Below are 576,716 nucleotides of genomic sequence, written 5' to 3'. Positions count from 1 at the left end.
CATGACTTCCTCCTAACTATACTCTCGAACATGGGGATCTCAGACAATGCGCTGTCATGGTTCAGATCGTACCTCACTGGGCGCTCGTTCAGGGTGTCATGGCAAGGACGGCTGTCCCCAGCCCACTCGTTACCCACTGGGATTCCCCAGGGTTCGGTACTGGGACCTCTTCTCTTCTCAATATGCACCACCTCTCTAGGTCGGGTTATCCGCTCACATGGTTTTTCCTACCACTGCTTTGCTGACGACACTCAGCTATACCTGTCGTTCTCACCAGATGATCACTCAATCTCTGCATGAATATCACAGTGTCTCTCAGACATATCCGCATGGATGAAGGAACATCACCTGCAACTAAACCTCTCAAAGACTGAACTTCTGGTCATACCAGCAAAATCTTCTATTCAACACAACTTTGCCATAACCATCGACTCTCTCTCTCTCTCACCGACAAAGGTTGCTAGGAACCTGGGTGTCATGGTTGATGACCAGCTTCTCTTCACGCACCATGTGGCCTCAGTTGCTCGATCCTGCCGCTTTGTGCTTTACAACATCGGAAAAATTCGACCGTTTCTGACGCAACAGGCCACCCAACTCCTGATACAAGCTGTGGTAATCTCACGCCTCGACTACTGCAATGCCGTACTAACTGGCCTCCCGGCCTGTGTAGTAAAACCACTACAGATGATTCAGAATGCAGCAGCACGTCTGGTCTTCAACCAACCAAAACGGGCACATGTCACTCCGCTGCTCATTGAGCTCCACTGGCTACCGGTTGCTGCTCGCATCAAATTCAAAGCGCTTACAATCGCCTACAAGGTGATGACAGAACAGGCTCCTTCCTACCTGCACTCGCTCCTGAAGGCTTACGCTACCTCCCGGCCGCTGCGCTCCTCCAATGAACGTCGCCTCGCTTTGCCAAACACTCACACAAAGCAATCCAGACTGTTCTCATACAGAGTTCCCCAATGGTGGAACAAACTACCTTCCACTACCAGATCAGGAGAATCTCTCGCTATCTTTAAGAAACTCCTGAAGACAGAGCTCTTCAAAGAGCACTTACTCTCCTAACACCTCTAACAAACTAACTAATTCTAACCTCATCTCCTTCTTCCTCTTCTCTACTCCTCTATCCCATTATTTCCCTCTGACCTCCTTAAGGCCCTATCTATAGATGCTTTATTTTTAACTTCTATTATTTTTGTACTTAACCTCTTCTATTATTTGCACTTCAATATGTATGTAATGTAATGTAATGTAATGTAAAAACCTGTGTGTAACAGTATGTTTTATACTTATAGTATTAATGCTAATGCTAATACTGTAATGCTATTACTAGTGCTATTAAAATTATTCAGCAAATCTGTTAATCAAATCTAAATCTAATCTGCAATTCATCCAATGATGAGACTAACCAAAGTTTGGGCCCACATACAGGCTTTTATTTTTCAAGGTAAAAAAAAATATTTCACAGCAGTATGTAAATCGATCATGAAGTGTTATATTAGGGCATGGCTTCGAAAGACCCATGCCTGTATAAGTTATGAGGTGTTATCTTGTAAATGAGACTGAACACTGACCAGTGTCTTAGTGTGTTCCTGGCAAGGCAATGTGGATTATCAAATTACTGATTTTAAAGCGTCTCTGACCGAAGTTACATCCACCTTCCACATATACAGCAGCTCAGTGCAGCTTCCACAGGACATGGCGAAAATCATGGGATGTTATACAGTTCAGTTTCTGAATCAGTTTCTCTGATTTTGCTATTTATAGGTATATGTTTGAGTAAAAAGAACATTGTTGTTTTATTCTGTAAACTATGGACAACATTTCTCCCAAATTCCAAATAATAAAATATTTTCATTTAGAGTATTAGTTTGCAGAAAACGAGAAATGGCTGAAATAACAAAAAAGACCTCAAATAATGAGAAAGAAAGAAAGAAAACAAGTTCATATTCATACAGTTTTAAGAGTTCAGAAATCCATTTTGGTGGAATAACCCTGGTTTTTAATCACAGTTTTCATGCACTTTGGCATGTTGTTTCCTCCACCAGTCTTACACACTGCTTTTGGATAACTTTACGCCACTCCTGGTGCAAAAATTCAAGCATTTCAGCTTGGCTTGATGGCTTGTGATCATCCATCTTCCTCTTGATTATATTCCAGAGGTTTTCAATTTAGTAAAATCAAAGAAACTCATCATTTTTAAATGGTCTCATATATTTTTTTCAGAGCTGTATATGACCCATTAAATGGCGTGACTGTAGTTTTGATTTACACATTATTAGTTCTCAGTACATATAGGTATTTAAATACAGGATATATGCATGACCTTGTGGCCAAACATAACAAGGGCGTGTGTCTGTGATTACAGCATAAGCGAACAGAAGCAGGTAGGTCACTGTGCCCTCCGTTTAAGGCCGGTTCCAGATCTCCCCGCCTTCCACACACACCCCCCGTCCACCAACCCACCACCCTGCTTAGTCAACGCTGTTGCCCCTGAGCCTCGGGTCAGGTTTTCTCTGACGCTGCCTCGCCCTCCACTCAGGTCAAGCCTCAAAGTTGAGAGAAGTGTCCCTGACAGAGGCTGGGACACCTGATCCGCGACGCTGCACTGGTGCCCACACACTCCGCTCAGATGCCATTCCACTCTGACAGCCTCACAACAGCTAAATATACTTGATTCACCAAGGACACTCGCTAATACACTCCACTCGCCAAGGACACTTGCTAATGAGAGCAGAGCCAGGGCGTTTTTGGAAAGCCCTAAATGCATGGAGATACACACACACATATATCTTTCTAAACCAGCACATACACATACAATACATCCACAAGGCACAAAAGCACCACAGGATCAACTAGAGAATTGTTTCAGTCTAATTTCACATGGGGAGAGGCTGAAAATAACTGAGATAAACCCTGTGATAGCCTGGCACCTTGTCCACAGCGTCCATCGTGGACTCACCGTGACCCTCAACAGGGTAAGATAAATACATTATCATAATTATCATGGTGTGTTTTAACAGTTCATTTATGAAAACAATCAATACATTTAATCAAACAAGCACTTCAGTGATGATCCAGAGCATTCCAACCTAATTTTCACAACAACAAAACCAAAACATTGTTAAATTTGTATATATTTTTTGAATATTTGACCAATAGCAAGACCCAGAGGGAGGGCAGAGAGGGCAACCGCCCCTCTCTTGTACACAATTGTTGAAAAAATTGTCACTAAAATGCCCCCAATGGTGAGAAAAACTAAACAAATTCCACTTTTACCTGCCCTCTAGAATGCCATTTCTTGCAATAAATTATGATGATCTGCTCTCTAGACCAAGATAATTCGATAATATGGGGTAAGTTTACTAAAGGAAGACCCAAATCCTTTAAATAAATAAAATGTGATGTTGTGCCCTATCTGTGCCCTCACAATAGGACAAACTTGACATCTGCGTAGGTAACCTTTCTCGCAAACTTCCAAACTCCCCTCTTAGATGATCTTCCAAGTGACAAAACATGATGCAGTGCCCCACTAGTGACCCCATGGTTGAAAAATACATTGCTAACATGCCCTCTAGAAGGTCGAAAAAGAGAGAAAGTGCCCTATTTGCTGATCTTCTTGTGGATAAAAAGTGATTAAGTGTCTGCTATAGGCTCCCCCTTTGTGCAAGAAAGTTCAATAATGTGTCTTAATGAGTGTCACCTATAGGTGTCCTTCTGCCCTCACAGTAAAGAGGGGTGCTGTTATGAAGTGCCTTCTGTGCCAACCCAAATAGGCACTGACCAAAGGGTGTTCTTTCCAGTAACAAATTAAGTGGGATTCAGTGTTTTATAGAGTTCTACTACAAGTGAGAGTGCCAGAAGCGCCTGGAAAATAAGAGCCCAATAAGGTACTTCTCTAATGAAGAAGTGCCTCACATGTGAAGTGAAAGTAAAGTAGTTTGCCATATATATGTTTCCCTCACTCTGGGATCAACTGTATTTGGTGATACAAGACAAAGTAAATTGTTGTCAATGATGGCACCAGTGAAAAAAATTCCCTTTAACATTCTTAAACTTCTTGGATCTATTTCATCCATTTATGTTTTCAGGTTTAGCCACACCCCCTACAGAATGTACAGGCCCTAAGTCATGCCATTTGTGCCTTTTTATTGGCTTGCCACTGTTGTGAAATAAATATTTCTAAGTTTATAGTGCTAGTATGTAGTCTAGATTGCCAAATAATGTAATATTAATCTTAATCAAGGATGAAGATGATGTTTTTTATATCTGATGTATTGAAGTTCAGGTTCTTAGCTTTCGTTTGATACCATATATGTGTATGTGGCCACCTATATAGCGCCACCATCAGGTCGATCGGGCTGAGCTTAAGTGTGTGAGTAGCGGGAGGGACTACCACCTGTTGACCAAGTGTCATGTCCGTACAACTTACAGTTTGGTCTGTGGTCTCCATTTTTTTATCAGAGAAAAAGAATAATAATGGCTGCTGTGTTGCGAGCTCCAACCTCTTTTGCAGTTTTTTGTTGTTTGTGTGTTTGTTTGTCACTTTTTTGCACTAAATGTTACTGGTATCAGTTCTTATGCTGTGCAGTACCATATTTCAATATGTCAATATGTTATTTTGTGTATTGTGTGACAATAAAAATCTTGAATCTTGAATCTATGGGTGTTCCTTTAAAAGCCTGATTCCACCACTGTACTCGACCAACTGCCTTGTATTCCATTAGCATTGCAAGAACCCAGACAACCGTTCAGCCGTGTCCCAACAACAAATATCGCAAGGCTTTGTTTGTTATGTATTATTCTATAGCACTGCCAAAATCAATAGCGACATCCGAGCTGCGCATAAAAGCATTTCAGCTCCTGAATGAGTCAGAAAGTAGCCGTCTAATGTGGCCATTTGTTTTACATATTCATGCCGTTGAATATTTGCTTTGAGTGAATGGTCTTCTGTAAGGCTGCACTCCAGCCGAGCGAGCCACAGTAAAGCCCCTCTGATATACGTCTCCTAATATAATACATCTCCTCATGCTCTCCAGCTCACGGACACGCCAGACTGATAACCGGCCTCGAGGAAAGCAGATCCAGAGGTGGGCTTTCAGGCTTTCCTCCACATCTGACAGCATCCAGCGCTGCAGTTGCCATGGCAACACTCTCAGTCAGTGGCCGTGATGAAAGCCCGAACAAATAAGCAACAGCTGAAAAAATAAAATGTCCCCCTTAACCCAGATCAGTCAACTGATGCTGCAGCTTTAGGTTCGTGATACAAACTGTGATGTCAAAAGAGCCATAGTATTGCAGCACCCTAGTGAAAAAAAATAAAGTATAGGATTAAAGTATACTAAGCATTATTATGCTATAGTGCACTAAACTGTACTTGTAGCCACATTATTAATCAGTGTATTTAAAGATTGCAAAAATAGAACAACCTTTTTTGTACTTATTATACTTAATTGTATTAAAGTAGTACAAAAGTCTTACTTAAATTGTGCTAAGTATACTTAACTGTAATAAATTGGAACTAATTTAAATATACTTAAGTAACATTTAAACATACTACTTCATGTAAGTAATCACATATCTTAAATAAGCTTACAGTAAAATTATAATACATTTAATGAGTATTACAACTGTATCACTATTATACACCAGGTATATTAGAAATGTACTAAGAACTGATGTTAAATATATGTGATCTATTTACATCAGAGAACAAAGATCGTTCTTGTTCCTGTATTTTGTAATAAGCACACTTCTAATATACTGGTATAAAAATATATTTTAATATACTGTACTACAATTTGTAGCGTGTTACAAATTTACTTTACATTTTTTGTTTGACATTTAAATGTGTTTTTTAACACTGTATCCTATAATAAAATATATAAATACAATACAATATTATACACAGACATATATATGGTACAAATATATGGTAAAGATGAAATTGAAGATATGTACCTGGATTTTTATTTTAAGAACTAAAACAAGCAACAAAAAATATTTTAGTAATTTAGATCAAAATGTAAAACACCTTTATTATATAAATGTATTACACACAGAATGATCTATTTAAAGTGTATATTTATTTTATTGTTGATGATTATAGTTTACAGCCAATGAAAACCCAAAAATCAGTGTCTCAGAAAATTAAAATATTATATACTTTTTTTTAAAAGTACTTTTGTGCCTCTCTGTTTTTTCTCCAGACTCTGGTCCCTTGATTTCAAAATGAAATGCAAAATTTACTGATGGTCATAGATGGTTTGGAGAGTCATGTCATCTGCTGCTGTTGGTCTGTTGTGTTATATCAAGTCCAAAGTCAGTGCAGAGTTTTCCGGGAAAATCATACAACACTTCATGCTTCCCTCTGCTGACAACTTTTATTTTTTATGTAGATGCGGATTTCATTTTCCAGCAGGACTTGGCACACTGCTCAAACTGCCAAAAGTACCAATTGGGCTTATATAACATTCTAGTTTTCTGAAACACTGATTTTTGGGTTCTCATTGGATGTAAGCCAAAATCATCAACAATGAAAAAAAAAAAACACTTAAAATAGATCACTTTGTGTGTAATAGATCTATATTATGCCAAACATATGCCAAATATATGTTTAAAAAAACTAATCTTAAGTTTATTTTTACATTAGATTCAGAACTGCTGTTTGCTCAGACACAGCCGTGAAGGGTTTAGTGACGTTGGAGTGACGTGTTGTGTTGGTGACACTGGGACCACCTCTTGCTGGGTTCCTGAAACTTACGCAAGCAGGAGTAGCGGGAACAGAGTGTGTGGCCAAAATAGCGTTTAGTGAAGGTGGGGTGGACATTGTCCAGTTACAGGCATGTGAGAGGGTTTACTAATGATCAGGATTGATTGTTGAAGCACTTCCTTCTGTTGGCTCTCCTTAACACACACACGCTAATCTTCCCGCTACTATATTTAGCCTCGTTGCACGATTCACACTGGAACATGCCACCCACATCCCTCTCTCTCTCTCTCTCTCTCTTTCTCTCTCCGTGTGGAGAAGCACGAGGGTGATGGCTGAGCTTCCACATGCAGTAATGCCAGGCAACCAACATACTATAACTGACAGCCAGGCCTGCGGTCTGCATACTACTGTGGTCATGCATTCTTTCCCTAATATCGCAGTCATCGCTAACTGTGTTATTTACTCAGTATGAGAGAGGTTACATCCAGGCCACTGTTTACAGGATATGAGTGCGGCTAGGCTCAGATATTATAGGCTATTATGTAAGTTTTTGGGATCCTCACTGACATGTGAGAAGTCTGTCCTTGGTCTGTGGAGGTATTTCAGAGTTTAGAGAGCCAATGTTCATGTTAGCTGAAAAAACATGGACTGTGGAATGAAAAGGGGCACCACCCATTCAGCATAGGCAAGAATATTAGTCTAGTTTCTTTAGTGAAATAACACAAAACCAGTAACAGTTAGTGGTGTCTATTAAAAAAAAAAAAAAAAAAAAATCAGATTAATCACAACAGTTATCTGTGATTACTCGTGTATAATCACACTTGTTCTTATTTTTAAGACTTTAGCATTTGTAAATAAAAGAAGAAACGTAAGATTGGCAAAATAGAATTACTGTATATTAATATTTAGGGATTTTTAATCGCTTAACAAAAAATTATATATAAGTCACAACAGTATTTTGTAACTAATCATGATTAAAAGATAATCTCAGGGTAGTTTTGAGGCTGAGTCTGGATATTGTGTGCTGAATAAAAGTTGAACAGCTTTAGTTGAGCGGAAAAGAGAGAGAGTGTGTGTTAGTGAAGTTAGAGAGTTAGTTATGAGATTTAATCCATATTTCATCATTAAGTAATGTAGCTACCTTCAGAACTTGACAGTAGTAATGCTGTAAATAGTGAAGTTTACATCGCTAAATAAAATATCTAATATGTCAGCAAATATGGTAAACTGAATGTGTAAATGTCTTAACATTAGTAAAAATGTTGGTAAAAATTAAATATAATTTTTAGAAATATTAGATATTCTTTTTATATAAGCATTTAACGGGCCCATATTAGTGGTTGGCTTTATGCAAGTATGACAGTATGACTGGCAAATACCGTGAGACATGGGACTAAATTCCCATTCCCATTGAAGCTACAGAATGCAGCACTGACCTCATTTTTGAGCTTTGACCTTTTTGAATAGACAATTTTAGCCAGATGCTGCAGGTCATGATCATTTCCTTTAATAATATATTCACACATGTGACACCATAGATTAAGGAAGGTTAAGTGTCCCCATAAAATCTGAAACAGACTGTCCCATCCACAGAAGATCCAATCAGAACAGAGTCCATTTACATATTATCCGTAAAGGCACAGCCTGTATGTGTGCGTAAACCTAGCAACCGTTACTATGAATACATTTGTGTTTAGTTCTCCATAACATGATGCCTACAGAGAACGCGCCATGTTACTTTTAACCCAGTGTGTGTTCACGCTCCCTCTGTGTGACTGTGTGTGTGTGTTTTTGTGTGTGTGTGTGTGTATATGCCAACCTGTGTGTGTGAGTGTGTGTGTGTGATCGCTGCCCCTCTGCTGACACGGCTGCCATTCCGTCAATATCTGGCATACCGAAATCTCATTGGATCATAGAGATGAACTTTCCAGAAGCAGGTGCTACCAAAAGCTCTGAAAGCTATCCACCCTGAAACACTGCCAGTCATGGAAATATCTCAATAACACACACACACACACACACACACACTCACACTCCAGTACACCAGTCTCATGCACTCAGACACTCTGCCTCTCTCTTGGCAGCGAGCCTGCTGGATCTGAACATTCGCTTGTGCAGAAATGCCCCCCTCCCATCCCACAGCATATCCTGCTTGGCTCGGCCGACAACTTTCCATGCAGCATGACACTGGATCATTTTCTTCCCACAAACTCGGGCCTGCGGGATGGAGGGAGGGAGGGAGGGGGAGAGACACAGAAAGAGACATGTCTTTTCTACTGGTGCTGTTGCTCAAACCCAGATGTGCACACAAACAAAGACAGAGCAAGAGAGAGAGAGAGAGAGAGAGAGAGAGAGAGATTCACATGTTCTCTCTACACTTCGTCAGCAGTGTGTTATTAACATTTCTCTTTGTTTGGGAACATGAGAGGAGAGAGGAGGCACATACCGTGTGTTTTGGGCCGCCGTCCAGCACATTCTTCCGAGAAACAGTCAGGGATTGCATGCGGCTGGACGGGGAACGGATGTCAGACGCATCAAGTTAGACTCATTTCTGTTTTTCATGGAGAGCATTGTTCCAGCACTGCCTTTAACTGTTTAAAGTGGAAAACCTTCATCTTCAGAGAATGTCTAACGGTTTCTGGGAAATTCTAAATTCTAGAAAGTCCTACAAAGCATTTTTTTGTGTTTATACCCTGTGGGAATAGTTTTGGTTGGAAACAAAAGCTTTAAACAAAAAAGGATCCAATCAGAATTTAGTTGTCTGTGGTAACTAGGCAGAAATGGCCAAGTGAGCTCTCCCATTGGTTAGGGCTTCAGGAACTAGACTGAAAACTTAACCCTGTCTGTTTTCCCTGCATTATAACTAGAAAATCATTCAGCCAATTATGATTTGATTGGGACTCATTTTATGAGATGAAAAAAAATTATCTCAGCTTTCTGAAAGTTAGATGTCAGCTACTTTTGGTATATATACAATTCTGAACTTATTTTTGTACCAGGTTTGGAAGTCCACGAGTTTTGTTTGGAAATGTATGGGCTGTGGCTGTTTTAGTAAAAGTAGTAAAAGTTAAAGAACCACCTAATTCAAAGACAAAACCATGTTTGATCAAAAATACTAACCTCTTTTCCACTGCAGAGCTGATTGGTTACTAATACCACGCTGACCATGTTTGGACTGTTAGACTGGTTACAGGTTTTTTTTTCCATGTGCTGTTTTGTTTAATCAGGACTAGGAAGTCCATGGTGTCTTATTATGGGTGTCAAAAGTATTTGGCCTCTTTCCTCCATGCTAACCAGAGCATACTAACTACCACACCTTAGCATATTGTTGACCAGGATCATTTAGAAATTCTATTGTAAGGTTAGCATGTTGGCAACCAGGCTTATAGCATGCCAGCAATGAGCCTTATTCCATGTCACTTCCACGGAATTAGCACAATCCAGCTAGCCACTAGGCAACATCTCTCAGTCTTTAAGCCCTACCACTTGCCAGTTCTGTGGCATTGAGTGTGGTTATCTAACATGCTGAGATTTTTTTTATTGTTCATAAGAGAAAAAGCCACCAAAAGGGTTACATTGTAAACAAAAATCCATTCTAATGGATATTAAAAATTAGATGCATTAGAAGCAAATCTGCCAATATGGTAAGCAATATTATTTTAACATCTAGAAAATCCTTGAATTAAGACTTGAATCAAGTATAAATCCCCGATTAAATCTTCAACTGTGAACCTTTTGGGCTTATTTTGAAATAAAATAAGGTGAAAATTCTAAATGAGACTGAATAATTGTTTCTAAAAAAAGAAAATAATTTTAAACGTACAATGTTTGGTGAGACAAAAATTATTTTATATAAAAAGATTTATTTCACTTTCTTTCGGTTTTTTTTTTTTTTTTTTTGCAGCGTAGCCTCAGAACTGTCACTAATTTAAAATCTCTTAACGTCTGTCTTCGCCAAGGTAGGACAATACATGATGATTTTCATTCATGTTGACTGTAAAGGCTGCACTGTACATGTTCCCATCAGCTGGTTTGCCAATTCTCTGCGATTCATTCGTAGTAAAGAGGTTGTTTTGTTGCCCAGCCTGCCTTATTCACATCCAACAATCCACTCAAACTAAAGCAGATTTCCTCAGCCTGACTGTAGAGAATAATTAATCTGATTGCCACGTTGGTATGCACACTGTGAGGCCGACGACAGTAATGAAACAATGCTCCAATCAAGCACACCGTGACTGAGAACATCGAGTACAGAGAACATGACAGGAGAAGCTGAGAGAGAGAGAGAGAGAGAGATGCTCTTTGATCTTCAGGGATACAGCGAGCGTATTATTCACCACAAAGTGGTTATATAACAGAGAGTCTGCGCTTCTACCTCAGGATGCTCTCAATGTCTTTTCTCTTTTTTTCACCTCATCCCTCATTCCCTGTGAATATTTCGTTCTCTCTCTTTGTCTCTCCCCAACTGGAGTGCATACCACCGTGCTGTAATTGAAGGACATGGTTTTTTGTGGCTAAAAACAGGGGAGGCTAGTATTTGTACTGTATGCGGTGGCGTGCCAGGAAAATCGTCCAACTCTAATTGCTCCCAGATCGAAATTGTGGAAAACGGGCCAACTCGCCGAGCCGAGCCCAGAGCCGGGCCAACGTGGAGGAGGTACTGCGAAGAAGCAGCCTCCTCTAAGCAACGGCGCACAGATAAAATACAAGCCAGCCTGTGTTGAGACTTGTCGGAAGTGCTGTTGACAACAGCAGTCGGGACTTGCCAGACGTGGGCCTTGGACCAGCATATGCAGCTAGCTAGCTACATTCACACTACAGAACTAAAATATGGAGCAGATGTGTTTTTTTTAAAGAGCAGTGTGAACACAATACTGAGCTAATCTTATGATATTTGTAGCTGTGAGTCCAAGATGGAGTATTTAAAAACATAAAAAAGACAGTAGAACTTACCTAATTACACTGCTTTCATGTTTTGATCAAAAGTGTGACCAATTTGTCTCAATTTGAACCAATTTAATGGCAAAAACACACTAAAACGAATAGGCCAATTCCAAAACAAAAGGTTTTGATTTACTGTCACCTTACAGTCTTGATATGCAAAAAAATAAACTGTCAAGGTAAAATACAATTGCTTTTTCAGTAAAAAAAAATATACAACAGGCAACATTAAAAAGGCTAAAAGCTAATGCTAGCTGATCAAGCACAGTTTGGAGAAGGGACTGCTGCAGGTATCTACACATCAGACATAGGAAGACCCCTAATTTAGGTAGTTCCAGTGATGGAAATGTGTGCTTTGCTGGGTGTTAGGCTAAAAGCTAACCCTGATAGATACTACTACAATCTCTTAAGCCAGCTTTATGCCAATAGGTTCATGTAAATCTGCTCCAGAAAGAGTATATTCTATCCTATTGACAGTGCTTCTTTGTGCCTAGTTTACACTTCAGATTTTTAGTCAAAAACCTCTCATTGGGTGCTTGCTCAGTCATGAAGTGTGAATAGCTTAAAAAGATGCTCACAGAGCCATCGCTGAATGGTTGACAGTGAAATACAGACACCCAGCAAACATCTAGTAGGTTTAATATCTAGACCAGTCTGTGACAGGGAAACAAAAGCAGTAACTACCTACATCCTATGACATTGTTTTGAGTGAGAACCACGTGTACAACAACAACAACTTTTCTTCTGCAAGGCATCTCTGGTTCTTGCGTACACTTAGCTCTCAAGTGTTCTTGAGGGAAAAAAAACATGTTTTTTGAGAGCAGCCAGATTCTGCAATTTCTTAAGATTAAAAATCTTGTGTTGCAGATCAATCATGTAGTAATCAACAACAACCGAAAGACTCATGATAATAGCACAACCAGTTGTGTAGTGGGGGACTAGAGGGACTAGACAAGCTCTGTGTGTGCATTTGCACATCTCTGTCAGCAACGGGTGCAATATAATGTAGTGTTAGTAAAGTTAGTGGCAGTGGCTAACCTGTAATGTCATGATTAGTAATGTCAAAATGCCAATTAGCCTGACATTGCGGCCAGTGATCATGGGTAGGCTGTGAACTAGGGATGGGACAAAACATTGATATTGCGATATATTTTGGGTTAATTTTATTTGTGATATATTATCGTTCAAATAAACATCAAATAACAATATTTTTATTAAAACATAGACATTCTAAACTCCATAAAACACCCCCCACACACACTAATTTCGTTTACCAAAGTTATTACTTCACAGTAACACAGATGGTGTAAAGTATCATAGAGAAGATAGATAAATGAATTGAGCAACAATGCTAACAATAGCCTATCTTGGATTAGCCAAGTCTAGCCTAGCCTTCGATACTAGAAGTGCTTTTGGCTGCGTCTGCTGCTGCTGGCAGGGTTTCTTGTCAGTGCCTGATGTCCTCGGTTCTCCTGTTTGCCTTTGTGCTCCGCCGCCTTTCCCTTTATCACATCAAATCATCAGCTGATCCCAATCCTCCTCTCCCTCAGCAATGTCTGTCTAGCTCACAAAAGCCTCTTCTGTCTGCTCTCCTCTCCCTCCCAACACCACCACCACCACCACCACCTCTCTCTCTTTCTCTCTCTCTCTCATTCTCTCTCTGTTTCTCTCTTTGTGGCTCTCCCTCCCTTCTTTTTTCTGTCAAGATCTGTTTTTGTGCTCTTTTGTTTTTGTTCCTCTTCGCTCCGTCTCGTTTTTCTCCCCCCTCTATCAGTCTTCGCCTGGCACTCACAGCTTTGCTCCAGTTTTCTTCCTTTCTTTTCTCTCTCTCTCTCTCTCTCTCTCTCTCTCTCCTGCACATTTGACGCCGTTCCAACACCTGAAAGAAAACATGCCGACGATCCTGAGCACACTGAGCCGGCTGTCTCGTGGTTCGCACACACAGAGGACAAAAAAAGGGAGCGCTCATTTCCATTTCACAGAAAGACTGAAAGAAAGAGAGAAAGAATGAAAGAAAGAGAGAGAAAGAAGAAAGTGGGCGTGTGAAAGACAGAGAGAGACTGTACTTTGTGATTATTTCATCCATCATGTGAACTGCAGCCCACTGAGATTCCAGCAGCCCCCCCCCCCCTTTCCCTTCCCTCTTTTTTTTTGACACTGTGGGCTAAAAATAGAGCAGTGTGGCTCTGTGGCAGGACGAAAGGGCATTAATCATGCAGGGGAAGAATACATTCCTCTGGTTACTTCTCAATCAGCCTACCCACCATCTCCCCCCTCCCACCACCACCATCAGCACCACCACCACCATACCACCACCTCCCCAACTCCTCCCCACCTCGCTCTGGAAACCCTCAGCACTCTGTGTAAGGCAGGGAGGGGTAAAGTGGGGGGGGGGGGGGTAAGGATAAATGAGGGTAGGTAGAGGGGGTGGGATGAACGCGTTGAGCGCCAAGTGCTAAGGCCTCGCGTCTTGCCAATCCGAGGTTGCAAAAATAGAAATCAATCAAGCAGCGGTCACACATTTCATATCAAAACAAATCAAGCCGTGTAGAGTCGACCTTCAGAAGAGAGAGAGAGAGTGGGGCGGAGGGTGGTGTAGGGGTTGAGGGGGGTTCGTTTTCTCAGAAGTGGAGGGCGTACGCGTACGTGCTGGCGGAGAATGGGGGTCCGCACTCCGCCCGGGATAAGAAGGGCGCTGGGCTTCAGCTGTGTCCTATTAAACCCTCAGACTGAACGTTCGGAGCCCTGCGAGATCAAAGAAGGAGCCGCGGGGCCTGGAGAGAAAGAGAACGAGGAAAAAAAAAGAGAAAAAAGAGAGAGAGAGAGCAAGAGAGCGAGAGAGAGAGAGAGACTGCAGCTTCACTGGAGATCAGCTGTTGCTCGCCTATTGCACTATTGCGTTTGAGGATGCAAGAAAGAGAGAGAGAGAAGGGGAGAGAGAGAGAGAGAGAGAGAGAGAGAGAGCGAGAGAGAGAGCAAGCAAGACAGAGTGAGACTGAGAGAAAGAGAGAGAGCTTGCGCAGTTTTTGAAATATATATGAAGATGATTCCATAGGCCCTGCAGGGCTTCAATGAATGTGCCGCGAGAACATCCACTGTCTTTTCCTTTCACGGTTCAGCGAAAGAGCGGAAAAGTCGCCCCCCAAAATCAATATGAGCCCCCCCCCCGTGAAAAAGATAAGGTGCAATAAGGCATAAGGCACCAGGGCGTGAACGTGTGATCTGCCGCCACGAAAATTTCATTTCCTTTAAAGTCACACGTTTCCGAAAGAAGAAAAAAATAAAAGAGAATGTCGGGCCACGAAGGACAAAAGGTGATTCCGGACGAATCCATCTGGCTTTTAAGCCAAAGCCCTTTCTTTTCTCTCTCTCTCTCTTTTTTTCGTACGGAATACTTCGGCCAAACGAATATTCCGTCTGCCCAGGACTGTCAAGGAGGAACAATACCACTAATGTTAGAAACCTCATGACTCTCAACCAAAATAGCCCTGACCATAAATCCTGTTCTGCATTCCTTTCTTTTTTCTGCTTTTAGGAAGAAAAAAGAAAAAAAAAGCTCCTGTCCTTGTTCCCTAACGGCAGTGACCTGCTTTTGCCTTCATGCCGCAGCCCTCCATCGCCCGGGCGCCTGTCAGAGGGAACAAAAAACACTAGACTAGAGAACTGAAGATCAACGAATGAAGGTGGAATAGAAAAGTATATTCATCTCATTCTGCCACGCCCACTTTCAAAAGTTAGTTTATACCGCATTTGTATTCGAATTTCCAGGTCAGTTTATATTAAATGGTTTCTGGTCTCAATCAGACTCAATTATCAAATATAAACTGCTGATATATGATATTTAGATTAGCCAGATAACGATAATTACACAGGTATTCGTGCTAGAAGACAGAATCTTCTTGCTATCGCACCATTTATAATGAGCAATTTGGTGCATTTAGGTTTGTGCCTGTGTGAAACCAAACCAAACAGAGAGAGAAACGCTCAAAATAAACAAACTCATCAACTGATCTGGATCATAGAAACAGACTACAGGTGTAAAAAAGCCCTAAATAACCTACATCCACTGCCGCTCTTACTATTCCGTGGAGGTAAACTCAGTTTTAAAGCTTTGGTGAAGCAGAGGAGTCGTTGCTGTCAGTCTGTTAGAGAGGACGTTAGATTTAGAGCTAATCTACCATCACAGAGGCACAGGTTCAAATGTAGCGGGTAAACCTCACAGCACACCCAATATCCAGAGCTTCAGAACCTTTAGAGACGTTTATCGGGGTTAGGATGTTCTGGGGTTGGTTTATTTTTCTATAACAGGGGTCAGAAATTACGTTTGGCCGCGGTCCAGATATTTTCCAAGCCTTTATGTGGCGGCCCACAAAAAAAAAATCTGTTTTGGAAAATGGAGTGTAATAGGATGGAGTGCTACAGACTAGTAGCTCTCCAGCCCAGAGGTTTGTTGAACCCAATTGCAGAACAGTTGATCTCAAAGCAGGTAAACCCAAGAAAAAAGGAAAAAATAAATAAAGAAACACTCAAGTGAATTGGGACATGGCCGGGAAAAAAGCCCTCATAAGAAGATATCGAGCCCAAGAATGGACAACAAGAACAAATTCCAATATCTATACATAGTTAGAAAACAAGAAATCAAGCATTTCCTTCCCTTCATTAGTTAAATGATCAAGCCCATCCCCCTCTTCATCATGTGCTTTCATTCTAGCCGAGGCTCGTCAGATAGATGTACACGCACGGCCTCGCCTCCTCACTCCATTCATCTAAACCCCCCTCAGGCTCCACCTGACGTGTATGCAACATGTCACCGCAGAACACGAGACGACTCACAACAACAACTCGCAGGCGGCCGTGCAACACTGCTGCAATCCTGGGTATCGGCTTCTGCGAGGCCGTGACGTGCCACACATGAAATGCGGATTACTCACTGCTTTGAACACGAAGACAACGGTAGACGTCTTGGTTCCAGCACTGCCCTATTTTAACCTGTTGTAACTAGGCTACATTCATTTCAGGCAGGGCAGCAGCGACTGCTCAACAAAGCCAATTAGAAATAAGATACTTGGTTTATAAATAAGTGGATAATTGTGCAGAAAAAACCTGATTTAGATAGTTTACTGTTGAAAGAAGCATTCTATAGTGTTCTGAAGTGCATTATAATGCGTTAAAGTTGCATACATATTCCAGTTCTGACTCTGATTCCAATTCAGAATGAATGAAACTAATAGGAAAAGGAATGACACCACATAATTTTTTTTTTTTTTTTGAAAGTCAAGGCATAGAGAATATCTATCAAAATATGTTTTCTCCCTTTTGTTTCCCTGTCAGAAATGGGGGAAAAGGGCTCACATTATGGGAAGTGATGGAGCTAATTCTGAGTGGTGATTCTACAATATGACAAAAATACAATTGATATTCATTTTATTTTATTTATTTATATTTTCATCAATGTTTTCTGAATTACAAATCAACAAAATGAGAATCAGTTCAGTGAATTTCACAAAATTAAATTTGGTAAAATGTTTTAAATTATCAGAAGAAACCTCATATCTCTAATTTTCTAGATTTCCTAGATTTCTAGAGACCAGAAATAGTTTCTGAAATCTTTTGAAATCTCTGATATCTGGCAAAGCAAATCGTATAATACAATTAAACAGTAAAAACAAGAGAGATATCACTTTCATAATAATTGTTGAAACTGATCCCAGGAGTTGATTCTGCACAATTGCCTTGACTGAAAAAAAACACAAGTGTGAAGATTTGACTAAAATCATTTATTTTATTTTGTTTCACCATAAGACCTTGATTTACATTAGAGCTCAGTGATTTCAAAAAGTCTGAAATCATCGCCAGTTCTGATTACAAAATATAGGAGTGAATTCAGTGCAGTTTTTTTATTCTAGTATTAAAACACTAGAAATATCTGGCCAAATGCTGTGAGCTATATTTTCCTTTATATTTGGTGTATTCATCTTATGTATTTTCTTAATATTTTTCTATTTACTCTATTTTATTTATCTTATTTTAACAATTGCTCATTGGGTGTAACTGGACCAATACAATTTTTCGTTCCACCTCATGTACCACATGTGATATGAAATGACAGTAAAATCTCTTTGAATCCTTGAAATGTTGATTGTTGAATTGTTGAGTAAAGTAAGACTTAAATTAAGCAAAAATCACCGATTTTTTTTTTTTTGCCCAGTTTTGGACACAAGAATCAGAATAACTTAACCGGTGATTTTTGTCCTTATTTAGAGGTACAATTTAATCATATAATCAGAAAATAATTATTCCTAAAACAAGCAAAATAATCTTACACTTATAATTCTGAATATGACAAAATCTAAGAAAAAAAAAAGATTTCAAAATGAAATATGGGAATGTGTTTGTGGTAAAGAATACTTAAGAATAAAAAATGCAGATGCATCTCAGTTTAGATGCTTGAATCAGATTTCGACATGTCTATTGTGTTGCATATAACAGTGTGAAAAATCATCTCAACAGATCTGATTTACTGTCAGTCTGAGCACAGCAATAATAATGTGCTTCCACTGGTATCTCCTACTGACTTTAGCAAGGCAGTTCAGGAAACTAACACTGGGTAATGGTAGCTAAACTCTCAGACTCTCAGCCCTATTTGTTGCACAAACAGAACTGGGAATGCTTGTGTTTCTACAGGAGGTCAAAGTCAGAGGAAACGGAAGAAAGCCTGATTAGGCCTCTGATTAGTTCTTATTATTATTAGTTAATGATTTAGGGAAGAACTGGCTGCAGGCATAGTTCACACATCAGCTCAACTAGGGCATCTTAAACATCCAAACAGTTCTTGCTGATAAGACTGTAATGAGCCCATGTTTATCTTCTCACTCAGTCATATCTTAAATTAAGTCATAGCCAGTGCCTTGACCCTCAACACACACACACACACTCACACAGTATATGGACTTTGTCTCCATAACAACACATTTATTTCACAAAGAAGCCGCCCTTTGTTGACCAAGGTCCAGCAACCGCAGACGCTATTCATCAGCCGCCTCGGATTTGTACCGACTCATCAGCCAGGCCAAAGGTCAGATACTGTACTGATAATGGAACGAGAAAAAGAAAACAGCAGCCTGTGTGTATATTTCTATGTATAGACAGATCGGTCGTATTGTTGAAACCACTGAGTTGAAAAGTGAATAACGTAGATTGTCTGATAACAATGGAACTTGGCAAAGTGTAAGATATACATACAATAATATTAGGCAGCTAGTGAACAGGCAGATCTTGGAGTTGACGTGTTGGAAACAAGAAAAATGGGTGTAAGTGTAAGAATCTGAACCAAAAATCTCAACCATGTCATATTTTATGTCAAAACCAAAAGTCTTTCCAGTGTTTCTAGTTGGTACCTACCTTAAGAGCTCCAAGCCATGGGTGCTTAAGGCTTATTGGTGCATGATTGATCTGTGTAGGCTGAAACCACACCTATTTTTTTTTATATAAAAATGTCATTTGGGTAACCACTCGTTTAAAAAAAAAAGCAACCATTGACAACTGGATTGGAACCATTGACACTATTTTATTTTTAAAGTATCTGATAATTATATTCCTTCTATTTAATATTTCTTATTTGGTCTCCATGCTTTGCTGAGGTAAATCTTAAGCTCTCCACACTGTTGTGATCAAATATCACAGTATTTTTTATTTTTATTTTTGGTTTTCTAAAAGCATTAAGATGCAACAGCAAGGATTACATGGATGTTTTAGATGTTTAGAGGCCAGTTAGTGACTGTGAATGCTTTATATGCATTCAAATATAAAACAGCCAATTTTTTAACTGTCTTTTTTTAGGAAAACTCAAAAAACAAAGCAGCAAACACGACCAGCCATTAAAAGCCTAGCGAGCGAGCGAGTTGAGTAGTAGGAGCGTGGGATGGTTTGCGAGGCTGACCTTGCCAAAGCTGACCATTTACAGAGATTTAACGTTCCCCAAGTGTGCCACACCCATGGCGGCTGCCTCGTCGGCAGAGGAGGGAGGCAGCCAGAGTGCAGGGGAGCGCTGCTGCTTTTTTTTCTGCTTTTGAAAACACAGGAGATTGTGCAACACTTGTCAAACAGAGCCCGCAGAAGAAAGGGCTGTTACACATTAACAAATGAGGTCAAAAAGCAGTTCCTCTGTTCTCCCCTCCCTCTCTCGCCCACTCTCTCTCCCTCTCTCTCTCTTTGGTCTACAATCCACCCGCCGGAATCCCACCCCCATGTAGTAGGAACTGAGGCTCGTGCTGGGTGGGATATTTCATTACAAAGCATTCATTTTACACATCTAAGAAGGAACCCCGTAAGCCCCCCTCATGTGCTGCCCTTCAGGATGGGACGCCCGGTGCCACGTGCACCAGAAAAACCCGAGCCCCCCGATCTTAAAAGGCTCCTTTAAAAAAAAATAATGGCACTCGCACAAAGGGAGCTACAAAGGATGCAAGGGATCCACTTTAAAGCCCAAATCTCTACCATCAGACTTCCTGAAACTGGAGTTTCCCTTTCAAAGCTGCTACTGGGCACCAGGAGAACAAGACTGGATTTGAAAAAGCTCGGGGATAAAATTTCACTCTTTCGCTTTCCAAAGCTGATCGCATCCCACATCAACCCACCCCACCTCCCTCCCCCCACCAGCAGCACAACTCTGTTCTTTTTAACTTAGCCTACATTTGGATGAGTGTGTCATTCTCTTTGGAAAATGATTAATTAAAGCCTTTATTCAAAAGACAGCTCATCAGTGAGCATGAGGAAGTGTGTGTGTATGTGTGTGTGGAAGTGTGTCAGCCCAGTTTGAGCGGTGAAAAAAAAAGGAGCAGCCAGCATACGATGACGGGGTATGAGTGAGTGATGTGTGATTGAGATGCCTTAAAGCGCGTCTCACGCAAAAGCTTCCACAAACTTGCAGGGAGGCTTTGATTAATTATGCCGCTGGAATCGTTCTGGCTCCGGCCCAGTTCATCTCTCTGCGTTTCCCGTTTCATTCATTAGCCGCGACTTCAGATTAATAATTGCTGATGGCTTCAAACCCTCTTCGCTCTGTGCAGTTATCATAAAGGAGCTACAAAAGAGCTTATTTTCTTCATTAGGAAAAATAAAAAATAATAAAACAGATAAAGGCCTGAAAAAGGCCTTTTGTTTTTCTCGCCTTGTCCCGCGTGACCCTTATGCTCATTCTTTGTCATCTGGCAACATTTTAACTGTCGTTGATTCTTAATAAATTTAACCCTGAAACGCATATTTCACTTGACTGATGACTCCTGACCTCATTTCCTCCTCCTCTGTCTTGTTCATTTAACCAGATAACTTCCAAACAAAACAGACAGCCATTAACAGCCAGCTATAGCTGTGTACCATTTATGGGAATCAAGTCAGATGTAACTCAGATATGCTCTTAATTGACTCAAAACTCAACCTGTGGTGTAAAAAAGAATGAAGAAATAAATTATTATATTAGCTACATTATGTACTTAGCTCTTAGGCTAGCTAGCATACATTCAGTTCTTCAGAAACTACCAATACTCATTTGTTTCTTGTTGTTTTGTGGTTATTTACTGCAGGGTTTAGTTGTGTACTTCTGTATAGTGTTATGCCTTCACTTAATATAGAAACTAACTCACACAAAGACTCACAACTCAACTTGACCCTTCCAGTTTCAATTCGAACTCAGACTGGCACCTTAGGGCCTCAAACCTCAACTTACACTCATACCCCAGAGACTCAAGTTTCAATTTGGGCTTGCAACCTTAGCAGAACCTTAAGACTCATCTAACACTTGGATAGACTCATAGACTCAAAGACTCAAGACTAAAGTTAGACTCAACTTAGAGACTTAACTCAGACTCCACCTCAATTCTCAGTTTAGGTTTGCACCCATTCCCATTCCTCCAAAGACACATTCAGAATATCAATAATTAATCCAAACTGGATTGGTATCGACCCAAACTTACACTCCAAACTGATTTAGCACAGACCTAAACCCTATCGACTTAAAACTCAAAAAGATCTCGCACCGAGGCTAAGGGTTAACACCATTTCATGACCCTCTTTTACTATTAAACTTTTTCCAGACTGAAAAAAACATGATAAATAATTTTATTCAAAGTTATTTGAGACTTAATTTGAGTCCATTGATCATGAAACATACTATTACTATACTACATGGACAATAGTATTTTGGCACCTTCTCATTTGTAGTTTTTAGGAAATCAGAGGTTTTAAAAAGCTGCTTTTGTTGGTGTAACAGTCTTTCAGTTAAGGGAAGGCTTAGATTATTAGATTCTGAATAAAGCATTGCTTTGAGGATCTGATTGTGTTCAGCGACAGGAACATTAATAAGGTCAAGTTGTTTATGTTGGATGATCAACACTCCTTCATCCTTCAACTCCCCAAATAGTATTGAATGGAGCACCATCATTCTAGATACCTCTACATAGCTTAGTTTATACCCCTTTAGCTCATACGTAGCTGTAGTCATGCTGCCAACAGGTTCATGTTTATTGGCTCCAGAGAATCCTATATTATAAATAATTCCCTACAGGGCCTAGACAAGTTGTGTATGTGTTTGCGCTTGTGTGTGTGAGTGTGCATTTGCACATCTGTGTCAGTAATGTTGACCACTTGAAGTAGCTGGATGCATTCATTAGAAAGAGTGTTCACAAACATTTGGACATGAAGTGTACGTGACAGTATGAGGCCTTTATTTTACGACCCCCTTCCTTTTCCCTTTAAAACTCGGTAACCCTGCAGATCTTGGAGTCTGCCTTGCCCGTATCCGACCCCGCTGCGCTGCCAGCCAGCCACATCCTCTGCTGCTCAACAGTAGCAGGCCAATAAAAGCCTGTTTCTGGGTCTTGGCTTGCGCCTGGTCGCACCCCCCCCCCCCCCCCCCCTCCTCCCTCCTCCTCCTCCTCCTCCTCCTCATGCCGACTGACGTGGCAACTCCATATATCCTCTGTTTACTCTCCCAGCAGGTATCCAAGCAACGGCAGCCCCCAACCCCCCCCCCCCTCCTCCTGCACTTCTACGCCACGCTCCAGCTTCAGAGAGGGTGTGATCGCTATATTTGGTGCGACATAAAAACCTTTCCTCCAGATAAAGGCCTCCAGTCAACAGGACACATGTTCCTTTCTTGGTGCTGCTGTGTGTGTGATTGATGGCAGGAGGCCTTCGCCTGTTTTCCGTCTAATTATAGTCAGCGCAGCTGCTGGATATATCTCTACCTCTCTCTAACTCCCTCTCTCGCTCGTTCCTCCCTCACTACCTTCCTTTCCCCAGTCTCGACTTGCTTTCTTTTATTTTCTTCCTCTCTTTCAAAGCTTCTGGAATGTATGCTGGGGTGTTCTGTGCCCCCTCACTTTTGCCCCTCCAGTGTGTGTGTGTGTCTGTGCATGTGTGTACGTGTGTATTTGCTCAAGGCAAGCGTGTAATGTGCCAGGCGTAAGGCCCACTGCTGGATTTACACACACACACACACACACACTCGCACAGACACACACACACAAATCCTCGAGGCGGACTGGCCTCAAACTGCTGACGTGGCAAACACACACTACTCCACTTCCGTGGCGACAACACACACATACACACACACCTTTCAGCCCGCAGCCTATCTGCTGACCTTCTAAAGAAACTTGCACTCCAAGCGGATCGTTCCAAGCCCAAAGCTAAACACTCACTCGGACCACCCCTACACACTCGACACCGAAATGTCAAAACTGCATGTCAGGGCTTCCATTCAGTTGCTCACACACTCACAATCTGACACACACACAGACACACACACTCTTTCCAGCATGCTACGCTGCCCAACTGTGTTTGTGCTGACCATGTTAAGCTGCTCATAATACACTAAACACACACACAATACACTCCTGCAGCAATAACATGAATACAGCTCTATACATGCTCGTTGAATAGATACCAGTCATAAGCACCATTTCCTACAGCAGCTCTTTTATATTAATACAGTGTGTTTATAGTTATTTTTAGTTGCACAGTCTCAGTCTTTTTATAGTGGTTGCCTTCACTTCATTTCATTTCATACCCTTCATTTCACCCTTCCTCAGTGCACTACAGAGTAAAGTACACACACTCTCCACACATTCTGTTATTAACCCAAAAATGAGTTCTATTATTATAGCTGGAACCTAATGTGTTTATGCCGGTCCCAAGATTTAGTGCAAATTTAATGCAAAAAGCTTGTCGGCCCGCATCCGAGCATGTTAAAATAATTAACTTCCAGTCCAGCCAAAGCCAGTTCCCAGCGAAAGTAGGGCAGCATTTTATTTTGGCCTAAGTCGCTGTTGCTTTTCCTCCCTGAATAACAGTAGGCTCCATTCTTTTTCCAGCAGCGATAACCCGATATGCCTAAAAGGTGTACATTTCCTTTTTGGCTGGACGAAAGAAAATAGTCTGTAAATCGAGGAAAGACCAATGACTGCGCAGCGAGCGCCGTGTTAAGTGTCTCGTGACGACAAAAAGCTTTAAAAATGGAAAAAAGGAAAACAAAAAATTCGACACTAACTAGGTAGGGCGGGACAGCTGTGCAAACAAAAGACAGAAAGAGCCTAAGTCCTTTCTGACAGCTACGTAATTTGAGCAGAGCTATTAATCTCTGACGACTGGCTTTTCCCCTCGGGGTGTTGAGTTTCGGTGACAGATGAAAAGAAATGAGCTGGCGCGGCTGGAATTTGAGGCAAGAGTCCGCGCCAACACAACAGATGAGCGGGGCATGTTACAGGAACGCAAAAGCCCACAACCTCCGCAAAGCTCGCCGCCATTTGTGAAGTGCGATTCAGTGTTGTTTGTTTTTGGGTTTGCACGGGCTGCGTCACTGTTTGCCAAACCTGCACCTGAAGGTGCATCTTCATGCAAAGCTTAGTTCCAGTATAAACCCAACACACCTGATCCAGCTGGTCACGTAGGCCAGAAAGGTGTGGATCGGATGTTTTGAGCCTTCAGGGCAGTGGGTGGGGGTTTGGTGGAGATTGGCATGTAGGCTGTAGAACACCAACATCACTGTCAACAAAACTTTGCATGTTTAAAACTGCATCTCCTGCAGAGAAAACAGCGCTATACAGAATTATTTCCAAGGTTCTATATAGAAAGTTTTACACTGTCGCAAATATCTTGTAAAAATCTTGTTTTTAAATTCATTTTTTGTATGCTACCAGTGTCTTTTGCTAAATAAATCTCAGTAAAATATTCACAACATTTACAGACATTAATATTGCCCAAGTGTTTTGCAACTGATAGGTCCGTTATTTATAATATGTTCAAACAACACAAGCATATATATTTTCAAAATAATAAACAGCAAAAAAAAATCTTATATGGTTTTGATGACAGTGACGAAACGATACATATTTCAAACTATATAAACCTAGAAAATGGGTAAAAAAGTGATATGTCTAGTTAGAACCATGTGTTTCTAATACAGAGTTAATATATTAGAGTAGAATACTAAATCTACTCATTCTATCTATATAATCTACATAATATAATCTATATAATCTACAAACATATATATAAACATATATATATAAACATATATATATATATATATATATAAATATAATCACTACTGCAGTACTTAGTACTCTCGTATTGTAGGCTGCTCAAATTGACAAGCAACGCTAATCTTGCTATTTTAACTTAAGCAAAATAGTAACCAAGGTCTGGGGCACTTAAGGGTTAACAGCAGTCTTACTGCTCCTCTGAATGGCAACTACATGTGAATTTGAGGCGGAACAGAGGCCTCCATTCATTCCTGTACTGTGTGCGATCAACCTTGAACAGTAGCAGGCGTGTTGGGCTCAAAGCCCCTGATTGAGGAGACGGAGGACGGTGACTCAGGAATTCCACCAGGGCAACCACGTGATCCGCTGCATTTTATTAGGCTCAGGCAACTGGGGCCGTCTGAGCTAACAACTCCCGTAAAACTGTGGAAAAGCCAAACTCTGCCCAAGAGCTGCTCTCAGAAGCTAGTTTTCTTTCTTTTAATTTTGAGGCGCCCACGTTCTCAGCATCAGCTCAAAAGCAATGAGCTCCAGACAAATAAGGTTTATCATGGAAAAACATTTCTGAAAACAGAATAATATTGCAGAGACCACCTCCCCTACAGAGTACTGAAATGGCTGCAGAGGAACCCAAGTTTCCATTCACCGAAAAAGGCCAAAGCGTGTTTACGAGCCTCTTAACTTATGGCAAGTGGGAGTAAAAATAGCCATGTAGAGAGTGTCAGGTTGCACGCTGCATTAAGTTACTCCACATGGGAGTTAACAACAATGTGAAACACAAGTCACAACTTGCAATCAGAACAAGACGGAAAAGGAAAAGCTTTCAGATAATCTCGCTATTTTAGGCCTAAGAATAAGACTTTTGTGTATGTCAGAAAATAATCTGGTAAATAATGAGTGCATTTGCCAGACTGCAGAGCTGCCTACACACAGCACAAAATATCTCGCTCTCCCTTTGTCTCGTCAGCTCTTCCTTTCTTTTCATTTTTTTCACCCCACCAAGTCCCGTTTTGTTCTTGCAGTGGCTGTTGCATCACCCCTCTCTCACTCCCTCTTTCTCTCTGTGTGATTCACAAGAGGGAGCGACTGCCTCAGAGAATAATGGACAAGAAGCGAACCATAGACACTTCAGGTTGTTATTACAAGGTCAAAAATTGTATTTGGCAATTTTTAAACAAGTGCATACAAGTACAGCTAGAAGCATTTCAGTTTTGCCAAGTGCTCATAGAGTAGGTTTAGTCACATTCTATGTTTAAACATGGACTGCCACCAGTTCTAATAGTACATTGATAATTGGCGATGAACAACAACTGAAGAAGGAGGGGTGGGATGGGCTGGGGCGGGGTGGGGAGGTGGGATTGAATGAGAGGGGTGGTTTGGAGGGCAAAAGTAGTCCGTTATAATGTGTACATACCTTTCTCATCTTCAAAAAAATATAGAAACAATGTATTCAAAAAAAGGAAAATCAAAAAAATTTATACAGCCATGTTTACGAAGTATACACTTCCCTTGTGTCCATATGTACATGTCCCACAATTTTCTGGAGTTTTTTTTTTTGGATGGTATGCAATTCTGATTTAGTCATCTGAAATTGTATATATGTGTGTATTTAATTTTTGTTTTGTTTTGCAAAAAACGTAACCAAAAAAGAGAGAGGGAAACAGGGAAAAAAAAGTGGGAAAGAAAAATCAAGGGTCTCTCTCCTTTTTTACTTTCACGTCTCCAGCCAAGATGGTGGCTATTTCTCCCTGCATGAAGGCCCAGGGCACGTTGGAGCCCACCAGTGGGCACTTTTCTCCGCTGGGGCAGTACACCTCCCCTGTGGCTCCCTGCTGCTTGATGCTTTCACGTGAACACGGGAAGCAGAACTTGTGAGAGGGCACCGACGGGCACTGGACAAAATGTGTGTCCTCCAGGCGCTCATGGCACAGCGTGCAGCATAGTGGGACGCTGCCGGGGGGCACAGAAGAGTCTGGCACGCTCTGCGGGTGTCCAGGCTGGGGCTCCACACCCGGGACATGGGCGGTGGTGCCCGCAGCCACCCCCACTGCCATCACGTCCCTTTGGTTTAGCCTCTGGCTGCGCTGGCTGGCTGAGGATGGCGAGAGCGGGCTGCCACTGTTTCGCCGCCCGCCTGCCGCCGTGCTGGTGGTCGAGTGCACCTGGTTGGCGTCTTTGGGTGAGCCGGTGCCCGCCCCGGCGTTGTCCGCTGCCATGATGAGGGCTGCTATGGGCGACTGGCCGTTCTGGGCTGCCGTGGCCGCCTCTGGTGGGGTGGTGCGGGAATGAGGGGAGATGGTGGAGGGTGGGGCAGGTGCGTAGCCTGGCAGGGCGGCAGAGGGGATCTTCAGCACCTCGGATGGCGACGACAACCACGGCTGACCCTCGCCGTTCAGCTTGGTGACGGCGCCCTCCCCCTCCGGCTCAGGGGAGGCTTTCCTCTTCATGGTGCGGGGCTGCTTGCCTCGGTCTGTAGAGAGGGAATGGAGAGGTGGGTTGAAGAGGGGAAGAGGGGGGGTGGAGAAAGTTAAACACTCAAGCTGGAGAAGAGAAAAACAGGCATGCACCAAAAAACACACACTCTCAAACAGTCTCACACATAGAGAGCCAGACAGACAAGTCCTTTCACTCACTCTTCAGAAAACTCTAAGCATGACCTGTTGTTGGCACTGTTGGCCCATTTTCTTTGCCACGAGCTCCTCCACACAAAAACATGACCAGACATAAATGTGCAATTCTGAGATCATTACAGCCTACATTTTTTAAACCTTCTATGCAAGAAAGCAAATAAACACAAACTGCAAGATAAATAAATTAATTAAAAAGCACACTTTCAGGCACCAAAGCTTTTGAGCCATGCTCTTAGCTAGCTACCTGTTTTGGAGGGAGCAGAGCTGGTCTCGTAGCCCATCCTGTGCTGCTGCATGGCTGCGTGCTCCTTCTTGAACCTGCTGTCCAGCGTGTGCAGCGCCATGAGGTCCCTCACTGTCTTGCCTTTGCTCATCCACTCCTCCGCGCGCTTGTGATCATCCAGTCCGTCCCCGCGATGCTTCTCCTTGCCGTCGTCGCGCTTCCCGCCGTGCTCAGACAGGCTGGGGATCCCCATCTGCGGTGGGCGCCCGTTGAGCGCGTGTACGGAGGACAGGCCCCCGTTCATGATGGGCATGAGGCTGGGCGGCACGGCGCTAGTCCTGCGCGGGTTGGGGCTCTGGCGGTTCAGCTCGGGCGGCTCGTCGGGCTTGGGGAAGCCGTTGGGAACGGGGATGCCGTTGGCCTGCCTCGCTGCGGACGGATACTCTGGCCCCAGGCGGGGCGGCCGGTCCGGGGCCAGGGGGTAGCGGTCGAGGGGCTGCGGGGGGCGAGAACCGGCCTCAGCCGCGGCAGCAGCCGCCGCCGCCACGGCCGCCGCGTGGTTGACGGGCTGCAGCTCCTTGGCCGCCTTACCCGGACCGGGGCTGCGACCCTCCTGGAAGCCGTGGGCGCGCTTCAGCTGCCTGGCCGTCTCGATCACGAACTCAATGCGGTCCGCGCCCTCGTAGTTCACGCATCCGCGACACACGGGCTCCGTAAAATCCCAGATCATAGCCCACGGCATGCGGGGCAAGTCGCACAGGTAGCACGACTGCCGCCTGGAAGCGGCCACCGCCGCGGAGGACATGGCTGGCTGTGTGAACGCGCGGGGGAAAGGGGGAGGACGAGCAGGACGCGGCGAGAAAAAGCTCCCAAACGTCCGTGTATCTCCTGCCTGCCTTCCGTCCTCTGCTCGGCAGCTCGTTTACCGACGGAGAGGGGAAAAGAGAGGGAGGAGGAGGAGGAGAAGAGGGAGAAAAGAGAGACGAAATAAGCTGTAGTTTTTCCTCCCGCCGGCGACGAAAACACACACACACATACACACACACAAGGCGAAGTTACACTCCGAAGTTCATGGCAGTTGTGGACTTTGCCCGTGCGCGCCTCCGTCTAGCTCGCGCGCTCCCGCGCCGCCGGGCAGGGTCGCTTGCGCGGCGGTGACGTCACCCGAGCGCCGAGTCTGTTTACTCGATTCTTCGACAACCGCGCATGCGCTCTGCACGGAGAGAAACAGAGAGAGAGAGAGAGAGAGAGAGAGAGAGAGAGGGGGGGGGGTGGAGTAGAGAGAGAGAGAGATAAAATCACAACAAAATACTGTTCATGCTTTTAAAGACGTTTTTCAGCTTTTACATGTTGACAAAAGTAATTGAACCCTAAATATGTTAGTTATATGTAGGACATACATATATTAAAACAGTACATTTGTTAAATTAATAGTATTTAAAAAAACATAAATCTAGAAAAAAACGAGACTTTATTATTATTGCACATATGTAGGTTAAAAGTGAAGCGATAAGTAGATATATAAATAGAAAGTGCTGGGCAATATTGTAAAAATCCTTTTAATTTATATTATTTAAATATATAAGCAATTCTCTTTACTATTGTGTTTTTTGTTCTTACATAACAACTTCATTTTTTATTTGTTAACAAACTGCACCATGTAAAGTGATGCAGAACCTTTTCTTTCCTTCACATTTAATATCAAAAGTTTGTTCTTTGTATTATTTTATTATATTATTTATTTATTATTTTTTACACATATCAAAATAAACATAACCTCTTGGTTTTTGTGCAAAATATTGAAATCACTGCCACATGAAAGAGTTATTTACAGGTTTTAAACAAAAGAAAATATGCATATGTAGTCTATATGTAATATACTAAAACATGAAACATGAAAATAGGTGTTGAAATGCAAATATTAAAATGTTACTATAGTGGCTTACAGTACAAAAGAAATAAAAAAGAACTGTTAAAGGTATACTACTAGCCCAGTATAGACTATTACTGCACTGATGTGACCCCCATTTGTTGTGCTTTGTAAAAAGAAAGAAGCTTTGTGAAAAACAAAATACTACTAAAAAATTAATAACTAGACCAGTATTGTTTTCTTGTGCAATGCAAATCAATGCATCGTGCAAAAGAAGGGAGCTTTATTAAATTAAAACAAAACAAAAAAATACATGTGTACCACTGGTGGGGCGTTTAAGAAGGCAGCAAGTTTGCACGACCCAAACGAGCTGCAATGGTTTTGCACAAGAAAGCAGAGCGCAGCCTCCGGCCTGGTTAATCCCACATTCCAGTCCTCCTGCCAACGCGACGTCACGCGGTTGCCGGGCCGCAGCCAGCGGGGCTGAAGCCACTCAGGGCCGGGCAACCGCAGCACGGTCACGCCGCGGAGCGTTAACCCTAAAGCAGCCAGAGAGCAACAACACAACACGGTGCAGTTAAACAAAACAGCACAGACAGTATTATTTTTTGCATTATCAGCAAATTCACGGTTTCTTTTCTGTTTTTTAAACAGTAACACTTCCTTCCCACGTTGGGGGGTGGGGGTGGGGTAGTGACAGCCGCTTTGGGTAAATAATTTATCTTTTCGGGCGAATGGACTTTGCTTAGACTGACTGAGTTGACTCAGGTTGGCCAAGCCCATGTGATTCAGTGAGTGAAAAATGTACTGAAGCTGGAGGACGAGACGGAAAGCCCCATAATCAAAGGCGAGTCTGGACCACGTCAGCTGAACGTTTCCTTATCGTTTGTTTTTAAGAGCACCCACTCACACATGACTCATAGCTTAACCAAATGGGCCAAATGTATGTATTTGTGTGTGTGAGGTGATGGAAAATGCAACAAGCTGCGGATAAGCATGTACCTGAGGGGAAATATAGGCATTTCATGTGAGAGAAAATAAGTAACAAATGTTAGCAATAGCCAATTAGCTTTATCTGTATATGCAGCATGTAAAAAGTTCCCCGTTATCCTATTATCCTGTGAATAATTCTCACTTTTTGTTGTTTATATTGTTCAGTTCACCAAGAAATCCTGCTTTGTGAAATTCCCCTGGACGGCTGAGCCGACTGAGCCGATTGAACTGGCAAGTTATGTTAGCTTATCTTAGTTTTTACTAGTAAAACTATATTAACAATATTTTGAATTTGATTTGCACTAAATCTGTTTATGCATATGTTGCCATATAGCATTGGACTTTATTGGATTAGTAATTACAAAGCAGATATCTGGAATTACAATTTATACTATTAAACAAATAATTGTAAATATATTGCCGCTGTTCAATGAAAAACATGTAGCGTTATGTCCAACACAGCAAAAATTTTTTTACAGCAGAGCTACGTAGCTTTCAGTGGAAGTCAGTGTAAAAATTGTTCATTTCCAAAAGTCGTACAATTTTTTAAAATTGTTTGTTTGTTAAAATTATTTAACAAACTAAAAATCAACGAAAATGGAGATACATGTTTTTTATTGAATAGCAATGATATGCAATTGAAGCTTTTACTAGTAAAATAATTAGAGTTTAGAGAGGTTAAAAATTTAATGTACATGAATGGTAACACATGACTACACAGAATTACATTAAGCATATTGTTATCCCAATAATGTGACTAGTCAAACTAGATTTATTAAACTGTAGAATTGTTATTGTTAGTAGTAAACATTTTTTGCTAGTGAAATAGATATTTCATAGATATGTAGTTTTTCTCTATGTTTTCCAGGTAAAATTTGAGTTAGGTCCTGAATCTATGTTGTCATTTTAGGCATAAAGAGCTTGCCATAAACAAGCAATGGATTAGCATGATTAGCATTTAAATGGAAATAGCTTGCAAAATGTTAGAAATAGCTGTTGTAGTTATCCAAATGAGAGGGGGGAAAGCTGTATATCTAGTTTTGCTAGCTATGCAGCATGTAAACAGTTCACTGTTTGACCCCCTTGAGGCACTTTCACACATTTCTTAGCTGAAAGTCAACAGAAGGACAGTGCTGTTGGATAATAATCCTCGCTTCTTATGTTTAATTTACCCAGTTTACTGAGAAATCCTGCTTTGTGAAATTCCCCTGGACGGCTGAGGCAGTAACACAATGCTGAGGGCTGGCGGAGGCACATTTGAAGGGAGGTAGGAGAAGTGGGGCATGTTTTTGCAAGCTCTAATGACGACGTTTGGAAACGAGGAAGTGAGATACAGAGTCACGTAGGCTCGCCTCGCCCACACTGGGGGTGAAAACAAAGCCTAAGCAGCCCTGGAGGGCCAAAAGAGCTGCGTTAGCTAGCCTTGGGCTTGGATTATTAAAGTCTGAAAGCCTGTGTTTAGACTACAGACGTCCTCAGAGCCCATAGTGTAAATCCCTACCCCACTGTATCCACGCAACGCTTAAATCACAACACATACCACTGGAGGGCTGACACTGACCGATAAACATGGCCGACTTTAGCTAGCTGAAGACTAAAACCTCCTAAAAACAGAACAGAGTCACGGTTATATAAGGCAGGATATACAGTCTGTCCTCTCATGTTGCATTCAGCTTTTGGAGGTAAGATTTCACGGTAATATCGCTGAGTAAGTGATGTTCAGACCGCCCTCCTGTGCTGCTCTCATTTCGTGGTAAACATTATCGGCCACAGCTGACTGAGCGAGGCTGCCTGTGTGATGAGAGAGAGAGTGAGTGTGAGTGTGTGTGCGTGTGCATGTGTGTGTAGAGCAGCATTACGACATGCAGCTCCCTTCCGCCTCGATTGAGCTAGTCAGCAACACACACCCACACACTGAAAGAGAGAGAGTGAATGCAACACCAGTGAACAATGCGTTCCATTTTAGTGCAGCTGCAGGGCTAAAACAGTCAAATGAGCGACATGCTTTGCATACTGTACAACATGAACCCGTGGTCAAGCGTTTCACTGTTTAGTCAAATACAGTGAAAAAAAAAGAAAAGAAGAAAAATACAGCTCATATAAGCACACTTCTTTATAGTACTATAATATTAAAAACTACTTATAATTGCAATCTATAAATGTTCCATATATTATTTAAATAAAACTATATATAGACTACATATTATTTAAATAATACGTTTCATACATCAATAATGCAGCACAAAGTACCGTTTAAACTAACATATATTAATAAAAAAGAAAGAATAAAAGAAGCATATCATATAAAACAACAGATAGCAAACAAAGGCAAGTGACTAAAGCATTTATATAGGCCTGTTTCAAAAATGAGATTATCATCTTACTGAATAATATTGACATGACCTCAATAATTTTAGCTGACCTTGATATCGTCCATTGTGTTTCCTTGGGTGTGTATTTACATACAAATAAATGGCACCAGCGTATACATTATAGCCTATAATGGCAGCTCCATACAAATACATACAAAAAATATATACATATATCTCAACTATTATTAATTAAATGTTCATATATTCTTCATTGTTATATTATCATTATATCAGTGACAATAATATTGTTAATCGCAATTATTTCTGGCACAGTATATCATATATCTATATATACAAGTTGTTTGAATGATGGCAACAATATTATACACATATAATGTAGATAGTTTATATGTTTTTTTAATAGCTGAAAACGATCAATTATTACTCTTTTTTTTTTACTATAAAGCACTATTACTTTACCATTTGCTATCTTGACACCAAAATTATGTATTTATTGGGTTCTCAACCCACAAATGAGCAGAACATGTTTAATAATTATTAATATAATTTAAAGTAGTGCAAATAACATTTTTATTTGTTGTCCTTTAATGGGTTCATATCATTTCATTGTGTTATTATTGTTGTAAATATTTTCATTAATTTATTTAGTAATTTATTTTTATAAGAAAGAAGTATATAAAAGATGTTGTCTACCATGCTTGCAATCCTGACATCATTTTCTGAAGTGCAAAACAAACACATCCCATTAGCGGCCCCCGTGCATCGCCGTAATCCATTCTGGTGGCAGTTGTGATTAAAGCACATGGCTGCTTACGGGCCTGTTTCCTCCTAGCAAAGACCTTTACACAGGCTTTCCCCTCCTGACGTGCCAGTGCGTCTGCAAGGGTAAACCCCCTAGTAAGACTCTTAGATAAGCCTGCTAAGTAGAGTGGGAACATCCCTAACCCATGACGGCCTTGTCTTGAGTAAACTCGCCCTGCCATTTCTGTCTGTACCACTTGACTTGACATGGCAGCCATTATTATTTGTAACGCCTCTTTTCCTGAGCTGCATACGAACGCACACACACACACACGCACATTCACCCACTACAGTTTCATGTCCATGTTGCCCACAGCCTGCTTACCCAGATTTGAGTGCAGGCCAGGCATGTGGTCTGCTGGTGATAGGATTAAGATGGCTCCTATCTGAGTCTCGACCCGTGTGAAAGAAGTGTTACACAAATTGATGATGACACCAGCTTTGGAAATGTAGAGCCACTCTGGATTTTTTTGGGGTTTAACTGCGAGTTGCCACATCAAAGGCTCAGTTTCAGTAAAGCCGGTTGTTTCTGATCACTTTGATTCTACTGAACGCTGCTGCCTCTTCTGCTGAACACTGTGGTCGACCCCTTTGTGTATCAATCTGTGTAAAATAAAATAAATAAACCCCATAAAACTAATGTTCCTCAGACCCAACAGCACATCCAAGTTATACAACCACAAAGGAAAAAGCAGTGCAGCAGTTTTGGAGGAACGCTTCATTCAAGGCTCCATACTTTACTATGCGTCAGCCCCTGAGGAGGCTTCCTGGAATTGTTGGCCAGACAAACAGTTTGCACACACGGCCTGACAGCCGGGGTGTCTATCTGGCTTAGCTGATTCACATGGGAGGAAGTCAACAAATCCAAAGCTGGACTGGGTGGGGTGATTGGGGGGATGGAGGGGTGGAGGGGTCATCATCTCACCAAACCATGAGTAGAAACCAAGTGTTTATTATTATAAGACTGGCTACATCCACATCACGCTCCATTGTGATACACAAACATCCACTATATTGTTGCTGTCACGCAAGAGCCTTGAATCTCCATTTTTGTTGGATTCATTTCATGACAAAATGAATTTGGCAGTTGTTTCTTTTTTACATGGTTTAAAATTACTTCCACTGAAAGTTAGGAAGGTTTTTTACCTTATTTTGGAAAGCCGCCATATTGTAGATTAGCTAATCCTTATGTTTTGGTTGATCCAGCTTTATTGTGAAAAACTTTCTCTTAAATACAGTTAATTGGCCTGTCAAAGGCTAATTGTATTACCTTAGTATAGCACAAGTGCTACATCTACTGCAACAATGCAACAAACAATGCTTAGCTAGGTCAGGTTAGCTTAAGCAATCTTCACAAATTTGCTCTCAATAGCTCTAAAGTGTAGTAAATTATGTAAATTATGTCCGACAGGCATATTTATTTATTTACTTATTTGTTTGTTTGATTGTTTCTCGTGACACTACATGCCATGCCATTACCTTATGGGCAAGAAAGTTACATAGCTAAAAATAATAATTATGCTCATTATTGACATAAATGGCTTCTAACACGTGTTGCTAATAATTTTTTGGTGAAGGCAGCTAAAGGAAAACAATTACTGTCACCACTAACTAACTAACGATAATTTTAAATATTTAATGCATGCATATGTTGATTGAGAGCTGCAGTTAGAATTTGCCAACTGGTAAAGTATTTCATTTTCAACCCTTGTAACATCTCTTATTTTTGCATGAAGAGGACAAGGGGGGAACTGTAAATTTGATTTCAGGCCAAACCATTACTTTAAACACTTTAAACTGAGGAAATCACATGATGATTATTTTAACCTGCAGTTAGCGTTAAGCTAATTGGTGAAATATGTCACATTAAACATCTATCTATTGACCGTTCTGTGCTTTTTCTGTCAGCATTCCTGGAGTAAGATACAACCTTTAAAATGAGTAATCTGATCTGAGCAGGTGCGCCATGGGACCAGCGGGAAGCAGGTATAGAAACTCCTGTGCCATTTTCACTCTTTCACTCCGCAACTTGGGGAAAACTCGCGCTGCGTTCCTTTTAATAATTGAACAATTTGCTTTGTAGCTCCAGCTTTGATGTGTTAAAGCCTTTTAATTTTTAAACAGCACATATTTTTAATTAAGTATTCTGAACGTAGCACGCAGGGTGCGCTAACTTGCAGAGGCTGAGAGGCACTCAGTGTGAGTTGCACTCCAGCATGAAAATAATACAAATTGTCTGGAGCATTTTTCTTCCAGTCTACTGCAGATGACTCAAGGACAGTTTGGCAGCAACTGCAGACACGGATGCTCACGTAATAGCTACTGTTGGTTCCCTATGAAAATGAAATAAAAAAGAGGTAATTATATTCCAGATCATAAGTAGTGTGCACTACTGTTCAAAAGTTTGGTAACACTTTGGACAATAATATAATACAATTTTGTTGAAAGATTATTGTTAAAAACAGCTACAAACACACTTGTTTCCATTTTGAACAACATGATAACCATCAAGCTTGCTTAAGATGCAGATCATTCTTTAGCGTGTGCACTTTGGCTATGTTCACATTACGCATCATTAATGAATTTAGTTTTTTTTTTTTTGTTGCTGAGATTCAATTTTACTTTCTTGACTGTTCACATTTATAAAGGTAACCTCTATGTGACCTGTATCTTTCAGTAATGTGATGAAACCTATCCCTGAATCAGCACGCATACGCACATTACTATGTTTATGCACATTGCTGCACATTGCCTCTGCAGATATAAGGAAATAATCACTGGTTAAAATATGAATGGTTCTCATCACATTATCATGGTATCTGTTTATGGTTGAAGTTCCGGCCTTTAACAAAAAAAAAGCCAATAAATTTGCCATGCTCGCATAATAAGCAGAGAATGGGCCGCTTAACTGCTAGTGGGGAATCCACTTCCGTCTGATGTGGAGATCTGCGCAAGTGCAGTAGCCAGAAAACGCTGTTGAATATGAAATATTCAGGAGTTTTTATTTATTTATTTATTTAAAATATATTTTGAATGCTAGTTTAAACTTTACATTTGGTATTCCTTTATATTTATACATTTGGCCTCCCCTATAGAGATGGGAGCCTGTTTTTTATGCCTGTTTTCATAGCCAGGGGTCCTACCAATTTCAGAAGATCAGGGAGTATACTGTATTGTAATAGGGACTCCCTGATGCCCCCAAATTATAAAAAAATATTCCAGAAATCTCATGATCACTCAGTGGCATGCATATAAATCCTTTATTTTTAAACATAGAACTGCATGTGCGTCACTTTAAAGCGAAAAATAAAATCTGATTTGAGTCACTGTAGCCTGGTAATGTAAATGTACACAAAGTTACTTTTTTACTATTTTATGGTTGTAATTATTTTAACATACGTTGTAGATAGATATAGAAGAATTGGATCTTGTTAATGTATCATCAGTAAAAGTGCAGTACATGGTGCAGTCAACAATAAATAATAAATAATTTACAGAGCAAAAGATGTATATGTAACGTAATTGTACATGTACATATGCATTTACTCATAGATGCCTACTTTATACATAAAGAAATATATATTGTGTAACTGGATGTAGTCTTTTGGTCTACTCTGCATTAGGTTTTAGGTATTATATGTATTAAACATTAGCATGTATTTATAGTTATAGTTATTCCAGCCTGTAAACAGTAGTGTATATTTTTGATCATATTTTACATATATTTCTGTTTATATGGGCTGAATGCTCTGAGATCTGTTGGTTTTGTGTTACACAGGCTTGCGCAATCCGCCGTTATTTGTGTGTACCTGAGGGTTAGTGGAATGAAGCAGGAGAGAGTAAAATATAGCTGAGATATCAGTGATGTAATCTGGTGAAGAGCGCTCCTCTGCCCAGCGTGAGTCACTTTTCTGGTTGGCCTGCTCCTCGCACAGGAAAGAGTAACTATGGCAACCGCGGCCTTATCAGGATAGCCTGTGTGACTAACCTCTTCCTGTTTACAGCGTTTATGGTTGCTTTCACCGTTCAGCTCTGCAGGCGTCCTGCAGAGTAAAGCACACACACACACCAAACACACGCACAGAAACTTACACACACACGCATATATATAGCAGCTCTGCTCTATAGTCAGGCGGGTAGGCTCGGGTCATTTCCGCAGAGTGTGAAAATAAAGTGTAAAGTGCTGCTACACACTTACCACACAACATCTCCTCTCGCGCTAATGCGCAGCTGCTTTATTTACCCACTCAGAGTGAGTGGCCAGGGCCAGCCACAGTGATTTAGGGTGATTGGAAAGCATGCGACTCCATTCGGGCCCCGCTGACTGCGCAGGCACTAAATCGCAGCATCACCTCCCTTGGCGAAGGACAGGCGCAAAAGAAATACCCCCGTTTTAGCAGAGGGAACAAGAAGTATAGATATATGAAGAGACCACTTCAGTTTCTGAATCAGTTTCTCTGATTTTGCTATTTATAGGTATATGTTTGAGTAAATTGAACATTGTAGTTTTATTCTATAAACTACAGACAACATTTCTCCCGGCATTTATTTGCAGAAAATGAGAAATGCCTGAAATAACAAACAAGATGCAGAGCTTTCAGACCTCAAATAATGCAAAAAAAAGCAAGTTCTTATTCATAAAGTTTCAGCAATCAATATTTTGTGCAATAATCCTGTTTTTTAATCACAGTTTTCATGCATCTTGGCATGTTCTCCTCCACCAGTCTTACACACTGCTTTTGGATAACTTTACGCAACTCCTGGTGCAAAAACTCAAGCAATTTAACTTGGTTTGATGGCTTGTGATCATCCATCTTCCTCTTGATTATATTTCAGAGGTTTTCAATTTGGTGAAGTCAAAGAAACTCATAGTTTATAGGGTTAAAATTTTAAAGTATATTGGCAACATCTTGGCAATACAATACATATTATTGCTATAATGCTGTAAGCATGTTTATATTTTTGCGATTAGTTTAATAATTTAAATGAAATTCTATAAAAACTGCCATAATATTTAAAACACACTATAATATTTGTAAAATATGTGGGAGTGGGATCTAAGGGCAAAGTACAGAACTGCCATCTACTGGTTAGTTTTAAACACAACACAAAATGAACCACTGTCTGACATGGGTGTTTACATGTAAACTAATTAAACTAACTCATTTTTTTGTTAAATCAATACACTACTTCAAAACAAAAAAAATATTGCAATACAATATAATAATATTATTTTTTTACACCCCTAATATATAGGAGTATTGGAAGATTCAGATCGTAGGACAGCGACAGGGGCATGTGGCTTAGCTAGAAATATAAATCTGTGCAGTTGGATTCATATCGAATGGGTAAGCATTCTGTTTTTATATAATAATATATAGTCTGGAATGAGCACAAATGATGGCAGTGTATGATAGCCTATATTGTTTTCCACATGTGATTAAAGGAACACTTTATCATTTTTCAAACTAATCTCTATCTGTCACATCAATAACATGTGGTTGATCCCCAAAAACATTCATTTGGATCCCTTTTTTGTGTAGTAAACAAACTGATAACCCTTAGACTGTTTAGAGTCAACAGGTTTTATGTGTTTGTAAATTCAGGGATGTTGTGCGTGGTAGTCAGTCATACGTTACAGATGTGGTAGAAAAAGACTAGATAAACAAGGCTGGAAAGTATCGGGATGAGCATGCTAGCCTTGTGGCTAGTCTTTAGCTTATGATGTAATGTTGAATACTGTAGTAAACTGATAAAAGTCTTCTGAAAATAACTCAACACACAGCCATTAATGTCTTCATAGCAGGCAACATGAGTAAGTACACCCCACAGCAAACATGTTCAAATTGTGCTCAATTGTGCCCAAATGCGTCATTGTCTCTCCCTGGTGTCATGTGACTCATTACATTGCAAGGTTTCAGGTGTAAAGGACTGTTAAGTTTACTTGGAATATATATATATATATACAGTTGTGGTCAAAAGTTTACATACACTTGTAAAAAAACAATGTTATGGCTGTCTTGAGTTTTCAATAAGTTCTACAACTCTTATTTTTCTGTGATAGAGTGATCGGAACACATACATGTTTGTCACAAAAAACAGTCATAAAATTTGGTTCTTTCATAAATTTATTATGGGTCTGCTGAAAATGTCACCAAATCTGCTGGGTCAAAAATATACATACAGCAACATTAGTATTTGGTTACATGTCCCTTGGCCATTTTCACGGCAACTAGGCGCTTTTGGTAGCCATCCACAAGCTCCTGGCAAGCTTCAGGTCGAATGTTTGACCACTCTTCTTGACAGAATTGGTGCAGTTCAGCTAAATGTGATGGTTTTCTTGCATGAACCCGTTTCTTTAGCACTGTCCACATGTTCTCAATGGGGTTTAAGTCAGGACTTTGGGAAGGCCATTCTAAAACCTTAATTCTAGCCTGGTTTAGCCATTCCTTTACCACTTTTGATGTGTGTTTTGGGTCATTGTCTTGTTGGAACACCCAACTGCGCCCAAGACCCAACCTTCGGGCTGATGGTTTTAAGTTTTCCTGCAGAATTTGGAGGTAATCCTCCTTCTTCATTATCCCATTTACTTTCTGCAAAGAACCAGTTCCACTGGCAGCAAAACATCCCCAGAGCATAATACTACCACCACCATGCTTGACAGTAGGCATGGTGTTCCTGGGATTAAAGGCCTCACCTTTTCTCCTCCAAACATATTGCTGGGTGTTGTGGCCAAACAGCTAAATTTTTGTTTCGTCTGACCAGAGAACTTTCCTCCAGAAGGTTTTATCTTTGTCCATGTGATCAGCAGCAAACTTCAGCCGAGTCTTAAGGTGCCTTTTCTGGAGCAAGGGCTTCTTTCTTGCACGGCAGCCTCTCAGTCCATGGCGATGTAAAACACGCTTGACTGTGGAGACTGACACCTGTGTTCCATCAGCTTCCAAATCCTTGCAGACCTGCTTCTTGGTGATTCTTGGTTGACTCTTGACCATCCTGACCAATCTCCTCTCGGCAGCATGTGATAGCTTGCGTTTTCTTCCTGATCGTGGCAGTGACACAACTGTTCCATGCACTTTATACTTGCGTATAATTGTCTGCACAGTTGCTCTTGGGACCTGTAGCTGCTTTGAAATGGCTCCAAGTGACTTCCCTGACTTGTTCAAGTCAATAATTCGCTTTTTCAGATCCACACTGAGTTCCTTTGACTTTCCCATTGTAGCTTTTGTAGCTGAGTCTAATCACTGGGTCAAATGAGCCCTATTTAAATGGGCTCATGAGAAGTCAACAGCTGTAGTCAATCAGAATCACTTACAAGAAGTGAAGAGGCCATGACATGAAGCTAATTTGATTGACACAACTCGCTACATCACCAAAATTGACAAATTTTGTTGCTGTATGTATATTTTTGACCCAGCAGATTTGGTGACATTTTCAGCAGACCCATAATAAATTTATGAAAGAACCAAATTTTATGACTGTTTTTTGTGACAAACATGTATGTGTTCCGATCACTCTATCACAGAAAAATAAGAGTTGTAGAACTTATTGAAAACTCAAGACAGCCATAACATTATGTTTTTTTACAAGTGTATGTAAACTTTTGACCACAACTGTATATATATATATATATATATATATATATATATTTATATATATTTTACACTAACTAGATCAGGGGTCACCAAACTTTTTTTGTTGGGGGCCAGAAGAAGAAATATATTTGAAGTCACGGGCCACTCTCTGTAATAAAACAAATAATGAAATATACCACTTTAAATAATACTTTTTTCACGATTATTTCATTTACACACCATTTTACTTGACTTATTATCTTTATCTTTGACAGTGTTGAGTAAACTAAGATTTTTCAAACTGATGTTTCATTTCATGATGTCTCTTAATATTAAACTCCTTAATTATGGCAAATTTTAGACTCTTCGGCCCATTTTTCTGCGCTAGAAATGCACACTCTCTCCGCTTTTAGACTCTTTTGCCCCGTTTATCTGCGCTAGAAATGCGCACCCTCTCAGCTTTAGACTCTTTGGCCCCGTTTTTCTCCGCTAGAAATGCACACTCTCTCCGCTTTTAGACTCTTTGCCCCGTTTTTCTGCGCTAGAAATGCGCACTCTCTCCGCTTTTAGACTCTTTGGCCCGTTTTTCTGAGCTAGAAATGAGCACCCTCTCCGTTTTTGACTCTTTGGCCCGTTTCTGACACCTAGCGTTCAAACTTTGAATCTCATATTATAAAAACCTGTTTAACAGCGGGCCAACTTTCATTCTATTTGTAAAATACCTCGCGGGCCGCTCCAAAAAAGGAAACGGGCCGCAAATGACCCGCGTGCCGTAGTTTGGACACCCCTGGACTAGATTGAAAAGGCCTGCTTTAAAAGTCACTGCTTTAGATACACGTGGATACATAGAGATACATGGATACTGAGGTACAATACAATATTATCATAAAACATTGCCCATGATGACAATATGACGATACTTGGATTCTGTGATAATATATATCGAAGGACAATTCTCTACGGTACTTCACAGCATCTGTCTTACTGAAGATGATAAAATACTCATAAGTAAGCAAATACCAATAATTATAGATTTATTGGTGTCAGTTTCACAGAATTTGACAACCAATATTCTTCACTGCACGTTTGTCCTGTTCATTTGATTGATAAGTGCCAGTCAAGTTAGGGGGTGAGTCTTAGGAAGTTTAGAGTACCTGTGATGTTGACACCATGTATCAATAATATATCGCGATAAAAAAACGATATGATATATCACATTATCGAAATTTTGTTCCAGCCCTAATGGATATCTATAGATACGTGGTTACATACAGATACAGATACATAGAAATACATGAATAACTGATGATGTATTGGAAAGACTCTTTCCAATTTCTATGTATTAATTAATAGATTGATATGATCAGCAGATCTGATCACTTTTTTAACAGTTCTTTAACACAACATTGTGTTGTTGCTCAATATGGTGCGAAAAAACAAGCACGACTGGCATTTTCTCTTTTTTTATTAGCGGAGCCAAGAATGAGTCGGGCATTTTTTTTTTGGCATGTTCTAAAACAGCTTGGGATGGGAACGCCCAAAATGTCTGGAACGGGCACACCCAACCTACCCCCCTTCCCCAAACACTATCCAGCATTTAGGAGATGAAAGTCACAGATAGGTTCCTACAGTGCTTTTGTTGGGTGGGGGGGGGGGGGGGGGGTTGGGGGGTGCGGTTGAAGAGTTTTGGATTAGGAGGAGAAGGTGATGTCACGTAAAATCTCAGTCTCTCTCTCTCTCTCTCTCTCTCTCTCTCTCCATCTCCCTCTCTCTCACTACCACCTCCTCCACTGCCCTCCTCCTCCTCATCCTCCTCATCCTCCCCCCAAATCTAATCCTCTTTGCAGCCCTGGAAAGGATAGCGGCAGTCTGCCAAGGCAAAGGCTGCTGGGAAAAGGTGGAAGCTGCCAAGCGGGCCTGTGTAGCCGCCGCCGTCGTTAGAGGAGCACACACATTCTTTGTTCTCGGACCTGGTGTTCTGCCATGGGCCTCATTTCAGCCTCCTCATTATGGTTGCCCTGGATGCGCGCCAAACTACTGAAAGATCCCTACCTCTCACTTTTTTCTACTCCTGCACTCGCTCCCCCCTCCACCAAACCACCATCCATCTCTCTCTGTCTTTTTCCATCTCTCTCGCTTTCTCTCGCTCTCTCTTTCACCCGCTCCCTTATTCATCAGCCATTTAAGGCTCGCTGCCAAACACTCGGCAGTTGCCATGGCAGCCCGAAAGAGTGGAACATTGGAGACCACGCTGCAAAATGACTCACTCCTGGATCCAGATGTGCCACATCTGCAGCGAAAAGCAGCCGGGGGGAGCAGACAGCGAGCGGCCAGGCGCAGACGACAGCTACCAATCCACAGCTCGACTACAGCCGCAGAGAAACGGGAGACACGTTGCGAAATCGTGGCAGGCCAGAATGTGAAAACGAGAGCAAAAGCTAGTCTGGGTGTGTGTAGCAACACTGTACTGGGATGTCTGGCAGCGAAGAAGAAACAGACTGTAATGTGAATGGGGGAATGGGAACGTTTGTTTTGTGATTTATGACTGTTTCAAAAGTTTTCGCACACATTTTTGGTTGCAAAGCGATCAGTTGGCCTAAACAACTAATATATAATATATATAATATAATATAATATATACTTTGTTCGGGAGATTGCCGGTTCAAATCCTGTTCATGTAGCTTGCCATCGGCTACCGGAGCCCTGAGAGAGCCCAATTGGCCTTGCTCTCTCTGGGTGGGTTCTGTAGATGGCACTCTCTCCTCTCATCACTCTAAAGGGTAATGTCAGTCAGCACGAGGTGTTTGTGAGCTGATGTATCAGAACCGAGTCGCTGCGCTTTCCTCTGAGTGCGCTATTCGTGATGCTATTCGGCAATGCTGCATTAGCAGCAGTTTGAAAAGTGGCGGTGTCTGACTTCACATGTATCAGAGGAGGCATGTGCTAGTCTTCACCCTCCTGGTGTTGGAGCATCACTAGTTATAGGGGGAGTCCTAATGAGTGAATTGGGTGTAAATTGTGTAAATTGGTTAGAAAATAGGATAAAAAATATAAATAACTAGGGCTGTTTGTTGGCAAGAACCTAGCGATTTGATAAATATCATAATACCAGGGTTACAATTTAAAATATATATTGTGATACCTTATATACTGCAAATTTTAGAAAAAAACTAGTCATAATGTAAAAAAAAAAATTAAATATAAAAAAAAATTAAAAGTTAACTTTTTATCCAATCAAAACAGTGGAATCTAACAACAGAGTAAATCTCAGCTATATAGCAGGTGGGGTTTAAACACAAAACAAAATGAACCACTGTTTGCTTTCAGTCTTACATATAAACTGATAAATAAAATACTTTGTTTTTTATCATTTCTGTCGATACAGTATTGCCGAATCAAAATGTTGCTATATTTAATGGATATCAATATTTTCTTACACCTAACAAGATATATCTTGTGTCTCAATCATGGTTCTTAAGGTTTGCTCCAAACAAATATAACAAAAGATAGTATCCCTGAACTCAGAGAAATAGCCTAAATTAAAATATTAATTATACATTAATTATACAGACCCTACAAATTGCTTAAATAAATAAAATAAAATACAAGACATATATAATAGAAAACATAATAAAAATATTTTAAATCAATACAATAAAATATATTTTTTTTACATGATAATTTATTGGATATAGTAGTATATAGTAGTTTATGCACCTATAAGATTACAACAGATTCACATACGTTTGTGGTGATAAAATGTACACAGACAGTGATATAATGGATGCTTTACTTTGTTAACAGTCGCAGCCGAATGCAGACGATATTAAAATGAGCGTTCTTCACATGAAAGGGAAGAAGGAGAGCAGGAGCGCAGTGGAACTAAAGACGGATTGTAATGTTTGAGCTGTTTTTCTCCCGGCAGTCAGATTTAACTCTCTCCAGTGTAAGCTGAGAGTGCCTGGGAGCAAAATGGTAAAGTCATCAGCGAAACCTCGGCTGAACTCTATTCGTTTATGCTCTCATCTCTCTCCCCCTCTCTCTCTCTTTCTCTTTGACTGGGTAAAAAGAAGTGCTGTCTTTGTTCTGAACGCTTCCCCCAGTTCTCTGTCCTCTCAGCCTCTCACAATGCAGGTAACTGACATGAGCAGTTTTCACATGGCCTCCAAAAATAACACGGGCGCAGCAAAGTTCACTGTGATGTAACTAAGCCCCAGAGCAAGAGCGGGCGAATAATGACAGCTTATGTAATGTCCAGACAGCCCTCTCTCTCCCGCACTCTGTCTCTCTGTCTCTCGCTCTTTCTAGCTCTCTCTCTCTCTCTCTCTCTCTCTCTCTGTCTCTGACATCAAATGATGCCGTGCCTCATTTTAAGGGTCCTGTGTGTTTGTTTTGATGTTTGATGTGTGTGGAGGGGGCCGGACTCTTCGACAAGCTGCTGCTGGGTCTTCTTGGAGAGCAGCTGGAGGCTTTCAGAAGCAGAAGCAGAAGTCTGACTGACTTCATCTTCAGTGGTTTAGTGTTTGCGAGAGACTCCGGCTAAATCTATCTCGCTCAAATATTCAGCAGCGCTACATTTCTCGCACTGTGGACATTGTCTGAGGACACTGACCCCAGTCTCCGTTCCTTCTGGAACTTTCCGACTGTGGCCTAGAAACAGATTCTGAGAGCAGGGCTGCCAGATACTGACAAAATACTTTTTATTTTTAATGCTGTGAATGCGTTGCTACGCATTGCGTTATCTCCAATCACCCCAAGGTTCATGTGTTTGATACGTCTTTACATTTTTCGTTTGGGTTTATCAGGGCCCTTACAGATTGCTTAAATGAATAAAAAATATATACAAGACATAAATAATAGAAAACAAAAATACATTTAAATCAATACAATAAAAGATATTTTTTCTATTATAATCTATTGGATATAGTATATTTTTTAGTTTATGCAACTATAAGATTACAACAGATTCACATACATTTGTGGTGATAAAATGAACACAGTTTTTTATTTTTAATGCTGTGATTGCGGTGCTATGAATTATGCGTTATCTCCAATCACCCCAAGGTTCATGTGTCTAATACATTTCTGGTTCTGGGTTTATCAGGGTTCTTTAGGTTTGCACAAAACAAATCTAAGCTATTATCCCTAAACCCAGAGAAATAGCCTAAATAAAAATATTAATAATAAATTATAAGGAAAACATAAAATATTAGGCTTTAACCCTTTACAGATTGCTTAAATAAATTTTAAAAATCTACAAGACATAAATAATAGAAAACAAAAATACATTTAAATCAATACAATGAAAGATATTTTGATAATCTATTGGATATAGTATGTTTTTTAATTTATGCAACTATAAGATTACAACAGATTCACATACTTTTGTGGTGATAAAATGAACACAGCTTTTAGTTTTTTATGCTGTGATTGCGTTGCTATGTTCATGTGTTTGATATGACTTATACATTTGATACATTTGTGTGTCTTTAAAGAAACAGAGCTCTTCAAAGAGCACTTACTCTCTTAACACCTCTAACACACTAACTACTTCTAACCTCATTTCCTTCTTCCCCTCCTTCACTCCTCTATCCTATTATTCCCCTTTGACCTCCTTTTATCCCTATCCAAAGATGTTTTACCTTTAAACTTATTTTACATTGTACTTGACTATTGTAAGTCGCTTTGGACAAAAGCGTCTGCCAAATGTAATGTAATGTAACTTGTGCCAAGTTCTGTCCACTTGCATCACTTGCATGGGCTACGGATTTGACATTAATTGGTTTGTAGAATGTTCTCAGTTCGGTATGTTGCCTTTTCATGATGTTTTGCTGAATCGTGGCCCCCTGCCAGAATCCGGTTTCCTTTATGTGCAAGTGTGTCATGCAGCAGAATGAGAGTAACAGATTACCATCAGATTCCTTTTATTTCTGTTTATAAATAACATTAATCTACAGTTACAGTAGAAACAGAAATCACCAGTGTACCGTAATCTCTGTATGTAAAGGGAAGTTCAATTTTAGCACAACACCAGTACTTTTTCTTCTTCTATTGTTTAATGGGTTTAATTGGTTCAAATGGCCAAAACATCTAAATGTACTTTTGTATTTACTTTGTTTGGTCCAGACCTTAAGAGCTTGTGGACAAAGTTTATGCATGACAGCATCAATTTGTTGTTGCACCTTTATTTTTAAGAATTCAATTCTTTCCAAATGTGGCTGATAAAAGCCAAGACATGTGTGCTGTCCAATTTTTATTTTTTAACTTAACTAGCCTTTAAACTACAAATGCTAATGTTGCTAAAAAGCACCTCAGTCTCAAAAATCAGCCACTTACCATAACATGGTAAAGTTTGTTTGATTTTTATGCTTCATTGAACGCAGTGCTGTTATATCAAAACAATAAAATACTCTCAACGTTGGCCAATATCTCACATTATAGCACAACAACAAACATTGAGTGCATTATTGTGATTACATTGATAGATTTTTGTACTACAATAGTGCAGCAGATCATGATCCCTCTGATTGACTTAATTGATTTAATTCTGTGTCTCAAATGCCACAATGTGCCACAATCTACCTATGTACCTACCTAGAAACAATATCTTTTCTATGTTGAACTTACAGTACCTGTGTTTAATGTACGAACGAGTGGTTAACAGTGTGAATTTTACAGCATTTAACTTGTTAACTTGTGTTGTTTTTCTAGGCTTCATTTGTGATAACTACAATGGTGTCTTTGCTCGGCCATGTGTGTGTGTGGCAAAGAGATACTTAAAGAGCTTTGGTCAGAGTGCCATTACCGTGCAATACTGGCAATCCTAGAATGTCTCTCTCAACCAGTCACATTGTGGGGTCAGAACTAACTGTGGTATACTAAAATGTAAACAACATTAACACATCTGCATGACTCAAATGAAGATCTAAAAGTCTGAGTGGGTTTTAAAAGAACTGTGTGGAAAATATATGAGTAAAAAGTTAGATCATTTAGCTCCTGCAATAAACTTTTGACACCAGACATGTCTTAGCTGTTCAAATAGGTCAGTGGAAAATTGTGTAAATTTGATTTCTGACGATGCTGTAAGGCTGCGTTTCCATTATGACTGTCACCAGATGATGGTGAACCGGATATTCGATAAGTAGACAGGCTATTCTGCTGCCAACAGCAACAGCGGTGTACTTCAGCGGCCAGCAGTCAGTGAAACATTCCACCAGGAGATGAATTTTACCAGTTTTTTTTTTTTTTTATGGAAACTTTAAAAACATACCATTAAGATGCAGTTATACTCAATATTTGCAGATGGCCATGACCAAGGCTGGACTGTACGCATAGCAACACTTTTCTACAGTTAACCAGCTGGCTAAACTGATAGCCAGAAAAAAAAAAGAAAAGCACAACAGTGAAACACTATATGAACAAAAGTATTGGGACATTTTAAGACAACTTCATTGTTCTTTCATGGGCAGTAAAACAAGTTAATCCTGCTTTTGTTTGCATAACTGTCTCTTCTGTATGAGGAAGGATTTCTACTACATTTTGAGGCATTGATTGTATTCAGTGACAAGATCACCACCCCACATTAACCCAAACTCGTCCTAAAAGTATAGATGGAGCTTAATCATTTAAGAGATCACAGTTTCACTGCTCCACAGTTCTCCACAATGCTTGGGTCTTTAGTGGTTCATGCATACCGTATACCGAGTCGTAAACATGCATTTGCATATCTGTGTCAGCAATGTGTGCATCTTAAAGTAGATAAATGCATGTATGAGAAGGGGTGCCCAAAAATATTCAAATATATAGTGTAGTGTATAGTTTGACCTTGCAATGCTATTGGCTTATGATAATGTCAATCTGAACACTCTGATCTCTATAAATATTAGTCTGACTTACCTAAGCAACAACCAGAAAGCCATAATTAGTAATAACCAAAATTAAAATTAAGGCTATTGTTAAAGTGCTAGAGCACAATGGGCATAGCTAGCTCTTTCCAGGGGTGCTCTAAAATGCCCTAAAATGAGTCCCAGAACTTCTAAAGTTGAGAGTAAAATTAAAGTTTGTCTCTGATAAGCTAATAAATGTTAAAATCTTACAAAGTACATCAGTAAACAGATTTGTAAGAACAAGAATATATCATTCTCCCTTTTCCACACAAATGGTATGATCCGTTTTCTCTCCGCTCTGCTGCGCACATACATGTAAAATCAAACAGCACTATTTATGCTGTTACTGTCTGAAACTTTTATAATATAGTGAGATAATGCTACAGGTTTTTAAACTTGAGTAAGCGAGGCTAGTTGTGGTGACTAGTGTGCTAGACTAGTACTGTCTGTATGTGTATCGGCTAGTTCATGTTACTTTCATAATAGAAAAAAAATAAGGTCACCCTAGTAGTGTCACATTTAGGTAATGCTAAAGCAGCATTTAAAATACTGTAACTGCATATCACTGTTTATCACGTATCAACAGACTCTTCACAGCTTCCAGGCTTGGAATGACGTTATATTCCAATATCAACCTGTAAACACAGCACGTAGCACGTAACCCTGCCTGTTTACTGAGCTGTGGGTTTGGATTCATTTCTCGAGCCACTGGCTATAATCTGTGGAATTCTGCAGCTTGTTTTTTTTTTGGTATGCGTGCCGTTATCTTTTGTAGTCTTCTTTTCTTTCACTTTGTGTAATTTGGACGATCAGCTCGTATAAACAAGCGCCTTTTTACGAGTACTTGTGTCAAGAAAATCTCCACGAGATATATATCCCTCATGAATCAACTTCTCGTTCCCAAAGATCTGGAGCTGTTATCTGGCTTCCTCCGGCTGCTGTCGCCCGGATGAAGCTCCTCCTGAGACACCACACTAGGGGACCACAGAACTTTCCCCTGCGCTGGAACACGGAGAAGTTTGTCTGGGCCTATTTTTCATTGGTACAAGATGGAAAGATCCGTACACTGTTCTTTCTCCCTCTGTCTTTGTCGGCGTGCCAACCATTTGCATGCATTATCTTCAGTTCATCTGTGTTCCCTCTTCCTTGTGCCACAGTTTGCAGCCCGAAACGTGTTCGCCTCCCACCACTTTTTCTGTTTAGTCATTTTCGTCATCCATTGAAACTGGTGTGACCTGAAATGTCCTAATTCAGTTCTCGTGTTACTGAAGGAAGAAGAATGCGGCGGGGCTTCGTGACACTGCAGATCTGCAGTTCCTTTTCTTACTGTAACTTTACACTGAAAGGCGTAACTCGGCCTAGTGTTTAAGAATCTCCCCGGGGACCAGCTGGCTGGGAGCAGGTTTGAATGTGCTTATGCTGAGTTGTACTGTGCTGCTGGGAGTATGAGTGATGGCCTGGAATTAAAGGCTCGGATGAGCTGAGCTCAGAGCCAGTTGGGCCTGTCAGTCTGCTTGGGGTCATTTTCTGGCGGTGGTGAGCACCCGGTCATGTCAGGCCAACACTACTTTTTACAGGCCTTTTTATAATGTTATGGACTTGTCTTCTAAACAATTGTAACCTATAGCTACAATTATTGTGTAATAATGAGTGCACTGTATAGAAATTTAAATTTAAACTGTGCAGAGTTTAGTATTTCATGCTGTAACATCATGTAGTGTTCCAGCATCACCAAATGTGATATATATATATATATATATATATATATATATATATATATATATATGGACTTTAAATATGTGCCATATATTAGAATATAAGAAATTCCATTATATCCTTATATCCACTATGTATCTGTCACATATTGAACAGTACATGCAATTTATTTGAAATTTCCCATGTTCTTATTGTCACCCTAACTATATTGGACCATGTTCCTGTTGAGCATGAGAATCTTTATGTATTTATTTTTTCTTATAATCAGCATTTTATTTAACATTTTATAGTTAGTGCAATTTACAACGCCTGCTTAAAATACTCAGTATTAAAAATCACAGAGTAAAGAACAAGGGGAAAAAATACAGTATGTAAAAACTATTCTAAGAAGTAATTCTAATAGTACAATACTACAATACAGTACAATAATTTTAATATTTTAAAGAAAACAGTATTTAAAAAATACAAATAAAAAAGAGAGAGAAAAAAAAGGGGGGGGGGTGTTAATGCTACTACCTTTGCAGATGTAATTTGATGATTTGGACAGGTGTACGCTATGGAGCATGAGCAACTTTATTTAAATTGAGAGAGAGCACAAAGAAACTCAAATGCGCAGTAATTCCCTCCTAAACTCTTCATTCCAAACTCAGGAGAGAAAATTACACTCTGCCAGCACCACAGCAACCACCCCCACCCACCAACCCCCCCCCCCCCCCCCCCCCAAAAAAAAAAACTAAATAAAGCCCAAGTAAAGAAAAGGGCAACCACCAGGCATGCTGGGAGCTTCCCTTTGAGCTTCAAAGCCTTCCCACACTCTGCACCACAACAATACACACAGATCACTGTATGATAGAAAATTGTATTTTTTGTGGTTAAATAATAGACAGTATAACATAAAAAATAAACATATGTCAAGTCAGTTATGATACATATGTAAATGTGGCCATGTATCAGATATCAGATTTTTTTAAATATTTTCCTTTCCTTTCCTTTTTATTTTGTGTACTTATCTTATCTATTTTATATTGTATTTTTATTCTATTTTATTTTGTCTTTATATTTATCTATTTTGAAATTGCTCTTTGGGTGTAATCTGGACTGTGAGAATACAATTTTGTTCCACCTCATGTACAACATGTGATGTGAAATGACAAAAAACAAAAATCTCCTTGAATCCTTAACACTGTCTTCCCTTTAGAAGACAAAGGTTAGATTCCCACAGCTTCAAAATCTCTGATTTCATTTTAGCACTAATAAGATCTTCTATCTTTTTATGTACCATTAAATCAGTTGTACACACAGTACTCTCTAACATCTATCTGTGGACACCATGGTGTTTGAACGTGTAAAATACAGTATATTGCATCGTTATCAACTGGTATCACTAAAAATGCTGATCTGGCACAATGCTAACAGTGATGACATGGGAGATAAAAAGTGGTAATTTTTTAGCTGGATTCCCCATAAAACACCAGCAAATGAGTGTCAACCGGGCTGTGATAAACTCTTTATTTAAACTGCTTTTATGGAAATGTTTTGAAATAGTGTAAAATGATCTGAATAAGATACACTTAAATATCTGCAGAAATGTGAGGGGTGTACTCACTTTTGTGATACACTGTATATAGGACCAAGAATGCAACATTTTTGTTGTTATATACACGTTCAGGATGTGAAGCTAAAGTCGTTTCATATGATTGAAAACTGCAATTTCAAACTGCTGGACGGTAGTTAATCATTAACTCTTACTGTGTTCCACCCAGTCAGCTAAAGCCTCATGTGTTGTGGCCTGTAATTCAGTTTTGGCCCCTTGCTTTGCTGTTAGAGTTTCCCTGTTAGCCATTATCTTTTGGTTTATCTATCTCACAAATGTACTACACACACACACACACAAGATTGCACATACGGACACACATTGCCAGAAGCAGGGAGCAGAGTACACTAGGTGCCCTTGACGAGACAGATAAGCTGGAGTAATATGATTACACGTCCCGCATTGTGCAACCCATGACTCACAGCTCTACTTAACATCTGTGATGGGGTCAGTCTGGCCAGGGAGAAGCGATTGCTGTTTGCAGGTCAGCGTGTGTGTCGATAGCTGCGCAGGCGCAGGCGTGGGCTATGGGGCTCCTGCACGTGTGCGTGTAGGCGCATAAAGGAGGTGACCTGTCCACGCCTGGTTTTGCTGAATTAGCTGGAAGCTGCTTGCTAAACACACAGAAACACAACAGAAAGTAGTGTGCGTTTGCATCGCAGGCCTGGAATGTACAGTAATAACACACTCTGGCTCTGGGTAGGGAAATGAAAGCGCTCATTCAGACTGGATGTAATCACCGTTCCAGCGGCGTTAAGAAACAAGCACGCAGGCCTCGGTAAACAAAAAGATTAGAAATCGTCGTCTGTTGCTCTCGATCCTGCTTCCTCTTAATAGCTGTGCGAAGCTAACAACAGATTAGGCAAGCGCTGACTAGCTCAGAAAACGGCTGGAGTCTGCTTATTGCAACATTACATCACCACCGAGGCTGGGAAGGAACTTTCATGGCAGGCAGAAGACCCTGTGACTGCAACACGCCTCGGCCTCCAAACAACTGAAAGCGGACCCTGCCCCTTCAGCCATATCTCCAGCAGATCTGCGCTAACCTTTCCTCATTACGGCCGTTAAACATTAAACCCTTATCGCTGTTTCTGGGTAGGCCGTCGTTAACTGCAGCAGAGGAGCGTAGCGCCAAAGATTTATCAGTGTGGTGCTTTGAATGAACAGCCTACGCTAACGCTCCCGAGTTTGACATTACCACTGGCTACATTTAAATCAGTTTCCAATGCAACCAGTTTTGTTGCACATACACAGCACGTATCTATGACTGCACAGCTTCAAGGTTCAGCTAATTATTTGGAAGCTGTGGGGAAAAACTGTATAGCACTAAGAAGAATTTCTGCTAAAAAGAGGATGTCCACTAAGAAGACTGACAAATAGTGAACTAAAAAAGTGTATTTATTGATGAAAAATGTGTAGAAAGATTGCACAACTTAAGTAGTTCCCATTTCCAATAAGTTTCCAGATGATTCCATGAAGCTCTCTATGCGATACTGATCTAGAGCTAATCTAAAGGCCATATGAAGTTTAGAGGTCTGGAGTGATTGACTCATTTTACATTAACAGAGCGAGTTGCTGTAATTTCCAGTCTCTTCCGCTGTGTTATAATATCACAGACAGTTGGCTGTGGAATATTTAATATTGATGGAATTTCAAGAATAGCTAGTAGTGAAGTTATTCCTTTTCATTGCTAAAGTGATTCTGTGCATTTGCTAGGATATTTCCATTGGTTGCTAAGGTGTCCCGGTTAGTTGAGGTATGGTATTTTTTATTAATTGTAAAGGTTTTAGCAAGTTGTTGTTATAGCTCCTTTGTGGCATCTAGGGAGGTAGCTGTGCTATGTTCAGTGGTTGCTGAGGTGTTCCAGGTGGAAGCTGTGGCAGTTGGCTAATGTGTCAAAAGAGTGTAAAACAACGTTATTGCTGATTCAGGTGATTGCTGTGTTGTTGCTAAAATGTTTCCTGATGTCAGCTTGGGTGGTTGCTATGATATGATATAATAAGATGGTTGCTAAGGTTTTGCCAAGTTTGTAAAAATTGAGAAAGACAAGTGCTGAGGAACTTGAGGAATTTGTAAAGGGGTGTTGCAACATGAATGCTATGGCAGTTGCTGTGGTATTTCAGTTGGTTGTTGAGGTGTTTGTAAGTTGGTTCTTTTGCCATCATTGGCAGTTGCTATCATACTTCTGATGGTTGCAAAAGGTGTTGCAATATGAATGATATGGTGTTGCTAAAATGTTTGTGTGGATGCTTTTCAAAAGTGGTTGCTGTGGCACTGGAGGTGGCAGCTAAGGCATTGCCAAGTGGATGCTATGTTGTTGCTGAAGTGTTTCTTGGTGATTTGTTGCTTGGAAGGTTGCTGAGGTGCTTTCGGTGGTTGCAAAGGTGTTCCAGGTGGATTATGTGACAGTTTCTATGGCACTTCAGGTGGTTTCTGTTGTATTTTAGGCAGGTGCTTTTGTGGTGCAAAGTGATTTCTATATTGTAAGTGTTATTTGCTTGCTTGGGTGGTTGCTGTGGTATTTTAAGTGGTTGCTGTGGTATTTTAGGTGGTTGCTGTGGTATTTTAGGTGGATGATAAAATGCCCAGATGGTTCCAAAAGGGTCTTTTTTTCGAAAGTGGTTGCTGTATACCTCATAGTGTTACTGCTGAACCCTCCTAAAGAAACGATAAGGAAAGTGCAAATCATCAGTATTCAATGAAAAACACTTATCTCCAAAAAAAAAACCTTTACATGAGAGTAAATGTAAAAATGTATGTTTATTTCAGGTCATTTTAAAGAGTTTTTATTGGTCCGTTCATCAATAAATTTTGGCACAGTGTAAGGGACAGTTTGTTTATCTAGTAAACTAAAAATCAACAAAAATTGAGATAAGTGTTTTTCATTGGACAGCGACAAAATCTGTTACAGATGTACAGGGGTTGGACAATAAAACTGAAACACCTGGTTTTAGACCACAATAATTTAATGTCCCGACGGACAGTTCTGGTGGAAACAGGAGAGTTGAGGTACACATTGAATTCTGCCGTGATTTGGGCAGCCATGGTTTTATTTGTTTTGGACACAGTCCGGGTTAGCACCAAAACATCCCTTTCAGACAGCTTCCTCTTACAGTGTCCACAGTTAATCCTGTTGGATGTGGTTCGTCCTTCTTGGTGGTGTGCTGACATTACCCTGGATGCCGTGGCTCTTGATACATCACAAAGACTTGCTTTCTTGGTCACAGATGCGCCAGCAAGACGTGCACAAACAATTTGTCCTCTTTAGAACTCTGGTATGTCACCCATAATGTTGTGTGCATTGCAATATTTTGAGCAAAACTGTGCTCTTACCCTGCCAATTGAACCTTCACACTCTGTCTGCTCTTACTGGTGCAATAATGTGCAATTAATGAAGATTGACCACCAGGCTGCTCCAATTTATCCATGAAACCTCCCACACTAAAATGATAGGTGTTTCAGTTTCATTGTACAACCCATTTCATTGTGTAGTTGCACATTAAAAACATGTCTAAAATGATTATTGTAACAGATGCTTGCAAACGTATAATGTGAGTGTAGTTCATCACGCCATGCAGACCATTTCTCGGCCCTTTCGTCCTTTGGACAGCGCTGGAGGTCACGGGCCGTGTCGTGTTCCAACGTGTGAAGCACGTGCTGTTGCCAAAGCTCTGAGTTCAGAGTGTGTGGAGCAACGGGCGGAGCTGGGGGTGAAACCGGCCGGGCTGCATCACTATCAGCGGTCACACAGTCTCCCCGGGGCACTCTGACCCTGCGAGAGATATCAGCCCTTTGTCCTACAAGTGGTCAATGACAACACAACCAGCCTGTTTATGAGCCTGTTACAGGTGATACTGTTGCACATGACAGCGTTTCGAAAGACAATAAAAGTCAGAGCTGCAGATTTCACAATGTGGAATATGGTCACAGTGTTTTAACAGCGTCTGGGAAAAGGCTGTAAACAGAGGTCTGTATAAATCAAATGCTAAAGGAGGTTCCTCAAGGGTTCTTTATAAAGAAGATTTGGAAAACCTCTGGCAGACGTTCTTTAAAGAACGTCATGTAGGAATCTGATATATATTTTTATATAAAAGTATTGGGGACATCATTGAACTGTGTTCTATATACATTTATTTGTTGAACACATATGAAAAATATATGTATTATACATATATTTGGGGTTTTTGTCCAATATAAATATGAATTCCCATGTTTGCCTTTAGTGTTCTCAAAAATGTGAACCCTGTAGCTGCCTTCTAATATACAGTCACCCTTTAGGAGATACAGTAAATTTGTTGGATAGTGATGATTTTTTCTGTATATGTCACACATATTTTAATATATGACAGATGTATGTTGGATATAAAAAAAATCCACACTTTAATGTATGTCACATTTAAAACCTGTATGTTGCCACATAATCACATCTCTATATGTTAAACTTTTAGTGGTTCTATTTGGCTTCTAAATAAGTTCCACTATTATTAGGTCAAAAAAAATGTAGTACCACACATATAATACTATACAGAATTAATATTTCTACAAAACCTAAATACAAAACCTTCACGAAGGCAAGGGCTAAAGCTAGTGCACAAGCAAGCAATAATACAGCATCGTAAAGCAGCACACAACATTTTAAATTGATTTTAAGCTCCCATGCAAGCCTGCAATTACAGAAGTGCTTCTCATTCCAGTTCCTAAACCCAAAATATGTGTTTTGGAATGCTGAGTAAAATTAGGCTACCGCTCGGCAGAAACCGCTGTTACGGGGTCCAATCGGGATGGAGCCAGCAGTTCAGAAACCAGTTTTCCCAGGCGTTATTCACAGACGGGACTGTTTTTCTGTCATTACTCACAGAATAGAGTCAGCTCTTACCGCTCCAGTGGCTTAGGCTTATGGCTGCTTGTTTGACTGTAAATAGTGTGTGTTTATTGCTTCTTAAAGAGGTTATCTCGGTTTGGGCCTACATAGAAGCTTCCATTGGAAAGTTTATTTCAGGTGGACCAAAAAAATAATAAGGAAGCAGAAGGCTTATATTTGTATATACAGTATGGATTGTATCTGTAACTATATATTTATATACAGGGGTTGGACAATGAAACTGAAACACCTGTCATTTTAGTATGGGAGGTTTCATGGCTAAATTGGAGCCATGAAATTGGTGGCCAATCTTCATTAACTGCACATTGCAACAGTAAGAACAGAGTGTGAAGGTTCAGTTGGGTGAAATACCAGAGTTAAAAAGAGGACAAATTGTTGATGCACGTCTTGCTGGAGCATCTGTGACCAAGAAAGCAAGTCTTTTTGATTATCAAGAACCACGTTATCCAGGGTAATGTCAGCATACCACCACTAAGAACGAACCACATCCAACAGGATTAACTGTGGACGCTGTAAGAGGAAGCTGTCTGAAAGGGATGTTCGTGTGCTGACCCGGATTGTATCCAAAAAACATAAAACCACGGCTGATCAAATCACGGCAGAATTCAATGTGCACCTCAACTCTCCTTTTTCCACCAGAACTGTCCGTCAAGACAATAAATTATTGTGGTCTAAAACCAGGTGTTTCAGTTTCATTGTCCAGCCCTGCAAATGAGACATTGATAGGGTGAAGTGTTAGTACGTCCAATATCATGTCATTTTTACACTTTCAGGGATGCATTCAGAAAAGTAGGGCCACTGGTTGCAGGACCTTATTGACTTTGGGTTATCAGACTGCCTGTAATAAAGACCAAAGGTGATTTGGCATTGTACAAAACTGCACACCACCCCAGGACATCAAGCCTTCTAATCATGTAACACATGACAATAAACCATTAATCTTTCTGTTCAAAAGTTTCTGATCATGGTGCATCCACACAATGATATGTTGGTTGTTTCTGTACCAAGATAAAAGTGTGATATATCAATGAAGATGATCCTATTCATGACAGTCTGCACGACTACCCACAAAGTTTCATAGCTTTCTATTAATTCCATTTGATTGCAACTAGTTTTTTTCGAAGATTAGTGTATAAAAACATAAATTACACAATACTTTAGTTATTGCAGAATCGAGATTTCACTGTATTGTGTTGAATATTTTTTTTTAATTTTATGAATTTTATGAGTTAAATCCGTAATATTATAATTATTATTGCCATCAGTAGCGAGTCAGAGTCAGAGCGAGCACAATTGGCTATGCTCTCTCTGGGTGGGCAGATGGGTGGGTAGGTCCCCACATCATTCCTAAGATATTGTCAGTTAGCACAGGTGTCTTTAAGCTGATGTATCAGAACTGAGTTACTGCACTTTCCTCTGTGTGAGCTGGCTACTCGGAAATCCTATGTTAGCAGCAGTTGTAAAATAGGTGGTTATGGTGGCCAAAAAAATGGACAAAAAAACGTTGATTTTTTTTCATAAAAAAATCAGATTTTCGATTATAATAAATTTTTTCCCCTTAATAAAAGTCAAACTACAGATGACAAAGAAATGGTTCAAAACTAGGTTAACCTGTAACAAAAAAATATGAATGTATGTTTGCGTGTGTGTGTGTGTGTTTGTACATAATAATTTTATTTTATTTGATAACTATTTTGTCACTATTTTGACAATGATTTATTTTTTATTAATTATTTTAATAATTATTTTTATGTTTATTCTTCTTCTAATAAACACATATATATGCATTCACTCAGTTCTGTTTCCTATAAACCTATGAGTGAGTGTGTGTGTGTGTGGGTATGTGTGTGTGTGTGCCTGGGATGAACCTGCTGCACAGCACTGTGAGTAAGTGAATGAATGGCAGCAGCAGGTTAAACAAATGAGTGCTGTGGCCTGATCACAGAGGGGGCGGGGCCTGAGCGGGAAACAGACAGGACAGCTCGAGGCCTCGCTGACTCAGCAATTCTGCTTGGCTTATTTCAATCAGTCTATTTAAATAGAGCCATGCTGTGCGAGTACACACACACACACACACACACACACACACACACACACACACACACTGACACTCGCACACACACACACACACACACATACACACACTCACAAAATAGCCCAGAGGTGCGTCAGAGCTTTCACAGCTGACTGGCCTGAAATACGTCTGTCAGGAAAGTGGGAAGCTCAGAATTAAGGGGGGTTAAGATGTGTTGGAGGGGGGGGGGGGGGTGCTAGCATGTATGGGGGGTTGAGGCAAGAACGGTGACTAAAGCCGAGAGATAACCTCAAAGCTGAAGGACGAAAGAAAGGCAAAACAAAGATTTTTTCTTCCCCTCCTCCAACCCGCCAAACTAGTGCAGCCTACCAGTAAGTGAGGTCAAAGTTCAAGTGAGCAGGCTGCCCCCCCCCCCCTCATCCTCCCCCCTCCCTCCCAGTTAATATTTGAGGCTGAGTTGAGGCATGCGTCCAGATGTCTCCCCTCATCCCTCCTGATTCATTTTTCTCTTTTAAGGTATTGCGCAGCAGGAGCCGGGGCAGGACTGACCTAGATTAGAGCAGGAATGAAGCCCCCACGGGCCATGGGGTGGGGGGTGGAATGGGGGGGTGGTTAGACCAGACAGGACAGGGCCATACAGGCCTTTCTAAAAGCCCCTTAAAGCCTAGTGAACAAGAATAGACCAAAAGCAGCGCCCTTCACTCTGCAGTGACGCAGTGCAGCCTGGTGTAAAATGTCTTACTGTAGTGCAAAGAGTGTGACGTTTACTAGCAGGACTGTGAATTGAATTGACAAGAACTTGACGATACGATATGCATCACAATATAGGGGTTAAAGACGATTCAATATATTGCAATATATCCACTGTCTGTCTCCGATCTTTACATGTAAACTAATGTTTAAAAATCAACACACAATATCACAAAACAAAATCTTGTCATAATTTGATATATAGATATCAACAAAAGATCTATTTATTGGCAAGACCAGGGGTGTCCAAACTTTTTTTGTTGGGGGCCAGAAGGAGAAATATATTTGAAGTCACGGGCCACAGACTCTGTAATAAAACAAATAATGAAATATACCAATTTAAATAATACTTTTTTTCCTGATTACTTTCATTTACACATCATTTTACTTGACTTACTATCTTTATCTTGGACAGTGTTGTGTAAACTAAGATTTTTTAAATTGATGTTTAATTTCATGATGTCTCTTAATATTAAACTCCTTAATTACGGCAACTTTTAGACTCTTTGGCCCGTTTTTCTGCGCTAGAAATGCGCACTCTCTCTGCTTTTAGACTCTTTGGCCCGATTTTCTGCGCTACAAATGCGCACCCTCTCCGCTTTTAGACTCTTTGGCCCGTTTCTGACACCTAGCGTTCAAACTTTGAATCTCACATTATAAAAACCTGCTTAACAGCGGGCCAACTTTCATTCTATTTCTAAAATACCTCGCGGGCCGCTCCAAAAAAGGAAACGAGCCGCAAATGGCCCGCGGGCCATAGTTTGGACACCCCTGGGCAAGACCTTTTTATTGTCAGTATGATCTGTGTCATGATACAGGGGATACAGATGATTCAATATATCGTAAAATATTCCAATACTGTAAGCAAGGGTGATATATTGCAGTGGTTTGAACACTACTTAAAATGAATCACTGTCTGACACCAGTCTTTACATGTAAACCAGTTACTAAAAAATAACTATACTGTGTTTTTGAAAATCCATACATTATTGCACAAAGCACTATACTAAGATACTTTGACATATTAATATTTTCTTACACCCCTCCTGGATACGACCAGTCATGTGGATGTGTTTTTGATGTACATTTTCTTTACCACTAAGGCTGTTCATTGGCAAGAACTTGGTGATATGATATGTATCACAATACACAGGTTACTGATGATTCAGTACATTGCAATATATTGTGATACAGTGACCCAGGCATTATATTGTCATTGTTTAAATAACAGATCTGACACCAGTCTTTACAATTGAACTAAAAAATACATCGATACAGTATTGCAACATAAAATACTTAGATATATCAATATTTCCTTATACCCCTAGTGTGAAGCCTTAAACACAACATTAAATGAACCACTGCCTTTACATCAGTCTTTACATCTAAAGTAATCATTAAAAAACAACACTATGTTTTTAAAAATCGGTAAAGTATTGCTACATAAAATTATTAGATATATCAGTATTTCCCTACACCCCTTTAACAATTTTTGATCTTAAGGAATGTGCTGTGATGTTAACATGTAACTAAAAGACTTCGGTCAGAGTCAGACTGTCTCTTCAGTACCGGCAGATTCGCTACTCAAAGGCTTGAACCACATGATTTCTGTCATCTCAGAAACAAAAGACAGAAAGTGAAGAAATAGGGAACAGGATGCCGCCCTTGTCTGACACTCCAAACCAAGACAACGACAACAAAGTGATGAGGTAATGCTGGAAAAGAACGACCTCGCTATTGCTCTGCATCTGCATCATCACCAGGAAAAAGAAGAAGAAGAAGAAGAAGAAGAAGAAGAACAGCTCAGTCACGCCAAAGTTTCTGATGAAACACTGAGGAATCAGGGTTTTTTTCTCATTTGTCTCCTTCTCCTTCTTTGTCTTTTTTTAATGCTCTTCATCTTACTCTTCTTCTTCCTCATATGTCTCATCTTCTTGTATTCCCTAGTGTTTTGTTTCCTTTTTGCTTTGTTCCATGTTTCCATTCCTATTATTTTATCATTTTCTGCTCCCGCTCCTTGGACTTTATCTTTTTACTCTTCTTCATCTAACTCTTGCCTTTCTTCATCTTACTTCTATTTTATTCTCCTTCCTAATCATACTTTTGATCTTAATTGTCTTCATTTTTTTTCGAATTTCTATTCTTTTTAATATTAATTTACACTTTTGAGTTTTTGCTTTTCTTTGACTTCTTCTTAATCGTCTTCTTCTTGGCCTTCAATCCTTTTTCTCCTTCATTTTGGTATTCTTTAATTTCTTGTGCTTCATTATTATCTTGCTTTGCTTCATCTACCTGCTCTTTTTAAATTTTCCTGTTCTGTAACATTTTGCTCTTCTTTTTTCTCATTATTTTCATCTTCAGGCTCTTTTTTCTTTTTCATCATCTCGCTTTTCCTTGCTTCTTGCTGACTTTCTTATGTCCTTCTTGCTCTTTTTGATGTTGCTGTTCATTGTCTTGCTTTTATTCATCTTTTTCTTGCTCTTCTTTATTGTCTTCTTTATTTTTGGCTTTTTTGACCTTGCTCTTAATTTTCTTCTCATACTTGCTTTTCTTCATTTTATTGCATTTTTATTCTTTACCTTCTTTCTGATCATCATGAATCCTTATCTTCTTTCTCTTCTTGTTCTTCTATGTCATGTTCTTCTATTTTTATTTATGCCCTTCTTGCGACTTCTTCATTAACTTCTTTTTCTTCTCATTTATTGTGTCATCTCTATTTTCAGTTTCTCCTTTTCCTGTATCTCCTCCTTTTCCCTCTTTCTTCCCCACCTCTCTCTTTCTCTCTCTCTTTTTGTGTGTGTACTGTACAGTATGATCACAGTGATGTCCCCCAGTGCATGTGGATGTGTGTGTGGATCGGGCCCGTTGAGGTCACCCATCTGCCACGTACATAAAGGCCCATTCTTACTGCCAGCCTGCATGTCCACGCTTATCAGGAGGAAATGGCCAGCAGCCTTTCACATGAGCCTCTGCCGCTCCGATACTGTCTGCGAATCTCTCTTTCTTCCCCCTGAACCGATCACCGTGTTCTTTCTTCGCTCGCCCCGCCTTGATGTGTCCTTTCCTCCCGCGAACAAAGCTGCTTCTCTCACCTCGAAAAGCGAACCTGATATGGTCCTGCGCAGGCAGGCCACTCGCCTATGGACCCAGGCAACCGGATCTTGTGAGAGAAGAGGACCCACGACTTCACAGCAGATTGAATGACCGACATATTCAGTGGGCCTGTGTGAGGAAGAGTGAGAGAGAGCTAGAGAGAGAGAGAGAGAGAGAGAAAGAGATGTGTGTGTGAGTGAGACATGTGAGATAAAGGAAAAAGTGCAAGGTGTGATTGTATACATGGGTGTTTGTCTGTCTGTGTGTGTGTGTGTGTAGTAGAGAATGAGAGATGGGGTCATTTTACAGCGTTTTGAAGGTCACAATAAGCAGAGGCGGACACACAGCCTGTGGGAGGAGTATACAGCTAGGGCTTCACACTAGGAGTGTAACAATAAACAAACAAAAATACAAAAAAAAAAAATACAAAAACTTACTAGTAGAGAAATGTGGTGGTGTTCCAATACAGATACAGAAAACTTTAAAACCAATTAAGTTTCATAAAGAACTTTTGTGTTTATAATTTCTGATTAATCTACAGTTACAGTAGATATAGAAATCACCATTGTTTTACACACCACATAGTGCTGTGTGACGCACGTGCATGTGAAGGGGAGTCGAATTTCGGAATAACACGGTGTGACTGTAACCTGCTTTAACTTTCTGTAATTGATCTAAAAGTCTGAACCAGTCTGATTTTTGCTTTTTTTTTTTTTGACTGGTCCAAACCAAAATAGAAGGAGTGACCAAAGGACCAAAGTTTTGCCAACTTACAGAACCATGGTTGGGTTCATCTTCATTGTGATAATAACTTTTCTAGATGGTTTGGAATTTTTAACCAATTACGGGAAGTTGTCCTCACAACTTTCTGGGTCACAGGAAAAAAGAACCAGTGTTGTACTGAAATCCAACTCCCTTGACATTTAGGTGTAATCGCTTACTCTGGTGATTCATGTATCTACTGTAACTGGAGATTAGACTAACTCTTATTTATAAACAACAAGAAATAAAAGGCATTCTTATTGGCTGTGTGACGTATGCACTCAAAGGGGAGTCAAATTCTGGCTGAGAGTACGAATCGGCAGAGCACCTGGAGAAGCAACTTGAATATGGGGAGATGATGACAGGATGTAGGAAAAGGCTTTAGTTTGCTGAGTCACTAAACTGCAGTGTAAAACCAAAACTAACCAGACCAATTGTACACTAGACAATGTAACAAACACATGAATTTTTAGGGTAACAAATGTCTACAAAAACCTGCTGTTACTCTGCAAATAAATAGAACCACGGTTCTTTTGATCCGGACCAAGACCTATTTTGGTTAGATCAAATTTGGTTTTGGATTTGGTTAGCTATTGGGCCTGTGGTCCAAACTTTTCATGGTTTGTGACACTTTTCACACCAACTGTTTTGACCAAACGAAAACGTCTGAAAGTCTGGATCAAACAAAGTACAGTGCATCACAAAAGTAAGAACACCCCTCACATTTCTGCAGATATTTAAGTTTATATTTTCATGGGACAACACTGACAAAATGACACCTAGACGATAAAATGACACTTTGACACAATGAAAAGTAGTCTGTGTGCAGCTTATTTAACCGTGTAAATTTATTCTTACCTCAAAATAACTCACTATGCTACAGCCATTAATGTCTAAACCACTAGCAAAAAAAGGGATCCCCCGCACCTTTAGTGAAAGTTCCTGAAGTGTTAATATTTTGTGTGGCCACCATTATTTTCCAGAACTGCCTCAACTCTCCTGGGCACATAGTTTACCAGAGCTTCACAGGTTGCCACTGGAATGCTTTTCCACTTCTCCATGACGACATATTTGCTGCTTCGGACGATCAACGCAAGGCCTGTCTGTTCTGAGTGGACCCTGCTGTTGTAAAACACTGGATGATCTTAGCCACTGTGCTGCAGTTCAGTTTCAGGGTGTTGGCAATCTTCATGTAGCGCAACAATTCGTCTTTTAAGATCCTCCGAGAGTTCTTTGCCATGAGGTGCCATTTTGGAACTTTCAGTGACCAGTATGAGAGAGTGTGAGAGCTGTACTACAAAATTGAACACACCTGCTCCCTATGCACGCCTGAGATCTAGTAACGCTAACGAGTCACATGATATTTTGGAGGGAAAATGACAAGCAGTGCTCAATTTGGGCATTTAGGGGTGTCTCTTTTTTTTGTTGCCGGTGGTTTAGACATTAATGGCTATAGATTATTGAGTTAATCTGAAGAATAAATTTACACTGTTTTCTTTGTGTTAAAGTGTAATTTTGTCAGTGTTGTTCCATGAAACGATATACTTAAATATCTGCAGAAATGTAAGGGGTGTACTCACTTTTGTGATACACTGTAGGTGTGAAAGCCCCCTGAATGTGAAGAACCTTTATTTTAATAAAGAAATAGTTTCAAAGGTTCTGTAGATAGGATTTTTTCTTTTCATGCTTTGAATTCCCTACCTTGTTTGGTCTTAGTACAGTCACCATCAGCCAGCACTGATGTTGGGCCAAATTCTGACTTCCCTTCATGAGCACATGTATAAAGCAACAGTACATGCAAAAAATATTTTAATTGTGACTCCTGTTGTTTCTTTTTATAAACAGCATATAACAGTCAAATTACATATATGACCAATATAGACTACTTATATTTATGAATGTGGCTCATCAAAATAGCCAAATTCAGTCTAAGCAAATAATCTGAATGAATTATATACAGTGCCTTGCAAAAGTATTCAGCCCCCTTGAACTTGAACTGATAGAGGCATACCCCAAGCGACTTGCAGCTGTGATCGCAGCAAAAGGGAGCGCTACAAAGTATTAACGCAAATGGGCCGAATAACATTGCATGCCCAATTTTTTTTATTATTTATTTCTAAAAAAACATCTAAAATATCCAATACATTTTGTTCCACTTCACGATTGTGTCCCACTTGTTGTTGATTCTTCACAAAAAAAATTATATATTTAAGTTTGAAGCCTGAAATGTGAATAAAGTTAAACAAAAATTAAAGGGGGCCAATTACTTTTGCAAGGCACAGTAAAGTGTGTCCTCTAGATTCAGATCACACTTATGCTCCTGTTTGTGCACATTTGAGCTATAGTCTCAGCTTCTGCATTGCAGACCTGAAGTAAACTTTAGCCGGAGGAGTTTTCTAGACCTGGCAACCCTCCCAGTGCCTTTCTCAACACCTCTGAAATAGCACCATGTGACATCTTTATGCCATGAGGGTGGATAGTTATTGAAGCACTAAGGAACAAGCTTCTGAAGCCTCTTTCTCTTTCTCTCGCGCGCACTCACTCGCAGCTGTGTGGAGAAAGAAACAGGCATTTCAGTCACGCAAAGGTGAAGGCTTGATCAACTGTCTGTACCAGAGAATTTCACATGCGCAGGCCAGACGGTGAATCAGCAGCGCCTTAGTGTTGGACACTACAGAGCATCCACTACTCTGCAGCGAACACACACACACACACTCCGTCTCTTACAAACACACACTTTCTAACAGGTACACTTAAGATCACCACAGTGTATGCAGAAGAACTGCTTCAAACGACTGCCGTGTAGACTCTTAGGACTGACCCAAGTTTAGCCTGTATTGACCCTCTGACCGCTTCATTTAGAGCCTTAAACTTTATCTTTAATGACTTGTCCTTAATTCTATTACTAAAACTAGCATTCAGACAGTTGCTGCTGTTTATTTGCAGTGACTGTAGTGATCTGGTTACATCATCCATATTTTGTGAGTTGCAGCAGCTTTGCAAAAGTTCACAGGACCCTGCAGACCATTGAGTAATGGCTGTACAGAGATTGTGCACAGCTGCAGAACTACATTAAAGCCAGGATTGATGTCCACAGTAAAAATATTTTTTATCATAACTGACGTAAACTCAAATGTGCTTAAAATACCTTGTGTCTTGTGGAGGAAGCAAAAAAAATCATCACCCCTAACAGGATACCCCTCTCAAAAGTCAGCACAGTGAGTATTGAATACAGCAAAGCCAGGAAACATGTGGTTCTCAATTGGAGTTCAATAATGTTTTATATGCAAGTGATTCCCAAAATATGTCTTAGTGTTTTGTATTAGCACATAAAAAACTGAAGCAGTAGCTAGGTGCTCCATTAACTTGGGACTGTATATTTTTGCTAATCTTGGCTTTTTGACTAAGTTAAGCCATAAAAAATAGGAGTAAATGCTTCATTTATTGCTTTCATACTTTCAAATTAAAATCCAGCCTGTGCTGCTTTTTGAAAGCGAAAATAGTTTAAAAGGTTTTCAGAAATATGCCTTTATAAACTTTTCACAAACTACTGAGACAAAAGTGTCTTTTTAGCATTGTTTTATATAAAAATGAAGTATGTAGCTCCTGCTAATCATAGAATCTTTATATTTCTTAACCTACTTATTCACTGAGAAACTTACAGATGGCCCAAAAAATAAGCTAAAAATGAATTAAGCTGATGGGCAGTCACTTGCTTGTTGAGTTGATTTCTCAATTCCTTTCATATATAAGAATTGTGAAAAACAGATCTTGCAGAAACTCCTTTATAACAGGATATGTCTAAATATTTAATGGCATTTTAGGTTGTAAGAGACTGATACATTCTCTGTTTATATAGTAGGTAAATGCTTCATTACTATGTATGTGGAAAGTTACATGAATTCAGTGATTATGTAAAAATTAAAATATACCAAAGAAACTTACTATTAAAATTATTAAAACAAACAACCATTATTTTCATTATTGACACATTTTTTTTACATCACTCTTTATTACTTTATTATGTTAGTTATTACACGTTGACATTCTGACAGATTGTAATACACAGCAGGAAGTGTAGGGGGCGGTATGGCTTCTAATCGCTTTTCATACGAAGGTGTCTTTAACAATAGCGGCAGATTGAAGCTCTAAAAGACTCATGCTCGAGTTTTGCTGTCTGACGAAGAAGGAGGGATCCATTCTGCTCGGCCTTGTCCTTGTTTATGTTTTGGAGCAACAACAAAGCTAAATCACACCATTGAGTCAAGTGAGGCGGGAGAGAATAGGGACACACATACACACACTTATACACACGCCCATACACACACACACACACTTATACACACGCCCATATACACACACTTATACACACGCCCATACACACACACTTATACACACGCCCATACACACACACACACACTTATACACACAGTAGGTCAGATGGCGGGGGGAGTGGCTGAGAATGCTCTGTGGGATGAGATGGCGTGTGAGAAGAGAGATATAGAGGGATAAAGACAGAGAGAGGGAGAGAAAGATGCACACTGGCACTCCCATCTGCTGATGCTCTGTAGGGCCTCCGGCACTTTCCATTCAGTCTGCTGAGCCCGAACTATCCCATCATGCCCTGCTCCACTGCACAGTGAGCTACTGTACACACAAACACGCACACACGCACCCACCCACACACACACATACATTCGCAACTCAGATATTATATGCCCGTTTTGTCTAATTTCTATTGTATGTACATTTTGAATAGCTTTTGAATATAGGATAGGGGTGGAAGAAAATATTGATAAATTGAAGTAACACAGTATTTTGTTTTTGCAATACTATGCTTAGTAAAAAAAAAACATTTTTAATTATTGGGTTACATGTAAAAATTGGTGGCAGATTTTCTAAAATTAGATTTAAACTGTTACAATATTTCGCTTATATATTGCTATATATATCGAATCAAACCCCACCGTATAATCATACCTTATTCCCAAGTTTTTCCCTTATCAGTATTACAATATACACCATATGATATCCGTACGATTGGCATTTGTCACGGGGTGGAACCTACAGATTAGGCAGCACGTCAACAGCCTTTGTTCAGAGCAATTTTGAGAATGCAACTTCCAGGTCCTGGGAAGTACCCACAGTTCTCTAGGCACATACAATACAAAATGGAACAAAAAAAAAACAGCACAAAAATGGCGCCAAAAAACGGAGCATATTTTTTCCGTTTTTTTATTATTTCCGTGAAGATATGAAAAAGCAAGAGGCACACTGCTACAGGCTCTATTGTCTCCACCAAGTCCCCTAACAGGTTTTGTGTGGAAACTTCAAGAGGCGAAACCTTTTGCAGCCTCATTAGACTGTTCTATATGTTTCAATATTTTGACATTGTTTATTTGTATTAGAGACTTTTATTTTGACACGTCATGCCATTTCACGATAAAAGCTAATAGTCAATGGTTCAGCGGGCTAAGCGCTGCCACTATGATCAGGAGATCGCCGTTTCGAATCCTGCTCATATAGCTTGCCGTATATTGGCTACCGGAGCCCTGAGAGAGCACAATTGGCTCAAAGGTGATGAGCTGATGTATCAAAACCGGGTTGCTGCACTTTCTTCTGAGTGCGATGGCTACTCGGCAGTTAGCGTTGCCACCTGTGTCTGACAAAAATACCCAGACATTGTCATACTGACAGTTGCCCACAAATATACAGTTAATGTAACAGAATCAGAGACAGCTTTGAGAAGTAGGGTTGTTCAAAGCTAGGAATATTTCAAATACAATAATTATAAAAAAAAAGAAACCGCTTTACACTTAAACTTAGCCCGTGTTTGTATGAGTCTCCAACTCCTCACACTAATATAACTCTGCTCTCCACTCTCACACATGCCATTGATGTTGTTGGGCCTAGTTGTTGTCTTTTTTTCTCCTTTGGCTTAGTGTTTACAGGGCGTAGAAGATTTATTTGCATGTTCATTTTACCTACAGACAGACAGCTGCTCAGTCTGTATGTTTTCACTGCAGCTCTACCTGCAGATTGAGGGAATTACTACTGCAAAAAGTATTAGCAGCAGTAAAACAGTATTCCACACTGCTGAGGTTGATCAATTTAGCGATTGATCGGTCGTTCTTTTGCATCCTATATATCTTGTAGTTGTTTTAGCCTACATTTGGTCTTCAAATTTGTTTTATTTTTTCATTTTTGCTTTAGAATCATTTTGGAAATTTTACTGCAGCTGCTGGTCAGTACAATACAAACAATTAAAATTCCGTGTTGCAGTTCAGTGTGCAGGATGTAAAGCGTGCATGCGTTAATAGATACACGGCTGCACATGTGCGCAGCGCTACAGAGAGGACCAGCCGTAGACCTGCTGACACAAGCAAACACTGCAGCCGGCCTGGAATGAGTGATTACTCATGGAAAACTACCCTCCGCCTCCCTCTGACCCAGCCATTGATGCACTTAACATATTTTCCTGTTAGAGGCCAGCCAGCCAGTCAACACACACACACACACACACAGACACCATATTTTTATGCCTCCTTTCTGAGCCCTTAACTGCAGTCTGACTGTTTTTTCACTTTTCCCCACATATATATACACACACACACACACACACAGTGAGAGAGAGAAAAGACACCACATTTTAATGGCTCCTTTCTGGGCCCTTAACTGCAGTCTGACAGGTTTCTCTCTCACCTAGTAACACACACACACACACACATGCACACACACACACTTGCCCTCAGGATCCACCCTCCTCCTCCTCCTCCTCCTGGCTGGTTTGCTCACTGCTGGCTAAGAGGTGAGGAATGCTTTGTGCTAATGTTTATCTGTATAGCCTGGAGGCTCTGTGTGAGCTGACATGCAGTGTTACCACAGCCACATGCCGTGTTTATAGCAAAATATACTCACTTAATACAATTACTGTACAAACACTGTAAATAAGACCCTTCATTTCCTAGTAAGGCCTAACAATGCGGTTCACACAATACTGTTCCACTGAATTTGTCCACACAACAGCACAGAAGCCAAAGCTTATAAACACCGCAGGCAAATTCATAATGAAAACTCACCTCCAGAAGAAGCTCACTGTACATACAGGCAGAACCAAAACAGTACAGACAGAAACAAAACACCCTTAAAGGGGAATTCCACCATTTTTCAAAAATATATAATACCTCATAAGTTAAAGGTTAGGTTGTAAACGAAGTCATTCAGAGTGCTTTGCTGTAAGCGGTACACTTTTAGAAAAATATACCAAATCAGCATTGTTCACAGTGACAGAGAATAGAAGCAGATGTCCAAAAACACTTTAATACATGTAAGATCTCCCTTTTAGAATGTTATTACATATGACATTTCCATAAATATGCTACCTGATGCACAGTTCACTTTAACAGCAGTTTAGCAAAAGGAAGAAGCATGTGCATAATAAGTAAAATAAAAGGGTAAATCATAATATTCACACATACTATATTTCAGATAGGTCAGTACCTGTTCACTTTTCTTTCACAACTGTGATTTTGTAATGTGTGCAGCATGTGGCTTTGCGTTGTCTTGTTGAAAAATGCATGGTCATCTCTGAAGAAGGACACACCTGACCATTTGGACTTGTTGCCACTGATAACAGACTGGTTGGTCCTTTCACACAGCTTCCATTCCCTTTCCTAAAAACACCAGGACTACCAATTTGACTAGAATTGATCTTTTCACTGTGTGATGTTCTATTCCAGATGGCTCCGAGCCCAGAGAATTTGACGCCACTTCCGAACATGGTTAATATGAGGCTTCTGTGTGGCACAGTAAAGTTTTAAGGGGTGCTTGTGAATGCAACTCTGTATTGTAGTGCTTGACAACCGTTTGGCAAAATAATACTTTGGCCATGTCATTTTTTAGCTATTATTGAATGAAGGGTTGGAAATTAAGGCGTGCACCCTTGTCCTTTATGCAGTGAAATTAATGATGATGTTTTTCCTTGATTTTCCCAAATTGAAAACCTCTTGAATATAATCAAGAGGAAGATGGTTGATCACAAGCCATTAAACCAAGCTAAACTGCTTGAGGTTTTGCACCAGGACTGGGATAAGGTTATCCAAAAGCAGTGTGTAAGAGTGGTGGAGAAAAATATGCCAAGGTGCATGAAAACTGTGATTAAAAACCAGGGCTATTCCACCAAATATTGATTTTTTTTTAACTCTCTTCTTTGCATTATTTGAGGTCTGAAAGCTGTGCATTTTTTGTTATTTCAGCCATTTCTAATTTTCTGCAAATAAATGCTCTTAAATGACAATATTTTTATTTAAAATTTGGAAGAAATCTTGTCCGTAGTTTATAGATTAAAACAACAATGTTTATTTTACTCAAACATAAACCTATAAATAGCAAAATCAGAGAAACTGATTCAGAAACTGAAGTGGTCTCTTAATTTTTTCCAGAACTGTATGTGCTAAACCAGGTTTATAGTTTGTCTTATGTTGTGGACACTCTGTGAGCCCAGATAGTCTTCGCTTCACGGTCAAGCCAAAATAAGGAAGGAGTTTGGCTGCCTTTCCCAGCACAGCAGTGCTACACTGTAAACAGCCATAACTCATAGCGTCTATCACCTCAGAACAGTGTGTTCAAGGCAAACCTCTCCAGCGTCAGAGTGGAAAAAACAATGCTCACAGCACCAGGGACAGTCATGACTTCAAACAGTCTGCAGCCAACACACTTCAGAGTTGCCTCAGTTGTGTTCTTTTACAGCTCTGCTTTAACCCCTAACAGCCCATTCATTAGTTTGCTGGGCCCCGAAATAGAACCCTGTGGGATTGATCAAGACATGTTAACCCACATTGTTATCAAACAATTCACAATAAATAATTGACTGCATTAGGAAGAAATAACTAAATAATAAATCTAGGGTTTACATGGATTTTAAGATAGATTAAAGGAAACGTTAGGTTAAAACTGGAATTCATACAATTACAATAAATGTACCATAAAATAACTGTGTCTCAATCATGCAGATGGTACACAGATTGTAATAGGGTACATTGAACTCAGAAACCTTAAAGGAGAACTCCGATGTAAAAATGGATTTCTGGTGTAGTAAAACAACGTTTTAAGATCCAGAAATTTTAACAGTTTGTCAAAACACCCTTCAGAACGGGTGACACATGGACATATATATATATACCTAGACTACGCATAGTGTATCAGCCTGCTATATATGTCTATTTTATTTTCAGTTCAGTAATGGCGGTGCTCAAAGCTGAAGCTAGCATTATAGGATGTAAACAATGTTTTTTAATAAGCTTTTTGTGCACTTTTTAAGTGATTAATGCCTCATTTTAAATGCCAGAGCTTATTCTAGCAAGGAGGTGTGGAGCTACTTTGAGCTGGATAACGGTGGAAAAATTTATAAGGGCAAATTATGCCTCCTGTCACCCAGTCTGAAGGGTGTTTGTTGGACAAACTGTTAAAGTTTCTGGATCTCGGAACGCTGTGGGAGAACGGAGGTGTGCTAGTCATCAAAGGTAAGTACTTTTTATCATGTTTTACTACAACAAAAGTCCATTTTACACCAGAGTTCTCCTTTAACCGAACCCACCAAAGACATGTTTGTGTCAGATCCTCCAATATTAATCTACAGCCTCAGTCCACATGCTTCTTTTTCTTCAGATGCTTGTCTTATATTTATCAACTTTTTTTCAACAAATGCCCAGGCACAGCCGTTCATGCGGGAGCATGATACAAGTGAAATTTGTATTTATGGCAGTGTTGTAAAAGTGAGTTACATTCCTCAACTGTAAGGGGAGCCCTACAAAATCCAATCCTTGCAATAATGTTGCGTTACTGTATGAAGAACAGTCTATCAATGACCGATCTTTTAAAGTTGGGTTGAATTGCCTGTGGTGATGCATACTTGACAGCAAGTATGTGGACAAACTTTAACCTGCTAAAGGTGTGTAAATGAGTGAGTTACAAAGATGGTAAAGTGGTGTTTAGACTCTTACAAAGAGGAGGTTTATCAATTTTTTTACTTTTGCAGTATATAAAATTATTTGTTTATCGTAGCTAGTGTGTATCAATTTATTAATTTAATGACAACAATTTTTTGGAAAAGTTTGGGATAGGTAGGCAGTTAGCAAAATGCTACTACACAGTGCAGAACTAAAGTTGCAAATTGTAAATGCTAAACAGGTGTTGCCTAATTGACAAAACAATAGTAAAAATCTATAAAATGAGATTAACTTATCAAACTGCTTATTTAACAACTCAACACAGTTTTAAAGGAGAAGTGTGGGGCAGCAAAATGCTAATTATTTAATTATTTGCATTAACTTTTATTACTTGTTAGCTACGTTAGCCTCATAGCCCCACGGATAAAAAAATCTACAAATTACATGAATTTTTCCCACGGACAGTCCTCACTACCTGCGTAATTCATTCCAAGACTGCCCCTAATCCACGCCCATTAAAAAACAGCACTGTTTTGTTCCCACAGGGTCCGCCCCTTGATCCCAGTGCTCTGAACGTATGTAACATGTTCCACAGCCGCCCATAGCTGACCTCAAATCGACCACAGCCAGAATGAGTCATCTGTAGATGGCCCCGGCCCCTGAAGGACCCCTCTAGTTCGGGCTTTGATGCGTGCCGGTGTCAGCTCCCAGCCATGCTTATATTTGGAAACGGATAGCGAGACACACCCTTGTTCTCTTGTCATTGAACCAGATCCATCGGCTGTGGTCAGATGGCAGGGGCCGCGCCCGCTCGACTGCGCCTCATCTCCGCTCCTGGAAATAAGATCAAGCTTCTTTGTCATTATGTTCCCTTTGTCATTATGTTGCTGTGAAGATTTGATTGCATTTAGCAACAAGAACACTAGTGAACAAATGTATTGAATGGAATTCTGTTGAAACCACTTAATGATGATGTTTTTTCTTGATTTTAACAAATTGAAACCCTCTGGAAAATAGTCAAGAGGATGGATGATCGAAGGCCATCAAACCAAGCTGAACTGCTTGATTTTTTGCAGCAGGAGTGGCATAAAGTTATATAAAAGCAGTGTGTAAGACTGATGGAGGAGATTAAAAGGAGAACTGTGATGAAAAGCCAGGGTTATTCCACCAAATATTGATTTCTGATTGACAATATCCGTTTGTAGTTTATAGAATAAAACAACAGTGTGCATTTTACTCAAACATAAACCTAAATCAGAGAAACAGATTCAAAAACTGAAGTGGTCTCTTAATTCTTTCCCAAGCTAAAATATAGCTATATATATATATATATATATATATATATATATATATATATATATATATATATATATGTATTAGAAACATATGTTGGATGCCACGTCTCGATAGTGTTTTGAAACAAACCTGTGTGTGTGTGTGTCACATATCAAACCCTCCCAGGAGCTCTGCAGGGACATCTGGGCCTCTCCAGGAGTCCTGAAAACTGGCCCAGATTTCCCAGCATCCTCTGCTCCTCTGCAGGCTACCTGCTGTCCCTACTGAGTGACAGGATTAAGAGCCTGGAATCTTCCGGAAGACTGGCGAGGGGGGGCGGAGGGGGAGCACTGCCAGGATTTTTTTAAATCACTCCTGTGATTAAAGACCTGTGTTTTACCTGGATGAATAAAAATACAGTGTTTTGTACGTTTGTACTTTGTCACAGTTTCACAGTGTCTCTTTCTGTAAATAGTCCTGGAACAGAGCGGATGCTGCTGATTTCCATTTCTATTTCTTCTTTCTGACTGAAACCATTTGAATTCAGAGTGGGTAAAGAAACTAGAAAGCTCAGAATGACCTTAGCTGTGTGAGAAACCTTGCTCTGTGTACTGTATTGTTCACTGTTTAACCTAGATATGAAGATAATTCATTATTTTTGGAGCATTCTTTGAACCTTTTTTGAACCTGAAATTCTGGGGTTCTGTTCACAACTCGCAACAAAATTTGATTAGTGTTGTAGCAGCGGGAAATATCTAAATAAACTCTGGGTGATGTTGTTTCTTGAGGGCAGCGCATCACTACTAGACACTGCTACTTATGAGAATACGGTTTGCTGCGTAAAAAAAGACCTTGTGACCGTTCAGCCAGCTATTGATTGCCAACACCTGTTCACTCATGTATATATAACCCTCACTTCCGTTCTCTGCCAATACTGCATCTAGTTCTCTAGCTCTCACGATATTTGTTTCCTTGTTTTGCCTTTCATTACCAGTCCTTTTCGTTTCTGAATTCCCCTTTGCCTTGCCTCTTTTATTAATGGCCTAGTTACTCACCTTTTTTGTTACCTACCTCTGTAAGCCTAATCCTCTTAAAAAACACTGCAAATTGTATCTGCGAGTGCAGAGTCTTGTGCCTGACCAGCGTGACAACTAGACTAAAAGCTAACTCTGGCCCTTTACCATCTGATTTATGATGTGACAAGGGGCCAGTTCACATCTGGTGTTAATATGATTCCTAAATCCTGAGAGAATCTGGATACATGTTTTTTTTTTTCTTGTTCTTTTTAAATTTGTCACTAAAATGTGTCCCCAATGTGAACATATGAGATCTGATTTTACTCTTCTTTTTTCTGTTGACTATTTAAATTGCAATAGAACTCTGTAGCTTGAGCATAAGCTTGCTTGCCTGTTGATAGATTTTGATAACAGAAAATGTGTTATCTTTACATGTGTGCATTTAATACCAGGTGAAAACAGATCCTATGTAAAAACGAGAATCATATCGGTATTTGCCGATATATATATATTTTTATTATTATTATTATTGTCATCTGCTGGTATAACCGATATTTGCAGACTTATCAAGCAATGCAAGTGGCTGTACTGGCCATCAGTGATGGGAATAACGGCGTTGAAATAAACAGCGTTACTTTTTTCAGTAACGAGTACTCTAACTAATTACTCTGACTGTAACTATAACACTGTTACCATTTCCGACACCCCGTTACTGCACGTTATTTTAGCCGCTCAATAAACATTTTTTTTACAGCGGCGAGTAACACAAAAGTAATGCAATAGTTACTTTTACTGGTAACTAGTTACTTTTCTAGTGGAGTAACTCAATTAGTAACTCGGTTATTTTTTTGGAGAAGTAACTAGTAACTATTACTGATAATGTGCCCAACACTGCTGGCCATACCAATTTACAAAGCATTTTTTAAATATTTATTTGTGTTAGTTTTAAAGTTATTGATTCTGCAAGTTATATGTTTGTATATCAGCATTGGGATCGACATCGCCGGGCATATACACGTGTTTAATCAGATCGGAATTTAATCAGAATTCTCACATCGGTGTATAACTACTGCATAACTACTAAAATAACACTTTATAAACACTTACATTCTTGGCACCTTTAACACGTATCAGAAAAATACAGAGTTTTTACTTTTATGTAATATTATTATCTGTGAGAATGCTAAAAAGAACTGTGTGGCTGTTGTTAGTCTGTGACTTTTACACCCCTGTCAGTCAGCAGAATGCAGGTGATTTGTGGAACGTGTGTGTTAAGACTCAGGTGAGAGACAGGAGGGTGTAATGCGTTTGCTATTCCAGTGCCTGCGGTGTGAATGCCATTGCCTTTCTTGTGCTGTGCTGCGCTTCAGGAACCAAACACGTCCAGCCCCCCTCCATATCCCTCCTTCCTAAACTCCACCAAGGGGTTTTCTAATGTTAGTAATACCCTCAGTCCCCCTCTCTCTCTCTCTCTCTCTCTCTCTCTCTCTCTCTCTCTTTCGCTTGCTCTCCTCTCTTTGAACTGTGATGGAAAAAAGGGAGGGGAAAAAACACTCCATCCTGTGGGAACAGCTGTGACCCATCATCTGCTCAAGGCCGGCCCCCTTTTTCCCTCTCGCCTGAAAATAGGGCTCTTAATGGATCCACCACTCCAGGCCTGTGGTGTGTGTGTGTGTGAGAGAGAGAGAGAGAGAGAGAGAGAGAGAGAGAGAGAGAGAGAGAATTCGTCTGTAGTGTGTATCACTACACTATGGCTAAAGGTCCACAGGCCACAAATGTAGTCCTGGGTTACTGGAACTCTCCAGGCAGGCGTTCCCAGGGGGGGCCAGGGGGAGCATGGTGCGTGCTCTAAAACTGGTTGGGGTGTGGAGACGCAGCATACTTGACCTTAAAAAAAAAGAAAAGTAAAACGAAGCAGAGTAAAGGAGTAAAGGAGTAAAGGACACCAGGCGCATCAGCATCAAGCCTGATATAGCGAGGTGTCATTGTTGATGAGTGCCAGACTGGAAAATGAAAGGCAAGAAGAGGCCGCGCAGCGCTATCTGAGTCCAAGCTGGAGCGCGATTAATGGAAAAGCCATGTGACGCTCAAACAGCTGAATTTGCTTTCGCAACCAAATAGCAACTACGATCCATGCGCCATGTGGCCGGCTCTCTGACCACTGGAAACCTGAGCGGCAGCCGGACCGTGATGATGAAAATATCTGGCGTAAAATTAGTGTCAAGCGGAGAAGCCTTGTGTAACAGACAGAATAAGAACGTCTGTTATAAAAGATGATTTAATATGTAACTAAAGAACACCATTGTATACGGATATATAGCTCTAAAAAAAAATAAGAGACCACTTAAAAATGATGAGTTTCTTTGATTGTTGTACCAGGAGTAAAGGCATAAAGTTATCCAAAATCAGTGTGTAAGACTGGTGGAGGAGAACATGCCAAGATGCATGAAAACTGTGATTAAAAAACAGGATTATTACACTAAATATTGTTTTCTGAACTCTTAAAACTTTATAAATATGAGCTTGTTTTCTTTGCATTTTTTGAGGTCTGAAAGGTCTGCATCTTTTTTGTTATTTGAGCCATTTCTCATTTTCTGCAAATAAATGCTCTAAATAACAATATTTTTATTTGGAATTTGGGAGAAACGTTGTCCGTAGATTATAGAATAAAAAAACAATGTTCATTTTACACAAATATATACCTATAAATATCAAAAGGAACTGATTCAGAATTTTTATATAATAAATATATAATATATAATAATTGAATTAATATTGTAATCATTTAAGAAAACGAGAGAAAGATAGAATAGAGAGAATAGAGAGAAAGAGAGATGCTTTTCGGCTCATTTCTCCCCTCCTTGTCTTTTTCTCGTCACATTGAGAGCAGTGAGAGTGTCCTGGTGCGTTCCTTTGGTTGTTGTTGACAACAGTTCCTAAAACGCATTAGAGACACTCAGCAGACACACACTTTTTTTTTCTTTCTTTTTCTTTCTCATACGCACACACACACACACACACACACACATGCCCTGAAGCATCTGACAAACATGGCCTAGTATCTCCCCATCTCTCTCTCTCTTTTTCTCTCTCTCTCTTTCCATGTCTGTATCTTGCATCATGCGGGGTGGGGTGCTCTGAGGGAATGCGAGTCAGGACTAGAGCCAGAGAGGAGAGACGCAGGGGAGGAGTTTAGCACGCAACTTTCACAGCAACTCTGTCTCTTTCTCTCTCTCTTTCTCTCTCTCTCTCTCTCTCTCTCTCTCTCTTTCTTTCTCGTCCAGCTGGCCTGCACAACACTGCCTGCTTTTTGGACATAGTTGGCATGAACACGAGGGGGGAAGCAAAGGGGTTAGCAAACTGTTTTTCTCAGATTGTCTTCTTTCCTTCCTTCTTTTCAGACCCTGAGGGCCTGTGGGTTCTCCCGCAGCGCAGTTACGCACTCGCAGAACGACATGCAGTGCTGTTAAAATGTAATTTCCCCCATAGCTACTAAATCAACCATTTAACCCAGTTCAATTGACAGTTATGTTCAGTTTCACAAGCCACACCCAGGTATGTCAAATCCAAACATTGCTTGAACACTGTGCTGCCAAAATACAATACTAGTTCCTGTCTCATGACTTTTGCCATGTCCTATGGAGACTAAAGAAGACCTGTGGGATATATGTGTAGGGTTTTCTTCACTGAATGTGAATGTGATCTTGCTAGAGTCGTTTCTCTGTTGGCAAGGACAATTCCAGCCAGACAACATCAGTCACGATCATTATTACTCAATGTGCTGCCCACTGTGGGTGGTAATGCCTTCTATTATGTATCTCCAGTGCACACATGGCCTGCCAAAACTTCACCAAGAGGCCACTGCAGAACCAAATGGTGACTAATTCCAAATCAAAGCATTCTGTGCCAGGTTTGGTTTCTTTTTCCATTTGCTGTGTTGCTAAATCAGGTTCATGAAATGCATGGAATCTCATAGTAATTATACAACAGTTGCTGTTGTTGTATATGTAGGTTTTCCCATTTCTCCCCTGAAAGAGTTGGCGAGTTAGCATGCTTGCTAACTTGCGAAATGGAGCAGATTTACTAAATGTGAAATGGAGAACTGTGCGTGTTTTTGATTGTTTTGTCTAATTCATATTTTTCTGTACTGGAAATATTAATGCCATACAAAGTTAACGCAAATGTGGATCTAATCATTGGATCTCTATTAAATTAGCGAGATTAGCTAAGCCCAAGTGTAGCTACTTATTCATGATGAGAAATGTAAATGTGAAAAGCCACTGAAATGATTATTATCCATGCTCAGAATCATTTAGTCCAGCAGTGTAAAATATGTCTTTATTTCATATAAATAGAATGACCGTGTTGAAAAGGTACCTTTGTGTGCTTGGTACATTATCTTATGTTAAAACTCATAAATCTTGTTGACCTGAAACATTTAAATGTGACGAATATATACAAACACTGTAAAAGAAATTGGTAAACAGCACTGCAGCTTATATAATAGTGTGATTACTGAGAAGTTCATAGTAGTTACTGAGTAATCCAGCCTAAGATTAATAGCTGAACAAAGAGCTCAGAGTTGAAGGTGTTAACAAGCCAAGGCTAAAATCCTGCTCCGTGTTTAAAGAAGGCTCTCTCCAATAGGAAGTCCCCATTCTGCCTTATCTAACTAGGCCCAAGGCCTGTAATGTCTTGTGATATCATTTCATTAAAGACCTACCTCGCCGCACAAATCAGGGCAAACCAGCGTTGCATAACGGTGCACTGAATAAGCAAATCAAACAAACCGTAAATGACAAATTAGAGCTGTTCTCAAGAAGAGGAAAAAGAGAAGAAAAGAGAGAGAGAGAGAGAGAGAGAGAGAGAGAGTGGGTGAGAGAGACTCGTATAAACAAACAAACGTTACATAAGATTCCACTGAATTCTTGTTCATTCCCGTTAAAGTTGTCCGTGGAGAGCTTCACAGGGAGCTCGCACAGATACGGCCCCGCATTCCAATGAAGGCACGGCCGAGCCAAGTGGACGTCCTTTTTCGGGGCCGGCCTTAATCTTCCCGTCCTTGGCGAATTGGCAGCTCGAGCTGTAGGTGAATGCAGGGTCACGCCGGCCTCGCTCGCGTCACTCACTCCACCAGAGCAGCACAGACTCTCCCTCCCTCTATTTCTCCCTCTATCCCTTCATCTATCCTTCCATCTCTCCCTCCATCTCTCCCTCGCTCCCTTCTTCTTCGGCTGCCTCACTATAACTATTAACTCCTTCAGCACTGCTGAATACTCCACAGTAGTGAAGCCCTTTTAATGCTACATAGATTCATTTTAAAAGAGCTAATACTTTGATGCGAAGAAACATTTTTATTTTACCAGGTACTAATAGAACCAACTAATAGTGACTAATAAAATAACCCTGCAAGAACCCCTTTTTAAAGTTTTTTTAAAGGCTTTTTTTAAAGGCTTCTTGTATATAATTATTTTAACATGTACTTTATATGTAGTTCAAAGTTTTCTGCTTTACCTCAAATTGATCTTTCAAGGGTTCTCTACTAAAACCAATGATCATGACATAAAAATCCATTTGAGCACTGCTACTATGATCAAAGGCTCGCCAGTTCTAATCCCAGGTCATGCTGCTTGCCGTCAGCAGCCGGAGTCTGAGAGAGCACCATTGGATAAAGCATGTGCTAGGCTTAACCCTGCTTGTGTTGGGTGCATTACTTGTGATAGGTGTTGTCCTAGTGAGTGGGTTGGGTAATTGGCCTTCTAAAATGGGGAGAAAATGGGATAGAGTTAGAAATAAGTTTATAAGTAAATAATAAGCAAATCTATTTGATTTAAAAAAATGTTTGTATGCCAGACAGGTTAAATTATTCTTCTCTATACTTAGCATAGAGAGTGTTCCACTACTGTTAGTCAAAGAACCTAGTCACAGTTTTGCTACATTCTAAAAAAAATGATAAAAATTATGACTTGAAAAATTCTTTAGGGTTCTTTGGGAAAGTTAATAATTTGGTTATATATACACTGACATGCCACAAGTAAAGAGACAGGAACTAGTATTGTGTCCCATGATTTTTGCCATGCCACACGAAAGGTAAATAGGTAAACAGGCAGTGCACTGTTCTGTACACTGTGGGTGGTACTGCCTTCTATGATGTATTCCTGCTGCACTGGTGACACTGTGGCACAATATGCACGATTTCAGAAATGTAACGCTCCTCACCCTAATAATTCAAGTCACTTCATGACTTGTACATTTGTGGGAATTAGCAAGTTCTCTTTTAAGGTAACACTTCATAATCAATTTACATACTCCTATCCCGTGACTTCTGGCATGTCAGTGTACTCGTACATTGTATAGAAAAGTAAAAAAAAGTAAACGTATTGGGACAGCTACACCTTCATTGTTTCTTCTGAAATCAATGATATCCAGTAGTTTATCCAGGAGTGTTTTTGTTGGCGTAACTGTCTCTACTGACTAGAAAAGGCTTTCTTCTAGTTTTTTTAAAGATTGGTGTGAGGACTTGATTGCATTCAGCGACAAGAGAGTAAGACAGTAAGGTAAAGTCAGAATGTTGGATGATCAGCACCTCATCTCTCATCCCCAACTCCCAGTTCCCCAGTTAGTTTCACTGCTCAGTGCTGAGTGCTAGCTTACACCTGGCATTAGTCATTAGATCAACTGCAAAACGGCCTATTCTTTCTTTGTACATCTGTTTCAAAGCAGTGGGTGCAACTATACACCCTGGCCTCTTTCAGGTTGTCTTTCAGGTTCAGGTTGCTGTTAGCCCTGATGTGTAAAAGAACAGTAAATTATTCTGCTGTGTATATAAAAATATGCTGAATAATGAATAAAAAGTACTTTGTGTCCTGTTTTTTTGTTTCTTGATCTATGATGAATTTTAATCTTGGGGAACCTGTTGTGCTCCAAACGAGTTGTGTTCTCACTGGAGGCAGTTTTTTTTTGCTGTTGTTGGTAAAACCAAAATAAAGCAGACGTGACCGAACAATGGCTGACCTGAAACTGAGCCGTGCTGGTCGACAGTCAAATGAGATATTGATTCGGGTCACTCGGGTGCTTTGTGACCGCACTTTAGAAGAACACGTCATGTGAGTGAAGGGCATTTTTTTTCACTCCTCCGAAACCCTTAATAATGCTTGGCCTCGTTCCAAACAACAGTTACCAGCGAAGAAAGGAGAGTACATACCAAGATTTATGATAGGTCAGGCCTGCAGGCGCTGTTGTGACACATATTCTAAGAACGCAAACACACACATACACATGCACACACACACTCACTCAGAATAAGCAGTGAAAAGCTCACTAGACAATCCCTAAAGGGGAAAACAATAAAACAAAACATGCTTTTGTAATCGGATTCCCGAGCCTTACAACACAACCTGGCCCGGCTTGATAAGGGAACCGGTTACCGCGGGGTAAGAGACAGAGTTGCGTGGCCTGAGCAGGGCTGTGCGAACATGTGCAAAGCTCGTCGGTTACCAGGGGGTGGGGTTGGGTTGGGTTGGTGGGGTTTTGGGGGCGTGGCATTTCTGAGAAAGTGCCGTAGGGAGGGCGGGCCGAGTTTCTCCCGAAGGCCACAGTGTGCAATGTGCTGCATGAAGGTCAAAGGTCGTGGGGATAAATCTGGAAGCGAGACCCGGTCTCCTGATAGAGATCCAAGCAGTCAGCTGGCGGTTCGGCAGTGGGGCGCTCAAGCAGCCAGCTGAATTCTGAAAGTGGAGCATGCACCGCAGGGCGGCACAGAAGGGCAAGGAAAGTTCCGCCAGCCCCGCTCCCGTCCACCGCTTCAGAACTACACAGCGCAGCACCGACCTTGGGAAGTTCCTTGGCAAATCACTGGAGAAGGAGCGTGATATTTACAGAGCGCTATGATCAGCAAATTTATCAAAGTTGAGAATGGGGGACATTGTCCATTGTCATTGTTCAGATTTACAGTATTGTGCAAATGTTTTAGGCACCTGTGGGAATTTAAGTAAAGAAAAAGCTTCTTATCTGTGAAGTGAGTGTATATTAGCTCAGTAAAACACTACTAGCATTACAATAAATACAAACAGCAATAAAAAAAACTAATCTCTTAATCTCTCCTCATCTGAGTTTAATAGAGTTATTTTCAACACCTGATTTGGTCAATTGAAAATTTTGGTAAATCAGGTGAGCTGCTGACAGAACTGAACATACACACATGCTGGCTGAGGGAAATCCAGGAGAAATCTGGAACAAAAGTTAAAAATAAGAATTCCTTGTTACGTTTTACTGTATGTATATTTATTTGCATATGTTCAGATCATATGTGGTGCTTTTTTCAGGGATGGATTAGTGTATTTTGCTTTGGTGCCTAACACTTTTGCACAGTACTGTACATTACATAGTTTTGGAAGGTTATTAAGGTTATTGGGACAATGTACAGCCATCACATAACCTTATACTGCATTTCAACCCCTGCATTTAACACATCTATTGAAGTAAAGACACTTACATACACCTTAGTGCTCAGGAGGAGCAACCCAGCTAACACTTTTTGGTAAGTAAGAAAAATATTGTTAATGTTCCTAAAATGTTCATTCTGGATATTTTAGTTTTCTGGATATTCTTTTTTTTTACATTTAAAATATTCTGGTAACATTGCTGCAAAGTCACTCGTGTCAAAGATTTTTCAGTTACTTTTAACATTCCATAATGTTAGTATTCATTCAGCTGGGAACGTTCTAATAACAGTGTTATGCACTGTTCCCTCGCTCCCCTGTTCTGGTAATGTTTATGGGCCCTGTTTTAGCGCTCTTTACGCGAGCCATCAACCGTGCACCACAGAGCATGATTAAGGGTGTGTCATTTAGGGAGTCATCATAGTCTTTTTTATTGTATCAATCAGCGTGTCACAGCCAGGTGTGCTCTGACTTTGGCAGATTGCTATTTCTATGGCGCAGCTATCTGGATGTTTTCATTGCTTCTCATCAGAGTAACTTGATCTGCTTGTTAATGCTGTGAAGAGATAAGCAATCCAATAAACCCAAAGACAGGCACGCACTATGGGTTTGTGCACTGCTGCGTGTCCTTGTGTGCATAACAAGAAGGGGGTTTACGCACATTGCGGATGCACCTGTGGTGACAATTCACTGTCAAGATAGCAATGAACATCTGACTGTTGACGTCTGCTTAGGCTGTTTTCAAACAGTGTCTCACCTGTGTTTGTCGTTGCCAAGAGAGCAATACACCAGAAATTTACCTGAATACACCTCATACATATATTCCCAAGCACTGTTGCTATTTAAAAGATGCACGTTGAATGTGTAAAAATAGACTGTTGGCAGGGTAAAAGATAGCAATAAGCATTGTGACACAGAGATTGGGCCCTGTATCTTTATTCTCAAACATGAATACGCTCTTTTTACATGTGTTATGCATATTTCAAAAACAAGTAAGTTCTTCATTAAATATTTTTAATATTATACACTGTAAGCCCGGATTTTATTTCTAATTAAAAATGTATATTCAATGTACATAAATTATTAAGTTTTAGTCCATTACTGTCAAATGTAAGTATATTGTACTCATTTCAGCACGTATTTAAACGTGTTAATAGTTTTTAGTTTAATAAACTAAACATTTTAAGTTTTTGCACTGATTGACTTAACTTTTTAAGTTATTTGACAGAAAAAAAACTTTTTTTTGCATTTAAACCCGCCCTTTTCCCAGCTTGCTGTTGGTGAGGCGGCGGGCGAAGCTCTGCCGCTGTCCGTGTAGCTGAGCCTGCGAGCCTGCCCGCGGAGCTCGCGGAGCCGGCGGGCGTAGCTCGCGGAGCCGATGGGAGAAGCTCGCGGAGCGGGCGGGCGGAGCTCGCGGAGCCGATGGGAGAAGCTCGCGGAGCGGGCGGGCGAGGCTCGCGGAGCCGGCGGGCGTAGCTCGCGGAGCCGGCGGGAGAAGCTCGCGGAGACGGCGGGCAGGCTTGCAAGCTCAGCGACACGGAGAGCGGCAGCTGTGACTGGTCCACTGAGCTGCCCACATTTTCCCGCCTTGCAGTTTAGACTGCAGAGGCACGGAGGACGCAAAGCTTCGCCCGCCGCCTCACCAACAGCAAGCTGGGAAAAGGGCAGGTTTAAATGCAAAAAAAAAGTTTTTTTTCTGCCATTTCCCATCGACTCCGCGAGCTCTGCGAGCTTCGCCCGTCGGCTTCGCAAGCTCCGCGAGCCCGTCGGCTCCGCGAGCTTCTCCTGCCAGCTCCGCGAGCTCCATCCGCCGGCTCCGCGATCTTCTCCCACTGGCTCCGCGAGCTTCTCCCGCCAGGTCCGCGAGCTTCTCCCGCCAGCTCCGCGAGCTCCATCCGCCGGCTCCGCGAGTTTTTCTCTGTTTTTTCCATGAATATTTATAAAAATATTTAAGTAACGTTTAATAAAAAAGGAAAGTAAGAAGAAATCAAAACTTTTGTTTACTTGTAACTCAAGATACTAAGTAGAATTGTAGGGCAAATGAATTGGTGTAACAAAAACAAAAGAGTTAAATCAACTTACAATTTAGTTGTATTAACTTGATGTTTTAAGTTATGTTAACTTAAGTTTTCATTGCCCATTACTTAACTTTTTTAAGGCAACCGGTTTCCTCAAATTTTTTAAGTAAACTCAACTTATCCGGGCTTACAGTGTACATTTTTTATTTTAACACTTAATCTTGTGTGATTATTTCTTTTTCTATTTGTTAGTGTTGGGAATGTTACCTGGTAACATTGTGTGAGAACCATTCTTGTAATGTGCTATTATGTCACACATTCTTAGAACATTCCTGAAATGTTTGAGTATGTTTGTAATGTTACAGTCAGGCCTTCCTGGAACTTTTTAAGAATATTGCTGAGCATTTCTCTAATCTCTCTGTTAGCAGGGTTAAAGCTCTTTCATAATCACATACCAATCAGACATTCTATAAATGTAACTGTGTAAAGATATTAACTTTTTGGCTCACTTTTTTTGTTAGACTGTGCCTCAATGTGTTTAACAACATCCTGTCTGTCTATTAAAGCTGTTAGTTTTATATTTTAAAGCACATAAAGGAAGTATTACAGGGGACTCTGGCTCTCCACAGCGGTGAAGTTGAAGCTGGTGTGACATGCCGATTTTTCCTCTTTGTTTAACAGGCAAGGTCAGCCATTTTCTGCCCACTGTTAGCTTTGTTTACATTACAGCGCATTCCTACGGGCATGACTAAGAGGTGCGCCTACAGTACCGAACAGTCATGATGAAACGCTTTCAGGAATCCTCCACAGTTGCTTCATCTGGTTAAGCAACTTCTGCTTTTGTTTCCTTAACCGAAATATGCAGTTGCACTGTGTCTAAAAAAAAAAAAAAAAAAGGTTTCACTTGAGGAAGCCAGCTGCTCTGTGGGCATGTGAAAGCACGTTCTGGAGAGCACCAGTGTGTGTGGTTCTAACTGATCTTATCTCCTTTAGATGGATGGCAGTCAACGGCCTTGTTTTCACACCTCAAAAAAACGCAGATGTCTGGGGAAAAAAAAAATAATCACAGTAGCTAAAAACAATCACAGTGGAAGAGCCAGTTCTAGCTATTCGTGGCACAGGAAATTGGTTAAGGCTCTTAAAGCAAAAGGAGAAGTATTTATCTTGGCGTAGTTCAATTACAAATAATCTTACTAATGTCCTTTCATTCAAAGAAAATCTGGTTTAACAAAACAGAGCTGGGAAACGGGCCAATTTCAAAACAAAAAAATTATTGACTTTAAATGTGACGATGATTTTATGAGAATATTACCTTGTTGATACTGGAGAGCACCACTTTACCTGGGTAAGTGAGTGGAGGTAAGGCTAAAAGCTAAATAGCTACCATTTCTTTAGCTTGCTAACAGCATATTGCAATGTGAGAATTCAAATAAAACATCTTTATGTACTGTTTTTTTTGTATTGTGCATAGAATATTATGAATAGCGTAAGCCTGTCTAGATTAGCTCTGTGAGGCTTTCAGTACAGTTCCTAAAGGTCTAAACCATTGTTGTTGGCCAGTTCAAGGTTTTGAAGTATTACTACAGTACTACAACTACAACAGGAATATGACTACAGTGGATAGGGTTAGGCTTGTTACAACAATTACATTATCAACTTATAATATTATGCTGTTAAATTCTAATTATTTCAGTGGCATATATGAGATATATCGTCCAAACAAAAATACTTATAAGGACAAGCCCTGGTAGGGTCTTCCAAGAAAGCAGTTTAGAGCTCCCGGATGTTTAGAAATGACTAAAATGAAAAGTCTTTTCAGTTATAATAAACAGCAAACAGCTACAGTAAGTTGTAACAGACTTCCTCAAATAGTAAAACCGCATACACAAGAAAACCAAAGGCCACAGCAGTGCAGGAAAACAGAAGTGAAAGTGGGAAAGTGGGGAAAACACATTTTTGAAAAATCTAATCACGCTTTTGTCACCAGTCTGCTTCTCCTCGTAAAGCCACGCCCACCAACCTTCACACCCAAGTGCCGTTACCTGGCAACTGGGCTTTGCTTTAGATCCCAGTGTTGCCATGACAATGGAATGCACACATGTGGAGCTGTTTTTTTTCTGAGCTTTTGCTTTCAAGGTGTTTTTCACCTCTGTGACTGAAGTGTGTGAATCTGAGCTACTTTTACTCAGAGACCAGCGTTAGCCTACATTAACGGTTCCATTAGTTAGTCATCTGCATCACAAACAGCATTTTACAAATATAAGTACACCACTCACATTTTGTTTAAATATTGTATTTTATCTTTTCATGGGACAACACTAAAGATGTAGATGACACTTTGATACAGTGTAAAGAAGTCAGTGCACAGCTTAACAGTATAACAGTGTAAATTTGTTGTGTCCTCAAAACAACTCAACATACAACCATTAATGCCTAAACCACTGCCAACAAAAGTGAAAATGGCCTGATTGTGCTCAAAGTGTCAATATTTTGTGTGGCCACCATTACCTTACAGCTCTGCCTTAACTCTCTTGAGCATAGAGTTCCGTTTGAGGATGCCCCACAGATGCTCAATAAGGTTTAGATCTGAAGAAATGCTTAGCCAATCCAGTACAATTTACATTTTCCATCAACATCTAGTTCATTAATCAGTCCTTCACTACATTATATAAGGTAAGCTGTTGGTGAAATTGAACTACTGAACTAATCCATACAGTGTCTGAGTTTAACAGAGAAGGTCAGCACCCAAGCCTGTATTTTTCTCATGCTGATAAAAAGTGATTTTGTGTTTTAGTCAGTTTAACTAGTATTGTCATATTGGGTAAATGTACAGGTCAGTTCATCTCAATAAAATTAATTCAAAGATCTTCAATGTAAAATGTTTAAAAATGTTTGTTGGGCTAATGAAAAAAGGTTTAGTTACTTGTGCATGTGCCAAGGCTCTTTTAAAAAACATCCTTCCTATTGGCTTCTGGTGCCACATATTTGCATATCCTTCCCCTCACTTACCATCGGTGTGTTGTCTTTTCTCTAAAGTTGCATTGTTTGGATCTGCATTTGTAGCCTATATACGGGGCATCCTCAATGTTGTAGGTTGTGAGAACAAGTTACTTTTATTTAGTTTTTTTGCTGCGGGAGACCATCAGTGACCGTCTACAGTGTTCACTCATGTTGCTGCAGGATTAAGAAAACTGGATTAATAAAACTGGGGTGAAGCCTATTCTCACCATGTAAAGTGAACTGCATTGTTGTGAAAACTAAAAAAGTAAGTTCTTCTAATTTTGTATAAAATATTAACATTACCATATAAAAATTCCGTTTTAAAAATTGGTTTGTGAACAAAAAAAGTTAAATAAATGAAACATGTTATGTCTTTACACTTTAACTTATTCAATGCAAAATGATAACTTAGCTTTTATGAACCCTTCCTTCTCCATTCTTAAGTTAATCTTAGTTTCATCTTGTTCCAGACCTGAGAGAGAATACCGTTTCCCAGAACTTTATATACATTTTGTATCAGTTTAATCTGTCCTTTCTGTTCTAGGGTGTGAGATAAACTCTGTTTACTATCTGTTTACACTCAAGAAGGTGTGAATAAAGATTGTAGATTTTGACAATGATATGCCTGCCTTTCTGTGAGAGTTTGTGACTATATTTTATAAAGAATTTTTAATTAAAGGAAAGAATTCTGCAATCATTCAATTTAGTTTTCCAGTACATTATTTTTGAGGAATGTACAGAATTCATTTGAATAGAATTTTCTGTCTTTTTTTTTTCAGCCTTTTGATAGCTTTTCTCTTTTGTATCAACACCTCTTTGGAAACTGCCCTACATATTTTAGGGCCTGTGAAAAAAAAAAATCTTTAATTTCTTAATGGTTTGTACAATATTTTAATGAATCCTACATAAGATAATACATAAGATTTTGTTTGTTTTTTAAACACCATAAATGTAAAAAAAAAAATAAAGCAAGCATCAGTATTTTCATCATTGAAATGTTCATAATCACAAAACCAAAAACTACATTGGCTAAGCACATACTAAATGCAGAATCAGTAATTTAATTAATTTATAATAATACACAATGCAAAGTTAACACACACAAGCTCACGAGATACTGGTATGAATATATGTATGATTTCAAAAGAAAGTTCCCTTGTGTTATTTTAAGTTCTTATAAGGAATTTTCTCTGCTGCTGATGCACTATAGTAATAGACCACAATTGTGAAATGTCAGCTTGTCAGTGTGACATTTCACTTCTGTGGAAACAGATGCATGAATCAGCAGCAGGCCCACAGTTCTGCTTTCGCTTTAAAGTTTATACTTCCCAAGTTAAGGGTGTAATGATACACATATTTTTCAGGTTCAGTTTAGTCAAGTCAAGACAAGACAAGAGGATTTTATTGTCATCACATCTGAGTACAGGAACACAGTGTCAGGAAATGACGCTCCATCGGAACCATGGTGCAACATGAAACAACAATACAATAGACAGCATAAAGTGCAAACTTGCAACAAATGTGCATCATAGAACTATGACACTACAATAAAAACAATAATATGAGATAATTTTAAAGACAGTACAGTACAACAGTTACTGAGATAGAGAGTATATGGTTCTTATAGAATGTATATATAAAGTATAGTACATATAGTTTTCTTTGCAATATTTTTTGCTGTTAGCGATGGAAGCTCATTTTATATCTTAAATGGAATAACCATCTTTTCGATGCCACAGTCACAAATAACTGGCAATTACTGTTCTCCTCCAAGCAAGTTAAGTTGTCCAGTAATGCTTCTGTGGCCTGTAACATATAGAAAGCATGTACTAGCCTTTACCCTCCCAACTTGTTAGCTTTGTGCGATAATGGTGACCTAGCAAGCATATAGGGATTGAAAAGAACTAATAAAAAAAATACATATCTGTGGTACAGTATTTAATTGTACATTTCCATTGTTTTGCTGTGGCAACAATGAGTATTTGAGCTAGGCATTTAGTCTGGTCAATACATTTGTATATATTGATTATTTTTCCTTCTATTAGTTGTATAATGGTTCATTTCAGACATCACAAAGCTAATACTGATAAATCTAGGCATTTTTGGCATTTTAGGTTAGATATTAAACTTTTATGTTCTTAATATGGCATTCGATATGTTTTCTTATAAGCTTGGAAGACATAATGTATTTTTAGAACACTGTGTTGTGTTAGTGTGAGCCTATCTAGATCAGTCCTGTTTCTGAAGGCCTAATCAGTGGGAGAGTCTGCTAAGCTAACTCTACTTAGATACCACAAAAATAAAAATACTGAAAAAGTCATATTTTTTGGTTTATATCTGTTTGTTTTCTTTTGTTTCCAAACAGAACTAGAGCATAACTACAATACTTCATTCCTCATAAGGCCACCTAAAGCCAGGAAGGCCCTAAGGGATCTACTTCTGTTTGAACATCCATATTAATTAAACACATGTAAGAAAGCTCTGGCAGTCTCTACAGCTCTGCTGCTGTTGTCGCATAAACCTGGGAGGCAGGTGTTGATTGAATAAGCTGTAGAAAGGTAAAATATAAGAGTGTGATCTAAGAATTTGAGGCTTCTCCAGTTTTTTTCAAAGCCTCAGATTATATATTTAACCATTCTTAAGTTATACAGACATGACTAACTTTACATGTACACAAGGTATGGGATAATGTAATTATTACCGGACATCTGTAGTGAATATAATCTTGTCTAAATGAGCCATGTCAGTCATTTATACTGGCTGCATTCTCCTGCATCAGTCCCAAACATAGAGCTGTGACATGAGAATTGAGTTATAATAATCCTGTGCCAATCGAAGTGTAGGAATGATATGGCATCATTTGCTGTTGTAAAGGACTTTTTGTAAATGTTCTAAAGTACAGAGGTGCAAAGAGTGTGTCTTTGCTGTCATAACAACGAGAAAAGTATTAGCATGTACTAATTCTCTTAATTAACCATGAGTTTGTTTTGGGTGTAGCATGGAAAAAAAAAAACATCATCATATCCCTTGCCATTCCCTTTAAGAATTAGGTGTCCCTTGACTTTAGTATTTTTGGTGGATTGGTATTTTAACAGCGCAGCACTTCTGAGCTTCTCAGCAGAGGAAATTGTTTGTGAAACTGCATGAACAGGTTATTTTATTTTGTATTCTGTTTTTTTGTCAGAACTGAATAGACTTAAACTGCACAGTAGCGTGTAGCAGCATGTCTGGAGCTGTGAATAGAGTGAGGCCAGGTGATGAAGGAGTTAACTCCCTGTTTTGACTGGGTCACACTGATTCAGAGATAACAGAAACGTGACGTGAAAAGGAGAAAGGCCTGAAGGGTCCCAGCAAGCCACAAGTGCTCTGAAGCAGCTGGATTTCATTCACTCGCTTCCTGTTTAAAAGCGTATTTTTCTGTTGGGGGTTTTAGAAGAGGAGGGAGGTGAAAGAGGAGGGGGTTGGTTGGGGGGGGGGGTGCTGGGGGTCGTTTTATAGAAGCAGCTCCACTGAGTGGAAAGCAGACATTCGGTCCAAAGCCGTGTTAATTGATTTGTTAATCAGCAAAGTGTCAGTTTGGTTGGAGAGAGATAGAGATTAGGCAGAAGGCTGGAGCTGGCGAGAGGAAGGCGAGGGGAGAAAGCGAGCTGGAGCGGGGGGATGTATGCTCCGAGTGTCCTCTTTAGACTCTGCCTGCTCGTGATTACTTTGGAAAACTTGCATTACTTAATCCCCCTCCCTTTTCCTTCCATCACATTGGAAAAACAAACACGGTTACAGTCAGAGGCTTCAAAGCGCTGCGCGTTTCAGATAAAGACATCAAACGGCTCTTTCAGATGCAAAGTGGCTCGGCGACGCACGCGGATTCGAAAATAAACATGCTTCAGCATTGTCACAATTATTCATCAGCGCAGCGCTCTTTACAATGAAAGAGAGGATTATGGGAGGAGAGGGAGCAGCACTTGTTGGCTGAAGTGGCTGGATCCAGCAATGACATTGTCCTGGAAAAGCATGCAAGGCCACAGTAGGGCCACTGTAATGCTTACACAATGCTCCAAAACACAGCGCTTACGAACACATAAGCTCTCGTTAAGACATCAGAGATTACTGCTGCTTTTTACACTTACAGTATCTTTTACTCAATGTCAATACAAAATTGTTGCTTAATAAAAAAAAAAGGACAGCATTTATAGGGTTGCATGACATTTACGGGTGAAGGGCAGCTTTAAATGCAGCTTTAATGGCTGACATAAACCTACATAAACACTTATAAAGGCTTTTTTTTGTACAACAGCTGTCATTTGTTGGAGTTTAAGTATTCAGTTTTACCAATAAACAGAATACAAAATAAAATAACATTGCCATAAATTACCTTTGTATGCAGCTTCACAGCGTGAACAAACAGGTCAATTTCCTCTGCTGAGAAGCGCAGAAGTGCTGCGCTCTTAAAATACCAATCCGCCAAAGGCTACTGTTATTTTTATTTTACGCCCAAAACACACCCATGGTTAAAAAATGAAGGACAGCATTCATAGGGTTACATGACACAAACGGGTGAAGGGCAGCTTTTAATACAGCTTCAATGGCTGACATAAACCTACATAAACACTTATAAAGGCTTATTTCAGCTAGTGTCAGTTGTTCAACTGTTGTCATTTGTTGGAATAAATAACTGCTTTTTAACTGCTTTTTTTTTTTACAACTATTTGTTATATAAGGCTTAAGGCAGGTTTATACTTCTGTCTCGAGTCAATGTGTTGTCTATGGTGTAGCCTGTGCGAGCACCCTATGCGGCCGTCGCTCGGGAAGGTGTGGGCGGCTCAGCGGACCAATCATAGCTGCCGGTCTCCACATTGTGCGACGCATAGTTACATTTCTGCGGATGTGCGTGTCAGGCTACGAAGGTTTGACGCAGAAGTATAAATTGACCTTTACACTGACATGCCACTAATCATGGAAATAGCAGTATGTAAATTGATCTTTAAGTGTTTCCTCAAGGGACAGCTGGGGAACACCCAGATCTATATAAGCTGTAAGGTGTTATGTTTTAAGTGAGACTGAACACTGACCAGCATTTGAGAGTTTGAGGGAGTTTAAAGGAGGTGAGATAGTTGGTTCCATGTGGATGGTAGGAGTAAATCCACATAAACCTGCATTAGCAGATATAAAGGATTATTCTGAATGGCAGGTCAGTTATCATCAAGACTGCAATTGTTAGTTTTAATGTAATCGTACCTCTTTATACCATACCATTTTATGTTCATATTCATATACAGTAGGTTTATGTAAATTTGTTATGAAGGGTTTAGGGATGTATGTTGTTTGAAGGGTTTGGAGGAAGGCCAGACAACTTCTTTTACGATTCCTTTGCTGATGGTCATGCATAGAAGTGTGAAATGTTTGATGCGAGTGCCAAATGTTTACTAATGGGTGGATATAATAACACACATGTAGCGAGGCTGATTGTAAAGGTACATGTCAGAAAAGCAACACTGTTTTGTGCAGTAATTACATATAATCATGTTGATAAAAGCGTTAGTGGTGTTGTTATGCTCCTTAGTTTGTTTATTCATGGTTTATGTAGTAAGATTGGTTCATGACAAATGATGGATGATGCTTTAGATGATTAAATGACAAATTGTGAGGACCACCGCTGCTTTTACTTCTGCCTGGTTGTCACCTCCCCAAAATGCATAAGCATGTTGCGCTTATCAACCAAATATTTGACATAATACTCAGAATTTGTTGCTGAGACCAGCCGCATCCAGTGTGTTTGATTAGTAATTTTAGTATCTATAAGTAACTTTTTAAGGGTGACAGACAGGGATTCCCTTATTCCAAATCTTCCATCATTCAGCTCATGTTCTCAATGATTACAGATTTTCGCTCTTCCAAATAAGATATTTTATTTGTAAAATGTAAGATAATGTTTAAAGTAGCATGACTCTGGGGCTCTGAGGGGTCCAGCAGGCTAAGCGCTGCCACTATGATCAGGAGATTGCCGGTTCGAATCCTGTTCATGTAGCTTGCCATCGGCTACCGGAGCCCCGAGAGAGCATAATTGGCCTTGCTTTCTCTGGGTGGGTAGATGACACTCTCTCCCTATGCCATTCCAAAGGGTGATATCCGCAGAACAAGACGTCTGTGAGCTGATGTATCAGAACCGAATTGCTGCACTTTCCTCCGAACGACTTTACATGTATCGAAGGAGGCATGTGCTCTTTTTCACCCTCCTGGTGTTGGGGCATCACTAGTGATAGGGGGAGTCATAATGAGTGGGTTGGCTAACTGGCTGTGTAAATTGGAAGGTGAGAAAATGGGGAAAAAAATAGAAATATGACTCTAACTCAACTTCTAAAAGTTCAAAGTCTTGACTCAGACTTACAACACCATCTTTTAGTCATAGCAACATTAGCTTTGTATCTATAGCGACAAACAAAAGTTCCCAAATTTAAGACCCAAAACATTCCCCGGCTGACCGACTACATTTAGACTAAGATGAACTGAGTCGACTTTTCCTTTCCCTGAACTATCAAAGCCATAAGTCAGCTGATAGCAATAACGCATGCTAGCTCATCCAGCTATGGCATTCTCTGCAGAGTGGGCAAGCTGGAGCTGGCACACGAAAAGGTGCTTAGGCAGCCTTTGCAGCGACGGGCTGGAGGCCACGGCATCTGTCACCCATCTCGTATGACAGGGCGGAGGACGCGTGGCCGGGCAGGCTCTCTGTAACTCGGCCCTGCTGCAGGGGTATCAACTCGTTTGCCCTTTTAGCGTCCTCCCTCTGGCTTCATTTCCCTCTTTACCTTCACTAGCAGCTGACGGGGATTCTGGGGAGAGGAAGGGCAGGGGTTAGGGATATTTTAAGATGGAAGGCCTGTATTTTTAGGACAGCTGTACCCCACCACGTCCACCGCATTCCGAGCTGGATGAAAATAAACAAACAAAAGGCCGGGTTACTGAAGGGGGCAGCTGCTGCGGACTGAAAGATACTGGGAGCGTCATCGAAATGGCCGGCCCTTCTCAGATGCAGCTTATTATTAGCACTGAAATGGTTACGCAGATACAGTGGTGAATGGAACCTGCATGTGGATGTGAAAGGGCTGAGGTATAATTAACTCTGTAAGCTATCTGGGCCTGTGATAGTGCTGTGAGTAGTTCAGGCCTAAAGAGGTCGTGTCGTACAGGATAAAGCTACTGCGTTAACTGCATGACCTGACTGGCCTCAAGTTAGAAATTTACCTTAAAAGGGAATTTCACCAATATATAAAAATGTCACAAATATGTACACATTCAGAGAGCTTTAGTAAATTTAGTTTAATACTCTAGAAGCTGCCATACACAAGGTTACTACCCAAAATGGGTAAAAATATGAAAAAGGTACATTGTCAAATGCCTGGGACATTGTTTTAAGTTTTATAATACTTTTGAGATTAAGTTAAGGCATTAAAAGCATTCTAAAAATACATTTAAAATCCATTTCTTCACAGAGAAACCCACACGCAAGTCTTTGTACTAGTCCCCAAAGAAAACATACTATTTTATAGTATATACTATAAAAAATATATATACTAAAAATATAAAATATATATACTATTTTTCCGTCATCATCAATATTGTATAGAAATCTCATTTTCTGTGTAATTCTCTATGACATTTCCATTTACTTTGTGTAGTAAATGAAATGTCAAAAAAAGCAATGTATAATCAGTAATAGGGTTAAAGCAATAGTAGCGCCCAAAAACACATGGAGTACCACAGCAACCACTAGATAACCATCTGACACACCATGGTAACCCTTTAGGATACCATAGAAACTGCTTGGCAACCACCTAGCAACACCCTAGCTATTGCTTGTAAAATACTTTTGCGTGTCACACTCTAGCATCCATCTAGCAAGAACTTTGGCAATGTCATAGAAACCACATGGGATACCATAACTACCAACACCATAGAACACCAAGTCCCGTCAAGTCACAAGAAACCAGTTATGTTCTTCAAACATTGTACCTTTCCAGAGTTGTCAAGTAATGAAGTATACTTTAGGACCCTGTGGTGCCCTAAGCTTTTGTCCTTAATGGCATTTTTTCCCTTACATAACTTTTATATTTTAACTAGTTCTGAAACCAGTACTTTTACACTTTTAGTTGAGTAAATCGTTTTTTAAGATGATACTTCAACATTTACAGAAGTATTTAAACCCTAATGTCTACACTACTACCTAAGAAATGAATGTAAATTCATTTGACACCTTTTTGTGTTTCTTAAGTCCTTGAGTTAATTTCCCTACAATTAACCATTAAACACCAAATCCAATATCATCGCTGTCCAATGAAAAACAATGGAAGTGACTTTCAATGGAAGTCCGTGTAAAAAGAGTTTATTTCAGGTCATTTTGAAGAGGTTCTATTGGTCCGTTTATCACGAAATTTTGGCACAGTTTAAGGGACAGTTTTTCTGTTCAAATTATGTAGTAAACTAAAAATCAACAAAAATGGAGAGAAGTGTTCTTCATAGGACAGCGATGACATGTTTGTGATGTGTGTACAGCACAACACAAAGTCTAAATTATATAGACATTTTTTTAAATCTAATGGAATTCTTATTTATTATATCTTGGTTGCTGTCATTCATTGTTCAATTCATTGTTTAAAAAAAACTATCCAACACAAACTACCTCTTTGCTGGCTCACCAAAAGCAAGGCCGTGTCACTAAAAGTGTTGAGTCAGCAATCGGCCTGGCCTCATGCCGGGCTGCTGCTAGCCAGTGACCTTGGCTAAGCACCTGGAGAGATTTCTGACTTAATGAAAAAAAAAGCCAACAAAAAAGGCAGACAGCTGCCTCCTGTCACTGCCTTTACAACCAACCTCTCTTTCTTCTGCGCCGGAAATAGCATAATTCATACCTCGAACGTATCAGAGTCTGTCAATAGCGGCGGAGAGAGATAGGCACCAGATGTGGAGCCGCCGCCAGTGTGGGCGTCAGGCCTCGGCACTGAAAGATCACTCGACAGAGGGTGAGCGACGGAGGTGTGGGTGTGGGGTGTGTGTGTGGGGGTAATAAATGAAGTGTTTCTTTCTGTTGAGAACAGAATTTGGGGAAGGAGGGGGTGGTGGTGGTGGTGGGATTGCATCATCAGAGGACTTGTCTCTTTCACTGGGAGGTACCCTGCCCCCGGCCATGTAAACAGGAAACGAGAACAGGCTGATGATGAATGTGTGGAGGGAAAGGGGGAAAAAGACCAGCGCCTTTCATCATTTGAGTATTTCCTCAGGCAAGCTTCAGGCAGAGAGAGAGAGAGAGAGAGAGAGAGGGGAAGGGAGAGGGAGAGAGAGAGAGGGAGAGAAAGAGAGAGAGAGGGGAGGCTAAGTAAACGCAACTAAACTGGAAATGTTTTCCGAAGCTTGCGTTCCCAAACTCTCTCAAAAAATATGGCCTCGGGCCCGTGCCAATGTATTCATGTGAGTCTTGACCTGAAACAAAGGCTTCAAAGCCTTGGAACACAATATGCAGGCAGAAGAATTCGGCGCTAAACACATCCTGCATAGTTCAGCAGTATCATACAGGCCGTTGCAAAACACACTGGAAAAGTGCGGATTAGCGTAAGGACAAATGTGTTTTTCAGCAGTTGAGCCAGTCTAAAAGTAGATTCTGCTAGATTTCTCAAATCATATACATACATTTAAAAAATTATGAAAATTATGGATGCAAAAATAGAACAGCTGTAATTTGAAAACTCTTTTGGCGATTTAATTAAAAACAGAGCTTTTTGGTGCCCATGTTAGAATCATAGACTGCAAGTAGTAAGATGGTTAAATGGCTAAAATGGAAGCAGCCATCTTGTTTGCGCTTGTGTATTACCGGAAAAAATGGAGCCATATTACGCCCAGTAGAGACACAAAATTAAACCATGTGATTGACCAAACCCTGCCTATATTTCTTAGCCATAAGTCACCTTCCTTTCCTGAGACCAGAGACATCATCAAAAACAAAAAGCATGATTACCATGCATTGATGATTAAGTTAAGTTAACGGCATACTGAATTTGTAAGTACATAATTGGGCCACATATTATCTTGAAACTCTTGCCTGTTCACAATATTATACAGGCGTATTTTTTGTTAATCAACTTGCACACTTACACACAGCTGACAATCACCTCATTACCACACTATTTTCAGCACCACCAAATATCAACCTCTATATAATGACATTATCATGAAGAAAAACTCTGGGGGTAGGGGGTGGTGGTGATTTTAGCATGGGAGGAGCTTGCTAAATTGACAGGAAACAACTGCTAAACTGTAATTAACTGTATCAGCTGGTCACCTATTCTTAGCACAAGTTGTCGAGAATGGCATCCTTATCGTTATCATTGCCACAATAATGATATTCGCTGTTGGACTGCTGAACACTGTGAACCCGAGTCATATTTGTGTCAAAAACTGTTATGCTACTCCTCTGCCTAAGCTCACAAGCTTCTTTTACTTTGTAAAATTCTTTCACTTGTCAACGAAAGCATGTGTCACTCACTGGGAGATCAAAGAACAGTGTGTATATACTGTGGTGGTGTAAAAATGAACTACACACCACAAATGATCGAACATGTAAACAGTGTTTACATCTGACTACTGCTGGAAAACAAAAGCTGAGAAATTTACAGGTTATTTACTTTGCCATATACACCACTGCCTGTCCGTTTGTTAAAATACAATCACAAGTCCTTGTCTTATGCTGAACTGACTGATTTGAAAACTTACTTTCAAATAGGGCCATTAAGAGAGTTTTTTTTTTTAACACTTCAATCAATCGTCCCTTTAAAATGGCTGCCACGACTATGACTAGCGCTATTTAAATTTTTCCCACTTATAAAAACAAGTGTGTAGATGTGGAAACAGCTTCCCCTGTGTGCGATGGGAGACCCAGAGGCCCAGAGACTTTAACTACCCTCCTGTTGCCCCCCTCCATCTCCAGTTTCACAGGCTGAAGGCCATGACTATGGGAAACCCCGCTAAGGCTGGACCCAGCCGGCTAATCCCCTGCAGACGTGTCTCCAGAGGCCCTGCTAGTCACTGCAGGAAAAGTGATGGTGTGTAAAGCTAATCCTGCTTACACGGTTTCAGAGGCCGTGGAGCACAAGAAAAGAAGCCTCCTGTTCGACCGTCTCCGGCATTTTTTTGCTGTGTCGCCCCTGCGCCGCAGCGGAACAGCGTATATATCGCACACAAAGGCACACCGAAACAGTGCTTGGCCCCCTTTTGAAACCAACGACAAGATAAAAGAATGTTTCACTTCAATAATGGCTATTCATGGCCCTTTAATCATTGGATTTAAACAATCCCGATATAATTTGAAGGCAGTTCAAAAGGCTTAATTGGTATGCTCGGATGTGCCCACACGTGATCAATGCCTGTCTCTTTTCAAAGGCTTTAATCAGATCCATTGCAGGCGGACGCTGCATGCAGAGCATCAATCCCGGGCCATCTGCAGCGCCGGTGACCTCTGCCAAGCCGCTCCCGTGGATGTGCCTGGCTGGCTGGCGCTAATGGCAGAAGCACACAGGGGCTGAACACAGAGCGGCCGAACAGGTGCAGATCAGCTATCCTCTCCTGCCTGCCTGATAATGTGATACAGGGCAGATTTTGTACACCTCAAAGCCTCCGTCCCCAGACATTCAAACTGACAATATGTGTGGCATCGCTAACATGAGATCCATGAGTCTGCAGAAAGGGCAACGTTTTGGTGCACGTCCAGTAGATATACCCACAGATGGACATATAAAGAAGAACCCTTTTGCCAGGTGGAAAAAGTAGGCCGTCTTCTGATCTGCCAGCGGAAATATGGCATTTCATTAAAGACATCCGTTGTATTGATTTATCATGAGCTGAGGTCATTTGTGCTTGCAGAATGGGATACATAAAAAGGAGTAGCACTGTATTTGAGCAGCCCAATGCTTTGTAGGTGCATATGTTGCATTTAACTATTCAGTTCATCTTTTTTTAAAGGGCCTATATCATGACAAATTGATATAAAACATGAATGCTGGGAAAATGTTCCAGGCAATGAAGTACAATATCTACAGCCAGAGTTTCTACTGTAAATGTACCAGAAACAAATCTGCAAAAATAGCATGGGGAACAACTTATAATATTTTATTTATTATATATAAATCCACCTACTATTGCTGCAGATGCCAGAATTTTTATATGGAATGCTCCCTCAAATTATATTTTCTATTTGGAAAGTCATTAAAGCCTCAACAAGCAAACATTCAGAATCCAAGATGGCAGCACTGATCATAAACAGCAATGAAAGCAATAATATTATACAGTTTATTAGCACTTCTATCTATCTGTGTGTCATTAAATCAATTGTACACACAGTTCTGTCCAACTTCTATCTATGAACATGTTTTCATGGTGTTTGGATGCACAAAACTCTGTACAGTGGTTTAAGTTGGTATTGCTAACAATGTTAACCTTAGACAGTGCTAAAAATAATAAGATGGGACAAATTATGTTTGGATCACAATAAGACCCTCTTAAATTATGATAAAACACTTATTGTACGCTGTTATCTGAAAGATTAGAATTGGAATGCAGTTGACTGGGTTGTGACATAATTTCTCCAGAGTACATGGAACGCAGTGTTAGCGTTCCACATTTTAGCCCCTCCCATTTACACTGATGTTATAAGAAATGTTTCACTGCTTTTATAGGAGTGTGTTTTCAGTGAGGCACAGTATAAGCAGCCAATTAGAAGATAGGTCATTCACATATACTGAATAATCCTCTCGAAGGCAAAGTAAGACACATATGCTGTTTAATGATGAAGACAGGCTGGAAAATGGCAATGTGAAAATGAGAGGTTACATGAGGGGATGGATATTAGTTTTCCGTAAGCCTTCAACCCTGACCCAGATAGTTTGTTAATTATTTGCACATCTCTTGGGGCTCTCCAAATAAAGCATGCCCTAAAAAAAACTACAGTACCTGAGAAATTTCGTTCCCTATCACATGGCTCCTTTCAACACCATAATAGGAAGTGGCTTAACTGCTGCTGCGCTAAAAAGGCTTTAATGATTAAATTCACCTTCCCATAGAAGCGTTTATACCTACTACTTTTCTTAAGTAATGTTATTTTATCTCAACGCCACTGTTGCATCTTCTAATTATACCTTTACAGCCAGGACCACACTGCTCTTTAAGTGTGAGTGCCTGTGTACAGTATGTGTCTGTGTTTTCAGGGTGAGTGTTAGCTAGCTTAGCGCAGCAGCTACCCCTACTGAAAGAAGAGAGACACTCTCAGACACTCTCTCAGTTCAGTTCTCTATTGACCTGCAGTGCCAGAACACACACACTAACAATATTTCACCAAGCTTTCTTTCTTTATTTTTAGTTGTAAAACCCTGGAACTTGTTCCACATGGACAAAATACATAGCTACAATGCTAAGAACAGTAGTAGCAGCCACCCTATGGGGCTGTATTGTGTTTTATTGTCAGTGTTTATAGATAGTCTGTCAGACAAACACTGTATGAAACACTCAAGTAAGTGTGTTGACTTATGTAACTAGTACATGATCAGCATAATGCTCAGTTAGGGATGGTTTTAACCATCAATTAGGATGCTAGTTAGCTATGTTAGCTTTGTAGCTCCAGCTCAAAACTAAAGGGGACACTTAAGCAGATCTGTCTGAATCCGATTTTTGTCTGAACTATTTCTTAATAAAAGGACAAGTATAGAGTTGAGGCTTCAATTCTCTCTCTCTCTTTCTCAGTGAGGGTGGGTTGAACAAGCGCTTGTGTGTTTCACCTCCTGTGACCCAGGCGCTGAAAGCTGTGATTTGACTTGGGGAGCCGAGAGATTGCTGAGAGAGATCCACTGTTTACTGACCGTGAAAACCACTGCTGCCAAGCACTGGGCCAGGAGCAGGAGGTCTAATGGGCTCCCCAGGCCAAGGCTCACGCCAGCACAACAACAAAAAAAGGCTTTACTCTCTCTCTCTTTCCTTCTCTCTCTCTCTCTCTCTCTCTCTCTCGCTCTATCCCTCCAACTTTTCCCTTCATCTCCCAATTCCTAGCTTACGAGCCACCCACGTGAACCCATTCCAGGTTCCACTACGTGTTCCTCCTTGAAAACACATCGGATGACATCGTTTTTTTGGAAGCGAAACAGGCCGCTCTGGGTTCATGGAAAATACAGGGTCTGCCTGTCGCGAGGGCTTTATAGCTGGACGTTCCTGGGCAGTGGCTCAAGAAGTGGTGTATATTATTCCAGCCGAAAGGACGGGCTGGGGGGGATTTTTTCAGTTCCTGTCTCCTGGAGCTGCTCCATGCTGCACTGCGTCTGCCAAAGTTCACATAAAGCAGCTGCAGCCTGAGTAAAAATAATTACACCTCTGTTTGCCCCAAAGAGGAGAGAGAGAGAGCGAAAGAGAGAAGGAGAGAGGGTGGGGCGTCTCCAAAACCTCCTCTCCAACTGAATCATTCACACAGAAATCACACAGCCAGCACAACCACAGGCCTGATATTTACAGTCATGTGATGAGTGTCCTGCTTTGCTGAAAATGCTCTTCCCACAGTGCGGCTGCCTGTTTTTATCTGCAGTGCGGGGCAGTATTTTGAACAGCTGCACACATAACAGAGCACATAGTAAAGTAAATCTGACATATATCTGTTTCTCATAAAACTGTAAAAAAAAAAAAAAAAAATATATATATATATATATATATATATATATATATATATATATAGTGAAAAATTCCATGTATATATTTTATAAGTTTATGGCTTCATAACTACTTTCATTTACTAAAGTAAATGAACCTTCTATATATGATTTTCATAGATAAAGCCTGTTCAATATGAATAGTCTGTGGCTGATACAAAATTACAATTTCTAATTACCCACAATATTGGGTGGTATAATTTAATATATTTAGTGGTTTAGGTATGATAGGATTTAACCATTCTTTAAATTTGTAGTTCTCTACTAATGTATTTGCAGTTGTATTTTTGACGATAACTTTAAAAAAACAGTAGGCACAGGGAACAGGAGGGTTGAATGCTATAAATGCCTAAAAATGCTATGAAATAAAGAAAAGAAAAGTTGAAGCACAAAGAACCACACATATTGCATTAAGTTTCCATTTTCCTCTGTAAACTGTCCCCCCCACTGTACAGTGTACATGATTTTGTTGCCCTCTAAAAACATAGCAGTAGCAGATAATCATGTCTGTTTCTTTCTCCACCTAAAGAACCTAACAGGACACTTTGCTACAACAAGACTAAGGATCGAAACTGGATTGTGATTTATAAAAAAAAAAACAAAAAAAAAAACTCAGCCCTCATTCTAGTCCTGATCTGCTGGATCAGATTGGGACATTCCTATTAATATGTCATTAATAATTGATCACAGACCACCTGATATGCCAAGAAATATATCAAACTAAACAGGGCACAATAATAAGCTCAGATAATCTGACTGAGACTGATACTGACTGTACTGATGACACTTCTAAACAGTAGTGACCTAATGATGAATATATGCTGAAACTGAGAGTTATAACACTGACTGATACAGATGACGCAGCAAGATCTGAGATGTAACAGTAGAGAATGTGGATGTGAACTTGGCTTCCTTGTTTGGTAAGAGACAGGCCACTGTTGCCCTTTTACTTGTGCTATAACTGCTCATTAATGATTTATAAGTTGTTTATGACCTAGATAATAACCATTAATAAAAATATTAAAGCATTCATAAATCTTTAAGAGAATAGCTTTATTTTAAAGTGGTACCGGTTGATGCTGAAAACAACACAAATACAGTATCAGTAAGCTGAAGGAAAGTACACTCTTATTTAACAGTTTTACTGCTGCCAACTTTGCTGCCAAACTTTTTATGGGATTTTTTTATTTACTCTCTTACTCTCTACTCTTTTAGGGAATTTTTGCACATTTGTTTTTATCGCTCTCCGGTTGTTTTCCGTGTGCCAGTCAGACTGGGTTTGGGGAGTAGATGCATAAGTGCTGCCTTGGCAATTCGCTGTACAGGAGCCAGGCCTAAAAAGCATAGGAGAGGACATGGAAGATTACAAAGCGAAAGATAATTGCATCAGCCTCGAAGAAGAAGAAGGAAGTCAGTGAGCCAGGTTAGTGCAAAAACATGCTGACTTAGCTCTCCTCTGCAACAAAAACAAGCAAACACAATGCACTCTCCGTTCTGCTCCAGCTACACTCACAGTGCACTCAGCAAATGCCTCAGAAAATAACAGAGCGTGTACGTTTTTACAGAAAATAAACGTATTTGCTATAAGATGCACCCTGAAGTGTGAATGATAACATCCCTTATCAGAGGGCCTGAACAACATTCTGTTTGATCACCTTTATCCCATTATTTCGGAAGCGCTGTAAAATGCTAATAGGCCCATGGGCCTGAGTATGGCTGTAGTTATTTCAATGGACCAAATGGGCCAATCAATGTTTTGCTAACGCGTGCAGTGAGTGCACATCCAAATAAAAAAAACTATTAAATCAGGCTAATTAAAAATTAACCAATATTTTTTTTACTATAGTTTACTTACTTTTTTAAGTTTTGTGTTTCTGATTTGAGCCTCAAAAGCATTAGTGAACAAGCTGCAAACAAAATGTAGAAAAAGTTGTGTTACGGCTTGTTTATTGTGCTGAATGTTGAATGTGCTGTGGGATGTTTAGTATGCGTTCCCCCCCCTTAATTATTCTATTTGTTTACTCTTCATTGGCGTCTGCAGGTTAAGTCTTATCCTATCACATGGAAAAAGGCCTTCCTATTCTCAGACTCCTGATAATGCGTTTAGACATTAGAAACATTATCTACGTGAAAAAAGGGACAGAAAGGCACATTTACTAATTTATAAAAAAATAAATGTTTTTATCCAATGAAAACTCACAGCTCTAGAGTGGCCCTACGGTCTAACTGCTGCTCATCAATCGTGAGGAGTGTAAATCCCAGGAATGGCTCAGTGCTTAATCATCACGCTATAGGGTTTTAGGCTACAGATTAGTAAATTCTGGTGAATGCCTATGGTGAGCAACCATACTAAAAACAAAAAAAAGCAGACTGTGGGATTCAAGTCCTGTTTGTTTTGTATTGACATGCCCAAAGTGTGTCAAGAAAACATTCCCCACATCATTACACCACTACCTGAATGATGAGGTGTACAGGTGTTCCTATTCATGTGCTCATAAGCACATGTTGTAATAAACATCAGTATAATCTCTGTACAAGAATTTCATTCATGTTAACCCCACTGGCAGTCTTTCACTGCTCTTAAAGTCATCTGACCTGGAGATCCTATGACCAACACAACGTGCGCAAGTAGTGTAACCAGGAACTAATCGCTTTAAGAAATCAGTCTGGAATGTGCATTACTCAAGCTACACCCATGATTTGCATGCAGGCGGTTATTAGGTCTCCAGAAGGAGTGTGGTTAGAGTGGGAGTGGCATGGCAGGGCATGTAAAAGCAGCTTCCAGGAACAGTCTAGTAATACGGCGGCGGTTAAGCTGCCGGATAGCTGTGATGTCTGGGCTGTGAGGACAGATGTCCTGAAGGAGCGAGAGCTTGGCTCATAGGGCCCAGCTGTGAATCAGCTGTGATCTGATAAGCCGCTATCAGAGATTCCGACACGCAGATTATCATCTACATAATACATACTGGCAGAGGCAGGCCTACAGCCATGCTGAATGTTCTGCAGATTTGGACAATGAATTCAACAATTATTGTATTGTACTTAACTGAATCCAAGCATTGTATTGTATTGTTTTACTGTATTAGCGCGTGGTTAGCATATGATGGTATAAGGCAGTATAAAGCACAGTTTTTGTTTTAACTAGTTGCCTTTTTTTATGTGAAAATATCACACCCTAACCCTTTTTCACATCAGTGCTTTTCAAAAAAATGCACTAATATATTCAGTTTTCAATTTTGTAAATTATTACATCCCTAGTAAAGAATACATTTTGTTTTCTGTCAGAACAAACCCTGTCTATAATAATGAAGAAAAGTTAAAATGTAACTCTTTAATATATGTTAATATAAAAGTGTTCATTTCTATTAACCAAAACACACTAGATCTTCAAAGCGAAAAGGTAATGCAGGTACCAATTTGCAGGAATTAGCTATACTAACTAGAGTGAATAAACAATCTCAAATCACATCAAATCATCATTAACAAACGTATGTAAAAGTCCAGGCTCTGGCAGAATGTAGCATTAGGAGTCTTGTCAACAGGGCCAGTTCTAGGGGGGGGACTGATTTTGTTTTTGCCCAGAAGTGCAATACGAGCAACAACTATTTTTGAAATCATCACAAAAATGCATTTTGCTGTCCAACGTGAAGATATTTCCTTGCTTATTTCTGATTGGCTCTTTGAGTCATATAAAAGCGTGGAGACGTTCTGGTTCAGTACGACAGGTTCTGTCAGTGTGAACATGAGAGGCAGAGATATATAAGGGTGAATTAAAAACTAGAGGTGTGCCAAAAAATCGATTCACATAAGAATCTTGATTCTCATTTACTACGATTCAGAATCGATTTAAAATGTCCCAAAATCGATTCTAAGGTCCAATCCCATTTCTTCCCTTGGCCCTACCCCTACCGAAGCGTTTTTCGCTCCGCCTCCCACTGCCCAAAGCGGCAAGTGGGAGGCGGAGAAAGCGATTGGCTGCGCCGCCGTAGTGTGTAAACGTACCGTCACCCCTAAGGCGGGTAAAGGATAGGGCTTGTTCAAACAGAGATCTTCCAGACCCACACAGAGCGTAGGTGTATGAGAATTACCGGTAAGATGGCAGAACAAGCACTATATTACCTTAGATTAACGTGTAGTTTTAATGTTTTATGGCAGAATGCTTCATAACAAGCATAAAAAAGATCGCTAGTAGTTCGTTTCAGTAACTGTTAGCTAGCTAACTAGCTAACTTTCCAGTTCCACCTTAAATAATGCAACAGGTGGCAGCGGGCTGCAGCATTTAAGGCGGAACAGAAAAATAAAATAAGCTAATCAGAGCTAATTTCAGCTCCCCATCACAGAGGAATTAAGTAATGGACAATATGAATTAATTTCTCCACCTCCTGCCCCCTTTCTGAAGAAATACAACGGCCTAAAATTAACTAGTTAATCAGCAGCTGCTCCTGAACTTTAGCGCTCCACTGCTATCATCACATCAGCCCAGCAGCGTCACCTACACACCACTGCTAGTAGCCTGGTAATAAAGCAGTGTTATTTATTATTTATTTATTGTTCATTGACAAACGTCATTGTGATATCCCAGTAATTCCTCTGTCACTGAGGACCCACATTCTTGCACATTTTATTGTTTTTGTAACACATTACCTGCTCCAGGACCAGTGTATATTATGGAGGCTTTTTTTCAATAAGATTCATAAGCCAGAAGCAGAAATTTGTATAATTCAAATCGTTTTGAATCAAAAATCGATTTTGAATCGAATCGTGGCCCCCAAAATCGGAATCGAATCGAATCGTGAGATAGTAAAAGATTCCCACCCCTATTAAAAACTGTCCGTTTAAAGGTAATGTGTGCAATACAGTGGTGATTTGTTGCTCAATATTACTCACTTGTATCCCTTTTGTTGCTTAACCTGTAGTATTAGCAGCTAGCTGTTAAGTAAGCTACTAACTTGGTTACTAGCAGCTAATCTCTCCTAACCCAGACTTAACTTGTCCCCTCTGTATGTATTTTATGAATGTTTCATTCAATAAATATACATTGTAGGAAACCTTATAATGGGTCGTTTTCTGTTAGAAAAGCATGCAACATTTTTATTTATTTACTTTATAGACCCATTTTATCCAGTATCATTAGCTCTGGCTTTAAGCAAAGCAGTCAAGAACCGGTGGCTGCTAATGAAAGTCAGTTTACTTGACATTCATCTTTGCAACGCGACCAGATGCTTACTTGCAGTCATGCGTGAACAGCCTTCCACTTGTTTGAATGGCAAGAGACCAAAATACTGAAAAACAAACGTTGGACAAAATATGTTCAGAAACAACATTTAAATCACTGAGACAATCTGATAAAAAAATGTGTATGTTAATATGAAAATATGTGCTTTACATATGAATCAAACATATGAATGAAGCGCAAGGCCACCACTGATTTAGCTATGCTAGCTAAGCACTTCTGTCCATTGCCTGCAGGCTACAGCTGAAGACTCACCAGTCTGAAACAAAGCACACAAAGCAGAATTACACAGACAAATATAATCCTTCCCTCTGCTGTCAACTGGGACCAGTCCAAATGTACACACCCCTAAGCGAATCCCCATAGAAAACATGTGGTTAATGACGACATGCAATCAGCCACCCATCCCTTTAATAAACTGCAACCACAACAGCTGCGTGCGCCATTGTAGGCTAGTAGTGCTGGGTGTAGAGCTGCGGACTGGGCTGTCTGAACCACATGTAACTGCTGACTGGTCCTAATTAGCACTTGCATTAAAAAAACAACAACAGTCTGTGCTGCCTAAGTACACGACATCCTGACTAAAGCGGTGTTTCCCAGTTTCAGCCATGTTCCCCACCTGCACTGTGCTGTTTCGTGTTTTCCCATCATGAGGTCATGATGAAGTCCTTCTGGAGCTGAATCAGGTACGTTACAGTGGTAAAAACATGAAGCAGTGTGGTGCAGGTAAATTACAGGGCTAGAGCTGGAAAACTCGGGTTTAAAGTAATACCTGTATAACTCTGTAGGCGGTTCTGTTTTTTTTTTTTTTTAATTATTTAACAGTTTTTAAAACGTTTATTAGTAGTATATAAACATTAAACACAGTCTCTCCACAGTCCAAGTAGAATACTATTTTCAATCCACTATAATCCACTTCCTAAATGTCACTTCATTGGCAGTTGTACACATGCATTTGTTGACAAGCTGAGAAGTGCAAGTGTATCAAATTGGATAAATATTTGAGTTTTGATAACTGCTAAATGTGAGAAAAATACATACAGATTTGTATATTTACAAGTTTGAAAATAGAAAGACGGTGGAAAATAGACTTGGGGTGTAGTGAAACATGAAAACAAGTATGTACTTTTGACGAATAGCCAACCTCTGGTCACACCCAGCATTTTGAAATACATCACTTTTAGCCGATGCTCCCAACAAGCTTATAATGTAAAAAAGAAGTCTTTTTAAATGAAGTATGTAGTGAAGTGTTTAGCTACTATTGAGCTTGTTAATTGCGTAAAAATTGCGATTTATTTGCATGGGCAACGCTATGCCCCTATTGCTACCATTGAAAGCCTGTTGAGCATCAACTAAAAGCGCTGTATGAATGCAATTTCTGAATGCTGGCAGGAAATGGAAGTGGGCTATTATACAGAAGTTCGTACTCGTTATCATGTTTCATTACTACACCCCAATCCCATTTTACACTGGGTTTCTCCTTTAAGTAAATGTTTGAAGATTTCCAGAATATGAGTGCTTAAATTATTTCGTGTTCTGTATTTGTATTTGTTTTTAAGAACCTGTTAGCAGTAAATGATTTTGATACGATACAAAATTAAAGGCATATCAGCAAAGTGTTTTTTTCTTAAAATAATTAATAATAATTCATTGATGATGATAAATTGTTTATGTTTTTAATTGAAGTTTTGATCAGGGACGATTTTTCCACTTTGAACAAATTGGCCATGGTGCGCTTCTGCCATCCAGTGCTCATATGTGGATTTACTATGTTTGGTCACCACAGGAAAATCTGCACACTGTATTATCTAACTGTAACACTACAGCATTAATAATCAGCAGGTTACGAATGTAGATAACAGACACAACTACATTGCAGTTACAACTACATTTACCTCAAAATAATACAACTTTATTTGTGTAATATTGCGACTATAATCTCGTAATATTACAAATTGAATCTCATAATATTCTGACTTTATGCTCGTAATATACTGTCTTTATTCCCATAATAGTACATCTTTATTCTCAAGTTTTTTTTTGTATGGCCTTGAAACACTGTCATAGATTTTTTTTGTTTTTTTCTTGTATTTAAATAATACTTTATTTAAAAGAATATGATTGATAATTCAATGAATGATAATTCATTGATAGTGAAAATTTGTTTTTGTAGATTGTGTCAATAATATATATATATATATATATATATATATATATATATATATATATATATATATATATATATATATATATATATATATATATATATATATTGACACATACTTACACAACCCTCCCTGTTTTTATTCCACTTTTGATAGAAGACGATTTTTCCACGTTGAACAAATTGCTCGTGGTGCACTTCTGCCATCCAGTGCTCACATGTGGATTTACAAGGTTTTGCCAGAGCCGGTTCCTAACAAGCTTTTCAACTTCTTATCTCCGCCGTTATATCAGCTACAAATTACTGCAGACCGCTAGAGAGAGGCCACGAGCGAATCCTCAATGAATGGAGGTGAATGGAGCTAAACAGATTAAAACTCTAATTAAAAAATAGTAATTATTGACTTGACCAGGATTTTCGTTGTTTTAGAAAGTAGAATAATGTGCTAAATTAGAAAAGAAAACATATCTATATATTTCAGTTTCTCCACAATAAACAGGTTTAGGCAGTAAAGGCGGTGGCATTACTGGTAATAATCTGTGCTGAGCTGAGTGGCTGTGACTGTGATCTGATTATGCTGTAGATACAGGCAGAGCACTGAGTTTAACACTTTCAGGCTTGAATTTTCTCCAGTGATGGAAAAAAAATGTACTGATAAAAAAACTGTACTAATATTCTACTATATAATCCATATAGCAAATAAATCCAAATAACTAAATTATTTTAAGTTTATTATTATTTCCATTGCATTGGAAGCCTTAGTGTAGTATTTTATATTTCATATTAACCTTTTTTATTTCATGAACTCTATACAGTAAAAACAAACATAATTAAAAGTGTTCTAAATCACATTAAATTAGTAAAAAAATGATCTGTTACTTTGCCTCAAAGTGCAGTGGGCGGGGCCAAGTTACTGTTTCATTGGTTTATAAAAATGTTCATTGGTTGGTTCATGGTCTGTTCTGATAGACAATTATTTAGCTCCTAAATAGTGTTATGAGCAACAAAACATTTAAAAAGAAAGAAAATCATGATGTTCATTGTAATGGATGCAGGGTCTTAAAGGGTTAAAAGGCTTATAACTGGAGTTATAAACGTTTAAAAGCTTTAAAAATGTATGCCTGTGACCCTGAAACCTATGATATTTTATATTGTTCTGTGTTGAGAAAATCAGTACATTTTAATATGAAAACCATTAAACATTTATAAACTCATCTGATTTTGCTCAATTGCTCCATATGAACACATTCATTTTCGCCCTCTGCTGGTCAAACAACTCCGGCGTTTGCTGGGATCTCATTAATTTGTATTTTATTTTCTTCTGGCTTTGTTTTAAAAGTAGTTATCTAACTAAAATCCACCTACATACAGGACACCTGTATCCCGCCACACATTAGCTAACACACCTATTTATTTACTGTACAATATCTACATGACTTGCTATTTTTGAGCAGGCACAGTAACAGACCGCTCAGCTGTCACCTCATGGAAGGAGGCTGCTGCTGTATGGGGTCTTTCCTCTGCTCCTGTGCTGCAGGGGTCATGCTGAAAATCACACAGTGGAATTAACAGCTTTCCCCTCAGAATATTCACATTCCCGAGTCGGAGCGAGCCGAGTGCGGAGTCATGATGGGCGGCAGGACGAGCGCTATCGCGGCGGGGGTCGGCGCGGCGCTGTTTGTGGGATACTGTATTTATTTCGACAGGAAGAGAAGGAGCGACCCGAACTTCAAGCGCAAGCTGAGAGAGAGTGAGTGATTCCCGCAGGCCATTACACCCTACCCGCGGTGCTACCGGTGCTCGGTACTGTTCATTATGGCAGCGTTTAGTATTGGATAGACTGTTTTTTCTTAATGAAGACAACACTAAATGTATTTCACTGGTTTTTATATTGTACCTAATGCGAGGTTAAACAGCGTTACCAGCGAAGATAGCGTTAGCTAACCTGAGCTAGGCTAGTTAGCTTAGCAGAGCTATCAGCAGTTAAGTGATTCCCCCTGTCAGTGATATGAAAGGACGATTAAATACGTAATTATAACAATAGTAATATAATGTGTTGTACTGAGCTAAGTTACCTTACAGCCCTAGAGTATAATCTCTAAGTAGGCAACGTCTAGGTTTTTTTTTCGTTGTAGGTGTTTAAATCCCTCTTTGAGGGACTGTATATTTATTTGTATATGTATTTTTATCTCGCTTTGAATAAACGTTAATAATTGGGTTGCATTAACCTACGTCGTTTAAGGTTAAATCTGGAAAAACAACCTTTATTTAACATTCCAACATAGGCATCGGTTAACTTTGAAATTTTGACATTGATTCAATGTTCATTAAAAGGTTTTGTATGGTTGGGCTGAGCTGAGCTGTTCTACACTCACATTAGTATTTTTACGTGTAACGTAAATAACATATTAACACTGCAAGACTAAAATATAAGCCATACACAAACATATATAATAATGCACATATAAAAGCATACATATAAACCAAGATTGAATCAAAGTAAATGTATTGTACTATATATATATATATGTATATGTATATGTATGTATTCTTTTTTTATTATTGTTGTTTTTTTTATTGTAACACTAAAGTAAATAATGATAGAACTCGGCATGTTTAATGCACATGCCTGAGAAAAACAGAATTACCATAAAAACATGTTTAAACATTAAAAAGAAAATGTGGATCAGCAAAGTGCAGTGATGGGGGGGGGGGAAAGCACATGTTGATTGGTAGCATAACTTGACAAAACACTGGGCCAAGTCTGCACTAAGGTTTGCGTCTTTGTTACATTGGATATATTTGATCCCGTTAGTTTTGGTTTTACACTGCTGTTTATTGTGCGGACTAAAGAACTTTATTGCATTCTGTCGTCTTTAGCAACGTCTATATTAGTACTAATAGGTTTATTTAAAGGTATGTATTTGGTCAGTTCTATAATGTACAAACAGATTTAGTACCATAGACTGGTACTGTATATATTTGTTCTATATTGCTGCTGTTCAAGAAATATGGTTGTGTAACTCTATTTTGTCAATTTTAGGTAAAATGTGGTTAGCTCTCTGCTTAGCTGTACTGAAGTGCAGTGTTGACAGTAGTACCAGGCCAGGTTGTGACCTGTAGAAATGCTAGCTATGTATAAAATGAATTGGGGCAGCTAGGCACAAATGTTAAAGAATTAGGCTTAGGACGCAAAGGTCACTGCCTCGGTTCCCAAGGACAGCATCTGTGATTGAGGCAGCCTGAGCAAATCACCCAACCCACAGATTAACTAAATATACAGTATGTATATTTTTCCTCATATTTCTTTAATCTGCTTGTACAGGAAACATTCAACAGTAATGTACAATTTATTTCCGTTGTTTGGCCATTTTTTTGTACTGCAGCACAACAGGTACAGACGTAAAGAACAACGCATTAGTGTTGGGGAGCAGTTTGCTTTGCACAGAAGATTAATTGATGCTTGCTAGAAAAATTTCAAACATCTCTATATAGTATTAAATTGGCTGATTTATGAAATTTACTCAAAATATATGTGTATATATGGAAGTGAATCTCTGAATGAAATGAAAGCTAACAGTGATTGTCTCTTGCAGGACGAAAGAAGCAGAAGGCAGCACAAGAAAGAGCTGGACTATCAAGGGTAAAGCATTCATTATGTTTCTGTTCTAAGTGTATTTGAATTTGAATTAAAGTTCCAATAGATTTTTCAAAATATCTTTTGATTATGAAATATGTAAGATGTAAAGAAAGTTATTCAGGTGGTCATTACAGTTTCCTTCATGTACTATTCAACAGTGACCATATCATTTCAAACCAAACCATTATCTTATTTAGATTAATGGATAAATTATGCAGAATTTTAAAAGATCAGTCTTTACCTTTTGGGTGGCCATTACCAACGCCTCCATCAGGCTTCTTAAAACATGCTTCTGACAAAACCAGTTCTTACAACCTTTTCAAGCAGTGTTCTCTTTTAGTATTTACATTTTTTAGACATTAAGATCTAAAGTTTGTCTGTGTCACCTGCAGCTACCAGACTTAAAGGATGCTGAAGCAGTTCAGAAGTTCTTCCTTGAGGAGATTCAGCTTGGAGAGGAACTGTTGGCACAGGGTATGACTCTCAATTCTTTTTATATTTCTTGTCTGTCTGTATGTTTTTGTTTTTGCTAATCTTGCTAATTCCATTCAGATTTAGAACCTTCATCATTGTCCTTTTGATTTTCTGTCTTGTAGGAGACTATGAGAAAGGAGTGGACCATCTGACCAATGCCATTGCAGTGTGTGGTCAGCCTCAGCAGCTTCTACAAGTTCTGCAGCAGACTCTGCCTCCACCAGTTTTCCAGATGCTCCTCACAAAACTGCCCACCATCAGTCAGGTGAGGATCAGATATATATAATTAGAAAGCAGTTGTATTAACAGTGTACTGGTTAGCAAGACTATATTGACAAACATATTGGGACACCTAAAGGACCCTACAGAAGCTTCCCATTGTATATCCATAGGCATTAAAGGAGAAATCCGGTGTCAAATATCCTTGGGTTGTACTGAAACCTAACGAGTATAATCTTTTTTTTTTTTTTTGAATAGATCATCTCCGTATACGTATACAGATTATATAGGGTGTGCCATATCGTTTCGTATGTTATAATATCGGCAAAAATGTTGAACATTGTGAACGTTATTATACTCTGAAATATCGTGCCATATCACCCACCCCTAATTATCACAGTGTTACTTTTTTACTGTTTTTAGTAAAAGAAAAATTCACACTGTTCTCATTTCCCATTATATATCTACTAGAGACAGATTATATCTGTATATATCCTGGATATATGGAGATATTTAGAGTGCATTATTAGTATCATGACATTCTGGATCATTGACCTCTATTATACATCTAAAAAAATTATTTTTTTTAATATCTCATATCTCAGCCATATCATATCGCATGCAATAATAACATTTTTAATATTTTTTTCCTGATTCAGTGTTTCTTTATATTGTTAAAAGTATCGTTATCGTGAAAATACCATGAAATATCGTGATATTATTTTAGAGCCATATCGCCCACCCCTAGCCGATGCACCCAACAGGCTTACATTGCTAATGATAGGGGCATAGCGTTATCCATGCAAAAACGTAGCTATTTTTACATAAAGCTCAAAGTATCTCCACACTTCATTTGTAGAATTCCAAAGGCCCTGATATTTAAAACAAGACACTGTGCACAGTGTACAGGTAGTTTAACACTACACATTACACATTACGTAGATGTAGTTTCATTTGTGGTCACCAGTCGAATTTTTGTGACTTAATTTCAAGATGGCGGCACCCAGCGAACTACCTGAAGGTACTGTTCGTGTAAACAGTGTTTTTTAATAAACTATATGTGCACTTCCAAAGTTTTCAGTGCCTCATTTTAAATGTCAGGACCTCAGAATTCTACCAATGAAATGTGCAGCTACTTTGAGCTTGTTCATGATTGTTCATATGGATAACACTATGCCCCTATTACTAGCACTATTGGGAGCATCGGCTAAAACTGATGTATTTCGGAATGCTGGGGGTGAATGGAGGTGGGTTATTCAAAATGTAGTACTTAAGTTTCACTACACCTTTTTACATCTGATTTTTCCTCTAATATGGAATTGGTCTCTTTTTGCAGCTCTAAAAGCAGGTTTGGAATGCAGTTATTGAGTGATAAGAATGCTACATTTTACATGGTGTACCCCTTTGTGGCCAAGTTGCTGTGGTTCCTAAACATTTGCACTTTTCTATGTTAAAATACCTAGGAGGAAACCAATTTCACCATCTGACTTGTTGCAGCGATGTTTTTACTGTACCATGCTGGAATTCAGTGAGCTTTTAGAACCACCCTTTCTCTTACTAATGTATAAAGGCAGACTGCACGACTAGGTGCTTAATTTCTTATACACGTGGAAATCCGTTTTATGCCTCAATTCTATAATTTCTTGCATGTTCTTTACAATAGGGAAATCATAGGGACCTATTTATGTCAAATCTGTGGTAGCAGTGTAAAACTTCTATTAATAATTAAAAAGAAATTTCCTTGCAATACATTTTATTCTTGATTATTTGCATGAAACCATGGCAATAAAAAATATTCAACTAATGAATGAAATTAATTACTTAAATTATACTTTGTATGTATAAATCTAAAATGTTCCTTCCTTTCTTGCAGCGCATCGTCAGTGCACAGAGCATGAGCGATGATGACATCGAGTAAGAAGAGGCCCTGTTATTTGTGCGACGCTCCTCAGTGGAACCTTCTCACAGCTGTTTTACTCCTCCACCAACAATTCGCTCTCCAGTTTCTCCCCCTTCTACACAGACCACATGCTAATCCCTCTGATGAGAACACTGATTGTGTGATCTGTAAAAGGCTGATTTAGCCTGTAAATTATATCATGTTAAATATATCAGTGTATTACTGTGTGTGATCTGGCAACATTTATTATTAACTTCTAGCTCGACACTGTCAGCTAACTAACTAACAAGCAGCCAACACAGTGATTAGTGTTTTCAACCAGTGTGTAAATGGATAAGAAAGAGAAGCATGGCCTTCATTTATATTTTCAGATTTCTTTATTACAGAGTGTTACATATGTGACAAAAAATCAGCAAATATGCAACAAGCAAATGCTGCACATTCACACATCTTCCTCTGCCAAAATGTTTACATTGCCTGAGCCTGTTGTTTTCCGTCCCATGCCTGGGGAGCACAAGCACTGTCTCAACTTCTGAAGGAAATTATCTGTCTTTTTTTACCATTAAAGAAAAACACAAATGTAAGTGTTTAAGTGTAGCAAGTCCTCAGGCCTGGAACTGAAACCCACTAGGCTAATCAGTTACCATCAAGAGTTCTAGTCTGTTGTATGAAATGGCAGGTCAAGAAAGGTTAGGGAGGCTGAACTTCAAAGCTAAATTCATTGGTAAGTTAATTTGTTGCATTGAGTTAAAAAGTGTTAATTCAGTGCAGCTCAAAATTACTGTAAACACTAAATTTTAATGAGCACTGTTTAACTGGTGATATCAATATCACATGACCCATGAATTTAGCTTTGCAGTAACACCGCCCAGTTCTGTACTGAAAGAAGTGTTCTATGTTCTATTCGTTTTTAAAAACATGTAGACCGTTTTATGTATTATTTGTCTGATGCCGCGGTACTTTTGAAGGTGCTTGAGTATTGCCCTTGCTGAGGTCATTTGTAATGGAGAGTCTTCTTTTTTTAAATCTCAAAACAAATAAACATATAAAAGTTATGGTGAATTTCTAGAAAATGTTCTGCTGTTTTTAAGGACTGACAGATGTTAAAGCAAAATTACACAAAATGTACAGTTTGGTTCACATAGGCTGGACCTTACAGTTTAGATTGAGTTTGATAAGACATTAACAAAAAATACCCATTTTAAACAAAGTATCCTGGGGGTTCTTTTCACTTAATATGAACAGACAACTGTGCAAGTTACACAATTTCCATATATACTTAATACAGGCTGATTCAAATCCAAAAGCTCATAACAGGATGGACAAGCATGACTAGTTACCATGAGGATACTCATTCATAAGTATTCAGTTTCCACAATGCTAACGTTTATAGCTTATACCCTAATAGCTGTCTTATCTCCATTCATACGTGGACCACTACATCCTTAAACTCTTAAAATAGTAATTAAATGGGTAAAAAGTTAACTACAGTAAAATCTTTAAGGTAAGAAAGTCAAAATGCACCAACAATACAACATTAAACTAATGGATTTACAGCAAAGGTAATGGTTTGGTGGTTTGGCAACTAATAGGGAGTATGAAGATACATTGGCATTGGTGTAGGCAGTCTCATTTTGCAATTATTTAAATTAGACTAAAACCAGTTGAATGTATGGGGCAAACTTGGCTGGTATTAAGGTTTAATACCATTGTTTTGTAATACCATGGTAGGATTTATTACCTTTATACCGCACAGCCCTACTGCAGAAACTTAATGCACATAATCTCCTGGGGCTTCATTTATGAAGGGGGCGTGTGCAACATCGTGCACAGAAACTGTGATTTATTTAAAAAATTAAAAAATTGATGTGAAAAAGAGCTTACATTTAAGCAAGAGGAAGCCACATTCTGGTGTGCGTATGCACAGTTTTATAAATCTGATTTTTTTGGGGGGCGCAATGCAGTGTTTTAGAAACAAGGCCCCTGGTCTTTGAGATGTTTGTGTTTTATTGTCACAAAAATGTACATTTGATTTAGAAAATACTTAAGTACTGTTTTAAAGTACAATAACTCAAATATATTCCACCAAACCAAAACACATAAAACTTTAAATGTGGGCACTTCTCTTCGTTTTCTTGTGTTTAAATTTTTTCTTCTGTCCTTTGCCCTTTTTTACATTGGGATCAGTCATCTCTCCCGTGAAGGACGTTGATGTTTTGTTGCCCTTACCAGGATTTTTCTTGAAAAACTTTTCTGCTGGTCTGTTGCCTTTCTGGCCTGGTGCACTTTTGGAGCTTTTGAAGTGTCCTGGTTGTGCTCCTTTCCTCTTCTCATCACCTTTTCCCTTCAGTTTTTTAGCATTCCTCCTGTCTGGCCCACTGACCTGCTTTTCCTTCTCCTTCTTCACCGACCTCATGATTCTGATCTTCCGACTGAGCAGCTCAGATCCATTCAACTTCAGTGCTAACATTACAGAATCTGCACTCTGAATATAGAAGAAAGCATAAAAGCCATTATAAAACGGTGAAGTCCTTGTATAGTTATTTACATTGTCACAAATACATGATGAATTGACCAATTCAAAACTTCAATTCTATCCCGATTAAGCATTTTTTTAAAGCACAAAAAAGTTACATAAAGAAATAAAATAGCAAAATACACTTAGGGCTACACTTACCTCAAAAAGAACATAACCAAAGCCCTTTCCCATTCCAGAATTTCGGTCTCTGATCAATCGCACCGCCTCCACTTCTCCACACTCCTTGAAGTGCTGCCTCAAAGGAAGCTCCGAGATGTCTAGAAGATGATATGAATGTATTTGTTATGATTATTATGGAGAAATTACAACAGAGGCCAATTCTGAACACTCAAACAAATGATCGATACTCACCATATGGAAGATTGCCCACAAATATAGACCTTTTATGCGGATGCTGAAGAAAGGGAGAAGAAGAAACACTGAATACATGAAGCTTTAATGACAAAAGGATTAGGAGACCTGCTAATGTCTTGTTTCAGCTAAAATCAAGGGTATTTAAAAAAAAAAAAAAAAAAAAAGAGTTTCTTCTACTGTCTCTATTGTCCAGAAAGGCTTTCTACTAGATTTTGGAGCACTGCTGTGATGATCAGCAGCAAGAGGAGCTCAAGATGTTGGATGACCACACAAATGTATTGGATGGAGCACCATCATTCCAGAGAACCCATTTCCCCTGCTCCACAACTTAATGCAGAGGGGTATTTTACCCATCTAGCTACACAGCCCACATCTGGAACTGGGCATGAACCCAACAGAGTCATGTTTATCAGCGCTAGATGCTTTAATTTGGTAATTTTGGTAATACTTTTTATAGGAATTAAACATAATTTATGTCCATATTTGTTTTTATATATTTCGCCTACAGCTGTCAAGTTATCATTAAGGTTTTCACTGATACTCACAGTATTCTTAGCAACTCGATCCACTCTGATGTAGATGTCCTTCTCAACCTCCATCCCATTTCTGCAAAAGAATACCATTCAGTTGTTTAACAGGCTGTATGTAATTCAATGTAAACTTGAACCCCTTTTTGGTAAAATTCTTAAACAATTCTTTATTGACCTCCTTTCACTCTGTTCTTTAATGGTCAGGACCACCAAATATCAGCTATTATTTGATTGGTGGATCATGGATTTTTAGCACTGTACTAACTTGTAATACTTATTACATTAATGGCCAGGTGTAAATGGGGATTCATGTAATTCTACTAGTTTTATTCTACAAATAATGATTTCAGAGTGAGGAATTAGTTACATGAGTTCAGTTTATTTCAACATTACCTTTGCAGGGCATTCGCTGCCCCCTCTTCATCCTTAAAGACCACATAAGCATTGATGTTTTGACTTTTAGGATCAACCTGGCGTCTAGTAAGAAGCACATAAAGAGTGGCATCAGTTAAAACACAAATTTACCTCAATGTTTAACAATGCTAAGTTTTCAATGTTTATATAAGTCTTTGACTGTGTTAATCATAACACTTACCGTATGGTAGCCAGCCGCCTTGACATTGTTGGGTCTTCCTGAACCTGTAAGAAATATTTATCAGAAAACATCTACAAAAAGATGATGCTTTAAGTTGAGGTTAATATGTGGGAACACTTACAACTGAGCGAAATCGAACTGATTCTATGACTCCTAGATCCTTGAAGATCTTCTTCACATTCTGCAAAACACAGATCAAATAAATGTAGATGTTTTTTGGTGATTCTGCATCTGTCCTTATCCTGTATGTGTGTGTGTGTGTTTTTATATACTAAAAACATCAACATTTTTGTACATAACTGTTTCCAACCCCTTTTTCCGCTATATGAAATAGGCTCTTTTTTGTAACTGTGACTTTAAGATTTTATATAAAATATATCAAAATATGCACAGTTTTGTTGGCTACTGTGCAAAACATGGTCTAGTGACATTAACAAAATAATGGATTCAAAACAGGATAGTTTCTCTCATTTTCAGACCATATCTTGTCAATGTCATACAAAAACCTTGGCTCTCAGTCAGTTTTTGTCATACTGTGAATCTGACAGTTGATCTTTCAATTGTGTAAAAAAATCATAATGAATGGACCGATAAAAATGCTCCAAAATGACTTTGCATGCAATTTTTTTAACATTGACTCTACATTAAGATATTAAATATATAATAATAAGAAATGCTATTGTAGATGGACTACCTTCTTTTGGTAGTTGACGGGCAAGTTGCCAACAAACACTGTCCTTTTGCCTTTGATTCTCTCTAGCGCCATGTTTCGTTTAATCTTCTGTTTTTTAGTCAGTTGCGCCTCTTCTTCCGTTTCTTTGTCGTCTTTCTGAAGTTTGCGTTTGACCTTCTTTGGACTTTTTTCCACTTGATCTTCATCATCTGCATTTTTTAAAGCTCCTTCTCTGTAAAATAAAAGGTGGCAGACTGTGTTAGTTAAACCAAACTTTATTTTTAATTTTAGTATTTTGTTTTATACAATATACTGTAAAATGTCAAAAACCTGTTCTGCAGAGTTTTCTCAGCTATGGATTTTTCTTTTGCAGTTTTGTGTTTTGGAGCTTCTTTTGTGGTATGCACTTGATCTGAATCTTGTTTTACAGGGCTGGCCTGTGGCTTCGCCTAGATAATCAATAAAGACAATTCATTATTAGTAAACACTACTTGTAGTAAGAATGCTGCTGGTTGTTTTTCAGTAATGTGAGCTTACCTTTTGAGCTGGAACAAAGACGACAGTGTTAGAGGATGCAGTGGAGAACAGGGAGGACAGTGCTCCACTAGATGGAGGGGTCTGCTTTGCTCCGAGGCTGCCTGACACCAGGCCAACAACGTACGCTTGTCCAGCATCACTCACTGCTTCCTCACTGCAAGACACAATAGTTAAGAGGTAAAAATGTGTTTCGAAATTGTTGGTGTCTATGTTAGATATGAACCATACAAGACAGAATGTGAGCTCCACTTCCATACAGTGAACACAAGCCTGACACACAGTGACATACAGTGAGCACATGTGCTATGAGTGGTGGGCAGCTATCGCAATAAGTGTTAAGGGCCTAGATCAAGGGCCCAACAGAGGCAGCTAGCCAAACAAAGGTATTAAATCTTGCTGCTGGGCCACCACTGCTCCAAGGATGTACTGCCATACCATTTAGAAGGAGACCATCCCACTACTGGACAGACAGCTTTTAAATAATTGTTAAAAGTCATTATACGTCCACCCAGGTCTTATATATTCAGGTATATAGCAACACCAGTAATGAAAGCAGTTAGAGTTCGTGTACATTCGGACATAGACTAAAATCTAATTTTTATATGTTGGCTTTTGTCCCAAAATGAGATTTGATTTGGTATTCTTTTGTTTTCTATTCTAATTATGCATGGTTTGTTTTGCTATTTTATTATCATTATATCAGTGGAATTTAATGGTCAATAATACAATTATATCGTCAATTAAATGACGATAATATCGTTTATCACAATAATTTCTGGGACGATATATGGTACATAAAAAATGGTATCGTGACAGGCCTAACTGCAGCCTATTCACACTTGCTGTAGCTAGGTATGTTATGTCTATTCTAAATGGACAACAGAGCAAAACAATGTCTTATAGGTAGAGGACATGTAACTAATATCTGTACGTATAACTAATAACTAATAGAAGCGGTGTGTCCAAACCTTTGATGGTAGCTGTTGTACTTAATGTATGTTTAAATACTGTGTGTTTATATGAAGCACCAACCTCTGAAGAGCTGCGATCTTCTTCTTCTTCATTAGTATTGTTATTTTCTGCTCCTCTTTTTGCTTATAGCTATTTGATCTGCTGTCCTCCTCCTCGCCTTTTACTCTAATCTTTACTCGAAAGCGCGCGGTCGCATATTTATCCGATCCACTACAGAAACATTTAACTCCACATGTTTCTGTGCTGCCCGCGTGAGCTGCTGACACTCGTCCCTCTGCACAGAACCCATGTATCAAAAGTTCCTACTCCAATCCCATTCACTGAACCGCCTAACGCTACATAAAAGTTCCTATTTCTGAACATAATTTAGTTATATAAATTATACACTAACAGTGGATAATTCATTATTTTGTTTTGTAATTTTTTTTTTACAAAACCTAAAGTGAACAAAATTTGGCATAAATTCGTGTTAAATTATTAGTCCTTTTTATTTATTTATTTATTTATTTTATATTAATGAACCTCAAGCAAATGTATATAATATTTACCTAAAATATTACTACTATAATTATTATTTGAAGCAGCACATTATTTATTGAAAATGTAGTCAGTACTACATTTGTAGTGTAGTGATCTTGAGATCAACAGTTAAAATATTAGTATTTTTGTTTTTTAATTAATGAACCTCAAGCAAATAAACAAAATGCCAAACACAATACACATGTTAATAGTGTATACACAATAATACTGGCACCAAGTACAGACAAGTAAGAATAAGTAACCAAGTACAGCTCTGGAAAAAAAATAAAAAGACCACTTCAGTTTCTGAATCAATTTCTCTGATTTTGCTATTGATAGGTATGTTTGAGTAAAATGAATGTTGTTGTTTTATTCTATAAACTATGAATAACATTTCTCCCAAATTCCAAATAAAAATATTGTCATTTAGAGCATTTATTTGCAGAAAATAAGAAATGGCTGAAATAACAAAAAAGATGCAGAACTTTTAGACATCAAATAATGCAAAAAAAAAAAAAAAAAAAAAACAGTTCAGAAATCAATATTTGTCGGAATAACTGTGGTTTTTAATCGGTTTTTATGCATATTGGCATGTTCTTCTCCACCAGTCTTACACACTGCTTTTGGATAACTTTGTTCCGCTCCTGGTACAAAAACTCAAGCGGTTCAGCTTTGTTTGATGGCTTGTATTCATCCATCTTCTTCTTGATTATATCCCAAAGGTTTTTAAAAAGGTCAAATCAAAGGACCTCCTCATTTTAAATGGTCATCTATTTTCTAGCTGCATATATATTAAATTTATTATTATAATATTTTTTAAAAAATAATTATAACATTAAGAAACATCTCCATGCTTCTGTCTTCCATTATCATTCCAAGCAGCACAGCATTTATTAATTTATTAAAAATGTAGTCAGTACTGGGATCTTGAGTCTGCTCTCAGTGTTGTGAGGTCGGACGGTGTTTGTGGCGGACCGTGGACTCCGGGTGTGTGATTAGGCTGTTTCCGCTGCTGCCAGAGATGGAAGAAAATAATTAACTTTAAAAGAGAAATTTCATCGCATTTAGAGAAGGAGTTTGCTAAAGGTATGTATTAATGGCACACTGAAGCATTTACCTAAATATATGTGTCGTTTTTAAAGTCTTACAGACGCTTAATTTCTTTAAATAGGCATTAATATGTGGGGTGTGTTTGTTTAGCTAGTTTTAGCTAGCATAGCTGATACTGTAACAGTTAACCTAGTTAAAGCTAACTAGCTAGCATTAGCTTCATGTTATTTAGTTATATTTCTACAGTAGCTTGTGTTCCTATTTTTTCGCATCCAATGCCTATACGACATTGTTTTTGCTTTGTTGTCTATTTAGAATATAATAAGCTAGTTAGCTAACTACAGTGCCAGTCAGAAGTTTGGACACACCCCTTCTCATTCATTGTGTTTTCTTTCTTTTTATGATATATACAATGTAAATTGTAAAATATTAAAGACATTAATGCCTTTAGACCTAAATTATGTTCCATTGTTGGAAACATATACGAATGGTGTTTTCTATCTGTAATGCACATACAATAAATACATTACTTTCCTAATATAATGTTTTCATTACAATACATTCAATTATCAAAACTTTTTAGTAAATATGATAAGTGTTCTAAATCACAGAATTAGTAAAAATGAGCTTGTATTACTTTGCCTTATTTGTTCTGTAGTGCTGTCATGCCCTAATGTCTGAGTTGCTGATTTTTTTCAGGTGCAATGGATGGAGCAAAGCTGCTGTTTCAATAGCTAGTTTATTATCTATTCTGATGGAAAACATGTCTCAATTAATCTTCTGTGCAACAAACTACATGGTGTCCATTGTAATTGACTCAGGGTCTGAAAGGGTTTTCGAAAGGGAAAGTTATACAGGTAGACCTGTTATGATGATAAGGGTTTTTTTTGTGGTCGATATATTGTCCCAGAAATTATTGCAATACACAATATTTACAATATACACAATTTTTAAGACTCTTAAATGCTGCTGTCATAATGATGACAGAATAGCGTAAAAAGTGATTAAAATACACTTTTTAAACACAAAAAAGTATTGAATTTATCATTTAGTATAATTAGTTTTTTGAATTATATGCTAATTTCTTCACCTACTTCAGTCTGCACTGTGTGTATGGAATTAGTTATTTAAGTATGACTGGCTAAAATACTATTCACTGTTATATTTGAACAAACATACTAATAAACACAATAGACGATATCACAAATTTCAAACATTATTGAGGTCATTGTAATTTACGATAAATTGATATTGCAATTATTGTGACAGGCCTATATACAGGAATTCATCTGTAAACAAAAAATTGTAACTTAAACAAACTAGAATATGTTTTATACGTTAGATTCTTCTAAGCAGCACATTTATCTTTGAGGACAGATTTGCACACTCTTGGTATTTTATCACTTCTTGAGGTAGAGGTCACCTGGAATAGTTTTTATTAGTTCAATAGTTTGTCAATGAATGAGAAGAGGTGTGTCCAAAAGTTTGTTTAGTACTGTGTATACCTACAGCAAGTGTGAATACGCTGCAGTTTAAACACTCTCTTTGAGCTAACTAACATGCTGGCAGACACAAGCTTTAATCCTGAACAATGATCTAAAACACACAGCTAATATTACAGAGGGGTGAAATGGAAAGGTGCATGTGATCCAAACTAGGGTGATAAACTACTTTAAAACCTTCATGAAAGAGCAGCAACAATAATTATTTATATATCGATTAAAACCCTTGGTTATATAAGAAAAGTTTAATAAACACGTATCTCTCAAATTTAGCTGAATTTGATAGTAATGGTTGGTGTTGCACCTGTACTGGCACTTACAGTACACACTGAGACTAGGTGATTTGGCTCTAAAATAATATCACAATATTTCTGGGTATTTTTGCAATAATGATATTCAAAATTCATTAATTGAATAAGAAAAAAAAAAACATGTCTGTTACAAAATGAATGAAATTGTATTTGCTGATATTATTGCATATGGTATGTGATATATGATATGATATGACACACCCTTAATTGATGTTTTCAACAGATTGTGAAAGGTCCGTGATCCATGATATTTATTTGTTATATTATACTTTTTCTGGTGCTGAAGAACAGTTTTCTTGGCTATGGCAAGGGCAGCAAGTATAGGGGTAATCCTATACTGTTAATTCAAGCTTATTATATCTTATTTGGGATACAGAATACTGCCTTTACTAAGATAAAAGCTATACAAAATTGAATGCTATAAATAGCAGGATTTATAGAAACCTCTCCAGTAGGTATCAGTGCTCAGTAAGTGGTACCGGTGCATTCTTGTGATAATGCAGGGAATTATTTCTTCTGGAGATTCAGAATAATGTGACATCAAGTACTACACAAACAAATTTTACAATGATGTAGACAAATATTTACTGTTTAATTCAGTAACAATCTAAACAAGTCTTTACAATGAAGCCCATGTTTCTGTCATTGGGTTTGTTTCTGTCCTCAACCAAAGAGAGAGTGAGAGAGCTTGAGAAAGAGAAAAGTAACAGCAGGATAACAGTGTCCTTGCACACATCTGTAATGAAAGAATAGCAACTTTAGATAGACAGACTGATACTATATTGATCCCAGAGGGAAATTCTGGGCATCCAGGTAGCAGGTATACATACACAGACACTACAAAAAAAGGATAAGATAGAATGATACAGATTAAAATACAATTAAAAATAAATTTAAAAAGTACAGTCTTTTATTGTGTGTGTAATGGAGGTAGTGTAGTTAAATACAGTTAAACAACAATTCACACCAGTTGTTGTGAATATTGAGAAGATAATGGATGTTAGCCTTAAAAGTTATCGCCAAGAACACCCTGTGGTTATTGGATAATATGTCTTAGAGTGTATTGTATTAAGCCTTAAAATGTAAAATGTTAACTAACTATCAGACAATATCTGTGTGAACCTGGTTTAGGTTGTGTCTCAAGTGACATGAGGATCAGAGAAGCAGTGCATAATGACCCAGCAGATGCCCGAGGATGCAGTGGGTCGACGAGTGTTCTGTGATGGAGAGCGAGGAACTGTGAGATATGTGGGAACTGTTCCCCCTACAACAGGTACAACAGCCTCAATACAACATTCCTGTTTCATTAGTAGCTTCTTTGTAGCTTTTATCATATATCTTATATTTTGTCTTACATATTAGTTGCTTTTATCTTTCCTGTGTGGATGTTTGTATTTAAGGTCTGTGGCTTGGTGTGGAGTGGGACAACCCTGACCGAGGAAAGCATGATGGAAGCCATGAAGGAGTCTGCTACTTTACATGCAGGTAATAATGGTCATGGTGGGGATTTCAGGGTTCCTGCAAAAGTCTTAAATAGTCTTAAATTTACTGTAAATTTGCTGTAGGTATTACATTTTCAAACTGTGTGTTTAATGTCTGTGGGAAAGCACATGCTAACTTTAGCAATGAGTTAGCTGATATTACCAGAAAGAGAACTAAGCTTAATGGAGAGCTAGCTAACTTTAGCTGTAAGCTAATTAACATACTAACGTTAGCAGTGAGTTATCTAGCTACATTACTGGGGAGACAACTAAGGTTAGCGAAGAGCCAGCTAACATAGTAACATTAGCAGCGAGTTATGTAGCTACATTACTGAGGAGAGAACTAAGATTAGCAGAGAGCTAGCTAATGTTAGCGGTGAGTTAGCTAACATATTAACATTAGCAGCAAGTTATCGAGCTACATTACTGGGGAGAGAACTAAGCTTAGTGGAGAGCTAGTTAACATAGTAACATTAGCAGTGAGCTAGCTAACATAATAACATTAGTGGTGAGTTAGCTACATTACCGGGGAGAGAATTAAGGTTAGAGGCAGGCTAGATAACATAGTAACGTTTGGGTCTTAAATTATATTTATTGCGGTCTAAAAAAAAAATTAAATTTGACTTAAAATGATGTAAGAACCCTGGATTTACTATCCCAGTGTAATGCAAAAATAAATTGCTAATAATTGTTAATATTTATTCCAATTCTGACCACACTGATGTTTAAAAAATATTGTACCAAACAATTCAGATTTGATTCTGAACTCAAGACAGTCCACTTTGCTAACCTAAACAGCTTGTAGTGTTGTCATGTCATTAACTGTGGTTTATGTGTGTTCTCATTAAGGCACCCAACAGGAGGGTCTTTTGTAAGACCCAAAAAAGTCAGTTTTGGAGTGAACTTCTTAACAGCTGTTAAGCTGCGCTACGAGTTGTGTCTGGATGAGGCCCTTGGAGAAGAAGTAAAAATCTCCACCAAGACTGTAAAGATGGTTGGCTTTGAGTCCATAATGGAAAAACAAAGGTGAGTCTTGTGTTTCAAAATGCAGGATCTGATTTTCGCTCTTTCAGAGGACAATTAGAATTTAGATTCTCTGCCCAAACCTGAATCGAACTCGGGCCAAAATGTCCCACCACTTTCCTTGCTTTATTTTATATAAAGCTATGGCAAGAAAATCACAATATAGCGGTAGTAACAAAAAAGTAACAAATCAAACTGTGTTTTAAAAGAAGTTGCACAGGTTATCACGCAGCTTCGAGGCTCACTAGTGAGCTCCTCTACTTGTCCACATTACGCAGTTGATTTGCAGCGCTATGTGTAGCTGTTCTTAATAAGCATTTTTCTTAAATAATAGGTCTATGCTTCTTCAATGTTGCAATGTTAATTAACATCATTCTAAACAGATTTTGCTCATTGAAACAGCCTGAAAATTCTTTTAAAAAGCTGTTTTTAACTGTGTACTTATTGAAAAAATGTTTCAATCAGGCTCATAATGACAGTTAGTGGGGCAGATCGGGCTCGGGCCGGGTCGGGCTGCATGTTTTTTTGGACCCGATCTAAGCTCAAAGGACAACTGTACTGAAACTAAGATGTCTTAACTCTCAATTTAAATAGCATTTGTAATGTAAACAGCAGTTTTTAATATTATACAGTAGTGTGCACTCTGCTCACAATTTAATTCACGATTTGATTTTCTCCCAATATTTAAAAAAAATTGATCAACAAAAAATAAGGAGCTCATTTCTTCTTTTTATTTCTCAGGTGTATAAACAATGGGGGGAAAATGTATAAATGTTCCCTGTACTGTTCTAGGTGTAAACTATTTTATTATATTTTTTCTCAGTGAATCACTTGTTTTATTTGGAATTCTAGAGTGAATATCATTGTGTACGCGGGCAGTAACCAATGAAATATTTCTCATTACTTATTGTGTATCTTTACTAATGTATTTCCATTTTAAGTGACTTTTTACTTTAATTTGGCTGCATTTAATATTCTAAATCTTACTTTTCACTCGACGACATTATTGGAAATCTGTCATTCTCTTTGGCTTGTGAGGGCACAAGAGTCAAAGTCTGGAGTGAACCAAACACTGTGTGAAGCACCCCTGGAAAATTTGAAAAAAGGGCTTGTGTGATTGGCCACTCTTTGCTTACGCCCACTGGACTGCACTGGTGGGTTTAAGCCCTTTGAGGTTCAAACTATGCAACTGCATAACATTTTATAAACAGAACAAAGAATCGTGTGTTTCCACAATGCACATTGTCAAATTGCATCATGCACCGTTGCTTTGTTACACCCCTATTATACAGTAGCATCTACAAACTATTGTCAGTAAATATGGAACGAATATGTTAATTATTTATTTAATGGAAGTGAATAACATTTGTACATTTCACCTATTTAATTATGCAGAACTTTAAAATATCAGTGGAATTTCCTCAAAAGGTCTGGTTGCTCATCTGGTGTTGCAGATGGTGCTTTGCTAGGTTGTGTCATTACTGAAGGCTTATTCCGTGTGTTGCTGATTTTTTTCAGGATGGACAATTTAACAGAGATTGCTCTTGTTAATTGTGAAGTGTCCGGTCCAGGCCCTGAAAATGAAATCAAGAAAAATACGCCCAGTATCCTTTAAGTGAAGAATGAACAAGATTAATTTAATTTCTGGACAGGTTTTGTGTAATGTACATTCAGTTCTGAAGATGTTTGTTTAGAATTTCTTTAACAGCTTTTCTAAGATGCTGTTTCTCTGGATATGTCTGGAAATCTCCTGAGCTCCTGGGAGGTGATAGCAGCTATTACAGAGCAGCTAAACCAACTACAATGTCTTTGCCTGAGGTGGGTGTTCACCCATTTATCCATCTATCCACCCACCATTCCATTCATCCACCCTTCCATCCACCCATACATCCATCTATTTGTTCTAGAAGTTCTCTGTCTGAGAGAAACCGCTATTGCCCCAGGTCAGCATCTGTCTATCCATCAATCCTTCCTTCTTTCCTTCCTTTTTCATGGAGAATGCCTGTGCTTAAACATTAAACACTGTTTTTCTTGTTAGATTTTCAATAAAGTTCCTTGATTTTGATCAAATAAAACACCAGCTGGCAGATATCACACACAGATTTATGTAACTAGATTAAATTTGCTCATTTCAGTAAACCATTTTGTGCTTAATTCAGCCCAACAGCCATTGATACTAATTATAATGTATTATATTGTAAGTGACTATTGTGAATTGTTCATACTTATGTCAAGCATTATTGTGTTATTGTGACATTGTTCAACCCTATGTTAATTTGAGTGCTGTGTGACCTTGTTTAACCATGGCATATTAATATTAACATGTATTTACACTTTATTACAGTAATAATCGGCTGAGTATCACCTCCAGCCCGTCCAGCCTCAGCCACGCCTTCTCCAGACTGAGAGTCTTGACGCTCAACAACTGTTCCATTACCTGGTCTCAGGTACAAAACAGGGTTTTCTTTCACGTAAATTCATAAAGGATCTGCTACCATATGTGTGGTCTTATTAAACACTCTCTTACTGTATTTGTAGGTGCTCGATTGCGCCCCAATGTGGCCAAACATAGAAGAGCTTTTTCTCAATGATAACAGTATCACTGAATTGCAGAGGTAAGACACTAAACAGCTGTAAACGCTGTATATCCTTACTTGCCTTACAGTTTTGTATAAATGAAATCATGATGAATTTATTATTATTTTCTATTTCTATTATTTTCCTATGTGTTTTAGGCCCACAGACGTGCTGCAGGGGTTGAAGGTCTTAGATTTGTCCAACAATAGTTTAGTTCAGGAGAGCGTGCCTCAAATATCAAATTTATCCAGGTAAAAATTGCTTTTTTATTTTAGCCAAAATCACATCAGAATATATTCTGCATATTAAACACTCTTTCTTTTTTTTAACACACAGGTTGGAGGTGCTTAATCTCTCCAGTACAGGAATGTCTAGCATTCAATTTAGTGATGCATTACCAGGTAACATAAAAAAAAAAAAAAAAAAAGATTTCAGTACTGTTCATTACTAACATGATACAGTTTCTACGACATAAGACATATGTTTGAGTTCATTTTAGCATATTATTAGAGGGTAATAAATAAATAATATGATTATAGAATTCATCAGATTCTTCAATATACTAGCAATTTAGTGGTCTTCATTTAATATTGTGATTTTACCCTTTCAATTAATGTAATTTGGCTTGAAATCTGATAAACTGTATTTAACATGTCTTTAATTTTTTTTGGAAGGCACCAAAACAGAAATGTTTCCTGCCCTGAAGATCTTTTTGCTAGATGACAACAAAATTAATGAGGTAAGAGCCCCTAGAAACATTTATTTATTTATTTATTTATTTATTTATAAGAAATGAACCACATTACACCGTTATTACTGTCCCCTTCCCAAAAATACAGTTTAGTACCAGCATTTACAAATATGTAATCATGATTTTGGTTATGATTCATGATTCCTCTCAGAAAATTGTTGATTATTTTTTAAGGGATTGGCACCAATAATACAAATTTAATTGTTTTTTTATTACTGATTATTTTATTCACATTTAAATACCCATTATTAAAACTTAATAATAATAATTATGATAATTTTTTTCTAATATAATATTATATTTCACTAATATAAACTATTTGGAGACATTGCAGAGTGCTGTTCCAGCATCTTAAGGTCTGAATTTATTTACTTATTTCTTTTCCTCTTTTGCTCCCAGTGGGCTGTGATTAGTGAGCTGGAGAAGCTGAAGTCTCTGGTGCAGTTATCCTGTTTGAGGAATCCCCTGATGGATCTGGAGAAGAATCGTGAGACGACCCATCAGCTCCTCATTGCCTGCATAAGCCAGCTGAAGACAGTCAACAGGTGTGAGGTGTGTGTACATCAACATTGAGTAACCAGATATACTGATCAGTGTTTACAATGACCTGAACACAAAGTTCTAGTAGTTGGTGGGACACAAAGGCCACTAATGGAAAAAAAAAAAGTCACAGTTCAATTTAAAGTTCATATATGCCTGGTCATATATTCATTTAGTGAGTCATACAGGACCTATATATATATATATATATATACACACACACACAGCTATGAAAAATTGAGACCCCTTTAGTTTCTGAATTTTAGTTTCTCTGATTTTGCTATTCTTAGGTATATGTTTGAGTAAAATGAACATTGTTGTTTTATTCTATAAACTACTGACAACATTTCTCCCAAATTCCAAATAAAAATATTGTTAAAGCATTTATTTGCAGAAAATGAGAAATGGTGCTTTCAGACCTCAAATAATGCAAAGAAAACAAGTTCATATTCATAAAGTTTTAAGAGTTCAGAAATTAATATTTGGTGGAATAATCCTGGTTTTAAATCACAGTTTTCATGCATCTTGGCATGCTCTCCTCCACCAGTCTTACACACTGCTTTTGGAAGACTTTATGCCACTCCTGGTTTAAAAATTGAAGCAGTTCAGTTTGGTTTGATGGCTTGTGATCATCCATCGTCCTCTTGATTATACTCCAGAAGTTTTATTAATTTGGTAAAAGCAAAGAAACTCATCATTTTTAAGTGGTCTCTTGTGTGTATAAAAAGCTTCCACAGGTGGATCAGAGACTTAGTATAAAATGTTTAGATAAATGATGATGCGGCTTTGGTCCTGTTCATTTTAATTGCGTTCAGATCTGGAGGGGGAAACAGGTGGTTATATTTCCACATGGTTAATATTGTCATATATGTCACATACTAGACTTCACAGCACACTTTAACACTGAGCATGGTCTCTCTTAGGTCCTGCAGGAGGAGAGGAGAGGTGCTGAGCTGGATTACTGTAAGAAGTATGGACGAGCGTGGCTGCAGGCTGGAGGCCACAGAGACCCAGAAAAGAACCATCCTAGTGCAGAGTTCTTAGCAGAGCACCCCCGCTACCTCACCCTTATTCAGAGTGAGTCACCATTCTCTCTGCCTGGCTATTAGTAGGGATTTAAAAATGCATAGTTGCGTCATGGTGTGTATATTTTTTAAGCTGAGGGTGGCAGTTTAGCTATTGGGTATTTTTAACTGTTACATAAATGTCATATAATGTTTTATCTGTTTAAAAGCTCCAAACACAATTGTGCTTTTAGTGAATTTGAAATGAACTATAGCAGAATAATGTAATCAAATTAAATCCAATCAAAGAAATGTTATGATGCACTGAATGAACTAATTAACTTTTATTCTTATTTGAAACTAAAATCAAATGATATAATCAATTTGAATCCTTTAACTTTCTGATTGGAAACCGCTCCTGCCAGTAAAATAGCCTGTGAGCTGTCTTGGCGCTAAGCTTCAATTACGACTACTACAATAAATCAACTCACAATATTTGAACCTACATTAAATCAACAAATTGATTTAAAACAAGGAGTCAACTTTGAATATATCTGAATCTTGCTCTGGATCATTTAATTGATTTAAATCTTACGCCTAATTGAGTTAAATCTTATTTGACTAACCTTACACCTAAGTAATTGGAATCCTACTTGAATCAACTTGAATCTTCTAGTTAATCATCTGTGTTTAATGGATTATAACTGATTACCTTTTACTTGTGTATTAGAGTATGGTGCACCAGAGGAAGACGAGCTGAAGGAGCAGAAACCGTTTGCACTGAAGGATCAGTTATTAAGTGAGTAGCTTCCTCGGCTCATGGATTTTAAAGGGATGCTCCAGTGAAAAATGTTACTGTTGCTACATCTGTTATAAATGTGTCTGTAAATCACATTCTCTCCTTCCGTCTCTTCTCAGCCATCACGTTTGAGTGCCCTGAGGACACAGACAGAAAACCCATACAGAAGAAGCTTCCAAGTAAAGAAAAACACTTATTTCTCAATGACTGTGCGTGCCAGAGATTTCTTACTGGTCTGCGGATGTCTGCAGCCTGCTGGAATTTATTGTCTTTTTATTCTTTCAGGTTCGATGATGGTTCAGAAAGTGAAGGGGCTGCTGTACCGACTGCTGAAGCTACCAGGCACTGTACTGCACCTCTCCTACACCAGCTCCAAGGTATTAAATTTTTTATTTTATTTTTATAGCACTTATTTGTTTTTTAAGAAAGATACACTATTGTTAAAATTACATCTAAATTATGAGGCCTACTGGACATTCAATTTATTATTGGTGTTTATTTTATGTTATGTAGCCAATGTAGAATCACATACACTTCTTCCCTTTTTAATCTTAGTTGTTCTTAATCTGGTTTTTTTTTATTTATTTATTTATTTGTTTTTATTATTATTTATTTTTGCCCTCTGTGCTGCTGTAACATTGCACATTTCCCTGCTGTGAGATTAATAAAGGCTTATCTTATTTCTCTTTATTACACAGATTGAAGGTAAAGAGGTGGAAATTCATAATGACCTGAAGTCACTGCAGTTCTACTCTATAGAAGACGGGGACAGAATTCTGGTGCGCTGGTCCTGATGCAAGCCCTGCCCCTTTTGCTACATCTTAATGAACTGGGTTTGAACACACGCGCGCGCGCACACACACATAGCACTGATAGAGAACCCTGCACAGACAAAACAGCCTGCTGATGGTCTGCTTTCACTTCACACACTGTTGGAGCACAATTTAAACTGATAGATCATGACAGTGACTTTTTGGCTTTTTGTGTCTGTGTTCTGATTGTAGCTTGTGCGAGCTAAAGGTGGCAGTGATGGTGATCCAATGTTGAGGAGGTACAGTGTAGGACAGGGGTGTGCAATCTAATATGCATAGGGCTGTTGGGACTGCAGGTTTTCAGTTCAGCCAAGCAGACACACACGTGATCAGTTGTTTGAAGTCTGACCAACTGCTGAAATCAGGTGTGCTGCTGGTCATTTGGAATGAAAATCTGCAGCCACACAAACCAGTGTAGACAGGTTAGGCACCCCTGTTGTAGAGATTCTAGTTGCTGGAATCTCTGCAGTCAGTTGCCAGATCTCAGTACTAGGTAGTGCTTTTAGCCTACTCTCTATATGCCATATAACTGCCTATTAATTTATAACTGTTTGTTATAAATGAATGAGATATCAGAGTGGGCTGAAAATGGCTTCTTGAATTCCAACGAGTTTTTGAAATATGTCCGTAATTCATTTTACAAGCTGTTTAACATATAAATAGTAAAATTATTAAGTGATATTGTTAAAAATGCTCAATTTAAGAGAAACTTGCAATCAGAACATTCCTAGTCATGGTGAATAGAGAATTGGCATATAAAAAAACTGATTTAAAAATACAAATACGATTTGCCTGCAGTCTAAATTAAACTACTTTTTTTTTTTTTTACCTGCTGTGTGAACATAGCAAGATACATCAGCATGCTTTCACCCAAATATGAAATTGAATATGTACAATCAGTGCCTCCTTATGTAAGTGCTTGCTGTGCTCTTGTGTTTAGCAGCTGTTTTTGCTGGGATTTGTGACATTACTCGAATATAAAAGCAGAGAACATGCAGCTGTTAAAAACATGTTACTTAACACACAGTTCCTCTGTGCATGGGGGAGAAGAGTGCAATGTTAGACTCATTCACACAACATTCCTCATGTTGTCTTGATGAGGAAAAGCAACTGGTAGAGTCTTAAAAGCAGATCAGGATAAACTAGCTATAACAGTGATACAATGCCTCTGAAAAATAAAGAAAAAAAGAAATACATTCTTTAAAAAAAAGTGTATTTTTATTAAACAGCTGTACAACATGGAAATGTTTTCACGTATGTGTATGTATATCTGCTACCTCCTCCCTCCAGCTGCGTCCACAGCACATGCAGAGTAACCTTATCTAATGTGTAAACGCTGAGCCTGGAGCCCCAGATGGGGGATGAGGTCAGGGAGGTTCGGGCCAACACACCCTCCGGAGGGGGGCTCAGTCCAGATGGACAGAATCTGGGCCAAAGCCCCTCGAGACAGGTCCCGCGATTAGCTTTAAAGCTTGTAAACTTTTACAACAGTTTTACCTGAAATGTGTTTTTAAAATAACGACTATATTTATACCATTTATTTACAGTACAAAGTGTAAAATAATTGTAAATATTTTTTCTTAGTTAAAAGAATTAATATAATGATAATACTCACTCCATATCTACCCCATTTGACCCACTGACCCATACTCAGTCAATCCAGGGATATTAGGCCAAAAAATGTGATTTATTTGATGTATTTAAGGGCTGTCATTACTAAATATTATATTTACTGAGTGATCTACAATAATCTGTATCAAATAATAATGTGTACCTCACTCAGTAAATATAACATTTAGTAATGACAGCCCTTAAATACATCAAATAAATCACATTAATAACAGCTTGATATCATAAAAAGCAATAACAAAACTACAGAGCTTTGTTAAAAAAAAAAAAAAAAGGTGGCCTTAAAAAAACTACATAAAAATTTGTTCTGAAATATCTCAATTTGGCTCGGTTACATACAATAACAGAGGTCATTAAGAGAATTTAGATTTATCCAAACAGCTTGCTCACATGTAAACTATAGCTGTATTGATCTCCATATAAACAATACAAAACATAAGGCCACTTCTTATCTTAATATTATTGTTTTTGTTGGAAAGTGGGTAAAACTGGGGTTGTTTTTAATAAAAAGACTACAATACAACCAGTTAATATAGTGAAATAAACTCTTACCTATCTTTTTAATTACTGTGTCCCACAATAACCAATTCTGACCCCATTAGCACCAGCTCGCTGATCCCTGGTCCTCCCAGTCCTCACTTATTTTTTTTTTTTTTAAATAGCTAATCCCTTCTAAACTCATCCCTCTTTTCAGACCCCCCACACTGCAGTCCATACCTTCAGTGGTCCCTTACTCTTTACTCCTCTCGCAGGTTGTACAGGACTCTTATCAGCACCTGCTTCCTCTCCTTCGCTCACCTTCCGCAGTGCTCCCTCGTCTGCAGTGTCCCTCGTCTGCAGTGTCCCGGGTGGGCTGTAGTGTTGGTGGGTGGGGTTCAGTGGTCTCTTTAGTGGTTCTTCTTTGCTTATTTACCATACATACTCATTTTTATTCCCCCTTAACGTGAATCAAGTACAGTCTTCTTAAAGGCACAGGCGTCCCTCTCTTATCAGAACACCTGTAGCACCTCGCTGGGCTGCAGCTCTCAGAAGTTCTGGTCTCTCTCGACGCAGGAGCCGTCGTTGACGTCGGGGCAGCGGCAGGTGAAGCCCTGGGGCCGCGGGAGGCACAGGTGGGAGCAGCCACCGTTGTTCCTTGAGCAGTAGTTCACTTCAGCTGGAGGAAAAAAGGGTGGAAAAAAGGGGGAAATAACTGTTGAGTTTTCAATAATATTAGACCAGTGACTGTACAGATAGAAAATAAAATCGTGTATGATCTATATACTGAAGACATGTTGGCTGTTTTAAGCTGCAGATTATTCCAAACTGACTTAGAAAGCTGGAGAGTAAAAAGTGTCTCATAGTTCCTCGTAACATCATGCAGGTCATAACTGTGACTATATAATAATATATGAAGCCAAGACTGGGAAACATTTTAACGTCTAGTTTTTAGCAAAGTTTAATGTATAATATATTATATTTTAAATACATGTCTAAAGCAATGAGAGTAACAAAGTAGTCATTATATAAGTTCACAATTATTTGTACATAGTCTATATTGTCGCTGTCCAATGAAAAACAAGTATCTCCATTTTTGTTGATTTTTAGCTTACTAAATAATTGGATTGTTTTTCATTGGACAGTGACCATATATATATTAGCTGTGGTCACACTAAAATATCTCACCATTTGTTTTCACCCTGATTATCTGTGGCTCAGAAAAAACACTAAGACCGTCAGAAAGAAGAGAGCACAGCTTTTCCTTGTTTTGTATTGGCTCATACTTTAACCCTATGCAATTTTTTTGATTGAACTTGGCTGCTAGAAACAATGCATATGTTGGTCCATTTTGAACCAAACAGTGTATTCTTTGACAGAGACTATATTATTAACTAAGAAAAGAAAAGAGAGAAAGACAAACCTTCAGGGCATTGTGGGAAGGTGGTGGTGATGCCGTAGGTACGAGATCTCTTTTGAGGCAGGAATTCATCCACCTCTCTCTCAGCCAAACGGTCCACAGAAACAACAGCTTGTCTAGGAATAGCAAACACAGAGAGAGAGAGAGAGTTAGTAACACAGCCTCCCACAGATACATGACCATATAAAGCAACTTTTCTACTGTGTCAGTGTAACGTAAACATTCAAACAGGAGACCACCCGTTACTATATCTCACATCCCATCTCTAATCCGACTAAACAAATTATAAACTGGCTGGAAAAGCTGAGCTACAGGTTAAAGGGCAAGTGATGCAGCACATTCCAGCGTGGACAGACTGAATTCCTCAGAGGTATCTGCTGACCACAGAAAATCTTCATATTAACCACAGTGCTCATTACAGTGTGGCTGTGCTGTATACAGTGTAATATTCATGTAAGGGATGAATTAGAGCTTTCTGTGAGCTACTGTGATTTTATAGCTGTATAAAGTAAGACATACTATGACTCCTGCACAGGGCGTATCTAAGTAACAATACACTGAAAGTTAAATAAAGAAAAAGCAGGAATATATAACTTTAGCTTTAAAAAAAAAACTAAAATGTTTGTTATTTAATAAAATGAAAATTGTAGGCCTCCATACTTTCTCCAGTCTGTATAGTAGAGGTTTCTTCCATAGGAGACGATAGAGAAGGGATAATGCACTCCATCCACCACCTTCCTCCTCAGACGAGTGTAAGGGTCGATACACTCCACCTTACGCGTCCCTGCAACAGCAACGAGATCTTATCATTTCTGTCTCAGTGTTGGTTTGTACATTCAGTATGAAATATTGGTAACACTTTACAATAAGGTAACAGTAAAACATTGTTAAGTGTTTGTAATTCCTCAACATTTTTTTAAGTGACACTAGTTACTAAATATTAATGCTTAATGTGGTTAGTAATAATAAATTGAGATGTTGTAATGAATTAATAAGGTCTAAACTGACAATATATAATTGAGAAAGTTATAAGTATACTAAATGTGTATATTATTCACATTTATATTACATTTTAAGTGTATTACTTTAAAAACATTTTACTAATTTATTGTAATAATCTTATAATAGACAAGATCTTAATATCCGCCCTACTCAATATTAAATAAGTGAGTGCTTAAATTATGATAATTTTGGAAACTTAATAAATCAACTAAGATCTATCAATCACTATGCATATATTCAAATATTGTGTTATAATAAACCTGATACTTAGTCTTTTTTATCAGAGCCAATACAATACAGAATATTGGAATATTCAAAAGAGTAGTTAAAAAATGAAGGCACTTCAAGTGATTAAGTATTTATACTGTTAATTGTAAATTACACATCTACTATAACTTCTTGAGCTACAAGAGAGAAGCTGCAGTTTGGTCTACACTGCTCTGTGCTCTAGAGGAATTCCTAACCTGCATCTGCCCAGCACAGCTGCCTGCTATGACTGTCAAAGGTCAATCCGTTGGGCAGCTCCAGATCATCTTTCACGAGCACAGTCCTGTCTGTGCCGTCCATGTTGGACACCTCGATCTTGGGGTTGTCTCTGTTCCAGTCTGCCCAGTACAAACGACTGAGAAACAAAAAAAGAGAGAGCAGTTTATCATACTCACTCCCATCACAGCTGCAGCTGAACAGAAGCTCCAGTGTATGAGAGAACAGTGCACAGATAAAGCCACTTTACTGCACAGTATAATAATCTGACAGAGCATACCCGTTTTTGGGGTCAGCAATGATGGCTCGTGGATTTATGAGGTCGCTGTCAAAGAGCACGCGACGGTTGCGTCCATCTAACGTGGACACCTCGATATGGTCCATACGGGAGTCAGTCCAGTACATGTTTCGGGACAGGTGGTCAATCGCAATTCCTTCAGGACTTCCCAAATCTGTAGGCAAGAAAATAGAGAAATTAGACTTTTAAATCGCAATAACTTTTAAATAAAAAATATATATATTTTGGACAATTAAAAAGGTATAGGTGTCCTGCAACGATTCTTAACAGGCGTAAATTTAATCTTTAACATAAACATTTTAGGAGAATGAAAAAACCTTTTAAACTTTCTATGGATGCCAGTGTAAAAATGTTTTTTTATTTTTATTTTAAGTCACTTCTGACCAAATCTATATTCTATTGGAAAATATAGTCTAGTCTATAATGGCTATGCTAAATCCCTATCCAGAAAACTGCGCCTTCAAGATGCTTTTAGGGACCAAAGACTACAAAGTGGCTAAACTAACACACATTTACAGGAGTACTTATTCATGTGAACTGTATCTGTAAATCCATATTTTGATTTCATTAGAGAGAAGTGTTAGACAAGATGTTAGTGTATAATGTGATATTCTAAACTCGTATTTCAGAAATCAGTGTAAATGGAAGACTCCACTGTGGCATTCATTAATTAAAATATAGTTAAATTTTGTTAAAGGCTCTAATAAACAACAAATTGACAGCATCTTGGAAAGTTTAGCAATTAGTAAATCACAAAGTCCATTTGATGTGATGAAATAATTTAGTCAATTAAACGTTCACCTTTTGTAATGATGTCTGTAGGCTGGCCTCCCTGCACGCTGGCTCTGCTGATGGACGGTTGAGTGATGTCTGACCAGTACACCATCTTCTCCACACAGTCATAGGCCACAGCAATCACCACTCTATCCTGCAAAACACATTTTTTATAAACATCAGAACAGTTTATTTCCATCTGGAAGTGTATGAAAACTCCCATTAGTCATGTTTACTCCAATGGTTTTGAGACCAAACAACCGTCTAGACTTCTCCAGTTTCTTTTAGTACCTCAGTTAACACACACTTCAAAACCAGAGTATTGTTCAAGGCTTTGAAAAGGAATAATGTGCAGCTGTGTGACTCACTGGCTATTCTGAGGTGACCACAGTAAAAGCCAGGCAGATGGCGAGTGTCTGGCCGAAGAATTGTGCGACTGTTTGGGAGGAATCTATGGCATTTGAGTGTGGGTGCTTCAGTGGAGTGAAAATGCACAGAATGAGTGAAAAGGAAGGAAATGCCTTGTCTGTTGTTAAATCTTGTACAACACACTGTCAAGACTGCCGCAGCCTGTGTATAAGAGTGGACTGGATGACTGCATGTTAGTTGTGTTAAGTTAATTCTACAAGCTCCTCTTAAACGAATACCTCCCATTTTTTTATTAAAAATTAATGGTTTATAGGAATTATTTAGTGATTTTTAAAAAGGTCTGTGCCAATGGGGTGATTGGCAGAAGTCAAGCTGATTGGCTGAGACCGGGAGAGTGTGTGGGTGGAGTTTGCCAAATGTCGTAGCTCCTCCTGTCATAACTGTGCCTGTTCTGGCTCCAATTTTCCTCAGCTGAGCAAGTGGAAACAAGACGGCAGCGTCCTTTCCTTAAATCAGAAAAACTTAAACCTTGTTTAATTTACTTAACCATATTATCTTCCTACTACTCTTTTATATATAGCATTACATAGTGTTATTTACTGTTACATACTGTTATTTATTGGTTTTTTTTTCTGGAGGGTTGTGGAGGAGGGAGCTGTTGGAATATATGATGAAGAAAAAAAAAACATGTTAAAAAAACAAAACAAAAAAACTGTTGCAATGTACAGTTGTACGGTCAAGAATGGGCCATACCTTGGTTTAGGTGGAGGTCTGAGTCTCTCCTCCCAGTGCTACCTAGCGCCAATTTACTCCAATATAAGTGCAAACAAGATGGCAGCCTTAATTTCAGCCATCTTTTTGCTTCAAAACATCATAATAGGAGTAAATGTTTGCACTGTGTCCACTCTTATACAGTATATGATTAAGACTTACCGTGCCTTGGAATTCCCCTGCCATTTCCACTTTTAGGGGACTATGTACATAGCACAGTGCAAAACGCATAGACCACCCATTATATATTTAATACAAAAAAGAAAAATGTACAAACCACAGCTTCTTGGCAGTAATTCTCTTAAACGTCTGAGAATGTCTCATGCCTCTTGGTTATCTCACTCTTTACTATCTTTCTGGCTCTTTTTTTCATATTTTATTCTCTTATTCAACACCCAGGTGCCTGGCTGACAGCCATTCCTTGAGAATGTCTCCATGACACAGATAAGAGTTGACTATCTCTTGTCTACTTAGCTCTTAACCTTCTTTATACACCAGCAGAGATTACTGCAGACCGTTCAAGGTTTGTGATTTCCACAGTTATGGCAGTTATGTCTCAGAATTAATCAGCACGATTAGAACAGCAGACATTTAAAAGCGTTTTGCGTGTGAACTTACGGGTAGATGTATCATGGTCTTGGCCTCCTCTTTTTTCATGTTGTTGCCTTCCAATGGGATGTGTTCGATTTTGCCACTCTGGGCAAAAAGGAGGTTAGTTCCTGGAGAAACTTGGATTATAACAGTGCTGGGTGTGGGGCCAAATGCCGTAGGAGCCACATTATGATCCAAACCTACAGGCATAATGGACAAAAACAACACGGTCATATGGTAATATTAGTGTTAGTATTAATTATTTAAATAATCCCAAGCTTTAATGTGATTAACAGCGGTCCCTAGTAGACCTTAGCCTACCAACCACAATGTATAAACTCTAAACCAATGGTCTGCACAATGGTACATACCAACCTCAGCTTTGTGCTCATCTCTAAGAAAATAACTATTTATAATTACACTCATTATGCAGCTCAAATAGTTTAAATAGTTGAGTTGCTTGTTGAAAGTTCACCTAAAAGCATCCCACACATTTTCAGAAACAGGGATGATTCTGACAAAGAGGCTGGACATGGTATAATATCTGTATCTGTATCTGTAATATCTGTATCTGTATAATATCAAGCTGTTGAGTTGAGATGGGCAGCAGTTTTTGGACGAGCACTGTCCTGTTGGAATAGTGCACTGAAGTGTGCAGATAGATAAGGAATGATAACTGGTTGCAGTAACGTAACATTGGGCTGTTAAAGTGCTGTTTTTTGGAGCTTGTTGTCAAGACACAGATGCTATGGAATGATCAGACACATTACTGGACCTATCCCTGATTAAAAAACTGAAAAGATCTGCTGCTAATTTTAATCCTGGTGCCAGATTCCACAGGACATCTTCAGAGATCTTGTAGAGCTGTTTTGAAGGCTGAACAATATTAGAAAGGTGGTTTAAATGTTATGGCTGATCAGTGCTTACATGTGGGTGTGCTGCCTGGTCCGGTTCTGGTTCCTGGGATTTCCTGGCCATTGCGGTCCACACACCAGCAGTGTCCAGTGCTGCCGTGGCACTGTGTAGGCTCGTACTCTCCGTAGGCGTCACAGGTGGGGGCGTACTGACCCACCGCGGGCCGCGGCCGGAAGAAGTAGTATCCTCCCGACGTCTCGGCCAGCGCAGACTCTCTGTGCTGCTCACAGGCCGTCTTCTCACGCCCTGAAATCACAACAGTGAGAGCAGCTGAGGAACAGGTGCAGAGATGATGGCCAAATTACACACAGATTTAGAGGATGTGGAATATGGTGATGAAGATACTGGGAAAAGCCTGTGAGTCCAGGCTCTCTGTGGTTCACCCCAAACAAGTCATCTGCCTTACTCATAAAAACACACACACATGCATTTCATCTAAAACCCCTTCAAAGTACTTTACAGCTCAGAATGATGTGCGGGGAAGAGGATTCAGGGTGCTCATGATGAAGAATTAGCACATTATTTTTCTCACCAATGTGTTGTTACAGTATAAACTAAGATAACATTAGAACATATACAGATAAACACAAATGCAGCAAAAAGTAACAAGAAAGAATTTTGCATTTCTCATTTTCTCATTAAAGAAAGCAGTTGTGATCTTTAACATCATTAAGCACTGGTTTATCAAACCATGTTCTGAATAATAACTAGAAATAATAGAAACTATGTGCAATAATTTTAAAAATGAGTGCAGTAATAATAATAATAATGTGCAATATCTCTCCAATATCTCTCCAATATCTATCTATCTATCTATCTATCTATCTATCTATCTATCTATCTATCTAGAAATAGAACTCCACAAGTTAAGTCAACTTCTATGGAGACGTTTTTTTGAGCACAGTGAAGTAAAACTACGTTGTTATTTTCTATTTATTGTAATATTAGTGTTGCAATATTAAAGTAAAAAAACAATTAACACCTAGAATATAAATATAAAATATGATTGTACACTGACCATACTATCCCAAAGTCATGGGATTGCAGTATGTAAATTGATTACAGAGTGTTACCTGCCCATCCCAGTAGAACAAGTTATGAGGTAATCATGGCCATCATGCTCATGGCAAGATGACATAAATTATCAGCATGATGAGCAAAGCCTGATTGTGGATTGAGGCCCCCTCCCCATACCAGACTCACTACTATTACATAATATATCATAAAAATATAATTGTATACCAAGTATACTGAGGCGATGCAGCAGCAGTGAACAGACGGTGGATAGCAGCTTTCTTTGTGAGGAATTGTACAATCCTATAAAACCTCAGACAAAAGAAGCGGTCATTAACAAGGCGTCAGTGTGAAACACCTGCCCTGAAATTAGGACAAAAGAACTATTTGACTGAAGTAAACAGATCATTGTTTACTCTGTTTTTCAGAGCCCAGAGGGCCACATTTTCAGTTTAAAGAGCCCGTATGCTGTTATTTGCATTTTTGTTTTCTTTCCAGAACTCTAGTTATAATGGTAGAGTTACATTCCAACAATAGTTCTAATTCCTTTTCAATATACATATTCTAACCTTTAATTTTTTGCTTAAAAAGAGATGGTTTTAGTCAGCGTCTTTCAGACTTCAGCAATGTAAATTATGTTGTTTTTGGGCCACACTTTGTAGCAGAGTCCCAATTAGTATTAATGTTGAAAATCTTGTATTTTGACAGCCCAGCTAGGAACAAGCTCAACCAACATAAACACTGAAATGTAAGAGAGTAGTGGTCTTTATATTCTATATTCAGTTACGTCAGCAGCTCACCTGATTCTCCAAATTTACCAAACCAGTTATTAATATGACGAGAACTAGTAATAACTCTATTAAACTCAGATGAGGAGAGATTAGGAAATGTTTTTAAGAAAACAGAGCTGTAAAAGCTCTGCTTTTTGTAAAATTGCTGTTTGTATTTATTGTAATGCTGTAATGTGTTTTACTGAGCTAATAAAACACTTATAGATGATAAGCTTTTACTTTACTGAAATTCTCACAGGTGCCTAAAACATTTGCACAATACTGTATGTTAATGTGAACACATTTCTATTGTATTTTTGTAAACCGGATTTGGAAGCATGCACTGTTCCTTTGTGGAAGATTGATAAGAAATAAAAGTTAACAGCAAACGTGTCGCAAAACTCTATATTTATAATGAATGCTACAGAATTAGAGTTGCCAGATTATTTTTGTGTTTTGGACTGACAATAGACTAAAGTCAATCGAGAATTGTTTTGTCACAAATGGCTACAAATATATTTGGAACAAAATAGGAACTGCATCCTAGACAACATGTCTAAGTGGTATCTGTATGGATGGATCAGAAATGTCTGTCCATGGGTTGCATATTGGCCCCATCAGATGGCTGTCAATTATTATCAGTGATAGGACCAGGAGGGGTTCAAAAACTGGTAATTAATGGAAAGTCCAACTGGATGTCAGTAACCACATACGTACAAACCCACTCAGAACCCAAGCCTTGACTTAAATACAGGAAAAAAATTAAATGTGGATTGAGCAGATATATTCAGAGTTAAGTTGTATATTTTGTGTTTGGGAACTGTTGGAGACAGAGAGCAAGCTGGGTGTTAACAGCCTGAGTGAGCCCATTATCCCTCCCCTGGTTATCCCTCAGTAAACTGACAGGCAGCAGTCTTGGCAGACTGCCTATAACATTTTGTGTATAGTGTATTTCTGTGCCTTAATTGAACTTCTGAGTCAACAAATCTTTATAATCTTTGCAGCCATAAAAAAAAACAGATGCATATGGAGAAAACTAGTAACATATCCATGGGTACCCATTAAAAATTCTAACTCTGAACACTGCCATTTACATGCAACTGATACCAATCAGAAATGGAAAGAGTGGACGGTCCTTCCTCCAGCCTCTGACACACTTTCCTGTATCATTCCAGACTCCAGGGTGTTCCTCTTCCTCCTACACTCAGTGTGCGCAGAACAACTATGAGTAGCTATGATTCACTCTGTTTAAATGATGTTTATCTTTGTTTACAGTTTGTTTACAATTTGTTTACAGCTTTAATCATTGTACTCACTAAACTTCCTCTCCCTTAGATGTCTATTGGGGCTTGGAGAGACTAGTGCATTATAGGAGTCTTCCACTGATGAAAAAACTGGCCAGCTCAGCTCAAGTTGGTCAATCTGGTTAAGTTCATGCCACCTGCTTCAGACAAGTTGCTCATGCTCCACTCCCTCAGAGATGGACGAAGAACCCTTAGGTGGAACCAGATAGCATAAGAGTATAAAGTAGTTTTTTTTTTTCTGGCAGACCAGCTTTTCAACCACCTTAGAACATCTGAAACCAGATACCAGCTAATCTTAAACTGGATTTTTAGAGACAAAGCATCTCTGGTGATGGAGTACCTACCTGATTCAGATGTACAAGTGAAGCCGTCGCCATAAAATCCCGGGCGGCACTGGCAGCTGAAGGAGCCCTCTGTGTTGTAGCACACGGCATCTCTGTGACAGCGAGCGGCCTGACACTCATCAATATCTAAAAAGCACAGCAAAGAGAAAACAAAAAATGAGAATATTTGCAATAACTGTTATATTTATTATAATATTTAGATTCATTTTAAAGTTGTGACAATTAAGAAATTAGGCATAAAAGTAGCTGTTGTATACTGACAATCCCAAAATGTTAGAATTAGTTTTTTAAATCATTGTGCCGATCATCCAATTTTTTAAAGGTATATACTAAAAATGGGGGAGGGGGGCTCAAATATACATATAACATGCAGACAGTCGGACAAGACAAACTAAAAACTGACTGAGAGTGTCAACACCACTTTTGATGAATGTGTTATTTAGCTATTTAAAATTGCTCCCATTGATGACAAAGATGTGCAAATGCACACACAGAGTTTTGCAGTCTAATCCCTGTAGTAAAATAAGTACCGAAGCGAATTAACATTAATCTATTAGCATTGTGCCTAATACCGGATGTGGGCTAGAGGCTACAGAATGATGGTGCTCCGTCCAGTATTTTTGGAATGAGTTAAGGAGATGTGGATGAGGTGGGGTTGTGATTATTTAACATCCTGACCTCAATAATCATTTGTCTTTGCAAAATGCAATCAAACAACAATCCTAACAACAACAACACTCCTAAAATCTACTATTAGGCATTCTCTGGACAGTAGAGACAGCTACTCCAACAAAAGATGGATAAACAATTTTTTCTGAAGGAATAACCCACGAACCAGTGTCTCACTATTTTATCAATATAATCTGTAAGCATTTTAATAATACAAGGTTTTAATTAGACACAACATAGTGCAATACAATGCAGACCAGTCGGATATCCTCAGAAAACGATTTCAACACAGCTACAGGAATTTGGGTCTTTGGGTTCTGTCCAAAATTAGTTATTACAAAACCAGGAGTGGGGAAGGGGAAATGGGGAATGGTCTGGGGAAATGGTAGAAGCTAAGCACATCTGCAAAACTTCCCCTCCCCAGAGAACTGGAGCGTGGGGGTGCATACAATGTACAGCTCCTCAAGTTTCTGGACAGTGAGTTAGTGGGCTGATACAGATAACATTCATGAAGATGCTAGTGTGTCATATTTTTGTTTCCAGCTAAAAAGCAGCAAGCTTTAGAGTTTTCACACTTACTAGCAACTAATAGTGTAAAAATACAGAAGATATATTAGATGTTTTAAAGTTGACTACAATCTTAAAGAGGGTAATTCAGCCAAAAACCCTAATTACACAATCTCACTCTTTTTCCAGACAATGTAGAAATGCTAATGGCTGACATTTGGTGCTTGTTGCTTGGGTTTTGACTGGAGCTACAAGGCTAATGTAGCTAACTAATGATGGAAATATATAGTCACCAAAATAGCCACATACAGACAGCATAGCTAAATCACTGCACAATGACAGCAAATGAAGTCGAGCCATAAGCAAATAATGTCTCTTTGGACAAAAGCGTCTGCCAAATGTAATGTAATGTAATGTCTAATGAACTTTAAGTGTTTTCTGACACTGTCTGACAAACTGCTGTCTTTAAGCATGAACAAAGATTCGTTACACAGCAAAACACAGTCACTTGTCTAGATTACATACTTTCGTTCATGCTACAGAGTTCTTTGAACAATGACTTAGGAGAACCTCATGTTTGACTGGAGATGAACTAGATGTAAGAGGTTTGTTAAGCTTTTGTCTCTCTTAATGCCAATAGCAAACTAGCCAAAATACAATTAACACCAATGTTAAGTTAATACAGTAAGCTTGTTATTCCTGTATTTTCTTCATTAATCTTTATTAATTAATGTAGATCAGAGTGTCTGGTAAAGCTTTGATTGTTCCTTTCACTATTAGTTATTTAAGCCTCATTTTTCAGCGCTGCAAACATATAGTGATCATAATAGACGGCCTACCTTGACACTTCCTGCCATCTCCAACGAAGCCTGGCAGACAGGAGCAGATGTAGGCGGAAGCCCCTGTGTAGCTGCAGCGTGCACGCTCTGGAACATCACAGTCATGAGTCCCTCTCAGGCAGTGATCAACAGGATGGTCCACTTCTACAGAAAGAACAAACACACATGATAATGATCAGGACAAAAGTAATCAAAAACAAGCTCTTAAGCAGAAGTGTAAAGTTTAAAGAGGGTGAGCTACTTTAGAAATCTGGAGATATCTATATTAAATACTGATACATTTAGAAGATGTAGAAATTGGGGTCACATCTATCTATTTCAGCAGTATAGTGATCCATAATTTAACACTTCTTTGTGGAGGGTTAAAAGTTTAATCATATTAATGAAATGCAGGACAGCTGTTAGTACAACAGTTAGTACAATTGTTGTGTGTACAGTCTTATTTTGGGAAGATCACTGATATTGAAAGTAAAAGAAAAAGTCAAATGCGAATACAGAATGTAAAGTAAAACTATTCTAATAAGGCTTCATACAAAACACTACACTTACGGACACAGGTATGTCCATCGCTGGCAAACTGAAAGCCCTCCATACACTCACAGCGGAAGGTCCCGGGCTGATTGTTACAGATGGCATGAGGTCCACAGATCTGAGGATTCTCCCTACATTCGTCAACATCTAGGAAATGAATAGGAAAGTTATTATACAATAACTTGTATGTGCAACACTTCTATTAGATAACATCAAATAAATACCAATAGAAAACTTCATACACGTGCCAAACTTGAGATCAAACTATACCATAAGCAAACTGTATAAAGTTTTTAATCTGTGTTTGAATCTCCTCAATTATACAGTAAATGCTGCATGTGATGCTCCAAATAAGCTGGTTTTGCTTATCAGTCAGACTAAAACGGAGGCCTTTGAAGATCATAGGAGAAATCAGTCAGTCTCTGACCAACCGTCTGGCCAACATTTTCTGCCACAGTCTGACAGTCTGAAGTTAATTGCAAACAGACAAAGCTTTAAAAAAAAAAGATAAAGGGTGGGGAGAACTCCAAACTTCCCCCTACTTCCCTGGGAATATAGTTAACTTCTCAAATTTATACCTAAAACAACTCCTGCTCATGATTTACAATATGGACTATGAATGGTGCAAATAGGTACATTTTAAAAGGCTACAGATAGCCATATTCTATTGGTAATACTTCTCTACATGGACCAGACTGTAGCTATGGATGCACTAAAATGAGAATTATGCCGACTCAATCTCATACGCCCTGCCCACACTGTACACAGCAGCCATCTCAACATTAAAGACAACACTGCAATGTGGATCAGTTGATCCTTGTTTGGAATGAATTATTCAGTCTTTTTCAGTCCCAACATTAAAACATACAGTGGATTTACAGTGTATTGTATTTAATTTAAGATGAAAATTAATAATATGCATTATTACATTAGTACTTTGAAATACTTTGTGTTTAGTAAATAAGCATGAGGCAGAGGCTGAGGTTCTCACCTTGGCAAGTGCGTCCATCTCCTGTGAATCCTGCTGCACACTCACAGGTGAACTGGTTGCCCTGGCCTGGACGGCAGATGGCAGTGGTGTCGCATCCATGTCTCCCAGTGAAACAAGGGTTCTGCTGTGGGGTTCCACCTGAAAGAGCATCCATAGCATTATAAACCAGTCTGAACTCGATAGTCTACATGCAGCCATTATAAAACCCATATACCACATTAGAAAGTAGTGGTTAAGGGGTCGCCCAGTCTGTATTCCCAGACTGGTTTATACCTAAATCCATATGAAGCTCAGTGAATGCATGTAAATTTTGCAGCTGTTTTTATTTCTTACAGGAATTTAACCCATAAGTGCCTAGACCAATTTCTGAATTTTGATACCAAGAACAGCTTTTCATTGTTTTTTTATTGTGTTCTACATGTCTAAATATTTGAAATCCTGATGTAACACATCACAACAATTTCATAACTTATAATTTAAAGTGCTGTAATGAATGTTGCACGTCTTTTAAAGGGTCTGTGACACATACATCACCACAAGCTTTTTTGGGGTCAGGACAAAATTTACAAAGATAAGAATACATATACAAAAGTGTTGGGATGCCTGCTCAGTCATTGTGTATGTATATATATATATAGCTTTTGTTAAAATAGCTGTCTCTACTGTCTAGTAAAGAATGTTTTCTCCTAGATTTTAGATAATTGCTGTGAGAATCTTATTGCATTCATCAACAAGACTGTTAGTGAGATCAGCATGTTAAGATGTTCACCACCGCACCTCATCCCACACTCCCTAACTCACCCAGAAATACAGATTGGAGCATCACTATCATTCCAGACAACACAGTTCCACAGCTCCACAGCTCAACACTGGACGGCTTTATATCCCTATACCTCATGCCTTGGAATTAGGCATGGTGCCAGTAGGTTTACATTTATGTCCTCTAGCTTTTGCATGTCTGTGTCAGCAATGGGTGCAACAAAAAGCAGCTGAATACATTCATTAATGAGGGTGTGGCTTGTACCTGCTACAAAACCATCTATATACACAAGCTCAGGTTATAAATCATCCTGCATGAACTGGTAGGGGTTGGAAAGGTTGTTTTGTGGGATTTACGCAAAATCACATCTGATCCCTATTAGATGTTTTCTTTCCAAACAGACAAACATGAAAAACAAATGTTCATAGTTTGAGGTTTTAGGGGGAGCAGCTTGGCAAAGTGTGCCAAGTTTTTGATTGGTTAAAAAAAGAGCTTAGTCAAATATTAACCATAATCTAAAAGGCTTAGTAGGTTTAATTGGGAAAAACAAAAAAAAACAAGAAAATACTAAGAGATATTCTGTCACACAATACTTCATGGTCGCATCCCAAACAGGCCGGATCTGCTGAATAAACAACATGAGACTAGTGGCCCTCCTGGTGCTGGGAGCAGACATGTTGCCTGGCTGAGAGACAGCTGCTTATTACAGCGCATGTTTGAAGTCTCAGCCCATCCAGGCCCCCCAACAGGAAGTCCTCCACAGATGTTAGTCCTCACTGGCTGTAAACTCCAGCTGAGGCAGGCCTGCTTACATAACCTGGCCCTCATACCAGGAAAGTTACCCCTAAGCCCCCCCAGTTGGCTACTCTTGTCTTGGGTCTAATCGAAAACTGTATGCACACGGTTAAACACATCAGACCACATACACTAATGCAGACTACAATCCGGGTCAAATGTATTTTTTCCAGTGTAAGCATGGATAGGTTAAACTTATTTTAAGACATCCTGTTTCTAAAAATATTACTTTAATTAAACTCACATTGTGCCTAAATTGTGAGTTCATTGCATTGATTTTTTTTGCTATATTAACTCCTTTGTACAATGATTCTACTTTAAATGCTTGTTTGTAAAGCTTATAAAAATCTGGCCAGGCAGTTCTTCATGACGTTTTATGAAAACTGCTTGGCCTTAATGTTATAAGCTTTATAATTGAGCAAAATTTTTAGAGCTGCTAACGTCTCCATCTACGGGGGAATGACTACACACTAACAGGGAGTATCAGAAACTGAAGGACACACTCAGTAGGTAAATTAAACCCATTTGAATGTATGTGGCCACAAATGTTTAACTAACTAAAATGTAGTTGAGTAATTCCTGGTTTGCAGTAAAGAACAATGTTTGCTGGTAACAAGATGCCTACTTACTGATAGAGCCAACCTTGTTGGTCATGGCGTAGCGAATGAGCTGGTTGGCGGAATCGTACATCACAAAGACCTGATCAACGCTGAGCTGCTGGCTGGATGGGAGGGGGCGTGAGGCCTCGGAATGGGGGCAGCTCTGGAAACTAATACTCTGCCTCCATAGGTACATCAGGGTCTGCACAGAACCATCAGGGAGAGTGACCGTGTAATCCCGTGTGGAAGAGGAGGTGATCACTAAAAGACAGACAGAGAAAAAAGAAAGAAAATCAGAATGAAAGTACAGGAAACAGATGTTTTAGTTCTCATTCAGATCCAGAATCAGCGCAGGTGGTGCATGTTTCAAATTACTGGCCGTACAATGAGCTGGGTCGGCTGGGAGTCTGTAAAAGGAGACTACACTGAGGTGTTGTTTATATATCCCATAATGTTCTCTAATGGTCATCTGAACCACTTTTGCAATATTTGTCCAAACCAAATGGGATGTGTTTTCTCAGGTCAAGTCTTAACGTAGTTAATTAAATGTGGAATTATTTTACAGAACTTGACATCCACAAACGAAAAGTAATTTATAGAAAATTTTGAAGCTTCTCAGGCTCTGTGGAATTTTCCTTGACTCAAAATAACTGTATCTGGGTCTTGTACCTTATCTCTAGCACACACCTGGCATTAGGAATGATCCTAATGGGTTTATGTAAATCTGTTCCAGAGAGTCCTATTCTATTGGCAATACAATGCTGACATACTGTGTGAGTGTATGCATCTGCACACCTGTTTCAGCAGCTGAATACTGAATGCATTTATTAGAAGTAGTTTCAACAAACATATGGATACACATATATGGGTGACATACATTTTACTCCCTGTAACCCTTAATATAACTGGTTGGCTCATTTGTCACTTTCTAACTTGGTTGATAATTAATCTGTGGCTTTTATACCTTCAGTTCTCCTCAAGTCCCAACCAACATGAGCTCTCCATGACTCTAATGACCACAGGAAACCAGAAAAATGTTGCTTTTGGGGGGTCCAAGATACTTATAACCTTCTTGTTGCACTTAAGATTAGTACTGAGATTAAATGTGAACATGATTCTACTGAACGAAAACAAACCAAAATACAAATATTCCCAGAAATCAGTAGAGCTCTTGATGGCATGGGCGGATGAAAAGATTTATACATAAAATGTATACAATAACTGTCAATAATTTCAGAATGGCTTAATAAAATTCTTTACAACTGCAGTTCTAAAGCAGACTCACAGTTGCTGGAGTACTGATAGATCTCATAGTAGGGCTCAATCTGGACGGTGGCTCCTTGTGGCACCTCCGGAATCCTCCCATCCAGCTGAGTGCTGACCACCAGGTGATCGTGCTCATCAATGCCTTTGAATTCCTGACTGATGGTCAGCTTCTCGCCGCCCGGCTGGAAGGTCACCTCGGCCTGGCGGGTGAAAACGCCTCCTGTGAACAGAGAAGCGGAGAGGGGTGAGAGACGTTCAAGCATATCAGAGTGTGAGGCATGACCTCCAGCATGTGCTTTCACTTCAAACAAGGCCGCTTCTGGGGGACGAGAAGTCAGCTGGAAGCAATGTGCTGCAACAACAGCTGAATGGAGAGCTTTGTTCACAGAGCAGAGATGGCTAAAATGAACTCGCACACATCATCCTCTGGCCCCTATATAGACTGAGAAATCAAAAGAATCTGAAGAGGATCCACTGTGTTTTTTTTTTTTTTTTTAAGAAGTTTCTTCCTAGAAATGTGTAAAGTTAAAATATTGATATTAAACCACATATAGCATGGTAGTTGTAGAGTTTAATATACTATGTAAACACTGTTTTGCCCTGCCTATTTACAACAAGCTTACAAGTAGTCTGTAATGCTAGAACAGAGCTCACTAAGACTAAGAAGAAAATATGTATATATTGCCACTGTCACAAAAACCTTGTATCTTAAAAACAACACATTTACAAGAGAAGAAAACATTTTCTTAACTTTCTATGGACATCAAATGAAAAACATTTTGAAAAAAGTAATTTTGGAACATTGCTATTGGCCCACTTAAAGGAAAACTTTGGTGTAAAATTGACTTTTGGTGTAGTAAAACATGATAAAATCACTGAACTGAAAATATCAGTTACAGCAAAAAGATTATTAGGAAGCCAGTATACTAAATTCCCACTAAATTAAAAACATACTGAGACCAACTGAGACCTGCCAGCAATAAACAGCTTCTATTTATAGTCAGTGTTTCTTTCTTACCAATAACGCTGAAGCCGTTCTCATAACCCGGCTGTTCCAGGGCAAAGGCCCAGCCAATAACTCCGCCAAGAGAGGAGAGAGGCTGCAGGGAGGGCCCAACGTTGTCTGGGATGGTGCTAACTGCTACATAAGCTCGGCCATCGTTGGCGACCACATACGAGTGTAAATCGTTGTTGGAGAACTCCACTGGAGTGCGGGAGCTGCCGACGTAGATTCTGCCATTCACTTTCCCATTCATTCTCTGGGGCTTGCCTGTGGGATGGCAAGGAAAGATACATCTTAGTTGATGATGCACACAATTTCCATGAAGATCAAAAGGGGTTTTGGCCATAAGATACAATGACAAATTAGGTAACTGCCATTTTAATATAATAATTGATTAAGTAAGGAATCCACAATGATACATAGGTGGTTTAAAGATACTACAAGATAATGTACATGCAAGTATTTTACTGTACGTCAAATAATTCTTATTCATTTTTGGCACTTATTTTATTCAGTAAGATGTTTTGCATCATTTCGTGATCATGGCAGGATTCTATCTATTTTGTATTTGTTTTGCTATTTAGTGTTAATTAATGTTAATGTTTTTTTCCATGGCTGTTTATGTTTCCAGTTTATATACATGCATTGCATATTCTCCACTTTATTTTTCTTCCTGTGACTCGTCCAAAAGTCCAAACCATCTAGAAAAGCGCAGGCTGTGGTTTACGACCCCTTTCACACCTGCTACTTTGGTTTATACCAAATTGTAAATTCAGAAGGTCTGAACATGGGCTGAGCAATATTGTCAAAAAATAGATAAAATAAAATTACACATCTTGATAATCTTCAGATATATTAGCGATTCTCGATTACAATAACATAGTTCTTACATTACCATCTCAGTTTTTTGTATTTGTAAACAGACAGTTTTTTTTAACATACAGCTTCCATATTAACACTGTGCAAACAACATGCTAGCTTTTATTTCAATTAGCTAAATTTAAGGAAAGAGTTCTTAACAGGTTTCTGACTGAAGAAAATGGCTAAATACTAAATATATTGCTCTGGCAGCTTCTATTTGTAAAGATGTACAATCTCCATTGTCTTATTTTAAAAATCGCATTAAAACAGCAATTCAATTTATCAAATTAAATTTGATTATCCTCCCAACACTGGTTTAAACCAAACAAGGTTTCCACACTTTTAAACAGACTTTAAACGGTCAGTGTAATGTTTATTAATTTAATTTTGACCGTTTGAGGCTAAATGCAACAGAAAATTGGATGTAAAAACATAATATCACTTTTGTAGTTTAGTGTGCAAGAAATATGTTTTTATAAGTTTTTTCATTTCTGCCCCTCACAATCGGAATTTCAGGAAAAATTAAAATAATAATATTTTCTTTATTTTGTCATTTTTCTATTTTTGCAATTTGCAAGTTGGATTACACCATCAGATGTGTGTTACAAGACACAAAATGGACAAATCGGAAAATTTAAGATTTACCTTTTCATTTTTCTGTGAAAGACTGAAATGGAAAAACTAGATAATTTATAATTTGGATTAAAAAACAGTTCTTCTTCACTATACTAAATGGAAGTATGAGTAGGTTTTATACCCAATTTTCTATTTTTGAATTTAGCTTGATGCGGTCAGAAAACTAAACTGCTAAAAGTTACACTGACCTTAAACAACCCAGAAAAAGGAAAAAGGACAGGTTAGCTAGGTTGGGTTAGGTGTTGTGCCGAAAACAGACTCCCCTTGGCGTGTCGACGCTTCACGCAGCAGTATAGACATAAACGCATAGACTGGGAATTCAAGTATTTACTGTAACGGAAGATTATATATAAACCTTATTTATAAACATCTTATTTATAAACAGAAATAAAAGCAATCTGTGGGGTCAGCTGTTGGGGGCGTGTTCGCGAAGGGGAGTCGGATTTTGACAGAGAGCTAGAATTCAGCACAACACCTGGTAAAGCACCTCAACAAACTCACAACTAACTAACATTCTACAAACCAATTAAATATGAAGTATGAAGAGACAGCTCACATATCAAACAGCAGAACTTACCATATCTAACCAGCACAGTAACCTTCTTCTGATATCAAAAACCAGCCATTAATTCATCTCGGAAATCAGTTAGCCTCCAGGCTAACACCATCCAATCCGCACTGCTGTGAGTTTGTCTGTTAGCTAGCACTGAGCCGCTAGCTGCATTCCCGTGTTCTAAGGTAAATAACTAAAGACTGACGCAAACCAAAGTCCTAATCCACATTTAATATCAAACCCCAGAATCTACTAATATAACCAGCACAGCGCCGTCCATCTGTTATTAAACACCAGCCATTAATTCAGCTCAGAATACAGTTAGCATCGCCAGCTAGTAATTAGTTGTTAGCACCGTCAGTTAGTCATTAGCCATTATCGCTAATCCGCCAGTTTATTTTCATAATAAGAGTCCCCGGACAGATAATATAAATTAAAAGGTGTATACAAAAAACACATAAGGCTCACAGTCTTTGTTTCCCTTATTTATATTATTTGTTTTAATATTTTATTTTGCTTATCAATTTTAATAATACATTATTATTATTATTATTATTATTATTATTATTATTATTATTATTATTATTATTATTAATAGTAGTGTTGTTAATGCTAATTAGCTATATGTTTTGTACTGACTAAAATCTGCAATAAAAATATTTGTCAAAAAAAGGTAACGACTGTACTGACTAAATGCAGAACATTCTTTTTTTAATTGGGACTTTAATAAGTTTAATTATAATTCTGATAAGATATGCATCTCATTTAAAGCATTTTAAGCAGGGCTGTTATATTGTATTAATTAAGAATAAATAAATCAAAATAAATAAATAAATAAATAAATAAATAACCCTCAGTGTGTGTGAGCATCTTCTATAACTGTATATTGTAATTTTTACGTAAATAAAGGTGCACAAAAAACGTATTGTAGAGTTGTTAGATATATACAGTGTTTACAGCACATTTTTTACTGACTGATGTTAATAACAAGGAGCTTTAATGCTAGTCATTCATTTGCTCCTCAGCTAAAATTCAATTTAATTCTATAATTTAAAATACCTTGACGATGAATGCGATTAAATGTAGATTAATTATTAATAAACAAATGTAGGTCACTTAATCACAGAGAATTGTAACGTATTTGAATATTTTTTTAATTACCAGGCAGCACTATTAAAAACCTTAAAAATTCCCTTAAAAATGTGGCAAAAAAGAGATAAAAATGAAAAAAATGAATCTGTCATTACAGATAAGCTTACCTTCAGCAACACAGTCCTTCCCGTTGCCGTAATATCCAGGCTTACACTGGCAGCAGTAACCAGTGGCATAATCTATGCAGTCAGCAAAATTCGAGCACTTATGTCTGTTGCTGGAGCACGTCTCATAATAAGAAAACACTGCAAAACAACACAAAAGGCAACAATGGTAGAAATGAAAGACATAAGAATGATAACTCCTCACAACTTACACAGGTATGGACCTTTTTAAACTATTTCTGCAGGTAATCAGCTTTTTATTGTCAGTATTAAAACGCTACTCACCATTAACATTAAGGTCTTCATCTGGTTCCTCCACCACGACCACCTGAGGGTTTATCGGCTGGGCTACGACTGGCTGAGCCCTGGGGGGGAATGGGTAGCTTGCTCGGGACTGAACGGTGAGCTCAGGGACTGCCTCCTCATGCAAAATGGGCTCTTCTGTTTCGAAAGATGTTTCTGGAAAAGCTGTTGATGTGAATGTTTCTGGAGGGAATGTCTCTTCTTCGTAAGATGGGTAATCTGGGGTCTCCTCCTGTTCTTGGTATCTTGGCCCTGGAGCATCAGGGATGGCCTGGTCTGGTGAACTCTCCTCTGGGGTTACCGTGGAGACCTGACCCGGTATTACAGTGTCAAAGGAGGAGGAGGCGCCGATCTGGTACACCCACACACCACGCCTTCCTGAATTAGTTAATCTGTAAGAAAAAGACAGCGGTGAAATAACCTTTGTGATCACTTATGGAAGCTGGAATAAGGAATTATGTAGTTTTATATGTACTTCCACTCTATGTACTATTGTGTAAGGGGGTATTTCAGCCTTGCACTATGAAGGTCTTTAGTTCAGTTTTGAGCACAAATGTATAGAGTGTTTCATTTTATTATTACATTTAATTGACTGAAGTACAGGAAACTATTTGTTGATGAACATACTGGAAAGAAATACGCAGTAAAAAAAGTAGTAGCAATTTATTAGTAAACTATTAATATATTCTTTGCAAAGAAATAATTACAAATCAGCATTTTAAGCTTCTACTATTTGGCTACTAATTAAGTTTTTAATATTTGTAAGGGACAAATTGCAAGTGAAATATGTTTTTTAATAATATAATAACATTTTAATATTTTATTAGTTTGAATAATAGGTCAAAAAAGAACGATTTAAAACTTATTTGTAATTTTGGAGACTAAGTAGGCTTTTGGGAAACACCTGCAAAACTCTTAGTTACATAATTCTTAAATTACTGTAATTACCATAAGTCTGTTAATAACTATAATTAAGTAGTAGTATCAGGACATTGCATCAGGACATGCATTTCACACTTGTTCAACAATAATTCCATGTATTTAGTTAAACTTTTTGTTATTATTAATATTATACTATATTTTTAAGCACTTTTCAGGCTCATAAACACACATTTCACCTGGATGTGAGTCTGATCAAAATAGCTACAGATAAAACTGATTAAAATATTTGTATCTAATAATTTTCAGCAATTGCACTTACTCTGTGAGGTCTCTGAGTGAATCCTCATTAGTGGCGACTTTGTAGTAAGGACCCTGAGTACTACCCCAACCAAACCAGGCTTGAATTTGACCTTGGCTGAAGCCGACCTCCGCGGGGGTACTTTCACCCTCTAGAAGAGTAGAAAGGTACTGCAGATCATCTCTTGGGTAGAGCAGGATGGCGTAGGTGGTCAGCTCCATGGAAGCTACAACCAATTGGAAAGTGTTTCTCTGTGAGAAGAAAGAAGGAATAATTAGTTTAGTTCTCCAAGAATAAAGTCAGTACATAGATTGAGTGAAAAACACAAATAGTTGAATAAAGATGTCCAGCTTAGGTCACAGACGGCTTTAGTCTTAAAGTATAGTCTTAAACCAGAAATGCACAGAAAGAGAAATGTTGGTTTGAATCACCACATTCTGGTTTCAGAATCTTTAGCATTTTATTTTTACAGGAATGTTTTACATCAAAAACTAATAAATCCTAACAATTATTCAGAGCGTTAGGGAGCATGATGAAGAACGTACCTTTTTAAGCACACCGTCTCCTCTCTCTGCAGCTCCACGAGTTGCTACATTCTCCCAGGTAACAATAAGGGCATGAGTGAGGTCGACCTCATCGTCTTTGGGAAAAGCTTGACCAATCTGTTCTGCAATCTTCTGCAACACATCTGGATTGGTGTCCTGTCTATACAGGACATTTCCGATGCCATCGCTGGTGTCCAAATCACCAAGAAAAGCTGCGATCATGCCAAATTCCACAGGCATTTTTCCCAAATACTCGGACTCAGCCGGAGGTTGGCTCATGGACACAAAGCCATTAGTATTGACCTGCAGGCATAACATAACACATGTGATGGGATTAGCCAAATGATACAATATGAAAATGAGACAACAAAACATAACAGGCTGGAAGATACAGATATGTTCAGTATGCATGTCCTATGAAATCGGTTTCATTTTTCCCCAAATTTTCACCATTTTATTTTTTCAGATTTATTTTTCCCCATTCAGATTTAGTTTTTTTTACAGATACTCCAATCTGTAAAAAATGTAATTTTCCAATTTTCCTCTCTATGTGCTCTTTAGCACATTGCTCTGTTTTGTCTCCTCCCCAGCCTTAGAGAGCTTCTGAATGTTGGTTTTGATTTATGTTTTAATAATTGCCCGGCTTTTAGTAAATGCAACAGTTTCATACCCTTACAACACAAAGAACCATGTAAAAGTTTTGTCTTCTCTTTCAGCCTCTCTCTCAAGTTCAGCTGCTGCTTGAATCAGTAACGCTAGCTTTAAAACATCTGGGTTCTCAGGCACATCCACCCTCGTGATTGAAAACAGATGCTATACCTATTTGCTGCTTGGGTAACAAAAAAGTCCATTACACGAATCCCACGAATTCAGCTTATCTGTGTTCTCTCCATAAGGCTGTATGTTATGTATGTTTAATTTAACTTAGTTAGTTCCTAGAAAGCAATGTGCAGCATGACATATTATTGTAGAACATGAAGCTAAACTATGTGCTGGGTTCAGACTGGACCCAAGTATTTACAAAACCAACAATACTCTAACCAGTAACAGATGATGGGAATTTGCTTGGGGGTTGAGTGTAACTTCCACGAAATATACAGTTTACAGTAACATTCTTTGGGCAGTTGTTGGGAGAGTTAAGTGCAGGGGAGTCTGTGTCCTGCTGGAAAATGAGTGTGCATGTTCTAAGACTTTAAGCAATGTGTTAACAGCTACCTGTGTGATGAATACGTAAACACACATTAAACTAAAAAGGCTTTCCAAAAAACAAAAACAAACAGTCTGACACCCTTTAACCAGAACAGGAGATCCTGACTCTGATCTCCAAAAGCCTTTGATAGGGGGTATTATCATTTCCTCTTTCTACAAAAGGTTTTGGACAAGGTCATTAGAAATGTTCACTCTCTGCTGCAGTGACTGTCTCTAATCTTCAGGGAACACAATCCATTACATTTTACAATACGGCTGCAATAATTTACTTCAATGATTGAATTTTTACTTTGAGCAAGAGGAAGGACAAAACATGAACATCTCGTCACAAAGAGGTATGACTCGTTTAAAAAATTAATAAGTGGTGGTAATTTGACAGACAGATAAACAGATAAAATGAATTCTAAGTATTTTTTGGGTGGGATTAGTTTCACTCGGGGAGGAGGGATTTGCACGGTATAAGAAATCCTAGCATAAAAATCTGAAATGGGAGTGGCTACTTGATTTACACTCCAAAACAAGGGGCTATAAACAATATAACAAACTTCTGTGGTAATAATATAACTGTAGTTTAAAAAACATAAGCAGCTACATGTTCAGAACCCATATGTAGTGTACAGGCTAAACTACACAATCATAAGCTACAAGAGTGTTCTGCCTCTGAGAAATCCTGTAGCTTGTCTTCTGGAAACTAAACTAAACACCTGTTTGAATGCCTCCATACTTCAGTAAAAAGCAGAAAGAAAACGTCCACAGTATTCACCAGAAAATTTGACCACATTTCAATTCAAATTATATTAGTTTATGGTAATTTTTACAGCTTTTTTCCCTCTGATAAATATCTAGCAGGTTTATTACCTAGACTGGTCTGCAAAACTAAATCTGCTTATCCTGGTGAAAGATCTCATAATTTGTGACCGCATGCCCCTGAAAAGTCATGTAGTGTGCAAATCACAACCATTTAAAGACTCACAATTACAAAATGTGTAATATAAGGAGTACAACAATCTGACCATATGCAGTGTGTACACGGTATAACATATACAGTACATCTTTCAGTCAATTAAAGACTTCTCAAGGCAGTAATTTGTTGGTTCAGGGTGAATTAGGGTCTGATCCAAAGTAAGCCAGAAGTTGGGTGTGGGGTGCAGCAAGGACAACCAACAGAAACATGGATAAACGGCTGTATGAAGAATGATGGCTAAAGTAACACAGCGATACGAGATGTTTTTTCCGTAGCTCTTTGATTACAGTTCCTGCCAACTACAAGAGCAGGTAAATAACGTTGGTGCCACCTAATCTAATCTAATCTTTTTTTAGAACAGGATTTTGAAAATAAATAAAACACTGAGACTAAATATCCACATTTAGACAACACGGATTTTGCTGTTGCTGTTTTTAGTGAAATTTCCTGGAAAAGTCAGTACCTGGAAGAGTCAAAGATCTTCCTCGGTCCTGCATAAGCTGTTGATTTTCCAATTAGGTTAGTGGGCCGTCCTGGCTTTTGGGCTACATTCTTTGGATGTCACCATGTGTTTTGTCCAATATGAGCAGCATGGTGCCCTGTTCTAAATGTGGCCACAACCTTTCGTCCTTCAAGAGCTTTTGAAAAGCCAGATACTAGGTCTAGATTTTTCATCAGACAGTTCTGATACTGCACAGTAATATACACTGAAATACCAAAGTCAGTAAAGGATAGCAGATTGTAAACTGCTGATTGTGTTGAGAATTGAGTTGAGAATGCTCAGACCTGTGTGAGTTGTGAGGTTTTATCTTGTGACAGGTTGAACACTGATAGTGGGTGCATTTAATATTGCTCAGTTTATAGTGGACAGCACAGTGCAAATAGAAAAGCACTGTGGAACTAGGCAATAGGCATTATACAATGGATATATGATCTGGCCTCACTTAAAGTTGAACTAGGTTAAATTTTCTTAATGGAAACTAGATCTCTATTCTCTATTAGCATGAAGCGTTTCTTTTTGTGCAATTGTACAGACAATTTCAGAAACCTGTGTCTGGTGTGTTTACAATACTTTATCATAAATTAAAATCACTCAGGAAGCCTAGACCCATTATTTTTATGAATATTTATTACTCATTGTTCAGACGCCACAATATGATTGGCTGAAAGGCATTCCATGAGTGCCATTATCAGCCAGTAATGCACTGTAACCAAAGCTATTGTTTGTAAATATATTACTCCGCCACATACAGGTAACCTAGCAACGATGCAGCGCTTACCAGCCGAACAGCACAGCTACACATGAAGCAGCAACGGAACTTTTTAAACTTACGGAGTGTTTAGAACCAAACAGATCGTATTTTCTCATTCTCTTTAACTCAAAATCTTTCAATAAACAGCAACAATAGAACTGTGGCCTCGGCACAGCAGTGCCAATATTATACATTATAGCACGAACCTAGAATGTATTATTGCTTAAATAATGTTGTAATTATTGCAAATTATTGGTTAACAGTTTAATTTAGCACAGGCTGTGGTATCCCACAAGGCTCTGTTTTAGGGTTTATGAAGCTGATGCTAACTGTTGCTGTAGTAAAACTCGAAGGCCCATATACTATACTGTAAACTATTTTAATTATTTTGTAACAAGAACAAAAACAAAATAAGTTTTAGGTCATGAGCTAAAGCATGCGGAAAGGAGTCAGCAAATACTTTGCATTCCTGCTGCTTCCAAGGGCTCCCACCAAATGACCCTGAAGTGATGCTGATTATAGTCTGCGAGGCTAATAAACCCGGCTGGAGTGTCAAAGGTCTCAACATGGGAGTTCGGTCTAATGACACGCGTAACTGCACCAATGACCAAAGCAGCTGATGAAAGGGAGGCATGCAGTCGTTTCACTTAAGAGTCGGCTTCAGAAGGAATCACTGGTGGAAGTGTGGTGGGGAACTGGTGGAGCTCTGCAAAGCTTCAGTGAAGCAAATGACAAGACGGACTCTTATTAAAGGCTTGGCACACTTTGAAATGGAAGCGAAGCAGAACAAATCAGAGACCACCCTGCTGTAAACCATCACTGCGCTCTAAAAATGTGAGGAATCCAGAGTATGGCCTTGAGAACACCAGCTCAGTATTATAAGTGACTGCAGGGCTCTACAGTATCGAGGAGGTGGGACATTTGAGAGAGGTGTTAAAAGACGAAGGTGCCAGATAATGGAGACCATCTGCTTTACAGGTTCTGTACAATTATCCCAGATGTGTGAGCCTGATGAGGTAATACCTTTTGTACAGGTGGTGCCATCAAAACAACTGTGAAAACTATACTGACATGCTAAATTATACTAATTATGTGTCTCATGACATAGACTATTGCAGCAGGACACTGTTAGTCACAATCATAACCACATACTGCACTGTCCACTGTGGGTGGTAAATTCTAGTCTTTTGTGAGGTATTTCCCCGGTACACAAATTATACTGTGGATTGAGAACGTTAAAAAACATAAGCATACTTACTTAATTCCATAAATTGAATGCCTTTTCCATTTGGCACCCACTATCAGACCTCACTCTAAATATGATGATTCATCTCACCTTGTCATACTGGCCAGAATTGTGCCAGCATTAATCACAAGATAAAGTCTCACAACTTATGCAAAAGTGGGCATTCCCAAGCCAGCTTCTGAGGTATTACTTAAAGCCTAACACACATACAGCTATTCTATTAATTTTGTATATGGAAGCATATCATACCATCTGTCAAACTTGGTAGAAGCAGTTTTAAGGCATGAACAAACATAGCTGCTAATGGAACTGAGTCCCTGATGTTTATTAATGGGTTGATTGCTGATAAATATAGCAGAATAAATTCTAATGTATATAAAGCCTAATAAACTTGGTTCAACTGCAACAAAACTTGGAACAAAGGATGAAGCTTTATTGTACAGAGTGAAAATAAACCAAAAATATGCTGCTAACACACATCAAGAGCATATGAAGGCAAAGAAATTGAATCAATCACCAACAATACAGAGCCTGTTAAAGACAAAACGGAAGACTGAGAAAGAACCACCCATAGAGACCTGAAATATCATCTCAAGGAAGGAAACTCAACAACTGGGGAATTCCAAGTGTTCTAGACTACAGGATTTGCATCCAAGCACTGAAAACAATCTTAAATGTTCAATTTAAGCCTGTAACATTCATGAAAGACACATATAGTAAACTATTTCTATTGGTCTACTTATCAGGAAATTCTGAAACAATGTGGCAAAAACTGTCAGATTCACATTATGTTAAAAAGTGAAGAACGTCTGAAATGGAGATATAAGTTGTGCAGCACTGATACGTACAACAGCTGTAATTCCTAAACTGAATTAAACCCCAAATCCATTGCTCTGGGTGAAAGTCCCAGTTCCTACATTTTATAAATGTTTATGTATCTACACTGGCACATATCCAAATGCAAACCCAGACTTTCCATATTGGTAAATCCTTAATCCAAACTACATGCTGAACTCCTCCCACACACCACTATTATTGCTAAAGAACCAAACTGGACACTGAGCACGTCTCCATGCTGACAGACTCCATGTGGGTTAAGGGAGTAAATTTGAGTTTAGGCCAAAGCCAGGCTTTAAGATTTAGATATGCCCTGGCTGACCCTCCCAGTGGAGCGCACAGGAATTCAACCCTGACCGCTTTTAATCAAACCCCCTCTCCTCCCAGCAGGATCCCCAGAGGGGGAGGTGGGCCAGGGAACGCTTCAGGGGAGGGCAGGAGATAGCAAAATCCAGCTGGAGGAGGCCGGCCACAAAGACCCTCAGTGAGGCAACACAACCTCGGCCTAAGCCGTATCAGAAAAAAGCGGCGCTGACTGCTTTGTTAAATGCTTTTTAGATACAAGATATGCAAATGAGCTTTGTTGGGATTGGCTGGGGTGTAGTGTGTCTTATTTACACTGCAAAATGCCTCAGCTGTAAAGCTGAAAAACATTAGCGGACATGGCCGGACCACTGTAGACTAAACAAAAACATACTATATTGTGGCTTTCGGACAAGAAATGTAGTTAATTTCTACAAGAAATGTACTTAAAATGCTACAAAATTACTAGGGATTAAATCTTTTTACACTGACTTCCATTAAAAGTAAAAAAGGTTTTTGGTTTTTGTGACATAAGTAAAGTAGTAAACTCAACATACTTCAGTTTAATATTAATATATAGACTGTTTGTATACAATGTATACTCCAGTGGCTCGTAACTATAATTGCTCTCACTCAATTTTTATTTACTATGAACTGTCTAGTAATAAATGGAAATTCCAAAAGCATTGTGGGAGATTGTAGTACCATTAAAATAAAGTTTAAATTGCACTTTATGTTTTGGACACAAATAGCTGACGTCTTCAAAAGTGCCCTAAAACGTAAATAGCAAGTCACAGCCTGAACATGTATCAAACTGATGTCATATTTAGGGTCATGGGGAAAAACTGTTTAAATGTATTTTTTGGTTAAAGGGAAATATGTTGTTGTGAAACATCCCTTCTCCCTCATCAGTATTACACATTGTTGTTGTCACATGACATATTTTATTTGTATGTGTTCTTATAACTAATTAGTTGAACTGGATTATGTTATATTTGATTGATGTTTATACTTTGACAATACTCTTGATTCTGCATTAATGCCACTTTGGATTTTTGGCATTTTTGACATGTTATTTTAGAACCAAAATCTGAAAATATGCAAAAAAGGAGACAGGTCAATGTTTATCCATCATAGCGAGGGTATGCAAATGTGTGTTAATTTTAATGTTTATATGTGTTTGGAACACACTGTACTTCTCTGTGTTTCTCTTTTGCTTAGTGATGTTGTTTCACTCCTCTGTCTTTTATAAAAGGTATTCCGTCAATTATCAGATCACTGAAATAATCAGCACTGACGGCCTAGACTTGTATCAAGTGTAAAAGAAGTAGATAAAAAGATACTTTTCAGCTAGTGCTGTTCTTCAGTGGGCTTTGACTTCTTGGCTCTGTGTAAATAAGATATTTTGGGCAAAGTGACCAATGTAAGGATTCAGAGTGGCAAAAATATTCATTCTAAAAAAATATTTAATTCATACTTTTTCACACTGCATTTAATCTGGGCTGGACAAGCAACTCAATCTCCCAGAAAGGTATCATTGCAGAGAAGCCTCTTATACGACGGATATTAACATGCACTGGACGTCAAATGTCAGGTTCCCCCGGAAGACCGGCTTAAGAACTGAAATACTCTTAATGAAGCTGAACGGTCCTCAAAAAGGACAGGAAGAAGCACTTAAACAGGCTAAGCACTGCCTGCTTCAGAGAGAGAGCGGGGCGGAAACTCGAGCTACTAGGTCTATACATCTGCTAGAAAGCCTTATCCTCAGGCAAGAGCTGAATGCATTGTGTGTTAGAAGACATAGCAGTGTGGCGTGGTGTCGCCTGTCTGCACACAACAAAGGCACTTAAGCTAAAAACACTCTTTGTTCCGTATCTATGTAGCATCTTGGAGCTGGAGTACAGCGTGGTGCCCCCCACCCCACCCCAAATCCCCAATCTAAACCAGAGATCTGCTCTCCCGCTCTCAGACCCTCAACGACTCCAGTATGAATATCCGTGCTTGTGGATTCTCAGCAGTTTAACTTTGTTACGTGATGCTGTTTAGCAGAGAATTGATTGCTGTGTGCTTCTAAAACCAGTTAACAGTGTATTAGTCCCAGTGTCATTGACTGACCCTGTGGAAGCGCTCGCCGGAATGCAGCCCACTATCAGTAAATGCGGGGGGATGAGTAAATAAGGAAGATGTTGTTTGAAGGGGGTTGTGTCAACATGGTGGGGGGAGAGGGGCCCAGACAGAGAGTACAAAGAGTCAACAAAGTCAAAGCCCACTGAAGAACAGCACTAGTTCAAAACTAGTCTTTTGTCTACTTCTTTTATATTTGTTACAAGTCTAGGCCATCAGTGCTGAATATATAAGTGATGAGTGATTTTTCTGACAATTCTTTAAGTTAAAAAAACTATAAAGACTATAAAATGTTCTTTTAAAAACAATACTTGTAATATTAAATATTGAATTAACACATATTTACTTGTCATGAAAAAACCTTGTCCCATCCACATTTTTAATACTTTAATAAAAAATCAAGAGTATTTTCAAGGTGTAAAGACCAACCAATTCACATCTAAGCAGTCATGAAAATATATCATATTGTAATATATATAATAACATCAAATGTAAAGCAGCAAATAACATATTACAAGTAAGGCTCTCAAAACATTACTCTTTGCTTACCTCTATATACAACATGGACAACTGACATCCAAATGAATCCAAAAAGCCAGAGACAATTTAACTTGCATTTTCACATTGTTTTTTGGACTCCTGGGTGGTGCAACAGTCCATTTTATCTCTTTTATCAGGAGACGGTAAATTGATTTTAAAATGAGGAGAAATAAACAGCTCTATGTAGCACCAAAAAGAACCATTCATAAGTATTTGAATCTGTTTTCACCAGAAGTTATTTAGTAAGAAGAAAATTCATGTGTATTTTTTAATAAGTAATCCAGGCTGAAACACTCCTTTAGAGTGAAATAAGTGAAGCTTAACAGCTTCACAGATGCAGGCTAAATATGTGGATGCGTGTAAATGTGTTGTGATTTGTTACATCACAAAAACAACTAACTCAAACTGGGCTATTTTGGCTTATTTGTATCTATATGCAAATTGTATCACCTACCTTTTCATCTACCTCAACATACTAACAGTGTGGAATATAATCCACTGAGGAGAAACACAATGTGCAAAAAAGAAGCTAATGAATAAATTGATCACATCTAGCACTGGTTGACTTTAGCATTACCTCGTAAGTTTATCTGAAGCAGTCTCTCTTTCTCAACACTTTCAAAACATGAAAACCCATGAGTTTAATCTATACTCACTAAAAGACAATCTCAGTTTGCTTAATTTTACTTTGTGCCACTGTAGTATTTTTTTAGCATACTGGCTCCCAGTTTACGCTGTTAGCATACCACTGTTAGCAATTAGCTACAACATATCAGCCAATGCTGGTGGTGTTTAAAACCTGACAAATCTGAATCCACAATACAACAAGTTAGCAATAAAACGGCAATATTTACATTCTCTCCATGTCAATCCTGTATAAATGATTTATAAACTCACTCAGATGAGATTACTGACTTTAAATCTAATGAATAAATCAGGGATCAAGGCGAGAAGTGTCCTGCCTAATCTGATTTGCAAGAAAAGACTCTTTAAACAGGGTTCAACAATGGAGGCGGAGGAGAGCCAGCCACAGACTTTATGTCTTCTCCCTCTTTTCACTCCAAACAATCACTAGGAGAGGGTTAATTGAGAAGTGTGGATTGGACCCTAGGGGATCCTAATGTTCGCGTGTTCGCACTAGACTGAACAAAGCAGTAGTCCAAGCACTGTTTGTAAAAGAAAGCTGATCACACAGCAATCAGTGACAGTCCAAAAGAGATCATGAGTAAAGAAAGGGAAGACAAAGCTCTTTCACAGCAGTTCAGTCTGGCAGCGTGTGCTGAGAACACAGGAAAAGAAGGAGTGGGAGAAGGGTCCTGTTCCATAAAGCCCAGAGAGTCTAGAATAAACGACCTCAGCTGTGCGGAAATCACAGCAGTGACTAATGACTCCATCTATGGAGAGACTGGTACTGAGAATAAATATTTAGCTCTTTCTCACTCGACTTCTTTTCCTTTTCTGAATGACTTTACAGTGCAGAAAGAACGAGACAATGAGTAAGAAAGAACAAGCATACAGTCTCCCACAGTATTGTGACTATATACCGACTAGCACTGAACAGCAATGAATTGACTAGCATTATAATAAAACACAATATTCCGAAAGTTCTTACAAATGGGCAATCATAAAATACCATCACATAAAACTGACGCATACTCATAATTGTAAATTGTTTGTTACATTACAAAAATATTAGTCACTTTAAAGAACAATGAATCATATATCAGTGAATGCTCATAGTTGCTATATAAATACTAATATATTATTACATATAATCTATTTATTATTATCTATCTATACTGCTTAAAAATAAAGCAACCTGTACTGTTATATTTATTTAAAAAACTACATTCAAAGGGAAATTGCCCTGATGAAGTCACCCAGAGGGATTTGGTAGGACATGGTCCATTCAATAGGAACTTGAATGTAGAGTCAGATTTTTTTTTTACAGTGGTGGTCTATGGTACAAGACAGCCAAGTGGCAAGAATTAAATGCCATTAAATATTACATAACAGAAAGACAATATCTTAAAATGGTTACTAAATGTACTTCAGCTGTATGCTTTAAACAATAGTTTGGGCCTAAAAAATAGTTTTAATTACGTGGTGTTTAAAATAGTGTAAAATAAATTGTTGTTCAGAATAATTTTTAGTATATACATAATTACATTTAGAACAAGCATGTTCATTCAGAGGCACTACTGCAATAAAATGCAGGTCTGTAACTTCATCTGCAATGAATCATTTTACACCAAATCCACACTCAACAAACAAATTATGTACACATTTTGTGGGAAACTGTAAAAATGCCTTTTAACAGTCTCTCTGTTGCTCAATGTTTCAGGAGTGCTGACAATACCCATGATTTCTCACAGCAAAGGCTATTATTAAGTCATTTAGCACTAAGATGATACATAACACTGTAATGTTTCCCCAAATATCAATAATATTCCCTCAAAACTCACAAGATTACACTGAATGTTCTAGAGGATATCTGATCCACAAGCATCTGGAGTTCAGAGAAAGCTGCAGAAAGAACCTATCAGCCAAGACATTACATATGATCCAATGCAGAAGCCCTGCTTTGATAGTCAGTGCACATGTTGAGTAACAGAGTAACTGAGAACAGCAGATTCCTGAGCACACTGATAGCAGGTATCAGAGATTCACACGCAAACCAGTTTAAGACTAGAGAATTCACAGGGATAAGCCTCTAAACCAGCCCAGTTCTTCAGGCCTGCTTTATTAACTCCCTCCAGCAGAGGTAACTATGAGCCATTAGGCTGCATGAATGGACATACAGCTCTGTATAATTTCAAATTTCACTCTGTACACACATCTTATCCACTCAATCACTGCTTAACCCACAACACTGATCAAAATACAAGTATATAAGTTATATAAGTTAATATACAGGTACTGTTACTGGCACATTAAAGAGTAAGTGTAATGGAATATTTAGGATTGGGGGGGAGATAATTTGGAACCACTGTTATGAAACATTACAGTCAATTATTTGCTTTCTTAATCAATCATGGATATCATCAGAGTTTAAATAATAGTTACTGAATTATTCACTAAATGGTTATTTTAAAAGGGGAGCATACAGTCCAGTCCTATTAAATCTGATTCAGTAATGAGGTTTTAAAAATTTTGTACTCTGTTTGTATTTATTAACCCTCTATGGCACTTTATATTATATCATTACTTTATTTTTTGTTATCTGCTTTTTTCTCAAAAATCTCACAACATTTTTTTTGTTTACTGACTAAAACAATGGTGGATATTACTTTTCTTTCTAAAAAAAATCTGTAATAATAAAAGGAATAATAATAATAATTATTCTAATGTTACAGTATAACATAATTTATCAACTATTGTGATGAATATCATACATAGTATAAGTCTTTGTGTATGTTGGTATTATAAAGCCCTGGAAAAAAATAAGAGACCACCTAAAAAAGGATGATCTTTTATTTTACCAAATTGAAACTCTCTGGAATATAATCAAGAGTAAGATGAATGATCACAACCATCAGACCAAGCTGAACTGCTTGAATTTTTGCACCAGGAGTGGCATAAAGTAACCCAAAAGCAGTGTGTAAGACTGGTGGAGGAGAACATGCCAATATGCATGAAATCTGTGATTAAAAACCAGGGATATTTCACCAAATATGTTTATAGAATAAAACAACAATGTTTATTTTACTCAAACATAAACTATAAATAGCAAAATTAGAGAAACTGATTTAGAAACTGAAGTGGTCTCTTAATTTTTTCCAGGGCTGTATTTGTTTCCATATTGCCCACCACTACGTGTTAACCCATTAGTGAACATGTACATAAAACATGAAAACAAAAACAATTTTACACAAAACTAAACTATAAAGACAACAAAACAAAAACACAAAAATAATAAATAGAAAAACGACAAATAAAAGAATTAAAATATTAAAACATTAAAAACTATTTAAACAACTTTTATTTAACTAACTAATAAATTAAACCAATTAACTTTTAAATGTAATGTAATTAAGTATATTTTCTTATAATTAAAAAAGGAAAAAAACGAACATGCTTAAAATATGCAACTTTAAAAAAGAAAAATAAACTTTAAATACTTACATAAACTTTTTCAATCTGACTATTGTAGAAAAACACAGCCTGGTCCAGGGGGATTTCCTGAGTTATGTCCGTCCCGGGCTCCAGGGTCTGGTCCCCAAACTGAGGCCCGTAGTCCAGCAGGTCGCTGCGGCTGATGCACTTCACCGTCACGACTAACAGGAGCAGAACCCCGAACACCGCCGGGCAGGAGCGGGCGACACCGTCCATGGCTGCAGCTCTCCGGGCATGTGGGGCTCTGCTGCACCGCTGAGGGGAGAAACTCTGGAGGGCGGGAGCTTCCACAGCACGTTCAGCACCATCGCTCCGGGATTGGCTGGAAGCTCACACGAGCCCCGCCTCCTGCGCTCTGATTGGTTAACAGTTAGAATAATTTCTTTCGATCGATGCACATGTGAAAATAATTGAAAGCAGCAGATTTTTGTACATTCCTGTGCAGACGGATGGCAGGTATCAGGGTTTCACACGCATACTCAGTTATTAGCACTACAGGAGAGTATAAAATACTGGAATACGAACTAAAACCACACACATCTGCTCAGCCAATCCACTACAGCAGAATCAACTCTCTATTTAGCATATTTAATTATCTTCATCACTACTGCACACACTTTTATTGCTATTATTTAATTCAACACATGTATAAACTACTAGACACTCCCAGCACCAGAGGTGTAATAGGTAATACAGTTTAAATACTTGTTACTTTCCTTAAAGTGGCAGTCCGTATTATTTAGTTTCTAAACGGAAAGCAGAAGCATTTCTGAAAAGAAAAAGGACAAAATATTTTGTTTAATGGCTCCAGTGTGCTGGAACGATCATCCCTGCTAAGCCTTATATATATATTTATTCTAAAAACTGGTGTGTCGGGTCGCTTCTCGCAGGAGTTCTTCTGGCTACGTCACGCGTCTTTACGCACTTACGTCACATTTACAGCCTCTAAAAGAGGATCCAGCACAGTGTTACTGAACGCAAGCGGCTGGTGGAGCAATGGAGACTTCAGAAGGGAAACTCAGAGCTCAGTAGCTCATTCACTCATAGTAAAAATAAAGAAACGAAAGTGTGAATTTTTTTTTTAAGCGCTCTCTCTTTCTGATTGAGCATAACCTGGAATCTGATTCATCCGCTCTGAAAGGAGACCGCATCACACCCACCCCGTTTAAAATGATTCTTCCGCATGCTCGGTGCAATTACCTATTCTTATCAGAGAGGGCCCTAAATCCCAAAACGTAGACATCAGCTTTAAGTAAAAGCTTTTGGTTATCTAAATTATTTTTCAGCCGACTTTTAACTTATACTACTTAAATTTTAAAAATAGCCTAATTATTCCTATTTAATTTCACCATGAGTTCATTCCAGCTTCTCATTGTTCAATAAAACCCTTATGCAGATAAATCTCTCCACCCAGATAGAGTGAATTTGATTGTGGTTGGATTATTTTGCAGGTCTTACAAGTATATACTTACAAATTTACAAATATACAAGTATACGGTGGAATTGACTTTTCAAATTTCTACACATTATACTATGGATATTTTTGAAAAACTAGAGCTACTAGAGAACAGATTTAAACTACCTTTAACTGACCTGAACTGGTTCTTCACCATCACTGTGCTAATGCTCAGCCTCCCTTTTCCTCAGTTCTTCTTAATATGTCTTAACTACTAGATTTCCACAGTGTCTTTCACTCAGCTCAGAGGGTCTGTTAAAAAACAACAACATTTTGTACTGCTTTTATCCTTCTTTTTGTCCTATCTGTTTCTCTCTGGACATGTTCACAATAGGTCAAGGGCCTTTCCAAAATCACTGGGTGCAAATAAGGAATACCCATGTACAGGACACTAGTCCATCACAGGCTACCACACACACCACTGGAAAAACACCTACACACACTTCACGTACTAATTGTTATGGGGTGGGGAAAAACTGATTTTAAAGAGAGGAGAATACACTAAACTCCTTACAGACAGTGAGTGACCTGAACAAGGCTACAACCCACAAAACAAGCAGCTCACTCTACACTACATGCAGTTTATTGTAATAAAGCAAGCCAATTTAAATCTCACACTTCACAAGTCCTGTCTAGGTGTTCAATCCAGATGAGGCCCAAATTTAACCCTCCTGGTCCCATCCCACCCTGATGTGGCCCATCACTCACATTCATATCATTGCTGTCCAATGAAAAACATGCATCTCTAAGACAGCAACTACACAAGAGGGAGATAAAAACCTTCTTTATCTTTCTGTTCACTCCAATTATCAAAAAAATTCGATAATAATGGAGACACTTGTTTTTTCATTGGACAGCACCCTTGGGATAAAACGTTCTGGTTCTCAGTTGGGCTGCCCATACAGACATAAGTTGCTATAAACCTGATATAAACTCTATAGTAAAATAAGAGCTCAATTTACTAGCATGATTATCTGGTGCATGATTTTTGGGCTTGGTCCACCCATTCCTCCTTTGGTGAATATCAGACAGGAAAACAGCATTGAACCCCCACCCTTCCTCCTCTTAATGACATAATGACTTGGGCCTAATTTCCCCAAAGCATCTTAGTTGTAAGGATATCAGAACTGGTGGAGAGAGATAGTATAAAGAGAGTAATCCACACTCTGCCATTTAAGAATCATCTCTGTACTAAGATGCTTACAGGAAGCCCAGCTTTATATACTCCATATACTGACAGACTAAAATACATAATTTAATCACTATGTGGGAAATTTTAAATCGAACAAATGATGTGGATCAAATGTAAGTATTTATGAACATTTAAAATCTACAATTTAAAATTTACAAATATGCTTTTTTGAGAACTTTCAGACTAAAAGAGTAAGTATACAAACATGTAGCCCATTAGAAATGTTGGAGCAGAAATGCCCAATATATAATTTGAAAGGGTCATGAAATGTTACCCCAGGGGGAGCTGGAGAACACCACCAACAGTATAAGTTGTGAGTTGTTTTATAGGTTTTAGTGAGCCTTGACAGTCTGTGTCAAATGGATAAAACATTCCATTTTTGAAGTTCGGAAAAGCGGACATTTAGCATTCCTCCATCCAAAGCATCACGTGTATCATCAACAATACATCATGCAAAGCATTACCCCCTACAGTGGACAGCGCAGTGTCCATGCAAACAAATAAGCCACTCCCGCAAAAATTCACATCCACATTCATGTTAGTGTAGAAGCACAGAGAAACATATCAATTTCAGTGTTGGTAGCATTTTACATACTGTATGGTACTGATTATATATTCATCAATAATGAAGAAAAAATTATCTAATAAGTTATTTGTTAGTGTAGGTTATATTTCTGTAACTCCAGTATAAAAGTCTTGGTCTAATACTGGAGCATTATTCTATAATACTGGCTGTTGGACCAAAGCCTGAGTAGCTTGTCTTTGTCTATTCGTTCACATCCAGCTTCCTATTCCAAAAATAAAACAATTAGGAGAAATAGACAAAACATCAGCCCCTTATCCGTCTGTCTCAATAACAAGAGGAAGACAAATCATCCTCAGATCCCAAGAGAGTAAACTATGGGCTCTACTGAGATAGGATCTGCATGCAGGCCCACTGTTAAGTTAGAGCATCTAAGGAAGAACTACCCTTCTTCAAAAGCAGTTGTTCTGGTTAATGACTGAATTGTTATGCAATTTAGATTCTATTTGTAATCTTTTTAGTTCTTTGATGGATTTTTGCTGTGCATCTTCTTAGACAGTGTTCAAGATATCAACACTGTTCCAACTCCATTTTATTCGGTCTGATTGCGTGATGCCATGCAGAAACTGTTGCCATTTTTTTCACAAAGGAATGAGACAATCAACAATCAGGCAACACCTGAGGAACCTCCTATGACACCACATTCACCTTGCCACCCTTTAACACCTGCCTAGGGTTCACTTAGCAACAATATTGTTACCATCTAGGATACCATAGCACTTAACTAGCAACACCACAGCAGACCTAAGATACCAAAGCAACCATTTAGGAACACCACAGCAACCAATTTGAATATTATGGCAGCAAATACCGATTTCATTTAAAGCACTTGGTATACCATACCAACCACAAGTTACTATTAAGCAACCCAAGTAGTCACATTGCAAAACAATAACAACCACCTGGGATAACATTGTGACCTCCTATATGGTATAGCAACCACCTTGCAATACCATACAAGCCACATAGCAGCACCACAGCAAGCAATTGGAACACAAAATTAACTTCATGGCAAGCACTTAGCAACCTCATATCAACCACTTGGGATACCATAGTCACATCCTTACATCACCATAGCAACCACTTAGAAACCCCATACCAATCAATTAGCAACACCACAGAAGACAACAAACTAGCAATTCCTAGAAAATCCCTGTAATATCATAGAAACAACTTAAACACTGTATGGAATTGGAAACTACTTTAACTGCACAAGCTGTTTAAATGCACTTTTCTAATTCTGACTGAAACTGTATGAACATCACAGGCAAATTATGTGCAAATAATGCTCAAAGGGCATGATACTAGGATACTGGGAGAAAGATGGAAGTGTCTTGGAAACCACTAACTTAGAAACGAACTAACTAATATTCTAGAACCACTATAGTGAAGATGAACTGAAAACTTTAAGTTTCTATAACTTCAACAGTACAGTCTATAAAACAGCTTTTCACTAGTGCCATCTGAGCCAAGGGTGGTTATTCCCAATGTTGGGTAGGTGGTCATAATATTCTGATTTGCCCAGTTCAAAGAAATCACTAAAATCCCAATACAGTCATACCATTGATGTCTATAATGAGTGCATGCAAATGCCTAGCCAAAGACTTCTACACTCATTCTGCAAGGAGTGTAAGAGTGTAACACATTATTGGCCAGTATAAAACCCAATATCGCCACCTTATGGACTAAAAGCATCATTGCAGCGTGTGACGTAAGAGCAGGAGGCTCAGCATCCTCTGATGTGGAAAATTCTCAGTGGCAGCGTTCATCCCTAGAGAAATATGGGCATAGCAGACTATCATAGCAAACTTCACCCCAGTACACACACACATGCACACACATCAATAGAGAGGTGTCTGCCATTGTTGTCTGTTTATTTCTCTCTTTCTCTTTCTCTCTGCCTCTCTCTCTCTCTCTTTTTCTCTCTGAACAGCTCCACCAGTGTGTGACGTAGTCCACATTTAGATCATGTGTCTGCGTGCCTCTCTTTTACACTGCTGCAGGAAGCCGGGCCTATTCGCTTATTCTTTTCATATCTCCTCCTCCTCCTCCTCCTTCTTTCCTCCCTCCCTCCCTCCTTTCATCGCTCATTCGCTCTCTACCTCCCTCCCTCCCTCCTTCCTTCCCTGCCTACCTCAGTCATTTTCCCTTTCCCTCCCTCTCTCTCACTCTTTTACAGATTGTGTGCGATGGTCAGGTACGCCTGCACTGAGAGCCACTATCATGGACAGAAAAATGGACAAATCAGACGGGACCAGAACAGACAGATGCAGAGGAGCATCCATCTGGAGTGAGGCCAGACCCTGACCGGCTAAAGAGAGTGAGTGAGTGAGTGAGTGATAGAGAGAGAGAGAGAGAGAGAGAGGTGTGAGATAAAAAGAGACAGAGAACAAGTGCAGGAAGAGAGAGAGTCTATTAAGAGTGTGAGAGATAGAGTGTATCAGAGAGATAGTGAGAGATACAGAAAGTGCAGGGACAGAGATGGAGGACTCTTCTTCTCCATCAGCAGAAGAGAGAAGGGGGGAGGTGACCAGGTCTTCAGGGGGTAACGGGTCCCTCTCTCCCCCGACCCTGAGCCCAGCGGTGCCACCCTACGTAAAGCTTGGCCTGACCGTGGCCTACACAGCCTTCTACTCCCTCCTCTTCGCCTTCGTCTATGCCCAGCTGTGGCTGGTGCTGCGCTACCGGCACAAGCGCTTCAGCTACCAGACGGCCTTTCTGTTCCTGTGCCTGCTGTGGGCCGCCCTGCGCGCCCTGCTCTTCTCCTTCTACTTCCGCGACTGCGTGACTGCCAATGCTCTCGGGCCCTTCTCCTTCTGGCTGCTCTACTGCTTCCCTGTCTGCCTGCAGTTCTTCACCCTCAGCCTCATGAACCTCTACTGCGCACAGGTGAGGATGGGTGGGTAGAGGGTGTAGCTGGGAATCTGAGTCCTGCTTGATGGGTAAAAAATGGATACCAAAAAAAAATACATTATTATCAACAATAACATTAAGCGAATAACGTTAATAAACAGTATTAACATTCATTACATAACAGACTGGTCTTAAAAAAGTTAATTTTCCCAAATGTCAATTTATTGTCCCTGACCTGATGGTCTTTATACTTGTATTTGACTTTGATTAATTGACACTTTTTTGGACTAAGAATTTGCACTTAAACACATCTTCAACACTTTATTAGTATTTCAATTAGCTTAGACTTGTAAGTATTTGTACTTGAAGTATGATTAGTACTCAGACTCATCTTGAATGGATTAGTACTGGTAATTGGGCTTGTCTTGAACTCGTTAGAATTTGCACTCAGACTTTTCTCGGACTCACTAGTATTTTTACTTGTCCTTAGTATTTGCAGTTGGACTTGATTTGAAATTGTTAGTATTTGTACTTTGACGTGTCTTAGACTTGCTAGTATTTGTACTTGGACTTGATTTGGATTTGGACTTACTAGGTTTTTTACCTTGTACTTGATTTGGATTTGATAGTATTTGTACTTTGACTTGTTTTGAATAGTATTTTTACTTGTACTCGATTTGGAATCATTAGTATTTGTACTTGCACTTGATAGTATTTGCACTCAGATTTGCTTTGGAATTGTTAGTATTTTTTGTACTTAGACTTGTCTTGGACCGGTTAGTATTTGTACTTTTTGGCCTCAGTATTTGTAGTTGAATTTTATTTGGAATGGTTAGCATTTGTAGTTGAACTTGTCTTGGAATTGTTAGTATTTGTATACATATCTGAATCGAAATATGTACTAATTGCAGTGTCTGTACCCGCGGCTTGGCAGTATTTTCACTTATACTCGTTAATGTTGTACTTTGATTCATCTGTAAGTGCTAGTATTTGTGTTCAGACACCTTTAACTAGTTAGTATTTAACTTGTTTCTGATTGCATGCAAACCTGCCTTAAATGTATAATTTAAACTTTTACTTGTCTCAAACTCATTAGTATTTTTTTACTCAAACTCACCTTGAACTTGGTACTATTTGTAATTGGACTCTTTTGAAATCATTCGTATTTGTACTCAGACTGGATTTGATCTTGTTAGTATTTGAGCTTATACTTATTTTGTACTTGGTAGTGTTTGTACTAGGACTAGTCTTGGACTCATTAGTACTTGAGTACTTGTTCTAGGACTTTTTTTGGGGAATAACCACTGAAAATTCACAGATCCTGATGAATTACAGTACAGTAATTAATATAGACAATAACATCACAAGTGTGATTTTTGGCTTCCAAGCAGTAACATTGGCAATTTCACCTCCTTTATCATTAGCTTACTCAGGGGAAAAAGCAGCCCACCTTCTTATATTAGCACTGCAGCATGTGTAGTTTTCCAGAATGTTCTTCCACCTTTAGGATACATCATTACAAGGAGAGTTTGGGGGTTTGGCCCAGAAAATTTGTCTCTAAGAGAAATCTGCTGCACCACTGCAGGAGTAGGCAGGGTTTAAAAGAGATCAATTGTTTTTTATTTGCCAGAATGCACCTTTTTTAATTTGCAAACAATTACGTAATTGTCTGAATAAAAGGACATGGTTTTATCTACTATAATTCATAGTTTAATTTAATTTAATTAACTTTGATCCTAATTAAAGTAGATATTAAACATGCAGATGAAGGGGTTAAGGTGGCTGGAGCAGAGACACATCGGGGCAGGACAAAGGACCCAGTCTTTTTGATTATTCAGAAGCCCTGCACATGCTCTTCCATGTGTGACCTACATTTCAGAGGGAACCTGCATTACATATTGATGACGTGGATACACGCTGAAGCACCGTGTTGGCTACTGCACTGTAGTACCACATCCAGAGCTCATTTTTCACACAGAGAATAAAAAATAGCTGCTGCTAAAAAAAGCTAGAGTCACATAACCAGTCACTGCTTTGTGTTAATTCAGACTGGAACAGGAAAAGGAAGGTGCTACATTTATAATATCAGTATGACACTGCTGTTCAAAATATACCGGGGGACTATTTAAAATTCCAGATGGTTACCAAGTACAGTGAGCCAGTGGACGATAAATGTACTTATAATAGAAGCCAAATGACTCAGCAGCTACACATTCACTTCTGTTATATATTCCATGTTGCTTCACTAAGTAACTAAAAGGTTGAAATTTGTGTGTGTATTGTAATGATGAAGATGAACATAGACAGTTATATGAAATGCATATAGCTAAAGTGAATTATCTTATTTTGGACAAGAGAAAAGTTGTGATAAAAAAAAAAAACGTTACATGTTATTGCTATTTCTAAAAAGTTGTTAGGTTGCATCTTTCTTTTTAACAGTGCAACATTAGTGAGTGCTATTAAAATTTCATTTTATATCCAAACAAAGCCTGATATTATAACTCCTAATTAAAACATCCTTACACAAATCAAATTAAATGTCAATTGGAACCTTCATATAAATAAAAAAAATTGTGGTGATCCCCAATTATAGCTTGTCAGCATGATCTCTAAATGTCAAAATCTTCTTCAATTATGCTTATTGTTGGTTGCACATTTTTAGCCATTCTAGACACATCAGAAACTTATGAAACACATACCATATATGTAATCTGAAGCTTGTAATATACAGATATATTAAAACACATTCTATATTGTATGTAGCAGCTTTATAGGGAGATTTTAAGTAAGCAGTCCAAGTCCAGGACTACTTAGGTTAATCTGAGATATCAGACTTGGCCAGTTTAAATATTTACTCCAATCAATTGGAAATCTTGACTGGCTGTTTCTACATAGAAACCACACATAAAACTAACCTTTCTAAGTATTAGCCATGTAAAAGACTGACTGAGTCTAAATACAACAAGGACGGTGATGCTATTAAATACAAAAAAAAAAAAAATCCTTATATTTCCCAGAAATTGTTAGCCCTGAAGTGTTTCCATTGATGGGTAGATATACCACAGTAAAAAAATAAGAGACCATTTAATGATGATGTTTTTCCTTGATTTTACCAAATTGAAAACCTCTGGAATATAATCAAGAGGAAGATGGATAATAGATAATAGTGGCATAAAGTTATCCAAAAGCAGTGTATAAGACTGGTGGAGGAGAACATGCCAAGATGCATGAAAACTTTGATTTAAAAACTTTATGAATTTTTTGATTTAAAAACTTTATGAATATGGATTTGTTTTCTTTGCATTATTTAAGGTCTGAAAGCTCTGCATCTTTTTTGTTATTTCAGCCATTTCTCATTTTCTGCAAATAAAAGCTCTAAATGACAATATTTTTATTTGGAATCTGGGAGAAATATTGTCTGTAGTTTACAGAATAAAACAACAATGTGTGTTTTACTCAAACATAAACCTATAAATAGCAAAATCAGAGAAACTGATTCAAAAACTGAAGTGGTCTCTTATTTTGTTTCAGAGATGCATATTAGGTTGTAAAAGCTGAAATGCCCCTTTATTAGTGAGTGTAATAAACTAATATGAACATTGGAAATATTGAAATCACATTGCAGGTTTAGGTCAGATCTTGTTTTTGCATTTTACAATGTATTTTCACAAGAATGGAGCAGCTAGTTGACATTTTACGTCGTTCTTTTTGTTACTAACAGGTCTTTTTCAAGGCCAAGTCGAAATATTCTCCTCATCTGCTCAAGTACAAGTGAGTAATTATTGGATCTGTGCTGCTGCTCTTAATGTTCATGATTTCCTCTGTCTTGATGAATTACTCAACACTGATCACTCTTTCACACTGTCACATTTTTCTTCTTTTAAGTTGTGTTTTACACTGAATTTTAAAAATGATTAGTAAATTAGCTGCAGTTGAAACTGATTTAATTATGGACCATGGGGAAATATGGTGCTGCTGGAATTTTAACTTATGATGCCCCACCTCTTGACAAAGGCAGGCAGATGTGGTGGACAGTTGCTCCATTGTAGGGCTGGTAAACCACTTCTTGGATAAAATTTCAAGGCTCTAGAGTGGCCCTACAGTCTAACTGCTGCTTATCAAGTGTGTGGAGATCAATTTCTCAAAAAAAAAAAAAAAAAAGTCTAAAAAAAATCACATCATGGGGGGAGTCCTAACCAGCAGATGGGAATAAACAGTAATTATATTGAGGGGGAGGAGCCAGCTGCAGATCATTTAGGCTACTCATTTAACTGTAGTAGTTAAAAATAAGTTAAGTTCATTTTAAAAACACTCTTTAATTAGTTAATGGATCATTTTTATTTGGCCTGACTTTACATGTTTAACAGTATAAATGTAGAGTTTTTCCCCTCACTGTATCAAAACTAGGTTCATGTTCACAGTAAGAGGAGTAAAAATGTTTTAAGTCATTTTTGTATATTATCCTGGAGGCGTCAGTGAACGGCTCTAAATCTGCTACTTCACTGTAGTGTATTTATAAAAATCACACAAATAGCTGAAATGCGTCATGGTAAGATTAGATGTTGTGATGCACCGGTTGGTCAATCAGTCTGACTCATCCTCAGGTTCCCTCTGTACCTGCTCTTCGTGGGAGTGAGTCTGCTGTTTTTGCTGGTGAACCTGGCTTGCGCTCTGCTGGTGAAAATGACGGACACGCAGGTGAAGACCATCGTACTGGTGCGGGTCACCATTAACGACTCGCTCTTCGTCCTCTGCGCCATCTCTCTCTCCGTCTGCCTCTACAAGGTGGCCAAGATGTCCCTTGCCAGCATCTACCTGGAATCCAAGGTAGACATTAAACCCCAGGAGACACAATTAACACAGTGAATCATCATTACTGAGTTTTTCTCACGCACAACAACATAAGAGCTTCACCATGTCTTAAAGGAATATTTAGAGAAATAATCTAATTAACATGTCCAGAGTCTGAGATTTACTGCGTCAGTTTTGCATTAGAACTATGGCAATATGTGGATTTAAAACATATAACATATATTCAGGGTTTATACACTTTTAAACCAATACATTTTTAAAACATTAGTGCAGAAAAATCAACTAAAACTATAATCAAAATTGATTATAATAGGCCTAAAATGAATCTGACATACAATCTTTAATAATAAAATGTGTGTCAGATCCTGAGAGCTCTATTGTGCAGGAATAAATTACTGAATTAACTCTGAGCTAATGTAATTGTTACCTCAAAATAAATTGTATTTTATCTAGTTGTAGTCCAAATTTCCATGTTTTTTCCCCAAACTTTCTGGGTATTTTATATTTTTATTTTTTATTTTATCCAGGCCTGAAAATTGCTATTTTTAAACCCTGTATATAAGAAAAATGTAGAATTCTCTTAAATACAAAATACACTTATATTTATTAGAATATATGTGACACTCTCATACCAATTTATTTAAAGTTGGTCATGTTTAAACATAAGACATATAAAAGATTTATGTTTAAAAATACATATACACATAATATTTTCAAACATAATAATAATATATTGTAATTTATAGTAACTTATATGCTTACCATATTCATATACATATGTCTATATTATGCATGTGTTCATTTATTTATATACATTTATTTGGAAATATACACATAATTATTTATGATATATGTGCATACTGTAGCTGTCCAATAAAAAAAAGTGTCTACAAAAAAAGCAACTAAGCAGGAGAGATAAAACCTTCTTAACTTTCAATAGAAGGCAATATAAAACAGTTTATGTTTAGGTCATTTAGAATCATTTCTATTGGCCTATTCATTAAGATGGTTTGACACTGTACGAGACAGTTTGTGTTCAAATTATGTAGTAAACATTTTTTTTTTTAAATGGAGATACTTGTTTGTCATTACACAACGACATTATACAGCCATACACCAGATTTCTGTATGAGATTAGTCTTAATAGACACACCTCAAACTGTATAATAAAGTATTATTAAAAAAAAGTAGGAATAAATATCAATATTTTATTTAATATGTGTATAATTAGGATTCATGGTAAATATATATGTAAGGTGGTTGTTCATTTATATTTGCTTTGCTTTTGGTTACAGGGAACATCAGTATGTCAGGTGACCCTGATTGGCATATTGGTGATTCTGCTGTATGCATCCAGAGCCTGCTACAACCTCGTTGTTCTGGCTCTAACAGACATCGAGACCATTAACTCATTCGATTATGACTGGTACAATGTGTCTGACCAGGTAATCACTTTTTTTATTTCTTCTTCTTTTGCCTTTTTTCTCTTCATAATCATGATAGATAAACACATGCTTTATTTTTTATCTATACACTTAATTTGTACTCTACTCAACAACCTATATGTTATAATAATAATAATGACGCATTGTATTACTTACATGTACAGCTTTGGAAAAAAAAATAAGAGACCACTTCAGTTTCTGAATCAGTTCATCTGATTTTGCTATTTATAGGTTTATGTTTGAGTAAAATGAATATTGTTGTTTTATTCTATAAACTACAGACAACATTTCTCCCAAATTCTAAATAAAAATATTGTCATTTAAAGCATTTATCTGCAGAAAATAAGAAATTAACAAGATTAACAAAAAAAAGTTGCAGAGCTACCAAAGAAAACAAGTTAATATTTTAATTACGTTTTAAGAGTTCAGAAATTAATATTTTGATGGAATAACCACATTTTTAATAACAGTTTTCATGCATCTTCGAATGATCTCCTCCTCCACTCTTACACACTGCTTTTGGATAACTTTCTGCTACTCCTGGTGCAAAAATTCAAGCAGTTCAGTTTGGTTTGATGGCTTGTGATCATCCATCTTCCTCTTGATTATATTACAGAGGTTTTTAATTTGGTAAAATCAAAGAAACTCATTTTATTTAAAAAAGCCTAAGTGGACCATAAATGTACTTTTTTTCAGTAAAAGAAGCTTTTTTTGGTTAGTCTGTTTTTTCTGAATGTTTAATCCTAAAATAATTTAACTGTCCTGTCTCTGATACTGCAGGCTGACCTGAGGTCCAGTCTGGGAGATGCTGGCTATGTCGTATTTGGGGTCATTCTCTTTGTGTGGGAGCTACTTCCCACGTCCCTGGTGGTCTTCTTCTTCAGGGTTCGCAAGCCAGCACAAGACAGGGTGAGGAGACACACATAAATGAAATAACAGAAATACAGAGTTTCTCATTTGCACACAAACAAGATATTAGTACACTCTTATTCAAGTATGTTATAAACTTAACTTCAGGGGCTGTATCATGACTGACCCTGTCCTCTGACCCCAGCTTTCACTGTCATAAAAAAGTACAAAACAAGTAGATTTGTATGTTCACTAAAGTTCAAACAGTGCAACTGCAAGATCTAAAAACTATAGTATAAATATGTCATTTAACTAAGGTACTTAAGATTTCCCAGTGACTAGAGGTGTACCAATCAAAGAAAGTAATGGTATCGTACTTTTATAATGACGATACATTTACATTACTAAATTATTATCACATATCATTAACAAAAAGCTGCTACAAGTATGCTAGACCTAGTTCTGTCACCCTAGCATATGACAACCTGTGATTTTTTTAGTAGAGGTTTTAAATTCTGAACAAATTTACCATGTACTGTCTGCTGCAGAAGTAACTGATGGCAGATGTTTCCTCACTTGTGTCTCCAGAGTGCATCTGCCATCCCGAGTCACGTCTTCTCCACCAAACGCTACTTCTTTGACAATCCCAGACGTTATGACAGTGATGATGATCTCGCCTGGGGCTCTCATCCTCAGAGTTCTTCTACAAGGTAAAACAGAAAGACATGCACACCATATCCACACACATAATACACTCCCCTGAGATCCTGTAGTGCTCCTGAGAAGATGTTAGGACACCCCATGAAAACCACTGTCTTTTTGAACATATCTAAACATACATATATGTGAGATTAATCTGAACAGTATTGAGAGGTGGAGTTTTATAAATAAAGTGATAAAACAGAAGAAATTAAAGTTGTAAAATGTAAATGATACAAAAATGTACATTTCTTGAAAAAAAATAATAGCTCAAGTAGATTAGATTATATTCCCTATAGCCATTTTACCAATCCCCGACACTGACTGGGAGAAGGGTTTTCCCACTTCTCCATGCAGATCTCTTTCAGCTGCATGATGCTTCATCTTCAGTGTTTGTATAGTATGGACGGTCTCAACATTTCCTCAAGCGCCCTCTGATGCAACATCTACAACTGTAGCAAGATTGACCCCCACTAGCATATAGTATATAGGTGTTGGTATTAGTGTGTAGTACACCTCCCCTCTCATCCTATTTCACACTGTTCTAATCATCTGCGGTTTATGTGCTGCACCTAATTCTAATTTTGCTAATAATAATAAATGTAGGAGTGTTCCAACTTTCTCCTCACAGAAAAAAAAATCATCCTTTTGTTTATTACATTTAGCAATTTTTATTTAAATGCATTTTTTTTCCCATTTACTCCCTAATTTACAAGGCCAATTATCCAACCCACTCACAGTTCTGATACATCAGCTCACAGACGCCTTGTGCTGATCGATATCACCCTTTGGAGTGATGTGGGGAGAGAGCGCCATCTACCCACCCAGAGAGAGAAAAGCCAATTGTGCTCTCTCAGGGCTCCGGCAGCTGATGGCAAGCTACATGAACAGGATTTAAACAGGCATTCATAGTGGCAACGCTTAGCCTGAAAGAAAATAAATATTTTTAACAAAACAAGGATTTACATGGGGGGTCTTATACAGGGGGTCCTGTACAGTCATTGCCAAAAGTTTTTTTTTTTTTTTCTGCAGAAAATGAAAATAACAATTGAATAACAAAACATGTGTAATTGCAATAATTTTCTGGGAGAAATATTTAATTTTCCAAAAAAAATCTCTTGTTGAGTGTTGGCAGTACATGTTCTCTGGTCCTGAACCTGAATGTGTTAACAGGAACTGCTTGTTTTTCAGTTTGTCGACAGATTGCTACGACTGGGGGAGCCGGAGCAGCAGCTTTCTGGTGAATCTGGGAGGAGAGAATCAGCGATCATCTCCAGTGACCCCGGGGTTGAACCGCTAGCGCCAGGGCCACAGTATATCGCTACCTGTACATTAGCTATGTGATTGCACTGCACTTTAATGTCCGCAGCGTCTGCATTCTGTGCACATGGCCAGTTACTCTAAACTTGTCTTTAACAGTCAGCGCTACTAACACTACTGACCGGCACCACCGCCGGAACGGAACCCGTGCCCAGTGAGTTTCCATGGCAATGCCTGCCAAGAGATGCATCAGTTACCATGACAATCCCAGTTAAAGATGCGCTAGTTGCCATGGAAATGCTCACTATGGGTAGGGTAACCCTAGCTCCTGTTTTAGTTACCATGGTAATCCTGGTTACGTGATGTCTAGGATTGCCTTGGTAATTTTTATATGTGACGCATGTGTTACCATGGCAACTTCAAACCAGGGTTTGTCCAAGACATCACAGTAATCTTTTTTTTTTCTTCTGAGCAAAGGAAACTTATACCTTAGTTACCATAACAAACCATGTTAAAATATACTCAAGTTTTTGAGGTATTTTCATCAGAGAGGTGCATGAGTTGCCATGGTAATCCCATTTACATGAATGATGCAAACATTACCAAGGTATGGTAAATTTCTTGTTGAGTAATTGATCAGTTATCATGACAATTTAGGCAAAATCACCAAAGGTAAAGCCATATACACAGATCAATAATAACATTATGACCACCTCCTTGTTTCTACACCCATTGTTCTTTATTGTTTCACTGAGCATATAGAAGCATTTTGTAGTTCTATAATTACAGATTGTAGTCCTGTATCTGTTTCTCTTCATACTTTATTAGCTTCCTTTTACCCTGTTTGTTTTTCGATAATCAGGACCCCACAGGACCACCACAGAGGAGGTATTTGTGAGTGGTGGGTCATTCTCAGCACTTCAGTAACACTAGTATGGTGGTGGCGGTGTGTTAGTTGTGTCTGTTGTGATGCTATGAGTGTATCAGACACTACTATCCTCACTCCAGCAGTGACACTGAGGTGTTTAAAAACTGCAGCAGCACTGCTGTGTCTGATCCACTTAAAACAGCACATAAATACACTAACACACCACCACTATGCCAGTATCACTGCAGTGCAGATGAATGAATGAATGACCCACCACCCAAATAACACAGTAACTTATCTGTGGTGGTCCTGACCACAGACTAACAGGAAGAAAGAGGACAATAAAGTAAGTGGAGAACCAGATATGGTACTGCATAAATGGAAAAATGGATAATGGCAGGTTATAGTGTTATGCTTGATAAGTGTACATAGCAAAAACAGCAAAACAATGGATGATGCACGAGATTCTGTGGTGATGGGACAGGCCAAAATGTCTATAAAAAAGATGGGAAAAAAAACAAAGCCTGTATGTTGCACTGTAGCATCACAGACTGTGATAAAGGTAAACAACAAATATAAAAGGTACACTAATCAAGATTATCAATGGAAATTTAATTTACTCTATTATTTGTCATTGTTTCCAAAGTCACACATTTGTACATAATTATTTTACATGAAGAAAAGATAAGACAATATCAATTTGTTTATTCAAATGTTATTCAAAACTTAAAATTTTAGCTCGAGTCTAAACCTAGAAAAATAATCTTAATTAGAGTACCTTCAGCACTGACGAGCACCTGTAACTTAATGTACAATCAAATCTAGTCAGCATTATATTAGTAGTATCATGATAGTGAAAACAAATACCATAAAGACCATAAAATAAGCTATTATGTACAGCATGAATGTGTTATTCTCTGTTTAAGTATTTGCATTGGGGACAAAATATGAAGAACAAAAAATGCTACTACACTCATCTTCAAAAAAAAAATTGCACCAGATTTTGGTGTCGGATTGCAATGCTATTCAGAAGCAAGATAAATGTTACCAGGAGCAATAAATTATTAAACTTTACAACTGGGGCGCCGAGTGGTCCAGCGGTCTAATGCGCTGCCACTATGAACGGGAGGACGCAGGTTCGAACCGACGCTCATGCAGCTTTGCCATCAGTGCTTAGAGGGAGCAAAATTGGCGTGGGTAGATGGTGCTCTCTTTCCATCCCACTTAAGGTGGCGCTGGGCGGCACAAGGCGCCTGTGAGCTGATGAATCGGAACCTAGCCGCTGTGCTTTCCTCCGAGCGCGCTAGCTGCTCAGGCAATGATTCATCCGCAGCAGCTTGAAAAAAGGAGTGATTGACTTCACACGTGTCGGAGGAGGCGTGTGCTCGTCCGCATCCTCCAAGGGTCACGGGCGTCACCGGTGATGAGGACGCACAAAGGGGTGGGCCAATTGGATATCCAAAAATTGAGTCCTGTGATAATTAATTTCACGCAAATAGAAAATTGCCACAGATTTTGGGGTAGAGTTGTTAATTTTGACAGCACAACGTCACAATAATGAGAACGGTGGCCCTACCTTTTCAGAATGCACTATTCATGCCCTATTTCAACAAGACAATGCTTGTCCACAGACTGCTGCTGTCTAAAGAGTTCTTAAGGACACAGATACTGAGCCACGGCCAGTAGAATCACCAAACCTATCCCTGATTAAAAATGCGGGGCATGCTATTGGATAATGCTAAAACTCCACCATTGCCAAAAAGTCTGCAGGAACTGCATGAAAATTTGAGCTACATGGTATGGATTATTAAAGGATAATACTTTAATAACCCCCACAACTTACACATGCATCACATACTACTTCTCCATGGGTAGCTCAATAGATATTGTCTATATCAGAATTTTTAATCATTTATTGTTCCTGGTTTTCTTTTATCTTCCTTCTGAGAAGCACTGCAATCCAACACTTCCGTCTGTGTGCAACAGTTTTTTTGAAAAAAAAAAAAAAAAAAAAAAGAATAATACTGTTCAGTTTCTCACTTATTTATTCCTCCAAACAAATAATCAAACACTTTGTTTTGTACAGTATTTCATGCTGTTCCTGTACGCTTGGTAAAGTACCTTTGTTGTGGAATTCATGGAATTCGATAATTTTAATCTGTTGGCTGGTTATTGGTTTTATCGGTTGGTTCTATTTTGTTGATCACAGATTGTGAAGATTCACCAATAAAGAGATAACGTTTGAAAAGAAAAGGGTTTCCGATCGCAGGACTTGGCAACTGGCTTCTGTTACAACTCTGAAGAACAAACAACACAGAAAAAATTAAACAGACACGTATTTGAGTAATAGATTTATTCCTCTGTTGAAATAAATAGATTTGACATGAACACACAGTAACACAAGAGCAATTAAACTCGAAACAGAGAACTGAAAAGCTTTCCTTCTTTCAATAAACGGTGCAAAATTAGGGCCAAGTCAAAAAAAAAAAAAAAACACACAAAATAATTATTTTCAAATCACACAACAGCTGTTCACTCTCTTGTTAAAGGTACAATAAGGAGCATAGCTGATCTCGGTCAATTGCATATTAATTATTTTGCGGTTGGTCAGTCATTGGCTGTCCATGTCCTCCTCATTAAAGTAGGAACAACAAAACTTGCACCTCATATTATACAACATTCCAATGTCAGTAATTTTGTTTAGAATATTTCTGTCAAAACATTTCAGTTTGGAGTGAAAAATTCACATATTGCTCCTTTAAACTGCAGTTTTGGTGCTGCTGTCTTTCTCTGCAGCAGGAGAGTCATAAGTTTTGGGAAACAGTCCTGGTTGGGCTTCAGTGGTGGAAAGTTTAACTGAACTGTAACATAATTTTGAACGTTTGTAAAACGTGGTGCAGATTTTAACATCATTTCTAATTAAGTCATATTAAATAATGCAAAATGGATTCTTACATTAAGTAAAATAGGTGAAAAATAGGGTCAGTTAGATTATAAGTACTGTAATCAGTTAAAATATATAATAATATAATATATATATATAATATATAATATCTGATGTCAGTACCTAAAGCATAAATCCCATTTTTATGTGATTTGTAAAATGTTTGGTGCATGTTACACCACTTCTGCATATTTTAGATATTAATTCTATTTATTACATTTGTTTGCAAGATTTTAAATTCAGTAAATAAACTGTAATTATTCTTCAGAATGTGCAGAAGTATGCCTATACAATTAGCATTTTATAAATAATAATATTTTTTTTTTAATTCATAATCAAATATAATGTATGTCTACAAACATATTGCGTAATGACTCACCCGAAATTAATGTACATTAGTTTTGGCCCAACAAAAACAAAACAAAACATTATAACTACTATTAATATTATTATTTTGTGATCCTTCAGACTTACTGTAGCAGCCAGCGGCTCATTATGATAGTATTGCAACTGTAGGCCTGTCACTCAGATATAGCTTTTAAATTATAACTTCAGCACCTTTTGGACAGTGCTGGCAGGAGACATGTGTACAAATCAGCCAGCAGCAAAAGATCACATACTGTAACAAGAATCCACAAGCTGTATGAATGACAGTGATAACCAGAGGCTTCAGTAACTGAGAAAATGAACCACTGCCTGTATATGAAATACACATACAGCATAGATATATCCGAAATACCATGAATTGGTACTTTCAGTTTTGAAAGTTTATATTATCAGCTGCTTTTAAATGGAACGAATCAGTTTGTTGAATGATATTTCAGAAAACAACACAAATAAGTTATAAATTATGTTTTAGATATAGTTATTTCAATGTCTGTACAGTCTCATAAGTTTAAGTAACAGTTCTTTTACGTAAGCATGATTGAAGTATTATTTGTTTTTAGCTCACTTTCCACCACTGAGAGTCCCATTCAGTATGGTAGAAGTCAGAACTGACAGCATCCGTTTTATCATTCAGTTTCATCAGTTTTCCTAAATAGAGCTCTATCCTAAAAATGATCTTAGAACTATTAAGGCAGACAAGTATGCTCTGGTGCTGTTCAAAGCATGCAGTTGCTAAACACACACACACTCTCTCTCTTTTACACACACACACACACACACTGATGCACACACACTCTTATATAGCTGCTCATATTTATCACTTTTTCCCCATAATAACTGTAATTAAAATCCTATGATGACCACGCCCTCATGAACCAGTGTACTAGAAATTGCATCTATGGTCTGTGTATAGTTTATGGATGTAAATGTGTATATGGGAGAGGTTTTCTAGCAAATTAAAATTTATATTTGGCCAGAGTTTTATTGTAATGTGTATGTGTGTGTGTGTGTCTATGAGTGTCTGTGTGTTATCAGCTAAAAGTCAAAAACCTTCAAAACACACACAGTCAAACTAAACAATGTTTAAAATAATTCTGTCTTTGGTCCAAATCGAGCAGTAATGGAAAACAGAACCCACTTCTCTGATACAGCAGATCGACAAAACGTTCAATAAAGCATCCTCAGATTACACACAAACAAACACACACACATACACTCTCAAAACACACACAAACCTTCAAACCAAATACTATAAATAATTTGCCCGAAGTTAAAAATAGACCCAAAATAAAGAAGAAGAAAGAAAAGCACCAACAAGTCTGTAGCATAAGCAGGACATTTAAAAGAGGGAAGATCTGATGATGTCTCGAGAGCTGCCAAAAATAAATCCGAAGCACTTTTAAAACATCTGATCTCTTCATACATCACAGCTCCATAACTGCAGGCCGTGCGCTGGGCTATCCAACTTTACCAGCACTCATTCAAGAGTACGCTATTATATTACAGATTACCAGATTATCCCTCCTGTGTAAGAGATTCTACAAATAAATGTAGGTTAAGAGTGGGCAACAGGAGAATACTAAAACAATATGTCGTTTCAATACACTTAGGGTATATTGTGAGTATCATTGGTACTTAACCTTGTCCTTTAAGTACGTAACCACATCTCATAAGTTTCTTAAATCCTAAAACAGAATCCTGTAGGACACCATGTTTAACATGACTTAATGAGAATAAAAAAACTGAATAACTGCAAGGTTTTTTTAAGGCAGTTAAAAAAAATCTATTTGTCAATTCTTTTCCCCACAATGAGCCATGTTTGCACATCCAAACTCCATTTCTTTAGTTATGGAGTTTACCTATGTAGGATAAGTACACTAGCAGTCTTTTAAGACATGTAGGTCTGCCAAGAATGAACTACTAAAGTACGTAATAATATGTTAATTGCTTCTGGACACTCCATTTGTTAAAGCTCTTTCGTTAATTTTTTGATTTGGCATTGTTCGTCACAGTTGCACCAAAACAACTGAACTATGACTATGTGCTCCAGCCCCGATGATTGCCGTTTGCGATTTTCTTAGAAAGCATGTCACAAAACCTAGTCACTGGTTTGTCTTCTTTGCTAACAGTATCTGTTAAGACAACTTAACATTATCTTGCCTACAGAATAAAACATGGTTACATTATCTTAGTTCTGATTAGCCCATGAATATGAAATCTAATTATAGGTTTGGTAAATAATAAATGTGAGCTACTTTACAGCTGCTGAACAAGCAAACTTTGCACACTAAGGCTGCGTTGTTCACATTACCAGGCAGAAGTTACTTAAATCTGTCTATGATTTTTTTGCTCAATGGTGCTCAGATCTGATGTTTTTTTATGGCTGTGTGAACGTGCCAAATCCGATTTGAGTTACTTTCATACGTGGTCCTAAATCGGATGTCTATCCGATCCATGGACATGCGAAATGAACGGTCAAAATCGGAATTCATGCATCTTTTTGCTTGTATCCACACATCTCTTGGTGCAGCTGTACAGCTATAGCTGCAAAAGCAAGCAGCAAAAACAGCAAAAGCAAACCGCCTGGCCTTTTTCCACCTCCTCGATCTGAGCATGTACTTCAGACCAGCTGTTTTCTCTCCACTCCAGCAAAAGATGCTCCACATATGAGCTGCTTACGCATCCATTTCCCTTTATAAAGCTACGTGTCGTCTCTCAAATATGATTTTTTTGTTGCTGGTGAAGAAGGCGATGTTTATACACGTATCAGTCTGTGCATGTGAGGCGTTTCAGGGACAGATTTGTTAACATTACACACAGATACAGATCACTTACATTTGTGAACGCGAACCGTCAAGACAGCCAAATCCGATCTGAGCAAAAAATCAGATTTAAGCAATGTGGCTTGTAATGTGAACGCAGCTTATGTTACGGACAAATGACTACAATTGGGCTAAAGATGAAATTCTGGAAACTGGATTTTTATGAAACATTTTTTACATGTAAATGTATAAACTAACTGCTGGTTATTCAAAAAGAAATAACTGTTTTTTTATCTTACTGCCCACCCCTAAATTTGACAATTTGAAAGCTTCATCACTAATCCCTCTTTAATTGAAAACTTATGAACAAACACTGTCCTTGTCAGTAAGTTAAAAACAGACAATGCTCAAAGCCTGTTAACTGCTTGTTCTGAGTTGCCAGGTGTGTAACATGATAATTGTAAATGCTACATTTACTTATTTCAGAGACAACTGTATGTGTGATTCAGACCTGCTGCTGCTCCTTTATATACTAAACATATTATTTAAAAATATTCATCATTCGATTTGCAGGTTAAACTAAATGGCTCAAAAAGCTTAATTTGCATGTTTGGGCTATGTTGTGGTGCAACACTGTCACAGGCTCTTGCGGCTCCGACATAGAAACACGAATGCGCTTAAAACGAAGAGAGAATTAATCTTATATTATTACGCATTAACCATATTAAAGAGGTAAATAATTAAGCATTACAGTTTTTGATGGAGTCTGAGAGAACAGTCACTCACTGGCAAACACATAATCCTGCAGTTGCTCACGCAGCGCACGCACACACACACACTAAATATAATCATTAAAAACAAACCCACAAACAAAAAGATAGGCATTTAGAGGTGGTTCGTTTCAAGGGGACTTTTTTTTTTAAGAGGGGCGAAAAACCTGAAAACACTCTGAAGCACTGCAAAAAATTCATCATAGCCAAAGCCAGTGTGATGCTCTGAGTGCTCACAGCACATTAGATCAGACAGCTAGTGAGACTCTGGTCTGCAGTGGTTCTCTCAGCTACTCGGAGAGCAGAGTGAAGCAGAGTAAAGCAGAGTGAAGCAAGGTGGAGGGGAAGTCAGGCTCTGTAAGCCAGACTCAATCCTGAAGTCTCTGATGGAGGAAAGGCCTTACTCTGAGAAGGATAAGACTATTGCAGTGTTCTGTGGGCTGGCGCCACCTGGTGGGCAGAATGTGTGTTACCTCTGGTCCTTCAGAAGGGTCCTGAAGTTATGGAGCTCTTTTATACTGGTGGAGAGTCTACAAATAAAAAGAAAAAAGAAAAAGAAAAATATATGTAAAAATACAGTTCCAGCCTAAGGTCTGTACACACCTTCACTGTATACATATAAACACTATACTGTATATACATAAACACATAAATGAGGCAGATGCTGTGCTTATCTGGATGGGATTAGTTTCTCAGGGGGACTTCTGTAAAAAATATTACACACTTTTACTCAGTAATAAAACTCTTGCATCCGGGCTGCAATTGAAAAAACAGAAGGAGCAGTGAGTTTTTTGGCTTTCTCATGCTCACAACATCATGTTCAGCAGCTCCTCCATTTCCACTCGCTGTTGTGTTTACGTGGATCTCCATGGAAACGAGCACTCAAAGTGTAATTACAGTGCATAGCAGTAGAAAAAAAAGCTATTTGCTCAGAGATGTGCGTACAGATAGGACTAATATTACAGGAGGACCAAAAAGAAGGTAACTCAGCCTGAAATTTTCTCAGAGGACGTCGGAAAATGGTCGTCCCAGATGGGAATAAAATCACAGATGACCCCCCATAAAACAGAGAAAATTACCCCAGGACCCCCTGAGAAATTTATCCCGTCCGGTAAGGGCTACCACCTCTTCTAATCAATGCTTTCACGTTTATGCTGCACCAATTTCTAAGACAGATACACAGGGTTTGTCTAGCCTCTAGAGTAAACTGAATAATACAGAGCAAATCAACTCCATTTTATGGGAGTCAAAAAATAAGCGAAAAAATATAAACTCACCTCCCGAAGGCATTAAGCAAAGCTACGATCTCCTGACGTGTGAGCTGGAAGCCCTTGGAGGGACTGTTTTCTGGAAGGTTCTTAATTTCTTTCTCCGAGAAGAGGATCATCAAGGCTGTGCCCAGACCCTGGGTCTAAGAAGACATAATCCACAGATTTAAACTTATAAATAAAATAATTTCTATACATTACATATTGTGACTGTTGTGTGCAAGGGTGTTAGCTTAGCCTAAAGCTCTCCTGGAGGAAGCCCAGTGTTTCTAATATCCATTCTACACCTAGATTATCTTCTCAGTCCTTTATTTAAGAAAATCAGGTGAACTGCTGGCTATTCTCACTACATTTTACTGCATTTGCATTTATTAGTTATCTAGTGCTATAAACTCCCTGCTAAGATACTGTTACTTAGTTTACAGAATGCCCTTTACAGAAGCTTGCATGAATATGGGGGAATCTGCAAAACGACAGAGGTTCTTTCATCTACCTGCAACTTTCCCCACAGACGACATTTGCTGCAGCCCACGCAGTCCATTATACGGGAGATGTTCTTAAAATGAAGGCGGAACTCCTCCTGTGATGAAAATACAAAAGACACTCAGACGGTAGACAAACCGCAGACACAAGTCTCCAAACTCAAATCTGATCTTTGCACATATTTGCATAATCAAACTAAACAAACGAGACTATTGTAATTCATGGAAATCAGCAGTCAGACCACAAGACTGCTTTAAGACTGCGAGGCAAAGCAAGGCATCTTTACAGACATTACTCAGCTTAGCTTAACAGCATGGTGGACGTGGTACACTGATTGTTGGAGAGTGTGTGCGTGTGTATGAGAGCTGGGTGAAGTAATGGAAATGGGAACTTGCTAAAAGCTTGCGTCACTGCTGCCTGTGTCCTGAGGACCCTCAGTCATTTTTAGCTCACCTTTAATCTTTTGGCTTCCATTTTGTGTCCTGCAAACATGGAGCTCTCATCAAAGTGCATGGGGAACGCTCTGAGAGAAAAACAGCGAAAGACAGAGAGAAATCACAAGACAGAAAGAAAAAAGCAGAATAAAACAAGTTTCATTCAGAGAAAAAGAACACCAATCAAAGTTAAACAGCAACTGCAATAAAGCACTACACAAAAATCATCTTGGGAAAACACATTCATGAATAATCTCTATGATTTAACTGCAGTATGTGAAGTATATTTGCTTTAAATAAGTGTTGGATGATCAGCAAGTTGTTGGCTCTTACTTTGTCTCGTTGAGAATCTGCAGCAGCAGCTCCTTGGTAACAGAGTCCTCCTGAGAATTTCCTGTGTACAGGTTAATAAAAGCGCGCTCAAAGTACGGGGCTACCTTGGACAGAGCCCTCAGCTCGATCAAGTACAGGAAGTAGAGGTTCTTCAGTCGCCGCGTTCCCTCTTCCTTAGTTTCAGCAGAGTCGAAGCGACGGCGGAACTCGTGAACGTTCGGCCCCCAGGTAGGCTTTCCCCAGCGTTCTGCATAAAACACACCAGACATGATAAAGAAAGACATGGTCAGATTAAAACAACAGCAGAATACAGCAGTGGTATCTTCACTTGACATCACTTTTAAAAAAAAATCAACAAATCAGTGCAGGAGGATCAAACCTGTGTTCCAACCAAAACACAAAACAACACAAATAATACTTTCACAATAAAGAGTGTTCTATGAAGTCACCTGGGATATTAGGCATTATTAGACACAGACACTGTATTATTTGATACAGTATATAGCCTTAAAATAACACAAAAATTAAAACAATTGTTTTAATAAGATGCATATTTTATCTAAATTATGTGTCTGTGTTATCTATGAAAGTGTAGGAGCAATCAGAGCAATACAAAAGATACTGACAAAGAATGAGGACTACAAAACAGATTAAATGAACGTGTTTTTATGTAAAATATAGAATCATTTCTGTGGACAATGCGTCTAAATGAATGCATTTATCCACATCAAACATTTAAGTTGCACTAAAAATTGTCACAGAATTCAACCAATGATCCTCACAGCAACCTTGAAAGCCTTCCTTGAACAGTAGAGACAGATAGCTTAACAAAAGCAGGATTAACTCTTTATTAAAACTCTTAAGAAAATGTTCCAATACTTTTGTTCATACTGTATAGTGCATTATTAGCAAGAAACCACAGATTTATTTATTTTTATTAATAATTTTAAGGGCAAATAATCTTCTTGGTCAATCTAAGACTGTCCAGTACTGAACATGTTACCTATGGGTGCAGGTGCTGGGTAAGCAACAGTCCATAAAAAAAGGCTGACTGAGTCTTTTACTAGGGATGCACAATGATGCCAGAATTATACACTGCTCAAAAAAATAAAGGGAACACTCAAATAACACAATATAACTCCAAGTAAATCAAACTTCTGTGAAATTAAACTGTCCACTTAGGAAGCAACACTGATTGACAATCAATTTCACCTGCTGTTGTGCAAATGGAATAGACAACAGGTGGAAATTATTGGCAATTAGCAAGACACACTCAATAAAGGAGTGGTTCTGCAGGTGGGGACCACAGACCACTTCTCAGAACCTATGCTGTCTGGCTGATGTTTTGGTCAGTTTTGAATGTTGGTGGTGCTTTCACACTCGTGGTAGCATGAGACGGACTCTACAACCCACACAAGTGGCTCAGGTAGTGCAGCTCATCCAGGATGGCACATCAATGCGAGCTGTGGCAAGAAGGTTTGCTGTGTCTGTCAGCGTAGTGTCCAGAGGCTGGAGGCGCTACCAGGGGACAGGCCAGTACACCAGGAGACGTGGAGGAGGCCGTAGGAGGGCAACAACCCTGCAGCAGGACCGCTACCTCCGCCTTTGTGCAAGAAGGAACAGGAGGAGCACTGCCAGAGCCCTGCAAAATGACCTCCAGCAGGCCACAAATGTGCATGTGTCTGCACAAACGGTTAGAAACCAACTCCATGAGGATGGTATGAGGGCCCGACGTCCACAGATGGGGGTTGTGCTCACAGCCCAACACCGTGCAGGACGCTTGGCATTTGCCAGAGAACACCAGGATTGGCAAATTCGCCACTGGCGCCTTGTGCTCTTCACAGATGAAAGCAGGTTCACACTGAGCACATGACAGACGTGACAGAGTCTGGAGACGCCGTGGAGAGCGGTCTGCTGCCTGCAACATCCTTCAGCATGACCGGTTTGGCAGTGGGTCAGTAATGGTGTGGGGTGGCATTTCTTTGGAGGGCCGCACAGCTCTCCATGTGCTCACCAGAGGTAGCCTGACTGCCATTAGGTACCGAGATGAGATCCTCAGACCCCTTGTGAGACCATATGCTGGTGCGGTTGGCCCTGGGTTCCTCCTAATGCAGGACAATGCTAGACCTCATGTGGCTGGAGTGTGTCAGCAGTTCCTGCAAGATGAAGGCATTGAAGCTATGGACTGGCCCGCCCGTTCCCCAGACCTGAATCCGATTGAGCACATCTGGGACATCATGTCTCGCTCCATCCACCAACGTCACGTTGCACCACAGACTGTCCAGGAGTTGGCGGATGCTTTAGTCCAGGTCTGGGAGGAGATCCCTCAGGAGACCATCCGCCACCTCATCAGGAGCATGCCCAGGCGTTGTAGGGAGGTCATACAGGCACGTGTAGGCCACACACAATACTGAGCCTCATTTTGACTTGTTTTAAGGACATTACATTAAAGTTGGATCAGCCTGTAGTGTGTTTTTTCACTTTAATTTTGTGTGTGGCTCCAAATGCAGGCCTCCATTGGTTAATAAATTTGATTTCCATTGATGATTTTTGTGTTATTTTGTTGTCAGCACATTCAACTTTGTACAGAACAAAGTATTCAATGAGAATATTTCATTCATTCAGATCTAGGATGTGTTATTTGAGTGTTCCCTTTATTTTTTTGAGCAGTGTATATTACTGTATTATATTTACACACTCACAAATAACTTTATAACTTTTAAATCAATTAAAATAACTCAAAATCTGCATAAATCAGTGGCTTTTAAAGTAACACAGCCAGCTTGGTCCTGGATGCTGACTCCGCTACTACAATTTGCAAACACTGGCTGTGCTACTTTAAAATGTACTGATTTAAGCTAAGTTTCAGTTATTTTTATTACTTTGAAAGTGAAAAATATATTTTGATGGGTCTAGTCTCTTTAAGTTATAAATGTGTATTTTGACATCGACAAGATATATACATTTGCAATATCAGCATCTGCCCACAATTCCCACACTGGTGTATACATATCTTTTACACTTACCATCGAGTAGGTATTCAGCACACAGGTGGATATTAATGCTGCTGTGGAGGCCAGAGATCAGCTTGTAGAACACTCTCTTCTCCAGACACAACCCTACAACACAGAAACAGCCATATTAACCTTTTACAAACACTGTAGCCTACATTCTACATTAGTATCAGGTCTAAAGTATAGGAATACTCTGATACAGTTGCAGAGGGAAAAAAGTACATTTTTTTTTTAAAATGTACCTGTAATCTAATTACTAGCAAGGGTTACATTCACCAGGGGTTTCAGACATACAGTCCACAGGTTAAAACAAGCTGAATTAAGGTTCTAATCCCCTTTCCCATCCAAATGAATTCTAATCAAGTTTTTTAAGAATGAGGAGTTTTTAAGTATTTAATTGAGCTCAGCTACTTAAAAAAAAACCACTTTCCCTAAACTGCACTGACAATGATCAAGCCAGCAGAACCAATCAGAATCTCTATTTCAGCTATGGGTGGGAGCACATTTAGGCTACATTCACATTACCAGGCTGAAGTGACTCAAATTTGATTTTTTGCTCAATGCGGCTCAGATCTGATTTCTTTTCATGGCTGTGTGAATGTGCCAAATCTGATTTTTTTTCAAATCAGATCTGAGCCACTTCCATATGTGGTCCTAAATTGGATACGTATCCCATCCATGGACATGCGACATAAATGTGAACGGTCAAATTGGAAATGATCAGATGTTTACTCCCCACTCCAGCAAAAGATGCTTCAAATATGAGCTGCTAATGCATTTATTCCTTTATAAAGCTACAAGTCGTCTCTCAAATATGAGTTTTTTGTTTTTGGTGAAGAAGGTGAAGTTTTTACACGTATCCATGTGCACATGTGAGGCGTTTTAGGGACATATTCGTTCACATTACACACAGATACAAATCACTTACATTTGTACGGATTTGAGCTATGTGTAAATGTTGTAGTGTGAATGTAGATACAAAATGAATCAGCAGAAAATGATTAGAAACATTATATTGCCAATGTATCATATTCCAGAACTGATCATCAGTTGCAGTTCTAGTGTCTAACAGATGACGTCTGGTGAACGTGGCATCTCCAGCTTCACCATTAAAGAGCTGCCAACACAACTGCCCCTCTGTGACCCCTATTTGTGAGAGCTATATGAGATCTTTGTGAAAGAGAAATCAAGTGGTACTTGTGACGGGGGAAAAAAAGAGGGATCCACACAGAGATAGTGGGGTCCATTTAGAGGGGCACAGACAAAAGAGGGAAGAATATTACACTACCCCTATTTACAAAGACAGGATTGTTCAGCAGTCTAATGCCCAATCCCCTCTATCTGTCTCTCCCCTTCTCTGTATGTGTGTGTGTGTGTGTGTTTGTGTGTGTTCAGCTCAGTTGGAGCTCTGTCTGTGCATACGTGGTGACAAGGATAAGAAAGCTCCAGTTACCTTCCAGCCAGTTGTAAAAGCCTTCACCTGTGTGAACAAAATCAACACAGACAGGGTGTCAGCATGGGAGCACAGACCTCCACCTCACCTGGACTCACACGGACCCAGATGAGGCTTCTTATACCTATGTAATCCTATCAGTCTAGGGACTGAATAGAGTGTGAAAATAGTGTAATAATGTACGTGACATTTCAGTTCCTTATTCTGATTACAAGATTAAGATTAATAACTGAATTTTAGGGACACAATTTAAAGAATTATCCTGTAAAGTATAAAGTATAAATGAAGTGCAGTAAGACTGTAAATGCTTGCAAAAGCAAAATATCACTTACCATCATCATCCCCTAGAAAAGAGGTGAAAAAACAGTTGTTAAAGTAAAATCCTCATAGATATAAGATTTTTAAGAAAATGCAATTACATAGGAAATAGAAACAAATGTCCACATAAAACAAAGAAATTAAACTCACCACGGGTTGGGGCCAAAGGATTAAGCGGCCGATACACTGACCTTGGCCTAAAAATTATAATTAAAAAGATAAAAAAAACAAACAAACATGGAATAAAATCTAAATTAGCAGAATATAAAAACAAAGCTGTCGCAAATAAAAAAATAGCACAATTTTATTCACTAGGCCCGACAAACACATACATACATAAAAATTCAGTAGATTCATCAACCATCAGAGGTTCTGATCCTTTGTTTTTACCACTGTGTTGCAGCACAGCACTCTAAGACACATTCTAGGCAGTTTTACAGACATTATTCACAGCCCGCAGAAGTGAGGAGAGTTCTTAGAAGAGTTCAATAAAGATTAATTAAATAAATAAACAAACAGAACCATCAATTGACATCTTTCTTGTACATAATCTTCAGAAAGTGGAATTTATCCAAATTCGCATGTTTACAAGCTCTATACTAATGTTAATTTTTAAGCTGCAAGAAAGAAACCCCAAAATATCCTCCATTCGTCATCTCCTGTTCATCACACAACACAGAAATTTACTACAGTAGATTTACTGCAGTATACCTCAGGGTTGGTAGTATTTACTCCAGATCACTGCACCCTCAACTCCCAGTGTTTTCTATATATTTCACTATACTCCAAATGACTCACTTGAAGCAGTTCTCCTCGTAGATGCTATTCCACACCCTCCAGGCAGACGGCCCTTTATATCCAGTGTAACGCTCTGGATTCAGCCGCAGATCCACATATTCAGCATCTGGAGACGTCTCATCTACAGAGGAAAACAACAAGAAATCAGACTATTTTCATTAATACGTCATACTCAAGAGTGGCCATAATTAAACTTATGTGAGTAAAGTACAAGAAATTCTATAAAAGAGAACTTTTAATATTACGTTTTATTCACAATATTTTGTTTTTCAGAGATTTTCAAGAAGTGTTGTTGCCAGTTTGTTAGTAAATTGGTCTAAATGTCAAAAAAAAAATTGTCAGGATGCGTGCAGCTGGCCAGTGTACTAGGCACAACACTACATTTAATAAAAAATTCCAGAACAATGAACCAATCAAACCAAAGTTAACTAGTTAAATCTAGTGCAGTCTCACCATCCAGTCCACAGAAGTGATCCTGAGCATCGTCATGGTGAGCCCAGTCCATAAACGCCTCTTTACTCTGATTACTGCAGTCAGCAAAGCAGAAAGATCCAAATGAGTCAGAAAACATTTCCATAAAACAGTGTGTTTATTACATTTTAACCACCAATCATGTGACTATAGCTAACAGACAGACGGAAACAGCAAAGTTGGGGGTGGGGGTTAACGACATACCTCAGTGTGCTGTTGATGGCACCCAGCTCGTTAGCCTGCTCACACTCCTTCATGTCTCTGATAGTGTTGGCAGCATGGGAATACTGCCAGGAGAGGAGACAGGCGTCAGAACTGGCACTGAACAAACTTAACACTTAAAAGACATTCAACAGAACTGCTTTAAAGATGCCAGACAATGCATTTACTGCATATTTAAAGTTGTTTACTGATGTATATATAATAAAATTGTGACTTTCGAAAGAAAGAAGTTTTCAGATTTTGTTTCACTGCAATTTATTAAGGTTGATGTTTTAACATTGTTTCTATTACAAACCCAATGTTAAAAATAATTTTTAAAAATGTGTTGCTACGTAAAAGGATATAAATGCATTACTGTGCTGTTTTTATTATTGCAATGGCACCAAATATAAAAAGTGTCTCAAATTAATAATAGTATTGCTTACAGCATTAGATCTGGGCAAAATGTATTGTCCATAAACATTCAGTTATATTGACAGGCCCAAAGGCAATACGTGCAAATCCACACAAGTGAAACCCAGCTTGCCTGACCTTGACCGCTATCACCCTGCCAGATGTCACAGCACTTTGGGTACACGCATTACAGAGCAAACAGTGAGTGCTAGAGGACTGCTGTGTGCGCCGACTCGACGCTAAGTGCTGGACAAGTGTGCCTATCCTTAGCCTTCTGCTCCATTACACACACCTGCAGACTGACAACAAACAGAACGTCCCAACTCACCACCGAAACAAAACCTGTCACTTTATTCATTCTCTGACTCTGCTTGCTTATCTGTTTAATTATATAAATACAATATCTGTATTTGATGTATCTAAATAAACTGAAATATTTAAAACACGCTTAAAATAAAAGTATTTTAAAAGTGATGCCAATGAATATCCCCTTTTACTTCTAGAAAGAATTATGTGAGTGTAAAAATTGTTTAAACTGGTTAATAAACTACACACTGGTTCTGAAGGTTCTGAAAGCAAGAAAGAATAAGTGTAATTACAAGGCATCTCACGATACGATATGGTCAAGATATATTGCCCACAGTAATGATGATACCATGATACTGTGATTCTGTGATACAATATATCAATATATCACAGGACAATTCTATATAATACTCATCAGCATCTGTGTTACTGAAGAGGATAAAATACTAATAAATAAGCAAATGCCAGAAATTATGGATTTATGGATGTCAGTTTTACAGAATTTGACAACCAATACTCTTCACCGCACCACATTAAGTAAAACTGTGGATTTCTTATAAAGTTTAGTGCGCCTATGTTTCAATAAAAATATTGGTATTTAATGCTACATATCAATAACGTATTGAAAATGAAAATGATGATATTTTGTCCCACACCTACTGAAGGCTACGTTCAAAATACCCAACAAACACATTTCAAATCCAATCTTTTGAAATCTGGTTTAAGTCTGACTCATTTTATTATGTCATCTAATATTGGACACAAATCTAATTTGTGTGCATGCTAAAAAAATGTGAACAACCAGATTGAAATTTATGTGCAAAAGTGTACCATTTCAGGGACAGAATCATTTACATTACAGACAGATACAGCTCACACACATTTATACATATGAACTATCAAGATAGCCAAATTCAATCTAGTAGAAATGAGGCTTGTAACATGAACATAGCCTCAAACATATGAAATGATTTTTTAGTCACGTATCTCTATTTTTTAGGTCTGTTCACCAATCTTAAAGTAGTCCAGATTGTTTTTTTTGTATTTTACTAGCTAGCATAACCCATTCACCCCTTGCTTATAAGATGAAAAGATGTTATTTTTTCATCATTTTCTGCACCTTTTATAACCCAAACATACTTTTACTCACTGCAGCTAAATAATTGTTTTTAAAGCTCTAAAGTGTCATGTTGCTGATTACCCAGAACACATTTGGTCTCTGAGGCTAATGTAATGTAATGAAAGATTACTCCCAGTCAATTACAGTTGAGCAAACTGCAGGCTTGAATCCCACACTTGCGTCAGCAGAACTGCATGCAAGTTGTGAAGAAATCCCTAACCGACTTGCTGAGAATCACTGTTTGCACCCTATTGCTCATCACAGTAACAGTACTAGTGGCAGCATCTTCTCTTATTTGATCTAAACGTTGGCAGTTATGTTGCAGACAGACAACATAAAGATTTTATTTATTTATCTAGATATTGAGAAAAGTTATTCCCATTCCTGGTATAGGAGGATGCCCTGATCTCCACATTTTAGTGGTTTAAAAAAACAATTATAAAACATTCATATAGGCTTTCAAACTTTGAGATCATGCCTTTAAACCAAAGGATCATTTAAGCATCCAAATAGTTATATAACTGGTTTTAAGTCTACACCTCTGTATAAGTAGTGAGGTGTTATCTTGTACAAAAGATGGTCAGCATGATGTAAGTCTGAGCAAGGTCTAATGGTTGGTGACAGATGAAAGATACGTTCTAAAGGTGTGTGGATCTGAAGTTTAACATTCTTTGAGTGAAAGGGTCATGTCTCCACTGGACATGGTAAACGTTAAGGGAATGGTGCTAGTTTCTATTCTATGGCATTTTAGTATGTATATAGAATTGCCATGGCTTAATTACTTACAACTTAAAATAAAATATTTATATATATATTAATCTTAAAACTCTTAAACTTGAAAATATTTATATAAATAAGCCATATTTAGAATGATTTAAAATACTGATTTAAGAGATTCATTTTGCAGAGTATGCTAATGCTCAAGAACACTCACCTTATTATAGTTGCCTGATTTAATTCCAACTGGAATCTTACTCTGCATGAAAGAACGAAAGAAAAAAAACACTGTAATTACAGAAATGTAAAGAATAGGAAACGCCCACAACAAAAAGCCTTACTAATATAATAAACAACCGCCAGATCTATTTACATAACTAAAACTAAAAGGAATATTTTGAATATATGTTGAAATGAGGGATAACAGATGATGAGCGCTGACCTCTGGACAGGGCTCCACATGGCAGTCCTTAATGGCGCAGTGACTGTCGTCAGGCCAGAAAGGACAGGGTCGCATCAGGTTCACCTGAGGAGAAAAGCCAGAGGGAATAAGTGACAGAAGTAAAAGAATGGTTCAGTGTCAAAAAACAAGACATTTGTGAATGACCACTTTTAACGACCACCTTTTACAGTTTTAAACAGCTTATTCTATTCTTATTCTTTATTATTCTCCTTTCTCCTTTCACAGGGTCAACACAGAACAGCTAGTGTTTAGGTGGTGGGTCATTCTCAGCACTTCAGTGTTAGTGTGTGTTGTTCTGGTACAGCTGGATCAGACAGAGAAGTGCTGCACTGTGTTCACTCACTGTCCTCCACTCTATTAGACGCTCCTGCCTACAGCTGCTCCAACTTGTAGATAAAGTAAACTCAGATACAGAAACTCTGAATCTGTTGCTGCACAGTTTGTGTTCATCATTCTGTAGTCCTTCATCAGTGGCCAAAGCACACTGGGCAAAAGACGCTTCTAAGTCCAGCAGTGACGATGAGGTGTTTAAAAACTCCAACAGCACTGCTGTGTTTAATCCACTCACACCAGCTTTAAGTCTGTAATCATAGAACTATTATAGTGCTCCTATATGCTCAGTAAAGAAGAAAAAAGAAACGGGGGGGGGGGGGGGGGGGCACTTCCCCTCACAGTGGTTTGCTTTTTTCCTGTATGGTAAGAGAACCACTAAAAGCTTGCCACGCTGTCACTAAAGCCCACGACTGTGCATGCATATGAGACTCTTAAATCACTTCCTCAAAGCTACGGGTAAAATTAGATGAATCATGCAAGATTGTGAGACTTGCAGCTGCCTGACAACATTAAGATTGAAATCAGCAGGTGCTCTCTCTGTGTGAACTGGTGCAGCAAACTGTGCACTAACATTCACTTAAATACAAACAAAACATATGGTTAATTGACCTAATTTACTAACTAATATTTGGTTGGATAACCTTTAGCTTTGATTGCAGCACATAATACCTGTGGCATTGTTTCTATAAGCTTCTGCAATGTCATAAGATTTATTTTAATCCACTGTTGCATTAATTTTTCAGCAAGATCTTGCAGCATTGATGACAGAGTCTTCTCAATCCAGCACATCCCAAAGATTCTCAGTGAGGTTAAGGTCTGGATGATCTCATGCTCCCTGAACCACTTTTTTCACAATTCCTGCCCCATCATTCCAGGCATTATCATCTTGGAATATGCCCGTGGCATCAGGGAAGAAAAAAATCCATTGATGTATAACCTGGTCTATAGGCATTCTTTCAGCACATACTGTTGTTGAACCTAAACCGGACCAACTGCAGCAAGCACAGATCTTTTATTTAGATAAATCCAAGTGGAGACTTTTTTTGGTCAAGCAGTGTACATACACTTCAATATATATACATATATATATATATACATATATATATATATATATATATATGTATATATATATATATATATATATATATATATATATATATATATATATATATATATATATATATACACATTGGTGCTATAAGGGGAAGCAGTGAAACACAATGAAAGAGGAGGAACAGGAAACAAGTCAGAGGAAAAATGCAAATGAGGAGGTTAACGACTCAACTGAAACACCTTGCTGAAAAACTTGAGAACATTAGAAAGCAATAAGAGTTGGGTAACATGAAATGATAATATTGTTAGTGTGATAAATTACACATTACATTACAGTAGGGCTTTACCATGCCGTATCATAAACAATAATACACAAAAAAGTACATAGTGATTACAGAATTCTTTCTTGAACCTTTTTGTATTTGCTTGCTTATCACAAAAGTACTCTGAAATATTGTGATATATAATTTTAGGTTCATATCACCCTCCCTATATTATAGTAACAATTTCTGGTATCTCATAAATAATCAACAATTAAAGAACACTTATCAACTGCATAACTGTAATTAATCCTGTGTTATTTATTACTACTTAATGCAGTTCAGTGTGTGAATTAATGGCTAATGTCATTCAAAAACTTTGTATTTCTCTTAAAAATTAAAATCTGGCAACTTTTCATTTATTTTCATCAATCTACAATGAAGAACAGTGAAAATCAGGCAATACAATTTCACTGTACTTGATTTTCCACAGAGTTTTGTTCCAATTAAATATTAAACAGAGAATAAATATATAAAAATAATATAAAACAAAAAAATACATTTTCAAACACATACTGTAAATCATGAACATGCCTTGAAATACTCTAAGAATTAACTTTTTTGCCATACGTCTATGACTGGAATGACTCGTTGGCGTAATCGAATCGATGTCGTCAATTATGGAAATACAGTAATTTGCATGACGTTCATTGATGTGTTTCAAAGATGGCCGCACCCATTGAGAACAGAGGCTGTGTACCAAACCGCACACTACACGACTACGTATTACCCAGTGATTAAATATTTTTATTTCATATACATTTAAAATTTTAAATGTAGTATTTAATAAAATATTAATACTCCATTTTGGAGTTGCTATGACATAAAACATTATCATTTCACTTTTTTTGTAGATTAACCTGTAGTCCACACTATGTATTTCTATTTATTTTTTTTTATATTACTCGATTCTTTTTTAAATTATTGTTGTACATGTATATGACTATATACAACCTATATTTCAGTAAGATCCAAAGGCAGAAGGGAAAAAACTTACCCTGTAATATCTGAAGAAGTCTCTCTCGATGAGCTTCTGTATGAGTGGAAATATTTTAAAGTTGTTGAAGACGTCAATGCTCTCGATGTCACAGAAACAGTCATCCAAGACACCGGTCAACTGATAACAAGAAATAAAGATTATTATAAACGAGAGAGAGAGAATAAGAAAAGGCAGAGCACTCAGTGCTTATACTACTACTGTCATGTAAAAAACAAATGTAGCTAAAAAATGTTAACTTTAGAGGAGAAAGAAAAATCATCTTAACTTTCAATGAAATTAAATGTAAAAAAAAATAATAATAATACTCTGGGTAATTTTACAGAATTTCTTTTTGACCATTCATTATTAACATTTACCAGATTTAAATTTTGTCAAAAAGTAAAATTCTGTAACAAAAAAAAATGTTGCATGACAGTGATGATAAGCAATAAATATAATATTAAGCTATAAGTTGTGTAGAGTTGAATATTACAAAAAGCAATTATTACAATCATTTTTTAGACCATTGCCAAGTGCTAAACCAGCAACTTACAAACCTCCTTATCTTTTTTTTACATCTGATACCAAATACTTTCATTTCCCCATGCATTATGAATAGACTACTGCTTTGTGTGTGAGCTTTTTGCAATGGCATTTGAAACGAACGCCACTTAAATAATTAACACACAAGTCCAATCAATGCAACAGGTCACTTAATTCATTATATATCTGTAGGACTACATAATATATGCACATATGCATATATTAAACACAATTTAAAAACATAATACATACATCCTTTGCATTCTATATAACCATATCAGCATGATTATCATTAATTAATCTTACACCAAATGAGATGTGCCATGGCTGCAAATGTCCAAAACAGATGATGGCAAGAAAGGCTGTCCACCACAAACTGCATCTAGCTCCAGACATTCCGTTAGTACTAAATCAGTATTAAAACACTCTATCCAGCCTCAAACTGATAAAAACTCAAAAATATCTCTTGAGGTAACAGCTGTCATCTCCAGTCAAGCGCCCAGATCCAGTCAGTCAGGCACCTTGCAGCCCTGCAGCTGCTTATAAAGTCAACTTTGTAAAGGAAGGAGGGGGGTGAGAGTTTTCATGCCACTAGGCGATAAGCTGCCACCTAAAGCCACATGTCATGAAATTACACACGCCTCCAAAACAAAGATCACGTCACACGTAGCCTCGCCCCCTGCGTTGTAGTTTGTATCCTCTCCTGTGCGGTTCAAGCGAACGGCTGCGTGACGCGGCAAAAACTACAAATCCCAAAATCCCGCACAAACCCCGACTTCCCTGAGCCAATCAGACAACAACACGCTGAGTAAGCGGACAGTTTGCTTTCAGATTGTCAGCGTGAGCCTCATACAGAATCACTTTAAGGAAATATTCGCGTGTAGCGGATTAATCTGATATTTTCACTCGCAAAATATTACACAAGCATTTAAACAAGCCTGCGTGATTTAGTAAGCTAACATTATGCTAAGAAGTGGTGAAATTCACACAACCACAACACATTAATGCAGGGTTTCTGTGCTCGATTTTATGTCAGTTATTAAATCTGGCTAATAAATCATTAATTTATGTTTAAAAGGGTTTTGAACTGAAGGAACAATTCATTTAAAATCAGGAAACAACATATTCAAATTGGGAAATTATTTGTAGTAAAAGTAAAACGACTTACTAAACTGAGAAAACAATTTATCAAATTGAGGGGACAATTTGTCACATTGGAGTTACTCCAATTAAAAAAAATTGAGGACTGATTAGTTAAATTCTTAAAACGTGGGAACTGAGGGAAATTATCAAATCAGTAAAACTAGTAACTTGTTTTCTGATTTGATCATTTCCTCAGTTACCTAGGAAAACTATTTAGCAAACTAAAAGAACGATATAACATTGAGAACCCTAAATACACTTTATACTAAAGTGAGAAAATGTTTTTTAAAGTAAAAAAAAAAATACAATGTGTTTGCTCATTGGCTCAGAAGGCTAATTGATGATTAGAAAACCCTTGTGCAATCATGTTCACACACCTGAAAACAGTCTAGCTCATTACAGAAGCTACAAAACTGACCTTCCTTTGAGCAGATTGAGTTTCTGGAGCATCACATTTGTGGGGTCAATTAAACGCTCAAAATGGCCAGAAAAAGAGAACTTTCATCTGAAACTCGACAGTCTATTCTTGTTCTTAGAAATGAAGGCTATTCCATGTGAGAAATTGCTAAGAAATTGAAGATTTCCTACAACGGTGTGTACTACTCCCTTCAGAGGACAGCACAAACAGGCTCTAACCAGAGTAGAAAAAGAAGTGGGAGGCCGCGTTGCACAACTAAGCAAGAAGATAAGTACATTAGAGTCTCTAGTTTGAGAAACAGACGTCTCACAGGTCCCCAACTGGCATCTTCATTAAATAGTACCCACAAAACACCAGTGTCAACATCTACAGTGAAGAGGTGGCTGCGGGATTTTGGGCTTCAGGGCAGAGTGGCAAAGAAAAAGCCATATCTGAGACTGGCTAATAAAAGAAAAAGATTAAGATGGGCAAAAGAACACAGACATTGGACAGAGGAAGACTGGAAAAAAGTGTTGTGGACGGATGAATCCAAGTTTGAGGTGTTTGGATCACAAAGAAGAACGTTTGTGAGACGCAGAACAAATGAAAAGATGCTGGAAGAATGCCTGACGCCATCTGTTAAGCATGGTGGAGGTAATGTGATGGTCTGGGGTTGCTTTGGTGCTGGTAAGGTGGGAGATTTGTACAGGGTAAAAGGGATTCTGAATAAGGAAGGCTATCACTCCATTTTGCAACGCCATGCCATACCCAGTGGACAGCGCCTGATCGGAGCCAATTTCCTCCTACAACAGGACAATGACCCTAAACACACCTCCAAATTGTGCAAGAACTATTTACAGCAGAAGCAGGCAGCTGGTATTCTATTGGTAATGGAGTGGCCAGCGCAGTCACCAGATCTGAACCCCATTGAGCTGTTGTGGGAGCAGCTTGACCGTATGGTGCGCCAGAAGTGCCCATCCAACCAATCCAACTTGTGGGAGCTGCTTCTAGAAGCGTGGGGTGCAATTTCTCCAGCTTACCTCAACAAATTAACAGCTAGAATGCCAAAGGTGTGCAATGCTGTAATTGCTGCAAATGGAGGATTCTTTGATGAAAGCAAAGTTTGATGTAAAAACAATGTTATTTCAAATACAAATCATTATTTCTAACCTTGTCAATGTCTTGACTCTATTTTCTATTCATTTCACAACGTATGGTGGTGAATAAGTGTGACTTTTCATGGAAAACACAAAATTGTTTGAGTGACCCCAAACTTTTGAACGGTAGTGTGTAAATATATATATATATATATATATATATATATATATATATATATATATATATACATATATATACACACACACACACACACACACACACACACACACACACACACACACACACAGAAATAACAGGCGGACGTGAACCAATTAAAGAAGCCCAACGAGGTGACGTCAAAAGAGACGGTAGAAAATACCAGAAGGATGCAGTGCAGGACTGATATAGGCTTAATGTGAATTAATTACTGTAATAAATTAAATATGTTAAACACGGGCTTGTTGTTTATTGCTGAGTTAGTAGGCAGCGCTGGAGATACTCACGTGACACAGGCAGCTCTGCTCCGAGCTGTCCGCCGAGCCCGTGGGACTGTGCTGCTGGGTTTTCCCCTGACTGCCGTGATGAAACCAGCCCAGCACAGAATCCCCCAGCACCAAACACAGCAGCAGCAGCGCCGCCACCGCCGCGCTCACCCGCGGTCTCTGCCGCACCATCCCGGCTCTGCAGCCCCGGTCCAGCGGAACTCAGCAGCAGGAGGAGGAGGAGGAGGAGGAGGCTGCTGCTGGCTAACTTAGTTAGCGTTAGCTACTTAGCCTAGCTAACCCAAACAACTGGCTCCAGCCTCCGCGAGCGGGTATAAAACACAGACAGAACGAGAGATAATTCCGCCCGTTCCGCAGCTCCAGTCTCTGAGAACTCCTTATAAACGAAAATCCCATATAAATCTGTTTTCTGACCAAAATCTTAAGTAAGTAACGAAACTCAGCATCGGTTTCCTAAACGCTGCTCCTTCCTGACTACGGAAACCGAGAAGGCACTGTGTGCGCGTTCCAAAGCAACCCGTGGGGTGCGTCCCAAACCGACCTCTTGTTCCCTAAGCAGTGCACTAGCTAGGTGGGATAAAAATGGCAATACAAAAGCCCTTATAATGAAACGTGCCGTTAATGTCACATGCCACAATCAGCCAGTCACCACTGGAGCAGATAGTTTCAATGATCAACAGTGGGAGCAATGCAGAAGGGGGATTGAGCCCACCATCTTGTGATAAGTAACCTGTTAAGTAAATTGTAAATAAAATGTGTTTTTTGAAGTACATACATTTCTTAATTGCTTCTATTTTAGATTGCTTAATCTAAAATAGAAGTGAAACCCCAAATGTACACAGACAGGGTTCATTTAATGCAAGATAAAGGAATTGTTTATGCATGCTCAGTAAATTAAGTGCCTACATTTTACTTTATTTTAGTTAGAAAAACATCCAGCAGATCAGGAACTGAAAAGGAGCAGGGCATTGTTCTGCTTTTTTATGTAAGAAAGACTGCTGATTTTGTGTATGTGATCAGAAGCACTGTTGGACGTTTGTTCTGACGACTGTGCTCCAAATCCATGTGAATCAATAAATGTTGAGCTATCCTGATTCCTGTGACTCTGCACATCATTAAGTACAAGTTTTCTATCAAGAATGTCACAAGAAGAAGAAGCCAGCTCTAATGGTGAGTTTTTATTTGTATACATTTTTATTAATTTAGATATTTTACATACTTCTGTATTATAAGTGTAGGTGTAAAAGGACACTTTACACAAATGTTTTAGACATTATCATACATTATCAGAAAATCAAAAAACACCACAACTTATCTAGTTATCTTATTTCACAAGTTTAACCAAGGGGCTAATTAGCAGGGATAACCTAGTCCTATGAGAAAAAAAATAGGATCTCTTAGGCTTGTGGTGTGCAACTAGCGGCTACTGTAGTCTGAAGAGACACAAATCAAAAACTAGTTTTTTTTTTAAAATAATAATTCAGGAGGGCTACTGTGGCACAAGCTTTAGGAATATTTAACGATACGCTGGTTAAGGGAAGAATATGTTACAGCAGAAGGCCGTGCTTCCTCACTGTGTAGCTGCAGACTATTCAGAGTGTCCATCCTAATCTCTTTTTACTGGGCCAACTTTAACATATTTCTCTCTTTTTCTCTCATTCCATGTGTCTTTTAGTCACTAGCACAGAGCTAAGGGCAGTCCTCTTGGGATGGCGCAAGTCTGGAAAGACTTCAGTGATTAATACCTTATTAGGCCCTGATGTGACTGTGGCAGTAAGTGGTCAGTGTGTGAAGAAAGAGGGACGTGTTAATGGACGTAAATTCACATTGGTTGATACTCCTGGATGGTGGAAAGACTGCAGCATAAGAGATTTACCAGAGCTTTCCAAACAAGCAATAATGCGCAGTGTATCTCTGTGCCCCCCCGGGCCTCATGCTTTTCTCCTGGTGATTGAAGCCGACTTGGTATTTATGGAAAAGTATATGGAACCATTAGAGCAGTGCATGGAGCTTTTAGGTGATAGAGTCTGGGCACATACCATAGTGCTCTTCACAGGGAGTGACAAACTGATAAATATGACCATTGACCAGCACATACAAAGAGGTGAGGAGACATTGCAGAGGCTTTTACAGAAGTGTGGAAACAGATTTCATGTTTTTGATAATACCAACCAAAGCAACAGGGCTCAAGGCTCTGAGTTATTGGAGAAAATTGAGGAGGTGGCGAGACAAAATCGTGGAAGATTTTTTGTGACTGATCCGGAAGTTCTTCAAGACCTTCAGGGAAAATGGGAAGATGTTCAGAGAAGAGCCACTGCTAGGCAAACCAAGGTACAGGAAGAAAGGTCCATAATTAAAAAAAAAGGTATGTCTGTTGATTGTTTGGCTTAACTGTCAAATAGGGATGCACTGAAACACTGACCTTAAGTGAGGCAAGTAAGACCGGCCCTGCTTTAAATGTTGTTTTGTTTTTTTTCTGACCTCTGGGATGAGTTGTCCAAGTGTGATTAATCACAGTTTTTCTCTTAAAACATTAAATCATCATTTAAAAAATGCTTTGTATTTACTCAGGATATATTTGTCTGATTTTAAAGTTTGTTTGATAATCTGAAAAATCTAGGTATGTCAAACATGCAAAAATAAAATAAATCTATAAGGGGCAAAAACTTTTTCATGCAACCACATATCTGTATTTGGTGCTTGAAGTTTTGTCCCAGTTCCTAGGGGGAGGATTTTTTACCAGTTCCCCTTGTAACTCTGTTCAAAAGAGAAGTGCTTTATTTTTTTGCCAATTTACTTTCGGTTGTCAAATAGTCAGTGCATCCCTATTGCCAACATTTCTGCAAATGAGGTGAATTATCAACATTTCACTTAAAAGCTTTTCATGTACTAAACAGACTTTCCTCTCTTCTAAATAACTTTAAGCAAGTGTGTGTCACCTTGAAGAGCTGAGAGTTGTGCTCCTGGGCTGGGTGATGTCTGGGAAGAGCTCAGTGGGAAACAGCATCCTGAATCAGAAAAGGTTTGTGACGGGAAAACGAACAGCAGAATGCGTAAGAGAGTGTGGAAGTGTTGCTGGAAGAAATGTGACTGTGGTGGACACTCCTGGATGGTGGAAGTTCTTCTCACCCGAACTGAATCCAGAATGGGTCCAGGACAAAATCTTTGGCAGTATCTCAAAATGTGAATTCCCCCATGTCATGCTCCTGGTGCTGCCTGCAGACGCATCCTTTATGGAAGAGCAGAAAAGGGTCATTGAAGAAAACATGTCTATTTTTGGTGAGCAGATATGGAGATACACCATTGTGTTGTTCACATGGAGTGATTTCCTTGGTGATGCATTGATTGAGCACCACATTGAGAGTGAAGGCGAGGCCCTTCAGTGGCTGATAGAGAAGTGTGGAAACAGGTATCACGTCTTTGATAACAGCAAAGTGGGGGATCACACTCAGGTCAGTGAGCTGCTGGAGAAGATTGAAGAAATGGTGGCAGGGAACTGCTCATTCCAGCCTGGTGTAACAGAGTTATATGAAAAGAAGACCAAGCCACAGTCAAGTCTTTATGATGAAGATCAGTTCAAGGACATCATGAAGGTCCTAAAGACGGAATGGAACAGAAGGGCTATGAAGTTTCAAGAAAATGTGGAGAATATATGCTCAGAAGTCACTGGGCCACTCAGGGAAAGAACACACAGCTTAAAACACCCTCCTGAGTGTAAGTTGGTATAATTTACCTGATTATAAGTTTTTATTATTCTCAGGATAAAAGTGCTAACTGGAATTATTGATTGATTGACTGACTGAATAATTAATTTGCAGTAACTGAAAAGGATAAATCAGAGACCTCTGAAACCTTTGTCAGTTTAAGAAAAAGTATTCAAAGCATGTACCCTCATAACTGTAAGTTTAAATTTTAACTTTTATTTGATTGATCTCACGTATATTTTATTTGTTTGTAATAATTCAAATTATAATGTATTTAAATTGTAGTGTGTAGTGAAGAGGAAGAAGCCTCTGACAGCCCCAAAATGTCTGAATCCGAACGTGAAGTGCATTACCCAGTGGAAAAACAGGTAGATAACCAAATTGCATATTTAAACGAGAGCACCTGAATTCAGATTAAACTAAAGATGTCCTAATCAGGTTATTTTGCCTCTGATCTGATCTGAGTATCATTTATATCAGACCCAGTCCTTGTGGTTGTACAGTACAATCACTTTATTTTTAGTAATAGTTTTATTTAATGAGTGTGAAATGTAAATAAATGCAAATACAAACACAATGCAATGATTTGCTAATCTCAATACTGGATGCTGGGGATCTTCGGGCCCTCAGGTGACACTGCATTAAAACCAGGCTGTACTGATTCTGTACCTAGTACTCAGTACATGGGCTCAGGAACACTTCCAGAAATCACAAGTGACTCTCCCCCAGGCCATTCAGATCCCATTCTTATATATGTAAACGCTGTTTGTGTCAGTCTTTTTGGTATTGTCTGCTTTTGGACGGTCTTTGTTAGTGAACATAATCTTACTGCTGCATCTTCTGCTCATATTGTCATTCCTACCCAGGTTACACAGGTTAATGATAACCTAACCAAGCAGCTTCTAACTCTTCTGGAGAGAGAATGGAACAGGCAAGAGACAATGGTTATGGAGAAAGTGCGGGCAACACTTCACGAAGCTGACCAAGCCAGGGGTAAGCGGCTGTTTGACTGCTTAAAATAACAAATACCAGAAAAATGTAATAAAACTCTTATAAATGTATATTCTCTACAGAGGCCAGTAAAGAAGAGATCCTCAGGTCAGTGGCCAAAGTGCTTTGGTGGTTTCCAGGCTGTAAAAATGAGAAGGAACCATGCAAAGATGATGAACCCACAGAGCTGTTCAAATCAGAAAGAAACCAAATATCCGTATTATAAAAAAACATGTAAGTTGGCTTGTTTTGTGTGTTCAGTTGGTTTAAGTCAGTATTTGAGAAGACATTCTCAATTTGAAAAGACATATTGAAAGACCTGTTCCTATGTTTGCATGTTTAAACTAATGAGTAAATTGAGTGATTTTATGTGTCAGATATTGAAATTAGTTTTTTGCATGGATTTCTGACCCTTTAGAATGAATCAAGCTGTTGTTAATGTATGATAATTAATGTTAATGATGTCCTTGTGCCTCATTTAAAAAGCAATCTGTGCTGAAACACTTCTCATACCAAAGAATAATAGGTTATGTTTGATCTGTGAATTTGGGTCTAAGAACAATGAAAACAGTAAAAAAAAAAATGAAACTTTGTGATCCAAGCTGTTTATTAAGTAGATCACAACATTTCATTCCGGTCCACTTAGTGAACTGCATCACTGCAGCATTTCCTCTGTGCAAAAATTCCAACATTAAATGCGATTAATAAAACATGCTGCAGTAACATTGGAATCAATAGGCTACTCATTAGTTGTACATTCATAAACGGAGCTTATTAAAATGATTAAAAGAGTGAATGTAAATTAAAGATTGTATTTGTCACTAAACTCCATCTCAATACAACTTTACTATAGTACAAGTAGATGCATATTCTGTAAGGAAAGTGCAGTTTATCTTTAGTTCTATTTACAATAATACAGAATACACACATAAGGCACTTGCATATATATATATATATATATACAACTGGGTATGTATGTGCCATTGTAGATTTGTTTGGGGGGATCCGGGTAAAGTATCTGTACATTTATAATGATGCCTGATCATTAAAAAGGCTGAAGAGTACAAAAATATATATTTACATAAATATTCCAAAATCTCTCAAAGTTACATTATCATTTAGAACCTAGAAAAAAACCCACTTAATCTCACCATGTACTATAGAATCTTTACATGCAGCAACTGTGAGTATATATGTGCATTAAATCATATATAACTTTATATTGCACTCTCTCATAAAACATCGGATTCAGAGATTCACAGGTGGATTCCCATGCATGTGATAAAATCAGGGTAACAGACTGCATCAGGTTCAACCAGTTACAATCAAACCTGCATCCACAGAGGCAAACTACCTACACACATTCCAAAAAGTCACAACTTTTAGCAAGACTGTTTGATTATTTAACTGATTTCCAGGCATTTCTACTTATAAAATAAATTTAAATGAATAAAACAGACCTTACTTTAATTTCCCTTAAGCCATGATTCTCAAAGTGGGGTCCATTGTGTATAGGGTACAGAATTTTAACACGAGCCAAAAGAAACATGTTATTAGATACACAACACCACTTCATTCATAACATCAATAAAACAAGTGCAAAAAAATAAATTCAACTATGGTGTTGCTGAGAGGTTGCTTTTGGGTTGCTTAGTGGTTGTTACGGTGTTGCTTAATGGTTTAGCCTAATTGCTTCACAGATAGTTGCTTTGGGGTCTAAGCAAGTTGCGAAGTGTTGCTGTAGTACTCCATGTTATTGTTTGGGTGTTACTAGTTATGTTACTGTATGTGTTATCATGACATAAGAAGGATGGATACATACATTTAATTCTTAGGTAAAAAATAGCTAAAAATCTCTTGCTTCATGGAAACTGTACGCCAAAACAAAAAGCTGTGAATATAGTTTGAATCACACAATAAGAATGATCATTCTGATAGCCTGACTGTAGAATGAGTTAGCTGACAATTCCAGCAGAAGTCATAGATATTAACAAATAATAATAAAACATCATAAACCATAAATTAATTAGTTAAAATCCAGGTTATTAAGCATAATTAATTTGTTCCCACTTAAATGTTACCTGGCTGCCGAAAATGAGAACCAATGCACTAGATAACATTACTTAAAATAATCAAGATACAAGTACGATATCTTGTTTAGGTTAAAAATATAAAAAATATATTAGACAGTACAATTAAAACCCAGGTCTGGCCAGAGTGTTACATTCTCCTGATCCCTGGTAAGAAAGCAGTAGTTTTTCTTTGGTTATAACCCAGCAGTATCAATGGCAATGTACACACCCCTTAGTGGAGGTCAGTTTGATTTCAAGTAGTTTAAAACAGCTTTAAAACATTAATAATCCAACAGATAATACATTTAAACACATTCTGTCCACCAGTGCTTATCTGAATAAACTCAAATTAGCAGTGAACACTAAAGGGAAGTGTAGTGTCTGCAACAGGGTCTCAGCTGATGAGATGATGAGGTGCTGGATCTACTGGATAGCTCTCTTTTTCCGGACAGGGCTGTGGATGTGACTGTGCTTCAGGTCAAAGTACTGCACCTACAGGAGTGAAGGATAAATAAAGAGCCAGAGGTTAAAAAAAGCTTTTGTCAGAACCCTGATTTTTTTTTTTTGTTTGTTTGTTTTGTAGAAACTTTTTCAATGTTTTTTCAAGGACGAGATTAGTTTCTCAGAGGGTCCTGGGGTAATTTTCGCTTTTATAGGGGGGTCCTCTGTGATTTTATTACCGTCTGAAACGACCGTGTATGCGTTTTTCTCAAGCATCCTCTAAGAAAATTACAGGCTGAATTATCTACTGTTTTTCACTGAACTCCGTGGTCCTCCGGTAATTTTAAGCCGAAAAAAAAAGCCAAAAACGTACTGGTCCTCCTGTAAAGGTGCTGCAGTGTCACTTGTGTTAATGTTTTCATTGTTAGAATGTTACTTTTAACGTTTGTATAATGTTAGTACTTGTATAGCTGGGAATGCTATGGGAAAAAACATTCACATGCTAAACATCACACATTCTGGGAGCGTAATTTTTGTAACGTTACAGGCTAACCTTCCTGGTAATGTACAACCAGTACTGCACCTAGTAGACCAAGCACACATGCAGTTTACATGTACCCACACTCAAAGGAACTCAGTAAAACCCCAATATACCTCATACTGTGCAATGCATAAATGTCCAGTAGAGAACTTTTTTTTTAAGTGCAATAGATGAAAATATTGATGTTAAATACAGCTCATGAACAAATTAAGAGACCACTTCTGTTTCTGAATCAGTTTCTCAAATAATGCAAAGAAAACAAGATCATATTCATAAAGTTTTAAGAGTTCAGAAATCAATATTTGTTGGAATAACCCTGGTTTTTAATCACAGTTTTAATGCATCTTAGCATGCTCTCCTCCAACAGTTTTACACACTGCTTTTGGATAACTTTATGCCACTCTTTGTGCAAAAATTCAAGCAGTTCAGTTTGGTTTAATGGGTTGTCATCGTCCATCTTTCTCTTGATTACATTCCAGAGGTTTTTATTTTGGTGAAATCAAAGAAACTCATCGTTTTTAAGTGGTCTCTCATTTTCTCATTCAGATCTGTATAGTTACATACTTATATTGTTAATACTTTCCTTTGCTTCTGAGTGCTTTGCTACCAATTTGCTTCTGTAACACTGTAATTTTCCCCACTGTGGGACTAATAAAGGATTGTCTTGTCCATGCCACTGTCATGTTTTATATTTAATGTTGTTCTTTATCTAACTACTGGTTTCTGTTCAGCTGCTTTTGACCTCAGTTGTAAAAAGTGCTACTCAAATTACCACAAAAACTCAGACACACATTACTTTACCTTCTGAACATCTGAAGGCACTCTGGAGAGGAAATCCATGACTTCATTATTATCAATGGCGTACGGTTTCCGCAGCTTCTTTGTGAATTTGTTTATACCTAAAAGCGAAGCAGAAAACTCATCTCAGCATCACTGCAATGATTTGTCCAGCAGGGAGCACTAGTCAGCCACTATTAGTTTTTAATTCACTGGTTTTAATAATGCAAATGAAAACCCTATTTTTTAGTGATTTAATAAAATATATATATATATTTATGACTGCTTGCATTTATGTAAGACATTGGCACCGTGGATCACTAACACGCCTCTGTTTCTATAGATCTTACCCCATAATAAAATGATGTAGCGTATCGGGATGAAGTACGTGATCACTGTGACGATGATGAGAACCAGAAAGGCCAGATTGGACAGGAATGGCACTGACCAGTTAAACATGCTAAAAAAAAATAAAACCAAGAAAAAAAGTCACATTTTGCTCCAAAAGTACAAACATCAACATTCAGAACGTCTATTAGACATAAAATGTTCATTTTAGGAAAGCAATGATATAAGAAGAATATGTAGTACTGGTACAATACAGTTATAACATTCCTCTTAATAAACATTCTAAGTGTTTATAAGTACTTACTTTTTTATTCTTTCAGCAAAGCATGCAATTTCCTCTAGTAGGTTCTGGACAGTGATGACAATCTCCTGAACCATGTGAATTTTCTCTATCAAGCCTTTCCTCTCAGATTCCTATATAAAAATAATATATTTGTACTTATTGAAAGTGTAGTGTTATTTTTAGTTGTAAGAGGTAACTGTAGTTAAAGTAAAATGGCCAACCTTCTCATCTTCATCCTCCTCATCCCCAATGTCCACACTATCCTGAAAAAGAAAGGTCAGCAATATATAAACATGTATGAGATCCTGTGCCAGTCTCAGTATGACTCAGTATAACAGTCTCAGAATAATGCAGTGACATCTTACTCCATTAACCCTTTAATTTTGAATGATTAAAAAAAACAGAACAGAACACAATATTAGCACCACTTCATTTTCTGGGCCACTATTCACAATCTCTGAAGAACATCTTAAATACATTAAAATATGGAAACTGTTGAATGCTGCGTAGAGTCCCTGAAAGCTTGCCTCTGCCTTTATTTTTACAGATATTCATTTTAAATCTAATCTACATCTGCTGCAAAGTTTTATTTGATGCCCTATTCATAAAGGCACGTACTTATGGTAATATGATTACCAAACTGCAGTATTTAAGAATGGCCAGTAGATGGATGTCTATGTTCATTAATTTTATGAAAAAAATATAAAGAACCACTACCAGATGCATACTGTATATAATGTCAAAATTTGAAAAATGTTAAAAATGGAAATGCAAGGTTTTGGAAACTAAGCTGTTTCTCTTACACAGGTAAATACACATTCACAGAGGGACAGACAGAGGGAAAGGTGTTTCAATGTGTGATGGGTGATGAGTTTCAGAAGATCATAACACAAAGCATATGCAGCATCTGTCTGAGGTTCTTACACAGAGTGATTTACAACTGACTCATGTTGCAGTGGTAGAGGAATATAGTGTTAGCTGTAGGGTGGGAATCACGATACATTGCCCACAATAACGATATTACGATACTGTGATACTCAATACATCACAAGACAATACTCTGCAATACTTACTAAAGGGAGTAAAATACTCCTTAATAAACAAATACCAGAAATTATCGATTTATTTATATCAGTTTTACAAAATTTAACAACTAGTATTCTTCACCGCAGGTTTAACCTATTCTTTAGATTAATGCTACCATGTGCAGTAACTTTATTATGTCAAACTGGGAGGCGAGTCTTGAGGAGTTAAGTGCCTATGTATGAGTAATAATATAGATATTTGACACCACATATCAATAATGTACTGCAAACAAAAGCAATACAATATATCACAATTTTATTATTTTGTGCTACCCCTAGCCTGTGAAATTATTGTCTAGTCTGCCACAGCAAAGGCAGTTTTGCTACCCACAATTCAACCCACCACTCACAAGCTTCTGGGAACTCAAGACTTCCTGTTTACAGTTTCAAACAGGCCACGTGTCCATTCCAGAGAAACATAAAAGCTGAGCTGATTGGTCAATGTTGCCATCACTTATTAGTACAAAACCCCTGACTGTAGCAGAGCTCAATCAGCTATGCTAAAGGTGTTTAAGTAGCTCTCACCAGTTCTAGGCAGACCCTCTCACTGGCGATCTGTAGGTAGTTCCATATGAGCAGGAGCACCAGGAACAGGGGCAGCATGTAGAACTCCCAGTACCACACCGTCAGAACAAAGACCTGCAGGAAGAGAAAAGGCCAGAGATAAGGGCAGGGACTTATAACAGTTACTGAAATGCACAAAGCTATAGTTTGTTGTAATCTTGGGCATAATGGGGGTCTTTTCCTATGTTGACTAATCTCAGAGTAATTAGTGTGGTAGGTTTGGTCATAATGACAAAAGCAGGAGTGGCCTCAGCTTGTGATAAAATGTGGTGAACTAATTGCTAACTGCTGATGAACGCCTGGGATATCGGTCAACAACTGCCACAGACTGAAGTGTTACATCCTGCCTGCTTAAGAACAACAAGCCACATCAATAAAGAGAGGTCTAGACTCTGGATTATGTCCTGTTTAGGTCCAAGTTAAATTCAGTCTAGTTTATGTTACATCCACTCTTGATTCTGTGTTATGTTTAGTCTAGTTTTGAGTTTTATTCCTGGCTAGATTCCATGTTATGTCTAATCTTGATTTTGTTTTATGTCCAGTCTAGTTTTATGTTACATCCAGTCTAAGCCTTGTGTTATTAATACACTATGTTATTCATCCAGACTAGTTTTGTGTTACATTTTAATATTTGGTGTTACATGCTGTCTAGATATGTTACATCCACTTTCTATGTTTTTTTTGCTATGCCCATTCTAGGTCCATGTTACATCTAGCCATCTCATCTGGGTTCTGTGTTATGTCCACTCCATGTGAGGTTCAGTCTATAGTCCTGTCCGGACGGGATTAGTTTCTCAGGGGGGCGTCAGTGAAAAATATTTCACACTTCTACTCTGTGATAAAACTCTTGCATCCGGACTGCAATTGAAAAAACAAACAAACGAAAAAAAAAACAGGAGCACCAGTGAGTCTTTTGGCTTCTCGGTCATGTGACATCGCGTCCATTTCCACTCGCCTTTGTGTTTACATGGATCTTTGTGGAAACGCACGCCTAAAGTGTAATTCTATTCTATTCTAAAGCCATTCTATTAGACGCAAGGTAATGAAGCTCTAAATTACTAAAATTACCGGAGTTCAGGGAAAAACGGTGGGTAATTCTGCCTAATGTTTATATACATGGTCGTTCCAAGCAGTAATAAAATCAAAGAGGACCCCCTATAAAAGAGAAAATGACCCCAGGACCCCCTGAGAAATTAATCCCGTACAGATAGGGCTTAAGTTCAATATCATGTCTTGCCTAGACTCTGTGTGCATCCATACTAAATGATCTGGGTTATGTCCAGCCTAAATTCCAGGTTATATTCAGTCTATGCTCCTTTTTATGTCCAGCATAGGTTCCTAGTTTACATCTCATCTGTTTTGTGTTACATCTGGTCCAGATTCGGTGTTGCATCCAACTGGATGTCCACTTTCTGTGGTGTATTCACTCTTGGTTCCATTTTACACCCAGTTTAAGTTACATGTAACATCCAGTCTAAGTTTAGTGTTATGTCTAGTCTAGATTCTGTGTGATCAGACTAAATGATGTGTATTCTGTCCAGTCGAGTTTGATGTTGCATCCACTCTACGCCTTGTTTTTTGTTACATTCTGTGTTATATCTCATCTAGATTCTGTGTTATGTCCACTCTAGGTTTTGTATTTCAGTCAGTCTAGGTTTAATGCATTGTTTTGTCTATGTTCCTTTGTGTTGCCCAGTACAGGTTACATGTTACACCCAGTCCAGTTTATGTGTTACGTCCAATTTTACATTTCATATCACAGCCAGTAAAGGATCTCTGCTATTTCCAGTCTACAGTCAGGCTTACCATGAATGCAATGATACTCCGCTGAACACTCTCCCACTGGAAGCAGCTTTTGATGGACTGCAGGACTTGATTCACTGCTCTGTAGATGTTCCTCACACGTACAACGTTTCTAGTCAGGACCTACCAGAAAAAAGCTAACTTAAGCTACCAGGACCACACAGTCATTTATTCAAATTATTTTACGCTACTATATTTTAGAGTTGTACCTTTTTGGAAAATTTTGGATTGTCCTCCATAAACTTCCTCTCCCTTGGGTTGAAAGTCCTGAGGCTTGCTTTGATCTGATTTGAATTGGGGAAAATGGTTCAGAAAAAAGTGAAACTTCAACCAGAATGTGAAATAATTACCACAAATTTTAAAGACGCTGGCCAGTGTGTTAAATGCTGGGTTTAAATGAGGCTTACAGGATTGAAGATAACTTCAAGCTCCAGTAATATGGTTCCTTTGGAGAAACTCCCCAAGTCCTCTTTCTTTAATGGGCAAGAAATCATTTGTCCATTGTGTATCTGTTGGAAACAGAAGAAGGATATTTTTTTAATCTTGGGATAATACATACAGGTCCTGCCAGCATGAAAGCATTCGAATAAGCTTCTTATCAGCACTTTTGATCTTAGTGATTATACTTAAATGCTCCATTCTCTCTTGAGGCCCACTTTTGCCATCTGTGTATGTTTATCTACTTAAAAAACAGTTGTAGTTACTTCTTTTAATTGAAATGTTTAGTAATGATATATGTAGGTCACATATTTTGAGTGGGTGAACTTTGTGTTCTTTGTCGTGCTTTAATAAGCAGCTTAGGCATGAACGCACAAGGCTATAATACTATAGGCTGAATAAATGGAAGGTTACGCACTATACTGCCTAAAGTGTTTGCTTGTCTGCTTTTGTATGGTATGAATGGAGTGCCATCCCATTCTTAATCCACAGAGTTTTATATGATGTTGGCCCACCTTCTGCAGCTATAACAGCTTCTACTCATCTGGGAAGGCTTTATGCAAGGTTTATTAGTGTGTTTATGGGATTTTTTGACCATTTGTGAGAAATACTGACCATATACTAATATTATTCCATTATCATTGTGCATCAATTGCTCTAGAATAGTGATGTGCATTACACCAATGCATCAAACTCTTTGTATTTGGTGATGTGAGCCTTGGATGCAACTACATGAAAAAAAATCATTATATGAAGATCTCTACACACTGTTTTTGAGCTATTCTTAAAGCTACGTTAAGGTCTGAGGCGATTCTGATTGGACATGCCTTAGCATATTGTCAATTTGTCTATTACAGGTAGTCTTTGGCAACCACAATTACTCAACCAAATAATTTACACCATATATAGACACATATTCTAACTCATATTACAGTGTATGTGCTAGGACTTCATTTACACAAGCCTGAAGATGGCAATGCACATTAACAGCAGCAGTGAGAAACATTTTAATTTTTAAATTGCAAATGTTTTCAATTGAAAAACCTTTCTAACCAAAGCTTAAACTATTTTAATCCATCATTCTTTCTTTTCTTTTTTCTCTGTTTACCTTTTGCCTCTGTAATTGTAATTGCAATCTCATGATGTTTCATACCCGTCTGCATGCAGTAGCAAAACTTGAGCTGTGATGAGCCACAGAAACAATGCATTGTTCTGTGTTGCTATGTCTGCAGGGATGTTAAAAGTGTTCAATGCGAAACAGCAGCATATAAGTGCATGTTAGCAAGACAAATGGATGGCAGGAGAAATACTTCTAAAACCTAGAAACATTTCTTTGACACAGCATGTGCACAGTCTGTTAGCTAAATGGGATTGGGGCAGGTATACTGTACTATATTGTGTATGTAATTGTCAAAGATACAATTTCACCTTGTATGTGTATTTGTATATACTGTATTGCATGTGAATTGAAGAGCCCCCCCTCTTTTTTAAAAATAACTTCTTTGAACTTGAACCTGTATAAACCAAGAAAAATAAACATTTGAATTCCAAAAAAAAGTGTTTAATGCATCTTAAGTAGTTAGTCCAGCAACGCAGAGACTTGTTCAGAATCTGAGTAAAGTACAGTAGATTTCCGTTACTTACTGAAAGCACAGGAATGGCCACTTTCCCCAGGAAGTCCGGGGCCTTGTCTCCATCCTCGTCAAAGACCGTCACTTCCAGGATATCATGAATGTCTTTGATTGGACTGAACACACAAACAAATCAGACATTTCAGCACCACACAAGTAGCCTTTTATTACAACATTTCTAAGCTGCTAATGGAAAACAATGCGGCCACTCACAATGTGAAGACTTTATCCCACTCAGGGTTCAGCGTTTTGTAGACTGTGTGAGTCTGCAGCCGGTCGTTCCCCAACTCCAGAACACAGAATGGATCACTCTTTCCTACGAAGAGAGAGTGTACTCTATCACTGATATTCCGCTAGTGATCATGTTTATTTAGAACTACGTAAGCAGGAATTCTGCAATAGAACATTTACCATTTAAATCTGCAGCCATGAGATCTGATGCTTTGATCACTTTGACCTGAAGGAAACCAACATCCCGGACGTTCTTGAAGGAGTTCCTCAAACTCTGAGGAGACAGAAAATTACATCTTCACATTAGATTAAGTAGGCGATTTTATTACAGGGTGAAGAAAGAAAGTGTTTTAATGTTTCAGGGCTTACAGAGTAGATTCACCACTCATAATATCAGATCTCCCACCCTCTCGGCACATTTGACCAGAGTGTTAGAGGATCGATAATGAGCATCTTTGCAGAGTGCTGACAAAATGTCTTGAGGTGAGAGAGAGACTCAGACTTAAGTCTGTTTTTTCCAGTGTGTTCAAACTGAACTGCTTGATTTTTTGCACCAGGAGTGCAGGCATAAATTTATCCAAAAGCAGTGTGTAAGACTGGTGGAGGAGAACAAGATGCATGAAAACTGGAATTAAAAGCCAGGGTTATTCCACCAAATATTGATTTCTGAAATCTTAAAACTTTATGAATATGAACTTGTTTGCTTTGCATTATTTGAGGTCTGAAAGTTCTGCCTCTTTTTTTTTATTTCAGCCATTTCTAATTTTCTGCAAATAAATGCTCTAAATGACAATATTCATATTTGAAATTTTGGAGAAATGTTGTCTGTAGTTTATAGAAGAGCTGTATTATAAAAACATCTGTGCTGGTTGAAAACTGAATTTTAATGGCAACATATTGATTGGAATGTTATTCATTTGATTTATTCTTTTAAAAGCTCTACGCATGAATTAGTTGTTATTAATTAAGCCACAACAAACTAATTTGTGATGGAATCGTATTTTGTATAAGGATAGTTTGAAACTAACTAGTGTTAAAGTTTACACACAAACTTAAAAAGGCAGAATTTAGGCAGAACTGCTGCAACTCATGCCAGATGTTTAAATATGTTCAAAATTATACAAAGGTTTTCTCGGGATACAAAAAAAATAAACGATTTAAATATATGTGTATATGTCAAATTTCCCTAACAGTTCAAAAATTATTGATTGGTGATGCAGATTTGCACTGCAGCTATGAGTCTAAGGTAGATAGTAAGCAGTTTTCTATAGCACAAATGTGACTGCCTTAAACTACAGTGTGTTAGTGATTGGTCTTCATATAGTTCCTTTAATGAAGGGAAATAAAAGCGGATAGTACGCACATATTTACTCAGCATGTTGTCTCTTTCATTTGCCTCCTCCAGCGGTGGAGCACACAGGTCAGTGACGGACACACCGGTACATGAAGTTAAGGTCACCAGAAACACCACCCTGCCTCGGCCCAGCTCCAGGGCAGAGGTGAACAGCTGGGGCTTGTTCACAGACAACATGGAGAGGTTTACTTCACACCTGCAAACACACACAAAACACACACACACACACACGGTCATTTATACCCATAGGTGCTAAAAGAAGATAAAATGTGTGAGATATAACACATTACCCTGACTTGGTTTCATGAGATTAAAATCTTTAGTCCAACCATTAACCACATTTGTGTAACACCCTTTATTTATAACTTCTTTTACACCAAGCAGTTAAGTAACAAGATGATGGCAAAACATCTCATCTTGTTAAGATCAGAGCACAAAAGTTTCTATAGCAAATATAGCACATCGTACAATATGTATGATATCTTACTTATTTTTACACCTTGCTCATGCATTGTTTAAATAGCAACAATATATATATCTCCGCAGGTAGACGTGATAGTCTAGAAAGGAGATGTGTTTAGGTAAATTTCTGGTGTATTGCTATCTTGGCTGTGGAAAACACGGGTGTGCCGCTGACTGAAATAAACCTAGACAGAAGTTAAGATTGCTATCTTGGCAGTGAATTGTATACCCCACTTGTTACACACACATGAACAAGCAGCACTACAATTAACGAGTATGAACATGAACAGGTAGCTGTGCTCCTAAAATAGCAATGTGTCAAAGGCAGAGCACACCTGGCTCTTAAAGGGAAGAGCAAGTGACAAAATGATTGGTGTATTGCATGTTTTGCCAAAAACACATCCATGATTATTTAAGTCAATTAATAGATGCTTTTTGCACATTTTGAGTCGACATGGTATATTTTTTCCATTATTACGATACCCCTAAATCAAGCTGAGGGGTAAACAGATAATAGCTCTTCTATAAATCGATACAATAGGGCCCTCTAACTATAAAAATGCAGAGATTAAAGGAAAAAAAAATATGGAAGAACTGTGCTGAAAAGCTGGGGAATGACAAATATGTTCTACAATATGTTTTTTAGGTGCATCTTAGTCAGTTATATAGTCACATATTCCAAATAAAAACGTGTTCCTTGGGAAACGGCCTTTAGTGTGAAAATAAAAAAGCATTCACAAAACTCACATTCCATAACATTCTTCATTTTTCCTTCCCTCTTTGGACCAGACACCCAGCTCCAAAATGTTTGATCCCTCGAGGTACTGGTTGAAGTCAAACCTCTCTCTCCACTGAGGGTTGGGCCTTTTGCACTGAGACTGTAAAGATGAATGACAGCCTAAGTACTACTGATTTCCTGTGATGTTGAATTAATTCCTTACCGTACTTTATTTCTGTCAAACTTCCAGTACCTCTAGTGTCAACACTATCACAAAGCACTAACAATTCTTAACAGTTGGTACAAAGTTCTTTACATAAAGTGCACTTCTCTTTTTCTCCAAATGTACCTTTGATGATTGGGGGAAAATAGGTTCAGAACACCTTTACTTCCACAGTTCCCCTGAACTGCTGTATATTTATAACATTTTAAGCTATAGAAAAAGACAGAACCAGAAAAATGCTGTACATCTTCTCATAGCCTTACAAACATTTTCTTATAAACTTCCTTGTGGACTTGTTGCTCAGTGTTAATATACATTTAGAAAATAAACTTCTGCTAGCCGTTTTAAATTAAAACTGCTGATGTTTTCAATCATATATATACCCCAAGTCATATAACACTTTTTGTTGGATTTGTTTCTCAAGACAATAATCAAACAACCAATCTACACTGTAAATAAGTGTGTGTGTGTAAACCTCAACAGCATTTGCCATATTTATAAGACCGTAAAAAAATGTTAAAAGCGCAGCTACTACTGACCTTGCTCCTGAATTTCTGGTCTCCTAGTCTGAAGCGCACAAACACATCTCCTTGTCCATCTACAGGCAGATTCTGACCCTCCACCAGTGTAATGGTCAGAACTCCTGTCCACAGCTGGCTCTTCTTCAGAGACTCTGACAGGCGCTTGGTCTGTGGTGATGAGCCCGACTGCAACACATAATGCAAAGATTACTGTTTACTGCACTATGCAACACTCAAGAAGATTTCAAGATTTCCATTTATCAGTTCGTTTTAAAACATTATAGACTGTTCTTACCTTTTGGTTTTGTTTTCCTTTTGGAGTCCACTTCTTCACATAGAAAAAAGAAATCAAATGATGAATCTTACATTCATTTAAGACTGCGACAAGCATTTTAAGTGACTTTTTTCAGTATATCAGACGTTCAATTGAAGTGTTTCTTTTGGGGGACTTCTTAAAAATTTCCCACACCTGTAAAATTTGTGAGGTGTTATCTTGTCAGTGAGGCTAACCCCTGGCTAGTGTGCTCATGGCAAGGCAAAATGAAATGATTGACCCGAGTGTGAGTGAGGCATGATAGTGGGTGACCGGTGGATGGGACATTGCATTTCCATAGCTGTGCAGACATTTAACATTCCAGGAATACATCACAGAAGGCATTACCATCCACAGTGGACAGCGCAATGATTGATAATGATTGTGACCAGCAGTGTCTGGCTGGAATTGTCCATCTTACCAGAAAAGGGAATTCAATACATTTAATGCAGCAGGCCCCAGAGGCATATTCTGTAGGCCAGTGCTGTGTCCTATAGCTCCCATAAGACATGGCAAAAATCATGGGACACTATGCTAGTTCCTGTCTTATGACTTTTGGCATGTCAGTGTATACAGTCAGTTTTCTATATAGTTTGACTGCTTTATGACATTTGGGGACAAAAAGGGTAGAAAAAGGTTCTCATATAGAAAACTGCTTAAACCATTTAACTACAAATGTCAGTCTATTGCCGTTTTCCTTATAATTAAGATAAACTAGCGCTTCTAAACACTTTTCTGTTGTTTTGACAGATTTGTGTTCCTTACATTTTTCTTGCTGTCTCCATCTCTGACTGACAGACAGATATCAACAACTATCACTCCCATATGATCCTCCAGACTGTTGGGGTCATCAAGTGGCAGCACCATTTCTACTGGCCTGTAGAAAACAATTAAAGATGTAAACACTGTGCTGTACACTGTAAACAATGGCTCAAAAATAATATTCTATTCACCCACTTCTCAAGTTCCAGATCACTTAGAACAACACTGCTGGATCCCATGAAGTCATCTGTGGTAAGATCTCGATCATAGACCTGAACATGACAAATACAGTAGGGTGTTAGGGATCAAATCTGCTGATACTGTGTGGATTAGTGCAAACACACACCTTCCAAATTAAAATATACACATACATACATACCTTGATATCAAGTTTCTGTTGTAGATCACGGATAGGGTATGAAAATGACTCATTCCAGACCGGGTTGAGATTTTTGTACACCACTTTGCTTTTGTACAGCGTCTTCCCGTCGAGCTTAAACTTTACATATGGATCACTTGTACCTAGAAAAGAGACACATTCAAGACGTATGGTTAGTTAAAGAAGCAGGAGATCAGATCATGGGTTCTTGGCCAAAATTAGTGACTTATATACACACCTATCAAGCATTATATTATGATTACCTTCTTGTTTTTTTTTTCAGCTCTACTGAGCTGATATCGGATCACTTTGTAGTTATATAATTATAGATCGTAGACCTGTCCATTTGTTATTCTCATTTCACCCTGTTCTTTAAATGATCAGGAACCCACAGAACCACCACAGTGAATGTATAATTTAAAAAGTAGGTCATTCATTCTGATGTTTTCATTGCTGTAAAACATTCTGGTAAGATATTTGGTCTGCTGTTAAACACATATTTGAAGTCAAGATTTTGGAAAGGCCTGCTTTATTCATTCCTCAACCACCCTATTGCATAGTATTAACTGGCAGATAAAAGCAGATATGCCAATCCATTTGGTGCAATATAGCTTTACGCTTAGACAATATATATTATATATATTACATATGGCGATAAGGGGCAAAGAGCACCTTCTACCCACTCAAAGAGAGCAAGGCCAATTTTTGCTCTCTCAAGGCTCCAGCAGCTGATGGCAGGCTGCATGACCGGGATTCAAACTAGCGATCTCCGGATCGTAATGGCAGCGCTTTAGGCCGCTGGACCACTCTGCCACCAATTTTAGACAATATTGCAGACACAACAACAGGCCATCTTACAACCTCCAACATGTTTCACAGATGATAAGGGGAGAGGTTGAGGCCTTCAACCCCAAAAACAATTTAACAGTGTTTAGGTTCATGCACAATTTATGGCAGTATGGAATTATTATTTGCACTTCCAGCATTCTAATTATGTTTCAGTTGCCATTCGTGTGAACATGAGTATATAAAATAGTCTGCGGCTATTACACTTCAGCTCTATTTTCTGCTGTTCACCACGACACAAACCACCAAAACCATGCAGAACACACTCCCGGAAAGTTTCTCCACTCATAAGTCAGAGCTGGTTAAAACTGAAAGTATTACAGACTAGTCTAACCTTCTGATTGGTGTGCTGCAGCAGGAATCTGGGTTAAATCTGCAGTTAAACAGCACATTGAAAATGAAGAGAAATAAACACACTACAGCAAATGGATTGGAAACATACTAATTCACAGCATATTGACAACAACATAAATGGTTACATCCCATAAGTAGCCTAAAACGAGACGAGTTCAGGGTGTCATTCAAATTGGATCTTAATATTATTTAATCAGTCAAATAAAGCACAATTACTAGCTAAGCACAGGTAACAGGTGACTGGAAATAACTGGCCTTACAGATGGTCTATAGAGAGTCATAACACTCAGCTTTTCAAAGGCTGCTTTAGGCCTTTTTCTCACCTGCAATTAATAAGGGTCTTGGTGATCCGAACACAATGACGTAGCCGTTCACACCTAGCATTTTGAATGCGTCGCATGTGAACACTTGTGACTAGATGTCACACAACATTTAGACTGCAGGAGGAGGAGGAGGAGGAGGGCAGGTCACAATAAGATTCCCCATCCTTCCAGTCAGTAATCGAAAATGGTACAAAATCCAGTGTACAAAATGTAGCGCCTTTAAGGAAAGCAATTCTAGCATTGTTTAAATATATACAGTATAGTGTAGAAGTATTTTGTAAAAAAAAAATCATATAAATTATATACTGTTTAAAAAAAAGAGGGGGAGATTTTTATCAAACAATTAATTGATTAACAGCTGGTAAACTGAGCTTTGTAAATGGATTTTTTTTTTTTTTTCAATTTACAAAGCCTTTGTCTGTAGTAAAGCAGTACTGGAACTGATGGTGTTACTGCACTCTATACTGCAGCATTTGCACACTGACACACAGCACATTCACACTTACATCATCATAACTGGAAAAAGACACAGAAAAACAGATAACTCGTAGATAAATTACAGAAGAAGCCAGAGTGCTGTGAGTACTGTTTCCTACACATTCAAATTACTCACTGGACTAAGAAGAATTAGAGGTCAGGTTAAAGGTGAAGTGCAGTAAAAAAAAAAAAAAAAAAAAAAAAATTACTAAAATAAGAGAAAAAAGTACTCAACATAAAAAACACACAAAACCATCCTCTTCTATTCCCCTCAGTGTGATGATGAATTATAGTAAACTTAATTGATACTGTTGAGTACTTTTTTCTCTTATTTTAGTAATTTTATTTATTTTTTATTTTTTTACTGCACTTCACCTTTAACCTGACCTCTAATTCTTCTTAGTCCAGTGAGTAATTTGAATGTGTACAGTGCACAAAACACAATAAATGATTTTCATAAAATATAAAAAAAAACTAAACCAAAGAACAAAGAAAAACAAAGACGTGCTTTTGTTAAACCGTAATAATAGTTACACACTGCCTGTATTTTTAAGCTGTGCTCTGTTATTGATTAATTAGTCACCTGATCATTTCTCAGAGCAACACCGTGCTGGTGTTCACTTTCCCAACACCAGCACTTGCCTCATAGCCGTTGTGTCCTCAGGAAACGATGAGGTTTGAAGTTGCTGTCACTTCTGAAGCTGCAACCACCACATCCTCCTTCACGTCAGTGTGAGGTTGCACGTTATATAGACATATTTAAAGTAACATGCTAGTTTACAAGTTTATAGATTAGTACTTTATTTATTATAACTTATTGTACTTCTGATTCAGATGCAGAATCAGTCTTTGTGTGCTGAAGAACATGAAGATCTGAGATGTTAATGGGTAATGTGTAGCAGTGTGACGAGACACTCATCTCACGAGACAAGACACGATATTGGGTTCATGAGACGAGAACGAGACGAGATTTTAACAACATATACAGTATTGTGCAGTATGTTTTAGGCACCTGCGGGAATTTCAGTAAAGAAAAAGCTTCTTATCTGTGAAGTAAGTGTTTATTAGCTCAGTAAAACACTACTAGCATTACAATAATTACAAACAACAATAAATAATAAAATAAAATAATCTCTTAATCTCTCCTCATCTGAGTTTAATAGAGTTATTTTTTATTTCTCATCATATCAACACCTGGTTTGGTAAATCAAATCTTACTGATGGTAAATCAGGTGAGCTGCTCACGGAACTGAACATATACACATGCTGGCTGAGGAGCATCCAGGAGAAATCTGGAAGTACACTTTGTTCTTCAGCTTGGCTCACAGGATATAACATACTTAGTTAAAAATGAGAATTCCTTGTTATATTTTACTGTATGTATGTTTATTTGCATCTGTTTAAATGATATGTGGTGTTTTTTCAGGTAAAACACTCATATTGCTGAGATAAATGGATTGGTGTAATTTGCTTTGGTGACCAAAACATTTGCACAGTACTGTATATTTTTTAATTTCAAAGTTAAAATATATGATTGAAAATATGTTTATTTGTCTGCAGCTGGTTTTGTATGATCTGTATGATCTCTTCAGATTTTTTCTTAACTGTATGTAATTAAATTATGATTTGAATTATCGATTAGCAGAACAAATTGTTCTGCCCAATTACAGACAAGGGGGTCTGAAGTCCCCACCTTCTGCTCCGTAAACATTTAATTCCTACCATATTTCGTTCATATTCTCCCCAGTATGGTTCTGAACATAACAGAGAATGTTATAGCCACAGATTTTTCTGGATGAATGGATGGATGGATGGCTCAGCTTGCTAGATCCGGCTACACCAATATAAACCTACATGCAACAGTGTGAGCAGCAGCGAACTCACCAATGAGAGACAAATCTGGGGCAACAAGAGAGATTTGTCGCCTGCCAGTGTGAAAGCAGGGTTCGTGTTGGGGCATTTCTCGGGGGGTACTTAGGAATGAAGACTGGGCAATGCATGGTAATTATTCCTGATAAGACATTCTAGTTGTTAAAGCTCACCTTCCGCGAAAATCCGATTTTTCTTGTTTTTTGTGGAATACAGTAGGTCTCTCCGAGTTGAATGTGTACACCTGCACATTAAACTGTTTTGCAGCCCCCATTGTCTGCAGGAGCTAAGCAAAGAAATCCCCCCTCCCCCCCTCCGAAAAACGGGTGAATTTTGAATTATCTTTCTGCCTACGTAGGCAGAAACTCACAGACCAGCCCACCTTGGCTCGAGAAACTCCCAGAGGCGGAGCTGAAGCGACGCAACATCACCGCTCATCAGTTAGGAGGTGGGAGGCAGTGAGCGGCAGAGCGGTGGAGGGGCGTCCAGAGCCGTCGCAGTGCTCCTAGCCAATCAGAGGAGAGATATTTGCATGCTGTTTGCATGTATGAATATTCATGAGCAAAGCTGGAATCCGGTCATTTTGGACACACCCCTAAAACAGTCCATTAAAAAAGAGCTATACAGAGACACCTGAGCACTTTTTTTTTTACAAAAACGGCTCACGTCATTCATTCATACTAGAGACCACAACTAGACATTTTAAAATGAAAGAAAAAACGACGGAAGGTGAGCTTTAAATAAGTCTTGGGGAGACATGTTATTAAAATGTTATAGACAGTAGACTAAATAGATGATTGCTATAAACATGATACAACATTGCTGATGTTCACACCAGCCGCTACTTCAAAGCTGACCTTAAGACAACTCATTCTGAGAGGCTCTATAGTTTTCCTTTCGCTTTCAGTGATGAGGCGTCTTCTGATTCTAGACAGAGCTAATCACTTTTGAGAACCTGTTCAGCCACAGTTTTGTGGCAGAATGTTTAAATGCCACGTGTAGTGAATAATCCAGATGCAGCTCATATTTAACTCCTTCTGATCACTGACCTTAAGGGGTTTTCATCACTGACCCCATGGAAACCTATAACCCATACTGATTCCCAGTTAGGCTACTTCTAAAGGCCCCAACATGACAATATTATCTAGTACTTGTACAGATCATTCAGGGCAATGCTAAACTGCATCTGTCAAAAAAATAGTTTGACAGGAATTCCGTAATTAAATTAAATGTAAAAAATTAAAATTCAACATTATGACTAATATGATTAAAATACAACTACAAACTACAAAAAATTGAAAAGCAGGGGGCTCCACTGCACTGCGAATACGTGCATGGTGTGACGTAGAGCCGCTCCACAGGCTGGGTGTTGCTTCGGACAGGTTTTGATCTGCTGTCTGGAATGCTGGCTGTGAAAGGAGTGGCATGTGTGTGTGCACTTTCTCTAATATGCGACAGTGTAGCAACAGGCCAAAAACAATACATTAAATAAATAAATAAATAAATATAATAAGAACTTGGACAGTAAATGTTGTTGTGGATGCAGTTTTCATGCAAACTCTGCCGAAACTAATTCCTATAGAAAAGTAGCTTAAACCAAATAAAGGTGAGCTTAGAGCGAATTATTAGAGAGAATGCAGAAATTCCTGAATAGTAACACTAAGGGCTAACACACCCTGTCTAACTTATTATAGGTTGTGATAATAGGAACCCTGTCTAAATGAGCTAAAAGCCACCTTATATCTACGACTAGTTGAGTCCTTCCAACAAATAACCATATATTTATATATTTTTTCATTTAAAAGTAAAATGTGCTTCATTTAGAGTTATATTTACTGTATTTACTTAATTCATGAAGACAGTTAGAATAAAATTAGCTTAAATTACTGATGCATTAAACAGAATCGTTTTTGCTAAAAAAAAAAAAATGAAACATTTGGCCAAAGCCTAAATACTAATGTTTTTTTCTGCAAGTTTTAATTCATTTTGTCAATTTTCCAATACTGCATAAAATAAAAATAACCTAAATTTATTTTGCCTTGCCTGGTTAAGAAAACGTACTTACAAAACTATAATGTATAAATATTTAATAAACACCAAATATTTGTAACATTGGAGCACAGCAGACATTAAAACAAAGCACAATACAGTTTCTACTACTACATCATCATCATTTATTATCTGGTAATGCATTTAAGACATTATCAAATCTCACAGACTGGATTATCCTCTAATTAAATATTGCATATGTGTATTTCGTCTTTATCTGTTCAACAAATGTAAATATGACTTGATTTTATAATTGCTTATTCCTCACCTGTTGCCTATATTACGTTTTCCGCACCTATTGTCTTTTCAGAACTAATAATTCCAAAGTAACCATGGAAATGTATGAAAAGCATCAACAAAAATGTCAGTAAAAATGTAAACGTGTGTTATATAACCATGGGAATTGGTGGAGCACCAGCATTGAAATTAGCACATGATAACTATAGAACTAGGTGTAGGGTAATGATGGAAATGGGTATAAAGTAATCTTGGCAGTATATGTAACAATTATACAAAAAATAGGTGTAGTATACATTGAACATTGGTGTAACCTACCGTTATGCACTGGTGTTATCACAACCTTGAAAATAGGTATAATTTACTACAGGGGTCGGCAATGTGGCCCGCAAGCATGAAAATTGTTTGAACTATAATGAACGATAATAAAAAATAAATAAATAAATAAAATGCTTCTTTGGTGAGCTTTTATTTAAATTCCTCCCCTGTCTCTCTGTCGTGCTCGGCGTGCCTTTAGTTTCCGCCTGTTCTCAGTTTTCCACCTGTTCTTGGGCTCCCTATCTCCCTGACAACACGGGTTCGATCCCGCGTGAGGAGCGGTGTGTTTATTTATTTTATTTTTTCCTTTTTTTTGGGTTTACCTGCTTTGAGATCACCTGCTCTGCAATTGGGTGCAACAACCCTCTGGGCTGAAGACCTACTAGTCTGTAGCACTCCATTCCATTACACTTCATTTTCCAAAACAGAATTTTTTTTATTGGCCTGCCACATAATGGTTTGGAAAATATCCAAAAGACAAGAGACTTACCACAGCGGTCTCTTATGACGAGGTCTCGTCCTTCTCTTAGGTTGATGCAGAGCAAGTATGACTTCTGCAGTTCTCTCTGGCTCTCCCCGATGCTCCCCGTCTCTCCTGACATGTCCATCTGTGAGTAAAAACACATTCTTTTACCGGGTTCTTCAATGATCAGGATCCAACAAGACCACCACAGAGCAGGTATTATTTGGGTGGTGGATCATTCTCAGCACTGCAGAGACACTTGCATGGTGGTGGTGTGTCAGCATGTGCTGCTGTGCTGCTGGACTTAGTTAGTTCTAACAGAAATATTTAGCCCGCAGCTTCCTGTGGGCAGCGTTCTGTGGATAGTGTCCTGTGGGCAGCGTTCTGTGGGCAGCGTTTTGTAACCACTGATAAGGACTAGAAAATGACAAACACAAACTGTGCAGTAACAGCTTCAGAGCTTGTGTCTCTGGCTTTACATCTACAAGGAACAGCTAGGTAGGAGTGTCTAACAGAGTGTAGTTATATTCTTAGTCCTTAGACATTTTAGTCTTTTGGTTATTGTTAGTTTTAGTCTAATGATTTTGAGTATATATATATATATATAGATTAGCATTGCTAAGGTGTATTACCCATTTGTTTTATAGAATGTAAAATGCAGTGAAGGCTGTATGAATTGTTTCTTGCGGCTCGAGGAAGAGGGACGTTTGTGGCCAATTTAACCAAAACACCTTAGCTAATGATGAAAGATTGCACAGATCCCTTTTACACACTAAACATCTCTAACTCAAAACCACAGTCATATCAGACTAGCTAACCTAACTAGCTAACATATTCTTTCTATTTATTTTAGTTTTCCATGTTAGCGCAGCTGAACTTATCCTATAAACAATGTTTATTTAGTAAGAGTAAGAGGAGCCACTGTGTAAATCAGTTGTGTGCGATTCAGAGAGAGGGGCTAGGAGGGGGGTGGGGGTAGGGGGGACTGGTGTTGTGCTGAATTCAGAACCCCCGCCAGGAAAGGCACCGCACACACCGTTTTCTTGTCTTTAACTTTATTTAGAAAATTAAATTACCCAAGAATCTGTTCTAAGCTACGCTGATTCACAACAAATGATATAAAAATAATCATGTCTCCTGCAGCCTCTCCCGTGAGGGTGTCCTTTTCCTGACAGGGGGGATGAATTGGGCACAACACCGGTCATAAAGACGCTGTGTTTCAATCACAGCTCAATAATATAATTTATTCCAAATAATTTCCCCATTTGTCAGTCTTTGACATTTTCGTCATAGTTTTCATTTTCAAGTATTATTTTTTATTGAGTCTTAGTCTTATTTTCGTTATGAAAAATAGGTTGTCAACGAAGATTTTTTTGTCATAGTTTCCGTTAACGAAATTAACACTGCCACTGTGTCTGAACACACACTAACACACAACCACACAGGCATGCACAGTAAGTTAACAGCAGTACTCACAGTATTTTGCTCAGTGTCGTGGAAGGTAAGGGAATCAGAGTCATTGTCCTCAATCCGTTTTCTCTGCTGCATTAGAAATAGATAAATAAAAAAAGCATTAAATTACTGAACGATAATAAATTGAACTGTCCTTTCACCCAACCCTAACACTAACCCAAGACAACCCTATTTCTACAAGAGCTAACCTGATATCAGGCTATCAGGTGTGATACAATCTACAATAGCTTCTACAGTGATTCTCTCTGCTGTGTTTGGGTCACATGTAAATGTATTATTGTAGCTGCATAACTGAGGTAAAGTAACAAAGCGAGCTGAGCTTAATATCTTTATTAAAAACACAGTTCCTGCAGGGAGCAGAGAATTTTAATCCATGGGAGCAGACGGCCAAGAATTCCACTTTCCATCACAAACATAATACATATAAAACAACTCAAGAACTGTTCTTATGAATAAAACAGTCCTCAGTGGAGAAGAAGGTGGTCGATTTTAGATGGTTAACTAGTAAATACTAGTACTAATAATAATAATAATACTTTTGGGTGCTTGTCAGAAGATCTGCCTACTAATCATATTGACCTTTGTTGATCTAAATATGTCAACATATCTACACTGAGAGGTCCACAAAACACTGTGAAATCCTAAAAAAATATACAGTATAATCAGTCTGTGTTGGAATGTAGTAACAAGAATATGATTGAATTCTGATTTATAATCCAAATTTCTTCCAACTGTAATACCACTTCACTGGCTGGTAGAGTGCAAGTTATACATCATTAAGGTTTTAGGACTTAAATTAGCTTGTTAGGCCGATGGTTTGCTTACTTTTATCCTTTAAAAAGTTCAAGTGACGCTATTTTTGCTTACCCTCTACATGAAAATGCTATTTTTGAAAAATTAAAAACTTGTTGCAGTGTTGTTGTGTGAAATGACAAAAGGGAGTAGGGATGCACCAAATATTTGGCAACCAAAATATTTGACCTGAAAATGTGCGCACTGCCTACACAAATTTAATTGAACTACAGCTTTAAGCATCATGTACTGCACTTAGTATCAGTTACTCTTCACAAACTGACTGTGTTTCAGCTGAAATACACAACCTGTACAGGGCTAGTATAGCAACATTATCTGGGGTAAATTATCTTTGGCAAATGTTTATTTACTAAAAGATTGTCTGCCTTTCTCTGTGCAAATTTCACTAATCTGTGACTTGATTAGAAAAGCACAACTGAGGTAAATTCATAATAGATATTGCACTGCTGAACTAAATTCAAGATTAGAAAAGTATTGTATAGTTAACATATTGTGTTTTGTCTGCTGGAATATTAATACTTGCTATAATAATAAGTGTTTAATATATAATAAATAAGGCAGACAACAAACATTTAGGCTCATAACATTTTTGTGATATTTGATATATTTATTTAATATGCTATTTGGCTTTCAGCTTTTTGCCAAATGTTTAATTATGTTTGGTTTCAGTTTTCACCAAAAATGTCCATTTCAGTGAATCTCTAAATTGGAGCTTTGTGAAAACACTGGCTGGCTGAATCTCAAATACCTCTGTACTCCCTGTGTAGTGAACTACATAAGACATAAAACTGCACACACAGAGCACTAGATTTCAGATTGTGACTTAAGAATTAATGTAAATACTCTTCTATTACAAACACATAATGCTCTGTTTAGATTTTGATTTTGTTATATACTACTAGCCAAGTCAGTAGAGTAGTATAGTAGAGTAGTTTAAGGAAAAAAACATTATTTTCGTCCTTCGTTGTGTTGTTTTACCAGGTAGTTTTGCCCTATACAGGGGCTACCATGCTCATATAAGCATTCTGGAGAAATCTGTGTTTGTAAAACTATTTGATACATGTAGATGTAGCCAATGTCCAAACTATCAGCAGCCATGTGAAAATGAACAAAAATTGATTCCCAGAAAGAAGAAGAAGTTCAAGTGTTTACAGAAACCTTCTTCAAAAGTTTCTTCAGTTTGCAATGTAATTAAGAAATGGCTACGGAGGAAAAACCTCAGCTTGGCTGCAACACTGCATTCAGAATGATTTAGCATTAGACTATGAAGGGGGGTGGTGCACTGTTCAACTGTGCAGCAGCATCTGTGCAAATATGAACTTTATGGAAGCATCACCATTTCTTGTCCTGTTGTCCTGCAAATCTGATGACGTGCAGATTTGTGTTTTCATGGTATGTCCTGTATATAGTCATAAACACAGACTTGTTGGACATTTTTCATCAGACAAAAGACATGCTAAAAGATTAATAAGTAAAACTGCATGGCACCCTTCCTCCAGTCACGCAATCCAATTACGAGAGGTGACTGGAGACTCCAGACACACAGAAATGCCAGGGGTAAACAGTAATTACTCTAATTGTTTCCTGTAGTGTCAGATCATTTGACATGGAAGTTAACGTCACGTATCAGAATCCTCACACCCAATACTTCCTCATCCAGTAAATGGACAAAAGTGGACCCAAAGCTCTACAGTACGGTACAGCAGTAGTTGTCCAACCAGCCTCCACCTGACACCCACGCCTGTGTGAGGATTTGCATAGAAGCCTTTTTATATAACTCTGTTAACACAGCTGACCTTCGCAAACAGTTCCTTTCAGCTGCTGCGTCACCGATGTATAGAAAGCCTGTTTACAGTGGGATTAATGTAGAGAAAGTGATGAAAACTAAGTTTACCAAACTATCAGTTGCTGTCTGGATTCAAGGATGGATGTGTGTTTGATTTCTTTATTTAATTCGTGAACACCAACAATACTTAGTATTTTACACTATGGACAAAAGTACTGGAACATCTGCTCACTTATTGTTTCTTTCTACATCAGATGTTATATATAGAGTTTATTTTGCTATTGTTGTAGTAACTAGTCTATAATCTCAGAGGAGGACCTTGTTCTGGCGATTTGATTGCATTCAGACTCTAGTTAATTAATGAGATCTGAATATTGGATGAATTTGACTCCCCCTCCCAGACACGCACATCACGCAACAGAATGAGCATAAAAGATTCCCTTTTTATTTCTGTTTATAATAAAAGGTTAATCTACAGTTACAGTAGGTAGAAGTAGATAGATAGAAAACCCCAGTGTAAGCCACTGCATCCATATGGCTGCACAACTCAACTGCACACCAAGGGGAGGTGAGCACAAGACCACTTCTTTTTGTCTATGGTTTGTTTTTAAGCTAAAGAGTTAAAAGACTTAAAAGATTCCTGTACAGAAAGTTCGAAACATCGAGAAAATATCAGTAGATCCGAGATGAGCCCTCCTCTTTTGGTCAACTGTGGTTTGTGGCACCTTTCAGACCTACTACTTTAATTCGTCCCCAAACTGAAAAGTCCGGACTAAACATATGGTAACAGAGGTACCTAAAAATAAATAAGCATTATTCAAGCATACCAGACTCATACCAGACAGTAGTAGACATAGTAACAATATCCGCATTTTCACTAGAATGTTCCTTCATTCCTTCTTCTAAGTCCGAACAATAAAGAACAGTATTTAGCAGACATTTGGTAACCTGAGATAAGTTATTAAAGTTCAAGTAAAACCATTTGATATTTAAAACCACATATCCGCATGTTTATGTATTTATACAGATGAAGTATGAGCTCAAGTATTTACAAAATGTTCCCAAAAAACAAAACAAATAAAGCTCAAGTATTGTTTACCTGTCTGAGAGCGCTAGCTTGACCAATTCTCCAGTCTGTCCTTGAGGAAACCCAGTATTTAACCTTAGTATTTACCATTCTTATCAAATAGTACATATATAATCAATCCTTAATTAAATGAAATCAGGTGATGGAATCAAGCAAACCCATGCAGAAGCAAATGGATGGAACTGAAGTGAGGAACTGTGCTAAAGGGGAAGTTAATCATATTTCCATATTTCAAATGCGTGGCCTTCTACGTTCTACGTTGGTTAAGTTGTTATAACATCAACTGCGTAATTCATTTGTTAAAACTAACTCTAACACAACCACCCAACCTGCTCCACTACAACCTTATTCAAAAGGCAAAATATATACATAAAACATGCACTGTGCACAGAGACGTCTGGACTGACCGACAGAAATGTTCTGTAATTACTTTGTCGTCACTTTAAATAATTAAAGACTCTCCAGGAGACTGAACAATGTAGTTGTGTTTATGTATTTGGCTATGTTTTGGCTGTTTATCTGCTGTGTTGGCATGGTTATAATATTTAGTGCTTTATTACTATAGTTGAGCTCACCTGGGAGGCAATTAAGCAAATTCTGAATATGGTCAGCAATTAGAATGGCAGTAAACTCTGATAAGGTCCCTTTACACCATGAAAATATTCTGGATAGGGAAATATTCAGGATGCATATTTATGTACAGCGATGTTTTCTACTACTGTCTACAATTTTTTGCATCCAATTTATACTAAATACCCTAATTCTTTACCCTATATACCCTCATTCTTTCTTATTTTACTATACTGTGTATGCTATTTACTAATAATTAAGAATAAATAAACAATTAATCACATAAAAAACGTTCAGTGGTCCTTAAAAAGGTGTAATTACTCTGCATAACTGCTAGTATATTATTTTATAATTGGCATTAAAGGATCATACATTTACATTTCTAGGACAATATACATACAGTGGCCTGCAAAAGTATTCATACCCCTTGAACTTTTCCATCCTTTGTCACATTACAACCACAAACAAATATATTTCAACAAAAAGTGGTATACAGTTGTGAAGTGGCAAGAAAATTATGAATTTTACAAATAAAAAAATTAAAAGTGCGGTGTGCAAAAGTGTTCATATTTTTCTTTGAGTGCAACCAATCAAATTCAGAAGTTGCCTGATGACTGCTAATGACTAAAAAGAGTCCACCTGTGTGTAATCTAATCCCACTACATATGCAGCTGCTCCGTGATGGCCTCAGAGGTTGGTGAGAATATTGAGGAGTAAACAGCATTATGAAGTCCAAAAAACACCCCAGACAGGTCAGAAATAAGGTTGTAGAGAAGTTTGAAGCATGTTTATGTTTAGGTATGGACAGGTCTGTAACAATAATTACATTATCAGTTTATGTATTAACATAATGCTAATCTGCTGCTTCTGTAGAATGTAACAGTAATTATGAAGCATTTTTCCTATCATTACTTAAGAAGTATTAAAATTTCTAGGCTCTAATTGCATTCAGACTAAAAAGCACCTGCTCACTGGCTTGTGTTTCATGTCTACAGGTTTTCTTTTCTTTCCTAAGGACAAGGAAATGATCATCCATTGTATCTTGCGGAAACAGACTTTAGATCAAAAACATGTCTTTTTTAAGACATAAAAAATGTTGAAAATTCTTCCCAGACATCTTGCGGAAATAATAACTTAAGAATGCAGAAAAGCTGAAACTCTCTCTTACCTCTGTTGAGTCCTCCAACACTTGCTGTGAAGGCACCTCCTCTGTGGACTGAGAACCAGGCTCCCTCTCTTCCGTCTCATCTGAAGCCTCCAGAAAAGAATCCTGCTCCTCTACATGACTGCCGTTGACTGACCTTTGGATTGTCCAATCTGAAGAGATTGTAGGTACATTCAGCAAGCCGTCTGGAACCGGCGTGCTGCTCCCTCTCTGTCGTAGAGGCAGGTAAACTGGGCTGCAGGGTTTGCTGTAGCACGGAGAGTCCGTTAAGGGTGTTGTCTGGAGGTTATGGACCGAGGCTGGCGAGGTCTCGGTCAGACGACTCACGTCCGGCACTGAGCAGCTCAGTCTCTTTCCCTGGTCCAGCTTCCACTGCTCCTGTTTGTCCTGCCGCTTGCGGGGGATTTTGGGGCTCTTGTGACCCCCATTGCCCCGTACGGAGTGGATGAGGGGCTTGGCTCTCTGCCGGAGTTTACCCCAAACCGTCCTTTTAGATTCAGTGGCGGGGTCCATTCTGAGTGGTTAAGTGTGGAAGGGCAAAGGGAAAAGTCGGCAGGGCGTCTCATATACAACAGCAGCAGAGTCAGGAAGGCCTGCGAGGACATAAGTGAATATAAATATAAGAGTACATACATTAATACATATATATTTTTTTTAAATGCAATGTCATTCAAAACCTTGGAATCACTTTTTGCTGTAAGATATGGACAAAAAATGGGCTATACTGTATGAGTTCAGGCCAACTTCTCTAAGATTTTTGAGCACTTCGTTTGGCTACACTCCCAAACTATCATTTAACATCAGTAAATTTTGCATTTTATTTGGAAATCGAGGGACTGGAGGAAGAATCTAGAGAAAGAGTGGAGAGACACACAGTCCAAGTTGCTTGAGGTCTAGTGTGAAGTTTCTACAATCAGTGATGGTTTGGAGAGACAGGTCATCTGCTGTTGTTGATCCACTGTGTTTTATTATCAAGTTCAAAGTCATTGCAGTGTTTTCCCACAAAATCTTACAGCACTTCATGCTTCCCTCTGCTGACAACTTTTATGGAGATGCAGATTTTATTTTCCAGCAGGATTTGGCACACTGCCCGCACTGTCAAAAGTACCAATTGGTCTTATATAACGTTCTCATCTTCTGAGACACTGATTTTTTTTTTATTGGCTGTAAGCCATAATCATCAACAATAAAAGAAATAAACACTTAAAATAGATCACTCTGTGTGTAATACATCTGTATAATATATGAGTGTCACATTTTGGACTGAATTATTGAAATAAAGTAACTTTTAACTGATATTCTATTTTTGTATTTTGGAGATGCACGAGTATATATTATTGTGACATAAAAAGACCGACAAAAGCTTTGCACCCCATTCAATCCAATGGGGAAAAAATCAGCTGTGGAAACTGTGTGTCAAAAAAAAAGCTGTATGCAATATATGTATGCAACTAAAGTGAAATCCAATAATGATAACAGTAATACTTGCTCAGTAAATCTGCTCAGGCCTTTAAAGATATGAGATATTATCAAAAAACATAAAAGTGAATAAAAAATAAATAAAAAAACAGACCTCAAAAGGATATTTCACATGCGGCTCAGCAGTGAATAGCTCCAATCTCACATGAACAGACTTGTTGCCCACAGCTGATGAGTCTCAGGCAGGTCATTTCTAATCAGCTTTAGAGAAACAGTCTTCTCTGGAAATGTTACGCTCTCAGCATTAATCAAATCAGCACATATCAGGACTCCAAACAAGCCAGAGGTTCAGTAGTTAGATTATTAGCCATGCGTCAATGAGGGGCGATTACGTCCACACCTCCTACATAAAATAAGCCAAACAACTGTAAACTGTTTACTGATGGTGACACTTCCATCATAGCACATTTCAAAAAGTCTCAATCTGATCTACTATGCATCTGAAGTGTTTTATTATTACACATAATCAACATAGAGGTTCTGTATTTCCTACTAGTATCTACTGTATACTGATTCGAGGATTGCTGATTCAAAACCTGGATCATGTTGCATTCCATCAGCAGCCAGAGTCGGAGAGAGAACTGCCTTTGCCACATGCTTTTGTCATTCAGCTTGGAGAAAGACTATGGTGTCTTTATATATTAATATATAAAGTAATATTCAGTAATTACTAGTAATATTTCAGTAATATTTAGTTTTTTTATTGAGAAATACAATTACGGAGCTAACTTTTAGCTCTGTTTATAAGATTCCTTTTAAACCATTTTGGCTCATCAGGTTTCCAATATTCTACCAAATTTGGTGTCACCTAGAAACTAAGACCCAGACTATGCCTCCTAGCCACCAGCATTTGGAGAATAAATGCTAGCCATGGTTCTACTGAGATTCAGGATTCAGTTACTAAAACGTTGTTACTGTACAGTTTAACAAGCTTGAAGGAAAGTGTTCTTATTTTAAATCAGCTAATATACACCTGCACTGCCCAAAATTAGCTTTAAAAGATTTTAATAAGATAAGATAAGATAAGATAAGATAAGATAACCCTTTATAAATCCCACAATGGGGAAACTTACAAAATGTTACAGCAGTACAGAGGAAAGGACAGAGAAACAGGTCCGGAAAAACATGTAAACAAATAATGCTAAATCTATATATACAAAAAATATTACAGGAAATATGTAAAAGATACTTAAAAAGTTATATATAGTAAATAAAAAATATATAGACCTAGTGCATAGAGATATGATTATGGTAGGGTGGACCAGTATTATTGCACAAAGGGTAACAGTGAATAAATAAATAGTAGATAAAAAGGTGAGAAAAATATTGCACGTTAAACATACTGTACAAATGGTGATGATAAGGGGATCACAGTACATGTAGCTCCCTAGTTCTCTCAGTCACTGATGGTCTTTACAGTTTTTAAGATGATTTGTCACAGTTTTAAGTTGGCACAAGAAGTGTCTGCTTCAAAATAAGTTACTAAACACCAAAAAGCCCTTCAGTCAATTCTGTCAAGTTTCCAGATCTCACTTAATGACTAAGATCGTGCAGGTAAAGACATGAACGGCTGCAGCTTATTCTTATTAATCTCTCCTTTAGGCTAAAGCCTAGTCTGATTAGTCAGCCAAAGTTTTCTGAACACGTATGTCTAGAATCAACAGGTCTGCTATCTGAAATAATTGACCAAACTTATACTGTGGAATCGTGGCCTCTTTAAAGCCTCAGTACCAAGAAAAAAATTTGCTCTCCTCCTTTACAAATGGTAGACAACTCTTTAATCAAAGCATATTTATGTGAAATCAGGTAAAATTACTATACTATATTATGTCAGTCCACAGGCTTCTTTCACTGACTTCTTGCTTCTTGGCTGCTCAAAGCCCCAAAGACCTCATCTTAGTAGCGTATTGGTGACACAAACAGAACAGTCTACTGGAATGTGTGGTCACCTCAACAGAAAGATCCCACCTCTTGCAATTGCAATACAAATCTTGAGAGGAACTGAGAAAATGTAGCTGAAAAACTAACGAAATATGAAATAAACTCCAAAGGGTTACTTTTCCACCTGGAAGTATATACCATCAGTTGCGTTCCCCAAATCAATCTAAACTTTGGCATCATTTTTTTTTGTTGTATCAAAAGATTCTTCGCTTTGGAACAGTCTTGAATGACTTAGCAGCTGAAAATATACCTCAGCTGCAGTCTAGGAACAAAGTTATTGTGTAAATTTGACACACAGGCTCTAATTAGGGAACTAAACTACAAATCGGCCTGTTTTTTTTTTTTCAACTGTATTTACATATACCTCTATTCCTCTATTTCTGTGGCCAATACTGTTACAGTTATTAGCTTCCTCAATAATCACAGAGGTTATTTATATTGTTTTAGCCCAGGAGCTTAAATTCAGAGAGAGATAATGCTAAAGCCTGGGGAGGTAAGTGCTAGGCCTAAAGCTTACCAGAGAGTGGTTTGTGGGAAAGCGCTGCTTGGGAAAGCCCAGCCCTCTCAGGTAAACACAACAGGTACCAAAAGCTAAAAGCTAACCGTAGCCAACTGTTTATAACCTCCCATGTCTCACACTGTGCAGAAAATACAGAAACCTAAGTCACATGGAAAGAAACAAAAGAAGCAATATTCTTGTTATAGTGCTAAACAAATGACTAATAATGCTATGCTACATTGCTAATGTGAGCCACTGTAGTGATGAAAACAAGCTCATCAGAGCAGAGCTCAATTTTTTTCAATTTTCCCAGAGCCAACACCAAAAACAACAATGTGTTTCATTCGGAGGTAAAATAAGGCCCTTTATATAATTAAACATTAACTTAAAAAGGACTCAGTGTCTTAAGACTTTAAGACTGCTTTTTTCTTGAATAGGCCACAACACAGCTAATCAGAAGGTGGTCCAATGATAATGCAAAAATTAATTCCTAACGTTTTAGGTACACAAACCCCCACAGCACTAATTTACATGTCATTTCCTACTTCTGTTAACCTGCGTAGTAACACACGGACGAGATACTTCAATTAAACAGCAGAGAAGTCATGCTAAGCATTAACCTTATTAACACCTTAACACCCTGCACTTCCTACACTGGATGTCAATTCCCTCTGGACCACCATCTTCCTGTGAGACCTTGTTCCCAACCAAACCTTAACAACTGCAGCTAAACTAGGTCTTCTGAAGATGAGGTGTGACAAACGAGGGCTTGAACTCAGCTTAGGCAAGCAGATGGATCTCTGGGAGGTCTATCTGGCCACCTTATATCACTGAAAACAAGAAAAAAATTTAAATGTTTGTGTATCTCATTTTTTTAACTGTCCATATATAAAAAAACTAATCAGCAAAAAGACAATTTTCAAGTGAGTTTGGTTTTAATATTAATATTAGTCCTTCAAAGCTTCCACATATATAAAGCATTGCCTGAAATGTATTGTTTAACATGTTCTTGTGGAATTTCTGTACAAATTCAAGGGATAACCTTGACCGCTGGGTGAACAAGTCACAACATAGAGCAGCCAAGCAGAACAGAGGTCGTTCAGACAAATGAGTAAGTCTTACAGGGCATACTTAGCATAGTTGAATAATGAGATTTCTTTCTTCTGTTGCTTCTTCTTCAAAAGAAAATTCAGCAGAATTAAAAGAGAACTAGTAAATAAGCCAATCTAAAAACTTGCCATATTCCTAAGAATATAGTGTTGTTGATACTAGAGAGCAGCCCGTCACCTCCAGGCTCTGCTTTTTTATGAGAATGCAGGAAAGGAGCCTAAATTCAATGTGAAATATTGTTAAAGCCTGGAAAAGTGCTAGGCTAAAAGCTAACCTAAGCATGGTTTGGGAAAAGCTTTGCTTGTGGAAGCCTTGTCACAGCTAAACACAACCGCGCCCCTCCAGTAAACACAACAGGTACAAAAAGCTGAAAACTAAAAGCTTACCGTGGCCAACTGTGTTTACCCTCCCATGCCTCACACTGTGCCGAAAATTCGGCAACACTTTTCGGAAGGACTTCAGACATGATAATTACAACAAATGTTTACAATATATGATATACAATGCTAAACTAATGCTATGCTATGTTATGCTACATGGCTACTGTAAGTGGTTGTGGTAACATAACAATGACCACTTGAGTTTCTGAATCAGTTTCTCTTATATTGCTATTTCTTGGTTTATGTTTAGGTTAAGTATAATGAACATTGTTGTTTTATTCTACGGACAACATTTCAGAGTACAGAAATAAATATTTGGTGGAATAACCCTGATTTTTAATCACAGTTTTCTACATCTTGGCATGTTCTCCTCCACCAGTCTTACATAACTTTATACCACTCCTGGTGCAAACATTCAAGCAGTTCATCTTGGTGTAAGCCTCAGAAAGCCTGATAGCATCTTAACATGCATCTCCAGTGAGTTCAGTAAGTTCTAAACAAGCCACATCTCATCATCATAACCAGCAAAAAAGGCAAACACAGCAAAATAAAACCTTGCAGGCTAAATTAATAAGCTGCACCAGCAGGATGGGTGGGTGCAGCTGAGAATTAATGCTCTAAGCTGCACTTAGCACAGAGAAAAAGAGGAGGGGAATAGTGGTGGATTAGTGTAAAGCTCCATTTCAGCCAACAACACCTGCCCACGTCATCCTGCAGAGAAAACGCCTCTCATTCAAACCCTCCAGCTGAAAAGGCCAAGTGAGGCCGAAGCTCCTAACAGCTTTAAACTCTGTCCTCAACAGGAACCGTGTCAGATATGAACTCAAACAGCGGTTATGGGAAAATGGCACTCTAACTGGGTGTAGAGTGGGACTATACGTCACTGCGCTCTGTAAACAGATAAATGACGGGATAAGGAACAACAGGGAAAGGGAAAAGCCATATGCTGGAAACCCCTCTGAAGTCCCTTCTGAATTAAACATAAACAGAAAGCCTTGCTGGATGACTCTCTTTTACTTCAGTCATTCCTCCCTGTCCAGCGTGACCCATATTAAAAAGCACTAAAATGTTCCACAAGTAAAACAGCACACTGGAATGATCAATAAGGCAGCATGATGTTAGAAATACCAAACAAAATTATGTTTTTCTTTGCAAAGAGAGCACATTAAGAAGAATTTTAATCTTCTATAATTAAATGTTTAAATGTTTTTTTAAGCAGTGTAAAACTCTATTATGCTATTATATCCTTTTTACATAAGTGTCAAATAATGGTCTTAAAAACAACAATACTGCAATTTCCAGATATAAGCCACTACTTTTTTTTTTTTAAACGTTTTAAACATTCCGGCTTTTTTTCGATGCAGCTAATTTTATTTTATTTTTTTACCTGATGCCTGATGCAGCCAAAACATGGCAGTTTTCAAGATATGTAAGTGTGTAGATTAATCTACCAGACTCAAGACAAGGAAGTAAGAAATGGTAAGGAACGGTGGGAAATCATTTACCAAAACCAGTAAATTCTAACAGCGCGAAGCAGTATCAAAAAATCCACTATCAGCAACGGGTTTCGAAAGGCTAGACTGCTGCCTAATGAAAAGGACAGCACAAGCTCAAATGAAAATTTGCCTGGTGACAAAAGTGACAATAAGTATTATGGCGTTTAAGTGCCATTTTAAAAAAAAAAAAAAAAAAAAAAAAGACGAGAGACGCCTCACATGTCGTCAGAGTGGACGATACTTCGCAGAGCTGTGCATGTTACCGGTACATATTTAATAAAAATAATAAAAAAATAAAATAATTTTCAACTTTGTGTAAATATATCATGTAATATTATTGACAACTGCGGCCTGTATATGTACAGATTTTATTATTTTTTTATAAAATTAGTGGGTGCAGCTTACATTCTGGTGCGTTCAATAGCCCTGAATTCACGGTATTATCATTAATCACGGTTATTTCTAGGATAATATACTGTCCAAACAAAATCAGTTATCTTGACTGGCCTTTATTAAAGTATCACAATATTTTGTCTATCGCAAGACTGATTTTTAAAAACACATTATCGACTTTTTTACTATTGGTTTAGATGTATAGATGTCAGACAGTGTTAGCAGTGTTGTAGTCCGTTATTAGGTCCCGCTGTTCTGATTGCATAAAAGGCTAATTTTTCTTTTACTCAGATTTTATAATTATGATAGTGTTTTATATTATGATATACTACAATTTTAACAATCACAATATACATCGCCGTGCTTGGGTTTGTGATGTTGTAATATCGGTGATATTTACAGAGTGATTCATTACACTGAATAATCTTATGAAGTGGGCAAAATGTTGATGCTGCAATTATCGTAATTGCTGTTTACATGCAACACTTAAGCGGATTAAAATGACTGAGCCCAGCTGATCTGGCGAAATATTAGGTCATCAATGAGATTTCTGTAATAATGCAACACTGAAATCTCTTTTACATGCAGACATGAGTACAATTGTTAATTTGTATAGCCAAATATTAACAAGTACTATCTGTGATGAGAACACATGATGAGATGCAATTACAGCTAAATAACTGTGTGTTCAACATACACATCAATAGCAACTACTTACAGATAAATACAGACATTTGCAGACATGCTAAAAGCTAATCCAGCTCTGCAGATCACAATGTAGAGATGCAGATGTTGTCCTTCACCTTTCATTGCTTAAAAGACAAGACAAATATACAGCATGACTAAGACCAAGACTAGTCATCACAACACAAACACTGCATGAGTCAGGCATTGCCACACCACCAGATGCTGATGAGCTACTGAATTATTTATAAAAATATATATATATATATATATATATATATATATTTGCAAAAAAAATCCCTCAAATTAAAATTGAATGCTTGAAACGTGTATCCTGTAACTAGTGGTAGCTGTAGTAGCAGCAGCTATCTTCCTGAGGCGTGAATTTGCACTCTATTTTTGTAATTTTTGTTGATAGATATGGTGTCTCAAATCACTTAAGTGAGTCTATCTCAGACACATTATCAGTGCACATGATAATTTAGACCTACAGTTTGCATAACATTTGTTAACTGGTTACTTTAAGGTTGCAGTACTTGTTATACATATATATATGATATTTGCTAAAGGAACCTCAGTTGTTTAAATCGCAGTTAAGTCGTAATGCCCTGCTACATCTTTACATAAAGGCAACAGATCTCTCTCTAATTTATCTAGCAAACTAAAAAGCTGCAACCATGCATCATACTGAGTGTGTTTTACAGGAATAAATGTGATTTTATGTACATACAACATACAGTTTTATGTTTCGTGTAATGTTTACATTGTGTTATATTGCTCATGATGAGCGCCAGGTGTTTTAACCCCAAACACACACAATGCCGAATAGGTAAACAATACTGTCAGTTTCCTGTGTAGTGATAAACTGTTACTCACTACTGCCTACATGGTTTAAATGCCTTCCCTCTCTAAATTCCCTGTGTAGTGCACCTATTTATCTATTATTGTTCTAATAAAGCCTAAAAGTCTATATTAGGTTGCACCGATGGGGGAATTCTGGACTGATGCAGATATTGATTTTACCAAAGCAAACTGTCCTGCTTGAAGTTTTGCACCAGGAGTGGCATAAAGTTGTCCAAAAGCAGTGTGTAAGACTGGTGGAGGAGAACATACCAAGATGCATGAAAACTGTGAATAAAAATTTACATAACTTACATAGTCTGGTCACATTTCTACATACTGACATAAGAATTTTTTTTTGGATGAATTCAGTGAGCAGCTCATTCATGTATTGTGGGCACATGACTTTAATGAACAAGTAATTTCATAACTTGTACTGAATTCCTGAACAGTTTGTTTTATAAATCAGGTCGGAACTAGTTTTATGGAATAAAGCAATTGAATAGTAAAACTGTAGGAACAGACTTGCAGAAGCAAAAAGTACACTTTTAAAATGAGCTAGTTTTTTAATTCAAGGACTAACCCAGCACTTAAACAGTGTGTAAATAAGGTCAGATGAAAGAACACACATTCACACACCGTCCTGTGATGCTCTCAGGAAGTTCAGAGCGCTGTAAGGAACTTCACACATCTTTTAAAAGGTCTGTGACACACATGACTACATGGGCTCTATTGAGTTAAACCATTTATTTAACAAGCTTAATACAACAACAGATCTGTTAATACAATAAATACATCAGCAAAAATCAGTTTGCAATATTGGCCAAATCTAATACCAATAGGATTCCGATACAATTGTGAGGTTTTCAAGGGATGTCCTCATTTTTTCACATAAATCTATGCTGAAATTGCATCCAACCATTTTATAGCTTTACTAAATGAACCACTACACCATATGAAGAAAGTCCATAAACCTTTACTTCTGCCAAGCCCACACACAATCATTAACCTGTCAGGCAAACAAAGCTTTCGGCTTGATTGAAATTGAGGCAATCCACTTTTTCCCCCCCTCTCTCACATTACAGAGGCAGTCCGACCACGCTCTGCAAACTGGCCACTAATCCTGCTCGACCTCACCATGCTCATTCTTTCAGCTTCTCTCTCTCTCACACACACAGAGCCGGGCTGGGCTGAGCTTTACTCCATCCTCCATCTGCACCACAGTCCAGAGCAAAAAGACAAGCTGTTACGGGAATACTGTGTCCTCCCACCCACTAAGCAGATCAGGAATCAAAAAATAAAAATAAAATCCGTGATTACATAGCAGAAAGCAGACGGGATTAGTTAGAGGCTACACGCTTCCAAACATTTGTTTGTAACAAACGCTAACAAGAGTGGGAATGTTGTCAGGAGTTTCACAATCACTAAAAGCTGGACACTTCTTTCCTTTTGGCATCATGAGAAAGAAAAACACAGAGAAATTCAAGCTTGAGCTGCGACCAGTAATGCTTTCCCATTAGTGCTGCTGGAAACCCCGCCAAGTGTAGGATTTCTATGCCAGTTAGAATTTGGTTGCTTATACGCCCCTCAGCTGTATTCCTACAACAATAAAAAAAAGAATGAAAACTGGCCCACTGTGAACTACAGCCCCACTGTTTATGTAGTCTTGGTTTGGGGGGGGGGGCTGTATTTATCTTGGCATAGGTGAATAATGAAAGTCTTCTATGTTAAAATGACACACATTAATCCTTAAACACCATTGTCTCTTTATTTAAAAAAGAATCCAGTAGAACCAAAATAATTTGAATTCATTTATACTGCCCAAATCTACACTGTTCCAACCCACTAGTGAAATGCTCTCTGCTTTCATTAAATGCAATAGTTTCTCTAGGAGAATACGATACCAAGAGGACAGCGACACTATGTAACAACAGGAATTCTTACGAAAACAGTTTTTTGTTGTTTCAGTTCTAAGACATGCTAGCTAGACTAAGCTATGCTATTCTACAAAGCTATGCTACACATATTACTTATGTTGCCAAAATCTGCATAGTTCCATCTTAGTAGTAAAATATTAGTAGTAAAGTATTAGAGCCATCAGGATGTTGAATGATCACCATCCCACCTTATTCCCAATTCCCGAAAAAAATCCTAAAAGTACTGGATGGAGCACCATCATTCCAGAGTGCAGTTCTACTGCACCCCAGCTGAATGATTGGGTATTTATAGCCCTCTATCACATAGAACATGGTACCAATATGTCATTTTCATCTGCTCAAGAGAGTCCTATTCTACTGCCAGTATTTTTCTACAGGGATTAGATAAACTGTGTGTGTGTATTTGCACAAATGTGTCAGCCACAGTTGCAACTTACAGTAGCTGAAAGCATTCATTTGATAGGGTGTCCACAAACATTTGGATACGAAATGTATCTCCATTTTTCCTCACTCTTTTTGACGAGTGATTATGAATGTATTAATATTTGGGTGTAATTCCTCCTTCTGTTTTGTACTTGAGCTACATAAAAAGCACATGGGAGTCATCTGAATGCAAGTTTCAGTGGAATTTATTGAACTCCTAAGCATCCTAAAAAAAAAATACAAAGGTCTTAACATGTTCAGTGGTGCATATTTGCTTGGTCTCAGAAGTCTTCTATAGCTTCCCACTGACTGAACTATGAGGTTAATATAGTTCAAAGCAAACAGCTCTGATGCTACGGTAGTGCTAATGTGGTTTCTGACACTGCAGGACAGTTTCCCAGACAGGGATTAAGCCTAGTGTTTTATAGAGAAGCTCCAATTCAGAATGCAGTGCATGATCCCTGTCTGGGAAGCTTATCCCATATGACATGGCCTACTATTATTCATCAGGATGCACACAAGACAAAAAAAATGTTAATTTGCATACTATTGACTTTTTGTGTAAATCATACTGCTATGTTCAATATCACAATATTGATTAAAGGCCTAACTCCACCCAAAATTCAATACAGGCCTTTGCTCCAATGTAATCAAATTCCAAAACAGATCTGGTGTCCAAAGTTTGCTTCTTTAGTTTAGCACTGAAGCTAAATGCAGTATGCGTCAAAGAGTAAAGATGGTAGTAATGGTGTAATATAATCACAGTTCATGTCACACCATGGTTTATGGTTCACAGTTCAGTACGAGTATAGCACAAAAAAAAGACCATCCCAACTGTGAAGCATGGGGGTGGGCGCATCATGTTGAGCGCAAAGGCCTGAAAATGCACACTCATCAACAATACATGCAACTCATGGACATGCCAAACGACATTGGGTCAGCAGCTAACTATAAATTATTACCACAGGGGATGGCCAGCATGCTCATGGGAAGGCGATGTGAATTATATACAAATTGTGGTATCTAGTGAATATTTATTTCAATTGCTGCATCATTTAAGGTGGAAGGTAACATTGGAATAAAAACCCATGTTCAGCTTTATTAGGTTACCTTTGTACTAAAAGTAGTTTATTTCACCATACTACTGAACCTGGTATAGTTGTCTAAGCAGCCACACAACCTGATGCTTCCAACCCCATGCTTAACTGTTCAAATTGTGTTTATAATAAAATGCAGTGTTATGTTGGTATTTTGGCTAAAAATCTTCATTTATTTTGCCTTGTATGTTCACAAAACCTTATCCACATTTAGCTGACCAGATGTGTTTTTCTTTAGAAATGGCTTATTATAGCCACTGAATCACATTGACTACTATATATATTTTTTTAGTAGAACTACAGATTATTTTCTTTAACCGCTACATTGTTTAAGGTGGAAGGCAATCAGATAACCTACCCAAGATAAACTGATTAACCTATAGAAGTTCCTACTATTGTAGCCTAATAGTAAGAAGCTGACTCACAGAGGAGAAATGTGGTAGAGGTGTCTTACGCATCCACACAACCTGATGCTACCACCCCCGTGTTTAACTGTTCAAATTCTGTTTGCAATTAAAAAGCAGTGTCACGTTATATTATTTTTATTATATTTTATTTTGGCAAAAAAGCTGTGTTGTTTTTGGTCTCTCCTGTAAACAAAACCTTATCCCACTTTTAGCTGGAGTAGTCTGACCAACTCCAGATGTGTTGTTCTGTATTCTATCCATCCTCAGATTGACTACTATATACTAATGCATCTTAAAAAACAATATCATTGAAAAAAATACTTTATTTCAGTAATCCAGTTTAATGTGTGAAACTCATATTATATAGATGTATTACACACATATTGATCTATTTTAAGCAATTATTTATTTTATTATTGATGATTATGGCTTACAGACAATGAAAACCTAAAAATCAGTCTCAGAAAATTACAATATTATATAAGACCAACTGGTACTTTTGGACTTTTGGCCACTGTGTTATATCAAGCCTAGTGTCAGAAAATCTTACAGGACTTCATGCTTCCCTCTGCTGACAACTTTTATGGAGATGGATTTCATTTTCCAGCAGTACAAATTGATCTTAAAAATATTCAAACATTTTGTGTTGTTATTGGCTGGTAGCCCTAATCTATATATTTAGGGCTAATCTAACGTTATATATGAGTTTCACATTTTTAACTGAATTAATGGAAGATATAAAGTCATTCTTGATGATATTCAACATTTTTGCACTAGTATGTAGTAGAACTACAGGTTATTTACTTCAACTCTGCTTTGTTTAAGGTGGAAGGTAAACATAGGTTAAGATAACATAGGTTACCTAAGATAAACTGATAAACATAGTGACAGAAGTTCCTACTACTGTAGTTTGCCTAGTAATGAGATGTTGACTCGTGGAGGAGGAACCTGGTAGAGAAACCTAGTAAAGGTGCCTAAGACAGCTTAACTCACTTAAACCTCAGTCAGTTCAGCCTGGAAGTATCAATAACAGCCGGTCCGGCGTGTTGGGCTGCCGGACTGTACTTATTATAAGAAATATGAAGATAACTTACCTCATGTCCAGCGTTTAAAGCGCGTGGACACCATCCTACTCCGAGCTGTGTGTTGAAATACCGGAGAGAAACATGTGCAAACAGAAGGGGCGGTGTTTACAGAGAGAGAGAGAGAGAGAGAGAGAGAGAGAGAGAGTGAGAGAGAGAGAGAGAGAGAGAGAGAGAGAGAGAGAGAGTGAGAGAGAGAGAGAGAGAGAGAGAGAGACTTCCTTAACTACAGCCTGTCCGGCGACATCAATACACATTATTAAACCGTGTTTATTCCATGCTGGTCTTCATTCAGGTGGAAAGTTTGCTGTTTTTGCTTTTTTTTTTGTTCTGAACTGAACTGAATAGCACTGATAGCTCCTTCACTACTCTCTTCTTTCCCCTTAATTTTTACCATGAGAAGTGTTACAAATGTTGTTCATATGTTGCTAATTCACCAGTTTTTGTTAGTCAGATGTATTTTTCTCACTCCACACACCAGTAAACTAATATAAATGCAAAACAAAACTATAATATATGAATGCTGTTGATTATTATAGGAGTGTATATGCTGCCCCCTCCTGGCCGAAGAGTGAAACAGCACAATTAGAAACACTCTGGGAGAACCAATCACATGTCTTTATTTACTAATAACTGTAAACGTGTTTAAGTTCAATTAATACATTTCAGTTCTCAAAACTGTACGTTGCTGCACTGATTTTAACCCGTATTCTTGCACTGGATAACTATAGAGTGAAAGACAGGTCAAAAAAAGTTCAGAAAAATGGGTACCATATACTTTACCCTGATTTGTGGGCTTAATGCTTTTTTCTGTGTAACACACAAGCTAATAGGAACAATTATTTTACATAAAGTAAAAAGTAATATACCTGCCTTAAAAATTTAGTTAAGCAAAAACGGATTAAAAAGTTAATCATTCGATTTTTTTTTTTAAATGTGAATTGATTGTGATCAGCCTTAAAAAGATCACAAAAAGAGTTTTAAAAGACTCAAATTACATTTTGAAAAGAATAAAATTAGATTTGAAAAATGATTTAAAAAATACATTAGCAAAATATTTAAATTATTATTAAAAATGTGCAGTCTACAAAAAGAGCAGAATTTGAGTATTTTTAAACAGTGATTCAAATCTGCCCTCAAAGATTGGAATCTTTTTAAGATTGACTTACACTACCTTTTAAAAGATTCTAAATAAAAAAAAAAAGGATTTAAACTACTTATCAAAAGATTCATTTTTTTTTCAAACAGATTCAAACTACTTTTCAAATTAAAAAATTTGAAAATTGATTCAAACTACTTATTAAAAGATCCTACATTTTGAAAAAATAATTCAAACTACTTTTTAAAATAAACCCAATCTTTCTGGAAACTGTTGTAACCATTTTTTTTAAATCTTCCTATCTTTTGGAAAACTGATTTAAATGGATTCTTAAAAGATTTTAATCTTTTTGAAAACAGCTTTGAACTATTTATAAAAAAGATTTAAATATTTGGGAAAACTAATTCATGAATCATATTTGCAAAATATTTTAATTGTGCTTTGAATAAATCACTCATTTGTAAGGTTTACTCGACTATCAAAAATCTGATTTTAATTTATAAAAACAGATGCCATTAACAAGGACTTAACACTTTTAAACAGTGATTCAGAGCTACTGAAAACTCTATTTAATATTTGAGGGAAACTCGTGTAGGAAAGAGGAGAGATAGCACTCTAGCTAAATAGAGCTAACACTGCGACTAAACCATCAACACGGACAATATAATCAAACAAATCAGCAATAATGCAATAAATCAATCTCGCTCGAGCGAGCAGCAAAAAGGGTCAGCAGTTTCTCCGCGCAGCTTTGAACGAGAGACTCCGCCCATTTCTGTTACGTTTCTGCACCTGATTGGTGGACGTGATTGGCGATGATTGCGCGTTCCACCTATAGGGAATATTCAATTTTATTATATTATATCATACAAAAAAGATATAATCCATTAATAGTTTCGACTAGAGGTGGGCGATACCGGGAATTTTGGTATCGATCCGATACCAAGTAAACGCAGGGCCAGTATTGCCGATATCGATACTGATACTGATACTTTTTAATATTTAAGCTTTATAGATCCAAATGATCCAAAAACCTAGGATATAATTTCACCAAACATTGTAAGTGATAACAAAATACTTTAGTATCACAATCAACATTTTTTGTTTAGAAACAATGGAACAGTAACAAAACAAAGTTTAAATATAAAATAAAAAAATATAAAAAAAAAAATAAAAATTCTCCCCTCACTAGACATCTTTTCTAGTTCTTTGTTTCTTTTTTAATTGAACTGTCATTTGGAAAAACAATAAAAAATAAGGAATTGTCTTCCTTTCAGTGCAATTCAAATGCAAGTTTTTCTTAAATAAACAGAGTGTAAAAAAATATCACTCAACACAAATCTCCTGAGGTAGAGGCGTGTCGACTCGAGGAGAGCGCTGAGTGGGCGGGGCCAGGCTGAGCCTACCTGCGTGGCGGTTTGGCTGGCTTTGCTGAGCCATGTGACGCATGTGCAACAACAAGAGACCAGAGAGTAGACTGTGGTGAATCTTGTGCGGAGCAGTCAGTGCGTGCGGCAGAGAAAAAAGCTTGAATATCGATATTTTTACACGAGTATTGCTCAATACCAATACCAGCGTTGGTATCGATATTATCGATATTTGGATCGATCCGCCCACCTCTAGTTTCGACAAATCTGGCGCATTTAGACTAGTAAGGGGGTTGGATAATTATAATAAGAGCTGTAATGAATGGGATTAATAAAAAACAGGAACTATATATCCTTCTGTAATTTCATATAAACAGAAAAAAGAAACCTTTTATCATCAATCATTGCTTTATGTTCCTATTGCTGCAGCGCAGCGTAGAGACTGTGTGTGTGCTGTCTAAATACATTCAAACTTGAACAAATTTGCCAAAATAGAATTAATCATACAGTACCAGTCAGAAACATGGACACACCTTCTCATTTAATATTTTATTATTTTTCTTACATTGTAAATGAATACTGCAGTCATCCAGACTATGAAGGAACACATCAGTTCCATTATATAGTTAAAGTAAATGTTAAACAAACCAAAATACTTTCTGGTTTCTGAGGCTGGTCACTCTGATTAACTTATACTGTACAACAGAAGTAACTCTTACTCTTCCTTTCCTGGGGTGATCCTGATGAGAGCCAGTTTCAGCATAACGTTTTTGGATGGTCTTTGCGGTGACTTAACATGAGAATACAAATTTTTTTCTTTACTTAGTTGAGTAGTTTTTGCCATAATATGGATAGCAATATTACTCAAATAGGGCTATTCACTGTAGACCAACTGTACCTCTTCACAACTTTACAACTGGTGCTCCTAAACACATCAAGAGGCAAGAAATTCAAGTTCAGCACAGCTGTTAACTGAAAGATATTCCAGGTGACTCTACCTCATAAAGCTGACTGAGAAAAATTGAAGGATCTAAAATATAAAAACTATTTTGGTCTGCTAGATATTTTTTTTTTGTTTTTCCTCAAGTTTGAAAGAGTTTAGTATTAATCTACAATGCAGAACATTTAAAATGATGAAAAAACATTGAATTTAAGGTGTGTTCAAACTTGTGACCCCTACTGTATTTGCTAAGTGTCATATCAAAGGTCTCCTCTATTTACACAGCACACACTGTGGTGCATTAAGATGTGTGTTTATATATGGGTCATACATTTGACTTTGTTTCTCTCTGAAGTTTCTGAATAGAAAGCAGTGTTTAGTGTGTGCCCTTCAGAGGATGAATTAGTGGCACAAAGACCATGTGAATTTACTTAAAGTCAATGTAAAATAGGTCACATCTTTCCCAACACCCACCGACGTCCTCGTGCAGTGAACGGCCTAGTTTCAGTCTGAGAGTGAAGAAAGATCAAGTGACTTACAACAGACATACTGTATGTGGTGGTAGTGTGACTTTGTATTATTAATTTATACGTGGATGTTGCACCCTTGGGAGTCTTAGTTCCTTCCATATACTAAAGGTCTGTTCACAGCAAGTCCAAATGCTAGTGGACCCTCCTTCTAATAAATGCTTGAAGCTACTTTAAATTGTACCTATTGCTGATGTTGTCCCTGTTGAGAAGTACTGCCAGTAGAATATGGAGCAGAGCAGCTGTGTTCTCTTGAATGATGCTGGTCTGTCCATGCTGGGGTGAGTTGGGGAGTTGTGGGTGAGGTGAGGTGATGATCATCTAACATCTTTGCCTCAATAATGTTGTAATTCTTGTCCCTGAACAACATTAAATATTAAATAAGCAGTAATCAGATTATGAAGTGCACATAAAAACACTGGTAAATCCTCTCAGCAGTGGCAAACAAGATGAAATCACAGGTGGTGTCCCCAACGCTGTAGCATCAACCACCAAGATTCCAGAAGAACCCACCAGCTAACCTCAGCTAAGGTACAGTGCATCTAGAAATTATTATCAATTTTCTATTTTATTTTGCTACATGATACTGTGTTATTACTCTGTAATACATAACATCTCCTTGAGTCCTTGAATCATGATGACAAATAAAAAAAGTTAATTTTAAACATATTCAAAATAAAACACAACAATATGACATAAACAGACTTCGTCATGACACTCATTTGCAAATTGAGCTCCACTGATCATCATTTTTTTGCAACTTGGTTAGGATCCACCTGTGGTAAATTAAGTTATATGGACATGATTTGGAAAGGGACACACCAGTTCATACAGTATAAAGTCCCATAGTAGACAATGCACATCAGGGTACACACCAATCCATGAAGCCATTGTCATATTGCCATTGTCATTCAAGAACCTTTACATAATATTGGTCAAAAGTGTGCATTGTTACCTCTGAAATCAAGTGTATTAAAAAGAGTGTATCATGTTTTTCAGTGGAGTAATTGTGTCCATTGTAGAGGTAAGGCTTTCCTCTGGATTTTGGAGCATTGCTGTGAGGATTTTATTGCATTCGATGTCAGCAATAGTGAGGTCAAACTGTTGGATGATCACCACCAAACCTCATCCTCAAATTAATAACTTAAAGTAGCATTAACTAGAAGGTGTTCTTTAGCTTCTGTGAGACATGGCCAAAGATATGGGATATGACACTAGTTCCTGTCCCATGACTTTTGGCACAGCAGTGTAAATCAGACAATATAAAACTGCAGCAAATATTATAACATGGCTGACTTATTCAGAAATCAACCAAAATAACAATAGCTTTTATTCATTAAAGAGATTGTGCCCAAATGCTAACATGAGAACATGACAAGAATAAATTACATAATATAGAAATAACATTGCTGTTCTTGCAATGAATATTAATTAATGTCCTGGAGCACCACAGAGCAGAGTCTGAGTAGAGAAATAAATGGACAAAAAGAACAAACATTTGGCTCAAGTTCATGCTTCAGTCAGAAGACCCCTAACCCACATACCCACCCACCCCTAATGAAAAAGAAAAGTAATAATAATAATAATAAAACACTGGGTCTAGACGTCACGCTACAAGTACAGTAAATAATACTAATCTTCATTTCCTCATTAAAGTCCTTCAACCCTTCCTACATTTCATACAATTAGCTTTTAATTAGCTAATGCTGACGTCAATTAACTCCCACTCATACCTGTAGACTGTGTGTTCCCTCAGGAACAAGCTTACTTAACACTGATATAATCTTCTGGTGCTTCTCTGTGATACGGCCCCGGATAGCTTCTCTGCTACATAAAGTAAGGGGTCAGGACAGTCCTGTTAACTGCAATAAATAGTGACCATCTGTCCACTCCCTGTGTCTGTCTCCTTAGAATCCACTTAGTACTCTTCACAGGGGGCGCTATGTCACCCAGTTATCTGTACGCAGCCGCTTGAGTGAAGGCCTCCCGCTGCCCTCAGGAACTGATGGGGGTCTGCCCTGGCCCAGGACGCTCTGGTGGGAGGAGTCTCTGCGCTGGTCCTCGCGGTCACTCCCCTCGTACGAGCTGCAGGAGGAGCTGAGGCTCTCCGCTGGAGAACGGCCCAAGTCCTGTCTGGATGACGGTGGAGGAAGAGTGAGGAAGACCATGGAGGACCCACGCTCTCTGGGTGGGGAAATGGGTTCGGCTTTGATGTCGATGATTGGAGAAGAGCAGGGGGGCTTGGAGACCTGAGCGAGGGGACGGGCGGCTCTGTAGAATAAAATAGACGTGAGTGAAGAGTCACCAGGACTGTTGGAGATGGATGGGACAGTCATTTTTGAAGCTGTGTGTCAGGATTAGACCCAGGCAGAGAGACGAGGAGGCGGACGTAAACACAGGTAAGGTGAATTTATTAAATAAATATAAATAAACAAATAAACAAAGAACAGCGAAACAAACCAAAATAAACTAGGGAGACTAGAGAACATAAATAAAACAAACAAGAGATAATAAGAATAACTAAACAGGGAGTAAACTAGGGAACTAGAAACAAACAGAGATAAACACTAAACAAGGACCTAGGGCAATGACAAATGAAACACGGAGAGGCTAAGAAAACGCAGAGAGAGACAGAAAAACGCAGAGAGACAGACAACGGGGGACAGTGCAAAGACCGACAGAGGACAAGTAACAGAGGAAGTCTTTTTAACATAACAGGAAACACACTGGGAGTGGAAACACCTGGGGAAGGGGTGGAGCTACAAATGAGACATGAGGTAATGGAAAATCACAGGCAGAACACAGGGGCACGGGTCACGTGGGACAACACAGGCACGAGGACAGACAGGAAACAGGGCCAGGCGTGACAGAAACCTCCCCCTAAACGCGCAGCTCCCGAGGCGCGGAAAAACAAACCCCGGGGGCTGGCGGCAGGGAGAGGCCGGGGAAAACAGGAGACCGAACGGGAGACTGGACAGGGAACTGGACAGGAGATGGAGACAGGACAGGGGACAGAGACTGGACAGGGAACGGACACTGGACGGGGAACTGGACAGGTGACGGAGACTGGACGGGGAACGGAGACTGGACGGGGAACTGGACAGGTGACGGAGACTGGACGGGGAACCGGACAGGTGACGGAGACTGGACGGGGAACCGGACAGGTGACGGAGACTGGACGGGGAACTGGACAGGTGACGGAGACTGGACATGAGACAGAGACTGGACGGGACCGGACATGGGAACAGGGACAAGAACATTGACGGGGACGGAAACAAACACAGTAACAGGGACAGGAACAGAGAAACCACCGGGGACAGGAACTGGAACACTCACAGATACAGGGACCAGGACAGGGAGAGACAGGGGGACCAAAAACATAGGTGGGTGCCCAGGACTGGCAAAAGTCTGTGGGGACAGCCTGGGCACATAACTGGGGGCAAAGTCAGGAGGCCTTGGAGCAGGCCTGGAAATACGGGGCCTTGGAACAAACATAGTTCTGGGAGCTGCAGGTGCTTGAGCTGGTGCTGGAGCAGCTGGGACTGCTGGTGCTGGAGCAGCTGGGACTGCTGGTGCTGGAGCAGCTGGGACTGCTGGTGCCGGAGCTGGAGCAGCTGGGACTGCTGGTGCCGGAGCTGGAGCAGCTGGGACTGCTGGTGCCGGAGCTGGAGCAGCTGGGACTGCTGGGGCTTGAGCTGGAGCAGCTGGGACTGCTGGGGCTTGAGCTGGAGCAGCTGGGACTGCTGGGGCTTGAGCTGGAGCAGCTGGGACTGCTGGGGCTTGGGAGAGCGGCGCGGCCGCCGCTGAAGTCTCGGAGAGCGGCGCGGCCGCCGCTGAAATCTCGGAGAGCGGCGCGGCCGCCGCTGAAGTCTCGGAGAGCGGCGCGGCCGCCGCTGCAGTCTGTGAGCGCGGCGCGGCCGCCGCTGAAGTCTCGGGGAGCGGCGCGGCCGCCGCTGAAATCTCGGAGAGCGGCGCGGCCGCCGCTGAAATCTCGGAGAGCGGCGCTGCCGCCGCTGCAGTCTGGGAGAGCGGCGTGGCCGCCGCTAAAGTCTCGAAGAGCGGCGCGGCCGCCGCTGAAATCTCGGAGAGCGGCGCGGCCGCCGCTGAAATCTCGGAGAGCGGCGCGGCCGCCGCTTGTATCATGGGGTGCAGCGCCTCAGACGCGTGCTTCACGGGGCGTGGCATGAAGAGATCCGCTGCAGCACTGGAGCCCGAAGCTGCGGGTGAAGTAAAAACCCGGACTGGATTCCTACTCTCTCGTGCAGAGTCCGGCGTGAGGAGCGCGGGGAAAGTCTTTGCCCGCGGCTGGCTCGCCGCGCAGGGGGTCTCGGAGCGCGATTCCACTGCCACCGCGGGAATCACGGGCTGCGGTTCGGCTGCCACCGCGAAAGACACAGAGCGCGGATCGGCAGCTACCGCGGGAGGAAGGAGCGGCTGGCGGGCTGGTGCAGGAGGGCAGTCCTCAAACTCCTCTTCACTGGATGCAGGTGTGAGGAGATCGGAGTAGTCCCAGGAATAGGACTCCTCACAGCCTGCATCCATGCCACCCCCGTCCTCGTCGGGGCGAGGATCGAGGCTGACCGCACACAGCCCTAGCGCCCCCCCAAGAAAATCCTCCCCGGAAACGGGCTCCTCCTCCGGCTGGCGGGACCCCTTAAAACGTCTACCCCGAGGCCTGCGGCGTCCTTGGGGCCTCGGGGATTCCAACGCCGGAGTCCCGAATGGAGCATGGCGGATCGCCATCCTGGAGCCAGTCAACGGGCTCCCCTCGTGGGTCTCGGTGGGCGCCACTGCAGCTGGGCTGACGGGCTCCAACCCGAGGAAAGGCGCTGGGAGCGGGTCATCTCCCCGGATTTGCTCGGCGAGGAGGCGGAGATACTCCAGGTCCGCCTTCCGAGCAGCATACCACTGGTTTATGTCCATTTGGTCGGTCTTTTTGTCAGGATTAGACCCAGGCAGAGAGACGAGGAGGCGGACGTAAACACAGGTAAGGTGAATTTATTAAATAAATATAAATAAACAAATAAACAAAGAACAGCGAAACAAACCAAAATAAACTAGGGAGACTAGAGAACATAAATAAAACAAACAAGAGATAATAAGAATAACTAAACAGGGAGTAAACTAGGGAACTAGAAACAAACAGAGATAAACACTAAACAAGGACCTAGGGCAATGACAAATGAAACACGGAGAGGCTAAGAAAACGCAGAGAGAGACAGAAAAACGCAGAGAGACAGACAACGGGGGACAGTGCAAAGACCGACAGAGGACAAGTAACAGAGGAAGTCTTTTTAACATAACAGGAAACACACTGGGAGTGGAAACACCTGGGGAAGGGGTGGAGCTACAAATGAGACATGAGGTAATGGAAAATCACAGGCAGAACACAGGGGCACGGGTCACGTGGGACAACACAGGCACGAGGACAGACAGGAAACAGGGCCAGGCGTGACACTGTGCATGTATTTAACACACTGAAAAAAATGATGGATAAAAAAAGCAACTTTCTGCATTTGCTTTTTTTTTTTTTTAGTAAATTTCAGATAAATTTAAGTAACTTCAACTCAGTTTTAAGACTTAAATGTTACATAGAGTAAATAAGTAAACTGAACTTCAGTCAATCTTTTCTTTTAGTAAACTTTACTTAATTTATTTTTGCTGAATCAATCCTTTATTTTAGTAACCTTTAATTCATTTATGCATACATTATTACCTAATTACAATTACTTAATTTAAACAATATTATTATATATAATTTTAGTTAAAACACACATTCAAATATTTACATAACCTCAAAGATTTATTTTGTAAACAGACCAAGACAAGTCTCAACACATGAATGGCATGTAATACATTCTTTTTAGTATACTAAACACAATGTATTACATGCCATCCATGTGTTAAGACAGTGTAATGTGTGTGTTTTAACTAAAAATATTTAAATTGCAGGAATTATAATATATTATGTATCATAAATTATTTAAGTAATGTATATTGTATAATTGTATAAATTAAGTAATTGTAATTAGGTAATATTGTATGAAGAAATTAAGTAAAGGTTACTAAAAGAAAGGATTGATTCAGCAAAAATAAATTAAGTAAAGTTTACTAAAAGAAAGGATTGACTGAATCTCAGATCACTTATTTACACTTATTTATTAACATTTAGGTCTTGAAACCGAGTTGAAGTTACTTAAATTTATCTGAAATTAAATTTACTTAAAAAAAGCAAATGCAGAAGGTTGCAAAACAGTAGAGTCTGAGCCAACCCGATGCCTAGACCGGACTCTGGCTGGGTCAGACCAAAATTTCCCACCAAGTTCCTCAGGCCCTAAATTGTCAAGCTCAAGAAAATGGTCTGAGATGTAGGTTTATGTTTTTAATGCTATTTTTGCCATGGCATGATGATCACAACATAGCAAGTAACAAATCACACTGTGATCGTAAAAAAGAGTTGTACAACTTTGTTATAATATAAAGTTTTCTTAAATAGTAGGCATGTGCTTCTTTCATGTTGCAATGTTCATTGTTATCATGGTAAACAGATTACAGTCATTAAAACAACAAAAAATATCTTACAGGCCTGTAAAGTGTTCTTTAGCTTGGCAAAAGTAATGGAACAGGAAATACTGTTGTGTTCCACGACTTTTGAGCTGCGTATTGTTTACAATTTTTCGCTACTGATACAGATATGATACTTTAAATTTGATACCAATGCCCAAACGATTTTCTAAATTGCAATCACTAAATACAAAAAGCAAAAAGAGTAAGTGAGAATTTGTGTGCTTTAGGGCTTCTCGCTGTGCGTGCTCTCCGTGTTTGGTGCATTTCATGCAAAGTATCGAAAATAGCCACAGAATTTTTTTTAGACCTTTCAGTACTCAGTAGTACTGAGACATTTCAGTCGGTACCTTTAACGGTACCTGGGTAACGAATTTCAATACCCAGGCCCTAGTCATGTCAATATAGTGTATAGTTTGATAGGTCAGAAACCCTCTCAGAGATTCACGTTATCAGTCTCACCTGGTGATTTTACTAATGTATCAGCCATAATAGGTAAAGTGAAGAACACTAATTATCTGGTTCCATTGGCTTCTAGGATCTTGTGGGGTATTCTTGGTTGGGTGTATGCAGGAAGGACAAGCTGTATATCAGATGGATGCAGGGTCATGGGTGCCCATGGCTCACTTGATGTAATCCACAGAGGCCCGAACTCACAACTTACCACATTTAAAAGGTTAATCAGTTTTGCCAGATACCACAGGACACCTTCAGGAGTTTTGTTTCTATGAGTCCATGTCTCAATGGGTCAGAGCCAGTTTGTGACCGTCCACAAGACCAGGCTTTTGGGTTTAATCTTAGAAAGCTAATGCCGGGTGATTTTCACCCAGACAATTTTTTCATGTGATTTTGATTTTGTTATTGCTTGTCTGAGCGACATGGGACTTAAGGGGCGCTTCAGGAAGCTTAATGATGTCATTAATGTTATGGTTGATTCCCTCTTCCCATCTATGTTTTTTTCAAGAGGAATGCGTTCGAGTGATTTTAATCCAACATTAGTGATAGAGTAACATATTTTATGGGTTTGTAATTAACATTAATTAATCACTAACCTGATGTTAGTGTTTGTGTGTTTAAATCAGGTTCCCACATGTCCCAGGAACAGGTGGACCAAAGACCAAGATCCCAGCAGCATTATTTTTTTTGTTAGGACATTACCTGTTAAGGATTACCTGATTTTACAATAGTTTTTATGCTTTTTTATAGGGTCATCCATGGTCATCCTTGTAAAATTAAAGAAGGGTACCAAAACTTGTCATACAGTGTATACCCAACGTTAGTGATGGTGTTACTAATTTTAATATTAGTGTTCTAGGGATAATGTTATGGCTATGGTTATGCACACATGGTGAAGCTCTTGGAGCTTATGTCCTGTCTTTGAGATTAAAGAACTTAGCGTCCCCTTCATTGTTACTGGTTAAACTGTTATATTCTATTCACATTTATTTATGAATTGTTGGTAATAATTTTGAAAGTATGTGTGATCAGTCATTTTACTGCAATCTCTGATAAAAGTGGTAGGAGCTAGGAATCACTGGGCCCAATCATTTATCCCTACTGGACAGAAATGACTCAATACAGAACAACAAAACATCAAGACTCAATCAATAGACTGACCTATCAATAATCAATAACTCACCCCTGAGACGCTGACTGTGGTGCGGACTGTCCCATTGAAGTGTGTTGCCAGGTTGAGCCTGAAGCCAAGCTGAGACTCTCAGGCAAATTGAATCCACTGTTGAAGTTACTGATCTCTGAACTGTTCAGTGTATAATCTAGAACAGAACAGAACAGCTGCATTACTTCAACAGCAACAGCAACTACAGGACATGCAGGTGAACAGAGGGGAGGTACAGCAGGGGGTTATTACCTGAATTGTATGCAGCGGATGTCATTGCGGTGTACGACAGTCCCTGAGGTGGCAGGCTGGGCGTAGCCATGGACACCACAGGCGTTGTCAATGATTGGCTGGACTGTGGGCTGTTTATCCTCTGAGATTTACATAAAACAAGGAAAACAGGAACATTACAAACAGTAATTCACAAGAGCAGACATGAATCTTCTTCTGATGATCAATATGTGGTTTGTTCTGTTTTGCTCCACTGTCAGGTGCGTTGTTTTTATAATTAAAAAAAGTATGAGAACAAGTCTAATATGTCCACTAGAGGTCCTCATAAGGCCATTTTCACCCCGAGCACGTGGGAATATTCTTCTCGCAACAAAATATATTTACTGCAGTATTACACTGGAAATGGTCTTGGAGTCTTTTGACAATCCAATACACCCATTTCATCTAATAATATACGTAATTTTTTTTTACCATAAAAAAATGATCATCTCTAGATATGTGTGCTTTAAATATGACTAATAATTATTTTTTTTAGGAAATCAATAAAATTAGTCAATATTAGTAATTGTAACTCACCAAATCTCCCTCTCCTTCCTCTGGCTGCATGCAGGAGAGAAGCATAAAGGATATGGGCATATATAGGAACTTATAGGATATGGGCATATATAGGAAGCTTCCATTTAGTAGACAGCTGTTTAGTAAGCCACACCCATTCACATTTTTAGCCTGAACAGCTTTTTAAATGAGGCACAATGTAGGACAGCCAATCAAAACAAAGTTCATTTACATATATCATTCTTAAAGCACAGTATCCCACACAAATCTAACTGCACACTTCCAAAAACAAGGTTCCATAAAGGGTCTTTGAGTGCTATTAGAGACAAATGGATAATTAGTTCTTTAAATAAATGATTATGACTTTTAGTGTTGCATAAATCTGCACTAATCAGACCTCATACTCCTAAAAAACAGGTCCTACGAAGAGTAAGTTGAGTGTTGTCAGAGAAGAACCCCTTTTAGTTTTACATGAGAAAAAGACATTTAAGATTGTGAAGAGATATTTAATGGTTTTGGCATTCCAATACATTACAGATTTTGTGAAGTCAATGACACTATTAAGAACTTTTTAAATACATTATTAGTTTCCTCAATAAATTGTTCTACAAATGGTCCTACAAGTCCTAAAAGTAAAAGAAACACTTAGAATTGAGTATAATAAAAAGTTTCTTCCGCAAATGTTTGTATTGAAAAGGTTCTTCACGCTCAAAAATCCCTTTTTCAGGCAGAGGGAGTGAAGCACTCAGCTGAGAATAGTGATCAGTAGTGATTGTAAACTCACCAAAGCTGGTACAGCACCTTTACAGGCTGGTGGGATGAGCACCCGCAGCTCTGGTTTGTGGCCCATTTGCGCGAGGCTGCCTGCAGGTGGCGCTGGAGACTTGGCCTGCAGTCCTCTTCCCATCCCGTTCTCTCCCTGAGTGATAATGAAGCCGTTCGCTGAAGGGAAGCACAAAAAAACAGGGTACACAGATGATTGACAGAGGAAAAACAGAAACCAAACTGACTCCTTTTTTTATTCTGTTCACGCTTTCTTTTACATACTTTTTTCTTTCATCTTCTTATACTCTTCCTTCCATTTTTCCTTTTTTTCTCTTTCTGTCTCTCTCTCTCCTATTTCTATTTATCTGCCCCATTTTTATTTTCTTCGTTTCTCCCTCTATTTATCTCTATCTTCTTTCCCTTTTTATCTTCCCTTCTATTTATCTTCCCCTTATTTCCTTCATTCTATTTTTCTTTCTATTCTTTCTCTCTTTTCATATTTTTCTCTTCTTTCTTTCTCTCTTCTTATAGTTTTTTTCTCCTTCTGTTTCTTTTTATCATTCTATCTCATTCTTATTTCTCTCTTCTATCTTTCCATGTCTTCCTGTCTTATTCCTCTCTCTCTTTAACTCTTTTTCTATCTCCAACCACCACTATTTCTCTTCTCTCTCTCTCTCTCTCCCCATCTTCCTGTTGTTATTTCCTTCTCTCCTCCTTCCTTTCTCATTCTATCTTTCTTTCTCCCCTCCATTCCATTTCTTCTCAACTTACTTATCATATTTTATATCACTTCCCACTCTTACCTCTCTTTCTTTTCCTTCCATTCAGAAATTCCCCTTTAAATAAAATGGGAAAGGTACTTGTCAAGATTTTATTACTTACCTGCTGAACTTGGGTGTACACCATTGGGGGTGGAGTCTGAGGAACTATGTATACCACCTAAACACAAACACACACACACACACACACATCACAGTCACACACATACCATATCACCATATCTCCCCAACCTATCCCAAAATTAGTGGATGGAGCAACATCATTCCAGATAACATAGCTCCACTGCTCCCCAGATTAGTGCTGGGGGCCTTTATACCCCTCTAACATAAGCCAGTAATGGTTCATTATCTGCTCAAGAGAGTCTCTTCCACTGGCAGTACTTCTCTACATGGACGAGACGAACAGAGTGAGGTTGCATTTGCACACCTGTGTCTGCAGTGGGCAATGGGTACATCTTGAAGTAGCTGATGAGGTCTAATGCATCAGATAAGGTGTCCACTCACATTTGGACATATACTGTACCTTATTTATGTGTATATGTGTTTATATTGTGTTTGTTAGTCACTGTGGTTTTAATATTTCTGAAAGCAGCACAGAGTAAGTCAGTAAAGCGTTTGTGTAACAGACCTGAGAGTAAAGCACTGGGAGACGTGTGCAATGTACTGGAGGACAGGGACAGCATGGCCGCTTCACTCAGGGACACTGAGGCTGAGGGCAGAGCTGGAGTGGACAGCGACCCGGCCGCGCTGTAGGAGAGGGCGCTGGGGTCATCCACGGGAACGGCCACGGGCAGCGTGAAGCTCTGCTGGGACAGGACAGCCGGCTAGAGACAGCAACACACACGCACGCACACACACACACACACCCACACACACACACACAGAGGTGAGTAGAACTGGGGAAATAAGGCATTGTTAGAAGAAATATAATAAGTTGTATATAACTATACAGTGTACAGTATCAATAATGATAACTGAAGGTGTACAGTATGTACAATCCTGTCTATTTGTAACAGACAATTTAATAAGAGAACTATGGCAATGTTAATAATACATATATAAATATATATTTTTCTGTCATATGGGGAGCTCCCTGTATTCAGACCCCTGACCATCGAGGGCTGTAGTGTTTTTTGAATCTCCTGTTTAAGCAATAATACACAAGAGGTTTGTGCTATAATGTGTAATATTGGTACTGCTGTGCAGCAGTTGTAGATCAGCACAGCAGTGCTAATATTACACGTTATAGCATAACCCTAAAGTGTATTATTGCGATTATACCACAGTTCCATTATCACTGTTTATTGAAAGATTTTGAGTAAAAGAGGACAAGAAAATACAATCTGTTAGGTTATAAAAATAGTTCTATTAAAATAGTTCTATTGCTGCTCTGTTTGTAGCTGCACTGTTTGGCTTGTAAGCTCTGCATAGTTGCTAGGTTACCTGTATGTGGTGAAGTAATACTTGGAGAGCTTCGGTTACAGTGCATTACCGGCTGATAATGTTACTCATAAAATGCCTCTCAGTCAATCACATTGCAGGGTCGGTACTAACTGTAGTATAATTCTTGACAAGCAGGCAGTTTGAGTGTTGCTCCACCCTAAAGCTGTGAAGCTTTGTATATTTCTTGTCCAAGAAGGACCAGAAGGAAAATTTACGCAGACTTGTGAATTTTTCTGGTGTTCACAGCTTTGACTAAATATCTTACACAATATTTATTTCAGATGCTGCCAATTTACTAATGTTTGGAGGTTAATTTTAACAAAATGTTAGAAAGTTAGGGCAACCTTTAAACTTTACCCTAAACTGCAATAAGAGTGTTGTTACAGCAATCTGTTGTGAATGCCTTCATCTGATCACATGGGGAAATGTCTCCCTCATAAACTAATGCAATCCCAATAGGGCTTTACCAAGTAAAAAAAGAAGAAGAATTGGAACAGATGGTTGGCTGCAGATTAACCACAGTAAAGCAAAAACATTATTTATCAACCAGAACTCACAATTTTATGATTCCGCATCATGTTGTCAAACTCCTCGTTGATCTTTTGGTACTTCTCCTCTGTGTGTGGGGTCAGGATGTATGAGGACGTGTCCGGATCAGGGCTCTCACAGCCCCGATGCTCTTTCTTATTCAGCGCCTGGAAATTAAACAACAAAAGAGAAATTTACTGTAGTATAAGCTTTTTACATTGACTTGTCTTGTCTTGTCTTGTCTTGAATTAGGATTTTACACATAACAGCAACAATAGGCAAGTTATGTAAATATGGAAGTAGCCAAACAACATTTTTACAGTTTTTATTATAGAGTAGTTACTTCACTTATAGATAATTACAGCTGATAGTTAAAATAATTGTGTAATTTCTGTACTGCTTACTAGCAATATGTAACTGCAGGAAGCAGAGCTGCACACTATTAATCTCTAAAATCATGTGCTGTTTACAGATCAGTAACAGTAATCTGAAAAATAAACAAACACACAAGCAGCAGTAGAGCTATGAAAAGCCCACACTGCCTAAGTGAGTCAGATTTTTCAAAATGTCCCATTAGCAGTGGGCAAACACGGGCAGGCTCTGCCAAACACGCGTGCCAGGTCCTTGACTGATAGCATCTCAAGTTTCAGTGTGTGTGTTTTGGATCGCACCCTGCCGGTATTTTTAGCTCCGACCCGTTAGCAGCACTTCCTTTCGACGTGTTCGTCAACACATGGCTGCAGGAAGCGATGCCTACACCGCTCCATGTGAACCAGCCAGGCTTCTTCATTCTAAATCCCAACAGGCCAAACAGAAATACATACTGGTTTTGTGCTGACCACTCGCTGACTTGTGGCCTTTGAAATGATGGCGGAAATCCCTAAAACATAGACCCAAATGACCACTCTAAACACCATGATCCTATATGATCATACATAAGCCTATAATATTTAAGATTGCTTTGGTTCTGCTGTAGTACACAAAATTACCAGGTAAACAATATAAAATCAGGTCAACTTAAATGATAAAAAATAGAACCATAGAGCTTCTGCATATCAGTTTAAATCTTTGAGCCTCAGAAACATTAGCAAATAAGCTACAGCTACAAATTGATAAAAAAAAAATATGCTTCTCCTCTTCAGTTTCTTGCTGTTTATTAAAATCTGTAAATCTGTAGATTAGAATCACCCCATCACATAAAATATCCTCAGACTGGGAGTTGTTTAAACTGATGATCTCCTCACACTTAATTACCTGAAGTTAGATTATAGAGCAACTCCTGAGTGGCATAACTGTCTAACTGCCTACTTGTGAAGAGGCAGAAGATCATAATTTTAAATGACATCAACATCACTATAATCTAATCTGAAAATAGAAAGACTCCAACCATGTAATTGGGTTCTAATGTTCTAATCAGTTGCTAAGATGTTGCTAAGGTACTGCTAGGTGGCTGGTAAGGTGTTGCTAGATCTTTGCTATAATATCCCAGGTGGTGTCCAAGTTGTTGCTATGGTATTTTGAGGTGGTTGCTGGGTGGAAACCTAGGTTGTTTCTATAGTTTTCCTAATTGGTTGCAATGGCAATCAAGGGGGCTGCTATGGTGTTTCTCAGCATTTGCTATGGTATGTAAATTTGGTTGAGATGCCATTGCTAACTAGTTACGAGGTTGTTGTTACTGTGCTCGATAAAATCTTAATATGTTTTATGCTAATACTTTTGTCTAAATTTTGGAACTCCAAAACATTTGGCTAACTTGTGGACTGCAAATACATATGGCCAGTAGAGCTGTGTCCACAAACTTTTGTCTGAAATGAAATAAAAACAAGAGGAATATTAATAAAACAGACTAAACATCTGACATAATATTTAATGCATTTCAGATTCAGCTCATTTATTTTTAATGAGCATAAATATTGTTGAACAATTTGAGATGCAGTAGTAAAAAAATAAAAAAGTTAGGAGAACTTTTGACTAAACTAAGCTAAGTTACCACACAAAAAACCCTCTATAGTCAGTTACTTTAAAATGTTAACTGTTAAAATAAATATGTATCTGCTACTAGATTAAGCATCATTCATATGTTGAAAGCTCAACCTGAACAGGGCCACCTTTCACAGCAGATGTAAAAACAAGCCATTTAGCACATCTGTTACATGCACTTTGTGATTGGACATTGGTGCACTATATGGAGCAATGACAGCAATTAAGTACATAATGGTACTGGACAACTGGATAAGTAGCTAATAGCTAACAGCAAATGAAGCAAATGTGAAGGTCAGGATAGCCATAGCCCTCTGAGGACATGCTACTAGCATGACTGACTGAGCGATCTGTAATTACTGAAAGCATCCCGGCCAAATGGGCGTCAGACTGCACATCAAATACATCGCAGCATCAGCAAATGCAGTCTGCATTCCCAGACACTGCAGCCCTGCCTGCTGCTTTCTAAACTATTTAAAGTCAATTGACAGCTCTATTCATATCTTATTCAATTAGACTTTAAAACGGCGTCCTACTGGCTTTTCATATCTGAAGGAAAGAAGTGCAGAGATGGCTATGATGGAATCTGATCCCATCCTGTAATAAATCTAGGTGGATACAGCACACACACACACGCACACACACACACACATTCATATGGGCACACTCACATGCACACACACACATGCACTGCTGTTGTGCTTTCTTCCTGTGGGGTAAGAGACAGTTAAAGCATGATAGTCTACTTTAGTTGCTCATAAAATGAAATTCTTAATTAAAAGAATTAAAGCTTCCAAGACTGTTGTTACATGGTTGCTTTGATAGTCCAGGTGGTTTTGTAGTGTTTTGTAGTTGTGTTGCTAAACGGTTCCTAAATGGTTTGCTATGGTATTCCTGGTGGTTGCTTTTGTGCTATAAAGTGGACACTTGGACATGCCAGGTATTTCAGACAGTTGATTTGTTGTTGCTTAGTGGTTGATAGGGTGTAGCTAAATGGTTGCTAGGCAGCTGCAATGCTAATCCAGGTGGTTGATATACTGTCTCAGGTGGTTGCTCACACAGCACATTTTTGGAGATGGATAATCTGCAGTTTGAGAAAAGTCTTTAAAAATAGTGTTTTGAGGGTATTCTCTAAGAACTACAGCTTTGAGTTCAGGTGCGGTATTTGGGACTACAAGAGCAAATTACCTGCTGGTGGTGACCTGCAATGAAGTGCCTCTGAGCTTAATTCATTTGCCCATATATGTCTATTTTCTGGTCTATTTTCATACATAAGGCGCACTGGATTATAAGGAGCATTTTCAGCTAAAATAGTAAGGAACAAGGGTGTCTCCATGTTTCTCTCCTAATTCAGCAGGTCTCGCCGCTGGGGGCACATAAGTAAACAAAACTGTCATTCTTTAAAAAACATTACACAATCAAACGAGCACTGTATCTTAATATACACAGATTTCTCTATTGAAAACTGTTTATTTGGGTGAGTAAAGCTCTTGCGTTTATTTACAGTAAGCTTAGATTTCCTATAGTTAACTTAGAGCTAGCAAATGTCGGCCGACAGTGCTACACTGAGGAACCCTGATTGTTCCACCAAGCCAGGGTGCTATCAGCTAGCGGTTCATCCCACATAGCTTGATTTAACATGATAATCAAGCAGGCTACAGTCCGATATACTCGTCTTTAAATGGTGAAAGAGCTAGCACTGTGGTAAGCGGCTAATGCTAATACTGCTCCAGTCTCGGTGATGGAGAAACTTCACGGAAAACTCACCCTTATAATGCTGTACTTTAATGAAGTAGGGCTTTACTGATCCTTAATACCTGAATAAGTGCACCTTATAGTGAGAAACAAAACTGTAATGGGAATGTTTATGTGGGAATTTTTTGTAAACTCTATGACGGAGTTCATGCTAAAATAAATATAAATTAAGAATTGGGATTTACTTTAGCCCTAAACTTTGCCCAAGAACTTATCAGATGGTCACACATATACTTAAAATTAATAGAATGACCTCACAGAAAGTTTATTCCAAAAAGCAATATTTGTTGTGAATGTTTTTGGATGGGTGTTACAATATTATTTTCTGTATTTTGCAGCATTTGAAGGAAACTACCTTCATTAGAATTATATTGTGAAAGCTACAGGATGTAATAAGAAAAAAATACAAAATTCCAACAATAACATAGTCTGGTATTATAATTTTTCAGGTGAACATCTATAGGTATTAAGATCACATTACATTACATTACATTACATTAAAAGCAGACACTTTTATCCAAGGTGACTTACAAATAATGATGTACATTTAGCAATAGAGGACAGAAGTTCAAGGCAAAAACTTTTTAGATAGGGTCTGAAGGAGGCCAAGGGTAAATAATAGGATAGAGGAGTAAAGGAGGGAAAGAAGGAAGTGAGGTTGAAAGTAGTTAGTTTGTTAGATTCTGTCTTCAGCAGTTTTTTTAAAGGTAGCGAGGGATTCTCCTGATTCGGTAGTGGAAGGTAGTTTGTTCTACCATTAGGGAACTCTATATGAGAACAGTCTGGATTGCTTTGTTTGGATGTTTGGCAAAACGAGGTCACGTTAACTGGAGGAGCGCAGAGTCCGGAAGTTAACATAAGCTTTTAGGAGTAAGCGCAGGTTGGAAGGAGCCTGTTTTGTCATCACTTAGTGGGCAATTGTAAGAGTTTTGAATTAAATAAAATAGTGCAAAACAACTGCAATTAATTTTGATTTTCAGTAAAACTCTGTTCATGATATGCTGAATGTTCAGATGCTACATAACTGATATGTTGTTGATAGGTTACTGAGAGTCTGATGATGGTTTATTTTCATTTAAAAAGGAAGGGCCAATCAAAATAAAGTGTAACCCATAACAACAAATTACGTCTATCAGAGTTGGTTGGCTGGCCTGGTTAGCAGCTCTGGAATATATTAAAATACCACTTCAGTTTCTGAATCAGTTTCTCTGATTTTGCTATTTATAGGTTTGTTTGAGGACAATAAACATTGTTGTTTTGTTCTATAAACTACGGACAACATTTCTCCCAAATTCCACATTAAAGTATTGCCAATTAGAGCATTTATTTGCACAAAAGGAGAAATGGCTGAAATAACAAAAAAGATGCAGAGCTTTCAGACCTTAAATAATGCAAAAAAAACATGTTCATATTCATAAAGTTTGATAAAGTTCAGAAATTAATATTTGGTGGAATAACCCTGGTTTTTAATCTCCTCCACCAGTCTTACACACTGCTTTTGGATAACTTTATGCCACACCTTCCAGAGCTGTATATGGCTGCTTGTGTACTGCAGCTGCTCACCTCCACAATGTCTGAGTTGGTCCTGCTCTCATGCGGCTCGTTGTACTCGGTGTACTTCAGTAGGACCTTGTCCATGTCTGTGCTGGCATACTGGAAGAGCTTATTGGAGCTGTTGAAGATGATGAGGGCTATCTCACAGTCACACAGCACACTCAGCTCATAGGCCTTCTTCATCAGACCAAACTTCCTCTTGGTGAAGGTTACCTAGAAGAAAAAAATATAGAAAACACATTATAATGGACGTTTATCTACAATAAGCAATAAGCAGATATCAGGCACCAAACATACTGTGTTTATTCTAGTTCTACATAGCAGTTGAGTATGTTCTAGACACTGCAATCCACATTAATTCCTTCACTTCCATCCTTGGAGATAATAAGACTGTAATGGCCTCATTAGGAGAGTCATGCGAACACAGTTCTTTTCTTTTGTTCATGGCAGTGTGACAGAGCCCAGCTGTCAGGGTTGCCAGATCTCGTCATGTTCCCTGCCAATTATCACCCCTCCCAGAGGAATCTCAAACCTTCCACCACTTCACTGCTGAGCACCAGGCTGCAGAGAGCTGTGTGCAGCTTAGCTGGGCGTGTTATCATCTGAGCAGGCCTTCAAATCCACTGTGAAAAGCAGCTACAAATAATTCACTTAGAAGAGCAAGATTCTGAGTGCAGGCAAAAAGCCATAACACAGACCCAGCCCTTATAAAGAAAACATTTTTCAGGTCTTTTCCGGGAATTTTTCCATGACTTGGTTATTAGCTGTACGATCCAGTACGTACTACTATATGCAAATATTTTTGATAAGCTGTAAAAACCTCTGTATATCTAAAAATATTGCAAATAAAGTGATTGTTATTGCAGTGAGACAACAATGAGAAAATGGTTGTTAAACCACAGTTTTAAAGATTTGACAAACATTAACACAGGAAGCTTGTTGATGTGCATTAACATTATATTCATTTAAGAAAAACACTTGTACAATACATTAAACACTGTAAAACATGGTGTTGGTAGACATACCTGTACACAAAACAGAGCATAAATAGTAGCTAAATGTGTAATTTTAGTGACTTAACAGCTCAACTATGCCATAATCTCACTAATATTATCAGGAAATTTTGAGTCATTTTCTAATGTTGATTGTTTCTAATTTCCTGAAAAAGTAATGTCTTGAGGTCCAGTGCTCTAAAACACTGTCACTATGAGCAGGAGGTCGCAGGTTCGAACCCCCGCTCATGCAGCTTTGCCATCAATCTGTGGGCACTCAGAGCGAGCACAATTGGTCCTGCTCCCTCCTGGTGGGTAGATGGCGCTCTTTCCCCACATCACTCCTACGGTGATGTCCACAACACAGTGCGTCTGTGAGCTGATGTACTGGAACCGAGCTGCTGCTCTTTCCTCCGAGCGTTAGCGCTGTGATGCTGCTCGACAATGCTGCATCAGCAGCAGCTTGAAAAGAAGCGATGGCTGGCTTCACATGTATCGGAGGAAGCATGTGTTATTCTTTACCCTCCTGATGTGTTGGGGCATTACTAGTGATAGGGGGAGTCCTAATGAGTGGGTTGGGTAATTGGCCGTGTAAATTGTGGAGAAAATGGGAAAAATTAAAAATAAAATTAACAAAAAAAATGTAATGTCTTAATGTCTTCATTTACGGGTTTTCCAGACTCCCAATATCACATCGCATCAACAGAACACATGACTCTTTTAGTTTAGTCTGGCACTGATTGTTTTGCTGTAATATTTTGTATTAATATAAAAAATAATGTAAAGATTTAAATATATAAGTTACTTTTCCTGTTTTCAGGTTTCTTCACCAGTAAAGTTTTTAAAACTCTTGTACTCAGTGTATCAGAACACTTCAGTGCTGTGTGATAGTGCTGTCAGCAGACTGTGGTCTGCTGAGTGTAAGGTTGCAGAGGGATGATCATGTCTGGGTCACAGAGAATAACACAGCATGTTAGCCAACATAATGGGCATGGGGAATAATGCAAGTGGGTAACAACGTAACATGAGGTTAGGTTTATCTACGGTCATCTGTAGCCCTATCCGGACGGGATTCTTTTCTCAGGAGGGGCGTCTGTGAAAAATATTTCACACTTCTACTCAGTGATAAAACTCTTGCATCCGGACTGCAATTAAAAAAACAGGAGGAACAGTGAGTTTTTAGGCTTTTTCGATCACGTGACATCGCGTTCAGTAGCTCCTCCATTTTCACTCTTTGTTGTGTTTACGTGGATCTCTGTGGAAACGTGCTCTCAAAGTGTAATTACGGTGCCTGCAAGTGGACAAATAGCAATTTTATTATGAAGGTGAGGTGATGAAACTCAGACATGTGAGTCCGGACAGCAATCAAATTACCGGAGGACCATGGAATTCAGTAAAAAACAGCAGGTAATTCAGCCTGTAATTTTCTCAGAGGAGGTCTGAAAAAAACACATACATGGTCGTTCCGCAAGAAAATAAAGTCACAGAAGACCCCCCATAAAAGAGAAAATTACCCCAGGGCCCCCTGAGAAACTAGTCCCATAATTTAACAGAAACTTGCATGTGGTTATATAGAGTATTTAGCCAGGTTAAAAGTACGACCTCCAAACCACAAGTTTATTTTTTTCTTATTTAATTGCAATAAAAATGGATTTAATACCAGTGAAATTAGTTTAAAGATATTTTTGCTATTTCAATATCATTTAGGATCTGTCCAAGGCCTGCATTGTCCTGACAGCTTCACCAAAGTTACATAGTGCAGGAGCAGCATTTCAGCCTAGAGTGGCAATGACAGAAATGCCTTTATAACCCTCTAAGCCACATCTGGCATTAGGCAGAGTGCCAATAGATTCATGGGTGTTGAACCTACAAACCTGTAATGAATTGTTGAGCTATCTATCTGGTGAGTGACAACATTAAAATGCATACCTGATACAAACACCATAGAATTGTACTAAATAACTGTGGGTTGCATTGATTTAGACCTTTTTCCAGGAGATTGCAGCTAGAGCTGGGCATATATATATTGTAAACTGTTTTATGCAAGATTCTTAAATATCTATTTAAAATTTTTATTTAAAAAAATGTGCATGGGTCGTTTGTGAGGAAATGCTTTATTACAGAGAGATGCATATATTACTTAGACACGCAGTTAGATGTGTACTATTTAAATAGATAGTATACTTATTTTTTAACATTAAACTTAAACATTTTCTTCATAACATATTGTATATCACCGTTTCTATTAAGCATATGGAGTCATATACCATAATTCTACTTGCTGTGGGTTGCTTGCATACAAATACAAATGTTATAAATCTATATAAATAAAACTATCAAGTAAAAAAACTAAATTTATGCAGCTGTGCTCTCCTGCTCTCTCTAACCGCGGTCTAATCATAGTTTATATGGGTTAAGACACACCGTGAACCTCATACAGCACAATCAGGCTATAAACGCCAGTCTGTCATCATAAGCGAGTGTGTAAGAAAGTCAGAGCAAGCACAGAGATAGAAATAAACCCTTACCTGCCACTGGCCTGTGTGCAAATGTCAAATTATTGCAACAAAAAGAGCACAGTGTATGCTGAGCCCATAATATAGCAAACAAGAACTCTTCCAGACAAGATATGGTTTGTTGTGCTGGTGCGAGGGTTTATATTTAGAGCACAGGGCAGACTGCACGAATTCCAGCCTAGCTCTGCGGCTTTAGCTTGAGTGATGGCCATCAGGGGTTAGAGAGAGAGGCTGCATGCTTCCTACACAGACTGGCTCTGCTGGCTAATGAGAGATACAGAGCCCTGGACTCCTCTAATTACTGCAACCACACCACAGGGACAGCAGGTCCAGTGAGAGACGCAGGACAAGCGCTTCAGTGTGTGGCCGCCGAGTCTCCTCCCTGAGACACACACACACACACAAACACACAGTCTGCCTCACAACCTCATCAACCAACCAGGGCGAAAGGAGCGCTCAGTGGACGTGGAGTTAACACAGCACTCGGGAATATACACTGTCAGTATCGTGTCCCGTGACTTTTGCCATGTCCCATAAAAGAGACTGTGGAATTGCTTGTCTGTATGTATGGACAATTCTAGCCTGATGCTGCCGGACACGATCATTACCACCTACTGCACTGTCCACATGGGGGGTATTCCCGCTACACACGTGACACTACGTAAACTTCAGACCTCAAAATCACCACTATCAAACATCACTTAAACTCTCAATTACATAATTTACATCACCCTGCCATAAACACACTGCCCAGTATTAAACCTCACTCACAAGATACACACAGGTGTGGGCTTACCTATGCCATCATCTGAGATAACACATTACTTTTGACATGTCTGACAAAATGTACTCAATGTCAGCAAATTACAGATCACAGATCAGAATCCTCAATCATCTATCTATTGATTTTTTGTATATTTTAAAGCATTAATTAAAGCATTAAACCAACATGACTCAGTGATAGTATCACTGTGTATTTCAATAACATATTTACTATTTACTCTTTATGTACAATCAGAATTTAGAAGTATGCAATAACCCCAATAAAAAGGTTTCATTTCAAAATTGCATTACTTAAAAATATATATATATATTGTATAATGTATTTTATATGATTATATACATTACCGGTCAAAGGTTTTAGAACACCGTATTTTGTTTCCTTTCATTAACTAAATTTTAGCTCTTCAGGTCAAGTCAATAACTGGAAATGGAACTGGAAGTCCATTGTCCAAAATAATGCTAAGTACTACAAAAGAAATAACCTAGAACTACAAAAAAAAATGAAAAAAGAGGGGGTGACTTTTAGCAATAGATTTTAAATAATATCAGTTAACAAAGCCTTTGTCTATAGTAAAGCAGTGCTGGAACTGATGGTGTTTCTGCACTCTCTACTGCAGCATTAACACACTACACATAGAACATTCATACTTTCATCATAATAACTAGAGAAAGACACAAACACAGATAACTCTGTAAATATTAATTTGTAAGTATTTTCTTTAAAGAAAAAAAAAGACATTAACATCATTAAAATAAAGTGGGGCATGGTCAGGACTGGAGGAAATGTTTTTGCATAACAGCATTGATTTTTTTCCTTATGTTTTCTCCTCTATGTCTAACAGAACCATTTCTGCAGCCTGACACTGTAATAGAACTACTTACCATAAATACATACAATATAAATAAAGTAAAGCCTCTTTTTTAATTGTTTTGTTATTAAACAACAACAACAACAAAAAAAGCATTTGACGTAATAGCTCATGTTAATGTTAATGTTAATTATAATAAGCTAAACCAGTTCATGTTAACTGGCTCTCTTTGTTACGACCATATATTGACAATAATATACACTCACCTGTCTGTTCCTTTCATCTACGATGCGGGTGATCTGAATCTTCTTCCGTCCCATTCTCTCCACTGTTGTCTTCCTCTAAAACCCGACAGCGTATTTAGTTCTGTAGGATCTGTTCTGCGAACCTTTTGTCCGCTAGTGTGTCGTCAGAAATTGAACTTTCTCATCCTTTTTTATGGGTCCAAATCCTGTGAAGGAAAAAAAAACGGAATATGTTTATGAATTCATGTGTTTTTATCACACTTTTTATAACTACATGGCTGGAGTGAAGTCACAGCAATTACCAGTAATCCCAACGCTGTTCCGGCAGTTAAAACATAATTAAACACATTAGATGCAATGCTAAACCTCACACTGAATCTGCAACATTAACAGCAATAGAATCTTAGTTTTAAGCAATTTTATAACACAAAATCGTGTTTTGTCAATTCTTCCATTTATGAATTTTCTTCAGAATCCAGAGTTTGGTTTCTACCTTCAAGTAAGTGGCGTCAATTATGAATATGAATGTTGAAATATTTTTGCCCTAAACTTTCTAATACTCTCCCACCAATCTGACTTACTAAAGTTACTGCTTTATTACTATATACTGAGTATCAAACAATCACTGTATTGTGATATCATCGCTATAGTGAGTAATTTGTGATTCCCACCCCTATTCAAACTTAGGGGTAATTATGAACTGTCAAGTCACCTTGACAAAATGTAAAATACTGAGTCTGAGGTATCGATTTGGGTAAGGCAGGTGATGGTGTATGTATTGAGTGAACTATGTTATGAGTGAATTTTGAGGCTGCAAGTGTAAATAATATATTTTTACTGGGGATAATTTGGGGTGGGGATCAGTCAAATTCTCACAGTAATGCTTTCCTGGACAGTAGGGTTAGCACACAATCACCACACTGCCCCCTCTTCCAAAACAGACTCAAAAGTTTGGGCTCTGTCGAACTGCTTCAGAGGAAAAGTTTTAAAGAACCAAACTTAAGACAACAAACTTGAGACACCAACCAAGTCTTGGCTGGGAATTCTGTGTAAATTAGATTTACATGCATTGTTTTAAGCCAGACTATTAATAAATATTAATATAGCCGGAGCTATTCCAAACAACTCGCTAAAAACGATTCTGAACTTCGTTGCCAAGATCCGGTTTGTGCGTGAAAGTCGCCGGGCTTCCCATCTCCCACGCCGTGTGGAAACCAAACCAGCCTTTACAATAGCATCCTTCACTGAGCAGCAGCAAGTTCACCCAACTGTGAGCGGTCCTGTACTTACATAATCAGCAGCCAAGTGCCAGGAGAGCCAACAATGCAATATGTCATTTTCTACTCAACCCCGTGTAAAAGAAACACAAAAAACAAGAGAATAAATCTCCAGTAACATCCCACACACTGACTCTTGTAGACGTTTCATTGTTTCATTGTAATTATTGTTCTGAGGATCAGCAGGAGTTTGGCGAATCTGCTGCGCTCTAAAAATAATTGAAAATGTCAGATAAATCTGCGGGTTATATTTGGAAGTTTTAACACTTGGTGCTTGTGTTTTTTTTTTCCAGCCAGTGATTTCAGCTGTGAGAAACAATCGTATCCCTGAACGTAAGAAAGAGAAACTAGAGATTCAGTCTCAGCAGCTTTCACACCTTCCCTCTCGTCTCCACAGTTACCAGGGCAACACGTCAGACAGCGTTAATAAGGAAAAGCAACTGCGTGTAAGTTTAGGAACTGTAGGTGTGGCAGAGGAAGCTTTGGAAAATAACACAGATTTTCGACCAATTAATTAGAGGTACGCCTAGGCCTGTAACAATAATTACATTTTTGACATATCATAAAATATATCAATAAATACCTGATTCTGAGGCCTATTAGCCATCAAAGACAATCTGAAACCAGCTACTAGCTCTGTGTAAAAAAAAAATACAAAACAAATAGAATAATAAAATATAAAATCTGTACTTTTCCAATCGCCCTAGTCAGATTCCAATCAGCTTGGGGAAGCCAAGCATGGCTTCTGAAAGTTTACGGGTTGAATGTCTGTGTGTTTTGAATTGAACACCTGTAATGTGCCACTGCAGGACAAATACACACTATAATAGCAAACTATTCATTTTTATGGAGTAAGATTACTGAGACTCTTACTCTTAAAGAAATCTGTTTGAATTTGTTAAATCAAGATGTTAACAGGAGAAGGAGCATCCATTAGCGTAGCTCACACCTCCAATACTGTGATTTCCAAAAAAAGAGGGAAACGCATATGTTCAATCTGTTAATGAGCTCACAAGTTGACGCTCACGAGGGTGTGCATCTGTGAATGTGTTTCTGTGTGTAAATGATGATGAAGCATGACTTTGACTCACTTAGCGGAAACACCAGCAGTCAGATGGACATCTTCAGAAACCCTGTTTAGTCTGAAATCTTCTGCCTGTCCACCCAACACACACACACACACACACACACACAGATATCAAACATTAGCAGCTTAAAGTAGCTGAATATATTCTTTAGAAGGCATATTTGATCATACAGAGGAACAGCATAGCAGGATGTGGGTATTGACCCCACAACCGTGAGATTAATCACCTAGAGCTCTGACCAGTGATCCAAATGCATCAGATCTTTTTTTTTTTTTCATTATTTGAAACTGCTTAAAAAACTGTGGAAACAGCTTGTCTAATCTCTGTACAGACACACTGCCAAAAAATAGGGCTCTAACTGGAACCTACTGGAACTGGTGCTTGATCCAATACTTTTGGGATGAGGTGGACAGGTGATTATCCAACATCCTGACCTCACTAAAACTCAGTACCATGAGGTAGTTTCCCGAGCGCTGCAATCTTGAAATTAAGTCACGATAAGTCAACTGAAGAGCACAAGGCATATGCCATTTACTATTCTTTACTCTCATTTAGACAGTCAGCAGATATATTTTTTTTATTAACAGCAGGAATTCATGCTTTTTCGCAGAATTAATTTTGCAATCTGTTGCCCTATCTTACTTACTCTTTGTGCTTGTCAGTCGACTTATCATGACTTAATTTCAAGATGGCGGCTCCCAGTGAACTACCTTATGGTACTGTGAGTACAAACAGTATTTTATTAAACTATCTGAGCACTTTCTCACTTTTTCTCACTTCTTACTTTCTCTGAGCAAGTTCTCAGTGTCTCGTTTTAAATGTCAGAGACCTCCGAATTCTACCAGTGAAGTGTGGAGCTACTTTGAGCTTGTTAATGGTGTAAAAGCAGCTATTTCTTTGCATTGGCAACAAACGCTATGTCCCTATTGCTGGGACTGTAAGCCTGTTGGGAGCATTAGCTAAATGCACTGTATTTCGGAATGCTGGGGATGAATGCAGACTTCCCAAGTATCCCAGAAGTCAATAACGGTTCCCTGATGCCCGCAAGTCAGATAAAATCTCCCGGAAGCTAGAACACACATGCAGGCAACACAGACTTTTTTCGCCAATCGCATGTGTGAAAGAGAAGGAGAGGGAGAGAAAGATGCTCCCCTCGTGTGCATAATCATGAAGCGCATGAAAAAAAAAAGAGAGGGTTCTAATTGGTTTGTTCCCTGCAAAGAGAGTGTGAGTCAGCCAAACAGTTTTTAGTGTGAGCGGGCAGTGTTTTTTTTCCCTCCTTGAGGGGATGCATTCAAGAGCATCATGGCTCCCATCAAAATGTATTTCACCTCTGACTACTCTAAAGTATATCCATGTCTGGTAAAAGTAAAAAACAATGAAAGTCTTGCCTACTGTACAGTTTGAAGATTTCTCCTTTAATCCTAGTCTTGGATTTTGAATGGAGATTTCCCAATGAAAGGAAAACATACCTCTAGTCTCCAAGCTAATAGTAGAAACCAGCTGATTTTATTCAAACAGCTATAAAAGATAGGACACATTCACAGGGTCGTGAACAAAACTTATAAACTTGTAATACACTGCAGAAGAATTACACTTTTAGACGATGAGCACATTCTCAAGGGCACGAACAATTGAACTGGAAATCACAATGAACCTCTAACAGGCGTATCAAACATCCCCTCAGACTAGACCTCTATTCTCCTCCATTCTCATCATGTCCAATTCATTTACAGAGCAGCGCTGCAGGGTCAATGAGGGGATTCCAGCCCGGCTGAACCATCTCCCAGCCAGGTTTATTAACTAGCCACTGTACACAGAGGAGGAAACACATGCATTCATGATAAACACACTTGTGGCCTCTCTGTGGGGGGAAAGTCTACAGTGTGCTGCACCAGAGTGATGTTTGTGTCCTGAATTAAACATGGTTAACCATGTTTATGTGTGAACTGGCTCTCTGTCTGCTCTTTCGAAGTGCAAAATAGTGGCGAAGAAAAATGCTCCAGTGTGAACTCTAATGCATTAAGTTGCACTAGATGCATTAAGTTGCCTTTTCAGCTAAAATAATAATAAAGACTGCACATGTACATGTCATGAGATAGTGGGCACCAGATGGATAGGGATTTCTATTTTGATCAACAGTGTCACATGTGTGCTGGAAATACATTATAGAAAGCAGGAATTACCACCCACAGTGGAGAGTTAAGTCTTAAAACAAACAAAAAAAAAATAGAAAATGAAACCAATAATGAGGGGAAAACAGAATTACATTATTGATATATCAAACAACCTTTAGACTTGATCTCAACTATTTTTGCAACACTTTTTGCTGAGAGCCCATTAAAATGAATAAGCCTGTAAGTTTGTTGAAATGTTTACATACAGCATTTTTATTTTATTTATAAATTATTTTAAAACTGTTTTATACTTTAATTCTGTTTGTATACCTTCAATAATAAAAAAAACTTAAAAAGTGAAATTGTATTATTATGATATAATATATAATTATGTTGGTCTAATATTGTATAGCTCTGGAAAAAATTAAGAGACCACTTTAGTTTTTTTAATCAGTTTCTCTGATTTTGCTATTTAAAGGTATATGTTTGAGTAAAATGAACATTGTTGTTCATTTTGATTCCAAATAAATATATTGTCATTTAGAGCATTTATTTCATTCATTATTCATTTGAAGAAAATGAGAAATGGCTGAAATAACAAAAAAAGATGCAGAGCTTTCAGACCTTAAATAAAGCAAATAGAACAAGTTCATATTTATGAAGTTAGTTTTAACAGTTCAGAAATCAATATTTGGTGTAATTTTAATCACAGATTTTATACATTTTGGCATACAGTCTTACACACTGCTTTTGGATAACTTTATGCCACTCCTTGTGCACAAATTCAAGCAGTTCAGTTTGATTTGATGGCTTGTGATCATCCATCTAGATTATATATCAGAGGTTTTCAATTTGGTAAAATCAAAGAAACTAGTCATTTTAAAAAGTGTTTTTTTTTTCAGAGCTGTATATTGCAATAATTTCTAGGACAATATAAACATAAAAACAATCTTTTTTTTTACAACGGGCAATTATTTATCACAATGGGCCTGACAGGGCTCCACTTCTTCCAGATGCATGAATTCATTAGATCTTCCTAATAAATTGCTCAGTAAGTGTATAATCTCATGTTCATTGGCCCACACAGAAGAAGGGAATTAGCTCAGAACTGTATCTAGAAGAACACAAACAGCTGTTCCCACCTCATTTCTGATGAAAGAGCTGGTTTTCACTTGCCTGAAAGGCTGAAAGTTAATAAGCATGACAGAACATCGAGACATGACATAACACAGTGACTGGGCTGTTGAGGACACGTCTGTCCTCCATTGTAAATCATACAGTAACTCATTATATATAAAGAGTGTGGAGAGCACGCTGTGCCCTCAGGTCTGGCACACTGGTGACTCTGAGGGCAACATGCTAGGCCTCGCTGAGCAATTACGCCCGCCGCAAGTTTTCCACAATAAGCGTAGAATGACAAAGCATCGTTCAGAAAGATGAAAAACATCTGGGCTGCTTTCGGGAGACTCAGAGAGAGACGATCCTCCGTCACACTCTTCAAAACACACGACCATATTTCTCCATTTTCCCAGATAAAACAACACCTGCTTAGCCAATTAGTCTGTATAACACAGCATAGTTTAACAACTGTATAACTCTTTTATTACCACAGCTCACAGCTCTCCCAATCCCTCTCTCTCTCTCTTTCTCTCTCTCTCTCTCTCTGTGTGGAAGGTGTCGTTTATCCAGAGTGTAGAGGGTGAGGTCATGAAGAACGGAGTCACGCTGCCCTGCACCACTTTACTCTCTTAAGTGTTTTTAGTAAAGAGGACCATATGCTGCATCTCTCCTTCAATATTTTCTCACCCTCTTTCTTTCCATTTCTTCCACTCTCTCTGTTTCACTACTAACTCTCATTCTCCTTCTCTCTCTCCTTTTTTACTCCTTTTCTCAGTTTTTCTCTGTCGCTTTCACTCTTCTCTCTAACTGTCTCTCTATACTCTCTCCCTCCTTTTCTCGTGTTTTCCCCTCTCTTATTTTCTCTCCTTCTATTTCTCATTATCTCTCTCTCTCTGTCTCATTACTTTCTCTCTCTCTCTCTCTCTCTCTCACTCCACGTTATCTGATTATTTTTCTGTTTGCTCTCTAAACTCTATCTTCTCTATCTGACATTTCGTCTATCTCTCATATCTCTCTGTATCTCTTTTTTCTCTTGTTTCATTTCTATCTCTAGTTGTCTTACTTTCTTCTTTCTCTCTCCTGCTTACTCTCCTTTAAAATCTCATTAGCTTGTTCTCTTACTCCCTCCACTTTCACACTTTCTCTCTCCATATCATTCACATTTCTTTCTGTTTTGCTCTCTAAATTCTCTTTTTACTCTCTGCTTCTCTCTCCCTCTTTCTTTTTCCTCTTTCCTTCTGTCTCAATTTATTTGTCTTTTTTCTAATTTTATCTTCATTTGTCTACTTCTCCTTCTACTCTCTTTACATATTTTTCTTTTACACTTTTTCTCTCTTTCTTTTCTTTAATCTCTTTTCCAAATCTCTTCCTCTCTCTCCTTTCAGTTTCTGCCACACCTTTCTTTCCACCTTTGTTTTTTGTATCTATATTTCTTCACCCTTCTATTGCTCTCTCTTCTTCTATTCCTCTCTCTCTCACTATCTTTCTTTCCTCTTTAGCTGACTCTTTCTCTCCCTTTTCTACTGTCTCTCCCTGTTTTACACTTTCTTTCTTTTGTTTTCTTAACTGTCTTTCTTGTTCTCTGGCTCTCTTTCTTTTCTTTTCATTTCTACTTTCTCTAATGTTTCTCCTCCCTCTATTTTTTCTCATATTCTTTTTTCCATCTTCCTTCTGTCTTTTTGTCCTTTTATCCCACGCTCTTGGCCCCCATCTTTTTCCCCTTTTCTCCTTCTCTCAGCCTCTCTTTCTTTCCACATTTCTTTGTCTTTTGCTCTCTCATTTTTATTCACTCATCCTCCTCTTGATATTTATCCTTTTATTCTACTCTTTTTGTTTCTACTCTTTCCGCCATCATCCCTTTCTTCTTCTTCTCCACCACCACCAAGGATATGGCTCTCATCACCAGGAGAACTAAATAAGAACTAGAGATAAAGCAGCTGCAGCAGCACTTCTCATGCTCTGAGCCAGAACAACACTGAAATCCCACTCTGTATATGTGCATTATGTAAATTAATCTTTAATTAAGCACTGAATATTGCATATTGTATATTTATGATGTGAGCATTGAACAGTCACATTTTCTGTGGCTGCTTGGAAGAGTTGAGTCATTTACCTGATACTACAAATAATACAGGTCAAAAACAATATCAACAAAATGCTGCTAACTCATTTTTCAGTATATATACAGAGAGTACATCATAATTACAGTATACAGACACAGAACACACCACAGCCCGGCTGCTGTATCAGATCAGAGAAACTGTTCTAACACTGTGAGGCATCTGCTACTGCTCGACTGTAGAAAATCGTTTGATCTACTAAATCTAATTATATCGTTTTCCTGGGATTGGTGTTTGATTCTCGTTGAGATTCAGGTCTTCCTTTTTATGTTAAGACTGGATAAATAGTGCTGTAGACCCCCTGCTGGCAGGTGGGCTGTGAGGCCTGCTCCCGGCTGCTCACTCTCTCTGTATCAGCTGAAACACTTCCTCTGAGAGCACTGCACGCTGTTCAAAGTGATAATTTAATAGAAAAGTATAGAAATGATGACATCTGTGGACCCACAGCTGAATTAGAGGGAAGGTCATGTATCAGACATGCAGCGTCATGTCCTAATAACTCCCCACTTACATGGACTGTTTTCAAATGTGCACATATCTGTGCTTTTCTGAAGGTTTTAAAGGACAAAGTAATAGGTTTACTTCTGCAAAGTGTAATTTACCTTATATACCAGAGAGACCACTATGGAGGGAATTTTCGTGCCAAATGTTTTATGTAAAAAAATTAAATCTGCAATCAAAATTTTTAAAATCAAAAGGAAAAATTGTTTGTTGCAAAATCAAAAGGGAACAAATATATAGCAAATATATATTTTTAAATATACTTGGTTACTTTATAATTATTTAGTTATTTTTAAATTGATTTTTGTTTGGATTTTGTCAGTCTTTGCTTTTATTTTATTTTTTTCTGTGGATTTTTCTGTTAAAGACTTTTGCTTCTGCAATCTCTCGTTTGCTTCTGCTTCAGTTTTTTGCTTTTGAGTTTTGGCACAGTTTTCATGGGTAGGCGGGGCTAAGAATAAGGCGTCCCCCTTAAATCTCCATTGGTCAGCTGGTCAAACTGAAGCAGAAGCTAACAAGAGATTCCAGAATCTTTAGCAGAAAAATCCAAATCCACAGAAAATTTACAAAAACACAAAAATAAAAGCAATGACTGAAAAAATCCAAGCTGAAATAATTAAAAATTATTTGCAAAGGATTATAAGGTAACTTAAATATTTATATTTGCTATATATTTTTTCTTTTGATTCAAGTAAAAACTTGAGTGTGGATTTTACTTTTTGTGTAAAACTTTTTGCACAAAATTTACTCCATACACCACCTAGCAACCAAGCACCTACTTACAACACATTGGGATAATAATGTGGGATACCCACCTGGGATACCATAGGAATGACTTACATAGCACCACCTTACCAACCACCTGGAAACCAAAGCAACCATCTAGTGACAACATAGCAACACCACAGAAACCATCTGGCATGCCACTGTTCTTTAACAGTCTTTAAAGATTCTTCACTGACTCACAGCTCACAAGAGCATGGTCCAATCAGCAAGTCTACTGAATGTTTAATATCATTCATTAATGTTCCAACAGATCTTGTCAACTTCATTTCATGTAATAACTAGTGCAACATGAAATGCATGGTCCCAGCTCCTCTGGGCTCCTTAATTTCCCAAAACTACTAATGCAAGCTGATGGTTATGATTCCATTGGATTCAATGCTTCACTTTATATCTAATGACACCTGATCATCCAGCATTCAAGGTCATGAAATCAAGGGCATTCTTAAGGAGGGTCCTTCATTACTGCAGTAATATACTGTAATATACTCTTTAGTATACTCTTCTTTAATGAGAAGAGTTTACACTAGATTTTGAAACATTGCTGTGAAAGATTTGACGAGCTGAAACATTATTGAGGCCATCGGATACAACTCTTACTGGATGATTAGCTTTGGATCACAACCACCACGACTGCAACTCATTCTAAGGGTTGGAGGAAGCTCCAATTCGAGGAACACAAATTTATACCCTTATACCCTCTAACTCATGCTTTGTGCATGGCGACCTTACACTGTAAAAAGTTTCTTGTAGATTTTACAGCAAGTTAACTGCAAAATAGTTGCCAATAAAGTATTGTAAATTTACAGTAATTAACTATGCCAAAAGATAACTGTACATAAGTGTATAATAATTTATTTACTTACGTCAATTAATTACAGAGTATTAAAGTTTTTGCATTAATAAATACATTATAAATGTGTAATTATTCTTTACAATAACCACTTATACTTTGAATGTTTAGGGTCTTTAGTTGCCAGGGAAATACTATAAAATATTACTGAAAACCTATGGCTAACCATACACTGCAAATAATTTCACTGTAAATGAACTGGCAGCAGAGATGGTGCAAAGTAACTGCATTACAGTTCACAGCCAGCATAAAGCCATGCTTTGCAGTAAAGAAAATGGTAGCTTGCACCTATGGGCTACATCACTGTGGTGAGACAGTCAACCATTATATGAAATATAACTGAATACTGGAAAAATACAGGAATTGGTTACAATGTAGGCTAAAAGTTGATTTATACTTCTGCATCCCTTCCAAGTAGAGTCTGTGGCATACCCTGTGCAAGTGTCCTATGCCATTGTGAGCATTTATACTTGTGCGTTTGATTGTCTGTGTACTTATAAGTACACCACGAAGAAGGAAATGCTAAGGTGGGCATATGGGGCTTAGCAGATCAACCACAGTTGCTACAATAATCTGCATTACCTTAAGTTTGCAGTTGCTCTGGAGTATCTAATTATATTGCCAATGCTTTTCTATAGAGATTATACAGTATATCGATCAGCCATAGAATTAAATCTAACCTGCTTAAACCATCACTGCATTTACATATACAAGACACCTGTCCTGTGGTACCTTGCTCATTACTAACGTTAGCTGCAGATCTTATAATTCCTGTAAATTGTGAGGTGAGGTCTTCAAGGATTACATCATTTCAATGACCCTTGGGCATCTATGACCCTGTTGCTGTCCTTGGTTCACCTGTTGTTCTTATCTGGTAGATATTGACCACTACATACCAGGAACACTTAAAAAAACCTGCTTGATGTTTTGGAGATTCTGACCTTTATATCAACTAGTTATTATAATCTGTCTTGTCAAAGCAGCTTATATTTATATGCTTGCCCTTTAAAAAAAAAAAAAAGAGAAACTGTTCATTTTCTTCCTATGTAAATGCCACTTCTTCCATGGTGCCACTGTAACCAGATCATCAATGTAGGACACTTCACCTTTTAGTGGTTTTAATGTTATGTTATGGCTAATTAGTGTAAAAACTAAGCTAAATGTTCTTTAAAGAAGTTTACCGCAGGCCGAGCGAGGTGTTATAGACGTGTACCATACAGTGCACTGCTGACCTTCTGAGGTCAAAGTTGCCAGCAAAGGCCTTTAAGAGAGAGAGAAGAGGATTGGTCTGAGGAAGAGGATTAGTGAAAGACTCTGGCAATTAGATCAGGATCCCTCTGACTGATCCACACTCCTCGCAAGGTCAAAACAGCGAAGGCTTCAGAACGACAGCGGATGACACAGAATCTGAGCTGTTTCAGCTAAAGATACTGAAGTGAAGAAAAAGGGGGAAATTCTTGCCGAACACATTCCACCACTTAACAGATAAATGAGCTCTGGCTAAGCGCTCCACATTTCCCTTGTTTGTCAGGCGGACACGTCTGGAGGCAGGAGCCGGGGTTTTCCAGAGAAATCTGCAGAAGTAGATCATCTCTCTTGCAGTTTGGAACCACGGCCAAGGAAACAGCATGCATTAGTGTCCAAGATTTAAATGAACGCTAAGCCGGCGGTGCAGTGACACTCGCCTGGGGGGATTTTAATGCATGTTGGTGACTTAATAATTGATTAAAAATAAGAACTGAAATGACTTTTCCATTAGAGCAGTTTCACTGGAGCTAGAAGTTGCCTTATATGCTCATGTAGAGAACGACGAGCTCCCCACAGCCTTACCTTATCCACTGGAAATGAAGGAAAAGTATGGAAGGTGCTCCCTGATCAGCTTGCACCACACAGAATCAATCAAGCAACCTGGAATAAAAAAAGAACAATACTGAAGAGACAAATCATCTTTAAAGCTCCCCTACATTTTTTTCTCTTAAATTGAAAGCATTAAAAGTATTATTTCTGAGTTAAGAGGGGAGAAGATATAATAATTAATGTTAACAGTGTCCTTGCACACAAATACATAAAACTTTCAGAGTGTCGCTTTAAGGTTTAATAAATGTAGCACATACTTTTTAGTCCATTGATATAAAAGTAACCAAAGCAACTACCAGTTTTTGTGACTTCACATAAATAAAGATACTGTCATTCACATACTGTCACTGTCATGCAAGTTGTTTACTTTTTGACCTAATGCACTTTTTTTTCCCACAGCAGGATTGAACGTTTCTGAGCACAGTGGGTAACTGTTCCTGTGGCTTTTCCATAAGGGAAGTCACAAACTGGGTTGAGCTTGGTTTACTCAGTTTGGTTAGCTAACTGAACTGTTCAATGGGAGGGTTTAATAAGACAGGAGTCCACTGATTTTGAGGTGTCCTTCCATTTGACCCATCTTTGTGCTGCAAGATCTTTGGTCTTTATATTTTAGGTACAGAAAATGGTTAGCAAGTGTGCATGAGTAGCAATGTGAGATATGGCACTTTTAACGATAGCAACTGATACATAAATACCATGAGACACTATGCACTTCCTGGTCCCTGGATTACCAACACAGTTTAGCCAACAGGCAAAATAATCAGCAACCTGTCTAAGTTTTTTAGACCAGAATGAAATATTTCAACATGGCTTTAGTAACCGTTTGGCCCTGCATCGGATAGGAGGCAGCTGATGGTTAAATTGTGTCAGAATTTCATGATAATTGGTCCAACAGAAATTCTACAATAAATTCTGGAATAAAATATTTTTACATTCACTTCCACTGAAAGTTATAAAGGCATTTTGGCATAAAGGCATCTTCACCCATTCAGGGTAAAGTCATATGAGCTGTGTCCTGAAGGCTAGACTGTAGCAGAGGTGGGCTCTTTCTTGGCTACAAAGACATAGAAGGCTGTTCCAAACTGAAGGATCCTTTATATGCAGCCGAAAAATGCAGCAAATGTTCATAGCAATTTTAAGGACGCAACTGATGTATCCTTCCTGACCCTTAATTACCCACAGTTCTCTGTGCACGTACAAAATAAAGGGTAAAAACAGCAAAAAAAGGGGAAAATGGCAGGAAATAAAGCCTCTACTGCAGAGTTTGTTTGAAAAATGTAACGTTTTTATAAATTGGAATTAATTTCCATAAAGAAACAAAACACACTTTTGTGCATCACCCTGTGATGTTCAAGTATGACATCACCAAAAAGCTTTATTAAACTGCTCCATGTGTATGTGACCAATAGACAATTGAGATGAACTCCTCAAAGGACAGTCCTACAAAGGACCTCCTCTACCTCAACTGAAACCCAGCCTTTGGAAAGCAGCTCTGGATCATTTTAGCATTTTGAACAAGATCCAATACACTAGAGCCAATCAGAACTCTTTAATGTGTTATCAAAGTAAAAGTAGAGACATTCGTAACCATCGCAATATAAAAGTATTCTGACCAGGACAGATTTATGAGTCTATTTAAGAGCAAGACAGTAAGATACAGTACATCCAGTTTCTTTGAGAAAGAGCCATTCCTTTCAAAATATTTATTATATACAAGTGGAAGAAGATGTTTTGATCTGGTGATCTGAAGCATTAATATATTTCAGATCTAAGACTTATGTTGAAAAAGATGACGTGAAGTTATTGCTTGTTATCTTTTTTTAAATCAAATTCCATGGTTTAAGCAAAACACACACACAAAAAAAGAAAGAATAGCAATGGGAAAATACCTGCAGCCACTCAGATCCAGAGCCCTTTCATGCTCTTTAAGTCGTATGAAGCGCGAGCCAGGCGTTGCCCACTAGTAATAAAGTGTAAAGCGGTCTGAAGGCCTCTGCCAGGGCACAGGGCCAAACCCTCCATCTCTCTGGTTTGGAAGACGGCGCTGAATCTTAACAGTAAGGTCAGTAAAGCGAACTCGGGTTGCCATCCAGATCTAACACACAGTTTGATTTGGCAAGAGCCGAGGTTTCTATTTACAATCCACAAAAGCCAGCTTCATGCGCCTACAGGAAGGCAGATTGAAGAGCTAATATTTGGAGACAATTTTATTTGATTTCTGTATTTATTGAGTGTAATTTTTGACTCGCGGGAAACCTATTTAGCATCAAACGTGCGGTTGGTGGTCAGACAGGAGGCAGCCAGAGGGTTTGGGTTTTGGAGTTGGAGCTAGAGGGGTGGGATGAGAATAGAGGGAGACCCCACAGGGATGGGGTTTCAGCTCGGAGCTGAACGCTCTCCAGAAGCCACAGCTCGGGAGAAGTGAGTGCAGTGTGGATCAAACCTATGAGAGAATCGCTCTGAAACTCGGGTTTGGAAACAAACTATGTTTTTATTCACACTTAAACTCTGCTGCTCCAGCAATGACATTCAGGTTAAGAGCCTAGGCTGACCTATAGTTGATGTACTTTAAATATACACTACAAAATATATGCTAATTAATCTTTCAATGGCCAAATGAATGGGTAATACTTAATAATACCTAATACTCACAATAATTTATGTGGTGAGGAACTACACCACCTTTCCCTACAATGGGGCCAGACTGCCTAGCCGGGGAACACTATGCTACACCAAGAGCCCTTGGGCAAGATTCCAAACACTGCATTCATATGTAGTATATATACATATAGGTATGGCTAATATGTTAAAAAATATTAATTATATTAAAATACACTTTAACACTAAAATACACTACCATATATATACTGTATGATAATGCAGTGACAACTATAAACTACTATGCAGTGTAATATATATGCTGTACAGTAATACATTGTATGGTATACCTATAATATACAGAATGTTATACATATGTATCCAAAATCACACAAAAGCTATAATAATGGCAAATAAATAAATAAGTAAATACATAAGTGGTCTTTACCGCTATTTCCATAGTGTATATATATGTATATGTTTTTTTTTAATATACTATACAGTATAATACTATACAGTTTACTGTGTGGTAATAAAGTACATATAAAAAACACACGTTCAACTCATACACTATTCAAATGATAACATTAAAACAAGTAATAAAATTACTAACTCAATACCTATATACTTAAAATATAGATCAATATACATGATCACAAATGATACGAAAACATTTATTATAGCTAATGTACTTGATTATACAGATACAGAAAACAGAACTGATTTAAAGGCTAACATATAGGGATACTATATATTAAATACATATATATATATTAGGAGTGTGCCATATCATATTGTACGCAATAATATCGCCAACATTTTTGAATATCGTGAACGATATTATACCCTGAAATATCAGCCACCCCCAATGATCACATCAGGGTACTGCTTTTTTGCTATTTTTAGGAAGGGGACTTCACACTGTTCTAATTTGATATGACAATATATATCTACTACAGATAAATTATATCAGTCCAGTATCATTCATTTTACTTTAATCCTGGATATATGGAAATATATGGAGTGTGTTATTAGTAACATGACATTCTGGATCATTGACTTCTGTTACAAATCTGATAAAAATGTATTTTTTAATATCTCAGTTAGGGGTGTGCCATATCATATTGCATGCAATAATAGAATTTAATTTTTATTTTGTTGTAGTACTGTATTCTTGGAATGTTTTGTCATATCGCCAAAAGTATCATCATCTCACAAATTCCATTAAATATCATGATATTATTCTAGGGACATATCGTCCACCCCTAATATATATACATACATGTAAAGTGATATATACATATATACATTTATAAAGAATACAATGGATAATCTATCATACAATACATATCATCGCTGTCCAATAAAAAAAATCTAAATTGAAAATTCAAAACTTTTAATGGAAGACAATGTAAAAAGTTTATTTCATGTAATTTTAAGTGTTTCTATTAGTCCTTTTATCTAGAGATTTTGGCAAAACATACAGGACAGTTTGTCTGTTTAAATTATATTTTAGTAAACTAAAAATCGACAAAAATGGAGATGCTTGTTTTCAACAGACAGCGCGATATGGTAGCAAATGCAAAGCCCTAATACTAATGTCATACAAATTGCAATAGCTAATAATGACTAATATATTCAATTTCCGGATTACTCTATAAAGTAGTAAGTGACACAGTGGCTAAGGAATGTGGCTAACACTGAAAATACAGATACAGTTTTTATAAAGAGTCTATGTTGGATGACATAGTGTATAATTTGCAGTGTGCAATTTTATATTAACATTAGGAGTTTACAGAATTTACAGGTTCTGTATAAAGAAAATGTGTACTAAGAATTAAAGGCCTGGTGGTAAATTCTTGACAGATGGTAAAACTGCTGAGTATAAAGACCCCACACACACATGCACACACCAGTCAACACACACTAACTGCCAGTCCGCTGTCACTATTGTAAGCAGTGCAGGTGTAATAAAGATATATATCTCAAACATTAGTCAAACTAGACCTGGCTGTTTTAAAAGTCATCAGTAATTACAGACAGACATTTACAGGGCACGTATTTTATACAAGGTGATTCCGTACAGACGAACCCAGCAGTGACAGTAAATTCAGTAAAGTCTTACCAGGCAGAGAGAGCAGAAGAGAGAGTTGTCCTTCAGATTACACTGGAAGTGCTGAGCTCCAAATCTCTTCAGGCTGGAGAGGGAAGTAGGCTAGTTAGGCTCCTTTTACTCCTCCTGAAACAAATCTTGAGGAGAATGAAGAGCGAGAGAGCGAGAGAAAGAGGGAGAGAGAGGGAGAGAGAGAGAAACCACACTTCAAGGACGTGACATTGGTCTTCTCAGATGGAGACTTGAATTACCATCCACTCTCCCCATCCACTCTCCTTGCTCTGCCATATCACCACAAGCTAGAGGAGAAATAAGGCCGCAGGGTTTTAGATATAAAGTACTGTGGCCTCAAATCAGGTCATTAAAAGTCCACAATAGCTTTCTTTAACCAATATACAACACACTGATTGAAGGGCTATACATTAATACGCTGTGTATTCATGCCTCTATTAATGCACCCTGTCCCAGAGCAGCACGGCCTATCCTGCAGTCCAGTGTAAGTAAGTGCATCAGAGCCGAGCGTAATAGTACAGTAATACACTTACATCAAATGTGCTGCCTCATGATTTACCATATGCACAGTGATGCGTGTAATTTGACAAAGCAGGCATCACTCAATCTAATCAAATAGTCCACGTCTCCAAATCTGGAGCAGACGGTGTTAGTGTGTGCCCTAATGTAATAGACCGACCACTATTAACCTCACAGAGGACCAGAAATAGCTGGAGAACGTGCGCCTGCTATTTTCAAAAGACCCCGTTCTTAAACAGTTGCTACTATTTTTAGTTACGCGTGAGCCAGATATAACCACATCATTAATGGCCCACAGAACGTGTAGAATCTCTGTCCTGTGATGAGGTTAAAGCAAGGCTTGGACTTAACTGACCAGTACTGTAGTCTGTAACCATTTCTACAGCCAAGTATTCATATCTGCGGAGAGAGAGATCAAAGGCACCTGACAGCTCATGATGAATATGCAGAAGCAGAGGGCGTCTTACATCTGCACAAAGTAATCATTCATAACAAGCTAAATTAGGGGTGGGAGATATATGGAGGAGTGGGATGTTACTATATCATGGATATCACAGTAAGTAGGTAAGAATATCTGTGGACTAAAGCATCCATTTGACATTAGTTTTTTTTTACTTAGCATTTGGGTTTACATTACATTACAATGAACTAAAACGTATTTCTGTAGGAAACTAAATATTATAGTATAGTACAATTGTGTCATATTACAGCAGGATGGATGATATGTCCACAATGTATGGAACAATATATTTCTTAGATAAAACAATATAATTTCCTATAAACAATATAAATGCCACAGAAAAACTGATAAGAATGATTGTCTACATGGATGTCTGTATCCACAAAACCTCTGAAGAATTAGTTTCCAATTCACGTAATGTGCCCTGAAAAAACGTCAGTCAGGGACAGATGTTGTAGCTTCATAATACATATTAAAACATCAGATTAGTTTTAAAATCATCTCACCGTTTTGGAAACATTTTTATCATGATATATACAGATACTGGATTATTGCTCAGAACTAATTGTAGTATTTATTATAGAAGCCCAGCATCATCTTAATTATTATGTAGACATGTACATAATAATGTGTCTAATGCCAATAACAAAAAAATGCTTTAAGTAACACATCTGAGGTAAAACATAAACATTAAATATTATGATCGAAATCTGAATTGCCCACCCCATATAAGCTCCATTTATTGCAGCTAGCTATTAAAAATTGACAATAATTGAAGTGAAAAAACTTTTTTAATTTATAGCTTTAGAAAAAATAAAGTTTCCTTTGAAAAGCATGACAAAATACATTTAGTCTATTTAATTTATGCCATTTTGAAAAAAAGTGGCTAAATTATCAATTTTGCTTTGCTTTAAATAATAAATAATAGCATAATTAATAGTTTATGGCACTTATTCTCCCTAATAGTGACTGGCTAGGTATGTCCAATCAGAAAAACTGCTAAACTAAAAAGTGGTACTGTATTCACACTGTCATTAAACTGCATTCAGAAACGCATTTGAGGTAAAATTGGTGGGCAACACAAATATTGTGACACAAAATTGTCCACAAACGACAAAAAAGAGCACTTTTGAAGTTTGACTTAAAAAGTTATAGCTTTCAAACAAAAATACGTTAGTCTATTTCATTTATGTAATTTTAGTAGTTAAATGTTCCATTTTGTTAATTCAGTTTTGGTTTCTGTCAGAAATAAACAGAAATTAATTTTGTGTTAAAATAACAGCATAATTAATCATTAATGGCACTTATTCTTCCTAATAGTGACTGAATAATTATGTCCAAACACAACAACTGCTAAATTGTATTAATTTAATGTTACTTTATTCACACTGTCAACAAACCGCTTTCAGAAACGCATCTGAGGTAAAATTGGTGGCAACACAAATATTGTGAGAGAAAATTGTAATGGCAAAATGAAAATGACAAATAAAAAGCATTTCTGGTGTTAGACTGAATAGGTGGAAAAGACCAATTTAGAGCTTCCAAACAAAAATACAGTCTATTTAATTTGTCTTTTTTTTATCCATTTTTTTTGGTTGAGACTTTTTTTCATAAAAACACAATAAATATAATTTTGTGTTAAAAATAATAGCATTAATAATAAAGAGTGGCACTAATTCTTTCTAATAGTGACTGAATAATTATGTCCAAGCACAAAAACCTAAAAAGCTAAACTAAAAGTGGATTATTGCTACTGTATTCATATACTGTATTCACACTGTCAACAAACCGCTTTCAGAAAGCAGTCTGGCCAAACCGGTGAGAACCCCTCAATTTATATCAGGTCAGCAAACACTCTAAACTGGAATTATTAATTCGGATTATTTAAGTAAAAGTATAACACTATAACGATTATAAACCCCGGAATATGACAGTTAGCGCTGGTTAAACTAGCCTGAGTAACAAACCCCGTTATCGTTATATATCTAAATGGTCCGGAGTGAAGTTAGCGCTACAGCCCGTCTCTAAAACCCCCGTCCACACTAACTTACCCTCCTCCTGAGAGAAAACCTCCCCGCTCAGACACGGAAACCGAAATACGAGGCGTAAATATCCTCTGTCCGTCTCCTCCCGCCGCGTCCTCTGCGTGTTCAGTGTAGTGCGGTGAAGTAATCCTCAGGCAGCAGCTCCAGCCCCGCGACTCCTCCCTCACAGCCGAGCTCAGTCACATTAGGGGCGGATACAGGCTGGGAGGGAGTCCCGTTAACCTGCGGGTCTCGGTCATCCTTCTGGAGGAGACACTCAGAGACACTTATACATTTTATATGACTATTCTTCTTACCTAAACATAATTTCTAATCGTAACATCATTGACACGCTCTTGGTGAGGTTAAAATGTGTGATTTATGTGGCTAAAACGCAGATAGTTCCTTATTGGAGCTTCCACAACTCTATATCACTTCAGTTTCTGAACCAGTTTCTCTGATTTTGCTATTTATAGGTAAATGTTTGAGTAAAATGAACATTGTTCTTTTATTCGATGAACTACAGACACCATTTCTCCCAAATTCCAAATAAAATTATTGTCATTTAGAGCATTTATTTGCATTAAATGAGACATGGCTGAAATAACAACAACAAAAAAAGAAAACAAGTTCATATTCATAAAGTTTTAGGAGTTCAAAAATCGATATTTGGTACTGTTTTTTAATCACAGCTTTCATGCATCTTGGCATGTTCTTCTCCACCAGTTTTACACACTGCTTTTGGATAGCTTTATGCCACTCCTGGTGAAAGAAATCAAGCAGTTCAGCTTGGTTTGATGGCTTGTGATCATCCATCTTCCTACTGAATATTCCAGAGGTTTTTAATTTGATAAAATACAAAAAATAAAAAAAATTAAGTGGTCTCTTATTTTTTTCCAGTTTGGATCTAGAGGTAACTTTCACATTACAAAATACATTGCCTGCCCCCCAAAAAAGTCGTCACCTGAATTAAACTAAGCAAATGATCTGGTGTTAATGCTGCAGTTGGTCAGGTCTAGGTTCAGCAACAGTATGTGTTTAAAAATGAGTGCAGCTGACCACCTGAATATACTGAGTATAGAGCAGGTTATTCCATCAGTCAATTTTTTTCTTCCCTGATGACACGGCCATATTCCAACAAGATGACAATGCCAGGATACATGGGGATGGAATTGCGAAAAAGTGGTTCTATACACATGGATTGGTCACCACAGAGTCTAGACCTAAACCTCATTGAGGATGAGACTCTACCATCATCAATTCAAGGTCTGGGGGTAAAATGAAAAACACAACACTGGATTGAAATAAATCTTGTGACAATGCAGAAGCTTATTATAAAGGTGGTCCAACAAAATATTAGTGTATGACGTGTTTCTTGGTGGAGACTTTTTTTTTTTGGCTGGGCAGTGTATAAACTATGATACATTCAAATATAGCTAGCTAGCTTTCCTCCCCACGTTAATAGAATACTACTTAAAACACTTACTTTCTTATATATAAAATTTTACTCTAACACAGTAACTCATTTACTAACTGACAAGTGACAAGCACATTGTGAAGTTAGAAATTGAGCCTGAATAATGGTGTAAAAAGCGATTTATATGCAGGGGCAAAATATGCCCCATATCATCCACTCTAAAGCATATTTAGACTAACAGTGAAAAATTACCGGATCTCTGAAAGCTGCAGGAGAATAGAGGTGGGTTATTCAACAAAGGTTAGTACTATTTATTATGTTTTACCACAACAAAAATCTATTACACACCAGAGTTCTCCTTTAAGTGGTTTTATTTTTGGGTAGTGTCCCTCTTGGTGAGAGATATTTTACTAATCAACATACTGTATAGCCTTAAAGCTGGCTTTACTGTGGAGTAACACACTGCCCCCAACTACTTATAATATACTTATGTTATAATCTGACACAAACAAATTAATAATCCTAGTTTAAAATCCCAGTAGAAATGAACATAGATAACGTGAACAGAGAGTCTTCAGTGAGTTTGTTCCAGTGTAATCAGATCTCTGTAAATGGCCTATTCATTTGTGGTAATATGCCATTTAGTGGTAATAACAGTCATATTAGCACCGTTTTAGGCCCGAGATCCGGAGCTCGATTGACTTCTTCCCAGTTTAACTTGGCGAAAAGCTTTCTCGGTTTTCTCTCACACTCTAGCTTATTTTCTCTCAGCAGCTTTTTTTCTACATTAAGACCATGAAAGACAAGAGGTTGGAAGAAGCTGCTGTTTTCCATCTGTAGGCCTCCTCTTACCAAAAACCTGCCTGTAGATGTCCTGCGGTATTATCTCAATTTGTGACAGCAATGATTAAAACATATTCTTAGACGATATCAGATCACCAACAAGATTACTTTTATTAATGTTTTTTTTTTCATCTATTCTTTGCTCTGATGTTCTTTTCATTAATCACCTATACCTCAAATTCAATGTATTCACACATTTTTTCCCCAACACTTTAGAGATACACACTCCTCCAGGGGGAACGAATTGTTCTGTCAGATCCATAAAACACCCACTGCGCGAGTCTCAGGCCTGAAATATGACCTTAAAATATGACTTTATTTACTGGATGACTTCAGAACAGATCCAGCTGTCAGGGCGAATTTACTGTTCCACTGCTTTTCAGGAGTGTAACTGCTCCAAACACAGGTATCTGCCCGGTTTTCCAATCTAAACCTGTTGTGGAGAGATTAGTGCTCAATTAAACCCCGAGCTAAAGTGCCAGGGGGGTTTTCCAGGGATTGTTTTCTTCTGATAAAATGTAATGTGGCTGTCTAGCAACACAATTATATATTTATTCAGCAATTATGAGTTCTATTTTTTGGCATGTGTAAGATAACTGAGAGTGGAATGAACCGACATCAAGGTTCCTAATGACAGGAAAGCTAAATGTCTTTACTTTTCCTGCTTTATATGGTATGTAGACAGCGGTAAAGTCGTAGGAAGTACATTTATGTTAGAAGGCATTGTTTTGATTGTGTCACACTGCATTTTGAGTACAAAGGACATTTAGACACATTTTCATGTTTCAGTCAGTAAGAAAACAATCACAATTTTAGTTTACTACATAATTTGGACACAGTAACTGTCCCTTACACACTTTTAAAATTTCTTGATGAATGTACCAACAGAAACTCTTAAAAATGACCTGAAACAAACTTTTAAATTGACTTCTATTGAAAGTTAAGGTTTTCTCTCTCTCCTGTAAAGTACCATTTTTTGGAGACAAATGATTTAAATTGTAATGTTTACCTGTAGTTCTTTCCTAAGGCTTCTCTGTAAGACTTCCCTCCTCTTCCTTGTGTCCCTCCAGCAAAATGTCCATTAAAGTTTACAAATTATAACAGAATAAAACATAAAAGTAACAAATTGCCCAAATATTAGAACAGTTAGAATTATTTAATGAACATTTTCATGCCTACAGAAAACTAGACATTACTTTAAAGACACAGCCTTCTGTCCACAAGCGATGACGTATATCATTCAACACAGCTCACTCTCCACAATGTTGAACACTGTCGACATCATCAGCTAGACAGATAAACTAAACAGTCACAGATTTAAACTGCACAGAAGCCTGAATGGTTAAACCACACTGGGTGCAGACATGGACCAGAAGTTCAAACACTGCAGAAATCTTCAGTCTAATCTCTATATGCTACTTTCATAGTGCAACTTATGCCCAGATAATAATTTTAACAACAATCTATAAACATAAAAACAGAAAACCTGCAATCAGCAAAATCACCTATAATAGAAGCGATTTGGCAGATTATGAATGTGTCAGTAAACATTTACTGAAAAAAATAATCTGTATTTTTGTCAAAAACTGTTTTTATAATCATAGAAACTCCAGGAAATGTTACATAAAAAGTTGCTAAAAATGTGGATCCTGGAGATTCTGGGAAACTGCATGTTTTATACTGAGATGATTAGTGTATGTATGCTGTCATATACTGAAGCCATGGAAATTTCCTGGAAAATGTGTTTTTTCCCACAATTTCTCCCTAATTTAGAGACTTTACCCACTAGAACTTTACCACAGGTGGGAACCCTGCTAAAGAACTTGGAGGATCAGAGAATGAACTGAGAACCGAGGTAAAGAGTTTTCACCATGGAGAAACTACATTTCCTTACTTGTCCTCCTTTAGAAGGTATGCAGTGCTAAAGTTTAGCCCAGTCCATTCACACTGAATGAAGTTATAAGGAGGGTTTCATCCTGGGCTGCTTTCTGAGTTAGTCAGAAAAAAGGTTATTTACATATTTCAGTGTTTAGATGCAGCACACAGAGATTAGTCTAAAAAAACATCTGGAGTATTCCTTTAAACAGTCTTTTAAACATTTAACTTACATTAAAATGACAATTTATTGTATTAATAACCTGCCTGTATGTGTGTGATCCATACGTTTTTGTTTTTTAGTCTCTTTTAGCAAACTAATATAATTTATATTTGTTTTTATATGTTTTGTTATTTTAGATTCTGTCAAGACAGATACAGATCTTCATTTTCCACTCTTTGTTATCTCCAAAACAGAGACAAATATTCTGAAGAATAAATATTTCAGTAATATTTTTCAATATTCTCTTTTTAAAAAAATCTCTTCAATATTCGAAAATACTTCTTACGTGAACATCTCTGACCTTTCTAGATGTTTGGTGATATTAAGATGAAAAATACTCTAAAGCTCCTGTTTGTTCCAGTTAAATAAAATAAAAGATTTCATCGATTTCTCTTAGTTAACATTCAGTCTGGAAGATATCTAAAAAAAAATACATCCCGTCTGATAAACGTCAGTAACTGATAAACCACTATACACTCGGGCGTCTTCAGACAGGGGCTTGGTTCATTCTTAGTCTGTAGTGGATGTTGAGTTTTCAGGTACTTCATATCAGTTCAGTGTAGATCAAGTCTATCACAATATTCTCCCAGTGGAGCAGGAGAGCACCATGCTGGCGGATCTGGGGAATGGTGGGTCCAGACACTCATCAGCTCTGCAGGTCAAACATCTGCAAGCACTGGCTGGAGCAGCAGTACGCCACGAAACTCACTGTTGTTCTGAATAAGAGAGAGAGTTAAAGTGATGTACAGACAGAGGAATTGATATCGGTAAACAAACGGAGAGAGAAAAAAAAAAGGATACATAGACTATTATATGTAATAATCTTCCCGCTGAACATGTATAAAGGAGAACACTAACTGTCAAATCCAGTCAAAAAGGTCCTGCTAGCAGAGAATTATTGAACATGGAAATCATCTGACAACTAAACATGCTTGTCACTGGATACTGGAATCGATGGACATTAGAGTCGGATCAAACAGCCAAACATGTTTGGGGGAAAAAAACAGTTGTGACTAAGACAAAGAACTTGACCTGGTAGTCATTGGACAGCTAAACACTTTTGGAAGAGAAAACCAACGGTCTAATTCAGAGTGATTGGACAATGGAGTCACTGGATTGGTAAACATACTTGGGGGAAAACACAAACTGTCCAATCTGGTAGTAAAGTTGCCATTAAGTCATTAAACATTGGATTATTTGGACAACTGAACACCTTGGGCATAAATAACTTTCTATATCAGTAGTAAAATGCCACTAATGTCAGCTGACAGCTGAACACCTTTGTAGGAGACAGCTGAACACCTTTGTAGGAGAACACTAACTGTAACCCAGAGTCATTAGACATTAAAGTAACTAGACATTTGAAGTAATTGGACACACTTAAAGAAGAACACCAACTGAACTATTCTGTTGTCACACTGTCATCTTGTCTATCCTCGCACTGAATTACGGTATTTCTCACACTATAGGGGGCACTGGATTATAAGGTGCATTAAGCGAAACTTGTAAAAATGGATACTTGAAGTGAACAAGAGTGTCGCATTTCTTTGAAGTCAAACGAGTGCTTAAGTTAATGTTTCTCTCCTGTTTTCTCTCAAAACTGTTTATTTGGGTGAGTAAAGCGCTTCCGTTTATTTACAGTAAGCTTAGAATTCCAGTATTTTGTAAGTTAGCAAGCACTCAGCCAGCCCCGGTTAGCAGCGCTAGCTAGCCCTGGTTAGCAGCGCTTAGCCAGCCACACTCTTTAAGAAATGTTTGTGTGCTTTATAGCCCAAAAAATCTGGTATATAAGGAGATGGAGGGCCATCAGAACAGAGAGATGGATGTGGATGGACGACTAGATGGCTGTAGCATCACTTGGATTCAAACCATGATGTCTTACGATGATAGAAGATAATAAGGCAAACGCTTAGACAGCAGCGCCACTCAGGAGCCCATATAAAAAATAATTAATTTACCATTTAAAGTGAACATGTTAACAGTGGTATAGTACATTTTACCTGCAACAGTACAGATTTTTAAATGACTGAAAGCATTGATTTTACACTTTTAAATGATGAACCAACACACATGCTCGCGCACACACACATATATACACAAACCATTGCTGCTGACTACGACTAAGCTACCAAACTGCACTAGACTGCTCCAGAGGTAATTGGCGGGCCGATTAAATCTCTTAATGCATGTGCAGTCCAGGCAATTAGCTGTTCTGATTGGGTTAGTGTGGGAGATGTTGATGCGGAAATGCCGGTGTCCCATTACAAATGGGCCGTGACAGGCAGCGGACTGAGCCTGGCTCAGAACAGCCAGCTCATCAGTTTAGCAACAAGGTGGGAGATAAGAGCAGATAAAGAGGGAGGAACACTGAGCATGGAGCTGGAAAATGAAGAGAGGGAGAGAGATAGATATTAACGATCTGAAGCATTCTACCAGTCTTACTCTGGAAGTAGTCTAGTCTGAACACAACTAGGAACTTTGGACACAGGACCTCTCAGTAGAACTGTTTAGTGCATTAACTGCATAAACAGAGCCATATTAGTGTTAAATCCTGTAATATTACTCTGCAGCCTCAGTCCATATACTGCTTTCACTTTAGATGCTGCTCCTATATCGCTCAGCTTGTCAACAAATGCATGTGGGCCGTTTTATTAGGGGATGCTCAAAGTATAATATGTATTTATGGCAGTGGTGTTAAAGTTAATTGCACTCCACAACTGTAGGGGAGTTAGTTTAATCAGTAAACTACTTAATTGATTATATAATGGATTAAATATAAACTAATTGTAAGTTGTAGGTTTGTAAGGTTGTAGAGTTTAAGTCTGTGTACCTTCTGTGTACTCCCGCCAGCGCAGTCTCTCTGAGGGGGAAAAGCTTGGGGTAGACAATGGTGAACATAGGCTGACTGCAGCGATGGCAGTGGCCCAGGGGACACTGCAGAAGGTCCAGTAGACTGTTTGGCAGCAGGAAAGGAGACAAGAACTTCTGAGAGTCTGAGCAGAAAATGACAAAAAAAATGAAGGACATGGGTAATGATTTGGATTAATAATATCAAGTTGAGAAAGTACACGTTTTCTGATCCACAGATTTTTTTTTATACGAACAGACACTTAGTATTTTGTTCATTTGTAAAATTGTAGACCTGCTAATAAAATGTAATAATAAGAGAAAAACAGAACAATATGCAGGCCCTTCCGATGGCACTTTAAATAGTAAAAAAAGTATTAATGCAGATTCTTTAGATAGTCAGAAGAAGGCTAATGGCAGGGTCACCTTTCCTGGGCTGAATGTGGGCTGCATGCAGTGTCCTCATGGCCATCTCCTCCAGGGTCAACACCCGGTCAGAATCTGAACCGATAAACTTCACCTCTGAAGGCAGAGGAACACTTAGATCTCCGAGGGCCAGGGACAGCTGTTTCTCATCAGACACCTGCGATGACAGACCACACCTGTACACACATACACACACATACACATACACACACATACAAAATTAAGTTGATTACAAGAAACTTTTACCAGAGAAATTATTTATAAAGTCTAATCCGATAAACTATGTGAACAAAAGGCTTTCCATCAGGTTTTTTTTTTAGAATTGCAGGGAAGATTTGATTGCAAATGCATCAGTGAGGTTGAAATGTTGAAGTATCACCATCCACCTCATCCCCAACTCTTCCCAAAAATATTGGAAGATCACCATCATTCCAGATAAGAAAAGAGTCCCATCCCCTTAATGTTCAGTGCTGGTGGGTTTATACCCCTCTAACCCACATCTGGAATTAGGCATGATACCAATATGTTTAAATTGATCTTTTCCAGGGAGTCCTAATCTATTGGCAATAGTTTTCTATAGGGATAGGACACAGGAATTTTATAAGATTTTATTTGGAATTATTTTTCCAAATGTTTGTGGACACTTTCACTGCATGGTATCTACACCATATCTACACTTCTCAAATCAACTCTTTTGTGCTTTTCTGTCTTTTCCATATAATAATATAATTACAACATTATTGTAATCAAAACAAATTTTTATGTAATGTAACAACACGTAACAGCGTTTTGATGAATACTCAAGACACTGAATTGGAATATACATTTTTAAAATAAATATTTTAAATAAAAACATTAATAAAATATAAAAACTTGAAAATAAATGTATATACAAAAATTACAGAGGTCATGTCCACACATTGTATGATAAGTCGATTTATCATCATAACAGGCCTACCGATACCATGTACCAGAAGCGAGGAGAGTGGAGTAGTGTAGATACCATGCAATTGAAAAGCACCAATAATAAACTAGTAATAAACCCAATTACACTGTGGTTACTCAGGCTACTCACCCACTGCAGCCAATAACTTTGTTATACAGGTAAGACGGCAGGCCCTTGAGGTGGACGTTGTTGTCCACAAAAACAAACTGCAGCTCCATGGACCGCCCCAGATCTGCCAGCGAGACACAATCAGTCACTCTGAAGCTCAATAACGGCAAATTAAGGCATAAGCAAAATCAGTGAGATCATAAAACACATTTTTATTTTAATTTATCACATCTTTAAAGACGCACAGTAAACTTATTCATGATGGAGCCTGAAATCAAAGCGCTCAGCTGACTGAGGGAGATACACTGTCCTTGAGGTAAACTTGAGTTAGATGCTATCATGGCTGCTTTAGAGATTGGAAGCCTTTGAAGCTGTGAATAGTAGAGCAGTGTGAGAGAGAGAGAGAGAGAGAGAGAGAGAGAGAGAGATTGAGGAAGCAGTGTGAACACCATTATGAGTAGCATTCCAGGCTCATTATCACCCACTATGCCCCTGGGGCTCCACACAGCGGGCAGCCTACCACAGCACCTGCAGCTCCATGTGACCCTCTCACTACCTCAAGCTCAACTAACAGCCACAAGCCCTGAGCTCGGCCGGGGGGAGGGAGGGTGGCTGCTGCCGGAGACGCTGCACACAGCGCAGGGATGAGGAAGGGACTGGAGCTGATGAGAGCAAGGTGGAAAGCATCATGACAAAGACGGTAAAAGGTGAAGAGCTGGGGGCTGCAGAATGGCACCTGGTTTAATAAGGGGGGTTCTGACAGTAATGTAAAAAAAAAGTCATTTAGTCATTTCCAATTTCATCATTCTACTATTCTCCTATTCTACATGTATTAGCTAGGACTATCACATGACTCTACCAACAGTGGTGAAGTGTGGAGGCTGCCACATGTCCTCTGGGTCATGTTTTTTTTTTCAACTACTGCTAATGCTACATCATTGGACAGATAAAAAAAGCTTGGAGGAGAACACTAACTTTCAGTTCAGTTAATGCAAGAAAAAACTTGCGTTGGCTAGCACTGCACCAAGGTCTGGGAGAGGTCACTCTCTGGATGGCTGTGGATTAAACCAGTAACTTCTTTATGATGGGAGTTCCGTTTTACATGCATTATTATATGGAATTAATTCTGTAACCGCTCTGCATGATGCATGATTTTGGAAAAATTTTACATTGCAAATGTACTTTTTTCATTTATATATATATATATATATATCGCAATATAAAACAATGCAGGGCCCAAAACGTCACCAGCCCCGTCCCCACCTGCTGTCTTGTGTCCAGACCGATCAAGAGCTCCCCCTCCCGCTCATGCTTCTCGCGCAGGCAGCTGCAGCCTGTCACTTGCACAGACACAGAGACAACGCTGTGTATCTACTTCTTTTGTCATGAATCAAAACATTGCAACATGACGTGTTTAATTTAATAGCCTTAAGTAACACTGCACGTCCTGCGATGCTTAAACGATATATTGTGCAGCCCTATCTCTTTACACCATTTGTGTGATGAATGGACCAATAGAAATGCTCCAAAGGTACTTATAAGCCCAGTAGCTTGGAGTACCCAATTACACAACTCTACAAATGTTGGAAGGGTGAAGGCTAGGATGTGCTTCAAAAGCTCAACATGCTTGGAGGAGAACACTAACTGCCAGTTCTGTTACTTCATTGCACTGATAGATAGGGTACAAGAAGGGCCATCCTCCCTACCCAAACAGAGCAAAGCCAATCACACTCTTTGTGACATGGATGTGGCATCACTCGATATATAATCAGCAATGTCGTGATCAGCGGACCAAAAGCTTAGACAACTGCACCAACTACAATAGGCCGGTGCGTCCATGCAGTGATTACTGGCTTTGAGTTCCTGAGTTTTGGGGATGGAGCTGAAACCGGCAGTAAAGTCCATGTCCCAGGGAAGGTTGTCCACTGGAGCAGAGAGAAGATGGGACTCACCCAGGGGCAGCGAGGTCAGGCAGTTGGCAGCCATGGAGAGCTCGTTGAGGTCAGGCAGCAGGCAGAGCTGCCGGGGGATGCAGTGCAGCCGGTTGCGGTCAGCAGTCAAGCACTGCAGAGACAGGCACTGGGCGAGTCGCTCAGGAAGAGTCCTCAAGAGGTTCATGGACACATCCAGAGTCTCAAGCTCCTTCAAATCACCCAGTTCTAACACACAACACAACACACACACAAACAAATGAACAGACACAGTTACATATGCTGTCTTACTCTGATTTTCAGTAGTGGAAATAGATCGAAGCATTATGGTGGGGTGATTCAAATGTATCAGAAATGGAATTGATTATAACTATATGTAATGTAAATATTTAATGAGATATTGTTTCATTCATTTTATGCCAAAAATAAGTTAAAGCCTACAAAAAAAACATATTTATGTTTGTTTATCCATATTTGTTAAAGCAATAAAATTAAAAATGAAAAAAAGAGAAATATTAGATGCACTGTATTTAATTGTCTTCATGGACTACACTGTCTGTAACTACTATAATTTGCTGCCCTCTGCTGGAAACAAGTAATCACACACACACACACACACACACACTTTTTTGTAGTATCACTAGGAATATCTGTTTGATATCAAAATATGAGATTAGTTTCAACGCATTTTTTGGCGGCAGTAGTGTTACAAATGCAGTCTAATTAAACAAATGCTAATATTTTGTCGAACAAGTTCAACATCACCTAAAAATATCAATATCAAATATTAAACTTCAAATAATAACTAGAAAAGGCAAAGTTCGTGAACGAACTTTAAGTTGGCTTGTCAAATAGTTACTAAGTTGTGTAGTGTGGTGTGGAGTGTGTGGGGTGTGGAGTGGGTTGTGGAGTGTGTTTGGTGTGGTGTGTTTGGAATGTGGGGTGGAGTGTGGTGTATGTGTGGTGGAGTGTGGGGTGAGTTGTGTGTATTAGGTGTGGAGTGTGTGTGTTGTGGAGTGTGTGTGGTGTGGTGTGTAGAGAGTGTGGTGTGGTGTGGAGTGTGTGTGGTGTGGTGTGTAGAGTGTGGTGTGTGAAGTGTGTGTGGAGTGCATGGGGTGTGAAGTGTGTGTGGTATGTGTGTGTGGTGTGGGGTATGTGAGCTGTGGAGTGTGTGTGTGGTTTAAAGTGTGTGTGGTGTGGGGTTTGTTTGGTGTGGAGTGTGTGTGGTGTGGGGTATGTGTGGTTTGAAGTGTGTGTGGTGTGGGGTTTGTGTGGTGTGGAGTGTGTGTGGTGTGGGGTATGTGTGGTTTGAAATGTGCGTGGTGTGGGGTATGTGTGCTGTGGAGTGTGTGTGGTGTGTGAAGTGTGTGTGGTATGTGTGTGGTGGAGTGTGTGTGGTGTGGGGTATGTGAGCTGTGGAGTGTGTGTGTGGTTTAAAGTGTGTGTGGTGTGGGGTATGAAGTGTGTGTGGGGTGGAGTGTGTGTGGTGTGGGCTATGTGAGCTGTGGAGTTTGTGTGGTTTAAAGTGTGTGTGGTGTGGGGTTTGTGTGGTGTGGAGTGTGTGTGGTGTGCGGTATGTGTGGTTTGAAGTGTGTGTGGTGTGGGGTATGTGTGGTTTGAAGTGTGTGTGGTGTGGGGTTTGTGTGGTTTGAAGTGTGTGTGGTGTGGGGTATGTGTGGTTTGAAGCGTGTGTGGTGTGGGGTATGTGTGGTTTGAAGTGTGTGTGGTGTTGGGTTTGTGTGGTGTGGAGTGTGTGTGGTGTGGGGTATGTGTGGTTTGAAGTGTGTGTGGTGTGGGGTATGTGTGCTGTGGAGTGTGTGTGGTGTGGGGTGTGAAGTGTGTGTGGTATGTGTGTGGTGGAGTGTGTGTGGTGTGGGGTATGTGAGCTGTGGAGTGTGTGTGTGGTTTAAAGTGTGTGTGGTGTGGGGTATGAAGTGTGTGTGGGGTGGAGTGTGTGTGGTGTGGGCTATGTGAGCTGTGGAGTTTGTGTGGTTTAAAGTGTGTGTGGTGTGGGGTTTGTGTGGTGTGGAGTGTGTGTGGTGTGGGGTATGTGTGGTTTGAAGTGTGTGTGGTGTGGGGTATGTGTGGTTTGAAGTGCGTGTGGTGTGGGGTTTGTGTGGTTTGAAGTGTGTGTGGTGTGGGGTTTGTGTGGTGTGGAGTGTGTGGTGTGGGGTATGTGTGGTTTGAAGTGTGTGTGGTGTGGGGTATGTGTGGTTTGAAGTGTGTGTGGTTTGGGGTATGTGTGGTTTGAAGTGTGTGTGTGTGGGGTTTGTCTGGTGTGGAGTGTGTGTGGTGTGGGGTATGTGTGGTTTGAAGTGTGTGTGGTGTGGGGTATGTGTGCTGTGGAGTGTGTGTGGTGTGGGGTGTGAAGTGTGTGTGGTATGTTTGGGGTGGAGTGTGTGTGGTGTGGGGTATGTGAGCTGTGGAGTTTGTGTGTGGTTTAAAGTGTGTGGTGTGGGGTATGAAGTGTGTGTGGGGTGGAGTGTGTGTGGTGTGGGCTATATGAGCTGTGGAGTGTGTGTGGTTTAAAGTGTGTGTGGTGTGGGGTTTGTGTGGTGTGGAGTGTGTGTGTGGTGTGGGTTATGTGTGGTTTGAAGCGTGTGTGGTGTGGGGTATGTGTGGTTTGAAGTGTTTGTGGTGTGGAGTGCGTGGGGTGTGGAGTGCGTGGGGTGTGTAGAGTGTGTGGTGTGGTGTGGGTTATGTGTGGTTTGAAGCGTGTGTGGTGTGGGGTATGTGTGGTTTGAAGTGTTTGTGGTGTGGAGTGCGTGGGGTGTGGAGTGTGTGGGGTGTGTAGAGTGTGTGGTGTGGTGTTGGTTGTGTGTGGGGTGGGGTGTGGAGTATGTGTGGTGTGGAATGTGTGTAGTGTGTGGTGTGGAGTGTGTGTAGTGTGGGCTGTGGACTGTGTGTGGTGTGGGGTGTGTGTGGTGTGTAGAGTGTGTGTGGTGTGGGCTGTGGAGTGGGGTGTGAAGTGTGGAGTGTGTGGTGTGGAGTGTGTGTGATGTGGAGTGTATGTAGTGTGGGGAGTGGACTGTGTGTTGTGTGGGGTGTGTAGAGTGTGTGGTGTGTGTGTGGGGTTTGGTGTGTGTGGTGTGGGGTATGTGTGGTGTGGGGTATGTGTGGTGTGGAGTGTGTGGGGTGTGTAGAGTGTGTGGTATGTGGAGTTTGTGTGGTGTGTGGTGTGTGTAGTGTGGTATTGGTTCTGGTGTGGGTTGTGTTCAGCAGTATCTTCTACATACAGATACAGTACTGAGGAGCAGGGCAGAGAGGGGGGCCGTGCGCAGGATCGGCTGGTGTGTGTGAGATGGCCAACATTCCGCCCATTCATTCCTATGGGGAAAGTTCGTACGATAATTTTACGAAAACCGTAAATCGTATCGGTGAGATCAGCATATCGTCTGAAACGTCTCTGCAAGTTCTGTATGTCTTGTGAATTTCGTGGTTCTAGCTTGAAAATTGTGACTTTTACAGCAGTTTGAAAAAAGTGTGAATGGAAGTCTATGGGGAAAAAAGTGACTTTGACGGAACCGTGCTAGAACCCTGGTTCTCCGATCGCTTAGAAAAGCACAAGCACACTCCACGGCTATGGGTTCTACCATCCTGTGAAGTTTGGTGGTTCTAGCTCGAAAACTGTAGGAGGAGTAGCGTTGAGAAATTTTAGCGTAGAATAATAATAATAATAATAATAATAATAAGAAGAAGAATAAGAAGAACAGTAAGTTGGCTTTGACAAGCCAACTTAATAATAATAAAAAAAAAATAATAATAATAATGAAACAAAGCTTTTTATAAATCTACAGCTCCACCAACTACAATGAAAGCCAAACAGAGCTAATGGAGCAAGCCTCTCAATGTATCTCCAAGAATACAGCAGAATAACTTCAATGTTTAAAGTTTACCAAAAAAACTCAAGAGGACCCTCCTGGATTTCAGAACAAAGTGTTATGAAAAAGAAAATCTTTAAAGTGGAGCATTTTGGCCAACATGAGCCTTGTTATGATGACTAATTCTGTACATTATTTTAGAAAATAAGATCCACACATCGACTGTGAAGCATGGTGGTGGTGGTGGTTGTGTGATGTTTCAGGTATGTTTGCTGCATCAGGACCTGAATGCTAGTATAAATCAGTTCTGCAGGCCAGGATTCATCCACAGTGTTGGGAGAGAAGAAAAAAAGAGGGAAGTCTCTTTTCACACAGAAGGACCAGATGTTAAACTTTGAGTTTGTTTAGGAAAAGACGAATTCAGGAGCTCAGACAGATGGCAAACTTAAAAATACATTACATTGCTTAGCATTTTATAACTGCTTATACCACATTTTTTTTATTGTCCTATTGACATATTAACCTCAACATACGTTTTGGAGTGTAGTTTAATATAATCTCAGTGTGTGTAAGGTATTCTTAAATCTATCCAACAGAAATGACTAATATTTAATGTGATGCCACGTTCTGGCTCAGTAGTGCAGGTAAAGAGGATTTTCTGGCTGAACATTCTGAACAATCTCCTCTGGCAGAGAAAAAGAGCGATCTGCGCTCTCTGGGCTCCTGCCTGACGTACCAGACTTAATTTATTACTGCAGATTTTTACTCACTGTAGCTAAATTTGGAAAGCAGAGGAGGAGAAGGAACACTAAGCTTTTGCCAGAAACGCAGGAGGCAGATTTACCAGTAGTGCCAGAGCCTCGTCACCCAGAAACACACTTCTGCCAGGGGAGCAGCATGTGCTCTTACAGTCATCTTGCCCGAGTAAAACAGGGATATTGTCAAAGAATGAGTTCCAATGGAGGTCATAGTACTTCTGGCCTTTGGCGTTTTTTTCCGTTCCAAAAAAGTAAAATAAAAAAGACATTTATTTATATTTATCTTATTTATCTTAATATGGCAAAAAAACAGAGTAACAGAGAATCCACCATTTTTTTGTTTTTATTGCCAGGAATAAAACATTTAAAAGTGAATTATAGTTATTTTCTTTCTTAAAAACAAAACAAAAAATAAAACATTCTGATGCCATTTGTAATTTGTTATTATAGATTTAGCTGGGACTGGATGGAGACCTGGTGAAGAAATTCTCAATCTAAAATTGTTTTCAGCATAATCTTTAAATGTTTCTACTAACGACTACCGATTAACGACTAGCAAACTGATCTAGTCAGACCGATGTTTTGCCCAATAAATGGGTCAGCATGGGGAGTGATAGCAATTAAAGTATATTGAATTCTTGCTTTACTACATGAATTAAAAAAAAAAATTATAATAAATAAAGCTTAATGTTCAATGCCCAAAACAGACAAACTAATACACCTTTCCATTAAGCATTATTACAAACCTTGTGGAAGGAATTTCAGCTGGTTGTTGGCCAGACGCAGATGCCGTAATGACCTTAGCCGGCCGATCTCAGGACAGATCACTTGCAGCGCATTGTCACTCAGATCCAGAGACTGTAGTTTAACCAGGTTCCCAATAGCTGGGAGTTTAAACAGAGCACATTATGAGTAAAATATCTAAACATTAAAAAAATAATAATAATAATCAGAATTAGGGGAAAAATAAAAACACGGCTTCACAGAGAAATTACCTTGTGGAATGATGGCAATGTTGTTCGAGTGCAGATACCTACACAAGGAAAATAAAAATATGAGACATTATGTGACATACATACATACATACATATACATATATATACAAATATTGTAACTGCTGAATAGCAATAAGTCATTTGTTGTGGATCTACTTTTTGGCTGAAGGTATTGTCAGTATTAAAGTTTTTTTGACTGATTTACTTTCTTATTTTGTATTTATTGTCATATAACATCAATTGAACATTCAAGATTGTTTGTTAATGCAAATGTATATTTATTATGCTGTGATGTTATTCACAATAACAAATCCCCTTGTGTTAAATTGCTTAAATAAAACACAATAGAGACAAATACTCAAAAAGCAGTGTTGTAGGGGGTTTGGTATTATTATTACTTTTTAATACTATAGTAGCAGAACAAGAGAGACGTAACAGAGGGTGAATGCAAAGATGTCTAAAATTGTTTCTGATGTGCGGGACATATATGAAAAAAATAATTGGTCATTCATTTAAAACACTTATTTGCAATCAGTTTTGTTACATTTAGTTAATAAACAATAACGGTGTACAAAAAAAAAAGAATAGAAAGAAGTAAATGAATTAAATACTCACAACTCTATCAGATTAGGGAGTTTCTGTGCAAGATTTTCAGGCTAAAACAAAAAGGACAGAATTATAAAACTGAGATAAAACCGATAATACTGTACGTCCAAATGTTTTGGACACCCCTTCTAATAAATGCATTCAGCTACTTTTAAATGTCACCCACTGCGGAACTGACATGCAAATGCACACACATAGCTTGTCGGCTTCCTTAAAATAATTACTGCCAACATAATAAATATGTACAGCCCCCCCCAAACACTGAGCTGTAGAGCAGAGGAATTGTGTTCTCCAGTCATCCAGTACACTAATTGTTCTTACCAGTGTTGTGAGGGAGTTCCTCTTCATGTAGAGCCGTTCCAGGAACTGTAAACCTTCATCCTTTAGGAGCTCCACAGGAAAGATGTTCAGGTTCCTATAGTTTAGGAAAAGGTTCTTGTGCCGCTCTTGCTTGGCTGTAAATATTGTTTCATGAAGTTCTGACGCCATGATGAGAGGGGCCTGTCCAGGCTGGAGGGCAGTCTCTCTCAGTCCCAGGATGAGCAGACCCTAAACAGAGATTATATGTAGGATATAATATGTAAGATTACGTTCTTAAATTGTCTCATGTCTGCTATATTTATTGTAGTGTTTTTAGTTCTGTGTTGCACAATTTGTTGTCTTTATTGTATTGTTACTCCATGTTGCACCATGGTTTCAGGGGAGACATAAATTCATTGCACTGTACCTATTCTATACCTGTAGAGGGAATGAGAATAAAATCCTCTTGACTTGACAGAGTATAAAATGCAGGTGACAGTATGTATTTCCTAAACTTTAAAAGGGTATATTTGCTTTATACTATTCCATTATCATTATGTCAGTGACAGTTAAATGGTCTTTAAATCACAATACTATTGTTTATTGCAGTAATTTATAGGACTATATATCAGTCACAAAAAATATTAAATGCAAATTTGAAAGGTCTAACTGTGTACAAGTCTGAATTACATAGTCAAACCAATCGGTCTGGAGCTGGAACAGTGCTGCCGTCTCAAAAATCAATGAAATGTTTTACATAGTAACATTCTGACAGAAAATTAGCCATAGAAAACAAGGGATAATAACCAAAACACAACAAAATGACCATATATGGCAATTCCAGGAATAGAAAGTAAAAAACTACCCAGGATTTGGTTAAATTAGCTATAGAACATATTAGAATAATAACCATGAAAAGCCAAAACGACCATATATAGGTATAATTTCATTTTAATAAAGTATAAATATACACAGTAACTGGATAGTAACTATAAAAGATAAAGGAATAATAACCAAAACAAGACAAAATGACCATATACGGCAATTATAGATAAAGAAAGTAAAATTCTACACAGATTTTGGGTAAATTAGCTATAGAAGATAAATGAATAACCAAAACACTACAAAATGATCAAATATGGCAATTCCAGGTCCAGAAAGTAAAAATTTACCCAGAATTTGGTTAAAATATTTATCGAATATGTTGGAATAATAACCAAAACACCAAAATGACCAGGTATGGCAATTCCAGGTCCAGAAATAAAAATCCACCCCAGAATTTCGTTCCACTTGCTTAAGAGTCCCTCCATCAGCTAAACCGCGACAAGGCAGTTGGAAGGAAACCCTGGAGTGGATTTTTACCTTCTGGGCCTGGACTTAGCCTTCACCACTGATGATAAACAGTTATGAATGTGAGCTAAATGCTAGCTGCTCACTGACTGCAGCACTTCATAAGACTTAAAGCAGCTCATAAAACTAAAGCTACTCTCTCTCAGTCTTAAATAAACAGCTTATTAAAGCGGGTTTAACACAACCAGTCCAGAATAACAGCAGGTTCTCCAGGGATGGTTCTTCACCACGGTTCTCCCTAAGCTAGCTAACCTCACCTAGCTAACTCCACCAGGACAGTAGCTCCAGCTCTCTGAAACAGGCTGGTGAAGGAGTGAAAGAGTGAAACAGTAATGGTGAAGGTGTAAGAAGGGTGAGGAAGAGTGTATCTGAAGCTGGACTCACATCTCCGCGCTGTTTCTGGGCTCTGCACTGGATGAAGCTCCTGTTTTTACCCTGCAGCTCCTTCAACAGCTGCCTTCCGACTGCACACACAACGTCACGTCCTGCGGCCAAACCAGTTAAAAGTTTGGACAATCAATATTTTTATGTATTTTATTATTTTTCCTACATTGTGAATGAATAGCGAACTCATCCAGACTATAAAGGAATAAATAAGAAATCATTTAGCTAGAACACTTAAAAGTGTTAAACAAAAATACTCATTTTGGTGTGCTTTTACCCGGTCCCGATGAGAGCCAGTTTCATCATAACGTTTTTGATGGTCTTGCAACAGCACTTGAGGACACTTTCAAAGTTCTTGAGTGATCTTCATTTTCCAGTTTCCAAATTTTCCAAAATATGGATTAGAACATAACTCAAACAGTGCTATTCAACTGTCAGCTAAGCAAGAGATGCTGCTTTGAAGACTCTAAAATATATAACATATTCTGATTTCTGACACCTTTTTTACTAACTTTCTTACATTTTTACTAATTCCATATGTATTTCTTTATAGTGTAAAAAATGTTTTATATATATATATATATATATATATATATATATATATATATATATATATATATATATATATATATATATATATATATACATACATACATATATAATCCCTGTTAGCTTTAAAATGGTAATTAGCACATTCTAAAATTGTCATTTTCTACAGCATTTTAGTTTTTTTCCCCCTCTAAGTAATTGCTTACTTGTTTACTACCATTCATTCACATAAAAGAGTTTCAAAGTTAAGCCTTGTTACAGGATCTGATCTATTTGATAGGGGTAACAGTTTCTGAATCAGGGATTAAGCCTAGGTTTTCCATTCTTTTCAATATGAAAAGATGAACCACTTAAAAATTATGAGTTTCTTAGATTTTTACCAAATTGAAAACCTCTGGAATGTAAAGTTATCCCAAAGCAGTGTGTAAGATTGATGAAGGAGAACATGCCAAGATGCATGAAAACTGTGATTAAAAACCAGGGTTATTCCACTAAATATTGATTTCTGAACTCTTAAAACTTTATGAATATGAACTTGTTTTCCTTGCATTATTTGAGATCTGAAAGCGCTGCATTTCTTTTTGTTGTTATTTCAGACATTTTTTATTTACTGCAAATAAATGCTCTAAATGACAATATTTTCATTTGGAATTTGGGAGAAATGTCTGTAGTTTATAGAATAAAACAAAAATGTTAATTTTACTCAAACATATACCTATAAATAGCAAAATATGGTGGTCTTAATTTTTTTTCAGAGCTGTATATAAATGAGTGTCTATGGTATATATATATATATATATATATATATATATATATATATATATATATATATATATATATATATATATATATATATATATATATATATATTTTTCTCATTTCACTTCTAAAACGTAGACTATTTTGTGCAGATGCATCACATTCAATTCAGATTAAAAAAATACATACAGGTTGTAATGTAGTAAAATAGGGAAATAATAGGGTGAATACTTTTGCAAGGCACTGTACTTAGTTAAATCCAGGTGGCGTCTGTTTTTTTTTTGGCCATGCAGAGTATTTATGGTAGTCAGGTAACGCATACTTTTCCCGTCATTATGATAGCAAAGACACACTGACACTCCTAAATCAAAGTTGACGCCTCGCCTGCAAATTAAATAGGATAAAATAGGACCCAAAGAAGCACTAGCTTAATGGTTCTTTAGGATGATTGAAAACTTACTGCATGTGTTTTTTTCAAGATTCACAAATGAGACACAACTAATTCCTATTTATTACTGTACATATTCCTTCTTCCTAAGAGTATAGGGATATCATAGTAGTCAAATATTTGGATACACCTATAACGCCAATGTTTTACAATAATCACAAAGGTATCAGAACTATACAGTACCAAACATGGCATTAATACAAACATTTGTTTATGTGCCTTCTTCTAAATAGGAATATAGAACTCACTGCCCACCCAGACTCCTTCAACAATATGTACCATTATTTCAAACATAATGACACCAGATAGTCCGCTAATTAACTCTAGGCAGAGCTTAGTAATTATGATGGCAGAATGATTGAACCTTGGCATAATTAAAGTCAAAACACATACATGAAATTGCATCCAAAATGTTGAGGCACAGACAGAGTGTTAACACTGTATCGTACCACAGAGACTTTCTGCTACTAGACCGTCTTAAAAATGTAAATGTTTCCCCTCAGGACACAGCTCACACATGTAGATCTGTCTTTACTCTGTCACAAGAAAGATTAAAGATGTCCTTCACGCAGCAGGAAAAGGACGCTTTAAATAAGGTGAGGAGAAAATGGTTGAACTGGAGGATGAGAATCTCTAGTCACCTCACATTTTGATTTAATTCATGGATCCAAGATGTAATTACAAAAAGATTTTTAGTTGATTTGTGCACTGCATTATGATTTCTTCACTACTAGTTCTTCCCAGGTAGCAGCAGCTCTGCCTAGACATGGTGAAAATTGGAAATATTGACATTTGAATCTTCATAGGACAAAGAAAAGTTACATTAAGTAAAATGAGGACAAACTATTTAGGATTCTGCACTGTTTCCAGGTAAATTATCTAATTCAATCAAATGTGTGGCACATCCTTTGTACAAAAAGGTCAAATGTGTTTGAGTCGTTTCCTTTCTTTTGAAGCTCGTATTCAGAGAAATCTCAGGGGGATATGATCTGCTCATCAGAGGATTTTACCTGATCTTGTAGAGTACAAAACATGGACACACCACCAATATTAAAACATTTTTAAAGTCACATAATGTACTTGTTTTATACCCAATTCTACAGTCTGAACAACAACTCTAACTAGTGGTGTCAACAGATTAAACAAATCTGATTAATCGCACTGTTTTTGCTTCTAAAACCTAAAGATTTTAATAGTGGATATATTTAAATGTAAATAAAACAATGAATGTTAGATTGGTCTGAGGGAATTATGTTAATATTAGTAGTGTCTATCACACAAAAAAGTATTGGATTAACTACAACAATATTTTTGATCAATTATAATAATATCATCATTTATATAATAAAAAAATTAAGTAAATGCTGGTACTTCTCTGTATTTGGGGTGTTGTGACGTACTCCTGGCAAACAGATCAGTGCTTTTATTTTCCTTTATTAAAATATCTCAGGGTAGTTTTGATGCTGTTATATTGGAATATTTTAATAGGCTCCGAGTGGTCCAGTGGGCTAAGCACTGCGACTATGATCAGAAGATCACCGGTTCGAATCCTGTTCATGCAGCTTGCCATCAGCTGCCGGAGCCTTGAGAAAGCACAATTGGCTATGCTCTCTCTGGGTGGGTAGATGGCACTCTCTGCCCACATCACACATGTGGTGTGTATATAAGCAGTTTATTGGACCAATAGATAATGAAACTGTTAGTGTTGTCATAACCTTTTTATGACTGTCATTTAGAATAAAAAGCATCATTACAACAGACAGTAACTCAGTAGGGACACAAATTACAAAGCTGGTGATCTGATTTATTATTTTTTTCTCTTAGCAAGTATCACATACACACGCATACACACACACACACACACATACACACGCACTTTAAAAAACCCCAGCAATGTGCCACTATGAACAAAATCTTCATTATTAATCTCCATTAAATATTCTTGGGGCACTTTGTTTTATTTATTTATTTATTTTTTTCATCTTTTTATTTTTTGTAATACAATGGTAAGTGAAAACAAAAAGTTCTTAAGTGCCTTTTTTCTTTCTATTTACTGTGAAACAACCAGGCTTAAAGAGGCTTGGACCACAAACCTTCTCAATATGATTTCCATCTATATTATATATCCTTTGTTAAATAGGTTTGAACTGTTATTCTTGAACACTTGAACTGTATAACCCCGTATATATTTATCTTTTTTTTTTCCATTGTACAAATAACAGAATTGTCATTGGTAAAAAAGGTTTACATGGAATAAAGTGTATAAAAGGGTGTTTTTAGAGATCTGGATTAAGCCATCGTTCATCGTTTTCCCATCAGCATCACTGACCCTCTCTTGTTGGACATTTAAAATGTTCACAAAATTTGTAAAATGTGTACGTAAAAAATGATTGGAAGCAGCAATATCGTCAGCAGCAGAGCGGAGAAGGCTCTTGGGCCTTGGGACATTTCCCCTCTCCCAAAACCTTCAGCCCTGAGAACATCTAGCCCACAGTGGATGAGGCTCAGACCCATCACTGGAATGGTATTGCAGATCAGAGAAGAAGGGGTAAGAGAGAGAGAGAGAACTGGCATGTTTATGTACAGAAAGATAAAATAGTGCTAAGAGGAGGAGGAGGATCTTCAGGACTGATACTGTTTTGGAAGTAGTGGGACTAGCTATCTGATCTGCTTAGATCATAACCTTAAACTCACTAGAATTTTTTTTCTTCCATCTTTAGCATCTGCAACATTAGTCTGATTATCAGACAGTAATGCACCAAAATTCTGTTCAAACTGTCCAACTGTCAGTGATATTATATAACAAATTAGAAGCAACTGGGAAAGACAGCAACTTTCTATGTCAGCATAAAATTATAGGGCAAAACAGAGGAGGCTGAGGAGTATAGTGCACAGAGGTCTTCAAATTTCTGTAGAATCAATCAATACAGACTTACAAACATCCTGTGGCCTCCAGATTAGCTCAAGAACAGTAGAGCGTAGAGAGCTCCATGCAAGCCTTATATCAACACAATTCGGGCGAGCAGATACTTTTGGTAATAGTGTTTGCTTCAACAATCGGACATTGGGTTCTATTGCTTCAAACTGATCATTTTCATTAAGTACAGGCAAATGTGTGTGTAATATAACTTGGTGACATACATGAGGAAAGTCTAACCCTGCTAAAGACATGCCAAAATCCTCTATATGGCAATTAATGGTCTGCATCCATTAGTGTAACATATGAGTTGCATTACCATTACCAATAACTATAAATATTGTCAGAATGCTAATGGTAACAAAAAACTGTCAATACATTTGTAACAAATGCAAACAATATTCCCGGCACCATGTCTAGTACCAGGTGTGGGCTATAGAGGGTTATAAAGACTCCCCTCCATCACTGAGCTGTGGGATGAGGTGGGTTTTGGTGGTGGGGTAGTAATAATCCAATAATTAATTCCTCACAGCAATGTTTCAAATTGGTGAAAATCATAATTTTTTCAAGCCTGATGTGTTCCATGCTGACTCTAAAATCTAAAATTCAGGTTAATTATTCAAATTCTGCTTTTCTATTTCACTAAAAACAACTAAAATCTTTTCAGAAATTAGGTTTAAAAATCCTAAACTTAATAATATCTATTTTAATTCTCAGACTGTGATCTCTCCATCCTCCTCAACCCTAAACCAGTGAGTATGGGAATGTGGAACTGTTCAAAGAGAGGGCAATGATGATCAGGATGGCTTTATATATATTTAATTAAAAAAATAATAATAAGGTGATGCCCACTTCCGGACCACCTGTTCCCAAACCTGTTTGTATATTCTCTCTTTTTTCTTTTCTTAAACAAGCCCTATCATTCTGATTGTTAGCTGCTGCATCATGTAACAGAACATGGGGAACTTATGTCTTTTAATTTCAGTTACAGTGAACAGTTCATTTAGAATAACTGCAAACACCTGTCCATCCATTGAATCTGAATTTTTTGAAAGTGGTTCAGCTTTTTGAAAGTCCAGGACAAACTGTCAGAAACATCACTGAAATCTCACCAGAACATACATTCCACACACCTGACAAACAGCACCGAACCGCAGGCCACCAAAATACAGTCAACAGCGTTTGTTGCAATTTGCACCAGAAGAGTTTTTTTTTTTTTTTTTTCATTTTTTTTATATCATAATCAATTCATGTCTGGATTTCAGAGAACACAACAGTCAGAAATGAACGTACAATGAAAACAAAGCTAGAAAAAGAGGAGTAACTTGCTGTATGATTGAACATTGGGGGAAAAATTTAAACACCAATAAAAGACTGCTTCACTTCGACTCTGCGACTCTGTAACTCGGGACGTCCCGATTTGACTATTTTAAGCTTTGCGTACCATTTTTTTTAAGAAGAAAAAGAGGCATAAATTAACCAACGTTAGCAAAATTCCAGCACATTTGAAGCCAAACTCATAAGGCCTGTACTTTTTTTGTGTTCTCAAAAAAAACAACAACTCACAAATAAATAAAAATCAACCAATGGGAAAATCTTATATTCTCTTACAGGGAAGTAAAAAAGCAGCCAGTTTATACAAACACCCACAACACCAGCAGCAATAAAATGCCAGCTTTTGTGGTGGTTTATAGTGTTTTTGTATTTTTTGAGGTTAACCCAGATAAACAGAGCAGTAACATTGTCCTTTTTCTGTGTGTGTGTAAGAGTGTGTATTGTGGGGTGGGGTGGGGGGGTAGGACAAGGGGACAGATGTACGTATTTTCTGTATATACAGGTACATATATACTCATAAAAAAGGGTGAGGTAGATAAATGCTTGAAGGAGAAACAAACAAACAAAGAAGAAAAAAAAAAGTCCCAAAGTCATGAAAAAAATATATAAAAATATCTCAAATGTTACACTTAATCAAAGGGGGTTTTGTACAGTGATTTTAAACACATCACAAAAAGATCAAATCAAAAAATAAATAATGCAAATAAAAGGGAGAAGAGGGAAAGAAGTAGTGAAACAATCCTTCAGAACAAACAAAAAACTGGCAAAGATGATAAACCTCTTTAATTGAAAGTGAAATGTACGAAAGTGACCTTTGATTATTATTTTTTTTAACGTACCAATAATGTAACGACTGTTCCATATAGTGTCATACATGTTAACACTACATCTGCATAGATATGCCAGCCAAATCGTATGCTTTTCTTTAGGTTAGGTGGCGAGCCACTGATTTTAAAACTGGTCAAGATCAGTGTGGTTGTGGTGGATGCGGTTGTGGTGGCAGTGTCAGCCCAAAACAGAAACTGGAGACACAAGGGATCGTTTTTAGTTTAAAACATATCAGCTCATATGAGAAACTCCAGGTCTAAGCACATAGCCATGTTTTAACATTTTTACCCATTAATCTACCCACTTAATAGGACTCCTCCTAATCACTTGCAATGCTCCTGACAGGAGAAGGATCAGGACAAGCGCATGCCTCCTCTGATACATGTGAAGTCTGTTCCTGCCTCTTTTTTCTAATTGGTGCCAATACATCACTCAGAGGAATGACTGGATCCCGGATCTGATTCATCAGCCAGCAGTCGCCGTTGTCAGCCAGAAACACAAAGGGAGCCGTGTTGGGAGATCGCCCCATTTACTCACCCAGAGAAAATATGGCCAAGAACCCTTTTAAAGCAGCTTTTAGAGCAACTTGTAATGGTTCTATATAGAACCACTGCCATCATTAATAAACTATTAAAGATATTTTTTTAGGGGTATATAATCTGAGCAGCTGGTGTTTTTTTTTTACACCATTTAATGTGTATGCAACGCAATATACAAGGCAAATCACAGTAGTGTCATACATTGTTTTCCCCCTACAAAAAAAAAACAGCTCAGGCCTGGAGTCTCTTTTATGTGCACACTGTCGATTACAGAATGATGTGTGACTATGGTACATCTTATGATAGATTTAATCAAAAGCAGCATTAAAGTTAAGACGCCTTCACAGGCAGCCTATGCCAGGAAAGGCTAAAGTAACTGGCTAACTGGGTAAGGAGGGTTTGGACTAATGGAAAATAGAGTCTCAATAAAATTTGACCTGATATTTTGGTTGCGCCTTGATGTTATGTAAGACACAGTGATGCTTGACTGCTGATAGGTGTTCAAAAGTTCACACGGTGCCACCATGAATGTAACATGACATAAACGACGAACATCAATCTGTAAGTTTTCCCCTGAAAAAAAAAAACACATTTAAAAAAAAAAGGCATATAAGATTTTTCTTTCAAAAATTTGAAAATGCATCCACTTGGTAACGGGGTGGTAATGGGAGAGATAAAGGTGAAAAAAGAAAAATCGTTCCACATAGGGGCACAAATTATAAATAGTATATATTTTTATCTGCAAAAGTACAAGCATAAGAAAATGGACTGTAGTGGACACAGTAAAGGATTCAACCCTAAGGATCTCTTTTACATATAGATATATATATTACAACCACAAAAGAAAAATGAGAATAAAATAGCAGCTTCTTTCAGTACAGACATACAGGTGTTCATCTGAACTGTAAAAAAGGTACAAAAGTGACACGAACAAAATGATGTGTACGCTCCGTGGTCCGACATACAACTGAAAGACCAATCGAGAGATGACTGAATGAATTGAAAGGTGGTGGGGAAATGTGGTGGGACTAGAAAAATACCTGCTCTGCCTCGTTCGACGACTGAAAAACGAAGTACTCATACCTCTGTTCCTTTTAACCGTTTCCTTTCCCATGCTAATCTCTTCTGAGGGTTTTTATTCTTTCTTTACTCCCTATGTGGTCGTTGCATTCGTCTTATTATCCTTCCTAGGTGCTCCTTTGATTTATTTGTTGATTATTTTTGCATCTCTGTTAACAGCACTTTGTCACTTCTGCCCGGACGCGTTTAGCTCACCCAATGGAAGTCTTGCAGTAGAATCGAATGTAAAAAGACAGACATCTGGTCAAGAAAATAAAGAGGAGGCAAATTCGGTGAAACGCTGAAATACCTCTCTACTGATTGTAACTGTTAAGCACAAGAAGAGCTGGAAAAGAAATTATTTATATATATATTTATATATGTACACCAGTGTAAAAAAAGAAAGAAAAAAAATGTGGAGTGTTGCATTTTGCTTTGACGCTCTTTCGTTTAAAGAACACAAAAGAGCTGAGAAAAATAAACCATTTTAAACCATTTGGCAAAAAAAAAAAAAAAAAGAAAAGGCAGGTTTGAGACTTTTTCTGCCTTTTTTTTTTTTTTAACATATCCGCTAGGATAATAATTCCAACAGTGTGTGGGGTTTGAATTCTCCTCGCCCAGCCAGCTCTGCCTCTATATAGAATCCCCCCTTTAAGCTGTGATTTAGCTGAGGAGCCACTGCCATCTGTGCTGTTCCAAAGAGGGTACAGGTACAGAGAGGTACATAGGAGCACATATGACCATGATGCAGACTTATTCTTGAACCCCTCTGTGGCACTCTTTTCAGAGCTGCCATGCACTGACTGTACACAGCACGTCTTCGGACACATGAAACAAAAACAAAGACATGAGCACCCCCCGTCCCCTCCCCTTCATCCCAATCCCAGCCTTTACTCCACCCCCAAAACTGCAAAACCCTCCCCCAAGTGCTTCTCTGTTGGACTTGCTTAAAGATATGCTCCGTTTTTTGCCATTTCACCATTGTTTTTGCGGTACAATAATGCCACCTCACCAACGACCGTTTTCATTTAGGCTTCGAAACTCTTTCATTTTTTTGTATCCCCTATTTGGAAATTTATAAAAGTAACAAAAAACAGTATAAAAGCAGTTCAGCTGTCAGAGTGTGGAGGGAGTGTGAACTCCTTGGAAGTTCATATTAATGTCTTTTTTTAAATCTTTTTTCCTTTTTCAGTCAGTGTTCTGGTTCGCCCGTACTTCTACAGCACTTCTCCTTACTTCTGGAGGTTTTGCGCCACCTGCCTTCGTGTCAATGCAGGTAAGAAATATATATAAAGAAAAAAAACAAAACTTAAAAAAAAAAAACAGCATCCATTGAGGTATGATCAAAGGTTGACAGCCTGGACACTTTTTATACCTGTTGATGTTTTTTTTTTTTTGTTCTTTCCGCAAACCAGAAAGCTCCGCCCACTTCCATGTCTGGCCATTCCGCTCCAGAAGGAACAGTGCAATTGGGCAGACATATTAAAGCGGGTGTGTCTCTCCAGTGCTCCAGGCATAAAGAGAGAGAAAGAGGAAGAGTGAGAGGCTCAATGTGACCTAGGAAAGATAACTGAGGGGTGAAATGGGGATCAAGGGGATGGTGGGTGTGGATCAGCACGCTGACGATTGGGGCAAGGGCAAGGCACGCTCGTTTTTACGGCTGCCGTTCATGTGTGCGTAAGGCTGGCTCTCGTCAAACGGACTCCGCAGCATCACGGCCGGTCCGTTAGCCGAGGAAACCGAGCCCGAGCCTGAGCCCGAGCGCTTGTCCAGCCCCGACAAACCCGGGGACGAGGGAGGGGGCGACGAAGGTCCCGGGACGGCTGAGCCCTGGGCCTGGGCGCCCTGCTGTTGGGGCGAGGCTGAAGCAGGCGTGAGCGGCTGCAGGCTGGTGGAAGGCTCCAGAGGAACGTTCTCCATGGTGCCCACCTTCTCCATGTCCAGCTCCTCGGTGTCGGGCGGCTTGTTCTCCTCGCTGTAGAAGAAGCTGACCTCCCGGAAGGGCGGCTCCAGGTCCTCTTTGATGCTGCTGATGATCTCCAAAAAGGACGGCCGCATCTTGGGGTTGTACTGCCAACACATGCGCATCAGCTCGAACCTGAACACAAACACACACACACACACAAAACAAAATGAGATCAGGCATAAACATTGATTTTAATTTAACTGATTTTATGCAAATAGTGGCGAAAAAAATGCCTCAGTGGCTCATGGTCTGTGCAACAGAGAAATATTAGAATTATTTATGAAGAAGGTTATGTATTCAATTAATGCAATATTTGGTGCTTTAATTTTCTCTATTCTATTAATTCACCAATAGCTCCAATTTACATATGTGGTGTTTTTTGTGTTTAAAAATGATTCTGATTTAAATAATTGAAAATAATTACAAGTTGTGGTCATGACACACTGTAAATTACTGTAATAAAATAATGCTGTTAGTTTAGAGATGTAAACTCCTGTCAAGGTCTCAATAATGTTAAAGCATACCCCAAAGTAAAGACCTGCAGTTAAGACTGGACAATAATTAAATAATAATGTATATTGAGAAAAGAAAATAAAATAAACACATTATACATTATTTACAGAATCTGTCACTGACTGACTTTCTTCACAGGGTGCAGTACATGAATTGGCAAATAATTTTTCAGACGTTTGTAGGGATAGACACATCCATTGTGGAAGTTCTTGGCTGTATAATATGTATTGTATTGTATAAGATGTGTCGTAATCTATTTTTTGCAATGTTCATAGACTTAAAACATGCAAACCAAGCCCAAACAATTACTCAATAATACAGCTTAATGGGGCAGTTTCCAGCAGACAGAGATTAAGTCGTGGACTACACAGCAAATTAAATAAAGATTTCTCATTAAAAGAATAATATAGTCTATGACTACACTTAATATCTGTCCACAAGTTATCTCAGAAAAAAAGTAGGATGGGGAACGGTTTGGATAAAATAAAACTCAGAGGATATTCACATCTGTCTGCCACAGTCGCTGGTAAATAAACACACACTTGGCCTTCAGCCAGACAAGAACACTTGCATGCGTGTCCTCGGTTGGCCAACAGGTGGCAGAGTGGGACAGAGCCCAAAGACACACACAGCCTGACAGCAGCTACGGGCTAAACACAGCTGCAGTGATCTCATAGTGAATTCCACAGGCCTGCTGCACTGCAAAGCAAACACAGCACTTGTGATGAAATCGCACGGCCAGGCCGTTAAACAGCCGTAAAGGCAGCCCAGGCTGGCAGAGGAAATATGGGAGCCAGGCCTGATCATATTCTAACACAGCCAGAGTAGTGAACAGACAGAGAGACAGAGATAAAGAAGTAGAGCTGGAGAGAGACGATGTGGGCTTACGCCGTAGAGCATTCCAGTTCACCACTTTTAATTATACACAAACAAGCTAAGAATACCAGAGGAGTCTACAGACTGCAGCAATAAATACCATCCTACTCCCTTTACTAGCTTCATTTCAGCTACTCCCCTTCTCTCTCACACACACGCATACACACTTACACACAGTCTTGCGTAAAATTATTGTAACTCAGGTCAGATCATGTTCTGTTGATTTTTTTATGTGTTTTATGCTTTTTTTCATTATTAATTTCACATACTGAAAAATAAAACACAAAAAGGTCCCCCAAACAGAAAATTATCTCTGTGTATTAAAATTTACTATTTATTTTACGTTTTTTAAATACTCAATAAAATGCTTATTTAATGTGACATTAATTTAACACACACAAACAGACACAAAACATTTATTATTTATTTTTACAATATTTCAAATACACTACGCTTTATAAATGCACACAGTTTTGCCTCTATATATGATATATACCTCTATACCTGCACTACTGTTACGCTGCACTGTCATACACACTTTAATTCCCCAAGAACTGGGAACTTTAAGAACTTTACCAGCCTTAAGCTAGATACAACATTGCACTACTGTTATACGGGTTCTATTTATATTGTCACTTGATCTTAATCACCATTAATATTGCACTATTATCTTCTGTCTCACAAATGTCTATTGTGTTTTTGTTGTATTGTACATATAGTGTCTCCCACTCATTTAGATTTAGATTATATATTTATCTCTTTTTATTTCTATTTATATATCTATTTCACCCCCACCACTACTGCACCTTGTTCTGTCTCATGTATGTCTGTGTCCCTGCTGCTGTATTGTACACATAGTGTCTCCCCCTTTTTCTTTATTTTTCTTTATTATCCATTATCTGTACTTGCTGTAAAATTGGGAAGGAGAGTAACGTAATTTCAATTCTATGTATGTCCTGTACATATGCAGCATTGACAATAAAAACTACTTGACTTGACTTGACGATTGGAAATCTTTGTTACACTTAAAAACATAACTTGACCAGGGGTGCCAAAACTTTGTCCTGATGTTGGTCAAACCTGTTTTTCCACTGGTTCTATTTTGGTCCTGTAAATGTATAAACAACACACACAAACAGTAACACGCAGATCTGTGGTGCTGCTCTCTACTGGAAGACCCAATTATTACAAACATCAGCTGACACCACAAACACTGGTTTAAACACCCCTGTATACGCACACAAACATCTGAGTTTGGTACAAACACTGGAACATCTCACACACACACATGCGCTCGTACACAAACACACGTACAGACAGACACACACACACACACACACACACACACACACACACACACACACACACACACACACACACACACACACACACACACACACACACACACACACACACACACACACACACACACACACACACACACACACACACACACACACACACACACACACATACACTTCAAACAAACCCCAGTCCACTCTGGCTGGTCCACCGCTGAGAGTGGACCCAGTGCCCTGAGCTTGTTTTTCCTGCATGCCACTTTATGAGGTTTCTACTGAGGGAGAGCAGCTCCAGGCCTCCACAGCTACAGCGGCTGCAGACGCTGCACCCTGCTGTTGCACAATGTAGTGAGAGCTCAGTTATTTTAATAGCTGTACAATACGGCAGATTACTCTTTCAATACGTTATTTCAACAGGACGGCACTACTGCAGGGGTTTACTAGCAAGAGAATCTGGCTTTAAATTTATTTCAAATGATTTGTCACAGCCACAAATTTCTGATGATGTATCTACTAAAGAACAGAATGTTGTGCTGATGTTGATCTGCTGCAGCACTTTACTCATTTAATCGCATTTTTAACACAAAAATACATTTAGTCTTAAAAACGTGCAGAAGGAATCAACCAGGAGTAATCCTGCTAGACTTTCAAAGAGTGACTCAGACTGCAGGAGGGTCATCCTTAGTGACAATTTTTGCTTTGGTCTTGGAAAAGACAACCAACAAACCTCTATGTGGAGGCACTGTGGTCTACGGCACATTCAACAGTGGCATCAGGCTGTCTGACAGCCCAAAGTTACGCTTAAAAAAGACAATAAAATTGATTTTGGAAGAAACTAGAAATGCACAGGAGTCCTAATATGTTTGTTTGTTCATATAGTGTAATTCACAATAGGTGGTTTTCCCAGCTTAATTTTTTTAAACTGTGAGGTTTAGGTACAAAATTTAGGTTTAGGTTTAGATATAAGAAATAAGGCTGCACGATATTGAAAAACTGACATTGCAATAGTATTTTATTCTGCAATATACAGCTCTGGAAAATATTAAGAGACCATTTTAGTTTCTGAATCAGTTTCTCTGATTTTGCTATTTATAGGTATTGAAAAAAATATCCCAAATTCCCAATAAAAATATTGTAATTTAGAGCATTTATTTGCAGAAAATGAGAAATGGCTACAATAACAAAAAAGATGCAGAGCTTTCAGACCTCAAATAATGCAAAGAAAATAAGTTCATATTCATAAAGTTTTAAGAGTTCAGAAATCAATATATGGTGGAATAACCCTGGTTTTTAATCACAGTTGTCATGCATCTTGGCATGTTCTCCTCCACCAGTCCTGGGGCAAAAATTCAAGCAGTTCATCTTGTGACCAGTTCATCTGGTCATCATTCATCTTCCTCTTGATTATATTCCAGAGGTTTACAATTTGTTCAAATCAAAGAAAAGCATCATTTTAAGTGGTTTCTTATTTTTTCCAGAGCTGTATATTGTGATATTCAAAAAATACATGTATTTTGATCTGATTTTCTTTTTACCAAAAATCAGTGTTTTAACATGACATGATGATAAAAATTCTCTCTGTAATTTTTTTTTTTACATAAATTAAATATACTGACCTAACATTACACTGTACGTCCTGCATCGTGAATATTGTGCATGCTGATATTGTGATATCAATGCTAAAATTATATATTGTGCAGCCTTATTAGGTATGACAGAAAAACTGGCTAGACTGGGTAGCTTAAGTAAAATTAACCAACACCCAGATATCGTCACCCTGGCACCCCTTTTGATAGTCTCACTTTACCGAGGAGAGAAAACACGCACTCACACAAACATCTCCCTGACGTCAGCCTCACGTTATTTAAAACAAGTCACTCAGTTCAGCTGGGTAAACCGCAGAGTGTCTTGTGATCTGGTTATGGACAGCTGGTCATAGCTGGCGGCGTTCACTCACAGGCACGGGCTAGTGGGCCTGGAGCCAAGAGCTAGCTGCTTCAGTCGGACGCAAAAGAGGCGGGCAATAACTGGACCTCAGCAGGTGGGAGACTGAACGGGCCGAGCGTCTCAAGTTTAAAAGGTCTGTTGGTTTTGCTTGAGAAGCATGGAAACGACCCAAAGCGAAGCAATGTGGTGGAAACCAGCCTGGGACAATTCATTAAAATAAGGCCACAGGGAGCAGAGCTCTGATGTGCTGCTAACATTTTTCCCATAATTTGGGAATATTTTCCAAACGTTTCTTCTACTTTCCTGACCAAATTCCATAACGAAAAGGAGCAGGAAAGTGCTATATAAATAAAGATAATTATCACTATATGATTACTTTTATTACTATTACAACTGTCCCATTAAATTCCATTAAATTACTTGTTCCAAGCACTCTGCCGTGGAGGTCCTAATCCAGCTGAATGCTGATGCAAGTAACACAGCAGGTGGCACCAAAACTTTCCTGACAAAATTCCATAACTACAAGGAGCTACAAAGTGCTAAACTAATAAAGATCATTATCACTATATGATTACTTTTATTATTATTAAAACGGCTCCATTAAATTCCATTAAATCACTGCTTCCAAACTCTCCTCCGTGGAGGTCCTAATCCAGCTGAATGCTGATGCGAGTAACTCAGCAGGTGGCAGGCTGGGTTCTTGCATTGAGTTACATCAGAACCTCACTCTCGCTCTCGCTCTCAGTCCAGCTCCTGACCTCAGCAGCAGATATAATAACAGAGAGGAGGAAGGTGGAACTCACAGCATATCTGGGCAGTTGTCAGGCTTGTCCAGCAGGCCTCCCTCCATGACGAAGCGCAATACCTGCTCGTTGGACATGCCCTGATAGGGCTGCTCTGCCAAGGTGGCAATCTCCCATAACACCACCCCAAAGGACCTGAGAGAGAGCAAGAGAAAGAGAGAGAAAAGTTAAATCCTGCTAAATGCAAACTTCTATCTGTCCAGTGTTGACAAGAACATGTAAGCTGCAGACTGACAAATTTACAGTACAATACATGAATTCATTAATGTATCTAATCTTATCGTAGTTTATTGAAACAAGCAGAGAGATTATGCTAAAGAATGGTCAATTCTACACAATCTTATATCTTTGTTTATAAGGAGAAAATGTATTACGGACTGATTATAACACAGTTAGATCCGACCCTACAACGTGATTGGCTGAGAGGCGTTCTATGAGTGCCATTATCAGCCAGTAATGCACTGTAATCAAAGATCTCCCTGTATTACTCCGCCACATACAGGTAACCTAGCAAACCAAACCGCACAAACACCGCAGCTACAAACAGAGCAGCAATGGAACTATTTTAACTGGCTGAGTTTTTTTTTTTTTACCAAACCGATCAAACTTTCTCAACCTATTTAACTTAAAATCTTTCCAAAAACAGCAATAATGGAATTGTGGTATAACTGAAATAATACACTCAAGGTTCGTGCTATAACATGTAATATTGGCACTGCTGTGCTGCGGTCGTAGGCAAGACCCACTAATATAGCACTCCCTCTCGTGTATTATTGCTTAAATATGGTAAGGTTTTAAACTTAATAAATACTATTATTTAATTAATTAATTAATTAATTATCATTATTACTTAATTTAGTAAAACATTTTTTTGTGTTGTTTTTCTGTTTCAAAAGCAAAGTTCCGATATTAAGACAGACCTACAGGATGGAATATATGGACTTGAGGTGCAGTAAATGCAGCTGTGTGCAGTTGTCTGGGCTACTCCCAGAGGCCTCCTCTGAAGAGCTCAATGGGAGCAGTGTAGGAGGCCGGTGTTTCTACCTCATGTCCACAGTGATGAGGCTTGCTTGCCAAATCTGCTTGAATCATATAGCGAAAAGTTTCCTTAGCTCCATTTCCTGTAACATATATACTGTAACGGGAAACGTGCTTGTGTGTTTAGGTGTGTATATGTATGTGTGTCTTAAAGGAACCTTTTGCAGCATCGTTTTGTTTATTTTTTAAAAATGAGACGTGAGTAAGTAGAAGCTTTAAACTGCTAAGGAACGTTAATCCTACGTTACATTACAGGCTTTAATTCTGATATTTTTCTGCTCGCAACGGGTTTAGTTATCGTGACTGTTTACATTTACAACAGGTTTAGGTAACCTGTATTTGTGTGGAATGTGAACAAATCTGTTTATTATAGTTTTTTTTACGAATGTCGATTCCATCACAAACTAGTGCGGCTGTAGATAACTGCACTGAGTGCATACAGGCAAAGCAATACATTTTCTATCTTTATTCTCATTCATGATGAATGCCCATAAAATAGACGCATAGTGCTGGGTAACATGGACCCAAATCAATATTAAGAATAACTTAACATTTGACCTATTTTACTATTAATAATATCTAATAACCTATGATTACTGAACTATGTGATTAAATAAAAAATGCTTTTTTCCTTGCTATAAGATTTTTATTTCTCCTCCATGTTGCTTTCATGTTACAGATTAAGAGTAAAGTATTAAGTGCAATTAAAAATAATATTTAAAAAAAAAAAAGAAGAAGATGACTATTTTGTTTATGCAATATTCATTCAATAAAATATCTAATTTTTTTTTAAGGAGTAATTTTTGATAAACTACCAAGCCTTTCAGGTATGTAGCAATCTAGGAGCATATATAAAATAATGTCCACATAGCCATGAAAAAAAAAACATATCTGTGTCAGATTAAGGCAAAAATAAGATAGGAGCCAACTTAGCCTGGTGATGTGCACATAGCCTTACATCAATTCTTAAAAAAAAAAAAATCCAGAACAGTTAATCTATGGTTCTTCAAAATTTAGCAGCTTCATTTTCATGAGTGAACTTCTATAGTAGTGTTTTGATTATAGCAAACACTATACTACACACAGTAGAATGGCCTTCATATGAAAAAAAAAAATAAATCGTTAAAAAAATATATATATCAAACGGCAGAGTCTGTAATATTTACAACAAGACTTAATGAGAGTGCGTAGTTTGTATTGATGTTGGTCAATAAACAAATGATGAAAACAGTAAAGTGTAGTTTTAGACATAAAGTAAAGAGTTTATGCTACACAGACAGAAGCCTATATGCTAGAACTATTAAATACAGGAAACCTGTGCTTACCACACGTCAGACATTGTGGTGAAGACTCCGTCTTTGAGGGATTCAGGAGACATCCAGCGCACAGGCAGCAGGCCCTTCCCACCCTTTCTGTAGTAATCGGTCTCGTAAATGTCCCGCGTCATGCCAAAATCTACAGAGCCAGGACAAATGAGGTGAGAGTTCTATACAGCGAAATCTGTCCAGCAGCCAAACAAAACGCGGAGCTTATACGCTTACGTCTGAAGGAAACCTTCACCCGTTTGTTTCTGATGGATATCAAAGGGAAAAAAAAGGATTCCGACCGAGCGCAGCTCTGCCAGACAGCGATACTCATTTGAAAGGAACTGCGCACACAAAGAATTCTACACATCAAAAACAGATGTTGCAGCTTAGCTACAGGGAATAAATACACAAACGCTAATTTAAGCAAACCTTTCTTTCTGTTTCGTTGGATGTGCGTCAGCGTGGTCCAGACCAAGCCATTTTTAAAAGCTTTATTGCATACCTCCGATTTTAACGGTGAAGTCCTCAGCCACCATGCAGTTCCTGGCTGCCAAGTCTCGGTGGACAAACTTGTTAGCGTTGAGGTATGCCATGCCGTCTGCTATCTCTCCAGCCATCTGAATCATCTTCTTTAGCGGCGGCAAAGGCAGGCTGGATGTACTCTGGGGATAAGTAGAAGAGAAAGATGAAGGAGGAACGATTCTACTACTACTTATTAATCATTAGCAAGCAGCACAAAAAGAGAAAGCGCTATTGGGAGCAATCTGTATAGACAAGCAGGAATTGAGTAGTAGTAATGATAAAGATGATGATAATACAAACCGAAATACCAAAAGTCATGAGACTGAAAATACTATCATGTTCCAGAATGTCCCATAGAAGCTAAAGAACTTTAACAAGAACCGCCGGTCACAATCATTACCACCCACTGCACTGAACACTGAGTGCTAGTGCCTTCTATCATGTATTTCCTAATGTACATGAGACTGTGGATTGGGGAACATTAAATGTCTGTGCAAATTTGGAATCTGAATGTCCCATCCATCGGTCACCAACTGCCAGAGCTTTATGATTGTACAGTACCAATCGAGAGTTTGGACACACCTTTAATTACTGAAATATTCACTGCATTGTAGATTAATTCTAAAGTCATCCAAACTACGAAAAACATCATATGAGGTCGAGTCACTTGGAATGGTTTTCAGTTAACAGCTGTGCTGAACTTAAAGAGTTAATTACCAAATGTTTTTGAGCATAGCTCTATTTGAGTAATGTTCTAATCCATATTATGGCAAGAACTACTCAACTGAGTGAAAAAAAAATGATTTTATAAAAGGAAGGTCAGTCTACCCAAAAAAAGTCAAGAACTTTAAAAGTATCCCTAAGTGCAGTCGCAAAAACAATCAACAACCTTATGATAAAACTGGCTCTCATCAGGACCACCCCAGGAAAGGAAGAGCAAGTTTATCAGTCACCAGCCTCAGAAACTGCAAGTTAACCGAACCCCAGATAAGAGCACCTAAATATTCCACAAAGTATTTTGGTTGGTTTAACACTTTTAAATTACTCCCTGATTCCTTATGTGTTTCTTCATAGTCTGGATGCTCTACAACTCAACCCCCCTTTTTTGTCCAGGTCTGGCCTTTTAGATATGGTGCCCTTCAAAAGTCCCATTTTATTGGCAGCAATTCCCTACAGGGACTACATAAGCTGTGTGCACACACTTGCACATCCGTGTTAAATACGTGTTTTTATGTATGTGTGTTTTTGTGTGTGTGTGTGTGTGTGTGTGTGTGTGTGTGTGTGTGTGTGTGTCTTTGTGTGTCTCTTTTTACCTCTTTGGATCGTAGTGTTCGTAGATAACTCTTTAGATCTCCACGTGTCATAAGCTCCATGATCACAAGAGTGGGCTGTCCCTGCGAAACCACGCCCAGCAGACGCACCTGCACCAATCACCACAGATTAATTTGACAGAAATGTAACATCTAACAAAATAAAGACTTCATTAGTCCGCCATAACCCTGTTAAAAACAAGAGTAATTCTCACCACATGGTGACAGTTAAACTCCTTCATAACGGAAGCTTCATTGAGGAACTCGATGCGCTCGTGCATGCTGGCCGACTCGTTGACCGTTTTGATTGCAACCCTGGTTTCAGGCTCGTCCTTCACAACGCCTTTAGCGATGCCCTCATATACCATACCGAACGAGCCCTGGCCCAGTTCTCTACACATGGTGATTTTCTCTCGGGCCACCTCCCACTCATCAGGTACGTACACTGGGGAAGGAAATCAGGACGCTGGAGTTTATAATGAACAGAAGGGCTGATGGATCTATACATAAAGCTACAGACATTGTAGAAACCCATTTGCTCTAATCAGGAAAGCTCATCTCTGTATCTCTTAAACAGCTAATTTACAGAACAATGTGTTCTGCAATAACTCTTGGATAACGTGCAGTTCTCCCCGTAATAAGGTAACACACTGTTCTGTCCCAGAGCCCCTAAAGCCATTGTCTGCAGGATGATACTCACTTTCAGCCGCACTGAAGTACTCAGGGTTGACTGATGCATACAGAACTCCGTTTCCAAGCCTGTCGTTCTTCCTGCAATTTCAAAAGATCGAATTATCAAACACACATACCACTAAACACGAGGCATGACACAACAACTATTAATAACAATTAAAAAGTGATTCTATTGTCCTTTTAGGATCATTGTATACCAGACACATTGATGATATAATAACCAAAATAACGAGACTGCACCCTAAAAAAAAAAAAAAAGCAACATACTTGTAAATAAAGCAGCACACTGGAAATCTTTTTCTTGTAAATTAGTTGGAGTTGAAGAGGTCAAATAGTCTAATTAATGGTATCAGTATCCTGGCACAAACATACATTAATTCTGATCTAGTAGGTTGTTGTATGTTATTGCTCTCTATAGTTTCACAGTATGTCATGAATACTGAATAAAATGAACAAAATGAACAAAACGAAGCACACAGCCATTTGTTAGGAATAGGTTAGGCTATTCCTAATAATCTATTATAAGTTATGTGCCTTTTGTTAGACCATAGACTTGCACGATACACACTCCAGCCAAACCAGTCTCTCTTTTTTGAGATCCTTAATTGGAGTCTTTAAAGGAATTCTGGGATCATAGGTTTACTTCCATATTGGGTAAGAACACCACAGCTATTTAGACGAGGAACCCTAGCTAACCAACCTTCAGCTCCTCTAGACTGCCTGTTGTGTGAAGGGGTTAGCTATTGGTGTGTAGCAAATTGTAAAAAAATATTTACATATACATAGTTTAGTAGTTTAGTAGTTTAGTAGATATGCGTTTATGGCAATTCATACTGCCTGACAAAGCACTGACAGGATAACTTTAAAGGCCGTTCATATGAACAGTTTGAGAGACTAAAATGATGCTAATACACAAGTAAACACAGTGAGTTATGTCAAGGTCTGCAAAAATTATTGACATCATGCTCATATATTGCACTATAAGTTAAACAGTGTATGATAAATGTCTTAAGTAGGCCTGTCATAAATAATTATATTAACACTGAAGATCAAAGTTTTGAACAGTTATTCCTGCTCTTGTTCCTGTCCTAACTCCAACTTGCTGGCCTTAGAAAACCTCACCTTAGTCTATTCACCAAAAAAAAAAAAAAAAAAAAGAAAGAAGAAAAAGAAAAAAGCAAGCAGCAGTGCTTCAGACAATCCCCTGAAGCTCACACTAAAAGTGTGAAAAAAGCCCTTCATTAGTGTTGCGCTATTAAACATATTGAGTGGAAAGAAAAGTACAGCCTGGCTTCTTCATGCTCAGGCTAAAAATAGGGTGTTATTTTTTTTCTTTTCTTTTTTTTGGTTTGCTGCTGATGCTAATTACAAGACTGTGGGGGTGAGAATGAGCTAGAAAATGTGTACCTTTTCTTATTGACCATAACCAACGCCAATCCAACGATGATCAGGATCATTGCGGCGATAGGGATGATTATTAGGTACAGGAAGTTCTCGTATCCTGTGATTGCAGACAGAGAGGGGAAACAACATAATTAAGCTTACCTAACGTAGCACTTAGGTACTGATACAGACCAGGGCTAACAAAGGGTGCCATAATCAATGTTACAATCATGTATTAGAAGCAGTAAGTCAGTCATCTGAAACAAAATAATTCTAATAATGCTATTATTATATTCAGACATTATACTAAATAACAGCAGCAGTACGTAGCTCTCTTATATCCAGTTTAGGAGGTGCTGAATACGACGGAATACAAAATAAACTTCGATTTCTATTTAACTTGCATGAAATATACTGACAAGGGACAGCAGTGTGTAGATTAAGAATTTAAGAAATTAAGAAGTGTGAACTTGGCTAGGGAACACCCACACCTGTATAGGTTGTTAAGTCATATCTTGTGAGTAAGGTTAAACATTGGCCAATGTGCTCATGGCAAGGTAACGTGGAGTTCAAATGAGGCCAAATGAATGATGCGACTTTCCATTTCCAAAGTTGTGTGGGCATTTAACATTCCTCAATCCATAGAGTCAAATGTGTGTCAGGAACACATCAAAGAAAGCATTATCATCTGGCTAGAACTGCCTGAAATCCTTTTCACAAAATACTAGTTTATTTCCCATGATGTGTGACATGACAGTGTAACCTATAATGCTCTAAAATTATTCAGAATATTTTTTTAAATACCTGATTACAACTAACAACTAATTATGTGTAATAACGCTGCAAAACACCACAACTTACCAAATGTTTATTAACCATCTATAGCAACAGTAACTTACGGTCAAGCTGTGGCACGTAGAATGCAATGGGTTCCGTCCATGATCCATTACCAGCCAGTGACGTGGCCCGCACACGAGCAGAGTAGTTCCCTGGCCCAAGGTTAGTGAGCCGCACACCTCTGTGTTCCTTATAGTGCTGACGGGACACACACTCATGCTTCTCCATCTGAAACAGCAAAAACAGCACATCATATTAATCCACTACTATTTCAAAGCTGCTTTATAAAATTGCTAAAAAGGTTTAGAACATAAACGTGAAGTTCTTTAAAGCAGCATTATGAGAAAATTGTCTTTTTTTAACTCATTAGCTCCCCTAGAATTGGGCAGTGTAATTTATTTTACACTACTGTCATAAATACAAATCTTGGGAGTTGGGGAAGTTGGGCCCCCTCTCATGGACAGCTGTATACTCGCATTTGTTGACAAGCTAAAACGAGATACTGAACCAGCATCTGAAGTAAATGAAGCATGTGGATTGAAGAAATAGAATAAATTTTCAGGATTTTACACTAAAATTACAGATTATAAAGCTGCTATATTAAGGAAAAATACATGCATAATGTTTTAAGACATTGATAACACGTATACGAAAACATCTGATCTTGAACACTTTAATTTCCCTACTTCTCCAGTCAGTAGTTTCCACGGAGCAAATGCTCTTGCAAATCTGGCTGCAGGTGTATGAGGTGGAACAATAAGAGAACATCATAAATGATCACCTCAGGGCCCAGACGAAACTGGATCTCGTAGAGCAGGATGAGGCCGTTAGGTCTGACTGGCTCTGGCCATTTTAGAATCACAGAGTCCTCCAAACCTTCCCAGGTCACAGGGCCAGGGATATCATCTGCTTTTTCTGGAAGACAGAATGCAAACAGAACTGTGCTCAGCACCATTTCTCTGAACAAGTTTGGCTACAACCATATGGTACATATTTTTCTTAAACTGACATCCTCCCACCCTACGATTTTGAAAATATTTATGACCACGCTTGCTTGATCAAGAGATCAAGCACTGTTTTGGACAATAGTATCTCAAAAAGAGATTTAATCCCAAATGACACTTTTCCCTACAAATACAAGACCAGAAATTACAGATTTTAAATGTTACACATTTGTAATAATATTTATATTTATTCATATCTGGAAATCTGAAATCTAGCTGTGTAAATGATGTGGTTTTCTGACTTGTGTAGCTCACTGTATAGGGAGTAAAGTGGTATTTGACATTTACGCAAGAAACAAAAATGCTTTGGGACTCATTGTTCTTAAAAATTCTCCCTCTTGGAGAAGTTTGTCGAAAGATCGGTTTTCTAAGAACAAAAACAGAGTTCTTGTGTAGGTGGGTGGCTAAAACGCAAAAACGCCCTCAGTTTTTAAAATTACCCAAATACTTGTGGATGGGGCCTTAGACACACTGCAATCAAATTGCTCATATGATGTCCCATACATTCTCAAAACTGGACAACAAAAAAAATATCATATCATATTTGATCAACTCAAAATAAGCTGGAAAATCTATTCAAATCAATACATTTATAAGGAGGAGATATTTTAATCAAATGGTCAAAAATTAAAACTAATTCTAACTAATTACTCCGTAAATAAGTGCATATGGATTGCTTTTCTTCTCACCAGCCGGTTTGGTCCTGGAGAAGACGAATGCGGCTGGGCTGCATTGCTGGACCTCCTCGTTGCAGGAGTGCAGGTCAATGCGGTACACAGTGAAGGGCCGCAGGTTATGGATATCAGCACTCCTCTCCTTCACCTGTCTCTCTAGGAAGGGGTACTCCCGTCTAGGATGCTCCGAGTGGGAGAAATTACCCTCCGCTAAACTTCCATTCATCCCAAGAAGGGCGTGGATGAACGTGCTGTTGGCTACTCCGAACAGGTCTCTCCTCCGACGTTCGTTAGATGGCCTGCAAGCGAGAGGAAAAACAGAGTTCATATGAGAGTGTTTGTGGTGAGGAGCTGCAAGAACAAAGAAAGCCAGAGGAGCTGGGAGTTCTGGGACTGGGAATTCGCCAGTTTGAATAACAAAACCAGTTACAAAATGTTCCTCTCCAAGATTTGTAAATTTAGCATATTCAAAGCAGCTTCATGAAATGCATTGTAATAATTAGGAGTGGGGTTTACAGAAGCAAGGGAGGAATGTGTGTGAGAGCGAGTGGGTAAGTGTACAGGGTCTGGGGGCAAGAACGAAAGCTGCCTGCACGTTCTAATCCCCCCCATGGGAGCAAGTCACACAATTGGTTGCCAAAGCAAGCATGGACTGTCCTCAGATGATCCCCCCCACCACAACCATTCCTTCCACACACACATACACACACACACACACACACACACACACACAGCTGGTCCTCATTCTTCCAGACTCTATCACACTGGAGCGTTTCTGTAAAAACTCGCTATAAGAAGATTTAGGAAGAACGTCTGCTACAGATTAATGCCGTTTCACATGTGAACTCCAGCAAATGTCCAGAGGATCTGGTCCGGACATTATCCAGAGCTGTTCTTTCACACATGCAGCATACAGCCGGAGATATTTTGTGTCACATTCTCACTACAGGAAATGTTCCACGTGATTTAGGAGAGGGGTGGCGTCTGTGTAGCACGTGCAGGACACACGGCATGACACACTGAGTTCTTTGGAAAATTACTGGTTCTATGCACACAAGGGCTCCCACAGACATATCTTGGTCTCTGTACAGGTCAGAGTACTTTTCTGATAGACATTTGTGATCTAACACAACAGAAACTGAAGCACATTCTTTTATTTGCTTCTATTTCCAACTGAGTCATTTTTTTTAAATTTTTTTTTATTCCATGCATTCAGTAAAAGAGAACTGACACCAGAGCTTTGGGACTCAATTTTACAAAGATGTTCGATAGAGATGGACCGATAGGATGATGTCTGGTACCAACTAGGAGCAGGGCTAGATGCCTCATTAAAGCATTACCAGGTTTGCATGGGATATTGTATTTGTAATGTTTTGTGTATTATCTCTTAAAATGAAAAGTCCATTACTGGCTTTTAATGAGTATCTACAGCTGTGTGTCAGCTTTATAATTCCATCTAGAAATTGAAGAAGGAATTGCAGCTCCATTCTCTAATTGGGTAGTGGAACCTGTTATACCAATAAAAAGCATCTGGGGAAGACTTCTAACTCTACATTCTACTACCTGTGTAACATCATTCAAATGTAAGTTTGTTTAATGGTCACCAGCCCAACTCATTCTAAAAGTTCTGGATAGTGCACAATCATTCCAGAACGCATGTTTAATTCAAAAGTGGTGTGTGTCTGTGTGCATTCACACATCTGTGTCAGCAGGGTCAGATTCTTTCCATCAATGTCTCTCACGCTTGTCTTCTACTCAAGCTGTCCTTCATTCTCTCTTCTCGTGATCAATCTCCATCTCCCCTCCTCATTCCTCCAATTTCCTCAACTCAGCCTCCCTCCATCTCCCTCCATCTTTTGCTTTCTTCTCCAACCCTCCCTCTCTCAAACTCTCTTTAGCTCCAGTTCCCCAGCTGGCCCCCTGCCTGCGGAGCGGCAGTCGTTGATCCGGCCCGCTCTCCGGCTGGAGGGGATATTCCCTTTATTTCATCGGTATTCCAGATGGCATTACTGCGCATTTCCTGGCAGCCGGTCCAGCCTGTGCTGTTTAGTGGGGGAAACTGCAACTGAATGAATATGATTTCCTCGGCTTTCTCTGTCTCTCGCCGTCCCAGAGAGAGAGATCTGGAACTTCGAGGAAACTCTGTGCACTTTTCTCTGTATTCCAGCTTCAAAATAAAACCCCCGAACAACAATATTGAGCTAGCTGCTAGCACTGCCGCTGACATATTTCTCTCGCTCGTCATGTGTCTGGCACCAGCGCCTCCTCTGACAGCCAGACAATGACAAACATGCAGAGAAAAGGCGAAAAAGGCGAGACAAGGCACTAGACGATCCTCTGCAGAACAATGAAGGGTGGAGATAGGGTGCCATTTCTGTGTCCTGAAGTCATTCTGTTCCTGTGCTGCTTTAAAACTAGGCCAGAGAGGCAGACGGATCGCTCTCAGACAAGTTCATTTTAATAAGAACTGGCTGAAGGAACAATAGGTGGTGGCGGGGAAGAGCTGCAGTATGAAAGAAGACAGACATATACAGACATATGCATAACTCCAAAATGGCAGCTTTACAGAAGAATGAAAAAAAAAAAAAACTTTTTAACTTTTTATGGACGACTATGTGAAAAAGCTTTTCTTCTAAATCATTTGGGAGCATTTCTACTGAGTGAATTCAACAAGATATTTTGACATGTACAGAAACACTGCCAGATTTTTAATGAGTAAAAAAATAAAATAAAATAAACAGTTTAGGCATGGCATGAAAAAAACCTGTACCTGCCTTTTTGTCTGTTTTTAATTATATAAATATAGAATTTGTCGATAAGACAAACTGATATGCTACAAAATTACTAAATATCTTTTTACATGTGATTAAAAGTCAATGGGGTTTTCTGTTATGCTCTAAAGCTGACATTTCAGAGATGTGACTTCCTTTATGAGCAAAACATTAAATGCTAATAAACATTCTTCCAATGTGCTGTTTTTAGTACAAGAAAACAAAAGAACACAGGGTCGGTTTAATGGCTTCTCTGTGCACTTCAGACACAGTATATACCAATATCCCGAAAGTCACGGGACAGAAACTAGTATCATGTCCCATTTTGTTTATCACGTCCCATTAAATGCTGCATCCACCTGCAGGATATGCGTATGTGGAATCCTGCACAGAGTATGGATCATTTCTGTATGACTCACTTTTTTTTGCGATTGCCACCAGTCCCAATCATTATAATCATTATACCCACTGAGCTATTTACTGTGATTTGTGATGTATTCCCAGTATAACACAACACTGTGGATTAAGGAATGTTAAATATCTGCACAAGTTTGGAAATGGAATGTTCCATTCATCTAGCAACCCACTATCAGGCCTAGTTCTAAACTCGCTCACAAAATAACAACTCACAACTTATACAGGTGTGGGCGTCCCACAGCTGCCTTCTGAGGTAATAATTCCTGATTAATTAACAAACCACAATTCTATGATATTTGACAATAGACAATTTATTTATTTTTAATTTTGGTATATTACTGTTTGTTGCTTTTATGTCTATTTCAGATAAATGTAATTGCTTCAATGTATATTTTCATGATTAACAATTAATTAGAAATTGTTCTAATGCTTTTAAGCATTTTAAGATTGTAAAATTGTGTTCTTTATAGAATAGTCAAATAGGGAGCATCTGTGTGTGTGTGTGTGTGTGTGTGTAGCATCCACCAGCATTAACAAAGGTGGCAGGTAATGTGACACAGATGTGCCTCCTCACTGCAGTGGAGATGACTGAACGTGTTACACCTCTGAGATCAGACGGAACACTCAAGGCTCTGAATCCTCCATTCATTTAACACGCCTTCCTGCTCTACTTTACCCCCGAGAGACCACAGGTCAGACTTAAGGATCGAAGGAGGCAATTACTGAATGAGCTTAGGGAGGAAAAACGTTCCCAAACGTGCTCACACACACAGGAAGCGAATAGCCATTAAAAAAAAAAGCCTGAGATAAAGCAAAGATAGTGCAGACTGTCTTCACACTGCAGCACCAACTACATTTAGTCTACAGCAAGCCTCTCCACATCACTTCAATGCCAAGGAAAATCAGCCAAGTGACGCATCTAAGCATGGCATCCCAAGGTTGTGTTGTGTGGGTGGGAACAAAGGGGGAAGGCAGTCGTGATTGAGTTAGCTTCACTGGCCTTGTGTCTGAGGCCAAATCCAAGGCAATTAAAGGCCTGACGTTAAGCAGAACTGATTTTTAAAAATCCCTAGTGTTGTTTCCCTGTCACACCCTTACCTAGGTTTGAAGATAGAGTTGTGCAGGAAGTTCTCGAATGCTTTGCGGTAGTAGGTGTCATCCTCAATCCGTTTCAGCTCCTTGTCAGATTTTGGACACGGACAGCAAGGGGTTATATCCCGTCCCCCTGACTCTGGATTGGTGGGATCGGTGTCTTCGGAGATGTCCGTCACACCTGTGGCCGACATCCTGATGGGAAGTTTGAGTTCTGAGAAAATAGTGAAAAAAGAAGTCATGAGTTTGTGTGGAAACAGATTGAGATTGAGACTGATATCAATAATACAGCAATACCAGAAATCTAGGGACTATATTAAGCAATTTGCAGTAAAGATCACAGAAAATCGCTGATTCAGAGTTTGGTTTTAGAATGAAATGCTTCAACTGTGAAGAACAGCAAACTTGCTACACTAAGTGGTGGTACGCTGCCTTTACATGTTAAATAGAAAGTAAGAGAAAGTCTAGCTGTTTACTCTCAACAGCACAAACCAAGAGGAACAATGTTAAAGTGAAACCTAACTGTTGGAATAAGATACTGGAGACAAAAAGACAATTGAAAATGTACAGTTTTGTTACTGAGATATATGGAGATATAATCCTGCAGACCTACACATCATACTGCAACCAGCCAGCAGAGGTGAAAGACCCATTGTAGGAGTACACATATAAAGGAAGCTGCACAGATCATGTTTTTCTAAACTCATTAATTAATATTAACATGATTAAAATACTTTATCTGGTCTCACCACATGACTACAAACTACATATAACATTTTTAGTAAGTCAACAGGCTACACTTATATTTAGTGATCCCTATTTGAGATTTAGAACAGACCTTTGGAGCAGTAGTTGTGCTGGTAGAGTTCCCGGTCCTCCCCCTGCTGCTGCCACCGCAGGAGATAGTAGGTGTGATTCCCGTTCGGGGACACAGGAGGAGACCATCGGACCACTAGGCTCGTGGACCAGTTGGAGTAGACGCGGACTTCAACAGGCATTGTGGGTGCTAATGGGAAGAGGGAAAAAAAGGGGTTTTAAACATTTTAACATTTTGAGAAACAATTATTTATTTCGTCTGGAGCTGGAGCTTCCCTATTTACCTGAAGGCTTCGTTCGAATGTACACCAGCTCACTCTTGGCCCCAAGAATGTGTCTGTCTTTATCCTCCACCACCAATGTGACAGCCTTCACAAAGACGGCGTACTGGGTCCAGGGCTTGAGGCCAGACAGGTAGACTCCAGGGTTTTTGTTTTTCTCCGGGGGCAAGTCCACATCCACAGTCATCCAGCTGTTGGACCCACAGCCATCTTGTCCATCAAACTCTGTGATGTTCTGAAAAGGCCTGTCAAACAATGTAATGGAGAGTATTTTAGGTAGATGTTCACAGGTATCTAATTCAGCACTCTTTAAAGTGAATAATGAAGGTATTCCTACAATTCCTAGGAATAGAGTCAGATGACTTACGCTTCTTTGTAGTAAACTACAAAACTGACGAGGTCTCTGTAGTCTGGCGGTCGATATCGCTCCCATGTCAATGTTATTATGTTGCTCCCAGTGCTGTTATTGATGAACTTCAGGATTTTACTTTCACCTAGGACGAAAAAAAATAAAGATTTCCTAATGAGTGTAACCATTTAACAACAGAGCAACACAAAACAATAGTTGTGATTGTTTTAATTTAGCATTTTAGCTTAGTCTGTATGAAGGCAAATAAATAAGTTGACAAGCAAATTAGGTAGTGAGCAAACACCAAAAACTACATATTGCTTGTTGTGAATATTTTGATCTATAACACAGAGTTGCATAAAGAACAAAAGGTACGAATTTCCAGAATCCTCAAGCTGCAAGACAGAGCTCTTCAAATCACCCTGAATCTTCCAGTTTCCATTCCTGAACTTTGCTATCCTTAATAAGTGTGAGAATCCGAGGTTAATCAAATTCATACGTCTCTTCTTTAGCTAGAATAAAAAATCTGGATCTTGAAACTGTATTCCAGGTCCAGATTTGAAGGCCAGAGCTGTAAACCATCTCCAAGTTTGAAACATGCCATTCTAAGCTTAGCTCGAGCTGATTGGTTGATTGAGCTATGGCAAGTTCAATAACACTGGAGATGAAAGACCTGATGGGCTCCTTTAAATACAGCTATGTAAAAAAAAAGTGTGTTTCCTAGAAAACGGACGATTTTGCAAGCTGTGGATTTGGACAGAGATAGGGTGTTAGTGTTTTGTTGTAAAGGGTGTATGTGTGTGTGCTCAAATATGTCTGACAAATATGTTAACTTTTACACAACTAAAGCAGTATGTTGTAGCTGTTCGCACTGTATGTGACAGATGACTATGTGACAGTCTGAATGGGGGGAAAAAAACATTACATCTGGCATTTCTGGTTTAGGCCACTTTCTTTTGTACAAAATCTAAAAATATGATACAAATCTATCCAGCAATGAGATTCAGTTTGATCAAACCGATTAGTAAAAATCAGATTTGTGTCAGATGTGTGTCCAAATTGGTGTGTGAATTGAACCATGACTTCTTTGTACCCCTAATAAACAAATGTGACCTCCCTCTCATTTAATGAGATTAAGACAGAAAGTAAAAAGTTATCCTGCAATCAAATAAATACTCACAGCTTGCACGGTCTCCATTGTTGCGGAAATCCTCCTCCACAAACTTCTCCTTGATGCCCGTTTTCATCCACATCTTGCGAATCTCAGACATGCACAGTTTGTGGTTGAATCGGAAGAAGAGCTTGCCTATGCCGATGGTCAGATTGTGCTGGGACCAGTCCCACAGAAACTGGAGGTGCTGGTTGTCCACCGCAGAGAAGGCATACATGCTGCAGGAGAGTAAAGAAGAGAGATGATCTTCACGTGACAGCGCTTTAACATTTACTGCTGGATGGAATGTCACACTGCCAAGTGGCCAGCGCAGGATTACATACTGCAGAATTAAGAGACGCACCACAGTGACGCAGAATCGCAGTAATAACAAACACTTTCAGCAAATAGCTATGTTTGGAATGTGAGCGCTTAACCTGCACAAGCGGCGTGCTTTAGGAGGGGCAGGGACAGAAAGGCTTTTGCTGACCGCAACTAACGCTGAAAACTTTCCACTGTTTAGAAGATCGTGTCACCCTGTGAATTTGATTTGTACAGTAAAATTCAATTTGATATCTCCTTTCCAAGATATACAAATATTATATAGCTGGCACTGTAAGACCAGACTGGGCTTATAAAGCGTTAAGGTTTAGTTACACTGAAAAGGCTCAGACTAGGAAGCTGCTACTGAGGAATATTTGCCCAGGTTGAAAAGTTGAAAGCAGACCGGCCTTTATGCTGGCTTGGTGCATTAGTGTGTGTTGCAGCTAATGTGAACCAATTTTATTAAATATTTTTTTATTTTTTTATTAAATTTTATTTTTTAATTTCTTTCCCATTTTCTCCCCAACTTACACGACCAATTACCCAACCCACTCATTAGAACTCCCCATATCACTAGTGATGCCCCAACACACCAGGAGGGTGAAGACTAGCACATGCCTCCTCCGATACATGTGAAGACATGCCAATAGAATCACAGAGCGCTCGGAGGAAAGCGCAGCGACTCTGTTCTGATACATCAGCTCACAGATGCTTTGTGCTGATTGACATCACTCTTCTGGAGTAATGTGGGGAAAGAGCGCCATCTACCCACCCAGAGAAAACAAGGCCAATTGTGCTCTCTCAGGGCTCCGGTAGCTGATGGCAAGCTACATAAACAGGATTTGAACCAGTGATCTCCTGATCATAGTGGCAGCGTTTAGCCCGCTACACCACTCGGAGCCAAGTGAACCAAATTTAACAGTATATTACAAGCATGACAAAAGTATTTGGACACCTGCTTATTTATTGATTTTCATCCAAAGCCCAGTTATCTTGTTCTTGTGGGAGAAACTGTCTCTACTATCCAGGGAAAGCTTTGTACTAGATTTGGGGGTGGCTTTACACCCCTGAAGCCCACACCTGGTATTAGGGCATGGTGCCAATAGGTTTGCGTTTATCATTTATCTGCTCCAGTAAGTCCTATTTTATTAGAAATACTACTCTAAACAGAAGCTTTGTTTGCATGCATTTTCACATGAGTGTCAGCAATGGATACAACTTAATGTAGCTGATTACATTCATTACAAGGAGTGTCCCCAACTTAGGGCACATAGTGAACCAATAATTAATTATGCTAAAATCTTCTACTTACTCGTCATATAGATCTTCTCCATAGATGAAGCGAAGGCTCTTGAGGAAGGACAGCGAGCCAAGTGTGTGAGAATGACGAATCCTCACATATCCGGACACTGTCTTGATGAGGCCTAGGAAGTTCTCCAACTCGGATGCTATGTTATCTAAATGTGCAAGTGAGAAATGGAAAAAGAAACAATGACAAAATGAGCATTATAATTTACATTTTTAAGACCTTTATAAACAGGTGGCATAGTTATGGAGATAAAAAATGTTGGTAATATTCAATAAATGTTGAGAAAACTTTTTTATCTTCAGCTGATAAACGTATATACTAGAAACATGTGGGGGAAGAGAGGCCAAATATATATATATATATATATATATATATATATATATATATATATATATATATATATATATATATATATATATATATATAAAAACATGCACAGTTTGTGGACATGGACAGTAAAACAGTCCAATCAAGTTACAACTGATGGAAGTGTAGAAATGTTTAGATCCCGTTACTTACTGCCACGGCGGATGTTGATGTGAAGATTGCCTTTGATAACAGTGCAGCCCTTCAAGGACTGTGCAGAATCCACAGAGTCGATTACTTTTCCATCACAGATTTTGTCACACAAGCCATCACAGGCACTGCAGAACATGCTGAAACACACACACACAAAAATACGTCATTAGGTTAGAGCTTCACTTCTGAAACTGAAATCAATCATTTAAAACACAGGTTATACGGTCTCTTGGTTAAGTAATTACAGATCCCAGAACAGTCAGAAATCAGTAAAAATCCAATGAATGAATTTCACAGCAAACTTTTCTCAACTTTCCCACTAAGTGAAAAGTCAGAGATTTACTTATAATACATACGAGTAACCTGAGTTTTAAACCTCACCTCAGATTAAAATGCTGTTAATCGACATAAAGGTCACAACCTGCCACAGGAGCGGCGACGCTATAGCGAGTGGTCTACAAAATGCCTCTTAACAGGCTTATTGAATTGCAAATAGCTATTCCTGGCGTAGCACACGACCTGTATACTGCAAGCTTGCTGCATTCCCAGGCCACTAGCACTTTATTGGACTAACCTACTTCAGGTTCACAGTGCTAGAGCATACAACCACAGCAGAACGTCAGCAAGTTGGAAGTAGGCAACATACATTCTTTGAGCTGGTCTGCTCTTTAACAAACCAGCGGGGCCTGAGCCGAGCCCAGTGATCTACCAATCACGTGGCAGACGAAGTAGGGACTTAAATAACTAGAGACAGCTATGGATTAGCCGACCAATTCATTTCAAAAGGCCACAGGCTCAAAGACCAAAGGCTAGCATCTTGGCACCAGGCCTTGCTGTCGGTGTTAATTTGAGGAAAGCGGCAGTATCTCCCTGAGGGTTGGTGTAATGGCAAAAGCGTGACACTGCAACACTTGGAGAGATCTTCATGAAATGCATCACAACAGCTGAAGTGCCAAATTACACAAAAACACAGCAAAATTATGATTAAACAACTTTTATTATTTGAGTTTTTAATTTGGTTTAGTAAAGAAATGTCTCATTTATTTTTAAAGCATTGACATCCCCATTCTAAATACATATAACCCATCTTTATTTCTTTCTTAATATATATTTGTTTTTATTTATATGATTTTCCCCAATTTTACTCGTGCTTGAATTAAGCGGTGTATTGGTGTTATTCTTATGCTTATTCATTTTAAATATTATTAATATAGCTAGGTTAAAATAATGATTTATTTTGTATATTGAACTGTAAAACACTTTGAGCTTTATTGATGTATGAAAAGTGCTATAAAAATTTAATTAGTAAAAAAAATACATTAAACACTGCAACAGTCAAATATTCAGTTGATTTCTGTGTAAGGTGCAAGAAAGCACATACCATAGTGTTTATATTGCTGCTGTAAATTATCCTGCTCTGTAATGAACAGCAGTATACGATGAACCTTTATCATTTTTGTTTTATTAATAAAATGCAGCCCACTGTATCAAGAAGTTATATATAAAAAAAAATGCTTCTACACATGAAAAGCTCAAATATGGCATTTTTTTCACAAATGTTACTGTTCTTGATCATCTAGATACACTATGGGTTGGTTTCTCATACAAAGATTAAAACTAAATTTGTATGATCAGATTTGTTTGTGTTTATTGCTTAATCAATTAAACCCTGTATGTAAAAAGCCACCATTCAATTCTTCACTATCATTACTAGAGAGCTATTATTAATTATTAATATTAGTTTCATAGGTCCTACAACAGGACTCTCGTAGTTTGAACACTCCTGCTATTTCTCTCAGTCACAGGCTTTCACAGATGTCTCAGCAGGCATACTGCATTGACCAATAGCAATAATCTATATTTTGCAGTTTGAAATTGAGAAAGATGAACACAGCAGCCCCAGTGGTGGTATTTTAAAGTTTTTTTTGTGTGACCGTGGGTGATACAGTATATGGTGCAAAAAGTTTTAGAACCTTTTAACTGAACTAAAGCAACAAAAATTTGGGTGCCAGAACTTTTACTTCTATTGTAATGATCTGGTAGATTCTCTATAACTGTGTTTTTCCCCTCATGTGACTGGCCACAGTACCTCTGGCTCTCATTGCGGGTGAATCCCGGCGGGCAGTCTGCCATGCACTCTCCACCGTGGATGACGAAGCGGTCGTAGTCAGGCAGGTGCACCCTGGAGCAGAGGTCCATGGTGATGCAGCGCCAGCCCTCGAACTTGTAGGTGCCAGGGGGGCAGTCCGGCACGCAGCGGCCCTCGTGGTAGTAATGCTGGCAGGCGGCGCAGGCCCTGTCGCTGTCCGGCACTGTGCAGCTGCCCAGGCACTGAGGGTGGCAGCACTCGTTACTGGCAGTGCACGCCCGCTGGCCGCACTCCTTCGGACACACTGGAGAGGAAAAGCAGAGCGGAGCACGTTAGAGTTCCAGACAAATTATAGACAAATCAGACGTTTCTTCTTTCAAACTGTCTGCAAGCGATCTACATACATCTGTCATTAGTGTCAACACATCTGCACAGCCTTGCATTCATCACTGAGATGGATCTGGCACAGACACTGCTGACAGACACTGGATGATGACTATGGTTGAACAGAGATAAATATAGCTATGCTCATCAGATTTAGCATTAGTTTATACTGAAATGCATGTTAAGCTCCACATCTGATGTATAAAATGTCCATTAGTATGTATACTGTATTAATGTGTAATAATGTTGTACTGTAATAAACAGTAGCATATGAGAAATCTTTATCATTATTTTTGTTTCATTCAGATGCCCACAAAGCTGTATGCAGTAAGTAAAGTAAAGTAAGTAAGTAAAAACAAGTTTCTCTTAGCTTGGTGACAGAAATAATTGCACCAAACAATACTATTGTTATTTTAACACAGATTTAAGACAAAAATATAATAAACAATTAATCTATAATTATTAAAACTATTTTATACACTGAATAAATTGAATAAATTAAATCAACCTATCTGCTCATTTAGATTAATGGGCTTTTCTCTTTAAACAAGCACTATGGGCAATTTTAAGCTAAACTAAAACTGAGCTAATGTCTAAATATTAGGATAAATCGATAATGTAATTCTTGTGATAGTCCTAACTGATCTAGATGGAAAACATTAAAAGGCACTTTTTTTGTAAATTTCACAGTACAGTTTCTACTGATCTAAAAGTACAAAGTGGTTATCACAACAAAAACATCAATATTCGGGCTACAGCTTAATTCGTTCATGTTCAACAATCATCAAAACTGGATCTCACTCTGCATTCTGGGTTTTGTGTTCTTTGGGTGTTACGAGGCCAATGAAGAAAATAGACAAGAAAATTTAAATAGACTTAAAGATTTAGCCATCAAAGTGCAGCCGAAGCCACAACAAATCCACCACAGTCATCTGAGAGGACTGTTTTGGTTTTGCCAGAGGCGCCAGTGGCACTGAGTGAAGGAGAAAGCCAGCTGTTTCTCTGAGATTTGGAGTAAAGGTGGCGCCTGCTTTGTAAAGGTTTGATGGGTCCTGAAAAGCCTTCGCTTCAGGCCTCAAACAACAACAACAAAAAGAGCAAAAAGCTGAAAAACCAGCAGCAACAAGTTTCTGAACATTTTAAACTTCACAGAGGGAAATCAGCCACTGGCAAAGTGTTCTGAAAGATTCGGCCTCAGGTTTGGCTCCAACAAAAACGAAACTCACACAATGTAGCTACAATTCTGCACAGTCGCAACTGCTGCAAATCACTAGAAAGACTTCTCCAAATAAATACAACTGAAGTAAGTGGAGACCCAAAAGAGCTATTTGATTAATTACAGTGGAATAAAGATTAATAGATTAATCAAAATGTACTTTTTTTTACAAATCTCATTTGAGATTGGGATATGCCATTATTATCAGGACAAAATCCCCTCTCATTTACTCAGAAAAGCCACTAAGTCCCTACTTAAAGTGGGATTTAGATTAGTGGCAAATTTGCACAGCCTGAAATTTGACTTGATTATTGAACTCATTTTACCTGAGATACATGGCCACTAATACACATGTGGACTAAACATCTGCTTCAATATTGTGCTTCAGGTAGTGCGCCTGGCCAGGGAATCTCCACTGATTGACTCACTATTCTACACTAATTAAATATATAAGTAGTATAGCATTTGTGGCATTACATTTTGCCACTTTTATATGTTATAAATCAAATAATGGACATAATGTATCTCAAAATTTTAGGACTTTATATACATTTTTTCAGGATATTTTAGAAGCTATATATCTAAAACTTGAATAAACTATAAAGCGTAAATCTGGGTCTTTAAAAAATATCAAAAACATTAAAAATACTTCAGAATCAATGCACTTAAAAGGGAAAGCATACTGGTTTTATTTACTGTAAGAAAGACTAGAAGCAGAACCCAAAAGTTCTATTATCAGCAGCAGCTTAGAAACTGCATATATTATAACTGCAATCTTATTATTTTTTGATTTATTAAAAAAACAAAATGTTAAGTTGCTCTATAGACTAAATAAAAAAGCATATACTTGTTATTCTCTCAAACACACTTTTTCCTCATGCTCCAATATTAACAGTTTACCCTGCCAGGATCTCTCAGTGAACCTGCCTCCAGTCTAAGCAAACCAAGGCTAACGCTAAGAGCCCCCAGTCCGTCTTACACACAAATCCAGTCCGCACCTTCCACTCAGCCAGCCCTACGTATAACTCAGCCCGAGTCCTCTGCTATCATTCTAAATAAGAGCGCATTGTAACGGGGGAGAGGAAAAACTGATTCAGGTCAGAGCACCAGCAAGGAAAACACCAGCTTTAGCACAAGACTGCCCTACATTTAGAAGAACTGCTCAGCCTGGGCTCACAGCTCCCAGCTCATGTGCGCATAACGTGCCTCTTGATGGAGGGCACATTCACAGTTTCCAAAATGGCCATGGGCAGGCATTAGGGATGGGTACTGCAGGCTGAATATGGGGATACCGCTGGTGAAGCCTGGCAGGATGAAATTAGTCTGACAGGATGAAATGCAGGCACTTTTTTTTTTTTTTTCATTGCTTGGGTGAGATTTTCTTCTCCTAATTTCTTCTCATTTGAGCTGAATCAACTCAGATGACCCCAGCGAGACTGAGCCCACACAATCTGCCTGCGTGTTGAGCAATGCTGTTGAAATATTATGCATACTGTTTTAATCAGATCAAAACTCCAGAACTATCATTTTACATCACTTGATAAAATCAGCTGCTCTCTATATTTTGGAATATTTTGCGATGAATGGACCAACACAAATGGTGCAGCAATAACTTGCCGATAAAATACGCATCAAGATACAGGGAATATGATTCAATATGCTGCTGTATATTGCAATACTGTGCGCAATATTGATTGTTTAAATCACTTCTGACATTTACATTTTTCTTTCATTTAGATCAGTGGAATCTTATAGCAGATTACTGCCCTCTAGTGGTCAATGTTCTAAATACAATACAAAATGAATCACTGTCTGACTCTAAACTTTGTGTAAATTAATAATAATAATAATAATAATAATAGTAATTTTGCAAAACAAAACATCACAATGCTTCAACTCATCTATTTTTTTACATCTCTGTTTAAGACAGAGATAAAGATTTCAACCATGCAAATCTCAAGTCAGTGCTCCCTAAATTACACCAACATGTGAACTTTGCAACGAGAGGAGCGAGCGCGTTGGATCTTGTTTACACAAACATCCCCAGCGCGTACCGGGTGGAGCCCCGCCCCCACCTCGCTTTCTCGGATCACATGTGTGTTTGGCTGACACCAACATACACACCACTCATCAGACGCTCCAGACCAGTTCAGAAGCAGGTGAAAACCTGGCCGGCAGGCTCCATCTCTGCCCTTCAGGACTGTTTTGAGTGTACTGCATGGGACATGTTTAGGGAGGCTGCTACTGAAGGCGATTCTGTTGATTTGGAGGAGTATGCAGCATTAGTCACTGGCTACATCAGCAAGTGTATTGATGATGTCACTGTCTCCAAGACCATCACTACACGCCCAAACCAGAAGCCTTGGATGACTGCTGAGGTACGTGCGCTGCTGAGGACCCGCGACTCCGCCTTCAGAGTGGGTGACAAGGTGGCCCTGAGGAAAGCGAGAGCCGACCTGTCAAGAGCTATCAGAGTGGCAAAGCGCGCACACGCCCAGAGAATCCACAGCCACTTCAAGGACACGGGTGACGCGCGGCGCATGTGGCAGGGCATCCAGGCAATCACCAACTACAGGACAATGCCACCGTCCTGTGAACGTGATGCCTCCCTCCCTGATGCCCTAAACAACTTTTATGCACGGTTTGAGGCACAAAACAACACGATGGCGAGAAAGACCATGCCCAAGCCGGACGAGCAGGTGTTGTGCCTGACTGCAGTGGATGTGAGGAACACTCTGCGCAGAGTCAACCCACGAAAAGCTGCAGGACCAGACAACATCCCCGGCAGAGTGCTCAGGGAGTGCGCAGACCAGCTGACAGATGTTCTCACGGACATCTTCAACATCTCCCTGTGCAGCGCCACTGTCCCAACGTGCCTCAAGTCCACCACCATCGTCCCCGTGCCGAAGAAGTCCACAGTGTCCTGCCTCAATGACTACTGTCCCGTTGCACTTACACCCATCATCATGAAGTGCTTCGAGAGGCTAGTCATGAGGAACATCAAGACACAACTGCCCTCTTCACTGGACCCCCTGCAGTTTGCATATCGTCCCAATCGCTCCACGGACAATGCCATCACCACCACCCTTCATCTCTCCCTCACCCACCTGGAGAAGAAGGACACTTACGTCAGAATGCTGTTTATAGACTTCAGTTCAGCATTCAACACCATCATCCCACAGAACCTCATCAGGAAGCTAAGCTCGCTCGGCCTCAACACCCCCCTCTGCAACTGGATCCTGGACTTTCTGACGGGGAGACCCCAGTCAGTCCGGTTCGGGGGCAGCACCTCCAGCACCATCACACTGAACACGGGGGCCCCCCAGGGCAGTGTCCTGAGTCCTCTGCTGTTCACCCTGCTGACTCATGACTGTGCTGCAAAACACAGTTCTAACAGCTTTATCAAGTTCGCCAATGATACAACCGTGCTGGGTCTCATCACCAAAGGCGACGAGTCAGCATACAGAGAGGAGGTGCAGCGGCTGACAGACTGGTGTACAGTCAACAACCTTCACCTGAATGTGGACAAGACAAAGGAAATGGTTGTTGACTTCAGGAGAGCACAACACACCCACTCTCCACTCAACATCGACGGGTCCTCTGTGGAGATTGTTAAGAGCACCAAGTTCCTTGTTGTCCACTTAGCAGATAACCTCACCTGGACCAGCTCTACAGCCAAGAAAGCCCAGCAGCGTCTCTACTTCCTCCGGAAGCTGAGAAAGGCCCGTCTCCCTCCACCCATCCTCACACTCTTCTATAGAGGGACCATTGAGAGCATCCTAAGCAGCTGCATCACTGCCTGGTTTGGGACCTGCACCGTATCTGACCGCAAGACCCTCCAGCTTATTGTGAGGACAGCTGAGAGGATCATCGGCGTCTCTCTCCCCTCCATCACGGACATTTACACCACCCGCAGCATCCGCAAAGCAACCAGCATTGTGAATGACCCCACTCATCCCTCACACGAACTGTTCTCCCTCCTGCCTTCGGGAAGAAGGTACCGCAGCATCCGGTCCAGCACGACCAGATTCTGCAACAGCTTCTACCCCCAAGCCATCAGACTCCTTAACTGCAGAGACTGAACTGATGTTTTTTTCTGTACATGCACACACACTCTTACCCCACTTACCCCAGAAAATGGAAAGCACTAAAAACCCTACTACCTCACTGGACTCTATTGCACACTGTGTAATAGAGTAATTACTACCTCACCTGGTCTTTTTTGCACACTGCAAAATTTGCACACTGTCTTGTTATTTATTATTCTTTGTCTGTATGGTGTTGTATTGTCTGTCTGCACTTTTGTACTGTTGCACTATTGTTCTGTCTACACTGTGTTTATGTGCACCATGGTCCTTGGAGGAACATTGTTTCGTTTCACTACTCTGTACTCTGTATATAGCTGAAATGACAATAAAAACCACTTTGACTTTGACGGACCAATCAATCAGTGTTTCTTGGTGAAGATACAGATCAGGAGTGAGGTTAGATGCTGTGCAAACTTGGTAACACATCATTGTGCAGGGCTGTAATGCTCTGTGCTTTTTTCCTCCCTCAAAATTAAACGTACTTTACTTTAAAGTCAACCAAATGTAATTCCAAGCACTTGTTGCAAGAGTTCATAAATTTCTATGCAGAAATTCTCTATTAATCCCAGTGCCATCAGCAGTGTCTACTAGCTCTGCTGATACTTACTACACTGGGCTAAATTATGTACTCTTGAGAGGGGAATCTGGTTAGACAAGTCAGTGTGAGCAAATCTGGCAGTTGTGTTTCTAAATACTATTTTTCGTTTAAACTTCTAGATGAAAGGACTAAATCTTTTTACACTGACATTTCTACATTGAGATCCATTAAAAATTAATTTTTTTCCCAAGACCCATTAGGTTTAATCCAGCCTCAATGCAGCCCTAATAAAAAACGCATTTAAACATTTGTATTGGGGTACGAGTTTTCGAAAATGTGAGAGCGAGCGTGCAACTGCACAAACAAAAAAAAATTATTTAGACCCAAACTGAGTGGAGGCGATTTGTGCATGTAATGTAACCTGCTAGAAGCATAATCTAGCAAAGTTGTCCCCGAGCAGGCTGTTTAGACATCAGAGGAAAAACTGCTTTCCATAATTTGTAGTTTTAATTTCTGTGATGAACGTTTATGGAAATGTTTGCAGCCAAGCTTTAAGTGCTGTGTTGTTGCTAAATGTGCCGCTTGCAAATATTGTTCTGTCCTACGCCCAGAGATGTATTTAATGTTTCTGGATGATCTAAAACACTGCAAAGCCCTACAACTTCTCAAATATTCATGAGCTCAGGGACATAACAGTTGTGTATCATCTGCTGGAAGATGTAATCAAAGCACGGGGCATACAGAAGCCACTTTCAGCAGGCTTTTCTCTTGCATCTGAAATAGTTTACAGTGATACGAATGGAGAGAGCACGCACAAAACAGAGCACGAGTGTGAAAGAGAGCGAGAGAAAGAGACCCAGGGAGAGAAAAAGAACAGAGGAATGATAAAGGGCTGGAGGCTGTGAAGATGTAGATAACCTTGAGGCGAGCTCCAGCAGGCCACAGGCAGATATGGGCAAAAACAGGAAGCAAAACAGTTCTCTCTGGAGACACTTTACTCCTAGCAACCTTTCTGGAGGACACTTGTCTAAGCAATCAGCTGCTGATTGGTGGGCTAATCAGTGGAAAACACCCTCTGAAAGTCTACAGACATGCTTCAGATAAAATACAGACAGTGGAGGGCACATGTGATAAAACAGTAGTTCACCAGACCAAAACACTCCACAGACCTTCAGCACAGCCAACCAAGTACAGTTTAATATTTTATTTTTTTTGTGTGCTGTAGACATCCTGACCAATCAGAGGTCCAGAAAAATGTTTTATGTAATCCTAAATCAGCAAAAATTTTGTATACAATAATGTAACCTTGAAATGTAAAATTTACATAACTCTGATCTGTCCAATACAGCATACAACACAAATGGAACAGGACGTCTACATTATTAACCTTCCCTACAACAGAATTGCTTATGTTTTTTTTCTGACTATTTACATCTAGATGTTTATGTAAAATATGCAAAATAAATTAAACGTACAAATGGATGGCTTATAGAAAAATAGAAACAGTACAATAAGTTCATATTATTTGCCCATGTGTTTAGATATTGGTTTAAGCCATGCTCTAAATAACGGAATACACGTTAATCACTTGTTAACCGTGTTAACAGCAATGGCAGTACTAAAAAACAAAATTTAGATACCACACATGGCTCTCACGATTAATAACTACACCAAAAACAAGCAGAATTTTAGCTAAACTACTGATTTAATCTCTTTTAAACCAGAATCAATTGACTAGTCTTGAACAGAGCTCTGGGATCGAGGGAGTGTCTTCTGAACAGAGTTTATTGTTGAGGGCTAATGCAGCCAGTATGGGCTCTGCAGCAGCGAGTGTGTTTTTGACAGAGACAGACCGGTCAGTGAGTGCATGCATGCATGGTATTTCCTATCACCTTGCCGGCATTCAGCAATAACACCACTGGGCGTGCACACTAGCCTAAAGCCAGAACAGCAGCCACGCTTCACTATTGTTTCAGAGATCTCCATGCTTAAACCCACACACACAGACAGATAGAGACAGACACAGACAGAGACAGACAGACAGACAGACACACACACACAGACAGACAGAGACACACAGACAGAGACAGACAGAGTGACACAAGTTTTCGATAACTACTTCTTAGCTGCAGCATATATATATATATATATACACACAAATGCATACATACATTCATACATACATGAAGAATGCACTGTTATAAAGTTCAGACACAGGCCATTTAAATCCCTCAGGTCATGCATGGGAACTAAGCTCCAAAAACAGAAAAAAAAATCCAGCTACTCAGCCTGCAGGCTGCTTAGCCACATCAAAAATATCTATGCTAAAATTCAGCACAGATTGCTTTTTAAAATCATGTGCAACACACAGCCAATCAGATAAGAGTTTATTTACACCCTGTTTATACCTAACCACTTCACTTCAAGATCAAATCACCACTTTAGAAGATAATACAAACTGATGGTTGTCATAGTTTATACCTTTGTTTATTACTGGTATAAATCAAATGTACATAAAATACTTCAAATGAGCATTACCACATTACGAGCGAGAGATTTTATTTTTTAAATATAGTCATTCTCCATAAAATTGAAAATGAAATTCTTTCATGAACTTAAAGATCAGTTCATAAAAATAAAAACAATAGCAACAAAAGGAAATTGCTAGTAGAGTCATGTAAAATACTGTTTACTGCAATGCTGTAAAACTTTTGTAGATACTTTTTAAGAGTGTCATCATACTGTAAAAACCTCAACACTGTAACCATAGCTCTGACACATCCGGATATCAGACCTGTGGGAAACATAGCCATCCACTGAGAAGGTACATTTAAGTAACTGACTTAAATCACGTAACTGAGTTAATTCATTAAGTAATCATGACAACTTGAGAATCTACCCAATAAAGCGCTTCTTTAAAGCAAATCTGATCTCTGAAGCTCCTCTGTTTGCCGTGTGCCTTTAATTACCTTCTATCACAGTGGAAGTTTAACTTAGCCCGGGCTAATTCGTCTTGCACAAACATTTGAATGAGTGAGTATTTACTTTCCGTTGCATCAGACTTCGCCTCGCACGTTGCAGCAGCTGGAAAGTCAAAACTGTCCAACAGTTCCTTTACAACAGCTGCGATGCATGAGCCTCATAAGACTTCACAGAACGTGCAGAGCAGTTTTTTTTCTTCTCTTTTTTGGCTCTTCTGTCGCGTCTCAGTCATTAAAACTTTGTGGGCCCACTCTGCTTTGAGAATAGCAGGGTTTTTTTTTCTTTCTGCAGGTCTACAATAGGAACCAAGGCAAAGCGCCTGTTCTTAAACTGCTGTTTCATCTGACAGGATTGTTCACCTGTGGTCTTAAAAGGACTGATATATTTAGTTTTGCAATACTGTACTGACTCTCAAAAATACAATAATGATTCTTAATTGGTGTCAGAATGGTTAATTTGTTTAGTTGTCTTTAAACCCTGCCCACGACATAGCAGTGTTGTACTTTTTAGTTTTTATACACATTATGGTGTGTTTATATACTATACAGTTTCCTAAATAAAATGACAAAATATTGTCTTGCTTAAAGTATTGCAATATATCGAATCATATCCCCTGTATCACAATACTTACAATCTTATTGCAAACGTTTTGCCAACACACAGCCCTACTCCAACTACAATACTTGAATATGCCTAATAATTAAAGGTGCATTGCTCTTTAAAAGGGTGTAATTGTATTATTTTTCCATTTTATTATCATTATATCAGTTGCTTAAAACGGAAGGAAAATAACAATATCATGAGTTTTTTGCAATGATTTCTTGAACAAAAGCCTGCATATAGAAAACACATCTAAGAAATGTGATGCAACTTCTTCACTGCATACATTGCCCATCTTTTTATTTGTTTGAGAGTTGTTGTTTTGGGGTTTTTTTTCAACAGGGCAAAACTCAATAATCATTAGCTAACAAAATCTCAGATCCACACGCAGAACAAATGATAGATTGCTCCTATATTCACTGAATATTTCCCAGTCTGCTGCTGCTGCTGGACAATCTGTTCAAAACAGTGTGTGCATCACTTGGTGTGTCGAGGCTGGGAGAATGAAAATGAGATCAATGCACTGCAGTGAAGCAAGCAGTGAAGGCGTGCGTCCCACAGCTGACCGACCGTGAACACCTGACAGGAAACCATGTCCATGTATTTCCATATCTGATGGTGAAACATGAACATTCGGTGCTACTGTCTATCAGCAACTTTTCCTTTCAGATTTAGCTCAACACAGAAGTTCAGCCTAAAGGTGGGAGAACTTAAATATAGTTTTTTCAAATATTCAAATAATGATATTTAGCTTTGCTACAACTAAAAAAAAAAAAATCATGTTTATTAACAATCAAAGAGTAAGCCAGTGTATTGGCAAGAATGGGGCTATACAATATACTGGGGTATATTGTGATAGCAAACATAAAAGTTACATATTGCCACTAAATTTATACGTTTAATTTTATGACTGCCACAGTATAACACAAACACACTACCTTATTAATACTATCAGAGCAAAAGAGGAAAAAGCTGAACAGAGGGATCTGAACAAAAAGAACAATACTAAGAACAGAATAGAAGACAGATATTAAACCAAAGCCCTTATAGAGAGGTCTGTCCACTTGAAGGCCATCTTTACAACATCATCGGCCAGTTATTTCCCACCAGACAAGGCTCTGATCTCTATGAATGGGCAGAGACCAAAATACTCTAAATTAAAAAAAAAATTAAATCCACATATTAAAAGTCACTGATTTTTAGCTTGTTCTGTGTACTACTTTGAAGATGGGAGGGTTTCCCCCCTAGAAGCACAATATAATCAACCTTCCTCCACTTGCAGTGTAACCAATAAGATGATTGTTTTTTTTTGTTGTTATTTTATTTATGTCATACTTTTTTTTAACAAGATGTATGAGACTTGCACCAAACTCTGAAAGATTCACTTTGTTTTTTTTGCCATCAAAAAAATATGAGAGTAAGTGTGTGTGTGCTCACTCTTTACATTTTCGTGGTCAAATAAATCACAGGCTGTACCAGCTACCTCAGCAAGGATTATACGCTATGCACCAGGTGGAACAAACTGTACCTTGACTACTGTGTGTCGTACAAGATGTACCAAATCATGATGTCCAAAGCATGGCGTGAATCAAACCATAGCTAATGTGTACCGTTGCGCTCTGACTTCACGCCATTGCAAGCTATATCGTTTTACTGTATTGCTAAGAAAGCCAGCTAACCCCCCACCTCAGCCCAGATCACGACAGCACAGACAGTAGAGGCATGGAATGGACGCCTCAGGCCTTTTTTTATTTTTAGTCAACATCGTCACCCAGGCCTCTCTTCCTTATTAATTCAGGAAACTCTCCAAGTTCATCTGAGGTCTTTCCATCACTGCTGATCTTGGCTGCTACTAGCCAGCATGTCTGAGGAAAACAGGTTGCACTCGCTGGCACAGTGAGTCCTTTCTGCTTCTCTTTCCCCAGCCTCCCCCTCACTGAAAGCAGAGAGCATGCGCAGGAGAGCAGAGTAAAGATGAGAAAGATGCAGTAAAACATGCCTGAAGCTAGGGCTTGGCAAAAGAATGATCTGCTATTGTAATTGGGATGAATAGTTTTACAGTCATCATTCCTAAAAGTGTCATGGGTATAAGTTAGGGATACACAATATTGGAAAAAAACTGACATTGTGATGTTTGGTTGTTGAGATATATACTGCAAAATACAGAGATTACTCTATAAGTCAATAATCCAGCAAGCTTTGATATTAATGTCCTTAATCTGAAGACTGGAGTGTAGCTCTAGGATCAGTAATCACTGAAAAAAAGCACAATTGAAGTTATAAGTTCAAACCAGTAAATAGCAGCAACAGCAGCCAATGATTAGTAACGGCATAACCTGCATATCAACAAGTTGAGTCATGTAAAATATTTGCACATCTTAAGCAACCATTCTGTCTTGTTTTAATGTAATTAAACATATGAGGCTTGTTTGTACCTGGAATCATGTCTACTAGAGGCCGACCGATCGATCGGCCAGCCGATTTAATCGGCCGATTTTTGTTATTTTTTTATCAATCGGCATCGGCCGATTTTCTTATTTGGCCGCGCCGATTTTAATCCGGCACATCTGCGGGCAGCTACTTGGAACGCAGCGCAAGGTTTCAAGAGTGAGCAAGACTTTCAACGGGTAAGGCATCCATATTTACAATCCAGTGTCCCAAAGTCTATATTTTCTCTCATGATTAGTAATCTGTGATGTTGCTTCATTTACTGAAAAAGAATAGAATTTCAACTGCATCGGTGTTGTAGCATTTCTCTCCAAACGAAACTATGCTTAGCGTTGATGGCAGGAGTGCATTTGGAATGCGCCCTGACTATGCAAGGCAAGCCCTATCTATAAGCTCTAGTATAAAATAACTGACGTCTCTTCTTCAGAAACGAAAATCTAAGTAAATAAAATCAAATTAACACTTGATATTTTCAGTATTTAAATTATTTTAGACGAAATGAAAAAGGGCAGGACTAAAACTGTTTAAGGATATTCGCAGCATCAGCTGCGCTGAAATAATAATTACTGGTTAGTCAGGATTATTAGAGGACTGTACTTCTCCTTATATATAAACAGTGTTGGGCACGTTACCAGTAAAAGTAACTATCGCGTTACTTTTTATTATTCGCCCGTCAAAAAAAGGAAATCAATTATGCATTTACTATTATTATTAGAAAAATAACAAAAAATAACAAACGAAAATAAACCCAAAATGTTGACAAAAATATAATCTAACGAATTTCAAAAAAATAAAACGAAATTCTCCACACAACCAAAGAAAATTACTAAAACTTGTAATACTGAAAAAAGCGGAAAAACGCGTCTGGGGATGAAATTTAACAAACCAAGCCACACTCAAAAGAAATATGTATATATAAAACAAAATAATGGACAAAAACAACAATTTAATGCCCGTTAAAATGGTATTAATATAACAGCTTCACCAAAAGAGAATAGAGCTTAGATCGTGCCCAAAAAATCCGACGGAGCCCGTGCACATTCTGCCCAAGCCCGAACCATAAACTGTCATTATGAGCCTGACCCGATCCGCCCCATAAACTGTCTGTTTTCGGGCTGATTGAATGAGCGAAATATAATCAGAATTATGTTAATTAACACTGTAACATAGAAGCATAGAACTATTATTTAATTTAAATGATTTTTAAGAACAGCTACACACAATGCTGCAAGTCAAACGCGGAGGCGTTCACGTGCGCCCAGAGCTACGTGATTACAGTTTTCATTTTTATTATAGTTTAATTTTATTTTGTTTTTATTTTTTCTGTTCATTTTAGGGTGGGCTTGCTAGCGCGAGTGCTTTACACAAGAACTAACGGACCACGAGTGCCGCGCGCTCGGCACAACAACTCCCGCTGTACAACTCCGCTGTACAACAGCGCTTATAAATAAATTAAACACAAAAATGAGGGTATTCTATCAGTAATTTCAGTTCGTTTTAGTTAGTTTTATAAACACAAAATACAGTTCGAGATATGTTTTTCCTTTTAATTACCGTTTTTATTAGATTCAGTTAACACAAATGTTTTTCACTTTCAATTTTCGCTATTTCGTTCGCTTTAGTGAACAATAATAATTGGTTACTTAGCAACATTGTGATTATCACACCAGACCTTTATATAAAATAAAAATAGGAGCCTGATTTCGGGTCGGTCCTCAGGTCAGGTGGGATTCGGGCAGAGAATCTAAGCTCTAAAATAGAAAGCAGCAGCACCACAAAAACCGGAGCAGCTAAAAAGAGCTTAACGTCCTTAATTCGGAACTTGGGTTGTCCACGGCAATCACTGAATTGATTAGAGCACGCAAATCGTCACAATTGTGCCTCACTTCACCACGCCAAACCACAGGCACAGCGGCCAGAAGCTCAAGTTCACCGGACAGAGGAGGGGTTAACCAGGGCAAAGCGAAATAAAAAAAAAAAGTTCATAGAGCTGCTAAAGTAACGTGCAGTAACGGGGTGTCGGAAATGGTAACGGCGTTATAGTTACAGTCATAGTAATTAGTTAGATTACTCGTTACTGAAAAAAAGTAACGGCGTTAATAACGCCGTTAGTTTTAACGCCGTTACTCCCAACACTGTATATAAATAAGCTTTATTGTAAACGAATTAATAAAACAAATAGTTTCTAAAATAATGGAGTTAAAATAAAACATCTCTTTTTCCTTCACTACAAACAGACATTAAATCATGCCGCCTCCTGCTGTTCTGCTGTAAAACTCACCCGTTTAAAGCGGTTTGCGCTGTTAGATATTAAATGAAACGATGAGCAGAATTTTCTGTTTTGTCGGGTTCTACTTTAGAACCCCCTCCAGACTTTTCTGATAAAAGCTCATTTTATCCTGAACCTATAAAGTCCGCGCTCTTCAGCTTTCTCAACTCATTTTCCGCTCACGCACCGAACCTCCAGTACAGCTGATGAGACGCGTTTCTCTGGCTAAGGAGCTCATTTGAAGAAGAAAAAAAAACAGATAAAGCTATATTTAAATTACAGCACCTGTCTGTTTTTGCATTATTTATAATTTTATTCTTAATTTAAACGTCACCCATTTTTGTAAAATAATAGCTGCAGCCCTAATGTGAACATTTTATAACATTGTCCTCCCATGTCCATTCGTTTTCAACTGCATGGAGTTGAAGAAGAAATGAGCTTTGCCGTTTTGGAGTAACTATCTAAAGTTGTCACATTATGGAAGTCTTCTTGCACTCTGTTAAACATATTAAAATGAATAATTAATAGACTAACAGACTGCAACAAGTCATACATTTGTTAATTAGTAGGCCCCTACAGTAAATTTTATATAATAGCCAACATAATATTTCTACTATAAACATGAATATATAGTGTATATAGAACATATGTTATATAATGAATAGAATAAAATGTTATGGATAATACAATCTAAATAAAATTAATATTTTTTTATTAACATATAGTGATATAGTAACATTAAAGTCACTATAAAATGCTAACCTTATTTTCAATAAATTGTGTGAAGTTTACAACTGTTGTGCCTCCTCTTACTAGTATGATTTTAAGCATGCCAAATAAGTATAATACGATAGCATATCGGCCCTAAAAATCGGCAGGTCACATCGGCCATCGGCTGACTCTGACCACTAATGATCGGTATCGGCATCGGCCTTAGAAAAACCCATATCGGTCGGTCTCTAATGTCTACATTTTATAACAAAATGCAAAAAGAAAGCATTTTCTGAGCTTGGATTCAAACATACAGAAATACACTGTGAAAATGTTAAAGATCAATATTATGTTTTTGAGAATCAATAAAGTACTGCAAAAATATAATCATACTTCGATATACAGATTTTCATGCACCCCTATGCCACAACACTGAAACTATCCACAGTACAGTACATAATACATACTGACAGTAAAAATACAGAGCAGAGCAGACTTCCCTTCTCCTCACACGAACCCAAAACCAACAGTCATTGTGCAAACTTCCTGCCTATACTGCCTCAAGACTGAAATCGCACACGGAGCTTCGAGATCAAGTGTCCTTCATCAGCTCTTCATCGCACATCTCCCATAGCAGAGTGTAACCATGCCACAGAAAGAAAGCAAGAACTCATGATCAGTGATCGCTGTTCATCAACCAGAGCGCCTGCAGCAGAGCAGCAGAGAGAACTGTCTGCACAGTGTGTTATGAGGGTAGCGGTGCTTCCCTCCTCGATGGTGGTCCCACATCATTAGAGGTGCTCTGAAAATCAGCAGATTAAGGAGAGCTGCCAGAAAGCATAGGGCTGCCTCTCGCTCTTATTGCTTACCTATGCCAGGCTAATGTAAAGAAATGCAGATGTACTACTGACTACCTTGCACTGGGAGAGAGCAGGAAAAACAGAGTACATCAGCCTTTCCTCAGACAAATGCGGTTGGCAATAAATACCAAGCGCACAAGCATTTCCTGCTTGCCTGAAGGTGCAAGCCACTTGCTGAATGCCAGATTACATGATAAAGATCCTTTGATGATTGGCTTAGGAAGAAAAAGACCATGTTCTGTAGGTGGTCTGAGCCGTGCCATTATCATGCCATTCTCTGATTAGTAAAAAGTGTTTACAATTTTTTTTCAAAGGGATCTAACTTTGTTGCAAGCGTGTTGGCTCAGTGGTCAAAGCAGTAGGTTGCTGTTGGTTTAGTACCCAGATTTCTGACACTGTTGGGCTGTTAAGCAAGACCATTAATCGCTCACTGATTAACGGGTGATGCAGCAAGAATTACTGCTAGTTATCCATCAGTTTGGATTTCTTAAGGTGTTTCACACCTGAAAGTCCAGAACAGTGTGAACAGAGGTTCATTTTTTGTTACATTGTATATGTTTGATCCGGTTAGTTTTGGTTTCACACTGCAGTTTAGTGAGCGACTACAAAACTTTGCTACATACATCAGCATGTTTAACAAATTTAGTGAGCTATCTTACCAGGAGTTGTGCCGAATTCTGCATCCATGCCATAATCCACCTCTTCAAGTGCATGTATGTTCTTGGGCTCCCTTTCTCATAATAAGGCGTTTTTTTCCAGCTGTAACTCCAGCCGGGGCAGCGCTAGTATATTCGACCGCGATCCTAGCCACCCGGGTTTGTCCCCTGTTCTACATGTTGATGGTGAACCTTAACCATAGCTGTCCTAAAATCTAACCATATAAACTATGTCAAAAAGCAATCAGAAAGTGCCATCTCCAAGACCACCAAAGCAGAGAGCTGAAGTAAACTAGGATACAAGCTCCAATTTTAACCCCATTTAACCCCTTCAAGAGTCATGCCTTAAAGAAAACTTGTCAATCACAGCTTTACAGTCTCCACTTTTATTTAAAGTGCAGTTAACCAAACATGCTTGGTGCTTTTACTTTTTACTTTAGTAGCTACTAATGAAACTACAAAAAAAAGAAAATAAACAATTTAAGTGTACTATTAAGTGACAAGCCTAACATAACTTATACAGAACAATGTAAAAAAAATATATATATGCATTTTTAGTCATATTGTGGTGTTTTCTCAAGGATGATTTCCAAAAACAAACTTAAGCTATTTAATTTATGCCATGGTGATATGTGTTCAGACGAAAAATTCATTTTGTTCAGTTTTGACCAAATATCTTTATATTTCAGTTTGTAAGGGAACCAACATCAGGTTCTGAATCAGAACTCATCCATCCAGCTCAAACCCTCACTTTCATCTCTTCTCACAGGAAGACAGTGTAGAGCTCAGGCTGTTCTCTGCCTGGTATCTGGGAAAAGGGTCTGTCTGTACCCTGTAAAACCCTTTAATAAGGCCAACGAGTACACAATCACAATATACTCTGAGACCCAGTTCGCTGGAGGAGGATGGGGACGGTTACTGTAAAGCAGACAGCTGGACAGCTTACAATCTACCATAACATTGCCTAACAGCTTCCAGATTTGAGGCCTCAATATGTTAAGTGTTCAGGGACCGCGTCCTCCCCCAGCCTCATGCATACAGCCATGAGCGAAGACTGTTTTTGACGAGTCCAAGGGCCTCTTAATGAACAGTGTTCAGCGTTACCCCTGCCCTGGGACTGACTCACTCAATGTCACTAGCACTAATAACAGAGCACTGGCCCAGACATGGTGACTACTATAATCACAAATTCTACAGCCTGCAGGCTACTGTTACACTACCATTACCAAAATAGAGCAACGAATACGAGCTATACAGCACTGAGCACTGCAATAAATTTTATATTGATTTATTTGGGGGGGCGGGGGGGGGGGGGGGGGGGTATGACTAGATATGACTAGAGCTGATCAGTATGGTACAAACATATCACCATATTTAAAGACATCTTTACGATGCATGGTATTTATCTGAGTGTTTTGAAAGAAAATGTGTCAGCACTGTGCATAAGACAGTCTTTTATGCACAATACAATAATTGTTATTTAACTTATGCTTCACGCTATACAATTACATGTGACTGAAACATCTACAATTCTGACGACATGCAGTATCATTAACATTATCACATTGTTTATTGACAGTTTCTGATTAGTCAGACTGAAGTAGATTTTAGATTCCCATTAAGACAAAGTGAAAAGCTGCAAAAACAGATGCAAGAAGGACATTTTTGAGTAACTGCAACAAGTGTGCTATTTTTGCTGTTTTTGGAGCTTTGTAACACAATATTAATCCACAAAAAAACCTTGATCCAATCTGCATTTTGATTTGTATCAAAAAACAAATTGTTTGTCCGTTTCCAAGGTTTAGTCAGCATTAAAGTGGCATGACGTGAAGGAGGAATGCAAGGTAAAACTAAGGACGAATGAGAACGTGTTCCTGGCAGCGGGCTGCCGCTCGAATCCGAGAAGGGCTGGTGAGTGTCTGTTTGCTAGGCACACCCGCAGGCTTTTGAAGATGCATGATGTTCAAATAGCACGGTGTAGGGTGCCCAGCTCCTGAAGTTTTGGCACAACGCGTCAGGGTTGGCTGGCACAGCAGTCACCTCTGCTTTCCCGGCTCCTTGCCCTAGCTCTGGCTTTAAGTTGCACTGAACACCCAAGTGCACCTCCGCCACTGCTCTAATGCGCAATCACCACCTGTGTGGAATTAAAGCCAATAGAGGGCATAGTTTACTACTTGTTTATTGTTACTGCAATGCTGGCTTTAGTGATTCTAATACTGATAAAGGCTGTGAAGGATAGAGATGAGCCCATTAGCTGATTATTATATCTTTACACTGTGTGCTATGAGCATCCTGACTAATCTCTGGTCCAGATTAGTAGCCAATCCTGTCACTTGCAATGCTCCCAGTTCTAAAAGTGTTAACAGTGATTTACAGCAACATAGTAAATGCAAAAAAAGTGTGTGCTGTTATGTAGATTTATTTTCAGCTGTCACATGTTTTATTAGCATTGATTTATTTTACCAACAGATCTGGACAGTATAAGATACAGATCAGCATTGTAATGTAACTGGACTACCAGTCAGGTCCACAGAACTAGGCCCTGCATTGAAAGTTGTTTAGTAACTGGCTGCCTGACTGCACGGCTGTCTCTCACATTACCTCTTTTAAGGCCACTGAGGATCAGCTGATCCGTGGGGTCCTTGGAGGGGGCACCACACAAAAACATGAAATTTCATCCAGCCAAGCCGTCAGTGAAAGGTGAGAGAGCAGGGCACTGCTACGGCCTGCCAAGAGGACTGCTGCATGTCCAAGTCCCCAAAAGAGGCAGCTGAAGAGGGTGTGGAGAGAGACAGCTGAGCCTGGTGCTAGGCTTTAGCGCCACAGGTCACGATCCTGCTCTTCCTGTTACATGTATTTGGGGGAGGAGTGGTTGCTTTATCTGTACTACGGTTTACTACTATTACTGCAGTCCTGATTTGTTACTTAAATAGAACTTCAATACATCATCAATAACCTGCAGCTCAACGCCGCCTACTAAAAAAGGCAAGACGGGAGTCTCAGTTTTGTTTTTAAAAACAATAAAGGAATGTAAAATGACTACGATGCACATTGACACATGTATGCCTCAAAATGCTATGTTTATGAGATCCAGCAGAGAAGTTCAGCTTAATATTTTTAGGTGCCAATATGGGCCCACATGCAGCCTCTCGACAGGTTAGCATAGAGGCGCTAAGGCTATTAAAATATTTGGACTGCCAGCGCTAAAGCCGTGAATGTAAATAGTATCAAACACTGATTTATAACCTAATAACCCACTAGTAACTTGGGCAATCAGGCTAAGGACACTGCATCATCTTTCTGCTAGGCCTCAGGGAGCCACCCACTGAATCCCAAAGTACCGGCCTAAAGAGCATTATTCTTAATTTCCACTTGATCATGATTCTACAATCAGGTTGTGACCCACTTCATCAGGTTGCTAGTTCAGCAGTAGTGCCTGCATGTGGGCGGGGGAGGGAGGGAGTGAGGGAGGTGGGGTTAAGTTGAGGGCAGCACGTGGCAACCGAAGCGCAGGGTGGGGTAGGGGTGTAGCTGTGGTGGTAAACAGCATGCAGCTTAACCACGTCTGAATCATAAGGATTGATCCCTGTACCAGACAGGTGTCCTGTTCCTGGAGGCACAGGATGTTCACTCCCTGAGTCAGGCAGTCTGGCTGCAGCAGTCAGGATTAGCTCTGCCAGGAAGATTAGGAGTGAGTGAAACGTTGAATGGGTGGGGGGTGGCGCTGGACAATATATCGTCTATACTCGTTTTGGTGTCATACAACAGGAATGAATTGTATTTTAAAATAGTATTGATGGTATTGATGGGTTGTGGCATTACACCCATAGTCATATCTCTACTTTGCTGAAGAGTAGCAATTCACTCAAAAAGGCAGAATTCCACTGTCAATCCATTCATTTATTCCCAATTATCTTCACTAGCACTGTCTCTATTATTTGCAAGGATTCACAAAGCCCAGAAGAAAGAGGAAAAGTATATACTTCCTCTGATACGTGTTAAGTCAGCAAACAGCCCCAAGATCTTTAAAAACAGGTGGTCTTGGGCAGGTGCTAAACAAACTTACTGTCACCTCAAACCAACCACTCCAATGTGAGCTAACCTCCATCCGAACTAATTGTCAGGTGTACTTCGCAAGTCTGAGCTAAACAGCTCCCATCATTGCCAGGTGTTTAACTAGTATAATATTAGGATACCTTTTACTAGGATAGCTTTATATCGAACTAGTACAAAATACAGGTTCAGGATCATCGTTTTGTATTTACACTCTAGATCCAGCCTAAGACAGGTCCAACCAATAAGGGGAGTGTTCGCTTGAAAGTCGTTACCTGATTCAGAACAAAACAAACCAGCTATAGTTGTGACAACCAAGAACATGATACCAGGTTAATGACATAACATCAGAAACCACGAAATCATTAAATGTTTCAAAAAGACCACCCAGAACTACATGGAGATGTCTGGCATGCCAACCCTGCAGACAAGTACGTAGACAATACTGCCTAGAACTGGTTTTCTTTAAGAATGCACAATACTCCTAAGACATTGCTTCCAAGAGCAACAATGTGGCACCGGTCCCCCACGCTGCAACAGGAGGAGCCAGCAGACAAAGCTCAGTCAATTCAGGCTAGAACAGGCAGCCAGTGTGCTTGGCCAGATAGTGGGACACTGGAGAGGACTTGCTCAAGCAGAACATGGCACTTTCTTTGTACACATTGACGAGTGTGTAATGGTGAAACTAAAAGAGACGAACTGTTTCGGCTGTTGCTGCAAAGAAGAGGTTGGGGATGGGGCAGAACAGCAGCATGGAAGAACGGTGATGTGGATACCATGCTCTCCTCAGAGACTCAAAAATATTGGCAGAAACGGAACAATGTGTTAAAGTGTAGAAAAAAGGCAGGAAAAAGTAAGCAGTGAAGAGAGGAATGCTGGTGAACTTAGATGTAAAAGCTATCTAAGCAGCACTTCCAACCCACACATGTAGAAAAAAGAAAAAATAATGAAGGTGTTGACTTGCCTAGTCAAGCAGAATTGGCGAAAATACGTGGACACCTTAAAGCTTAACAAATGAGTCAAGCTTTTTGAATGTGGGGGCTGATTTCCCACAGGACTGATTCATCCTCTCAGCACGTCGATTGCTCTGGTGTGGCATCTGGGGGCTTTTCGGAGCACTGAGCATGCAGACATTACTCTGCTGGAATTCACCAAGCCTTTCATGTTTGAAGTGGCCATCTTGACACTTCCACGCTAGAGCACGCTGCCAAAGCCCCGGAGCACAGAGTTCACCTCACTGGGGAACGCAAGCCTGCTTCCAACAAAATATTCCAGAAGTCGTAGACGTTACTCACACTGACATTAAGGCAAATCAGCTAATCTAATCAGAAATAAACCAGTCCGACTTCAAAGTGAAGGAAGAGTCTAAATAGTGTGCCCACTTACCAGGGCATTATAACTGCCTTAGTTTGCTTCTGGCAACCAAGTGACATATTCAAGACCTTTCCAGAGGTACAAACACCACCACACTGTGTGTTGCACACAGTTTCTTGCAGGACTACACCTGTCAAAGTATGGTAAATAACACTATTATGAAAGAACAAGTGCCCTGTAGCATACAGGTTCCGTTTTTGTTAATAAACCTTTTAAAATCAGTGGAAACCAAAGAGCATGTCAGCATGCGTTATTCACCAAGTTGAAATTTGAAATGGCAATGCCATTCAAATACACATCACTGACGTCAATATGTCATGGATCTCTTTCAAATAAAGATCAAGTAAGAAGAGAGCACTAAAGAGTGCCAGAAAGCATAGTCAGTTATTGCCTTCTTAAATGAATAACCTTTTAGAAACAAAGCAAGGGAAAGAAAAAGCTCTTTATCAGTGTTGGACGTTATCCTGATAGAGTGAGCCTAGCGGTATAGCATGGGGTAGAACTTGCCAGGAGAAATCTAAACCTTTTTCCTGCCCTTGTTTCTGACCGTTCCACCCACACCATCCTGAACTATCTGCTGACTCCATCTGACAGGGCTGTGGGAACTCACCTGTGCAAGCATTTTTTTTTTCATTCGGCAGCCGGGTTGAGCCACAGTCAGACTGAGTAATGTTCCTTAGTGTGGGTGTGGTTATTTGAATATGTGGATATCCAAATCGTTTCAGTATTGGTTTAACACATAACCAAATGTGTTGCAATGTAGAACAACAGTGCATGTTAAACATTTTACCTTGATGTTGGAATAATAAAGAATCATTAAAAAAAAAAACAATGGACACAGAATTTGTCTCCAGTATGAGCTGAGCTGATTATCCAACCTTTTCCACATTACAGGCAGATAGGGTGAATTATGTGATTACACATATGGTATATATATATTTAAGGGGACAGTGGTGCATGAACACAGTGCGAAAGTACAGAATAAATGAATAGATATTTAACTAAAATAAATTAAGAATTTTAAGAAATAAAATTACAAAAGATTAGAGGTTGTGAATGCTGATTTCAATAATTTTTTATTACAGAGCCAGCTGCAGCCACACGTCTAAGAGACACACGTCTGAGACTGCATAAGTTGACTGAGTCTGCATAATCTGGCATCTGCAGTATCGATGTTCATACAACACAGATTTAACTAAAGCTTTTTTTTACTGTTGGAGAATACAGTGGAGTTTTAATTCACATTTACTTTATTCTACATAAAACATTCATATTCTAAGTATATTATTAATAACCAGAATCATTTCTATTATTGGTAGTGTTTAAGAAATTTTGACCAGAGAAGGAAAGATGTGTGTGATAGATGTGATCCCAAGCTTTAATAACTACATTTTTTATTTCCATTACTGGATTTCTGTAAAACTAATATAAAAAGTATTCAATTAATTTTGACTGCAGTGATCTTTTAGTTTTTATTAAATGCCAGTAAAAATAATATAAAAGAAAACTAGAAAACAGCTTTACTTAGCCTTAGTGACCTTGTTCAAGTCTAAAACTGCTGCACCACCTAAATGCTCCAAGTGCCATTACTTTATTCAAAGTCAAATTAAGCAGGTAGTAAACAATGATCCGAGCAACAGCAGGCAGGTCTAAAACAGAACAAACACATGCCATCAGTCTGGGCAAGAGTGGCCGGGAATATGTTAACGGAAAGTGTTGCGGCACCCGCCAAGGACTACGGTTACAATGGCAGCTATGTGGAAGCATATGCTGTCATCATAAGGACAAGTGGTGCAAGTGAGATGGCTTTGTGACCAATAGGCTAGAGGCCCAACTAAGAGAAGTATTTCATATTACGTTTTAATGTTATATCGTACTTTAAGCCAGAGGATCACAAACAGAAAAGCCTTTTTAATGATTTTTAAACATTAGCAAATATTTACTTTAATAGAATTATTTTTTTTTTAGAAGTGTGAAAAGTTCTTCTGCAATATGTGTGCCCTGTTTTGCTAACAGAAGTTGCCATTATTCACTTAATTCATGGTCTTATTTGCTAGAACCTTAAGAGAAACGCATATTTTGTCTAAATGCCACAATTCTCAATAAAAGTCAAAAGGTTGTGATCACTGTGATTTTAAAATTTGGGTAAATTTGGCTTTAGTTTCTGTATTTTCTTTGAATGATGTGGTCTGAGTATTTTATCATTTTAAGTATCTACTCACTGACATCCTCCAGAAGCCACAGAGGATCATGGCTGTTCAATGCATAATAGTTATAAATTACACATTGTTAGGTTCAAGGTTATCTACACTGTGTGTACATATACAAATTGTTTAAAATAAAAACTCCTGTCCTGGAGGTCTGAGTTACAGCACGATTTAGTGAATTTAATGCTTGAGACCACCAGCTTGGTAGGTAACCTTTACATTATAAGTAGAACCTTCAAACTTTACAATAAGATAATTACTCATGGCATTTCATTTATAAAAAGGATTGCTTTTTGTGACCTACTTAAGAACCATTAAAAAATATTTATTTAGAACAGAACAATACAATACAAAACAATACAATATGGAGTACATAAAGTGCAATGTGCAAATAAAGAACTGGAACATAAATATAAAAAAGACATTATACATCGTAAATAGATTGGACAGCACTCACTACATGATGTGAGGTGGTGAGGATAGGTCTGAAGATTAAGTGAAGATAAGTGGTTCTTTTTAAGAGTGAGCTAAGAAGTGATTCTTCTATGGCACTGGTTTTTGGTAGCTTTCATTTAAAAAAATACCTCAGTCATATCTAAACCATGTAACTTAATTAACAACTACTTGCATTTTTTGCACTTCTTGGACCAATAAAAATGATTTACAATGACTGTTTGCTACATTAACTTTATTAACATTATACATTAACATTATTCTTTCCCTCCTTTTCTTTATAAATGTTCCATTTCAGAGAAGTGAGAAGAAGAATACGACAGCAATGCTGACAAAACGTAGCTTTTCTGCACTGTAATTTATGGTAAGGGAGTAAAGTTCTAACTGCCTCAGGTGACGGCTGTGAGGGGAATATTCTGGAGCTTTATCATTCTGTTTTCTCCTCCCCACGTCAGCTACAAGTTTCAGATTTCCTTTGTTCCATTCAACTCCAATGATCTAAACCGAGAACCTCCCCCACACCCACCACCCCAGTTTACCCCCACCACCTCAGTTCACCCCCACGTTTGGCGCGACACACAAACGTGAAAAGAGTTAAAAAAGGGAAAGAGACAAACACAGACTGCAGATAATCCTCTCATAAACAAATGTAGATGAATGAACGCCACACAGTGTCGTGCCTGTCCTTAACTGGCGCCAGTGCTCGGTGCCGGGTGTGAAGCCATAACAAGCCGTGACTGTGCGTATGTGTGAAACGTACGGCGTCACGGGCGGACGGGCGGCCAATGAGAGCAGCCCCCCTCCCAAGAAGACAAGGCTTCTACGCACTCAGATGAGATATAATTCCACGCTTACTACAACTCTACGGCCGCCCCCCGCTCCCCCCTACGCCTCCCTCATTCATAAAATGGCCGCTACACTGCACCAGCTGCTGACACAGGATTTATGGATAAAGGAGAGCAGAGAGAAAGCTCGAAAGCTTGTTTTCATCCACCCCTCCACCCCCCACCTCCTCCACTCCACTTCCATGCACACAGTATTACACAACACTGAGAGTTTCTCCTGTTCTCTAAAAATCCCCCTCACCCACCTCGTCCTTCAGGCTCCAGAGGCCAGTGTTTAATGATTACAGTGGAAGCTTATGTAGTGTAACTTACTCCATTCATTTTACTACAGAGACAGACTTACAGCAGCCTGCCCAGAGCCATGTGTGCACATAAACACAACGTCAAGATAGCAAGATATACAGCACTGTGCAGACGCTTTAGGAACCTAAAGCACATTATTTATTTTGGCAATTTGAGAGGTTTTGCCTCTAAAAATCACATTAGAACAGAAGCAGGTAAACATATAGAAAAGTAAAAATAAAGAAATAAGAATTTCTCATTCTGAAGAAACTAGATAATATTGTGTGAGCTAGACCTGAAGTGTTTTGTTCTAGGTTTTTCCAGGATAGCCCCAACCAGCACCACTGTGGATATGCTCTATTCAATCACCAGCTCACATGATTTATCATCATTAAGCACTGATTTACCAAACTATGTGATACAAAAGAGATTTGGAGATGTTTTAATGAACACAATTATGTAAAACCACTACACAGAGTGATGCACTTGTGGGATTTGAACACATTTGTGCATCTACTGGGTGAGGGCATCCAGCAGAAATTACAAACCAAACCTCTCTACTGCTATAGTTCATAACACACATTTATTTATGTTATATTTATTTATATTTTGTTTGCCTTTATTCCAATATAGTTTAATTTTTCAAGCAAGAATACATTACTTGGGCAAACAAATGCTTGACAATTGTTTGTTAAGGTGTTACAATACTTATGCACAGTAGCCCCAACCCAGACAGCAGCTTTAAAATAAAGGTTAAACTTATGTATTTTAACATGGCAAAGTCGCTTTTTATTTTATAACCTGATGTTTTAACTAAAAAAAAAGTAAAAATAACAGTTTTTTTATTTTTTCGCAAAAGTGAACTATCCAATTAACATAGCCAATGTAAAATATTTTTGGCTAAGTCTTTGTTCTTATACTTTTATGTTCTGATATCTGCAATATACATTTAAATATGATTTTTTTTGCCTGACCACAAAGCTAATTTTAGGAGATCAAAAATCAATGGTTTTATTCAGTAAAAAAAAAAAAAGTAACCCAGTCTTACATTAGTCAGGATCATTTTTGGTCTAGTAAGTTAGCCATGTCATCATTAACCATTTCTACACAGTCAAGACATCTTTGTCCCTAAAACACACACATATATACACACAGACAAACACAAGCTTTCATGGGGTAGCATAAATATTTTAATAATTATAATAATTATTGCTAATTATAGCAAGCTAGCAGAGTAGGTGCAGTAGAGCACAACATATACGTGAGCGTGTGTGTGTGTGTGTGTGTGTGTGTGTGTGTGTGTGTGTGTGTGTGTTGCAGCACATGTGTGTGTTTTAACACAGAAGTGCAGCTACGGAGGAGGCCAGCCGAACAGCCCTGAGCACAAAAGGCTTTTTGAAAAGGCCTAAAAGTGAGCGGAGATCCGGGGCCTTTGTGAAGGCTCCACACTGCAGCCACAGGTCAGCCTGTGTGGAGAAACTAGGCCATGCTGTTTGTCACATAAGCGAGGTGAGGGGCCACTAAAAGGGGAAGCAGGCGGGTTGGGGGTGTGGATGGGGGCGTTCGTCTACACCCCATCGACCCTGCCTCCCCACCACACACACAGTAAATTCCTAAAACTGGAACTGGACACCTCAGAGAATATCACGAGCAGCATTAGTCGCGGTGGGGATGATAACGCCACAAAGCCGCTGCTTCCTACAGGACTTCACCTGTTGGATATCATGGGGCATTTGCTTTTTCTGCTGATTTGAAGAGTCCTGATTAAACCCATCAGCATTTACACATTATCTTAGAATCTCTGGCGTAATGGAGCAACAGCAGGATCATGCCATCATACTGATGCAACACAAGATGTCCACGCAACCTGATATGTTTATAATGTCAACAGGGAATTTTTCTTTTTTCAAACATCTCAAAAACGGGCAAGCAAATAAATATTAAACCTAGCTGCCATTTCAGAAAGGTCTTTCCAGAGCAGGTGAATAGACTCCACTGGCCATTATAGAGAGTAAAACTGCAATCAAACAATCAACAAGTGCCTTAAACAGAAGATACATGATGATCAACAACAACCTACATTACTAGACTGTACAAATATACAACCGTATATTGCTCACTGCATTACGACTAGAACTAAACAAAGCATTAAAAGTTTAATATTGTTTCTATATAAAATTCATGGGCTTTTTTCTTGTGGAAGGGCTAATTATCAATTGCTTGCTTTTCTTCAAAGTGAAAATTCTACCAGCATTTTTTTTTGCCTATTTTTAATTCAGATTTTGTCATTTCCTATATCTAAATATCATTTTTAAAACAGGAAGAGGTCAGCTGTACTCTAGACTCTAGAACTTCCAGTCCCAGATGGCTGTGGAATCACCAGTGATGAAGCCAGCAACCTCCTGATGACATTAGGACCATGCTTAGACAGCCGTGCCACTACTATAGCTTTACTATATTACCTTCGATTGGTGGATAACTGGCACTCACTGTAGCTGTAGCAGCCTGGTTTCCATTTAAATATTTCGTAAACGTTAAGCCAAAAAAAAAGTAAGTTAAAGTAAAGCGAATTTTAGATAATGCATACTAAGTGATTAGAAGCTATGGTTTGGTATAGCAGAAGTTCTTCATTGTGTATACACTATATGTCAAGCTATAATAAGAAGGAATGAAATGTTAACATATTACTGGACATACATGAGGTGCTTAAAAAGTCAGTGTTTTTGCAAAATTAGGAGCACATCTAAGTAAATCTTAGTCTAAAATAAAATTTAATTTTTCAAACAAATAGACACCTAACATTCTGAATCTTTAATTTAATAAAATGCTACAGTTTTATTTTGATATTATGCATTAAATGGATACTGTTCTGGTATTGTGACAACCCCACTCACATCCTTTCACTCAAAGCCCAACACTAAACCTAGTGGAAACTTGCTAGGACCAAGATCAGATCAAATCCGAAAACGAATCAATCATTGCGTGGGGCGCCAACTTCCTCTCGCGTGCAGATAGTATCAAAGCCCGAGGGCATGGCGTAAGCTCCCAGATGTAGTACCAGGTTCACACATGTAAGTACTAAGCTGAAAATGAGCCCTTATTCTCCTCAAGCACATCAAAGAAGGCCTCACTCCACTCCAACAGTATCCCTCAGGCTCTGGCTTGAGACAGGAGTTTTAATAAAGAGCCAAATAACTTCACGCTGAAAATTACAGCCTGGGCAAGGGCTATAAATCTTACTAAGAAGGCTGTGCAAGGTGTTAGCCAGCAGGGGAACAGGATTAGGCCATCACTACAGGATACAGGAAGTGAGGAGTGCTCCCCTTTATTACATTTCAGGGGGGTGTGTTTAGAAGTTTGTGTATGTGTGTGTTGGGTTTATTTCCCTGACCTCACCGTGCCGCAAGCAAAGAGAACTACAACACCCTCTCTGATCCAGGCCAGGCACCTTCTTCCAGATCTACCCATCTCTTCTTCTCCCTGGAGAATGCTCAGAGGTTCTACATGCGTGGGATCATGTTGAGAGGGAAATTAAAGGCTGTTTTAATGAGGCTCTATAAACCAAGAGACTACGCTTTATCTTTAATGGGCATTATTCTCACGGGAAAAAACATCCAGTCCCAGAGAGAGTGTGCGACGGTCAGCATGGCCGTTAACGGTTAACCACCGCTTGATTAACAGCTGATAAGAACTCTTAACCATTTTAGCCTATCAGTAAGACCGGCTAATTTTGGGCAGCACTGTGAAATGTGGAAAACTTGAATGCTGTGCCAGATCTGAAGGCTTATTATCAGGCATTCTGTGAGAAAACATGTTGTTCAATTAGCTGAACAGCCTACATCCAACTGGAGCACAACTTTGCAAATGAAGGGTCACAAAGTGATTGGAGTCAAGTGGGAGCAAAGGAAAATAACAATCAAATCTGACAATTAGTCTATTTGGTTTGCATTAGAGCTGCACGAGACTTACATTGCAATATTTTTTTTGCACTTTATATTGCGAAATTAAACACAGGGATTTTCAACAGAAGTCAGTGATCAAATATATCATGATATTAATGATAAAACTTAATATTAGAGCAAAATAAACAATACTGGTAGATACCCGAATCAACACCTATAAAAAAATGTATTTACCAGACCAGATATTGATATGAAAGCTATACATATCACTAGACTCCCTGCAGGACAGACCTGGAGACACTTTAGTGAGCAGTCATGTTAAACCACTACTTTTAGTATGAATGTTTTTTTGGTATCTGTTCTAATATTAATACTTTTGGGAGTACACAAACACATACTGCACAGAAAATAAGATTTTTAATTCTAATTTTCTTCTGTAACTAAGACCACTGCACAGCAATTTCAGATACAAAATCATGTTCAACTGGTCAAAACAAGCAGTAATGCATTTTCTTTTCTTCCCAACTTGATATAAAGATAAAAAAAAAAAAACATAATTCATCAAAAGAGCAACAGTATGGATTCCCAAAGTCTTTAAGGGAACAGACATACAAAGAAATTCTCAGAATTCCTTTCACGAGATCCCTGGGAATTTTCTGCAGTTTCTATAGTTTCAGTGTAACAATGCTCAAACAGCAATCGGACACTGGTGTGATTCAATAACGGTCAACAAAGAGCACAGGACTGAGTCACAGACGGGGACGATTGAGGTTATTTGAATATACAGATATCCAAAGTCATTCTAGATTTCAGTTTGAGTATTCAAATACGACACATGTATTTGCAAGTTGTGCTCGCAGTCATAATATATCACTAAAACAAACAGATGAATCACTAAAACAAAGCTATCAGTACAGATCACACTACCTCTAACTGGAGAGGTGGGTAATGCATTTTACTACCACATGTTGATTTGTATATGATTAATAGAATATATGTTATTTTCTATTTGTTTTACAGATGATTTGAGACACCTGAATCACTACTGAAGTATTTGAGTCCACAAAAATGACAGAATGACAGAAAACATTTTAGTTATTTAATTACCACACTTCCCTAGTTAAGACTAATCCTGCCTGAATCAAGTTTCAATTTATTAAAGGAGTTTCAAAAAGTAAAAATTACTAGAGACGACCCTAAAGGACATCTAGGAACCTTAAGCAAATAAATATTCACTATAAATCAACAGACAAGCAGATCTATAGCCATTCTTTCCAGACAGAGAACAGCACAGCCAATTGTGTTCTCTTGTTCTCTTGGCTACGGTCGTCTCTGGCATCACTGGAATTCAAACTCAGAAATGTCTCAGAAATAGGATGCATCCATCTCAGCCAACTGCACCACTTCAGAAGCCAAGAAGAGCTTGCTGACGGCATAACCGCTCCCTAAGCCAGTTCAACTTTGCATTGAAAACTTTCCAAACCATCGCACACGTTGAAGGCACCTCACAGAGCTTTCAGGTTCATTCACTGTAGGTACAACTGTAACAGCTTAGCAAACAAGTGCCCCATCAAATTGCAACATTCCTTGCAAATGAGATATTTAGTCTGCAAGATAGTATACTATAATAAAAAATGAATAAACATCTGTTTTATTTTACTTCTAAGGTATTAGTTTCATCAGGAATATTTAGACAAAATGAGAATAGGAAAGAAACATTTGTAAATATTGTAAATAATGAAAAATATACTGAGGTCAGCAAAAACGATTGAGGTCATGTTGATTTAATGTCAAATACTTGATAATGTAATTACTGTGACAGAACTAGACAATAGTGACATTATTATCAAATCATCTACATTATGATGTAATATAAAACAAGTGTAAAAATGCTTTTAAAAAAGCAAATGGCAACAGCGAGCTGAACTCTAGCAGACTTGCTATAAATATTAAAGTTTTTTTTTAAACAGGAATGGAAGGCTTGTATTTATCTATATTAGGCCAGAGGACCCAATACTGTTCCATCATCTTCAATTCTTCCTCTGTCTGACCTTTTTCTCTGAGCAGATTGGGTTTACTGGCAGCGAGAAACTGACGTGCAAATGTTACTGTTTCGAATGTCTGCTGGGCCGGAGTTCTGGTCCACCTTGAGTCACTGGGTTCATTTATTTTCTTTGTGGTTCTTTGAGCTCCACACTTGTCCAGTAAAACACTACATTATGTGTTTTTACCACCATGTCCTGCTCTCCATAACCTCAACATCTCAAAGGGAGCACTTCCAGTTCTGAACAGTCCATTGATTCTTCACACTTGTCTTTAAAAATATCCCTCCTCCATTAAAACTGCTTGGAACTTTGTTCTCTTAAGGGTGGGAAACATGGTTAAAAACACCAGCAAGATACAGCATTTTACAGATATTAGCTATGCATAATCTTTTTTTTAAGTTGAAATAGGTACAATATATCACTGGCACATCATTTTGAAATGCTATGAGCTCAACAAAGTTGTAATTCAGCGATATGTTTTTAGTACATAACTACACAGGGCCCAAGATGGACAAGATGGAACATGCAATAACTAGGATTATAAGAATACAGAAAAATTGTGAGGATAAGCAGAATAAAGAATGATATTCACCTCACTAACATTAAGTTAGTTTGGTTTTACAGTTGCACACAGACGCTTCACAATGCTAAACATTGAACCTCAGCCTGACACTGTGCATAACAGCATTTTGAAGTTCTATTAAATTAAAGCCATAATAAGACCACATTAAATATGTGGCTTGCCATTAAGGCTAATATAGCTCAGCTAGGATTACTATACTAGCCCTGTACAGCTTATATCTTTCAGCTGGAAAACACATAGCTTTGTGTAGTGGAAATAATAAAGAGGTAAACTAAGTTAATGTACTGAAGAAGAAAAAAAGGTTGGTAATGCTTATGTTTAATATGGGTGCAAAACTTCCTAATATTGGCACATGTCTGAAACCCCCAAAATGCTGAGATTAGTTTATAATAGGGTATTTGATCAAATCGACAATATTACACAGTCATATCACCAGCATCCTTATTCCCTGCTACCGTCATAGCCCTAGTCTTTACATTTGAACCCCGATTCCAGTTCCCAGTTGAGAATTGTGTTCTTCCTGAAAGATAATGGAAAAGTAAATGTAATTGATTGGCCATGTAGTGTCACACCTACTTCCAGTACTGCAAACTGGATACATGGACTAGCTCCAGAGTATATGTTTCTATTTAACCAACTTCAGTTAATGCATGAAAGATCAGCTTGAGTACACGTCCAAGCAACAAAACTATGACGGCTTTTACCCACCCCTTCAAACCAAAGTAGGAATGGAAATTTACAGCAAAGTGTTGTATACAGAAATGGACCTTTCTCTCAAGGTCAAAAGAGCAGACACGCAAAGAGAAGGGAAGAACAGAACTTTACCAAAAAAAAAAACACAACACACACACACACATACACACACACACAGCACCCAGTCCACCACACACCCTTGCCAGACTCTGGCATTACTCCTTCAAATGGCACGCAGTTCAGCGCCAAGCCAAGCCAGCACGATGTTCTCCCATGTTGGTGTGGGCAGAAACCTCAGGCCTGGGAACTTTAGCACCTGGGTCTGAAAAAAAAAACCTAACCCAACAGTAAAATGTAAGGACAAGTGAGCAATCCCATGAGCCTACACTGATGTTGTGCACAAGTTCAAATACAGCTGTATGTTACAAGCAGTGGCAGCTTTACACTGCTCACTTTGAGCCTGGAGACACTACGTAATTACGAATTACCCTTGCATATACATGAGAAGTCCTCAGTGACTACACTAGCCTGCCTCATCTTCTTTAAAGTAAAAGGCTGAAGAAAAGGGTCTTGCTTAATTCTTCCATTAAAGAGAGTTTGGTAAACCATCATCTCAACATAAGCAGACTGGCCGGCCTTCTACCTCACAAACAAGATAATACCTCAACATACATACAGGTGTGGGCATTTCCAAGTTGTCCCCTGAAATAATGTTTTATTGTTAATTTCCATGATGCTATATCATGACCTTTGGCATGCCCGTGCAATTGCCAGTCAGCTATGGTAAAACAGAAAGATCCCTATAATGATTGCTTGCTCACTAATACCAAAACAAATGTCAAAGTCCTGCTGATAATAAAAGAAGGCTGATGAATAGACAGGAGTGGATGTACCAATATGTAAAATCCTAATGTTAGCTTTCATTCACAGTGCAGAAGAGCAAACACATAAGCCAAAGGCCAAACAGACAGTAAACCCATTAAACACACCAAACTCCACAGGCTAACTCTTGAGGAGAGAGGCCGAATAAGGTCACCACTCACCACTATTCAACACTTCATAGATTGTTTCAAGCTCAGATGAAAGACTATCCCTTTCACTTCCTCTGTACCATCAAAGAACCTTTTCAATGGTGTAATGATAACACCATGATATCTCAGCATCATCAGAGTCTTTCACATGCAAGGGCAAACATAGCACAGGGTGCATTTTTCTAAAGAAAGAGTCATTCATTTTGAACACAGCTTGTTGAAATGAACTCAGCCCTTGGAACACGTAGGTTTACAAAGACAACATACATCAAAAATCAGCATTTCTGTTAAGAGACATACTAATATCTCCAGATGACCTGATTGCCAATACAATCAGAAATGATATCCCAACACTGAAGCTTCGGTTTCTAAACCTTCCATTTTACAAAATTACCACAGAGCTCCAGCAATAATTACATTACTCCTCCTCACCTTGTAAAACTAATCCTGTCCGAATACGACTTCAGACTTCCTAATCGGAGGAGAATCCCCAATCCAAACCCTGGCAAAGCTCCAGTGTTCTCAGCAAGAGATCAATCTTTATGCCATGAGGTATCCTAAGGATTCCCCATATTTCTCATCATCAGAGGACTTCAAACCAGATACGATGATATCAATTAGGAGTAGAGTGCTCCCTTACAATGCCTGGTATCAGCTTGCTACTTCTTCACAAAATGACAAGCTAGTCAGTAAAGATAGATGAGGCAATTTACAAAGAGCGATTTTCTTTCTCTTTGCAAATTTTGCTCACATGTGATTTAAAGAGCCTTGCTAAGGTACATTTGTGGTTAGAATAGCAACATTTATGACTGAAACAGCAGTACTGAATAAAGTAATGATTAAATGTATATTGTGCTTGTGTTTGTATGTCAGTTTGGATGTTAAAGGTTAAATGTTAAATATTTTTCTTTGAAAAAAACATACAAAATTAAACTAAGGCCATTTAATTTGTCAAGTGGTAAAAAATGGCACACTTAATGAAAACCTGTAAAAAAATTTTTTACATTTTTAATTAACAAAAAATTGATGCACCCCTAGAATTTAACCTTCAGCCAAATGTTTAATTTTGTTTGGTTTTAGCCTATTTTTTTCTCAATTAAAATTTGTGCATGTCTAATTACAAAAAAACAGTATAAACTACAACCACTTCCAATCTCAGTGAGATGAAAAAAGTAATATAGAAGATTAGGTGAGGGCAGAATGAACCGGTAAACCACACTCTGTGCCCTTGCTTTAACAGGTTCATAAGGATCAGGCTTTAGAGGCCTATAAGGTACATGCTGTGCCCCATCCATCTATATATATCTAAGAGTAAGCTCCCCCTTCTGATGATGAAGAAATGGTAAAACACTCCAAAGATCCTCAATTAATCTCTGACCTTACTGGGGTAAGGCAAAGGCTGGTATCTGATCGCATCCGGCTAAGCAGCACACATGCTACCTTTTACCTGTGGGAGATCTCGTCTCAGACACTAGGCCACTTAGCAGCCAGAGCAGCCAAAGCAGCCTCCCCCTGCATGCTTCTCACACAGGCACTGCGAGCGCACAGTAGGGCTCTTAATTACATAATGCTGCTAGTGCCAGGCTTCCTGTGCTTTCTGCATTACAGGGTTGTAGCAGAGTGCAGGAAAGTAGCGGCGAGGAGGTTCTACACTACTGAACCAAAGAGAGCAAACTGAGGAAATTAATGATTAAAAGCAGACTGCTGTTTCACTGGCTTAAAGCAACGCAGGGCTTCCAACCGCAAAAACGAGGCTTATATAAGTTTCATTACACTAGCAGGAGCGTATCTGAACTAATGCGGACTGTGAGGACAAAGCACTTATTTCAATACTTCTATATGTATACTAGGGGTGGGCAACATTGCCCTAAAATAACATCACAATATTTCATGGTATTTTCGCGATAACGATATTCTTGGCAGTATGACAAAAAACTTAAGTAAAAAAAAAATTCAAGACTACACTACTGCAACAAAATGAAAACATAAAAACTGAAATTTTATTATTGCATACAATATTATATGGCACACCCCTAACTAAGATATAAAAAAAAAAGAATTTTATCAGATTTGTATTAGAAGTCAATGATTGAAAAAGTCGTGATACTAATACTATACTTTAAATATCTCCATATATTCAGGATTAAAGTAAAATAAATGATACTGGAAAATGAGAACAGTGTGAATTATTCTTTTGCTAAAAACAGTATATAAAAAAAAAAAAAAGTAGCACCCAGATGTGATAATTAGGGGTGTATGGATATGGTACAATATTTCAGGGTGTAATATTGTTCACGATTTTCAAAAATGTTGGCGATATTATTGCGTACGATATAATATGGCACACCCCTATTGTATACAGACACTCTTTTTTGCTATCTGATAAAAGATCTTGTGCAACTTCCCAATAACTAAACATGGATAATTGTTAGAAAGCTGTAAATGCATTAAATGCAAAGTGTGTATGGTTATAAAATGATTATAAAATGTGTGGTGAGTATGGGTGCAACTAGGGTTGCAGCGGTAACCGGTTTCACGGTATACCATGGTATTAAAATGCACGGTTATCATACCGTGTGTGTTTGCTTATTACCGGTAAAACGCAAGCCAGCGGAGAAACTCACCCGCGCATGCGCAACTCTGCTCCGCTTCAGCTGCTCAGCACACAGCGGTGAGAACAGCAGAAAGTGCATCTGACTAGAGCTTCATTAACAATTATTATTGTTAATGAAAACGAACCAAATAACGAAAACTGAAAGTGAAACTTAACTAACTTATTTATAAGCGCTATTTTCACTCCCGCAGTTCTACAGCGGGAGGTGTTGTGCTGATTCTGTCCGCGAAGCGGGAGTCGGATTGAGCAGGGAGTCGGATTCGGCACAACAGCGGCAGCGCGGCAGCACCTCGCGGCCCGCGGTGTTAGTTGTAAGCGCTCGCGCTAGCCGCAAAATACGACAGAAAACACTGAGAAATTGCAGAATTATGTATTGGACTAAAATGAGCACGAGGAGATAAAAGAGAACCTTTAACTGTGAGTAGCTCATATCAGAACACGCAAATCTCTCTCTCTCTCTGTCTCTCTCTCTCTGTGTCTCTCTCTCTCGCACGTGAACTTCTCCGCACTGTGTTTAGCTGTTCTTAAAAATCATTTTTTCATTAAATGATAGTTCTATGCTTCTATGTTAGTGTTAATTAACATAATTCTGATCATATTTCGCTCATTCAAACAGCCCGAAAACAGACTTGTAATCTGATAATCAACAAGCTTGTAATCAATGTGATCAAAGTCACAGCTAAAGGAGGAAATACATCAAACCTGATCTCCCATCTCCGAGAACACCACCCCGCCGTGCAGCGCAAAGTATGTGTTTAGTTTATAATTTTAATCTGAACATAAATAAAAACCTCTTTGTAGTCGTGCACAACCCCTGCGGTAAGCGCCCGCAAAAGCGCTGAGTTATCCGAAATTTGGGCACGCAGGTACAGGCGTGAAGTGCGTGCTACGATGGATTCACGTGTCCGTGTAAAGGTCCTGGCCGGACTGGATGTGAAAGACATGCGTTCACTTTTCAAATTGTGACGTGCCTGTTTTTCATATGTTGAAGGTTTTAAGGTGTGAAAGCCTTAAAATAGAAATCTCTATTGTGAGGATCATGTCAGAAATAAATCCCCTCTTTCTGCAGTATCTGGTTATATACCAACTTTTTTATATATATACACTCTTAATGCCCTTAAGAGTAGTGGAAAAACATGGTTTCCTTCACCTGATGGTGTAGTTTCTACAATAAATAGTTAATTGAACAAAAAACCTTTGTTGTAATTTCTTTAAGGGTCAGTTTAATAATATATGTAACAAACTGTGATACCGTGATAACCGTGATACCGCGGTATTTTCCGAGACGGTTATCATACCGTGAAAATCTCATACCGTTGCAACCCTAGGTGCAACAATGTGAATTTGTAACTAACTCTTACAGTACTTACGGTCGAAATGTGCTGTTAGTGCAAAAACTGTATTTTCACAAGCGTGTGCCACCTTAAATCTTTAAATCGTTGGATTTGCATGGTATCGTGAGACTTGCTGTTTTTCGCTACTGCTGTATGTAGAGAGTGTGACTCATATGCATGTTTTTATCTCTGTTCTGTCATCACCTTTGGATGCACACCTGTCTGTTACATTAAATGAAAAGAAACCAATTATTTCACCTGAAATAAATATGTTCTTACCGTCAAGATAACGCACTGTGTCATTACTATACAAAATACAAATTAACCAAATTTTAAAGGCAACCAGGTAAAGTTCTATGTAATTCTTGAATTGTTTATAGACACAACATCTAAATGATAACAAAAACATCAACAAAAACAACAATACAAAAAGACAGATATTCAGTGACACATACAAGATGGTCCCTCCCTATACAGCTACTGTTAGCCTACCCAGAAGCAAGGTGTGCATCAGCAAAGACAGTTTCACTAGTGACTGCTCTAACGAGGACCAGCATTATATCCAAAATCTGCTCTGGTGAAAAGTGAAGCTACCACAGTGCACAAACATTTCAAGCAGCGACAGCTACTGTCACAGAGCGGCACTGCTACACCAGCATCCCTCCCTACAGGCCCAGCCCAGCAGGCCACTGTGATTCAGCACGCTGGTGTAGGAGGACTGGGTCGTGATCGGGTAAAGGATAACACGCAAGATAACAGAATGTACCTACAGGCTTCATTTACTTACAGCTAACAGGAATTAGCTACTTACCAAACACTGCAGAATTTGACTGCAGACGCAGAAAGAGGAGGGAAAAAAACTGCAATTTCTGGCGTTTAGCTCAGACTGTATGGAATCCACTACAGAGGCCAGGCTGCTAAACAGGAAGTAGCTGTGAGCTGGTGTTTTTATGAATGAAACGTTAAGTGCGTGGGCTGAATCATCCTGTAATGTAGTCTGCAGGCAGCTCTCTCCACACAGCAGACCTAATTTCCTCTTCACGAGCGGCAGCCGCGAGAGAGACAAAAACCGTGGCGGAGGCAAATTACAGTCAGAAGCAGAGCTATTTACTGCTCTTCCTGAACATCTCCCGCTGGAGTTATTAAGGATGATCCAGAGAGGAGATTCTAAAAAGTTTGAAAGAGTGAATGAGTGGCTTGTGTGGGACTAAGATCAGATAACACTTTGCTGATATGTCAGGGTGTCGATTCGGTTCCGCTGAATGAAATATTCCAGGCACAGATACATTATATCTAGATAAATAGAAATATTACATAATGATGAGACATAATCGAGAAGTCATTTTCTCAATATTGAAATACACAAATTTTAAATGCTATTTTGATGCACAGAAGAAACGCAGCAAAATCATCAGCAAAATTAATCACAAAACAATGTCATAATGCACACTTGTAATTATTTCTGCATCATACACAAACAGAGGTGGGCAACATAATACTTAGCCAATATTGTAAGAAATTTTGCAAACGTCAGTATTTTATTAAGAAGAACTTAATTATTGGCATGCATGGAAATGAACATTTTTGTCCGAAACCAAAGAAAACGAAACAAATACTGAACAATGAATATATTGTGTCCAACAATAATCACTCTATCTGAGCCATTCTTATGGAAACACTTCGTCAGAATTGAGCATGTTCAGTAGTGAACACAATGCTTTCATCCTATTAACAAAGCTAATATTAACAAGCTTGATGTGGATCAGATGGCATGGAAGCTACGGAAATGCAGGACCAATCTGTGCTACCCGTTAACAGAAGTATCATACTTTAAATTAAAAAAAAAAAAAAAATGTTGAATACCACCCAACCCTTCTTAACTCAATATGTTTGTCCTGTGTACATTTTCCCACCACTGGATCCTCTGAATTATGAGGTCATTTAACACAATACAACACTACCATTCACTGATCTGACATCATAAGACTGGCAAGCTTAGTAAATGACCCCAAACAAACCAGCAAGCTTTGTCAAATGAGCTTATTAAGTGTCTTTGGTAGTTGTGGGCACAGTTAGAGTAGCTGGTTGTGTTACATAACAGCGTTACAATAAATCAACTTACTTTTGTATGTTAGAAAAAAGGGAAAAAACTGACTTTCAGACATTCAGAAGTGTGCTGTGTTACTGTACTGTGACAAGCATTACAATTATATGCATTGCTGATAAAGGGACATGACCTCAATTATTTATGCTGACCTTAGCATTGTCCATTGTGTTTGTTTACATATAAACTTCAAAAAATTTTCCAGGCATGCAATGACCAATGCATCAATTAAGTCATCATACACACAGACTAGGCTGTAGCAGATACAAACACACATCTTCCAAAAGTTATTTGTCACTTGAAATGGTGTACTTGTGTTATCGTGCTATTTAATATTAATTACATTAGTTATACTAAACGGTTTTCAAATTACAGTAATATAGTGTTTATCGTAATTATTCCTAGGACAATATGTCATCCTGAGTATTAAGTGTAGTTTGATAAATAATTCAGAACTGTCAATTAATCCAATCAAATCATAACAAGATTTAGGAATATCTTGCACAAAGTTAAACACCTACCAACATCTGATCCCTAATGTTGAATCTATGCCTGAACAGTGATCCTTTAGTGGGGGGGGGGACTTTCTTTTCTAAGACTTGCTCTAAGCTATGCTCAGGATCAAGAAAGCTCAATCATCACATGAATACCACACACAGATTTAATCCTTAAATGATTACCAAGCTAAAAATAGGCTAGGCTAAATAAGGGCAGCATTATAAGATCTGTGCCCGGGTTAAGACCTGGGGCACTGGCAGAAGCCATAGCACTTAACACTTCAGTGAGGACTACTGGAGCGAACCTTACAACTGAGGACAGTTCCCTAATAAAGCAGTGAGTGAAGGAGGAAAAACAACAAAAAAGGATGATCTGAAGAAGAACACCATTTGGATGCAAATGGCTAAACAACATAGTAATGGCCCTACCATACATCCAGTGGTCTCTGGGACAGACATATCAAATGGGGTTTAAAATAAAGAGAAAAATGTAATACTTTCAGAGGTCATGACGAAGTATAGGTCATGATATTTCATTATGCAAAGTTCTTCACCGCAATTCTACTATATTATTCTCCAGCAAAGACGACGCTGTATCAGGTTGGTTTATACTTATGCACTGAATCAGCGTGCTGTCCATGGCATAGCCTGTGTGAGTGCCCTTCACCTCTGCCCACGTTTACATCTCTGTGTCCGACAATGCGTCACTCTGGCTTTTAACATGTGGAATGCAGGAACACATGGCTCACTGGACTAATCCACCACCAGTCATATTTCAAGGGAGGTGCGCATCAGGCGACATGGGGTACGTGGCTACTCACAGGGTACACACAGGCTACAGCGTAGGTTCAATGCAAACATCCAATCAGTGCCTTGTTATTATACACTTAAATAGAATTACACAGCATGGGGTGTAACAGACCATGTATAATCTGTGATCCATACAGATCTTAACTGACAGTTCAGAAGGCAAGTAGACTGAACACTAAACACTAAACATATTATGCGTTCAGCACATTAACAAAGCATGTTCTAAACATCATGGCTGCTGGAGTAGACGCAGAACTCTGCCTCCTGCATGGTTTAAATCACACATATGGGAGCGTGTTGGCTTGCCTACAGTATGTAGGCATTGCGGCAGGGGAAGCCATATTACTGTGGCAATACAATAAATGTATTAGCTTAGTGTGTCAGAGGGATCAAATCAATAGTCAAAACACAACTTATAAAAACATATTGAAATAGCTTGAGACACAAATAAAAAAACCTTCAGATTTCAGTACCAAGATCATGCCAGATCTTTATAAACAGAAAAAAGATCAAAATGGTCAACAACACCCTCTATGCTGGTCACAAGGCACACAGATCTGGGGGAGGTGTAAAAGTATATACGCTTAAGAGCAAAGAATAAAGAGGAAGGGCCAGTGGGAGGTGTGCTTGTCAATCATTTGTCATTATCTGCAGCCAAATCCTACCTGTTTGTTGTCAATCATTTGTTAATAAATCAATTCTTTAAATATCACTTTAAAATCATATAAATATCATGGCACTGAGTTATATTTGTTGTTCTACTGTACAATTAGAGGTGTATATTTAAGTCACAAGTACAAATATCCCAGCCACTAAAGATCTCTTTATATTTTAATACATGAAAAGCAAAGTTACATTTGACTTGAATAATTTGTTTTTTTTTTCTGGCTGCCATATATGAACATTTTAATATTGCAGTGGCACCATGACATTTCATAGTAAAACCAGTTAATTTAATTATTTGAGAAGTAATTAACACTATCAAAAATACTTATATTTAGGACCAACCAATCCTAGCTTGTGATTCACCTAGGTGTGTTCACCTGTGTTTGTCGCAATTATGTCATTTTATTCGCCAAAGCCGTATAACGCACCAAATATACTGAGGCATTAAGAATTGATAAACCGAAATTTTTGAGATGATACATCTAAACCCAGTTGTAGCTCAATATTAAGCATTAATTTATTTACGCATAAATAACAACTACATTTTGGGGAATCTTTGCTCTTGAGATTCAGTGGCTGTGTAAAAAACGCTGCAGTTTGAGATGCTCTGAGGCAAGGTGACATGACAGTCTGCCATGAATGTATAATTATTATGCATTAAACCTGCCTTTAATAATACAGAGAAAAATGTTCAGTTCAAAAAAGCATATAGTTTCAGACTACTATATTGTAATTATTCAGGACAGCAACAGCCCTATGATAGTGTTTAAGTATCATATTGCACACTCAACAGTTTTCAACAGTCTCCGCACGAAACCCTGAGCAGCAGCTGCTCAAGCGAGCAAAACTTTAAATGCAACTTCAGTCAGACCTGAAGCCGAGCACGCACTCAGCCCTCGTGCGCCTGTAGGGGCTATTAAACCACGGCTCAGTTAATCTCTTGCACTTTGCGGGCTGCGGTATCATGTGGCGTCCGCTTCTGCCTAACCTTGAACTTCCTCCCCCACTCATCCCTAGACCACAGTGAAACACAGCATCAAAGGGACAAAGCCGGGGCGCTTCCTGTTTTTAACCATCGGCCAGTGCTAGACCATTCCTGACGTGTTTGGGCAAAAGTCTGGAATCCTGCTGCTTAAACAAGCAGTCCCTGGATGACACAAGCCCAGTCTGCCCTCCTCGCCCCTTTCCTCCCCATTGCCACAGCAACTAATGCCCCCGCCAGTCATTTTCACACAACACACATTCTTTCAGAATGATAAAGCAGTCAGTAATGCCTGTGATGATTGAGAGAGAGCTGCCTCCCCGAGCTTAGCTTTCCTGAATGGTGGAGAGCAAGCCAGTTGGAATCTGCAGTCTAACTGACTTGTTGAATTACATAAACAAATACTTTAAAATAAATAGAAAAAAAGCAACAACAATAATTAAAACACTTAAAATTACTAAAAATTATTAAAGAGTATACATAAAACTAGAAAAAGAATAGTAAATACATTTTCCAAATTACGAAAAAAAACTTAATTCAAATGTTAAATGGTACAACAAATAAAAACAAAATAAACCAAAACAAAAAACTTTAATTTAAATTTAATTCAACTGAGAAAGTACACAGCAATGGTGCTATTCTTACATACAGCTTGTTTTACTCTTTTTACAATCAATTCCTGCACAGTGCCTGCGGTTGTTTCTTTGTTTCATCTGCAATTGCTTCACATTGCTCGCCAAGTGAACGTAAACACGACAAGGAGTATGCTTAGACATTAACTTTACTCTGTAATCCTAGCTGTGTAACATAATTGTCAAATGTAAAATGTCACTCTGGTAAGAGTATCTGCCAATTCCATACATATAATTACTATATAAATGCTTGGTAGCATAGCACCACACAAGTAAATCTGTATAGTGACTTGAAAACAAACATTTTACAATTTTGGGACTTCGCCCTTGTTCATACAAGCTTGTCCAGCTTTTTCTTACAACTCTGCCTTCAACAACGCATTTATGGGCATAGCATTTATAGCTCTACCGAATACCAGGTTACTTGTATTAAAAAAAAAAAAAAACCACCACACCCCAGCCACCACAAACTATTAACTTGAAGTTGCGTCACTGAACTTCTTAAAAAGTGTCTTTGCTCTGCCAAACAAGGGTACGTGCAAAGCATCTGAGACACAAAAAGTTCAAGAGGGTCTATAAATTCAACAACAAAGCTGATCTAACACACACACACACACACACACACAGAGCCTGTGGAGAGAATGACTAACATCTAAATGCATGAATAAGATGGCTCTACATAGCATTGTAGCTAGGAAAACTGACTCAAGGCCTCAAGATTACTACAATATAAAATTGGCTTCTGCAATCGAATGACTAAGGTAGACAGTCCTACCACTGACATGTTATTTGTAGCCATATATGGTTTCAGCAGACTCACTTTATCACAGCTAGCAAATTCAACTGTTTTCTTTGTAAGGATCAAGACAATAAGGGCAAGGCACAATTGCTGGCACATGCCATCTTTTTCACCTTGACTTTGGCATTGAGAGGCCTTGGCAAAGACACAGCACTGGAGACAGGGAGGAGTATGAAGTAATTTAACAAAATAACAGTAAACATCAAAACATGATAATGATATGTCATACTAAGTTTTTCTGACTGTACAGTCTTTTATCTATATCTCTATATCTTTTATACCTCTGGAGCATAAAAAATGTTATATGCACCAATTAACCATAACATTAAAACCCAAAGGCACCTATCAAAAGGTGGATATACTAGGCAGCAAGTGAACAGTCAGTTCTTGAAGTTGACGTGCTTAAAGTAGAAAAAATGTGCAAGAGCAAGACATCACAAAACAATAAGCAGGTCAAAACTTAACGTCTCCTTTTCGCCAGGCTAAGACACACTAAAGCTAAAGGCACACTTGCTGGCATGCCATCTTTTTGACCTTGACTCTGGCATTGAGCAGCCCTGGCAAAGACACAGCACTGGAGCCAGGGAGGAGTTTTTTTTTTTTATTTTATCACTTCACAAGGAGAGGTTAATGAAGTATGTGGGCAGAAGCTGAGCACAGACAGACACAACTGGAAGTCACACTATTGTATTGGCTGGCCGTGCAGAAAGCCAGCCTTTAACATGTGGGCAGATAAATGGGCAGTAATTAAAACAAGGCTCCATTCTCCGGTCTAAAGCTCAGGCCGGCCTTCAAGCCCAACACCACCCCCCAACTAGAAGCCCTCCCCCTAGTGTTGGCTGGGAGTTGAATGTTTCCGGTGGTGATGCAGAGCGGATGAGATCACTCAGACGGCTCATTAAGTGATGAGAGCTTTCCTTCTGCCTCCCCACCCCTCCCCGGGGCCTCCCGCCGAAGCTGCTCACACTTCAGCTGGACAACAGGGGAGAGTGTTGACTGAACTTTCTGTGAACTGCTGCACAAAAACCTTTCACGCAACCATCCACACTTCATGTCGCAACAACCGGTCCTGCTTACTGTAAAACAGTGAAAACAGGGCAGAACGTGTACATGAATGAGGTATACATTTCAATCAGGCATGCAGAACAGCCTGGTGGATTCCCAGGAACGTTCTCCAGACCTGCTGCCCACGCATGTTCTGTGCTGTTAGCTTAACATAGCCTAGATTAGCTTCAATGCACTGAGAAACAAACATACCATACAATATGCACCATATGCACATGCAGACCAGAGTAACACACTATATATTGGGTTTTTCACTAGCTTTCCAGACTTTTACTTTGCAGAAGAAGGTCAAAACAATGCTTTTTTTTTCAATGTGTAATAAACTCAAATCATCCCATGCTTTATAGAAGAGCCAGCCAATATGAAGAAATGTATCAAATCAATAAAAAAAATTTATGAAACACTGACCACTGTAAATTATTACATTTCCAAACAGAAACATTAAGAAATACATTAGAGCAACTGACAAGTAAAGTAAATAACACTGCTTATCTAGTTCCAATATAATGAGCAACAAGTAAACTGGGTGAAACTGGGAAAAAATGAGTGAGCATAATACTTGAGCAGTCATACTTCGGCATTGAGTTAATACAGAGTCTACGGCATAGCCTGCAAAAGTGAACCACGGGTAGGTTATGGCGACAATTTAACACAGAAGCACAAATTAGCATTAATACATCAATGTACAGTACTATCATCACAGGACGTCAAATGTCACACAAGGCAAATTTCATTAAATTAAGTCTTTGCAATTCAATGCAGACCAGCCAGCAAAGCAAATTAATTTCCACGTTTGTTTTTAATGTACTGTTTTGTTTAACATTAAGAACTATAAAGACCCTAGTGGCACCACAACATGTACATTTTAAAGAATTCTCCAGAATCATTACAAAAGAGATTCTTATTACCTTAAACCACAGAGTAATGTGGAATTATATCTTAAAATAATGTTATTAACAATTGAAACACAATAGTATTGGTTACTGTTCAGTAAGATTAATATGAAACAAAAACTTGTTCCTTCGTTCTTTCAAGCAACAGATTTTTAATTAGTATACACTACAGAACGACAAGAAACACCAAACATCCTTGCTTCAACAAGCCGTTAAACATTGAACTAAAGAGAAAGAATGTTTAAATTCCAGGTAATTGCGCTCAGACGAGGTGCACATGAGGACAACAGAGAGTACATCTGAAACACGTTCAGTCCATATATATATTTTCTACACTGCAGTCAGGAAACAAAAGCACTCCTGACATTTTTTTTTTGCTATTTACTTCTTCAGAGGAAAGCTAAACAAGCAACAGTAAACTTTTATCTATTCTAAACTCCTCTGAACAGTCACTCAGTGACGGCCTGGTGGACAGCAAGCCCTGACCGGGTAATTAAAGACATAGGGAGAAGAAAGGCCAGGCAGACTGACTGGAAACCACCACAAGCCCTTGAAGAAACATCTGTGTCCAAGAAAAACAAGGTAATTATATGGAAGGAAGGAGGAACTGCTAAAGTATTTTTCCCTCAGAGAGAGGCACCATGTCTGCCATAGTAACATCAGCCAATCGGTGGAGACCACTATAGAGGTAGGAGTGACTTACAGTGTTTCATTGGCCCTACTCTCTGATCTCATTCTACCTGCTGTAACCCGCCCCCCCTGGCATTACTGTAAAGAGCTCATATCCGGAAAACAGGCTTTGGTTTTCTTGTTTTTTTGCTAAAAGAGTTTCCTGCCCTATACAAACACAACAGGAAAGTTCATATACCATAAACACACAGAGACTAAGCCTTTGAATTCATTGTTTTTGTGATGTCAAAAAAAAAAAAAAAAAAAACATGCTTACATAACCCAACTACTCCCATTCACACAGAGTTGAGGGGTGTTTCAGCCTAGACTGCTTTATGAAAACAGGACAATACAGCAAATACAGAGCAGCCAGTCAAAACAGAGACTGTTTACACACATCAGGTTGAAAGGGGCAGTAACAAAAACAGTCTACTTAATTACAATAACCACAGTTTGGAAACTGGCCAGGTAAAAAAAAAAACTATTATGACCAGATCTGATAAACAAAATCTAACAATTTCACAACATTCCATAATTTTAAAAGCGCACTATTAGAGACAGACTTATACAAATAGTGCTATTCAACTACTTTTGCATACTTAGCATTAGGGCTGAAACGAGTAGTCGACATAACCGACAATCAAATATATTTAAAATTGCTGTCTTATCGTCACTGCACCACACACTACACAATAGGCGAAGAAGAGGGGGTAAAGGCTGCTTACTCACGCAGCTCTAACAAACATCTGATTAAGCTATTAAGTTTAAACTTTATATTTGAGGTTCACCTATCATTTTTTTTATTTACTTTGGGAACTTATGTTAAGGCAGAGACTGAAAAACAGGGTGACAATTACAGGTGTGGAGACTTATATTCACAGGATGCAGTCATAAAGGGAATGGCAGAAATAGTTGACTAATCGACTATTCAAAAAATAATCACCAGATTAGTTGACTACTAAAACAAACAATAATTGCTACACTCTTAGCACAGACAAGATTTACAATATACTGTGCATCACAAGAGCTACATGTAACAATTAATCATAATCAATTTAGCATTTTTGAATTACAAAACAACTATAATAATTGTATTCAATTAGTCTATTATTCTGACTAATTTATCAATCCTTTGTTCAATCCTGGTTTTGTGCACTCAACTAAAACATATTAACCATGAAATTATAATTTTTTCGATATTTTCTTGGAGCAGCTTTTTTTTTTTAAAACACTTCGTACACACCTCAGGGCAATACTTGGCAACAAAAATACCTCAATGTAAACAGGTAATCTCTGTTTTACGTTTTAAAATATAACCATCAAAATTCTGTAATTGAAGATGTCCTTGATTACAATGACGAGAAGCAATATAAAATGGTCATATTGCCCACCTCTGATCTCAGAGGGAAAAAAAACGGAGAAAATTCATAGAATATGACCCCTTTAAAAAGATACCCATTTGCTTCTGGCTAATAAATGAAAGGGTATTCGGAATCAATTTGCATTAGTAATCAAGTTGAAAGGCTATCTGGAATCAATTTGCATACATAATCTGAAACTATGCAGTAGTTAAAGCACAGTCTTCCTGTTTGATTGGTCCTTTCCTCAAATTTACATTCTCAGACAGCTTTCACATGCCACACTGCCATGAAACAAGATACGGAGTTCCTGTGGGAACTACACAGATGATCTGACCGTTCACGTAAACAACTCTGACAGAGTAAGGGATATGTAAAAGGGGGTGGGTTTTAGGTACACAGAATTCTAACCATTTCTGGTCGACCACACTGCTAACACTGTGTTAACAGGTAACATTCAGAACAGGCAGTGGATGATATGCTGTTTTCTCACAATTTGGCGGTGCCAGAGATTAAAATCAATGGAGAACATTTAATAAGTGTGGAAAAGACACTCCTGCAGCAAAAGTTTAAATAAATCCTTAATGCCTCTGTAAACACTGGAGACGACTAAGACAACTAAGAGTACACACTGCGTTACTACGATTGCTTGTTGTTGTTTACAGGCTTGTCATAACTGGCCTAAATCTGTCTTTTATGATTCTGGCAGTTGCTCAGCGTTCTAGAAATACCAATGACTGTAGAAAACATGGACACAGTTTTTCCATTACCTTTTGTAATTTAGACATTATGTTGTCTAATTTGCAACCAGGGTCTTCGCAAGTCCACCCCTTCTTTTCAGAACATGTGTCTTAGGGTGTTTTCACACCAATAGAAGCTTTTTTGTAAGTTTCACTACATAAAGAATCATAAGGAAAGATCTTTATTTTTAGGAGTGTATAATGTTGTTTAAATCACATTAAATTAACACAAATTAATTAAATTAATTATTCTATTTGAAGACAAGCAGCTTGATGCGTCCCACTTGAAGATATTTTTTGACCTTGACTATTAAGATATGTGGCAACAACAAGTCTGTGGTGTGCTACCACTGGGAGGGCCAATATTTCCAACAACAATGCCATTGGAATTCCACACATTCCACGTTTTCTCCCGAGTCTAATGGTTTAATGTTGGAACAATGACTGGCCAACATAAGCACTCCAATCTGTAAAAATGTATGGGATAAGTCATCCCTGTGCTGTGCCCAATGTTATTGTGAGTCCTGACCTTTCAGGCAGTATATGCTGAAAAAGCAAAACAAAAAAACATATTCCAGGAAAAACTGGTGGCATGTGACGCTTTGTTCAGCTGAGGAAAATGCAGGTCTATACATGGAAGAATAATTCCAAAAACCAGCATTACCAGAACCTCTGTACAAATAACAAAAAGAGCAAGAGAAAACAGCGTAGTTCCTTCCTATAGACAGACAAAGAGACAGACAGATAGAAAGATGCTACCTTTTACATAATGATCTGCAACCTATTACTACACATGACCAATTATAGAAGACTATTTGCTTGTTCAGTCATTCTGATCCCCTTAAAATAGAAGGACTATATATATAAAATACAATATTGGCTGTGATTGCTGTATGATTCAACCCATTTTCATTTCACTGATAAACAGAATCAAACATAAAATTGTTATTGTGCAAAATGTGCATAGTGACCTTGATTTCAATTACTTATAATTGAAGGTGCTTTGTCTCGGTCTGAGTAACTGTCCTTACGGTTTCTGCTCAACAACACATTTAAGTACACTTTTGGCCCAGGCACAGGTTAAAATGCTGAATGTGAGCTTTCATATGAAGGTGTTTCATCAATATTGGGTTGAATCATGCAGGAATCACAGCCACAACATTTTGTCATGGTCAAGAAAAATCTTTGATTAAAAAATCTCCAAAATGGAAACTTAACAGGAGATGTAAAAAAAAACATTAAATATCAATGCAAGATAATTGTTGTTTTATTAGATGTTTAGATGAAAAGAGAGTTTTTATCCAGTAGTGAAATATAAACTTTCCACATACGGCTGCTGAAATGATTGGGCAAATGAATAATCTTTTTTGACATGAAATTGTGTGTAGTAATAAGTTTCAAATATGTAGCAATTGATTACTGCAATGTGTCTACAACCGACAAACATCATCAGACAGCGGGCGGTGTCTCCAAGATACTTTCCTGGTTATTTTGGGGACTTTTGGCTTCTGTAAGTGAAACACCGCTCAGTGGGGTTCAGGTCAGGTGACTGACTTGGCCAGTCAACAGCATTCCACAAGATGCTTCTGTTTCAGAATTCACCCTGCTGTTGCTGTCAACAGTTACATCATCAATAAGGACAAGTGATCCCGTTACACTGACAGCTTACGGAGGCTCATGCCAATATGTTTAACAGATCAGGTGTTTTGCTGCTTTGGATCAAGACACAAGCATAATCTGGGTTTATGTTCATTTCATCTTTCCAAAATGCTTTGTCCCAAAAGCAAAGTTAAGAATGCTTTTTAAACTGTTTGAGAATTAAGCTTTCTGTTATTGGGTCATATCCAGTATTAGGAGGTGGTACTGATGTGTTGATGTCTAAATGTTTCAATAACATATTTATAACATATCTGTAGGATAATTATTTTACCTTATGTTACTCCCCAAGTTATCTAAACAAATGAACCACACACTCTAGTACACATCCCATTACTTACAAAGCTCTGGACACTAGGAGAATGAGGACAACTGCATGCCTCTCCTCCACATGAGCAAGCAGTGTAAATATACCAATAGCCATGACACAAATACTCATGGAAATTCTATATGAAGAAGAGCAAAAATGTGTACAGACATTATCCAACAGTACTCAAATGGCAGTTTATACCTTCAAAGAAGAATCTATTGTGCATGGTTTTAACCCTATACCCTCAGTGCTCTCCAATGCTGAACCCAAAGCATTAACTAGTATGTATAAGAAGTCTGCATGAGGATGAATTCTGAGTGATCGCTTTTCAGTTATTTACCAATTATTTTTATAACATGAGGGATGACAACTGACTGACTTTAAGACTTAAAGGACTAAGCAAGACCAGACTTACAGACATACCTCAAGCTGACGTATTGACAACAAATTTCTTCTTGCAAAAAATGATCTACAAAAAATAAGACTATTTTTATCCAAAAAAAGAGAACTCTTCAGTAAAAATCACTCAAAGAGGTCAAACAATCTTTTCTGGACTCAAAAAATATCCCAGAAACAGGATTACAGGACAACCAAAGGCATGAAGAGAAAATGGGAATACCTAGTAGATGTAGACTGATAACAGCAAGCGAGCAACTATCTCCAATAGCTCTTACCTTGCTGGCAATGGTTGGAGGTCCAGCAGCGGTCTCTGGTGTTCTCGCCGATTTTGGTCTTGATGCACGGTGTGTTGTTCTCCACAATTCCTGGGCAAACATCTCCACACTCTTTGGGATTCTTGTTTCCATCAATGACGTTAAAATCAGCATTCATAATCAAAGACCAGTCAACTGAATCCAAGTAACAGAGCTCCGTGTTCTTCTCTATCCGTACTGCGCCTCGAGTGATGTTCCGTAAGCTGTAGAGGCCGATGTCCTTCAAACTGTTCATCTCGAATATGACTAGGGCATAGTTGTAGAAGAGATTGCGACCTTGGATGACAGTCAGGTTTGGGAAGAGGGTGCTCAAGCTGTCCAGACCATTAACACGGAAGAGGAGAAGATAGTCTGTAATCATGGTCAACTTGGGGAAACTGAGGGTGCGGAAGACCTCATGGTTGTTGTTGATCTTGTTTCCGATGAGAAGTATCTGCAGGTAGCCCTCAACCACCGTGCAGTTCTCCAGTTTCTTGAACTCGCTGATGTCATTTCCAATGTCAATGGCTGGACCACAGACTGGAAAAGAAAAGTAAAAAAATATATATATATATACTGTCAGTCTCAGCTGTAAAATGTTGCAAACTATATAAGAGACACAGATATTTCATATGCACAATCTTTCATATTGATTAAAAGTATAAATCAATTCAATAAGTAATAATAAGCTGCTTGTGTTTCTTCTCAGGTGCCAAAAGGGGCTCCTTAGGATGCACAATAACAATAGAGAACACGTTATAATTTGCACGACTTTAAGCTGAACAGGAGTTGACAAACCCTTATATCATTAGGGATAATATATTATTTATAAAAATTATTGGGTCAGACCAAAAGTGTTGGTTAATTTCAGATCATCTGAACTACTGCCTGCCTTATATTCTAAAAACTCTTTTTACTTTGCTTTAGATTTTCTGACCAATCACATGAAGTTGAGGCAGGCTATCATCACAATTAAACAAAAGAAACCAATTCTGCACTGACCCCCCCTTTCATGTGTACATGAATCACAATATATTGTCAGTATCGAATTACCAGGTGTTTCAGGTGTTAAAATGTCCTAAATTGCAAAGAATACACCAGCATAATACAGTCTAAAACGCCAAAGAATGCACTGCTTGGCTCTGCTGGCAGACTGAGACTGCCCAGTCTGTCTGTAAACTCTTCCACTTTCACACTGCTGAGCAAACACTGCTATCTTTATTGCTTTGATGGCTCTCCAAATCTCTTGTTTACATTTGATAACCTTATCCTGGCCTGCCACCGCTCTCATAGGTAACAGGCTTTTGGCACTTCAGAACTGGGTCAATCATTGATGTCGCTGTTTGGAATTAATACACACACAGAGAAAAAACCCTGAATGCTTAAATGCCAGAGCTAACAATAACAACTCATGCCTGCCAGCCAGACATGACTTTGAGAGTAATGGAAACGATAAGATTTACAACTGTAAATTGACAATGTTTTACATGCTGTACTCTAGACCTTGACAATATTGCTTTTGTTATCTGGGGAAACTCCATGCTTTAGGTGTAAACATGTTATTAAATAACCATTTAGATATTAATAGTCCCTCAGTCACTCAATTCTTCTAGTGTAATAAAATGAACAGTCCATCTATGAGAAATCATGGTTCTTCAGCAATTCTTCAATTAAGGTCTTAAAGACCTGACAGCCTAAATCAAGAATGCTGAGCTGTTGTCTGGCGAAATTAGGCTGCAAAAGCTAAGCATGCACTGACGCTCTGCTGATGCTTCATGATGTTAGACCACAAGGCAATTCTAAAGTTTTCCACACCTTATAAAGGAAACACAAAAAAACTGAACAAACTTGCCAAACATAATATAGTGATGCTGAAATAACAAACTGCACTGTTTTAATAAATCTTTTTTTTTTTTTAAATCACACAAGGTCATGCAGTTCACAAGCATGACCCATCAGGCAAGACACCATCCCAAAAACCATGATCCATAAAGGAACTAGGAACATTTCTCTGTCCTAGCAGCAAAATTAGGGTTATACTTAGAACGTCACTGGCGAACCTCTGCTGCCACCCTGCCCTGCAACCACTGGGGTTAACAGTAAAACCCAATTACACATGCTTCACAAACTCCTCACTCTTCCAATCAACAGAACCAAGTCTGTTTTGCAAGGGAAGGTGTTTTTACATGTTCTATTTTAAAATTGTAACATTTTTCCCCTCTTGATGAATTGGATGAATCAGGGAGGCTTGTTTGCAGTTTACTTGGAAACATGGAAATTTTGTGGTGGCGAAACATGAAGGGAAAAGCAAGAATTTCCTTTTTTTCCTTTCCTGGCTCAGCAGTGACAAAGTTATCGATTTAAAATGGACTGATTAAATGGGATGCTCACATCCAACACACTGAAGTGATTACAAATGTAATATCCCTTTTGTTTTTTAAATGAATCATGAAATCATGGCTGTTTGATCTCCCACTTAGAGAGAACATGTGAATACTGTGGTGATTGTTACAGCAAAAAAAAAAAATCTAGATCTATCTACTAACCTAAACTATCATCTAAAACTGTCAAATTTCAGTCTACCCACCGTGACATACACCAACAAAACACTCAACAAGTTATATTGCTTTAAACCAGAGATTTTAACTTTATTAGTAGTTATTTAACCATTTAGATTATTTTAGATCAATTTATCTATAACCAGAGATTAAAAGATTCTTATCAACTGAGTGCACACTTGATAAGATCTTCTCTAATAAGTAATTCTGACCCTTATTATAAATGCTATCACAGCCATAAGATAACATTACACGATGTTCGCTCCGACCAAAAGGCGACAAATGTCACCAGATCCTCCAGCACAAATGAAGCCTAGTGAAAGACTGTGGCCTGAAGTGTGGCCTGACCTCAATGAGTCAAAACCTTGATGAAAGAAGATATGAGTGACTCCTTCAAACTGTATCCTATGCAACTTTCCTATGCAGATTTGGGCCTCTGTTTGTGTGGGACCCATTTAGCAGTTTAGTCATCCAAACCTGGACCGAGTTAGTATGACTCAGATAATCAAACAAATAATCAAAGTAGACAACATGTGCTGTTTTTTAAAACACAGGAGGCCAATGTTGCCTCATTTTACTGATTAAGTATTTGTTTGGAAATTCAATTTAAGTGAGACTTCCCTTACAGATATTTATATATGTAAACAATATCTCAGGCAGCATATTTGCTAACACTACATGCAGTAGAGTAAGAGACAGCCTTTAGAAGCTTTAAACTCTTCGAATGTCTTATTCCACTCACCAATTGTGACTGAGTAAGTTTCCCTAGAAGAGAACAGAGCACTTTACACCAAAGATATCTAACGGAATGGGACTGCCTTTTAATAATCAGTTCATCGCAGACACAGCGTTTCAGAATTCTGTGTATATCATTCATAGTGTGTAGTACCAATGATTCTGATAACATTAGTGTAGCCCTTACTATCAACTATCAACTCCAAACTAAAAACATTTGTATGACTAAATGGCTTAGACAGAACAACAAAAGAGATGCTCAAAACAAATAGACTAAAGTATGATATATCTATTCTTCTGTCGCGCAGTGTGTACATTTAATTGATTAGATAGCTTAACTTTTTATCACCAGTTCAGGTAGGATAAAACAGTAATGAATACAATTTGATACAACTTCTAGATTGCAAAAATGTTGAATCAACGTTCATTGTTCCTTCTCATGTAAATAATGATAACATTATTGTTTGAGGGGGTCACTTTTTGCCCTTAAAGCATTCATCTCAGCCCAACCATTCAAAACTACGTTAGAAATTCCACACAAACAGATGCCTATGAGAAAATGATAAAAAGACGTTGCTTTATGGTTGTTTTTTCCCCATCACTAGCATTAAAAGATGTAGCCAATGCAACCAAAAAACGTTAAAACACGTTTATTAAATGTTCTTTGCTATGCCGGCCATGACTGTGGGACTGGTAAGGCTGGTACACCCCTAGAAGTTACCTAATACCTTCATAAACAGCTGTTCTATCAGCTTTACTATCGCAAGTCAACATTGTACAATGTTCCCACACTTCAATTAAAGACAGACTAAACAAATATGTAATAACTTCCAGTCACGTTTAGCGTATCAGCGCATTTTATTCAACTTTCAATAAATTAACTAGTTGAGCAAATATTACTTACTTTCTCCATTTGCGGGCCACGGGCAAATAGTGGAGAGGGACAGCAGCAGACCACAAAACAAGGTCAAACGATTTCTTGCTCTCCAAGACCTCATTCCTGTAAACACTTGATTTAGCTAATTATAAAAAGAGGAGTGAGGCGGAATAAAGGAAAATGAAGACTGTTTTGTTTTGGCCTCTCAGAAACGGGCTCGCTGGTTGTGGTCGGGAAACATTAGGTTAACTAACGTTAGCTTAGTAACTAACTACTACTTCAGCCTTTTGCTTTTCTTTTAAACAAACAAAAAAATAACGTTTAAATTGTTTCCACGTCTGTTACTTGAATGGCTCAGCTTTAGTTGCGTCCCTTGGCGAATAAAAGACAATTACAAAACTAACGTTACAAAATAGCAATTTGCAAAGCCAAGGCAGAGAGAGCGCTGGTAGCCGCTGCTGCTGAAGCCTGTAGGAATTCGTGAGTCCGTTGTTGCTATAGCTGAGCTAGCTTAGCTACCGCTAGCTATATAAAAACTGTTTGCTAGCTTAGCTTAGCCTAGCCAAACAAACGTTAGCTCGCCTTTTCTTCGGCATGGACCACAAACAGGCGATTAAGCGCAGCTCGGCTTCGTTTACTATCCTTGAAAGATGCCGGCTGAGGGGTATAGCATGGAGAAAGACGGCGGGGCGAGCTGGAAAGCCGCATCTTCACACTCCATAGTTAACGTTAGCTTAGCAGCAAGTCTCGGCGCTAAAAGCTGAGCCGAATAGCTGGTTAGTTAACGTTAAAAGCTCCGCGAGACACCGGCCGAGCTGAGCCGACCCGAACCGAGCCAAGCCGAGCTATGCTAAGCTAAGCGATGCTATGCTAAGCTAGGCTATCTGGGTGAGACGTGGATGCGAAAGGAGGGGGATGCGTGGTGATCTTCATAGGCAGCAAGGTGATCACTTTTCACCGGATGAATGGAACGAGGAAAACTCCTTACAGAAAGGGAGAGTCAACAAACGAAAAACAAAGTAAACATCCCTCATCCAGAGCAGGAAAACGGCTTAATCAAACCGCAGTCCCCCGTTTTCTCACCCCGCTCTCCCTCACTCCGTCTGCCCGCACTGAGATTTTGAATTACGCTAGTAGCAAGCACGCTAGCGACCCGATTTCCCCCTCACACACACACAAAACCCAGCGAGCTATATTTATGTATTTCCCTCTCCCAGCCGATCAGCCTTCCACTGTCAGATCCAAAGCAGTCATATCCTTCGCGCTCTTCTCATTACAAGCAGCTCATCTCCTCCTCCTCATTATCCTCCTCTCAGATCAGCGCGCAGGAAAGTCGTGTATCTGCAGCTCCGCCGCTGAATCGTCGCTGCTGTAAACAAGGCTCGATTTCTCTTTCACACACACACTCACACACACTCAGCGTTAGTGGGTTACGTTGGTCTGAAGGCGCCGGGAAAAGCAGGAATGGATTCCCGCATCAGGCAGGATTTGGTGCACTGTTTTGGTTATGGATGCTTTTTCAGTCTCCGCACTTCGCACTCTGCACTGGGAGGTAAATCCTGCCAAAATAAAACTAAAATAAAAACACTAAAATAAAAATGCAAATACCGCGCAGCGCTTTCTTTTTCCAAACATGACTGAAAATATTATGACAAATAAAAAAAAAACTAAATAAAATGTGCAATTAAAATTTTCACTTGAGCATAGGTCATATGTGACAAAAAAAGTAAAATTAAAAGGCTTTTTTGCCATTTAATTTCCATTAATACACGGGTATTTCACAGTCTAATATAAAATGAAAAGGCTAAATGTGAAAAGAAAAACCGTAGTGTCACTTTGGCTTTTTCTTGGTTAACTGCATAATAAATGCAGCGGTAACGTTTTTTCCCTTTGCAACAGGCTGTATGTCTGACATAATTAAAATGAAAACAAAATGAAAAACATTTTGTGATTTAGTTTTTCCTTATAATATTTTTACGCATGTTTAAAAAAGAAAGCTCAAAACGGTATTTGCATGTTCATATTAGTGCTTTCATTTCAGTTTTATTTTTGGCAGGATTTACCCCCTATCCGTTTGTAGATGTGAAAAAAATATATACATAAATTCTTTTCCCAAGTAAATTGATATTTATGGCTATAGTAAAAACAGGTGTTGATATAATGAGAACTAGAAATAGCACTACTAAACTTGGATGAGGAGAGATTAAGAGATGTGTAAACTAAATTATACAATTATACTTTTTATCAAAAACAATCTGTCATTTAAGTTCTGTTCTTTATAAAAAATAAAGGTGTTATTTAATATAACTTAAAGAACACTTTGCAGCACTTTTAGCACCTTAACACTTAAAAGTGTGATGATGTCAAGTGTAGATTTACAGTTCTAAACACCAAAACATTAAATTCACTCATTCTGTATATACTCTATTTTATAGAGGATAATATAATATAGCTATATTTTTACCATTCCACTATTCTCAATTATATATGCTGTAAGTATAACAATACCTTCCCACACTTTATACATAAATAATACCATATTTTGCACTTCTGGTTAGATGCTAACTGCATTTTATTCTATCGGCTCTGTTCCTGTAAGCCTCACAATGTCAATAAAGTTAAATCTAATCAAATCTAATCTAATCTAAAAACACTTGTTATTGTCTGAACACAAAGGGCCTGTTTCCAGAGTTTCCTGGACATTGATTCCAGTTTGGACCACAATGCATAATCAATGCTGGATCATCATTGAGACATTTTTAAGGCTAGGATTAGCTGTAATTTACTAGGTGTAGGAAATTGGCTTTAAATCTAAACGGAAAACATTTATTTCTACACTAATTAATGTCTGGTTTTCATTCTTATATATTGTTCTCATCAATACAAAATACAAATTTAATGTTCTGAACATTAGACTGATGGACATCCACTAGTCACTACAATGTGCCAATATCAACTAGTTAATAGAAGCAGCAGCAATTCACTTTTTTTTTTATCAAAGTTACACAAAACTACTATCATCCCACAGTACAGTGCTTGAAAAGCCAGTATTACAATGTAAATGAAAGGTCATAGCGTTTCTTTTATTACTGATCTATGGACATGAACTTGACTGTTAGAGTTGTGAGGAAGAATGTTCTTATCACTTCTGTTCCATGTTTAAATGGCCACTGAGAGAGATAAGGCGTAAAATAAGATCCTGTGCTGTATTACCGTGTAAAAGCGTTAAAACCATAGCATAAGAAGCACTACATGTTTAGCTGTTATTTGAAATACAATATAATGCATTCATTGCTGTTGTCAATCAGCATTAAACTACAATATGAAAACAAGAGTTGAAAATCGCAATCTCCCAAGTCTCTTTTTGCTTCAGAATTTGCTATAGAAGCTATCACTAGCCAATACTTTTTTATATCTACTTAACTTGTAAACATCACCCCTAATTTTGTAGTGCTCTTTAATACTGAGTGACCTACAGTTTAACAGAAGGGGATACATATTACTTTCAAATATTGATTATTTTCTTTGTACACTTTGATGTTGTGGTAAGTTGAAACTGTGCATGTTTTAAACCGGAGGGACATTCTATCATTAACTTGTACAGTTATGTTGTGAAAGTTAATATAAACGTTTTTTCCACAAAACCTTTCCACTGATTCAAAGAGCTGAATCATTGTTGCCGTCGTGCTCCATAAAATATTAAACAGGTTAAATGTGAGGTTGGTCACTCATGTGCCACCTTTTTCAATATGGCCAAATCAGAATAAGAAAAAGGAACAATTTCAAATGAAATAGATTTTTAGAAATGCAGAGATACATGTACAATTTTACACACAATTTTAACAGTTCCTGAAGCTCATTAATAAGGGCATAGAATCCCAGGGCCAGTTAGAATACAAAGCAATCGTCATAAATATGACAACATGACATAAGATTTACTTTACTGATTTTATAACAACAATACTATCATCAATAATATCAGCCACACTTAGCTGTTGTAGATCTTATACGCTTTCTACCTTCTGCATGGTTGCTATGGTATTGCATGGAGTTTCTGTGATGTTGTTAGCTGTTTGCTATAATATCACAGGTGGTAGCTGCTAACCTAGCTATGCTGGTTACTAAGTACGGTATTTTGTGGTATCACAGATTTTAGATAGACAGTTTCTTAGAAGCAAAGATTTTTCTCTCTTTCTCTCTCTTTCTATGTTCCTCTCTTTAACTCTTTCTTCCTTTCTCTCTCTCTCTCTCTCTCTCTCTCTCTCTGTGGCCCTCTTTCACACTGTCGCTCTTCCTCATTATGTCCCTGTTGACCTGTCTTTTTCTTTCTCTATGTCCCTCTTTCACACTGTCCCTATCTCTCTTTTTGCCTCTCTTTGTGTCTGTCTTTTCCCCTGTCTCTCTCCCAAGTCTTTCTATCACTCATGCACATTTTTCTCTACCCATCTGTCCCCCTCACTATGTCCCTCTCACTTCATGCCCCTTTTTTTACCTGTCTTTGTCTCTCTGTTTATGTATTTTGTGGTATCACAGATTTTAGATAGACAGTTTCTTAGAAGCAAACATTACCAACTTGTGAAAAACAAAGACTTTGATTATCCCACCATCTACACAGAAATCCCTGTGCATAAATGGACAAGGCCATTGGTCAATATTGGACGCTGGTAATCTTCAGGTCCTCAGTTGGCACTTCATTAAAAACAGGCATGATTTTGTACTGGACATCACTGCATGGCCTCATGTGTCTGTAAACACAATCCATGAATGCAAGTTAAAGCTGTATCAGGAAAAGAAGAATCCATATGTCTACATAATGCAGAAACGGCATTATCTTCTCTCGGCCAAAGCTCATTTAAAATCTTAGATTTTGATTTATCTGTTCACAAAAAAGTGTTGCATTTTACCTCAGCTCATTTTTAATAATCATGGACATTGAGTTAATATATGATGTATATGATATATGATAATATAAAATAATACAATGAGAGAAATCAACCCTGTGTTAAGCATGGAAGCGAATGGGTAAGTGAATAAAGAGGCACACTCTGTGTTGTGCACTGATGGCAGTAATTGCATGTCTTACCTTAGATTATTATCTTCATAACACACCCCCAGCCGGCCACAGACTGCAAATTACACTTACTATTTGGCAACAAACCTTCCAGTCAGCTCGGAGGCCCTGCTAGAGTCCTGGAAACATAATATTATTCAGAGAAACAGCAGCTGATCGAGCACCCAGAAAAGAAAAAACACATTACCTTCATGGACGAGATGGGAAACACTGGAGATCCTATGATGTACAGTATACTTAATACACACAGTTCATATTTTTTCAAGAATATTTGCCAACTATTTTTTAGAAACACGATCCTGGAAGAAGCTATTTTGGAAACACCTGTTAGGGGAATCTTTGACTAATGGAAAACTGTAAAAAAAACAGTGTGGCAGGATATTCCAATATGTTTATTATTATTATTTCATGATTACTGTTACATTTTCTAAGTAATTCAGTTATTAAAAGGACAATATTATGGAAATATCGTGGATTACCTGACATTGATTGTAATTCTTCACTTTTCCTAAATTTCCTTCGGGATAAATAAAGTATCTATCTGTCTATCTATCTATCTATCTATCTATCTATCTATCTATCTATCTATCTATCTATCTATCTATCTATCTATCTAGCTATCTATCTATCTATCTATCTATCTATCTATCTATCTAGAAAAAGTTTTGATAGTATGGAAAATGCAAACAAACACAACATTTCTTTAATTTACTTTGACTTTTATTTCATTTGCAGAGACTATGAATCCAAAGTATTCCAAGTTCTATTCAGTCTTCTTATCTTCTTATCTTAAGTTTAGGGTGACAGTTGAAGTCAACAGCTGATTTCAATAAATATTTCGTACTAAAGCAGCATCAACAAAAGACTAGAGATGTTATTGCACATGAATAAACTAGATTCAAACCTTAAATTTTACCTTTCCTATGATTCTGTCTGGACTGGCTGTAGACACTTTTGACTGGGATTCCTGCCATCTTGTTTGCAATCAGTAATGTGACCACTAAATGGTATGAGCAGTGTCTCCATATGAGGTCAAAGGGTCAACAACAACAACAAAACAGGTTTTAAAAAATTAAGTATCATGGTGGAGAGGCTGAAATGTAATGTCCACATATGAGGACAAAGGGTAATTGAAGCCACTGTAATTGTACTGTCTATGTGATGTCACTCCATGATGTGCTAATGTGTTAATTTTTTTACATCCTCCTATTTAAATTTCATGTATGTGACTGTCAGTGTGAATATGTATTTAATAGGGGTGTGACGAGATATCGTGCCATGAGATCTCGCGAGATTAAATGTGACGATATTTCTCGTCAAGCTTAAACCTGTCTCGCGAGAGAGAAAAAAAAACAGTTTAATGTGGACTTTTTAAGAGGGATCTAGCAACCCAGTAGCAGTGAGTGTGAGAGCAGCTCTCAGCACATGAGGAAAATGGGCGGACCGCGGTCCGGACCCAAAAGTTGTCCAATGCGGACCCAAACCGATAAACTACTGAGAAGGATTTAATTGTGCGGCGCAGTAAACTCACAGACCAATCACGTGTGGGGTAAGATCACCAAACGCTCAGTCAATCAGATATGTGCAGATGCAGTAAGGAAAAAAATTAGTGCAAACACACCGCTCCTCACGCGGGATCCAACCCGTGTTGTCAGGGTCGCGGTAATGCGGCCGTGAAAAACCGCCTTTATAAGGAGAACGGGCGGAAACTAGTCACGCCGAGCGCGACAGAGAGACAGGGGATAAATGTAAACAAAATCTGTCCAGAGAGGCATTTCTTCTTCTTCTTCTTCTTCTATATTTTTACATCATTCAGTTCAAACAACCTTACAGGATATAGCACTTAATTATTTCATATAATTAAATACCCCTGATATAGAAGATGCTTCTGCTACTTTTAAGTTGTATGTCTGGCTGCATTTTGGCTCCAGTGGAAACAATAAACGGTAACAGAGTGACCAACAAGACACAAACCATATGTAAATACTGTAAGTAAATCCTACACATGACTGTTTCATAGGCAGTTGTACTAATCCCTTAGCTCTGTACTGTATTTAAAAACATGTTCTGTCTCTGTTTGCACTTCAAGCATAGTCTTAATATGACTGGTTATGGTTATGAATAGTTAAATTACAAGAGATTTAACAGAAAAAACACAAACCATAGTCTTAATATGACTGGTTGTGGATTGCACTTATTGTTTGCTCTATATAAGACCTAGAAAAGTTGTATTTTTATTTTTTATTCTTATTTCTATTCCTTATAGAATTAATATGTGAGAGAAACCAGTCTGTTAAGTTTGCGGTTTATGATTTTGTAAAAAAAAAAAAAAAAAATATTTAAAATTTTATTTTTAAATCTCATCTCGTCTCGTTATCGTGAACCCAATATCGTGTCTCGTCTCGTCTCGTGGTATTAGTGTCTCGTCACACCCCTAGTATTTAAGTATGTATACTTTTTTTAAGGCATCACTGTAAAATGGTGAAAATTACTTGATTTTCAATAAACAATAAGTAAAAAATGGAAGGATTTTGAGATGTGCTGCAGGTTTTAAATGCCGTAACAGATGTCCATTAATAAATAAAATATGTAATATGTATTAAATGTAATATGCTTTATAATAGAAGGCAATGGACAAGTGCTATGTATATGTGTATGAATCAACAGGTTTCCTATCATTTTTGACGTGAAAGGAAACATGGTCTTCTGTAACAGATCATAAAATCACACAGACTCTGTAGACAGAGATTAGTTTGAAAGATGCTGGAATGTTCCTTTAAACGGGTCGTGATGAACTGCTCTGAGTTGTGTGTACTGCAGCACGCTGCAGAGGAGCTCCACAGGGAGGGGAATGTGCTTGGACGTTGGTGGTCCGCTCTGTTATGAAACAAGAAAGGCCTTTTTGCTGTAGTATAATCTGTGACAGTTTTGATTATCTCCGTAATTACAGAGTTCTTTCATGGGCCGTAGAGGAGAGCACAAAAGAATTATTTTAATGCCACACATTACCTCAACTCTGGCACACACAGCTAAGCTCCTGCTGCATTCCTACAATTACACACACAAAGAGAGAGAAAAAGAGAGAGAGAGAGAGACTCTCTCTTTCTCTCACACACACTGTCTCTAACATATTCTTCCTAACTCTATCTAACTCTCTTTATGTCCACCTCTCCCTGCATACGTCCCTCTCTCTCTTTTTCTCTCTCCCATCATACTATCACTTTCCTTCTTCTCTCTCTCTCTTTCTCTGTTCCTCTCTCTCTCTGTGTGGCCCTCTTTCACATTGTCCCTCTTCCTCATTATGTCCCTGTTGACCTGTCTCTTTCTCTCTCTCTATGTCCCTCTTTCACACTGTCCCTCTCTCTTTTTCTCTCCCACATCATACTATCACTTTCCTTCTTTTATCTTTTCTCTCTCTTTCTATGTTCCTCTCTCTTTAACTCTCTCTTTCTTTCTCTGTGTCCCTCTTTCACACTGTCCCTCTCCCTCTTTTCCCCTGTCTCTCTCCCAGGTCTTTCTATCACTCATGCACATTTTCCTTTACCCATCTGTCCCTCTTTCTTTATGCCCCTTTCTACCTGTCTCTGTCTCTCTCTTTATGTACTCCCCTCTCTCTCTCCCATTCCTGTTATTTATTCCTTGTTCTATTTGTTTCATGTTTAATGTCTCTCTTTACGCCCTTTCTATCTTTGTCCCTCTATACTTGTCTTTTTTTCCTCATGCCCCGTTTTAGGCCCCTCATTCTCTCTCTTTACGTCCATCTTTTCCTCAGTCTCTCTCTCTTTTTTTCACGCTTCACCTGTCTCTTTTTTATCTCTTTTATTCACTATACTGCTCTTTTGAATCCTCTGTATCTCTCTCTTTATGTCCCTCTTTCCCACTCTCTCTATGCCCCTCTTTTCCTATGTCTTTCTCTTTATGTCTCTTTTTCCCTTCAATTATCTCTTTATTTTCCTCTTTTCCTCAGTCTCTCTATCTCTTTCTGTGACACTTCACTCTCTCTCTTGTTGTCTCTCATTCACTGTCCTCGTCTCTTTTTATACCTCTTTTCCACTGTATCTCTCTCTCTATGTCACTCTTTCTCTCTCTTATTTCCCTCTCTCTCTTTTCCTTTCTCTTCAATGGTCTCTCTTATTGTTTGCCCTCCTTTCCTCTGACTCACTTTATGTCTCTCTTTCACTCTTCTTCTCTCAGTATCTATCATACTCTTTCTATCTTGCTATGTTGCTTTCTCCATTTGTCTATCTCTGTTTTCTTTCATCTGTTTTTCCTTTTTTGTTTTCCCCACTTTCTATCACTTTTACATTTTCATTTTTCTCTCTTGTTCTCTTTCTTTTTTCTCTGTTCTTTCTCTCTCTCTCTCTCTCTCTCTCTCTCTCTCTCTCTCTCTCTCTCTCTCTCTCTCTCTCTCTCTCTCTCTTTCAAACACATTAAGGAATGGAGTGAACATCAGTGACCACCCAGGACTGTGTGTACAGTGAGTTAGGCCTTCAGTAAGCACAGACACACAAACACTGTACCCCCTGCCCCCTCCCCCGGCCAAATGTTTTGCCTGTCCACTTGCATTTGTTAAGTCCTCATAAAAAGCCTCCATAAAGACGGTCTGCAGGCCCACCTACCCGGAGTGCCTCTGTTTCAGCCTCTTTCTGCCGCTGCACTCGAGTGGAAGCGAGCGTGTTTACTGCCAGCAGGTCACACATGCTAATGAGCGGCTGTTTGTTTTCTGAGGAGGAATGGAATGTGGGATGAGACGGGTGGGGCAGGTAGGGGGTGTTTGGGGCAGGTGAGGTTGTGTGTGTGTGTGTGTGTGTGTGTGTAGTGGGAGGGGGTAGAGGTGATCCACCAACACTTATTTTATTGCCTAATTGTTTGACTGTGTGACTAATATGACGGTTGGATAGAAGTAGAATAAAATGTGACAAATATGATGTTTAATATTAATAATATTAATGACATTATAATTTAGATGAAGGTTTATGGTAAATATGGTTAATATGATGTACTTATTATTAATATTATGGTCATTTTGTTTTTTTGGTTTACAGGGGGGCAAATAGTACATATGGTTAATATGGTAAACATAGCTGACATAAGTTAATATGCATAGTATGATAGTAAATAAGGTTGAAATTATGGTACATATCAAAATAAGATGTTTTATGGTTAAATACTATAATAAATATGGTTTATGTACTTGTGATAATGTTATGATGATAAATATAGCTCAAATAATAATTAGATAAGGTAATAATAAGATACTAAAAATAGATGATATGATGACAAATACAGCTAATATGATGAAGGATATGACTAATACTATGGTAGATATGGCTAAAATGATAGCAAATAATTTTTATATCATTGTCAATATGGCTAATACTATAATACATATGGCTAAAAGTATATCACATATATAAATATATGTGATAATAAAGTGTTTAATATATAAATTTGATATAGATATATTTATAAGTATGGCTAATGCAATAGTAAATATGCTAAATGTGGTTAGTGTGATGAAACATATAGCTCATATAGTGATAAATATGGCTAATGTGAAAAGCCAATATGGTCAGTATGATGGTAAATGTGGATGGTATAATGATAAATATGTCTGATGTAATGGTACATACTTAAAATGATAAATATTGTTACTATGAAAATGTTGTGGAATAAGTAAATATGATGAAATGTAGTTGATATGTTGGTAATGTAATGTGAATATGAATGTGTGTGTACAGAGGCAGAATATACAGGTCAGGTGTGTTTCATGTGATCCTTTGTATCACCACAAGGTGGCGGTGTTGCCTTAAGCTCATAAGAAGAAGTATTTAAAAAAGGCCCACGCTGTGCTGTGTAATAAAGGCATTGCAGGCTTTTAACAATTATTGTAATATATCTTCTTATAAAATACTATTTCCTGCCTCATTATGGTCAGCCTGGGAGCAGCTCAACTCAAACTTCTCAGATTTAGAATGCAGATGTTTTACACAGCTAAGAACAGCTGCTTTTAGTCATTTAACTGTGGGCCAATATGAGTAACAAATGCTGTAATAATCACATTTATCTTCATCATCAGATGGCAGTAAGTGCTTTTACTGGTAGTTGAGTCTATGAGAAAAGCTATTCAAATTCATTCAAATTCATTCAAACCCATTCTTCAGGCACATGACTTTGTTGGGTTCTGATTGGCCTTTTCTCTACAAAGATTCTTTGAGTCAGCCAATCAGTGTTTAGTGTGGGCGGGCAGTGTTTTTTTCCCCTCCTGGATGAATTCAGTGAATAAAAGAAAGAGCATAATGGCTCCCATCAAACCTCATTTCACCTCTCACTACACAAAAGTATATCCATGTCTGGTAAGAGTAAAAACAATGAAAGTGAGGTTGAGGTGACATATATATATATATATATTTTTTTTTTGCAACTGGGATATCTGTGCTGAAGTGGCTCAGATTTTTCTCAATTCCAACACTTTTAGAAACTGTCTAGTATGTAGATTCCTCCCCTTGAGAGATGTCAATGTAACTAGATCCTTATTGTCACTGACGTGGTATTAATGTTATGGCTGTTGTTATGGTAAAATTGTTGCCTCAGTTTCACCTGTGAATATTACACCACCGTAACTGACTCACACTTCTCTATTCTGAGAATACGCAACACGTTCAAGGCCAGTCATTTCCTTCAAACTAATCTACACATATGAAGACAGATGCGTTTTTCAATATATGTTCTGCTTTGTTGTGATTTCCCAATTAGTTAAACACACACGTAAAGGATAACTCCGGTGTGAAATAGACTTTTGTTGTAGTAAAACATGATAAAGAGTGCTAATCTTTATTGAATAGCCAACCTCCGTTCTCCCACAGCTTTCTGAGACCCAGTAATTTTGTGCTTTTGCCCAGCACTCTTTACAACCGGAGCTTCTGGGGATTTTTTACCCCTGATAAAATGAGCTTTTTACTGCTTTGTTAGGCTCAAAGTAGCTCCACACCTCATTGGTAGAATCTGGAGAGCCCTGACATTTAAAACGAGGCATTCATAACTTTTTAAAAAGTGCACAAGAAGCTTATTAAAAAACAGCCACTGTTTACAACCTTCATAGCCTGCCCCACCTCTGCTGAGCCAAGCTGTTAGCACTCTCAGACTTTCAGCTGTAAGGTCACAGCTTTAATCTACTACATCTTTCCATAGAAATGAGTTGTTGGCTGATATAAAATGTCAGATATAAAGTACTTTACCTTTAAAGAACAAAGGCAGGAAACAGCCTATCATGATATCTGTTTGGTGTGTCATGGCTCAATAGACCATAAAAGATATAACAATTAATAATCAATAGAAAAGTAATGCATTAACCCAGAACAGTGTCCTTTTAAAATATGCCACAAATTTATAAGATCTTAAACCATTACATTGGTTCTAGATTTGCTAACGATGGTTGGATAAATTGCAGTTTGGGTCAATTCATTTGACAGAACATGTGATTATATAATTGCATAGTGAGTTGAATTATCTCAGCTTGCAACAACTTTGAATTGTAAATACACACAGTTCTGAGTGGCTATCTGCCAAATCATGTGTGATTAGTATCAGTAACCTTTGGAGGTAAGATATGGTCTCAGACTGATATGGTCTTAGTTATTACTGATGACGGCTTATGACGAACAAAAAGCCCCTGTACTGATTTATAACCCTTAGATTTTACTGCTCTCTATGTTGGTCTACCCGTTCATGCAGTTGGTTTCAATTGCGGGTGAGAATGCTGTCCTCCAGTAATCAGGATAGATTGTGTCTTCTAAGTGAAAAAGTACACTAAGAGGTGTACTGGGCATTTTGTAGGAGTTTAGCAGCCTTTTTAATTCACTTTGTGTGCATTAAAAAAACATCTTTCTTTGTTTCAAACCACTTCATTAAAAGTTTTTCACAGACTCCTCTGTCTTCTGTCTTTCTCTTTTTCACCTCTAGAAGGCTTCACAATGAACTCCCACTCCCATCCCCTTTTTAAATAAAAAAAAAGTACCTAGAACCAACTGTGCTGTGACTCTAAGCTAATACGAACCTAGCAGCTAATGTGCATCAATCAACACAATACAATCAACCTCCATTAGCAGCACATTTATATACAGTATAAAAGCATCTGGATTCAGGCACAAGCTATGGTTTCCTGGCCTGTTGCTTGATTAATGATCAAAGTATTTCACAGATTTATACATATTGTGATGGAAGAATTGTGCAGATTGAATAAAATTGTTGGCCAAGCAAATACTGTACGTATAACATTAAAACAGTAGGTATGATTTCAAAGTTCAAAGTCCAAAGTTCTCCATAAGGATCTGCTTATCTAGTCAGTCAGTGCTTCATTAAAGCATATCAGGAAAAAAAGCTGCTGGAAATTAACCAAATTAAACCAACCAGTGTCTGGAGTTCAAAGAAAAGTTAGCACCCCAAACTTAACTGTGACCTTTTAATTGTTCTTTGGAGTTTTTTCTATAGGAATATATGAGGGTGCAAAGGTTTTGGCATCCTTCGTACAGTTTGTGATAATTATACAAATACACCATAGAAAACATATGGGATGTACAGTTACTGTCTAGCAACCACCTGGAAACACAATAGCAACTACCTAGGAACCATTTAGTAACAACTTAGTAGCACCACAGTAACCACCTGGGACACCATAGCAACCAGCTCGCAACATCAAAGAAACCACTTGCAACACTATGTAGTAACCTCATAGCAACTGCCTAGCACGGAATGCTCAACAATTCTCCATTCCCTACAGGATATATACTGATAGTTTAAACCAGGGGTGTCCAAACTTTTTTTGTTGGAGGCCAGAAGGAGAAATATATTTGAAGTCACGGGCCACGGACTCTATAATAAAACAAATAAGGAAATATACCACTTTAAATAATACATTTTCCTGATTACTTTCATTTACACATCATTTTATTTGACTTACTATCTTTATCTATCTTTGACAGTGTTGTGTAAACTACTTTTTCAATTTGATGTTTTATTTCATGATGTCTTTTATTATTAAACTCCTTAATTACGGCAACTTTTAGACTCTTTGGTCCATTTTTCTGCGCTACAACTGCGCACCCTCTCCGCTTTTAGACTCTTTGGCCCGTTTTTCTGCGCTACAACTGAACACTCTCTACCCTTTTAGACTCTTTGGCCCGTTTTTCTGCGCTACCACTGCGCACCCTCTCCACTTTTAGACTCTTTGGTCCGTTTTTCTGTGCTAAAACTGCGCATCCTCTACACTTTTAGACTCTTTGGCCTGTTTTTCTGCGCTAAAACTGCGCATCCTCTACACTTTTAGACTCTTTGGCTGTATTTTCTGCGCTAAAACTGCGCACCCACTCCGCTTTTAGACTCTTTGGCCCGTTTTCCCACGCTGTAACTGAGCACTCTCGCCGCTTTTAGACTCTTTGGCCCGTTTCTGACACCTAGTTCAAACTTTGAATCTCACATGATAAAAATCTGCTTAACAGCGGACCAACTTTCATTCTATTTCTAAAATACCTCGCGGGCCGCTCCAAAAAAGGAAACGGGACACAAATGGCCCGCGGGCCGTATTTTGGACACCCCTGGTTTAAACAAAACAGCTACCTGAAAATAAACTATTATATAAGTAAAAGTTATGTCTGTTTACAGCTCATTTAAAAAGCTACTGTCTAATTTAGTCTAAACTGGGCAGTTGGCACCTGATTTGTGGTGGACGCCAGGTGACTGGAGAACCTAAAGGGTCAGACATCTATCAGTATCTGGCCAGACAGGTGGGAGATCAATAACTCTGAGGAAGGATGTATTTATGGAGAAGAAATAACATGCATTATTATCAGAGTGTGACTAATGACTCTGGCAGATCTGAATATAACAGCCTAACTAATGGAAGAGAGACAGAAGGTAACATAGACAGGGAGGCACCCTGAAAACACTGGCACCACAAACTCCACCGTCCACAAACCTGAGTGATCACATGCAGTGGGTTGTGGTGGACAACAGCACCAGCATCTCAGTTCACCACAATTTTATATGTCCAGGAACCCCTGGATCAGCAGCCTTTGTCTAAGGGGAAACATGAATTACCAAGAGCTAAACTAAACAAGTTTTTGGTCTAAGTCTTCTCAAGTCTAAGTCAGTAGAGATTATTCCACAGTTGGGGGCTTTATATATATATATGACCGAAAAGCATGTGGTTTTCTGAAGTGTTTAAATCTTAGTGGCTTGTGAACAGTGATTAATGTGGTGGGACTGCCTGTGTTGGTTGTACAAGAAAACTCCCCTTATATTAAAATGTCAGTGTTGCTGCACAGCTTTGCCTTTTCTCACTGTGTTGACTAGTGCTGATAGTATCAACTGCGTTTTTTCTGTGGCAACAAGGAATTTGTCTAGACGTAGCCTTTTATCAGTAATGCCCCAATTTAATTAATCTATTCTACACTATACTGAAAATGATACTTCCTTCACTGGCAGAATGAACGTGACCACGGATTAGATCATCAGCTGCCACTCACAGCACCACCCCAGTGTTGAGGCAGTATACTGTATATTTTCCGTTCCAACTGTTTACAGTGTTCTAAAAAGACAGAACATTGATTTAAAAAAGGATTACTGCTCCATGGGAAGTCTGTAAACAGCTGCTAATTCTGTAAACACAGACAGTTTTACTCACTGCCTGATTGATTATTGTGAGCTGGGTGAAAGTGTAAACCGTTGGTATGGAAAAAGCGTTCAGCTGACACAGTCCTGACCCTGACGTAAAACAACATTCATATCAGCCTCAGAGATAACAGACCGACTCCCACTCTGTGAATGCCATTTATATAAGATTAGCAGAGCTTTTTCTCAGAATCTGTGTTCTTCTCACAGTGATGTTTATTCACAGACCTGAGTCACTTCTCTTCAAGATGTACAACCCCAAATCAAAAAAAGTTAGACAGTATGCAAATTTTAAAAAGCACAGTGTTTATTACATCTATTTTATTTGATTGCAGGCAGTATAAACCCAAGATATTTAATGTTTTGTCTTCCTGGTTTCATTTCATTTGTTAATATACATTAATTTTTGTATTTCAGACTCTCCACAACACATTCCAAACAAAGTTGGGATGTTATGGTCCAGAACGCAGCAGCGCATCTGGTCTTGAACTAGCCAAAACGGGCACATTTCTACCAGTTTCTGCAAGCATTAAATTCAAAGCCCATATCATTGCCTACAAGGTTATGACAGAGCAGGCTTCTTCCTACCTGCACTCACTCCTAAAGACTTACATTCCCTCCAGGCCTCTGCTCTCCTTCAGTGAACGTCGCCTCGCTTTACCAAACATTCACACAAAGCAATCCAGACTGTTCTCATACAGAGTTCCCCAATGGTGGAACAAACTCCCTTCCAGTACCAGATGTATAAATGGCTCTGATTCTGGAGGCACCATAAGATCTCAGTATACTCAATGAATTAATGCTGCATTATAGAAGTGTACCAACAAAAGCCCAATGCCCCAACAGGTCCTGGCATTTGAAGTTGCTGATAACAGTCTGGATGGTCCTATGGTCCAGAACACATGGCATCCATTTCTTTCACAAAAGATATAAACAACTAATAAACAAATATAAATTTGTCTGACGACAACGCATGTTTCTAGGATAGTTAAAGTCTATCCTAGCTGCCTCCAAGCGCAGAGAAGTCGACACCATTTTTATATATAGTTAAAATAATGCTTTTGTTCAAAGTTTTAAGGGGAGTTTGTGAATATATTGTAACTTTATACTGTAGTGCTTTACAGTGGTTTAAAGTAATACTAAAGTTATCTCGTGCCCTTATGCTTCTCTCTGCTGTTTAGGTCATGCCCTGCCTTTTACGCACTGACGTTCCTTCTGGTTCTTTCATTATTTCTCAGATATACAGTTAGGTGCTATACTATAGAAGGCCTTAAAACAAACAATAAAAACATAAATTTACTCTGGAATCTCAAAGATCTCGCAAGAGTGATGCTCTTCCTTTTGTGGGTGGCAGTCAGAAGCTTGGCAGCAGTATTTTCAACCAGCTGCATTAGTGACAGGCTAAACTGACTGAGACCAAAGTACAACGAGATACAATCCTCCCAAGATAAGAGAAAAAAAAGACATGAATGACAGTTTCCAAGTCTTTTGAGGACAAAATATGAGTTTTGCAAGATCTCTACTTAAAAAGAATCAAAGTTTTTTTTTTAACTTGAGTTTGTACATTTGCGATTAGCGGTCCCAGATCACCGGCTAAATTATTGGTAAAACAGGGCTGAGATCCAGAGAGGTCAGCACAGCAATGACAGGGGACATTATACTTCTGTAAAATTGAGCCAAGTGTGAGCAGGTACAGGAAAATAAAATAGGAACAGGGCCTTAAATAGATCCCAGAGGGACTCCTCTGCTGTAGAGCAGAAAAAATACTGTAAATTGGCAGTAAATCAGATAAGAGGCAAACCACTTTAATGCAATATTGTGTGCTTTTAAGAATGCTTTCCCTAAATGGCATAATAGAGACCAACCAATTAGAAAAGAGAGTATTTTCTGTATTTTCATATTAGAAAAACTAAAATTGAAAATATGGTTAGGAAATACATTAAAAAAAAAAACGAACTGTTCACCCATACATTAATTTATACATAAGTCAAGTTCCTATGGTAACAGCTGTATTACTGTATTACTGAATCAGCAGTGCTGTGAAAAGCTGAATGTGTGTGATGTTCTACAGCTGGCATGTCAAAAAGTGTTCTTTCATCGCACGAGTAAAGTGCAAGTGATGTCTGCACCCTCTGATTTCTGTCCAGGGTACCGTAAATAAAGCTGATCCAGAATCCCCCGAGTGCAGACTGTTAGAAGCTCGGTGTGTTTACTGTGGAACCAGTACAGCTGTTTTGGCCATTATCAGGCTTTAGAAAGATGAGGTGAAGTGGAGTTTGACTCACGGTTGGGTGTGTTTGATGCTCGTCTCAGTCCAGCTGTGTTTTGCTCCTATTCTGAAAGAGATATAAAGGGATGGAAAACAATGAGGCTGAATAACTGGTTATAAAATTTCCCAAGTCACACTTAGCATCTTAAATGTCCCATACTCGTGCAAATGCACACACAGCTGAACTAATTCCTTTAAAAATCGATTGCCAGTAGAATAGGACTACATTTGAATCTACTAGCTCTATGTATAACCTAATGCCAGGCATTTTAAAGGGACTAGAGAGATAAGAAGCCCCCAAGCATTGTAATGTGGAGCAGTAAAACATACTGACCTCATTTACACTTACAAAGCTGATTGCAATCAAAACCGCACAGCAGAACCAGAATGATCTTAGAATCATTCCTTAAATTTAGAAGTAACACTGAATAAGCTGATGTCCCCATACTTCCACACACTTGTCCATATAGCGGATAGGGTTGAGGTGGTGGGGTGGTGATTATTTAACATCCTGTCCTCACTAAGGCTATCACCTGGCAATGGCTAAATGCAGCCAAATCCTAAACAGCAATGCTCTAAAATCTATTAAAAAGTCTTTCTTGGACTCCAACAAAAGCAGAATAAACTAGCCTATTTTTTTATACCCTTAATTTTCTAAAGGTTCCAGGTCTCTCCCAGACTCAGCTCTACCTGCGATCTCCAGCCTCTGGACTATGAGACCCAGAATGCACCACAAACTGACATCACATGACACTACCAGGATGACACTACCAGGAAGCTACCACATGACACTACCAGGAAGCTTATCACCAGAATATATATACACCTGTTCCACTCACTATAAATACACCTTCACCTCACTCATCGTCACCAAGTATTGTTGGTTTTTCACTCTACAAAGCATTTATCCGTTGCCTGTGTTAGCTCTCTCATTTCTGACCTTGTTTTGTAATATCGACCCTGATTTTTGCCTGCCCTAATATATGTCCTTGCTGTGTAAGAACCTTGGACTGTCTCTCGTTTATAATATGTGTATTCCCTCTTGCCGCTGTTTACCGATGTTGACCCTGCTTGTTTTGACCACTCTCTGCATTTTTTTTTATTTAATAAAGTTCTTAAGCTGCATGCATGTCTAGCCATGAAAAAAATAGCATTTAAGTCCCATTTACAATACTTCAGCTAGTTAACTAAGCCATGTTATAAATCCTAGCTAGTTAACTAGCTATGTTAGTTTTCTATAAATTAGCTTCTAAGCTAACTAACATACCAACGTATTTTATTTCAGTGTTTACAGGAACTGACCTACTTATCCAGCTGACAGAGAATGTTATTTAAAAAACGTTTGGCAATGTTTTCAAAAGGTTCAAGGCAGGTTACCCTGTAATGATACAAAAATAATATTACAGGAACTTTCGGAAAGCATGTGATGTAATTATTTATTTTAACGTGATTAGAATGTTTCTCACATAACATTCCCAGCTAGACAAATACTAACATTCAAAAATCATTAAAAGTAACATTTACAAAACAAAAAATGTAACATTGACATAAGTCATAAGTTTACATTACCAGAACGTTTAAAAACATTAAATAATAAGGTTTTAAGAACATTTAGAAAACTTGACAGATTGAATATTCTAAGAATGTTAACCATAACATTTAGAAAACGTTCTACTAACCAAAAGTTGTTAGCTTGGAAGCTAGCTAAATGTCTAATGACTAAATGGTTTATCATCAACTATTAGTTAATTACTTTAATAAGAGCATGAACAGTAAAATTGTGATTAGGGATTGATATATATATATATATATACAGTAGCAAACTGCTGGTTAACTTTGCTTTCTTATATCTTGTATACCTGCTGGTTAGCTAGTTCTAAAATCTAGTTAGCTATTACCCACCAACTTCCAATGATTTTTGGGTTACATAGAATTGGTTGTTAAGGTTATCAAGTATTGATCAAAATACAAAACAATGAGTATATGGGTAGTAGTAGCGCTTCATGAGGCTAATAAGCATAAACATCACAATGTTAGCTAATGTTAACTAGCTTAGCCTTTAAACAGAAGGGTATTGAGACAGGCTGGTGTTCTATTTGTATTTTATGCTAAAGCTGTTTAAAAACACGATGAGACGCATTTTCCCATTAACTTCTATTCAAACTGAGCAGAATGTTCCCCCACAAGGGCCATGGTTTTCCACCAATGACGCAATGCGCTCTGTCTCCATTTGTCTTGGCTGCTCATTTATATTTGAAGAAAGAGAAATATGTGGACTTTTTGCCAAACCATTGTTTTAAGTCTTCAGTAAGAGTGAACTGAACATTATGAACTGAGTATAGCATAGCGAGACACGTAGCTACAGTGTTGTTACACACTGGTGCTCATGCCACGGTCATAGCTTGTAGTGTTTTAGATACAGATCTTTCCAGTTGGAAATTTATAGAATGAGGTCAACATCATGTTTTAGCTGAAAATCCACTGACCTGGTAAACACTTGCAGTAGTGGAAACTTGCGCTGCTAGCATCTTACAGAGGCTAGGCTAAGAGTGAAAGCACTTCAGGGGTAGCTGCTCTCAGGAGAAGAAGGAGAAACTCTGAATCAGTTCATCCATGGAAGAAGAATGGCTTGCAGCGGGTTTTCTTTTCTCTGCGTAAATTCCTGGAAGTGTTTGCCTGGGAATTCTATTACTGCTTCAACTGGATACAATCACTACGTTCAATTCTTTTCTTTTTTGGGGGTTAATTTAATTTTGATAATCTTTATTTGATTAAGAAATGAATATATTAAACAATTCTGTTTTGATAAGCCGTCTACAATTTGTCTTCTTTGTTCTTTTTCCATTTTTTTTTATTTATTTATTTTTAATCTTATAGTGGCTTTGGCTCAGTGGCAGGAGTTGAGGCCAGGGGTGCTGCAGCTATTTCCTGAAATGTTTTATTGCGTTCTGCTCACAGACAGAAGGACGGAGCAAATCAAAGGATATAAAAGTGCTGCAACTGCAGAACTATTTGGACGGGAAGACTTGTGAGACAGTAGATGTAAATTTTGCACAACTGCAGGTTCAAATCTGCAGAAAATTAAGAAAAGCAAGACTCTTTCTGCCTCTGGTGTTTTGTCCTTAGGAAAAAAAAGTCAGACTTAACTCATAACACGCATAAGTCTATTGTTATGTGGCTGAGCACCTACACTGATTATAGTTATGTGTTTATGTGATATGATTATGATTGTACCTTTAACTAAGAATGCTAAGACACAAATTTTACTATTTTAATATCAGTTTGGTTGATTGGAAGGCTGATTATTATTACCTCAGCCTTCCACTGTGGAGCACACGGTGAATAATGCTGGATTTTCCCGACCACATATTCGCCCACACTCAAACAGCTCAATAATTGTTTTTCCAGAATTTAAGGAGATTTTATTGTCATTCACATCACATGTGTGAACAAAATTGTGTTCTCACAGTTCACAGTTACACCCAAAAGAGAAACTGTTAAAATAAGATAAATATAAGATCAAATAAAATAAAATAGAATATAAAAAATAAAATAACAATGAAACAGATATGAAGAAAAACTCACAACATCTAAAGGGAGAGTAGGAAAGTAGCAGCAACATGAAATCCAGAGTGCAAGTTTTGCTGTAGCAGTATGAATGATTATGTGTGAAGATCATTACAGTTACAATATCTTGTAATAATAATGTTGTAATCTCAAGCTTTTTTTTTAAAGTGCAGATTGGAAACTGCATTCAAATTCATCTGGAAGTTGGTTTGGAGGGGAATGCAGGGTCACAAAATAAATATGTGACAAATTGGCAAGTGTGTTGTGACAGGGCTAGTTTAAAGCCACATGGCCAATTTATGAGAGTTGACAGTCCTGACTTCAAGCCTCACACATGATGTAGATTTACCCAGCATTAAATTTACTGCAATTCTGCACTAAATTTCACCAAGTCTGCACTTTAATTGTGCATACATATATGTATACAGATCTGGAAAAAAATAAGAGACCACTTCAGTTTCTGTATCAGTTTCTCTGATTTTGCTATTCATAGTTATATGTTTTAGTAAAATAAACATTGTTGTTTTATTCTATAAACTACGACAACTACATTTTTTTCCCCAAATTTCAAACATAAATATTGTCATTTAGAGCATTTATTTGCAGAAGATGAGAAATGGCTGAAATAACAAAAAAAGATCTCAAATAATGCAAAGAAAACAAGTTCATATTCATAAAGTTTTAAGAGTTCAGAAATAACCCTGGTTTTAATCACAGTTTTCATGCATCTTGGCATGTTCTCCTCCATCAGTCTTACACACTGCTTTTGAATAACTTTATGCCACTCCTGGTGCAAAAATTCAAGCAGATTTAGTAAAATCAAAGAAACTCATCATTTTTTAAGTGGTCTCTTTTTAAGTGATCTCCGATTGATTTGGCTATGAAACATTAGAAGTATGTATACTTTATACTATATTTTATACTAATTATTAAGCAGCATTTACAATACTATAGATTCAATAAATGTGCATTGTGTAATGCCCTCTACAAAAGGCAACAAAGAAAACTTTTATTTTAAGGTTAAAGTTTCTTCTTCCACAGTTCCCTCTGGGGCTTTCTGGTACATTAGCTTCCTACGCTTTAGTCCAATCTGCAGGTTATGACTCCCCCTGTAACACTGGGGAAGATTTGACCCTCCTATTCTTATCCTCATGATCATGCATATTAGACTGATCATATTTTGTTTTTTGACAAGCAAGCAGTTGTTCTGCTCTAAAACTGTTAAACCTTTAATTTCCCAAGTTTTGTGTCTGAGAAAAAATGGAAATATAAATGTACTTAAAAGCGTGTATTTTAGTGTTTGCATTGTAATTTCACAGCTCTAGAGTGGCCCTACGGTCTAACTGCTGCTCATCTTGAGTGTGAGAAAAGAGAGTTCAAATCCATCCATTACGCAATGTTAATACCTGGTTCACATCAGACTACATGAGTTGTCAGGTAGCTGAATGAGTCTTTTAAAACCAGTTTTGTCACTAATGTGATGCCATTTTTCACATACAGGCCCAGATATCAAACCTGCTTTATATTTTGAGGGGCTGATCACTCAGATTGTTTTTTTAATCCTCTCACTTATATTGATTAAGCTGATCTGATCTGAGGCTGAAGGTTTTTATTTTGCGATTTACAAAAACTGTCAGCAACTTAAAAACCTATTTTAAATTTGAGTAGTGTGAATCTGACCTAAGTATTGTTTCTGAGGCCTAAATCAAAACTTTATTAGACCTGTAGCATCTGATCTGAGACTTTTGTTGGCCATTTACACAGGCCTAACTAAGTTAACTCAATATAAATGAGCTAAAATGAGCTAAAAACACACAAAAATGAGTATAATTTGAGTGTATCATTTCAAGTCAACATGGCTAAATTGATTTTTACAGTGCAGGAAATGTTGGACTCTTAAACTAAAAGTGAGGCGGGATCAGATGCTTCTTAAACCTTTAGGATTCAATGGAATTTGGTGATGATTTCCAAAAGCTTAACTCAATGTGAGTTAAAATATGTTTTAAGAATAAACATCTAAAATTGAGTTAACTCAAAAAATGCTCTATAATCAGTTACTGCATCATTTCCAGTCAGCATGACTACGTATATTTTTTTTACAGTGCAGGAAATGCTGGGCCCTCAGGCTGGAAGCCGGATTGGACCGGATGCTTCTTAGACCTGTGTGGCTCCTAAATAACAGTTTTTGACTCGTGGTCTTTTTGTGGGGACTGTTCGTGCTTTGCCAGTGTTGTTTTCGGCTGATGTTATTGCAGATGATATATACAGAATGAGCTCATTGCTCATCATTTGCTGGGCATTTGCTGGGGCAGGAACCTCAAATGACTGAGGTTGTGACGTGCAGTGTGTTTAAGATCAGTCTGTTGGGTTTGTGTTTTGTGTTAGCTAGCTTGTTGATTTGAGGTTTTTATGCATGGTCAGAAGCTCTGAGGCTGTATTTCTGCAAGCACATTCCTCAGCCCCCCTGCCCCCACACAACCCTCGGTCAAATTAGAGCTAGGTTTCAGAGAAATTGACAGGAAAAAATGTGTGCGAATGTGTGTGTGTGTGTTTGAAGACCTGAGTAAGCCACCACCTCCCCCCTTCTACCAGATGGGAACTCAGAAAGAGAGAGAGAGAAGCAGTGTGTGTTTCTCATCAACTCCATCATTTTAAATTCTCAAGTCTCTGCACCTCTCTGGTTCGTAGAGGCTTCTTTCTTCTACATGGACACCCGGTAAGTTCTTCTCTACTCTTCTCAAGCTCACCTTTAGCAGCTGTCTTTAATCTACCTGTTAAACTTTGTACATTCTTCAGTATGTGCATGTAGATTTCTGCTTCTCTGTTGTAAATTGATCCAGCGTATTGTGCACTGATGGGACGTACTCTGGACGCTGCTTGGCTCAGAGCTGCATGTGGGTGTTCACTGTGGAGAGTTGCAGAACGGCCCCAAGACACTTTATTTACATTTAGCAGCCTCATGTGATTTCCAGGTGGTCACAGTGGTCACACCAAACTTTTCGGACCTTCAAGTATTTAAACTTTAGTTTAAAAAATGGATCTTTGAAGCGAAGTTATGAAGGCTCCTCCAAAAGTGTTCTGCATTGAGTTCTTTAGCCTGTAACAATGGTAAAACTCTTTTAGGTCCAATATGGAACCATAGACACAAGATGCTCTCTGGAGTACACTTTTAAAAAACAATAGTTCTAGGAATAAGTCTAGTTCAAAAAAACTTTTATTCAGGAACTTTTCATTCTTAGAACTTACCAGACAAAGGTCCTTATCTTATCTTTTTTTATCTTATTTTATCTTATTTTATCTTGGGTAAAAAAAATTCAAAAGATGTAAAAAACAAAGTAAACTTTATTTGGTAATTTGGAGCAAAGTCAAAAAGGCTCAGCCTTCAAGTGTTCTTTTTTTTAATCAATCTTTCATAGAGTCTTTCATAGAGTCTTTAATATTCTTTGCATTCTATATATTTGATAAACGTGTTGATAAAAACCCACTTAACCAAGGAACAAAAAACATAAACATTTAATCGATCATTTAAGTTTTATAGAGCCATTGCCTTTACCAAAAACCCTTGAAAAACATATTTTTTAAGGGTGCAGAAGAACCACTGCTCATTTCCTAAGGGACCATTTCATTAAAGGCCCTTTATATTTACATATTAATTATGCTATTTATAGTTTTTTCCAAGTAAAGTCAAGTATTCTTGTTTAAGTGTAATATGTGCTCCACTCTAAGTGGTTTTTAATAGTACTAAAAAAGAAACATTTGATAGTAGAACAGTAGAACTTTTTGTGAAATATAGAAGTTTTTTGTAAAAGTTGTAAGATATTATGTTTGTTAAGGCAAAGTTAAAGCTATTATCTTTAGTATGTGGCCAAAAATATAAATAAGAATTACATTTTGTTAAAGACAGGTCAACTTTTCAAAATATACACTACCTACCAATCAGTCTCTAGTTACTGTATCTACACTAAGCTAATAGCTAAATTGCAAAAGCAGCTGTGTTGAATTTCACAAAAAACATCACATTTTATCTGTTTAGCCCCACCCAGTTAAGGGAATTTAATGAGATACAGCACAGAGCAGCCAATCAGAACACAGCTCTGAACCCAGACAGTTTCCCTCTAAATAAAATAAAAATGCAAAAAAAGCATTAAAAACATTTTTGTGACAAAGATGATATCCTATTAGTCTATTAAGTGTGTAAGGACTGGTTTTAAAATGGCCATACAAAAATATATGCATCTGTTTCTGATAAATAACAAACACATATTATAAGTGAATTTCAGGGTAAAATAATAAATAAACAACTAATGGTATATGGCATTTCGTAGCTGTCTAATGTAAAACAAGTATCTTTAAAACAACAGCTTTACAGGCGAGAGATAAACCTTCTGTTTTCAATGAAAGTTAATGTAAAAACAGTTAATTTCAGGTAATTTTGGAGAAATTCTATTGGCCCATTCATCAAAAAATGTTGACACAGTGTAAGGGACAGTTGGTTTGTTCAAATTATGTAGTATCTAAAAATCTACATAAATTGAGAGCAATGATATGGACCTTTTAAAATTCCAAAAACCATCATATCCATCCCCACAGCTATCCTTAGTCCTGTGATTGTGTCTCCTGCTTTTTTCTCGAGAGCAATAAAAAGTATAACATGTTGTTCCAGCCGGCAGTGTAGCCGCGATGACGTTTTTGACGGCCCCCTCACGAAAAACAAAAGCACTTCACTCCAGACCAGAGCATCTGTGACATGAACTTTTGCCCAAATCTCCCACCCCAGCACTTCCATAAAGACGTGAAGCAGCTCGAATCTGCACTCTACTTATTCATTCTGAGGGTTTTTATTATTTATCTGGACTGATAAGACCGTAAAGTGGTGCAGTGTGAGCACAAGCGAGGGGTGGACCGAGGTGACTTTGTCATAACAGCAGGACGGCAGTCATCTGACCCAAACCGCTGGGTGTTTTGTTTAAACGTGTCAGCATAGTGGCATCTGTGAGAACCCAGCACCCAATAACACGAGCGTCAGTGTACAATTAGTGTGGAACCACAGTGGGTTAAAGCATGTGATCACGAGCGTGGTGTACTTCATGTGGCGCTGCATTCTTTAATGTTGATCCACTGAAGATCCACTGTCAGGTTGACTGGAACTAACACTGTATGACACAGCAGCTTTCTAGAGCCATAAACACTCTATGAACTGATTGTGCGAGTCTATAAAATGGATTATCTATTAGTAGACTATCAGTATTGATGTCATTATCAGTGATTAGATATAAGTTTACACTCAGTTTACACACAGTCTTCTGTGTCTTCTCAGTAGGTAGTTTATAAAATGTATTTTTCTCTAAGAATAAAGGGGCATTTTGGCCTTGGATTTTTTAACATGTTGTAAAGAAATAACTATTTAAGCATTCTCATTATTATTTACTGTAAGTTCTGTATAAAGAAACATTTGAACTGTGTAGAAGAACCACTTTTCAATGAGATACCGATCAAAGTCTTTTCTATTTGTCTAAGCAAAGAGTCATTAAATGAAAAGGGTTATTTTCTACAATAAGATTTTATTGTAGATTATATAAAATAAGAACCAATTTAGGATTCTGATAACGATTAAACTAATACATGTACGTATGACGTAAGAAAAACTTTCCAAGTGTTTCCCTGAGTGTTTCCCAAAAGCCTTCTAAGACACCTAGAAGTCTAGACCATAGCCCGAACCTAGGTTTGTGTTTTTGTTATGTTGTATAAACTACATTTATTCCTTTTAGTATTGGTTTCATGCTGCAGTTAACTGAATTACACTGAATTTTACAACATTCTGTCATGACTTCTTATTCTTCACATTAATTGGTGTATAAAATACAGCAAGTTCAGAAAGTTGCTTTTCCAGATGTTGTGTTGAAATCTAACTCCCTGCCAGAATCCAACTCTCTTTCACATGCAGGCACATACAGTAGATTCATTTTATTTCTGTTTATAAATAAGGGTTAATTTACAGTTACAGCAGATACAGAAATCACCAGTGTAATCTGTTTTACCCATAATACTGCATAACACACCTGCATGTCAAGGGAACGCAGCACAGGCCATGTGTGTAAACAGCATGGAACAGAGACAGCGTTTGTTAATAGCTGTGCTATTTAGCGTTATCTGGCTAATATATCAGATTAAACTGTGCCTTATCAGTGGTTTAGCTCAAATAAAAGGAGTATATTTTGGTAAGGGTACAAAGGAGCCAGAGTCTGTTTTAACTGGAATAAACAGGGCTGGTGTGAATTTTGATGGTGTGAAAATGATTTTGACCTTACTATAGTACCCAGAATTCAGCATGCATAAACATAATATAACCATTAGCTCTGTGGCTGGCTCCTGCGTTAGCCAGATATTGTAAAAATGAAACAGTTAGCTTTACAGCAGATGTAGTGAGAGTTTATTTTTTTCCTTTTGACTGGATCTCCCTTCTAAGAGTTACAGTGTCAAAAAGCATCAAATGCTTGCAAAAGTTCTATAAGCAAAAATGCTAACATGGATGCTAATTTCCTTTTAATTTCTTTCTTTTCACAGCCATGTCTTCCTGTTAGCGTGAAGAGACGAAGAGCAGCCTTGCCCGAACCTGTCCCACACTTCTCCAGCTTTATACAATCATGGGAAAAGGTTTCTACATCAGCAAGCACCTGGCCATAGCAGCTGTACTGCTGGCTGCAGCAGCTTTAGCCACCATCGTAGCGTTATCTATAGTTTACTCTAAAGAAAAGGCCAAAAAGTCACATCAGGTCAGCGATGGACCAACATCACGCATGCCTCCCACTACACCACTATCTAATGAGCCCTGGGACAAATACAGACTCCCCAACACCCTGAAGCCTCAGTTTTACAACATAAGTCTGTGGCCGAGGCTCAGCATAGACGCTAAGGGTATGTACGTTTTCACCGGCAGTTCTGGAGTAGCTTTCACATGTGAGAAAGAGACGGATCTGATCATCATTCACTGCCACAAGCTCAACCTGACTCTTTTTGATGGACGCCACGCAAAGCTAACAGGCATGCAGGGAGCAACGGCTCCAGCCATCAAGAAAACTTGGTTCCAGTTGGAAACGCAATACTTGGTGGTTCAGCTGAAGGGGAGGCTAAAGCCAGGAAAAGCCTACTGGCTTTATACCGAGTTCAGAGGAGAGCTGGCGGATGACCTGCAGGGATTCTACAGGAGCGAGTATGAAGAGGACGGGGTAAAAAAGTAAGGCGTTTTTGATGACATTAGCAAAAGTGAAATTTCATCTCACAGTACACTTAATATCTCTCTTACATAAAGCATTTGGAAATTCTACCTGAACCCTGACACATAACCATGCTTTATCTATGCTGTGGAAGCAGTTATACACTGTATGTAGTCAGTAAATGACTGTTTAACTATGCTCCATTGTAAAATTGTAAAAAGCAGTGCATCTTGAATACAGCTGCCACTTGTATATTTATTTGTTACATATAAAGAAAAAAAAACAGGTGGGTAAACTGAAGAAATTTCCCAATAATATACTGTTACACATCAGGCAAAAACACATCTACCACTTCTACCATAAAAAAAAAAAAACTACCACATGCAAAAGTTTCTTAGATTGTATCCTCTTGATATAGACTGTAAAAAGTAACATATAGAATCTGCTCTCTCTGAGTTTGCTCTCACTTTGTTTGGATGGATTGTACTCCATATTTTGAGAAAAATGACCTAAATTAAACAGCAAGGGCAGACTACAAAAATTATATATTTTTTGATTTGGCCCTGACATCAATAATTAGCATAAAGGGCATGTCCCCCCTCTCCTAACTTCCCATCAGTCTGAAGTTTGGCCAAACAGGGCTATCTTTCTTTGGGTATTCAGTTATATTTTATCTAATGGTTGTCTGTCTGGCCACTGTGTTGTAGGCCATTAGAACAAGTTACCCTTTGCTTGCATGCTGGCTGAGAACTGCAATTGCAATGCAGTAACTTTGTGGTGTCCCTGCTGCCAGTATTTTACTGTTAAACTACAGGGAAATCATTTATAGTGTATGACTATCTGTAATTTTACAGTAATATGTAAGCAATAATTTTAAAGTAGTTTATTTGTAACTACTTATAATAATAGTTTATAGACTCTAAACAATTACATCACAAACTGTAATTGTAAAGAATAATATACAGTATACAGTATTAAACAGTATCCAATATTATTATGTCAAAACCATCCCTAAAAAAGTAACTAATACTGATCATACTGGTTAGTAATATGCTGTAATCTTTCTCCACATGACTTACTTTTAAAAAATCCTTTACTGGTAACTTTTATGCTGTGCTCACACAGACAGCCCCTGAAACACAGGAGAGTGCTATAAGAAAAACTAGGACATCAAAACTGAATAAATAAAAGTAAAATAAGTTCGACCTATTGTCCATCTAATGGAATACCACTGTTTTTAAACCTAATAATAAATCACTTGAGAAGGAGATCAAAACTGGTTTATTGAGTTGTGCCATTAACCCCTGTAGTTGGCCAAGGCTCTTTTCAAGTTAAAGCAAAGGCTGGAGGAGATTTTGGTGTAACTTGACATATGCAGTTAATTTACCATAAAATGTACAAGAGTATTTTTACAGTGCACCTACATTACAGATGCTTTAAAGTTTGATGTCAGATACTAATTTCAGGTCATGACCCCAAACATGAAAACATCTGTCATAACAGTTATCTCACACGGTAACCTCACACCTGTCATTTCATGTCTACGGCATGATTATATGCTACCAATATTTTCTACCAATAATTTCAGCTACCAGAATTAGCAGCATGACTGCTAAGACCAAAATCAGATCAACATGTTTACACTGTACTGAGTTGATCAGGAGTTGGTCATTTAGCGAGTTTATGAGCATTGTGTATGTTTGTGTCTGAATGAGCCGCTCTCGACCACTTTTGATGTCAGACACTAAATTCATGTCACCAAGGTCATGAGAACATCTGTCACGACAGTAACCTTACAGTTACGATACCCTGACACCTGTCATTTCATGTCTGTGGCATTTTTATATGTTACCAATAACCAATCAGTGTGGCAGACAGTTCAACAGCAGAACCTCCAGTCTACGGATCATCACCTGAAGGTTTTTAACACAAGTACAAAGGGTGTACAATCAGTAACCTTAGGGGTGAGTGATACGACCCTAAAATAATATCACGATATTGCAGGGTATTTTTGCTATAACAAAATTCTTGACAATATGACGAAACACTAGCAAAAATATATTTTAAATATATACTACTGCAGCAAAACAAATATTAAAGTTTTAACTAGTATAAATATAAGAGTTGCGTAAAATCAGTAGAAACAAAAAAAATCTATAAATGTTGGTCTATATTGTGAATAGTAACTCACCTTGACCCAGCTTTTGTATGAAATATAACAAAAAATAAAACAAAAAATATATCAAAAATGAAGTAATGTAAGAACAATAATCTACCACAAAATTAGAGCACATCATATTTGTTGAATGCAAACTGCAAAGAACAATTAAAATGAAATAAATATATAATAGACTGCTTTTAATTATGTCATGCTATCACCATATGGAGTTTTTTTTTATGTTATTGTGTACAATATAATATGGCGCACTTCTAAGTGGCCCAATCATTCAAATTAATGCAGGCAGTTACTTTAAGCTGGCCCAATAGCTGCAACAAATATACATAAATGCACACAGCTGTCTAGCCCCTATAGAGAAGCATTGCCAATACAGTAGGACTCTCTGGAGCAGATAAACATGAACCTACCACTCTAGGCCTAATGGCACCATTAGCCATAGGCTAGATGGGAAAATAATCCACCATCTTCGAGCTGTGGAGCAGTGAAACTGAGAGTGTTCTCTGGAATGATGGTGCTCCATTCAGTACTTGTAGGATGAGACTAGGAGTTGGGGATAATGCCACATCCTGACCTCACTTTTTAATACTCTTTGGCTGTGACCGAAATGGCTCTGTATTTACTATTTAGGGCACTATTTAGTATGTCAGCCATTTTTCTCTGAATGTCCGAATCGTAAAGTGGAAATTGAACGTTATTTTGAGGGCACTTTAAAGTTCCACAATGATTTATAGTAAACATCACTGTATACTACACACGCTGAATGTGTCAACAGACAACACACAGCTGAACAAACAGAACAAAGCGTACAGAGAGCCACCAAACTCACTGGCAAAAAAGCACGTTGTTTCCTGCAGACAATTTCTGACACAACTCGAGATTTGGCATAAAACCCAATCTGGCAACACTACGAGCCAGTGTATGCTGTATGTAGTTCATTAATGTGAGGATTATGTTTGTAAACAGCATAATTATAACAGTCTAAGAGAGATTACTTCATAATAAGCTCAGAGCTTCACTAACTTTAACTCAGAGCTCAGTTTGCATGTTTATGTAGTTTTAAACATAGTTCAGCATTTCAGGTGTTCAGGTGTTTATGCGATCAGTGCTGGCTAATGTTAACCCTTGTGTTCATATTTTTGTTACTCGTTTACTTTGTTACTTGTATTTAATTCAGCAAAATTAAGCAATTTTACATTAAAATGCTTTACACATGCTTGCTTCACCTAAATTGGAAGCAATATAAACAGCTTACATGGTTAATATTTGCCCTTTACCTTTCTTATCTCCTTTTTTTTATTAGTTTTTTTAATAAAATGTAAAAGAAAATGAATTTAACTCAAGATATGAGTAGAAAATTTGTTTAGTTTCAAATTTAAAAATGAAGCAATGTTTATTAGCCCTTGGCCAAACATACTGTATGTAATATAAATGTGTGTGTGTGTGTGTGGGGGGGGGGGGGGGGGGTGTACAGTTTGTGTTTATCGAAAATGTGTTTTGATATATGTTTTTCACAAAAAATGAGCCAATGCCAATGAGTTTGAGTTAGAAAAAATATGTTTTTAGTATCATTTGATGAAAAATGAAAACGGGTCCCACAGACCCGAACACCACACAAGGGTTAAGGATAAAGTAGTGTCTGAGTTCACTCCTGTTTTCACCACTACTTAGTAAACTACATAGTGTCTCCCTATATAGTGCAAAACTAATGACGGACCATTTTGGTCACAGCCTTTATTTCTGAAAAAGACACTAAATGAGCTGGTCTCTCAATATTTTTGTTTCCTGTATCTTATTATATCTTATACATATATCTAGGCAGATAGAGAGAGTCCTCAAAGACCTAGTCAAAAAGCCAGGCCTCAACATACCTCAGGAATTACCTGCAATTGATCTAAATTAAATCTGAATCTGACTGAACCCAACAAATATTTGAGAACTGTCCAACCCCAACATGAATAGGTTCTCCGCTCGGTGAGTACTCACAAAGACTGCTCCTTGTTTAGAATCAGGATCCTAACTTCCTATTTTCTCCTGAATTAGCGCTGGGTTTCCCGGTTACACAACATGCTTACTCATGATTTATCTGTTTTTATTTTTTTAGAGTTGTCGCCATAACACAGATGCAAGCAACCTACGCCAGAAAGGCTTTCCCCTGCTTTGATGAGCCAGCCATGAAGGCCATATTCCACATCACTCTTATTCACGAGCCAGGAACCATCGCACTGTCTAACAGCAGAGACGTGGGTGAGACAGACACTGAGACTGCATCTAACACTGCAACTACAACCTCCTAAAAGGACTGGGTCAAAAAAAATCTTATTCATACATATATCTTCTTAGCCCAAATGTAGCAACTGTTTGGGCCTCCTAAACACTGGGAAAAGTATATGTTTCTTGAGAAAATGTAGGGGTTCTTCAATATAAATTAGAAAATTACAGAACTAAACTCACATGAGAACTTGTGATGCCATTGCGTATATCTCTAGAGAGGAGAATACCCACTTGAAAATTTTGTAACACTTCACTTGGATGGTCCATTTTATGGTCTTGTTGATGCTCAACTGACATTCAACTAACACTGAATTGAATGTCCATTAAATTGAACTTAACCCGATGTTGAATGTAAATGATTAAAAATAGAACCTAACCCTACACCTAACACTAACCTTAACCCTTAATCAACCATAAAATCTAACCCTACACCTAACCCTTACCCTAACCATAACCTAAACTTAAAATCTAACCCTAAACCCAATCCTTAAATATTAAGATAAGCAATTGGGTTACAGTTGAATGTAGGGTTATATTCAATAGAAAAACATTTACCTTCACCTTTAAGTTCATTTGCATTTAATAGACATGTAGTTGAATGTTAGTTGAGTGTCAGTTGAGCATCAAAGAGGCCATCAAATGGACCATCCAAGTAAAGTGTTACCGAAAATTTCTTCCAGTTTTTCAGTCCAATAGAGGGCACTTCCTAGTGAGTCCAAAATGAATAGGTTTATTTGGAGCAATTGAGCACAATCAGAGTTTATAAATGTCTGTTCATTTTTACATTTAAATAAATGTACTAATTTCCTCAACACAAAACAACATCCAACAACCAGTCAGCACACGAATAGCAGTAATGCTAACGTATTTAATCTAAATAAAACCTGTTTGCAGTAGAAAATTGGAAATATACAGGTACAACTGCTTTGTTGTAGGTGAAATTCTTTTTCATACTTTTATACTTTTATTAAATTAAAGTACTATCCCAGATAAGTAGTTAATTACCTTTTTCAACTGGTGTTTTTGCTGTTTTTCTCTATTCACCCCCATGTACCCTATTCACTAAATGGACTCACAGTTTCCCTCTAGTGGTTTGTAGTAGGCTCTACACAAATTGCTCTGGCTTCTCTTGACTTCCAGGCTGCGTTCACATTAATCAAAGCCACATTGCTCAAATCTGTTTTTTTCTTCAGACCGGATTTGGCAATCTTGATGTAATGTGAAGGAATCTGTCCCTAAAACGCCTCACATGCATGTATAAACGTCACTTTCTTCACCTGCAACAAAAAACGCCATATTTGAGAGATGACTCGTAGCTTTATAGAGGGAAATGGATGCGTTAGCAGCTCATATGTGGAGCATCTTTTGCTGGAGTGGAGAGAAACAGCTGGTCTGAAGTACTGAAGCTCAGGTAGAGGCGGTGAAAAAAGGCCAGGTGGTTTGCTTTTGCTTGGTGCTATAGCTGCACAACTGCACCAAGAGATGTGTGGCTATGAGAGAGAAGCACGTAGCGCATGCGTAAAAGCAAAAAGATGCATGAATTCTGATTTGACCGTTTACATTCATGTTGCATGTCCATGGATCATATATATATATATATATATATATATATATATATATATATATATACAATTTAGGATCACATACTGTGTGAAAGTGACTCAAATCTGATTTAAAAGAAATCGTATTTGGTGCATTCACACAGCCATTAAAAAAAAATCAGATCTGAGCCACATTGAGCAAAAAAAATCAGATTTGAGTCACTTCAGCCTGGTAATGTGAACGTAACCCCAGTTGCTAATCTGGTCTGGATATTAAACATGCTAGATATTTATAAATACGTGTTCCTTGAATCATTTCCTCCACAGTTTCAAATTAAAAAACCCCTTAAAGTTTCTCAAGCAAGCTAAACTTTTAACAGTGTATAAGCAATGGAGGTCTGTTTAAATCATTTTGACAGATGACAGATTTCTGTTACATTAGTCTCCATGTCTACAGTAGCTCCAGTCTAAAGCTAATAATCAAATTCACAGCACAAAATCATTTATCAGAAAGCTTTTTTGTGAATGATTGAAGAGGCTTTCATTTGATCAGTGATAAAGGCCAGGATTCCACTACTAATTATGTCTGATTTCTTTCTCATCAGATACAGAAAGCCTTCAAATGGATGGAATTGATGTTATTAAAACTGTATTTGAGCCCACAAAGACGATGTCTACATATCTGGTCGCGTTTGTTGTCAGTGACTTTACTTACACCAGCAAACAAACAGACAGCAAGGATGTTATGGTAATTTGATTTTAGCCTTCAGTATGAGTGAATGAATGAAGCGCTCGGGGGCATGTGATTATTTTGTGTTAAACAGGGTGGTTTTGGTGTCTAAAGGTTGTTTCTTTAGTTTTGTTACACTACCTGACCAAAAAAAGTTTTTTTTTTTTAAACCTTCTTTACATTTTATTGCAGCACATGTTAACTGTGGGATTGTTTCGATAAGCTTCTGCAATGTCACAAGATTTATTTCAATCCAGTGTTGCGTTAATTTTTCACCAAGATCTTACAGCAGCATTGATGATGGAAGAGTCTGACCGCTGCACATAGCCTTCTCTATCCAGCACATCTCAAAGATTCTCAATGAGGTTAAGGTCTGGACTCTGTGGTGAACTCTCTCAATCCATGTGTGAAAATGATGATCTCATGCTCCCTGATTCACTCTTTCACAATTCCAGTCCCATGAGTTCTGATATTGTCATTTTGGAATATGGCCGTGCCATCAGGGAAGAAAAAATCCATTGATGGAATAACCTGGTCTATATTCAGTATATTCAGGCAGTCAGCTGACCTCATTTTTTCAGCACATACTGTTGCTGAATCTAGACCTGCAGACCAACTGAAGCATCAACCCCACATCATTTACTTTTACTTTTGACATAATTTACTTTTTTTTTTGGCAAGGCCAGGCAGTGTATAAGGTTAATTTTGCTAGCAACTAATGGACATACATGATAAATTATACATTTATTGGAATCGAACTTACAGCATTATTTTGTAAATTGGGTGTGTTAATGTTATTAGTTATCAACTCTTCATAACTTTATAAGTGGCATAATACTATTAGCATTTACACATGGCATTAACATCATTTTTTTCCCACTGTATTAAAGAGCCCTTATATTCTTCTAAACTGTTCCTCCCAGAGCAGAACAGTTTTTTAATGAGAATCTATTGTTTACAGGAAGTAAAACAGAAATGTTAATGTCCTTTTTATGTGGGAAAGTAAAATCTGGTCTAATCTAGTCTCTCTCATTTTAATGACAAGTGTAAACAGAATCCAGCCAAAGTAGTATATCCTATCCAGTAGATACTTTTAAGACACATGAGCAGCTTGGTGGTTAGCATGTTGCCTTTTTGAGCTCTGGGGTCTTGAGTTCAAATCCCTATGTGAGTGGAATTTCCATGGTCTACCCAAAAAAATTGGACACTCTGTGTGTATAACTGTATGCCCAGATGCACCATGACATCCTGCAGATAGAGGTAGAGAGTTATTTCTGCACATTTGGCTGCTGCTTTTTGCCTACAGTATGTGTGTGTGTTGAGTGTTGAATGTGATGTGTGTTAGTGCTGATTGTAAAATCACAAAACTACAAGCCAATTTCAGACACGAAACATGCCTTGGTAGAGATAAAAAAAACATTTTATAAATTTGGTTTCAAGCTAAACGGTTTTATTAATCATGTTCTTTTCTGGAAGGTTCGTATTTGGGCAAGACAAAAGGCTATTGGAGAAGGTCAAGGTGACTATGCCCTGAGCATCACCCAGCCAATACTGAAGTTCTTTGAGAAGTATTACAGCACCAACTATCCACTCTCTAAATCAGGTAAATTTAACCTTTTGAGTTTTTTTTATTTCATTTTACTATGCAGAGTCATTTTTCAAGATATTAGGAATATTTTGAGATACTGGGCTCTATTTTAGCGATCTATAATGCACTGGTAACTTGCGTATCACACAGCTGGATTTAGATCTGTGATGTCTGTGTGCCTTTGGTATCGTGAGGGCGCAAAAAATATGCTTTGTGCTGATTAAATTTTACAAAAGGCGTGGTAATAATTCTCTTGGAGAATCACGGGTGTGTTTTGGGTGTAACATTAAATAAACCAATTAGTGTACCAGTTGTCATTCCCTTCAAGAGCGGGGTTTAAGCTCTCTGACTTTGGCGTGTTGGTGTCTTAACAGCGGTGCTTTTATATGTCTCATTAAAGGGAACAGCAATGTTATTTTATACTTTATTCTGTTTATTGTTGAGTTAAAAGTCGGTTTAGTACGCATGCTGAGGACGCACAGTGTGCATGGAGCTCCTGCATGTCTAAAATAGGATTGGGCAGCTGACTGTTGACTCCTGTCATGGTTTTAATCAGTTAGTGGCGCAACTGTACAGTATTTTCCACCACCAAGATAGAAACACATGCCAGATATTTCCCTAAACTCACCTCACTTCCAGACCACCATGCCTATCAGTATAGATATATATTACTAAACTCCAACACTAATTTAACTGTGGGGGTGTTAAATAAACTGATGACTAGGTGTAAGATAGCAACGAGCATCGTGATGCACCTTGCACAGGGAGTACAATAGGGCCCACTGTCTTATTATTTAATATACTAACATTGTTTCACAGAGACATTTATTGGCATTACCCTGCAATAAAGGTACTCTTCCACATGCTCTCTGTATTTACAAATTATTTTACATTCTTACCATAAGAGCTCTCTAAATCTACAAATTCCCAAATTTTACATACTGTTGCTTTAATCTCGGTTTATACTCTGATAACCCAACCTTTCTTTATCTCGTTTTGTAGACCAGATTGCACTGCCTGACTTTAATGCTGGAGCCATGGAAAACTGGGGTCTCGTCACCTACAGGGAAACGTCTCTGCTCTATGATCCCAAAACCTCGGCCAACGGCAACAAGCAGAGAATTGTGATTGTGGTTTCTCATGAGCTCGCTCATATGGTGCGTAATGTCCAGTCATTTTTCGTATCATTTCTATGAATTCTTTTAAAGTTAGTAATATTTTATTGGTATGTTTTCTTGACCTTCTTTTTGTGGTGAATGTGGTTTATGGCCTCCAGTGGTTTGGAAACCTGGTGACTCTGAAGTGGTGGAACGACTTGTGGCTAAACGAGGGATTTGCTTCATATGTGGAGTACCTTGGTGCAGACTATGCAGAGCCAACCTGGAACATTGTAAGAACATTTTAGGAAGACGTTCATGGAAAAAAGTTGCATTTGTTGTTTTTTAAAGGCTGTTGTGCTGGTCAAAAAGCTTAATCATGCTGACTGGTTAGAACAACTGTACTGGCTGACCACAAAAAAAAAAAAACAGCACCAGACTAGCATAAACCAGTTTAGACCAGCAGAATTTCTATACTTGTTTCCAGTTAACTATAAAAGAGAAGAAATATATCCTGCAAAAATGTTTCAGCTAATGCTAAGTGTTCATAATACAGATCTCTAATGTATTTCTACAGAAAGATCAGATCATACTGTATGATATTTACCGCGCGTTTGCTGTGGATAGCCTGGTCTCCTCTCACCCGCTGTCCTGCAAAGAGGAGGAGGTCAACAAGCCAGCGGAGATCAGCCAAATGTTTAACACCATATCTTACAGCAAGGTACGGCACTGGTGTTCTTATAAATATTTGAAACACAGCTGTAAACCAGTAGTTCTGAAATAGGTTGAATTATCTATGTGATGAATATATGAGCTAATAATACAACATCTGGAACTGTGAAAACTATTAAAGCTCATTATTGCCACTTAAATAGATAAGAATTTCTGTGCATTTTCTGCCTGATATTAGACACCATAATCTTTTTTGGATTTCTATTCAAGCATTACTGTCAGGGCCAGACAGGAAGGAGACTGGTGCAGATACAATAAAATAACTTTTATTAAAGTTATAGAGTAAACAGGGGTAGTCAACAGAAACAGGGTCAATACCAAAAATGCACAGTGTAGAGAAACCATACCATAAACGGAGGACAGTCCAGAGTTCATACACGGAAAGGCAGTATCACAGGTTAGGCAAAAATCCAAAGTACAATAAACAGTCCAGGTCATACACGGTAATCCAACACAAGGGAGCAGGCAAAAATCAAAGTCGGTAGAAAACAAAAACAGGATCATACACGGAAAATAGCAAGGGCAAGAGAAACGCTTTGTATTGTAGGATTTACCAAACAGATACTCGGCGAGGTGTGAGCGTGAGCATGGTCCTTAAATACTCTGAGTAATCAGTACTCGGGGCTTCCTGGTGGCGTCATGTGACGTGACATGTGATCGGGAGTGTGTGTTGTGTCATGGAGTGGTGCGTTCTGGGTATTGTAGTTGTTACTGTGAGAATCGCAGATAGAGCTGGATGTGGGAGACACAGACGTGCTTTCAGCACCAGACATGACAGTACCCTCCCCCTGAGGGCCCGGAGCGGAGGCAGAACGGGGCCGACCCCGGCGACGACCACCCGGCGGACAGGGAGTACCGGCGGGAGGTGCAGGTGTCGGAGCGGAGGTGCCAGACAGACGGGGCTCACCAGAGCGAGAAACCCGACGAGTTGGAGCAGAGGAGGTCGGAGGACGCTTGGGACGTCCACGGGGCCTAGGAGCAGGCTTACCAGGAAAACGAGCATGAAACTCCACGAGCAAGGCAGGGTCCAGCACGTCTTTGGCAGCCACCCAACAACGCTCCTCCGGACCATACCCCTCCCAATCGATAAGGTATTGGAGTACACCCCCACGTCTGCGTGAATCCAGCACCTCCCGGACAGAATACGTGGACGACCCCTCCCCCTCCACAGCCGCGGGTGGAACATCAGCCGGTGCAGCGTCAGCGAGCGGACCCGGGACCATAGGCTTGAGGAGAGATACATGGAAAGAATTATTAACACGATACTGAGGGGGTAACTACACCTTGTAAGTAACTGCATTAATACGTGACAAAATCTTAAGAGGACCAATAAACTTAGGCAGGAGCTTTCTACAACTACCCTCAAACCTAAAGTCCCGGGTAGAGAGCCACACCCGATCTCCTGGTTGGTAGTCTGGGTTGTCACCACGGTGCTTGTCAGCACGCTCCTTGTACACGCGCAGTACCTCAGAGACTTTACGATGCGTGTCTTCCCACACCTGCTCACTGCGCTTCATCCATTCATCCACAGCCGGCACATCAGTGGACACCGCTGTCCAAGGAGCTAGAGGAGGCTGAAAACCCAGAACACACTGAAAGGGGGTGAGGCCAGAGGTAGTGTTAACTAGGGAGTTTTGTGCTATTTCAGCCCAGACGAGGTATTGTGACCAATCAGTGGGATGTTTGAAGCAGTATGTGCGGAGGAATTTCCCGAGTTCCTGATTAACCCTCTCACATTGACCGTTACATGTAGGGTGGAACCCAGAAGTGAGACTGACATGTACACCGAGATGTTCAAAAAATGCCTTCCACACACGAGAAGTAAATTGAGGACCACGGTCAGACAAAATATCTTCGGGGATACCAAAGTGTCTAAATACATGCATATAAATAGCTTGAGCAGTTTGGAAGGCAGTAGGCAGAGCTGGGAATGGAATAAATTTAACCCCTCTAGAGAAACGATCAACAATAGTGAGAACTGTAGTATAACCCTCAGATACAGGCAGATCAGTAACAAAATCAACCGCTATATGCGACCAAGGTCTCTCAGGTACAGGGAGAGGTAGTAGCTTACCGGCTGGAAGGGTTTTAGGCGTTTTACATTGCGCACAGACAGAGCAGGAGGTAACGAAAGAGTGAACATCAGCACGCATAGAATCCCACCAGTAACGGGCAGAGAGTAATTGTAACGTGCGTGTGACACCAGGATGACCAGAGGTTAAAGCGGAATGAGCCCAGGTGATGAGCCTGTCTCGAAACTGAACGGGTACGAACGTTTTACCCTGAGGACAGTCCTCAGAATTGGGCTGATTAGCGTTACTTTGGCGAATCTGATCGTCTAACTCCCATTGAATGGTTGCGATCTGAACAGAGGGAGGAAGAATGCGTTCAGCCTCCTGGGGCTGGGATGCGCTGTCCACAGTGCTGTAAACCCTGGACAGCGCATCAGCTTTAGTATTACGGTTTCCCGGACGGAACGAGATCGAGAAGTTAAATCTAGAGAAAAAAAGAGACCAACGTGCTTGTCTCGGATTAAGTCGTTTAGCCGTGCGGAGGTATTCCAAATTCTTGTGATCAGTATACACAGTGAACGGATGAACGGACCCCTCCAGCCAGTGACGCCATTCTTCTAGAGCTAATTTCACAGCAAGAAGTTCCCTATCCCCTATCCCATAGTTACGCTCCGCAGGGGAAAGCTTGCGTGAGAAGAAGGCTACAGGAAACAATTTGGGTGGCGACCCACTACGCTGAGAGAGAACCGCGCCAACACCCGATTCGGAAGCGTCCACTTCCACTACGAAGGGAAACTCGGGATTAGGGTGCCTAAGTACAGGGGCTGAAGTGAACGCAGCTTTCAGCTCACTGAAAGCGCGATCTGCTTCGGTTGACCACTTCAGGATTTTAGCAGCCCCCTTAGTGAGAGCAGTCAGGGGCGCAGCAATGGAGCTAAAGTTACGGATGAACCGCCTATAAAAATTAGCGAAGCCAAGGAATCGCTGGAGTTCTTTAATGGTCTGGGGCACTGGCCAATTAGTAACGGCAGTTACTTTCTCATCGTCCATAAGGACACCGGAGGAACTGATAACGTAGCCGAGAAATGTGACCCTTTGAGTGTGGAACTCACATTTCTCGGCTTTGGCAAACAGACTATGTTCTCTCAGGCGTTGGAGAACTTGGCGGACATGCTGAATGTGTGTGGGGAGATCTGGTGAATAGATAAGGATATCGTCTATAAAAAGGACAACAGAGTGATTAATGAGATCGCGAAATATGTCATTCATAAACGACTGGAATATAGCTGGGGCGTTAGCGAGACCGTAGCTCATGACCAGGTATTCATAGTGGCCGTTGGTGGTGGAAAACGCCGTTTTCCATTCGTCACCTTCCCTGATGCGAATGAGATTATAAGCGCTACGGAGATCGAGTTTGGTGAAGTACACGGCATAACGTAACTGTTCGAGAGCTGCTGGGATTAACGGGAGCGGGTAAGCGAACTTTTTTTAGTAATGTCGTTTAAGCCTCTGTAATCTATGCAGGGTCTCAAACCCCCATCCTTCTTCTTCACGAAGAAGAAACCTGAACCAACTGGGGATTTGGATGGGCGAATGAAACCCTGCGCAAGAGCTTCACTAACATACTCTTCCATAGCCTTCTCCTCATCACGAGACAATGGGTACACACGAGCTTTGGGCAGTACAGAACCCTCTATTAAATCAATAGAGCAATCATAGGGGCGATGCGGAGGTAACTCAGTAGCTTTAGCTTTACTAAACACATCAGAAAAATCATAGTACTCGGAGGGAATATCAGGGGTATCTACAGAATTAGGGCTTTCGACAGAGGTAGATTGCAAAGAGAGTGAAATTAAAGATAAACAGTTCTCACGACAGAAAGGAGACCAGGCAGTGATGTCTCCCAGGCTCCATGAAATGACGGGGTCGTGTGTCTTTAGCCATGGCGCTCCCAAAACCAGTGGATGTTCTGTGCGTGGGAGCACATAGAGAGAGAGCTGTTCCACATGTAGAGCGCTGGCTTGAAGGGTGAGAGGAAGAGTCTGCAGGGTCACAGGTTTGGAGCGTACAGTCTCTCCATCGATGGCATGGATGGAGATCGACTTGGAGAGAACTTTCGTGGGTATGGCGTGCTCCTCCACCAAATCCAGGCTGATAAAGTTCCCCTCCGACCCAGAATCTACAAGCGCTGAGACACAAAAAACATCCGTTGGAGTGGTAATAATAACAGGCAACACGAAACATTTTTCTTTAAGTTTAGAAACAGGGGTACATACCACGTTAGCGCGTGGAGTACTCTCCACGCGCTGTCCCAGAGCAGACGCTTGAGCAGAATTGGGCCGGAGTTCACAGTTAGCCCTTAGATGATCTGGACCACCACAATAGAGGCACAGGTGAAGGCGTATGCGACGCTGCCTCTCAGCGACGGATAGTCTGGATCGTGTGATGTCCATGGGCTCAGGGCTGGGTGCAGGCGCAAATTCCGGAACTGGATTCCCGGACTGGAGTAGTGCAGGGCGAACCGCAGGAGTGTGGCTAACAGCTTTGGGCTTACGGGAAAGGAGCTGATCCAGACGGATAGACAGAGCGATCAGCTGATCCAGGGTGAGTGAGTCGTCCTTGCATGCAAGTTCTCTTTGAATCTCAGGGTTAAGTCCGTGTCGAAACATGGAGATGAGAGCAGGGTCGTTCCAACCGCTGCTAGCAGCTAACGTACGGAACTCCAGAGCAAAGGCTGCCACAGATAGTTTACCTTGCTTCAAGGTAATCAGAAGCTCTCCACTAGATTGCCCATAGCGTGTATGATCAAAAACGCTGCGAAAAATAGACAAAAAAGTGTCGTAGCTGGATTCAGAAATGTTCTCCCAAATAGCTGTAGCCCAGTCCAAAGCCTTGCCAGACAGTCGAGAAATTATAAACCCGATTTTAGCTTTATCAGAAGCAGGAGGTGAGTTGCTAAAAAACACGGAGCACTGGAGCAGAAACCCATTACATTTCTCAGTGTTTCCGTCATAGACTTCGGGTTTACACACAGCGAAAAAGGGAGTAGTGGTTTTGTTAGGGCTGGCTACAGGACTAACCACTGGGCTAGGGTTCTGGGTGGACAAACCCCGGAGGTGACTCATAATCTCGGCTAGCTGCTGCTGTTGGTTAACCTGGTGGCGTGCTAGCTCGTCAACAGCTTGGGTCACACCAGCGAGCGTTTGCTGGTGCTGACCTAAAAGCCGACCCTGGTTAGCCAAACCAGACTTAATAGACTCTGTATCCGCAGTCTCTGTCATATTGGCCGAGTATCTTGTCAGGGCCAGACAGGAAGGAGACTGGTGCAGATACAATAAAATAACTTTTATTAAAGTTATAGAGTAAACAGGGGTAGTCAACAGAAACAGGGTCAATACCAAAAATGCACAGTGTAGAGAAACCATACCATAAACGGAGGACAGTCCAGAGTTCATACACGGAAAGGCAGTATCACAGGTTAGGCAAAAATCCAAAGTACAATAAACAGTCCAGGTCATACACGGTAATCCAACACAAGGGAGCAGGCAAAAATCAAAGTCGGTAGAAAACAAAAACAGGATCATACACGGAAAATAGCAAGGGCAAGAGAAACGCTTTGTATTGTAGGATTTACCAAACAGATACTCGGCGAGGTGTGAGCGTGAGCATGGTCCTTAAATACTCTGAGTAATCAGTACTCGGGGCTTCCTGGTGGCGTCATGTGACGTGACATGTGATCGGGAGTGTGTGTTGTGTCATGGAGTGGTGCGTTCTGGGTATTGTAGTTGTTACTGTGAGAATCGCAGATAGAGCTGGATGTGGGAGACACAGACGTGCTTTCAGCACCAGACATGACAATTACATAAAAAAGGTTTCTAAAAATCTGAATTGTATTTGTAATAGAAAATATTTTAAAATATTTTAAAATAAGTAAATCTGCAACTATCAACATATAATTAATAGAAATCAATATTTCTTAAAAAAACAACAACTACAGTCTAGTTTTTATGTCTGTTTTCAAACATGCAGAATTTGGGGTTGATTCCTTGTAATGTCATTACTTTGAGAGACTATCTCATTATATTAAGATGCTAAGCTATTGTTTTGAGATACTGGCCCATTGTGTTAAAATACTAAGTCACAGTTTTGAGATACTATCTCATTATTTTGAGCTGATAAATCATTTTGTGGTATTATCATCATTTTAAGATATTATTATTATTAGTAGTAGTAGTAGTATTAGTATTATTATTATTAGTAGTAGTATTATTAGTATACTAAATACTAAGATTTTTTATTGATTTGTCATTATATCAAGAATCCAATGTGAGGAATTATATCTATTTTATGATTTTGAGGTACTTTCTCAATACTTCACCATTGTTTTTGTTATTTTAAGGAATTTTCTAGATTTTAAGATAATATTTTATTAATTTTAAGATGCTTCATGCTTTTGGAATGATTTGTTTGTGGTGGTTATGGGCTTCTATAGAAAACTGCATACCTAAGACATCAGACAAAAAACTAGATAGGTACAGCTATGACTCATTATATTTTGGGTGAGGGGTAAATGTATTTTCTTTATGTTTGTGGTTCCTAGAGATTACTCCGTATATAGCAGGGAGTGTCAGTGATGAGCATGGTGCATGTGCTTGTTATTACAGGGGGCTGCGGTGCTCAGGATGCTCTCTGAATTCCTGACTGAGCCGATCTTCGCTAAGGGGCTCAGTGTAAGTCATACTGTTATGATACATTTCAAAAGTTATGAGGTTAATGTGGATTTTTCTGTGTAATTTATGATGAAATAAAACATAGTTTTTCCTTTATTCCTCTATGCAGACGTACCTGAACCAGTTTGCTTATGGGAACTCTGTGTATTCAGATCTGTGGGATCATCTTCAGAAGGTAAGGAGCCACAGTTGACAGGATTCTGGGTATTTGTGTTTTAGGCTTTGTATACTAGAGGAATTAATATTAATAAATACCACATGTTCTCCAGGCCGTAGAGAAAACCCCACATCTGAAGCTGCCGCACAGAGTGCATGACATCATGAATCGCTGGATTCTGCAGATGGGTTTCCCAGTGGTCACCATTGACACCCAAACAGGAAATGTGAGCCAGAAGCACTTCCTGTTGGAGCCAAACTCTGTGGTGGAAAGACCGTCTGAGTTCAAGTAAGATGCATCTTGTATTAAAATCATTTGTTATAAAATATGTAAAATAGATTTTAGACTTTAATGTAGAACAGCATCAGAACCTTCAGGCTGAAATTACATAAGCGATGTCCTGTCAGTGTTTGTGTTTCAACCTTTTCCTTCAAGTTATGAGTGGTTTATACCAATCAAGTGGATGAAGAAAGGGGTAGAACAAGATCAGCTGTGGCTTCTTCAGAAATCAGGTACCTCACACTCACCTGTTCTTCCTGTTTGGTAGAGTTGGGTATGGTAAACTTTAAAGCCAAACTGGAGCTGGATTACTTTTTCTTAGGGGTTCTTAAAAGATCACTGATAAGGTCTGTGAAACTGCCCTGAACTACAAGATATGCTAGTACCGTTTTAAATGATTGTAGCTCTTTAGACACAAGTTAGAAAACACCTATGGGCTGTACTGTACAAAACATGTTAATGAGGTTCTTTACGCAAAATCACTCTCAGATGAATAAAGACACCAGCTTGCCTGTTCTTGCCAGTGACCGTTTCTTTTAGAATGAGCCGTTTAAGGGCTTTCCCAGACAGCAGGTGACTCTGATCCAGATCTGTTTTTTCTACGGCAGATCCGCATAACAGTGGCTCGATACAGTCCAGGTCAGGTTTGTAATAAGATTTCTATAATTTATCTATAATAATTTAATTATAATATTAATAATTTTAGGAGATGCGGATCAGTGGGCATATGGATACAGATCTGGGCCAGAGTTGTACGCATCCGGTCCGGAACTGATCCAGATGTGAAATGAGGCTCCGGATGTGGGCCGAATTTGAGCCATATGAGTAAAGAAATCTCTGAAATCTGGCCCAGTGCTGGGCCGGATTTGGCCCATGTGTGCAAACCAAATCTGTACCGGTATTGGCCTACCGTGCAAAAGGACACTGGGCCAGAACATTTGGATGATTTGCGCCGGATCCGGGCCATATCATTTTTTGCTATCTGGGTTGTCACTTTTATGCAAATAAGCTGTTGCTGGCCAGCCATGTATATGCCTAACATTTAATACACATTGTTTTCTTATGCTAAATGGCAAAACAAAACATGCTATTTCATGCTTAACAATTTGGCTAGTATGGTTTGCTTTCCCCAACCAAAACCATTTGGCCAGTCAATAAAAGACTCACAGCATCAAGTGCTGAAACTAATCCAGCTCCGTTTAGGCTGAACAAACACTTCCCTCAGCTTCTCTAGTGCATGGTATTGTTGTGTTTCTTCACTGTATTTTAAATGTACCAATTTCTATGGTTCCTCCAAGCTGTGCACAAACCTATGAAAGTCAGCAGAGGTGATTGGGTTTTGGCCAACACTAATGTTTCTGGATACTACAGAGTCAACTACGACCCTGAGAACTGGGAGCGCCTCCTGAAACAACTGAGCTCCAACCATCAGGTAACCAAAACAGGAGGATACTATTCTAACATGGGTTTAACACGTATAAAACATCATTTACAGAAGCAGAATGTACCAGAGTAAGTTCTGTAATCGTAGTGATTACAAACAAGATCTGTGCTTTTATATTCAGACTGTAATAATCACAAAAGGACCTAAAGCAAATAAGATTTTAGCACAGTTTTAATCCAGTATGAATCTGCATTCATACGGTGCGGTAGCACTTAACAACAAGCACTTACAGTAAGTAATAGTGCATTGTGTGTAGTTGTCTGTGTGTGGTCTGACAGTCATAATTCTGAATTTATTTTAAATTAAGTATGAATCTACATTGAGAGTAGTTGTGTATGGTCTAACAGCCATAACACTGAAGGTATTTTAACCCTTGTGTGGTGTTCGGGTCTGTGGGACCCGTTTTCATTTTTCATCAAATGATACTAAAAAAATATTTTTTCTAACTCAAACTCATTGGCATTGGCTCATTTTTTGTGAAAAACATATATCAAAACACATTTTCTAAAAACACACACTGCACACCCACCTACAACCCCCCCCCCCCCCCCTACACATTTATATTACATACAGTATGCTTGGCCAAGGGCTAATAAACATTGCTTCATTTGTAAATTTGAAACTAAACAAATTTTCTACTCATATCCTGAGTTAAATTCATTTTCTTTTACATTTTATTTTAAAAAAAAAAGAGTAGCACTTTTTGAAAGAAATGTAACATAAGAAAGGTAAAGGGCAAATTTTAACCATGTAAGCTGTTTATATTGCTTGCAATTTAGGTGAAGCAAGCATGTGTAAAGCATTTTAATGTAAAATTGCTTAATTTTGCTAAATTAAATACAAGTAACAAAGTAAACGAGTAACAAAAATATGAACACCACACAAGGGTTAATCCAGTATTAATCTGCATTGTCGGTAGCACTTAACAACAAGCACTTACAGTAAGTGTTAGTGCATTGTGTGTAGTTGTCTGTGTGTGGTCTGACAGTCATAATTCTGAAGTTATTTTAATCCAGTATGAATTTGAATTGAGAGTAGTTGTTTATGGTCTAACAGACATAATACTGAAGGTATTTTAATCCAGTATGAATCTAAATTGTGTGTATGAATCTGCCGTGCCTGTAGGCTTTAGTAGACATTTTGTGTGATTTTCATCAGTATGAAAGCTTTATGAATACAAACTGTTCATTTTATTCATTATAAATGCAGTATGAATTCACAGTTTATGTAGTTTTTTCCACTTAGCTGGTAATAACTGCGGAGTGATTCCCATATGAATATGCAGTGTTTTTTTTTTTTGTTTTTTTTTTGTTTTTTTACAAATTTTGCACATTTAAAATGAATACATTTAGGGCATACAATATACAGTAAATCTGCAATGGGTGCAGTTTTTACATTCTGCACAATTCTAAATTAAATCTCAACCCTGCACCCCTGATAACACCATTCCAGCTCAGACAAGGCTATTGATTTTATTGACTTAATATCCTAAAAATATTCTCATTTCATATTGTCTACTTAGGTAATACCACTGATAAACAGAGCCCAGATACTGGATGATGCCTTTAACCTGGCTAGGTAAAATCATTTTTGAAGTCAATATTTTAGCTTAAACACATTTGTCATTAAATCTGTACAAGAATTGATTTCAGTTTCCTGTTTGAAGTCACTTTGAAAGCTAACACAGTACATTTTCTTTTTTTAGGGCATCCATCATTAACATAACTCTCGCTCTGAGAACCACCAAATATCTCTCGCTGGAGAGAGAGTATATTCCATGGGAGGCGGCTCTGAGGAATCTCAACTCATTATTCCTCCTGTTTGATCGCAGTGAAGTTTATGGGCCCATGCAGGTTAGTGCTTTGCTGCAGATGAGGATCAATGTGATGATCAGAGCACTCCAGAAGGTCATCAAAACCAGGAGAATACAACAGATGTGTTTTTTTCTTTTTAGGCCTACCTCAGAAAACAGGTCAAGCCTCTGTTTGATCATTTTGCCAGTGTTACTGAAAACTGGGCGACTGTGCCTCCAGGCCACAACGATCAGTAAGGATTTATGGAGTTTTTTTCTACCTTTCTCACAACTCAGGCTCTGCATAATATTAGCTTAAGTAGTGTGGAACTGTGTGTGTGTGTGTGTTCAGGTTCTCACAGATCATCGCACTGTCACTGGCGTGTAAAACCGGGGTGCAGGGCTGCCGTGAACTCACCAAAACCTGGTTCAGACAATGGATGCAGGATCCTAATAATAATGAGTAGGTGCATCTTTAATGTATTCACAAGGGGCTGTGTATTGGCAATAAATTGATAATAAAATATGAATCACAGAGGTTATGAATAAATTTATTGTGATACACTGCGATGCTGTAAACAATGTGATACATTGCAATTGTTTAAATCAAATTTTAGGACATATTTAGGACACAGTGTATAACACTGGCATCTGACGACTGACTGTTATCTAGTGGGCGGGGTTTAAACACAACACAAAATAAACCACTCTGTCTGACACCAACTGTGTTTTAAAAAAATTGAAAAACCGTGTTGCAAAACAAAATCTTATGATAGCAATAAATATTGATGATTTAATATTTATATCGCTTAAACCTCTAGTATAGCTGTCAGTCTGTCTGCTCAAGACTCTAAACTGTTCTCTAAAGACTCAATTTTCCAGCATAAAACACACATCACATGACACTACGGCGTTCCCACTCTCCAAGTTACTAATTGGCTCCACCTGTTCTTCCTTGTATATATACCCCTCAGTTTAGTCAGTTAAGTGCTGAGTATTGAATCTAGTTCTCCTTGCTCTTCTACAATGTGTTCTAATTTTTTGCTTACTTTGTTTTTTTATCCTTTTTGTAACATTATCTATCATCTTTTGCCATGCCTATTCTATTGATCACCTGTTGCTGACCATTTTTGTATTTTTGCACATATAAAAAAATGTATAAAAAATATAAAGATAATGTAAAGAAAATGCTATATGCTGCCTGATGTCTAAGATAAAATTTAACATTATATTTGCAATTAAACTTTGTCTTAAACAACAAATAGATGTGGATGGTGAGCGAGCTACATGCAGGGTGGAGTAAGTTTGAATAGTTCCTGATGTTTCCTACAATTTCCACTGTTTAATAGAAGCATGCTTTCTCAGAGCATACTGTTTTATATAAGCAAAGCAGTGAATCTTTATTTGTCTTTATCTGTATCTGCAAAAACAGCGCAGTACATTCACTGTTTTTATTATATCTGTCAGGATTCACCCCAACCTGAGGTCCACAGTGTACTGCTATGCTATAGCTACTGGAGGAGTAGAGGAGTGGGACTTCACCTGGAAGATGTTCAAGAAAGCGACAGTAGCAGCCGAAGCGGTTAAACTGCGCGCAGCTCTGTCCTGCACCAGAGAGCCCTGGTTACTCAACAGGTACAGATACCACACTTTCACCATGCTTTTACTGCCACCATCATAAAAAACTCACTTTTCCATGTTATGTTGATTGATTAATAGAAACAGTAATTAAATTAAGTATACCATCATTAGAAATTCTTATAAAAGTTCATTATAAAGTCACTGAAATAACATATTAAAATATATTAACACTGTCACACAAAAACCTTTCAATAGATGTCAAATAAGAATGTTCTTCTCCACATAATTTTGGAGCATTTCTGTTGGTCCAGTCATCATGAACTGTTCACACGATGTAAAGAAAAACTCAAATGTACATTGGTCAGTGTTACATTTAGTGATTTAATAAACATTTAATAAACGTCTAATTGAAAAAAATGAAAATTGGATATAAAAACTCATTATTAATTTTTATGTAGTTTAGTGTACAAGACATAAGTTTTCATCCATTTTTTCAATTTTAGTTTTCTCATCTCTGCACCTCACAATTGGATTTTTAGGAAAAATAAAAAAAGTTCTTTATGCATTTTGTAAGGATTATACCATCAGATTTGTGTTACAAGAAGAAGATCAAGAGAAGATTCAACTTTTTTATTCTGTTTGCCAAAGGCTGAAATGAAAAAATCGATAATTGAAAAATTAGATGAAAACCCATTTTTTCTTTACTCTGCTGAATGAAAAAAAAATAATGATTAAATTTTATACTCAATTTTCTATTTTTGAATTATCTTGATACAGTCAGAAAATGTAACTGCTAAATTTACACTGACCTACATTATGTAATAAAGTGAAAAATGTTTTTTAAAGGTTTTTATGTGAAGTTAACCAAATAAACATGTTATTTTGTTGTACTCCCTCACTTTTCTCTTCTGTTTTTAAAAACTAGATTCCTTGAATACACTTTGGATCCTAATAAGATCCGGAAGCAGGATGCCACTTCCACAATCGGAGCCATCGCTAGTAACGTTGTTGGTCAGCCTCTGGCCTGGAACTTCGTCCGGGCGAGATGGGAGTACCTGTTCAAAGAGTAAGAGAACTAATTATAATCTGAAAGTGTTATAATTTAAACTGTCTGTAGTGCTAGAACTGTCACAGTACATACAGTAATTACATAATAATTACTATCAACTTCAATATTATTCAATATCAACCTCAATATTAAACAGTGTATGCTTAAGTGAGAAAAGTGAACATGAACGAGCCGGTTTGGTGACTTTATTTTAAAACAGTGTTTTATTTTTTTTATTTAGGATATTTAGATATTTTTCTTTTCCTATACCAATTTGTAGTAATTTAAAGTTTATTTAAAGATTATTATATAAGTGACATTAAATGTTCCTAAAACAACAATACAGCTCTGGAAAAAAATAAAACTCCACTTAAAAATTATGAGTTTCTTTGATTTTACCAAATTGAAAACCTCTGGAATATAATCAAGAGGAAGATTAAAGATCATAAGGCATCAAACCAAGCTGAACTGCTTGAATTTTTGCACCAGGAGTAAAGGCATAAAGTTATCCAAAAGCAGTGTGTAAGACTGGTGGAGGAGAACATGCCAAGATGCATGAAAACTGTGATTAAAACCGGAGTTATTCCACCAAATATTGATTTCTGAACTCTTATTATTATTTGAGGTCTGAAAGCTCTGCATCTTTTTTGTTATTTTCTCCATTTTTCATTTTCTGCAAATAAATGCTCTAAATGACAATATTTTCATTAGGAATTTGAGAGAAACGTTGTCTGTAGTTTAGTTACATTTTTTCTAGAGCTTTAGTATTGTTTATTGCAATTATATCAGCAGAAAATTGTTAATTGTAACATGCGTATGTACTATAATTAAGAATGTTATTAATGCATTATGACATTTTGTGTTTTATAGGTATGGAGTTGGATCATTTTCCTTCTCCAGCTTAATAAGTGACATTACGTCCAGATTCTGCACAACATTTGAACTCAATCAGGTAAATATATACGCTATTGTGGTAATGATTCTGTGCACAATATATGGCAAGATCCTGCCGTTATTAGTCACTGACTTTGTTTCAGACACTCACATCGCTTTTTGAAGTGACTCACAATGCATTCGTGTCTATGGTCAGCTAATGGGTTTATCCAGGGCACTCTATATTGTAGAGATTGTAGGGTCTTTGAATCACTCTAGACTTTTATATCACAAAATGGAGATGTAAAAACAGTCAGTGTACTTCTGTAGTTGAAATTGTAGACCACATTACACAGCAAGCAGTCAGTATTTATTGTAAGTTTGCTATTCTGTGGTGCCAAGTGGTCCAGTGGTCTAAAGTGCTGCCACCATGATCGGTCATGCAGCTTGCCATCAGCTGCCGGAGCCCTGAGAGAGCACAATTGTCCTTGCTCTCTCTGGATGGGTAGATGGCGCTCTCTCCCCACATCACTCCAAAGGGTGATGTTGATCAGCACAAGGCGTCTGTGAGCTGATGTATTAGAACTGAGTCGCTGTGCTTTCCTCTGTATGCAGAGCTGTGATGCTACTCGGTAATGCTGCATCAGCAGCAGTTCAAAAAGAGGCGGTAGCTGACTTCACATGTATCCGAGGAGGCATGTAGTCTTTACCCTCCTTGTGTTGTGGCATCACTAATGAAGGGGGATTTACAGCTGAGTAGCAGCTGAATGGAGGGGACAATTGACCTGGGGAAAAATGGGAAAATATTTTGCTTGTCCTGAAGAGGAATCAGGACTTTGGGCTGCAGTTCAGGCAGGTTTTACTTCTCATAGAAAGCAAGTTCCCCCTCTCTGGTAACTGATAAAGGAAGGAGAGATAACAGAGTGAACGGGAGGCTATGGGGCGGTGGAGGGTTGCAAATAAACATACAGCTCTGGAAAAAATTAAGAGACCACTTCAGTTTCTGAATCAGTTTTTTTCTGATTTTGCTATTTATAGGTATATATTTGAGTAAAATATATTCTATATATATATATATAAATAATTTCAGACCTCAAATAATGCAAAGAAAAGAAGTTCATATTCATAAAGTTTTAAGAGTTCAGAAATCAATATTTGGTGAAACAACTCTGTTTTTTTTATCACAGTTTTCATGAATCTTGGGAAGTGCTCCTCCACCAGTCTTACACACTGCTTTTGGATAACTTTACGCCACTCCTGGTGCAACAATTCAAGTAGTTCAGCTTGGTGTAGTGGCTTGTGATCCTCCATCTTCCTCTTGAATATATTCCAGAGGTTTTCAATTTGGTAAAATCAAGGAAAAAATAATGAAGTGGTCTCTTATTTTTTCCAGAGCTGTATAACCAGACTTTATATTATTTACTGTTCCTCCTAACAAAACTTTTTATTATTAATAAATAATAAATGATAAAGCTTTCCAGTGCAAGGAAAACTCATTGTATGTATAACAGTCAATTGCAACAGTCACATTTAATGCCACAGTGGGAATAGTTGTAATAGCTGAGATCTTTCTGAACAGCTGGAAAGAAGAGTTTAGAAAAGCTTGTAGAAACGTTTTGAAGCCATTTCTTCCTCTAAGGTTCTGATTAGTGTGTTAAATCCCATGAGTCATTTTGAGTCTGTTTGGATTAAATTGTGTTGTGTTTGGTATTAAATCCATTTTGTGCTGTGTTGCACAGTTAAAGCAGTTCCAAATGGACAACGCAGACGTGGGCTTCGGCTCTGGGACGCAGGCTCTGCACCAGGCTGTGGAGAAGACAAAGGCCAAAATCAAATGGCTGGAAGAAAATAAGAAGCAGGTTCTGCAGTGGTTCATCTCACAGTCAGCCTGAACAATCAACCAATCCAGTCTGAATCTAATGCACTCAGTGCTCTGTAAATAATGTGCGAATGTGTAGATCATTTCCACTTTAAAAACACAGAGTTTTCCATCTTTTTATCCAATTTTCCTCAGTCTGGGTAATGTTCGGTCCAGAGTCTAGTTGGAATCGCTGGGCTAAAGGCAGCAATTATTCCCTGAACAAGTTCAACTCAAAGATAAATTACAGTATAATAACAATAACGGCAAGTAAATAAATAAATAAATAAAGTAAATACAGATGTTCCCTTACTCTGGAAATGATGTATACTGTGAATCCAGAAAATGAACACTTTTATTTTGTGTACACTGTAAATAAAAATGTAAAAAGTCAAGACCAACTTAAAATAATACAGTAACATTTTTTTTAAATATTTTTTTTTAACTTATTGATTTCACTTTACAATTGAGAAATATTTTTAGCATTTTACATTTTGGAGACATATTGCAAAAAAGTAATGCAAGTTCATAATTTACATTTTTTTAACTATGAATAAAAAATGTGAAACATATCCTTTTAAATTAAATAAATGTAAAACATATAATTTTAAATTAAATACATTTAAAACATATGTTTTCTGTGTTTAAAAAAATGCTCCAAATCTTGAGTTCTTGACATTTTACACCTTCATTAAATGTAAATAAAAAGTCATTAAATTAGTGTGCTATCAGTGGGAGTATGTATCAGTAATATCCATCTTTTGTTGTATTTATTGAAAATAAGTTACTTAAAGGTTTTTTTGGTCTAACTGAGAATGTTGTGTAGAAAACATTTTAATACCCAACATTATGCCACAGAACATTCCTGGAATGTTATTTCTAGAACATTACAGGCTAAACTAGAACTTTTTGGAAATATTGCAGAATGTTTCTATAATATTACTGCTCTAGAGCTGTAAAAAATCATATACTACATCTTTGTGCTAAAAAACATAGAACATAAAGGTACGTTTTATTAGTACTGTGTGTTTTATATAATTATGTGTAATTTTGCAGTTCTCAAGTGGCCCTACAGTCTAACTGCTGCTCATTAAGCATCAGAAAATCATATCAAATCCCATAAAGAGTTTATCAGAGCTCTGTTGATAATGAGGGAGGTGTGTAGATGATAATAAACACTAAACAAATTAAGGGGGTGGAGCCTCAGCTCATTTAGTAGTGTTTTTGAGGCCCAAATCAGCATGTATTGCTGCTCAAACTGAATTGCAGGATTAAAAATGTGAGCCTTTGAGTAAACTATGTTACTTTATTATCTTACTTTGGCTTGACTTTAATTTTTTTTATAGTATACTAAAAAAAACCTGGCTTTGGCAGCTTAGTAAACAGCATCTGAACAACACTTTTAGGAAATCAATCCAAGCTTTATTTTTGAAACCTGTGAAAAATGTATATTGCTTTTTTTCAATAAACACATTTGGTCAGCTTTTGATGTCCTTCATTAAATGTTTTATACGATTTTCCGGTTAGATGTCTTTGATAACGTGTTAAGATGAGTAAGGCTCGGTTCTCGGACGCCTTCAACAACGTATACAAGTTATGCAAACTGCTTTCTTACGTCTTTAGCACTCTGAAACAGAATCGCTGACATTGGCACTTTTCGGGAAGCCAGTATGACACACTGGTCTTGAGGAAATAAAGATTACTTCAGACATTACCTAATACAGTATCTGCTTATTTTATTATGTGCTACTGAAATTCATACATGTTTGAGATTAATAAACAAAGTTGCCTTGGATGTATGAAGAACAGGCTATGATCATGGCAAACCTTCAGACCAGTTCATTCTTTCTCTCATTTTTGCCGTATTATTAACAAATGAATAAGTTTACCATAAAACATGTATCCAGACTTGTTTTAATAAACAAAAAAAATCATCTGTCAATGTTAAAAACTGTCACTCAAATCTTTGGTCACTCAAAAGTTTTTTTTTTTTTAGCTTTTTTGATTTTTTTTTTGTTGGAATGTGAATAAAGACTGGAAAAACCCATGCATGTATCTGGTTGTAGCTCAGATAACTCCTGTGAAAGTCACAAAACTTTCAATTAATGAGATTGTAACTTAAATCATGTACATACTGCTCTGTTCTGTTACAGATATATAATCCTCTGTTCAGATTTAGAATCTGTCATTTTCTTTTGGAATATCCAGATAGTGGTGGATATGGCTTCAGTTCCAGAATCAGCTTTTAAACAGTAAAAGACCCACTGATGCATCTTAACATTACATGCTTCTATACCCTGAGAATAAAAATCTCTAATCACTGTATTTATAGAATAATAAGTCTACAATACTGTACCCATTTTACCCACAAAATTCCAGCTTTTCACTTTTCAGTTAAACAAATCCATTAAAAACATACATTAGGTTTTAACTTTTATCTTAACAACTTAATAACACAGTTTTTGACTGTTTCATGTTTAAATGAATTTACCCATGCCTTCTTTGATTTTACCAAATTGAAAAACTCTGGAATATAATCAAGAGGAAGATGGATGAACACAAGTTATCAAACCAAGCTTGAATTTTTGCACCAGGAGTGGCATAAAGTTATTCAAAAGCAGTGTGTAAGATTGGTGGAGGAGAACATGCCAAGATGCATGAAAACTATGATTAGAAACCAAGGTTATTCCGCCAAACATTGGCGTAGGAACCAGGGGGGATGAATATTAGAAACAGGTGGATTTGTTCCCCCCAAAAATGATATCGTTTCACTCAGATCAGCAGTATTTTAATGAGGAGACAGACCGGACCAATCACGGAGCCGGTCTCAGGAGAAACAGCTAATGAGCTTGCTGGTTTTGCGGCGCGCGGAGGAGAGGCAGTGTGCTGGTGGAGGGAAGCCCCGCCCCCTCGCTGTGAGATTTAGCAGCGGGATCGAGACACGCAGCAGCAGCTGCTTTTAAAACAGATCTGGACATACGGTGATTTTTCTAAAAGAAAGGTAACGGTAGGCTAAACTGTGATGATATGTTTCTGCTAGCTGGTTAAAAATACACGTCTCTGAATCAGCCCACAGATCAAAACCCACTGTGATTAATAAACTGCAGCTGTGTTAGTGAGTTAGCTTAACTTTGGAATGAGCCAGATTGGGAGTCAAAGTTAAAGAAAAAAAAAACTATATATGTAATGTTCAACTTGCCCTGTGATCAGCTAATCACTATTACATTTTCAAACCGTGTTTATTAATTAAGGATTACAGGACTTACTGTGAGCTATAATGAACGACTTCTGTTCATTTGTAGTTCACAGTAAGACCACATGTCCTGACGTTTATAAAAATCTCTATGAAACGTAAAGTTACATTCTTTTACATAAAAGGACACCATCTTAAGAAGAGCTCTCAGTAGAAAAAAAAGCGCAGTTTTTTTAAAAGAGTGGAGAAAATATAAATATACAACAGAATTGACATGCCAATACATAATAATAATAGGTTTTTTATATTATATTTATAATATATTTTTATATTTTTTAATATTAGATAATAACAGATCATTTTTGTCATATGTATATAATTCAGACATTGCATGCATATTTTTTACTAACAACAGTAACAGTAATGTGGAGTAACATGTTTAGGTTGTAAAATCACCTTTACTTGGATGTTAACTAATAATAAACAAAATACAGAAAAAAATGATTATTTGTGATTAAAAGTAATTTCCACAAATGTTGTCCTAGGAAACTATAGGGTGGGCTTGGGTTCATATTGGCAAATGTGTCCCCCCCAATATCAAGCCCGCTCCTATGCCCTTGCCGCCAAATATTGATTTCTGACCTCTTAAAACTGTATGAATATGAATTTGTTTTCTTTGTGTTATTTGAGGTCTGAAAGCTCTGCATCTGTTTGTTATTTCAGCCATTTCTCATTTTCTGCAAATAAATGACTCTAAAATGACAATATTTTTATTTGGAATTTGGGAGCATCACTTCTCAAATAACATTGTGTTCTTTACTCATTTTATAATATCTTATTGATTTATCCTAATGCCACATCCAGTTTCATGATGATAATGGGCAAATAACCCAATGCACCAATACAGTATATAGCCACACATTTATATATTCACATACAGCATATATCAAATTATTTGATGAGGATTTGATGATGATTTTGAGTGATGAGTAATTTTCTGAAGTAAGGAAGCGGTTAGTGAGTATTTTTTGACGGTCAGCATAAGCATGCGGCTTTTCATGTACTCAGTGATGAATCCTCCACCCATGCCCGCTGTAGTCATTCATTGCATTTCTTCACTTCGTTCCTTGGAGAGCGTATATAAGAAAGAAATGCCTTCCTAAACATCACTTAAACCTGCAATCATGGGGAAAGGTTTGTACATTAGCAAGTCGGTGGGGATCACTCTGATTGTTCTTGCTGTTGCAGCCGTGGCCACTATCATCGCTTTATCGGTGGTCTTCCACAATGAGAAGTCCAGAACTGTGGAGAAACCTCAAATAAACGAGACCGACCAGTGGAAGAGCTACAGGTTACCCGGCACTCTCTCTCCTCAGTACTACAATATAACCCTGTGGCCTCGACTTGTGCCGGACGCCAACGGCATGTACATCTTCACTGGACATTCAGGAGTGGCCTTCACATGTGTGAAAGAAACAGGTCTGATCCTCATTCACTCCAACAAACTCAACTACACTCTGACTCCAGAAGGACACCATGCCAAGCTGACCGGTCTGGAGGGTGCCAAAGCTCCAGCTATAAACAAAACATGGCTTGAAGTGGAAACCCAGTATCTGGTGATTCAGCTCAGCGAGACCCTGCAGGTTGGGAAGATCTACTGGCTCTATATGGAATTCCAAGGAGAACTGGCCAACGACCTTCGTGGGTTTTACAGAAGTGAATACTTTGAGGATGGAGTGAAGAAGTAAGACATATTTTGGCTTCTTTTACTGTTAAAATTCGTAACAACAAGTAAAATAAGTAAGACAGAATCAATCTATAGATTTAGGCAGTTCAGCTTGGGTCATGCTTGGTCACTCTACTCTTCAACAGAGGTCTTTAAATCTGGAATTTAAAAACTAGGTTTACCATCACTTCCAGCAAACACAACAAAATTCCTGGACTGAAAACTGCATTTAAGGTCCATATTTGAAGACCTCTACTCTACACCAACCAGTAAAAGCACTAAAACTAAGTCTAAACCTGTCAAATGTGTTATGTTATGAACAATTAAAGCATGGGCATGGGCATGAACACTGCATAACACCACTCTAAAGGTGTCCTGTGGTTTCTGGCACAAAGACATTAGACATCATTTAGTCATAATCACAATATGATTCTTGTTAAAGTGGCTCAGATTCTTACACTTGCTTTCAATACATGATCAATGAAAAGTCAATAACTAACTTTTTATTTGCTTCCTGATATGCATATATCAGAGCATTTCGCTTTCCAGGAATTTTACTGTTATGGCTAACACTCCCTGTGAAATCTGATCAGAATAGCAAGTATTCTCTTGTATACAAGCTTAATGGATGGGTGATACATGTATGATCTAATAACATGTACAGTAGCTACATGAATTAATTGCTGTATTACAGTCTTTAATATGTACTGTAGTTGCTTCTGTTCTTCTGAACCTTTTCTGACCTGATATCTGCTGATTGTTTTGGGTAGAGTCGTTGCTACTACACAGATGGAGCCGACCGATGCCAGGAAAGCTTTCCCGTGTTTTGATGAGCCGGCGATGAAGGCCGTTTTCCACATGACCCTCATTCACCCATCCGGCACAGTGGCTCTATCTAATGGCATGGAGATGGGTAAGTAGAAATGTACCCAATATTATCATTGACACTTTAGTGTGACATCTCTAGGTGGTTACTAGGTGATTGCTATTGCTAGGTGTGTTGCTAGTTGGCTGCTAGGCAGTCACTGTGGAGTTTCAGGTCGTTACTTTTGTGCTTTTGGTCTCCAATTCCACAGTAAAATCATACTGTAAATGACTGTTTAATGATTGTTTTGTTGCAAAACTGTAGAATGCAATGCATCTCAGAATGCTTCATGTCAGGGTTTCTCAAATGGTCTCAGCCCGGGACCCATCTTTTTTATACAAAAACTTTTTTTTTTAAATAGCTTTCAAAAACCTATTTAATCATATATATATGCACACAAAGTGAATTTAAAAATTTAAAGTAACTGAGGTGAAACATGACAGCTACATGTATAAAAGTTACTACAGTAAAATTAAATATCAAAACTGCACAAAACAAATAAGGCCACACAATTACATATTTCATTTTTCTGCATATCTCTGCATTCAAAGTACATTAGTTTAAAACTTTCCCTGTCTCTTTTTTCTCAATATAAAAATGAGTACAAAATCTAATGAGAATTATTTTTTATTTTTATTTATTAAATGTATTTATTTGTTACAATAATTGCTGCCCACTGTATATATATAGGTATATATGTATATCTTGTTGTTTGTGTGGTAATTGTGTATTTGTATTGCTCTTCATAGCACAAAGAAATATTAAATCTCTCTGGAATGTTTATTTCTCTATATTTTGAATTTCTAATATTCCAGTTTAAACCACTATGATTGTGAAATCCTTTAATTCAGATATTATCTGTCATTTTACATTTAGGTGACTGAAGTTAATGAACTATATTAGACTCTTTTTTTAACTGGACTTTGCTTTCGTCTGTATCTGATTTTTTTCTAGGCACAAAGACGATCACCCTGAGAAATCAAAATGTTCTGCAGACCAAGTTCAAACCAACTCTAAAGATGTCGACATACCTGGTAGCTTTTGTTGTCAGTGAATATTCCTCCATCAGGACAGCAGCAGAGACTGATGTTTTGGTGAGAATCTTTCATTATATATTGACACTTAAAGGAGAACTCTGGTGTAAAATGCACTTTTGGTGTAGTAAAACATGAAAAATGAATAGAACACCTCCAGATCCAGAAATCCAGAAAACAGTTTGTCCAAACACCCTTCAGACTGGACACAGGACACACAGGACATAATTTGCCCAAATAAATTGCTTTTTCCACCACTGTCCAGCTCAAAGTAGCTCCACACCTGCTTGCTAGAATCCAGAGAGCCTTGGCATTTAAAACGAGGCATTAATAACTTAAAAAGTGCACAAAACACTTTTTTAAAAACCTCTGTTTACGTAATTCTAGCTTCAACATAGAGTCCTTAAGACTCTAAAGACTTATGTTTTACTACGCCAAAAATGCATTTTACACCGGAGTTCTCCTTTAACTTTTCCTCTCTGATGTAATAATAATGTAATAATAATGTAATGCACTGTAATGTGTCATAAGTCATTTGAATGTAAGATGTTTGTTTCATTAGGTCAGAATTTGGGCTCGAAGGACAGCAATTGAAGCTGGACATGGGGATTATGCTCTGAGCATCACTGGCCGCATCCTTGATTTCTTTCAGAGTTATTACAACTCAAAATATCCACTGCCAAAATCAGGTGTGAAACTTTAAATAAAATGTATTTAACTGTTGTGTGGTAAAAAAAATTATGATCAGAAGTTCATATTTGCTTATCTTTGACATTAATTTCTTGCTAATTTTGGATTTCTGTGATTTATTTATGATTTTTTTTATTATTGTTTGCCTTAAAGTCTTCTATTACTAAATGTAAATCATTAGTGTAAGTCACTTTGGACAAAATCGTGTGTCAAATGTAATGTAATGTAATTGGTCCCAGTTGGGCTACTTTTACTGGGCCAACACGGGCATGTTTATGGAAAAAGGAACCTTTCAAAGAAAGCTCTAAAAGTCCAGTACTGCCATATTATTAGTCACATGTAAACTTCTATGTTATGAGAATCTCTCTCTCTTCTTACAGACCAAATTGCACTGCGTGATTTCGATGCTGGAGCCATGGAGAACTGGGGTTTAATCACTTACAGAGAAACATCTCTTCTATACGACCCCATCACCTCCTCTAATAAAGATAAAGAATGGGTGTCGACCACGATAGCTCATGAGCTCGCACACATGGTACGAACCTTTCTACTTGTTTAAAACCATGAAATCATCCAGCTGCGTAAATGATGTGTTAATGATGTTTTATTATTAATGATGTTTTATTATTTTAGTGGTTTGGAAATCTTGTGACCATGAAATGGTGGAATGATCTGTGGTTGAATGAAGGCTTTGCTACATACGTGTCGTATCTGGGGGTCGATGATGTTCAGCCCACCTGGAATATCGTAAGCACTCATTTCTTAGCCGATGTTGTGTTTCTGGCTATGAACTTATTGATCTTTTACAAACTGCAGTGATATAATGGTAGTTTTTTTTAGCAGATTTACATGCAGTTAAACCAGGCTTATTTTAAAGGAAAGGTTTTGTCACTTAAAATACAAAAGTATTGGGACACCTTCTTATTTTTTTCTTTCTTATTCTGAAGGATATTAACAAACAGCTTATCCTGCTTCTGTTAGACTAATTGTTTCTACTGTTCAGGGAAGATTTTAGATTTTGAAGCCTTCAGAATGAAGATTCTCCATAAAGTAATTCTGGGATGAGTCTTACTAATGTTTCTACTGGTTCTTACAGCAATACTCTAAAGCCTATTAGGTCTAAATAAATTAAAATGTCTTCCCTGGAATATAGAGACAGTTACTCCAACAAAAACAGGACAAACTATTTGTAATACCCCGGATTTCAGAGGAGATAATGAAAGAGCCATGTAGTTCTGATTTAAATCTAATTTTATAGCTTTTTAAACAAAGCAGTTTCTTTAAAATGAGGTCTATCTCTGATGTTTCCATTCCAGAAAGATCTGATGGTGATGACGGAGACCCATAAGGCGTTTGCTTTTGATTCTAATAAATTTTCTCGCCCGCTGTCCCTCCCGGAAGAGGAGGTCAAAACTCCTGCACAGATTAATGCACTGTTCAACACCATCACCTACAGCAAGGTACCCCAGTCCCACTGTCTCTGACCCTGTGAAATGTGTTACAGTGTAAATTCTGATCTACAGTGTGATGCTCTGTGGTTGATAGTTGTGTTAATCTGTGCTCTGTTGTGAACTGCAGGGCGGCGCTGTGTTAAGAATGCTGTCAGAGTTCTTATCTGAGCCAGTGTTCGCCAGAGGACTCAGTGTAGGTGATTTTACAGTGTGAACAGTAGATGAACAGCATGGTGATTAAAAACTGAGCAGAGATGAATTTGTGATGTTCTGCCTCCACAGGCCTATCTGAAGCAGTTTGCGTACGGGAACACAGTGTACACTGACCTGTGGGGGAAACTTCAGGAGGTACGTTTGTCTGTGCTGTGATTGGTCAGTTCGTTTTATGTTAAAACGGCTTTATGCTAATCTGCTGACTGTGTTTTATACATTGGGAAGGTGGTCGACGCCGATCCAGAGGTCAATCTTCCAGCCACCATATCTGAAATCATGAATCGCTGGATTCTCCAGATGGGCTTCCCAGTGGTCACCATCGACACCAGAACAGGAAACATCACCCAGAACCACTTCCTGTCAGACGCAGATTCAAAACCAAGCAGATCATCGCCTTACAAGTATGTTTATGATAATAAATGAGTGAATGAGCTTGTGTCTCAATAGTTTTACCCACATAATAGATATTGTGTATTTAATCTCTCCCTCTTGTTGTATTTTTGTTGTAGTTATGAATGGTTTGTTCCCATCTCCTGGATGAAGAATGGAACTGTCATGAACCGATACTGGCTGCTTGAGAAAAACGGTAACGACTGCAGCAAACTAAGGCCATCTTAAATATTAACTAATTAATGTAAATAAAGAAATTTTATAGAAATTTTTTATACAAGTGTATAAAAACATAGCCTGAACATATTTTTGCATTGTTTTTAAATAAAAAAACTATTATAAATCTACGAAGCCAAAATGTTTTCAGTACACAATGCTTCATTGATCATTGTTCTATGTATAATAAATGTAGATGCATTATTTAGATTATTATTGAATCGTCTACTGTTTGTATCTCCACAGCTACTCATGACCCTTTGAAGACGAACAGCGAGTGGGTTCTGGCCAACGTGAACGTTTCAGGATTTTACAGGGTTAACTATGATCCCCAAAACTGGCAGCGTCTCCTCTCACAGTTATCTACAGATCATTCGGTAAGATCTTCAGTTTATTGTGTTCAGTTTAGTGTGGGATGGGTGGGGAACAGCACAGTTTGTTGATTTATCTGCTGGAACACGACGACTGAACCTGGAAATGAATGAATAGATGAATCAGGAGAATCTGAGCTTTTGATAATTATTCACACACCAACTTATAATTCATATTTTTACACTTTTTCTGTCTGATAATAAAGTGTGTTGCTCTGTTTTTTTGAATGCAGGTAATACCTGTACTCAGCAGAGCTCAGATTGTGGATGATGCTTTTAACCTGGCAAAGTAAGAGCTTTCTATTAAAAGCCCTACTAGAGCTGTTTATCATTAATAGTGGTTGATAACAATGTCCATGAGTATGTGTAACTTAAACAGTCTGACAGTAATAATTATGAAGGCATTTGAAAACAATAAGATCAATATCTGACTAATGTGGCTGTTTTGGTTTTCTTTTAAAGGGCAAATATGATCAACATGTCTTTGGCTCTGAGAACCACCAGTTATCTCTCAGAGGAGAGGGAGTACCTGCCATGGCAGTCTGCCATCAAACACCTCAATACCTTTATTAACAGGTTTCGTCATACTGAAGTCAATACAAAAATGCAGGTTTGTTTACTTCAGATAATAGATGATACACACCGATTATTATTCAAATTTCAGAATTTAGGATTTTTAGTAGGATCACTTTATAGTTCTATATATATATATATACACAACGCGCTGAATTATTTTTTAGAATATGCTCCATTTATTGATTTATTGTTAAAATTCTTAAAAACTTAATTTACTGTAATCAAGATTTTCAGTAGGATCACTTTATAGTTCTATAATATATATATATATATATATATATATATATGTGTGTGTGTGTATATATATATTTATACAACACACGTCATTATTTTTAGAATATGCTCCATTTACTGTTAAAATTATAACTTAATTTTCTGTAATCAGGATTTTCAGTAAGATCACTTTTATAGTTCTAAAATATATATATATATATATATATATATATATATATATATATATATATATATATATACATATATATACGTATATATATATTTATACAACACACTTCATTATTTTTAGAATATGCTCCATTTACTGATAAAATTATAACTTAATTTTCTGTAATCACTGTAGAAATTCCTGCGGAGCAAAGTACAACCGCTGTTTCATTACCTCAAAAACATCACTGCTGACTGGACAGAGATTTTATCCAGCCACACTGACCAGTAAGAATGAGCTTTCATTTTAAATCCACATCTTTACACTTACAAATATGTTAATAACTGTTATTACTAGGTAAGCATCAGTATATATAATACAAAATAAACTAACCACTTCTCGCTTCACAGATACAACCAGCTTAATGCCATCTCACTCGCCTGCACAGCTGGTGTAGAGGACTGTTTAGATCTCACCAAAATGTGGTACCGCCAGTGGATGAAGAATCCTGACAAAAACCCGTAAGACTTCATTCTTGGTACAGTTTATATAATTGTACACAGCTTAAAGGAACACTACATTCTTTTCTAATGTAATGTCTATCTGACACATCTGGCATTGTATAGCTGTTTACCACCAGTGCTATCTGGCATTGGTGCATCTCCCTGCACATAAAAAACTACAGAAATTTAGACTTAGTCAAGTCAGCAATTTACAGCTGTACACAAAAGTTTGGACATTCTATGTACCACAAAGGCAAGGTCTCTTTTTTGACTTCTGAGAACTTGATAAGTAAATTAGGCTGGAGGCATATCACCAACTGCAACCTTGGACTCCTATTGATTCCTAAAGCTCTGAAAAACTCTTTTTTCAGCAGGTTCTACAGTGGGGAAGATTATAGATAAAAGGCAGTTCAGGGGAATTGTGGAGGTCAAGATGAGACCTGGACAAGAGCAAGACCAAGACCATGAAATATTTAGGCTACTTACATGCTACTTGCATTGATAGTGTAATGTAAGCCACATTTAATGCACCATATTTTTAAGACTAAAATGCACACTTAAAACTCTTTAATTTGTTTTTTTTAATTGACAATGTGCTTTACAATCTGGAGCGCATTTTGTATTAATTTTATTAGTCAGGTTGTAAAGAGCAGTAAAGCCACTCTGCTAAAGTAAAGCGTTATACAGGAGTTTTAGTAAAGTTTCTCCAAGACAGAGGCTGGACCAGTATTAGCATTAGCCACTAACCGCAGCGCTAGCTCTTTTGGCATTCAGAGGCAAGAATATCAGACTTTAGTCTGCGTGCTTACTGTGTTAAAACAAGCTACGTGGGACACACTGCTAGCTGATAGCGCCCTGTCTCACCTGAACACTTCAGGAGGCTACACTTCACCTTGGTATAGCTGTAGATGTTTACTAGCGCTCGTGCTAACTGCAAATCTAAGCTTACTGTTAATAAACGGGAGCACTTTACTCACCCAATAAACAGTTTTCTGGAGGGAAATCTGTGTAGATTAATATCCAGGACTTGTTTTACTTTGAAAAAATATATGTATTTTTAAGAATTACAGTTTTGTTTACTTAGGCGCTTTATAATCCACTTTATAGTGCGCTTCATGTATGAAAATAGATCACATATATTGAGAATATGGACTTCTGTTAAGTTAGAAGTAAAATTAATTATTTACAAATATGTTAACTGGATATAAAACAAGAGAATTTGATCAAATTCGACAGTGTTGTACTGAATTGGAGTTAAAACCACATGTTTCTGTACCTTTTCAGCTATCTGAAAATCTAGTGAAATTGTTGCTTATGATAATGAATTACACTCTTTAAAACGTGACATGGAGTGGAGATTAAATGGAGAAAGTTATATACAATGGCGTATTCCTGTTTCCTGTAGCTGACCTTCACATAACCTGGGTTCTGGTTTCTTTCTATTTAATAATTAAGTATAATTCAATTACCTGTTGGTCCTTCTTTCAGGATTAAGCATAGCATGAGGAGCACAGTGTACTGTAATGGCATTGCAGCTGGAGGATCAGAGGAGTGGGAATTCGCTTGGAACTTGTACAAGAAGAGTGTTGATGATGCTGAGGCAGAACTGCTGATATATATTTTATCATGCACCAGAAAGCCTGAGCTTTTGAACAGGTGAGCTCACAAACACAGCTAGTATAACATTTACAAATGTTGTGTGCTTCCATACATTACATTTAAAGCCTTATGAATTAGCATTGTAGCTTCAATACAAACTAAAACTAAAGTCTAAACTAAAGTTTTTATGTTCATATTCGTGGGTTTTATATATGTTAGCCCACAGTATCCAGCCCAAATGATGCCAATATGTTTGTGTTGGACTCACAAGGGTGTAACATGGCCTAGGTGGATCCAGTTGAGGACAGGATCTGAGTGGTTTTGTTCATCTATCATTACTGGGAACTTTTGGAAGAACCATTATTACAGCCCACCTTAATCTCACATGGGCCCCATTTAGGCCAGAGCCCATACTGGCCCCACCTGGACATGTTATCTGGACCATTGTGACCAGAGGAAATTAATGTGAATTGTATTGTGTGCTAATAAGCTTTAAATTAATCTGAAATATAATTTATTAAAGGTACCTGAACTACACGTTAGATCCGAACATGGTCCAGAAGAAGCATGTCAATTATGTTATTAGGCATGTTGCCAATAATGTGGTTGGTCAGCCATTAGCCTGGGACTTCATCAGAGCCAACTGGAGCAATATTCTTAAAGAGTGAGTGAAATCTGACGCATTTGTTCTCTTTTATACATCTTATAATGTCTTATAAACAATGTCTTATGAACTGTTTTATGACAATTGTGGGCTTTTTTATGTTGCAGGCAAAAACATGCATCATTTTTCACAATTCTTTATTTTACAACCAAAAGTTTCTCCACAGAAGTTGAACTAAAAAAGGTATGTAAAGAGGGCCTTACAATGTTCTAGCTTGTGTAGATTAAATGCAAGGATGCGTCTGTTGGCTGATGTATCAGAGCTGGGGATCTGGCTCTTTCCTCCAAGCATGTTAGCTACTTAGTGATGCTGCATTGGCAGCAGTTAGATAAAAATGATGTTTTTAAGTTTAATTTCTTAGGCAAAATATTGGTGATTTTTGCAGTAAACCATTTCACACCAAAGAATTTTAAATTATTCATTGAGGATCGGAATGTATACAGTAAACCACAGAGTTCCTCAAAGCAGTTAAGACAACATGCATTTTTGTTCAGTGAAATATCTGTTCTTGGTATATCCTGGCAGAGTGCAGGTCAGCCTTGTTACAGCACCAAAGTGCCCAATGCCAGCAGCCTGGCAGTGATGGGTATTGTGCCCTCTAACCACCTAAATTCAACCAATTAATTTAGTTTGTCTATGTATTGTAGATAGATAGATAGATAGATTGATAGATAGATTATCACCAGTCAGGGATTCCACAAACCCATCTAATGCCAACCATACACTACAGGAGCTTAAAAGGAGTAACATATGACAATTTCTCACATCTAAAGATAATTTGTCAACTCTGCAAAGAATAAAGCTTGGCCACTCATTACAAGACTGTAATTATATTTTGTTTGAGACTATTTCTCATCATGCTTTTATGAGATAACTACGGTGGCCCTGAAGTGCAAAACAAATTAACATGTCAGAAAACAAAATTACAAAAACTAAAACACATTTACAAAACTTAAAACAAATTTACAAGACGCAAAACACTTTTCCCAGCACTGAAACACTTTTACAAATGCTGAAACACTTTTACCAGCACTAAAACACTTTTACAAATGCTGAAACACTTTTACCAGCACTAAAACACTTTTACAAATGCTGAAACACTTTTACCAGCACTAAAACACTTTTACAAACGCTGAAACACTTTTACCAGCACTAAAACACTTTTACAAACGCTAAAACACTTTTACAAACGCTGAAACACTTTTACAAACGCTGAAACACTTTTACCAGCACTAAAACACTTTTACAAACGCTAAAACACTTTTACAAACGCTGAAACACTTTTACAAACGCTGAAACACTTTTACAAACGCTGAAACACTTTTACAAACGCTGAAACACTTACAAACGCTAAAACACTTTTACAAACGCTGAAACACTTTTACAAACGCTGAAACACTTTTACAAACGCTGAAACACTTTTACAAACGCTGAAACACTTTTACAAACGCTGAAACACTTACAAACGCTGAAACACTTTTACAAACTGCGATTTCTGACGGAAAGGGAGGGTCTAACACACAGGAAGTGCTTGATGCGGACCCTCCTTGTCAGTCAAGCTGCGTTACGATGAGAGAGTGGAGTTATGGACACTAAACTATGTTTTGTGGCACGTATTTTAGCAGCAGCAGTAAATACTTAAACTATCCCTGTCCTGTTGCTACCCCCGCCGCGGGGTTCACCTAATACCCCGGGGGTTCAGCTAATGCCACGCGGCCATCAGCCACTGCCCCCGCCGCGGGGTTCACCTAATACCCCGGGGGTTCAGCTAATGCCACGCGGCCATCAGCCACTGCCCCCGCCGCGGGGTTCAGCCACTGCCCCCCGGTTATCAGCCACTGCCCCCGCCGCGGGGTTCAGCTAATGCCACGCGGCCATCAGCCACTGCCCCCGCCGCGGGGTTCACCTAATACCCCGGGGGTTCAGCTAATGCCACGCGGCCATCAGCCACTGCCCCCGCCGCGGGGTTCAGCCACTGCCCCCCAGTTATCAGCCACTGCCCCCGCCGCGGGGTTCAGCTAATGCCACGCGGCCATCAGCCACTCCTGTACTGTATTACCTGAACCCCGCGGGGCAGTGGCTGATAACCGCGGGGCAGTGGCTGAACCCCTGGGGTATTAGCTGAACCCCGCGGCGGCGGCAGTGGCTGATGGCCGCCGGGCATTAGCTGAACCCCCGGGGTATTAGGTGAACCCCGCGGCGGGGGTAGCAACAGGACAGGGATAGTTTAAGTATTTACTGCTGCTGCTAAAATACGTGCCACAAAACATAGTTTAGTGTCCATAACTCCACTCTCTCATCGTAACGCAGCTTGACTGACAAGGAGGGTCCGCATCAAGCACTTCCTGTGTGTTAGACCCTCCCTTTCCGTCAGAAATCGCAGTTTGTAAAAGTGTTTCAGCGTTTGTAAAAGTGTTTTAGCGTTTGTAAAAGTGTTTCAGTATTTGTAAAAGTGTTTTGCGTCTTGTAAATTTGTTTTAAGTTTTGTAAATGTGTTTTAGTTTTTGTAATTTTGTTTTCTGACATGTTAATTTGTTTTGCACTTCAGGGCCACCGTAGATAACTACTAAAAAAACTAAAAAAAGAGGCCTCATAATGCAGACACAAGATGAAAAACTATGAAATTACACTGAAATAGACAATAGACAATATGCAGCTGAATCAATAGGGACAATACTTTGCGACAGGCTGAACAAACAGACTGGTATTTATATATGGGGTGACAGCTGAATGTAATCAAAACTCAGGTGAGGCTGATCTACAAATCAATGAGAAAATTGACAAGTGACTGAGCAGTGCATTCTGGGAGTTGAAACTGTGATGGTAAAGTCACTTGAAAAGTAGTTAAGTGTAAGGTGAACATAAATCAGTGGCTGGAGATCTATGTGAATAATCGATAGAGTGAAGAGTGTTTGTTTTATGCATAATGTCTGCTATGAAATGTTAATTTAAGTCTCTTTCTTCATGTGTTCGTCAACAGTTAGAGCTGTTTAAAGAAGAGATCAACAAAGCTGGGTTTGGGACTGAAGCACTGGTGGTGGATGAATCCATAACGATAACAAAAGAAAACATGGAATGGATGCAGAAAAATAAAGGGGAAGTGATGCAGTGGTTAAAGGAAGAACTGGCCTGAGAGCTCTGTGGGGATAAACCTTTTTGTTTACTCATTTCATTGTTATTTTATTCCATCATGGCTGGACTCTTTTATTCTTAAGGCCCTGTCCCACTGCGATTGCGTCTAAATATCCACTAAAGTACGTCCAAATTTATCAGAAAACACTGCGTCCACTGAGTGAACGTGCTGCGTCCAAAATATAGACGCACTGCGTCCAAATGGACGCAGTGTGTCCAAATTACGTCCATATTCCGTCTAAATTGAAGTTGGACGCCGACTTCCAAATTTGTACATCGACTTCCACTCTTTGGATGTCGACTTCCACTTTTTGGACGTCGACTTCCAACTATATATGGTTTTTTCTAGTGAATCATCATTTCTTCTTGAGCTACAAGAGAGAGCACATCTATTCTCTTCTACACAACCATGGACCACAGATTCCTTGCAGTGATGGTGCAGCAGCAGAACATACTCCTCCATGTGCTGGACCAGACCAGGAGGAGGAGGAGGCGGCAGAAGGAGAGGACTGTATGGGTCAGGCCTTGGATTGTACGCCGGGTGGAGTTTGGACTGTATGACCGGCTGATGGTAAAGCGATGGACGCCAGAAAAATATTTTTATGGCTGTCGACGTCCACCTGTACGCGCCGTCCAAATATCCACTAAAATACGTCTGTACTGCGTCTAAATATCCACTAAATTACGTCCATATTAGTTGCCGTCTATTCCGAAAATTTTGGGAGGTACCAAAACCACTTTTGTGTCTAAAGTGGACGGCAACGTCTAAACTACGTCCACTTGGACGGTGCCGTCCAAATATCCACTAAACTACGTCCAGATTGCGTCTAAATATCCACTAAATATCCACTAAACTGCGTCCACTGAAATTTGGACGTACTTTAGTGGATATTTAGACGCAATCGCAGTGGGACAGGGCCTTTAAGCCTGTCTTATAATGGTACAGAACGACAGTGCAGCTTCCTCTACATTTCTCCAAGTGAAGTCCCTCATAACAGCAGTGTGGAGCAGCCAGCATTCCTAGTAGCTAATTAATGACTCAAAATGTCTTGTTTAGTCATGTACTGGGGGCAGCAGCAGCTGCATAATATATGTTAAGAATTGACCTCCTGATAATACATATACCCTGTTTCGTAAATTTATAAATAGTGCTTGTTGTATTGAATATTTATGCATAAGACTATTCAAAAAAATAATGTGTACAAATTTCTTACTTCATATATTGTATTTTACACTATATATTTATACACTATAAGATTACTGATGTGTATGTTTTTTATTTTTTTATTCCTAATGTCTGTGTGGTTGGTTTTGTGTATTTTGAGCACTCACTGAATTGATGTAAACTATAGGCAGAGATGGTGCTTTATACAGCCCTCATCTCTCTTTGGCAGATGGTCAGTCACTGAAGTCAATTCTGAGCAATGAAAATGTAAGTGGTATTTAAATATATGAATGTCTAAATATCTGTCTTCAAAATATATTTAAAATTCAAGGGGATATCTACTGGGAGAACAGGAAATTCAGAAAATATTTATTTATATTATTTATAATATATATTTCTATAATCTTTTCTGCACTGATTACTTTACAAAACATTTTACTGAAGCATTGGTGCTCCTAAAACCTTTACAGAAGTTATGTTACAACTAAGGTCAGGTTTCCCTTCGTATCCTTCTGAAGAGCCCTTTATTGAGTCTGTCAGTTAGTGGCTGCTTTTAGTGGCAGCTGATTGTCAATAAGTGGCAGATGATTTTTGTTTAGAGAGGTAAGGTTGTTTTTATCTTCACAAGCGACCTCTCAGCTGTGTAGGCTATGTTTCTTCCAGAAAAGTCAGATTTTGGTGTATTTCTAGATCGTACCTACATTGAAACCACTTTAAAAACTTTTTTTTTCAATTCAGATCCAAACTACATTAGAAACTGGTTTGAAACATAAGTACATATACAATCTCTAATGGGAAACGTATTCCTACTTTATGTTCCAACACAGTATTTAAAGTATTTAACGGTTTGTACAGTTGATTCTCTTCATGGCGGGATTCGTCATACTACGTTAGCGCCCTGTCATACGTTATTTTTTCTCTAGAAAAACAGTGCTTGTGATGTGGATAGGGTACTGTGGCAAGACCGAAACAGATGGAGCATAGCTTTTTTTTCCTTGTAAATGTATACAGTAAAATCTTCAGTTTCTGTTTTGTATGTAGACCACAGTACATACACAACTGTGTGCTGGTTGGGATGTACAATGTCTACATTGTTTTTGTGGGGAAATAAAACTTTTTTACCGTGTATTTTGTGTGTTCTGTATATAAAAACAATATTCTGAAATATTTTACAACACAGTTATGTATGTTTTGTCTGTAGTAAGTGTAACACTGAACATAAAAAGGACGTCAAAGGAGAAGTGTTTAATTGGTTCTTATAAATGTCTATTCTTATGATGGTTTGTGTGTTTTCATCTAAAAACAAAACATTTTGAGAAAAGATAACATTATTTTGAATGTAAAGTTTCATTGTGCAGAAGAATTGAGTTCTGAGAGTGTGAGGCATGCTTTCAGAAAATGTGTGTAAACAATTGAGACAAACTGTAAAAAAGTTGACTTCACTACAGAGGAAGGGAGAATACTATTAAACAAATGTTTAAACTATTCACTGTTACAGTGTATCTGTGGGAGGTATTGTTTTTTGTAAAATGAAACTGGGCCAGTAAGAACATACTTAAGGATGTGGTTGACCACTTTACCCCAGACTCTTTACCACACCTGTGACAAGAAGAAGGGCATAGATTTCCCGGTAAGAACACGCTACAGTCTACAGTGTTAAACCAAGGTGTTTATTTACGTAATACAAAACACCTACACTAGCTAGCATCATGCTAAAAGAGGGCTACCCAGAGACAACAAGGCCAATTATGCTCTTTTGGACTCCCAAACATCGGGTCACTGAGGCAATGGTGAGGATCAAACATGCCAACTCCTAATTATAGAGTTAGCACTTAGACAGTCGCACCACCTGGGAGACTAAATGTCACCAGTGGAAACACAAAATCAAGTGGAACTAAGAAACTAATCATCGCCTCCACATTTAAATGACCCTGAAAGTAAAAACTTCATGTGTAATGAACACCAGGACTAGGAGAGACACACGCTGATGGAGTTTACACAGTTTATTGACAGTAGTGTTGCCAACTCCTCAGTAAGGAAAGTAGCTATTGGCTGTCCTAAAAGTCGCTAGAAGTCAATAAATGAGGACATCACCTAATTTGCATAATGCATATTTTTGAAGCTCTAAAGGATTCACGTTGTGGGAGAGAAAAAATGGAGCAAAAAAACCTTAAATAGGTTCAGAGGTGGAACAAGTACTGAAAAATTGTAATTAAGTAAAAGTACCTTTACTTTGCTAAAATTCTACTCAAGTAAAAGTACCCATCTAAAAATCTACTCGAGTAAAAGTAAAAAGTACTTCATTTAAAATGTACTTTGAGTAAAAGTTACATAATAACTTTTAATTATTTGATGTAAAATGTAAAAACAAATCATAAAATAAATGTTTTTTAATGAACTTTTATTCCACAGAATAATTTGGAACTTTCAGGCAATATTTGTTCAGACCACCCCATAAAACATTTTCAAGAACAAGTGGCATACGTTTCTATGATCCATTTTACTATTAAAAAGTTAAGGTCATATATGTGACTATAAACTGTAATTTTATAGTTTTACAGTTCATTATTATTTTTTAACTTGCCATTGCTCTGCTTTAACTGCTATTTACATGTTTTTTTAACATTCAAGCAGACTGTTTAATGATAAAAATATTTACCACCACATGCTGTTACAGGTTTGATGTGGAAGTTTTGAAAGTTGACAGCTCTGTCCGGCGGGGCACATTTTGCATTGCATGAGGAGGTTACTGCCTCGTTAATCCACGTGCGAGCATCCGTGCCACACTTTTTTTTTCCCAGCATTTTTTTTTTTTACTCAGTAATTGGGAGTTTTCCAATGTAGCAAAGTAAATTACTTGTGTCAAAATGTACTTGAGTAAAAGTAAAATTACCTATTTTAAAAACTACTTTAAAAATGACAAATTACTCATAAAATCTACTCAATTACAGTAACTTGAGTAAATGTAATTCATTACTTTCCACCTCTGAATAGGTTACATGTTACAAATGAACTCTAACAAATGAACAACTTCTGTTGCTGTTTAAATAGGCAGTCACTTCTCAAAATAACTTCATTTTTACATTAATTACATAATTTAGTTTTTTTGCGGTGTTGTTAAAGGTTATTATAAGAGCGACAGTTAGCCTTATTCTATGTTTTTTTGGTTTGTTTTTTCAGATTTTTTTTGTTTTTGTTTTTATTTTATTTATTTTTTAATGTTTTCTTAAGTTTTCAAACTTTAGAAGCTTTATTTTTAAACCTTTTATAGACAAATTATTCGATGATGAACTAGCTAGCTAGATGTTTAGCTTTTTCTAAAGAGGCAGACACTGTGGACGAGGTGAGTGACAGGCTGCATAGTGAATGAGGTAAGGGACTGACAGACTAACTGTGTGCAGTTAAATTCAGTGATTTCTGTTCGTGTCACGCTAAAGACATTTATATTAACATCCTGCTCTGTAAATACGGGGCGGGGTCACTCAGCGGCAGCTGTGGGCATGCGCAGTTGATTTACAGTGTGTTCGTGAAGCGGTGTGGGTGTGCTCTGACAGTGAGAGACTGCACTGTGAGTGTTGTGGGGCGGGGCTCATGGCACCCGCTGCTCGCTGAGGTCAGTAACTAAAGAGCGTGTGTGTTTATCTCAGAGTCGCCAAAAGTCTCCAATAACACCACAAAAATTTGCTAGATTTGTCGTTAGTCGCTTCTTTTTTTTTAAGTCGCTAGAAGGTCTGAAAAGGCGCTAAATATAGCGACAAAGTCGCTATGTTGGCAACACTGATTGGCAGAGGGATGATATACAAAAGGATAGTAAAAAAGCAGGCAGGGTTAGTAACCAAAGGACAGCATAAAATAACAACATACTAGGAGTAGTAAGGCAAGCAGGGTCGGTACATGAATAGACAGGGAGTGGAAAAGTCCAAAACACAAGCAAGAACAGCCACTAACACAAACAAAAATAAACTGGGCAAGGCAAGAGAGTAAACGATAAACAGAAACAGGTCAAACACAGAGTAGGAGAATAACAGAAGAGAAATGCATCATAGAAAAGCTAGGGAACCTACATTCAATACTCGGCAACCAGAGAGAGCAAACAGAGAAGTATTTATACTATATATATATATATATATATATATATATATATATATATATAATTAGTCCAAGTACTAATTAGAAGCTGGGCAAACCAGAATGCTGAAGTGATCCAAGGAGTTACTGTAGTCCTGAGAGTGAGAATGTGGGAAATGGAGTCTGTGAGTGTGTAAGAGTCCTGGACAGGCAGACTGACAGTATCAGGACTGACATCATGTGTTGTGTAATATCAGAAAGAAGAAAGTTTTGCACGGGAGCTCCAGTAAAAATAAATGTTTATGTAATACACAGTCACAGTAATTCACATGCCCATTAGAATGGATTTGAACCTCTTTGTAAATAATTAAGTAAATGAGAGAGTGGGCTTGTTACAGTGCGTAGACTTAATTGGGTCACTTGGTAATGAGTTTGTTTATGATGTGACATGTTTTCAGTTCAACCACCGCTTAGAGTTAAATGGAAAACCACATTGACCCCAAAACAGCATTACCCAGCAGCACAGATGTTGTTATGGGTGAAGGCTCTGCCAAAATGTTTGCGTGTATAAAAATGCCACATATCAAAATGAAAAATATGCACACAGCAAACACAACATTCACGGTACAGTGTACACTTTGAACTATGTAAATTTTGAATTTCTTTTGACCTTTTGGACATTTTGGGCTTTTAGACAATTTTAGGAATGCCAATGCTTAAATAAATTATAGAATATACTCTCTCTCTCTCTCTCTCTCTCTCTCTCTCTCTCTCTATATATATATATATACATATATATATATATATATATATATATATATATATATATATATATATATACATATATATATATATGTATATATATATATATATATATATATATATATATATTCAGTATGTTAAAAACACATGTGTGAATCTGTGTTTAATGCCCTAGGCCCTGTAGCCCACATATCTTCAGTGTTGTGTAAGGTTCACCTAAAAAAAAATGTATAACAGAAAGAGTGATCTATTTTAGGTGTTTATTTCTTTTATTGTTGATGATTATGGCTTACAACCAACAAAACCCCCAAAAACAGTGTCACAGAAAATTAGAATTACATAAAACCAATTTGTACCTTTGGGCAGTGCCAAGTCCTGCTGGAAAATAAAATTTGCATCTCTATAAAAGTATGAAGTGCTGTAAGATTGTATGGGAAAAGACTGCACTGACTTTGGACTTGATATAACACAGTGGATCAACACCAGCAGATGACATGTCTCTCCAAACCATCACTGACTATCAGTAAATTTTTCATTTCATTTGGAAATCAAGGGAGCAGAGTCTGGAAGGAGGAAGAGTGGAGAGACACACAGTTCAAGCTGAGCTTGAGGTCTAGTGTGAAGTTTCCACCAATCAGTGATGGTTTGGAGAGACATGTCTGTCATCTGCTGGTGTTGGTCCACTGTGTTATATCAAGTCTAAAGACAGTGCATCTTCTACCAGGAGATTTTCTCCCATGCTGCCAAAAGTACCAATTGGTCTTATATAATATTCTAATTTTCTGAGATACTGACTTTTAGGTTTTCATTAGCTGTACAACATAATCCTCAAAAATAAAACAATAAACACTTAAAATAGATCACTCTGTGTGTAATATATTTATATAATATTTGAGTTTTACATTTTGAACTAAGTTACTGAACTAAACTAACTTTTCAAAGATAATTAGATCTTTTCAGATGCACCTCTATATAATACGTTTTACAGGCCCTAAAATAGAATCTTGTGGGACTATAAATTATTATAAACCTACACTTAAACTTATTTGCCAAAATGTATGAAAGCCAGTTGCTTCTTTCAAATGGAAATTGTTGACTTTCAATGTTTTGTCTTTATGATCATTTTATTAGACAAGGACTTTGGAATTTGGGCCAGAATAAATCATGGTAATTCATAAATCTCTGTGATTTTACCAAATTGAAAACCTCTGGAATATAATCAAGAGGAAGATGGATGATCAAACCAAACAAGCCATCAAACCTTGCTGAACTGCTTGAATTTTTGCGCCAGGAGTGGAATAAAGTTATCCAAAAGCAGTGTGTAAGACTGGTTGAGGAGAACATGCCAAGATGCATAAAAATTGTGAAAAATAACTTTGCATTATTTGAGGTCTGAAAGCTCTGCGTCTTTTATGTTATTTCAGCCATTTCTCATTTTCTGCAAATAAATGCTCTAAGTGACAATATTTTTATTTGAAATTTGGGAGCATTGTTATCCGTAGTTTATAGAATAAAAGAACAATGTTAATTGTTAGGTGTCTTCACAATAATGATTTTTATTTAGTGATTGGGTGCACGTTGCGTGCTCTCACTCACTCTAGCCTTTAGAATCATATTAAGGAAGTGGTCAGTGTGGTTTGACTGAGTAAATTCATAGACTTTGTGATGGATCCTCCTCTTCCGTAAAATGATGCAGCCGTTCATGAATTGACGTCACTATGTGCCTTTATAAGCCTATATAAGAACGAAATGCCTTCTTAGCCATGCGAGACTTCCCTGAAACCTGCAGACATGGGCACGGGGTCGTGCATTAGCAGGCCTGTGGCCGGTATACTCACCACTGCAGCCATCATCATTATCCTTATCTTCTTGGTGGTCCTCTCTCCACAAAAGTCCAGGGCAGATAACTGGGAAAACGACAAGTTAAATAGCACTGACTCTCCTCAGTACTACAGTACTAAGGATTATGATACTTTAGAGGATTACAACACTTTTAGTGATGAGGAACCTGAGTTCTTTGAGGTCTACAATGAAAAGGACCCTCACACGGACCTTCACTTACACACTGACAAGCCAGGTCTTTGGAAGAGCTACAGGTTACCCGGCACTCTCTCTCCTCAGTACTACAATATAACCATGTGGCCTCGACTGTTCAGGAACATCTACGGCATGTACATCTTCACTGGACATTCAGGAGTGGCCTTCACATGTGTGAAAGAAACAGGTCTGATCCTCATTCACTCCAACAAACTCAACTACACTCTGACTCCAGAAGGACACCATGCCAAGCTGACCGGTCTGGAGGGCGCTGAAGCTCCTGCTATAAAGAAAACATGGCTTGAAGTGGAAACCCAGTATCTGGTGATTCAGCTCAGCGAGACCCTGCAGGTTGGAAGCACCTACTGGCTCTACATGGAATTCCAGGGAGAACTGGCTGATGACCTTCGTGGGTTTTACAGAACTGAATACGTTGAGGATGGGGTGAAGAAGTAAGACATATTTTGGTCTATTTTACTGTTAAAACCTCTAGAGGCAGGAAAACATATATTACTTATAACCTAAATGCAGAAACCTGCTGGGTTGGAATGGGTTATTATTCACAGATTAGCCATAACATTAAAACCACATGCCACTAGTGTTGTCTAGCTCCATTTTCTGCCATCTTTACAGCTATTACATGTTAAGGCATGGAGCCAACAACACAGGAGTAGCCTACTGTGGTATCTGGTGCCAAGTTTAACATTAGCAGCAGATCCTTTAGGTCTTTAGCAGTGATTCTTGGGCATCCAAGGCCACTGCATATGAAGAAATCCCCACAAGAGATGCCTACAATTTTGGAGATGTTTTGACCCAGGTGTCTAGTCATTACAATTTGACCCAGGTCTCAGATTCTTATGCTTCTTACACACCAACTAAAAGAACTGACTGGTTACCAGTGTTATCAACTGCATCTGCCAGTGGTTTTAATGTTATGGCTGATCAACATTTACGAAACACATTCATATATTAATCTAAAGATGAATATGCCAAGATGCATGAAAACTGTGATTAAAAACCAGGGTTATTCCACTAAGTATTGATTTCTAAACTCCTAAAACGTTATGAATATGAACTTGTATTCTTTGTTAGTCAAGTACAATTCAATTATTACACAAATAAGGTTAATGCTGCTCTGTATCCATTCTAATTGGATTGCTCAGGTGGATTAATTAGCACTAAAAATGCACCTATTGTTGCTACTAACTAGTTACTGCCCCTGTAACTTGACTACACAAAAACCTATCCAGCACTGTGCAAATACCAAACCATCCAGCAGTTTTAAGAAAGAGCATTCAGTACATTTATAGCATTAAAATTATATGATATTGTAGAAGTATTGTTATCTTTATGTACTCGTTTAAAGTTGCTTGTTACAAAAAAATATTTATTTAAAAAACTCAAATAATGCAAAGAAAATAAGTTCATTTTTTATAAAGTTTTATAAATTAAGAAATCAATATTTGGTGGAATAACCTTGTTTTTTAATCACAGTTTTCATGCACCTTACACACTGCTTTTGGATAACTTTATGCCACTCCTGGTACATAAAATCAAGCAGTTCAGTTTGGTTTGATGGCTTGTGATCATCCATCTTCCTCCTGATTGTATTGCAGTGTTTTTTTTTTTGTTTTTTTTTTCAATTCATGCACAACATAACTAGACTTTTTCATATTGTTTCTTCTAAAACCAAGTATCTTAAACACTTCAAAAACATTTATGATCAGAGAATAATAAAGAGATCCTGTGTGATAAGCTGATAGACAAGCTGATGATTGATGATCATTATTTTGTTAGTTATTTATTTGTATTGCATTGTAATTTTGAGTCTGTTCTGTAGTTCCTGTTGTTGGAATCTGTTCTGATTAAATATCTGCTGATTGTTTGGGTAGAATCATTGCAACAACAAGGATGGAGCCGACAGATGCCAGGAAAGCTTTTCCGTGTTTTGATGAGCCGGCGATGAAGGCTGTTTTCCATGTGACCCTCATTCACCCGTTCTCCACAGTGGCTCTATCTAATGGCATGAAAATCGGTAACTAGCATTTACATCACTTTTACATCACATTTACTGACATATTTTAAATTTTTCAATGCTCAGCTTTTTTTTCCTTTCTATTTTTGGTATAAAAATTGTTTAAACAGATTATTAACAACAGGCAGAGAAAATGCAACTTTTTAAATACAATACAATAGTGAATGCAGTTTCTTTACCATGATTATACTGAAGGCTTTTTCTGCTTTATTACAAAGAGCATTATCAGGGTAGATGATTAGTATGCTACATCTGCAATTTATTAATTCTGAAATTCGTAATATTTACATTAAAAATATTTATTGGTTTATAAGTGGTTTTCTTTTCTTTATCATCAATTTTTTTTTTTTTTTGGACTTTATCTTTACTCTGATGTTTTGACTGGTTTGTATGGCATCACATCAATGTCAAAAGTCGAGGCTGCAAAAGTACAAGTCAGGGGTGCAAAAATACCAGGTGAAAAAAATAAAGAAATTAACCCCGGAGATATCAGTGTTCGCTGAGGGAACCACCCCTTTTAAAACTCCAGCGCAAAGCACTCAGTCGAGCACAAACTGCTGCTGCAGTTAATTCACACAGCGTGCGAGGAAAAAAAACACCCGTGAGAAGAAAAAGGAAGCTCAAGAGCAACATATTCTTCAGAGCGCACACAATTCCCTTTTTTTGCACGCTAGTTTCACATATGTGCTCACGAGAAGTTCATTTACACACGCAAAACTGTTAAAACACGCTGGTTAATTTTTTTCACCTGGTATTTTTGCGCCCCTGACTTTTGACATTGATGTGGCGCCATAGGCTTGTCTCTGGTTTTGATGCTTTCTTGTGCATTGACTAAGTTTTTTGGTTAAATCCTTGTCTCATTTTTACCACAAGTGTGTAATTTCAGTTGATGACATCACATTAGTACACTATATATATTTTAGTCTTTCAAATTTCAACAGAACGAAGTTTGTCCTCAAATGCTGAAATTACCTGATAAAATCTAGATCAATGAATTTGACTGTATGCTGTGATTACCTGCAGTGTTTCCAAAGCAAATTTATTGGACATTCTGATTTTTTTTTTTTTTTTTGTGATTTTTTTTAGGGACAGAGATCATAACCCCGAGGTATCAAAGGCTTTTACAGACTAAGTTTCAACCAACTGAAAAGATGTCGACGTATCTGGTAGCTTTTGTCGTCAGCAATTTTGCCTACATAAGGACAAGAACAAAGTCTGATGTTTTGGTAAGAATTTACTATTGTTCAATGTGGTGAAACCATTATTCCACATGACAACACTTAACTTTTTATACCTAAATAAAGAAAATATAACACATTTTTATAAAGCTAGTTTTAATGAAACGTGAGTCTTTTTTTTTTTTCAGATTCGAGTCTGGGCTCGAAGGCAAGCCCTTGTAGATGGACACGGGGAGTATGCCCGGAGCATCACTGGACACATTCTCGATTACTTTCAGAATTACTACAACTCAACATATCCAATGCCGAAATCAGGTAACACTATTTTTTATTGTTAATTTTTTATTATTTCTTTTTCTAGGACATAATTTGCAGAGTTTGCAGTTTACATTTTTATCCCTTTTTACAGGCATCATAGCCACATGGTCAACCTTTGTTAATGGTCAAATTGCTATATATATGTAAAACAAAAAAATCAAAAGACTTATTTGGCTGTTTGACCATGTTTTCCTCATTGAAAAGAGTGTGTAAGGCTTATTTTATATCCACCGGGTGGCAATGATGTAAAAGGGTAACATTTTCTGCCGTAGCATCATATGTGAGCCCTATATAACTCTATGTTTTATCGTAACATGTGTATTAGCCTGGGATTGAAGAGTGAACATTCTCAGGATCTGCTGGATAATTTTGAGGTTGTCCTCCTTTTTCATCCACTCTGTGCAATATACCACTTCCACTGGCAGCAAAATAGAACATGATCCCTAGAGCATGATGCCACCACCACCATGCTTAAAAGCAGCTTCTTTAAACTCTACCAAAACTTTGTCACTGTGGCAAAACAATCAATCAAACATAATCTGCCCATTATACTTTCTTTAAGTAGGTTGTTTTTGTCCATTTGGCTTAGCTGCAAACCTTTGCTGAGTTTAAAGATGTCAGTTGTTCAGGAGGGGAATTTACAGTGATGCTGGTTTAACGGAAGCAACAATCAAAACATTTTTTTTTATTTAAATGCACATTCTTCCAGACTTTTGGAAAGTGGCTACACCTCCTAACACCTCCTCTTGCAGATATTCCTGACTTGAGTAGATTAACAACTCTCCCACCTGCAATCCATTTTTTAGACTTTCCCATTGTACTGTGTGTTTTTCAACCCAGTACATGATATCAAACAAACCCCATGTATGTGGACACATAGAAGAAGCTACTATCTGTTGTCAATCATGTTCACTAAGAAAAATTTAAGAATATTGACTATTTCAGGTTATTACTGCCAAGAGCTGAACAAACTACCAACCGAACATTATCAGCTGGGTGAAAGTGTCTGCATACAGGCATGGTCTAATATTGCCATGACATTTATGACCATGTGGAGTGTATGTAAATACCTGACCACAGCTGTAAGCATTCAGTGTTTTCCGAATTTCTCCTTCTCTTCTTACAGACCAGATCGCCCTGCCTGATTTCAGTGCAGGAGCCATGGAGAACTGGGGTTTAATCACTTACAGAGAAACCGCTCTTCTCTATGACCCCAAAACCTCCTCCAACGAGGATAAAGAACACGTGGCAATTATAATAGCTCATGAACTCGCACACATGGTACGAACATTTCTACATTTAATTTAAAATCTCTTCAAGCCCAATCGTCCAGCTGCGTGAATGATGTGTTAATGATGTTTTATTATTAATGATGTTTTATTGTTTTAGTGGTTTGGAAATCTTGTGACCATGAAATGGTGGAATGATCTGTGGTTAAATGAAGGCTTTGCTACCTACGTCTCGTATCTTGGGGTCGATGATGTTCAGCCCACCTGGAATATCGTAAGTAATGTTTTAGTCAAGACCAAGAATGGGAATTACCGAGACAGAGGTTAGAACTAGATATTAAATGGTCTGGTCTGGAGTTAAGGCAGAGACCTGAAGTGGCTGAGGACCAGACCTAGACCAAGACTGAGATTGAGATTTAGATATTTTTCATCAGATAAACTGCTTCTATAAAGCTTAATAATAAGTTAATACATAAATATAAACCCACAACATCCAAGTGTTAAACAAGCCAAAATACTCTGTAAAGCATTTAGGTGCTCTTATCTGGGGTGCTGCTAACTTGCAGTTTCTAACTTGCAGATGAGAGCCAGTTTCATCATAATGTTTTTGATGGTCTTTACGACTGCAGTTAAGGATACTTATGAAGTTCTTGAAATTTTTAGATTAACTAAAGTGATTTTTTCTTTACTTAGTTGAGAAGTTCTTGTCATTGTTTAGAAACGTATTATAAAAATAGGGATCTTCACTGTATAACAAACTGTACCTCTTCACAACACAAATGATGCTCTCAAACACATTAAGACAAGAAATTCAAGTACTTAACTCTTTATTAGGCAGAACTGCTCTTAAATTTTATAGAAAAAACTGAATTTTATAAAACTCATTTTTATAAAATTGTATAAAATACGGACAAACTTTTCTCCCAAATTCCAAACAAAAATATTGTCATTTAGAGCTTTTATTTGCAGAAAATTAGAAATGCCTAAAATAACAAAAAAGATGCAGAGCATTTAGACTTCAAATAATGCAAAAAAAACAAGTTCATATTCATAAAGTTTTAAGAGTTCAGAAATCAATATTTGGTAGAATAACCCTGGTTGTCATGCACCTTGGCATGTTCTCCTGCACCGCTTTTGGAAAACTTTATGCCACTCCTGGTGCAAAACATGAAGCAGTTCAGTTTGGTTTGATGGCTTGTGGTCATCCATATTCCTCTTAATTATATTCCAGAGGTTTTCAAATTGGTAAAATAAAAAAAACTCATCCTTTTTAAGTGGTCCACCTCATCCAGAAACCAAGACCATGAGGTCTCCGAGACGAGACCAAAGTTTTCATTCATGCTCTCGCGATCTTGAGACTGAGACTAGACTTAGATATTACAACACTTTTTAATTGTAAGCACTTTTTTTGCGAGCTCAGCCAATCCATGAATTTATCAAACTTTCTCAAACTGCAGAATAACAGCCGCTCTGCAGTCAGTTAGCACAGACTCACATCTAAAATCAAGACACAGATTTAGCAGAAAACACAGTGAAAAAAACCTCACACATAGTGGTAATCTGTTAATGCGACCAACACCTCATGATCATTTTGACCATGAAAACATGTTCACACTTTATATAGGCCGCCATTATTACTCATCCATATTACAGCTGTAGGTGTTTTAAAGCCGACATGTAACTGATGTTTCCATTCCAGAAAGATCTGATGGTGCTGAATGTGATTCATGATGCATTTGAGGCCGACGCTCTGTCATTTTCTCACCCACTGTCCCTCCCTGAAGAGCAGGTCAACACTCCTGAAAAGATTAGTGCACTCTTTGACACCATCACCTACAGCAAGGTACCCCAGTCCCACTGTCTCTGACCCTGTGAAATGTGTTACAGTGTAAATTCTGATCTACAGTGTGATGCTCTGTGGTTGATAGTTGTGTTAATCTGTGCTCTGTTGTGAACTGCAGGGCGGCGCTGTGTTAAGAATGCTGTCAGAGTTCTTATCTGAGCCAGTGTTCGCCAGAGGACTCAGTGTAGGTGATTTTACAGTGTGAACAGTAGATGAACAGCATGGTGATTAAAAACTGAGCAGAGATGAATTTGTGATGCTCTGCCTCCACAGGCCTATCTGAAGCAGTTTGCGTACGGGAACACAGTGTACACTGACCTGTGGGGGAAACTTCAGGAGGTACGTTTGTCTGTGCTGTGATTGGTCAGTTCGTTTTATGTTAAAACGGCTTTATGCTAATCTGCTGACTGTGTTTTATACATTGGGAAGGTGGTCGACGCCGATCCAGAGGTCAATCTTCCAGTCACCATATCTGAAATCATGAATCGCTGGATTCTCCAGATGGGCTTCCCAGTGGTCACCATTGACACCAGAACAGGAAACATCACCCAGAACCACTTCCTGTCAGACGCAGATTCAAAACCAAGCAGATCATCGCCTTACAAGTATGTTTATGATACTGCATATCAAAAGAGATAATGCGCAATGTTGGCATTAAAATGTACTGATACAGATTTATAGACAGAGAGTTAGACGAACAGAAATAGGTAGATACTGTTATTTAATTTCACTGATATATTGATCATATAATAATTAATGTCCTTAATAAATAAAACAGAAATAAAATATATTAAAAAATGCAGTTTTAAAACAAAATTGAGAAACCGACTTATAGTCTCTCTTTGCTTAAAAACAAAAAACAAAATTGAGTAATATCAATCATCTAAAAATAATTTACATGTCAATATATTTTACAGCAAGTCTATAATGGCATTATTGTGAAAGCTCTATAGACATGTGATTATAAATGTACAGTATAATGTGGATACAGTCTCTATTAACACTCTACAATAAGGCTGGATTAATTAACAGTACTTATGACAGAATATCTTAACTAATTATTAAATAGTAATCCATAAATAGTTTCAACTAATGTCTTAAATTGTTATTATTTACAACATTCTTAAGCATTAAACTTTAGTAATGTGTAATAATAATAATAATAATAATAAGTTGCTACATTACGTAACCATTCACCAATGTAAATGCTTGTTTTTGTGACCTTATTTTAAAATCTCTCCCTCCTGTTGTATTTTCGTTGTAGTTATGAGTGGTTTGTTCCCATCTCCTGGATGAAGAATGGAACTCTCATGGACCGATACTGGCTGCTTGAGAAAAACGGTAACGACTGCAGCAAACTTAAGCTTCAATCAGAATTTTATTGTACTTTGTGATTTGCTTTTGAACATTCACAGCGCTACACAGTGGAATACAATGCAGATGAGCTGACTGCATTTTAAGTGCAGTTCTGACACAAATTCAGCATTTTGTTTTGAAAATGTTAATTCTTGTGTATTGTTTTTCTGTAAAGAGATCAGGTGCACTCAAATGTAATGTAATAGTGATTTTGCATTTCATTTTGGCAGGTATTCTGCATGTTAGTGAGGATTACATTTACATTACATTTTTTCACAGCGGTGTTTGACTTCCAATTTGGCGCTAATTCCTCCCCATAACTTTTTACCCGCAATTTTATTGTAAATACAATTAAATTGTCTAGATATAAACTGTATCGCTCATAAATGCAAAATCGACAGAGAACCAATTAATTATTTAATTATTAATTAATAAATACTGTTTTAATGTATAACTTTTGTTTTGTATCTTCTATCGTTTGTATCTTCACAGCTACTCATGATCCTATGAAGACGGACAACGAGTGGTTGCTGGCAAACGTGAACGTTTCAGGATTTTACAGGGTTAACTATGATCCCCAAAACTGGCAGCGTCTCCTCTCACAGTTATCTACAGACCATTCAGTAAGATCTTCAGTTTATTGGTTTAGTAGGGGGTGGGGAACAGTTCGTTGATTTCTCTGCTGGAACACATCGACTGAACCTGGATTAATCAGGAGAGTCTGAAAAAGAAAATCCCTAAATTCTTGATGATTAATCACACACCAACTTATAATTCATATTTTATACATTTTATCACTTTAGGTTTTCTGTCTGATAATAAACTGGTGTTGCTCTGTTTTTTTGAATGCAGGTAATACCTGTACTCAACAGGGCTCAGATTGTGGATGATGCTTTTAACCTTGCAAAGTAAGAGTCCCACTGGAGCTGTTCATTATTATTAGTGTTCATTATTACCAACTTTATGAATGTAATCCAGTATAATCTACAGGGGGTGAAAATAATAACTGTGAAATGATTTTAGTCCAGTATGAATCTAGAGTGTGTGTAGTCCTAATTTAATTTGTACATTCTGACAACAATAATTGTGACTTGATTTTAATCCAGTATGAATCTACATTGTTTGCCAATTTTTCCATTCTGAAAGTAATGCCTGTGAAGTCATTTTAATCCAGTAAGAATCTACAGGGTTTTGACAAGAACAAAAATCGCATGATTCTAAACTTTTAAGTATTTACTGTATGTTTTTTTGTAGCTTTTAAGATCAAACTGATTGATTTTTGATTTTATGTTGATTCTTTTAAGGGCAAATATAATCAACATCTCTGTGGCTCTGAGAACCACCAGTTATCTCTCTGAGGAGAGGGAGTACCAGCCATGGAAGTCTGCCACAAAGAACCTCAACAACCTCTTCGACAAGTTTCGTCGAACTATAGTTAATGAGAACATACAGGTTTGATTAATCTACTTCAGACCAGATTTTTTTATTTGTCAAAGAATAAAAAATATTTTTTTCCTATCTATAAACACTCATCACCTAAATATTAAAATCGTACACTGCATTATTTTTAGAAAATGTTCCAATTATTAGTAAAATTCTAACTTTCTGTAATATTCTGTAATCACTGTAGAAGTACCTGCGAAGCAAAGTTCAACCACTGTTTTATTACTTCAAGAACATCACTGATGACTGGACAAAGTTTCCATCCAGACTTGCTGACCAGTAAGAAGGAGCTTTCTTTAAGTTCCACATATTTAAACATTTGTGTGTAAATCATGTATACTGCCTTTTTTTAGACTGTTGTTTTAGAAGATGCATCAGTTCATACAATACATAAAACTTAATCAGTTCTCATTTCACAGATACAATCTAGATAATGCCATCTCTCTGGCCTGCTCAGCTGGTCTAGAGGACTGTGTTAATCTCACCACAGAGTGGTACCGCCTGTGGATGGAGAATCCTGACAAAAACTCGTAAGCAGTTTATTTCAGTTTGCAGAATATTTTCAGTATTTTCCATTGTAGTCTCATCTACATCCAGGTTCTAAGCTTTATACATTCCTTCACTTTAAACCCAGCACCCACTACACTCTAAGAAATATAAGTACAGATTTGTACTTAAAAGAGTACAAAGCTTGTCGCTGGGGCTGTACCTTATATTGAGGTACAAAAAAGTACCTTTCAGTGAAAGTCCTTTTTTGTACCCATGGTTTTTGTGGCAGTAAAGATTATAAAAATTATAAACATTATCATCAACTAAATATGGCTCAAAAACTTGATGATCCAAAATTGTCTGGCTTTTAAATAAAAAATGTGCAAATAAAATATATATTGTTCATTAGCACAGTGATACAGAATACTGAATGTACCTTTGGCTGGTTAAATGGTACAAATTTGTGCTTATTGCTGTTAGAAATTACTTTGTACTTCAGAGGGAACAAATCTGACCCTGTAAAGACCAATATTGTTCCTTTGAGGGTACAATTATGAAGAGTGTACCTTTGAGTACAAAAAAGTACTCATATCGTACCTCTGTTTTTTAGAGTGTGGGTCCTCAAACAACTGCGTAAGATTTGCCCAATAAAAGTAATTAAACTCTAAAAAAGGCAGAAGAGTTTATCTTGTGGTTTCTACAGTGGGAGTGTTGTTAAGAAATGGCAGTTCAGGGGAACTGTGGAGGTCAAGATCTGGTCTGAACATAAATTACAGATCAAGGCATGAAGGCAACTATCTGTCCCTATATATCCATATGGCTTAGGAATTGGTTTGGTAGCTTAAATTCTTAACCTTACTACAGTAAGAAAAATAAGTATTTTCAACACCCTGCAACTTTACAAGTTCTCCCACTTAGAAATTCATGGAGGGATCTGAAATTTTCATCAAAGGTGTATGTCCACTGTGAGAGACATAATCTAAAATAAAGTCCAGAAATCACAATGTTTAATTTTTAATAATGAATTAAACTTTTATTAAACTGGTTTGACTTTTTGGCCTAAATGTAAAGTGCTATGTGTGGCGGAAACGCAAAACTGTTCATTACCCTGAACACACCATCCCTAAAGTGAAACATGGTGGTGGCAGCATCATGCTGTAGAGATGTTTTTCTTCAGCAGGGACAGAGAAGCTGGTCAGAGCTGATGGAAAGATGGATAGAGCTATCTTAGATGAAAACATGTTGAAGTCAACAAAAGAAAAAATCACCTTCCAGCAAGACAATGACCCTAAACATACAGCCAGAGATAGATAGATAGATAGATAGATAGATAGATAGATAGATAGATAGATAGATAGATAGATAGATAGATAGATAGATAGATAGATAGATAGATAGATAGATGTCACACTTTTTAGATTTTCAGAGCAAATATAATTTTTATTCCACTTCATAATTATGTGCTACTTAAATATATTTAAAATACATATAAGTTTGTGGTTGTAAGGTGAAAAAGGTTCAGTAGGCATGAATACTTTTACAAGCCACTCTATATGTTCATGATGCTTACAAATTTGGCAACTGTTTTATAAGAAATGTTAACGTCTACAGGTTTCCACCTAATAAGAAGTTCCTTGAATCAATCATATGCTAAAGATTAAAGAATGAAGAATAGTTTAACAATCCTGTATTTTCCTTCTAAAATGAATCATGATCTCTTGATCCTTCTTTCAGGATTAACCCCAGTATGAGGAGGACAGTGTACTGTAATGGAATCGCTGCTGGAGGTGTTGACGAGTGGCTATTCGCCTGGAAGATGTACTTTACCAGCAGCAGTGCTGCAGAAAAGGAGCGGCTGCAATATGCTTTATCCTGCACCAGATATAATGAGATTTTGAATCTGTGAGCACATAAATTCACCCATTGAGTTACCTAATACAGACGAGCCCTGCTTTACACAAAAAAAAACACATAATTCAACCCCACAAATTGCTACAAATATACACTATGTTGTATTGTTTACAGTTTGCTTAACCCCATAAAATGCCTTGTCCTGTATACAGGCTACAGGTGTAGGTGATACAAAACCCTTTTTCTCTGCAGTAAAACAACTAATTTACATTCTGAAAATTTGAGGGTTTGAAATCCCCTACAGGGCACTTGAAGAAGCTGCCTGTTTTCTCTCTGATCCACTTAATAATTCCAGATCAGTAACAGGAATCAACCCAAATTCTGCATGTTTGAAAATAGACGTAAAAACTAGAGAAACATAACAAAACTAAAAGTTTGGAGGACATGAACTGTTTAATTTATTTTCGGGAAATTATTTATTTTAAAATGAAGTTCAGGAAAGAGACAATTTTATGATTTTATTCATTATGTTTTGACAATTAATAATTTACATCACAATTACAATTATGATTTTAGTAATGTTCCTCATCAAACATGAAAGCTTATGAAATTCCTGAATTGAAATCCTCAAGATTTAGTGGTGTAATGTCAAAAATCCTGACCTGTTAAGGAGTTAAATGCTCTGGTTTTACACTGACTCATTTACATATCAATATTACATATCTGTGAATGGAAAAAGTATGTGTATGTAACCCTGAACATGAGCATTATGTTTGTAGAAAGAAAAGTACTGAATTCCAGCATGGAAATCGTATTGCATCTGTGAAACATGGTGATGGTAGTATCATGGTTTGACCCAAGTTTTGCTGGGTCTGGCCCAGGATGTTGTGTCATCAATGATGAAACAGTTCATTCTGAATTTAATCCACAAATTCTGAAGGAAAATATCAGGATGCTGTATCTGAGCATGAGTTGAATATCAAGAGTATACGGGTCATGCAGCAAGACAATGACGCCAAGCACACAAGTAATTCTACCAAAGAATAGTAAAAAAAATGGTGTTAATTTTTTTAAATGGCAAAGTCAAATTTCTGACCTTAATTCAATAGGAATGTTGTGGAAGGTCCTGAAGAAAGCAGTTCAGATAAATGTGTCACTCACACATATGTAATTTTAGGTCATTTTCTTTTAATAGTTTAAAATTATTTTAATAATTGTCTAATATTTTTGTTATATTTTTTATATTTGACTCTCTCTTCTTATCTACTATTATGAATTTATTATAATAATAATCTAATCTGACAAAGTTTTAGGTCAAATTTACAAAGAAATAGAAATACATGTCATTATGTTCTTGGCTTTAAATGAATCTGAACTGTAATTTATTACAGATACCTGAATTACACATTAAAGTCAAGCGTGATCCCAAAGGATCAAGCCGCTTCTATCATTTGTCATATTGCTGATAATGAGGTTGGACGGCCGTTAGCCTGGAACTTCATCAGAGCCAACTGGATGATTATTTTCAATGAGTGAGTAAAATAATCTGCCTTTTTTGGATGTTTATTGGGGTTCTGTTAGTTGCTGGATTTAAATGATGGGCTTTTATGTTGCAGGCTCGGAGAAAAAGCGTTCATGTCCAGTGTTTATTGTGGAACCAAAAGATTATTCAGTGGAATTGAGCTGCTAATGGTATGTAAATGAGGCCCTACATGGTTTGTAGTTGTGTAAATAATAATGCTGGCAACATGAATGTAACATTTTACATTTTGGTATCAGTATGTGGTATAGACTACATCATTTATTTGCCTATAACAAAGTCACTTACCCTGCGTTCACACTGGAACGCGACGAGTCGCTTGTGTCGCCCAGCGTTTGTCGCTTGTGGGCGTGTCAAGCTCAATGTGCGCGTTTATCATGGTCCAGCCTCCCATGAGAAAAAAGGCACAAAAAAGGAATCGCTTGGCCACTTAATTCTACAGCTATAACTCCCAAACTTGCTGGACTCTTGGGCGTTTCTGTGATTTAACTGCGCTGGAAACGCAGCCGTTCCCGCAGTTCGACGTGGGTCCACCCCATTCAACAGAATGAACAGGGAAAGAAACTAGAAATCCAGAGAGCAGAAGCTTGAGGACGTCAGACCGTCTTGTATGTGATTGGTCCAAAGAAAAGCTAGAAGCCAGTCAGGTTAGAATGCCGCTTCACCGCGTCATAATTCAATTGCATAAAGTTGAGAAAAAATCAGCTCTGTGTCGCTTGTCGCTCTGTCGCTTTGTCGCCTCTCGCGTGTCGCGACGACAAATCGCGCCCTGCCATAGGAAATGAATGGCCTGTCGCTTTGTCGCTTTCCAGTGTGAACGCAGGGTAAGGCCCTCCATCGTCTCGAGCCAGGGCAAACATTCATTAGTGGACAAAACAGAACAGGTACTTACTGTTCTCCTCCAAGTGTGTTCAAAAAGATGTGGAGGTAATTCAAGTGGTTATCAAATTCACATTCTTGTGGTTATTGACTCACTGCTCTTACATAAAGGTTTGAATGTTTATACAGATTTAGTTAAATCACAGTGAGGACAGGGATTGACAGTAAAGAGATTTTACATTAGTAGTGAAAGACTGATGCAGATGTGAACCGCTAATATGAATATTTTTCTCCATGTATGCATCAACAGTTACACCTGTTTAAATTCAACATCAGCAAAGCTGGAATTGAGCCTGCAGTGAAGATGGTGGACCTGGTCATCATGTTCACTGAAAATAACATGAGCTGGATGGCGAAACATTCAGGAGAAGTGATGAGCTGGCTACAGGAAGAACTGGCCTGAGAGCCGGTAAACTTCCTTCTGTTACTGTTTTTTCATTCTGTCATGGCTGGATTCTTTTAGGTTTGTCTTATGATGCTAAAGGGTTATAGTTTTTCACTGTGGAGCAAAAACAAAATATATACTGTAATATACCTACTGTAATATTTTAGCATTTGTTTTTTTTTGGCTTGGGGCCTTTTTACATGTAATATTTCTTCTACTAAATAGAAATCCAATTGCAATAAAAATGGGACACTGTGTAAAATGTTGATAAATATTAATTAAAAAAAATAGCAATGATTTTTCACACAGAAGCTCATTTAAAATATCTGAATTTGACCACAGAACAATTTTTCATTTTGTTTCAGTCATTTAAAAAAACTTTGACCCAGAGAAGACAGCAGCATTTCTGAATTGTGCTGGCATATGGCTTATTCTCTCAATACAGCCTGTTTTTAATGCAGTGCTGCCTGAGGGCCCGAAGATCCCCAGCATCACCAGTATTGTCTGTTGGCCTTGTCCCTATTACACAGGGAATTCTCCAGATTCTCAGATTTTGTTTTGATGATACTATCTACTAACGATGAAGATCTTCAAAGACTTTGCAGTTTTACATTTAGGAACATTGTTCCACAATTTTTAAACCCAGCTGTTCGCGGATCAGTGCAGATCTGCCAATCTTCGCTTCTGAGAAACTCTAAATGTCTCTATAAAATGCTCTTTTAATACCCAGCTACTGTGTGAGTTAGTTGCACATTACTCTTTTTTATTAGCTGTTTTTATTAGAACTTCTTGCTTTTCCAGCCTTTTGTTGCAAAAATGCCAACTTTTTGTTTTAAATTGCATTTTATATTTTATATGTACAGTACAGGCCAAAAGTTTGGACAAGCCTTCGCTTTTTCAATGCGTTTTCTTTATTTTCATGACTATTTACATTGTAGATTATTACTGAAGGCATCAAAACTATGAATAAACACATGTGGAGTTTTATGTACTTAATAAAAAATGAGCTGGCCTCCACAGTCACCGGACCTGAACCCAATCCAGGTGGTTTGGCGTGAGCTGGAGCACAGAGTGAAGAAGGCAAAGAGCCAACAAGTGCTAATAAACACCTCTGGGAACTCCTTCCTTCAAGACTGTTGGAAAACCATTTCAGGTGACCACCTCTTGAAGCTCATTGAGAGAATGATGCCAAGAGTGTGCAGAGCAGTAATCAGAGCAAAGGGTGGCTATTTTGAAAAAAACTAGAATATATATATATATTTTTATAGCTATTTCACCATTTTGTGTTGAGTACAAAACTCCACATGTGTTCATTTATAGTTTAGATGGCTTCAGTCAGAATCTACAATGTAAATAGTCATGAAAATAAGGAAAACACACTGAAAAAGAGAAGGTGTGTCCAAACTTTTGGCCTGTACTCTATCTATTTGTTTTGTATTTTAAAGTTGAAGAATAAACAATATGATTAACAGTTAAATATAATGTTTTTATGTACACACATTTTTTATGAGGTTATGTAAGATGAATCTAACACCAGCAGGAAGTGGCTCATCTCTGGGGAAAGACTTTAGTGTTCAGATTTGTTTCCGTCCTTCATCTTATCCTGTTTTTTAATGTTCAACAGAGTGACACATGAAACGGATTACAACACCATTATAATACCATTACCTCGTTTACATACTGTAAGCCTGTATACAGCATTACACCCCCATCCCCCCCCCCCCCCCCCCCCCCCCGTGTTTGTGTGTGTTTGTTTTTGTGTGTTTGGCTAAATGTGATATTGTTAAACATTGAAAAATTTAATAAAATACAAGTCACAAAAAAAAAAATAATACCATTACCTCTGTCAGGATATTCACTGTGTCTGAGTTTGAACACAGTGTTATCATATAACAGAGCCTAAACCTCCTGCACTGCAGAGAACTGCCAGGACTGAAGCTGAGTTTGATCTTTGATATCTGTAAAAGATGTGTACTGCTCTTCTTCAATAAAGACATTTGGTCAGCTTATAATGTGGCTTACTGTAGTTCCTATTTTAGAGGCATCCTGTAGGTATTTCACAGTGTTTGGAGCTGAGGAGTTGGGTAACAGGGCTGTACCTGGATGTTAGTAACATTTTTCCAGCGAACACTTCTACACACATCCGGACTGATCAGCAGTGTTGTAAGTAGAGTCTTAGAGCTCAAGTGTAAAAAAAAATCAAAGAAATAAAATACTGGTCTTAACTGGTATAAAGTAGTTTAGTAGTTTGTCCTAAGGTTTCTTCCTTTTAGTATGATGGAGTTTTTTTCTTGCCACGGTTGGCATCACTGCGGTGCTTGCTTTAATAAAATGCTTAGACCCATTTCTCTGTAAAGCTGATTTGTGTTTGTCACTAAAACTAATTTAATTAAGGTACCCATACAAATATTTTAAACAAAAAGCCCAAAAAGTAAGGAAATTGTGTGTTTGGTAGATTATTTCTTTGTGATAACAATGCTTCTTAGGAGAAAATCATATATCATTGGAAAGCCTGTTAAATTCTCTTTTAAAAAGAGGCTCATTTGTACGGAACATGCATTTGTGGGATAAGCAGCAGAGCTGAGTATATAGGTTATTCCCAGAAAAAAAAATAGCTAAATCTTCTGTGCTAATGCCAAACAGCTTTTGCCAACCGTCTTGATGATTGCCTTGTGGTGTCATCTTCTTCTTGAGACATCTCTGACATCTCTTGTTATAAGGAAACTGGCCTTCCGTTTGGAGATTGTACTAGAACTCATTTCAAAAGATGCCACAACTTATCTTTATCTTGGTCAGTCAAATGTAGCATGATGCTTATTCTTTTATTATAATAAAATAACTATTTCTGATTTTTCCCCATTTTCTCCCAATTTGGTTATCCAATTGTCCCACCCCTTTGTGTGTCCCCATCACCGGCCCCGGCACCTGCGACCCTTGGAGGATGCGGACGAGCACACGCCTCCTCCGACACGTGTGAAGTCAATCACCCCTTTTTTCGAGCTGCTGCGGATGAATCATTGAGGAAAAGCACAGCGGCTAGGTTCCAATTCATCCACTCACAGACGCCTCGTGCCGCACAGCGCCACCTTTAAGCGTGATGGGGAGAGAGCGCCATCTACTCACCCGGAGGGAGCAAAGCCAATTGTGCTCCCTCTGAGCGCCGGCAGCTGATGGCAAAGCTTGGAGCTTTGGAGAAACCTCTACTGTTCACTGTAGCAGAGCCCATGCTCACAGGTGCTGCCAGTCAGACTGAGCTCTGCTGCTCATCCCACAAATCAATTTTCCTTACCATGTAGCACCATTTAAAACGGGGACTTACAATGGTTTCCAATTATTTCCAATGGAACAAGATTTACTGCCAAAAAGCATTGTTACAACAAAGGAATAATCTTTACCTTCATTACATTCTGTTCTATGTTTATATGATTCTACCTTTCTGACGTAGGGAAGTGGCCAGAGTTTGTAGCTGTCAGCAGACTTTTTTCTCCTATCTCTGAATTTATGATTACAAATCTTCCTCACCCATTTAGTCACACATTAACTTGTTTCACTTCCTTCCTTGGAGAGCATATATAAGACAGAAATGCCTCCTTAGACCTTCCTTAAACCTGCAATCATGGGGAAAGGTTTGTACATTAGCAAGTCGGTAGGGATCACTCTGATTGTTCTTGCTGTTGCAGCCGTGGCCACTATCATCGCTTTATCGGTGGTCTACCACAATGAGAAGTCCAGAACTGTGGAGAAACCTCAAATAAACGAGACCGACCAGTGGAAGAGCTACAGGTTACCCGGCACTCTCTCTCCTCAGTACTACAATATAACCCTGTGGCCTCGACTTGTGCCGGACGCCAACGGCATGTACATCTTCACTGGACATTCAGGAGTGGCCTTCACATGTGTGAAAGAAACAGGTCTGATCCTCATTCACTCCAACAAACTCAACTACACTCTGACTCCAGAAGGACACCATGCCAAGCTGACCGGTCTGCAGGGCGCTGAAGCTCCAGCTATAAAGAAAACATGGCTTGAAGTGGAAACCCAGTATCTGGTGATTCAGCTCAGCGAGACCCTGCAGGTTGGGAAGATCTACTGGCTCTACATGGAATTCCAGGGAGAACTGGCCAATGACCTTGGAGGATTTTACAGAAGTGAATACTTTGAGAATGGAGTGAAGAAGTAAGTAAGACTGCATACTTATGTAAATGTGTTTAGGTTTAAACTGTGAAACTGACAGATTTAGGTACACATGATTTGAGCATAAATCTATATGTAACCATAAACTTAAGGCAGCTGTTTGTAGATGTTATACTGCAATCAGCCATAACATTAAAACCATCAGCCTTATATGACCTAGGCCAAAACTGTCCTGAGTTTCCAATTGAAGCATGGACTTCATGTAAACTCTGAAGGTGTTCTGTGATCTTTGGCACCAAAAACTTTAGCAGTAGATCTTTCCAGTCCTGTAACTTTAGAGTTGAGACTTCTATGGAGTACATTAATGAGGCATGGGTGTTGTTGGGTTACAGGTTGCTCTGTTTGGAGAACCTTTTGGTGGGTATTGAGTACTGCATGCCATGATCACCTCACACAAACAGCTAGATGATTTGGAGATGTTCTGAGGCAGTGACATTTAGGTTTAGGTTGTGTTTTTAGGTTGTGAGGTAAAGACACTATTATGTGGCATGTGCTTAAGTAAAATGAGATCTGGCAGAAGTTGAAGGAGAGGGCAACATCGTAAACTCTTTATCATGTTGCTCAAAACGTTGTTTAATCATTGTCTTTGTGGTCTGGATTCCAACACAGTTTGGTATTTTTCCTGCTCAGGCACACCTGCTTCAACCCAATTGCTTTAGAGCAGTATTTCTCAATCTGTGTGTAAAGCAGCCTTTAATTTCTAATTCATACTATTTTTGAAATACTTTGTTTAGAATTGTATTTTTATTTGTATTGGAATTGTGATACATTTTGAAAGTAGTTCCAAAAAAGACACCTTGCAACATTTCATCTGTGACTATAATTTAAAGCAAGCCAAATCTGGCAACTCTGGATAAAAACACCTTTCTAAAAAGATGTAGCTGACTGCATTCGGAAGACCGTGGGCAAAACTATGACTCCACCTTTTTCCACTTGAACACTCCCACTTGTTCTTCACTGCAAAATATACAATGGCAAAAACTAGACAAATTATATTTATACTGAGATGTATAAGCTTATATTAAGAAAAAGAACAGCCAATGATGTAAGCAATTTTTTCTTAGTAAGATTTCTTAAAATAAGCAAATGCAAAGTCTCAAAATGAGTGAAGTAATACTTAAATTAATACATTTGTACACATAAATCAGAATAACATTGACTTTTTTGTGCCTATTTTGAGTTCAAATTGCTTAAAATTAGTAAACAATTTCTAAGTAAGGCTGATTAAGATCAGTATTACTAAATAAATGAGCCAAATAATCTTACGCTTACTAATGCTTAGTAAAACCAAAATTCTTAACAGAGAAAAAATTAGTTTTACTGCCTTAAAATTAATTTCACTTTTTTTTTTGCAGTGCAGTTCTTTTAACAGTAATCCTTTTTGAAATTACAGCTAAAACAGCAGTTTCACATCTTTATCTGTATCTTATCTTTAAATTATTTTATTTAATTATTTTTCCCATTTTCTCCCCAATTTACACGGCCAATTACCCAGCCTACTCATTAGTACTCCCCCTATCACTAGTGATGCCCCAACACCAGGAGGATAAAGACTAGCACATGCCTCCTCTGATACATGTGAAGTCAGACACCGCCTCTTTTCACAGACACTTTGTGCTGAGCGACATCACCCTTGGGAGTGATGTGCGGAGAGAGCGCCATCTACCCTCCCAGAGAGAGCAAGGCCCATTGTGCTTTCTCAGGACTCCGGTAGCTGATGGCAAGCTTATCTTACCTTTTAATTTACTGTTCAGGAATCAAATCTCACATGTTAAGTGTCAGCACTAAAAAAATAAAACACAGAAAAATAAACGTAGAAATAAGTTTCTGTTTTTTTACTGGATCCATCTGGTGCACCACGTTGGCATGTTTATGGTACCACGAGTCATTCACGTTCCACAGTTTGAGAACCACTGCTTTAGAACACCTGAAGAGGCTTCCAGGTCTGAATTAGACACCTGTATTAGGCTGAAAGTTTCTTCTGATAATAACTTATATCTGAATATCTGCTGGTTGTTTTGGGTAGAGTTGTTGCTACTACACAGATGCAGCCGACCGATGCGAGGAAAGCTTTCCCATGCTTTGATGAGCCGGCGATGAAGGCCGTCTTCCACATGACCCTCATTCACCCACTCGACACAGTGGCTCTATCTAATGGCATGGACAAGGGTAAGGGGACATTTCCTACATTTGATCAAATCAAAGCTTAAAAAAGGAGAAAATGTTTTTCATATATTTCTGGTTGGTGGACTCAGTGACAGTGATGTGTTTAAAAACTCCAGCAGCACTGCTGTATCTGATTCACTCATACCAGCACAACACACACTACTTACACACCACCACCATTCTAGCGCATTCACTGCAGTGCTGAGAATGAATGATCCACCTGCTCTGATCTGTGGTGATCCTGCAGGGTCCTGACCACTGAAGATCGAACAGGGTGAAACGAGTATAATAAAGCACGCAGAGAAACACAATTACAGGTCTACAGTCTTCAGTTATTATAGAACTACAAAGTGATCCTATATGATAAAGTGTCCTGATATGACTGTGTATATTGTTTGGTGGTTGATATGGGGTTGCTATGCAGTTGTTTTACAGTTACAACTTGTTTGGTAAAGTGTTGCTAAGGGGTTGCTATGATATCCCAATAAAGCTGCAAAATAAAACTCAATCACTAACTAAAAATATTTAATTACATTTCAAATAAAAAATGTATGCTTTGGATCTTTCTTAAATGTGTGTACTGATCTTTACACTGCTATAAAAGCAATAATATAACTGCACATTGTCAGCATAAGTATGAACATTTATATCACTGATAATCCATGATAACAAGATCTATGAGTGCAGTGATAAGTACAAAGATCAAAGGTCCAATAATTAAACCCTGAGGCACTAAAAAAAGAAATCTTCATTTTTTAATAAAACACTTCTTATAACACCAGTAGAGTGGGTGGGTGGAGCTAAACTGCTGTTGACTTTGTATGTATGTGAATTAGGGATGCACAGAATAGATAGACAGACAGACAGACAGACAGATAGATAGTCCTGAAGGATTTAATTTATATAGCTACTAAAATGATTCAGCTATTTGACCAAAGAAGTGAAAAGACCTGTTCAAATCCTGTTCATGCCATATTTAATTTTAGTCCATCTCTAATATCGATAATTCAATTGAAAATTTATTTTTGACAGCTTATTTTACATATATGACCTCATTAATGCTGTCTAATGTCCAATCTATATCTGACATTTTACACTGTGTGAATAATTGTGGATGAATTAATAGAAATGCTCTAAAGTTACTTAGAATAAACACTTATTTACATTTACTTTTGTTATACTTTTTATCCCTCTCCTGTACAGTCACCATTTAGTAGATACATGTTTTACATTGGACATCTTATAACATTATCAAAGCGCCTGTTTTAAAAAATATAAAAACTGAGTTTTCCATATAAACTTAAAATAAATAATTAAATAAAGTAAAAGTACTCCTCCCTCCTCACCACTGAGATCATTCAGCCTGATTATTTGCATTATAATAAAGAACATTTATTTGACCTCCTTTTTCCCCTTTGACATCCTTTTTCCCAATCCAAAGATGTTTTACCTTTAAACTTATTTTACATTGTACTTGACTATTGTAAGTCGCTTTGGACAAAAGCATCTGCCAAATCTAATGTAATGTAATGAAAATGCTTTAGTTACGTTTGTGTCTTCTGTTGTTCAGGCACAGAGACGATCACCCTCAACAACCAACAAGTTCTGCAGACCAAGTTTGATCCAACTGAAAAGATGTCCACGTACCTGTTAGCTTTCGTCGTCAGCGACTTTACCTTCATCAGGTCTCCAGCAGGAGCTGAGGTTTTGGTAAGAAGATAAAACCTTTTCTCTGTGGTTTGATTGTATTATTTTAAGTTCGGTTCATGTTCATTATGTTCTGTATGCAATGTATTGTTTCAAAAAGAATAGTACATTTTTAATTTAATGATCAATGTAATTTTACCTGTTTTTCAGATCAGAATCTGGGCTCGGAGGGAAGCTATTGAAGCTGGACAGGGGGATTATGCTCTCACCATCACTGGCAACATCCTTGATTTCTTTCAGAACTACTACAACTCAAAATATCCACTGTCTAAATCAGGTATGAATCTCCAGTGCAAAATTGATCAAAAAAGGGTTGTTTTTTTACTACGGTATAAAAATCTACACTAAAAAGACATTGCCAATAGAATAGGACACTTTAAATTTCTTGCAAAGCAAAGTACTGGTTTCTTTTTCTACCTCTTCTTCTTCTTTTATTATCAATAACTCAAACACTTAATATACAAAGATCAGTCAGATAAGAGTCCTGTAGCAACTAAAAAACACAGACTAATGTTTTAAATTAGTTGCTGTTTTTTTTTTCATTTTAGTTCATGTATAAAATAAATTCTTACGCTTACAATAGCTATGAAATATATTTCCTGATAAAAAAATTATGTAATTATTTACATGCATTTATTGTCACCCCTTCTCTGAAGGGTTAGAAGGGCCTCACTGCACACCACTGGGTTTGAACTGGATTTAACTGGCCGATTTAACTTAACCGGTTCTGCACTGTCCCTGTGCTCGTGTTCAGCCTTTCTCTCTGTGCCTCTTAATAGAACTGGATTCAATTGGAACAACATTACAATTATATTTTATTAACACAAGGGTAATACAATTATAATAACATGGTAGTAAAAAATAATAACATCATAATACATTTACAAAAGGTAACAAGACAACAATAAAAGCCCTAAAATGTGATTGGTTTTTTTTAGAACAAATAATTGAATTATTTCCCAGAATTTTCCAAATATATTTGGGGTGCCAAACACATTTTCAAGATGGTAGATTAGAATCTCATGACTACATATAAAGCCACATTATGATCCATCCATCACTCTCTCTTCTTACAGATCAGATCGCCCTGCCTGATTTCAGTGCAGGAGCCATGGAGAACTGGGGTTTAATCACTTACAGAGAAACCGCTCTTCTGTACGACCCCATAATGTCTTCTAATGGAGATAAAGAATGGGTGACGATAGTAATTTCTCATGAGCTCGCACACATGGTACGAACATTTCAAAACTCTGTTGTTTGGCTGTATGAAATGAATTCATGCCTAAATGTCCAGTTACGTGAATGATGTGTTAATGATGTTTTATTATTTTAGTGGTTTGGAAATCTTGTGACCATGAAATGGTGGAACGATCTGTGGTTGAATGAAGGCTTTGCTACATACGCTTCATATCTCGGGGCAGATTATGCTCAACCCAGTTGGAATCTTGTAAGCACTGTTTTACCCATCTACCAGTCATGTACCCTAGTGAAAAAAGAAGATTAAAATATACTTAGCATTATTATGCTAAAGTGTACTAAAGTGTTCTCGAAGCTACATTATTAATCAGTATATTTAAAGAGTGTTTTTTTCTGTAATGTTTAATTGTATAAAAATAGTACAAAAGTCTTATTTAAATTGTGCTAAATGTGCTTAACTGTACTAAAATGGAACTATTTTAAATATATATGAGTAACATTTAAACAGACTCATTTATGTAGTGTATGCAACCTCATATTTTAAATATGCTCACAGTAAAATTATAATACATTTAATGAGTATTACAACTGTATCACTATTATACACCAGGTATATTAGAAATGTACTAAGAATTGATGTTACATATATTTACAAATATACGTCTTGTGCCTGTCTTTTGTCAGTAGCACACTTCTAGTATACTTCGTTGGGTATAAAAATATATTTTAGTATACTGTCCTACAATTTTTTGCATGTTACAAATGTATTTACTTTTTAAAAAGTATGTTTAATGTTTACTCAAGAATTTGATGAAAGCATAATATTAATGTACTTTTAATTTTAAGTAAGTACATAAATCTGTGAGTATATTTACAGCATACTTTACAGCATATTTCTCAATATGTTTTAAGTACAATTAAGTATATATTTTTTTTCACCAGGGTAGTCAATTAAACCCCCTGTTTAACAGAAATAGCAAAGACAAAGCTGATGAATCACACAAGATCATAACCCAGTTATCATATCAGAAGCTGCTTTCAAGCCAGTAACTGTTTCCATTCCAGAAAGATCTGATGGTGCTGAAGGAGATTCATAAAGCTTTTGCAGCCGATGCTCTGGCAACTTCTCATCCACTTTCTTCCCTGGAAGAAGACGTCAAAACTCCTGCACAGATTAGTGCACTCTTTGACACCATCACCTACAGCAAGGTACCCCAGTCCCACTGTCTCTGACCCTGTGAAATGTGTTACAGTGTAAATTCTGATCTACAGTGTGATGCTCTGTGGTTGATAGTTGTGTTAATCTGTGCTCTGTTGTGAACTGCAGGGCGGCGCTGTGTTAAGAATGCTGTCAGAGTTCTTATCTGAGCCAGTGTTTGCCAGAGGACTCAGTGTAGGTGATTTTACAGTGTGAACAGTAGATGAACAGCATGGTGATTAAAAACTGAGCAGAGATGAATTTGTGATGCTCTGCCTCCACAGGCCTATCTGAAGCAGTTTGCGTACGGGAACACAGTGTACACTGACCTGTGGGGGAAACTTCAGGAGGTACGTTTGGAAGTGTGGTGAAGACCACCTTGAGTATGGTGTTTTAGAAATAAGCAAAAGATGTACACACAGGAATGAAGCTTTATATGTGTGAACGTAATCATGACATTTTTAATATATATTTATATTTATATATACTGTATTTTTCATACTATAAGGCGCACTTAAAATCCTTTCAATGCGCCTCATGAATGAATTCTACCAGTCAGGTATTAAGAAGGAGCAGTAAAGCCACTTTGCTGAAGTACAGCATTATAAGGGTGAGTTTTCAATGAAGTTTCTCCAGCATTAAGGCTGGGTGCAGCAGCATTAGCATTAGCCGCTAACCACAGTGCTAGCTCTTTTGCTGTTCAGAGGTTAAGGCTTACTGAAGCATATAGGGTTCTTCAGTCTAAAGCTATCAGGAGAATTTACATCCCGCTTAGACAAAATATTGGAAATCGAAGCTTACTGTAAATAAACTGAGGTGCTTTACTCACTCACGTAAACAGTTTTCAGGAGAGAAATCTGTGTAGATTAACATCCAGTGCTTGTTTGACTTTAAAATATATAAATTTTTTAAGAATGACCATTTTTGTTTACTTAGGCGTTTCCCCAATAGAAGGGAAACATGGCGACACCCTTGCTCACTTCGATGTAGGCATCCTTCCTAGTGTTGCTTAATGTGCTTCATAATCCGGTGCGCCTTATGTATGAAAATACACCAGAAAATCGACCAGAAATAAACCAGAAAATCATTAAGAGTGCATCTTATGATCTAGTGTGCGTTATAGTCCGAAAAATAGAGTGACAAATTCATTAAAGAAAAACTGTACAGTTGAAAGAAGGCTCCAGTACCCTGTTGGACCACCTCTGGTATGGATACAAAATGAGATACAGTTTGGCATGTTGCAGCTGGGCCTGTAGATCCTGCATGCACACTTGTAGGTTGCCAAAGCTGGCATCCCCACTGGTACCAGAAATGCTTGATTGACAATAATCTGCCAGTCGCACAGGCCAAGTAAGTGTTGCAATCATGCAAAGAGATGGTCCTGAGAACCCCCTGCCATGTGTGAGTGAGCATTATCCTGCTGAATAAAAGGCCAGATGGAGCCTTGTCAAATTAAAAACATTACATGTGGCCACAGGTCATCCTACACACTTTACATTTTTATAATAATTTTAAAACTGTTCTTTTGAAAGGTGGTCGACGCCGATCCAGAGGTCAATCTTCCAGCCACCATAACTGAAATCATGAATCGCTGGATTCTCCAGATGGGCTTCCCAGTGGTCACCATCGACACCCAAACAGGAAGCATCACCCAGAATCACTTCCTGTTGGATGCAGATACAAAACCAAGCAGATCATCTGCATACAAGTATGTTTATAATACTGTGTATCAAAAAGAGATAATGCTATTTTTTAAGGTTATAACCTAACATTCTTAACACTGTTTTGGGTATTGATATTGTACAGATTCGCATAGATTTGTTATATACAAGGTTCTGTTACATGCCAAAAGTCATGGGACTTTGGGCATCCAATCCATCTACCCACCTCACTTAAATACCTATAAATTACTATAGGGTTCTGGAGTGTTAATTAGTAATATGCCTTTATATAGTAAAATGTTTTTTTTTTTTTTTAATATAACTGAAGATGATGGGACATGATCCCCCTTTCCTATTTATTTTATGTTGTAGTTATGAGTGGTTCGTGCCCATCAAGTGGATGAAGAGTGGAACTGCCATGGGTCAGCACTGGCTGCTCGAGAAAACAGGTACTAATGACAGTAACCAAAAGCTGTTTTAATTTTTAAAATTAAAACATTTTAGCATTGTTTTATTAATAATCTTTCCACATTTGTATCTTCACAGCTACTCATGATCCTATGAAGACGAACAGTGATTGGGTTCTGGCCAACGTGAACGTTTCAGGATTTTACAGGGTTAACTATGATCCTCAAAACTGGGAACGTCTTCTCTCACAGTTATCTACAGATCATTCGGTAAGATCTTCAGTCATACTCAACGTGTTTAAAATATAATTCACAGGGGTGTAACGAAGCACTCTACCCACAATTTGATTCACAATTTCATTTTAATTATTTTTTTTTATTCTTAAGTGTATAAACAATGCAAAATGCATTTTGTATAAATGCTTCTTGTATAAATATTGGCATGCATTTAATTTACTATTTTATGAGTACTGCTTAGGCTTAAACTACTGTGCTGCTGAATTTCTCCATTATTTTGAATAAAAAATATCATTGTATAAGTTGTCTCAGCTGAAGAGTAATGGACAGTAATGAAGGAAATGTAATTTGTTACTCAACTTAAATAATTTTTTGGGGGTTAAATAGAAGTATTTCCATTTTTGGTGATTTTTACTTCAATTCTCTTGGGAGCTGGGGCATGTCACAATGCTTCATTATACCCCTGATAACGTATCTGTTTCTTTTTCCTGTCTGCAGGACATACCTGTAATAAGCAGGGCTCAGATTGTGGATGATGCGTTCAACTTGGCAAGGTATGGCTTTTCCTGTATGTAGTTTTTACAGTTTCAGATAAAAACGTTTCTGGTGAAACCTCTCTATCTGTATTGTCTAAATTAAAACAATGATTTGATTTTCTTTGTGTAATCTTAAGGGCGAAGATCATCAGCACAACGGTGGCTCTGAACACCACCAAGTTTCTCTCTGAGGAGAAAGAGTACATGCCGTGGGAGGCCGCCGTCAAAAACCTCAATTACTTCTTTCTAATGTTTGATCGGTCTGAAGTCTATGGAGCACTGCAGGTACACTGATCTGTGGTTTGAATGAAGCAGCACTGCCTATACTGTAAATATACTTAAAACATCTGAACAACTTATTATAATCTTAAATCTAAAACTCACTTTTCTTTAAAAACTGTAGAAGTACCTGCGGGGCAAAGTTCAACCCCTGGTGGAGTACTTCAGGAACGTCACCTCTGACTGGACGGAGATTCCATCAAGTCACACTGACCAGTAAAGATCCTCAAATTTCTGTTTTCTAAAAAAAAACACTTGTAGATTAAATTAATACGTTGAAACCATTTCTATTGGTCATTTGCAAAAACAGTTGCACACAGAAGGAAGTGTTATATTGCAATTCTATTCAGAAGGAAGATGAAGGTTACCAGGAGGAATAAATGATTTAGACTAATGCCAAGCTAAGACTACACAACATTTTTGTCCCTCACAATGTTCACTATGTCAGATTAAGCAGTCATTTTCGTTTTGCGTCGTTCTCAGGGGACTGGCAACACTACACATTAGTCACCGACAGTCATTGTCCGCGTCCTCGCGTGAGTTCGTAGGTCATCGCGGGGGAGAAGCACAGATTCTGACGATCACGGCTACAGAAGCCCTTTACGTGATGGAAGCGCTTTTGTGCTGAAAAAAAATTTAAAAAAGGGGGAAAAGGGACTGTGGGCTCATTCCTGAATGACCCAAATGGACATTACATGCTTTTTGTACTCCAGAGAGAACTAAAGATGTAGCTACTAAGGTTTCAGTGAATGTAAACAGAATATCTCATGGATGAAGTAGATTATTAGATGATTATTAGATTATTCTTCTGTTTCTCTGGTCCAGTGAACTGCAGGAGCTATGTCCTGCTTTCTTTTCCCGTGTTTACATCTGTGCGTCACAGAGCGCTCCGTCTTCCTATTGGTCAGAGTCAGGGAGCGCTTCACGGAGCAGCATGTGTCAAACTAGGTGATAAAATACAAAAAATTCTAACATGCTAGTCTTTCCGTCGGACGCTCCGACAGCGTCGCTCACGTCAAATTACTGCTCTTTGATTGTGTCACACTACACGGACCTTTGTCGCTCACGACAATGAAATTCGGATCCGACGCACGCAATGTGTCGCCGCCGACAAAATCGGGTCAAAATCAGGCTAAAATCGTGTAGTCTGATCCGGGCATTAGAAAGGTTTAGACTGATATGGGATATAACTCTTGGTCATTATATTTATTGAGGCACACATGCAGAAGTAGTGTGTAATAAATGTGTAACACTGCAACATGCTAAACATCTGAGCATGGAGTTGTAGAGGTACCTAATGGTGTTCCTGTGGTAATCCATCCAAGGCAGGTCGACTATTGACATATTTCCTGCAGATTTTGTGGTAGAGGCGGAGTGTTGGAGTTTGTCCTATATCACCCCACACATTTTCAATCAGCCATAGATCTGACAATGTGGCTGACGACGGTACAGCATCTGTGTCTTAAAGGCAAGCTCTTGAGATCACAGCTGCAGTATGTGGACAGGCATTGTCCTGTTGGAATAGTGTACCAGATTCCTTCTGGGTGCAACTATTTTTTGATGAGTGTATACAGTATGTGCAGCACACTGTATACATACATACATAAATACAAAGCTTACCAGTATCCTGTTAAACAAATCTTCACAGATACAACCAGGTTAATGCCATCACACTTGGATGCACAACAGAGGTAGAAGGACTTGCAGATTTAACCAAAGCGTGGTTCCGCCAGTGGATGGAGAATCCAGACAAGAACCCGTAAGAAATGTTCTAAGTTCACCTTTTAAATGAACAGCAGTATCTACACCGTACCTTCATAAAGCTTAATGTCGCTTAATGTACCCAAAAAATGTTTGCTTTTAATTTATACTATTTAGTATTGACCATGAGATCTTTATTCAGTCAAATGAATGAGCCTGTGATCTGAAACTAAAGTAATAAAGGAAAAACATTTTTCTTATAAAGAAGAAACATAAGATGAATATATTATTTTGTAATGATTTTACCTGTCTGATCTCTCTACAGGATTCACTCCAATATGAAGACAACAGTGTACTGTAATGCCATCGCTGCTGGAGGAGCGGCGGAGTGGGAATTTGGCTGGAAGATGTACAAGAACAGCAGTAATGCTGCTGAAGCAGATAAGCTGATGTATGGTTTGTCGTGCACCAAGAAACCCTGGCTTTTGAACAGGTGAGCTCACACACACATATACAGTCTAGTCCAGTCTGGATGGCCTGGACTGTTGGTTGGATAATTAAATCACTGTTGCACAAAAAATGTATCTCCTGTATATCCTGGAATTTGCGTTGTGTCTCACTTTTTGACATAATTTGAATTATGTAGTTGAATAAAGCCATTTTTCTTTATAGTTTGTCCAAATTTATGTCCATTTCACAATAAATGGAGCAATAGAAATGCTCCTAAAAATATAATTTAGATTAAAATCTTTGTTTTTTGACATTTATTGAAAGTTAATAGGATTTGTTTCTTCTCCTGTAAGAAATTGTCCTTTTGGACACACGTTTTTTTGTATTAATTTAACGGTATGCCTGAACTCGCTCACACTCAGACATGATTAGAGTAACCAAAAACAGAAATCAAGTAAAAGTACTGTTACTTCAGAATAATACATACTCAAATAGAAATAAAAAATAGTTATTTGAATTGATTTAAAACTGAATAAAATTGTAATAGGATAACTAGAATAGAATAACTGCATTACATATCACAAAATCTAAAATGCAGATAACATAGTTTCTCTTCAAACTAGCTGTAAGGAAAAAACTAATGTAAAGTAGATTTTTTAATAAAAGCATAAATTAGCTTTTAAAATATTTTTTTAGTTTTTTTAGTTTTTCTTTACAACAGGTAATAAATTTAATAGGTATAGTTAATTAAAATGATGTAATGATTTAGACATGCAGTTAGCTTGTTAGCAAGCTATATTAGCCTTACTATAGCTCTAGTACACTACAGACAACAAACATGTCGCGAGAGATCGGCTATTTATGGGTTTTAATTTGTTTTTAATTTACTTTCACTAAACTAAAAAGTGTATTGTCTTCTATTTAAGGTACCTGGATTATTCATTAGACCCGGATATGATACGGAAGCAGGATGCCACTTACGTAATTGTATATATTGCTGGAAATGTAATTGGTCAGCCGTTAGCGTGGGACTTCATCAGAGCTAAATGGAATTATATTCTTAACGAGTGAGTAAAATCTACTTTTCCACATATCTGCCCATAAACAATACATTAACCTGTGGACTTTGTGTGTTTTGCAGTTATGGTGGATCTCTCTCATTTTCAAGACTCATTCTTGGGGTCACTAAGAGGTTCTCCACAGAATTCGAGCTGGAACAGGTACGTTTCCCCCTGCTTTAGCTTTCATTTACTCCTGCTAGAATAATCCTCTAGAATAGCTTTAGAAATGGCGGTGCAGATGTGAACCTCTGTCTGTGTCTCATCATCAGCTACAGCAGTTTAAAGAAGAAAACGTAGCAGCTGGATTCGGGTCTGCAGCGCAGGCGGTGGATCAGGCCATAGAGACCACCAAAGCTAACATGAAGTGGGTTTCTGAAAACAAGCAGCTGGTGATGCAGTGGCTAACTGAGAACTCAGCCTGAGAACCTTTTTTATTTCTTTTATTATATGTGCTGTATCTATATATTTCATTAAAATAATTATATTAACTAAACCCATTTGAGTTCTTGTCTTATTACATTACTACTTTAATGTAAGGAATCAGATAAAGCTTTTTTAAGTCACCTTTCTTAACCTAAAATTCATGTTTGCATGGAGATTGTCAGACTCAACATTTCAACCCTGTTATATAAATAAATAATTTATGCAAAGAACAATATTGAGGCAGAAAATGTTATAATGAGGCTGAACAATTGTAAAATGTCTTTATACCAGGTGGTGGTAGTCATAAATATGTTAAATATGGAATTATGTCTGCTAGTAGCTAAATAATTCATCCCTGTCACATTCTAAAGACACAGAGGTCTGTATACAGGATTAATCCTTGTAAATGTTTATTGAACTGTATATATACATATATTACAGGACAATCAGAAAAGAATATATAAAAACCCATTCATTTTACAGATAAATTTAAATACAGAGAAATGTACTAAAATGTGGATTGCTTTAAACTTGTCATGTTAAAATGATCAAAAATATATATTTTTTTGTTTTGAGCTTCTTTTGAGTAAGAATAGAATTAAAAAGTCACCAATCTTAGATAATGAACATTTTATTATTGATCGGGTTCATGTAATTTAATTTGATTTGTTAATTGCTATAAAATTTATTGTAGACACATAGCTCTAGAAAAACCCAAGAGACCACAATAATTATGAGGCTCTTTGATTTTACCAAATTGAAAACTTCTGGAACATAATCAAGAGGAAGATGGATGATCACAAGCCATCAAACCAAGCTAAACTGCCTAAAGCTTGAATTTTTGCACCAGAAGTTGCAAAAAGTTATCCAAAAGCAGTGTGTAAGACTGGTGGAGGAGAACATGCCAAGATGCATAAAACTGTTATAAAAAAAACAGGGTAATTGAACCAAATATTGATTTCTGAACTCTTAAACCTTTATGAATATGAACTTGTTTTCTTTGCATTATTTGAGGTCTGAAAGCTCTGCATCTTTTTTTTTTTTTTTTAGCTGTTTCTCATTTTCTGCAAATAAATGCTCTAAATTTCAATATTTGTATTTGGAATTTGGGAGACATTTTGTCTGTAGTTTATAGAATAAAACAACAATGTTCATTTTACTCAAACATATAACTATAAAGAGTGAAATCAGAGAAACTGATTCAGAAACTGAAGTGGTCTCTTAATATTTTAAGAGCTGTATTTTTTACAGAAAAAAAACATGCAGCACATATTACAGCAGATTATAAATTATATAAGTTAACTAGCATAATACAAGATTTACAGTAGGTACTCTGGGGCTGCAGACCTCTTCAAGGATTCTTTAAAATTTGAAGGATACTGTTTATTTAACAGTTATTTTATTTTTTAAGTATTCTAAATTAGAACACCATAATGAATTTTACAAGAATTAACTGTAAAAATAATTTACAATAGTAACCCTGTAAAAATACTGTAAATTTCTGGTGACTGCAAAAATTCTACAGGAGTTTTTTTGTTTGTTTTACCATGGCCACACCCACACAGGAACACACTGCTAAATCTGTATGTTAATTTACAGGCAAAGTTATTATGGACAAAGGCTGTTTTTAAGCATAACCGGACAGTACTGTATATAAAGCTAATGCATAGCCTAAGTAGAAGTTTTTTGCAGTAAGCAGGTAAAAAATATATAATAATAATCCCAAATAAGCTTTAATCAGTGTGATGATCCTCGTGAATCAGACGCTGATTAAACCCTGCTGTAACGACTCAGTGCTGAGAGGAAGCAGACAGGACACCCGGCACAGATGGACAGGGGAAGTGCGATGTGTCACTGTTGTGTCTGGGAACAGCTGCGACACTGTCAGTGTTAGGACAGGGTGTTTTCAATTGAGCTTGTGCATACACTCATACACACCTTTATACTGAGCTCAGGAAGGCAGCTGTCCCTGCTGCAGTTCTGCAGACACGTCCAACAGGAAGAGAGCCATATAAAAACACTATAAACCATGGTTTGGCAGGTGGAAGCATTGTAAGTTGAATTTTAAAGTCCAATATTTCTCATTTTGAGAACACGGTAAGGCTCCTGGGTGGCGCAACTGTCTAAGCGCTGCCTTTATCATGGTGGGAGATTGTTGAATCTCTGAGTCTTCTGTTTGCTCATTCAATAGAATTTTGTGTTGGCTTTGTGTTGGAGGATACACGATATGCACACTATTAAAAGAAAAATTTAAACTTAATTAGTAAAAATAAGTTAGTAAAAATGCTTAAGAAATATAGTGATCTACCAATGAAGTAACATTATGTAAAATTAGTAAAATATCCAAGTTAAATGATTTGTTGGGTTTCCAGACTAGGATTAAGCCTATAGTTAGTCACTGTCTTGTGCTGTAATATGACTAGGCTTAAAAGTAGAAATTCTTAGCTTGGAATTACTTTTAACAAGCTACAAAGAGCTGTTAACAGCTTTAACATTCATAATGTCATTACCTTCTCCAAACAGTGGCCTGATCACTGATTACAGTAACTTCTACTGAACTATAATCTTATTTAAAAGCTAAAAAAAAACATTAATGTGCCATTAATGTTTCATAGTGTTGAGTTGGTTATGTTAATTTGAAGTCAAAACCTTAGTTTGCGGTTAAGGATCAGACTTAATCAGAGCTTCCCAATTGAAATTCCTAAATGAAATTCCTAGTTGAGTGGGAGTTTTTTATGTTTTTTTTTTCCTTTTTTTTTTAAGTCAGAAATTCCAAATTGCAATCTCAAATAAGACGCGGTGTTTGGTCAGTTTCCTTGAAAGGGATTAAGCTTAGGTTTGGACTACACATCATTTTAAATGGAGATTTTCCATAGAAAGGAAAATAAAGTCTATGATTTGTCTTAACCCCTATGCAGAAAACTGTCTATTGTCTTGTAATTAGTTAAAAACAATGTAATAACGAGAAAAATAAGCTATTCAAGTTCAATTAAACCACTGATTTAAATATCCTCCTAACCTTCATGTTTGGCCTCCAGACCCTCGCTCTCACTCAGACTAATAAAGGAAATGAGAGATCAGACTCTTCCATATCAGAGAGGGAATCCCACTGAGCTGAATCCTCCTGTTTGTTTACTGACGAGCCACATTAAAAGCCCTACGTGGTGAGAATGAGTTTACCATCCAGCCCAGCTTATTTTTAACTCTGCGGGGGAGCTTCCTTTAAGGTGTTAATTACAACGTGATACCTCTGTCACTCACCTGTCTGTCATTGATCTGTGTTTAGGAAGTTCTGCATTTCTGCAGAATTAATTTTCACATTTTTAAATAAAAATGTATGTGTTATTCAAAGTTTTAAATGCAAAAGCAAATAAATAAATAAATAAATAAAAATAAAACACAACACACACAACTGTTTTACTATTGGGTGTTTATTTATTTATTTTCCCAATCATTAATAATCAATAAATATATCTCTCTCTTTTTTACAGTACAAAATTATAAATTAATATAGAAAATATAAACTATGTACAGCTTTTAAAATACATCTGCATCTTAACACATATATACACACACACACATATATATATATATATATATATATATATATATATATATATATATATATATATATATATATATATATATCACGTTGTTCTGGTTCTTCATAACCATTAGCATTGTCCATAGTAGCAACTATACTGCTGCTGGGGAAACCAGTAATCCTGAGCCGGAGATGGAGGAAGGCTGCATTCTGGATTCTGTAAAACAGAATAAAAAAGAAGAAATTAGTCATGATATACAAGATTCTACACCATTGCTCAATTATTGGATAGTTAATTAACCATCTATTAGGTATTCTAATCTATATATTTGACAATAAAGGTTCATACATAGTTTTAAAATGCTGAATAATGGAAATTACAGCTGAATTCAACAGATTTTCCAAGATTTTTGCATTATTGAATTTGAATTTGGTGTAAAACTCCAGAAATCTATATTAAACTATATTAAAATACATACCTGATATGAAGAGGTCATGTTCAGGAACTCCTGAGTGGGGAGGCTCTGGGCGGGTGGGCTGGCCTGGCTGAAGTTCTCTGGCTGGTAAACTGTTGGCACTGCTGGACTTGAAGCTGCTTCAGTCTTCCCAGAAAATCCTGGAAGATTCTCATGAGCCTCAACCTCTGGCTGGCTGTGCTCCAGCTGGGCAGACAGGTGGGAGATGTAGCGGATGGTGAGGCGCAGGGTCTCGATCTTGGTCAGGGTCTGTCCGGCAGGAGCTACTGAGGGAGGCAGGAAGCCTCTGAGATGATGAAGAGCTTTGGTCAGGTCCCTCATCCTCAGCTTCTCACGCTCACTTGCACTTTGGCGCTTTACCCCTGGACACTTGGACCTCGGGCGTCCTGTTCTCCTGGCTGGCTTGGCGCTCTTTTTGTCCTTCTTGTCCTCTTGGTCGCTGGTGCTCTGAAACTGGAAACCCTCTGGAAGATTCTCCAGGAAGTTTCCAGGAATGTTCTGCTGCCAGCTTCCGTGCTGGATGGCTGGAGGAGAGAAGCAGCAGGAGTCTGTGGAGGAAGCTGGAGAGAGGCTGCTGCAGGCGCTGTAGTAGCCGTTGTCAGATGCATTGTGGCTTTGGTCCAGAAGGTTCTCGCAGTCGAGCAGAAAGGCAGAGTTATCCTGGAGCTGCAGGAGTGAGCTGGAGGAGCTGTCCATGGCTCTGGCTCTGAGTGAGGAGGTTCTGAGAGTGGCTGGTGGTGATGATGATGATGCTGCTGTGGAGTGGAGCTGGAGAATATATATCCTGCAGGAGGTGCGAGGTGGCACCTTCAGGAGCTGCTTCTCAGGACTAAAGGCAGAGGTGACAGCACAGGCAGGGGGGCCATGGGAAAGAGCAGCTCATCCAGGCTCAAGGCTGAGGTGCGAGCTCCAGAAGAAACACCTCAGAGCTCATTCTCACAGCTATGTTTATGAAAATGTCTGAGGGTTTGAAGGAACGAAAGTTTAAAAGGTTAGGAATATGATATTTTAAAATGCATAAAACCTGGCTGGACTTTGGAAAATGGGTCTGAAATAAGTATTTCTTTTCTACATTAAATAAAGTTATACTAAGTATATTAACAATAATTATAATTTTAGTAATCAGTTGTATAGAATTCATTTGTAGTGTTCTTACACTGTAAACATTTTACTGTAAAATCTTAATGGCAATTGTAGTTGCCATTGAAATAGAAGACATTTATATTAAAGCATGTATAGTCAAAAAAGTGGACACACATCCTCAACCATTCCATGTTTTTCTTTATTCCTTTATTTAATTTATTTTTTACATTGTAGATTAATAAAATAAACATATGAAAACAATTAGGGGACAAGTATGGAATTATATGTTTGTCCTCCACAATCCCCTGATCTAAACCTGATCAACTGAACCACAGCATGAAGAAAAAGTAGCACCTCTTCTCATTCCATGTGTTTTCTTTCTTTTTTTCTTTTTTTACATTGTAAATTTGTATTTTGTATTTTTTTGACATTGTATTTTTTTTTATATTTTATATTGTTCGATATGTTAGAGTATGTTATATACGTCTGCACCTTATTCGTATTAGAACATTATCCCATATGTGTCCTTTAATTGTTTTCATGTCTTTAACATTAATCTACAATGTAGAAAATGTGTAATCACATGTGTTCAAACAGGAAACATTTAACTGTATAGAGGTAAATCTAAACATGTTCCGTACATTTAAGCACAATTATTATACATTCACATAATTTAAAATACTGATAAAAGTCATATGTATATTTGTGTAATATTGCACATGCTACATTTTTGCAAAATGCTAATTAAATGCTATTTAACAGTAATTATGCTTCAGAATGTGCAGATGAGCACAACACATTCCCAGAACTATGTACATGTTAAATAGGCTGAGTGCACTGTGATGTGCTTTTTGTATAAACTCTACATATCTTGGACTGAATTACTCTGAGGGGTTGATGTTTAGAGAAGTCTCTATATTGTAATGAAGTGAAGCACTAAACTTTATTAACTGCAGTTTTTGAATGTATAAATACTTCCTCTCTTTAACTCTAAAGTTCAGGTCTGAGAGCGATGCGCAGTGTTGTGTATTTAAACCTTTAACCTCAGAAGTCGACCTCTGCGTGAGAATGCTGATTGAAGTGGTGGACTAGATCACCTCTGGCCATTCCCACAACCACAAGTGTTACATTTTACTCCTGAATCCTCTGAGAACACATACCACACACTTATACACCCTCCTCCACCCACACACACACTCCAATTATCCCTACAGAACACACACACACACTTACATTTACTTAGTATATATACATAAATACATACATAATACATCTTTACAATTTAATTAATTAAATTAAAGCAGCAGTGCTTCAGATATTTTCTTTTGAATGGAAAGCAGTAGTCGTATTAAAAGGGGAGAGTTCAAAATATCATAATACATATCTTCAGTATTGTTCTTTTTCCATTCATTCATTTATTCATTTATACATTTTAAAAACAGTGTCTGGTAGGTCCTGGGACCTTTTTCTGGCTTTGACCGAATTTGCTTGTTACCTAAGCAACCATGGTCCTGTTAACCATCGCTAAAATGACCAGATTCGTTCATTCTTAATAAAGACTGTTTTAAATGTACTTTTAAGCATGCACAGTACAATTACACACTCTCACCAAACACTTATGGACTGTCACTTTAAGTAAATAAAGTAAAAAATGTTAGTAAAGTAAGTAAATGTGTATTTTTCAAGCACATTTGAAACGACTCACATTATCCAAAGTGTTGTGCATAAAGCAAACAGGCTAAAATACACACAGAACATAAAAACAAAACTGGAAAATTTAAAATCTAAAGTGTTTCACTTTACATTCTATACATCATTTTATTTTTGCAAATTTTCTGTATCTTGTGTTGAAACTTCATGATGAATGGACCAATAGAAATGCTTCAAAATGACTCCATCACTGATGACTTGTAAATGGATCAAGAGGAAGATGATCACAAGCCATCACATCAATCTGAACTGCTTATATTTTTGCACCAGGAGTGGCATAAAGTTTTCCAAAAGCAGTGTGTAAGACTGGTGGAGGAGAACATGCCAAAATGCTTGAAAACTGTGATTAAAAAACAGGGTTATTCCACCAAATATTAATTTCTGAACTCTTAAAACTTTGTGAATATGAACTTGTTTTCTTTGCATTATTTGAGGTCTGAAAGATCTGCATCTTTTTTTGTTATTTCAGCCATTTTTTATTTTCTGCAAATAAATGCTCTAAATGACTATATTTTATTTGGAATTTGGGAGAAATGTTGTCTGTAGTTTATAGAATAAAACAACAATGTTCATTTTGCTCGAACATATTTCTATAAATAGCAAAATCAGAGGAACTAATTCTGAAACCGAAGTGGTCTCTTAATTTTATCCAGAGCTGTATATCACCCCACAAATATATTAATAACTTGTGTATCCTCTTAACGTTTATTTTCTGCCTGATATTAAATGCCAATATTTTGAGGATTTCTATTTAAGTATTACATTTATTGGCTTTATGTTTTTAAATAGAAACATTATTAAAAATCCTAACTGTAATTGCAATAGACAATATTTTAAAAAATTATGCATATCTGCAATAAAATAAATAAAAATCTTTTAAACCATGTCTATTTTTAAGTGTAAGAATTTAATTTAATTTGATTCCCAAAGCCCTGTATATTCTTAGAAGGTAAATACCTTGTTAGGTAAAAGGCCTGTTAAGGGGTTATAAGACTTTAAGACACACACACACACTTAGTTCTGCCTCATTGGAGGCTCTGATTTCTATATGAAGCCTCAGTCAATGCAGGGTGTGAAACGGCACCTCGGACCCTCCGACAGGCGCGAGCTGGAGAGGGTCAAGTTCCCACCAGAGCTATAAACTACACTCACAGAGATACTGGATTCTACAGGAGAAAACTCAGACACAGCCAGTCGGCCAAAATATGTCATACTGTAGTTATTGATTTAGCAGTTATAATGATTAAAATGGCTTTATTTTGTGATTATTGTTGATCATTCCCCTCTTATCCTGTTTGTAGGCCTAAATAAACTATTTGATTTAACAATAGGTGGTTATAAACACTACAGTTCCAGCTCAGCCCAGCCCAACCACAGCACATCCTGAGAAGGTCAAAGGCTACATACAGCTTAACATGGGGGGTTGTTGGAGGTTCCAATGTGGTTTAACACACATCCTAATGAGTTAATTAACACGTCAGCACTACACACTCGGCCTGTAAGTGGTGTGTTTTGGCTCTGCAGATGAAAGAGCCCAGTGTGGATTGGGATCCGGGGTTTTGCATATCAAACTCTCTGAACTGACTGACTAAACAAACCTGCCGGCCTAATGACCTCACATCCATTCACACTGCGCTGTTCTATGCATTTAAAATGTGCCCTTCTCACTCTGAGACACGGCCAGTGTGGGAGGTGTGTGTGTGTGTGGGAGGTGTGTGTGTGGGAGGAGTGTGTGGGGCAGTGTGTGTGTGTATGCGGGGGTGGGTTTGTGGCTAGACGCTGCAGTGTGAAGAAGTTCCACACACTCATTTAAGCCTCATTAGCTACAATAAGCTTCTCCTGCCTGCATTGTAGCCTCAATACACATTACAGCTTTAATACAACACACACACACACACACACATACATACATCAGCAGAACACTGTTCTAATCCACTCATCTCAGCAGTGTCCTACGTTTGATCTATTTAACTGTAAGGTAGAGTTAATGTAGAAAATGCACATAAGATAAAATTTAGTATTTCTTAGATTAACTTTGATCTGTTTTTGATTACAGACCACAGAACACAAGATTCTTGATGATGTCAAATCAAATCCACTGAATGTGTACATATACATGCCAATGCAGTGCAGTCTAGCAGAAAAAAAAGTTACCAGGCACAATAAATGATTTAAAAAGTCTAGTGTATATGGTCTCAGTATGAAGTTAATAGAGGTTCCCAATGGTGTTTTAACATAATCCATCTCATCCACCTGGAATATCTTTATGGAGTATTTAGTATTAGATTTTGTGGAGTTTTCACCACCAGGGCGTGTGATGCATGACGCAATTTAAATTGGCTTATCTTGCTGTAGGATGAAGAGTTTACCAATTATATTAAATGTATTCAAAGACAATTACTGGAACTTTATTCTATATACTTTATATACAGCTCTGGAAAAAATTAAGAAACCACTTCAGTTTCTGAATCAGTTTCTCCGATTTTGCTATTTATAGGTTTATGTTTGAGTAAAATGAACATTGTTGTTTTATTCTATAAACTACAGACAACATTTCTCCAAAATAAAAAAAAAATATTGTCATTTAAATCGTTTATTTGCAGAAAATGAGAAATGGCTGAAATAACAAAAAAGATGCGAAGCTTTCAGACCTCAAAGAATGCAAAAAAAAAAAAAAACAAGTTCATATTCATAAAGTTTTAAGAGTTCAGAAATCAATATTTGGTAAAATAACCCTGGTTTTTAATCCGCTTTCATGCATCTTGGCATGTTCTCCTCCACCAGTCTTACACACTGCTTTTGGATAACATTATGACACTTTATGCCATTTGTCAGTTAGGTGCTCCACTCCAGCAAATGTGCGTCAAGCGTGTCTCTCCCCTTCTTCAGCTGCTGCACTTTAGCCTCGTTCTCTACCTTCATCTCCTCAAGGTGTTTCTGAGTGTCCTTCTGAAAGATGTCCACCACCTCCTGTGTGTTGGTCCCTGCAGTGGACTCTCTGATGCGCTGGAAGGCCTCCTCAAAACTGGAGAGAACTGCCCCAGTGTAACAGAGTTCAAACATACAAGTGTTTTATTGTTAGAATTCCCCAAAAATCTTCTCCTTATATTCTGCCTGTATTGATATAGAGTGGCTGGGTTGGAATGGCTCCTCCCCTTTTCCCCTCTTATATTTCCTCCCCTCACCCTGCCTCTTCCCTTTCTGTACATGATGTGTAATGGAGAGGTAGGTGTCAGAAACTGCTTTGATTTTAATCCAAAATAATCCTATATTTTAATATAATCGTAAAACTCCAAATTGTTCTATATATGTCCCCAAGTTTATTAACAACTATTGTACATTAAAATATCTTGCTAGTAATCAATATTAAAACTTTTAGATGCATGGTTGTGCACTGCTAATGCTACAGCACATGGTCTATGCTAGCATGCAGGCTAACTAGCTAATTATTCCCTGTTTTTATATGCTTTTATACTTAAGAGAGGAGCGGAGAGGAGAAAAGAGGTGCCAATCTAGCCAGAGCTAAAGCCTGTTTCTGTTTATCTGTTTATCAGGTATGAGGAGTTTTATTTTATGTGTTAAAAAGTTTTGTAGAGCGCTTAGGCTAAGTGGCTAAATGGCTGAGCTAATTATGCTAGTTTGAGCATGGTCTAACCTATTAAATGCTAAGCTAAATATCTTTGACTCTGTTATTAAGTTTTATTATCTTGTAAGCCTGTACATCTCTGCAAATATGGGCCCTTTCTGTACATGATGTGTAATGGAGAGAGAGGAGCGGAGAGGAGAAAAGAGGTGCCAATCTAGCCAGAGCTAAAGCCTGTTTCTGTTTATCTGTTTATCAGAATAAAATCCAGTAAAGACACAACGCAGAGTCTGTCATCTCTAACCACCGGTCACACTTGGTGCCGTGACCCTTTTGGATTCCAAGATCATCGCTTGCTTGATCACCGTGGATTGCTGACATTCTCCTCAAGCTGCTCAGCCTGGTGCAGACTGGATCCCCCCTCCTCCCCTCCCCCCTCTGCTGCCTGCGTGTGTGTGAGTCTGGCTAAAGGCAGAAGGATTCTCAAAGCAGAGAAGTTCATTTACATGCTCTGATTAATTACTAATAAATTTTTAAAGGGAAAGTATACAGTCTAGTTAATTACTAATATATTTTAAACGGAAAGCATACAGTCTAGGTAACTACAAAAAAAAAAAATAATAGGGGGAATTATACAACTTAATTTGAAGGTTTTTTTTAAGTGACCCTGTTTAAACTGTGATTCCATTATATGCAAATAACCTCTAATTCAGATTGCATTACACATGTTGTACTGATGAAGTGTGTTAGTTTTATTATGTAATTTTATTTTTTTTTACTTTTTTTTACAAAGCAAAGGCGTAAGCTTCAAACATGTCAGGGTCTGATACACATAAAGACAGAGAACACAGTCCTTTTTCTCAGAATGTGACATATGCATTTGGGAGGGGTTCACCAGTCATAGGTTATGGGAGAGGCAGACCGGCAGCCTCTAACTTAGAAAGCCAGGATGACACAGTTAACCAGTTAATGTCAGATTGTCACAAAGGCCCAGCAGCAGTCTCCACTCCCATTGGCCACAATGTTTCTGAGTCTCTGCCCCCAGTAATAAGCACAGATGTCTTAAGTGATGTTATGGCTGGCTTAGCCAAGCAAATAAGTGACAGTATCACTGCTAGTATCCAAACCATGTACCAACAAAGCAACTCTCAGACTCAGAGTAGCAACCATCAGTCACAGTCTGTCTTTGATGCTTCAAAGCTGAATATTACAGTCCAGTCAGATGTTAAGCCACCTCCTCTTTTTCGTGGTGATGGTATGGACAGTCTTTCAGTCCATGAGTGGGAAGACATAATGATGAGCTACCTTCGTCATGTAAACTATGCTGAAGAAGAAATTGGAGAGTTTATCCTAAGTCGACTGACAAGCAAAGCTAAAGACATGGTGAAAGTTTCTCTACGCAGTAACTCACAGCTGCACTCCTGCAGCCCAACTGCTATATTTGATATTCTAAAATGCCATTTCAGTGAGTTGACATACTCCAATATGCCTATGAGAGACTTCTATAACACAGTCCCCAAGGCTGGTGAGAGTCCTATCGATTACTGGATTCGTCTCAATAAGGCCATAGACGTAGCAGATGAGTGTTTGAAGAGACGGAGTAAGAGTGTTGAGGATCAAAGTGCTGAAGTTGTAATGATGTTCATCTCCCATTGCCCAGACCCTGGTCTTGCGTTGTCTTTCTCTTTCAAGTCAGCAGAAAAATGGACTGCAGCCGAGGTCCAAGAAAGACTGGATGCCCACCAGAGAGATGTGAGGAAAGGAACAGCCCATGCTGTACGACCATCGGTTCCAGCACATAGACTGGGTCTAGCACCAATCACCCAAGCACTTATCAAACAAGACGAGTTCCAACATCCTCTTCATGACACTAAACAGCACCGTGATGCTTCAGCAATGCTGTCAATGCCCTCCTCTGATCATTCAGCCACAGAGCCAGGCCTTAGACAGGTAGTGAGTATGCTTGACAAAGTGCTTTCACTGTGCAGTACGACTCTTTCCTCTTCTAATGTGCACCACAAGCAACCCTATAGCACACAAAGCCAAACCCGACAGCCTTGCAGAGTATGTGGTAAAAGAGAACACTCAACGTATGATCACTGTAAACTTCACCGACTTTGTCGTCACTGCTTGAAAGCAGGGCACTTCAAAAGTGAGTGCCCAGAAGCTACCCAGCCTCAAGTGACCAATACACAGACTCCCAACAGTTCTTTAAACTAATTAGCCCATGTAGTGAGAGGGGAAACATGGGCAGAGTTAATGCAACCCTCGCTGAGCCAGATTTGGAAACAATTTATGTTAACAGTTGTGCACACTTACCAGCAGAGAAAACAGCCATTTTTGTAGGTTCACAGAGACTAGAGGGAGCCAGTGAATTGTTTTATACTCCAGTAATAGTCAGTGGCCAGGTTACATTAAAAGGACTGTTAGACTCTGGTTCCATGTCATGCACAATCAGTGAAGAGGGTGAACTAAAACTGAGAAATGCTGGTGTTCTTCCCTGCCCACAGCCATCTCCAAGTAATATAGTGCTCATTGGCTGTGGTGGCTTAACTACTCACCCGAAGTGCATATATGAGCTGAATGTTGAGATATGTGAATCTAAATTGATTGTACCAGTCTTGGTTGTCCCTGGCCAGCGTGATGAATTCATTATTGGAACTAATGTCATCAAGCCTGTTATACAGAAGATGAAATCTGACAAAAAGTACTGGACTCTCATCTCATCCAGGACTGAGGACTCAGAGTGTGAGCAGCTGCTTGAGTTACTAAGCTGTGTTTCTCAGAGGTCAGACCGGAAGTCAGTAAGTAAAGCTGGCACAGTGAAGTTGCAACAAGCAGTCACACTACTCCCGAAAAAGGAGTATTTAGTATGGGGAAAACTACCAAGCAATGCCAACGTGTCACCAGGAGCCACAGTTGTGGTTGAACCTACTTCATCTCGTGCTGGCCCTAGGAACATTCTAGTGGGTAGAGTCATAACACCCATGTGGGGGGACCGCTGGGTTCCAATGAAGGTCATGAATGCGTCCCTTAACCCTGTCACACTAAAGCGCAACACCAAGCTGGCAGATGTATCTTATTGTCTTGCTGTTGAAGACCTTCCAGTCACTGAAGATGTGTCTCAAAGTCATCCTGTACATGCACACCTTCAAATTCATCACAAGTCAACATTTTCTGATACTAAGCAGATGCTTTTGGATTGCGGATTGACTGACATAAACATTGATGCTTGTGAAGTCTCAGAAACTTGGAAAGCTAAGCTTGCTGAACTGTTGGTGAAGTTTCAAGATGTCTTCTCTAAAGGGAAGCTGGACTGTGGCGAGGCAAAAGATTTTGTACATAGGATTCATCTTGCTGATGATCGACCCTTCAGGCTTCCATATCGTAGGGTTCCACCTGCTCACTATCACAAGCTGAGAGAGGTACTGAATGAAATGGAAGAGAAGGAGATTATTAGCAAATCAATAAGTGAATATGCCTCACCCCTTGTCATGGTCTGGAAGAAGAACGGAGATCTGAGGATCTGCACCGATTTCCGTTGGCTTAATGCCAAGACCATTAAGGATGCTCATCCTTTACCACATCAGGAAGATTGCCTCGCTGCACTTGGTGGAAGTACCTATTTCAGCACCATGGATTTAACATCAGGATTCTACAACATCCCGCTTCATGAGGCTGATAGAAAGTACACTGCTTTTACGACGCCACTAGGTCTATATCAGTACAACAGACTCCCGCAAGGCCTTTGTAACAGCCCAGCGTCATTCATGAGAATGATGCTCTCCATATTTGGAGACTTAAACTTCTCCACGCTCCTGTGCTACTTAGACGATTTGCTCCTGATGGCACCTTCAGAGGAGGAAGCACTGAAACGTCTTGAAGTTGTACTGACTAGATTAAGAGCAAACAACTTAAAGCTCTCCCAGGAGAAGTGTCACTTCCTACGCCGGTCTGTGCGATTTCTGGGCCACATAATCGATAGTGAGGGTGTATCTGTTGACCAAGAGAAGGTGAAGGTAATCTCTGGCTTTACAACTAAAGACCTAATGATGGAGGATGGTTGTACCCCGTCACAGAAACGAATAAGATCCTTCCTGGGAATGATCCTATATTACCAACATTTCATCCCTGACTGTTCATCTATTGCGAAACCTTTGTTTGCCCTAACAGCTGGCCAGAAACGTAAAGGTAAAGGAGGAAAATGTGGCAGAAGACCTGGCACCTTTCGTGAGCTGAAACCAGAGGACTGGACACCAGCCTGTGAGATGGCTTTTGGTGACTTGAAGAAAGCACTTTTGTGCAGTGTGGTCCTAGCCCATCCAAATTTTGACAAACCTTTTATTCTTTCCACTGATGCTTCCCTTGATGGCATTGGGGCTGTTCTATCACAAGTTTTGGATGGTGAAGACAAAGCTAGACCAATAGCCTTTGCCAGTAAGTCCTTGAGTCGGAGTCAAATGAATTACCCAGCACATAGACTTGAGTTCCTGGCACTTAAGTGGTCTGTGTGTGACAAGTTTAGTCACTGGCTCAAAGGTCACAAATTTACAGTCTGGACAGACAATAACCCCCTCACATACATCATGACCAAGCCTAAGTTAGATGCATGTGAGCAGCGATGGATTTCTAAGCTTGCGCCATACAGCTTTGAGATCAAGCATGTTCCAGGTAAGCAAAATGTTGTGGCTGACGCTCTGAGCCGAGACCCATTTGTCAAGCCTATTAGCAAAAGACTCTTGTCAGAACCGTATACCATCCTGTTGGAGCAAGCATGCAAAGTGGAGAATGAGTGCATTCAAGACGCATTTCGTCTGTCATGTCAGCCTCAAATATTGACAGGTCTTCCAACGTGTGATCCAGAGCCTCTGTCCATGTTGGAAAATGAAGTCTCTTGTGTTCTCAGTTCTCATGAAGCATGGGATGATGTGCCTAAGCAGCGAATTGCTTCACTGGCAGGCCATGTTAATGAACTTATTCCTGAAGGTCAAGGCACTTTTCCCACTTGGACCACAGATGAATTAAGATCACAACAACTGCAGGATGATGCCATCACTAGAGCCCTGTTTTATGTTGGGCGAAAACGTAGGCCATCCAGACGTGAGCGTTCAAATGAAACCCCTCAGGCTCTGAAATTGTTGAAACACTGGGAGAAGTTGACACTGATAGATGGTTTGCTCTACAGAGTTTCCAAAGATCCTTTGACCAAACACAAGAGATTCCAATTTGTCCTGCCTGAGTCTCTAAAGAAGGATGCACTGAACGGTGTTCATGATCTGGCCGGACACCAGGGTCAGCCACGTACTCTTTCTTTGGCGCGCCAGCGATTTTTCTGGTGTAACATGGAAAAAGACATTAGGAGCTATGTTAGGTCCTGTCAGAGGTGTGTTTTTAGCAAAACTCCAGAACCAGCAGCAAGAGCCCCGTTGGAAAGTATTAAAACCACTGCTCCACTGGAACTTGTCTGTATAGATTTTTGGTCAGCTGAAGACAGTAATAACAAAACAGTAGACGTTTTAGTAGTGACAGATCATTTCACAAAACTAGCACTTGCTTTCCCCTGCCAGGACCAAACAGCTAAGAAAGTAGCAAAGAAGCTGTGGGATAACTTCTTTTGTGTTTATGGATTCCCAATACGCATCCACTCCGATCAGGGGGCAAATTTTGAAAGCGAACTCATTGCTGAGCTCCTCGAATTGGCTGGTGTTGTGAAGTCCAGAACCTCGCCATATCACCCCATGGGAAATGGAGGAACAGAGAGGTTCAACCGAACACTGGGGAACATGTTGAGATCCTTACCACCAAAATCAAAGCATAAATGGCCTCAAATGATTCAGTCATTGACGTTTGTATACAACTGTACTGTGCATGAGACAACTGGATTTGCACCCTTCTTTTTGATGTTCGGCAGAATACCCAGGCTGCCTGTAGACCTGATGTTTAAAAATGTGCTCCAAGATGAGAAGGTATGTGACTATGACACCTATGTGAAATCATTGGTAAGTGATCTTCGGTCAGCCATGCTTCTAGCACAAGAGAACTCCGCTGCAGAACAAAAGCACCAAGCTCAGCAATATAACAAAAAGCTTAAGGGTCTCTCTCTGTCAATTGGCGACCAAGTCCTTGTGGCTAACAAAGGATGCAGAGGCAAACGCAAGCTCGCAGACAAGTGGGAGTCATGTATCTATACTGTTGTGTCCTCTAAGCCCTCACTCCATATCTACAAAGTTCAGGATCGTGATGGTAATGAGAGGGTGTTGCACAGAAATCTTCTTCTACCAGTCAACTTCCTGCCCATAGACGAACCACAGAGTGAAGAGCCTAGTCTTATCAGTGACAGCATTGAAAGTCAGTCCCTTTCTGCAGACATTCTTGATTCTGAACAAGATTCTGTTTCAGTTTCTCCAAGCATGGCTATTTCACCCTCAAAAGAAAGGGATCTTTCCTCAGAGCATAGTCATAGAGAAAATTGGACTTCTTCTTGGATTCAGAAACACTCTGCTGGACAGAGAAGAGACACTAGTCTGTTAGAAGATGACTTTGCAAGTGGGAACCCAAATGAACAGCTTCCTAATGACACCATCCAACCTGTGTCTGAGTCAAGCCCCAGACAGTCCCCATCTACAGACTGGCCTCCTGACCATCTCACATCCAGATTTGGAAGAGCTATAAAACCAGTTTGCCGGTTGATAGAATCAATGGTCCAGCTAGAGAGCATATTTAGTACTGACACAACAAGGTCAACAGTTATTCATGTTTAATCCAAGCTGTGAAAATACTTTTCGTTACTGTTTCAATACTTACCATGAAATGTTATCCAGATGTAGTCAGATGTAGTATAGGTGTAAAAGGCACTATATGTATCTTTGGAAAGGTTAGAGAACTGATCACTCTCTGTCTTCCAACAACCTTTAATTAGGTAGCTAATGAGCTGATAAACACACTTGTTTTACAGTTGGTGTGATACTGGCTAAGTGGATGTTATTTTATCATTAGTTTTCTCTCTGGTTTCTTGACTTCAAAAGGTTAATACTTTTTTTTGTTATTGATTATTACATTTAAGGTTCAGAATTTTTGTGTAATTCTTGGGGGGTGAGTGTAACAGAGTTCAAACATACAAGTGTTTTATTGTTAGAATTCCCCAAAAATCTTCTCCTTATATTCTGCCTGTATTGATATAGAGTGGCTGGGTTGGAATGGCTCCTCCCCTTTTCCCCTCTTATATTTCCTCCCCTCACCCTGCCTCTTCCCTTTCTGTACATGATGTGTAATGGAGAGGTAGGTGTCAGAAACTGCTTTGATTTTAATCCAAAATAATCCTATATTTTAATATAATCGTAAAACTCCAAATTGTTCTATATATGTCCCCAAGTTTATTAACAACTATTGTACATTAAAATATCTTGCTAGTAATCAATATTAAAACTTTTAGATGCATGGTTGTGCACTGCTAATGCTACAGCACATGGTCTATGCTAGCATGCAGGCTAACTAGCTAATTATTCCCTGTTTTTATATGCTTTTATACTTAAGAGAGGAGCGGAGAGGAGAAAAGAGGTGCCAATCTAGCCAGAGCTAAAGCCTGTTTCTGTTTATCTGTTTATCAGGTATGAGGAGTTTTATTTTATGTGTTAAAAAGTTTTGTAGAGCGCTTAGGCTAAGTGGCTAAATGGCTGAGCTAATTATGCTAGTTTGAGCATGGTCTAACCTATTAAATGCTAAGCTAAATATCTTTGACTCTGTTATTAAGTTTTATTATCTTGTAAGCCTGTACATCTCTGCAAATATGGGCCCTTTCTGTACATGATGTGTAATGGAGAGAGAGGAGCGGAGAGGAGAAAAGAGGTGCCAATCTAGCCAGAGCTAAAGCCTGTTTCTGTTTATCTGTTTATCAGAATAAAATCCAGTAAAGACACAACGCAGAGTCTGTCATCTCTAACCACCGGTCACACCAGCCCCCCCCCCCCCCCCCCCCCCTACTTCTTTCAAACCAATCTAATAAGGGGTTCAGTTTAATGACTATGAGAAAATGACAATACTGAGAGCTGGATGTGCTGAATTCTGAGTGATGCTTCACATGTGGAGCATGTAGCTGTGTTTATAGTACTGAAAGTTCAGCAGTGGTTCAGAAAACGTCCTAAAGAGACAGAGAGAAAGTGTGAGATGATATTTTGGCTCCCTCTTCTGGTTATCTCGTGGTAGCATGTGAATATTGTGATGTTCAGAGTTTGAAGGTAGCTGAGTTATTTATTTCTCCAAATTACAATACATATATTCAAAGTACCAGTTTAGACACAGCTTCTCATTGCTTCATTTTTTCCCTAAATTGTAAATAAATACAGAACTCATTCAGACTATGAAGGAACAAAGTTGTTTTATACTTGTACCATGTTTACCACACTTTTACCATGATTACCACACTTTTACCATGTTTTTATAATTTTACCACGTTTACCATATTTTTACCACGTTTACCATATTTTACCACGTTTTTATAATTTTACCATGTTTACCATATTTTTTACCACGTTTACCATATTCACCACGTTTTTATAATGTTTACCATATTTTTACCATGTTTACCATATTTACCACGTTTTTATAATTTTACCATGTTTACCATATTTTTTTACCACGTTTACCATATTCACCACGTTTTTATAATGTTTACCATATTTTTACCATGTTTACCATATTTACCACGTTTTTATAATGTTTACCATATTTTTACCATGTTTACCATATTTTACCACGTTTTTATAATTTTACCATGTTTACCATATTTTTACCACGTTTACCATATTCACCACGTTTTTATAATTTTACCACGTTTACCATATTTTTACCACATTTACCATATTTACCACGTTTTTATAATGTTTACCATATTTTTACCATGTTTACCATATTTTACCACGTTTTTATAATTTTACCATGTTTACCATATTTTTACCACGTTTACCATATTCACCACGTTTTTATAATTTTACCACGTTTACCATATTTTTACCACATTTACCATATTTACCACGTTTTTATAATGTTTACCATATTTTTACCATGTTTACCATATTTTACCACGTTTTTATAATTTTACCATGTTTACCATATTTTTACCACGTTTACCATATTCACCACGTTTTTATAATTTTACCATGTTTACCATATTTTTTTACCACGTTTACCATATTTACCACGTTTTTATAATGTTTACCATATTTTTACCATGTTTACCATATTTTACCACGTTTTTATAATTTTACCATGTTTACCATATTTTTACCACGTTTACCATATTCACCACGTTTTTATAATTTTACCACGTTTACCATATTTTTACCACATTTACCACATTTACCACGTTTTTATAATGTTTACCATATTTTTACCATGTTTACCATATTTTACCACGTTTTTATAATTTTACCATGTTTACCATATTTTTACCACGTTTTTATAATTTTACCATGTTTACCATATTTTTACCACGTTTACCATATTTTTACATTTTTATAATTTTACCATGTTTACCATATTTTTACCACGTTTACCATATTTTTACCAGGTTTTAATCATTTTACCATGTTTACCATATTTTTACCATGTTTTTATAGTTTTACCATGTTTACCATACTTTTTTGTAATTTTATCATGTTTTTACCATGTTTTTATATTAAATAAGAAATCCTGTAGTAAATTAAAAGTGTTAAACAAACCAAAATACTCTGTGAAGCATTTAGGTGCTCTTATATGGAAAGCTGTTACCTTGCATTTTCTGAGGCTGGTAACTCCAGTTACATCATAACTCATACCTGTCAAGTTTTAGATTTAAAAATAAGGGATATTTTCCTCCGTCCGCTTAAAGCCGTCCCATCAGCCCAACGAAGGTTCAGTATCCCTTTCATTTTAAGACAGGTTTACAAAAAATCTAAAATAACCACATGTGAACCATTTACACACTACAATTAGATTATCAGAATCTGAAATGTTGTGGACATTCCTACATATGTCATTCTTTTAATACAGCCAAATTAAAAATCCTTTTCTAGATTTCATGTCAATTTTGCCATAAATGCACTTTTCATATTATATATTTTTTTATTTATTTAATAGATTTAAAATTGAACAAAGGGTGCACAAATTCTGCAAAATGACTGTTGGTGACCTAAAAACAGTATTATGAGCTTTTACTAAAAGGACATGGATCACATATATTCCATCAGTAAAAATTAGTCCTAAGGGGCCTACACAATTAATCATTTTTAATTAATACTTCTTTCTTTTGATCACTCCACCCCTGATCAGTTCAGTTAATTTCGGTCCTCTCCACATTTCTAGTTAAACTGAGTCACAAGCTGTAATTTTTTTATTTTAAAAGGTTTAATCCGTGTGATTTGTTTCGGAGACGAGTATTTTTAAGCAGCTATCAGAAAAATCTCATCACAGTTTACATGATTAGCTTACCCTTACCTTTCTTTAAGAAAAATCGCTGTATATCCAGATCTGTTTTAACATCAGCTGCTCCGACTAGCTGCCTGAACTCAGCGACTAGGGGCGACTCTCCTTTGCAAGCTGATTGGCTGTTTCTCCTGAAAGGCGGGACTTTCTCCTTGAACAGGCTCCACGATTGGTTAAGAGACACAGCGCGGTCAGTGCCCTGTCTCCTCAATAATATATATTTTTTTATTTAGTATAATACGGGAAATTTACGGGAAAATACTAATACGGGAGGACGGCGGGAAAGAGGAGTAAAATACGGTAGTTTCCCGGCCAAAACGGGAGACTTGACAGGTATGTCATAACTCTTTTGATGGTCTTTGCGACTGCACTTATGGATACTTTTAAAATTCTTAAAATGTTTTTGATTGATCAACCTTCATTTCTTAAAGTATTTTTTCCTTTACTTTGAGTTGAGTAGTTCTTGACATTACATGGATTAGAACATCAAATATGGCTATTCATTGTATACCTGTAACTCTACCTCTTCACAACTTTACAACTGACACTCTCAAAGACAAGAAATTCAGGTAATTAACTCTTGTTCAGCACAGCTGTTAACTGAAAGCTTTGATTCCAGGTGACTCTACCTCATAAAGCTGACTGAGAATTTGTCTCTATCTAAGCGAGAGGAGCTACTTTGAAGAATCTAAAATATAAAACAAACCACTGCATTTAAGGTGTGTCCAAACTTTAAACTGGTACTGTTTATGTATAAACCACTACAAAGATGTTCATTTAAAATACATTGTTTATTATAAATACATAGATAGATAGAGTTTACAAAATAGAGTTTTGTATTTACAAAAGACAGACATAGATAACATATATAGGCTATATATAAATTAGTATTTAGTTATTAAAACATAGAATCTACAGCAGAAGCTTATTCACATTTTAGAAAAGAATTGGTCAGAGTAGTTTCACAGTATAGAGGTATCCACCAGTTTTCAGTTCGTTGGTGGATTTGGTAGGAGGTAGTGGTACAGTTCTCAGCTCCAGTATGCCGGTGGAACCAGATGGTAACTAACCTGAAAAAGAAAAAGAAAAGTGAATATTAGTGACATGGCAACCACAAACATCCAAAACCACATCACTGACAGGCTATCGTACAGCTATATTACAGTAGTATATAGTAGAGTTCTGTAGAAATGTATTCAATGGTACAGATGCATACACCTTTAGTACAGTGTTTTGTGGTGCATTGTACAGCTGTACAGTACTGTATAGCACTGTTTACAATAGTGTAAGCATTTAATTTAATATAAAGACTAAAAAATACAGTTTAAAAGTTAAAAGTTTTATGGTGCTATTCTACATATAGCAGGCCTAGTGGATGGTACAGTTGCATACTACTTTATTGTACAGTTGTACTATAGTTGAAATACACTACAGTACTATATGTACAGTTGCATATAGCATGGAAATATATAGTATATATATATATATATATATAAATTTATGGAAATATATAGTACAGCACATTATAACACAGTAGAGTTGATGCCACAGTTTTATAGTACTGTATTGGTGTTGTATGGTAATGTATAGTATAGATTACTAGTTGTGAATTGTTCACTATGATATTAGTGCATAATACAGGTATATAGTACTGTATAGTACAGTTGAGTAACACAGTATAGTACTCCATATTGCTTTAGAGCATGGTTGTATGGAACTGTAAATTACAGTTGTATAGAACTGTATTGCATAGTTTTATGGTACTGCTATGATACTGCCATAAAGTACGGCTCTACAGATCCGAAAAAAAATATAAGAGACCACCTATAAATGATGAGATTCTTTGATTTTACTCAATTAAAAACCTCTGGAATATAATCAAGAGGAAGATGGGTGATCACAAACCATCAAACCAAGCTGAACGGCTTGAATTTTTGCACCAGGAGTAAAGGCATAGAGTTATCCAAAAGCAGTGTGTAAGACTGGTGGAGGAGAACATGGCAAGATGCATAAAAATCAGGGTTATTCCACCAAATACTGATTTCTGAACTATGATTAAGAACTAGTTTTCTTTGCATTATTTGAGGTCTGAAAGCTCTGCATCTTTTTTGTTATTTCAGCCATTTCTCATTTTCTGCAAATAAATGTTCAACATTGTGTGTGGAATTGTCTATAGTTTATAGAATAAAAACACAATGTTCATGTCACTCAAACATATACCTATAAAAAGCACAATCAGAGAAACTGATTCTGAAACTGATGAGCTAGTCTCTTAATTTTTGTGTAAGCTCTGATCCAGTAATGGTCTGAGGGTAAAGTACATACCTGGCAGGACTGTGTAAGTTGAGCACACTGCTGAGGCTGAAATGTGTCCATGCTTCTGTCTGAGCTGTAGATCTGATTCGTCCAGGGTTCTGAAAGCTGAGCACTGTGCTGGTTCATGTCCATGCTCTGGTCTGTGTACACCAGATTGCTGCCAGTTTGATGCTGATGCTGTCCAGTATAATCACCAGTATACTCTTGCCCTTGTGTGGACCTGCACTGAAAGTAGCCCAGCAGTTCTGGAGAACTGGAACTTCTCCATCCACTGCTGCTGCTGCTGCTGCTACTGTCCATCTGCTTCCTCTGGGACAGGTATTCTTCAGTAAGGCCCAGCTGAGAGGAGAGATAGGAGATGTAGCGGATGGTGAGGCGTAGAGTCTCGATCTTGGTCAGGGTCTGTCCGGCAGGGGCTACGGAAGGTGGAAGGTAGGTTCTGAGGTGGTGAAGAGCTTTGGTCAGGTCCCTCATCCTGAGTTTCTCCTTTTCACTGGCGTTCTGGCGCTGCTCGCTCGGGTTCTTCAGCCTGGATCTTCTGGAAGCTGCCTTTTTGGTCACTTTGGTTCGTGCTGGTTTGTTTGGCCTGGTGTTCTTGGGCTGGTGGTGGGGTGAGGAGCTGTTGAAATCCATTGACGGAGCTGGCGAGACGGTTTCCGGAGAAGAAATGCTGTAGATCTCGGAGTCTGAGCTCCACTGGCTCTGAGGATGGTAGCACTGACTGGACGGATCCATGCTAGAGAGGCTCGGAGAGGCTTGAAGAGGCTCGGAGAGGTTTAGAGAGCGAATGAAGGCAGAAACTGGAGGCTGGAGGTTTTTATGCCAGACCAGAAGGTGCGAGGTGACACCTCTGCAGGCTTGGAGCAGCCGGGGCTCCAGGGCTGTGTATGGGAAAGGCTGAGGGAGGCCGCAGAAGCAGAGGTGTGAATTTCCACTCCTCTTCAGTGCAGTTTTCTCCTCAGAGCAAATTCCAGTCTATGATACTGGATAAATATAATATTTGTACAAAATATCTAAGCAATAATAATGTTCACTTGCTATTATATATTTTTGAAAACTGTAGAATGGAGTATGTGATTGGAAATTTACTCAGCAACAACTAATAAAATCATGGAATGTATTTTATGACAAAATATCCTTTTTTAGAAAATACATTTAATTTAATACATTCTTTATGCAGGTTACATTTCAAACCTGTTTTTTCTAATTTTCATGTTTTTCCACTATATTTTGTTCCAAAATATAAAAAATCTAAATTCAGAAGAACTCATCCTAACAGACTGCAGTTCCAGTACTAACAGTTATACATACTGGAAATACTCAATAATCACCTGCAGTTCTACAACAGTAAAAAATCACTGTTGAAAAGTGTAATCACAGCATGAGGTTGTATTTCAAAGGCTAAGCAGTGCAGCTGACCTTAATGATGTTTAATCACACTTAATAACCTCCATTAGAGCATTACACTCTAGGTGTGACATTTCCACTGATTGGTGATCAGAGTCTCTGGAAATGCGCGAGTGAGGCAGTCGTCAACGCGAGAGCTGTGAGAAAGCAGTCTGATTGAACCTGTCACACTAAACTGGCCTCAAGTTCATTCTTTCCCTGCTAGAACATTTTTGTTAGTAGAATTTTATGTGAAGGTTCTGAATGTTAGACTTTTTGTTTTTAGAAAATTTAATCTGTCAGATTCTAAAACATATTATCTGGATTTTAAGGATTTTGAAGAAATCATTTTATAACTAATCTAATAAACTAGTTTTATCAATGTTTTTAGAATTGGGAAAGTTACTTCATACGTTTCAATAATGTAAGTTTTTGTCTAACTTGCATGTAGTGGTAATGTTGTGAAATAAATATTCTGATTATGATTTTTATTGAGATACATTTCTCAGAATGTTCCTGCAACATTATTAAAAAAAAAACACTGTTAAATATTCCTGTAATTTTCATCTAGTAAATCTGACAGTGAAGTTACAATATAATTGGGCTAGATTGATATACAGTGGTATTTTTGGACTATAATGAACAACACGATGCAAACTGGACCATGTGACCAGTTCAGATCTGAAGTTGGAAGCATATAATTCAGTTACACTCACATTATTATATGTTATGTTTCTGCTGTTTTTTTTGTGTTTGCTCTGTGTTCACAACTTTTCAACTTTTCACTTTTAGCTTTGATTTCTGAATCAGTGTTCAGTAGGTTGAATGTAGGATGAGATGTTGGGTAACCAAAATTTAATAGACAGTACAATGCCAATGTTAATTTGATGATACCAACGTCAGTTTGATATTAAATAGTAACAAACGCTGGCATTGCTATATATTGTTGGTTTTAATTTGTGATGTTAATGGGATGTAAAATCCAACATTTTCCAAAATTCATTCTAATACCAAAACTCCAACATTTATTTGTGAGGTATGGAGACCAAAATTCATGTCCGTACAAAATGAAACTCTAAAACTGTTAGAAACCAAAATGTTATGTCTGTTCAAAGATTATTATAGATGTCCATTCAGTTGTTAATGCATTTGTGACCAAAATTACATCTACTCAACTTTGGGTTAATAATCAAGCCGATTATTATTTTCAACTGAAATTCAACATCCTTCCAACTTTAGTGTGGATTTCATCTGCACACAAAGCCATATTGTTTTTATAATACTAAAAACAAAGGTTCCTCAGGTTCAAACAGAACCATCTACAAAGGCTTTTCCATCAGCCAGAAGAACCCTTTAACCAGGGAAAGGTAAATTAAAAAACGATAACTTTTTATATTGTTATGATCCTATATATATATATATATATATATATATAGGTATAGATTTATTGCATACATTTTTTGGATGAACCCATTTTTAAAGAGCATATAGAAAGTACATTTTTGGTCAGTTTTGTGAACTGTGGGTTTGGTTCCCGTGGGTCTGCATTCCTGGCTTTTCCCGTAGTTCTGTATTCTGCACTGTTCACCTGTAGAAGTCATCTTGCTGCTGACCCTCAGTCTGAACCCCTCTCTCTCTCTCTCTCTCTCTCTGTTTGGGGTTCAGGTCGCTGGGTGAGGGAATGAAAGGTTGAGCCGGTGTTGTGCCGAGTTTGACGCCTCTGTGTTTTGGAGAGAAAGCTGAAAGCTGAAGCTGCACCTGTGTGTGTCCCTCCAGTTCCAGCTTCCCTCCAAAACCAGAGCAACACATACACACAAATCAAACTATTACAATAACAGTTTTAAACAGTTAGAATTAACAGTGTTATTTATATGTCCAGCTTTTTATTATCCCAACATACAGCACCGAACAGAAGTTTGGAAACATCTTCCCACTCAATTGAATGGTTTTCTTTATTTCTTTATTCAATTTATGTTCTACATTGTAGATTGATATTAAATACATAAAAACAATTAAGGGACACATATAGAATTATATAATAAACTGCAAAAAATGTTTGTCCTCTACAATAAAAAAGATAAATGTGCTACTTAGAAAAATCTAAAGTATTAAACATGGTCTGGCTTGTTTAGTACTTTTTGTTTACAGAATAATTCTGCATGTGGTCCCGTATAGCTTTAATGTCTTTATTGTCAATTTTACAATGTAAAAATCATAAAAAAAAATAAAATATATTAAATGAGAAGAGGTGTGTCCGAACTTTAGACTAGCAGTAAATATGAATATGTCATTATTATTATTTTTTTAATTTTAGAGAAAAGAAAAAAAACAATAAATAACTACGCTGGAAAACCGCTATACTCTAAAATTAAACATGCTTTTATATTAGACTACTTTAAGTTAAATCAAATCAAGAGGCTACAAAGTACAATAAAATTACGCCCCTCCGGTACCATAGTGCAATATGGAACAATAGTACAATAGACAGCATAAAGTGTAAAAGGCAACGAATGTGCAACATAGAACTAAAACACTACAATAATGACAAAATCCATGCACACAAAATGAGTGTGTGTAACATACTGTTACATTTAGGTCATACATGATCAAAGCACAAAATTATTATTTCTTTATCTTTTTCCCAATGTACAAAAACTATTCCTTTCCCCACTGTTATTGGTGTTTATGGTGATCATGGTCAGTGTATTGTCTCTGCCTGAGCTGTAGATTTGCTTCTCCATTAAATCCTCAATGGGCCGAGAATTGAACCCAGTGGGACCTCGAGCTGACCGCGGCTCCTGTGGGACGTGGCCAGAATCCGTGCAGCAGTTTACACCCCAGGCGTGAAACAAAACGAGAGCCTCAGCACGAGAACTGTTTCCATATAATAAACCACTGTTACAGAAACGGCTATTTCTGTTAAACTAGAGCTATTCTTATACTGAATTATAAAACCATACAAAACTACACTAAACTCATTACAACACATTAAATAACACAATTATCTGACACCAGACACAAAACAGAGCAGCAGATTTATGCACATGTTCAGATGATTTATTATTTTGTGTCATTTTTTCATGTTAATTTGTTATTTAATATGGTTGATCCTTTAGGAATCCTAAAGTTAATCCTTTATTTACTGAGAAACAGACAAAGAAAGGAGATTATCTGGATTTCTTTTCACACCTTGAGCTCTTTTCAAACCTTCTTCACCTGAGGTGTCACTAGTTCACACTCACGCTCTGTGTTTTCACAACTGCCTTCGCTCACTCTCTCTCTCTGTCTTTCTCTCTCTTTCTCTCATGCACGCACAAACACACACAGCTATGGCTGATCTACACAGAGCTAAAAAAAATGTAATCCTAGTTATTGTGGCACTTAATAACGAGCTAAAAATATAATAATTAATCAAAACACAATCATTTTAGATTTTATTATTTTATTTTTACCATCACAAAAAAAAAAACAAATGTACATCACATTTTAATATGAAATATAAAAAGAGTAAATAGTGGATTCTCATTTAAATAAACTCAACTTTTTTTTTAACTAAACTGCAGCTATAGTACTAGTGGTTTGTACTGTTTGTGTGTGTATATATACAGTAAATTATCAGTCCATAACACATTTATATTATATGCATTTATTATATGCATTATATACAATGATGGCATTTCATGTTTTTAATTGTCCTTAATGTAGGAAAATGAATCCTAAATTGGTGTTACACAATGGGCTAATTTAATTCCTGTATCTTTCTGGGAATTTGCATACTGTTATGATTAGGACTGAAACACAATAAAATGGGAATTAATCTGGCCACAAATCAAACACATGAACTACAGCAAAATATAGATGTGCTATAGAAACAAACAAATCAAATATAAACAAGTACAAGACGACAAAAATAAGCAACAGGCTGATATTCAGATTCAGTGTGATAAACATTACATACACAGTACTGTGCAAAGGTTTTGGGCACCAATAATACATAAGAAGGAGTGCTATAACCCCCCCCCCCCCCCCCCCACCTAAAACACAGTGTCTGTGTTTAGTTTACTTTTATGCAGTTTGGAATCTGGTGCAAATAGAGTCCAGCATGAGAGTCCAGGATTCAGCTTTCATTTAATTTGCTTTAATTGTTCTTGAAAGCACTGAAACAAGCAAAACAAAGAATTTCAAAGCCAGTAAATTCTATTAACTTGCAATAATTAATTTAGCTTTTACTTATTACTAATTATGCCACAATTAGTTCCGAACCTGCAGTGTGATTGGCTGAGAGGTGTTCTATGAGTACCGTTATCAGCAGGTACTGCACTGTAATCGAAGCTCTCCATGTATTATTCCGCCACATACAGGTAACCTAGCAACGATGCAGCGCTTACCAGCCAAACAGCGCAGCTACAAACAGAGCAGCAATGGAACTATTTTAAGTTGTGGAGTGTTTATAACCAAACAGATCACATAAACATTATAGCACTCCCTCTCGCTTATTATTGCTGAATTACAACATGCTGATTTGTTAGGGCTGGTGTTTTTGTCTTGTAAGTGCTGGCAGCATTGCTAGACTATGTACAGTGGCTTGCAAAAGTATTCAGACCCCTTGAACTTTTCCACATTTTGTCACCTTAAAACCACAAACTTAAATGTATTTTTTTGCGATTGAAGACAATTGACTGCCCTTTATTTAGGGGGTTCAGAGTAAAGGGGCCAGAATGCTTTTGCACATTTTTATTTTATAAAACATTTAAAAACAATGTATCCTTTTCATTTCACTTCACAATAATGTGCTACTTTTTGTTGGTTTATCACTTAAAATCTATATTAAATACATTTAAGTTTGTTGTTGTAAAGTGACAAAATGTGAAATGGGGTATGAATACTTTTGCAAGCCACTGTAAATTGTGTGGCAGATTAATACTTAAAAATCTTTGGCCATAGTGCCATTATGGTGCAATATTGGAACTCATAGAACATCTCTAGACTAATCATATTGCAGGGTTGAAATTAACAGTGCTAAAATCACTCAGTAAAACACTAATATAAGAATAAATACAAAACACATAAAAAATGTATTTTGTACTTTATGTTGTAGTTTTACCTCACTGTGTTCATTAAAACATCTCTAAAGCTTTTCTCATTTTGTACAGAGTAAACTCTCTTATTGTTAAGTAAAGTGCCTAAAACCTTTGTACTGCACTGTATACTGTATGACTCTGTCTGTTCTGGAACTGTACAGAGTCAAAGTACATTAATCTGCCATAAATCTGTCTTTTTTTAAAAAATGTCATTTTTAGAAGTTGTCATCTTTAACAAAATCCTGATATGATCCAGATTTGAGATCCTGTGCTCTGCTTTAAACAAAGCAAACAGTAAACCATTACGGAAAAAAAATCTGACTCACTAAACTAATAAACTAATCAAGGTAAACATCGTTTAACATTTTACATCATTTTTTACTTTACATGATCATAAACAACTCCTGCTCCCGTACGTTGACTTCTCTGGGCATGAGAAGGTCCAGTTTCCAGCTGGATCCTGCGCTGACATGAGGCCTTAACACTGTGGAAGTTTGGCTTGTTTGTTTGTGTGCTTGATTGGTTGGTTTCTATTGGAGGATGACCTCCCGTGTCTCTGGAAGCTTGAAGGAGAGCAGTCCTCCACACACCAGCGCTGAGAAGGACAGCAGGATGGGGATGATCTTGGTGACCGCTACAAACTTGGAGAAGATGAAGGTGCTGACAATGGCTGCCAGCTTACATAAACCGTTGAGGACACCAAAAGCAGTCGCTCTGTGGAGGAGAAGAGTATGATCATAAGCATGGAAAACGTGACACAACTTGAACATGAATGCATGTTGGGTCCAGTTTTAGTAATTTATAGTGCACCAGTGGTCTATTATGCATCGTTTAGCTGGATTTAGAGTGTGTCGTGTGTCTTTGGTAAACCAATCAATGTATCACTTGTCATTCCCTTTAAGAGACAGGTGTGCTCTGACTTTGGCACATTGGTATCTTACAGGTATCTTGATGGGGTGTAAGATAGCAGGAGCATCGCGACACGCCTTGCACAGGGGGTGCGATAGGGCACGGTGTCATTGATGCGAAGCACAAAAAGCTACTTTAACATTGCTAGCGCCCTATTGTTGAGAATCTTCAACCTGCTAAACATGAGTAAGTGAGTGATTAAGGGAGAGAGGGATTTATAAACCAGGCTTGAAAGGTCCTACACATATAAAAAAGTGAATTAATCCATAGTTATATTTTATACAGTAAGAAACCAAACTGGGTAATTTTCCTGGAGGCTTCTTAAGTTATTATTATTAATGCTTGTCCAGTTTTGCCTCTGTTTTGCATCAATGGTACTTAGCAGATGCTCTTATTGCGTGACTTACAAAGTGCTTAGTTTTTTTCTTTAAAATATCCATAGCTAGTTAGTAGAAACTAGGAATAAAAGATACACCAAGTTTTATAATGTTTACAAAAGGTGAGTCTTCAGTCGGCGTTTGAAGACCAAAAGTAACTCTGCTGTTCCGACACCCAGTAGAAGTTCGTCCCACCACCTTGGTCTTAGGACAGAGAAGATGTTTGTTTTTTGGGGGGTTTAAGTAATGGAGGGTCAAGCCGAGCCATACTGGAAGCTCTAAGAGCTTTTGCTGCTGATCTGGCTTTTGATCATTGCCATCAAGTAGGAAGGAGCTGGACCATTTTGGCTTTGTAGGCCAGCTTCAGGGTTTTGGACTTTTGTGCAACTGAGTCCAATACAAGCACTTTTTAAACTCCTACCAACCAGAAGAAACCCATGCTCTCCTGAGGTCTTTTCACACCTAAATTGTTTATTTTAATCCAATTGGACCATTTCTACACTATCGAGATTGTCTAAGTCCAAATGTGTGCACTACAACACTACTTTACTCTACCTCTTTGAGGCTGGATAGAGTTCCACTGTTATCACTTCTATCCCATTCCAGGCTGCTGCAGATGCTGCAAAGAAGAGGCACTGGAAGGTTATTACAGAACCCGGGTTAAAGCAGAGGAACAGGAAGAATGTACAGCCAGAAGATACCAGCATGGAGCCACCTGCAAAGAAAAAACACACAAACATATTAACAGACACATTCTTACACCTACAACTAAATACAACTCAGTACAATTTATTTGTTGTTGGTCAATCCAGTGTATTGAGAGACCCCAGAGCATTTTTACAGAAGGAGTTTTACCAACATACCTATAATTTTGATTCTTCCAATCTTATCCATAAGCAGACCTGCTAGGATGTTTCCTGGTATAACAGACAAGCTGCCCAGAAAGCACACTAAATAGATCAGGACGTCGTTTTCTTCCTGGTAGTTCAGATGGCAGCCTTTCTTGGGATGGTGAAATGAAGTGTTGGTGAACTTGCAGTCAATGAACTTTGAATCTTTCCACAGATCTGCAAAGAACAAAGCAGAGAGGATGATTGAACTGAAATGAAACACAGGGAGATCTTTAGTTTGAGGAGATTGTTGAGGGTTGAAGTACCGGTGTTGTAGAACATAGTGTTCTTAAGAGTGCAGTTCTCGAAGAACGTCTCTGTGGATCTGATGTTCTCGAAATAACAGTTTTCAAACAGGGAGTCTTCAAACTTCACGTTTTTTATTTCTATATCGACAAACCTGGACACAAACACAGGGTGATATGATACACAAACATGGTTAACAATAAAGACCCTGGATTATGTCCTGCTTTTACCAGGGTTCATACACTTTTTTTTAATTAATACATTTCAATTATTTCTTTTATGACTTTTCCATGCCTTCAAGGCAAATTTTCATGACCATATACGATTTTTAAAACATCAGTGTAGACATGGACAATGAACTATAATTACAATTGATTATAGTAGGCCTAAAATGAATCTGACCCACAATATTTAATAATTAAATGCGTGTCAGATCCTGAGAGTTCCATTGTGTAGGGCTAAATTACCTAATCAGCTCTGAGCTGATGTGTCTGTTAGCTCCAAATAGATTTTCTCCATCGATAAACGAAAAAACACAAAGATTTTTATACCAAATTTCCATGACTTTTCCAAAACTTTCTGGGTATTTTTAGTTTTCCAAAACCTATCCAGGACTGGAAATTGCTATTTTCAGATTCCATGACTTTTCCAGGTTTTTCATGACCATTCGAACCCTGTTTTACACAAAATGCATGTTTTATTTGGAGCAGTTTTGGGTGTGCTGTGAGGAGTTTCTGTTGTAATTGGAGGAGTTTTGGTTGTACTGGGAGGTGTTTTGGATGTGTGGTGAGAGGTGTTTTAATTGTACTAGAATGAGTTTGTTTGTACTAGTAGGTGTTTGGGTTGTATTAGGAGGAGTTTTGGTTGGTGTTTATGAATTTTGGATAGTTGGATGTGTGTTTACTGCTATTACATGGGTCTCAATGCAGACAAATATGTTATGATAAATAATATGATATAATAATAGTTTTGCACATTAAAAAAATTTAACTTTTACTGTACCTGTCGTGGATGTAGTCGCCCTCTCTGTGAACCTGATTCTGAAGAGTGAAGTTGAAATGAAAGCGTTCGACCCTCTCTCGGTGAAACAGCTTCACGTTAGACTCGTACTCTTCAAACTGCAGGTATTTAATCTGATCGGGGAACCACACTGCCAGACCATAATAACTGTGGGAACAGTAGAAACAGATACATGTGTTACTATTACTATTTTCACATGCCCATAATATGCTTATATGCACTGTAATAATACTGACTGAACTGCATCCGTTTTTGTAATGTCAGAAATCAGGGTTATATACAGCTCTGGAAAAAATAATCAATTTTTTATCCATCTTGGCATGTTCTCCTCCACTAGTCTTACACACTGCTTTTGGATAACTTTATACCACTCCTGTTGCAAAAAATTCAAGCAGTTAAGCTTGGTTTGATGGCTTGTGATCATCCATCTTTCTCTTGATTATATTCCAGAGAATCAAAGAAATTCATCATTTTTAAGTGGTCTCTTATTTTTTTCAGAGCTGTATATAATTTTTTTCAGTCATTACTGTTTTGGGATTGCATTTAAATTTAAATTGCGTTTAAATGTGAGACTTAATTGCTGCCTAAAGACTCATAATCAAAACTAATTGCTGTGATTTATATTCACACACACATACACATATACAGTATACTGCTCCTCTGAAGTGCAATATTTCTGTGCACTGCAGTTTAAGAGAATGTTGTTTACCTAAAGGCCATTGTAAACCAAACAATGCCAACGAACAAGCCATGGAGTCGCACGTCAGGAGCAGCAAGAGACATCAAATTCTTCATCACCTTTAAAACAGACACATTCAGACTCTCAGCAAAGGTGTTCTTACTGCCATTTCAAAGAACTAAAACAGTATTTTCTGGTGTTCATCATACCTGCTTAATGAGGGCCACCTGCCTGACTGTGAACCTCTGGAAGGCAGTGCCCGTCTCACTCTGAATCTCAATGAAATCATCATCCTGAGTTTGGGGTGTTTTAATCTGGGTGACCTGAGAGATGGAGAAACAGCAATAATAAGATATTAAAATTAATGGCTCAACCAAGAGTATTTGCTTCTTTTATTTATAATACAGTCAGTATGATTCTTCAGTTGTTCGTTTGATCTCTAATAAAGCTAACCAGCAAGAGTAAGAGATTAAATATTAATATAATATTAATGTATTATCCTTTCACACTTTTTCACATTAGGCTAGATTTTTTTTTTTTTTCCTTTAATAAATAAAATTTCATTTTATTCTAAATTTCAATTTAGTGCTTTTTGGATTTACTCAGGTTGTATTTGTCTGATATTAAAGTTTATTTAATAATCCGAAAAAAATATCAGTAGGACAAAATAAATCTGTAGAGGGTCCAATAGTTATTTAAATAAGATCATTCATTATTAGGAAATGCACCCAAGATCAGCTCACAGCTGGTTTGTTGTTTGTCAAGGTTAAAGGTACAGTGTGTTTTAGCAAGGCTGCTGTATATAAAGGCTTAGCTATGATATATTCTGTCTGGTGATTTATGAAATCTAGTTGTAAAATATATTAACATACTTCAAACACTTTCTGTGGTTCTCCCTTGGCCTTCCAGTTGGTGTCGTGGACCTGCCGCAGGATCATCCAGGCTTCATCATGCCTCGCATTCTAAACACAACCAAGCACGCTTTATGTAAGTCTTTATGGAAGTTTAGTATCTATTTACTGTGGAGAAGTACACAAAATCACAATATTTTTCCTTTTAAATTTAAAAAGTCTTTCTCTACATCTCCACTTCTTATAAATGACTTAATTGAAATTACCTCCAGCAGGTATCGGGGACTCTCTGGCATAAACACGAGTCCAGCAAGAGCAACCACCGAGGGCAGGAAACACACCAGCACAAACACTCTCCAGCTGTGGAACTGGAACTCAGTGCCCATACTGAATCCCCAGCCTATAAAACACACACACAATGTTTTCATCATCACATGGAAGCTGCAGGAATCACACACACTTATTTTAACTCTCCTCTGCTAATGATCTAACTTCTCTTGAAGACAGCATGAGCCTTATTCACCTTCATCAACCATTCTTAAGAAAAACCTTCTTCTTAAAACCCATTTACACAGTTTAATGAAGATTTTGACATTAAGCAAAGTTTGGAATTTATTCAGTTAAGAAGGACAGTGGAATCCATTATGATAAGAGTAGAGCTTAAAACACATTACAAATGTGACAAAAAATCTTCTGCTACTTTTCCACCAAAGCAACTTTGTAGCCTATTGGGCAGTGAGGGCTTTTTTCCAATGGGTGTGGTCGGTTGCCAGTTCTTCAGCATCTGAGGTCATTGATAATGGTTCCAGGGGGAGGGACCCAGCTAGTTTCATCAGCGTAGTTCGCTATTGAAAAGATAATCAATGCATAGATGCTCCCTAATATCTGAACTTGTTTCCGGTCCCAAGCCCAAATGCAAAAGGAGGAGCATCAGAATCAAGTTGGCAACCCGTCCCCATAGAAACTTAACCGCTATGGAAATGCAAGGAATATAAGTAAACATGTGATCGAGGCCCAGTATTCTTTTTCCACCCTTCTTAAACTAAAATGCATCCATGCTTTCCTTCTGATTCTTTATTATAATTAAGGCTCTTATCACTGCAGTTAATATGAGTGTAATTAAGCTGATGATTAGTGCTGTTATTACCGTAATGAGGGATGATTCCCCAGGCAGTGAAGGAAGCGTACACGCCGCCCAGCATCCAGAACAGACACAGCCAGCTCAGGTGCTCTCCACGCTTATCCATCTGCAGGAACTCTGCGTAGTATGTGTACACGATGGGGATGGTGCCACCTATTCTATAGAGGACATTCAAATACAGGGCGTTACTTACAGTAAGAATACTTTAAAAATTCAAATACTTTTTAAGACAAAAACTACTTAACTACAAAGTGCTTTCAAGAGTAATTCAAATCCAGTTTGCATGGATTTTAGTTATTTTTAGTTATATTGACATTGTAAAAGTAATTTCAGTGTAACTTATGCAAAACTATACTGACATGCCAAAAGTCATGGGATAGTAGAATGTACTGTAGTAACTTGAGCATAAAATGTTACCTCAGGAGACGGTTTGAAAAAAACCATGCCTGCGTAAGTTGTGTGGTTGAACACTGGCCAGCATGCTCATGGCAAGTTTAATTAAGCTAAATTAAGTTACAATTATTAAATAAAACTGAGTTATATAGAATAATTATAAATTATTGGTTGTTGGAGTGAGTTCTGATAGTGGGTGATAGATGAGGCATTCCATTTCTGAATTTGAGGCAAAATTGACCATTTTACACGTGTGTACCAATACATCACAGGAAGGCATTACCACCCACAGTAGACAGCACAGTGGATGGTGATGATTGCAAATTGACATGCAACTCTGGCAAAAATCACTCCCATACACGTTCAGTGGGGTAGATCATATTTTACTTTAAAGGAACATGATTAAAGTAATGGGACACTGTACTAGTTCCTGTTCCATGTGGCATGTCAGTCTTTTATTTCAATTTTTTTTAAACTGCAGACACATCAGACCCGATACTTCAGCTCATAGATGCCTTGTGCTGATTGACATCACCCTAGGAGTGATGTAAGGAGAGAGCACAATCTACTCACCTGGAGACAGCAAAGTCAATTGAGCTCTCTCTCTCGATTTTATAGTCATATTTTCAGGTGAAAATGCTGTGTAATGCTGCTTTAATGGAAGGGAAAACAAGTCTCACCCAATTCCAGAGCAGAGTCTGAAGAAGAGGAAGAAGCCGTAGCCCTGAGCGAAGGAGGAGAGGAAGGAGAAGATGCAGTTGATGGCCAGAGCATAGAGGAGACACTGACGACGGCCTAGCTTATCAGCCAGACCACCCCACAGGACTGCTCCTATCATCATCCCCACATAGACAATCAGACCTGCACACACACACACACACACACACACATACACAACATAGACAACACTGTCAGAGATAACCGACACTGACACCTTTATCACACCAGTATAAAGGTCTAGCTATTACCTCTTTATAGATTGATCACTGTAACACCTCAAATTTCAGTATGACTACAGTTAAATGCAACATACATACACTATGCTTGACAAATGATTGTTAACCAGTTTTTGTCTATAACTCAAAACACAAAAAACACTGTGTATCAGAAGGTTATCTTTAAATATTGTGATATTATATTGTGCCATATTGCCCAGCTCTATCAGTGAATTACTAGCATATACTGTATATACTAAGGCTGTGGCTTTTATACTGTTTTATACAGAATTATATCATATTTACCAAATTTAAGAAAATATTGTAATATTGTGATAGGCCATATCATACAGTATTAGTTACACATCTGATATATAATTGCATAATGCTATGTAGGCTAAGGCTCAGATGTTCAGAAAATTAGAAATATATAAGACCAGTTTTAACCAGCAGAGGGCACACTTTACCTCTGTATGAATAGGATAAATTGGCCTGGTCAAATAATCCCAGAATCCCAGAATTAAGCTTTAGTGCAGCTCACTATTCTAATTTGATTTAGTTACTCTACATCAAAACAGCATAATCTAAACATACTTTTATAGTGATGCGCTTATTTTATACACTTTTTATTCTCAATTCTCAACATAATGTGATTTTATATTGCATTTGCCTTGTACAACTCCAAATCAGAAAAGTTAGGACAGTATGGGAAATGAAAAAAAAAAGGCACAGTGTTTATTACATTTACTTTTTTTATTGCAGACAGATGTTTTGTCTGATCAATTTAATTCATTTGTTAAGACACATTCATTCCTTCATTTCAGGCCTTTAGATGAACAGGTACTGGACTGGCCTGCCAGTATTCCTGACCTGTCCCCAAAAAAGAATGTGAGGAGAATTTTGAAAAAAAAGAAAAAAATCCATTATGACAACCCTGTACTATTACACACTTTAAGACGTGTTTTCAGGAAGAATGGAACAAAATAACACCTGAAACATTTAATTACTTGGTTTCCTCTGAGCCATAACCTCTTTTTAGTGTTGAAAAAAAGAATGGCAAAATGTATTTAAAAGTGGTAAATGCTTTACTTTCCCAATATTTTGTGGAATGTGTTGAAGGCCTGAAGTGCAGGAATGGATGTATATTAACAAATGAAATTACCGGTAATATAGAGTTCATACTGTCCGCAATCGAATATAATTAAAGTAAATACAAAAAAGTTTTTTTTTATTATTTTCCTACTTATTCTGATTTAGGATTTTATTTGTTCCTCTTTGTCCCACCCCAGCCACCTCAGTGTTTTACTACACACACACACACACACACACACACACAGCTAATTTGAGAATGAGCTAGGCGATTAGCGGGCACGTGTGGCAGTAGTGTGAACCTCCTGCTGGATTACACTCTCCAGAGTGCTGTGACCTTGTAGCCTAACAGACTGCCAGACTGCACACAGGCTTCAGTTCAGACAGCAGCTCTGGTTCAGGTCCCATTCTGTCCCATTCACACGCCACTGCCCAGACCTTCTCACGCAGACTTAAACAGCAGATCTAACACACCACTTATCCACCATTATCCACCCTTAACGTCTATTTAACTCATTTACTCTAAGTACAAGTAGAAATCAAGAATTCATTATGATGCTGTCTACACATATAACTTCCATTCATTTCAAATGGGAGGCATATTATGGTTTTAAAAAGAGGACACTGGGGACAGACAGACGCTCTTTGTGGTCCTTTATATCTCAAAATTTAAAAAAAATTGTAAGCTTTTTAATGAGCTATCTAACACTTTATACAAAGTTATCTATAAATATGCTAAAAGACTAAAGTAAGAACACACAACAGCCTTTCATATGGCTTTAGTATTTTAGCTATTATGCTTTTAGTTTTGCAACACGCTTTTGTTTATTTTTACATAATAAGAGTCTTATTAACAAAAAAAAGCTATTTGTGCAAAGTAGGATTCTGCTTGACACTTTTGCCTTTTAGCTTTTAGTGAAAAACGTAAGAAGTAAACTGTTTTGCTCATTATCTATGACTTTGCTAAGGTACAAAATTATGATAAATGAAAACAAATACATTTTTAGCCAAACCATGACTTTATTGGTGCCAGTTTATTTGTGATTATGGGGCAATTTAGGGCAATGGTGGCTTGCCAAGCTTGGTCATGCTGGTTGTTTAGCTTGTTCAGGTAGATCGTTCCTATAGACCAGCTAAACCATCAAACTCAAACAATACATAGCCTTGTTCTGGTCAATAGCTAAGCTGGTCAACATTCTTAACCAGCTAAAGATAGCCAGGCTGTTTTTTTAAACAAATCATTTCTTTTAAAATACTGAAATTTTTGACATTTTTGTATTTAGGCAAATGCCAGTGATATTTATTAAATTCAGGCTGAATAAATAACCTGGCATATTAGACAATAGTACACCTTTTGTTTCCTTTAGGATTCTGAATAATTTTGCACACACAATGTTTTCATGTGATTTTCATTGTTTTGCTGCTGTCTGAGTTGTATGGGATTTTGCGTTCAGGTGATTTTCATCCGACGTTACTGATAGAGAGTAACATATTTTATGGGTGTAATTTACCTGATGTTAGTGTTTGTGTGTTTAAACAAGACACTCACATGTCTCATGAATGAATGAATTACCTGATTATTCAATATTTTTTCTGCTTTTTTATAGGGTCATCCATGGTACCTTTATTTTATTTTATGTGATGTTGAATGTTGTAAAATTAAAGCTGGGTTCCAAAACTTTTCCTACAGTGTATACCCAACGTTAGTGATGGTGTTACAAATTTTTATGTTAGTGTTCTAGGGTTAATCTTACCCAGCAGGCCTTTGTTGGCGTTTGACAGGCACATGTCCTTCTCAGCACTGGGCAGGGCGAAGGCCACGACGAAGCATTCAACGCCATCAGCCATGAGTGCCAGGCCCAGTACGGTGAAGAGGGTCCACTGGAAGCGTCCGTGACCGCAGTCCTCCATGATGCTCTCGTACTGGTCCGCTAGCGACTCCTCCTCCTCCAGAGCTGCCAGTTTAGCCTTCAACCTGGCCTCCCGCCGAGCGGCTCTACGGGCCTCCTTGATTTCATCAGGGTGAGGAACGCCCTGGTACTCGCCCTCGTACATTTGTTCGTCCTCATCATGACCCTCTGTGGCATCACTGGCTGCATCTTCCTCCTGGGGAGGATAGTCAGTCTGGTAGGGATATCCATCCTGACCTCCTTCTCCATAGGTAGGGTAGGTTTCTCCTTGCACATTGTTTTGGTAAGGGTCGTCCATTTCAGCTCACGGATGGTCGTTTCAGTGTCCTCCAAGAAACTGATATAAGCTATATGAACATAATCCACAGTCTGTCTCTCAGAGATGTTGTTCCAGACACCAGAAGTAGAGAGTATTATTAAGTTTTTACAGTGATCTGCCTTTGGATCTTTAGCTAAGGCCTCAGCATGCGTGATGAGAAAGAACTACTTTCATTGGTGAGCATCTACAGAAGGGACCATACTGTACCTGAGAGACAGAAAACGTTAGCATGTTAGCATACATATAATGGGAAATCATGAAAAAATGACTATACTCTAAGCTTGTATTGGGTTTTTGGTTCTATGCTCTCTCAAATGTCATTAGCAAAAGTTTTTTTTTCCCACCAATGCAACCAAACATATAGGTATGCAAAGAACTTTTTAAGCATTGAAATGTTATTTGAGTCATCACAGTCCTGTGGACACTAATGTGGCAAAAATCATGGAACAGAGGTACACAGCTTAAGAATGCACACACCTATATAAGTATAATGAGAGATGGGACATTTCATTTTCTCTATCCACATCATGTGTAGTATGTACCTTGAATATTGTATACAAGGCATTACCACCAATAGTGGACAGTGCTGTAGGTGACCAATACCGTCAAGCTTGAATTGTCCATGCAAACAGACAAGCCACTCTGACAGAGATCCATATTCAATGCAAGTGGCCTCACACACATACTCCACACTTCAGTGCAGGGTTCTTTAGCTTCCATTGGAAATGACAAAAGTCATGGGACATCTGTCCTGTCCTATGACTTTTGGCATGTCAGTGTGAAAACATTGTATTTACTAAAGACCCCTTCGCAGAACCTTTTTTATGAATCTACAGGATCAATATACTGTAGCTTTATTTTCATCAGAAAGCATTTATGACCATTACTTGTAATAATCTCATAAAACATGAATATAAAATTGCAGGAGTATCCTACAGGCACCGTAAGACATATATATATTTCATATATATATATATATATATATATATATATATAAAATATATATATAAAAATATATATAAAAATATGTAGACTGCTGATCTTATGCTCTGACACAGCTGCAATATTCTGTTGATGTTGTGCGTGTGAGCTGTGGATTAATCCAGATTAAATCTGAAGAATTTTATACTGCTGTGTGATTCAGAATGCAGATTGCAGGAAGTGAGAATGAGGTGAATAATGATGGATTCATTTAACAGCTGAACAGATTAAAGGTGTCATCAAAGCTAAATGTGGCTACTTAGAAGAATCTAATGTGTAAAACATATTCTGGTTTATTTAACAATTCCACATGTGTTTCTAAATAGCTTTAAATTCTCTTTAATATTAAACTTACTATGTAATAAAAAAAATCATAAAGAAAACACATTGAACAAAAAGAGGTGCGTCCAGACCTTTGAAAGGTACTGTACTTAAACTATTCCAAAACATTTTATATTATCCCAGAATCATCCTGCTGTTCCAAGGTCAGCTCAGTTAAATAATCAACATCTCATAAAGCAAAATCCTTTACTTTTGCTATCTGTGGCCTGTGACGCCCTGTTCATCCAAATTTGTTGGTACCAGCTGGTTGTTACATAATGCAACATTTGACTGTGTTTCTCTCAGACCGTAGCAAAAGCCGTAGATGGCAGCTGCAGAGAAGAGTACATTAGGAACGCTCTCCCAGCAAAACTAAATATGAGGGGGTCAATGCAAATTTGCAGTTCTAGTCCTAAATACAACAAAAACAAGAAAAGCCATTACTGTGAAAAAGCATGACAGTTCAGCTGTGGTAAATAGCTGGAAAACAGAAGAGATTTTAAACTGCAGGGTCACTACTGCAACCAAAAACACTGAAATACACATTTCAATGTGCATATTTATATATACTATATAACTCATAGGTTATTTTTTTGGTTGTTGCCAGATTTGCACTTTCCTTTCAATCCTCTAATCCATGCTTACAAATGCACGAGCAGGGTCAATGGACACATTTGCACAGTACATAATTTTAAAGGTACTTTCTAAAGGTACAGTGGCAAACGTTTCATACCCCTAAAATTAACCATTTCCATTGCACACTTATTAGCAAGGATGCTACAAGGATGCTATCAGTGCTGGGAAAGGGAAGGCTAGCTTGTGCTTTTCAAACTGTTACTGACTATACTGTAATAGACAGATGTACACTAACACTAGTGAACACTAACACAATCTGCTTTTAATAGCTTTTAGCTAACAGAGGTAATCACTGACTAGAATTGGGCTGTGCCATCCTATCTACTCAGAGAGAGTGAGGCAGTTCTGCTCTATGGGACTCACAGCAATGATATTTCTAATGTTTAGTCTTTTTAATGTTGTGTCACTTTTAAATTGTCTTAAAATGCTGTGTTCAAAATGTTAATTCAAATGAAAATTCATGAGTAATATGGCTTGATTTTTGTTTCTGATAGACGAGGATTATGAATTAGGTTCAATAATAGCATCATTTAGTATTATTTGGTCAGGTTGATGCTTGCATGAACACAAGCACAGCATGAGGTTCAACTGAATTAATTTAGTGATTTTACTGTGCTTTAGATTTTTATTATGTTTTATTTGGATTATTTGAAATATTGTATATTTCCAGTGGATAATTTAATAATTTATTCAAAACACACATCAATATTTAGTTTCCCTGTTTTTCTCTGTATGATCTGCTCTAATATTAGTAGATATAGGTTTGGTGCTAACTCATTTAGTGGGGTGATATACTGCTCTGGAAAAAATGAAGAGACGACTTCAGTTTCTTTGATTTTGCTATGTATAGATATATGTTTGAGTAAAATGAACATTGATGTTTTATTTTATAAACTACGGACGAATAAAATAAAAAAATAAAAATATTGTCATGTAGAGCATTTATTTGCAGGAAATTAAGAAATGGCTAAAAAAATTGAGAGCTTTCAGACCTCAAATAATGTAAAGAAAACAAATTCATAATTATTCATTCAAGTTTTAAGAGTTCAGAAACCAATATTTGGTGTAATAACCTGTTTTGTAATCACAGTTTTCATGCATCTTGGCATGTTCTCCAGCACCTTACACACTCCACAGTCTTACACACTGCTTTTGAATAACTTTATGCCATTTCTGGTGCAAACAAATAAGCAGTTCAGCTTGGTGTGATGGCTTGTGATCATCCATCTTCCTTCAGAGGTTTTCAATTTGGTAAAATCAAAGAAACTCATAATTCTTAAGTGTTTTCATATTTTTTCCAGAGCTGTATATATTAATGGGTGGTATGGCACTTTAAGTGGGCCGGGCCTTTTTGTGGTGTCACCCAAATGTATACTTGACTGAAGGCAACCATGAAGGGCAAATTTACCTCTGTGTGCTACCTGTTAAAATATAGGCTACTATATATTTTATAAGCATATGAAAAGTATGTTTAAAAATATATATTTGATCGAGCTTACATTCAGCTTATCATATTTTAAATGTAATGCTACATTTAATTCTAGTATTTTGAATAGAGACAATGGACTGAATTGTACAAGTTGGAAAAGTGAACTTTGGGAATCACATTCTTATACATGAGTCAAAACTATGAAAAATAAGAATCAATAACGCTTACAATCGGTTGAGCCTATTTTCACATCACCTATAAAAGAGAGAATAATATTGCACTGAATGAAACTGCATGCAATAAATAGCATGAATTATTTTAAATCAATATCAGGAAAGTTCATATAAATCTGTATTTATATTTTTTTCAATAGCTTTTCCATTAAACCTATTTGGAATTTAGAACAACTTAAACTAAACCTACAGTCAGAAGTATCTTAACCTTGCTACCTTTGCTAAGACTGTCAGTATAGCTTTTAATAAAATAAAATTTAAACAACTCACCAGAATGATCATTCCTTTAGTTGAAAAGATGCTTCTTGATAAAAGTTGTGGGAAAATTCATAAATATAAGAACATTTCCAGTAAAAAAGGTTTCAGAAGGCAAATCCTGCATGTCACTTTAGCAGGAAGCGATGGACAGTCCAGCGGATTAGGATCCAACCTCATGATCCCCAACCGGCTCATCTCCAGAGAATCTCCCTACGCCTGCTGCCTGCAGGCTGAATGGTAGAGTCCGTTGTAAGTGGAAGAATGCTGGACTTTAACAACAGGGACACTGATGAGGGGGAGAACAGTGTTGCATGTAAAGCGTGTTGCATGTAGAGAACTGTAAAGGTATCATAATACCTGCTGCCATTTAAGGTGGATAAAATGTGTAATCTATGTGTATTGTTATGTATGAGATA

General features: G+C 38.2%; 19 protein-coding genes and 1 long non-coding RNA gene across 28 annotated transcripts; 8 read left to right on the top strand and 12 right to left on the bottom strand.

Moving 5' to 3' along the window:
- Nucleotides 1-26,333: 26,333 nt before the first annotated feature.
- Nucleotides 26,334-29,190, bottom strand: irf2bp2b (interferon regulatory factor 2 binding protein 2b). Its single transcript, XM_007246122.4, has 2 exons — nucleotides 28,075-29,190; nucleotides 26,334-27,670 (listed from the first exon to the last, which is right to left on the bottom strand). Exons 1-2 carry the CDS (start codon nucleotides 28,856-28,858, stop codon nucleotides 26,889-26,891), a joined length of 1,566 nt encoding a protein of 521 aa, XP_007246184.1. The 5' UTR covers nucleotides 28,859-29,190; the 3' UTR covers nucleotides 26,334-26,888.
- Nucleotides 29,191-113,647: 84,457 nt separating this feature from the next.
- tomm20b (translocase of outer mitochondrial membrane 20b) lies at nucleotides 113,648-119,457 on the top strand. 2 transcript variants are annotated; one of them, XM_007246126.4, is made up of 6 exons: nucleotides 113,660-113,912; nucleotides 115,759-115,805; nucleotides 116,195-116,276; nucleotides 116,399-116,541; nucleotides 117,959-118,023; nucleotides 118,369-119,457. In XM_007246126.4, exons 1-5 carry the CDS (start codon nucleotides 113,789-113,791, stop codon nucleotides 117,980-117,982), a joined length of 420 nt encoding a protein of 139 aa, XP_007246188.1. In that variant the 5' UTR covers nucleotides 113,660-113,788; the 3' UTR covers nucleotides 117,983-118,023; nucleotides 118,369-119,457. The 2 variants fall into 2 exon arrangements, with proteins under 2 accessions (XP_007246187.1, XP_007246188.1); XM_007246125.3 differs by lacking the exon at nucleotides 117,959-118,023 and having other exon boundaries at nucleotides 113,648-113,912.
- rbm34 (RNA binding motif protein 34) lies at nucleotides 118,754-124,882 on the bottom strand. Its single transcript, XM_007246123.4, has 11 exons — nucleotides 124,656-124,882; nucleotides 123,624-123,777; nucleotides 123,417-123,535; nucleotides 123,108-123,318; nucleotides 122,535-122,594; nucleotides 122,414-122,457; nucleotides 122,212-122,295; nucleotides 121,834-121,894; nucleotides 121,286-121,328; nucleotides 121,073-121,191; nucleotides 118,754-120,880 (listed from the first exon to the last, which is right to left on the bottom strand). Exons 1-11 carry the CDS (start codon nucleotides 124,685-124,687, stop codon nucleotides 120,503-120,505), a joined length of 1,305 nt encoding a protein of 434 aa, XP_007246185.3. The 5' UTR covers nucleotides 124,688-124,882; the 3' UTR covers nucleotides 118,754-120,502.
- A 1,185-nt stretch (nucleotides 124,883-126,067) lies between these two features.
- On the top strand, nucleotides 126,068-138,160 carry tbce (tubulin folding cofactor E). The gene is made up of 17 exons (XM_007246128.4): nucleotides 126,068-126,200; nucleotides 129,109-129,250; nucleotides 129,378-129,462; nucleotides 130,308-130,484; nucleotides 132,000-132,085; nucleotides 132,200-132,299; nucleotides 132,826-132,928; nucleotides 133,020-133,096; nucleotides 133,217-133,309; nucleotides 133,395-133,459; nucleotides 133,733-133,797; nucleotides 134,209-134,361; nucleotides 135,273-135,426; nucleotides 136,084-136,152; nucleotides 136,272-136,331; nucleotides 136,438-136,529; nucleotides 136,851-138,160. The coding sequence occupies exons 2-17, from the start codon at nucleotides 129,151-129,153 to the stop codon at nucleotides 136,944-136,946; spliced, it is 1,575 nt and encodes a 524-aa protein (XP_007246190.3). The 5' UTR covers nucleotides 126,068-126,200; nucleotides 129,109-129,150; the 3' UTR covers nucleotides 136,947-138,160.
- A 6-nt stretch (nucleotides 138,161-138,166) lies between these two features.
- Nucleotides 138,167-175,572, bottom strand: nid1a (nidogen 1a). The gene is made up of 20 exons (XM_007246127.4): nucleotides 175,021-175,572; nucleotides 162,420-162,722; nucleotides 161,896-162,125; nucleotides 160,677-161,086; nucleotides 160,395-160,532; nucleotides 157,101-157,352; nucleotides 156,102-156,302; nucleotides 154,847-155,077; nucleotides 152,663-152,800; nucleotides 151,690-151,818; nucleotides 151,141-151,284; nucleotides 149,126-149,251; nucleotides 145,706-145,939; nucleotides 144,806-144,978; nucleotides 143,075-143,201; nucleotides 142,256-142,427; nucleotides 141,957-142,114; nucleotides 141,151-141,274; nucleotides 140,494-140,606; nucleotides 138,167-139,749 (listed from the first exon to the last, which is right to left on the bottom strand). The coding sequence occupies exons 1-20, from the start codon at nucleotides 175,225-175,227 to the stop codon at nucleotides 139,619-139,621; spliced, it is 3,741 nt and encodes a 1,246-aa protein (XP_007246189.3). The 5' UTR covers nucleotides 175,228-175,572; the 3' UTR covers nucleotides 138,167-139,618.
- A 4,560-nt stretch (nucleotides 175,573-180,132) lies between these two features.
- On the top strand, nucleotides 180,133-193,281 carry gpr137bb (G protein-coupled receptor 137Bb). The gene is made up of 7 exons (XM_007246130.4): nucleotides 180,133-181,131; nucleotides 184,817-184,866; nucleotides 185,700-185,922; nucleotides 187,203-187,352; nucleotides 188,133-188,261; nucleotides 188,790-188,911; nucleotides 190,092-193,281. The coding sequence occupies exons 1-7, from the start codon at nucleotides 180,724-180,726 to the stop codon at nucleotides 190,198-190,200; spliced, it is 1,191 nt and encodes a 396-aa protein (XP_007246192.1). The 5' UTR covers nucleotides 180,133-180,723; the 3' UTR covers nucleotides 190,201-193,281.
- On the bottom strand, nucleotides 185,821-188,817 carry LOC125782289 (uncharacterized). The gene is made up of 3 exons (XR_007424909.1): nucleotides 188,731-188,817; nucleotides 188,139-188,412; nucleotides 185,821-185,910 (listed from the first exon to the last, which is right to left on the bottom strand). It is a non-coding gene; the product is annotated as an uncharacterized LOC125782289 (long non-coding RNA).
- A 3,825-nt stretch (nucleotides 193,282-197,106) lies between the features above and the next one.
- ero1b (endoplasmic reticulum oxidoreductase 1 beta) lies at nucleotides 197,107-216,531 on the bottom strand. 2 transcript variants are annotated; one of them, XM_007246131.4, is made up of 16 exons: nucleotides 216,054-216,531; nucleotides 212,388-212,507; nucleotides 209,664-209,747; nucleotides 209,439-209,480; nucleotides 206,668-206,750; nucleotides 206,446-206,519; nucleotides 205,993-206,113; nucleotides 205,345-205,391; nucleotides 205,209-205,220; nucleotides 204,877-204,903; nucleotides 203,436-203,528; nucleotides 200,410-200,656; nucleotides 200,096-200,165; nucleotides 199,653-199,739; nucleotides 199,169-199,302; nucleotides 197,107-198,421 (listed from the first exon to the last, which is right to left on the bottom strand). In XM_007246131.4, the coding sequence occupies exons 1-16, from the start codon at nucleotides 216,222-216,224 to the stop codon at nucleotides 198,361-198,363; spliced, it is 1,473 nt and encodes a 490-aa protein (XP_007246193.2). In that variant the 5' UTR covers nucleotides 216,225-216,531; the 3' UTR covers nucleotides 197,107-198,360. The 2 variants fall into 2 exon arrangements, with proteins under 2 accessions (XP_007246193.2, XP_007246194.2); XM_007246132.4 differs by lacking the exon at nucleotides 216,054-216,531 and adding an exon at nucleotides 213,219-213,455.
- A 524-nt stretch (nucleotides 216,532-217,055) lies between these two features.
- si:ch1073-365p7.2 (GTPase IMAP family member 8) lies at nucleotides 217,056-221,274 on the top strand. 2 transcript variants are annotated; one of them, XM_049465795.1, is made up of 7 exons: nucleotides 217,056-217,223; nucleotides 217,729-218,418; nucleotides 218,979-219,767; nucleotides 219,872-219,952; nucleotides 220,043-220,125; nucleotides 220,633-220,750; nucleotides 220,831-221,274. In XM_049465795.1, exons 1-7 carry the CDS (start codon nucleotides 217,193-217,195, stop codon nucleotides 220,971-220,973), a joined length of 1,935 nt encoding a protein of 644 aa, XP_049321752.1. In that variant the 5' UTR covers nucleotides 217,056-217,192; the 3' UTR covers nucleotides 220,974-221,274. The 2 variants fall into 2 exon arrangements, with proteins under 2 accessions (XP_049321752.1, XP_049321751.1); XM_049465794.1 differs by having other exon boundaries at nucleotides 220,624-220,750.
- Nucleotides 221,275-221,336: 62 nt separating this feature from the next.
- mctp2b (multiple C2 domains, transmembrane 2b) lies at nucleotides 221,337-263,477 on the bottom strand. 2 transcript variants are annotated; one of them, XM_022669891.2, is made up of 23 exons: nucleotides 263,304-263,477; nucleotides 249,527-250,116; nucleotides 244,106-244,171; nucleotides 242,657-242,774; nucleotides 235,694-235,836; nucleotides 235,510-235,586; nucleotides 235,318-235,429; nucleotides 234,535-234,564; nucleotides 234,258-234,425; nucleotides 233,525-233,655; nucleotides 232,325-232,511; nucleotides 231,142-231,235; nucleotides 230,944-231,046; nucleotides 230,744-230,846; nucleotides 229,069-229,170; nucleotides 228,871-228,945; nucleotides 228,665-228,784; nucleotides 226,820-226,933; nucleotides 225,431-225,472; nucleotides 225,231-225,340; nucleotides 224,929-225,038; nucleotides 224,603-224,700; nucleotides 221,337-223,311 (listed from the first exon to the last, which is right to left on the bottom strand). In XM_022669891.2, exons 2-23 carry the CDS (start codon nucleotides 250,034-250,036, stop codon nucleotides 223,243-223,245), a joined length of 2,682 nt encoding a protein of 893 aa, XP_022525612.1. In that variant the 5' UTR covers nucleotides 250,037-250,116; nucleotides 263,304-263,477; the 3' UTR covers nucleotides 221,337-223,242. The 2 variants fall into 2 exon arrangements, with proteins under 2 accessions (XP_022525612.1, XP_007246197.2); XM_007246135.3 differs by having other exon boundaries at nucleotides 234,535-234,567; nucleotides 263,304-263,476.
- A 5,051-nt stretch (nucleotides 263,478-268,528) lies between these two features.
- On the bottom strand, nucleotides 268,529-309,968 carry mef2ab (myocyte enhancer factor 2ab). Of its 5 annotated transcripts, XM_007246137.4 has the most exons (15): nucleotides 309,807-309,968; nucleotides 306,777-306,901; nucleotides 302,027-302,104; nucleotides 292,707-292,771; nucleotides 292,199-292,251; nucleotides 290,360-290,544; nucleotides 285,003-285,206; nucleotides 279,734-279,871; nucleotides 278,362-278,557; nucleotides 277,837-277,893; nucleotides 276,974-277,131; nucleotides 276,211-276,234; nucleotides 275,656-275,776; nucleotides 275,425-275,560; nucleotides 268,529-269,492 (listed from the first exon to the last, which is right to left on the bottom strand). In XM_007246137.4, the coding sequence occupies exons 6-15, from the start codon at nucleotides 290,411-290,413 to the stop codon at nucleotides 269,162-269,164; spliced, it is 1,419 nt and encodes a 472-aa protein (XP_007246199.3). In that variant the 5' UTR covers nucleotides 290,414-290,544; nucleotides 292,199-292,251; nucleotides 292,707-292,771; nucleotides 302,027-302,104; nucleotides 306,777-306,901; nucleotides 309,807-309,968; the 3' UTR covers nucleotides 268,529-269,161. The 5 variants fall into 5 exon arrangements, with proteins under 5 accessions (XP_007246199.3, XP_007246200.3, XP_015460501.3 ...); XM_007246138.4 differs by lacking the exon at nucleotides 292,199-292,251; XM_015605015.3 differs by lacking the exon at nucleotides 292,199-292,251 and having other exon boundaries at nucleotides 306,777-306,890.
- A 3,208-nt stretch (nucleotides 309,969-313,176) lies between these two features.
- lrrc28 (leucine rich repeat containing 28) lies at nucleotides 313,177-328,727 on the bottom strand. Its single transcript, XM_007246143.4, has 10 exons — nucleotides 328,610-328,727; nucleotides 326,897-327,124; nucleotides 326,585-326,625; nucleotides 325,970-326,007; nucleotides 325,721-325,858; nucleotides 320,417-320,623; nucleotides 318,486-318,588; nucleotides 317,411-317,586; nucleotides 316,968-317,130; nucleotides 313,177-314,853 (listed from the first exon to the last, which is right to left on the bottom strand). The coding sequence occupies exons 2-10, from the start codon at nucleotides 327,062-327,064 to the stop codon at nucleotides 314,784-314,786; spliced, it is 1,104 nt and encodes a 367-aa protein (XP_007246205.1). The 5' UTR covers nucleotides 327,065-327,124; nucleotides 328,610-328,727; the 3' UTR covers nucleotides 313,177-314,783.
- Nucleotides 328,728-334,085: 5,358 nt separating this feature from the next.
- On the bottom strand, nucleotides 334,086-421,965 carry igf1rb (insulin-like growth factor 1b receptor). The gene is made up of 21 exons (XM_007246144.4): nucleotides 420,573-421,965; nucleotides 416,358-416,915; nucleotides 364,335-364,638; nucleotides 362,246-362,382; nucleotides 361,730-361,874; nucleotides 360,124-360,332; nucleotides 358,962-359,088; nucleotides 358,598-358,839; nucleotides 358,336-358,503; nucleotides 357,504-357,711; nucleotides 353,233-353,516; nucleotides 352,321-352,454; nucleotides 351,602-351,767; nucleotides 350,727-350,820; nucleotides 349,327-349,397; nucleotides 348,842-349,071; nucleotides 348,630-348,737; nucleotides 347,297-347,456; nucleotides 346,813-346,942; nucleotides 344,450-344,584; nucleotides 334,086-339,141 (listed from the first exon to the last, which is right to left on the bottom strand). Exons 1-21 carry the CDS (start codon nucleotides 420,664-420,666, stop codon nucleotides 338,655-338,657), a joined length of 4,191 nt encoding a protein of 1,396 aa, XP_007246206.3. The 5' UTR covers nucleotides 420,667-421,965; the 3' UTR covers nucleotides 334,086-338,654.
- Nucleotides 421,966-444,691: 22,726 nt separating this feature from the next.
- Nucleotides 444,692-476,088, top strand: anpepa (alanyl (membrane) aminopeptidase a). Its single transcript, XM_022669889.2, has 21 exons — nucleotides 444,692-444,836; nucleotides 448,685-449,354; nucleotides 453,615-453,757; nucleotides 455,931-456,073; nucleotides 457,532-457,658; nucleotides 458,646-458,800; nucleotides 458,920-459,033; nucleotides 459,318-459,461; nucleotides 466,149-466,214; nucleotides 466,324-466,389; nucleotides 466,484-466,659; nucleotides 466,807-466,883; nucleotides 467,949-468,082; nucleotides 469,617-469,672; nucleotides 469,800-469,947; nucleotides 470,049-470,140; nucleotides 470,239-470,349; nucleotides 471,354-471,521; nucleotides 472,393-472,533; nucleotides 473,386-473,467; nucleotides 475,128-476,088. Exons 2-21 carry the CDS (start codon nucleotides 448,765-448,767, stop codon nucleotides 475,278-475,280), a joined length of 2,886 nt encoding a protein of 961 aa, XP_022525610.1. The 5' UTR covers nucleotides 444,692-444,836; nucleotides 448,685-448,764; the 3' UTR covers nucleotides 475,281-476,088.
- Nucleotides 476,089-479,610: 3,522 nt separating this feature from the next.
- LOC103040424 (aminopeptidase N) lies at nucleotides 479,611-492,287 on the top strand. The gene is made up of 20 exons (XM_049465869.1): nucleotides 479,611-480,183; nucleotides 480,936-481,078; nucleotides 481,985-482,124; nucleotides 482,627-482,753; nucleotides 483,135-483,289; nucleotides 483,388-483,501; nucleotides 484,071-484,214; nucleotides 484,333-484,398; nucleotides 484,488-484,553; nucleotides 484,644-484,819; nucleotides 484,928-485,004; nucleotides 485,271-485,401; nucleotides 485,629-485,684; nucleotides 485,858-486,005; nucleotides 486,549-486,640; nucleotides 486,764-486,874; nucleotides 488,345-488,512; nucleotides 488,979-489,119; nucleotides 489,227-489,302; nucleotides 492,100-492,287. Exons 1-20 carry the CDS (start codon nucleotides 479,624-479,626, stop codon nucleotides 492,250-492,252), a joined length of 2,844 nt encoding a protein of 947 aa, XP_049321826.1. The 5' UTR covers nucleotides 479,611-479,623; the 3' UTR covers nucleotides 492,253-492,287.
- A 7,730-nt stretch (nucleotides 492,288-500,017) lies between these two features.
- Nucleotides 500,018-515,730, top strand: LOC125782284 (aminopeptidase N-like). The gene is made up of 20 exons (XM_049465868.1): nucleotides 500,018-500,735; nucleotides 502,176-502,318; nucleotides 503,405-503,544; nucleotides 503,685-503,811; nucleotides 504,941-505,095; nucleotides 505,204-505,317; nucleotides 506,743-506,886; nucleotides 507,005-507,070; nucleotides 507,160-507,225; nucleotides 507,316-507,491; nucleotides 508,151-508,227; nucleotides 508,735-508,865; nucleotides 509,095-509,150; nucleotides 509,547-509,694; nucleotides 509,873-509,964; nucleotides 510,105-510,215; nucleotides 511,909-512,076; nucleotides 513,417-513,557; nucleotides 513,642-513,717; nucleotides 514,695-515,730. The coding sequence occupies exons 1-20, from the start codon at nucleotides 500,038-500,040 to the stop codon at nucleotides 514,845-514,847; spliced, it is 2,982 nt and encodes a 993-aa protein (XP_049321825.1). The 5' UTR covers nucleotides 500,018-500,037; the 3' UTR covers nucleotides 514,848-515,730.
- A 2,681-nt stretch (nucleotides 515,731-518,411) lies between these two features.
- LOC103045941 (aminopeptidase N) lies at nucleotides 518,412-532,116 on the top strand. The gene is made up of 20 exons (XM_022669886.2): nucleotides 518,412-519,005; nucleotides 521,050-521,192; nucleotides 522,760-522,899; nucleotides 523,047-523,173; nucleotides 523,973-524,127; nucleotides 524,230-524,343; nucleotides 525,159-525,302; nucleotides 525,421-525,486; nucleotides 525,576-525,641; nucleotides 526,824-526,999; nucleotides 527,325-527,401; nucleotides 527,499-527,629; nucleotides 528,095-528,150; nucleotides 528,270-528,417; nucleotides 528,536-528,627; nucleotides 530,060-530,170; nucleotides 530,438-530,605; nucleotides 531,489-531,629; nucleotides 531,704-531,782; nucleotides 531,893-532,116. Exons 1-20 carry the CDS (start codon nucleotides 518,446-518,448, stop codon nucleotides 532,043-532,045), a joined length of 2,847 nt encoding a protein of 948 aa, XP_022525607.2. The 5' UTR covers nucleotides 518,412-518,445; the 3' UTR covers nucleotides 532,046-532,116.
- A 3,549-nt stretch (nucleotides 532,117-535,665) lies between these two features.
- Nucleotides 535,666-536,806, bottom strand: mespaa (mesoderm posterior aa). The gene is made up of 2 exons (XM_007246214.4): nucleotides 536,070-536,806; nucleotides 535,666-535,807 (listed from the first exon to the last, which is right to left on the bottom strand). Exons 1-2 carry the CDS (start codon nucleotides 536,760-536,762, stop codon nucleotides 535,721-535,723), a joined length of 780 nt encoding a protein of 259 aa, XP_007246276.2. The 5' UTR covers nucleotides 536,763-536,806; the 3' UTR covers nucleotides 535,666-535,720.
- A 17,159-nt stretch (nucleotides 536,807-553,965) lies between these two features.
- mespba (mesoderm posterior ba) lies at nucleotides 553,966-555,980 on the bottom strand. The gene is made up of 2 exons (XM_049465984.1): nucleotides 555,222-555,980; nucleotides 553,966-553,970 (listed from the first exon to the last, which is right to left on the bottom strand). Exons 1-2 carry the CDS (start codon nucleotides 555,949-555,951, stop codon nucleotides 553,966-553,968), a joined length of 735 nt encoding a protein of 244 aa, XP_049321941.1. The 5' UTR covers nucleotides 555,952-555,980.
- A 4,647-nt stretch (nucleotides 555,981-560,627) lies between these two features.
- sv2ba (synaptic vesicle glycoprotein 2Ba) lies at nucleotides 560,628-576,510 on the bottom strand. The gene is made up of 13 exons (XM_007246147.4): nucleotides 576,313-576,510; nucleotides 571,968-572,649; nucleotides 568,870-569,050; nucleotides 567,803-567,954; nucleotides 566,922-567,055; nucleotides 566,677-566,766; nucleotides 566,014-566,127; nucleotides 565,835-565,923; nucleotides 565,108-565,272; nucleotides 564,126-564,259; nucleotides 563,833-564,036; nucleotides 563,525-563,684; nucleotides 560,628-562,397 (listed from the first exon to the last, which is right to left on the bottom strand). The coding sequence occupies exons 2-13, from the start codon at nucleotides 572,419-572,421 to the stop codon at nucleotides 562,214-562,216; spliced, it is 2,061 nt and encodes a 686-aa protein (XP_007246209.2). The 5' UTR covers nucleotides 572,422-572,649; nucleotides 576,313-576,510; the 3' UTR covers nucleotides 560,628-562,213.
- Between the last annotated feature and the right edge of the window lie 206 nt (nucleotides 576,511-576,716).

Source organism: Astyanax mexicanus, chromosome 16, assembly GCF_023375975.1.
Source record: "Astyanax mexicanus isolate ESR-SI-001 chromosome 16, AstMex3_surface, whole genome shotgun sequence".
NCBI lineage: Eukaryota > Metazoa > Chordata > Actinopteri > Characiformes > Acestrorhamphidae > Astyanax > Astyanax mexicanus.
Note: the sequence above shows the minus strand (reverse complement) of the source record. Positions and strands in the feature narration are given on the sequence as shown.

What these genes read in the sequence shown, in the direction of transcription:
- LOC103040424 (XM_049465869.1), top strand. Translation starts at nt 479,624, where the DNA reads ATGGGGAAAGGTTTGTACATTAGCAAGTCGGTGGGGATCACTCTGATT. An exon ending in TTATCCAGCCACACTGACCA is followed by an intron (nt 486,641 to 486,763) that starts GTAAGAATGAGC and finishes CTCGCTTCACAG; the next exon opens with ATACAACCAGCTTAATGCCA. An exon ending in AAGAATCCTGACAAAAACCC is followed by an intron (nt 486,875 to 488,344) that starts GTAAGACTTCAT and finishes TCCTTCTTTCAG; the next exon opens with GATTAAGCATAGCATGAGGA.
- si:ch1073-365p7.2 (XM_049465794.1), top strand. Translation starts at nt 217,193, where the DNA reads ATGTCACAAGAAGAAGAAGCCAGCTCTAATG. An exon ending in GTCCATAATTAAAAAAAAAG is followed by an intron (nt 218,419 to 218,978) that starts GTATGTCTGTTG and finishes AATAACTTTAAG; the next exon opens with CAAGTGTGTGTCACCTTGAA. An exon ending in ATTACCCAGTGGAAAAACAG is followed by an intron (nt 220,126 to 220,623) that starts GTAGATAACCAA and finishes ATTCCTACCCAG; the next exon opens with GTTACACAGGTTAATGATAA.
- anpepa (XM_022669889.2), top strand. Translation starts at nt 448,765, where the DNA reads ATGGGAAAAGGTTTCTACATCAGCAAGCACCTGGCCATAGCAGCTGTA. An exon ending in GAAGAGGACGGGGTAAAAAA is followed by an intron (nt 449,355 to 453,614) that starts GTAAGGCGTTTT and finishes TTATTTTTTTAG; the next exon opens with AGTTGTCGCCATAACACAGA. An exon ending in GAAAGACCGTCTGAGTTCAA is followed by an intron (nt 466,660 to 466,806) that starts GTAAGATGCATC and finishes TTTTCCTTCAAG; the next exon opens with TTATGAGTGGTTTATACCAA.
- mctp2b (XM_007246135.3), bottom strand. Translation starts at nt 250,036, where the DNA reads ATGGACCCCGCCACTGAATCTAAAAGGACGGTTTGGGGTAAACTCCGG. An exon ending in AATGAAGAATGTTATGGAAT is followed by an intron (nt 232,512 to 233,524) that starts GTGAGTTTTGTG and finishes GTGTGTTTGCAG; the next exon opens with GTGTGAAGTAAACCTCTCCA. An exon ending in GGAGTATCATTGCATTCATG is followed by an intron (nt 226,934 to 228,664) that starts GTAAGCCTGACT and finishes CTCTTCCTGCAG; the next exon opens with GTCTTTGTTCTGACGGTGTG.
- rbm34 (XM_007246123.4), bottom strand. Translation starts at nt 124,687, where the DNA reads ATGAAGAAGAAGAAGATCGCAGCTCTTCAGAG. An exon ending in GAGAAAACTCTGCAGAACAG is followed by an intron (nt 123,319 to 123,416) that starts GTTTTTGACATT and finishes TTTATTTTACAG; the next exon opens with AGAAGGAGCTTTAAAAAATG. An exon ending in TTGGTTATGTTCTTTTTGAG is followed by an intron (nt 120,881 to 121,072) that starts GTAAGTGTAGCC and finishes TTCTATATTCAG; the next exon opens with AGTGCAGATTCTGTAATGTT.
- mespaa (XM_007246214.4), bottom strand. Translation starts at nt 536,762, where the DNA reads ATGGACAGCTCCTCCAGCTCACTCCTGCAGCTCCAGGATAACTCTGCC. An exon ending in ACATGACCTCTTCATATCAG is followed by an intron (nt 535,808 to 536,069) that starts GTATGTATTTTA and finishes TCTGTTTTACAG; the next exon opens with AATCCAGAATGCAGCCTTCC.
- gpr137bb (XM_007246130.4), top strand. Translation starts at nt 180,724, where the DNA reads ATGGAGGACTCTTCTTCTCCATCAGCAGAAGAGAGAAGGGGGGAGGTG. An exon ending in TGAACCTCTACTGCGCACAG is followed by an intron (nt 181,132 to 184,816) that starts GTGAGGATGGGT and finishes TGTTACTAACAG; the next exon opens with GTCTTTTTCAAGGCCAAGTC. An exon ending in CCTCAGAGTTCTTCTACAAG is followed by an intron (nt 188,912 to 190,091) that starts GTAAAACAGAAA and finishes CTTGTTTTTCAG; the next exon opens with TTTGTCGACAGATTGCTACG.
- mespba (XM_049465984.1), bottom strand. Translation starts at nt 555,951, where the DNA reads ATGGATCCGTCCAGTCAGTGCTACCATCCTCAGAGCCAGTGGAGCTCA.
- igf1rb (XM_007246144.4), bottom strand. Translation starts at nt 420,666, where the DNA reads ATGAGGTCTTGGAGAGCAAGAAATCGTTTGACCTTGTTTTGTGGTCTG. An exon ending in AACTCTATCTTCAAACCTAG is followed by an intron (nt 353,517 to 357,503) that starts GTAAGGGTGTGA and finishes TCTCGCTTGCAG; the next exon opens with GCCATCTAACGAACGTCGGA. An exon ending in GTTATGGTCAATAAGAAAAG is followed by an intron (nt 349,398 to 350,726) that starts GTACACATTTTC and finishes TTGAAATTGCAG; the next exon opens with GAAGAACGACAGGCTTGGAA.
- lrrc28 (XM_007246143.4), bottom strand. Translation starts at nt 327,064, where the DNA reads ATGGCGTCAGAACTTCATGAAACAATATTTACAGCCAAGCAAGAGCGG. An exon ending in CCTGACCTCGCTGCCCCTGG is followed by an intron (nt 318,589 to 320,416) that starts GTGAGTCCCATC and finishes TCTCGCTGGCAG; the next exon opens with ATCTGGGGCGGTCCATGGAG. An exon ending in CTGGCGGGAGTACACAGAAG is followed by an intron (nt 314,854 to 316,967) that starts GTACACAGACTT and finishes TCTCTTATTCAG; the next exon opens with AACAACAGTGAGTTTCGTGG.
- tomm20b (XM_007246125.3), top strand. Translation starts at nt 113,789, where the DNA reads ATGATGGGCGGCAGGACGAGCGCTATCGCGGCGGGGGTCGGCGCGGCG. An exon ending in AAAGAGCTGGACTATCAAGG is followed by an intron (nt 115,806 to 116,194) that starts GTAAAGCATTCA and finishes TGTCACCTGCAG; the next exon opens with CTACCAGACTTAAAGGATGC. An exon ending in AACTGCCCACCATCAGTCAG is followed by an intron (nt 116,542 to 118,368) that starts GTGAGGATCAGA and finishes CCTTTCTTGCAG; the next exon opens with CGCATCGTCAGTGCACAGAG.
- tbce (XM_007246128.4), top strand. Translation starts at nt 129,151, where the DNA reads ATGACCCAGCAGATGCCCGAGGATGCAGTGGGTCGACGAGTGTTCTGT. An exon ending in TCCATAATGGAAAAACAAAG is followed by an intron (nt 130,485 to 131,999) that starts GTGAGTCTTGTG and finishes GATTTTTTTCAG; the next exon opens with GATGGACAATTTAACAGAGA. An exon ending in ACTGAAGGATCAGTTATTAA is followed by an intron (nt 136,153 to 136,271) that starts GTGAGTAGCTTC and finishes GTCTCTTCTCAG; the next exon opens with CCATCACGTTTGAGTGCCCT.
- ero1b (XM_007246131.4), bottom strand. Translation starts at nt 216,224, where the DNA reads ATGGTGCGGCAGAGACCGCGGGTGAGCGCGGCGGTGGCGGCGCTGCTG. An exon ending in ACTTCTTCAGATATTACAGG is followed by an intron (nt 209,748 to 212,387) that starts GTAAGTTTTTTC and finishes TTTTCTCCTCAG; the next exon opens with GTGAACCTGATGCGACCCTG. An exon ending in CAGATTCTCAACGAGACAAA is followed by an intron (nt 200,166 to 200,409) that starts GTAAGAGCCAAC and finishes TTTTTCTCTCAG; the next exon opens with AGCGTTCCCCATGCACTTTG.
- nid1a (XM_007246127.4), bottom strand. Translation starts at nt 175,227, where the DNA reads ATGGACGGTGTCGCCCGCTCCTGCCCGGCGGTGTTCGGGGTTCTGCTC. An exon ending in GAACGGCTTCAGCGTTATTG is followed by an intron (nt 156,303 to 157,100) that starts GTAAGAAAGAAA and finishes CTCTGTTCACAG; the next exon opens with GAGGCGTTTTCACCCGCCAG. An exon ending in TACTATACAGACTGGAGAAA is followed by an intron (nt 140,607 to 141,150) that starts GTATGGAGGCCT and finishes TGCTATTCCTAG; the next exon opens with ACAAGCTGTTGTTTCTGTGG.
- LOC103045941 (XM_022669886.2), top strand. Translation starts at nt 518,446, where the DNA reads ATGGGGAAAGGTTTGTACATTAGCAAGTCGGTAGGGATCACTCTGATT. An exon ending in CAGCAGGAGCTGAGGTTTTG is followed by an intron (nt 522,900 to 523,046) that starts GTAAGAAGATAA and finishes CCTGTTTTTCAG; the next exon opens with ATCAGAATCTGGGCTCGGAG. An exon ending in AAACCCTGGCTTTTGAACAG is followed by an intron (nt 530,606 to 531,488) that starts GTGAGCTCACAC and finishes CTTCTATTTAAG; the next exon opens with GTACCTGGATTATTCATTAG.
- LOC125782284 (XM_049465868.1), top strand. Translation starts at nt 500,038, where the DNA reads ATGGGCACGGGGTCGTGCATTAGCAGGCCTGTGGCCGGTATACTCACC. An exon ending in ATCTAATGGCATGAAAATCG is followed by an intron (nt 502,319 to 503,404) that starts GTAACTAGCATT and finishes GATTTTTTTTAG; the next exon opens with GGACAGAGATCATAACCCCG. An exon ending in GAACAAAGTCTGATGTTTTG is followed by an intron (nt 503,545 to 503,684) that starts GTAAGAATTTAC and finishes TTTTTTTTTCAG; the next exon opens with ATTCGAGTCTGGGCTCGAAG.
- mef2ab (XM_007246137.4), bottom strand. Translation starts at nt 290,413, where the DNA reads ATGGGACGGAAGAAGATTCAGATCACCCGCATCGTAGATGAAAGGAAC. An exon ending in TAGATGAAAGGAACAGACAG is followed by an intron (nt 285,207 to 290,359) that starts GTGAGTGTATAT and finishes TTTTTCTTCTAG; the next exon opens with GTAACCTTCACCAAGAGGAA. An exon ending in CCACAGTCAGCGTCTCAGGG is followed by an intron (nt 269,493 to 275,424) that starts GTGAGTTATTGA and finishes TTTATTCTACAG; the next exon opens with AGCCGCCCGTCCCCTCGCTC.
- irf2bp2b (XM_007246122.4), bottom strand. Translation starts at nt 28,858, where the DNA reads ATGTCCTCCGCGGCGGTGGCCGCTTCCAGGCGGCAGTCGTGCTACCTG. An exon ending in CTCTGCTCCCTCCAAAACAG is followed by an intron (nt 27,671 to 28,074) that starts GTAGCTAGCTAA and finishes CCCTCTCTACAG; the next exon opens with ACCGAGGCAAGCAGCCCCGC.
- sv2ba (XM_007246147.4), bottom strand. Translation starts at nt 572,421, where the DNA reads ATGGACGACCCTTACCAAAACAATGTGCAAGGAGAAACCTACCCTACC. An exon ending in GTCCCCGATACCTGCTGGAG is followed by an intron (nt 566,767 to 566,921) that starts GTAATTTCAATT and finishes GGTTGTGTTTAG; the next exon opens with AATGCGAGGCATGATGAAGC. An exon ending in AGGTGGCCCTCATTAAGCAG is followed by an intron (nt 565,924 to 566,013) that starts GTATGATGAACA and finishes TCTGTTTTAAAG; the next exon opens with GTGATGAAGAATTTGATGTC.